Source organism: Myotis yumanensis, unplaced genomic scaffold (genome assembly GCF_028538775.1).
Source record: "Myotis yumanensis isolate MYYU_CA2020_CCGP unplaced genomic scaffold, mMyoYum1.0.hap1 SCAF_3, whole genome shotgun sequence".
Lineage (NCBI taxonomy): Eukaryota > Metazoa > Chordata > Mammalia > Chiroptera > Vespertilionidae > Myotis > Myotis yumanensis.
Window position 1 is genome coordinate 137,572,626 of NW_027223754.1, and position 576,716 is coordinate 138,149,341.

General features: G+C 37.2%; 3 protein-coding genes and 3 pseudogenes across 4 annotated transcripts; 3 read left to right on the forward strand and 3 right to left on the reverse strand.

Moving 5' to 3' along the window:
* Positions 1–22,010: 22,010 nt before the first annotated feature.
* PTPRQ (protein tyrosine phosphatase receptor type Q) lies at positions 22,011–235,327 on the reverse strand. The gene is made up of 42 exons (XM_070409661.1): positions 235,136–235,327; positions 229,027–229,096; positions 223,529–223,728; positions 222,155–222,404; positions 220,450–220,578; positions 214,402–214,548; positions 207,525–207,697; positions 198,955–199,135; positions 197,450–197,611; positions 197,166–197,345; positions 196,471–196,578; positions 196,048–196,329; positions 184,892–185,074; positions 184,374–184,475; positions 177,722–177,842; positions 167,154–167,314; positions 166,290–166,435; positions 161,739–161,907; positions 159,959–160,249; positions 159,421–159,696; positions 158,896–159,047; positions 155,527–155,668; positions 153,631–153,900; positions 116,362–116,685; positions 98,249–98,370; positions 93,052–93,238; positions 89,875–90,119; positions 87,164–87,230; positions 83,718–83,876; positions 83,008–83,230; positions 80,886–80,959; positions 67,415–67,514; positions 66,090–66,218; positions 50,371–50,452; positions 47,150–47,240; positions 41,864–41,940; positions 34,985–35,119; positions 34,666–34,791; positions 33,729–33,877; positions 29,855–29,990; positions 23,544–23,667; positions 22,011–23,274 (listed from the first exon to the last, which is right to left on the reverse strand). The coding sequence occupies exons 1-42, from the start codon at positions 235,226–235,228 to the stop codon at positions 23,237–23,239; spliced, it is 6,576 nt and encodes a 2,191-aa protein (XP_070265762.1). The 5' UTR covers positions 235,229–235,327; the 3' UTR covers positions 22,011–23,236.
* Positions 52,298–55,887, forward strand: LOC139005214 (uracil-DNA glycosylase pseudogene; annotated as a pseudogene).
* Positions 235,328–235,874: 547 nt separating the features above from the next.
* Positions 235,875–275,004, reverse strand: LOC139006340 (tenascin-like). The gene is made up of 10 exons (XM_070408763.1): positions 274,710–275,004; positions 268,912–269,181; positions 261,240–261,500; positions 259,601–259,731; positions 259,282–259,421; positions 257,526–257,632; positions 255,177–255,274; positions 243,824–243,989; positions 236,885–237,045; positions 235,875–236,084 (listed from the first exon to the last, which is right to left on the reverse strand). The coding sequence occupies exons 1-10, from the start codon at positions 275,002–275,004 to the stop codon at positions 235,875–235,877; spliced, it is 1,839 nt and encodes a 612-aa protein (XP_070264864.1).
* A 24,394-nt stretch (positions 275,005–299,398) lies between these two features.
* Positions 299,399–443,692, reverse strand: OTOGL (otogelin like). 2 transcript variants are annotated; one of them, XM_070407617.1, is made up of 58 exons: positions 443,614–443,692; positions 442,515–442,554; positions 441,264–441,312; positions 435,399–435,465; positions 433,656–433,754; positions 431,784–431,938; positions 419,586–419,707; positions 413,810–414,015; positions 407,938–408,065; positions 407,475–407,581; positions 403,796–403,902; positions 403,458–403,583; positions 401,922–402,030; positions 400,574–400,620; positions 399,993–400,138; positions 398,755–398,878; positions 397,001–397,178; positions 393,403–393,527; positions 390,079–390,288; positions 387,652–387,817; positions 386,728–386,802; positions 384,489–384,541; positions 382,129–382,291; positions 378,953–379,060; positions 378,064–378,202; positions 367,823–367,957; positions 361,455–361,604; positions 359,082–359,201; positions 357,500–357,616; positions 356,624–356,780; positions 356,043–356,069; positions 351,800–351,967; positions 349,807–350,085; positions 347,617–347,734; positions 342,322–342,401; positions 341,782–341,835; positions 339,814–339,884; positions 336,889–337,066; positions 336,497–336,639; positions 335,925–335,948; positions 335,731–335,823; positions 332,916–333,105; positions 330,668–330,882; positions 326,512–326,653; positions 324,409–324,594; positions 322,802–323,014; positions 322,165–322,269; positions 320,247–320,354; positions 317,594–317,695; positions 316,968–317,072; positions 316,844–316,884; positions 312,389–312,452; positions 310,851–311,029; positions 310,311–310,415; positions 306,359–306,478; positions 304,858–304,903; positions 300,234–300,313; positions 299,399–299,599 (listed from the first exon to the last, which is right to left on the reverse strand). In XM_070407617.1, the coding sequence occupies exons 1-58, from the start codon at positions 443,690–443,692 to the stop codon at positions 299,399–299,401; spliced, it is 7,044 nt and encodes a 2,347-aa protein (XP_070263718.1). The 2 variants fall into 2 exon arrangements, with proteins under 2 accessions (XP_070263718.1, XP_070263719.1); XM_070407618.1 differs by lacking the exon at positions 367,823–367,957.
* LOC139005217 (splicing factor U2AF 65 kDa subunit pseudogene) lies at positions 415,192–416,595 on the forward strand (annotated as a pseudogene).
* Positions 443,693–465,499: 21,807 nt separating the features above from the next.
* On the forward strand, positions 465,500–466,024 carry LOC139005348 (protein S100-A10 pseudogene; annotated as a pseudogene).
* Positions 466,025–576,716: the final 110,692 nt, after the last annotated feature.

Below are 576,716 nucleotides of genomic sequence, written 5' to 3' on the forward strand. Positions count from 1 at the left end.
GGATTCAGATGAGAAGGGCAGCCACTGAAGCACAAGCAAGGCAACAGAACTTTAATTACTGCTTCCCTAGGGTTCAATGCACGCAAGTACAGTGGTTGGAAGGCAGTACAATGTAAGGATGAAGCGCAGAGGCCCTAGATTCGAAGGACTCCCTTAAAGTCCTAGCTTCGTTCATTTCTATTTATGTGTGCATAGGTAAGCATTAGATCTCAATTTATTCAAGATAATAGCAGTTGCTTAACAGAATCTTGGTGAGGATTTGATCCCATGATAGGCATGTGAAGCCTATAGCCCATATTAACTGCTAGATAAGCATTAGTACATAAGGCTATGTCAGGGCTCAGACCATTTCTCTGGAAGGAAATAAAGCACAGCTATTGCAGAGGCTTTTCTGTTCTTTTGTTATTTTTTTCTCATTTGTTATTGTATTCTTTTCCCCCTCTTTTTTCTTTTATTTTTGTTCCTTTCATTTCTTTTTTCTTTTCTCTTTTTTCCTCTCCTTTCCTTTCCATTCCTTTCTTTTCTTTTCCTTTCCTTTCTTTTTCCCCCTTAGAGTTCTGGAAGGACCCACTCCATCTGTAAGTGGCCTTTGAAATGAGAATCTTTGGTTTGGGCCTGTATAGTTAGTGCCTGAAAAACTAGATGGGAACCAAGCAGTGATAATTATAGGCTATGTTCAATATGACTTCACTTTTTTAAATGAATAGAGTGAAGACAATGCCATGAATCAATGGTCAGACAATGTAGGAACTAGCTACATTTTCCAGCCAAGTCGCTTATTCAAAAAGTAATTCTTCAGTCTCTTTATATTGAGCCACAGGTGTTAGGTTGACATTTGGGGCTGTTTTTATGTATTTGTTGTTGTGCAGCTGAATAATTCCTTATCAAATTTGAGAATGAATCAATTTTTTTGGAAAAGCAGGGAGCATAGGTAAGAATAATAATAAAAAGATACGTATTTTGTGATAGTTTCTCCTATTTCTGCCAGCGCCCTGGTTGCGGTAATGTCAGCAGATAAGACTACAGATTGGAGGCTCCAACAACACAGGACAAACATCCATTATGGAAAGTTACCCTGTGCTCTTAACCACACTCTTATGCTGCATTTCATAATGTAAAGATAACTTAAAAAGGTGCGTTTAACCAATACAATTACATAGCATAGTTGCAAAGATTACTAAGATAATAATAACTGAAATTCATTTACTCAACATTTTTGGGTACCTACAAAGTGCCAGACAGTGTCCTGGATACTACGGATAAAGAGGTGAAAATGATCACTTGTGGAGTCTGGATGTAGAAGGGTGGGTGAAATTGACAACAATATATATAAAAAAAGTGTGTGGAGGAGAAATGGCCCTGGAACTGGGGTATGGCTGGCCTAGATTTTAATCATTTGGGGCCTATGAGAGTTTAGTCAATTCTAACACCTCAAATTCCCAATTTTTTAATCTATAAAATTGATACAATGACAAAAGATATACTCTCAAAGACCGGAATAAATATGACATTTTAAAAAATGCAAAATCACTTAAAAATGTTGCATACTCTATGAAAGTACTTTTTTTATTACTTTCTTAGCTTTCTTAGATATAGAGAAAAACTGAGATAGGAAAAATATTGCTACTAAGGAATTTTGTTGCTTGGATAATAGATACAACATTTAAGGTGGTATAATTCTTAGACTCATCACTGATTTTAAGAGGTATTGGAGAGATGTGAGAGTCTGTACATCATGAGCTGCTAAAGAACAGGAAAGCGTGCTCTTTCTCCCTTATTTTTCCCTCATTAAAGTGTTTCCACTTGAGAATCAGTGAGTTCAAAATGTAGAAAGAGAAGATTCTAGAAAAAGGTAGAAAAATCTTTGAGGTGCTGTTCAAGAATAACCTCTCAGGCATTTCAACCTTCACTATCAAATGATCATTTCATATCAAATTACAAAGCTCCTTTCCAACATTTTGTAGAACTTAAGTCAGCAAAATTAGTGTTGTTGTTCATTTTGGTCTACACTTCTCTCTGTTGTTGTTTTGGGGTGGGAGTGGGAGGAGAGAAAAAGGAAATGCCAGCTTGGGAAATAACCATCCTTTATTAGATTAGGTAATGGGAAAATATGCAATGATTCCAAGTGAACTAGTGAACTCTTGGAACTCCAATTGTTTGCAAAATCTGAGATGTCTGTAATTGCAATTACATTATTTCTCAGAAGAACTTGGAAGCCACAAACCTTGACAAGTGGTCAAAACAGGTTTATGAAAACTGAAATCCCCCAGGCTTTAAATAATTCAAATTACATGTTTAAAAATTAGGGGAAAAAGTAGATAATAATAAGAGAACAATAATATTAAGTTTTAATAAATTACTTAACAGATCTAAAACAAGGTTAGTGATTGAGTTTTCAAATAGTTTGCCACCCCATTGTTTTTACTTTACACTTAGGTATCTGTAAATGCATTTTCTTTCTATCATCTTCATAAAAGATTGAGTATGTACAGTTCTCTGCTTGAGAAGGGGTGGGAGGGGAAGGCTTATGGTTCTCACTCTGGTGGATTTTAGTGCTGAGCCTTGGGGATAGTGGTGTATGTGATGGAAAAACAGAGCTCTAAAGTAAGACAGAATTGCAGTCCTAGCCGTTATTATATGTTCGAAGCCTCATTTTTATAAGAGATCAAATGGCATATATAATACATACATCATATGCTTGTTGTGTTTTATATAATGTATTGTTGTGCAATGATGTATGCTGAGTCGATGATATGAAATAACTCAACAAATGTGAATTTCCATTCTTCTCCTACTCAATTCATAAGGCCTCTTATTGAAATAGCCATAGTGAATTAATTGAAAAACCTAGATTTGGTAACACTGCTGTTTAAAATAAATGCAAGGATTTATTTGTTAATGTTATAATGGAAGTGAAAATATTGAAACTGGTGACTTAAATCATCGTGTTTCACGTATTTTGCCCTCAACATAGTTCCAGTTTACTGGAGGACAGCCATTAATTTAAAAATCACACAAAGAAATAACTGAGCTGGGAATGGAAAGGAATATGGTTCTACACGAGTGTATAACAATGAAGAGTTTGTCATGAATGGGAAGCTTGGGAAAGTATGATTGGAGATAGAAGTTACTGAGATGTTGGGTTGCTATTTCTAGGGAGCAAAGTTGAAGCTTCATAGCAAACCTGGGGATTGAGAAGGTGACAGTAAGAGGTAGCTCTCGGAAGAAATGGACATGGGTGAGAGCTTGTTATATAAACTGGCGAAGATATTTTTGTGGGTTAGGTCTAAGGGATATGACCATATTGTTGCATAGTTGTGTTCAAAGAAAGCAGTTTCAGTTATAGCTAAGAAAGTAGGACTGGGGGATAGACAGGAAAAATGATGATACTGAAATTTACCTAATCTGCAGACAGTTTGTGCCCAGAGATTACCAAACACTGTGGTAAAAATAGGTTTGACTTAGACCCATAGAACATTCCAGTATTGAAAAGAGAGAGAAGAGAGAAAAGGGTAGAATAAAGAGGGGGCTCGGGAGAGGAGAAAAAGAAAATGAGAAGAACCTAGTCCACCCTGCAGGTAGAGAAAGGATCAACTAGGAAGGCCAGTGAGTGTCTCAAGAGAAGGTGAAGGAAGCCCCGCTGCCTGAAAGGGAAAATTCAGAAGACAGATTAATGCTTTAAACTGGTGGTAGCTAAATGAGTAACAAGAACCTGTGCACCTGTAACTTACCTAATCTGCACAGAGTTTGTGCCCAGAGATTCCCAAACACCGTGGTAAAAATAGGTTTGCACTTAGACCCGCAGAGCATGCCAGTCACTTCAGAGGAACTGGGGGAGGAGCACAAACCAAGCAGAGGAAAAGGAAAGATTTTAAAGACCAAACCTTTGCAATCTCCAGATGGCGGCCATGAGAAGTGACACAGAGAAATGAGGATGCTGTGGAGCAGCCCTTTTAAAACAGTTCCAAAGACATTAGGTGGTGATTTAAGTCACTAATTTCATGGAGGAACCAGCGGGCTGCTCTTCAGAGCTTCCATGAAATACATATTTTGCTCGTTGCTCTCACCCCTAATTCCCTTTCAATCGGGAGTAGAACGTGACTGCCACAAAAACCTGTGTTTAGTTCACGTACTGCTGCAAAGTGCTACTTAAAGAGGCTACTGCTCATTTCTAAGTTTCTAGACATAATTTCCAGGGAAGGAGACAATGAATGCTCTTCTACCTGAGAGACAGTCCTTGGTGCTTAAAAAATGAAGTCCTCTTCATAATTCCCCAGGCTCCCCTACTTTTCACTCAGGTTTACGAATTTTGAGAGTAAAATTTGAGAACCAATAGAATCTTTCAGGTTAAGTATTGCTTCCTGGTGGGTTACCAACTGCCACAGGTTTGCTTAGCATGGGTGCCCCTGAGGCTCACCTTGTGCTCTAAAGCTGGGAAAATCCCAGGCAAATCACCCTCCTTCCCAGAAAAACAGAATAGATGCTATTCACAAATAAGAACTATGAGAAGAATGCAGAATATATAATGTAAACTTTTTATTTACAAAACTTACAGTGATTACAAATGCAGGGTTTGGTGTCAGATCCAAATTTTAGGTCCAGTTCTGCCACTTGCTAATAGTTGAACTTACGCAAGTTATATCACTTCTCTAAGTCTCAATGAACTAATCCATGAAGTGGAAATACTGTTACTTTATAAGGTTGTTTTAAAGATTAAAAAATGTCAATGAAGCATTTAATAGACAGTGTTAGCACAGCAAATTCTCTATATTATTTAACTTTTGATTGAAGAAAAGAAAAAATCACCCATCTACATGTTGCCTCAATAAATCATATTCTGCGTGTTTTTTTGCTCACTATATGAACAAAAATTGTATGTGATATAATATTACATAATATAAATTTTGTATTATAGGATTTAACAAAATAAATATAAATAAATGCAACATAAATATAATATAATATTGGCTCTGTCACTTAAAATATTACATAAACATTCTATGCTACAAATGTTTAAAATGTCTAAGATGTATAAAATGATTTTTCACTATTGTTTACATCTTTTAAGAACTAAAAGAATTGTGATATTCAGATAATCCAAATTATAGTAGTGTCTGGTGTTACTAACTTGCTAAGCTAAACAGATGTCTCTAGTATAGAATGGTTAGCCAAGTATTTTGTTACTGCCCTCCAACTGGCTGGTTATGACATATTGTCTAAAATAGTTGGTGCTTTGATGCCTATGTCAGAGCCTACTGTGATAAATAGTCACCACTGTACAAACACATTTATTCCATAAAAAGTTTTTCTACCAGTTTGGAAGGAAAGTTGTTTAATCAGATGTACACACACATTTTACACTTTTTCTGAAGCTTAGACATTTTTGCCTTCAAACAATAGATGTCAGTTTTGATAATATTGTGATAGAAAAGTGCCAAAAGTTATATGTTTAATTGCATATAATCTGGAGCTTTTTAAGTATCTGCATTATATGTTTTACATATCACTAGTCACAAAAAAATTAATCATGTTAAGTTTTAGCTTCCCTTATTTCATATCTGGGCTATATGTAATTGGTAAAGCCTTGCTATGTAATTTTACAACATAATTGTGATCTTTTTATTAAAGCATATAAATAGATTTTTCATTTTTCTGTACTTAAGTATAAACCATTATGAGATTTAATACATTTGACAATATAAATTCAAGAATTGGTGCTTTTAGAATATAGATAGAAAATATATAAATGTCTTATTTTGTAAACTTGTAGCCATTATTGAACAGAAGAGAAAATGTAGCAGGCCCTGAAATGCTTAAAAGGAGTGATCTCATTACCTGTTGTTTTACCAAGTGTGTTATATAGTTATCTTTATTTTAAAGAAAAAATAACAAAGCAAAGAGAAATTAATCTACTTGCCCAAGGTCACATGCTTATAAACTAAGTTCTATTTCCTGTAATCACAAAGTAATTATTCTGAGCCTGCTTTTACTAACCAATAAAAGAATAGTCTTCAGTGAAAAAAAAAATCTAGGATAAACTAATTTAGAGGACCTTTGAGTATTTATTTGCTCACCTGAAGGGTAAGTTACATTTTTCTACTAGAGTGACTAAGAGAGGCACTATTGATAGCAGTTGGCTGATATTTGGACCTGCATTCTGTCCCATTGGGAAATAATGATGCAATGGTGTTTTCTCGTACACTGCCATGTACAGACAGTCTGTCCCAGAAGTCACAAAACGGATGTTCTCATAAAAATGCTTGAAATCTGTGCTCTATTTCATTATTTAAAATATATACAGTAAGACAGCAAGGCAGGACCTGGAGAGCATTATGCAAAGCAAAATAAGCCAGTCAGAGAAAGATAAGTATTACATGATCTTACTCATATGTGGAATCTAATGAATAAAATAAACTGACAAACACAATACATCCAGAGACATAAAAGCATGGAACAGACCGTGGAATCTCAGAGGGAAGGGAGAGGAAGGTAGATGGATGGGAAGAGATCAACCAAAGAATTTGTATGCATATATGCATAACCCATGGACACAGACAATAAGGTGGGGAAAGATTGGGCAGGGAGGTGTAGGCAGGTTGGAAGAGTTCAATGGGGGAAAAAGTGGGATATATGTAATACTTTCAACAATAAAGATTAAAAAAATAAAAAATTTTAAAAATGAAGCAAAGGGAAAAAGATGGAGTAGTTTAGCCTATTTAGGATAGGGCAAAAGTTGGGTAGAGAGACCATACTAAATAAGCCTTGATTTATACAATGGTCACATATCTGTTTTTCTCCCTTCCCCTTTAGTCTATGCCACTTACAATAGCCACAAAGACTAGAATTGAGGAATTTTAGCAGATGGAAGGTGTCTGGAACAAGTATTACATACTCCTAATCAAAAGCTATGTGCTATTGAGTTGGCTCGGACTCTTGGAGATTCTATGAATGAGTGATGTCGACAATGTTCTGATCTCAACAGTCCTGCTCAGCTCCTGTTGACCCATTCCTATGGCTTCTTTAATGGAATCAATCCATCTCATACTTGGTCTTCCTCTTTTCCTGCTGCCTTCTTTTGTTCCCAGAATTATTGTCTTTTCTAAGAAACCTGCCTTCTCATGATGTGCCTGAAGTAAGGCAACTTTAGTTTTGTTATTTTTCCTTCCAGCAATGTTTCAGGCTTAATTTGCTCTAGGACCCACTCGTTTGCCTTTCTTGTGGTCCAGGGTATCCATAGAGCCTTCATCTAACACCGTATTTCAAATGAATTAATTTTTTCTTCCTATCATCCTTCACAGCTTTCACATTGTACATAGTAATTGGGAATAAGAGGGTGTAGTTGATTTTAGCTTTGATCTCTAATGACACATCTTTGCTCAAAGGCTATGATTTACCTATAATCTGTTGGGCCGCCATGAGTGGTCAATATATGACCTCCTGAATATTGGGTGTCTCAGATGTATTTGATGATTTGATGCTTAATCAATTCCTTCCTGTGTTGACAAGCATAGGCTACACCTACTTTATCTATGTTTCACATGTTTTCCAAGACATTTGCTTTTATATTTGGTTTCATCTATTGTCCTTGTTTTCTCCTCTATTCTCTATGGTAGAATTGAATATTCTTAAGTAACAGAAAATGTATAATTTTTATATGCTTGTCAACTAGCAGTGCTATTTCTTGATGTTTTTAGTTTCTTAACTAACTTGTTTGAATTATGTAACATTAATCTGTCTTTATAGAAGTTTAATTTCCTCTAATCTCTCATTGCCCTCATTCATCCTTTGTTTTTGGCTTATTTTTGAAAGTTGATATTTTACTTATTTATAGCCCCCAAACCCAAGCCTGTATTCCACAGGTTTATGTATTTGCTGAACAAAAACTATCACTTATTGCAATCCTTCTTGGATTTTCAGACTTCATGTTATGTTACAAACATTGATATGATTAACTATTGAGCAATAGATCTAAGTTTATTTCACATTATCGGCATTTTGTATTCATTATATATATATTAAATTCAATGTAACTTTTTTCTTTTAAAAATACATCCTCTAAAATATTTTGTTAAGGTAACAGAGTTGTTAAAAGAACAGTTTTACTCATAGACACAGACAAAAGTGTGATGTTTAACAGAGGGAAGGATGGTGATGGGGATAGGAAAGGATAAAGGTGGTCAAATAGATGGTGACAGAATATGATTTTACTTTGGGTTGTGGGTACACAATGCAGTATACTGATGCTATATCATAGAATTGTTCACTTGAAACCTATGTAATCTTATTAACTATTGTTACCCAAAGAATTTTAATTAAGAAATAAAATAAAAATAAGTAAAAAAACAGTTTTAGGTTTACAGAAAAATTGAGCAAAAGGTTCAGAAAGTTTCAATTAAACTCTTAGTTCTTCCCCATATGAAATGTTTTTAAAATTCTCCTTTATTCTCATTCTCTTTTTCTGTCTGTTTCTTAATATGTCTTTATTTTGTGCAAAATTATATGTTAAATTTAGAAAGATCAATGTATTGCTTGCCTTCACAGAGTTTACAATTTATTTAGAGGTATGAGATGTAACTTTTGAAGCAGTAATACAATAGTACAAATAAGTATACTGGTACAGTGAAATTCCAAAATGGATAATGTTGGGAATATGGCATGAATGAAGGGTTGTTTGAATGAATAGAGGATCTCATGGAAAAGTCATTTTTCTTTAAAGACCTAGAAGGATGGGCAGGATCTGGATAGTTGATGAACATGAAAGACAGGACATGTTCAAACTGTGATGAGAATGATTGGTAGAACAGACCTAAAAGTATAAATATTGTGCCTATTGGGGCTAAGCTTATAGGGAGAGGAGAACCATAAACATTTTTGAGCTTATAAAATTGCATGTTTCTATTAGTCTTCTATGGAGATTTGTAGTGGTATCTATTGTGGATTGGGAGTAGGAGAGTCTTTTCCAATTGGGTGTCAGATATTTTAGGGAAGCTTTTTTGAAATTATTGAAATGTCTAAATGCAACTGTGGTCAATAAAATAAAGAGAAAGAAACAAACATCTTGTCAATTTCTATAAATGAACACATGAAAAAAGGCATTTTAGATCTTTTGGAAGAACAATTTATTTTTAATCATGTTCATATGCTGAAACAAATTAAATTTCCATATAATTTTTGATATATTGTGTTTATTGATGTAATTTACATTAAGGTTTAACAGATTATTTTATATAAGTCATAAAGAAAGTCTTTATTAAGAAATTCCTGTAATATGTCTTCCAAAGATAGAGAAGGAATACACTTCAAATTTTCAATCAATATTAACTATCTTCTAGTCAGATTTAATAATCAAGGGAAAAATGTTTATTTACTTTTATTTCTATTCATTTATTAGTTGACAGAATAAAGAAGATTTAGTTTTCAATGGTGCTACTACTAAAAAAGGCAAGAATTTAAAATATTTTAGTTCCAAATATTTTTTAAACTCACTCAGAAATAGTTTGGGCTTGAAAGAGTCATTTCTTTCTCAAAATGGTGGGTGAATTTTGGTCCAAGAATTACCACATTGGCTGAGGATAGAATTTCTTTCTAAATTTGTGTCCAAGAAAACAGATGATCACATGCTGTTGGAGATCAAGAAACTGAGTTGCGTACATAGCCCTTCATAAAGTATTCTTTTCTGCTAAACACAGACTAATGCGAATTGTGACAAGCATGACTCCTATGATGTATACTTGTGAAGAACGATGTTCTTTTCATACAAACAAGAGCTCTATTAACAAGGTTCCTTCACTCCACTTCTCACTTCCAAATCCTCTAGGAATAGACACCAACTGTCCATTTTGACACTTGTTCATTAATTTCCATTCAGTAGAACTATTCTCCTCTACTCAGCTGTTGTAGCAATTTAGAGTTTTAAAGCTTTTCTGATATGGCTCTTTGTTGAACACTGTTTCTGTGTTCCGAGGACCATATAACACCAGCGCCCTAAAGTATGTCGCAGTCATTAGTGTAGTTGGCCGCTTGCTTCACTACACATTCTCACAGAGGGAAATGTTAGCTTGACCTCTTAAAACGTGAAAAGCACACAATTAGTTCTGTCTGCCAAGACTTAATGGTCTCGATGGCAATAAATCCGTGCCAATGCTTCCTTTCCTAACCTGGAACCTTCCACACACCTGACCTGAGTGGATCCAATAGATCCGTAGTTATAAACTTATAAAAAATCTATTTATTTTCTTTTCCCCCCACTCTGATTGGGAGGCACATGTGGGCATATTCTGAGTGAGCCAGGACTGAAAGCAATAACAGATCCCAGGAAACAGAGAATGACTGTTGTATCTTTGTGAAATGTGGTCAACCTTGATAATTTTTATTCGTGATTGGGAAACCCCAGCACTTTGAGGATTTAAGAGCATAAAAATGAATAATAAATGGCTATAGATGAGTATACTTGTTTTGTACTAAAATGAAGTTGGACCGTGCAGTGGTATGACTTTTCCATGGCAAAAGCTCTTTTCTTGTGTGTCCGTTTTGTTTTGGGTTAGTGAGAAACATCACGTCACGAAGAAAGAATGCAAGCCTCAAGGGTTGCTTTGCATGTTGTCAATCTGTTGCGTTATTCTTGCAAATTTTTGTATGTGAAGCTCGCAAAAGATAGCAATTTTTGTTGCTGTTATGCTTAAAAATAATATGTATGATAGGTAATATTGGCTTCTTTTAATATTCTTTTACCATTTTATTTAGATCAATTATGTAGTTTAATCTTTTAGATTTCATAATTTGTCATGATGTACTAGCACTAAGAACATATATTACTTTTTTAAAGAACTAAATAATTTCAAGATATTAATGCCTTAATGTTCTATGTATTATTCTAAGATAGCTAAGACTTCTTAGGTTTCCAACTTTATTTTTACTTCTTTGAGGATTTGGTATTTTATATAGCTTTCTAAAATTCCCATAACAGAATTTTTTTCTTTAATCTTATCCATTTCACTTCTTGAGGAAGCTTATTTTTTCCTGACTTTGAAGAAAATCCCAGTCTTCTCCATGGAATAAGTTATCTTTTGAAGATTAAAGTGATGATTAAAATCCGCTTTTGGACATATGATAATACTATAATACTATTTTTGGCAATGGCGTGTTACTTAAAGAGTTTTATAAATACATTATCTTAGCAATAACTTCAGCCACAGGAAAAATGAAGCATGATCTTATAAGACCTTATAAGATTAGTGTGAGATTTCCTGAGGGTGCAGTAATTTAGTTCTACCTTTAGAAGTGGGCAGCAAGACTTTTCTGGGGCTCTGGGGCTTTTAATAGTCTATCTGGAGTAAAGGCAGACTGTGGAGAGAGAGGAGGGGCTACAAGAGAGGCAGGGAAGAAAAAAGGGAGAGAGGAGGGAGGAGAAGGAAAGGCTGGAAGGGGAAAGTGGGGCTGGGAAATCATTCTGAGTTCAGAATTGACCACTTTAAATCAACTCTTTAAAAAAGTGTGTTTTACAGTTCTTAATCTTTTCGCCTTTCTCACTCAGTCCCCCAATTTCCCCTCTCCTCTGGTAACCATCTGTCTGTTCTCTGTATCTAAAAATCTCCTTTTATTTTGTTTGTTCATTTATTCAACTCTTTTGGTTTCACATATAAGTGAAATCATATAGTATTATCTTTCTCTATCTGACTTATTTCACTGAGCATAATACTGACTGTTTAGGCCACAAAGTAGTCTCAGGAATATAAAGTACAGAATAGGGAGTGTAGTCAATAATATTGTAATAACTATGTATGGTGCCAGGTGGTTACTTAAAATATCGAGGGGATAACACTTTGTAAAGATTATGATTGTCTAACCACTATGCTGTACACCTGAACTAACACAAAATAATATTGAATGTCAATTGTAACCGATATATAAAATTTTAAAAAATAAATGGAATGTGATAAAAAAAGATCACATTTTGAAAATAAAAACATACTTTGGAATTATTTAAAATTCTTAGCATTACTAGATTGAACAAAAGGCCTTAAGGTAAAGCACATCTTTTTGTTTTTAATAATTTTCCTCCTTTTATTTTATTTTTTTAAAAAGTATTGGTCAACTTCTTGTTCCTGGCCACCCACCTCCTGAATACTTGGCTTTGAAGGTATTGATGTTCCTGGTCTCCCCGTAAATGAGTCACTGTTTCACCCAGCTGACCCCAATGGGAGTGCCGAAGGGACATGTGTTGCTACCTTTTGACCTCTTGAGCCCTGCTGGTTCAGGCTCCCCTGGTACCTGAAGGTTGTAACAAGAGTATGGGACCCAGCACTGGAAACAGTAATCCTTAATGTACCTCCTCATATTTTTAAACTTTCTTCCGTATAAAGTCTTGGCTTTATAGTAATCAAAATATTTTACCAGTAAGGAACATGTATAAGAGGACTTTGAAATAGTCACAGTAATCTATATAAGGTGCTAGTGAAATAATCAGGCTTTAATAAACTTCTTAGGAAAGAACACATAATGAAACACTCAGTAGAGTAGGCTTTCCTTTCAAATGACTTAATGTCACAGACTTTTGAATGGATTCACTTATTAAATACTAGAGGCCTGGTGCACAACATTTGTGCACTGAGGGGTGTGAGGGTCCCTCAGCCCTACCTGCACCCTCTTCAATCTGGGAGCCCTCAGGGGAGCCCTCTCCAATCCAAGAGTTTCTGTCTGTCTTTGTAATCATATGAGCGAATTGTCTGAGACCCCAACCCAGTTTGGTTTGTTGCTCAGAGAATAATAGAAGCTTTTTTTTTCTTTGCTTCATTGGTGGAGATTTCCTGGAAGTTTTAGGATATCTTCCCTTTAATTTTTCCTAGACACTCTGATTTTACTTGTGTCTCTCACCTTTGCTTTCCCTCCATCCCCCACTGCAATAGTAACTTGCTTCAGGCTCACTTTGCTCTAGTGTCTAGGAGATCTGTCTGCCACCAGAACTACGATTCCCAGCATTCCTGGTGCTCCCCGCGCTCTGGGCTTCCGCTTCCGGTCCTGGGGCTGCCACCAAAACTACTATTCTCAGAATTCCTGGTGCTCCCAGCAATCTTGGTTTTCTCTTCCTGTTCTGTCTCTGTCCCATGGCCTCCCACTCTGCCAAGTCCTCCAAGCCACCAGCTCTCCCTCTCTGCTCTCTGTCTGCCGGCTTGGGAAGCCAATTTCCTTAAGCTGCTCCACTCTCTACTGGCTCTCCTGCTCTGCTCTACACCTGGCACCTGTGTATGCAAATCAATCTGCCATCTTTGTTGGGTTAATTTGCATACCCACTCCTGATTGGCTGGTGAGCATGGCAGGGAGACAGTCAATTTACATGTTTCTCTTTTATTATATAGGATTATTTTAATTACATATAATTCAAGCCCAAACCTTGAAAGCAAAATGGTCATATTTCTAGCCAATGTCATATAAGCTTACCAATGATTAGGAATCATCACAAAATCTTGATGCATTTCTTTCAGTGACCATGATCAGAAAAAAAGAATGGAAATCACTACTCCAGATTGTTAACAACAGTTAACATTTGCAGCAAAGTTCTCTTGATGCTGACCCAGGAATATTGAAGGAATATACCTTAAAATTCCCTAGATAAGGATTAAATTCTTCCCATAGATTGAAGTGAGGCTGAGCTTTTTGGTTAAACTGAATTGCTTCTAATAAACAGAGATGAGGATTGTGGGAACAAAGAATCAGGTGGCTTGCTCCAGATTATAAGCTACTATTTTCCAGGAAATTCAATTATGTAAATAAGATCTTTCTTAAGTATAAGGGATTATGTTATATGCTACTTGAATTAAATTTATTGGGCTGGGAAGTAAAGTTACTTAAAGTTGCCTACTAGTCAATACTTCAGGTTTTGTTTTGGGGACATACATCTTTGAATTTTTATAAATTGTGGAGAAAATATAGATGTCTCACATTGGGTGGTAGAATGCACTGGGCATTAGAAGTTGGTTGAGCCACCTGAGAAGGCAAAATTATTTATGGCTTTTAAAGGAAACAGGGCCATGAAACAGACTAACATTTGTTTTCTTCAAAATTCATTATGGATTATGGTGAGGGAGTTAACATGACTTTGTTGTTGGTTTTTTCCCAGCAGCCAATTTCCTTACATCATTTACTGAATAGCATATATTTACTCCATTTGGTGGGTCCTATTTCTTTACTGACATACTAGAATCTTATAATATGGTTTGTGTTAGAAAAACGTATCTGTTTCATTGAGGTGCTGCTTGTTTCTCATATAACTAATACATTCAACTTGATTTTTTCTCATATAAGTAATACACTTTAACTTGATTTAGATAATAAAACATTTTAATATCTGAAAGGGAAGTTTTGCTCTTATCATACTTATTATTCAAAAAAATTTAACCTATTTCTGTGACTTATTCTTCCAGACAAACTTAAGCATTTTTTACAAATCTACACTAATTAAAGAGAAACATGCAAATTGGTGTCACTTTGCTATGCCCACCAGCCAATCAGATGAGTATGCAAATTAACCCAACAAAGATGGCAGTTAATTTGCATATGCAGGCGAGGAGCGAAGACTGAAGATAACGTGAAAGGAAGCCAAGCACTGCAGAAGGGAGCAAAGCTGCGGAAAAGCAAGCAGGCGGCGGAGGTGGGAGGGAAGCAAGTGGGGCAGTGGAGGCAGGAGCGAAGCCTACCTTGGGGGGCGTTTTGCTCCCTTCTCTCTTCACTCCAGCCACAGGAAGCCCTATTCTTGCAGGAATCTTCTTGCAACAGGCCTCTAGTCTATAATAATAAGAGCATAATATGCTAATTGGGCCAGACAGCCAAACAACCTTCTGGACGCTATTCCGGACGTCCTTCTGGACGAAGCCACTGTGGCAGGGGCCAAGGCAGAGGTGGTTAGGGGCAATCAGGCAGGCAGGCAAGTGGCTAGGGGTGATCAGGCAGGAAGGAAGGTGAGAGGTTAGGAGCCAGCGGTCCCAGATTGTGAGAGGAATGTCCATCTGCCACAGAGATCGGGCCTAAACTGGCAGATGGACATCCCCAAGGGGTCCCAGATGGTAAGAGGGTGGAGGCCGGGCTGAGGGACCCCACCCCATGCATGCATTTTGTGCACTGGACCTCTAGTTTGATATAATCTAATACTATTAATATTTTTTAATTGTCATAGTAAACCTATGAAATAATTTAGAAGAAACATGTTCTTTATAACAGGTTTCTATATCAAAAAAATTGATCATGTTTTAGATTTCCCTGCTTTATAGATTTTTTTCCAGAAATGCCCTATAAGTTTAACCTCCTGGTATTTTATAACATTTGGACATTTTCAAGAAAATAATTTTCCTCATTATATCTTTCATTCATTAATTGTTTTTGGTTTTTATGTATTTATTTAGGGGTCACCTCTATTAAAGAACTCGTTACTTATAAAGTTCCAATTTTTTACTTATAAGCTTTCAGTCTACTTATTTGTATCTTCTAGGTATGAAATATTTTTTGTATCAAATAATGGCAATTTTGGCCTTTCCTGGTTTTTGCTTTCATTATCATTGCTTTGGTTAGAATAGTGGTAATACACTTTGGCTACCTGATTTTGATATTTGTTGCCTCTAAAATTTCTCTACTAGTCTACTTATTTAAAGCACTTGTTCATTCATTCACTCAGTTACCAGTTATTTAGTACTCTTAAGCACTATGAAGGGGAGATAGAGATAGGTATATGCTTATCTATCTATCTATCTATCTATCTATCTATATCAATCTATCATCTATCTATCTATCATCATCTATCTACCCATCCATTTATTCATCTACCTTCAGGAAATGAGGTGTCTTGCTGGGAGGAAGTGAGCTGCCTCAGGATCTTGCTGGTAAGTAGGACCCTGTTTCCTACTGACCCACTTCCCTGCCTCTGAATTTTTTGGATCTGCACAGGGCCAGTTCCTGGATTCTCTTTAGCCTTGCTCCACCTGTCTGTTATGATATGCTACCTCTTACTAGTCCACCCTCATGTGTCCTGCTGGCCTGGTTTGCCACCTGTTGCTTGTTACTGTCCTTTCTAGACCTAGTGTCGGCCTCTGCGCATGTGCATGTTGGCCACTAACTCCAGACCTGCCTTGTTCCAAGGTTTTCTAAAACCTCCTCATCCTGTCTCATTAGTCTAATCAGTTTTAACAAAATCTTTTTTTTTTAAAGTGTTAAACTCATTCCTGCCTCCTTAAGAGGGAATATAATGTAATTTAAAGAGGAAAAAATGTGTTTTCTCAAAAATGACTGGTTGGAATATTTATTTTTGTTCTCTCCAGTGGCTATTGATATATGCTAGGTTTTACTAAATGGTCCTGGGTTTTTATGTTTTAAAGGCCTATGTGCTTTTAATTAGAAAGATGTACATGTGTGCATGCATGCATGTGTACATATGCACAATATAACTATATAAACCAGTAGCTTTGCTATTTCCAAACTCCTCCAACTGGGAAACTCAGTTTGTTGACGTTATCTACAGTGTAAGAAAAATAAATTTGATAGACTACTATTTAGTAAGTTACCCAGTTGTACAGAATTCCTTTTTGCCAACTTCAGTTGTTACAGGTTCTTTGTATACTATTAAGATCTTGGTTTTATGCTGGGTAACTGATAACCTGAACAAGCGACTCATGGCTGCACCCACTTTTCCCTGCTCTCCCACCTCCATTTAACCAGGACCCACTACTGTTCGTTTGCTCCCTGATGGATAGATACTTAGCATATGAAATACATAGTCACGCGGTAACTGTTCTATTTCTGCCACGGAGAAATTTCAATTGAACATACTTGCTTGAATTTATCTCAAGTGTAAGATGTTATTCAAGTGCCATGTGGTTAAAACCACGAGGAGAACATAGTCCTTGTTCACCGCAACTGACAATCTAATGAGTGGGGAATTCCAGTGGATATGAGCGATTGAGGAAATTGTCAGGGCCAAAGCATGGTATTGGGAAGGCGTAGGGTGCATTTTAGTAGGCAGCAAGTATTCTAGTTTGGCTTAAGTCTGGAAAAAAGAGTAATGCATGGGAAATTAATCTTCTATGACTTTAATTCAATAGGCAATGAGGGCTACTAAACAGATCCGTGAAATGAACAGTTCAGAGCTGGGGAGATAAACCTGGCAACAAGTTGCAGAGAATTGGAAAACAAATAAACAATACAATTTTGTTTGGACCAAATATATATTGGAGGAAGGAACAAATAATAGAAAGAATATTGAACTAGATACTTGAATTCAAGGGCTAACATTATCACTAAGAATATGACACATAATTTTAGTACATAAAGTGGTCTGTTTTTGATGATATCAGAAATCTTTTGTTTTAGAGTTCAAGTGTATGCTCTTCAGCCCAGTAGGTAATATCAAAGATATTATTTTAAACCTGGTGTTCTCTAGGTAATACAGTGGGGTATGGTGGTGGCTAACACTGCAGACTTTGAAATCATACTTCTGGTTTAAAGTCTAGGATTTTTCACTTAATGAGTAACCTTGAGCAGCTTATTTAATTTTTTTTTTTTTTGCTTTGTTTTCTCATGTGTAAAAGGCAGATAGTAGCATCCACTTCCAAGAATTGTCAGTATTAATTTTTGTAATATCTTTAGAAGAGTGTCTGGTGCATAATAATTCAAAAAAGAAAGCTATATTGATGATAGTAAATAAAACAATAATATTCTATTTTATGCAGATAATTCATACCACAATTTTAAGTATAGTTTCTTAAATATAAATTTGTAAAAATTGCTGATGTTAACAGCCACACAGAGTAGGAGTTTATCCTGTTAGAATGCATCAACTTTATGAATGTGGTGCTCAGATTGATGAAGCTGTGTCCCAGTGCCAGAGTCCAGCAAGTATCTTCCATAGCAATTCGCCTGATTGTAAACACTAACTGATAAGAAATTCTGTGGAAAGCACTTGGAACATATCAAGTTTTATTTTTAATATTTAAAACACCAATTGTTAGTGCTTTGAGAATGGAATAACTAAGTAACAAAAGTGTGTAACGATTTCTCTCCACGTTGCACTCATTCAAGCAGGAGAGCAGGATACTTTGGTTGATTTGTGAAAATAATCTATAAACAATTTTATGTCATTTTAATAAATTGCTAACTTTTAAAATGAGCTCATGCTTTAAAAATATTAAATACTTCAAACACGAAGGAACCTTTAAAGAATATCATAAATATTTTTGCTCATTACTTAATTTAACAATCTGCGATGCCACAAATGCTTCAAATATTAAACTAAAATTTACAAATGCGTTTGAAACCCTGTGGATCCCTAATTCCATAGCAATCTCTCTCTCTCTATCTACCTGTATGTTTCCCATGTCACATGAAACCATGATTCTGACATCAACACTTACATTCCCATTCATAATTTTACATATGCACTATAATGAATGAATCCATAACAATGAACATTATGTAAATGGCATATTGTATATTTGAAATGATTTTTCAGTATCCGTCTGCTTTTTAAAATTAGCCTTATTGAATTACCTTGCCATGTTTGTTGAAATCCAATTGCCCAGCTATGTGTGGATTTATGTTTTGACTCTCTATTTTTTTCTTTTAATGAGAAATATATACTGTATTCACTTCTGCTCTATTTAAAAATTATTTTGGATATTCTAGATATTTTTATCATTTCTATAGAAATTGTAAAACCAGTTCATTGATTTCTAGGAAAAAAACGCCTTATGGGATTAAGATTTATATCGTGTTGAATCTGTACATTAATATTAAGAGAATCAACATATTGACAACATTAAGTATTTGAGTTCATGGTCATTCATTTATTTGCATCTTCTTTAATTTTCTTATCAATATAAATGTTAGTATATCACACATATTTTATTAATTCTTAAGCATTTCATGTTTATGGATGCTATTGTTAATGGTATTTTTAATTATAATCTCCAGATGTTTATTGATATTATGTAGAAGTAAAACTAATTTTTGTTTCTCCGTCTTATATCTGGTAACCTTTTAAAGTTATTTATTATACCTGCAACTTTTTCTTTGATACATTTCTCAGTAATTTCTTCATACATGACTATATGCTCTACTCATGTAGACAGTTTTGTTTCTTTTTTATAAACCTTATTCATTTTATTTATGTATTTATTGCCTTATTCTACTGGCTAGAAACACCAGTGCAATGTTGAGTAGAAGATGTAAATATGGGCATTTTTGCCTCTTTATTGACCTTAGGGTGAAGACCTTTAATATTTCACCATTAAGTGCGATATTAATTCTAGCTTTTTTGTAGTTGCCCTTAATCAGGTTTAGAAGGTACTTTCAGCACTTTGAATAGGTCGCTCCGTTTTCTTTTGGCTTGCATTGTTTCTGAATAGAAGCCAGAATATTTTCTTTAGCTTTGTATCCCTGAGCAGGTCTCTATTGTCTTTGTTGCTATTAAAATTTTTATCTTTATCATTGACTTTCAGTAACTTGATTGTGATATGCATGTGGTCTTGGGCAGAGCAATTACCAGTAAGCTTTTACTATATTTATCTGTAATATGGGGCCCTGAAGATCTTAAAGAATTTTGTAAGCATTAATCAAAATGTAAAAGTATTCTAAAAAGTTTATAGTTTACTATATAATTACTTCCCAATCCAATAATACTTTGAGTGAAAACCAAAGTAATATGTTTGACTCTAGAATCATAATCAAAATAATGCCTTTTGTTACCTTCTATTAAGTTATAGTTTTATTTGCAGACACTAGTTCAGAATATCCTGTCAAAATGCCTGAAATGAACAATATCTTGACTTAATTTCCAATTCACATTTGATGTTATTTGGGTACAGTATTGAGTCCAACATTTCCTTGAGAATGCTCTTAATCATTCATAAAAAAATCAATGGTCTTACTTATCAGAATTCAATATAATTTCCACAAATTTCTCTTCAATCCCTATAAGTGAAACAGACATACAAATATAGCACAAAATATCACAAAGTACAATATAATCCTAAAATCGGATACATTATCTTACTGATATATATTACACACTGACCAGCCTGGGTAAAGATTATATTAACTTTGTAGAATTCAAAAATACTTTTAAAAAATACTTTTATATGTGAGATCTAATCTATTCCTTAGTGCGTCTTCATGAGTTGGTGGGCGTAGGAGTCCGGTTCTGAATGGAAATGCTATGCACATTTATGAAATCATGTACCACGAATATTACTTATCCTACGAAGGCAAGTTGGTTTGTCAAGATTATGCTTCTAAACATTGTTTCCATATTTTTACTTTTAATATCATTTTGTTGAGAATTTCAGACCATTTTTTATTCCAGGCTTCATCAAATACTTCATTGTGAGTTTTCTAAAAGGTGGCCCATGAAAATGGATTTATCACAATAATGTAATGGACTTGTAGAACATTCTGCTGAACTTAAATCCCATTTTAAAAATCAGTGTTTGGCTGGGGGGTAAGGGAGGCCAGAGGATTGTCAAGGGCGGGGGGGGGGGGGGGGGAAGGACACATATGTAATACCCTTTGTAATACTTTTAGCAATAAAAAAATAAATAAATAAATAAATAAAATAAAATAAAATCAGTGTTTGGTACCAGATTTGGAAAGTGAATCACCATCTCCTTTATGACAAGAGAAATACTTAATTAGCTTTTTTTTTCAAGATTTCTTACACATTTCACCTATCATCCGAAAGAAGAAGACACTGTCTTTTAAAGCAGGATGAACGTGGAGGTGATATCCACAGCTGCTCGTGTCTCTGGCAAACCATTCTGAGAGGCTCCAGTTTCATTTGGTTCAGATGAAGCACATGTTGCTCATTTACTGTACAAGTGCTGCAATGTATTTTGACAAATCTGATCTAAAAATGTTAAAGATGTTCCTCATTATTTTAATTTGAATTTAGTAGTCACCTATGTAACTTGGCTATCATCTAGCCCTTTAACAACATAATTAAGAGAAAAATTTAGCTATGGTTAATATGTATCAATTCAGTTACAGCTTTGTGATATAGTTAGGGACCAATTCACACTTAACAGGTGCTCTATTATAATTTTTTTTCTGATATTAAAGCCAAGTGTCTTTTTAAAACATGTTTTAAATAATTTCAGGTGGACATGAAATTATTCTGATCCTAATGTCTTTTAGAGAGTTACTATTCAAGGGTCTAAGATCAGGCAACAACATAACTTTAGTACTTGCTAGAAATGAAGGTTCTCAGGTCCCATCCTAGATCTGCTAAAGCAGAACCTGCATTTTAACACAATCTTCAGGTGATTTGTATACACATTAAATTTTGATAAGCACTGTTTAGAGGAGGCCTTACATTAAATGTGTTTTATGCACACATATGCATATGGGTCAAACCTGATACTCTATGTTGTACACATCTCTTTTATACATATATTACAGAAAATTGACTGACTTGCAGATTGAACTGTTTATTTTCTTATTTAATACATTAAAAAGTACCCACATCAATATTTTTCACAGGCTGTTATCTGTCTTCTACAAATACAAGAAACCACATTCATAAGTACTGGCATGCCACACATTTTCAATGACCATGAAGCACACTGAAGAACTTTGAATTCCAACTGAATCTTTTAGAGTTCTCACCATATCTTATTATTTTATGTAACTTTCTATAAAATAAACTTGTTGGTTGGAACAATCATGAACTACATTTATCTATACTTCCTTGCCCTGACAAAACAGGAGGCAGGACTTCTTGCAAGATTATGGATTTAATTTCTTGGATAATAAATTCAATTTTAAAATTACTATCTATGGGTATCAAAGGAAATGATTTTATCTTAATTATTTATACTAAATTATATTGTACTTACATATAATATATTTAATTACATTATGATAATTATCAATTATATCATAAATGTGATAGAAAAATCAAATTTCTATTTATAAGGATCTCTGAAATCATGCTGCAAAATATCTCAATTCCTTAAAATTCAATTTTATTGGCCATCACATTTCCTATATTTATATTCCAGCAGAAATATGCACAAGATATAATTCTTATCATGAAAGAAATAGAATAATTAACATTATTTTGTTTTATGACTCAATTGAAATCTATGACAAAATACCATATAATTCAAAACTTAATACATTGTTACTATCTAACAAAAAGGAGGCTGAAATATTTTCTTTTTTAAAAAATCTCTAATTTGTGTTACCTGGTTGATTTTTCGTTTTCAGTTCCACCAAATATACTCCTTAATAATCAAACCCAAACTTGGGAATAAAATAAAGACCATTTCTTGTGATCTATTCAGAAGTCTCTATTGGCACCACAGGAGCACATCATTAGTTTACAAGCTTGCGACACATTACAGGTTTTTATTATTGTTTTTATAGATTTCTGCTGAAGAAAACCTTCAAAATTGATAATATTGGGTTGACTAAATAGCTAATGGACAAATACTCTGAGACATTTAACCGTATATTGAAATATACAATATAGTGGTGCAGCTTGTGCCTGAACATGTACAAATGTAGATAAGCTAGAAATGTCCTCTACAGCTTCATATGAGCAATTGCACCGTTTAATTTTTCTTGTCTCAAACTAAAGATCACAATGCAATTTAAATAGCCCTCAGTGTCCCCGAAGAGCTACTGTGTGTTGTATAAAAGCTAAGTAATCCCTGCAGTGTCAGAGGTTACTGTTCAGCTGTTCGAGATCATGAGATGATATCTCAGCACTCATAAAACAGAGGATTCAAAACACAGGGGCATGCGTGGAAGTACAGATCATAATGACAGTCCTGGAAGTTATCCACAAGAAACGTCAACACCCTGGAGGCCAAAATAACGCGACTGAATCAACATTTACAACTTTTGTTCAAGCGTAAGTCCAATATGGAGGGAAAATTCACATGGAAACATTAATGCTATTATAATAATAATTTTATTTTTGGCTTATTCCCAAAATATGAAAGACTTCAAAAACCTCTGGAATATCTTTTCTTAAACATTTTAAATGAATAATATTTATTCTGTACAAAAGAAATAACTATCCTTCATCAGCTACTTATTAGAACTATTCATAAAATGTCAATGTATTTAGCAAGGCACAGTAAGGGAAGCATAGACATTTCTTTAAGTATGCACATTTCAATTCAGAAGAATGAGGGGTAATTTTGGCCCCTGGGATTTGAAAATATCTTCTGGTTGTAATCTTTGGTCTGAATATTTACATGGTGGTTTCTTCCCATTCAAGCTCAACATCACCTATAACATAAAGCAATGTGTCACAAGAGAGAACTGAAGTTAACAATTCAAAATATTTAAATGTTTCATGGCAAAAATATAGTGCAGATGAAAAAGCTATTATCCTAACTCGGCTTAGAAAAAAAAAAAAAAGATAAGTGCACAGCCAAGCTTCTAAAACATTTTCAATAATGTTTTCAATAATGGTTTAAAAAACATTTTCAATAATGGTTGTTATTAAGTTAATTCTCCTACTATATGTAGTAAATTAGTAAATTGCCTCTGTTTACCTTCCATTGCATCCAAAGAGTCCATCTTCTGAAGTGCTGAATAGTTAACAAAACAGATGGGCTGGTTATTTCCTTTACTTGATAGGAGATCCAGAATACATTGGTGTAAGAAGATATACTGTGCCTAGACATAAAAGAAAGAGTGCTTAAATAAATGGATGTGGTGAAGATATTTTTTATAATATGATATGTACTGTTACATTGAAAAGTAATATTGAATTCAACAAATGCTAAATAGCTAAATTCGAGGCTACATACAGAATTTACCTTGTATGTAAATGATTTTCTATCATCTCAAACATAAGGTTTTCCAAATTCCTGTGGCTTCTTATGGCTTCAAGTTTCTTTAAAAAAAATACTTGTTGCCCTAACTGGTTTGGCTCAGTGGATAGAGCGTCTACCTGCGGACTGAAGGGTCTCAGGTTCGATTCCGATCAAGGGCATGTACCTTGGTTGCGGGCACATCCCCAGTAGGAGGTGTGCAGGAGGCAGCTGATCGATATTTCTCTCTCATCGATGTTTCTAACTCTCTATCCCTTTCCCTTCCTCTCTGCGAAAAATCAATAAAATATATTAAAAAAAATACTTGTCATTGAACACCAAATGTTAATATGTTCTTTCTTGCCATGATTATAAAAAGTGACAAATTAGATTATTTAAATTTGTTTAGAAGTGTCCTTCTTCCTGTTAGGTCTAATTGAGCAATTTTTCTTATAAATAGTTTTCTTGTGGGAATGCAGATGCTAAACTTACTTTCAAATCCTGTGAGTGAGCATATCCACACACCATCAGCTCATTTAAGATATGTTAAACAATTCTTTTAATCACCTAACATTTGGCCTACTTATTGTCAAGTATCTGATCTCTATTTGTAAATAAAAGGCAGTTGACCATTGAAATATCCAAACAATCTGGTGCTAGATAAGAACTCCTAACAGTTCATCTGAATGTTTGGGCTAAATTTATTACCATGCGAGTTCTTTAAGTTTATTCAGTATAATTCAATATTCTGTTAGCATTTTTGCGTTTGGACTTCCCCAAAGGTAGTTAAAGTTAGTCATAGAAAATCACCTTCACTTTTACTTAGGAAATTTATCTGACATTAAAGGAATATAACCATGTGCTTAAGATACATAAATATACAAATAGACAACTGCTTTAAATAGAATGTCCTCTATGTGACCATCTGAAGAGGTTATATTTATAGCTATTGCTACTATACTACAAAACCTGTTTGAAACCCCTTATTGAAACTGTCTTCAGAAATTGTTGGTCATTATCAGGAATATCTATTTTTTTGTGTGGATTACAGAATGTTTTCCCAAACACCTCATCACCAGAATGTTAGTGCTATGAGAACAGAACTCTCCTATTCACTGCTCAATTCCCATTGCCTGTAACAGCGGCTGGCATGTCTAGTTGTGTAATAAATGTTTGTAGATTTAGTCGCATTTAATTCTCACAGCTAACCAATCTTTACCATATAAGGACAGATTTCATTTGGAAAATATCCAGAAGTCATTAGGAATAAAGTTTTGTAAGTGCAACAGATCAAGATTCATAATTCAATTTTGTTAAGGAATGAAGTGTTGTTATATTATTTTATAATGAAAAGTCTACTGAAATCATTAGTAAATTACTTCTCAAGGTAATTTCAAAAGAGTATTTTCAAACATATATTACACAATGAATAACATTATTGGTAAAAATAAATTGACACTGTATTTCCTTTGAAAACAACAATCAATTAGTCTACTTTATATATATTTTTAATCACATTTGAATTTTGAAATGTGAAGCTTCTGACTGTTGCCATCTCATCTTCTCCACTGGAAAGCATGCTGCGTGGAAACTCCGCCAGCAGGGCAGGCTGAACTGCGTGGGGCAGTACTACATTTTCCAAGATCCCTCTGTCATGTGCATGTGTGTTATTGCCAAAGGGACAGCCAAGAGTGAACCAGAGACAGAGAAGCAGCAATCAGACTGTCAATCCCCAGAGGGAAAGTAGGGGAGGGTGGGGATAAGGGGGAGAGATCAACCAAAGGACTTTTATGCATACATTTAAGCCTAACCAATGGACACAGACAACAGGGGGATGAGAGCATGAGTGGGGGGGAGGGGGGGACTGGGGGTTAATGGGGGGGATGAGCACACATTTGTAATACCTTAACCAATAAAGAAATTAAAGATTAAAAAAAAGAGTGAAATTTCAGTTTCTTGCATAGATAGTTATGTTACCTTAAGAATTAAACTTTTTGATGTTGTTTACTCATCAGAGGGATCATGAAGTATACGTGGAAAGATTTAAAGGACTTAACATATGTAAAGTGTCTGCCACAAAACTAGGAACCCAAAATATATTAGTTTTTTGTTCTTTCATGTTCTTCACATCAGTAAATCTCCAGGAGAACCAGAGCAGAAAAGAGGCTCATCCAGATTAACCCCTATTTGAACCACCAATAGCGTCTCAGGATATTATATCACGGCAGAGTATTCTTTCAGAAAGTCCTTTCAAATCTCTTGGGGCTGCTGGGAACTGTGTTAGACAATGAAAGATAAAGCTCTCTCCTGGGTCTGGGCCATGCCCTTTTGGTGTCTTTTTGTTCAATATTTTGCCCAGGTTCCCGCTCCCCACTCCTGCTCCCTGCTACTGTAATATGTGCTGACATGAGGATTCTTCATAGGAACTGGAATTACTCCCAAGTGCAATAGAAGAAAGTAAAAAACCACTCGTGTGCAAGGCAATGCTGGTTTGTAAGAACTGGAGCCAAGGTGTGGTCATTTTCTTTCTTTTTCCCTTCCTCCCTTCCTCCCTTCCTCCCTTCCTCCCTTCCTTGCTTTCCCTCCCTCCCTCCCTCTCTTCTTCCTTTCCCTCCCTCCCTCTTTCTTTCTTTCTCTTTCTTTCTTTCTTTCTTTCTTTCTTTCTTTCTTTCTTTCTTTCTTTCTTTCTTTCTTTCTTTCTTTCTTTCTTTCTTTCTTTCTCTCTCTCTCTCTCTTCTCTTTCTTTCTTTCTTTCTTTCTTTCTTTCTTTCTTTCTTTCTTTCTTTCTTTCTTTCTCTCCTCTCTCTCTCTCTCTCTCTCTCTCTCTCTCTCTCTCTCTCTCTCTCTCTCTCTTTCTTTCTTTCTTTCTTTCTCACAAGGAAAGGACAGTAAGGAGTAAAACACCCAGGGAATAAAATTGGGTGAAAGAGAGCTTCAGGCTTCCAGCTTGGGACACAGCAGAGCCTTGTCACATTGACTGCATGCTGTGCATTGACCGCATGCTTGATGTTTTAGATACTGTCTCTTATTTAATACTGAAAACAAAATCGTGAAAAAAATAACATGGCTATTTTACAAAAGAAAATGATCTCAGAGGGGTTAATTACACAAGGTCCCAGAGCCAGCAATTAGCGGGGCTGGATTCTGAACTCAGTTCTCCAACTCCAAGAATTATGCTCCTTCCATTCCCCTACCCAACTGCTGCATTTTGCTCTAGCTGGTTAAACAAGCATAATGTATGAAGATTATAGCATGCATCAAGTACTGACCTGTGTGAACTTATTAACAGGCATTTTTGAACACACTATTTACAAAGTTCAGTTCTACAAATTTGTAGAGTATGGCAAAAATTTTTTCAACTTTTATTATTTGAAGATTGACTCTGGCCTCTAGAAGAATATAATATCCCCATCTGTCCCACCCTCTATTCTATTCAAGAGAGCCAACCAGTCTTGATCAATGTCAACAGCATTGATCACCAGTGAACGGGTGTGCACCCAAGCACCTGGGAGGGAAATCAGCTTTCTATTTATCTTTACTGTTAACTAAAAATATGAAAAAATTTGAAATTTCATAATGGCTAATAGTTGGACTGATATTGGCACTCTTATAAGTCCCCTGGATAAGAATAATATACATAATTTGCAGGGCTCAATGCAAAATGAGAAGGTGTGTTCTCTTCCTCAAAAGTTATTAAAGATTTCAAGATAGTGACAGCAAACATTAAAACAGGTGCAAGGCCCTTTTGAGCACTGGAGATCTGAGAGACTGTGCAGGTTTGCATATCTATGATGCCAACCCTGATCACAAGTCATCTTCCATTTCTGAAGTATCCTGAGAGAAGGGTAACATCACTCATTTGTTCTCTTTCAGCATATCAAGGAATGGATATGGATTACATTACTTAGTTTTACATAACCATCAGAGAATTGATGTGGCTTAAAAAGATTCCTACAAAGAGACTGTAGATATTTAGTATGCAAGCTCAGATGAATGACAAAATAATGGCAGGGGTGATATTTTTTGTACTCCTAGAGTAATCCTCTTGTGGTGAGCTAGATTACTTTTAAAAAATTAGAAATAGCCCTAACCCGTTTGGCTCAGTGGATACATTGTCTGCCTATGGAAGGGTCATGGTTCAATTCCCAGTCAGGGCATGTCTCATGCCTTGAGTTGCTGGCTCAATCCCAGTAGGGGGCATGCAGGAGGCAGCCAATCAATGATTCTTTCATCTTTGATGTTCTATCTCTCTCTCCCTCTCCCTTCCCCTCTGAAATCAATAAAAATATATTTTAAAAAATAAAAAATCAGAAGTAATTTAAAATATGCATTTTTAAATTAAGTGAAATTAGCCTGTCCTAAGTATATATTTTATATTTAAAAAATACCTAATGATAAAATGAAACCCTCACAATTAGCAAGACTTTCAAAATATTATTAATCTGTCTTATGTTTTTTATTTCATATTTTGTATATGTTTAATAATTTGCATAATTGTACAAGTACATTTTAAAACCAAATGCCTATGTATTGGAGTTGAATGCTCGAGCACTTTTTGCTGAAAGGGGTGTGGAGTCCAAGAAGGTTGGATGTCTCTGGTCTAGAGCAACATCTTGCTAAGAACATTAATGTTTCATGACATGGCATTATAAGTCCTCAGGTCAAAAAGGGTTTAAGGATTTCACAATCATATAAGTTTAGGAAATGTTACCCACAAAGGTTCTGCATTTGCAGTTTTCAATGTGCATTAGTATAGAGGCTCTAAGAAATTCTAGGAGTCAATTTAACTTCTTTCTCCAACTTATTTTAGCAAAGAACCTGTGTTCTTACACTTTTAAAAACTGATGCCACTCATGTTTTCTAGGGTGCACCTTGGAAAATACTGTTAGAACAGATCTTTATATTTACTGTGAGAAAATCTCTACTTGGATAGCATTCAAATTCCAATCCAAAGATACAGATAGGAACATCTTGTGTATTATGACTTGGTTTGGCATTTGGCTCTGACAGTTATGAATAGTATAAACTTGGAATATCACTTAACTACTTGGAACATCTGCTCCCCTATTTGTAAAGCAGGGCCAATAATACCTAGTTTGTTGATTATTTTTATTGGACTACAAATAAAGGATTAAATAAGTTAACACATGTAGGAATCTAGTATAGCATAACCCACCAGACACTCCATAGAGGGTTTTTAGTCTCATTACCATTATAGTATGTGATTTTTTTTCTTTTTTGTTGTTTGTTTCTTTTTTCTCATCCAAGGGTATTTTTTCTATTGAGTTTTTTTAGAGAGAGTGGAAGGGGAGAGAGAGAAAGAGAGAGAGAGAGAGAGAGAGAGAGAGACAGAGAGAGAAATATTCATGTGAGAGAGACACATCTATTGGTTGCCTCCAGGGCAGGGCATCCAAACCTGTGTCCTTGACTGGGAATTGAACCCGAGACCTTCTGGGGCACAGGCCGATATTCTAACCACTGAGAAACTCTGGCCAGAGCAGTATGTGACGATTTTAATGATGAAAAATCTGTATATTGTAGAAATATTTTTTACTCCCAAATCAAAACGACAAACAAAAATTCCCAGGTAATATATACTATAATAAATGTTATTGGTATTAATATGCAATAGGAATAAATAAGGACAAGTGAAATACATAGAACCTCAAAAGTCAATATTTTAAACGTTTTCCCTATTATAACTAAGCATGTTTACAAAAGCGATTGATTTGATCATTTTCTAAGCTCCCCAAATTTGAGACATGTTAAAACAAGTCAGTTTTACAAATTATTTTCTACACGCCTGTAAGTATAAACAAGTTATGATGAGCAGTCAACTAACATTGTTGAAGGATGATTGTGGCAATTGGGCTTCAGTTCTCCTATAATCTCCATCTGCTGCCCTCCCCCAAGGATGTCTATGATATAGGAAGAGAGAGTGTCTGCTAGGCAAAGACAGTTCCAAGTCCATGTCCAACCACATTGCTGCCACTAAGATGCTCCCTTGTAGAAATTCTAGAGCTGACACCTCACGCAGTTTTGGGTCTTACCAGGTTCTGTACCATGCACATTCTTTCACTTCTCAGTTCAGCTACTAGTCCATATATATCCACAAAATCATGGTCATTTATATGCTGTGTTAAGTGGTCCAGAGCAATAAAAACTCCAGTTCTTCCAACTCCAGCACTGCAGCAAGAGTGAAATTACATAAAAATTATTCAGTAAAAAGTGTTTCATGCGTATGATGATGAAGAAAATAAGTTATGATAGTAATACATTCTAAACAGTTTTTTTTATTTGAAGGTAGATATTTTGGGAGTTTCTTTGGATTGATATTGTTACCAAGAGTGTTTAGATAGGGCAAGATGATTATTATTAATACCAAATATTTGAGTTATTTTTAAAAGGAACACTCCTTCTCCTTTCATAGTATTTTATAGGTTGTAGTTGGAGAAGTATGCAAAATAATTTGAAAAATTGTTGAAAATTTTTAACACCCCAAACTCCGTATTAAACATATTTTGGGTTACCAATAGAAATGCTAAACATTCAGCTGTATTGCATTTCCTCTGTATGATATTGAAACTATTTTTTTTCTATAGAATTTTATTTACTTCCTATGAATAATAAAATTGAGAAGCTATTTCCTTTTAAAAATTAATTTAATACCCAAGACAGGTATGTGTTCCATAGAAACTATTATGTGATATACCTGCGAAGATTTATTCAGAAACTCCCATTATAAAGACAATGGGTATTTAAATAGTTAATATTTGCAGTAAATATTAAAAATGAAAAAGACATTTTAAAGGCTACCTAGTCTTATAAATGTAACTTTAATCAACATGAAACTGCCATTTTTATAGGGAAGAAAAAGTCAATTTACTGTGATTTGACCTAAGAAATAGGAGCATTACAACATAAATCTGACACATATAAATATACATAATATTTTTAACAAAGTAGTATATAGTATAAATGACACAACAGTTTGTTTCTAAATTTAGTGATTTATTTACCCTGCCTGAGTAGGGTAATCAATCACTGCATCATTCAATATATTTTGAGTGTCAGACACTGTCCTAGGCATCTGGGGTGTAACATTGAAGAATACAAAGTTCCTCACATATAAAGCTTGTACTCTAGAGGAATGATTATAGTGTTACACAAACAGACATGCATAGTATGTATAGGCAATAATAGGTGTTATGACGATACATAAATCAGGTTACAGAGATGGAGGGTGATAGGGTAGGATAGGGTCATCGGAGAAAGCTTCTCTGATAACGTAACATTTGAAAAGAAACTTGGATAAGGTTAGGGAGGGCACCATGTGGGTATATGGGAGAGGAGCATGGCAGCTGGAGGGAGTGGAAGAACAGATCTGAGTGGCAGAATGTTCTGTGTGTTCAAAGAAGAGCAAGGAGATCATGGCGAGGAGAGCGGAGTGGAGAGGTGATGGGCCGGGTCAGAGCCAGCTGTAGGCTGGTATGTGAATGTGAGGGGAAGAGGGGAGTCAAAGGTGAGTCCAGAGTTTCTGGACCAAGCAGAGTGGAATTACTGTTTTCAAAGTTGGGAAGGAGGAGAAGGAGTGAGATTGGAAATTGAATCAAGTGTTCAGTTTGGACATATTTAATTTTCAGAATTTTGTGGTCGTTCAGGATGTCATATTGAACTGAAAGTTGAGGTAAGAAGTCAGAGTTGGAGATAATAACTTAGTAGGTTTAACATATGTTTAAAAATGATGATTACCATAATCCTACTTTTCTGTGATCTCTTTTATTTATTTAAATCACAAAGGAGAAGACTCTACTGTTTTTGAGGCTTCAAAAGAGGAGTGCTTGCCTTTTCCAATGGACTTAGTGCCAGTGGCTGTGTATATGGAAGATACAGAGAAGGTGAGGCAACTAGCCATTAAAGATTTTAATCATTAATGATGCCAGTTTAAAATATATCACTACATTTAGAAGCAAACTGTTGTGTCATTTATACCATATACTACTTTGTTAAAAATATTATGTATATGAAGGGAGAATGTAATTGGTAAGGTAAGAATGAGATTTTCATATCTTGTTCTATATGCTTTTAAAATATAAACATTGTTCAGATATTTTATCAAGAGAAAGCATTAATGTAATAAACAAATTTATAAAAATAGGACATATTAAGAGAATTACATACAAAAAAGATGACTTGGAACTGCAATCTTCAGACATTATCATTAATGAATGAATGTTCATTTGTGTTTTAAGCTAAAATAAAATAATATTGTAAAATTGGAAAAAAGAGCAAACATTTATGTATTACTCTTATAATTTGTTTTTATTTTTTAAATTTTTTAAAAGAGAAGTATTTTATTTTTTAAATATATTTTTATTGATTTCAGAGAGGAAGAGAGAGGGAGAGAGAGAGAGAAACATCAATGATGAGAGAGAATCATTGATTGGCTGCCTCCTGCGTGCCCCATACTGGGGATTGAGCCCGCAACCTGGGCATGTGTCCTTGACCGGAATCGAACCTGGAACCCTTCAGTCTGGAGGCCAACACTCTATCCACTGTGCCAAACCAACGAGGGCTCTCTTATAATTTAAAATCCAGAATTTTCCTGGAAAAAGTTGATCATTTAAATTACAGATTGAGTTTTTCCTCTAAAAAAAGTAAAAAACTGGATGAATTGGTATTTTCTTATTTAACTACACTAATTATAATATATACCCATTTGAAAAATTACTAATAAACTAAATGTTAGAATTATTATGATTAATAATAAACTTATTGATTATTATAACAAACTTTGAAATTATTATAATAGCCAACTTATTAATTATTACGATTAATTGATGTATCCAAAATATATTGCTAAGTAAAATGTTTTATTGTGGTAAATAATACACAACATAAAATTTACCATTTTAACCATTTTGCAGTGATAATTCAGTGCCGTTAAGCACACTGACACTGTTGTGCAATCATCACCACTGTCCACTTTCAGAAATTTTTCATCACCCCAAACAAAAGCTCTGTACCCATTAAACAGTAACTCCTCATATCTCTCTCCCCCCAAGTCCCTGGTAACTATCATTCTTTCTGTTTATATTAATTTAGCTATTCTAGGTATCTTATGTAAGTGGAATCATAAAACAGTATATCATCCACTTTTTCTCTAATCTCCAAGCTCCAATTGTTGAAGACACTCAAATTGAAATTGATTTTGATATATCATGTTAGAAAACTAAAATTGTATCAATCTGTCCAGAAACACTCTGAATACTAAACAACCTTAAGTTTTATTTCTAAGAGTATTAGATACTAATATAAATAATGAAGGGGAAAAAAATCTCAATTTATACTCATATTCATTAACCATGTTCAGAGGCTCAGGTCAAAGGAAAACATTTGAGTAGCTAAAACTTTGTAGAAATTTGGAATTATTCTTGGGTTGGTCACTTAAATTGATCTTCAATTTCTTTTAATTGTCCTCTGTAATATCCATCTAGAAATTTGCTTTTACAAAAAATGTTTAAATTACAATAGTATACTAATATCTGTTGAAATAATAAAAGATAAGGAGTTTATTCATAAGATCTTATGCATACACACAAACACACATACATTGATGATGGGCTATCATTTTTAATTTTTAAAAGGCCTATAAAGGTAAAATCCAGGCAAGAATTCAGGAAAAGTTCTATGCTGGTATATATGTCTTTTAGACATATTTTATTTCTGCCATGTGGACTTTTATAAAGCCACATCTTTATTTATTATAGCCAGTAAAATATCTGAAAAGTAAAAGCTGGAATGAATCTACATTAACTTCTGCCAGAAAAATAATCAATGGTGTCATGATAATGAAAGACCACATTGAGTTTAAAGACTATTTATAATGTCTAATATAAGGTTCTAATAATATATCTTTCTTACCTGCAGTGAACAATCATAGGTGTGGTGTCATGTGCTCGACTTGCTCGAACCAACTTCACAAAGTGAATTAGTGGGGTACTGTTTTCAGGAACCCCATGCTCAGGCCAAGCAGTAAAGTTACACTGTCGGACAGTCATGCAATCCCCATGCTAAACAAAGTGACAGATTTAAGAAGCATGACACAATCATTTAAGTACATAATGAAGGCTGAGAGAGCTGATGTCTTTTGAAAGTGATCTTTTAAAAATGACTGTTTACCAAACAGAAAAACTGTGTTTTTATTTTTCCTGTAAGAAAGGTCTTTTACTGCTTCTCCCATAAAAAAAATATTGCCTTTAGTATGAATAAAAACAATAAGAAAGCCTGCAAAGAGATGATAACATATTGACATTCAAATGTAGTATAACTTTCTGTAGCATTGTAAAAGTAGATTTTGAAACAATTTTTGACCCCAAACTTACATAAACACTTTCACCAATTATTCAAAATACAGATATTGGGTGTCTGATAATGTCAGAGAGTACAAAGATCCTTATATTCTTTTCTGTGTATATAGACACTTCTATAGACTAATAAAGAGAGATCCCACACTCTCACATCTGTACTGAATGTAGATAGAGATGAGTGATTTGGGAAATTCTTGGTTTAAATAAAATATTAAACCTCGTAATCTAGTTGTTTTTTCCTTTTCCCCCCTTGTCTACCTAAGAATTTGATACTAACTGGTTAATGTAAACTTTAACCATGTGATTTGGAATTCAGACACAGTGACATAGATGTTGAAGTTAGATGACAATTCAAAACTTCTGTTTGAGACACAATGGAAAAGCATTGTTGACTAGACAGGTATCATTGCAAGGCATAGTTCTAAGAATTCATTTTACAAATTTAGAGCATTCATATTTGCTATCATGCTCCTGCCCCCGCCATTTTTTACCCTTTCAATTTTCAGATCCCTGATGGTCCAATCTATTTGAACATCCTCCATTAGCTTTGTAATCACTATATCTCCAAACACCGTAACTGGTTTGTTGTCCTCTGGCCAATACTGATGGCATCTGATCTGTATTCAGAGAAAATCACCAGTCATAAGAACCACTGTTATGTGGATATGTATCTCAGTTATTGCTACTTAGTTAAAATTGCCTTATAGATATCCAAGTTATTGATGATTTGCAGTATTAGCTGAAATTGTCACACATACATTAACACAATTGTAAAATAATATTTTGTGAAAAGATTTAAAAAAAACTTACCCTCCCTTTTTCAAAACACTGTGTTAGCATTACCAATGTTTTTGCTCTGGTTTCCCAAACCATTCTCCAAAAATCCCCAACTGTTCCTGGTAATGGACCTTGAGTAGCAATAAATTCATTTGGACATAAGTAACCCTAGAAGGACATAAATACAACATCGCATCAGCATTTACATATATATGTATATGTGTGTATATATATGTAAATAGATAATAGGGTTTCTTTTGTTTGTTTTTTATTATATATGTCTCCTTTTTCCCCCATTGACCTCTCCCTGGCCACTCCCACTCCCAGAACATGCCCTCATCCCTTACTGTCTGTGTCCATTGGTTATACTTATATGCATGCAAACAAGTCCTTTGGTTGATCTCTTAACCCCCTACCTCCACAGCCTTCCCTCTGAGGTTTGATGGTCTGTTCGATGCTTCTCTGTCTCTGGATCTGATTTTGTTCATCAGTTTATGTTGTTCATTGTATTCCACAATGAGTGAGATCATGTGGTATTTATCTTGCTCTGACTGGCTTATTTCACTTAGCATAATTCTCTCCAGGTCCATCCATGCTGTTGCAAATGATAAGAACTCCTTCTTTTTTACAGCAGCATAGTATTCCATTGTGTTGATGTACCACAGTTTTTTAATACACTCATCTACTGATGGGCACTTAGGCTGTTTCCAAATCTTAGCTATTTTGAATTGTGCTATGAACATAGGAGTGCATATATCCGTTTGATTGGTATTTCTGATTTCTTGGGATATATTCCTAGAAGTGGGATTACTAAGTCAAATGGGAGTTCCATTTTTAATTTTTTAAGGAAACTCCATACTGTTTTTCACAGTAGCTGCACCAGTCTGCATTAGTTATTGAGCAGTATATGAAAAATATACTAGTTGTAAAATAGTTTAATATTTTAAAATATTGTACAGTTTGAACACTAAATAATATTAGATACTCAAAATGTCCAACACCTAATTTTAATCTCACAATGTGATATATTAAACAAACTAACTGTTCTTGAAATTTATTTCTAACTTTTCAATAAAACATGGACTACATAAAAAAGAAACAGCAATAATGTTGACCTTAATCAAATGCTTACTTTATGCCAGAAAATATACTAAGCAATTTTTAGTAAATATTTTAATTAACTTATTTCTTCCAAAACCCTTGTGAATAAGTACTATTATTATCCTCATTTTATAAATGATGATACTGAAGCTTAGAAATGTGAATTTGCTCAAGGTCTCACAGTTGGTGTGAGTCCAGAGCCAGTACGCTTACCCACTCCACTGTTTCTGTCATATATTCATGGGTTTTACAGAAATTTTCATTCTCTTCCTCTAAGAAATTACTTATCTACTTAAACGGTGGTGTTAGTGTTTATTCTCTAGAGCTCAGAACCAAGAGTAATGTTGGTTACAGATACAGAGAACAGGCTGATGGTTGCCAGAGGGAAGGCAGTTTGGAGGACTGGATGAAAAAGGTGATGGGATTGAGAAGTACAGATTAGTAGTTACAAAATAGTTATGGGGATATAAAGTATGGCATAGGAAATATAGCTAATAATGTTGTAATAACTATGTATGGTGCCAGGTGGGTACTGGGAATATCAGGTGGAACCCATAAAGATATGGTTGTTTAACCACTGTGCTGTACACCTGACACTAATACAAAATAATATTGCATATAAATTGCAATGGAAAAAAATAGAAAATAAATAAAAATGAAGGAAAGAAAAGAGTAGTATGGGTAATATGAAGTTTTATTTAGCTAATACAAGACCACAGATTTTTTAAAAATATATTTTTTATTGATTTCAGAGAGTAAGAAAGAGGGAGAGAGAGACATAGGAACATTATGATGTGAGAGAATCATTGATTGGCTGCCTCCTGCATACCCTATACTGGGGATCGAGCCAGAAATCTAGGCATGTGCCCTGACCAGGAATCAAACCATGACCTCCTGGTTCACAGGTTGACGCTTAACCACTAAGCCATGCCGGCTGGACATATGACCAGAGATTTGCTTCAACTTTATTTTGACAGCTCTTCTACATTTTATCAAATTGTGCTAAACCCTGGTCCATTCACCTGGAATGTAGGCATGCAACTTGCGCCATATCTGTGGATTTTTCTTACAAAGGTACTGTGTAAATAAAAAGGTAATAATGGAATCATATCTATTCCAAACATCAAAATATTTAAAGAAATAGGGATAAAAGAAAAAATTTATTTTTAAATTGGAATTATCTTAGTAGTCAGAGAATAAAGTATTATATAAGAATAATACAGATTTTTAATTTCAAGTAATTTATTTTACCTGAAAGAATAATGAGGCACTTTAGGTGATTTCCCTAAATCTCACTGCTAGCCATTGACAGTCTCTGGGTAAAACTTTGAGTCTCTTAAATACATTAATTGTTAAAGCATTTCTGTATTTCATGTCTCAGTTGAAGTAAACATGACTGTTCAATTATTTTACATTTTAAGAGTTTGGAGTTGTTTTTAAGACTGAAAAAGCAATATATATTTAGTATACAATGTTTGGAAAACTCAGAAAAGTATATATAATAGAATGAGGAATTCACCTACAATCCCATTATCCAGGATAAAAAAACCACTAATGTTTTCATCAATTTATTCACAGTTTTTTTAATATGCACATTCAAATAATATTGATGAATGCCTACTATGTGCCAGGCACTATTCTAGGAGCTGACAATTCATCACTGACAAAAGACACTAAAATTCCTAACCTCATTTATCTTGTATTCTAGTTAGGGGAAATAGACATTAAACCTATTAATAAGTTTACTAAATAACAAGATACATAGAAGTTTTAATAGTGATTCATGCTATGAGTGATGGCTTTTGGAAAATAGGGTGTTCAGAAAACACTCAATGGTAACAGCTTAGAAGAGACTTAAAGAAGAAAGAGAGTAAGCCTTACATTACTGGGGTGGGAGGAAGTGTTCCACATAGAAAAAAAGTCAAGTGTCACAATATTAAAGGAGAGATGTGTCTGGATTTTTCTATGAACAGCAAGTGGCTGGAATGGAGTTCATGAGGGGGGACAGTATTAGATGATGGCATCAGAAAGAACAGGGGATGGAGGATGAGGTTGTTTTTAGGTCCTTTGTTTTTTACTATGAATGATACAGAAAGCAGTTGAAAATTTATAAACATACAGAGTGTATGGTTTAACAGTTTCACTCTGGTTTTGTAAGAAGACTAGCCTATAGGGGGTTAAAGGTGGAAAGAGAAAGAATCGTTAGAAGGTTATTACAACAAACAAACCAAAGGGGTAGCTGAGTGATAGCAATGGGGATGGTGAGAAGTGATGAGACCTGGATATATCTTGAAGACAGAGCCGGCAGAATTTGTGTGATTGGATGTTGGGTATAAGAAAAATAGAGGAATCGATAGTAATTCAAAAGGAAGATGGGAAAGACTTCAGGATGAGCAGATTTGAAGGGAAAATTAGGAGTTCATTATGAACATATTAAACTGGAAACTCCTAGCAGATATTCAAGTGGAAATGTAATGAAGGCAATTGGGTATAAGAGTTTGGAATTGAGGAAGAAGTTTAAGCTAAAATATGCATACATTTGAAAGTAATCAGCATATAGATCTTACATAAAATCACGAGAATGGAAATTACCATGGAAATGAGTTTGAAAAGGAACTAAATTCAAAGATTGGGCTGTAGATAATTTCAATGTTTGGTAGTTGAGGAGATAAGAGAGAACCAATGAGACTGAGATAAAAGAATCAATAAGCTGTAGATGGGATATTGAGAAAACAGTGTTTGTAAGGCAAAGGAAGAAGGTATTTCAATGGTGGGTATAATTAATTATAATTGACCAAATTATAAAATACTAGAGGCTTGGTGCATGAAAATTGGTGCACTGGGGTGGGGGTCAGTGGGGGGGAAGGTGCCTCAGCCTGGCCTGCACCCTCTTGCAGTCCGGGAGCCCTCAGGGGATGTCCAACTGTGGCTTACCACTGCTGTGGACATCCTTAGCTCTCCCGCCACCACTGCTGTGCTTGCCAGCCTTCAGCCTGGCTTGTGGCTGAGCAGCGTCCCCTTGTGGGAGCGCATTGACCACCAGGGGGCAGCTCTTCCCCCCCATCACGCCGCTGCTGCCACTGGTCACCACCCCCCCCCCATTGCCATTCCCTCCCTCTGCCCACTGGCACCCACCTTGGCTGGCCTGGCACCGTCTGCTCACCAGCCCCACCCCTGGTTGTTCTGCCTTTCAGTAGATTTGCATGTTAGACTTTTATTATATAGGATTTCTCCTAGTCATTTGCATTTCACTTTTTCAAGGACTCAATGTCCTTAAGTATTTTAATAGTAGAGGCCCAGTGCATGAAATTTGTGCATGGGGGCGGGCCTCAGCCCAGCCTGCACCCTCTCCAATCCAGGACCCCTCAGAGGATGTCCGATGGGGCCTAAACTGGCAGTCGAACATCTGGCAGTCAGACATCCTTTTCACAACCCTGGACTTCTGGCTCCTAATCGCTCACCTGCCTGCCTGTCTGGTCGCTCCTAACTGCCCCCCCCCCCACTGTCCTGATCGCCCCTCACTGCCCCCCTCTGCTGGTCGGGTCACCCCCAACTGTCCCTCTCTGCTGGCCTGGTTGTTCCTAACTTCCCCCTCTGCCAGCGTAATTGCCCCCAACTGCCTCCCCCCACCAGCCTACTCACCCCTCACTGCCCCCCCGCCAGCCTAATCACCCCCAACTACCCCCCTGCCAGCCTGGTCACCCCCAACTGTCCCTTTCTGCCAGCCTGGTTGTTCCTAACTGCCCCCCATGCCAGCCTAATTGCCCCCAACTGCCCCCCCTGCCAGTCTGGTCACCCCCAACTGCCCCTCTCTGCTGGCCTGGTTGTTCCTAATTGCCCCCCCTGCTGTCCTGGTCGCCCTACGCAGCCTGCTCATTCAGTCATTTGGTGGTCCCTCACTAACCCCCCTGCCAGCCTGGTAGTAGGCAGCCATCTTGTGAGGGTATGAGGGTTAATTTGCATATTACCTCTTTATTATATAAGTTTCTATCAAAATGGGAACAAATTTTAAGGGATGTTTTACATCCTAACCTTTCATCATCCATCTCTAATTATGGTAAAAGTTAGTCTCAAGTTAATGTAATTTCAGTCATCTTGTTGACAGGATAGATAATTTTGAGGGTTTGGGGCCCTCCGCTTGTCTCATTACATAATGTTCTTATTTTTGCTCTCTTGAAAACATTGCTAAACGCATTTGTATACTTAGTGGCTGTTTACAGGCATGCAGTATACCTTTTTCTCCCCACCTCTGTCCCACAGCCCATTTTTTTTTATCCTCACTCCAGGTTATGTTCAGAAAGTAGAAGGGGAGGAGGGGATAGAGGGGGGGGGGGGGGAGAGAAACATTGATATGAAAGAGAAAGATGGATTGGTTGCCTCCGGTACACGTCTAGATCAGGGATTGAACTCACAGCAACCTAGGTATGTGCCCTACCTCTATACCAAACCTGCAACCTTTTGGTACATGGGATGATGCTCCAACCAACCAAGGCACTTGGCAAGACATCCACAGTCCATCTTTTATAAAAATTTTCCAAACTCTTTGTGAGTCCATGTTCCAGGAGCACAATTCCAAAGAACAGCCAAAGGCAGAGGATGAACATATTGATAATTTAGGCTTTTATTATATAGGATAGTGATTGTCAGCCAATATAGAAGTTAGAATGAATTGCCTCCTCAACAGAGTCTTGGGGGTAATGGGACATGGGACACTTATGTTTGATGTCAGGGAAGGGATTCAGCATCACATAAGCAAAGCCCCAATGGGACCAAAGAGAATGGCAGGCCTGGGTGAAAAGAATAAATGACCTACATGAGTGAGCAGAAGAGGAAACCCTCAACTATCTGTAAAGTCATCACGATAAAGATGGTTAGCCTTGCTATGTATTAGAATTGGAGCCAGTGGAAGAAAATATAAACATATCTCATTAAAAAAAAACTATACATTAAAGTTGTTCAGAAATAGAATCATCTGCCTTAGAAGGAAGTAGACAAATCAGTGCCAAAGAGGCTAACATCTAATTTTCAGGAATTTTTAAGAAAGCATTCAAGGTGAATTGTTGAATGAACCACAAGGGCAGTTCTACTCTGAGATGTCATGGTTGTGTCAAGTGAGGGTCTTGGGTGCTTATGAGGTTCCTATGTACACATGATGGGGATGAGCTTTGACAGAAAAAAAGAGCCATGGAGAATGAGAGGGAAAGAGAGATCTCTGGAACAATTTGGTTTCGTTCTGTTTTAATACAACTCAGCAAGCATTTATTATCTGTGATGTGTAAGACAGCCTATTAGGCATATCACAATTTCCCCCATGTTGGTTCATGTAAGATATGTTTATTGAGTAGCTACAATAGAGTTTACATTCTACAAGTAGGTGAAGATAGAAAAAAGAACATGGCATCATGGTACCCTTGAAGGAGAGCAAATCTAGAAGGGAAGAAAAGCGTAAGAGACTTTTATATTATATGGACAGGACTGTCCATCTGACTAATTTTTCTTTGAAAGAGAAACTGGCAGGCCTTGTATACAGAGAATACATTGAAAAAGCTTATGAAATAGTAAAAAGCAGATATATAACCTGAAGTTGTACTTCTGCCACTTATTAGTGAAATGATTGTTGGTAGGTTGAAATCTCTATTAGAAGCCTTCATTTCCCCCTCTATAAAATGGGGGTATATAGTTCTAAGAAACTGGCACATCAAGATCCATAGAGATTATAATGAGTTTGTTGTTTTAAATAGTTAGAAAAGTAATATAATTTCAGTATCTATGTTTTATAAAAATATAAAATTTATAAAATTAACAACTTACAGAAACATAGCTGGCATTAATATAATCCGATCCCGGAATACTAGCATCAGCTATCAGCTTCACTCTGTTATTATTATCTAGAAAAAAAATGTAAGAAATCAATACTAATTCCAATTTAACTTGCCACTACATTTTTACTATAAATGAAGTTCATGATATAACATTCAACATTACAGATGGGTATAAAAGTAAAGTAGAAGTTCCATCTTATCATATATTTTCACTACCTAGAGACAATGACTATTAATATGTCCTTGCATATGTTTCCAGAGATTTTTGTACATACTCATAGAAAATTAATCATAAACTGCTTTTTTCATTTACCTGTATCATTCCATATTAACATAAACAATGATATCTAGCTCATTATTTAAAAAATCCATGTAGTATTTCATTGTTTGATTACATCATATTTAAAGGTTTGAATTAATGTCATTTGTTTTATAAAATGCTGAATAAAGATAACTGAAGTTTTTGCATGTATGTTGGAGTATATTTATATATTACCAGCAGTAAAATTCCCAAATCATAATGTGCATTTCAAATTTTGAAAGATAATCCCAAATTGTTCTGTAATTATACCAATTCATACTCTGAACAAAAATGTTCGAACAATTCTGTTTCCTCTTATTTTCACTACCACACAATATTATCAAACATTTTAATTTATGATCTTCTGACAGACACAAATTGATATCTCATAATATTTATTTTTATCCCCTTATCTATAATTAAAATTCAGCTCCTTTGCTTGTTTATTGGCCTTTTCTATTATTTCCTTTTCATACTATACTACTTTCCGATTAAAAATACTTTATACTAAAAACAAAAGTTACATGTGTTGTAGTGTATTATATATTAAACTTTTCTCCTTTGTTGTCTGTCTTTTACTCTATCAATCTAGCTAGCTATCTTATCCTACATAAAATATATATATTTTTTGTAATCAAATTTCTCATTTCTTTTCATTATGGCTTCATTATAGCTGCTTTTATCATTCATGCGAAGGTGTTTGTCAACAATATTCCTGTTTTCACAAATTAATTCATACTTTCTTCTGGAACTTTAATATGCTTTTGTTTTAAGTATTTCAATACATTGGGATTTATTTATTTATTTATTTATTTAACAGAATGAGGTAAAATCTTTTCTTTTTTTTTTTTTTAAATATATATTTTTATTGATTTCTTACAGAGAGTAAGGGAGAGAGAGATAGAGAGTTAGAAACATTGATGAGAAAGAAACATCGATCAGCTGCCTCCTGCACATCTCCTACTGGGGATGTGCCCGCAACTCAGGTACATGCCCTTCACCGGAATCGAACCCGGAACCTTTCAGTCCACAGGCCGACGCTCTATCCACTGAGCCAAACCGGTTTTGGCTAAAATCTTTTCTTTATTGTTTGTTTGCTTGTTGCCATTTGAAACAACAAATAGACCCAATTTTTTAACATTTCTCCTTCCCCTTCTAATTCAAAATATTACTTTATTAGTTCACTAGATTTCTCTATATTATTTACATCTATTTCTGGAGTACTTATTCTCTTCTATTAATTTATGTGCTTATTCTTGATTTAATACCAAACTTTTAATTATTAGAATTTTCAAGATTTGGAAAATATAAATAACCCCTATTACTTTTCTTCAAAATATTAGATTTTTTTCCCTGAAGATTTTTTTTTACCAAGTTGGTAATATAATTACAATTTCCAGTGCTAATTTTAAGTAGACATGGGAATAATAAAAATAATATATTATTATTAATTAATTATTTTGAATGATTTTTTAAAAACCTTAATGAGAAGACACTCAATACCTGAGGAAAAATGGGAAAATGAGTTTGGGTTTGAATTCCAGATGATCTGTCTACTATCTTCCTTTGTTACCTCAGCTATAATATGTAGCTATAATACTTATTTTGTAGAATCCTCTTGAGGAAAACTTACATAAAGCTTATGGTAAGCATTCAATACGTTTTTTCATATTCTTAAAACTTGAGCCCATGTTATAAGTTAAAATGACATAGCCAGATTGTTAGTAACTAATGACTTGCACAATGGTTTTAAAGTTAGAGATGGGAAATGTTTAGCAAATTCATGCTGATGATTATGTTCCAAAGATTCTGAATTTGGTATGACCAAACTATTTTAATGACATGGTGGCTAGTCCTGTAACTAAGGAAGGTTTCTATTCACTCGATACGTCTGTTTATAACTATCTGAGTCAACAACAAGTTAAATTTTTTATTCCTAGTGTTGGAACACTCCTGAAGGTCATGATGTCCTGTCAAGCAGAGATTTGCAAATCTCTTCTGCAAGTATTTGTGGCTAATTCTAGCATCTTAAAGCCCTGTAAGCTAATATCTTCTAAAATGCACTGTGATATTTGAAATTCTACTTCCTACATTACTCAAGGGAAACAATGCACTTCACTGATCTGGCTCAGGCTGAAATTCAGATTCTATTAAAATGAATTCATTCTCTACAGGAGAAAACACATTTCTGCAGCTTTATGGCTTCTTTGCAAGCACAATGGGTAAATATATTTAGTCTAAACTCCTTTGCTTATTCTGTGTGTGTGTGTGAAGGGGTGGGTGGTGGATGTACTGGACATAGAGGTGGCTGTGAATTCCCCACTTGCCATTTAACTCAGGCTAGGAAAGTGATCGTGTTACTCCCAGACTATAGATCATAAGGGCCTATTCCTAAGTCTTAGACACTCAGAAAGTTAGCATTTTTTTGTAAGATAAGCAACCTACTGATTATTTACAATCATAAGAACATATTGAGTGTTTTTCCTGTTTCACTACTGGGCAAATTGATTTACATGATTATTTCATCTGATCCTCACAATAACCTTAAGAGATAGAAACCACAAATATGTCCAGTCACTAAAGTAGTTAGTGGGTAAATAGGATCACAACCCAGGGTATTCTATTAGAACCCATGTATTCTTAGCTTATTTTTTTTTATTACTATACAGAGGGTATGTGTTAGTTGAATTAACAAATTATTCTAATAACATTCTGGGAAAATATAAAATTTTACCTAACAAAATTATTTCTTTTAGGGCCTCCAACTCTTTAAGACAGTGGTTCTCAACCTGCGGGTTGCGACCCCTTTGGCGGTCGAATGACCCTTTCACAGGGGTCGCCTAAGACCATCCTGCATATCAGATATTTACATTACGATTCATAACAGTAGCAACATTACAGTTATGAAGTAGCAACGAAAATAACTTTATGGTTGGGTCACAACATGAGGAACTGTATTTAAAGGGCCAGAAGGTTGAGAACCACTGCTTTAAGAGGACACTTAAGAAAAAGGTTTCCCCATGCAAATCCATAGATATAGATGTAATATATTATTTGAAAAAGTACCATAGGTTTTCAGTACTGAAATTAAGAAGAAAGCAGAAAACAACGGGATATTATCCATTTGACTCTAACAAAGAAAAAAAGAAAGCATGAACTTCTATTCTAATATTCCAGAACATCATTAATTTACAACATAAGTCCATCACTAACAATTATTTTTTTGTCATAGCCTCAGAAATCAAGAGTTGGAATAATCATGTGCCTCAGTTCTTCTTGTTCTAAGGTTGTTTATTAAGTCCCATCAACCATCCTTATTCTCATTTTATCCTATTAGTAATAGGTTAGTACTGTTTGACTATTTTATAGCTCTGATGTGAATCCAGATAATAATGCAGTGAAATCCTAATAATAAAAGATTGAAATATCACATTTAAAATACCTAACAAATTTTTACATATTTAAATTAAATATTTGATTCTTGACAACTAATCAGACATATTTGATTTACTTATTTTACATATACTGACATATAATAAATTCAGTCAGACAACTATATAATTGTAAACAAATATTAAATATTACATAGTAACTGTCCTTCAATCAAACTATAGTATTTATTTTCACAGAATATCACTGAGTGTGCATGAACTAGATAGTCTGGAAGAAATTTAGGTACAGATGAGTATAAAAGTGTAATTTCTATAACTCTTAAACTTATGATGCATCCAACCCAAATTAACTCTCTTAAAGGGAAGACCAAAGGGCCTGTTCAGAAAGGTTATGTCATAAAAGTTTGGAGATGTAAAACATTTCTTATTTTCTATAAGGTCTTATTTGTCAACTGCTCTTAAAGTCATTTACTTACGATTTGTTTTGTTCCAGAAAGGATTTTAGGATTAAAGTTATTTGTATTTTCATCCTATTCTAATTCTTGGGAATTATCAGATTCCATTAGATTACTACCTCCTATATCATGTTTCCTTAAATTTTTTATTTCATGTCTCAGTTATCCTCTAGTTCTAGAATATCAGAATTTGGCCCATTTCTCCCTATCCATATACTTTGTGACTTTACATTCTGTGACTGTATCCTTCCCTAAGTCCATGTATTTTTAGACAGAAAAGTTCAGTTTTTAAGTATGGAATGTTCCCCAATATAGCTTTGAAAAGACATAACACAAAGAAAAATATTATATTTACTTTAAAATTAAGAATATTTTAAAACTTTAGATTTAAAAAAAATATTGACAATATTTAAAAACATCACAAGTGGCACTTTTTATTTCATAATATAAAGGGTATTAAATTAGAATATAGATAGCAGAAACATGTTAAAAAATACAACATAATATATATAGCTATTATTAACAGAAGTATGTTATGTTTTTTTCTTTAATTCTTAAAGCAATAATATGTTTTGTTTTTCTTATTGATTGAAAAACAAAGCCATTTTTAGTATGGTAAGGCAGAGTTCAGCCTTATTTGTAAAACCAATCCTGGTAAGCATAAATGTACATTAACTTTATTAAATATATTTGATTCTCAATGAATATTTTGCAATTCATTTTTTATATTCCATAAGAAAACAATGCAATTCTCTTAAGGGAAACTAATGCACAAAGTTTCACGTGAACTTTCTCTTTTCATTTGAAAATTATGTCGGTAGGAAGATGTTAGAGAGTTTTGTTACTTGGGTTAAATTACAAAGCTGAAAAACTATTAGGTCTACAGTTTCTTGCACCTGCATTAAGTGAACCTTGTGTGACAAGCTGCAAACCATGTATGTTAACTTTAATAAAATTAACAAAGCAAAAATGCTATAATTTGAAAGTTGCTGCTAACAAAACACATTATTATAATTTAATTAATATGCAATAAAATATATTTAAGAAATGAAAAAAAAACTAAGATGCATTTTGTGGTCATGTTAAAGCATTTCACAGCTAAAACCAGAGATGGTAAGAGCACATACATGGTTTTATGTTTGGAAAGCGGTTTTTTGCTCGGTTCCAAGGCAGATCGGCATCAGTTGAAGAAAGATCCTGAAGAAATTTTGGTAATTCCTGTGGAATGAAGTCATTGCACAGTTTACAGTGATGTCAAAGGTAAACAAGAAATTCCACTTAGTAAAAGATCATTCTTTTTTCTAAACTCTTTTATATTTAAATTGAAAACTCTCCTCAGAACTGTAGAAACAAGGTATAATTAACCTTAATGAACTTATGTAAACTTTCACTGAAAATATCCTGAATAAAAGTGGTCAGTTGGGCTATTGCTCTCTGGTATAATTTCTTTATACTTTGGGAAGCTTTAAGACGTGGCAACCATATTAGTATCCCTTTCCCATATTTTCTTAGTGGTTTTATTATATATACATATAATATTATTTAATATTTTAATGTCTACTTAGGAGGGGAAAGGAGGCCAGTGATTTATTTTTTGTTTTTTCTCCTCAGGCAGTGTGATTTCATGCCTAGTAATTGGTACAACACTGGTCAGTTTGAGAAGATGCCAAAGGTCAATTCCTGCTTTCAGAAGGCATTGCTAAATCGAGAGTAGAATGCAAAGGTGCGATTAAGAATGATCAGACACAGATGAAGGGTCAAGGAGATCTATTATTGACATTTTGGTGAAAAATCATGATATCATCTATTCATCATTAAGAAAGTTGGTGCTAAAAAAGTGTTGAGCTGAGATTTGTGTTGAGCTGAGATTTACATTTTCGAAATTTGTCATTTTTCATTTTAGAAATGTCTCAACTTGCCAAATTCCTTAAAAGCTACTAAAATGTTTGTTTTTACAATTCATTCAACATCATTATAAATTATTTATTTTAATTGAATACTTCTCCCTCCCACTTTATTTTATCTCAGAAAGAAAATCTGGACAGTCTTATGCAGGTGGGTAAGTGTTAGAGCATAGGGGCAGTGTAAACATCTGAATTCTGGGGTGTTGGCATCAGAGGCTTAGGAGAAAAAAGAGGAATCCTATAGCTTCCATGTGTCACAGTTTTGGGAGCATATTTGAAAGAGACAAAGAACTATGTGGGAGAGGGGAGAAGAAAAGTGAGTTGGAAATTACCTGAAAAGTGGTACTTCTATAATTATTTCACATATAAATGTCCATTTATAGACTTAAATGACTCTGGCCTTGATAATCAATACACAATTACCAGGCTGACTGTTTGGATAGTAATGTTACACTTGATGGCCTCAACCGTCCTCCCTACTGTTAGCTCTTTCTTCTATTGTTTCCTCTTTTCAGTGGGATCATAGTTGGATCGTTTTGCATCCTTATGCTCTTGCATTCATTCCCTCTCTCTGGAATACCTTTTTCCCTTCATGTACTCATTGGATTTCTGTCCGAAATTCATCTCAAAGGTCACCTTTTTGTGAAGTCTTTTCTGACTGCTATCTTAACAGAGTTTATCCTCATTTCTTAATGAATATCTCTGTCATGATACAGTGCCTCTGTAATTTTACATACATATCTGCAGTTATAATATGAACTTCTTTCTGGTAGGAATAATGGTCATAATAGCTAATACTTGTGCCAGCCACTATTCTTAGTATTACACATGTTCAATCATTTTAGTCTTCACAACTCAATGAGGTAGATGCTAACATTTTATAGATGAGGACAACAAAGCACAGAGAGTTTAAGTGATTTGCCCAAGGTCACTTAGATATTAAATATGGAATTGATATATATCAAAGTGCCAAATACAATGCCTGTCATATGATATAAGCTTATAAATATTTAAAGTATAATATGTGAATATAACCTGAATTATAAGTTTTTTCAAATATATGCATCAAATATGCATTTGTTTATTAAAACATAATTTTGCTTTAACAAACTTAATACAGCATTAGGATAAAAACATTAAAACAAATCCCTTGCGCATATATATATGTATATATATATACATTTATATAACATATACACAAAACCTATATATTTATATAAAAACGCTCCAAGTTCTTAAAACCATGATCTCCAAAAGAACTAAACTGGAAACTTTCTCAGTATAATATATGTGAAAAAGTTATTGCTAATAAAACTTTTCATCTACTCAGTCATGCATAATGTAATTATATTCGCTTCTATTCTAGTGAAATTACACTTTTGCTTCTGAAAAATTGTGAGTTCCTGCTGTGTAAATGCTAAAAAGAGTTTTATGGTACCACCGATTTTGTTAAGTCCAGACCAATATTACTTAAGAAGCATAACCAAAAAGCTGTAGGAAATACCATTAATCTTCTCACATTTTTTGTTATTATTCCCTGAGAGGCTGAAATATTATAATGCTGAACCATTCAAGCCAATTGTTCAATTCTTTGTTTCATAAGTTCACACACTATATGAATTTCATGAAAAAAAAGTTTTGGTGACATTTAGAAATCTGTTTTATTTTCATAATACAGAATAATCATCTAAGTTAGGAAAGATGCTTACAAGTCTTAAAATAACTTGTGAATCTGATATCTACCTTTCATTTTAAAATAACTTCAATTTTATAGCTATATAAAATGCTAAAAGCAACAAAACTATTCTTAACTTTTAAATAGTTTTTAGGTGACAAGTTCTTTACTTACTTTCCATAACATGAGACAGCATTATTTTCATAGTAACTTAAAAATAGGCCTTGTAAAACATGGACAGTCCTTATCTATTTTTTATTTTTGGACAGTTCTATAAATAACATTATTTGTATAATCTCTGGACACATCAACTTCTGCTCTCAGGTTCACCTATACCACAAACATAAACTAAGCTGGCAAATATAAATTGGAATTATTTAGTTTCTATATTTAAAATAATTACTTAAATATAAACTGCATTTATGGCATAACCCAAGCCCCATACTCAAGAAAAAACTAATGAATACAAGTGCTATAAATTAGAGTCTACTTCTGAATGAGAGAGCAGAGAAGAAACGAGGCTAGGATGCTATCCCCGGGAGGTCTGAAGAAGTGCACCTTTCCTGACACAGTAGGTGAATAATTCTGTTCAGGTTGCACCAGAGGCCTCCCAGTGTAACATTACTATCCAAACAATCAACCTGGTAATTGGGTATTGATTATCAAGGCCAGAGTCCTTCATGGCCTTGCATGCTTAAAGTGGACGTGAAATGTGACACATGAAACGGCCAGAGGTCTGGCAATGTTGTGACAACTGTTAGTAACATACCGAAAATTCTTCTTGAAACTTTAGGTTGTTGTTTGTGCAAAGCTCTTCAACATGTTGTAGGAAGGATTTCTTGCTGATCGGCCTTCAAGCAAGAAGAGGTATAAAATGGAGTCACATTAGGTTGAGTTCTTTCACTTTAGTATGGCACTGGTTAGCAAGTTAAAGAACAGCAGACATTTCAAACCCCATAAACCACCCAACTCCAGAAAGTCACTCTGTCATACTTACAAAATTAACTTTTCTCCTTTAAGTGCACTTTCTTTGTATTCATGGTTCAAAATTCCTTCTATTTTTAAGTGACTTTAAGTGAACGATTTAACATTTTAATGAAGAAAGTTTTCAAGTAAATGTAGGGGCATAAAGTTATCATTGAATCCTCAAGCACATAATACCTCTTTGTCATACAGAAAACATTTTATACATTACAAGGTTTTAGAAGATATAAAATATTGCAGTGACCTCATTCTCATAATGACATGGCTTTTAAACCCCAAGGAGTTTAAATATCCCCGTATTACTTCCCAAGCTAAAATACAGACATGCAGACTTCACCCCAGAGAGAGAGAAAGCATTTCTCCAGTTACCATGCAATTAGTCATGCTTTTATGATTTATATCCAGCCTGGAGGTTTTTCTAACAAACATACAAGAAAGGAACCATACATTATGATTCATCAAATCAGAGAGTCTAAAGTTGATATGCAAAAAGAAGAAAAGATATTTGATAAACTTACTTGATGGATTTTCTATAACTAAGTAACCTGCAACAGAGATTGTGTTAAATGCGTTATGAGTTGAGGGCATGGCTCTTTCTAAAAGAGTTCTAGATTAAAATCAGAAAAATATAAACCAGTTATGTATAATGTGGAATGCTTTTAACTGACATGTGATCATTATTTAATATTCTATTTCATTTTTAAATGTTATATATTATTTGGACCCAAATGTAGACAAATGATAATTTAGCTTCTCTCACAATCTAAGAAGGAGCTTTTCTATATTGCTTGGTATTTGGGGCACTACATTAAAATGGGTCACTTTTTAATATATTGCATAGTATTTAGTGGTATAAGAAAGTTAATAGGAATTTAAAAAATATTTTCTTTGTCCATAGAGAATGCTGAACCAGGAAGAATGGGTCATTGAAAAATGACATCATATTGCCTAAGGCTTGTTTCATGAATGAGTTTTGATGAACATATAATCGTAACAAAAATCACAATCATTTCAGTTATTTTAAACATATCTTTTGTGACAGTTCATTGGTCAAGTTATTTATACTCTGAAAAAATTGAAATTATTTCTAGCAGCTAAATAGACAATGTAACACACAAATTCAGAAATGAGCACATCTTCAGTAACAAGTTTGTCATGCACAACAAATTAGCACTGCAAAAACACAGAGGCCACAAAGTATAATGAAATAAAGTAAAACATATAACATAGTTTTACATTTTAAATATTATTGGGGATAATTTTACTGTATTCCTTCAATAAAGAATCTTTATAAGAGGATGCTACGTGAAGTAAAGGATGAATGGAAGAAAATAGTTAGATTGAAAAACATGGCATAACGAATATTATGAAGATGGTCATAAAGGGGTGTGTTCAATGAAAAAAACATGAGTCAAAAAGAACTATATTTCATTCTAATACAGGGATTGGTGAAAAGCACTGGGGTGGTGGAGCAAGTATTATCAAGAAGAATGATAGAATCTTGGTTAATACTGTAGGTGTCCTCAAGCAGAAGGAACCCTCTCCCAGCTTCTCAGGCTGTAACCTGGCAGAGCATCCCATTATCAAACATGGCATGACAGTGATAAAGTAGCAATGTTTGAGCAAAGTCTTGGTGGGTGAGCTTGTGGGCTTTCCACACACCCTCCAGTGATTCTAAGAAGGCAACAGAGAAATTCTGACTCCAAACGGATATGGAGATGGCTGAATGGGCTATTACATCAGAAGAATCCTTGGTTTGGAAACAGGAAGACAAAATCTGAAATAGAGGCCTTGGAAATCCTTCAGACATGGCAACAGTAGGAACTGGGGAAACAATTGGAAATAACTACCCCTTAGGAAAGACCATCAAGAAAAAAAGACACTGTGGCCTAAACCCACACTACCCAAGACCCTTTAGATGCCTGATGCCTAAATGCTCCCATGCCATGATGTTCCTCAGAAATAGGAATGGAAAGGGAATTAGATGGGGCAAATCCTAAATAACTGAGCTTCAGATAGAAATAAATGAGATACTTGAAGTATCAAATCTATTTCCCTGTTATCAAACAAATGAAAATTCTTGAGTTGCATGGAGATCATTTTTATAGCCACAAGGAACATTTTTCAGTTTGTGATTGGTGAGATTCAAACAAACTACATCTGATTTAATTACAAGCTCATGGTCCATTTATTTAAGGACAATCAGACTGAACAGATTCTCTCTTTTCTCACAAGATCCAGGATTGCTTGAGGATCCAGGCTAGACTGGTAAAATATTTTTACTGGAATATCTAGAATCTGAAATAGAGCTAGTTTCTGGCCAGCCATCAATAAATCATTTGAAGAATCAGTTATGTTTAAGACATTCCCAAAAGATGTTAAACATGAATAATCATATGAAAATATAAATAAGCAAGAAAGAGCTAAAGCAACACATTGTTATTTTTATTTTTTATTAATGATATCTATTCTCATTTAGAAATTATAATTAAACAATTTGTTTCTTTCAAGTAAGTTGTTTTCAGTGAAAAATACTACAGAAAGTTTATTTATAATAATTCTTCTTATTTTTTTGAAATATTTCTCTAAAAATACTAATTTTTTTAAAATATATTTTATTGATTTTTTACAGAGTGGAAGGGAGAGAGATAGAGAGTTAGAAACATCGATGAGAGAGAAACATCGACCAGCTGCCTCCTGCACATCTCCCACCGGGGATGTGCCCGCAACCCAGGTACATGCCCTTGACCGGAATCGAACCTGGGACCCTTCAGTCCACAGGCCGATACTCTATCCACTGAGCCAAACCGGCTTCGGCTAAAAATACTAATTTTAAAACATAACTGGCTAAATATTGGACTTGAATTAATATTTGTGAGGCTTCAAATACCTGCTCCAGTTACATTATCTTGAGCAAGTTACTTTGATCTTTCTGTGCCTCACTTTCTTAATTTGTAAATGGGATAACATTATATAAATCAAGCCCTAGCTGGTTTGGCTCAGCTTGCGAACTGAAAGGTCCCAGGTTCAATCCTGGTCAAGAGCACATGCCCAGGTGTAGACACGATCCCCAGTTAAGGGGCTTGCAGGAGGCAGCCAATCAATGATTCTCTCTCATCATTGATGTTTCTATCTTTCTTTCCCTCTTCCTCTCTGAAATCAATAACAAATATTAAAAAATTATATAAATCAAGTTCATATGTGTAAAATTTTCAGAAAAAGTCCCTGGTTTTGGTAAGCAATACATAAATATTAGTTACTATCCTTAGTACTATAGTTACTTTTTCTAGTTTATTTTGTATAACTCAAGTTCCTCTTACGCATTGTTTCTATGACTTATGATATAGAGAATATTTTTGGTTTCTACAAGAATATTGTCTTAAATATACTCAAATATGGGTAAACTAGATTGTGCTGGATTAAGCAGCAAGATTTCCTATTTTATTTTTCCTAGTCAAGGTTTCTGCATAAAGAATGGTCACAGATATCCAGACTTCCCATCCACGTCTGATTTTCCAGTTCCCGCTGCAAGATCCTAAGTGGATTTCAGTTTTCATGTAATCATGTGAAAGCATTTCTAATCATGCTCACATTTTTCACATTATTCCTTACATTTCCCCTTCAGACACTCTGCTTGAACTCCAGATATTCTCTTGGAATTCCTTCCTCTCCTTTTGTTTCATTCCAGGTGTTTTCTCACAACTAGATTCTTCTGATTTCTTAATATTGATTTATATGATAATTTCTCCCTGGAATTTTTCCTCTTTTATTACAGAGAAAATAATATCTTCCTTTTTAGGACAAATCACCTTCTACCTTGTATTATGGCTATTTAATTACATGCATTAAGGACACCGCACTAAGGTCCATGTATTTTTGAAGGCAAGGTCCGGAGTAACACTTGATTTACCACAAGTCCCTCATACCTTATTCATAGTAGACAATGAGTAAATCATTGTTAAGTATATAATGTGGATGAATTCAGACCAAGATACACAGAAAGCTAAATACAAGTGCTCTGATTACCATGAGAGTATTTGAATCAAATCAATTTTCACTAAAATATTAAGTAATTGAGAATTCTCAGAAGGACCTAACTCAAAGCTTTGGATAATTATGATCACTATACTTATCAGCAAACAGTATAGAGTATAAACAAAGGTCAGATCCTGCCATCTAACACTAGACGTTAACAGGTGCTAGATACTTTTGTTAGGAAATTAGATATAGGAACAAAAAAAATCGCTCTTGCCTACTTAAGTAATAAAAAATAGGTTTTAAAAAGGAAGTAGGGCCTGTTTTGGCTTTATTTTCTTTTGTATCACTCTAAACCCAATCACTTTCTGCAATCTGTCCTTCACATTTGGATTTATATAATGTAAGAAACAAAGCCTTTAATTCTTATGCAATTGTCTAATTCTTATGTAATTGTCCAGTCTAGGCTTATGTTACAATTTCATTTGCAATAAAATTTTCAGGCCAGCCTGGCAGGTCCCCAGACCCGTTTGCTTCCCCCTGGACTTCGGCATGATCGGCCAGAAGATGCTCTACTCCCTCTCCCGGAGGCCCATGAGAAGAGCAGGGATGCAGCAGCCAGCCCGGCCAAGAAGGCCCTGGCAGAGCAGGAGGTGCCCAGCACATGGCCAGTGGGTTTCAGTGAGAGATGGAAGCACCTGAGTGGAGAGTTCAGAAAACCATATTTTATAAAGCTAACGGGAGTTGTTGCAGAAGAAGGAAGACATTACACTGTTTATCCACCCCCACACCAAGTCTTCACATAGACCCAAATGTGTGACATAAGAGACGTGAAGGTTGTCATCCTGGGACAGGATCCCTATCATAGACCCACGGGCTCTGCTTTAGTGTTCAAAGACCTGTTCCACTTCCGCCCAGTTTGGAAAACATGTATAAAGAGCTGCCTGCAGACACTGATGGTTATGTTCCTCCTGGTCATGCAAGTTTATCTGGGTGGACCAAGCAAGGTGTCTCCTACTCACTGCTGTCCTCACGGTCAGAGCACATCAGGCCAATTCTCACAAAGAGAAAGGTTGGGAGCAATTTACTGATGCAGTTGTGTCCTGGCTCAGTGGGAAGTCGAATGGCCTTGTCTTCTTGCTCTGGGGTTCCTATGCTCAGAAGAAGGGCAGTGCCAACTAGGAAGCGCCACCACGTGCTGCAGACTGCCCTCCCCTTCCCGCTGTCGGTGTACAGAGGGTTCTTTGGATGCAAACATTTCTCTAAAACCAACTAGTTGCTGCTGCAGAAGTCTGGCAAGGAGCCCATCACCTGGAAGGATCTGTGACCCTAGACTGGGAGGTGGGGGGGAGGAGGGGGTATGCCTCTGGGCAGTTTCTAGAAGATCCTATTGAAGTATTTGTCAGTGACAAGTCGAATTTTAAAAAAGTAATTTCCCTAGTGATTCTTAAGCACTCTGCACATGGGGGTGAAAGTTTCGGTAAAGCAGCCATGAGCCAGGCTGCCCAGGAGGAGGAGCTTTATCCAGTAAAGACTGTACCCTGTGACCAAATGTCTGTGGCTTTGGAACCTGACTTTGGCCTAGGCCTAGATTCTAGGCCCTAGAACAGTGATGGAGAACCTTTTGAGCTCGGCGTGTCAGCATTTTGTAAAACCCTAACTTAACTCTGGTGCCGTGTCACACATATAAATTTTTTGATATTTGCAACCATAGTAAAACAAAGACTTATATTTTTTGATATTTATTTTATATATTTGAATGCCATTTAACAAAGAAAAATCAACCCAAAAAATGAGTTCATGTGTCACCTCTGACACGCGTGTCATAGGTTCGCCATCACTGCCCTAGAATATGGTCTTGGAAGGGAGAGGAGGTCAAATTCTCTAGACTCTCTTCCTCTCTGTTTCTTTTATGGTTAAAAATTGGGAGAGAAGCACCTTTTTGGTGTATGTCAGCTGCTACATGTTTTTGCCCGTAGGTTAAACTTTAGCTTCTAAGGCATTGGGTGTTTTTCTTTAGAAAGGGCCCCTTTGCACATCCTGGTGTTCCAGTCTGGGCCAGGTCCACTGCCCCTTTGCTCCTTTAAAGAGCCCTCAGGCCCCTCCTGGAGGGAACTAGGATTTTTTTGGCAGGTCCCAGAAATTAGAGATCAGTTTTCTGACTGTAGCAGAGCTTCTTAAGGAACAATCCTTGGTGTGAGCCTTCAGCTTGGCAAAGGCCAAGAGAAGTAGGCTGGGTCTTATTCCCACTGTCCTCTGGGTGTTTCTAGGAATAAGGAGTGGAAGTTGAACAGAAAGAAAGAGAAAAGGGGATTTGTTTAAGAGATGAAATATTTTTCTGCCAGATGTATCCCGAATTGGGTTTTGAAGGCTGTTTTTTTTATGGACAAATCACCTTGGGATACATTTTCTAGAACACTGGAGAATTTTGATCTTTTAAAAACTACTTATGAGGATGCATATATTTTTTTTAATCCTTTTTTAAAGATGCCATCTTTGTTAGGTCTGCCCCTCACCTCTAGATCCTGTTAAACATGCTGTTCTGCTGTTAGCTGGGTTCAAAGTTAAACCTACCAGAGTTTGGAAATGAAAGGTTGTTGAAGTTAAAAAGAAATCTCCAAGTACTTCTCTGGATAGCTTAAATTTATGCCAAAATGGGCATGAATTACCTATTTCAAATAAAAATTAGATTTTTTCCTTGTTGTTGTCTGTGGTATTCAGATAATAGTCCCATATTTTATGGGTATATTTTGCCCTTAACTATTGGCTATGGTTCACATTTTATTTTTCTTTTAAGTTTTAAAATTTTATTTTTTAAATAAGATAAATTATTAATCTGGACAATGAATGTGGAAAATTAGAAAAGAAGGTGGGACATAATATGAGGAAAATGAATTAACTTATCACTGATGAGGTAATTAAATTTCTTTAGGAAAAAATGTTTGGTTAGATACAAATAAAAATTTACAGAAATTGATGTGCATGAGAGTTAACAATGTTATTTCAGGAGAGCTATTTTCAAAACAAGTGCTCCGTGGTGACCTTCCAAGAAACTCATACAGAACACTTCTTTTTATTAACATTTTTTAAAACTTCTAAAATTCTTAAATGGAGAGTATTTTACTGGTATGGTACTCTTGTTTTATTCACTTACTATATAGGGTATCCCAAAAAAGTAGATACCATTTTGAATAATTATAAAGGCAGTGTTTATTAAAATATACCTCATTTTCAAAGTTGAGCAATCAACTGTTAAAATGTGTGTACATTTTTGGTGAGTCCCTGTATTTAAAGTTATTGTCAAGTCATATTCAGCTTCTTAGTATACAGATCAGTTGGGTAACTGTCCAGATCTCAATAAGATAACCAACCATGTTCCAATATAAAAGGCTAAACAGTGTTATTACATGAATCTTAGCTGTCTTAATTCCTATGGCCTTTTGCTGAAAAGAGTATTATTTCGTGTCTGGGCTCATTTTTTAAAAGTCTATCAAAAACTTAAATTCCACTCAGATTACTCTTGATAGTCCAGAGAGGAGCCATTTATTTATGTTGGCAGTGGTGATTGAAGACCTCATTGTCACAGAGACTCGGCTTTCCCTCAAGGTCAATGAGTTGAAATCTATAGGGAATTAAAATATAGTCCAAATAGAAAGCCATAGATGGTAGCATATAGATGAGCAGCTTAAATGAACATTACCAGTAGCATAGGACAAATTAGGAAATTTTGTGTTTTCTACTAACTAGTTAAGTTAGGCAAAAAAGAAAAGAACCTCAAAGTCTATTGCCTTGATATAAAGATATGACATTTGCACACACTGATATGTACTTCATATTAAAATAAAAATTTGTGAACAATCCTATCTCTCTGGTAAAATGTATTAATTAATCTTTCCAAGTTTTGCAAAATGGTGAGTGTGAGTTTTTAATTGCTCTGACACTTACATCTACTTCTAAATGATATTCTATTACTTATCCAAAACACTACAATGCTGTCAAAGGTGTCTTAGTTTTGTTCTTGCTGTTGTTTTTATTTGTCCCACTTAAGTAGCATTCTTTCAAATCCTTCCTCATTTTTCATAAAATCATCAATAACTTTTCTGTGGGCTTAATTTAAATTAAGATATTATCCTAACCAGTGGCTGGTACTATATAGCTGATGCTAAAACTTCATTTTATAAGGTAAATATACAACCCAAGTAAGTCAGTAATGTAATGTTTTTCTTATTTAACTAGAAAAACAATCTATTAGTAAGTGATATCCAAGTACTCTCCCAATATGTCTCCTTATATCTGTAAGGACAAACAGGTTGAAAAGGAACTCAGCCATTGGAAGGGCAGCTCTTTGGAGGCTGCCTTCCTTTTGTCATCACAGTATTTCCAGTGCCTAGAACAGGGCCGTGCACTTGATAGATGCCCAATTGTCACTTATTTTATTCAAGCAAAGTGAAACGGACTTTTAGATAGCTAGGGGAAAGCAGCGTTCTTGCTGATGTCAAAGAGCTGAAATAAGATCCCCAGGGTGCAGGAGTTATATTTTCCTCATTACTAAGCCTCTCCACATTAGCACATTTGAAAACAAATTCTTGACAGTTGGTGTATTTTGTCAACCATGTATTCTAAATTGAAACCATGGGCATAAGCTTAGCTACCCCAGGGACAATAGGGCTGAAGCGGTAGATAGGGAGGATGAAGAGCCTGCTGACAGCTGTGTGAAAAGATGGGCAAAGTTCTCAGCGAGGACTTAATGATGAGGAGGCTGGTGACATAACACCATCGAAAAGGAAGTCCTTGCAGCCTGAACTATTAGCTATGGAGGCAGATAAGCACTGAAGTTCCTCTGGAAGGAGTTAGGAGGCAACCTCAGAAAACTAAATTTGGAAGAAGATCACATCTACTTTAACAAATACAATTTGTGTAGAGGTGTTCTATAAAGATTTTCATTAACCCAAACTATTATGTTTAGTTCTGACTGAGCAGGAAACTATGCAGGACACTAGGAGAGAAAAATAATTGGTGAAAGAGGAGAGACAGTGAGGATTCTATGAAAAAGGGAGCATTTTTCTCTGAGGTACTAATGGCGTAAAGCAAAAGGATTATGTTTAATGATGACGAAGAAAGACATTCAGTAGAATTGCTCAAACAGAAAACTTGGGCGTCTGGAATGCTGAGAGGTCAGCTTTGAGTGCTGGTTAGAGATGGATCTTTTATGTGTGACATGATCACTTAAATCTTTAGCTCAAGAGTGTCTTACTTTGACAAATGTTTGAATCTGATCAAGCAGGTCCTTTGAGGAAAAGGTATTTTCATAAAACGATTTTAATTCTGTAAATGGAAACTTGACAATTAGTTAATAAACAGTAAAACAAGATTAATTATGATTCCCAAATGCTAAATGTGATTAGAATAGAAATAGGCCTGGTCTCTTCTGTTTCAACCAGGCCGAGTACTATTCAATAAGAATGTTGGGAGCATTGGCCCCATCCAGCACTGTGGCTCATGGAGACTGATTCCTCTGTAGTAGATTTGAGATTTTGAAATCAAATGCATTTTCACTCTCTGCTTCCATTTATATATTTTGCAGGAATTAACTGATTATCTCTGAGACATTCAATCAATTGCTGGGTTCCAGTCTAATGCTGACATTTTGCTTTCAGAATATAGTAACTTTCGCGCTAATATAAAAATGACATTTCTGAGCATCAGAGGAGTGCCTGAAAATAAGCACTCCAGTTGGGTGTCCAGTGGTCCGGACAAAATTAAAGATTCCATGAAATGTGCTGCCCTGTGTGCTCCAGTGTCAGGGAACAGGAAGTGGCAGCATCTTGGTCCTTACAGATTACCACCTGCAGCAGTTGAAATGAGCTTGTGTGGAGTGTAAACCCAGCCTCCACTTGTCAGATGGCAAATTCAGCCCTTGTGCCATGATTAAAATAGGACAAGAAGTATGTGAAGAAATCTAGGTGAACACTTGTTTTTCTATCAAAGCTAACACAACATGAGAACACAGCAAATTCTTAGGACATGCACATTATGGATCAATGTGCATTTTGATAAGATTAACTTTACCATATCAATAGCATGCAGTATTATAGAGGGCACGTTGTAAGTAGAAAGCATGGGGGATGGCTTTGAGAAAAATAGCAGTTTAAACAACAAAGCACTCAATAATATTTTAAAATACAGAGCACACCACCTGACAAGATTAAAATAGTCACAGCAGAGCTCTGCATCACCACAGTAACTTACTGGATGACAAAAATCTCCTTGCGTCTAAAGAAAAATGAAGAGTATCTGGAAGTAAAGATTCATTAATTATTGAGTATACAAACACTGAATTACTTTTGATATTCTACTATAAGGACATGTGCATTAAATATTTTAAGTTTTATTCTACTTCAGTATATTTCTTATTCTGAATTCATATGCTGGTCAGACATTTCTTATTTGGATTCTCATATTTTTGCAATTGCTTATAAAACAGTTTAAAACATAAGTAAAATTAACAACCAGAATCTGCCAAAGAACTGATGGCAATTAAAATGCTAACTGTTTTACATAAAATTTCCTGTGTCAGTCAAATACTATGTATTCTTATGAAAGCCACAATCAAAATTGTACTACTAAAGATTTTCCAGTTTCTGCATATTTGAACTTATATTCAAATGCCATCATTCCTTTGTCCCATATCAAAAAATTCAAAAGAAGGAGTGCATTCCTTAGAATTGGTCCCTGATAGAAAATGCTGCTTGAAGAAGGAAACCATGAGCCCTTGTGTATTTGAGAGGGTTAATATTGATCTCATCTTGTATGCCTCAGAGTTAAATACACACTACACACACACACACACACACACACACACACACACACACAAATATAGGTGTATTTTGATATCTCAGAATCAAATAGGCCTGGGCTATAACCATACCTGTCTTATTTACTAGATGTATGACCTTGAGCAGTTACTTAAAGTCTCTAAGTATCTTTTGTTTTTCATTTGTGAACCAAAAATAAGAGTACCTACTACAAAGACTGAAAGTTATTTGTGAACATGACATACAGAATTTAAAACATAGTAATTGCTCATAAACAGTAGCAATTATTATGTTACCAATCCCTCTATGAAAGTAAATTAGGGTAATTTTAATTTTACAAATATTATAAATAACAATAATAACAAAACCAAATGTATTTTGATTTATAGTTTATAAAGAACATTCATAGGATTCTTTCAAATGGTAGGTTTCCTGAGGACATAGCTGTAAATTGAACAAGAATTCAACACACAAACATCTAAAGTTATTGAAGAAGGAAAGATATTTCTAAACTACCAATTCAACTGTTTGCTTTATTTTGTTGAGAAATTTAACTCCATTCATTATTACTGAACTTGGCCTTGAGTCTTAATGTACCATTACATTCACTCAACTATAGTAGGCAAGATCATTAGTATGGGATGATACACAAAATTTCTGGGGGGGAAAATTGAGGCTAAGAAGAAATTGAGTGTCTGTCAGGTAAGAATATTAGAAAGTTTGATTAATGTTATTCTGCAATTTTTTCTGATTTAGTCACCATAGAAACCAAACTTCTGTAACTTAAGTGTGAAAAGGAGGTGAAAATAAGCCCTTTTAGAAAATAGAATCTTTACCTTGTGTTATTTAATTTTTTGTCATACATCTTTGGGAAGTTAGTCAGCGTTGCACTTAAATCAGTTTAAAAAATAATCCATGGGGCCAATCACACTATCTTAAAGAGACAGGTCTCTGTTTTACCTGTGCATGTATTGCTGACCTTGCCAATATTTTCACCTAGAAACTTTTCTCACTTCAATGAGTTAAGTGGTGTGCTTTGAAGGAGTCACCACAAAATGTTGTTTCATTCATTTGTTTATCATATAATAAAACCAAAGGATCATTTGCTAATTTGGTAAATGTGTAATGGATGAGCCCAAAATATTAAATGTTCTTCCTAAAAATGTGGCTTGTGTTGTCAAAACGTAAAAATAAAATATGCATAATGAAATGACATAATTATCATTCCACATAAGAATTTGAAATGTTATGTTGGTGTACCCAGACTGTTCTCATGGAGTTATGGTGTATTAAATCTTTGAGTTTTATTCTCCTTCAAGAAGAAAAAGTATAAAGTGAGAGCATTCTTCAGATCTTTTATGAAACAAGGTAAAATATAAACTAAGCAATAAGAATTTACATATATAACAATTATAGTATAAAGCTTAAAATGTACATAATAAAGACATAGATAACATAAAATCCTATATGATAGAAGCATAATATGCAAATCAACCAAACAGCAGAACGATTGGTTGGTGGGGGGTGGGGCCAGCAAGCAGGCAGCACCAGGCCAGACAAGGCACATGCTAGGGGGCAGATGGAGGGGACTGTGATCAGGGGACAGCAGAGACCAGCAGCAGCAGAAGGGCAATCAGGGGAGGGGAGTCAGGGCCGCCAGCTGGCACTGTCCCCTGATCAGCCTGCCTGGTCGCGTCCTGCAGAAGGAGGCCAGACTGTGGCTTAGGCCCACTCCCAGTGGGAAGTGGGCCTAAGCCACCAGTCAGACATCCCCTGAGGGCTCCTGGACTGTGAGAGGGTGCAGGCCAGGCTAAGGCACCCCCCGAGTGCACGAATTTTCATGCACCGGGCCTCTAGTAGTTAAATAATTTTTAACTATAAAATCTTTCAAAGGATTTAATGTTTTTTTGTCAACTAGATAACACCCTATAATTAATATTTTAATGATTGATTAGATATTCTCTTTTATTATTTCTTTTATGGACATGTGGAGACATATAGCCGTGAGGAAAATTGCAAGTCCAATTAGCATGAAGAAATTGAGCAGGTTCTATGGAAAAGAACATGCTTGAGCTTAAGTAAGAAAGAGCATATGGGTAGACTTAAAGGAAATTATCTAAGTGCTTTCCTGCAAATGACAAAGACATATGGCATAAATTACTCAACATTTTGGAAGCTAACTTAAGCTCCTTAATTCTTCACTTCTAGAACCTATCTGCCATCAGTCTCTGTGGCTCCAGCCTCATCAGACCTGCATGGTTTTGAATAGGTTTAGCTTTTTCCAGCACTTAATCATGGATCCTCCTCTAGTTACTATTTTTCTAGTCTTACTGTCTAATGTATTAGTGACTTTATTAACATGAAAAACTTCAACAAATAATAAAGCTAAAGATAGATCTCTGTAATGAAGAGTTAATACCCAAACCACTAGATGGCTATTTTAACACATTTCTATAATAAATCAAGCAAAGCATATTATTATGTGCCATTGGAATTACAAACAGAATGTTTTACAGTCACGAGTACTGGAATCATATCAAACAAATGGGAAAGTAAAAAGCATGGACACTAAAACTTCCAAGTTTGTTATTACTAGGAGTAATATATACTAATTTTCTATGTGTGAAAGTAAATAAGACATTTAAAATATATTTGAAAGACACTCCTACATCCTTTTACAAATAAAGTGACATGTAAATAAATGTGAAAATCAGAAAAAAAATAACCAGGAGTCAAAGTTAAATAAGGCAGTCCCTGAATTATAAACACTGAATAATAAACAATCTGTAAGTCCTCACTCACCTTTTCTATTAACTGCTATAACAGTAATTGTTAAAAAATAAACAAACAAAAATACAGCAACAATAAAAAACAACCTTCCACCTTTTTATAATGGCTGTGTTCAGAAGTGGAGGAAGCTTCAAACTGTGCAAACATGTAGAGTTTAGGGGATCTGACCTTTCCAAAGCCCAAAGTTTGCCTAGAAATGGTACCCTCCTTAATTAAGAATACGTTCTCTGATACTGACTGGCTTTACCCCGACACACACTTTATTATTTGATATCTGTGAAAGACCTACTTCCTAAGGACTTTTGGAGAACTAATGAAAAATATTTTTAAAAAATTCTCTAAAAGTTGGTGCTTAGCAGTTCACATTTTAGTATGAACAAGTTAAAACAACTACAATTAATTGCACTGAGAGACTTGAAGTTTTATCACTTGCACACCTTGGGGTGTAGAAGAAATAGACTGGGCCCCAGGCCCGTGGAGGAGGCAAAAAGCCTTGAGAAAAGAGTACAGAAAAGCACTTGCAAGAATACTACTGAACTTCAGTTGGCCCACAGAGACTAGACACTTCCCTTCACTAGGCAGTATGACCCTTCAAAACCTGGGAGACACAGCTTCATACTAGTAATGCTCTATTGTTCCTATGATGTGGTTTCACTTTGGCAGGTACCTGGGGAATTTATTGGTCTTTTACACACACCATTTCTTAGATTGAAAACTATGCCTTGGGTAATATATAACCATCTTACACATAATCTTTGGAGTAATATCCATTTCAGATGGGAATGGTCTGTATTAGAATATTAACATAGATACATATCTAAATAGAAAGAAGTTTTCATATCCAACAAGCCTAATTTCCTTGTAATTTAGTGATAATACTAAATAATTTCTATTCTGTAGCATCTGGAAGGCGCCTGCTCATCAGGTGACACTTCTCTCTATAGCACAGTTTAGCTATCTTAGACATGCTGGAAATATCCATGCAAAGTCGATCTATTAGGCAAAGAGCAAACTTTGTAAACAACAGCTATAAATGATTGATTCCTTAGTAAGTTCCAGATCTTTGATGTTATATTTTCAGAGTTAATAATCTTTAAAAGTACAACTGAGTTGTTTTGTATCAATTGCCTTGTGTTTATTTAAGCATCACAAAATATTGACTCTTAAAAGAATCTAAACTTGTTAAGACAGCCTGATGATAGTTTTTATTGAGAATTTGATAAATTATCTTAATAGACAAAAGTTTTTCAAATGTGCCAACATTCTGAATAATATGTAATGATTTTAAAAGAATTTAAAATTATCTATTCTTTAAAATTAAGCACTTTACTATTTCTAATACATATTATTGATACATATTTAGTACACACATATTTACTTTTCCTTCCAAAGGTAATTTTTACTTTGCATTTAATTTTTAAATACTAAGCAATTTAAAAATATAGTTTCAATATACAATTTATAATTTTAATGTAATGTCATACTAAAATAAGGAGTTATAAAAAGGCTTTTATAAAAATAAACAATATCAAGTAATTACAAATTTAATTATTTTAAACTTGTGATTAAAAATGTTAACACCTCCAGAAAATCTTATTTAAAAAATCTATCATGTGAAGTGAGTTGTTAAACATAACTTGAAAGGTTTAATGTGTAAAGATATTTGTCTCAGAAAAAAATTAAAAAGCTTGGTTGAAAGCACTAGAGTCCGAGGTTCATATTGAACTCTAAGTATTAAGAAGATTAAGTGATTCTCCGAACATCAGTGAGAAGTGTGCAGAAGATGGAGGTCACCCTTTGAAAGAAGATCTCTGTGACCTGTATAAATAGGAGCCCCACAAACACTTCCAACAAGCATAGGTCAGAATAGGGTCATGGCTCCAGGCCCTCTGGACCACTGGTTTGCCCAGAGGAGTGTGCTCACCGCGTTAATCTCTCGTCCTTCAGTTCCAGGTCTGCCACTGTGATTAGCTGGTCCAGCTTGAATTTAGTGTCAATAATTTCTGCATCTCGAGGAGAGTATGTGCCGCCTTCTTTCTGCTTCTGACGAATCCTAAAATCCATGCAGCAAAGTCCAAGAAGGGGATATCACAGAAAGTATTAGACATGAGTCAAATAATTTCTTCGCTGGGATCACTTCTCTGACTATACTGGAAATGTATAGCTACTCAGTATCTTTTCCAGTTTTAATTCCATAGCACCTATTCTTAATAAACATTTTTAACATGTTAATTTGCTGAAGTTTCAAAATTTAATGAGAATTAGTTGATTAAGGCCTGAGCCACTGGCATATTTAAAATATAGAGCAACTGAGACTGATTCTGTGAGCTTATATTCCCCCCCTCCAATTGCCTAATAGATTTCTCACAAATAAAAAATATTCCAAAGTAAAAATAGCTCATTGATATCAGCACCACTGATAAAAGACAATGCTCTGTTGTTTTAATTATTTTAAATATTTTAATTAAATCTGTCCGTTATAAATTATTCAAAAATATATAGAAAGCCTGGCATCTTCTGCTTTTGTGTTATCATTTTATTGTTTCTGAGCTCTAAATCCACTCTTCTTTGCCCTGGTTTGTAATATTAGAGCTAGACGCGGTAACATTGCCTGCTAGCGAGATGTTAAGCTTTGTCAACAGAGGACACTGGAGTGACCCTGCAAGGCTACAGGGATGGAAGACACTTCCCTTGGGGGTTCATGCTGCAATATTTTTATTCATGTGGGAGCCCAGCAGCCCACTTGCATGAGCTCTGGCTGCCTCTTAAGTGCAGGCTCTTCCCACAGGTGAATGGTAACAAGTAGCTCAAGCTGAATATCCAGATATTCAGCAAGAGTTTGTTTCTACAGACCAATTCAGCCTGCCTACCCTCCAATAGCAATGGGTAGCTTCTAAAAAACAGCTCCAGCCCCTTCCCTCTGTCATATTTCTTTGCCCACTGATAGGCAATAGGCTGCATGTGCTTGTGGTAGCCACTCCTTGTTAGCCTTGCGCCTTTTCTGGTTCTTAGTTCCTTTATTGTCCTCTCTCTCCCTCATCCTGGAGAGGGCATCTGCTTTGCTGCACTGACTAGTTCTGGACCCCTTAGATTCTTTACCTTTTAGTAGTTATGTATTTCTACTAGTTAACAGTTCTTTTTATTAGATATTTCCCATTCAGGTCACTGTTGTGGCTTGTCTCCCTATTGGACTGTGACAGAATAATGCTCACAAAGCATAGTAGGCATGTGAGCACAAATAATTCTTACCTTGCAAATGCAAAAATAGCTGTTCCAAGAAGAATGATTGAAAGGATACACAAAGTGACTGAAAGAATAATCTCCACAGTTCGTTCTGAAAGTCCTTCACCTGAAGAGGGTGAAGTATAACATTATCATTAGTTGTTGTTGTTGTTGTTATTATTATGTAATACTATCTTGGATCTCAAAACACAGAAAAATATTTTCTTAGACTATTGCTCAAGAATACTAATAGCATTTACAAATTTGTTTGTGCATCTTATTCTCCTAAATCTTAAAACTTTGGGACTCAATCTTTGGACTTCTTCATTTTTTTAATCTAAACTCACTCCCTTGGTGAGCCTACCCAACCTCATGGCTTTAATCTTCATCTATATGATGTTGACTATTAATTGTTACCTACTGAACTTACTTGTATAACCAACTGCCTCCTGGAAGTGTAATTAAAATGAAATAAATCAAAATTTCCAAAGCAAATCTCCTATACTTCCCTTATCTCAGGTGCATCCTTCCACCTCTAGTTGATGGCAACTTCACTGTTCCAGTTGCTCAGGCCCAAAACCTTGCAATCATACTTGACTCTCTCTTAGAAGAAATCCAAAATCTTTGAGGAAATCCTGTTAACTTTATCTTCAAGTTATATACTCTTTTCATTAAGAGAAACTAGAAAACTTGGATGATAATTTCAAAGTGGTAGCAGGGAACAAAAGGAATTCACATATCTTATGGGGCAAGAACGTTAAGAAGCTTTCAGACTAATGATATAAGAACAAAAGATCCTCTTAAAGAGGCTCCTCCTGGCCAAAGAAGGAACAATTTAGACTTTATAATAAATAGAAACTGAAATTGATTGAAATAGAGTCAACATATAAAAAATCCACACATTCTAGTATTATTGAAATTAATAAACTATGGGAGGAATAATAAAATTAGATACACAATATTACATTTCTAATGAAAAAAGTGATTCAGGTAACAATCATAAATGCTTTTCTAAATGATGAGGAGTAAGGTTGATAGGAAATTGGATATTTATAGAATCAAAAATAATACCCCACAGATTATTTTCTGGTTCTAATAAAGGAAAAAACTACTTTCTAATAAAGGAATATGCTGTCACTGCTGCTAAACTTGCTGATCAATTTAAGTTCATTGAAAATGTGGCAACAAGATATTATACACCTTCTGATGTGAGGTATTTTGATCTAGGCAGCAACACTTTTAACATATCCCTGCCAAAATCATTAATTGTGAATATTCAAATCTTTATATCTCATTTCTAATTTATAAGAAAGTACTGAAAGGAGGAAAACATTAATGCTACCAAGCAAAAGTAATCTGGAAAATTCAGAATATGGAACCTCCTGCAGAACAACTCATCTGATTGCTTTAATGAGTCTATATCATAGGGGGGAAAAGAAGGGAAAGAGAAGTTTCTTCTAGATTAAAAGAGATTAAGAGATCAGACAATCAAAGATAATGTGTGACCTGTTTATTTTGATCCTGTTTCAATCAAGCTAAAAAGAAAAATACCAAAAGATGATTTGAAAATGTATGTGGTATTATATAATATCAAGGATTTATTGTTAATTTATTTTACTGTGACAATATAATATACTAGAAGCCCAGTGTGTGAAATTGTGCAGTGCTGCCCACCCTGGTGCTCCCTGCTGTTCTTGCAGCCCCACCCACCTGTGCACCTCACCCTCGGCCCCACCCGCCCACCTGCCAGCCACCAGCCTTGCTGCAATTGGGGCCTGTGGTCACACCACGTGAGCTTCGAGCCCCGCCCTGCCCCACCACTGCAGTGGCTCTCGGGCCAGGGGGAGGGACCAAGAGGTGCTCCATGCACCTCCTGGTGAATCCAGTCATTGGTTGTTATGGTGTGATGTCGTTATGCCATAGGCCTTTTATAATACAGATATATACTCATTAGAGAAACATAGTTATTTCAGGGTTCCTTCTACGATTTACTTTAAAATACTTCATAAATAAAAGAATGAATGCATAAATAAAACAGTATGGCAAAATGTTTAAAATTATTCAACTTAATTAGGGGGTTTTTGGGGGGTTCATTATAATCTTCAAAACTTTTGTGTATGCTCTACTCATTTCTCACTATCTCTGCTGCTAGCATCCTGATCCAGGCTACCATCCTGTTTTATGTGAATTATTGTATGGACTAGAGGCCCAGTGCATGAAATCTGTGCACTGTGCGGGGGTGTCCCTCAGCCCAGCCTGCACCCTCTCCAATCTGGGACCCCTCGGGGGATGTCTGACTGCCGGTTTAGGCCCGATCCCACAGGACTTCCAATGGACTATTTGACCTGGTCCCTCATTAACTCTCTGGTTCCCTGACTTCTCCTCCAACCTGCAGTCGGACATCCCTCTCACAATCTGGGACTGCTCACAATCTCACCTGCCTGACTGCCTGATTGCCCCTAACTGCTTCTGCCTGCCAGCCAGCCTGAACACCCCCTAACCACTTCCCTGCCAGCCTGATCAACACCTAACTATCCCCCTGCTGGTCCGATTGCCCATAACTGCCCTCCCCTGCAGGCCTGGTCTCCCCCCAACTGCCCTCCCCTGCCAGCCCGGTTGCCCCAACTGCCCTCCCTTGCAGGCCTGGTTGCCCCCAATTGCCATCCCTCCCCTGCAGGCCCAGTTGCCTCCAACTGTCCTCCCTGACAGCCTGGTCACCTCCAACTGCCCTCCCCTGCTGGCCTGGTCACTCCTAACTGCCCTCCACTGCTGGCCATCTTGTGACCACATGGGGGCAGCCATCTTGTGCAAGGGCGTAATGGTTAATTTGTATATTACCTCTTTATTATATAGGATACACAAGTTCCCTGTATCCAACTTTGTCTTCTATCCATCTATCTCTACATAGCAGCAAGAGTCATTTTTTTAAAACATTACCTCTCCACTTAAAACCCTCCTTTCTTACAGAGAAAAGCCAAAGTCCTTCCAATGGACTATTTAATCTGGTCCCTCATTAACTCTCTGATTCCCTGACTTCTCCTCCAACCTCTACTTTATACACTCCTCTGGAGCCAGAATGTCCTTCTTGTTGTTTCTGGAACATACTGAGTCACTCTTGACATAGGGCTTTTGCATCAGCTTCATCCCTTGCCGAAAAGGTATTTCCCTTGTATATCGGCCTGGAGAGCCATATCTTTCTCTTTTTTTAAGAATTTTACGTCATTTAATTAATTAATTAATTAATTAATTTATTTATTGTCTAAAGTTTTACATATGTCTCCTTTTTCTGCAATTGACTCCCCCCGCCCCCCCAGTGGTTCTTGCCCCGGACAAGCCCGAACCACCTCAGTGTCTGTATCCATTGGTTATGCTAATATGCATGCGTACAAGTCCTTTGGTTTCTCTCTAACCTCCCCTCCCCTATCATTTGTCTCAGGATCTATTCTTCACTTGATCTTAGCCAAAAGGCCGAGAAGTGATCTGGATCTATTCTTGTTCATCAAATTATGTTGATCATTATACCCCACATATGAGTGAGATCAAGTGATATTTATCTTTCTCCGACTGGATTATTTCACTTAGCATAATGCTCCTGGAGAGCCATTTCATTATCTTCAAGGGTTGCTTCTCAATGAGGCCTACACTGACCACCTCCTATGAATGTATAGGTGCCTCCAAAATTCATATGTTGAAGCCATAAGCCTGAGGGTAAATACATTTAGAGTAAGGAAGTAATTAAGTTTAAATGAGGTCATAAAACATAAGAGTTGGGCCTAATCTGATAGGCCCAATAGGATTAGTATCCTTATAAGAAGAGATATCAGAAAGCTGGCTTTCTCCCTCTGGACACACACACACACACACAGAGGAACAGGCATGTGACGTTAGTGAGGAGGCCTTCTACAAGTCAGAATGAGAATCCTCACCAGATACTAATTGACTGCAACCTGGATCTTGCATTTCTAGCCTCCAGAACTGTGGGAAAATAAATTTTTGTTGTTTAAGCCACCCAGACTATGGTCTTTTGTTAAGGCAGCCCAAGCAAACTATGGTACCACCATTCACAACTGAAAGATATAACTAGCTCACTTCCTGCCTCCTCTCTTCTATATCCTCTGCACACTATTCTACTCTTTCTTTTCTCCATGGCCCTCATCACCCTTTAATTTACATTATAATTCATTTATTTATTATCCTTATTGTTTATTATCTGTCCAGAATGTAAACTCTCTGAGGACAGGGGACTTTATTTTATTCAAAACTGCTTTTCAAGTTCTGAAAATAGTACCAGGCACATAATAAATGCTCAATGAATATTTGTTAAATTTACAAATGAATACAAATATTGAAATAGATTTTTTTTCGGGTTAGAGATCAGTCATTGAAACAAATAAGAATGTACAACTTATTAATCATTTATTTTAGACAACTACTAAAATTATAATCAATTTTAATTTATAATTTTACTTTGAAAAAATATTAGAGTTGAGTGACAAAATAGGCTATTTGTAAAATATGCAGGACTTAATGTTTTATATTTTTTCCCTGGGTTGATGCTTATGAAATGTTAAAATATAAAAGGGTTCCTACGGCGATTCTGTATGGTAGGTTTAAATGAACACTGGACATTAAAGAGTTATCAGAAGTTTTATGGTTTTTTAGAACCACTAGCACAATTTAGAAGACACTAAAGCAGCATGTAGCTCCTAAAGTATTTTAGATACACCTTTCTTTATACATAAAAATGTGAACGATTTGTTTGATTGAATTTTCACATGCTGACTCTTAATTGGATATGCTTGGGAAAGGAAACGTGAAGATGAATGAAGAATCTTTATCAGGTAATATTGAATCATTGGACTTTAGAACTCAGTTGGGATAAAAATGATTTCATAGACCACATTTTTTTTTTCCAGATTAGATTACTATTTCAAAGCACTAGCCAAGCGAAGTGAGGAAATGACATGTCATGTATTAATAAACAATGTGTAATCCTTTGGGCACATGTATTACAAAAGTACCATTAGGAAAGGACAAAATGTGCCATGACTGTGAGAACAAATTCTGATTCATTGCTATGCATGTACCCACAAAGAATGACCAATAAGAATGAAGACACTCCTATAAATCTTTTCACAGAAAATGGAATTATTTTACCTAAAAATATAAACATGAATCTGTTTGTAATAAATATAAGTCATTTCCTCACTAGACTTAAAATCCTATAAAAGGTCAAATTAAATTATGTTGTATTTGCAGAATAAAACATGCCATTATAATTAAGCAAGTCATAATTATGAAATACTAATTAAGTTCTCATCAGTATCATATGAGATTCAATGTAATTATCATCATTGAATCTCAGTATATGGATTTGCTTAAGCCAATTTTATATCTCTAAGAAGCTTAAGTTAAATTGGTTATAAAGCTTATCAGCTTTATAATGTCTGGCTTTTGACATAGGAACATGTTACATGATCTCATTAATATTATTATTAAACTTCAAAGAAAACAAGTTCAAGTTCTTTTAACCAAAATTAAATATAAGGAATACTTCTTTGGCTTAGTCATCCTGGATATTCTAATACCACACAAAAATTTATGAAAAGCCACTCAATTTCATAATTTAAGAAATGTGAATTAAAATAATCCAGGCCAGTGGTCGGCAAACTCATTAGTCAACAGAGCCAAATATCAACAGTACAACGATTGAAATTTCTTTTGAGAGCCAAATTTTTTAAACTTAAAACATATAGGTAGGTTCATTGTTATTAACTTAATTAGGGTACTCCTAAGGCTTAGGAAGAGCCACACTTAAGGGGCCAAAGAGCCTCATGTGGTTCACGAGCCGCAGTTTGCCGATCACGGATCTAGGCAAATGTTATTCTCAGACATCAGAATGACAAAATATTAAAAGTGGTTTCTAGAATGTAGGAAGAATCTCACTTATTCATTGCTTTAAAAAAAAAGGAATTACTGTATCTTTATGTGTAAGAATAAAGCATTCTCATGTGTGAATGTTAACTTCAAAAGCTAAGACAAGAAGATGAAAAGAGAACAGCTAGAAATCATTTAAAATGTTGAGAAGAGAAAATGGTACAGCAAGAATAGGAAGTCTGTGAGAGCAGAAACATCACCAATAGTAATGAAATTGAAAGCTCCTGGGGCACTTAACGATTTTCAGGCATCCTGGTAACAGTGATTACAAGCAGAGCACTGACTGGAGTCACACTGCCTGGGTCTAAAAGCTGGTGCTGCGACTTCCTAGCTCAATAGTCTTGGGCAAGTTTCTTAAAGAGCCAGTTTCATACTTTTTACCAATAGTCAATATCTATTTGTCGGAGACTATGTTATAGGGTTGTGAAGAATAGAGTAGGTCATATATAAAAACAATAAGAAAAATCTTTGGTACATAAATAATGTTTAGTATTTTTATTAATAAACATTTATCACATTCATTCATTTATTGATCAGATTTACTTTCCCAGTTATTTTGTGAGATGAGTATTATCATTCTCGTTTTGGAAATGAGATTTCAGAAGTTACTTTTTAAAGAAATTAACCCGTCACATAAATTCGATATATGCCAAAAGTGCCTGAAATATGCCTGACTAGCCACAAAGTTATGAGGTTCACTCCCACATTAACACTATCTCTTTAACGTAATAAAAATCTCCCCTATATCTCTGGTGTTTTGGGGAAAGCGATTCTTTTTCTGCAAAAATACATAGAGACCCTGTTTCTCAGTGAGCATATTGGAACTTTTCAATGTTAGCTTAGTAATTAAAGGAGAGGTGTTATGACAGAAGAAGTCACATGGTGCCTTTGCCATGGGGTTTAAGGTTTCATCTTATTCAGCTTTAATGAAGCCTTGTAAGGTGCAGAAAGGAGTGTGTGGTTTTCAAATCACAGAAACTCTCTATAATTAAACCTTGCAATCAAAACATTGCCTAGTAGCAGTTTCCATAAACTGATGTGCCTATAGAGGATTTCCAAAAAGGGTTTAAGAGTTCTTGTAAATTTTGTTAATAAAAATGCTAATGCTTAATCCTGAGTGAAAAAAATTCAAATAAATTATAAGAATTTTTTCAAGATTAAAATAATGGTGCATGTTATTTCCCATGTTTATTCTTCCAGGCCATAATGATATCCCTAGCAAATTCCTCTTAGACCCATTCATCCTTATCCAGCCAAGCTCTGCCTGATTCTTCTCACTTGCACTATTGTTAGCCTCTTTCACTAAAAAACTTTTAGTCTATCAGTCTATGGTGATTCTTTTGTTCATGATTTTAACTTCTGAATGATAATGTTTCTGAGAGTCACAACCACTATCAAAATGGCCTGCCTTGGAATAATATGCCCTGAACAAACTTAGAAACACAGCCTTACAAAGGCTCTTAAATCCTGAAGATTTTACTGATAGACAATGCAGCTCAGAACTCACTGTCTGTGATTTGTGAAATGCCAGTGAATGAACATATATCTAATGGTGGTTTGATGACCTAAATGGGACCTATATTTATTTCACTAAAGTCTGGGATCACCAACATGCATGTCTTTAGTAGGCTTGTTGAGAATGGTAAGAGTCACTAGCCCATTGCAAATGCTATTATGTATCTCAATACATGACATATTTGAGAGAAAAAGGGACTCGAACATCTTTTGTAACCTTATGGTGACATTAAGGATATTATATTAATGCATTTTATTATTTGCTTGCCTCCAATCAGACAACCATTTTTGCCACTGACTATTGTAGAAATGTTCAATGTTATTTCTTTTTTGAGTTCTACTATAACTTCCTTGGCAATGTTCTTTTTCTGAAAAGTTGCATGACTCACTGGCCTTTTATTAATGTCAAATCATGGACCAGGGCCATTTCTGGTGGAGCTCTTTGGTGCCTGGCTTATCAGCAAATCTGATCTCTACAGAATCATAACATCCAATAGCCAGGTAGAACACTGATTGGAGGACAGAAAGTGATGTTGTTAACTCCATTAACTAGCAAAGTGACTGGAATGCTTTGCTAGTCATCAAAGATGTCTATTCTACTGGTACACTTCATACTCCAGATCTGAACATCTCATTTCACAACTAAGGTTTTCACTCCTTGTAATTTCCTCTACTCCTGCCTGTCACTGTTTTACTATTAGAGAGAAGAACTCCACACGACCAATCCAAAGCATTACGGAGCAAAAGCCTATTTACTACAAAGCTGCTATATGTCAGAAGCAATCCCATGGAAGACCACTCTAAGGAGGAGTCTGAAAGGCTCTCCTTCTGCCCTTGGCTTACAAATAATAAATGAACTCTGAGAATTTAATCATAGACACATGAAACCCTTCGCTGTCACTTCCCCTTACCAACCCAGTGCCTTTCTACCTACTGCATCCAGTCTGTGTTTCACCAGCCCCTTCCTCCCTGGCCTTGGCAGGATCCTGTGCTCTGCCCTTAGCTCCACATCTTAACATCCCTTCTAGACTCCTGTGGTTACCAGGGCACATAAGCATTAGTACCTGGATGACTAGGGTGATAGTAGTTATGATTCCAAAAAGGAACCAAGAACTGACTGTGTATTACTGTTACTTTCTAGAGTTAATTATTGTATTCTCCCTAGTCTGTGAGAGAAAGGAAGAAAAAGAAAATAAGCATGGTCCCTGATACTCAGGTATCCCCCTTTTTTATGGCTTTTCATGCTCATTCCTCTTCCCCTGAGTATCTCAACTTTGCCTCTCAGATAACTAACTGAATATGATGTCCTCACATCAATAACAAAGACAAATACCACATGCTCTCACTTATATGTGGAATCTAATGAGCAAAATAAACTGATGAACAAAATAGAACCAGAGGCATGGATGCATACATGGAACAGACTGACAGAGCTCAGAGGGAAGAAGGTGAAGAGATTAGCCAAAGCATAGCCCAGAGACACAGACAACAGTGTGGTGATGGCCGGAGGGAGGGGGGATGGGGCTGGGTGGAGGTGGGTAAATGAGGAGAAATGGGGGACATCTGTAATACTGTCAACAATAAGTAAAAAATAAAAGAAAAAAGATAAAAAACAAAAATAAATTAAAATAAATAAATCTGTATGAGACCAACAAGCCATGAGAGGCACAGCACAGCAAGGAGGTCTCTTTTCAGCACTGCTAGCTATTCACTTTGTCTGTGACTCTTTTCTTCCATCAGTAAACACACCAGGATCATTAGTTGGTGGAGGCGATAGTCTCTGAATGCCATAATCTCGAGGAAATTATGTTAGTACCTTCGAGGCATTTTCTGCGGTGGTATCATTGTGTGATAAAAATCACCTATCAAATGAAGAAACACTCAACACAATTTCAATATCCCAAGTCTCATCGGCTAGTTTTAAAATGATTAATATATTGTGTACAGTTAATCAAACCAGTGATTTTATGAAATTAGAGAGAATAGTCAAAGAAATTTGTTATTCCTCTATCAACATCCATGTAGCTAGTCACATGCCCCTTCTTTATTTCTTCAAGGGCCAAAGTTTTATTAACTAAGTGGAGCCTGCAGAAGCTGGCTTTCTATACAATTAATGTTTAAAAACCTGGTGAGAATTTCTAACTGAAAATGGTAGAACAATTATCTGCACCCAGCTTCAACTCTTACTGAAATCTGTTGCAGCTCATGATGCTGTGTATCTGAGCAACATACAAAGTTCCACATTCTCAAAGCTTGGTGCAAATTGGAAGTTGTGATCCACTCAAAAAATTCTGGGGATATAATTTCTCCTAAGGAAGTATATTTCTAAAGTTTTTGAGTATAGCCTACCCCAAAATAAGCTATTAAGCATTTAAATTTTTTTCTAACTATAAAATATTAATGTCTTTACATATGTTGCTTTATGTAAAACTTTCAAGGTAATAGTCTCATCACCATTTTCAAAATAAGGAAACTGAAGCTTATAGAAATTAAATTATTTTAATTTAAATTAAATTAAATTTTGGAGGAGCCAAAATTTGAATGCAGGTGTAAATCCTTAATTTGGGGTGTAATTGCTATCAAAACTGTGCTAAAATCCTGACCCAGCCACTTAATTACTTAATATGAACCTTGGTTTTCTCATCATTAAAATGGAGGTAGCATTATCCCCTGACAGGGTCTCTGACATTATGGGTCAGATAATTCTTTGCTGAGAGGGGCTGTCCTATGCACTGTGGCATGTTCAGCAGTATCCTTTGTTTCTGCCCAGTAGATGCCCATAGCTCAGCCCCCATCGTTGTGACAACCAAAAATGGCTCCAAACATTCTCAAATGTCCCTGGAGGGTAAAATCACTTTGATTGGGAACTACTGATCTAAAGTAAAGGATAGTTGTGGGAGAAACCAAGATGGCAGCATAGGAAAACACCGGAAATTGCTGCCTCCGACAACAACTTCAAAAATACAACTAAAAGACAGAACGGTCATCATCCAGAACCATAGGAAGGCTGGCTGAGTGGAAATTCTACAACTAGAAGGAAAGAGAAGAGCACACAGACTCAGAGGAGCTATGAAAAAAAAAGTGCAGAGGAATGGAGGCTCCTGCGTGCACGGAAAGGGGCGGGCACCTGAGGACGCGGCTGTCTTTTTGAATTGGGATGGAGTCACAAGCTCCCGACTGCTCTGAACTCCAGTTCCGGGAAATCTCTGGGGCCCCAGGGCTTATACGGGGAGAAACTGGACCGTCTGGCAGCAGGCAGAACTCGGAACTTGAGGACGGCTTTCCCTCAGAGGTGCTGGCAGCAATTACCGGGACACTGAGACACGTGGCCCCTTAGGGCAGGGCTGAGAATCAGCCATAGCTGCTTGCTCCGCCCTGTTGATTCCGAGACCGCGCCCCATCCAGGCTGCTGCAAAGCCTTTTGCATATGAATGCCCGGGTCCTTTGCAATCTGACAACTACCTAACAAATTGCAGCTGGGCCAGACAGACCCAGAACTTCCAAGAGAAGGCCCAAGGCCCCACAGCAGCTTGCATTGCTTCTCAGCTGGGCCTCATCTGGGCACCCCAAACCCCCCAAAAAGGAAGGGGAATCTGCATATCTCTTCATAGCTCCTGCTGGGTAACCCCAGGAAGAGGCTTAATTAGCACCTCCTTAGATCCAAGAGCCAGTGTACCCAGTGGTCAGAGTGGGACCATCCAGATTACAACTCCTCAGATTCATAAGGAACACACTCAGGGGGCAGACTCAGTGAGCACCAAAGCCCCACTGAAGCAAGTCTTGCCCCAGAAGGGTGTCTTCAGCACAGAAGTTCTCCCACTGCAGACACAGCTGATTCTCACTGCCAATTGGCCTGGAGGTCAATTCCTCCCAGTGACACCTAAAACAATCAAGGCATAGCTACAACAAGAATATGCACAAAGCCCACAAGGGGGTGCACCAAGAGTGTCCACCTCAGATAACTGGGGAGGCTGTGCCACCGGCCCCTGTAGGACACCTAGCACACAAAACCACTCTACCAACACAGGGAAGCAGACAAAATGTGAAGACAAAGAAACAGGTCACAAATGACAGAAATGGAGGGCAGCAAACGACTGGATATAGAGTTCAAAACCACGGTTCTAAGATTTTTCAAGAATTTTATGGAAACCGCTGATAAATGTAGTGAGATCCTCAAGAAATCTAGCGAGACCCTCGATGTTGTGATAAAGGACCAACTAGAAATTAAGCATACACTGACTGAAATAAAGAATATTATACAGACTCCCAACAGCAGACCAGAGGATCGCAAGAATCAAGTAAAAGGTTTGAAATATGAAGAAGCAAAAAACACCCAACCGGAAAAGCAAAATGAAAAAAGAATCCGAAAATACGAAGATAGTGTAAGGAACCTCTGGGACAACTTCAAGCGTACCAACATCAGAATTATAGGGGTACCAGAAGAAGAGAGAGGGCAAGATATTGAAAACCTATTTGAAGAAATAATGACAGAAAACTTCCCCTACCTGGTGAAAGAAATAGGCTTCCAAGTCCAAGAAGCACAGAGAACCCCAAACAAAAGGAATCCAAAGAGAACCACACCAAGACACATCATCATTAAAATGCCAAGAGCAAAAGACAAAGAGAGAATCTTAAAAGCAGCAAGAGAAAAAAAGTCAGTTACCTATAAGGGAGTACTCATACGACTGTCAGCTGATTTCTCAACAGAAACCATGCAGGCCAGAAGAGAGTGGCAAGAAATATTCAAAGTGATGAATAGCAAGAACCTACAACCAAGATTACTTTATCCAGCAAAGCTATCATTCAGAATTGAAGGTCAGATAAAGAGCTTCACAGATAAGAAAAAGCTAAAGGAGTTCATCACCACCAAACCAGCATTATATGAAATGCTGAAAGGTATTCTTTAAGAAGAGGAAGAAGAAAAAGGAACTCGTACCATTTGCCACACCATGGATGGAACTAGAGAGCATTATGCTAAGTGAAATAAGCCAGTTAGAGAAGGATAAATACCACATGATCTCACTCATTTGTGGAATATAATGAACATCATAAACTGATGAACAAGGACTGATCCAGAGACAGAGAGGCATTGATTGGACTGTCGGGCCTTGGAGGGAATGTAGGGGAGGGTGGGGGTAAGAGGGAAAGATCAATCAAAGGACTTACATGCAAGCATATAGGTCTAACCAATGGACACAGACAATGGGGGGGGGGCGGGGGGGGTGAGGGCATGAGGGGGGGGTAGGGGGGTAACGTGGGTATAGGGACACATATGTAATATTTTAATCAATAAAAAAAATATATTAAAAAAATAAAATAAAAATAAATAAAATAAAAAAAGAGTTTGAAGCCTGAAAAAAAAAAAAAAAAAAGATAGTTGTGAAGAGTTCATCAGTTAATACATACAAAGAACCTGAAAGTGTGTCTGGTATAGAATATTTAATGTTAGATGATGGTGATGACAAAGAAGAGGAAGAGGAAGAGGAGGAGGTGGAGGGGGAGGAAGAGGAGGAGGAGGAGGAGGAGGAGGAGGAGGAGGAGGAGGAGGAGGAGGAAGAAATATACTTGCATTTGACTAAATTGTATTTGTATTTTATTCAGGCCTAATTGAGTGCATATAATTAATAAGAAAACATGAAAGAGCTGATTAGAAAAAAAGAAAAATTAAAGAGGACAGGTAAACGTCTAGTTATTTTAGGATTATTTCAGAATAATTGCCATAAGCCTTTTCCTTTGTATTAGGTAAAAATCTTCTGCTGTAAGATTGTATATTAAACAGCTAATTAAATATTTGCTTGGTATAATGTTAGTGCACATCAGCATAGAACCAGTACCATTTCAAACTCTAGATCCAGATTCAAATGGATTCAACTTCCATCTATTAATAGAATATTATAATATACTATTTTTCCTTAATCAGGTTAGTTAACCTTGAAATGAATTTATACTTGAGAACGTTCAGTTGTGGATTATTACATTTACTAATGAATGTTGCACTGTAATTAGCATGTTGAGAATTGAAAGTAAACTACAAAATATGTCTTACCTAAAGTCTTAACAGGGTCAGAGTAATCAGAGTCAGTAAATTGTCCCATGACATTTGTGGCTCTAAATTTAAATCTATAAAATAGAAAAAAAATTAAAACTAGCAAATTGTATGCCATATGATTTTTTATGAATAATTTAGCAAATAGCTATTAAAATAAACATTTTTATTTAAGATAAAGCAAATTTACAAGATGTAGACTTGAAATTCAATGACCATTCAGACAAATAGATACTATCTTTATGTGAGATGAATAATCACCCTAGAAATGGACCTCATGAACTTCATGAGAGAGTGACTAAGAATCTGGGCAGACTCGTAAGCAGTCAGCAGCTCAACTGAAGCAGATTACCTACCTCCTTCACAGATTTGTTTGGATGAAATAATGTAGTCTGTGAAAGTGTGTTGCACAAACAGACTTTTAAACTATAAATCATAAAAACAGTTATACCTTGTCGACCTTTGAAAATACCAGTGAACCAGATTTAGAATTGTCATATAGAATTTATCTTGTTCATTTGTATGCAATTAAGAAAATGTTTCTTAAATCTATGTATGCACAGCTACATTTTTACTTCCTATGCTTTTATGACATCTGAAATGGAAAATAGGTACAGAAGAGAATCAATCTTAAAAATCATTCTATGATTCTAACATTCACAAAGACAACCAAAACACCTTATTTAAAAACTATAGACATCAAGGCATTTAAAAAATAAAATCAATTTACATTAATAAATTGCAATGCATAAATTAATCTCTACTATTCTCAGTTTCTTATTATTGTATTGATTATATGAGGAGTCTGTTTTGGAAAAAATACACAAAATGAAAATATTTGAATAAGTATTAAACTTTGTGATATACCATTTTCATAACTATCATATGTATAATGATTATATTTCAGGCAATAACCTTGTAACCACAGTAACTGTAATTCATAATAGATGATAGAGCATTTTTAAAAAATTTGCCTACCTTCTCTAATTTTTCAAATGCTAATCTGGCCTAAGACACTTATAAAGAATTTAATAATGCTCTAGTTAGTTGGCAAGATGAGACTAGCTACATTTTTCAAATTTACTAGTAAAAAATTATATTTTGAAAATAAAATGATTCAAGATTTTTAAAAATCTGTCATCTTGTGACACAGAAATAATAGTTAATTTAGTAGAAAAAATCAATTTAGCAAAGAAATTAACAAAGCCAGAGATGAAAACAATCTTTTCAACAGATGGTGTCGAGAAAACTGGATATTCACTGACCAAGGAATGGAGTTGGACCCTACCTAATACCATTTACAAAAATTAATGAAAAATAAAAAATTGATTTCATTTGTAAAGAGATTTTTAATATGATATTCAGTTGGATCTACAAAATGCCAAATATTAAAGTGAGTTGTAAAGATTTTAATCACTAAATATGATGTTTGATGGTATATAGAGGATAAAAGTATTGCTATGAACAAGGTAAATCAAAGCTATCATTAACCAAAAGACTGTGATAGTGTTCCTAAACACCTGCACATTAACATGCAAGGCAAATAATGAGTGAAAAACACAAAATATTATATTGGTCACATTGTCCTCTACAGAAAGAATTAAATTCTCCTATCCAAGGGCACATTTTTCATATTGACCTTATGTTATTTATCAGATCAAAAGATCAAATCATAATTACACTTAGGTTTGTCTGCTTTTCTTATAGAACTATATGTCTGTGGAATATGAGGTCAATCCTTTGTTGGTCTTTACATTCCTGGAGCCTAAAAATTCTGGTCAGCCCTGGCCAGTGTGGCTCAGTGGTTTGAGGGCTGTCTCATGCACCGAGAGGTTGCTGGTTAAATTCCCTGTCAGGGCACATGCCCAGGGTTGTGGGCTCAATCCCCAGTGGGAGACATGCAGGAGGCAGCTGATCGATGTTTTTCTTTCTCTTTCTCTCTCCTTTCCTCTCTTTCAAGTCAATGAAAACATATTTTTAAAAAATATTTTTAAAAATCTAGTCACAATACAAGATGGATGCCCAGTGCTTACTGAAAAGATAAAAGGATGGGTGGATGGAGGAATGAAATATATCAACCAGCTTGCTAACACAATGCATGGTAGGTACAAACTATACATACAAGTATTGCTTTTTTGGCTTCAGAGGTCCATTGCAAATTTTGTCTTCATTGCCAGGAATCATACATGCATGATCAGCACCTATGATGTAGATTTCTTCATTGCTACTGAACTTTGTCTTTCCTTCTGTACACGGAGGATTAGGAAAGCCTTCATTTGTAAAGTATGGCCTTGGTTTATTAAAATATGCATCATACCACTTTGTTACATTTCCATCATGCTGAGCTATTTTCAGAAAAAAAGAATGATGATTACAAATAACATATACATTATTTTCAAATTTATAAATGGTTTTTATAATTGCATGAAGAAATTCTGGATGAAGTATCTTTCATTCTATGAATCACCAGAGATGATTCAGCTGATTTACCTGGATAAGCATCTAGAGAAAAAAAATCCCTCAGTCAAGAGTAACTGTAATGTTCACATCTCCAAAGAAGTTACCAATAATCCATCTTGTCAAAGTCAAAGCAATCCTACTAGCATATGGAATAAATAAATCACATATTTTAACTATGCCTTCTCTTATTCCTATAAAAATGTTATCATAAGTGTTTTGTATAATTAATGATAATATTGACAATATATTAAGGTCAAGATGTATGTGCTAATCAGGAGTCAATTTATATTACTAATTTTGAACTGAAATTTCTATACCATTCAGCAATTCATACTTTATAAATTAATAGGATAAATTAATATTTAATGATACCTCCAGCTTCTGCTACAAGCACTTGTACATTTTTGATGGGCCCATGATCATCATTATAGTAACATATTGGCATTCTGATGGTAATTGTTGTTGAAGTCACCAACAATTTTCCTGTGGCATCATAAATAGGGGTTGGTTTGGTTTTTGGTCGGGCTGGAGCTATAAACAAAGAAGTATCATAATTGATTTTTTGTTTCTGAAGAGGAGAAATAAGCATTTAAATCTTTTTTTTAAAGGCAGGTAATTTACAGATAACGTGATGACAAACATAAAGAACAAATGAAATAGTCTTATTTTGATACAGCAAATATTAAACAATTATTATCTCCTGGTGGTATAATTATATATTTGAGAATTAACCTGAAATAATGGGACTCAGGTATAATTTTTGGACATGTGACTTATCTTTACATATTAAATAAATTCAAATTATATATGCTCTCACTCAAATATAACTTTCATAAGTGCATTAAATCATACTATTATTTTAGTGTTTTTTCTTCTTTTTTTACTTATTTTAGCTAGTTTTCCAATTTCTATTCTAGTCATACTAGCACCTCCCTTTCACCCAGTTTATCCATACCAAACATCCTTTTATTACTATGGAATAAATTTCCAAGAGCAGAATTTCTGGAAGAAAAGATATATGTATTTTTAACTTTTAATAGATATTGCCAGAATAATTTCTAAAAGTGCCCTGATAATTCACATATTACCATCAGTGCATACACATATCTCCCAAATCAATATTTATAGAAGCTCTATTTGTTTAATTAATTTCATCTCATAGCTATATATAACAACTAGAGGCCCGGTGCACAAAATTCATACATGGGGGTGGGGGGTGAGGGTCCCTCAGCCCGGCCTGCACCCTCTCACATCCGGGACCCCTCAGGAGATGTGGGACGCGGCCTAAACCAGCAGTCGGACATCCCTCTCGCAAACTGGGACTGCTGGCTCCTAACCGTTCGCCTTCCTGCCTGCCTGATTACCCCAAACCCCTCTGCCTGCCTGCCTCATTGCCCCTAACCACTCTGCCTGCCTGCCTCGTCACCCCTAACGACTCATCTGCCTGCCTGATCACCCCTAACTGCTTGACTGCCTGCCTGATCTCCCCTAACCACCTCTGCCTCAGCCCCTGCCACCGTGGCTTTGTCTGGAAGGATATCCGGAAGGTCGTTTGGCTGTCTGGTCTAATTAGCATATTATACTTTTATTATTATAGATTGTTTGAGCAACAATGAGTTGCTTAATCAAATTTCATTTTCCATCTTTATTTAATCTTTTTAAAAGACCTCTCAATAATGCTATAAAATTGACAATATTATTTCAATTTTGCACATGAGGAGATGGCCTTATATCACATAGCTATAAAAGGGAACCAAATCTTTTTACTTGATCCTTTAGCTCATTCCTCTGAGATATAAAGCCTATGATATTAGATGAGTAGCAAGTTTATTGGGGAAAATATCTGTGAAGAGTAAAGATAAAGTGAGCAAGAGGAGATGGTGCGAGCCTTAGACCACAGAGCACAGGTAGGGAGACACCTGAGAAAGGGGAGGAGGAAGAAAGAATTCAGCAGGAAGAGCCTCCGGTTTCAGGGAGTTCTGAGAAGCTCTAGGCCACTGAGGAGTTCCCAAGAAAAGGTTTCCAGTTAGAAGAATCTTGCACTGGACATGACTCTCCAACCTGACATTATCTGTCAAATGCAAACTTAATGAGACTACCATTAATTCAATATCACTCCATGTTACTAACAAAATCATTCATATTACTAAAGAAAATTAATTTTTCTAGGACCCCACCACTGCCTCCAGTATATATATTTATATCTTCTCTAGATAACTAGTCCTGAGTCTGTCTGCCTTATCTAACGAGAAGAAAGTCAGAATGAGTCTTCTTTACCTGGGATGACCAAAGCATCTGAAATGGGAATTTTTTTTACTAAAGAATCAATATTGTTAAGGGCATATCTACATGTCTGCCAACAAATAACAGACATTAAGATGAATTGATGTAAGCTCTTCTTTATGAAGTCATTTTTTCAAATTGCTGATTTTTTAAGACTTTGTATTTGTATTTCCTAAGCATATAATTTATCAATTAAAAGCAAATAATTAATATTTATATACAGTATTACAATTGTGAAAACTACCCATTGATAAAAAGATAATATTTATCAGCTTCACCTTATAGTGAATGTTTCTCATTCTCTAGTAGGGCACTGTCCTAAGCGTTTTTTCAAAGATTATCTCTTTTAATCCTCACAACAATGTATGCAGTAGGAACTAGTATTATCTCCACTATCCAGGCTTACAGAGGTTAAGAAACTTGCCCAAAGTCAAACAGATATCAGTGGCCAATCCAGGATTCAATCTCAGCAGTCTGACCCTAGCCTAGACTCAGCCTAGAGCCTGCTTTTAATCATTGTGCTTGTTTGTCCTTGCCAAAGACTGAGAATCACTGTGCTCTGGTGTCCTTACTTTTTGCTCTAAAGAGAGAAGCAACAAGGAGGTGGAATTCTACTAAAGGTCCATATATTTGTTTTGTTTGTGTGTTTTTAGCTCTGCAGGTTTTAGATAGCTTTTTAGAGAGATGGCACAGCTACATGCAGGTTTTCAGTCTCAGGAATAGAAGGCACCCTAAATTCCTCGTAAAAATCTTTTTTAGTTTTTATGGATTTGGCGGGCGAGAGGCTCCAAATTTTAGTTATATTTTCAATGAAAACTACCTGTAAGATTAATAAATTGATAGAGCAGAATCTTTAGAGTTAGAATCATAAAGCTGAATACATCGTTGTTCAGTAAACACTATTTAATTAACTGTAAAGAATTCAACTTTCAATATAAATAAAAGTCATTGAGGAGTCTAGTTAAAACTAGTCAACTTCTAGTCATGGGTAATTTAAAGAATAAGTTTCGTTTTCAATAAAATTTAAAAACAAAATAATGGACTATAAAATTTGTCTCAGAAGAGTTTAAAGTTACAGGAAAGGAAATATAAGAAAAAATAGCAGGTGGGCATTCTCTTTATTTAACCCTAGAGGCCCGGTGCACAAAATTCATGCATCGGTAGGGTCCCTAGGCCTGGCCAATGATCAGGGCCAATCGAGGCCTTCCTCCTCCCCCACTCCCCACTGGCCAGGTCCTTCCTTCACTCTATGCCGCCCCCTGGTGGTCAGTGCACGTCATAGTGAGTGGTCGAACTCCTGAGGGGACAATTTGCATATTAGCCTTTTATTATATAGGATGGTAATTTGCATCATTATTTGGGCATTTTAATTATAGCTTTAACAAGCATATATTATTACTTAAATATGCTTATTAAATGCACATGCATCATTACAAGCTTGACTCCATCCTTAATTCTAATACAGAATTCAAGTCCTATTACTGTTTGATTAAGAGAGCAGCATTTGTGGAATGAATGGGAGTTTGTGTATATACCTTTAATATCCATAGTTATTCTCATCTGAACCTTTGGTCCTGCACCAGCACTATTGATTGCATAAACCTAAAACAAAGAAACATCTTGTTACTATCTTCAAATTATTGCTTACATGTACATATAACTGATTATGGTTATATGTAATCGTAAAATGATTCTACTTTTAAAAGCAATTGCATATAATCTATTAATTATATATTTCTTGCACTCCCTTAAATGTGAGTTATATATAGAGGAAGAATATTAACAACAAAGTAATTTTTAAAACTGATCTTGTGTTACTAATAAGCCCTGATAACAAAGGCTGATTGACCAAAATAGACTGATCACAGAGAATAGGAAAAGATTGGGCTTCAATTGGAACCTGTAGGAGGAATAGAAAAGACTATTTGCACTCTTCATCTACTCTAACATTTTTTCCTTTTCTCTGTAGCTAGGTAACTGGCTTTCTGTAAATCCATATTCAAGATCCTCTTTTTTCCCTTCTCTGAGATGAAATCCTATTCCTCCAGCCTCCCAGTTTTCCTGTATTAAATCATCCCTCTGAAAGTTGCCCTTATGCCCTTCTTCACCCCTGCCCCAAAGTATCTGACGCTATAACCTGCATAATGCAGCATATACACATAAAGCATTTCTGTTTGTATATACAGAGGGTGATTTACACAGATGTGAATCCTTTCAATTAACTTTTTGCTTTGGAAACTGCAGACACAGAATTTTCTTCTATCCATATTATATTGCTATATAAAACAAAGACCATGTTCCCGCCCAGTTTATCATACTTGATAAATGAAATTCAGAGTATAATGTTTATTGAAGTTAATAAATTTGTTTATATATTAGTGACCCACACTCCACATTATATATACTTTGATTGAATTAAAACTGTAATGATATGTATGATGTGCTAGTTATGGTGAATAACCCAAGCCCCAAAAACATGGTTAAAAATATCTAAAGAAAATACTTATTGAAGTTTGTAAATTTAAGAAAGTATCCACAACAAAAATGATATTATGATCTGCTTCCTTATTTTTATTTCTTTATGGTGCAAGCTAACATTTAAGTGACATAGTAAATGATGAATTGGACAGTGCTTTTCAATTGCATTGTGGAAAAAGGTCACTTGGAAACCCTGGTAAATGAAGATATGCAGATTTTCATGCAGCAGATGGGAACAGGTGCTAAAGTTATACATTTCTAATAACCTCTCAGGAGTTGAGGTTGCTGTAAATTCCACTTTGTGAACAATCAGAGAACTTATTTCTTGTTCTTTAAATTATGAATTAGTTGTGATTTATTTCCTATTTTTTCTCATATTCACAATAGGCAAAACTGATAGCATACTCACTATTTACCATAACTACAAATCATTAATACTCACAATATTCTTATAAAGAAGTTATTATTCCTACTACTAATTTTCCAGATAAGAAAACTAAGATAGATTTGCAGAAACTGACCAGACACAGAAAATAGCAAAGTGAGTATTTGAACCAAGGTCAGTTCATTCTCTTAACCACCACTCTCCCTCTAATAGATCTTTCTCAAAGGTATTCACAATGGTATGTACAACAAGAATCCTAGCAATACATATTACCTAGTAAGATATAAAGTTAATGAGGGAATACATACACACATGGTAGTATTCTGATGATTATAAAGAGTTACTAGGAGGATTAGTTAATAAGCTAAGGTTTAGGAAGAATACTATGTTGCTTGAAATATGAATTTCTGAATCAGATAATTCTATTTGAAAATTGCAAGACATGCTATAAAAATCATCAAATGATGAAACAAATTGTTCATGGCCTGTATATATGCAATATGAACTCACATATACACTTACTTTCCAAAATGGATAATTTAGAATGAAGATATAAAATGTTATTAGTTTTTAGTAATAGTTATGTGAAATATATGTGAATTTCAATCATGTAAATAATTATTTCTGCTCTTTGCCTTTGAAATTTGCTTTTCCATGTTTCATTTATAATCACACATTAACAGTTTTCCATTTGGCAGAATCATCTCTTTATCTATCACCACTCTTTTACTTTTAGCATGCATTTCCTTTATCCTCTATTTTATTTCTGCATTTCTAACCATCATACAAATGTTGCTGTTTTTGGATGTTTACTTTTGGCTTACAGTAGTGCACATTTTTTCCTTATTTACAGTACATGCACAACTGTGGGTTGGCTGACATGGCTTAACCTTACTTGATATTTTCCCATTCCTAGACCCAGACTGAAGGAGCAGACTCTGCTCGGAATATCTTCTCTTGAGACAGAGAGGAAGAAGGAGAGAGCTGACACAAACTTGTAATGCTTCTCAATAGATGTGGCACATGTCATTGGCCAAAGCACATCATGTGGCCAAAATCAAAGTCAATGGCATAGATATATGTATCAGCCACAGAATGGAAGGGGAATAAAATATTTCTAAACAATAATGCTATTAGAGTTAATGGCACTATTGTTTGTACAAAGGTTTTAATTACCTACATATTTTCATAGGACTTGCTGTATTATAATAGAATATCAACAATTTCACTTCTCTAAATCTATTTTCTGTGGGCATGTCTGAACAATCCCCCCAAAATATGTGAAAAAATGTAGTGTGTACATAAGCTGAAGTATCTTTGAATGCTGAGTTTAACAACTGACTTTGTAAAACAGGCAAGTAACTAAAAGCTATGAATGCTTACACTGATATTGTATGTATGTCCACCTTTCAGTCCTTCTAACATTGCGATGACGGATGTGTCCGTTTTCTGGATAATGCTGAGGTTGTGAATCTGGACAGCAGTAGGGTCATCTTCTTGGTAAACCAAAGCTTGATATACTTGGATATTTCCATTGGGTTGAGAAGGAGGAAGGAATGTTAACTGAAATTTTGTCACTTCATTTGGTATCTTCTGAAATGTCATGTTGTTAGGTGGATCCTTAGGGACTAAAATGAAATATTTAGCAATTAAATTTTATAAAAAATATGTCCTTTTTAATAACCATATAAAATGTATTCACTTCAAATTTATGTTTACAAGAGTATTACACAGATTATTTAGCCCTATGGATCATGGAAACAAGTGAAATGGCTGATGCATTGTAACATCATTGACATCTTAGGTCACAGGAACCATACTGCTGATCCAGTTCATGATATAGTTCCTTCTTATTTATTTAGCTTTATATATGCATTATTTTTATGCAGAACACATTTCCATGACTATTTGAGTTTAATTAAAAATAATATAGACTCACGGGAAGTTGCAAAAACCATACACAGTTCCAAGTAGCCTTCCCCTAGCTTTCGCCATTGTTGGCATCTTATATAACTGTAGTTTAATATCAAACCTGGAAACTGACATTGGTACAATGCTGTTAACAAGACTACAGACAATATTCAAATTTAACATTTTTTTCACACTTTCTTGTATGTAGTTCTATGCAATTTAATCCCATGTTCAGATTCCTATAAACACCACCAGAAACAAGATACTGAGCAATCCCATCACCACAAAGGAACTTCGTCTTGCCTTCTCCTTGTATTTGCCCTCCATGCCTCCCCTCAACACTAATCATTCTTCATCTCCATAGCTATGTCATTTTGAGAAGCACAATGCATAATGACTGTGACGTTCATCAGAGTTGTTGCATATATTAGTAATTCATTCTTCTTTCATTGCCAAGTAGTGTGCCCTTATATGGGTGTACCAGAATTTGTTTTATCATAAAAAAAATTCGGATTGTTTTCAGCTTTATTTATTATTACTAATAAATCTGCTATTACCATTTACATACTGATGCTTGCATGAACACAAGTTATCAATTCTCTATGATAAATACTCTAGAGTATAATTGTTAAATCATACTGGTTTTATAAAAGATTAACAAACTATTTTCCAATGTGGCTATACCCTTTTATAGCCCCACTAGAAATGTATGAGAAATCCAGTCTTTCTGCATCTTTGCCATCATTTGGTATTCTCACCATTTTCAACATTATTATTTTATCTGTCCACAATATCTCATTGTGGTTTTAATTTGCATTTTCCTAATAAGTAATGATACTGAAAATCTATCTTATCATGAGTTTATTTGCCAATCATATCTCCTCTTTGGTGAAATGTCTTTTATCAACTTTTTAACTGGATTTGTCGTGTTGAGTTTTAAGAGTTCTTATATTCTAGATATTCCAGGTTTGTTTTTTTAATAAATAGAAGTTAGTTGGACATATAACAAGCTAAGTATCAATAAATTATTGTGAAAAAATGGTATACACGAGGATAAAATTATTTTATGAATATAATTCATAATAAAAATATATTTTATGAACTATTTATGGCTATACTACATAGTGTTCTTTATATGAATAACTGGATGAATATATCTATTTTGATCAAGTTGGAATGGATATATTTTTCCATACTAAATAAAGAATTTCCATGAAGAAGGCTGTTAATACTTGGCTATTCGTAGTTCAGGTACAAGCCTTTTTTTCTTGCAAACATCTTTAAAAATAGTGCCCTCTGGCAAGCAAAAAAAATAAGTAAATAAATAACAGTGAGGAAAAAGAGAGAGAATCAGATAACATTTTATTGTTCCAAACACCACATTTTAAGGGCAAAAAGGCATAGCTAACGTAAAGGTTAGACAGGTTCAACACATTTTCACAACAGTAGTTGTTAAACATATTTATGATACATAAGAAAAACTTTATATATTTTTTTTACAAGAGTTGTTTTCAAAAATAAGGTCTGGTTCAAAGTTGGATAAGTGGAAGATTTCTCTCAATGCTAGAAAGAACTTCCTATCCTGCAAATATATTTGGTTTTATATCTAAAATTCAATTTTTAGATGTTCAGTAAAAATGTATTAAACTACAATATCCTTGAAAGAAGTAGCACATTAAGATTTTCAATGAATGCTTTATAGCATCTTTCCTCACAGGAAGGTAGGATGACAGACTTGCAACAAGTACAATGAGAAAATAGATACCTGGGATACACGTGGCAGCACATTGGAAACAAGTGGGATTTTAGGGTTCAGAGAATAAGATGGACCTTTTAACTTAGAACCATAACAGTAGACAATGCAGTATGTAACATAATGAAAAGACTAACTCAAAAGTATTTTTACCTCCTATACTTACCTTACAGATAGCAACAAATAAACTATAGCAACACATCCCTTCATGTGCTCTTTCCAAAGATATATCTGGTGGCAAAGAACATCAGGAGTCTGATGGAGGATGGGGCAAGCGAGTTCTGGGAGGATGACTTTCCACATTTAATTCTTATTGGTTACAATCTTATTATTCATTCAGACCCTGTGCATGGGAACTTGAGGAAATCTGTATGGATTCTGACATTTATCAAATAGATTATATAATAAAACATGTCACTTAAATAAGTGAAGAAAACATATGATAAATGTGACCCGAATTCGGATTTTGACTTCTAGATTATTTAATAATAGAGTATTAGCACTTTAATAAGCATTCAAATCATGAGACAGAAATAATTAAAATAGAATTTTAGGTGAAGCATTTTGGGCTATAGACAATTGGGAAAAATCATCTCTTCAGCAAGATAATTTCTGAAACATATAGTGTTTAAATAAATGCAAAAATTGTGCTTATTATGAACTAATTTGTGGGGGGTTTTTTTGTATTTACAAGGATTGGCTATTCTGCATAAGTCCACTTTGCCTCAAAAAACAGAAAGCTTCACTTTTGTCAATCACAGTGAATCATTGAATATTATATTTATATGCATTAAAAATTTGATAATACATACCCTTTTTAGGGTGGGGTGTGATAAACTGTAAGAAAAATACCTAAGTAGGTCCAGTTTTTAGCAATGATAAAAAATATGTCTTACCTGATTCTAAAGTAGTAACAATCACTTCAGCACTTGACTTTCCTTCTACATAAGCCGCACTAACATTTCCAGTGAATGCAGTGATCACCACAGAATACCTTGTGAATATTTTTAAATCTTTAATTTCTATGGTTTTATTCTCTTCATTTGACTTGAATAAGGAAATATTAAATTCATCACTATCTACCTATAGGAAAAAAAATAGCTGACAATGAAAGAAAGCAGCACTTGAGATACAAATCACTAAAGTATAATCGTACAAAGCTACATGTGATATATTTATCTAGTCAAGATTTAAATTAGAGTTGACCTTTGAACAACACAGGCTTGAACTGCATGGGTCCAAATATATGCAGATTTTTTCAATGAATATTTGTACTGTTTTCAATCTTCAGTTTGAAGTCTACAGATGCAGCTTGCTGACTATATGCATTGATGTAGGCAACTTGACTATATGAGGATGTTAGTGTCCACAGGTGGTCCTGGAACCAATCCCTGTGGATACTGAGGAATAACAAGTTTTGGTGGAGCCAAAAGTTATATGCATATTTTCAACTGTGTGGGGTCAGTACCCCTAACCTCCATGTTGTTCAAGGGACAACTGTATTTCTTTAAACAGATTGTCCTGGGGAATCTAAAGTGTTACTTTAATAGTTTACTAATTAGCAATTATTTCAATAATTAAAAGTAAAAGAAAAAGCAATTCACCCATCAAAAATCATCAAAATCAAGCCAAAATCATCTCTGCAGTCGATGAAACACTACTTCCTACTCTAATGTTTTATAGAGAAAAAATATAGGTTTTGGTACCCAACCATCAAAGGTTCAAATCCCAACTTAGTCACCTAATAACTCCTACATAGCATTTGTCAAGTCACTTATGTTCCATGTCTTACTTTCTGTGTATTAAAATGGGTGATAATATGTGTTTATAGTGCTTTGTTGAAATTTAGAAAAAATAGATCTGAAGTATTTTGTTTTATTTTAATACCAGACTCACACAAAGGAAACACATTTTGTAACATAATTCAGGATATCATTTTTCATACCATAACTCATAAAATCATTTTTCAGGTATAAAGAAGTATTTATATGTGCACTCATATATATATACTTATTTATACCTGAAAACCTATTTTCAGAAATTCAACTTCTTTTTGAAATACACTTGGTCTTTTCTGCTCTAATTTTATTCCAATTAATTTTAAAATGCTGGTCTTGATTGCAGTTTGAAAAACTCTGAGCTGACACTGGATAAGAACTCAATTGTGGATGTCATAATTATTAAATATGCAAAAATGCATATCTTTCGGTGTACTCAATGTAAGTTTATGATTTATTTAAATATGGTTTATCTTTGATGGAAAGTCTAAGTTTCTAGCAGTAAGGAAGGGCTTTTCCTGAGGTGAACATCAGAAAATTTAAAATCTTATTTTGCATGCTCCTCTCAGGCACATGATTTTGAAAAACTCTAAAACAAATTACACACACTGTTCGCAGTATTAAGTTCATTCTCAACTTCACCCTCCCTGGTAACTTTGAAAGATGGCTTTTTGTTCAGTATATGGTCTTTAAGTAGTCTTTTCTAAGGCCTCCCTTAACCTAATCTAATGTTGCTATGAGAAACACAATAAAAAGCTGATAAATAATATCAGCATAGAAAAAAGTCAGGTAGATCGTTCCTACCTCAAGACAGCAGAGGAAGGAAAAGTTCCACTGCTCTAAAATGGCAGAAAAAGAAATCAGCCTAGAAATCTAATTGATGAGGTACACATTCCTCCTGATAGAAAGTGTATTTAATTTGTTGTTAATATTTAAATATCATCGGAACATCTGGCTTTTAAAATTTTTCTTAGGACTAGGCTTATATTGACGCTGAGTAACAATGATCTAGGGGTGAATGATAGTCGGTTTCTGTAAAGAGCTATGGGTCTCCAATGCATCACTGCCCCATCCAGTTGGCTTCACTTTTCTCATTTATGTTATTGCCTGACTACATACTGTGGCCACTTGAACTCTGATTTTATAGAGTTGAGGTGAATTCCTCAAGATTCCATAACAACTAAGTAGCTGACAGGATTTACAGTCAGTTGTTTCAATAGTCCAGAACTGTCTACACTGTCATAAGTTCACTGGGAATGATCTTATAAGGTACAATGAAACTATTCCAAGGCCATCCATGAAAACAATGGATAACAAATATCCAGAAGTAAAAATATGACACAGCATGTATGTGACCTACTATATCTTAAATACATTTTAATAAAATCCAAAAAGAATGCTAGGCCTTCGAATACAGCTTATATAAGATTTATTATCTTTCTTTACTAAACCTACTTTATCTCTGTTACTATTAACCATTATTTGTTCATTTACCCAGGACCAATAGCTCAGACCTTTTTGACTAGCATTTCCCTTCAGTTAGTGCCAAGGTTGTTTGCTCATATTATACTTGATCACCTATTATTATTATGAAACATTCTTATTTATTTATAAAGTGTGGTAGTTTATATATATAGTATCAGTAGCTGGACTGGTTCATTTCTCTCCTTTTTCTCTCCCACCTCCACCCTTCCAACTTGGTAAACCCTTATTCATCCCTCAAGTCTCAGAATAAATTTAACCTGCTATGTGAAGTCTTGTCTTTATCCCATGTCTCCCATAACAGAAACTTTAATTACTTAGTTAGGTTTTATTTTTTAAAAACCTGCATATATCACACTCTATAATTAGCTGTTTATATTCTAGTGTCTCCCACTACAGTGTGAGATACTTGAGAACAAAACTTTATTTTCCATCTTTGTTTTGGAAAATAGAGGCTGCTCAATAAATATATTTTTTAATTTAAAAAAGTAAATATTACAATAAAAAATGACTACAAAATGCATTAATTTCCAGTACAATCATCCAGGATGACATTGGTGCCCATAAATATATATTTTAAGATGGTCAATTTTGGCTTAATTTTAGTCTTATATAGGAAGACTTGTATGTCCTTGTGGCTAGTATTTGGCAAAATTCAGGCAGTACCGGGAGTGCAAAATTCAATGAAATGTGTTCTTCATGGGTCTAACAGGGGTGGGCAAACTTTTTGACTCGAGGGCCACAATGGGTTCTTAAACTGGACCAGAGGGCCGGAACAAAAGCATGGGTGGAGTGTTTGTGTGAACTAATATAAATTCAAAGTAAACATCATTACATAAAAGAGTACGGTCTTTTTTTTTTTTTTTTTTTTTTTTTAGTTTTATTCATTTCAAACGGGCCGGATCCGGCCTGCGGGCTGTAGTTTGCCCACGGCTGGTCTAGGAACTAATGATTCTTGAATGTAGATAGTTATATATTCATGAAATGAACTGCAGATAAGCTCTATAAAGGCAGTGACCACTTCTGACTTGTTCACTTCTACCTATCCAAACCCTAGAACAATGCTGGCATGTTGGATTTACTTAAGAATTTGTGTTGGATTAATGAAGGGAAGAAGGAAGTAAATGACTACTTGAGTCCAAGAATCCTAGGGAAACTGTGAAGTGCTAGAATCTGTTTGAATTCTTGCTATCCTTGATCCAAAGTGGTTTTGGTGAGTTCATATTTCAATTTGGCAAATTTTAATTGATATTTAATGGCTTTCCATTTATCCTATCATACCATTGTCTGCTGGTCTTAGCCTAGTCTCAGTTATATGGGAAATTATTTATCATGTCTGTCTCAGTTCACCTTTATGAAGAATGAAGATAGTAATATTTACATCAAAATATTGTTAGATAAGGTGTGGTAATGCAAATGAGGAGATAATACTAAGCTCTGATGTTATGTATTTTGGATATAATTCTCCTAATGCCCTTCTCCCTTCTCATTTGGTACGATGAGTTCTTTTTCACTGTATTTTAACTAGTGTGTTACCAATTTAACCACCTGTTTATATACATCCTGTATATCCTGAGGACCAATGTAATAATAACTATGTTATTATTCTTTGCATGTATTGAGTACTTACTATATGCCAGGCAATGTTTTAAGTTCTTTATGCATATTAACAGTTTAGTCTTCACACAATTTCTGTACCCTAAATATCATCTATTATTAATCTATTATTAATCTTTATTTTATAGATGTAAATACTGAAACACAGGTTAAGTTACCCAAGGTATACTTGAGCTAGAATTAAAATGTAAATAGTTTGATTCCAAAACCTGTGTCCCTTTCCCCCCTTTTTAAATTAAACTTATCGGAGCAACAATCTATCCTATCTAATAAAGAGGGGATATGCTAATTGACCTGCACACCATCACAAAGATGGTGGCGCACACAGCCAATAAGGAGAGAATATGCTAATTGACTGCCCTGCCCTCAAAGATGGTGGTGCCCACAGCCACAAGATGGCAGCGCCCATTTCCCTCAGCTCTGCCTGCCTCCAGAGTCCCCCAGTCTCCTCAGCCCCCAAGCCACCCAGGGCTGCCCGAGGCTCAGGTAATCAGGGCCAACTGAGGCTTGCGCTGCCAGCAGTGGCAGCAGCAGAGGTGTGATGGGGCGTCACCTTCCCCTGATCGCTGGGTCGCCTCCCGCCCCTGAGGGCTCCCCGACACTGAGAGAGAGCAGGCCGGCCTGAGGGACCGCCCCCCTCCAGTGCATGAATTTTCATGCACCAGGCCTCTAGTATATATATAAAAGCCTAAACAATATTACAACCAGACAACCGGCCGACCAGCCGGTAGCTATGATGCGCAGTGACCACCAGGGGGCAGATGCAGGATCTTCCCCCTGGTGTTCTGTGTGCTCCCACAGCCAACCTCCTGCATCCAGCCAACCTCCCGCGGTCCCTCCTCCTTCCCCCAGCCAGCCACCCCCAATTGGCCCCCATCAGGTCTAGTGAGACAGCCCCAATTCGCAGGGAGGAACCCCACTTGTGCATGAATTCATCTACAGGGCCTCTAGTGGTTAATAAGATGATATATGTTTCAAGTATACAAATTTGATACATCATCTGTATATTGCATTGTGCTCCCACCACCTGAAGTAAAATCTTCTTTTGTCACCATATATTTGACCCCCTTAACCCTTTATGACTCTCTCATCCCCCTTCATTCTGCTAACCACCATACTTTTGTTGCTGTCTATGAGTTTTTGTTTTATTTGATTTTCTTGTTTGTTCATTTCCATGCTCTCCACTGCCTTTTGCAGAAGGCAAGACAAACCTTACCGATTCAACATCTATCAGATAGAACGTTGGTCCAGTAATGATAGCAGGTTCACTCCAGCTGATGTTGATGCTAAAAGGTGATGTTGCTACTACATACACATTTTCAGGAGGACCCTCTGGAGCTGCAAAAATAGAAAACCATTTACTCATCTATGTCTGAGTTAGTATTTACTACAGTGCAATAATAGAGAAGTAATAAAAAATGGATAGCCATGATGAATTAATTATGCATTAATTTATAGTTCACAGCATGCTAAAGGTGTTGTTGAATAAAAACATAATTCTTTTCAAAATTACTATACATGAAGAACTTTCACATTAGAAATTAATGATCATAGATACATGGTTTTTAAACTGAAAATAATATTGAAAGGAAAGCGTTGCTAAAATAAATCTTTATTTTTATTCTAAAATAGATAGCCTAACAATGTTGATTTAAGAAAACTTACAAAACATATATGATTACAGAAAAGTGAAACTGGCACAAAGTAATTAGATTCAAAACATATTGTAATATGAATGTACATTGGGCTCATTTTATTGTTTTCACTGAGCGGGTAGCATAGTAAATAAGTTATACAACTGATCTTGTTATTACAAATGTAAACATTTACTAGATTCATTATGATTACAAACAAATTATTTAATTTACTCTATTTTTATTATTGTTTTTTAATCAAGAATGCAAAACAAGAAATAATATTTTAAGGAACTGACTAATGAAAACCCTGTATAAGTTTTCTCTTTTTTATTTAACTTATTGAGTGACACTGGTTAATAAGATCAAATAGGTTTCAAGTGTACATTTCTATGATACATGATCTGTTTATTGCATTGTGTGCCCACCACCCAAAGTCAAATCATCTTCCATCAGTCAGAAAATGCTAGGAACCATATGATTTCATATGTGGGATGTAGGTTTTCAATTTGTGAAATCACTAGATATTAGAAGGGTTTATAGAATGTTAAGAAGTATTTCATCCCAGTTAATTGGCATAGACTCTGACCTAGGAACACAGTTGTACACATCTCTGTCCTCCTATGCTCCCTATTAGATTTGAGAGACATTAAATTTTGGGAAGTAAGTATTTTACAGTATTTCTCACTTTTAAATCCACATAAGCAAATATTACTAGACAACATTATTCTATAGATCCTGAGAAGGTATACAGAAGAAGATCAAATATTACTTTCCTCAAATAATTATAAAAGGAGGAAGTTGTGTGATCTTGGTCTAACAACAAAATTTCTGTATCTCAGTTTCCTCCTCATATACATACTTTATAGTGTTTTAAAAGAGAAAGAGAAATATGAAGACAAAACATGTAAAATTGGCCAGTATAGTGTCTAGCCCATCATTGTCATTTAATACAGTGTTTTATAATAAAGGGCAAAGTAAAGATAAGAAGTAATTAGAAATACAAATAATCAATGAGAAGGCAAAGGGCAAAGTGGTGAATACAGATGGAGCAGGAAGTAAAGGTAAATTTGCACAGAGGAAATGGGAATTGAATAGGCTTTGAAAGATGAGAAGGATTTTGATAATCAGAACAGTAGGTTTAGGGGCACTTTTATGGGAAGAGGATCATAAGCAAAGCCACAATGACATAAACAACAGGGTCCACAGACAGACAGAATTGTATTCCTGTACAATTGCTTTCTTGGGTAATCTTATGTTTATTATTTTATACATTAAAAAATATTTCTCTAGGAAAGGGATCCAAGCACTTCATCAGATGGCCAAAGGAATCCATGGTACAGAAAAGATTCAGAATGTCTAAAATCAAGGAACAGAGAAGTCACAGAGAGATCAGTGTTCCCTGAGGAATATAGTTGGGAACAAGCTTTAAATAGTAGTTTGGGAACTAAGTTAAGGAGCAGTTGCTTATTTTGTTAGGGAATTTGAAATTCATTCTTTAAACAATGGGAAGCCACTGTGGGGTTTTGAGAAAACTCGGGCAACTCTGAAAAAGGTAATTGCTCTGAAGCATTGAGTCCAGGTAGACTACTTCCCAAAAACCAGGTGAGATATGATGAGATTCTAATCTAGAATAGTGACAGTAAGTATTGATAGGTAGATATGAATTTCAGAGTTATTTAGAACATTTAAAAAGAACTTATAAGCTTATTAGATGAGCACACAAACTGAGATAGAGGAAGTAGTAAAAGGTAACTCATGTATTAATACTAGGAGAATGCTGATAGAGTTCACAACAGCAGTGCATTAAGAAATAGATACTGGTTTTTCTTAGTGATAAGACTACAGAAGGAGATTATAAATTTGGATTTGTACTCACTGAATCTGAGAAAGTCATGAAGATTGAGTTGCCTACCTGGCAATCAGAAAGATGAGACTGAAACTAGGGAGCTAGGATGGAAAAGGTTCTTATGTTTGTTTGTTTTTTAATTTCAGATAATCCCTTACAAATTGGAGCAGTATAAATATAAGAAGTATATTTAGTTCAAGTGATTCTACCAGATAGGTATTTAAGATGTTAATAGTAGTGACAATCTTCAAACTATGAATGAATTATTGGTACTTAGAACATGTTTTTGAGAGAGGTAATATATGAGGAATTCAGTGGCAAAATCAACCCATAAAAATATTTTTAGTGATAGCATCCAAATAGTTTAATGATGTTATTATAGAGCAGTGATTTTCAAATAGTGTGCTGCAAGAATTTTTAAAACATAGAGTACATAGCTATTTAGTTAGGAGCACTGATCTATTTTACTTTAGATTGTATAAAAAAAGATATTACAACAGCCAACAAGACAATAGCTGTCCAGTGTGAATAAATCAAAATTATATTTTTATTATATCAGCAAAAAAACATATTTTTGGTGTGCCACAGGATTTTAGTAATTAGTTTATGTGTGCCATTAAAAAAAAAAAAGGTTGAACACCACTGCTATAGAGGAATCTAGCAATTATGTATAACAAACTTTCTGTGGGAAAATGCCTCTGGGGTGCCAAACATATCCTATCCACCTCCCTACTCAGCTCGCTCTCCTAGTCCCTGTCGGGGCCTCTTGTATTTCTTCTGACCTTTGGGCAATACTCAGAACACTGACTCAGAGAGCCAGTCCAAATGGCCAGTGAAGCACCCAGGGGAGGGGCTGAAGAAAGGATGTCCCAGGATTCAGAGATTCCATGAGCTGAGAGGTGCTAATAATGATGACAGAATTGGATCTGGTGACTATAATAGAAGAGATCATGGAACCTGCATATCTTGACATGTTCAGTCTTATTACTTCTAGCTTTATGAAAACTGACTCAAATTTTAGCATAATTTGTTCAGGTTATTATGCATAGCAAATGAGCATAATGAGAGCTCTTCCACCACCAGCATAATTAATTGCTTTTGGGTGTCCTCACAGAATAATGCACTCCATTTGCAAGAGTGGCAACCCTTTTCCTTTTCAAACTGGATATTCCATAGAAATATGCTCACCTTCTCCTTAACAAACAGCAGCTCTGAATCTCTTTATTCAAAATGTTAAATGAGTGGATGGGCTTCAGGATCAAGTATAACATTACTGAGAATTATTACATTAGTCTCCTCATGGGGAAACCTAATTTGAAAAATATAAAATTTTGATGGATTTCAATGGTCTATCTTCTGCATTTGACTCTGTAAAAGAGAATGAGCTACAACCAAAGTATCAGTTTATTAGGCCCCTTGATTATTAATGTTTTAGCAAAACCTGCCTCCTAGCTCTATAAGAACCATGGTGAGAGAAGCAATTTTCTGACAGACCACACATTTCAAGTGGTATTAGACAGGAAAATATTTTTTGCTTTCCTTCTCTTTATTTATACCCAAATGTTCTGTTGGCTTTTAGATGAAATTTATGTATTCATCCAACCAACAGGTATTTATTGAGCACCATCTATATTCCCAGCACTAAAAAAAACACAAAGCCCATGGAAGTGATCAAGGTAGGTGTGGACCTATCATATAGAGCTTCTAATATTTAATGGCTCTTCTTCACTCCACAAGTGTTTAGTGAACATATACTATATGCTAGTCACTTTTGAGGTGCTAAGACAGAGATGAGAAGCAAAGAGATGAGAAGCATGAGACCTCTATGTTAGTGGAAGGAGACAAATAACATCTAAGTATAGTATAAAAATTTGAACCAATATATAAATAAAAATATACCATGTTAAGAAGTGATATGTACTATGACAAACAATGAAGCAGGATACTGGGAATGGGGTGGTAATGGAAGTTACTACATTAAATATGGTGGTCAGGGTATGCCTCTCCATGCAGATGACATTTAAACAAAGACTTGAAGGAGGTAAGGGAGCAATAGTGTCACAGGGGGGAAAGTGGATCGTGCAAAGGCTCTGAGACAGGAATATGCCTGGTATGTTCTATGAATAACAAGGTCTCTGGTGAGTCTGGAGTTATGTAAGTCAAACAAGAGCTGGAAACAAAATGGGGGCCAAGTCATGTAGGGCCTTTGATGTCACTGCTTAGGTCTTTGAAAGAACCAGAAGGGGCCTCTGTAAATTTTGGTATCTAACTCATATCAGAAAGATGGGTCAAAATAAATTAGATCAAAAGAGGGCAGACTATGTCTAGAATCTATCTGATTCATATACCTCGATAGAGTATACCAATTCAATGGCTGTCAGGACTACACTTTTAAACCTAACTCATTCTAACAGGCAAACAAGGTTGTACAATATTGTTGCCCAGACATCACAAAGAGTTTACTGAGAATTTTCTGTGGCTAAGAAAGTTGACAAGACTTTTCTGTGACTATGTTGATGGTAGCTTGTGGTTCGAAATATTTCCAGGGAAATATGTCCATATATTCTCTGCTCCATAATCTGGATCTTTTGGGTTTCAACTAAGGAGAGATCCAAAACCATTTTCCAAGGGAAACTTTGACTAGTTTTGCAAATATGTCTATAGACCAGCTCAGAAAGCAGTATGATGCCTTATTCAACTTCTAATCTTTCATAGTAAAATGTCAAGCCTGTAATCATTCCTTAAATACTAGCAATCAAAGCCCTCATCAGGGAGTGTCTGCTACCCATACAAAGCAGAGAGAAAACTAACATTCAAAATAATTCAGGGCCCATAGTAACCGCTAATAGTACTAAATATTTTAAAGTCTATACAGTAATCCATCATTATGAAAAGGCAAAGTATTTAGCTCCTTGCTGAGATGTACTTTAATGCCAATTCTTGAACTTATTCCCAGTTTCTTTCTTTCTTTCTTTTTAAGAAACAATCACATTAAACATTTGCATTTTCAGTAAATTCAATGAAATTGCCTATTTTGTTACAAAAGTGTTTCCTTTGTTGAATCCTTTGTGAAAACTTTCTCTTCAAATCTATTATACAATTTGTATACTTGAAGGATTAGAATATGATGGAATAAGAACTCTTAAATCTGAACTAAAAAACAAAGGCAACATACACAACTGAACTGATATATGAATATGTTATTTGCATATAATATATATTTCATTGGTATATTGCAATGAAAATGATCATTTGATTAATTCATAGATAATTTGAGAGAAATGTTTAGAACACCATATGCTCAAGTCTATTATACAGTAGTATCTAATTATTTTTGAATTATTTAAATATCACAGTGTACTTATAAGTATATAAAATTTCAAGTTTCTTTAAGGTAATTTTCTCTTGGAATTTATCAACATTCCAAAATACATAATAACATAATTCCAGTATCATCTCTTTTATCACAGTGTACAGTAAATTAGTACTAGATTCAAATAATGGGAATACAAAATTACAATTATGAATATCAGCAATCCAAATAAAAGAAGCTGATGGCAATAAAGATATGAGAGTTAAAATATGCCAGTTTAAAAGCTTTGTAACATATAAGCATCCTTGGGAGAGTTTGTTTGTCTCCCCATAGACTGTCACAATCTGATTTAGGATTGTTTGTGAAATGAATCTAGTCAGTAATGGGCCAAGATATCACTATACCCTTTCTCTTATAAATCACAGCAATTTACTCAGTAAGAATGATCTATCCTTATTCTCTCATTCCCCATAATCCAATCACTTCCTCTCATAAGCACTTTCACCCTGGTTTTCACAATAATGCATTTTCTGTAACTAACAACCATCATTTCCTGATTATCATGCTTCTATCCTTGCACAGGAATGTGGGTCTTATGTGGGTCAGGGTCATCTTTCCCATCCATCTGTGTCCTCATGCTAAGTGTGTTAGCTGAAAGGTGAGTCTGGATAGACCATCATTTTGCCTAGTCCATATAAAAGTCTGAATGCCCCCAAGTCTGTGCCACTTTGATTAAGGACCATCAAATTTTGGTGTGTCTAATACTACACTTTCAGAATAAGCACATTCAAAGACTTATTAGTAACTTTACCTTCTGCAGATCCCTGTAAATTTAATTTAATGATGAAAAACGTTGTCAAAATACTCTATGGTTTTTAGTGCACCATGCTAGAATGACTTTCCTACAAGAATAAATACAAATAAATAAATGATTTGACAGCCACTTGAAGGACAGAAAATCTTGAGCTCTGTGCAAAAATGATTTAAATCGTCTGCACATTTATTCAAGTTCAGTTTAAAGCTTACTTAAAGGGCTACCCTTCAGGGTATTTTAGTCTCAGAATTTGGTACACTGGACCACCAGATTCCTAATTATGGTCACCACTACATGGACTCAATTGTTTCTCAACTATACAAATGTTAGTGACCTCTAAAATTGTGAGTTGGCTTTGATTCACCTGGAAGAATTTGCTTTGAGTTGTAGAAGTCTCTCAGGACTAAAGATGTGCCGGGTAGTTTGGATGTATTTCTTGTGTCTTATATAATTCAGGGCATCAAGGGCCCTGAAGAAGTTCAGCGAGTAGATTGACCATCTGTATGCAGGCCAAGAGCATCTTAGGACATATCCCACTGATTAAACACTGTTTTAGTCGACTGACCTCCCCTGGTGTTGGATGTTTCCCTAGAGCCCAGTGATTTCACTGCCCCGTATAGGAGACTACTGTTGTTGTATCAAATATCTCCTACTGATTTACAAGACTTTAATTTAGTTTTATAGCTACATTTCCCAACTGCAAGATGGTATCACAAATAGCAAATACTACAAGCCTAAGAATCTGACAAGTAGTCTAGTTGATAAGTCCTGAGAATGATTTGTGAACATCCCAGCATTAGACTTCATTGTATGACTTTCTTCTTTGATGCTTAATTAGTAAATTTCCAACTCATTTCAGACTGGCTTAAGGTGTAAAAAAACACCACCATCAAATAAAAAAACAACAACAAAACCCTGCCACTTCCAATACTATCTATGCCAGGTAAGACTGAACATTTTCCAATGTTAGTACCATTATTATTAGAATCAGATAACATCTTTTTTAGAATTGCATCAAGTTTACAAAACAACTTTCTACAACAGTGGTTATCAAAAGTGACCTCCAGTCCAGCAGCAACACCTAGGAAGTTATTAGAAATGCAAATTCTGAGGCCATACCCCAGACTTACTGAATCAGGAGGCTCCAGCACTGTGTTTTAACAAGCTCCCCTGATGATTCTAATGCCTTTGGTATAAGAACCATTGCCCTACAATATCAACATGCCATTTGAAAAAGTAGTGGCATTGCTCTTCCGATCAAATGACCGGTGATTACAACTCTTATAAAAAGGCTGTAAAGAGGGATTAAATGACTGCTCTCTGAAGGCTAGGGAAGTAGTGGTGGAGGGCTGGGCAGCTGGTGATAAACATGGGAACCTGCATCCGGCCAACAGACACGCCACAGATTTGTCTCCTCCCACCTTTCATTTATTTTAATTCTGGGTAATCTAAGAGTTTTCTCCCTCTCATCACTCCCTCCCATTCACAAAGTTTCTAGAGTGATAACAGATCAACAAGCTTCATAAGAACATAGGAAAACATTATTAGCTACACCTGGAAGCTCTGTGTAGGAACAACCTGAAATAATTCAGATAAGGCTATCACATATGGAGTGTTAGGGCCAGAGTAAATGTTGCTATTTTGTCCACCCATTCATTGTATGCAGGTGCAATGAATTAAGGGTAAAATAAAAAAGAGAAAAGAAACCCAAAGTGTAGATTAAGGTCATGTAGTTAGAGAAAATCCCATCCAATTTGTTTAGGAATGGGAAGTTTGGGTTACTTACAAGAACTTGTATAATATCTCCAGGTCTTTCTTAGTCCCACTTGCCAAAGCTAATAATATCACATAGTGATAATCCTTAAAATTTCCTTTACTGATTAGTTTTTAGAGCTTTTGCTGAAAAAGATATTCCATTTGCTTATACAAATTTGATTTCAAAATATTTTATTTATATTCTAGAAAACTTGCTCAACAACCTGACAAAAATGCCATTAAATATAGAGTCTAATGCTTTATTAGTTTAATTTTATATGCTTACTATTATTTCCTTTGCATTATGATTTCACTTGAATATCTCCTCTTTGTAATCCTACTGAGCACCCCTCCACCTCTTATTACTTTCATACCACCACAAGGCTTTGCCTAAGTTCTAGTCACGTTCTAAGATCTCAGGCTCTTCCCTAGAAATGAATGAGGTTCATGAATGAATCAAAGTGTGTAAAGTTCTTAGAATAAATAGTACCAGCATCTAGCAAGCATTTAATAAGCATAGCTATTGTTATTGTTTTTAACCATCCAGCCAAGGGCTCTCAGTTCAGTTATTGGGCTCAATCAGAAAGTACCCTAAACCACCAGACATAGTAATCCTATGGTCTTTACAGAATTGGGAGTTTTCCATAGTCAAATCAGAATTCTCCCCACTTCCTTAGTAAATGTAGGAGAAAATGAAGCTGAATTTTTGTAGACCCAAGGCTGGTACTGAGGCAGATCTGAACTGAGGTCAATGACCAAAAACACAAAGATTTAAGCCTACTTCACACTTCTCTCTAAACCAAGAGAAAGAAGATTCTCAGAAGACTAAAAATAAATTCAATTCAACATGAGATTTGAAGTTTGAGATGAGAAAGTGAAAGAATTCCTTTTTTAAAAATGATAAAATGCAGCTAGCTCTAAAGGGAGAAAGTTTTTTTCTTTTTTGTTGGGTTAACCAGGTTTTCTATAATATTAATTTTAACATATAATATAGTGATAATCCTTATAATTTCCTTTGATTTTTAGTGATTTTACTGAAAAAACACATTCTATGTGCTTATGTAATAGCCTTACAAAATGTTTTTTATTTAAATTCTGAAAAACTCATTTAATAACCTGGCAATAGCTCTTTTGAATTAAATGTATAGTTGAATGATTTATTAAAACTTTAATTTTATGTGCTTAGTACTATGTTCTATAAATTATGATTTTATCCAAATAGCTTCTCTTTGTAATCATACTTAGCAGCCCAAATGTAGACATTGTTCTTCTTTGTTTTCTTCATAGACTATCAACCTATATGATGCAGCTTGCTATACAAGTTCATTAAGAGTTTATTATCTCAGTTAATAATTTAAATAATACAATGAATATCGCAACCCATTTAAAGGAGGCATTTATTATTTTCACATATTGCTTAAAATCTTTCTCTATTTACTACATGCTTATTTCATTTCTATATGCAGTAATTCATACTTATGTTAATGAAAAGGGAAAATAAAAAAATTAAATATATATTATATACTCATTTTGTGAAATAAAGGAAACTGAACATGTCAAATATAGAAAATTTTAATTTTTGCAATAACCATGCAAGTATTTGAAAGATAAGTTAGAGGGGAAAAAATGATGAAAATTTAGTATGAACAATTTTGCAAATGGAGAATTTTGACATTTAAATACTTTCACTTTAAAGTCAAATGCCTTCTTCAAATCCAATTGCCATATTAATTTAGTCTGTAATATTGAGTAGGTCTAGATGGTAGAAACATATATAAGACATGATCACGTGGTCACTTCTGCCTTTAAGGAGCTCAGAGTTTCACAGAAGAGAGAGAGAAATAAACAATTATGACAACGACATGATCAGTATTTCAGGAGCAAGTTTTGGGAGATGGAATGGAGAGAGGAATTTATAGAAAAGGCTGCTCTCCCAAAGAATGACAGTAAGAAAAAAATCAAAGATTCTAAAGCACAAAGAAGAATAAACAAGGCATATATAGGGAATATAAGCAAAGTCATAAAGGAGGGCATTGTGTAGCATAGTAAAAAGTATGATTTTTAAACAAGAAAGTATAAAACTATCAAAGCTTTTAAGCAGAGGAATAGCATGTCATATAGGTGTATTCAAAAACTGAGTTCAGACGGGGATAGATAAAATGGGAACAGAAAGACCATTTAGAAATCTCTTGCAATAATATAGGATATGCATTTTAAAGGTCTGGATTTAGAGACCCTTAACAGAAAAAAATAAATTTGAGAAGTATTCAGTAAGTAAATTCAATAGGACTCAGATATGGACTTGGTGGTGAGGATTGCTAGAGCTGGAAAGAATTAAAAATTATTCCTAGATTGCTCACTTCAACAGTTAGATGAATAATGTGCAATGCACTGAGACAGGAAAAGGTTTATCGTGGGGGAGGGGCAATGGTAATATGGGGTCTGAGAAGTCTGTGGAAACCTAAGTAGTTGTACTAGTAACTTTAATGTACAAGTGTAGAAGAGAGAGATATTGTCTTTTTTAGAAGTTGACGTTAGAAAGAGAGAGAGAGAGAGAGAAACATCAATTTGTCATTCCACTTATTTATGCATTCATTGGTTGACTCTTGTAGGTACCCTGACTGGGGAGATCCAACCCTCAACCTTGGCACATCACGATGATGCTCTAACTAACTGGGCTCCCAGTCAGGACATGTCTTGAATTACACACTTGGGAGTCTCAGAAAATTAACCGAGAAGACTTTCCACAGCATCTAACTAATTTCCTCATGTGTAGAATAAATTATATTCATTTCCTCTAGTAGCAGCAGGATAAAGTCTATTATAAAAATGAACAGAATCAAATAGGTTTCTCTATGTCTTAGACCAGGGGTGGGCAAACTTTTTGACTCGAGGGCCACAATGGGTTCTTAAACTGGACCAGAGGGCCGTAACGAAGGCATGGATGGAGTGTTTGTGTGAACTAATATAAATTCAAAGTAAACATCATTACATAAAAGGGTACGGTCTTTTTTCTTTTTTTAGTTTTATTCATTTCAAACGGGCCGGATCCGGCCTGCGGGCCGTAGTTTGCCCACGGCTGTCTTAGACTATGTCTTCTTATTTATTTATGGCTAACCATCATATAATTGCTTCTTTATAGAAAATATCTACTTCTGTTATGACAGCACTCATCACATTAATTGAATAACTCATTAACAATTGCTTATTTTAAAAAATGCTATGCCATACTTTGCCCTCTATTTGGTTTTTCTTCTTTTTAGATCATAAAGTTGCATTCCTTGGAAACTTCTTTGATGAGGCATGTTTTGTTGAATTTTTTTTAACCTAACAGATGTTTGGGTAGTTAAAATTCCTCATGAGTACGGTATCCTGTGGTTTTCACAACCTAAGTGCTACCCCAGGAATTTTCCTTTCTTGCTGTCTTCCAGTCCTGGTGGTCCATAGGAGATGCACATTATGAAGAGTCTCAATTCATTCCATTCTAATTTCACACCCATACTCTTTTAAAGTTATACATTTCCTTAACATTTTAAGTACCTATTGTGCACCACAGAGATACTTAGCAGCTTTCCAGTCTATATTCCTCCCACTACTCAACTCAAATTGCTTTTGAGTATAGGGGTAATAAAAAAATAATAGATTAGTAAAATGATCTCCAAGATTTTAATGTTGCAAGTTAAATATTTCTGCCATTTGTAATTTCCGTGCTTGTTTGTATCTATATGCACTCAGCATGAAGTAGAGAGTTATGGCTATTACACAGATGACTTAAGGAGAATAGCAATTTGGCTTCAATGATCTAGATCAGAGTATGTGGGAGAAAGAAATGTTAGCTTGTGTTGGCTGAATACTGTTTTCTTTGTTCACTCTAGTGTACAGTGGTAGATTCAGATTCAGCAAGTAACCCAATTTAATCCTCAGCTTGCAATCCAATTCTGCTCCCTGGATCTTTAATTTGAATGTTCTTCTTTACTAGCTCAGAGAGAGTAAATACAACATATTTTCTAATTTTACAAGCCATTTCAGAACATTTTAAAATAATATTTATTAACCTCATTAGGTTGTCCTTTATTTGAGTTATTCAAAGTGAATAATTTGATTTCAAACTAGCCATCCATTGTTCTTTCCTTATCCAGAAGTTCCAGGTTTTGATAACATGTTCTATTTTGCTAAGAGCTTGGACACAATTTGGTGCTATTAGAATAAAATGCACATATCTGAAATAGTAATTTTATACCAACTTGTATTGTTGTTTTGTCTTTTCTATTATTCAGATAAGTTGTTCACTTTCATAATTTTATCTTCTCATTCTATATAATAAAAGGCTAATATGCAAATCGCCGGTGTGGTAGGGACAACCCCGGTCAGGTTGAAACGGCCCCGGTGTGGTAGGGACAACCCCGGTGAGGTTGAAACGGCCCCCGTGAGGTAGGGACGACCCCTTTCAGGTCGAAACGGCCCCGGTATGGTAGGGACAACCTCGGTCAGGTTGAAACAGCCCCGGTGTGGTAGGGACAACCCCGGTGAGGTTGAAACGGCCCCCGTGAGGTAGGGACGATCCTGGTCAGGTCGAAACGGCCCCGGTGTGGTAGGGACAACCCCGGTCAGGTTGAAACGGCCCCCGTGAGGTAGGGACGACCCCGGTGAGGTGGAAACGGCCCCCGTGAGGTAGGGACGACCCCAGTCAGGTCGAAACGGCCCCGGTGTGGTAAGGACAACCCCAGTCAGGTTGAAACAGCCCCGGTGTGGTAGGGACAACCCCGGTAAGGTTGAAACGGCCCCCGTGAGGTAGGGACGACCCCAGTGAGGTTGAAACGGCCCCCGTGAGGTAGGGACGACCCTGGTCAGGTCGAAACGGCCCCGGTGTGGTAGGGACAACCCCAGTCAGGTTGAAACAGCCCCGGTGTGGTAGGGACAACCCCGGTGAGGTTGAAACGGCCCCCGTAAGGTAGGGACGACCCCGGTGAGGTTGAAACGGCCCCCGTGAGGTAGGGACGACCCCAGTCAGGTCGAAATGGCCCCGGTGTGGTAGGGACGACCCCGGTGAGGTTGAAACAGCCCCCGTGAGGTAGGGACGACCCCAGTCAGGTCACAACGGCCCCGGTGTGGTAGGGTCGACACCAGTGAGGTTGAAACGGCCCCCGTGAGGTAGGGACGGCCCCGGTGAGGTTGAAACGGCCCCCGTGAGGTAGGGACGGCCCCGGTGAGGTTGAAACGGCCCTGGTGAGGCTCAGACGGCCCTGGTGAGGTTGAGACTACTCCAGTGAGGTTGGGACAAATAAAGGGGACCAGTATGGACTGATGAACAGGGGTAGATACAGAAGCAGAGCAACATTGAACAGAATGTTAAACTACAGTGGGAAGCCTGGGGAGGGTTGGGGGGGGGATTAAGAGACCAACTGAAGGACTTATATGCATGCATATAAGATTAACCAATGGACACAAGACACGGGGCGGGGGGGGGCGGGGGGTCAGGGCCGGGGGAATGTCAAGGGGGGGAAAAAAGGAGACATATGTAATACTCTTTGTAATACTTTAAGAAATAAAAATTATTAAAATATTTAAAAAAAAAAAAAAAGGCTAATATGCAAATCGACCAAATGGTGGAAAAACCGGTCGCTATGATGTGCACTGACCAGGGGGCAGACACTCAAAGCAGAACTTGATTTACAATTTATTTGTTTTGTATGGAAGCCATCATAATTATATGTAGATAGTGTTCTTAATAAGTAATAGAAACATTTACTTAATTATGGTTAATATCTAAATAAGTAGGGTAAAAAGTTAGTTGTTGTTTTTTATAATATTAAACTAAAGTTGCAACAGAAATCTTTACCTACCCTTAGTGACTTCTCTGGAAAAACATTTAAAGAGTGTTTACTTGAATGCAGAAGTCCTGAAATATGTGTAGATGGCAAAACAATTTTGAGAGATTATTTTGTGGTTTTTTTCTGTATTTTTCCCTTTTCCCCATCTCAAGCTGTGAGTCAGACCCTGGGTAATTCTTTGTGTCAGAACTTTGTCCAGGGGAAAAGCATACACTACAAAGCTTTTGGAAGACAGATCTGTGTAGGAGGAAGGGGAGGAGGGAAGGAAAGATGGAGAGAGAGAGAGAGAGAGAGAGACTACAGTCACTGAAAAGGATGTAAAGCCTGGTTTCATAGCCTACAGATATGAAGGGAAAATGTAGGCATAGAAAAAGCATTATATATATATATATAATTGATTTTTTACAGAGAGGAAGGGAGAGGGATAGAGAGTTAGAAACATCGATGAGAGAAAACATCAATCAGCTGCTTCCTGCACACCCCGCACTGGGGATGTGCCCACAACCAAGGTACATGGCCTTGACTGGAATCGAACCTGGGACCCTTCAGTTCGCAGGCCGACGTTCTATCCACTAAGCCAAACCAGTTAGGGCAGAAAAAGCATTCTTGATATCAATTGCTATAGCCTAATGATAGACCACAAGAGAAAGCAGTAATGCTTTGTCTATATATATAAAAGCCCAGTGACTGAACAGCAGAACGACCAAAACGACCAGTCAACCTGTCGCTCTGATGCACACTGACCACCAGGAGGCAGATGCTCAATGCAGGAGCTGCCACCTGGTGGTCAGTGTGCTTCCACAGTGTGTCAATACCCACAGGCCACGTCCCCCACCAGTGCACAAATCCATGCACCGGACCTCTAGTTGTAATATAAGACTCTATGACACAACTCTGAAAGTCTGAGAAAACGCTAATGACAGAAATAAATTTCCCTTTGGTATTCAATTAAGTTAAAAGTAAATGTGTTGGAGAAACCAAGATGGCGGCATAGGTAAACACATGAAATTGCTGCCTCGCACAACCACTTCAAAAATACAACTAAAAGACAAAATGGACATCATCCAGAACCACAGGAAGGCTGGCTGAGTGGAAATTCTACAACTAGAAGGAAAGAGAAATACACACAAAGATTCAGAGGAGGTGCAGAAGTGAAGTGCAGAGGTACGGAGGCGTGCGGAAAGGGCTGGCAACTGAGGACGAGGTTGTCTTTTTCAATCAGGAGGGAGACACATGCTCCCACTGTGAACTCCAGTTCTGGGCGAGTCTCTGGGGACCCAGACTCATATGGGGAGAAACTGGATTGTCTGGAAGCAGGTGGAACTTGAGGGTGGCTTTCTCTCAGAGGTGCTTGCAGCGAATACCAAGGAACACTGAGACCTGGGGCCTCTTAGGGGAAGGCTGAGAATCAGCCATAGCAGCTTGCTCCGCCCTGTTGATACCCTGAGACTCCGCCCCACCCAAGCTGTGCACAGAGGCTTTTGCATATGGAAGGGCCTGGCTCTTTGCAATCTAAAAATTACCTAATTACTGCAGCTGGATCAGAGAGACCCAGAACATCCAAAAGAAGGCCCAAGACCCCACAGCAGCTTGCATTGCTTCACAGCTGGGCCTCATCTGAGCACCTCCAAACCCCAAACAAAGAATAGGAATCTGCAGATCTCTCCATAACTCCTGCTGGATAGCCTCAGGCAGAGGCTAAATTAGCACCTCCTTAGAGATCCAAGAGCCAGTGTACCCAGTGGTTAGAGTGGGACAATCCAGATTACAACACCTCAGATCCATAAGGGACACACTCAGGGGCAGAATCAGTGAGCACCAAAGCCCCACTGAAGCAAGTCTTGCCCCATAAGGGTGTCTCCAGACCAGAAGTTCTCCCACAGCAGACACAGCTGATTCTCACAGCCAATTGGCCTGGAGGTCAATTCCTCACAGTGATACCAACTACAATCAAGGCTTAACTACAACAAGACTGTGCACAAAGCCCACAAAGGGGTGCACCAAGAGTGTCCACCTCAGGTAATTGGGGACGCTGAGCTACTAAGCCCTATAGGACACCTAGCACAGAAAGCCACCCTATCAACACAGGGAAGCAGCCAAAATGTGGAGAAAACAAACAGGTCACAAATGACAGAAATGGAGGAAAGCAAACTACTGGATATAGAGTTCAAAACCAGACTTATAAGGTTTTTCAAGAATTTTCTAGAAACCGCCGATAAATTTAGTGAGACCCTCCATAAATCTAGTGAGACCCTCGAGGATATGAAAAAGGACCAAATAGAAATTAAGCATACACTGACTGAAATAAAGAATATTATACAGAGATCCAACAGTAGACTAGAGGATCACAAGAATCAAGTCACAGATTTGAAATACGAAGAAGCAAAAAACACCCAACCGGAAAAACAAAAAGAAAAAAGAATCCAAAAATATGAAGATAGTGTAAGGAGCCTCTGGGACAATTTCAAGCGAACCAACATCCGAATTATAGGGGTGCCAGAAGAAGAGAGAGAGCAAGATATTGAAAACCTATTTGAAGAAATCATGACAGAAAACTTCCCTTACCTGGTGAAAGAAATAGACTTACAAGTCTAGGAAGTGCAGAGAACCCCAAACAAAAGGAATCCAAAGAGGACCACACCAAGACACATCATCATTAAAATGCCAAGAGCAAAGACAAAGAGAGAATCTTAAAAGCAGCAAGAGAAAACAGTCAGTTACCTACAAGGGAGTACCCATACGACTGTCAACTGATTTCTCAACAGAAACTATGCAGGCCAGAAGGGAGTGGCAAGAAATATTCAAAGTGATTAATACCAAGAACCTACAACCAAGATTACTTTACCCAGCAAAGCTATCATTAAAAATTGAAGGTCGGGTAAAGAGCTTTACAGATAAGTAAAAACTAAAGGAGTTCATCACCACCAAACCAATATTATATGAAATGCTGAAAGGTATCCTTTAAGAAGAGGAAGAAGAAGAAAAAGGTAAAGATACAAATTATGAACAACAAATACACATCTATCAACAAGTGAATCTAAAAATCAAGTGAATAAAAATCTGATGAACAGAATAAACTGGTGAATGTAATAGAATCAGGGGCATAGAAAGGAAGTGGACTGACAATTCTCAGGGGGAAAGGGGTGTAGGGGGTGTGGGAAGAGACTGGACAAAAATTGTACACCTATGGATGAGGACAGTGGGGGGGTGTAGGGGCAAAGGGTGGGGTGGGGACTGGGTGGAGGGGAGCTATGGGGTGGGGGGAAGAGGAACAACTGTAATAATCTGAACAATAAAGATTTAATTTAAAAAAGTAAATGTGTTATTACATGAGTTAGTTTGTGTACTAACTCAGTAATTTTTATGTTCAGTGATTTTTACACAATTTAATTAAGTAGAAATCAACACATAGATATAAACTACAACAGAAAACAGTATGTGTGATATATAATGATATATAACATATGCATAGATACATATATATGTATATAATATATACTCTTATTCCTGTATATATAGGTTGTTCCCAAAAATGAATCCATACCTTAACAATTGATAACTCACTTAATTGTCACTCCTTTTCAGCTTTAACTGATTTGAAATAATGGGTGAAGCCTGATTAAGCTTTGATCTAAGAAAATTTGTCCTAAAGTGCCACTAGATTTTTTTATGGGGATACATAAAAGATAAAGTTTATGGTACAAAACAAGCAACAGTTGACAAATTGAGGGCACAAAAATACCAAATTAAATTATTATTTATGTTTGTGATTTCATTGCTTTGTATTGTCAGCAGTGCCTGGACAAGAATGGTCATCAGTTTGAAAATGAACTGTATGTTAATAAACACTGACTTTATAATCATTCAAAGTGTGTATACATTTTGGGGGGACATATATATATTGCATGAAAACCATCACAATTCTATGTAGACAATGTTCAGAAGATAATAATAGAAATTTATTTGCTTAACATTAATGATGTCACAGCAAGTAAGGCAGTTAGTTTTAAAATATAAAATTTAAGTTGTAAGAACAATCTTTACCTATACTTTGAGTACTTCCTATGGAAAATCAATTAAAGAACTTTTTCTTGAATGCAAAAATATATGTACATATACAGGACAAAACTTACGGCCAGGCAGGGTTTGTGCAGATATCCAACTTGAAGCATTGCCATAGCCGGCATTGGTGCTGGCAGCCACTTGAAATCTGTACCATCTAAATTTCTTTAAGCCATATACTGTCTCTTCAGTTAGGTCAGCTTCATAGAGGTATTGAATTTTTTGATATTCAATACATTCTTCAGATTCCCATTCTCTGCAATTTTGAGCCTGAAGTTGAGTGGTAATCTTGTAATTTTGGAAGTAACCAAAGATAGTGTCAGGTCTCATCCATGTCAATGTTGCACTAGTTGACTGAACATCAGAAAAAGCAATATTTGTGGGAACACTGGGAACTAAAAATGAAAGAGAAAAATACAAAGTCATTGGAATTACCAAACATTTTGTAAACAGAAGTAAAAGATTGGATTTAAAAATACTACTTATAATGTAACTAGTGACATTTCTTATTACAATTGCCCTGAGATTAATATTAAGCTGGTGCTACAGAGACCACAGGTTCAAAGAGGTAGAAGACAAAATAATTGCGATTATTTTTATTCCTAGTTTTGCTCCCCAATTCATTTACAATATAAACTTTTGCTTCATATACAAGCACTGGTACAAAAAAACTTGCATGTTCATATAGTCCTATGTCTTTCCCTAGGTATGGTCTGAATGTTTAATGTTCAGTTCCTAAGAAAAACATTCTATATTTAAATGTCTAGACCAGCGGTTCTCAACCTTTTCACAGGGGTCGCCTAAGACCATGGGAAAACACATGTATAATTACATATTGTTTTTGTGATTAATCACTATGCTTTAATTATGTTCAATTTGTAACAATGAAAATATATACTGCATATCAGATATTTACATTATGACTCATAACAGTAGCAAAATTACAGTTATGAAGTAGCAATGAAAATAATTTTATTGTTTGGGGTCACCACAACATGAGGAACTGTATTAAAGGGTCGCAGCATTAGGAAGGTTGAGAACCACTTGTCTAGACAGACACAAGGGCATCTTATATATAGTAAATGTTGATTATAAAATAATTTAAAATAAAGATTATTAAATAGATTAATATTTAGTTAATTTTTATTTTATCTTGCACATATTTATAATTAACAAAACCCTTTCTAGAATATCATCCAGCACACTGATATTAATAGTCAGACCAAGACATCTTTATATCACGTATAATACATGCTCCTACTTGAACTCACTTATTAGATTTCATATTTACTATTGGTTTGCTATATGCATACCATGTGCCAGGTTTGGAGCCTATGTAGGGATTAAAGATACATAAGGTTTATGTCTTTTTTTAAAAGAAATAGCCATTTATTGGAAAAAAATATAAGCATGTTATGGTTAAAAATATGAAAGAACAATATACTAAGTGGTATGGATACTTCCTTCAGAGATGCCTATATGCAAGGGCTTTTGCTCAGAAGGCTGAGATAGAAAGAATGATAACAATGACTTGTATGGAAATGGTATAATTCATAAAAACTATATGCAAACTTAAAAATAAGATAATTAATAAATAGAAAGCTCACTCACTCCTAAACATATCATATGAATTCAACATTTAATACAAATGAGTACCCAATTGTTTCAAGCAATATTGTAGTTGCAGGGAATGCAATGAAGAAAACAAACAAAATTCCCTATCCTTGTGTAATTTACATTAAGGAGGTTTATCTATATATATAAAAGGCTAATATGCAAAGTGTCCCATCTGGAGTTGGACCAGGAGACCAGGAGTTCAATCGCTCGCTATGATGTGCGCTGACCACCAGGGGGGCGGTTCAGAATGAAAGAAGGCCCTGGCCAATAGCTGACAGCTGGCAGCTGGGGAAGGAAGGCCCAAATAGCCCTGATCCCTGGCCAGGCCTAGGGACCCTACCCGTGCACAATTTCATGCACTGGGCCTCTAGTATACAATAAAAGTATAAGTAAGTATTAGATATAGTACTATGGATGATGATTTGTGTTGTGGAGGAAAATAAGGAAGCAAAAAAGGAGAAAGAATTACAGGGATATTGAAATTTTAATTGAGTAGTTAGAGAAGGCCTCACTGATTAGAAAACATGATGTTTCTGATAAAAGTGGGGAAAGTAAAAGTGAAAATTTGGGGGAAGATCATCCCAGCAGAAGAAAATGCATTATTAAGGACCCTAAGGTGGAACCATGCTTGGTATATTTGAAAAATAACATAGAGGCTAGTGTGTCTACTAGGAGTTAAGGTCTAAGAAAAAACACTGAAAGCCAAATTATGTACTGGTATAATGTTGTAAGTTACAATTACTTTAATCTGAATAGAGAAGTAATAGGCTCTAACATATGTTTTCATGGAATCACTCAAGCTACTGTGTTGTGAATAGACTAAGGGATACAAGGGTGAAAAGAAAGAGAATAATTAGGAGTCTATTGTAAAATCAATAATTAGGAGTCTGGAGTTCTGAAGAGAGGTCTAGACTTGAGTTGAAATGTTTGAACTCAACTACTTGAAGAAAAGACATATTTTCAAGATATTTTAACACAAAGAAGAGAAACTTGACTGGCTTGGGGATTCTGGATAAGTTTTAAGAGAAAAGATAGCATATGATATGGGATTTCATTGATTGTAAAGGTAGAGATTCTAAGGAGTAATGCAATCTAAGCTAACTGCGACCATAGTTTATAACTCATATTGGCAATTATAAATAGAAAGACTGCACAATGACCTGTTCACATACTGTTTCTGTGGGACTTGCCGATAGCTTGTCAGGCAATGGGAAACCACCAAGTTGTCAGAATAAGATGTTAAGAAGTCCATTTTATCAAGTCCAGCTGGGCAATTGCACAAAACGAAAAGGAACAAATTCATAGACCATTTGATTTGTTCAGAAAGAAGAAACAATAGGTAGCAACATGGAGAAAGTAAAGTTTTAGGTCTATTTTGGTGGTTGAATCCATAGAACAGGCAAATGAATTAGAAGATCAGAGAATCAGAATTTGAAAGAAGTTTAGAGATGATCTTGGTCAACTTGTCTTTTTATGTCTCACCCTTATGTAGGCAGATGTCCCCTAAGATTATTGGCCACTATACACATAGCTTCTTCCAGTGTTTCTACCAAACACTGATATAGGTGCTGATGTGATGAAATCTTGCTGTTGTAATTAAGAATTCAAATAAGTTTACTTTAAAATAGGGAGAGATTATCCAGTGGGCCTGATTTTATAACATGAGTCCTATAAAAGCACAGAGTTTTCTTTGGCTAGTTATGAAAGAGAAAGTAAGATATATTAAGCAAAAGATATATTGAATGCACAAAAATTTCTCCACTGCTGGCTTTGTAGAAGGAGGGGACCACTTAATAAAGAGTTGAGGCCATCTCTAGTCACTGAGAGCAGCCTTTGGCTAAGAGCCAGCCAGAAAATAGTGATCTCAGTCTAACAGCTTTAAGGAACTGAATTCTGCCACAACCACATGAGCTTAAAAGAGGGCCTGAGCTCTACCTGAGAGTACAGCTGACTGACAACTTGGTTTCAGCTGTGAGACCCTGAGTAGAGAATGCTGGCACAGCATGCCCAGATACCTGACTTGACGGAACTGTGTGTGAACAAATCCATGTCGTTTTAAGTTACCAATTTTGTGATAATTTGCGACATACAATAGAAAACCAATTCAACTTCCCTCCACAAAATTACCAGTCTCTACTTATCTAGCCTTTGCTTAAATATAGAGAGCCAAGGAAAACTCAAAATCTTGAAGGGCTTTATTTTAAAATTTATTCCCAGATTGTTCTATTAATTTGTCCACCCTTCATTATTTTGAATGGATATCTATTTTCCTATAATCCTAGATCTACCCTGAAAACCCACCTCCAATAGGCCTAATCCTATTTTCATCTCCTCTTCACTCCATTTATACCAAAGACCTAAAAAGGTTTTTCTTCCACATTAATTTCTATAAAAAATATTGAGCAACTATATGTACACACACGCACACACACCCACACACAAATGTATAAACACACACAAATGCCCATCTACCTATTAGATTTTGTCCCTGAAGGACAGTGGTTCTCAACCTTCTGGCCCTTTAAATACAGTTCCTCATGTTGTGACCCAACCATAAAATTATTTTCGTTGCTACTTCATAACTGTAATGTTGCTACTGTTATGAATCGTAATGTAAATATCTGATATGCAGGATGGTCTTAGGCAACCCCTGTGAAAGGGTCGTCCGACTGCCAAAGGTGTCGCGACCCACAGGTTGAGAACCTCTGGTCTAGATTAATGCTTGGAACAAAGAAGGCATTTAATAAATATTTTTACATGTATGAACAAATGAATAAGAGGGTATAATAGGGACTTGATTTAGACAGATAGTCAGAAAAGAATTTTCTGATGAATTATTATTTGACCAGAGACCTGATAGATCGGATGAAGCTTCCCAGGTGAAAAACAGCAGGGTGTGTTAAGACTCTGAGGAAGAAGACGGTGTGGCACTGTGGAAACATTTTATAAAGGCTGTTGGTCCACAAGGAAGATAGAAAGTTGGAGAACTAGGCCAAAAATCAGAAAATGTTGAGCCTTCTAGACTAGATTCAAGAGTTTTAGTTTTATCCTAAGTGCAGTGGGATAATTGAGAAGTTTTAGATGGACTCTTCATTTGCATTAAAACCATAGACTCTGCTCTTTCCCCATGAGAGCCAGGGAGTATGGTCTAGACACCACCAAGCACCCATTCTATGTTTCAATTTCCAGTGCCTAGCATTTACTAGGCAAATAACAGTGGTAAGGAAGAGGGGTGCATTAGCTATCCAATAAACTAAAGAAGAGGTCTACCCTTTCCCCATTTCAACAGGAGGGAGGACTAGATGCCCATGGTTCTATGAGGAGCTCACCATTAAATGTTCAGATTTTTTTTTTTAAAAAAGGACTTTATACTTTCTTGCACAGTAAAAATATTTTCAGCAGGTTAATATTGATCCATAGACTCTAGCATTTTCCAAAAAAGTGTTATAAAGAAGTCAAGGTCTAAATAGAATAGTATTTTAACTTGACAAAGAAACAAGGTCTATGCCAGAACTGTTTTTTAATCTGGCTACGAAAGAGTAACAATTGCAGTTACCTTCCATGTGACAGGTACAGCGATAGGCCTTGAACAGAGCCCCAGTGTCTGACACATTGACACTCAGTAAGTGTTGACTGTGTGATTAAAGTATGCTTCACTGAAATAGCCCTTTGGTTTCATGTAGTAAGAAATTTTGTCCACATTTTCCAATCAAATGTACTTAAAAGAATGATAAGAAATGAAATCTATTCTGAGGCCAAATATATAGTATAACTCGCACACAATTCTTTGTAACAAGGCTACCTTAGAGGCACTCATAAATGACCAGCAGTAACCCTCATTTATATCCAGTATCTTCTCTTTTGATGAACTGTGTATTGAACTAGACTATTTCAAAGCGACTGCCCTATTGAATTACAGATACAAAAAGGATTACACTCATTTTAGCATGGAGAATCAGATTTCCATTCTTTAAGAATGACTAAAAATCTCAAACTTTTTCTATCCACAGATGGTACTAATTTGAACACATCATTCCATGCTTCCTGGAGTAATCACGCAGCTTGCTTAGATTTTCTAAACATGACTGAACTGTGATGAAGCGATCAACATTCACTGCCAAGGTATTCCGTAAATTATATTTTTATTCATAAATTATTCTTATCGGTGAAATTCTTTCATCATGATTGAAATAAAAGTCTGTAGATCTATATAAATACAATTTGTTACAGGTTTAAATGCATGTCAGTTTTAGTGACTACTTAATAGATGCAACTTAGAGTATGAAAATGTGTGTAAAAAGTAATTATTCTCTAAACTTCTAAATATCCACTATTAGAAGTTGTCAACCTTTAGATAGAATTTTGATGGTAGCTTTATTGACTTCTTGCTGAACTGGTTAAGTATACTAACATGGAAGACCAAGTTTCCTTAATTCTTTATTTATGACTTTATATTTTTATCTTCCTGAACAGATGTACTCTCTTTTAAGTAAAACAGGTGTCTGGACATTTATATTTATAAAACTTATAAAAGTATCAATATAATCTTTCTTAGCTTATTAAGAATATTTTTGTCTCTAATAATTTTAAATAATTTACAACTCTTTTAGAAACACAAGGAACAAGTACATAATTTGAGCATACACAAATAAAGCACAGTTTACTAACACTAACATAGTATGGATAAATGTAAAAATATAAATTTCTACAAGGTTGAGTGCAAAGAAAATTTCAGCATACTACATATAAATTTTGCATTAACTTAAATTTTATTATCAGCATTTATTGGACATTCATATTGAGTGGTCTGGGCAAGTTGTCTTAGTGTATCAGATCCTTTTTATACATATGTTAAAAGTAATTTAGCTAATAGGACCCAGTTCAAGAAGGTGATGCCAAGAGGAAAGGCTCAATCAAAGGAGAAAATATAGTAGCTATAATTTGAAAGAACAATTGAGGATTAGTAGAGATGTGAGAGAAAAGATGTTTACATAGATTGAATATGACAAGAGATATGTAAGGGGAAACAAAATGTTTGTCATAGACTGGAGAAAAGAAAGTCTAAGGAAGTAAAAACAAGGCGGGGCCATCAAGGATGGTATTATTGAAAGGCACTGAAAGTTTGAAAAATTAGTTTAGATGATGATTTAATTGGTAAAGTACAAACTTAAAGGAAAGACTGAGCCACCATATAGCTATTTATAAGAAACAAAGAGGAAATAGGAGTACAAAAAATGGAATGAACCCGAGAATTCAGTCAATAGGTAAAATAGATATGCCATATACATTCTAGAAGTAAGTTATGGTTTAGCTCTGAGTGTTCCAACAAATAATATTTAAAAACCAACATTATAGATTTCTGTGGCAATAAAAAATTAAATAGTCAAGAAATATGCAACATTCTCTGGTACTGAGATCAAATATATATTTATCCTCCCCAAATCACATAAATAGGGTATCTTGTAATTTACTGAACAATGTCTTCAACAACATCCTTATGGTAAATAATGTTTAACTTAGCTCTTTCTTATAACATTTCTTAGTGTGGGTTGGCATAATAATTATCACATAATTTTTGTTAAACTATTTCTTCAGAAGTTCTATTTAATTCAGGTACACTTCTCTCAGGTACTCTGGCTTAGTCCAGAGAAAGATTTTGGAGTAGCTGGAATAGTATTTCCCAAAATATGCTACATAAACATGATTTTAGGTGATACTACAAAGCTGAGAATATGGATTGGCACACTTATTAGTATGACAAATTAAACCATATTAACATATTCAATTTACATTAAAGGCAATTGAGAAAGTGTCTATTATAAGGAGGACTGCGGTTTCCTAGAAAAGAAGTTAACAGGCCTGTCCCAATATGTGTATACACAGACAATTAGGGACTCAAAATTCTTTGAACAAAAGCTATAATAATATTGGTTTTTTAAAAGATTTTTTATTGATTTTTAGAGAAAGAGGACGGCAGGGGAGAGAGAAACATCAATGTGATAGCGAAACATTGATCAGCTGCTTCCTGCATGCCACTTACCTGGGATTGAGCCCACAATCTGGGCATGCACCCTGACTGGGACCCGAACTGGCAACTCTTTGGTGCACAGGATGATGCCCCACCAAGCTACATTGACCAAGGCAATAATATTAATTTTAAACTAAGTATTAGTGAACACAGAACTTATTTATACAGTATCTCAGTAAAATTTCTGGTGGGAAAATCTTTTACTGAGAATACTACAAGGAAAATGGGTTATACATATTCTATTTGGAGGTAAAATGAGTTGATGAGTTGATCTGTTTTACAGAGTAATTAGTTTGACAACGGTATATAGCAAATTATCTCATGAGACTATAAAAAATGACAACTTTGATTTAAAATAGTTCATATGAAGCTGTTCTTAGGGGAGCAATTACATAGTAGAGTTCATTTTCTATTAAGACCATTGCATTAACATCTGGAGACTAAATTGAGCCATTAATATTGATGATGAAAAGAGAAAGACATACTGGTTTGTAGGGTTTCACTTGAGGATAGAAATGAGTAAGTAAAATGTACTTCATATCTTGTTAGCATGGATAAATAGAGATGTCTTAGGAGGAGAAGCTTAAGTTAACATAAGAGGTGAGGAAAAAAATAATTTAAGATAAATATGTATATATAAGCTTTGAAATCATGAGAGCGAAAGAACATTTAAAAGGAGGATTTATAGTATCAGAACATCAGATGATGAACTCAGTAGTTAATATTGAAGTAAAATAGGAAAAGAAGATAATAAAAAATGCCAATAATATCTGGCACACATTGATATTTAAGAAATATTTGTTTAAAAAATAAATAAATAAGTGAAAAATTAATAAATAAATGCACAGATGCAATGATTTCATGCAAAAATTCAAGAAGAAAGGGTCACCAATGCTGACTGCAATCAAATCCTACTTGAAATCATTCCTCTTTTTTAAGGACTGTGGCTGTACAAACAAAATAACTAACTAAAAACCTTAATAAGTTAAAATACTCAAAAGGTCCTGGACCTAATGTTTGGGGAATGTTCTATAAGAAAGAAAAAAGAATTTGGATTTCTCAGGGATTCAGAATGAGAGAGAGGGAGGAGAAAAAGAAGACGTAATTTAATGATATTTCAGAATAAAAGCCACGCTCTCCAAAAAGAAGATAACAAAATCCAGAGTTTTTGAGAAGCATCACCAATAATATTCAATATGAGTTTAAAATTTACTAGACAGATAGAAACGTTACTAGTAACAGAGAAATGTGACTTATAGGCAAGAAGAAAAAGTGTTCAATATGAAAAGATTACAGGATAAGGAATTAGAATAAAATGAATTTTAAAAAGCTATTATAAATACTTTATTTGACAATGGAAAACAGTTATAATTGAAAAGCAAATGGGCAATTTCAGCACAGAAAATGAAAATAATGAAACAGAACTCGATGAAAATTCTAGAATTTAAAAGTACAATATACTAAATGAAATATTCATTGAGTTTAACACCAGATTTTAAAATGGTAGAATACGGAGTCAATGAACTTGATAATCCTATCTAATAAAGAAGTAATATGCAAATTGACCATCACTCCAACACACAAGATGGCTGCCCCCATGTGGTCAAAGATAGAAGCCACAAGATGGCCTGCAGGGGAGGGCAGTTGTGGGCGATCAGGCCTGCAGGGAGGGCAGTTGTGGGCGATCAGGCTTGTAGGGGAGGGCAGTTGTGTGTGATCAGGCCTGCAGGGGAGGGCAGTTTTGGGAGATCAGGACTGTAGGGGAGGGCAGCTGGGGGCGATCAGGCCTGCAGGGGAGAGCAGTTGGGGGTGACCAGATCTGCAGGGGAGGGCAGTTGGGGGGAACCAAGCCTGCAGGGGAGGGCACTTAGGGGCAATTGGGCCAGCAGGGGAGGGCAGTTAGGGGCAATCAGGTCAGCAGGGGAGCAGTTAGGCTGGCAGGGGAGTTGTTAGGGGTGATCAGACTGGCAGGCAGAAGCAGTTAGGGGCAATCAGGCAGGCAGACAGACGAGCAGTTGGGAGCCAACAGTCCTGGATTGTGAGAGGGGTCCCAGATTGGAAAGGGTGCAGGCTGGGCTGAGGGACACACCCCCCCGTGCATGAATTTCATGCACTGGGCCTCTAGTACATGAATAAAACTCCAATCTGAATAACAAAGAAAAAAAGTGGAAAAGTTTAATAAAGCTTTAAGGAATGACTTCAAATGTATGTAATTGGAGTTCCAGAGTGCCAAAAAATATTTGAAAATGAAAAGAATCAAAATAGCCAAAATAATCTTAAAAATTAACACATTTTTTAGAACTTACATTATCTGATTTCAATATTTTTTTTATAAAGCTATAGTTAGCACAACATGGTATTGTCATAGAGGTCAGCAAATAAATCAATGGAATAGAACATATTCTAGAAATAGATTCAAGTGCATGGGTAAACTGATTTTTGACAAAGCTACCAAAACAATTCAATAAAGAAATTATTCTGGAAACACTGAATAAATGTTAAAAAAAAAAAAACTTTAGATCATATCTCATATTACATACATATATACAAATAATTAGAAGTAAATCATGGATTTAAATATAAAAGCTAAAATGTTCTTGAAGTAGAAAATATTTCTTACATAGGACACAAAATGTACTAATGTGAAATTTAAAAGTGCTAATTTGGATTTCTTCAAAATTAAAATCATTTGCTCATCCAAAGGTACATTAGAAATTCAAGTTATTGACTATGATAATATTTGTTATGTATATATCCAATAAAGGACTTGTATCCAAAATATATAAGGAATTCCTATAATTCAATCCTAAAAAAAAAACAAAAACATACAATTCAATAAAAAAAATTGGCTAAGACTTGAACAGAAACTTCCCAAAAGGAGATAGGACAATCCTCACTTTTCACATTCCACCATGCTTGAATTTCTATATCTGTGGTTTAATTAAATAACACCTGTCTCTCCAAAACAGGGGTTAAAGTTTGTTACCATTGTATATTAACTATGAATATTTGCACAAAGTGAACTTTGCTGCTACCTCTTTTGTCCACAAAATTGCTACATAAGTAACCGATGTACAATATAATCTGTGATCTGTGCCACACCAGCACGACCAAGGGTGATCCCGAGTGGGGGTGGGGGGCGGGGGGGTGAAAGGATTAAGGAAAGACAGACAAGAGAATAATAGCTGGGTCTTGGTGGGATGCTGCCTCTCTGATGAGGAGACAACAACAGCGCCCACAAGCCGTGTCTTTATTTTATAGCAAATGCCACGAGGCAAAGTAGGGGTGTGATCAGTTGTTTACAGCATTCTCCTGAGTTTCAACCTCACTTAACTACATGCACTCGAACTCTATCACAAGGCACGTGGGGCTATGTGTTTGGACCATAGGTTCAAGCTTACAACCACAGCCGTTGGCTATAATTGTGCTGGGAGGGCCCTACCCTCCAGCTGGGACTTGCACGTGGCAATGAGAGGACCCTGTCCTTTCATTAGTCCAAGGCTCGAACCTGGCCAAAACACTGTAACCGCGCCCCACAGTGACCAATCATGTAACTTCTTTTAAAGCCTATCATTGATTGGTTACTGTGCATCTGTTACTTAGTTCATGAACAGTCAGCAAAGTGTGTAGTTTTATTGCCTCCTTGTCCCCCATGTGCATGTGACATATTGAACAACAAAGATGGCAGCATCGCATGCTAGAAGTGAAAATTCAATCAAACATAAAGGGAGTTTTAGAACAAATAGCTAATCGTGGGAATGTGGACATTGCTTCCATTTAAGAAACTTTAGATATGCAGCCAGAGGAACCTAGTAAAAACAAACTTTATGGACATAAGAAAAGTGGTTGTGATGAAAAGGATGTAGAATGATGTCCCAGAAGAAATAATGCTAACAAAAAACTTCACATTAATGGAACTCTTGGAGAACATTATGAAGACATAATGTTATACTTCATAACACCATAAGTGTTGGTTGGAAGTGTTGGGATGTAATCCAAACTTTGAAAGGTGTATAAAAATTTCCATGTCATAGGAAAGATGCTATTTATTGTAACCTAAACAATAAGAAAAATAAAGCAATCACTCTTGATAAGTTTTTTTACAAATTAATCTAACACTTTAATTCTCAATATTTCTCATGTTTTAAATCACAGTACAGTAAATAATCATTGGTTATTATTTTTGTTTTTTTATGTGTTTTTTTTATCAATACACTTATTTTTTATTGAGTTTATTGGCGTGACAAAACCATACAGGTTTCAAGTATACAACTCAACAAAATATCATCTGCACACTGCTCGTGCACCTGTCGCACAAAGCAAAGTCTCCTGCATCCCCATTTATCTTCCCTTTGCCCTCTTCCCCCTCCCCTCACCCCCTTACCCCCTGGCTATCACCATACTGTTGTCTGTGTCTATGTGTTATTTATATATATACATATATATTTTTAATCCCTTCACCTGTTTTATCATCCAGCTCCCTTATTGAACCTTATTTTTTTCTAAATTAAAACTTTATTGTTCAGATTATTACAGTTGTTCCTCTTTTTCCCCCCCATAGCTCCCCTCCACCTGGTTCTCAACTGACCCCCTGCCCCCACTGTCCTCATCCATAGGTGTACGATTTCTGTCCAGTCTCTTCCCCCACCCCCTACACCCTTTTCCTCCCCGAGAATAGTCAGCCCACTCCCTTTCTATGCCACTGATTCTATTATATTCACCAGTTTATTCTGTTCATCAGATTATTTATTCACTTGATTTTTAGATTCACTTGTTGATAGATGTGTATTTGTTGTTCATAATTTGTATCTTTACCTTTTTCTTCTTCTTCCTCTTCTTAAAGGATACCTTTCAGCATTTCATATAATATTGGTTTGGTGGTGATGAACTCCTTTAGTTTTTACTTATCTGTAAAGCTCTTTACCCGACCTTCAATTTTTAATGATAGCTTTGCTGGGTAAAGTAATCTTGGTTGTAGGTTCTTGGTATTAATCACTTTGAATATTTCTTGCCACTCCCTTCTGGCCTGCATAGTTTCTGTTGAGAAATCAGTTGACAGTCGTATGGGTACTCCCTTGTAGGTAACTGACTTTTTTTCTCTTGCTGCTTTTAAGATTCTCTCTTTGTCTTTTGCTCTTGGCATTTTAATTATGATGTGTCTTGGTGTGGTCCTCTTTGGATTCCTTTTGTTAGTGGTTCTCTGCACTTCCTGGACTTGTAAGTCTATTTCTTTCACCAGGTAAGGGAAGTTTTCTGTCATGATTTCTTCAAATAGGTTTTCAATATCTTGCTCTCTCTCTTCTTCTGGCACCCCTATAATTCGGATGTTGGTTCGCTTGAAGTTGTCCCAGAGGCTCCTTACACTATCTTCATATTTTTGGATTCTTTTTTTCTTTTGTTTTTCCAGTTGGTTGTTTTTTGCTTCTTCATATTTCAAATCTTTGACTTGATTCTTGTGATCCTCTAGTCTGCTGTTGGAACTCTGTATAATATTCTTTATTTCAGTCAGTGTATACTTAATTTCTAGTTGGTCCTTTTTCATAACTTCGAGGGTCTCACTAGATTTATGGAGGGTCTCACTAAATTTATCAGCGGTTTCTAGAAAATTCTTTAAAAACCTTATAAGTCTGGTTTTGAACTCTATATCCAGTAGTTTGCTGTCCTCCATTTCTGTCATTTGTGACCTGTTTCTTTGTCTCCGCATTTTTTATGCTTCCCTGTGTTGATAGAGTGGCTTTGTGTGCTAGGTGTCCTATAGGGCCCAGTGACTCAGCCTCCCCAATTACCTGAGGTAGACACTCTTGGTGTACCCCTTTGTGGGCTTTGTGCACAGTCTTGTTGTAGTTAAGCCTTGATTGTTGTAGGTATCACTGGGAGGAATTGACCTCCAGGCCAATTGGCTGTGAGAATCAGCTGTGTCTGCAGTGGGAGAACTTCTGTGCTGGAGACACCCTTATGGGACAAGACTTGCTTCAGTGGGACTTTGGTGCTCACTGATTCTGCCCCCTGAATATGTCCCTTATGGATCTGAGGAGTTGTAATCTAGATGGTCCCACTATGACCACTGGGTACACTGGCTCTTGGATCTCTAAGGAGGTGCTAATTTAGCCTCTGCCTGAGGCTACCCAGCAGGAGCTATGGAGAGATCTGCAGATTCCTATTCTTTGTTTGGTGTTTGGAAGTGCCCAGATGAGGCCCAGCTGTGAAGCAATGCAAGCTGCTGTGAGGCCTTGGGCCTTCTTTTGGAAGTTCTGGGTCTCTCTGACCCAGCTGCAGTTTGTTAGGTAATTTTCAGATTGGAAAGGGCCAGGCCTTTCATATGCAAAAACCTCTGTGCACAGCTTGGGTGGGGCGGAGTCTCAGGGAATCCACAGGGCGGAGCAAACAGCTATGGCTGATTCTCAGCCTTCCCCTAAGAGGCCCCGGGTCTCAGTGTCTCGCGGTAATCGCTGCAAGCACCTCTGAGAAAAAGCTGCCCTTGAGTTCTGACCGATGCCAGACAGTTCAGTTTCTCCCCATATGAGTCTGGGTCTCCAGAGACTCGCCCAGAACTGGAGTTCAGAGCAGTCGGGAGCTTGAGACTCCCTCCCAATTAAAAAGACAACCGTGTCCTCAGTTGCCAGCCCTTTCCCCGTGCGCCTCCATACCTCTGCACTTTACTTCCGCACCTCCTCTGAATCTCAGTGTGCTTTTCTCTTTCCTTCTAGTTGTAGAATTTCCACTCAGCCAGCCTTCCTGTGGTTCTGAATGATGTCCGTTTTGTCTCTTAGTTGTATTTTTGAAGTTGTTGTGCAAGGCAGCAATTTCAAGTGTTTACCTATGCCGCCATCTTGGTTTCTCCGCTCATTGGTTTTATTATTTTTATTTTTATATATTTATAACTGACAGTAAAACATATTTAATATAGTGGCAAAATATTTTGAAGATCATGGAACAATCATAATATTCCCCATTGACTATGAAGATTGCTTTGCATAAATTCAGTTGTACAGTTTATGGTATCACACTAGCATGTAAAAATGGAATAGGTCAAAATATGGTCAATAAGCATGTTAAAGAATTTAATATCATCAATCATCACTGAAATGAAAATTAAACTTACAATAAGATTGAAATTCTTTACACTAATTAGAATGTCTAAAATGAAAAATAACACAAAATTCTGCTGGTAACTAAGAAGTCATTACGACTCTCACACATTGCTGTTGGGTATGTATTCAAAAGAATACACTTTAGAAACCTGTCAGTTTCCTGAACAGTTAAACATGCATCTAGCCTATATCCCAGCAATTCCACACAAAAAAAGAGTTATACAAAAATATCTATAGCAGTTTCTCTCATAATACATATTTTGAAACAATCAAAAGAAAACAGACATACAAATAATGGGGTATTCATATGATGGGAAATGACAACAATAAAAGAATGAATTACCCAAACCCTCAACAACATTACTTCTCAATTATGTTTAAAGAAATAGAGCATACATAAAAGAGCTACCAGAAAACAAAAGATAAAATAGGTATAGGAAATCCTCATAGATCAATAATTACCCTAAATGTAAATGGACCAATAAAGGCAGAGTAGCAGATTATATAAGAAAAGCAAAACACAGTGGGGGTGAGGGGGCAAGTGGGGGACAACAACACATATGTAATACCTTAATCAATAAAGAAAAAAAAGAAAACAACCATGTGCTGCCTTCAGGAGACACATATAAGCTGCAAAGACAAAGGTAGTTTCAAAGTAAAAGGGTAGAAAATGATTTTCCAAGCAAATAATATCCATAGAAAAGCAGGTGTAGCATTTCAAGATAAAAAGGTAACAAAAGACAAAATGGAAATTTTATAATGATAAAGGGGATAATACATCAAAAAGACATCATTATTTTTATTGTATTTTTTATTGATTTTAGAGAGGGAGAGAGAAACACTGATGTGAGAGCAACATTTATCAGCTGCCTCCTGCAAGGCCCCTATCAGGGATCAAACCTGCAATCCAAGCATGTGCCCTAACTGAGAATTGAACCAGCCACCTTATGGTGCATGGGATGATGCTCAATCAATTAAGCCACACTTCTTAATATATATGTACCAAATTAGGGAATACCAAAATATATAAAACAACTAATAACAAAACTAAAGGGAGAAACAGACAAAAACACCATCATAGTTGGGGAGCTATCTCAAAACTTCATTGACAGCTACAGATAGATCATGCAATTGGAAATTCAACCAAGAGATATAGGCCTTAAAAAACACATTCAACCAAATAGACATAGTTGACATTTACAGAGCCTTTCATTCCAGAACATCAGATTTACATTCTTCTCCAGGGCACATGGAACATTCTCAAGTACAGACCATATGTTGAGTCACAAAACTAACCTCAACAAATTCAAGAATGTTGAAATTATACCAAGCATATTCTCTGACCATAATGCTTTGAAATTAGAAACCAACTGCAAAAAGGAAGCAAAGAAACCCACAATTATGTGGAGATTAAACAACATACTACTAAAAAAAATGACTGGGTCAAAGAAGAAATGAAAGGTGAGATCAAAAGATGTAGAGATGAATGAGAATGACAATACAACATATCAAAACTTCTGGGATGCAGCAAAAGGACTAATAAGAGGGCTGTTTATATCATTATAGGCCTCTCTAAAGAAATAAGAGCAGCTCCAAGTAAACAACCTAACATTAGACCTTATAGAACTAGAAAAAGAAGAACAAAAAGCAACCCAAAGGCAACAGAAGGAAATAGTAATAATTAGAGAAGAATTGAATGAAATAGAGAACAAAAAGACTACCTAACTCTGATACCAAAACCTGGCAAAAAACTACAGACCAATATCTCTAATGAATACGGATGGAAAAATACAAAACAAAATACTAGCAAATTGAATACAATAATACATTGAAAAAATAATACATCACGATAAAGTAGGGTTGATACCAGAGGCACAAGGATGGTTCAACATATGCAAATGGAGCAATGTAATACACCCCATTGACAAAACAAAGGATTAAAATCATATAATCTTACCAATAGATGCAGAAAAAGCATTTGATAAGATACTACATCCATTTATGATGAAAACACTAAATAAAATAGGTATGGAAGGAAACTGCCTCAACATAATGAAGACCATATGAGAAACCCCAGCCAATATCATACTCAATGGTGAAAAACTAAAAGCTTTTCCTTTAAAGTCAAGAACAAGACAACCATTCCCACTCTTAATTAACATAGAGCTGGAATTCCTAGCCAAAGCAATCAGGCAAGAGAAAGAAATAGAAGGCATCCAAATTGGGAAGGAAGAAGTAAAAGTGTCACTTTTTTGCAGATGACATGATTATGTATATAGAAAACCCTGAAGATTGCACCAAAATACTAAAGGAAATAATAGGCAAATACAGTAAAGTTGCAGGATACAATATCAATGCACAAAAAAATCCACTGCTTTCCTATATACTAACAATGAAACTTCAGAAATAGAAATGAAAAAATCAACTCCTTTTAAATTGCAACCAAAAGAATATAATACCTAGGAATAAACTTAACAAAGGATGTGAAGGACTTACATACTGAAAACTACAAAGCATTATTAAGAAGGACTTAAATATAAGATGGGAAACCATAAAAATTCTACAAGACTCCACAGGCAGCAAAATAACAGACATATGTCATAGCAATATCTTTACCAATACAGCTATTAGGACAATGGAAACTAAGGAGAAAATAAATAAATGGGACTACATAAAAATAAAAAGCTTCTTCACAGAAATCATCAACAAAACAAGAAAACCCACTGCCTGGGAGAACATATTTGCCAATGTTATCTCTGATAAGCATTTAATCTCCAAAATTTACAGGGAACTCATACAACTTAACAAAAGGAAGATAAACAACCCAATCAAAAAAATGGGCAAAGGACCTAAATATACACTTTTTGAAAGAGGACATATGGAAGGCCAAAAGACATATGAAAACATACTCAAAGTCACTAATCATCTGAGAGATGCAAATCAAAACGACAATGAGGTACCATCACATACCTGTCAGAATGGCTATCATCAACAAAACAAAGGACAAGTGCTGGTGAGGATGTGGAGAAAAAGGAACCCTTATGCACTGCTGGTGGGAATGCAGACTGGTGCAGCCCCTGTGGAAAACAGTATGGCGTTTCCTCAAAAAGTTAAAAATGGAACTCCCATTTGACCTAGTGATCCCACTTCTAGGAATACATCCCAAGAAAACAGAAACACCAATCAGAAAGGATATATGCACCAACTATGTTCATAGCAGCACAGTTTACAATAGCTAAGATTTGGAAACAGCCTAAATGCCCATCAGCAGATGAGTGGATTAGAAAACTATGGTCCATCTACACAATGGAATACTACACTGCTATAAAAAAGAAGGAATTCTTACCATTTACAGCAGCATGGATGGAATTGGAGATCATTATGCTAATTGAAATAAGCCAGGCAGTGAAAGAAAAGTACCACATGATCTCACTCATATATGGATAATAAAGACCATTATAACCTGGTGAACAATAAGATAGATTCAGAGGCAGAGAAGCATCAAACAGACTGTCAAATTACAGCGGGAAGGCAGGGGAGGGTTGGGGGGTGGGGTAAGAGATCAACCAAAGGACGTGTATGCATCCATATAAGCATAACCAAGAGACACAGACACTAGGGGGGTGAGGGCATGTACCGGGGGGAGGAGGAGAGAAGCCGGGGTGAGGTCACTAGGGGAAAAAGGAGACATATGTTCTACTAATTGTAATACTTTGAACAATTTTAAAAAAATGCCAGGATCCAGCAAAAAAATAAAAATAAAAAATAAAAAAAGAGATTAAAAAAGACACAATGAAATTAAAAGGTATTTCTAAGCCAGTCAGTGAAAGATAAATACCACATGATCTCACTCATTTATGGATAATAAAGAACATTACAAACTGTTGAACAAAAATAGACAGAGGCAAAGAAGCATCGAACAGACTGTCAAACTGCAGCAGGAAGGTAGGGCAGGTTTGGGGGGGGCGGGTAAGAGATCAACCAAAGGACTTGTATGCATGAATATAAGCACAACCAACAGATGCAAGACACTGGGGGTGAGGGATGAGGGCAAGTGCTAGGGGATAGGGGAGGTTGGGGTGGGGGGGCGGTCAGTGGGGAAACAAAAGAGACATATGTACTACTGTTTGTAATACCTTAAACAATAAAATTTAAAAAATTCAAATCGAAAAAAAATATTTCTTATTCATGGGTAGGAAGAATCAACATATTTAAATTGACCATATTACCCAAAGCAATATGCAGATTTCATGCAATCCTCATCAAAATCCCAATGTCATTTTTAAAAAGAAATAGAACAAAAATCATCAGAATTATATGGAATCACAAAAGACCCCCAAAAGCCAAAGCAATCCTGAGAAAAAAAGAATGAAGCTGGATGTATAAAACTCCCTGACTTAAAATTATAATACAATGTGACAATAATCAATAGAACATGGTATTAGCAGAAAAATAACTACACGGAACAATGGATCGGAATTGAGGGCCCAGAAATAAAACCACAGAAGACAAAACCATGCAATTAGGAAAAAAAAGAGAGAGGAAAAAAAGCCTCAAATAAATGGTGCTGAGAGAATTGGAAAGCCACACACAAAAGAATAAAACTATATTTTTGTCCCTTGTACAAAAATTAATTCAAAATGGACCTAAGACCTAAATTGTAAGATCTGAAACAATAAATTACATGGAAGAAAACATAGGTAATAAACTTATGGACCTTAGTCATAGAGAACATTGTATGAATTTGAGCCCAAAGGCAAGGGAAGCAAAGGCAAAAATGAATGAATGGGACTATATCACACTAAAAAGTTTCTGCACAGCCTAAGAAACCACCAACAAAACAAAAAGGCAACCAACCAAATGGGAGGTAATATTTGCAAACAGTTCCAACAAGCAGTTAATATCCAAAATATATAAAGAACTCATACAACTCAACACCAGACAAACAATCCAATTAATAAATGAGCAAAACACCAAGAAGACACAGCCATCAGATATATGAAATATGTTCCAATTCACTAGCTATTAGGGAAATATAAATCAAAACTACAATGAGATACCACTTCACACCTGTTAGAATGGCTATTATTAACAAGACATGTAATAAAAAGTGTTAGGTTGTGAAGAGAAAGGAACCCTCTTTCACTGCTGGTAGGAATATAAACTGGTACAACCGCTATGGAAAACAGTATGGCTTTCCTAAAAAAACTAAGAATTGAGTTTTCATATTACCTACCTCTATCCCTCTTCTGGGTATCTACCTGAAAAATTTGAAAACATTTATTTGCAAAAACTTATGCACTCTTATGTTCGTTGCAGCATTATTACAGTGGCCAAGACATAGAGACAACCAAATTGTCCTTCAATAGAGGATTGGATAAAAAAGATGTGGTACATATATTCTATAAAATACTACTCAGACATAAGAAAAGATGAAATATTGCCATCTGTGATAACATGGATGGACCTTGAGACTATTATGCTAAGCTAAATAAGTCATTCAGAAAAAGCTAAGAACCATATGATTTCACTCATATGTGGGATATAAAACTGAAACTAGAGGGAAGGGGGTATGGAGGTAGTAAAAAATAAAGGGGTCAAATATACAGTGACAGAAGATTATTTGACTTAGGTGGTGGGCACACATGCAATATATAGATCATGTATCATAGAAATGTACACTTGAAAACTATATGACCCTGTTAACCAATGTCACCCCAATAAATGTAATAAAATAAAACATTTTAAAAAAAAGAAAGAAAAGAACTCATATAGTCAAGAACAATTGATACTAATCTATGTTGATTAAAATTAAGACAGTGGTTGCCAAGGGAAGTTTCTGTGGGAGACAGAAATGTTCTACATGTTGTTGAGTGGTGGTTACTTAGGTTTATGCATTATAAAAATTCACTGAATCATACACTAAGTTCTGTTCATTTCACTATACAAAAAATAATTTCCCATAATTAAAAAACCTAAAAAGGAATCAGAAAAACATAAAAAAGAAAAAAGTTTTCCCATAAAAATATACTTATATATAAATTTAAAATACTAGACAATAATACTTTCTAGCTTATAGAAAAAATAATAATGATACAACAATGTACCTCTCATATATCCATACCAGAAATGAAGCCTTACAGCATGTCAACTACTTTCAACTATCTTTGGATAATTAATCTGCAGGTGGAGTTCCTGCTAGTACTTCTGAGAATAGCATTCTATCCAGATTTTAGGGCGTATGTCTTAGCCATTTCTCTATGACAATAATTTAAATGAAAAATTTCAAGCCTATCATTTCAAAATGTCAGACTTCTCATACATAACAGATAGTAATAAAATTTTGTATATAAAAAATTACAAACAATGTTTTTTAAAAATCCTATTTAAAGTAGACTCATTTGATTAGTAACGTACTTTTGGGCAACTGATTTTTAATATATCATTTAATTGATATAGTTTTCATTGTTATGTTCTATCTGGGATAATATTTATTATCTTTCTAACATTGCAATTTGTTTTAAAGTAATAATTATTCATAATAACGTATCCAAGCACAGAATAAGTGATTGTTTTCAAGTTTGCAGTAAATAACTAGGTCATGAAAACTCAAGTTACAATGATGATATTTATACATAAAGAAATGTTACTTTTTATTTGAATTTTGGAAGTTTTTAATAACATGGTGGCAGCTATTTATGCATGTTTTATATTTATAAGATAGGTTCCTCCACCAAAGTTGTTTTTATAGACCATGAAACATAATATTTAAAATTCACTGTTTTGAGGTTAACAATAATGTGCACTCCCTTATATTTAAAGCCTTTTTTTACATTCATACTGCACTGATTTTTAAACTGAATTGAATTATTAATACAATTTTGCTATCATTAAAATTCATTTATTCTACATTTGAGAGTTTTTATACCATTAATAAACATTTTCCCCTGAAGTTTATAATCTCATAGGAACAATAATCACATTCTTGAAGCATGCAAGTAATATTATTACCAGAAAGAGAGAAAGAAAGAAGGAAAGAGAGAAAAGAAAGAAAGAAAGAAAGAAAGAAAGAAAGAAAGAAAGAAAGAAAGAAAGAAAGAAAGAAAGAAAGAAAGAAGAAAGAAGGAAGGAAGGAAGGAAGGAAGGAAGGAAGGAAGGAAGGAAGGAAGGAAGGCAGGGAGGGAGGGAGGGAGGGAGGGAGGGAGGAAGGAAGGGAGGGAGGGAGGGAGGGAGGGAGGGAGGGGAAGGAAGGAAGGGGTTTTGCATGCACATGCACACGCTTAATTTACGTTAAAAGGAAAGTAAAAGAGAATAAGAAAAAATGGGGTGAAATAGGGGAGGAGGTTGATATGTAAAGGCTGTTATGAAAAGTATCAGCTACAGCTGCATACGACAGGAATGGAAAATAGTGTAATAAGATATGCCCCAGTTCCTAAATAAGTTAATAAAAATGCTGCTGGAAGAACAGCTGGCTTTAGCTGGAGCTGGGATGAAGAAAAGAGTCGGTGCCTGGAGTCCACTTAATGAAAGGTATTAGAGCATCAATGGGGTCAAGAAGAATTATGCAGAGTAACTCAAATTCATTTTTCTTGCAAAAGGAATTACATTTAAAAGGATTTTAAATTTATAATTTAGAATTTGATACCTAAGACAATTTCATAATAGCAGACATTACACCTTTGGGACTGATCCAGGCTAAAAAATGTGAGATGTGTCCAGGAACTTTAAAATTTTCCCAGGATATATATATTTTTTTCCCCAGGATATATTTTGCTTCAGTATTTTACAGATCTTCTCATGTTAACTAATAGTGTTTTTAATAATATAGGTTAAGCACATATTTGATAATAGAAATATAGTTTTCTTGAATTTTAAATAATATTTGGGTAAAAGCATGTATATGCTTACATCATAATTATAATGTAAGCATATACATTCATGAGGAAATTTGTATAATGGACCCATATTCCCCCCCCACTCCATAACAACTCTACTTAGATATTACAAAATAATGGAATAAAACTACTCTAATTATAATAAACTCAAATTATTTGTTACATTTCTAAGGTAAGGGAGGCATTGTAATATAGTAGAAAGAGTTCTCTATTAGTAAAAGCTGTGCTAATAACTAGTTATAATACACTTAGCAGACATTTAACCTCTTTGCTTCATTTCCCATGTATGTAAAATGAATGACTGAATGATATTATCATGAGATCTAATGAAGATCTAAAATTATATAATTCTAAATTTTTAAAGCACAAGAAATAAATGTTTCATAATATTCTTCCCATTAGTACTTCAGTTATGTATTAAATAACTTGATCTTGAATATATGGATAAAAAAGGGTTCTATACATAGAGAGTAAATATATTCCCATGAATGGACTTCTGCTTTGAAGAAGATGGAGTTCATTATATTTCACAAATGAGTGAGATCATGTGATGTTTATCTTTCTCTGACTGGCTTATTTCACTTAGCATAATGCTTTCCAGTTCCATCCATGCTGCTACAAATGGTAAGAATTCCTTCTTTTATACCGCAGCATAGTATTCCATTGTGTAGATGTACCATTGTTTTCTAATCCACTCATCTGCTGATGGGCATTTAGGCTGTTTCCAAATCTTAGCTATTGCAAATGGTGCTGCTATGAACATAGGGGTGTATATATCCTTTCTGATTGGTGTTTCTAGTTTCTTGGTATATATATTTTCCTAGAAGTGGGATCACTGGGTCAAATGGGAGTTCCAGTTTTAGTTTTTTGAGGAAACTCCATACTGTTCTCCACAGTGGCTGCACCAGTCTGCAGTCCCACCAGCAGTGAAGGAGGGTTCCTTTTTCTCCACATCCTCTCCAGCACTTGTCGTTTGTTGATTTGTTGATGATAGCCATTCTGACAGGTGTGAGATGGTCCCTCATTGTTGTTTTGATTTGAATCTCTTGGATGATTAGTGACTTTGAGCATGTTTTCATATGTCTCTTGTCCTTCCTTATGTCCTCTTTCAAAAAGTATCTATTTACTAGTAGGTCCGTTGCCCAGTTTTTGATTGGGTTATCTTCTTTTTGTTAAGTTGTATGAGTTCCCTGTAAATGTTGAAGATTAAACCTTTATCGGTGATAACATTGGCAAATATGTTCTCCCCTGCAGTGGGCTTTCTTGTTGTTTTGTTGATAGTTTCTTTTGCTGTTCAGAAGCTTTTTATTTTAATGTAGTCCCATTTGTTTTTCTCTTTAGTTTTCATTGCCCTAGGAGCTGTATCGGTGAAGATATTGCTTCAGCATATGTCTGATATTTTGCTGCCTGTGGATTCCTCTAATATTTTTATGGTTTACCATCTTATGTTTAAGTCTTTTATCCATTTTTAGTTTTTTGTTTATGGTGTAAGTTGGTGGTCTAGATCAGTGATGGCGAACCTTTTGAGCTTGGCGTGTCAGCACTTTGAAAAACCCTAACTTAACTCTGGTGCCGTGTCACATATAGAAATTTTTTGATATTTGCAACCATAGTAAAACAAAGATTTATATTTTTGATATTTATTTTATATATTTAAATGCCATTTCACAAGGAAAAATCAACCAAAAAAAATGAGTTCGCATGTCAGAGGTGACACACGTGTCATAAGTTCGCCATCACTGGTCTAGATGCATCCTCTCTATTCCTCCCATGACGTACAACTTTGGGCATTAAATATGAAACAAACATAAGAACACACTGAAAGGTGGTGAAAAGAAGGCAGAGCAATGAGGAAACTCAAGACCCAAGGAACAACAGAGTGGTGAGTGACCTGGGTTTTCTTTTTGATTCATATATCCTAGAAGACAGCAGTCTGGAAATGTCAACCATCTCAGTTGCCAAAACAGCCCTAATAATGGCCTCTCTCACTCTAGCAAAAAACCAAAATCAAAATAAAACAGAAAGCCTTACAAGATAGAAAACCTTTAGGTAGTAACAGCTCTACCCCAGTACCGCAGAGAAAAACTGTGATCTCATCCCCTCCCATGACAACAAGGGTCAAATGGGGGATGTAGTGTTCTGCAGTCTGTAGGCAGTAATGAAGCACCCCAACCATCCTTGATAGGATGAGGGCAGAGAATGAAACATAGGGAGCCGGGGCTTTTACCCTTTCCAGATGTCAATAGACCCCTCTATCATGTCAATGGAGAACATGTGGGGAGCAGTAATGAAGCCAGGGTCGGGAGGCCTCCTAATGGAGACCTAGGGGCAGCCTCTTTTCCGTGCCCACCCAGCATCCTCCCCTGGGTGTCAGGAGGCTGAGTGAGGAACTTGGATTTCTATCTCCATAGGACAGCAATGAAAAGGTGACCACCCTTTCCCTACCAGAGTTGTAACAAAGGAAAGCATTACAAATTTAATGACCTTAAGAGTTTCAGGGCTATTCAAATGATCCATTTCATATTAGGTAAGCTGTGGTAGGTATGTTTTTTGAGATATGAGTTCCTTTCATCCAAGGAGTACAATTTATGTATGTAAGTTGTTGGCATGATTCCCTTATTATTTTTTTGATGTCTGTAGTGGTTTCATTCCTAAATGTTGACAATTTATGTCTTCTCTCTTTTTTTTGCCAGGCTTGCTAGAGGTTAGTCAATTTTATTTATTTCAAGAACCAGCTCTTTATTTCACTGATTTTTCCTATTGCTTTCTGTTTTCATTTAATTTGTTTCTGTACTTATTTTTATTATTCTGTTCCTTCAGCATGTTTTGGACTTATCTTCCTTTTCTTTTTCTAGACTCCAGTGGATGAGTGGGAAAACAAATTACTGATCGGAGTTGTTTCTTCTTTTCCAATTTATGCATTGAGTACTATAGATTTTCCTCTATTCAATATGTTAACTATATTTCACACATTTTGATATATTGTATTTTCATTTCATATCAATTCAATACATTTTTAGGTTACTATATTTCTTTATTTCTCTTGAGACTTCCTTTTAAACAAATGGATTCTTTAGAAGTACCACTTTTTGCAACTGGTTTGACATCACATTTCAGCTTCAATTTTGGCTCCTGGGAACACTTAAACATAATTTTAAAAATCCACAAAATAGAGATGCCCTGGCCCAGATGGTGTCATTAGAGAACTCTATCAAATGTTTAAAGAAGAATTAATTAACACCAAGCATACACAATCTCTTCCAGAAATTAGAAGATAATCATATTATGAAGCTAGTTTTAATTTATCAAAACTAGACAAAGTGAAAAATAAACCCACAGCACTATAGACCAATATTCCTCATGAATACAGATGTAAAAACCCTTACAAAATATTAGCAAATAGAAATCAATAATATATGAAAACAAGCACACCATGATCAAGTGTGGTTGATTCCAGAGACCAAAGGCTTGTTTAATATTAGAAAATCAATCACTATAATTCACGATGTTAACAGATTAGAGAAGAAAATCACATGAACATGTCAATCAATGCAAAACACATTTACATAAAATTATTTTTTAAAAATTGACAGCTACTAAATCAGACACCATACACAGGAGAAAAAAGAAAACCTATGAGACCCATATAAGGTAAGTACTGTTATCCCTATTTGAGGGAGAGTATGTGGGAAAACTGAAATTGAGAGAATTAACATATCTGGTTGGCAGGGAATCTCTGCAACACAGCCTTGTGTGTAACTGCCAAGATCTACCAATTGCTAATTATTTTTATTGGGAAACCATAGAAATTTACTCTAAAACACATCCAGCAACACAAAACTATAAATCCTAATTTCTCTCAAATCCTCTTCACAGTAGTAACCACTGTGTCTAAAGTACTTTTTATTATTTTATTTTTAATTTTTATTTTATTTTTCAATAACTGTTTATAATCAATATTTTTTTGTATCAGGTGTACAGCATAGTGGTTAGAAACTCATATACTGTACAAAGTGTTCCTCCAATATTTCACATACCCACCTGGCTCAATACATTGATATTATAAAATTATTGACTATATTCCTTATGATGTACTTTACATTCCTACTACTACTTTTTATATAACATTCTTGGAATGACAAAATTATGGAAAGTGGAGAACACTAGTTGTCAGGGAGTTAAGATAAGGGGAAGTGCTAGGAGGGTGGGCATGAATTATGTGTGGCCATAAAAAGGCAACATGAGGAATTATTCTCATGAGAATGTCCTCTATTTTGATTGCATCTGTATAAACATTCTGTTTGTGATATTGTACTAAAGCTTTGCAAGATATTACTATTGAAAGAAACTGGATAAAGAGAACACAGGATTTTTCTTTATTGTTTCTTATAACTGCATGTGAATCTACAACTATCTCAAAAAAAAACAAACATTCAGTTAAAAAAGTACCCCATAAGACATGCCTTTCGTAGATATTTTATCACATAATTGTATAAAAATCATTTTGTGGCTGAAAGTTTCTACTTAAGGTACCCAAAGTATACATATTGTACTGATCACTCTTCAAGGCCTGTATATTCATTGATTGATTCATAAAATATTTATTGAGCACCACTGTATGCCAAACACTCTTATAGATACTGGAAATAAGTGTGAACCACACAAAGAAGAAGTCCTATCCTCATGAGCATGCACTGTAATGAGTGCAGATCCACACACATGGCACATGTATAGAAAAGTAGAGCAAGAAAAGGGATAGAAAATTCTAGCTAGAAGGAAGTTCAATCATAAATAAGTCAGATCCTTTTTGAAGACGTGGCCTGTGAGGACAAATTTCAAAAGAAGAAGAAGAGACGCATATTTAACTAGCAAAGAGAATACTGATTTGTAAAGAATTTTATGGGCCACTGAAATGACTATGGAATTTAATTTTTGTGACTTGAAAAGCTCCGTAAATATAAAATGAACAAAGCATTTTCTGTCTGAAGAGATTACTACAGTGTTTGAGGAAAATGGTAAAAAAGAATCACTAATTTTTGAGTTACTTATATTATTTCTTACTCTAAATTTAGTAGAATGTCCAATTTTCCATGATATTATATTCAAACTTCTGCTGCAATTACATATAAAACTAAGACCAGAGTGAGGCCTACCTCTCTTCTTACACTCTTTCCAATACAATGCCCTCTACTATAGTCAGAATTCCAACTTGGCTTGACCCTTGTATTGCATTCTTTTATGCCAGTGTTGCCTCTTGCTGTATCTTGGGATCCTATTTACTCTCCTCTATTAATTTCACTGTTTTCATCAATAATGATGGTGCCACAGGGTGGTTTACTCTGAGTGCATTAGCATACCCATAATCTTCAGATCTCCCTAACCCCACCTTCTAAAAGAGCTCAAATAAAAATAAGAATGTTCTTTGAGATGCATAGTTGACATTTCTCACAGCATGTTAAAGGACCAAAAAAAAAAAAATTTAGAACACGTGGCTATTTTATTGATGTATATCAGATGATCTAAACATGAAGCATAACTGCCTATGAAATTCAAGGTTCAAGAACATGTCATTATCTTCCAATTAGGTTGCTGAGTCTAAGTTTCTTCTGTAAGGCAATTCTGAAGCTACCAAAGAGCAACATCCAATTCTTATTTCACTTCATTACATTCTTCAATAAAATCTATTTCCCCTGAATTCCTATTTGATTAGATCTCTAATCTACACAACTGACTAACATATTTCTATAGTTTTGTATTTAACTGCTTTATATTTATTGGACATGCCTTTGTAATAATGGTGGAGTTGTTTGGTCATGCAGCGCAGAGATCACCAGTGCCATTCAAGACTCAATAGAGCCTGCACATAGTAAGCAGGCATTGTCAGATGTCCACCACTCTACAAGTGCAAAAGATACTTCTCCAAAGAGGACATACAGATAGCCAATAAACATGAAAAGATGCTCAACCTCACTAATCATCAGAGAAATGCAAATTAAAACCACAATGAGATATCTCCTCACACCTGTCAGAATGGTTACCATCAGTAAGTCCAAATGTTGGCGAGGATGTGGAGAAAAGGGAACCCTTGTGTACTATTGGTGGGAATGCAGATTGGTGCAGTAGTATGGAGTTACCTCGAAATATTGAAAATGGAAATGCCTTATGACTGAGCAATTCCACTTCTGGGAATTTATCCAAAGAAACCCAAAACACTAATTCAAAAGAATATATGCACCCTTATGTTCATTGCAGCATTATTTACAATAGCCAAGATTTTGAAGTAGCCCAAGTATCGGTCAGTAGATGAGTGGATAAAACACTCTGGTATATTTACACCAAGGGATACTATGCAGCCAGAAAAAGGAAGAAAATTATGCCCTTTTGGACTGCATGAATGAACCTGGAGAACATTATGCTAAATGAAATAAACCAGTCAGAGGAAGACAAGTACCATATGATTTCACTCATATGTGGAATCCAGTGAACAAAGTGAACTCACAAGTAAAATAGAGACAAACTCATAGATAGAGAGCAGATAGCTCTGGTGGCAGGAGATGGGGAGAGGAGATTAAGCAAAACAGAAAAAAGAGAGAGAAAGAACTCATAGGCATGGACAATAGTGTAGTGCAGCCGTGGGCAAACTACGGCCCGCGGGCCGCATCCGGCCCGTTTGAAATGAATAAAACTAAAAAAAAAAAAGACCGTACCCTTTTATGTAATGATGTTTACTTTGAATTTATATTAGTTCACACAAACACTCCATCCATGCTTTTGTTCCGGCCCTCAGGTCCAGTTTAAGAACCCATTTTGGCCATCGAGTCAAAAAGTTTGCCCACCCCTGGGGTAGTGACTTGGGGGGAGGGGGAAGTGGAGTCAGAAAAGAGTATATAGGGCAGTGATGGCGAACCTTTTGAGCTCGGCGTGTCAGCATTTTGAAAAACCTTAACTTAACTCTGGTGCCGTGTCACATATAGAAATTTTTTGATATTTGCAACCATAGTAAAACAAAGATTTATATTTTTGAAATTTATTTTATATATTTAAATGCCATTTAACAAAGAAAAATCAACCAAAAAAATGAGTTCGTGTGTCACCTCTGACACGTGTGTCATAGGTTCGCCATCACTGATATAGGGAATAAGTGGTAATGAAAAAATAATCTTACCTAATAATAGACAAACATAGTAATTGACCATGCCTTCGCTATGCCTCCCATTGGCTAACCAGGGTGATATGCAAATTAACTGCCAACAAATATGGTGGCTGGCAGCCACGGAGCTGGAACAAGCAGGAGGCTTGCTTGCTCCAGTGATGGAGGAAGCCAAGGTTCCCCGCCTGCCGTGGTCCGGCTCTAAGCTCCGAAAGCAACAAAGGTTCAATTATAGAAGGTAAATAAATCCCAGATACCTGTTTTCAGCCAGCCGTGGCCACTGAGCTGGAGCCTTGGGTTGCCCCTGGCAGTGGAGGAAGCCAACCCCTGGCTGGCTCTGAGTTCCACTGGAGGCTACATACAAAGTTTCAATTATAGAAGGTAAATAAATCCCAGGGAAAAAAAAAGAAAAAAAGGAGAGGCTGGGAGCTTCTGTCGCTGGGGAGGCTTGGCCAGCCTGAAAACAGCCCTCAGCCCTTCACCCAGACTGGCCAGGCACCCCAGTGGGGACCCACCACCCTAAAGGTGGTGTGGCCAACCTGAAAACAGCCATCAGCCCCTCACCCGGGCTGGCCAGGCACCCCAGTGGCACCCCAGTGGGGACCCCCACCCTGAAGGGCAAACCAGCTGAACCCCACCCGTGCACCAGGCCTCTATCCTATATAATAAAAGGGTAATATGCAAACTGACTCTAACAGCAGAAAGACTGGGAATGACTGGTCACTATGACACACACTGACCACCAGGGCGCAGACGCTCAATGCAGGAGCTGCCCTATGGTGGTCAGGGCGCTCCCACAGGGGGAGCTCTGCTCAGCCACAAGCAAGGCTGATGGCTGCCAGTACAGCAGTGGTGGTGGGAGCCTCTCCCGCCTCCTCAGCAGTGCTAAGGATGTCAGACTGCAGCTTAGGTCTGCTCCCCGCTGGCAAGTGGACATCCCCTGAGGGCTCCCGGGCTACCAGAGGGATGTCTGTTTGCCAGCTTAGGCCCAATCCCCCGGGGAGCGGGCCTAAACCAGCAGGTGGTCATCCCCCGAGGGGTCCCAGACTGAGAAAGGGCACAGACCAGGCTGAGGGACACCCCCCCATATGCACAAATTTTTGTGCACCGGGCCTCTAGTAATAAATTAAAAGGGAAAAAGATACTTCTCATCTGATGTTCATTCTTAAGAAAAGTATTATGTTTAAAAATTAAGTCTGTATGAAATATACCTTGTAAAACCCTTGAATTTCAATTAGAGTAGAAATGCTAATAGCTGTTTCTCTCTGATCTGTGACAGGCACTCTAATGGCTTTTGTGCTTTTAGCAATTACTGACTGGTAAGTAGAATGTGTCAATTCATTTGCTTAAGAACAAACAGGATCATGCAATTTTCCTCCATGTTTGACTTCTCATCTCAACCAAGGAAATAGGTGAGAAGAGCAAGTCAGGGGGAGGCAGACAAAGGGAAAAGTGAACTTTTGAATTAGTACAATGATTTGCAATCCTCCTGAGAGACACTTTTACCACCTACACTCAATCTATTAAAGGGTACTTAAGAATGGTATGAATTCTTATAAATGACATAAATATTTTTTTAAAAAGCTTGTAAATGGAGATCAGATTTAGTCATAATTACAGTTTTCCCAGTAGACTCTGCCTTGCTCAGAAAAGTCCACAAAATAGGAATCTGAATAAAGTACATAACAAATACACTTTTTTAAAGGATAACAATGGGCTATATGAGCTTTTTCTTTCTTTATATAAGAGTCCATTAATATAATTTCAAGCTTTATGGATTTCCAGTGGGTCCCTACAGGTACCTGACATCTCCTATTGGACAAAAAGCTAATAAATCAATACAGAAAAGAATACATTTAAACACTAAACTGTATAGTTTACTTTTCCTCTATTAAATGTTGGGCAACTGAAGGATATAGCTTATTTTTCGCTTTTGATTCTAAATTACTGAACTTGGAAGCTTTTTGAATAAATCCAACTCTAAGGTTGTCTTCCAGGAAAGACTACTGAGTTTTTAAAACTCAGTATTAAATCATGACATTTACTAAGTTTTGAACATGATATGGATCAGTGCATGCATTTTGAACTAATTTGAGATTCTAAAAGTTAAGTCTTATAGACACATGAACTTGCTATAATATTTTTATTGGTACATCTGATATACTGTGACGTAAAATTATGTTAAAAGTACTAAGTTTAGGGGCCTTCATTTATACTTGCCCTATTCCAACATGTTTGACTGTGACAATGGAACCAGTTTAGACCCCAAATACTAATCTCCTCATAAATTCAATGACCATGATGCATTTTTAACTGTGCTCAGATATGACCAAGTTTACACTGAGGAAAATATCCCAAAATCCCTGAAAGGAATGCTAAGGTCAAACAGTAGGCAGTGAGAGAGTGAGTCAAATTTGACTTTACTTTATGTCAAAAATAAGCACAGAGCCGGTGACTCAGAGCTGACTATACACTGTGACTAATCTTAGACCACCATAAATTACAAGTTTGTAACAGCTATATAACTGTTTCCATTCTGAACAATGAATCTCCAGTTTTACTAACATCTATCCCATTAACAAACAATTCATGTGAATCCAGATAAAAGCAAATTATTTCCCTAATAATTATAATTACAAACTAGAGCAAAATCTTCATTTTAAAGATGAAAAAATAAATATTTTTTGAAGCAGCAATTAATTCTTGTTTCATATGAATGACTCTTCTTAATTAAAAAAATAGATATTGTATTTGCCTGGGAGAAAATGCATGGTTATTTGGAAATAATATATTGCTCTGGAGTAAAAACCTTATGAAAAATTATGAATTTCATAAGAAAACTAATTTCTTTCTACTACAAACATGAGTGCCTTATAATGCCCAAGGCTCTCAGTTAGGAGCTGTGAGTAAAATGAAGACAAATAAGACATAGTCCCCAGAAACAAAGAGTTATAGTGAAATATAGAGGTTCTCAAACTTCAGCACTGTTTTACCCACATATCTTGCTTAAATGAAGATCTGTGAGTCTTAATTTCCAAATTCTGATTTCATAGGTCTGGGGTAGGCCCTGAGAGGTGTATATTCTGATGCAGGGCGTCAGAAGACCAAATTGTGAGAGCCATGTGTCTTTAGTAGCAAGGAACAATGTAGTACATTGTACAATATGTCTATGTCTAATATTTGCCTAATTAATTTATTAAGAATTCCTGCAACCTCCACTCATGATGTCTTTTAATCCCGAGTTAAGATGCAATTCAAATCTTTAATTAAAATTATTTTTGAAAAGACCTGAACCTTAATAATGAGTCATCTACTTTGTTTTCAGAATCCTGAGCTTCTCATTTATCTCAGAAATATTGTCCTCTTGTTTCACCATTTTCTAAAACTCAGCCCCTGTCCAAATGAGGCCGGGGGAATGTCAAGGGGCGGGGGGAGAAAAGGAGACATATGTAATACTCTTTGTAATACTTTAAGCAATAAAAAAAGACAGAAAAAAAGACTGTTTTACCTGGTGCTAGACCACCCTGATGGAGACCACCTGCCTGGATTTGAACGTATTTTCTTCTCCCGGACTGTGCATAGCAATGATCTGCCTCCCACCCGCAGGGGAAGCACCTGTCACCCCTTTCTGGACTTCTCTGACACTGTTTGCCTGTTCTCACTGTTACATATCACCTGCCATCAAGTTCCTTAGTAATCTGCTCCAGTACTTTCCAAAATGTACAGAACATCAGCTACTTTTAAGCACCTGGAGAGATGCTTAAAAGTACAGATTCGTGGGCTTTACCGTTTGAGGCTATGATTTAGCAAGTCTGGGGTGAAGTCCAGAAATATGTAGCCTTAAAGCTTCACATATAATTGAAGATTTGGAAAACACATTTAAGCTGAACTTTTAAGAATTAATACAATTTTTTGTGACATAGAAAGGGAGAAGGACAATATAAGAAGGCAGAGCAATCTGATGGTAAGAAGTGGTGAGCATGTTTAAAGAAGAGAATGTAAGCAATGACTAGTCCATAAAGTTTGGCTAGAGGCATCAGCTTTATGAAGAGATGTACTAGAGGGACATAAGGATGGAAAGCTAGACAGAAGCCAGATTCTAACTGTGATGAATTCCGGGAATAGTAAAACATTGGGTGTGTTCTGGGCCATCTCCTACTAGTACACATTGTGCTTTTCATTATTACCTCTATACTTCAGATAACCACATCTACACATTTAATTTTTATCCTTCAGATAATAAGCTTCAACTGTCAACACATAAATCCTCAAAATTGCATATTGGAGCCAATTTAATCAAAGTAAGTGGGTGGAAAAATGAGACTGATGGTCAGTCTAGATGAGTATGGGTGATAAGGCCAGTGTAGGGTATTAACACAGGAAGAACAGAGGTCTATTATAAGATGGGAACAGTCAAGTTGGAGAAGGGGGGGGGGAAATTGCACAACCATGGCAGAGATTGGAGTGATAAGATCTGATTTTATATAGGAGAGATGGGAGAGAAAAAAGTCACATAAAAATATGAGGTATGGTGTCCAACTAATCCTATCTAATAAAAGACAAAAAGGGTAATTGACCATACCTTCGCTACGCTTCCCATTGGCTAACCAGGGTGATATGCAAATTAACTGCCAACCAAGATGGCGGCCGGCAGCCACGCAGCTGAAGCGAGCAGGAGACTTGCTTGCTCCAGTGATGGAGGAAGTCAAGGTTCCCCGCCTGCTGCGGCCCGGCTCTAAGCTCCGAAAGCAACAAAGGTTCAATTATAGAAGCTAAACAAACCCCAGATAGCTGCTTTCAGCTGGCGGTGGCCACGGAGCTGGAGCTGGCTCTCAACTCCAGTGACAGCAACAAAGTTTCAATTATAAAAGCTAAACAAACCCCAGATACCTGCTTTCAGCAGGCTGTGGCCTCAGTGCTGGAGCCGGCTCTCAGCTCCAGTGACAGCAACGAAGTTTCAATTATAGAAGGTAAATAAATCCCAGAATTAAAAAAGAAAAAAGAAAAAAAGGAGAAGCTGGGAGCTTCAGTCACTGGCCTGCCTGAAAACGGCCCTCAGTCCCTCACCCAGACTGGCCAGGCACCCCAGTGGGGACCCCCACCCTAAAGGGGGTGTGGCCAGCCTGAAAACAGCCATCAGCCCCTCATCCAGGATGGCCAGGCACCCTAATGGGGACCCCCACCCTGAAGAGGGTGTGACCAGCTGCAAACAGCCATCAGCCCCTCACCCAGGCTGGCCAGGCACCCCAGTCGGGACCCCCACCCTAAAGGGGATGTGACCAGCTGCAAATAGCCATCAGCCCCTCACCCAGGTTGGCCAGGCACCCAAGCGGGACCCCCACCCTGATCCGGGACACACTTCAGGGCAAACCAGCCGGCCCCCTAAATATCTACCTTATTTAGATTGCACAAGGCCTCTATTCTATATAGTAAAAGGGTAATATGCAAACTGAACCTAACAACAGAACAACTGGGAATGACTGGTCACTATGACACACACTGACCACCAGGGGGCAGATCAATGCAGGAGCTGCCCTCTGGTGGTCAGTGCGCTCCCACATGGGAGGAGCTCTGCTCAGCCACAAGCCAGGCTGATGGCTGCCAGTACAGCAGTGGTGGTGGGAGCCTCTCCTGCCTCCTCAGCAGCACTAAGGATGTCTGACTGCAGCTTAGGTCTACTCCCCGCTGGCAAGTGGACATCCCCTGAGGGCTGCCGGGCTGCCAAAGGCATGTCTGATTGCCATCTTAGGCCCAATCCTCCGGGGAGCAGGCCTAAGCCAGCAGGTGGTCATCCCCCGAGGGGTCCCAGACTGCGAGAGGGCACAGGCCTGGCTGAGGGACCCTCCCCCCGCCAGGTGCACAAATTTTTGTGCACCGGGCTTCTAGTTATAAATAACAGGCATAGAAAACTGAGAAAGAGAAGAATTCATCCAACATAAATTTCATTTTGAATATGAATATCAACCTAGTCCTCAGGTGAAATTTTCTAACTGTGTGTGTGTGTGTGTGTGTGTGCGCGCGCGCGCGCGCGCGCAACAGAGACAGAGGGATAGATAGAGAAAGAGATAAAGAGAGAAAGAAAGAGAGGGGGGGAGAGAGAGGAGGTGTGCAAGCATGCACAAGAGGGGAGGAGGGATAAAAAGCAAAAGAGACTAAATTGATTAAATAATGTTCTAGGGGAGACATGAGATTGAAACAAAAATGAGCAGCTAGATTCCTGAAAATAAGAAGGCAATGACATTGCTGAGAGAATATCTGGAGAGTATAAATGAAGATATGGGTAAAATTTTAAGGAGAGCAAATCAATATATTTTATATTACTAGTAAAATGAGTGATAATATCAAATATGGATGATGGTGTGAGTAGAATATAGTCAGAACGGGAGCAGAAATTTCCTATGGAAAATTGATGGAGTGTACACAGGGATGTAGAGAAGACTGTGAAGTCTCTGGGAGACTTCAAGAAGGTGAGTGTATAGCTGAAAAGGTAGAACTATTTCTTTTTTTTCCCTGGCATTACTCATCAGCCAGGATCTGGTAAAAACAAACAGGGGGATCCTCTCAGATTAGGGAATCTCCTGGAAGATGAGTCCCAATTACATGGTTTGAGATCTAAGGATCAAGAAAAAGGTGCTGAAATGCATCCGTTGCAGCTGAACAGGGAGAACAAAGGTGTCTATAGAGATGTCGCATTTGAAGGATGAGAAGGAAAGAATGCTGATAGGATGCTGAAGTCAGGGAGAACGTACTCTGTACCTTGAAGTTCTTCAAGGGTAGAAAAGTGAAGTAAAACTGGGTGACACTGATTTCAAAAAAAGGGAAGGGTTAAAAGATGTTTCCAAGATGAAGAATCTGGATGTACCAAAGGTAAATAATTATGCCAATACCCACAGTCTCCACTAGGGAAGACATCCAAGGAAGTGGTGTTACCAAGAAGAAATCAGGTTTTCATCTACATGCATCTGTTCCATGTTGGAGAACTTGGAGGATGAAGGAGATCATGACATAGCATGGACCACTGTTAGAAAGAATGAGTTTCCTTTGTAGACCAGGCCTTAGTGACCTGAATTATTTTTAGTCAAATAATATAAAGAAAAAAGTCTGGCATAGGGAAGGAATCATATGAAAGTGAGTCCGACACTGCAGCCATGGAAGTCAGAGAAGATTCTAGAATTCCATAAAATAAATTTAAAAATACAAAAATTTATAAATTCATTCCCTATTTTAAATTATAATGAAGCATAACTTAGTAAGTTTGGAGTTTGGATAGTAAGAAACAGATATTTGTGGAGACACAGTAAAACAGATTTTCTCTCCTTTTTCCCGTTTTGTCCTCCCAGTGTTGTAAAGAGGAGTCAATATACAACATACCTGGTACTCTGCTAACACATGTGATAAAAAAGTATGTTTTGCACTTTTCAATATTTTTTTATATCTTTAGATAAACATGCTATAAAGATTATAATGATATTGACAAATGTATGACATAATCCATGAATAGTTACCTGTTTCAGATTAGTTATCTCTTTCAGGTAAATTACCTGTTTCAGATTAGTTACCTGTTTCGGGTAGCGTGCTGATATTGCAAGTACTTTCATCGCCTTCACCCGCTGAGGTTGAAGCTCTTATTTTAAAGACATATGAGGTATTGGCAAGAAGTTTCATGAACATATACATGTGATCTTGGGGTGAGACTTTTGTAGAATTCCTCTCAACTGTTATCATATAATGTGTAATCACTCCATTTGCCTTTTGGGGTGGGTCCCACCTCACTAAAGCGGACTGCCAGCTAGTTGCCTCACACCGTATGTTCTGTACAACATCTGGAACTTAAGAGATAAATGTCTAAAGTTAAAATTTATACACATGTAGTAGATACATCATTTAATTATGTGATTGCTAAATAAAATCATATCTAGTAGCGGCAGAATAAAAATTTAACATATCAACGGTTCAATTTGTGCTCAAAAAGTTCCCTTTTTTACATATGACCCCCTTCTAGCTGAAACAAATGGCAGTTGGTCTATTTTCTCTGCTCTCTTGTTAATCCTTACAATACTAAACCATTCACTTAATACTTTCCTAGGCCAAAGCCGCAATCACATCCTCAAAACTGCATAGTCAGAGGCAACTGCATAGTTTCAAGTTCAGGCAGCCACTGAAACTGGCTCCTTTATTTCTTAATCAGGAAGGAGAAGTCTTAGCAATACTTTATTATGAAAACTTTTTTGTGCAAAACAAAGATATAGGGTGCCTCCCTGATATGGCTCATCTGGGCCTAACAGTACCAGCAGACATGTAACCAATTTGGGGCGGGGGGAAGCTTTTATATTGAGATGGCCTCCTTGGAAGAATTGTGAAGACCTGACTCTTCAGTACATTTATAAAAATCGTTGAAGGGAAGATTTAAACCAGTCCTAGTTTTTAATTACATCCACGTTTCCCTAGAACTTCTCTGAATTCACTTGGAAGTGACCCCGTTTTTTCCAGAAGTGCTCTTTTTATGGTAGATATAGTTAAAGAGCAATAAATACCCAGCCCACCACAGTGACTGGCAGGCTGAAGAGACTGGTTAGTTCCCATGGAAATGTTGAATGACCTGACGACCTCTATTGTCAGCATAGCTTATCCTATTATAGTAAAAAGAGGATGCTACAAGGAAAATCAGAATACAGTTAGTTAATAGATTGCAAACAAGTAGTGAAAGGAGCCAACTAGCTGTCATTATGTAAATCACAGTTATTGAAAGAATATTCAAGTAAATTTGACTTGTTTACAGCTCTCTCCCCTGTTCCAAATTTATGTCTTTACACACCCGTTTGTCTTCCTCTGGAAGATACAGGCATCAGAACTACAGGAGAATACTTACAGAATGAGTGAAATTTAACATTAAAGAAAAGACAATTTCACATCTAATCCAAGGTTCCGGCAATTAAATATCATTAATTATTTGCTTCTTTTTTTTCAAAAACATATCACAATATAGTCATAAAATATATTAACAAGAGGCAGTTGATAACTTGCTTAAAGTTAATGTACAAAACTGAATTTTGTGAACATCTATTTCACTGCCTGAAGCTAAAAACTATGAATTAACCAGCTGATGTTATAACTCTTAAAGTTGAAAATGTCCTATTATTTAACCAATCAGGGCACAGAATGCTGTGGTCTTAGGAATTAAGTACTTTTACAGATATATAGATCCTGCTTTGTTCCTAAACTAGTCTTTTGTTAAAATTTCCTCAGTTTATAAAGAAAACAAAAGTGTGAATATATGCATATGAACACATGTATTTGATAGCAGACAAGACCCAGCCTAGTTTTAAAGAATTAAAATTCAACTTCCATTTGAGTGAACTATTAAATAATACTTTATCACGTAAACTGAAAAAGGGAAGGGGAAAGGGTTAGATACAAATGAAATATCTTAGGTGATTCAAAATGCTGTGTCTAACCTGATTCTTGGGTTGTGAATTTTAGTACGTTACTAAATTGATTGCCATTTCCCACTTTGGTGAAGGCAGAGATGCTGATAGAGTAGGTGCTGACTGGCTCCAGTCCAACAAGCTTGGCTTCAGTTTGAAAACCTGAAATATTCTGAAAAGCAGGAAAACAAATTAATCACAATGCATCATCAAAAACGTGTTTGTAACTGGAAGGCATATTTCAACACATCAAAGTTATGCCATGTTTAACCTATGATTTAATAAGCATGGACATTTTAATTAAAAGAGAAAATATTAAATGTTTTTGTGGCGCAGGGAGTGCACAGCTGATACTGCAAGGATAAACTGGACATTCAGCATGAAGAATCTCGTTATTGACATTTCTTAAAAGACTAGATTATTTTGTTTTCATTTTGCCTCCCAGATTCTTACTTGGAATTACATCCTAATTACTTTCTTTAAATATACCAAAATTAAAGTCCTCAATTTAAATCCATTTTACAGGTGGTCAAAGATACTTGATTTTTCTTGAATTCATCTAAATTCATTTTAAATAACCAATAGTATTCTGTTTAAGTAAATTAATTTATCATCTACTATATGCTAAGCAAGGGAATACAGCAGTGAATAAACAAATATCTGCTCCTATGAAGCTTATATTATGAGTTTTCCTAGACAACTCCTACATTTCCTATTTGACAGAACTTTAGGAAAAAGAGATAAGAAAGAAAACAGCACAGGCGCCCAAGAAAGAAAATGTTTTCTCACAGAAAATTTTACCATTGAGTATGAAATTTTCATTCACAGATAATTATCCTAACCAAGAGAGCAGTTAAGTAAAGAAAAAGACAATATCCTTTGTGGTATAACTTTAAGAATATTGCATTATATCTGACCCAAAATATAAAACACTTTGACTTATTTATTAAATATTTCAGTAACAGAAATTTAGCAAGATTACTAACTCTTGGGTACTTAGAATCATATTTTAAATTAATCTCCGGCAAGTCCTTGAACTCACTACATTACACTATTTCCTTTCATTTTTTCACACTATTTACAAAGCATACTGTCAGATAACCAGCATATTAAAGTACATATAAGGCATGGCCCCTGTCATCAAGGAATTTTAATATTAATTAGAGAAATCTACAATCAATTGCTACTAAGAAAAAATTAAACACAGTGTAGGCAAATTTTGATTTTGGTTAGAAAGGCTGGTACCCAGAGAACTGCCTGAACTCAAGAGTTGACAATGAAAGTGTGAGAGTGGATAGTAAACGGGTTGACACAAGAATAGCAGTAAGAAGACCTAAGTGAGGAGTATTGCTGAACATCTTTTAATAGAACTTTTCACTGAATAAACGATTTCAGGATACAGGACCGGCCTGAGTTATCTGCAGACCCGGATCTTCTTGATCTCCACGGGAACCACTCTGGAGTGACTGGCCTGGCAGACAATTGGAGTGGCTCTGGAGTACTCTACCTCCATGAACCCACATATAACTCGAAAAAATAAAAGTAAAAAAATAATAGAAACTGATACTGTTGCGGCATAGGGGTGGAAGAAAACAGAGAAAGAAAAATAGGAAAATAGAGAAACAAAACAGTGGGAGGGAACTAGACACAGTAAATTAGATGTCAAGAAAAGAAAAAGGTGGCATGAGAGTACATTGAAAGAAAACAAGATCGTGAGAATTGATGGAAGAGAAAATAGATGTAAAAAGAGGAACTAAAAGTAGTAGATTTTAAAGAAAAACTATGTTCTCCACCCCAAAATTATATAATCAATACTTTATGGTATAAAGATTATATTTTGCTGCCAGTGGAATGTTAATGGTAGTACTCATATTGAGAGAACAGAATGTCTAAAAATCTTAGAATACAACTTATTTTCATAGTAAGATTATGACATAATGTCATGTTATACTTAGGGCTATTACATTGCTGGATGGATATTTTGTTCTTTTTATAACTATGTATAATAACAATAATAGCTAACACATTTATCACATGCTAGGGGTAGTCCTAAGTGCTTTTTGTAGATTCTTCCTTCTAACCCTCACTTTTTAAGGTATGTATCTTTATAACTCCCATTTGGCACTTAAAGAAACTAAGTTATAAGAGGTTAAACAACTTGTCTAACGCAGAGCAGTAATTCTTAAAAGTAATGGTGTCGATGCTGGAGATCACTGTTCTGAGAAGAAAAGATCGCACAATGACACCCCTGCTCCAACACGCATACACATTATCCCACAAACAAGATAACATTAAGAAAATGATTCATTTTTCCCTTTTAATATCTGTTTGCCAGTGACCCCTAGAGCCAAAGCAAATTAAAAGTTGGAAAATGTTAAGATTAGAAAAGAGATAGATATTAGAGGGCTAGAGACTTTAGGTCATTAATATAATTTCACACTTTTGGGAAAGAGAGTCCACATTTATGGAGTAAATATAATTCAAATTCTACTCCGCCTTTCAGATTTTGAAGTAATACATTGATTTCCAGAAAGTTATTTGTTTCTTATGATATAATCTTAATCACAGATTTTGATTTTTTACTATTCCCTTTGTAAGCTACATACACTATAAAAATGATTTAACATCAACAATAAATTGAAATGCATATAACAACAATGTTTACTGCAGATTTTTTATACTCTTCTTGCTATAACTAAATAAGAGCATACCAGTGCTTCAATTTGCCTTTGGGAAAAAAAGAACACTTTAAAAAAAATAAATGTCATGTATTATAACATATTTTGGCAATTAAATGCTAGAAATCATAGAAGTATATTTTAGTCCTTTTGTTACATCAGTTCTTTGGCTAGTTTTCATTGATTCTGAGACCTAAAAATGGAGGAGGGAAAGGGTGTTTAGTGTTGCAAACTAATTAGTGTTGCAAGTAAAAGATAATGATACATCTTAAAATACCAATTAGTGTGGGATTATATGCTATCAGGGAAGATTACCAGAAGTCCAGTAAAAACACTTTTCAGAAAAGGTTAAAACCATTAACTTGGCACTTCATTCTAACAACGAGTAGAAATATATTACATTTAAGATAATAACAGTTTTTAGTCTGAAAAATATTTTACTATGTACTTCCCAGCACTCACAAAATGGTGCAATTATTTCTTAAAATGTAGACGTGTAGAAGTTAGAAATTCTAAGTAAATCATTCTATGAACTCTTCAGCTTCCATATTTGGCAAGTATTTTCTGTGTTTTCCGTAAGCATCCTTCAACTGCAGGGAACTAAAAATGTTTCTTGAAAGATGGCCCTTGTTTAAAGCAATCCATTTTCTCCCTGCATGCCAAAAGTTTCATTCACGTTCTGAATTTTTTAAATAAAAATATACTGTCATAATCAACCTACCTTATAAAATATAGTATCAGTTTCATGTTCATGAATTTTAAAACTATACACTTTAACAATACCGCCTGGCACAGGACTCGGGCTCCACTGCAGCCACACAGAATCTGAAGTGTAGTTGATTAAAGTCAAATTTTGAGGAGGTGCTAAAGGCACTGTAGGAAAACACATTATGAAACTTATATTCGTGATTTTTAACATGAAAATATCATTGTGACTGTAGCTTCCTGAAGACACTAGTTAAGAAAGACTTACAAAATGATCATGTTTTAATTTCAGAAACCAATAGCATAAACAATGATGTTTTTGGAACCCAGTAGTTCCAAAGCAGCTTTAAACAGAACACTTCGTTCTGAAGCCCGAATTAAAGAAGAAAAAAGAATAAAAGTTAAGCGAAGTAGATGAATAGCTGGAAACCTGTTACAAATAGACAATCAAATATCCTCTCATTTCCATGCGGTTCCTTTCAAAAGAGAGAGCAAGTGCTGCAACAGTGAAGCATTGGAAGAAAGAGGCATTCCGGCTTACCTGACTCGTCTGTGTAAAAGAAAAGAACACTGGAAGGACCGAGTCCCTTCACAGTTCTTGCAGCAGCAAAAATACTATATAGTGTAAATGGTGAGAGCTCTTCCAATATTATATAGTTATCAGAAGTAATGAAAGAATAGCTTTCATTTGGTCCTTGTAAAGTTAAATCATAACTTATTATGGCACCATTTGGTTTTACTGGGGGATCCCATGATAAGAGAACTGAGGTAGAGGAAAGGTTTTTAAAAGTGTTGATTATTGGTGAAGTTTCTGGGACTATAAAAGAAAAAAAGAATATTAAATGAAACCAAAGTGAATTAGCATTTTAAAAAGGCTTTAATAATAATGGGACTTCATTTTATTAGCATCTAATTATTTAAATTTTAAGAAACTTAGAGCTTATTGTGTTTATCGAAAGGCTAGTTACTTGAGAACAAATAATCTATATAATTATAAAAATAAAGTTTTCTGTCAGAAAGAAATATAAATTTTAAAAAAACACAATCTGCTTAAGAGACAATAAAAGGATCCAGCCTACCATCTTCTTCAGTTTTGATGTGTAGCTGGGCAGTATAGGTATCAGAAAATCCCTTTTCGGTTGATGGAGTGATTTTTAATATATAATCAGTGTATTTTTCCAGATTATCAAAATACATGCTTGTCTCATACGTAACTAGAGGTGGTCTTACGTGGCGAGGAGTCTGCTGTAAGCTCAGAGAGACATAGTAGAAGACTAGACCGTTGGGTTGAGGTGGTGGGCCCCAGCTTACATTTATTGCAGTTGACGAAATGGACTCATAAGTCAGGTTTCCAACAGGCCCTTCAGGTACTATGACAGGTAGTGTGCAAAATATAAAAATTATCAGTCACCCTAAATAATGTTAACTAAATTCACAAACTGAGGATAATTGTTAAAATGGCATCTATTGCATCATCAGTTCTTAAATTGTTTAAATGCAGATACAGTAAATATCACCTATTATAAAATATCTTCTAAATAATGTTAAAAATCATTCAAAATAAGTCCTGTCATCTCACACATCTATTATGTGTGAGAATTATTTTTCTATAATATTCTCTTGGCTTTTCTTTCTTACAATATGGAGATTATGAGTGTGTAGATATGCATGTATGCATGTGTATGTATATATATATATTTAAATATTGCAATAATGTAATTAGCTATAAAATATTTTTGTTTCTAAAAAAATGCCTGAAATAATATTGACCACATATTGCATTAAAACACTTTTGTTAAAGTCTATGTAAACAAATATCTCCATATATTTTACCATATCTTATTCTGCTGGTTAACTTGTGAACTATTTAAAGATTGTTCCAACAAGGAAAGTATTCACTCCTCATATATATAGTCTGTCAACTTATAATCTTCAGATGATAAACATGGAATTTTACTCTCAGCAGTAGAGGTCAGTACCATTTCTCAATATGAGACTAGTCTTTAAATAAAAGTGGACAAGGTGGGATTGGGGGACCAATTGAAGGGATTAGCAAATACAAGTTGGTAGTTACAAAATAGTCACAGGGATGTAAAGTACAACATAGGGAATATAGTCAATAATATTATAATCACTATGTATAGTGCCAGATGGGTACTGGAAATATCAGGAAGAATACTTTGTAAAGTATATGATTGTCTAACCACTATGCTGCAAACCTGAAACTAATGTAAAATAATATTAAAATGAATAAAAGTTACAACCATAAGAAGAAATAGGCAATGATCCATGTATCATATTCTCAAAGCTGAAACCTAAAAAACATTGATAGTTTCAGTCATTATAGTTAGCACAAACAAGATTCTGCAGAAGCCGCATACAAGAAACTTCTGGGGTTAAAAAAGTTATTCTGGGCATATTAGTCACAAATACAAAACAAACAAAGATGCTGCATAGAGTCCTATGTGGATTAAAAGACTGAAATGAAATAGCTGCTAGAGAAAAAAGTGTATTTCCTAAAGCAAATGGGGAAGCATAGCAGCTATTAGAAAACCCATCCATGTGTACAACTGTTTTTCATGGCCAAACCGAATGGCTGTGACATCCTTTGAAGCAATAACAGCAACACAATTTTCATGAATAAATGGTAGCAGTTTATATGAAGAGAAAGGCTATTATTATTGTAATAGTTTTATAGCTATGTTAAATGCATTTTTAAACTTTTATAATGACTAGTTAAATGTGCCTAAATAAAATGTAGGTCTTACTACAAATACATACAAATAGAAGGTTGTGAAATAATTATAAAGTTTTAAGTTAATCCTATTAAATATTAATAAATACTTTTCATTTACATACTGTCTTGATCTGTGTATACTTGAACTATGTCACTGCTTTTATTGCCATTTCCAACTGAAGTACTTGCTGTTACCCAAAATGTATAGTAGCTGAATATTGCCAGTTTATCTATTATTGCAGATACGGTCATATTGTCAAAGTCATTGGTGACTTCATGGAGTGTAAAATTCTGAAAAATAAACATATTGTTTTAATTGTTCAGAATATAGTTTTAGTATACATGAACATTTCAAAAATAATTATTCACGAATTGGTTGCCTCATTATTTTAATATGTTAATCTTTGAGGAAAATCAACATAGGACATTTTATTGCAATAATTAAACTGGAAATATGTTTGTACTAAAAGAGGAATCTATGGTAGCAGTTTTTTATTACAAAATCAATACATAGAACAGCGAAGAGGACAAAACTCTTAGCAATGAAGAAGGTCCAATGACCAACTGAAAAATGCTACATCTTTGCTGACAGTATTAGTTTTCTTATGAAACATTCAAGTATTTTTCAAAATGTTAATGATATATTTTAAAATTTGAGAGTATAATGTATTTTTAATTTTCCCTTCCTATTAAAGAAGAAGGAATTATGAAAGTATTCATCTCTTTCTATTAACTAACTAAATATAATTATTCATCTTTGATAAGTCTTCTTGTTCTCTATAATCCTGGGGAGGAGAGGAGGGCAGTTAGATACACTCTCTTATATGCAGAGTAAGAAATTTTATAAATTTCTGGCCTGACTCCTAGTTATTGGTCCCAAGGCATTGTTTAAATTATTGGGAAATTTATGCGATCATTTTCTCTCGAGCAAATATTAAACACAAAACACACAAAGAAAATAAATTTTAAAATAGAGGAAAACAAACTTTTAACAAAAAAAAATTTGGCAATTAGTATGAATCAATTTGTAATATGTTCATCTACATAGAGAAATCTAAATCATTCCAATCTACACAAAGCCCTTACATAGAGTTCAATAAACCTGTCTTCATTCTGGCAGGATAGCTCTGGGAACATCATCTAAGCTCACAGCGCCTTCTTCCTCAACTATAAAATGGGAATAACCATTTCTACTTCACAGAGAGCTTTGGGGATTAGATGATATGAAGCACATTAAGCAATTAAAACCATGTCTGCACATAACAAAAAACAACAAATGGCAATTAGGTCATTTAACTTAATAACATTGAATAATCAATTTGACTAAAATTCGTAGTTAGGATGATTTTACACCATATCAACAAATTAAATTCAGCAAGTTTTTGAGGTTCCTTTGCCAATATTTGGGGAAGAAGAGAAGAATGAATGTAATAGAAGATCTATTACAATTTTGTGGTGATTTATTTAGGAGCAGACAAATTAAATTAATGTAACAATCTCACACAAAATATGATTTGTGAATTTCAATATTTTCCAACACATCTACTTCACACATAGAATAACAAGCTTATATAAAGTACCATGTAAAATGTTAACATAGTTTTTTGGTGTAACTTTTAATTTTTCTTTATAATAGCATTTATTCTGATTACCTATTATATGACCTTGATGACAATTAAGTCACAAATTATTTTGAATCAGCCAGAAGTTATTTATACTGAGTGTGCATAGACATGCATAGACATGTAAAGACATAACAAATTTAGAATTAAATCAATTATCTAAATTATTTCATTCCTTTATCTATTTTTGGGAAAAAAATCTTGTGATTCAAATGATCTAATTAAAGTTTACCCTTTTGTGTATAGAAATATAGTCAGAAGGTATTTAGCAAAAACTTTTCAAATTTGATTAATCACCTAGTATTTATATTGCACTTTACAATATACTAAGACAATGTCAGGCATACTGAGGAGACATACCATGAATGGGTAGAAATTAAAGTGCAGAAGCATTAATACACTTTATAAAACACAATTTGCAACCATTGAGAACAGAATGGGGATTGTCAAGTAGTAGTAGAGCGATTAACTTCCCCAAAATAAGAAGGAAAGATCACTACCTACTCAAGTGCTCCAAAGTATCACTAAGTACTGAAAATAATGTTGGTCTATTAAAATAATTTATGTCCTTTCAATTAAAAATATATTTTATAAGGGGATAGACGGGGATGGAAGATGCTGGGTTTTTTTAAATATGTTTTTATTGATTTTTAGAGAAAGAGGAAGGGAGATGGATAGGGAGTTACACTGAGTGGCCAGATGATTATGAGTGGCCAGATTATTATGACCACCCCCATCAGTACAATGAAGTGAATTAGTTATGCAAATAATAATAATAAAACCTTGAGAGTATTTGCTTAGGAAGTTTTAAATATTCCGTATTTTTGGAAGTGTCAATGAAGTACTGATGGGTGGTCATAATAACCTGGCCACTCAGTGTAGAAACATCCATGAGAGCGGAACTCATCAATCAGCTGCTTCCTGCACGCCCCCTAACTGGAGATCCAGGCTGAAACCCGGGCATGTGCCCTGACTGGGAATCCATCCTGTGAATTCTTGGTTCCTGCGTAGATGTTCAACTACTGAGCCACACCAGCCGGGCTCAATTAAACTATTTATTGAGTATTGAACCTATGCATGACACAGTACAGAGGACTTCGGGAGATGGAAAGAGAAGTGACACATGACCCTTTTCTTCAGGTTGTTTGTTACAGCATAAGGGAGCCTAAGACAAGTATGAGATACCAGGACTGGGAAGCAGAATATGGCGTGCCATGCATGAGATAATTCTACAAATCTCGGCGGGAAGGAGAAGGAAAAGCATGGGGAAGAAAATAAGTTATACACTTATTCCATTACATAATTTTGATTTTGAGGATTTCTTTTATTCTGCCAATCCAAAATAGAAAATTAGGGAGTGAAGATTTTGATGCTATATTTAACATTAACTGTAGGAAGAAATTAAAGCACAGATGAACTTCAAAAATGTGTGAAATGTTTAACATCATTAGCTTTTGCCCTCTTGCAGCTGTCAAACTTAAAAGCATTCTCAAGATTATTTAATAAAATATTACATTGTCTAAGATAGATAAATTGCAAATGAGATTGTTTTTATATACCCAGGTTTGAATAAGGAGGCTCGGAAGATCATGTTGAAACAAGAGTTAGATGTTTACACTTGATTATTTAGACACGGACAAAGAGAACCAAATTAAAATCATGAATAAGCCATCAAGTAAATTGTACAGAAGCAAAAGCTTTGGTAAGATTCAGAATTACTGACACCACTTAGCACATTTTTGGCAATTTGTGAAAAAAGAAAAATCTGCAGTTCCAATCATCTCTGTGACATAATGACATTGCTAAAAGTATAAACAACATTATAGTTAGAAAATATTAATAAATTATATACTAATCCCCATATCTCTTCCCCAAATAGAGCAGAAGAAAGAGGTATAGCAAAAACTGCTTGATGCACAGAGTAGGGGGTGGGAAGGATCCTCCCTCTTACTCCTTTCTTAGCAGGCCTAGAATGGAATGTAAAACCAAACCAACCTCTGGACTTTCTTTTACTCACTGCTGGGTTAGTGCTGAGACAGCTTGCAAAGTTCTGCTCTGACCCCATTCATTAGCGTAAACGTTACTACAGATGCATTGCAGCAAGTCATGCTGTAGGCCCAGAGATTGCTGCTCATAGGACTCACTCTAGTAACTAAGCCTGGGGTGTCAGTCACAAATGGGATCAGGCAGCCTGGAATGTCTAAGACTTATCTCTCTTCTCCTGCTCAAAATGATACGGAGAAATAAGAATGGCCAGAGTCACAACCAACATGCAGTCCATAGTGTCTATCAGTAAACGGCAGGATATTTTCTAAATTAGTGTTTTCCATATCATAGCCCATCTTTCCTCAATCCTGATCCAGTCACAAGTCCAATTTTATTCTTTTAATACATATTAGTTCTGTAAAATATTTAGTTTAGAAAGATAAATTCTGCTGAAAAAATATTTTCTACATGAAATGCATTTTAGCTATTTTCATATTATCATTCATATCTTAGAAAGTGTCCAAGTGTGTGAGTCTAGTTACCTTGCATACCTCAAGTTAACCACATTTCTAGTTTTCATTATATTGGATAATAGTGATAATAGTTATTACTACTCTAGCTAACAATTAAAAACAGTTTTTAAAAATAAAAAACACACAAACATATACAAACATGAGAGGTATTTGTATTGTATACAAACAAAAGAAAATTTGTCTTAGTTGAGAAATAATTGAGGGTAAATGAAACCATCAACTCTTTAGAGAACACTTCTTAGAGGAGTGGAATTAGGGCCATATTTTTATACGGAGTTTTAAATAGGTTGCAGCTTCATTGTTGATAATACCTTTGAAGCTAATATAGAAATGTGTGTGTGTGTACACATACATAGAGAGATTAAAATATATCTGACATTTCTCCACCACATTTTTCTGTCAATGGGAGCTTTATAAAATGACTATAGATAATTATCAATATAAGATAAATTATTTTTTCTACCATGCCGAGTCTATACCATCATCAGTTGAAGGATGTAAATAAAGAACTAGGAGAAAACTCAGGTCTTACCTGCACAAAAGTACCTGAAGTATTTCTGTAATAAACAGAATAATATTGTATAACCCCATTAGGTTTTGAAGGTGGCTTCCAAAAGAGAATTATTGATGAAGAACTGATATTTGCATAATGAACATCTTTTGGGGGATCACTCGGTGCTATAAAAAAAGCAATTGAACAGAAAACTGAACTTGTGGCTCCAAATAATGTCTGAAATGTTCTAAATTTTACTTGCCTTTGATAAGTGATAACTGTTTTTTTTTTTAAAAAAAAAAAACAACTTAAGTTGGAATACCATCTAATTACAAGTCAGAAATGAAATCCGTAAGGCTCAATGGGCAATCCCTCTAACACTATAGCAATATCCAAGCAGAGGAAAGACTGATTCTTAAACATAAAACACTATCTTAGCTCTGAAGCATGTCTACTGCCCTGGATTAAAAAAAACACACATTATAACGAGTTTCCAATATAGAATATATGATATGAAATTCTAACTTAGAATTTTTAAATCGAATAATAGAGGATAATGGTAGAGAGCTGACTTTGTGCATTTTATTTTGTCTCATTTAACAAACACATAAAATGTTTACTAAGTGTCCAGTTCTGTTCTGAGTGCATTTACAAATATAGATTCATTAAATCCTCATAGAACCTTGTGAAGTAGGTACTATATTGTTTCCATAATGCAGATAGGAGACTGAGGCACAGAGAGGTCAGCTAACTTTACCATTATCACACAGCTAGAAAGTGACCAAAAAGCAATTTTGCCTCCAACCAATGATAAATATTAGGCTTAATAATATATATTTATAATTAACACATGTTGTCTAGGCAGGATATTCTTTTACGTGGTCTACAAGGATAAGAACTCACCTCCCTCAGGTGTTCGAAAGTTAATAATATTGCTTCTTTTTTTCCCATCACCAAACCTGGTGCTAGCTGTTACATATGCGTTATATTCAACATTATAGTCCAAATCTGAAAACTCTAATGATATTTCAGTTACATTAATAGTTCTTAATGATGACCTATCCCTGAGAGAGAAAAAAAGAGATTATCTGTAGAACTGACTTTTAAATTAAATGTTACATATATATATATATATATATATATATATATATATATATATATTGAGCTGATTACATTAAAAACGAACATGTGCACAGAAATTTATTAATCCAGACTAATAAGATAATGATGCCACTTATCCTGAAATGCTAGAAAGAGAGAACTTCAGAATTCAATAAATGAATTTCTTTTGTTTTCAAATATATTCAAATATATTTCAAATATATTCAAATATATTTCAAATATATGTCTAATGTGTTTATATTAGAGTTTGCTTGGATTAATTTTAATGAATCTCTAGGAATACTATATGTTCAAAGTAATCACAGCATTTTTTTCATACCAATGTTTTAGTTGTTCAAATATTTGTCCTTTAAGTGTTGACAAAATCTTATTTGTAATATATATTTATCTACAAACTCATTTTTCATATATTGTACAAAAGTAATATCTACTTCAGACAAATTTGAATAAATAGTAAATATCTGAATAGTAGTATCTAAAATAGCAAATATGTATTTATTTAATTAGAAACAAGACTGGAAATAATGTACATATAACATATAGGAAAAAATAGAGTTCATATCTCTCATTCAATTAAAATCCTAAAAGTATTTAAACTGTCAATCTAGAAAAGAAAAGAAATACTCTTCTTGTAAGTAGTAAAACCCAGGAGAAGGGAAAAAAGTCAAAGAACAAAATATTGCTAAGTAAAAGTGTCCTATAATTATTTTGTTTCAGTTATGTTAGTTCAGGCTCCATAGGTTTGAATTGGGTATAGATTACAATCTAAATTAAAGAATGAACCTGTATATAGAGGTGTGAAAACTGCATTTCTAAAATAAATTTAGATTTTAAGAGCAATAAAATTAATTATTAAATAACTTATGAAATATGGCCAATATCATAGAATAAATACATATCTCTTATAATCTCATTTTTCCTTCTTTAGAAACACAAGGTATCTAAGACTTCAATGGTTACTCTCTATGAAGATGAAAGGTCCTTTCTTTACTATTGAAATATGTGAATTCCTGAACAATTAAAAGGGTTTTAGGTGAATCAAGGGTACCCACAAAGAGACATTTCAGCCATGGCGTTACCATTACAAAAGCATCAATTAACTCTGTATATAAGTATGGTTATCTGAAAAACACTGAAAACTTACCATAGTGAGAAATATATGGACTCAGAGAATGCTTTTGGAGACAGGTAGGATAGGCCAGATTACTCAGCAGGTGGAAACAGTTTGATCAGACGTCCTTTTTCAAAAGCAGGAGAGCTTTCTTAGACCTCACTGACACTACAGGAGAGGGTCTCCTCAAACTCAAGGCTGTGGCTATTGGTCTCACACAGATAGGCCTTTGCATAGAAACTTCACCCAAGTCTACATTCCTGTCAGCAGAACACTACAATGTACCTAATCCAACACTAATATGTGAAAATACACATTTTGGCAAACTCTCACTACTAGTCTGGTATTAATCTTCTTATTTCTGCAAGTTTGACAAAAAAAATAAATCTATGTAATTTTCACATCTCTGATGGTGAGTGAGATACAATGTCTTCTTATAATTTTATTGGTCATTTTTTAATAACTTGTTCATGCTATTTGTTTTCTTTATCTTATTGGAGTCTTTTGAATAGAGAACAATATATGTTGGAGTTAGGAATTATTGTTCTTTTAGACAGTGCTCCAAAAAAACAAAGATATATACCTTCTCCACCCTCTCTGAATTTAGAGGTGACATGCATGCAATCAATATTCAGCAAAATTCAACAAAATTTACTGAGTATCCACTTTATGTCAGGAGTTCTGTTGGACATAAATATGAGTAAGATACAGAAAGAAAAAGCAGTAAATAACTATAAAACTATTCATTAATAACCATGAGACCTCCTTAGAGATGAGAATAATAAATCCTACCCCTGCCAGTGCCTAAAAGCAAAGAAAAAGAAAAAAGAATGAGCAAAAAATGAGTTGTGACTAATGAGTAGAAAAGGAAAATAAAACAATAGCCCTAAAGATGCAGGAAGTTCTTTACTACAGAGCTAGTTTGTAAGAATGGAGAGTAGAATAGAAGGTTGAGTGAGGTGGGAAGAGCAAGAAGGGAAGTCTACCTGACAAAGCAGGTCTAACTCACAAATCCACAGTCACAAAGTGTAGAAATAGAAGGAATATAAATGTCACACAATACGTAACCTCTAAAATGCGTAACTTTCAACATCAGCCAAAGCTCCTGATTAGTATAAATTTTCAAACTGAGAAAAAACTTGAGGGGAATCTTCAGTGAAATAATTTTAATGATTTAGTTCTAGGAATTTATTACAACAATTTTACAGCTGTTTGAAATTTGAGAAATCAAAACTATTCAAATGACTCTGAAATTATTCAGAAAAATATCCTGTATAATAAAAGCATAATATGCTAAGTGTCTGACCCCTTGACCAGTCGCTATGATGTGCATTGACCACCAGGGAGCAGATGCTCTGACCGGTAGGTTAGCTTGTTGCTGGGGTCCAGCCGATCAGGACTGGGTGAGAGGGCCGGACATGCCCTGGAGCCTCCTGCAATCCTGCCCCAGCCGGCCTCCCCTTCCCCGCTCCCCCGCCACCCCCCGATCACCCCGATCGGGACTGGGTGAGACAGCCCTCAATCAGCCCTGATCACCAGCTAGGCCAAGGGACCCCACCGATGCACACATTCGTGCACCGGGTCTTTAGTAAAATATAATTTTTAGGGCATAAAGGAAATTCTAAAGCATAAAAGCATTTCTTTGCTTTACCAATTTCTTTGCTTAATTTTTATCACATCAAGACCATGACAGGCAGCAATGCCCTATAAAGTAATCATGAATACAAAAACCCCCTGGGAAGACTTAAAGATTTTTTCCCATTTCCCTAAGTATAAACCTGAATGGTTTTCTACATAGGTTGGAGCCCCTATGAAAGGTCAAGGTCTTCATTCTAAACTACATCATTTTATATTTTGTTTCCTGTGGGCAATCTAATCTGATAATACATTCATTTAAATTCATTTCTATGAATTCATTTTCAAAACTTTAATCTGTTGTTATCTAAATGCTAGAGGCCTGGTGTACAAATTTGTGCATGGGTGGGGTCTGGCTGGCCCGCCCCGATCAGGGCTGATCAGGCTGGGCCGGCAGAGGGAAGGGGGCCACGGGGGATTGGCCAGTTGGCCCCACTCCCTGGTCGAACTCCAGGTTGAACTCCTGGTCGAGGGGAATATTTGCATATTAGTCTTTTATTATATAGGATTCTAGACAGATCCTTTTATTTACTAAATTCCACTACCCCAAAACAAAGAATTTCAATATCCAATTACTTGACTTTTTATCAAATCATTATCTCCCTCATACGTTCCCACTACAAGGAAACTACTCTTCTATGTTACACTTCCGTACTTTAGTAATTGGCTGTTAAACAGACTCAATCTTGCAAGGCATAATTAGTCACACATTCTATAATCCTAAAGCTTTTCTAGGGTCTCAGAGAAAGTCTGAGTCAACATAGGGTATTCAATTGTTGCTACTGCTCTTATTGCCATCATTTGGTTAGCTGGTTGATTTGGTTTAATTTTGTTTTGCTTGTTTGCCTTTAGCAGAAAAAGACATATTTATAAGATGTAGAGGAAAAATCCACTGAAGAGAATGAGTTTGAAGCTAAGAATGCACTTATACACCAGGGCCTTGGAGAAGACAAGGAATTAGGGTCAAAAAGACAGAAGGAGGAATTATGCTTGAGTTGAAGGAGAAACATTTTCGTTCCCTGAGAGTGGAAAGATTCCCTCCGGCTAAATAAGAAATTTGGGTTTTATTCTAAGAGTAATGGAACATTCTTGGGATGTTTTCTCCAGGAGTGTGAAATTTAGGTGTATGGTTACATTAAATATCCCATGCAATACTAAGATTAATTTCCTATCTCTCTATTCCTCCTCCTCCTCCTCCTCCTCCTCCTCCTCCTCCTTCTCCTCCTCTTCCTCCTCCTCCTCCTCCTCCTCCTTCTTTCTCTTTCTTCTTTCTCTCTCTCTCTCTCTCTCTCTCTCTCTCTCTCTCTCTCTCTCCCCCTCTCTCTCATCTATGCAGTTTCTGGCCCACCCACCTCTTCAGCTGTATCCTTTCCCGTTTCCTGCCATTATACTCAAGACACAACTATCTCGCTGTTGCCCTTGTCAAGTTTCTTGCTGTTAATTGTCTAGCGAAATTATTTGAGCTCTTACATCTGGTTAGTGTACCCCTGGACTTTTCAGCTACATGTGCCAATAAGTTCCCATTTTTGCTTAAGTCATTTTAGGTTGGGCCCAGTCACTAGAAACTGAAAGAATCTTTACTAATAACATCTGTCCCAAAGTGGTAACTGCTATCCCTCTTGAGCTCTTTTCTTTCGCTCTCCGAGACATTTTGTTTCCCAAATCAGTAGTGCAAGGAAATCACAATCTCCCTAGCTTTGAGCGTTTCACACACAAAATGAAGAGATCCCCTAGATTTAGGGTTTAAACATTTAAGATCCAGACAGACAAAATAAACGACTAAAAATATTGGCCTTAAAACAAGTTGTGAGGGAACTGTGGTAAATCATAGGGCAAATGCTCCATCTAAAGACAGCCTCCATTCAACCTCAGGTGATTTTATCATGGTGATTATGGCAGAAGTATTATGATTTTTGTAAGAAACAAAGAAACCTGAAGTTTTACCAGATATCTACTCATTTTTAAATGCTCCTGGATTTCTAGTCAGAATTATTAACAGTTTGTGGGTCCAGCAAAGCCTGGGTGGTCAACACATGGCCTGTTTGTGCACCTGTTTGTGCACTCAAGCTTTATCCAAGTAATTCATTAAAAATAACTAGCAAGAATTAAAAAAATTTTAATTAAAAAATTACAAAAAAAAGGTATAGCATAATTTTACATTATTTATGTTTATGTAAATGTGTTTTGCTCACCTATTTTGCAACTTGCCTTTTTTGTTTACAATTATGTCTTGATATTTATCAAGTTTGATACCTATAGTTTGCTTATCCATTTTAACTGCTCTATAGTAGCCCGTTCAATGAATATCCCTCATTTTTTATTAATTAACCTACTATGGTTGGTAATTTAGATCTTGTTGTGGCCATGATGAACACTGCAATGAGCATTCAGGTATATGCATCTTTCTGCTAAGAATAAGTGTTCTACGAGGGTCTATAAATACATGCGAAAGAATGAAACAGTAAAACTTGTGCACCCTTGAACAAAATGACTAGCAAAAGAAGCAAAGACATAGCTTTTACCATCTCACTAGAAACCTCAAGTTAAAAGATCAAGAGCACCCTTTTACTCAACCACTCCCTCTATCAGTGTATCATTCATAATCCCATCTTGGCCCCAATATTCCATGTCTATAATGCTGTTTATCAACTTATTGATACAGTTCATTCATGTTGCCTCGGAGCCTTCATGTACTTTTTCCACTGAGATGTTCTCCTGACTTATGACTCTATCTTTACCACCTTCATTCTCAAATGGGAGTAAATTCATGAAATTTGAAATGGCCCTCTTCTCATCCTGACTATTAATCTATATCATATACTCAAACCATTAGGTATTTTTAAAAGGGTGAACATCTTTTAGAAAACAGGAAGAAATAGGACTAAACATACTTTTTAGCTTATGAAAGGCCATTTTCTAGGGTATGCTTTCATATTACAGGGGAAATTATTAGACTAGTGATATTTGATAAAAAAAATGTTGCTTAGAATTGTTTGACTGCCGAACATATTGCTTAGCAAGTATCTTTAAATTATTTTACATAGTACAGTGGCCGGCAAACTCATTAGTCAACAGAGCCGTTTTATAAACAAAGGAGAAAACTATTAAATTTTACTGACAATATACAGTAGAAGTAAAATGGCTAAATAAATCCAAGTTTAATTCAAACATAAAGTAAATAAATAAGCTTTACATCATTCTACTTAATCCATTGTGTATTAGAAGAATAAGCTTAGTATGCTCTAATAGAAATTTATTTTTTAATAGTAGTTGCTCTAAAAATACAAGGGTTATGTATCATTTGAAAACAGAGAAGTATAATTTATCAGTATAACTGAGGAAAATACTACTTAACCATATTGCTAGATGATAAAAGTTATTTCACAAAGTGAACTTTAGAAGGAAACATTAATTTAGAATGCGATGAATAAAAACCAATTTCTGAGAACACCATCCACAAACAATATGTGACTCACACAGTAGTAGATATAAAATGATTGTACATTATTCTTCATGAAATTTTTGTAAAGAAATGTTCATGACAAAGAGAGAAGTCATCCAATATAATAAATGTAATAAGAAGCCTTCATTTTGTGGACATACTGAAAAGAGTAAATAACCAAAGATGCTGTTGTTGTGTCTTAAAGTAATTGTTGGAACAACTGAAACAGTGGAAGTAGAATTATTAGAGAAATAGAAACCCTGCTAATAAGAGCCACAATTTATACAGTACTTTAAGAGAACTATACAGATAAGCAAGTGTCAGAGTCAGGATTCAAACCCATGTCCCTCTGACTAAAGACCCATGAATACTATGTTATGATACCTGCCTTCTATTCTTCCCAATAAAACATATGGCAAAAATCCTCAAAGGCATTAGTGATTGTGAAAGAACCAAGAATTATGACTATTCCTTAGACTACAGGAGCTAAAGTTTCTAAAGCTTCCAATAAGTATCTTAGTGAGAAGATACTGGAAATTTAAAAATGCCTCTCTATACTTAATTATCATTAATATATATCTCAGTCTGTTGCAGATAATATTTTTGAACATGCTAACATGTTTTTTCCACTTTTGCTCTTTCTTTATGTGATCTTACCCTATTCAACCCGAGGCATCCTTTGGCTGAAAGAGCATCACTACTCTTATAGCAGAAAGTCAAAGAGAAAAAATCAATATCAATTTTTAACTCTTAAAATATATCTTAGTTCATTCATCCATTCAAAATATGATCTCAATTATAAGCCTGGTGGCTTTCTGTTCTGGATACAGCAACAAACAAAGAAGTAAATCTTGAAACACTTTGTGAAATAACTTTTATCATCTAGCAATATGGTTAAGTAGTTTCTTCTTCTTCTTCTTCCTCTTCTTCTTCTTCTTCTTCTTCTTCTTCTTCTTCTTCTTCTTCTTCTTCTTCTTCTTCTTCTTTTCTCTCTCTCTCTCTCTCTCTCTCTCTCTCTCTCTCTCTTTCCCTTCACTGCCCCCTCCCTCTCAAGCTATCTCTCTCTCTCTCTGTGTGTGTGTGTGTGTGTGTGTGTGTGTGTAAAATGAAACCAAGTTTTGTAGAGGGAAAAATGTTTTCTACATTCTCTTTATACACCAAAAGTCAATCCTGTATGATTTGAGACCATAGAGTTTGATAAGTAATGATGGTGTAGAGAGGAAGGAGTATATAATAAATAAAGTTTTTATCAGTCAAGAATAAAAATAAAAATAAAAAAGCATTGCACTACTGAAAAAGAGTGAGAGGAAGAAAAGGGCAAAGCAGTATAAGTAGGGTGTCCTGTGATCTTAGGGTGATGGTAGAGTGATGTAAACATCCAAATAGGTTTGTGAAAGAAATCCCATTGTAAAGGACTTGTTCCTTCTCAGGATGAAGAGAAATGACAAGCCTCTCAGAAAATCTTTGTCTTCTATATAGTACCATGGCCAGCAAGCCCTAAGAGCTCCTCTAGTGGACACTGAAAAGCTAGGAAAGGGAGTGGAAGTCACCTTCGCATCCTGCACACTGCAGATTCAGGCAGGGAAAACAACCAAGTGCCTCTGAGGGTTGAGACAGACATGCTGAGACCCAGGCCACTAGAATAAGCCTGGGGTTGGATCAAGGACAAAACAGAAAGTAAGAACATTGAAACTAGAAGCTATGACGGCAGGTCAGTACCTGAATGATTCCCCAGAAGCCAGCTCAGATGAACTACAGTATCACAGACTTGAAATTCCTTCACCCCACTTTCATTGGACTTCCCCTGTACCTAGAATCCATCTTAGGAAGTGAAACAGAAAAGAAATACTCATAGAAAGAGGAGAGAAAAAGCACTGTTGGGAAGGTAAACTTTAAATTATTTACCCAAAAGAACCTGAACTAAACCCAGAGGGGTTGAGAAAAGAATGAATTACCCTGAATCAGTGTCCTCACTTCCCATACCAACATTACAGAGCACAAAGAACCAGTCACAGAATCGAGGCCGTTTTATATAACATCTGAATTCATATAAACCATACAAAATTATATAGTCTTGCTATATTCTAGAAAAGTGGTATAATATAAATAAATGCCATTGCAATATGTCCTATTATCTTTTTATAAAATTCAGAATTTTATAAAATAGATAACTTAGAATTATAGCTGAATTCCTAGAGTAAGTGGGTCTGATGGACTGTAACGTTCATAACCAGAGAGAAATGAACCAGATAGACAACACCCCTCGAATGCTATCTAACCTTGTGTGTCCCTGTGTGTGCTGCACACATGATGCTAAAAACACCCTGATGTTTTAGTGAGACAAGCATGGTCACTACATAGAGAAGGGACCGGGAACCCTAGCCAGAAAAATCTTGACTCTCACTTTCATTAACTTATTTCCCTTTCAGTTTTTTCCTAACTCAGTAAAATGATGTCAAAATCTTGGAGTATCACACTTGATTAAAAAAATCTGAACATTATCACTGATTCATCTTTTTTTATCCCTATAACAAATCCATCACCAAGTCCTGTCAGTTCTTCAGAACTGTAGCTCGAAGTGGCCCATTTGTCTTTTCCATGGCCAATATCACCTATTGCAAAGACTACTAAAACAGCACCCCTACCAGGATCCTGCTACACCTTTGGCTCCCTACAATTCATTCTCTCTAAAGTATCCACAGTGCTTGAAATTCTCCAGTAACTCCCATCGTTGTTAAAATGAAAACTGAATCCTTGCTGTGGCTTGGCTACTGACCTCTGTCTGCCCCCCAGTATTACTCTCTTCTGTCTCTGTTACCCCAGAAACACTGGCCTCCTTTATTGTCTTAAAAATGGTAAGTTGTGTTTCCCCGCAGAGCCTATGCAGTTGGTGTTCCTTCTTCCTGGACAAGCCCACCCTGCAGATCTTCCCATGACAGGGAGATCCTGTCCTCCTCAGATCACAGCTCAATGCCTCTTTAAAGAGGATTTTCCCAAGCACCCAAGCAGTAGTGCAGTAGCCTTCTTTCCCTTGACTTCCCTCATTTGTTTGTTTGTGGGTATATAATCCAGTTATCCCTTCAGATATAAACTCCTTGAGGGTAGGAGACTTATTGTGTGTTTTCTTCAGTATTGTTAATTGAAGGGATAAAAAATGAATGAATAAATGAATGATGGTAACAAGAGGAAAACAGTTACTTCTTCCCACTGCTTCTCTTCCCACTAACGTCATTCATGTCATTCCCAATTTCACCATGACTGGGAAAAATGACTAGGAATAAGTCAATGAAGAACATAGGAGATGTAGTCCTACATAGCAGTATGTAAAGAGTTTAAAGAGAGATTAGGAAAAGAAAAATTTTAATTTAGGAGAAAAAAGTAAATTTCTTTGAAGTAATGTAGACTCGCAATGCTGGATCTTCCAAGTCAGGAATCTAAAAGTAAGAAATGCCTCTACTCCATAAAATATTGTATAAAATGTATTTTCTGAGTTCAGATATTTAAAATGCACTAGGATATATATTACATAACTGATGAATCCTTTTAAGAGCATTAACACTGATGAAAATTCAGATTTTTATCTATTGAGTTTTCATGAAGTAGGATAGCCATGTTGTTAATTGACATGAGACACACTATAAGATTTTAATTTTTTCACAATTAATGCATAAATAGGCAATCAGGTAAAAGTGATTAGAAAACAATAAATCCACTGCTTATATTTCAATAGAAAACTGACCTTAAGTAACAGATTTCTGTAGACATATTTCTTAGTTAAATTTTAGTTAAAATTATTATATTCAAGAAAACTTAAAAAAAACAGTAATATAGAAAATAGTTGAGTAAAACTCTGGAAGAGTTTAAAATTATATACTCTTCACTTAAGTTTATAGAACAATAACTTTAAAGAGCAGAAATGTAGTATAGTTATGCATAATACATAACTGTTTTTGTTTTAGTTACAACAAAACTTGACTATGCTCCCACATAATATGGGAAAAACTTGTTTCTTAATAAAAGCATAATAACTAGCCTATTAATAATCAAGTTCCTAATGTAGTATCACATTTTGAAATAAAAAAAATAAACTACATTCCTATTATGTTACAGATTAATACTTGTTCTCAGAACTATTTCCAAAAAAGAAAAAAAAATTCTTACCAGACATAAACTGTGTAATAGAGGATAATTCCATTTGGCTCCGAGGGTGGTTTCCATGACAACTTCACCCTGACACCAGACAACTGTTTCACAGAGAAGTCATGGGGGGGAGAATCAGGAGCTGAAAATCAGAGTAAAAGATGATGCATTTTATTAAATGTATATTGAAAAGGTTAAAATGAAGGTGCACAAAATTTTTATTGTAAACGTTCTGGTAAATGAATCAGGTACAGTGTTTTTCTCCATGGGCAGGAGAGACTGATGTTTACTTTCAAAATGAGATGATAAAAGAAGATTTTGCATGGTGGTGTTAGAACATCTGTTTCTGTGATTCAATGGAAAAAAACATTTCATGAGAAAAAAGAGCAAGGAGTATTTCACAGTGATTCACCTACTGGTCAAGTACATCTTGGTAAATTATCATTCTCTAATAAAAAGAAACTATGTGGTGTATAAATATAATATACAGTAAAAAATAGGCTCCGTACCAAAAAAAAAAATAGATGGGGGGAAAATCCACATTTAAAAAGTGAAAGTGATAAGCATTATATTGACAGAGCAGTTAAAATGACTGACCCCACAAATAGAAACTACACACCTCAATTTCAGTTGTGTTAATGAAATGTAAAATAATATCGATATCTGTTCACATAGTCTTTGAAATTGAATAGTTTACAAAGGAAACACAAATGCAGCATATAAACAGTAAAATGCAGCTTAGGGTCTACATCTCATTCTGCTATAACAGTGTGAGAAATCAAACACTTTAGCCATTCTAATTGAATAAGCACTAAAAAAATTGCTGTAAACCAGTTAGCCAAGTGTATATTTCTATTTAGATAAAACATTTAGAATGGCATTTCTCAGTTGCTGTATTACAGTATAAGTAATGCTTTGGACTATTAATATGCAACTTTTACATATAAAAGGTATAAATCACTAAAACTGACCATTGTTACAGTTTTACATGGAAAATGAACAATTAGGAAGTAAATAGAAATTCTGGAAATTTTTTGAGATCTTCAAACAATGTTAATTTATTAATCTGTACATGAGCACATCGCTCTTTCCAATAATTTGGATAAAATACTACCTAAATTATTTTTATTTTTATTTGCTGAGTAATCTCAGTTATAGTTGTGTAGATACATGTGTCTCTGAGTGTTTTCTCATTATTTTGGTAACAACAACGTTTCAAAAAAGAGGTTTATTGAGCAGAGAAAAGGTTTATGAGATGAGCTCTAAGAAATAATGATGACAGCTGTATTTGTATTTTCATTTGGTATTCCCACTGGCAGGACAATAAAAAAGCTATCAAACACTGATTATCACAAGAATCCACATATCATTTGAAGATGCCTGTTTCCCAAGACATGCATTACTTCTAACTGAGAGCTCTCATTTGTCAAAACAAAAAAAAAGCCTATGCTATTTTCCCTAATATCTTTGCAAAACGAAACATTTTTTATTATTGGGGGAAAATATATTTCAATAAAAAAATAACACTGATTCATAACATATGTTGTAATCAAGCATTTCTGTTCTATACTATTCTTTAATATATTTATGTGGAACATGAGTTAATTCTTGGTGTTTTATACTTAATCTTACTATATCCTTGGATAATATATTTTTATGTAAAACTATGTATTGCTTAATAAATGTAATTAATATGCTTATCTAAACAAAATACTGCACATCTATCATAACACACTGTTATAATCATTTTGGCATATGTATAAAAATTAGAAAAATAAATGCAATATCTTTTGCATTTTACCCAGTTCATCATGACAGAGAATAAGAGAATAAATGAGAAGGGTCTTCAGAAGGTTCTTACTCTATGTGCCTGGCATGATCTTTCCTATCTCTCACCCTCCTTCTTTAGTCATCTTCCTTCAAGTCACAGCTGCACTTTCCCAGATATCTCAGAATAGCTAAATTCCCTCTTTTGTCCTGGTGAATAATTTTGGGAACACTTATACCAATAATTATAATTATAAGTATTATTTGTATATACATTTATTAAATTTGTATCTCTTCTACTGAATGGAAAGCCCCATGAGGGCAAGGAACTCCTATCCAAAAAATCAAATTTTCTCAGGACTTTATCCCTTCTCAATTTCCTTGCAGTATTTTGATAAGGGGGTCTTCTTTACCCTTAGCAATTGTATCAATGACTAGGCCAAGGATTTGGATGGATGTTTACCTTGACGCTATTTTTAGCAAGCCAGGTATTCAGATGCATAGTCAATGCATTGAAACTATTGACTTGATAGGTAACAAACTCTGACTGTTTGAAATATATGTTCTCTGCTATCCTAGGCTCTTTCATATAAGATCTCAAATTTTCAGAACAATTTAATTAGAATAGAAATAAAGAACTGGGCAAATAAATGATAACAGTTTTAATTCTTCCTTTCCAAGTTGGATGTCTTTTATTTCTTTTTCTTGCCTGATTGCTGTAGCTAGGACTTCCAGTACTATGTTGAATAAGAGGTGAAAGTGGATATCCCTGTCTTGTTCCTGATCTTAAGTTTTCCCCATTGAGTATGATGCTAGTTGTGGGTTGGTCATATATGGTTTTTATTATGTTGAGATATTATCCCTCTATTCTCACTTTGCTGAAAGTTTTTATCATAAATGGGTGCTGGATTTGGTCAAATGTTTTTCTGCATCTATTCAGTGGGTCTCAACCTTCCTAATGCTGCGACCTTTAATACAGTTTCTCATGCTGTGGTGACCCCCAATTTCATTGTTACAAATTGAACATAGTTAAAGAATAGTGATTAATCACAAAAACAATATGTAATTATATATGTGTTTTCCGATGGTCTTAGGCGACCCCTATGAAAGGGTCGCGATCCACAGGTTGAGAACCGCTGATTTATATGATCATATGATTTTTATCCTTCATTTTGTTTATGCGATGTATCACGTTAATTGGTTTGCAGATGTTGCACCAACCTTCCATCCCAGGAAAAAATCCCATTTGATCATGGTGTATGATTTTTTTACCTCAATATAACGGGCTAATTCAGGCAAGGTGGTGTCCATTAAAGCTGAAAGTCCATTATATAATAAAATAGGTTTTCCAAATGTGTATGTTAAAAAATTGACTAGTTAGTTTGCCTGTTTTACTTAAGTAGGCACATTTGTGAATTAAAATTAAGTATGTATGAGAAGTTTAATTTCATAGAAAAGTTTTCTCTATGCATTACAGTCATTTAAAATTTTTACTGAATAGGGCTAGTAAATGGGTGCATTCACCGCTTTGCTTTGAGTAAACAAATGCGCATGGCTGGGGTGTGGCTTACCTCACATCAGAACATCTGCCAGCACTTGTTAAGACTGGTGCAGAAATTTACACCACAAGACAACAGAACCCATTACCGCATGTGGTGCAGTGTGATCATGTGCTAATCATTTGCGGAACATTATGAGCAGTAACTCTTTGATTTAAATATGTAGAATATAGTTGTAGACATATAATGTTTATTTATGTTGGCTAAATTATTACAGTGTTTTCGTTCCAACATATGGCCTATTCGCTAAAATTTCTTTAAAATAACATAGAATTAATAACAAAAAAACGGTTAATTTAATTATGAGCAAATCTTGGTTAAAAGCTTTTTAAAATGAACAGGGTGCTAATTTTCACATATGACATATGGACAGAATATTCTGTCCATTAAATTCAAAGTCTATTAAATTGAGGTCTGCAGAATCAAGGGTTTACTGCATTCCTGGATTTGCTTTGCTAATATTTTGTTAAGGATTGTTGCCTCTATGTTTATCATAGACATTGGCCTAGCCGAAACTGGTTTGGCTCAGTGGATAGAGCGTCGGCCTTCGGACTGAAAGGTCCCAGGTTCGATTCCGGTCAAGGGCATGTACCTGGGTTGCGGGCACATCCCCAGTAGGAGATGTGCAGGAGGCGGCTGGTCGATGTTTCTCTCTCATCGATGTTTCTAACTCTCTATCTCTCTCCCTTCCTCTCTGTAAAAAATCAATAAAATATATTAAAAAAAAAAAAGACATTGGCCTATAATTTTTTTCTTTGTAATGTCTTTATCTGGTTTTAGAATTAGAATAATGCTGGCCTTATAAGATAAGCTTGGGAGTCTTCCTTTCCTCTTGAATTTTTTTGAAATAGTTTGAGAAGGACAGTTGTTAGTTCTTCTTTGAAAGCTTGGTAAAATTCACCCGTGAAGCCATCCAGTCCAGGACTTCTGTTTGTTGGAAGTCTTTTAATTGCTGCTTCAATTTCAGTAGTTGTAATCAGTCTGTTCAGATTTTTCTGTTACTTCTTCATTCAGTTTTAGAAGTTTGTATGATTCTAGAAATTATCCATTTCTTCAAGATTGTCCAATTTATTGGCATGTAGTTGTTCATAATATTTCCTTATAGTCCTTTTTATTCCTGTGATGTCACTTGTTACTTCTCCTCTTTCATTTCTGATTTTATTTATTTGTGTCTTCTGTTTTTTTCTTGATGAATCTGGTTAAAGGTTTATAAATCTTGTTTATCTTTTCAATAAAACAGCTCTTGGTTTCATTGATCACCTGCATTTTTTTAGATTCTATTTCATTTATTTCCACTCTGATATTTATTGTTCCTTCTTCTATTCACTTTGGGTTTCATGTTTTCTTTTTTTTCTAGTTCCTTTACATGTAAGTAAAAATTGTTCATTTGATACTTTTCTTATGTCTTGAGGTGGCATATAATTGTGTCCCACAGATTTGGGTTTGTTGTGTCAGAATGGCTATTATCAATAAATCAACAAACAAGTGTTGGCAAGTTTGTGAAGAAAATAGAACCCTTGTGCACTATTGGTGGGAATGCAGATTGGTGCAGCCACTATGAAAAAGAGTATAGAGGTTTCTCAAAAAAATTAAAAATGGAACTGCCTTGTGACCCAGTGATTCCACTTCTGGGGTTATATCCAAAAAAACTAAAAAACACTAATTCAAAAGAATATATGCACCCCTATGTTCATTGCAGCCTTATTTACAATAGCCAAGCCGTGGAAGCAACCCAAGTGCCAATCAATAGATGAGTAGAATATTACTCAGCCATAAAAAGAATGCAGTCTAACAATTTGCAGCAGCATAGATTGACCTAAGTGAAATAATTCAATCACAGAAAGGCAAATACACATGATTTCACTTTTATATGGAATCTAAATAATATAAATTAACAAACAAAAACAGACTCATAGATATAGAAAACAGACTGTTTGCCAGAGAGAAGGTGGTGGAGGACTGGATGAAAAAGGTGAAGGCATTAAAAAGTACAGATTGGTAGTCAAAAAATAGTCATGAGGATGTAAAATACAGCATATGAAATATAGTCAATAATATTTCCAGGTGGGCACTGGAAATAATATTGAGGGGAACCCTTTGTAAAGTATATGATTGTCTAACCACTATACTGTACACTTGAAACTAATACAAAGTAATATTGAGTGTAAACTGTAATTGAAAAAAAATTTAATTTTAAAAATACAATTTTGGACAGATAAAGGTTGATGGAGAAATAAGCATAGCAAGTAGAGGCAATGACTAAGGAAGACTAACCTCTAAGAAGACTTAGAAACTGGGGCAACCCAGAGCACCCTACCACCATGCTCTAGTGAAGTAATTTGGTGGAGGGGAAACCATGGGGTCTTGAAATGGGAGAAGCGGCCTCCAAAGACTTTATTATATTGCATAAAATAAGAGCAATGCAGAGAAAAGTCTTCCTTTTACAAGCGTACAATGCACAGTTTGTCCTGGTGAATGACTAGAATCTGAACACACACAGGATACAAACTAGCTTGAAGATTGGGAAACTTGAAAGAGAAAAGGAAAAACAAAAATCCTACAAATGCTTATGATACCTACAGCGCCCCCCCCCCATTAGAATAGAGCATCCTTTTATAGTAAAAATTAACAGTCCCAAAACACACAATATATAAAACATAAATGCAAATTGAAACCCAAGTATATTCCTCAAAGTTAATTTTCTTAGCATGATATATGCCTCTAACTTGGTGAAATACTGGTGTAAAGTGCTCTTGGTAGTAAAGTCAATTTTATTTAGGTTAAGAAAAGGTATATTTAAATATTCAATAGGAAGGCTATAAACAATCAGGAATAACATCTTGCAAATTATGTAGTGAACCTGGAAAACAGCCTGAGCTCATTAACAAAATAATTCTAATGCAATAAGAAACTGTTACAGGTTCACATAACAGAATCTACTACAAAACGTATGTAAATGTCTATTCTTATGAACATAAAAGTTGAACTAATGAACTTATGAACAGTTATAACTAATACATTAGTTGGTGCTCAAACTATTCAAACCAAAATTTTAACCTTAAAAATTCCAATGAAAAAAAATTAGTGTTTTTTTTTTTTTTTACAGGGCACGGATGACTCCAGAATAATTAAAAAAGTATCTTACACCTGATTTTATTGAACATAAATCTGACTATACTATTTTTTCACCATGACAATGAAATCTGTGTAATGCTGGAATGGCACACAACTGATACCCAAGGACACTGCTGTTGTTGTTGCTGTTTTTTCATTATATCTTTATCTTCATAGGTTTTTTCTGAAATGTGTTGTATTCTAAATACATCACTATCCACTACCATACTTACCATCTTCTTCTGTCAGTACACTAATTGGCGCACTCCGAACTCCTTCACCTTTGAGTGTACTAGCAGACACTTCAATTATATATTGGGTATATTTCTTCAGTCCTAAGTACAAACAAAATTTACAAGTTGAGACTTACCAAATATCCTTTAATAATATGCATGAAGCAAACTATGAAATGTCTCTTAACAATCATCCAAAAGTAAAAGCTAAACGGAAATGTAGATCTTTGAAATAGTAACTCCTGTTATGAAGACAAAATGATACAGGCTAATGTGGACAAGGACTGACCTAGAATACTCTTTCATGTGACCTGAAATAAATGCCTGGCTTATCTAACCAAAAAACCCAGAGTGCCATAGCCTGTATAAAACTGCTCCCACTCACACTTAATATTTATAATAGAACAAGCTAATATTTTATGGCCACCCTGTCAATATAAAGGTAAATATTTAACATTATATATATACATATATATATATTGTGTGTGTGTGTATATATATATATATATTTTTTTTACCTTTAATGTTCTGGATCAAAGAGGTTGTATCTATAGTTCTTTCCTCATTTCCATTACTTCTCCTGAGATAAATTGTATATTTTTGTATGATTCCATTAGGATTACGTGGGGGATGGAATGATATTTCAATCTCTCCAGAGGAAATATTTTTGTAAGCAATATTTTCTGGTGCACTATCAGGTACTAAAAGAAAAGAAAAAGAAAAAAATGTATAAAATGATTCCATCCTAAAAATCTATTCTGTTGAACATCTCATTCATGAGCACTACAATGTAATTGTAATAAATATTCTAAATGACGTAAGGTGTAGGTAAATTATACACTACAAAGAAAAATTTCACCTCAAAAGAAAATTCATACTATTATTTTATATAATAACTAGAGGCCCAGTGTGTGAAATTCATGCACAGATAGAGTCCCTAGTGGTCGCTATCTGTTGGCCAGGGCCTCCCTTCACACCTGCCTTGGCCTAGTGCTGCCCGATACCTGCTCCGCCATCCCTCCGTGGTCCCTCTTTCGTAGGGGGCCCACCAGGGCCGGCAGCATCTTCACTGCTGCCTGCTGCCAGCACAGCGTCGCCTATGCCCACCATGATCTGCACCATCCCCTGGTAGTCAGCGCACATCTAATTCCTGGTCGGTCGAGCTCCCACCCCGTGGGGACAATTTGCACATTAGCCTTCTATTAAATAGGATGCTTATAGGATGATATTTTTATGAAAATGCTTGTAACTGTATTAAGCTACCTTGCACTGCAGAACACACAGATGAAAGAGGATTGAAAAACACTTTAAAATGATTTTTTTATTAAATATATATAGTTAATAATTAGTTTAGTCTAAAACAAGACCTATGACAAGGCAAATAATTTTATCTAGACATAATGGTGTAGATTATGGCCTGGCAACAAAACAGTCTTAAAGCACTAGTTCTTTTTGTGTCTACTAATGTTTCACTCTGTTAAATGCAGTGGTCATAAATGGTTCTCTACATATGTTCAAATAACTAACTATGTGTGATTCAAATTCTGGCAAAATAGATATTCTAAATTGAATGACTATCTTACTTAAAATAATTAAAACACTGCATAAAATAAAAACATATTTTCCTTTTAATTACTTGCAAAGTTGCCAGGAAAGTAAGAAAACAGTGGTAACCAAAAAACAAAAATCCTATCTAATAAAAGGGTAATATGCAAATTGACCATCACTCCAACACATGATGGCCACCCCCATGAGGTCAAAAATGGTTGCCCCATGTGGACACAAGATGGCCAGCAGGGAAGGGCGGTTGTGGGCAATCAGGCCTGCAGGGGAGGGCAGTTGGGAGGGGCCAGGCCTGAAAGGGAGGACAGTGGGGGGCAATCAGGCCTGCAGGGGAGGGCAATTAGGGGTGACCAGGCTGGCAGGGAAGGGCAGTTAGGGGCAATTGGGCCAGCAGGGGAGCAGTTAGGCATCAATCAGGCTGGCAGGGGAGTGGTTAGGGGCAATCAGGAAGGCAGGCAGGCGAGTGGTTGGGAGCCAGCAGTCCATGATTGTGAAAGGGATGTCCAACTGCCCATTCAGGCCCAATCCCCCAGGCAGTTGGACATCCCCTGATGGGTCCCAGATTGGAGAGGGTGAAGGCTAGACTGAGGGAACCCCCCCCCCGCCCCATCCCCCTGCACAAATTTCATGCACCAGGCCTCTAGAAAATAAAATAATAAAATAAAATAAAATAAAATAAAATAAAATAAAATAAAATAAAACAAACACAGTAAAATTAGTATCCTCAGAAGGAAGCTAGTACTAAAGCCAGCTTTGCCTTGGAGGATATTGGTTAATCCCAGTGACTTTGAGCCTCTGTATTAATAGCTGTGCCAGAGAAAGACCTGGACCAAAAGAAGGGTAAGGGACATCCTGCATAAAGAGCTAGAACCCATAAGAATGCAATTTCAACCAGAACCATTATATGGGAAAACTCTAGGGGGCACATTGAATTCTTCTGCAGAATGCCATAAAATTCACCACAAGTGGTCACTCTTGTATTAGTGCAATGAGGTCTATTCACTCTCAGGGACTGGAGAGTGGAGAGTAAACCCACTGTACAAAAGAGAACAGAAAAGAAACTTTTTTCTCTTGCCACTCTTCTTGATAAAGAGGTGGGAAAGAAAGAAAAAGTATGCAGTTGTGGAACTGCAAGTCTGTTCCTACAACTTATGTTGCCCAAATCCTGCTGCATATACAGCCGGAAAAAACCTCTACTTCAGAATTTAAATTAAAACAAATCTGTAATTCTGAGTTGCTATTATTCAAAAGCAAATAACAAAAGTAAACATAAATTTCTGAAGAAACTCAACTCGGGCCACATAAATTTGCCACACATAGTTTCAGGGAATATGAGTTCAATAATAAAATCACTAAACCCTTAAGCTAATTAGGCACTGACAGTTAAATGCTAGCAAAGAAAAAGGGAAAAATAATACACATATACTCACATACACACACTCACACAAACACACAAGTATTCAGCTATTGAACTTTCTACAGAATAAAAATATGGATGTTTAGTATATTTCAAGGAATAAAACATTTTTTAAAATATGAACAGATAATTCTTCAAATAATAATAATAAATAATATAGATAAGCAAGCAGGGTTGATGAAGAACCAGACAGGCTTTCTAGAATAGAAAAACAAACTAACTGCATTTAAAATTCTCTTGATATGTAAAAGACAGAGAGAAAATTAGTGAGAATTTATTTTTAAAATATATTTTATTGATTTTTTTTTTTACAGAGAGGAAGGGAAAGGGATAGAGAGTTAGAAACATGGATGAGAGAGAAACATCGATTCAGCTGCCCCTGCACACCCCCCACTGGGGATGTGCCCACAACCAAGGTACATGCCCTTGACTGGAATTGAACCCGGGACCCTTCAGTCTGCAGGCCGACGCTCTATCCACTGAGCCAAACCGGTTAGGGCAAGAGAAATTTGATAGTATTGGAGAAATTATCAAAATGTAGCTTAGAGAAAGAAAATATAAGATATAAAATGTCAGTTAGATATAAAGGGTATACTAAGAAGATCTAAGATTGCCGAAACTGGTTTGGCTCAGTGGATGGAGCGTTGGCCTGCGGACTGAAGGGTCCCAGGTTCGATTCCGGTCGGGGGCGTGTGCCTGGGTTGCGGGCACATCCCCGGTGGGAGATGTGCAGGAGGCAGCTGATCGATGTTTCTCTCTCATCGATGTTTCTAGCTCTCTATCTCTCTCCCTTCCTCTCTGTAAAAAATCAATAAAATATATATATAAAAAAAAAAAAGAAGATCTAAGATAATAGAATGAGAAGAGTTACTTAAAAAGAAATGGTTTAGATTTTTATTATATATATAATATACATATTATATTATTTTATTATATATTATATATATTATATAATATATATCTTATATATATATTATAATATATACTAGAGGCCCGTGGCATAAAAATTTGTGCACTCGGGGGGGAGGGGGTCCCTCAGCCCGGCCTGTGCCCTCTCGCAGTCTGGGACCCCTCGGGAGATAACGACCTGCTGGCTTAGGCTTGCTCCTGGGTGGCAGAGGGCAGGCCCAATCCCTAGGTGCAGCCCCTGGTCGGGCTCAGAGCAGGGCTGATTGGGGAGTTAGGGCGCCGCCCCCTGTCATGCACAGAGCAGGGCGGATTGGGAGGTTGCGATGCCACCCTCAGTCACGCTCAAGGTAGGGCCGATTGGGGGGTTGGGGCACCGCCCCCTGTCACACTCAAGGCAGGGTCGATGGGGAGGTTGCGGCGCCACCCCCTGTCACGCACAGAGCAGGGCCAATCAGGGGGTTGGGGCGCTGCTCCCTGTCACGCACAGAGCAGGGCCCATCACGGGGTTGGGGAGCTCCTCCCTGTCACGCACAGAGTAAGGCCAATAGGGGAATTGGGGCATCGCCACCTGTCACACACAGAGCAGGGCGGATCAGGGGGTTGGGGCGCCACCACTCTCACACTCAGGGCAGGGCCAATGGGGAGGTTATGGCTCTACCCCGTCACACACAGAGCAGGGCCCATGGGGGGGTGGTTGGGGCGCTGCAGCCTGTCACACACAGAGCCGCAGGGCAGTCATGGGGTTGGGGGGCTCCCTCCTATCAGGCACAGAGCAGGGCTGATCAGAGGGTTGGGGCGCCTTCCCCTGTCACAAACAGGGCAGGGCGGATAGGGAGGTTGTGCCCCCGGCCCCTGTCACACACAGAGCCGCAGGGTGATCAAGGGGTTTGGGCGCTGCCCCCTGTCACGCTGATCCCGGTGTCGGGAGGCCTTGCGGCTCTGCTGATCCCAGTGCTGGGAGGCATATTACCCTTTTACTATATAGGATAGAGGCCTGGTGCATGGGTAGGGGCTGGCTGGTTTGCCCTGAAGGGTGTCCTGGATCAGGGTGGGGGTCCCCACTGGGGTGCCTGGCCAGCCTGGATGAGGTGGATGATGGCTGTTTGCAGCTGGTCACACACCCTTCAGGGTGGGGGTCCCCACTGGGGTGCCTGGCCAGTCTGGGTGAGGGGCTGAAGGCTGTTTTCAGGCTGGTGGGTGACTGAAGCTCCCAACCGCTCCTTTTTTCCTTTTTCTTTTTATTCTGGGTCAAGGCCTCTGCTGCTGAAAACAGGTATCTGGTTTGTTTCGGTTCTATAATCGAAACACTATATCATCTCCAGCTCTGAGTTCCTGGCCAGCTGAAAGCTGGTTTCTGGGGTTTTGTTTAGCTTCTATATTTGTTACAATGTTTCAAACTGCCAGCTCAGAGGCCAGCAAGGCAGGCGGGGAACATTGGAGTCCTCCTTCACTGAAGCAAGCAAGCCTCATGTTCGCCTCCAGCTGCCTGGCTGCCGGCCGCCATCTTGGCTGGCAGTTAATTTGCATATCGCCCTGATTAGCCAATGGGAAGGGTATCGGTCATATGCTAATTATCATGTTTCTCTTTTATTAGATAGGATATATATATATATATATATATATATATATATATATACACATTTCAGAGAGGAAGGGAGATAGAAACATCAATGATGAGAAAGAATTATTGATCGGTTGCCTCTTGCACACCCCACACTGGGCATGTGCTCTGACCAGGAATCAAACCATGACCTACTGGTTCGTAGGTCGACACTCAACCACTGAGCCATGCCACTGGGCATGGCTAAGACTTTTCAAAATAATTGAAAGATATCAAACTTCAGATCAAGGAATTTCAATAAATCTCAAGCAGAATTTTTTAAAAAATCATATTTAGACACTTCATTGTGAAAGTACAGTATACAAAGAAGAGAGATGGTCTTAAAAGCACCAGAAAAAGACATATCTATATAGGAATGACAATTAGACTGACAATTTAAATTAATTGAAAAACAACTGGAATTCTACAGCCAGAAAAATTAGTAAGATTTCCAGACAATCAAGAACAAAAAATGTCATCAGCACAACCTCAATAAATGAAATTTTAAATAATGTACCCTCGAGAAAAAAAAATTCCTAGAGATGAAAAACCGCAGTTGCAAAGATAATGTTTAAACATCGTCTACACAAAACAATAACAATAATGGCTAATTTTGGAAATAAACAATATAAACTAAATAAGTAAATATTATTTTCATTAGAGTCCTTCTATTAAATTATTTCCTTTCAAAATAAAAATTGAGCCTTTTATATGTATCCTAAATACCATGTACATCAATAGTCCTACTAGTAAATTTAATAAAGTAGAGAAATAAAATCCTGAAGTCTTGAAAATGTAGATACAGTACCCCCCATGCCAATTATTACCTGCTATGAAGTGTATTGTTTCTAAGTCAGACTTCATAGAAAAAAAAAATTGACCTAAGAATATTGATAGTTCTAAAATTTTTGGAAGGTTTGTAAATCAGAACATAATTTGATGTAACAATATATAGCAATGTAATCCTACTGTCCCTTCCCAAACATACAAAATCTATTCAGAATGCTTTGTTAGCTTTCTGGCGTTCAGTGAAATCTTGGACCTGCTGAGAACACTACATCTTAGCCCAGGTGGGTAACAGGTAGCCATTTGTTTTTCTGCATAATTTCTATAACCACAGGACCTTGGAGTTGAATAGTTGTATTTATTGCTCCTCTTCGCCATATTCAGATCTTTTCTCCTTCCTTCCTCCTGAAAAATTTTATGAGCTACACTTTCTTAAGTTATCTACAGTTATCTAGTGACACTCTGCCACTTCTCCAAACATCTTAAAATATTTAGCACCTGGTTGACTGACTTCCTCTCTACCACTCATAGAGAGGTCAACATTGATGCAAATGATCTATCCAATTTCCTGATGTCATATCACTAACCAATTACCTGAGCTCTCATCTTACTGTACTGTCAGTAGCATTTGACATAGGAAATAAATTCCTTCTATTTGAAAATCATTATTCACTTGCCTTCCAAAACATGATCTTGTCCTGATTTTTTTTCCTACCTCACTGGCCACTTCTGCTTAGTCCTTGACTTGCTCCTCCTTGACTTCCCAAATTATACAATTATGATGCCCCCAGGACATAATTATATGCTTTTTTTCATCTTTAGAACATACACCCTAATGTGATTTTATCTCATCCCTTGACTTTGAATGTCAGAGATATGGTGGTGCCTCCAATTTATGTATTCAACTCTGGATTCCTTCCCTGACTTTCAAACATATATTCAACTGCTTTCATGATAGTCACTTGGATATTTCAAACATATTCAAAACAAAACTACTGAATTTCTCTAAACTGACCTTCTTCTTAACTTCCCCATCTCAGTAAATGGTGCGATCATTTATTCACCCAGATATGCAGATCAAAAAATAATCCTGACTTATCCCATTACTCCCAAATCCAGCATATTCGGCAGCAGTCTCCTAAAACTACAAATAGGACCAGGTTCTTGTCTCATAATTCTCTAATAGCTTCCCTTTAAACCTAACCAAACTTCTTATATTGGTGCCCAAAAATCTGCATGGTCCACCTCTGTCTGTCTCTCTCTCCTCATCTGCTAAGCTCCCCCTCCCAATAACTCATACCCCTTGAATGACAGAAATATTCTGTTCTTCCTCAACTACATAAAGTATCTTCTCACTTCAGGAAGTTGGCAATTGCTATTCCTCCTTCTAAAACACTTTTCTTTCTTATCCTCATCTAATTTAATCCCATAAGTTATTAATATTTCTGGGTATATGTAACATCTTCAGAGAGGCCTTTCTCATTCCTTTATCTCAAATAACCGCTCCCTACTCTGTAACTCTGTCTCTTCTCTCCCTCATAATTTTTCTTCATAAAACACACCACGATACATACACCTTTTTCCTGTGGCCCTTCTAAGAATGTTAACTTCCAGGAAGTAGGAATTTTGTCTTATTTACTGTTGTGTTCATGTTGTAGTACATGATATGAAGTCTATACAAATCTGCTCAATTAATGAATAAATATGTTCAACATGACAGAAATGTATTAAAATCAAGATTGAAACTCACAGCTAAGGAAAATAAGTAAAATTGAATAGCTCTTTAATAGTAAGAAAAGGGGAATTAGTGATGCTATGCTTGAATTTGATAGCTCAGTATAACTTCTGATTTTGAAAAATTATCATTGGCACTTTCTAAGTTGTCCCTCTGGAGTTTCCTGCCTACCGCCAGTAGTTAGGATATAAATATGCCTCTCTGACCCAGGCTGATATTCTTTGCATTTTTATTGATTAATCCTGAGAGGATACCAGTGGCAGGAAAGTGAGAAGCTAGGAAAATTTCTGATCAAGTGGAATAGGGAAACTGAGGCAATAAAATTAAAAAGGCCAAACAACTTGAACAACTTATAGCCAGTTGGTGAACCACAAGACCTTATCTTCCCTAACCAAGGACATTTAGAGCAAATGGTTTATACCTCCCCTCATTAACCATAGAATAGATAGCTTAAATCATCCTGGCCTGGGAAAATAGAGGCCAAAGACACAATTAATGCTATTTGTGCCAGCTAAACCCAAGGACAGATGAAGTCAGGGGAACAAAAAACAAAAACCCATTAAAGCCAGACAGGTCCAAGTTAAAAAGTAAAACAGTAAAACAGACCAAAGAATAATCCCAAACTCCCTTATACAATCATCATCAGATAGATGGTTGTTCTTGAGCACATCCTGCTTCAAATAACACCTGAAGACTATTAAAAATTCTAACTTCCTCTTTTTCAAAAAGAGCTAAATTGGTGGCTCAATAGTAGTAAACATGATCCAGGAAAAATCACTAACATAAATTCCATTGCCCACCATTTCCATCCAGCTTGAGAATGCAGAGACCGTGAGAGTACCTTAATTTAGGAGAGAGAACTAGGAATTAGGAGCATGGACACTGAGCTCTAGCACTATATTTAGGTCTCTTTTGCTTCTAGTATAAAGATGACCAATTTGTACTCACCCAAGTGGGTGAGCTAGTGAACCCTGTCATAATTGTTTCTCACTTCTCTATTTTTCTCACTAGATCAGGAGCCTTGAATGGCTGTCAGGAGACTTAGCTTCAAGTCCGAACATTACTTCTCATCTACTATGATTTTTGAGAGAAATTCTATTAAAATAATAGTGGCCTGGTGCACAGATTCGTGCACATCGAAAGGAAATTAATTAGAAGAAATATTCTAATATCGCTATTCGCCCTTTCTCTATAATAGAAGTGTCAGAGATGAAAAAAATAGTAAAATGCATATGAAAATGATATATAAATTGATTAATAAGTAAAAAATAACATGATATAACAACAACAAAGACATGATATAAAAACAAAAAAAAACATGATATAAAAACATTGATAAAAACAATGACTGATAAATTGATTAAACTTATTCTCCCTGTATAGCACATTAAAAGTAAAAACACTTTCAGAGTGCTTGACCAATTTCCATTGTGATGAAGTATTTACAACTTTAACTTTAATGTCATATGCTCTTTGAACTTGAGAGAAAGCAACATATAACTGACCATGTGTGAAAACAGGTTCAAGTAGGAATATTCCTACTCTGTCTAGAGTTTGTCCTTTTGATTTATTAATAGTCTTCACAAATACTGGCATCACGGGAAACTGTCTTCAAATTAATTTAAGTGGGAGGCCAGTGACAGACGGGGACAAATATTGTGCATGTGCTAGTCAACATTTATTTTTAAATTGCCAGTGAGTGTCATATGTACCGTCCCACCGGCCGGTCAGATGGCGGGATGGCCGGTCACTTAGCCTTTTATATATATAGATTCCTAGGTCTCCTCATCCATAAAATAAAGGATTCTGTATATTTTCTAAGACACCTGACAACACTAAAATTCACATTTTAAATTATATTTCAAGTTAAATTCTTATATTCACTTATGACTTATTACTATCCCTACCTGAGAATTAAACTCATACAATAAATAATGAAATAAAAATTGAATTTACTTTTAATATTAAGTAAAAAAAACTGCAAGCATGTGATAATTAGAAAATAAAAAAATGATTTTTATAGATAGTCATAAAAATAAGGTGTACTTGATGTTGTGACCAATTAAATAGTGAAACATTTGATAAATGTTCATGAATATGGCTATTGTTTAATATCACAACAGGATTTTTAAAGTTCTTACTTTCCTTTCTAATGCTGTTCAGAGCCCCAAACAGTGAAATATCACTGCAAAAATGAACAGGAAGATCAAGATATATTTATCACTTAGCAGCTTTACTGATGGTTTCTAAACCAGCATTATTGTGAAAGGAAATGGGCTTTACAGTTAGGTGGATTTGGGTTCCAATTCCAGCTTCATCACTTACCAGCTAGATAACCTTAAGCAATTAAATACCCACCAATTAATATTAACTTTAGGTGGGTAAAATTCATTTTATCCTACAGTGGTATATTCCCACTAGGGCTTGGCATATTATAAATATTTATTGAAAAGATGAACCTCTCAGATCTCCATTTTTCATTAGGCAATGAAGATAATAATACCTTCATGCTCTATTCCAAAATAAAAGGCAATTATTATGAAATCCAGTAGCAAAGCCCATGGTACTTTCCAGGTGCTTAAAATATGCTTATGCTTTTCTCTCCTTGAACCAATGTAAAATGAAATAAAACAAGGCCTGGTAAAAAGCAAATACTAATATTTAAGCACCATATCTATAAAAGCAATGAAACATGATGATATGTAGTTTAATATCAATTAGATTTCACTTTGGGGGAACTCTTGATGATAAAAAATGCTCTTTTCATCACTCTCCTGTGTCTGCAATTATAGCCTACGCCATCCTCTATGGACACTATAAAGTTGCTCCAATGGATGATTATAACCATAAACAACAAACTGACATCATCAGGCAAAATGTCTTCCTTTGTGCTGTTGGCTCTGGCATTGGTGAAACTGAAGCACAAGTAACTCCTTGCTTGCGTTAGTTCCTTTAGATCAGATATCCCCTCATGTGGCTTCCATAAGGTCCTCCTGCCCATTCCACCTGACTGCTTAAGACCTAGGTTAAATGCTTCCTCCTCCATGAGACTTCCCCCCATATGCCCTCTCTGTGCTCCCACTGCACACCTCTCTCTACAGACATACCTCATTAGAGTATGGGAATCAATTCTTATGAGTGTGTCTCTGCTTTTACCTAATTTGAAAGCAAGTAGTTATTAATTCACAAATTTACAGGGACATTGAAAAACTTCTTTCGTTTTTTAAGCCTTTCATTTGTAAAATTTGCTGATCTTTATTTTAGAGTCCCTTATATGCAAATCAGATTTTTTAAAAATGTGCATGGCAAGCCTTTTTGTATTCATTTACCAAAAAAAAAAAAAAAAATAGCCCGGCCAGTGATGCTCAGTGGTTGAGCATCAACCTATGAACCAGAAGGTCATGGTTTGATTCCAGTCGGGCATATGCCCAGCTTGTGGGCTCCATCCCAAGTGGGGGCATGCAAGATGTTTCTATCTCTCTCTCCCTCTCCTTTCCTCTCTGAAATCAATAAAAAAAAATGGTTTTTTAAAAAAGCAAAACAATTCCTGGATTATACAAAATGGAATAATGAGGGGTTTTAGTTAAGTAAAATAAAAACAATATAGCAATTGTCAGCCACATTCATTACTAAGCATTATTAAACAAACAAATAAAAAACTTACCAGTCTCAGAAGTCCTTACAGAGAGTAAGGAAGATAACTGATTGCCATGACCCAATCTGGTGTATGACCTCACAGAAATGTTATAGAGGGAATAAGGTTTTAAGTCCCTTAAAATTATGTGTGTTGTTGAGGTGTTCTTCATAAATAAGGAATCCATATTTTTATAGAGAACTTCATAAGCAACAATAATCCCATTGGGTTTCTCAGGTGGTAACCACTTCAGACTTATTTCATGTGCAGTAACATCAGTAACTTCCACATCTTGAGGTGATGATTCTGGTTCTGGAGGAAGAAAAGAAAACTTTAAATACTTGTATTTTCTCATGTTTATTGCTTCACCTACTAAAGGCAGCATGAGGTAGATGGCAGTAAGCAAGCAACACCGCTTGCTTTTTCTATTAAAACTGCACCTAATAGTCTTACCATCTTCCAGAGTTCTCACAAAGATGTCATTTTCTTCAGACAAAGAACTTTCTCCAACATGAGTTGAGGCGGCCACCCTCATCTTATATTTGGTGTATTTCTTTAACCCTATAAAACCAACAGGCAATTTGTTTAAATTTCTTTAAATAACACTTAGATTAGTGCCATTTGACATAGGAATAGTGAAAATAATTTATTTCGGAGACTGATTCCTTCAGTCACTTTCCCTATAATCCCAATCTTCCAAATGTCCTTAGGCTTGCGGATCTCCCCATGTTGGTGATGTTTTAGTTCTTTCCTAAAATATTAAGGAAAGATTTGAGGCTGAAAAATAATTTTGGCACACTGCAAGGAGTATACTAGTAGTTGACTTGGCACAAACACCGGATCAGCTGATTTACTTCACATTCATTCCTTCAATAATCCTGAGTTATTTCAATATACAGACAAAATTTCTTGGGTTAAGTATATTCCTAAGATACTTGTGATCTTATGATTTTACTTCTTTGTAGATAAATATAAAGGAGAACACATTTAATCAAGGTACTTAACATATTTTATAAGATCTCCATGGCAGCACAGCACAGCTAAATGTGGAATAATGAAACACGTGTCCTGCAGGGCTTAAGGCAGAGAGAGATGCATATGTTCCATCAGAATAGAAATGTTTTTTAAAAAGCAAAACTTTGTTCTACCTGTTATGAGAAAGCTGTTATTTAGAGTAGTCATCTGGAATGCTGTGTTTGTATCCAGTTCCATTGCATAAATTGTATAATGAGTTATTTTTCCATTGGGAAATTCTGGAGGATCCCAATATAACAAAATAGATGAGGAACTAATATTTTTATAGTTTATAATCTGAATGGAGCTTGGCACTTGAAAAGAAGAATGAACAATTAATATGCAAGAAAAGAAAGAGGATTACAATGTACAAGAGCAGCACTTGCAGGTAATTATTTCAAAGGAAATACATCCTTACCTTGTTCAAGTGTCCTAACATGGAGAACCGTTGGTGGTCCTTCACCCATGATGGTGAAAGCAGATACACTAATCATGTGCTCAGTGAAAGGTACGAGTCTCCTGATAACGTAAGACAGCTGTTCGGCAGCAATGTCAGTGATATACTGATTCCATGTAGTTCCTATTGGAAATAAAATGTTTTTTAAAACGTGTTTGGGTTCACAATCAAAATTATGTTTGCTCACACAGTGAAATCTTAAACCGGATTCCACATACTTCATTAATCTCTCCATTCACTCCTTTATGTGAAAGGCAGATGTATAATTAATAATAAATATGCTGTGTACTCCCCAACAATATCTATAGACATGTTATGCTCATAATACAGCTTTGCTGGTTATTATGTTATCCTGGAATATGAGATTAGTGTTTTGAAAAATATATAACTTGCTAAAAGGGACTGGCTAGGAGTTGTTTTTTTTCTGAAAAGACAGACTAAGCAATGATATCAAATTGAGACTTTTATTTGAACGCAAAATTCACTATACCTTCACTAAAACCAGTAGTATTTTGAAGCAAGCATGTTTGGGTAACTGATACTTTAATCTGTCTGAACAAGGATTTCAAATAGTGTTAGATTTTTATTTATTTATTTAGAACTTGTGGTTCCAATGATGTTAATTACCAATTAGGCCAAACTTGAAGTGTTTAAGGAAACATCTGTATCAGAAACTGTGGGCCTCTTAATTCCTAGTGTTGCCCCCAGTCATCTTTGCACAGAAAAAATGAATAAATCAGTAAATGAAATAAACATATACTGAAGGTAATGTGATATTTTGACTCAGTATACCATCAATAAAGTAACACTTTTAATTTGCAACAGGACAAATATCAAATCAGAGAAAAGGAGAAAATGTTCTCACTTAGCATTTCAGAAAAAAACAGAGAGAGAATTTAAATGGCTGCTCTCTAACCAAGTACTTTTAATTTGCTATACATGGCATTCTCCTTTTAGAAACAATAAGATCCACTGACCCTGAAGAGCAAGTGTACACCCTAATGACATCACCACGTCGTTGGGGCACCTACACCTGTTTATCACTTGCATGCACTCGAGTTGTAACTTTCTGACCTATTTACCTTTAGTGACATTTGAAAACCTATTAGTCAAAAGCTGCAGAGAGGGTGAGGCCTGTAAATGATTTGAAGATATGTTCATCCCTCCCCATCACACCTGCTTTGGCAACTGTAATAACTGATTGTCTATGCAGCTTGGCCAAAGACTCTAGGGTGCTACTTTCTCTGGGAGGAAGGTCAAATGGGTTAGAAGGGGCCAGCGCCTGCCTGTGTGGCATTTCCATTTGCTGCATGAGGCTATCCAACAGTTAAAGAAGAAAAAAATCTGACTCCAGCCCATGAACCATTAATAATTTGGCTGAACTCCAAGCTGAGGTTCATATCTGTACTAGCTAGCAAGCACTGGTGGTTTCAATGCATTTGATAGAACATAAAAACTGTACCTACCAACTGTTAAATGCTGGTCTTCAGCTCTATTCCTCACAGGAAAGTTATTATGTGGATGACTGTTATACATAACTGAAGCAATCGCATACAGGTCAGAAGATATCTCTGCTGAACCCTCAAATAATTCTGCCATTGACTCTACTACGTTCACAGTTTCTGGAGTGAGCGGGTTGTTTATATACTGTAATTAAAAATAGGTATTTACAAAAACCGCTTATAACCATTGTATTAACAATGACTTCATTCAAGTATTAATTTAAGAAACTTTGGAATTACCCTTTTTGAAAAATATATTATTTCCATGACTCCTGTCTCCTTTATATTCCAAAATTTTATTCTGAAGCTACTAAAATCCCACATGATATTACACAGTGATCACTCCTGTGTCTTAAGAGACTAATACTGGATTGTGGGAAGAAGCAGATATTTGTTTCTGACTTCAGTTGTTGTAAAATTCAAAATCCTCATGCAAAGACTCCAGGACTAAAATATTTTAATTGTCCCCCCCCCCCCCAAAAAAAAAAGTATTCTAGGAATACTGCCTTATACCAGGTGTGAGAGGCCTGCATGACTGCTTAATACACGTTAGGAATAGGAGTTTATCTATGATGGAGTGTAGTTGCAGACATGAACAAAACTGCATGGCAATGGTTTTCAAACAGGTTCACGGTAGACCTACCTATCCAAGGCTCTGTCCCTAAGGGATATTTTAAGTAACTGTGATTGTTCCTAGAGCCATAATGTTCACACACGTCAACTTCACCAAAGTGGCAGATATTGAAGTAAAAAATATCAGGAGCAGGTTACGAATATTTAGAGGTTTTTGTTGGGATAACAAGATGACTTTTCCCACCCCACACAGCATAGCTGATTGAAACAGAATGAAAAAAAGACTCTTTTGGCCAAATAGTCATGGCTATTTTTCATGGATTGTCAACCTTGAAAATAAAATTAAATATTAATTGAAGAAAACGTTGCCTTAATAACCAAATGCAATGTTTGGACTTTGGATTCTAATTACAACATATCTACCAATACAGACTTTGAAGATAATCAGGAAAATAAGAATATGGTCTAGGTATTAGATGATACCAAAACAATGTTAGTAATTTTGTTAGTTGTGGTAATGGGATCATTGAATGAATTAAAACATCCATGTTTTTTAGAGATTTGCACTTAGACGTGTAGGATCAAAATTTATTTTAAAATATGTTCACAAAAGTAGCAATAACAACACAAGAGAGCTGAGGCAAGAATGGGAGAATGTTGACAATTACTCAGTCCTGGTGATGGGTAATTGGGAGTTCATCATTCTCTTTTCTCTCCTTTTATGTCTGCTTAAATTTTCCAAAATAAAATAGTTTTTAAAAGAAAAAAAAGTTTTTGTCTATTTTATTTCAAGTTCTGCTTCAAAATTCACTGCTAAAACATTTTATTTAAAAAAAATAAAATTACCCTATTTATTCTCAATTATAAATTTCTCAGGATTTATAAGTCATAATATGGGTTTTATTTATTTATAAGCTTTGGTACAGTTGTCTTTTAATTATCTTATATGTTTAGGGGTTGTTTTTACTCACAGAAACAAAACCAAGTTTTTGATTCCTTATTAATATAAAGCACTTAGTATTTTAAAAAAATAGATGCTCAAGAAAGAAAAGTCTCAGGAAAGCTAAACATTTTAAGGCAGTTTATTTAATTATGGACAAAGGTCATTTAAACATTAACTTTTCTGAGAGATAAAATAATGGAGAAAAGATTCAAGAAAATTTCCAGTTCTCCAAATAATATTTTTGAGATAAAATTATCTAAATCTTGTTACACCTTTATCCAAAAAAGTATCATGATAAAGAGCAGGGGGACACATATATGATCCATTCCAAAATGTGTGATTAAAAAACTCTGGAGAGGGAACCCTATAGGGGACTAGTGAAAGGTCTTCTGTCTCCCAAGGATTCACTTCAGCTCTGCCTCCACAAAAAAATCAGGGAGGGCATGAAGCACAAACACATAACTCAGAGATGCTCTGGTATTTCAGTCGATAGTTTATGCCCAACCACACAGCTGTTCCCACTATTAATCAGCCCCTCTGAAAATCTACTGTGTACAAACTACTATAGAAGGTACAATGAGGTAGTACAAAGAATTTCGCCCTGAACAATTATTTTGCATTAAATCTCTCAATATGTATACCCATGTCAGATAAATTATTGAAATTAAATCCTAGCATCCCATCAGTTAACTAGGCTAAGCATGTCTCTTGATATACTGCCACTTCAAGGTAAGAGTTGACCTGAATACTCTATCCGCAATTCTCCCAAATTCTGGTATTCATTGGAAAGGCCCTCCTTAACTTGGGCAATGATAAGAACATTGGGTTCTTCGTAACCTAGAATGTTACTAATTATCATGAAGTGTGCCACTTGTGGTATTTCTGATATTTTGCCTCTATTAAAAAAAAAACCCACTAGATTCTAATCTGTTTTTAATAGAGGAAAAAGAAAAAAAAATAAGAGCAAAAAATGATGGGAAAGAATCAGAACTTAAGGCGTAATGGGAGGGGCAGAGAAAAGCAGAAGTAGAAATAAAGGAAATCTGAGGCAGAGGGAAATCCATTGCAACTTCCAAAAGTTTGGGACTCACTGAGTTGGCCTAAGGTTCTCCCCCTCAGCACTACTGACATTCCATGCTAGGTCATTCTTTTTCTAAGGAGCTGTTGTGTGCACTGTGGGCGGTTCAGCAGCATCCCTGGTCCCTACGCACTAGAGGCATCCTCCTAACTGACAATAAAAAATGTCTTCAGAGATTGCCAAGTGCCTCCTGGAGAGCAAAATCACCCCCAGCTGAGAACAACCGAGTCAGGGAATGTCACAATTCATCAACATGAAAGGCCTCTTATAAGCTACCCAGGAATCTTTGGAATTTTTGTGAAAGAATTAGGAGTCCTTAGAGTTAAATTCCAAAACCACCTGAATAAACCAACCTGAGTCTACATGTAATATTCTTCATTATAGTTAACCTGGTTTTATTTAAAACAAACCCTAAATATATAGGTATCTATATAGCCTGAATTATATCTACCAATTTAGACTCACTCGAAGTTATGCTGAATTAATAACAATTTATTCTTAAGAAATGCTTCTATATTTTATAATAGACTATAACATGATTTATGTTATCTATTATGAAGCAATAGTAAAAAGAAAAGTTTACAATTAGCATATGTTTGACATCTCCCAACAGATACCATATCATTCTGTACATTATTTGGGTGAAGGAATCCTTAAGGCTTGATTCTGTTTATGTTCCTATTGCTCAATAAAGTAAACTTATCTCAAGCAATCCTAAACAGCTACTGAATCCTGTTCTCAGCCTCATTCCATAGCAATTGGCCAGCATTTAGCTGGCAAACATTAATAAACTTGAAAAATATGTTGTATGAAAAATATGTACTTGAACGAATCTCAGAAATTGTAATACTGGGTAGCAAGATGGTATCTTCTGGAAGAAAATGTCCCAGAGTTCTACCATAAGAATAAGTAAGAGACCTGAGTGTGAAAGTAAACTAAAGAGAGTTTACAGACAGATAAATTTAGGGTACTTCAGGCTTCAATCTCAGTAGAATGAATCCTCCAAAGAAATTAATTTTGTTCATTGCATTGATAGAAGTAGAAAATCTATACTGACGGAGAAATTAATTATGTTCAAGTTGGTTCTAGTAAAACTATATATGGAATATTGTGTTCAGGCAAGTTAAGAGGCTCATTGACAAACAGGCAAATGTATACAGGAGCATAATCAATAATAGGAAGGACCTAGAAATCATGACTAAAGATGTTTCTCATCAGTCTTCAAATGATAAAAAGTTAAATCAATATGTATTATTGTTACTACTTCACAGACTAACAATTAAAGTTATTATGTGTCAAATACAGTATTAAACACTGTTGCCCATGAGCTGTCACTTCATTATGGCATAAGGACATAGGAGATGGAGGCGGAGGCAGTGGAAAAAAAGAAGAAGGTGGAGGAGGAGGAGGAGGAGGAGGAGGAGGAGGAGGAGGAGGAGAAGGAGGAGAGGAGGAGGAGAGGAGGAAGAGGAAGAAGGAAGAAGGAAGAAGAAAGAAGGAAGAAAGAAGGAAGAGGAAGAAGAAAGAAAGATGGAGAAGGAAGAAGGAAGGAGGAAGGAGGAAGGAGGAGGAGGAGGAGAAGGAGAAGAAAATTTATGAACAATAAAATGCCAATAAATACATATCTATCAATTGAACCTAAAAATCAAAATAAACAAACAAACAATCTAATGAATAAAATAGAACCAGAGGCATGGAAACATGGAATAGACTGAGGAATCTCAGAGGGAAGTGGGGGAGGGGGTGGAAAGAGATTAACCAAAGGTCTTATATGGATACATGCATTACCTATGGACACAGATAGTAGGGTGGTGAAGGTGGGATGGGAACCCAGGAGAGGGGGGCAATGAGGATGGAAAGGGGGACTTCTGTAATACTCTCAACAATAAAGATTATTAAAAATTAATTAATTAAAATATTTTTAAAAATGATGAATGGTTAAAGAAGAAGTGGTGCATATGTACAATAGAATATGACTCAGCCATAAGAAAAGAGTGAGATCTTGCCATCTGTGACAACAAGAATGGACTTAAAAGGTATTGTGCTGCGTGAAATAGGTCAGACAGAGGAAGATAAACACCATATGAATTCACTTATGTGTGAAATCTAATGAACAAAATAAATGAAGAAGTAGACCAGAAACAAACTCATAGATACAGAGAATATTTTAATGGTTGCTAGAGGAGATTGGGGGAATAGGTAAAAAAGGGGATTCAGAAGTACAAATTGGCAGTTATAGAAATGTCATGGGGATGTCAAGTGCAGTATAGGGAAAATAGTCAATAATATTGTAATAACTATGTATGATATCAAATGGGTACTAGATTAACAGGATGATCCCTTTGTAAGTTATATAAATGTCTAATCACTGGATTGTACACCTAAAGCTGATATAAATTTGTACATCAACTGTAATTGAAAAATCCTATATAATAAAGAGCTTATATGCAAATAGTCATCATACCCTTACACCATCACGCCTTAACTGCTCAGACACTTAACACTGGGGAGAGGAATGGGGACCAGGCAGGCACAAATGAGCTCACAAGAGAGGAATGGGGACCAGCTAGGCACAAATGAGCTCTCAAGAGAGGAATGGGAACCAGCCAGGCTGTGGCCCAGGAAAGGGACAAGTCACACACCCCAAGGTCCCGGGTGCCAGCGGCTGGAGTTGCAGCCCAGGACAGGGACAAGCCACCCATCCCACAGTCCCAGGTGCCAGCGGCTGAGCCTGCACCTGAGCCCCAGGAGAGGGACAATCTGCCCGCCCCAGCCCAGGAGAGGGACAAGCTGCACGTCCCGCGATCCCAGGCACCAGTGGCTGTGGCCCAGGAGAGGGACAAGCCGCCTGCACCGTGGTCCAGAGCACCAGCGGCTGTGCCTGTGGCCTGGGAGAGGGACAATCTGCCTGCCCCGCAGTCCTGGGCGCCTGTGTCTGTGGCCCAGGCAAAGCCACCTGCCCATGGTGCCCTGTGGCTGCAGTCGGCCCAGGCGAAGCCAGCCCGGGTCCTGGGTGCCTATGGCTGGCCAGAGGGAGGAAAGCCCAGGTCTCAGGTGCCCGTGACCAGCCAGAGGAGGGAATTCTGGATCCCAGGTGCGGGGCATGGTAAAGGTGGTTAGGGGCGATCAGGCCAGCAGGGGAGCAGTTAGGGGCAATCAGGCAGGCAGGCAGAGGTGGTTAGGGGTGATCAGGCAGGCAGAGGTGGTTAGGGGTGATCAGGTAGGCAGACAGAGGGGTTAGGGGCAATCAGGCAGGCAGGCAGGCAAGTGGTTAGGAGCCAGCAGTCCTGGATTATGAGAGGCAATCAGACATCCCCCCAGGGGTCCCAGATTGGAGAGGGTGCAGGCCCCCTGTGAATGAATTTTTTGCACTGGGCCTCTAGTAAAAATATATTTTTTAAAAGAGTGACTGGAAGAAAAATGTCATCCTAAGACAGGTGCCAACATCAAGAAAAAGGATAAGCCCTGACCGGTATGGCTCAGTGGATAGAGCGTCGGCCTGTGGACTGCAGGGTCCCAGGTTCAATCCCGGTTAAGGGCATATACCTTGGTTGCGGGCACATCCCCAGTAGGAGGTGTGCCGGAGGCAGCTGATCGATGTTTCTCTCTCATCGATGTTTCTAACTCTCTATCCCTCTCCCTTCCTCTCTGTAAAAAATCAATAAAATATTTTTTTTTTTTAAAAAGGAAAAGGATAAGAAATTAATACACTAACCCAGAGGTTTCATCTGTTATCTCATATATTCCTCACTCTCTGAAGTGGGTAGATTAAGCCCGGCTTTTAAAATGAGGGCACCAAATCTCCAAAGGTTGATTTGTCTAAGTTCTTGACCTAGAACAGGGCAGAGCCAATGCTAGGATCCTGGCCCGTTTGAATTTAGAGCCTTAGCCATATCTGTCTCCCTGCAAGGTGAACCCAAACACCATCTAATGAAGAAGGTACCATCACAAAAGTAAAGTATAATGTCTCCTGTATTGAGAGATGATAAGGGAACTAACATTGAGTGTCAACCAAGGCAAATGGTCCAATGCCATGATTAATAATCACAACAGAAACTGCCAGTTACCAAAACAGTCACAGGAATGTAAAGTACAGCATAGAGAATGCAATCAATAACTTTGTAATAACCATGTATCAGATGGGTACTAGACTTATCTGGGTGATCACTTCATAAATTATATAAATGCTTAATCACTATGCTATGCACCTGAAACTAATATAATATTGTATGTTAACTGTAACTTAAATTTTTTTTAAAAAAGAAAAATCTATGCTAAAATATAATCACAATAAGTCACAATTATTTAGCACAGTACTTACTACCTGCCAACTTACAGTTCTAAGTTCTTTACATATATTAATCTATGAAATCCTTATTACCAATCTTTTGTTTTAGGGATTCTTATAATCCCTATCTTAGAGAAAAGGAAACTGAAGTTCAGAGATGCCAGGCCAACTTTCTCAAAGTTAATTTGTCCATAAAGACAAAACCAAGGTTTAAACCCAAGTATTCTCTCTTATATCCATGCTCTTAACTTCTCTGCCCAGTACAGCCCAGTGAGTGACAAAACCCAGATTTATATGGTTCCAAAGCTCATGTTCTCCCTACTGTGTCACAGGGATTGCAGATCATATAGACAGAAGCAAAATTACAAAAAAAGTCTCTCTAGAACCTCCTCTTCCCTTCAAGAGAAAACCAAGTGTGAAAGACCTGTCACCTAAATCCCAAAAGAGCTATCTATCTAATATAACACCTTTTTGGCAGGAGTGAAGGGTTGAGTTTTTGCCTTTTACCTGAGTATCAGAGAAAGTAGAACTCAACATCTTTTCACAGAAGAAAGGAGTCAACACAGGATTAAAATTGAACCCTAGTCTGGAGATGGTGAACAACTCAGAGTAATAATCCTGGGCAGCCAGAGTGCATTGAGCACCTAGAAGAGTCAACTTTCAAATAGATGCCAGAAACAGAGGAAGGCTGGGGTTAGAAACAGAGTGACTAGCATGTGGGGAAAATAACAGCACAATTGGAAGAAGCAGTGATTTTAAACCAAAACAGTAGAAGCCAACTGGTGAATAACCATTGGGCAGTGCCTCCAAGCTAGTCCTCCAGGTGAACTCACTGGTCCTAAGTTTGTTTATTCTATGTGTTCCCAGCAAGCAGTGTGCAGGTGATATTTGATTGAGTTGTACACTTGAAACCTGTATGGTTTTGCAAACCAATATCACCCCAATAATTTCAATTAAAAAAAACAATCTGGATTTGACAAGTCTGGAGGCTTAGGGGTCCTCACAGTGAAGAGCTGGCTGGGCGAGACGAATAAATCAGTGAAGGAAAGTCAGGGCTGCTTGTGCTTCCTAACAGAAACAAAGGCAAAAAGCAAGACTTCCAGGGTGGCCAGAACAAAAACACTGTCCTGTTATTTTACATCTATAATATGATTTAATTTCTTTTATTTAGTTATTTGATTTCGTTAATAAAATGTACTTTTTTAAAAAATAAGGCAGCTCTGAGAAATTTACTCTCCTAAGGCTAAACAGACATAACCATTTGTCAACAATAGCTACTAAAATGACTGTACCTATTGTTGTTCCAATTGCAAACACAACCTTAGTAGGATTATTTAAATTATAATAGGAGTTTTGAAACAATTATTAACTGAATTACCATAATAATATTCATATATGAAAGGACCTTTTGCCTACTTAATTGCTCAATTAACGTTTTTCATATGCTGAAAGAGAATAATAACATTTCACTAATAATATCTGTCTTAAAATGAAATATGATCCAACTAGATTATCAACAAGGCCCAAATTTACTTCACATTATACTAAAAGCTTGTCAAGTATTTTGTGTGAGTGATTGAAAACCTTCCAAGTTATCCTGTGCCAGGACCAAGTAGAAAGGGCTCACCAAGATGTAAAATAAAAGGCAATACCTCATCTTTTCCCGTGAGCAAAGTATTTTCCAAAATCATTCCGGTCTCTGAAACTAGCACTTTCACTCGGTATTGGTTAATGATTCCATTTGGTTGTCGTGGTTTCTTCCAAGTAATTCTTATTTGTGTGGCTTCTACTTCTGCAAGCTGTAAATCAAATACTGCACCTGGAACTAAAAATGTAAATAAAAATAAGGATGTGGAAATTTTAAAAGACATTTTCAAATTTTAAAAATTTTCCAAATTCCTAATGATTTAAGATCTATAAGAAATTCGTCTAGAAAACAGGCTAAAGCAATTATTAATTTATCAATAATTAAATATGTATAAGAATCTTTAAATACATGGGTATTTAAAGTTAAATTTCTACACATTGTTCTCAAAAATGAAAATAAGAAATAAGATAACGTGGAATAATTTCCCCAAATCAAAATGTCATAATATTTGTTCCAATAATTACATTAATAAAAAATAACTTCCCAGACGAAGCTGTTTTTGGATGATTAATGCACAATAGAAACCTTGAAGGCTTTATACAAATTATAGCAACATACCAAAAAACAACATCTAGAAGACTTGGAATACAATGAAATGTAGTTGGTAAATTCAATTAAGCTATCATTTAATTTATTACATAAGATTGTTTGAAGAGTTGATTTTTATCTGCTGGTTTTAAAAATTAATTACATGAGTCTCAAATTTCAGGCACTCTTACATATTTCAGTAAAGAAAAACAGGGACAAACTAATTGGTTTAAGACCAAGCACCAAATACTTAAAACAAGTTCTAGATCACTGGTTCTCAACCTTCCTAATGCCTCAACCCTTTAATACAGTTCCTCATGTTGTGGTGACCCCCAAACATAAAATTATTTTCGTTGCTACTTCATAACTGTAATTTTGCTACTGTTATGAATTGTAATGTAAATATCTGATATGCAGGATGTATTTCCATTGTTCGCGACCCACAGGTTGAGAACTGCTGTTCTAGATATAAAGTCACCAAAAGTGACACCTAGGAAACCTCCAGTGCAAAGGAGTAATGGATCAAGGACAAACTGCCCTGGGCCTTTGTCCACATTTTTCATATAACTCAATGTGTACAAATTCACCCCTCCATCCTGTTTCCTTATCTATAAAACTGGTGTAATTATATCATTCCTGTTACTATGTAAGGTTTCTGTAAAGAACAAGTGATTCAAGAGAATTTATAAAATGTTGGTTCAAGAAAGAAAAAATATGACAGAAAAATATTGTTCTTTATAATCAGGATGTGGTAACATATTAAATTCATTTTCCTAAGCTGAGGTATTTCACATTAGTAAAGGTTTAGCAAATTTCACTTAGAAGAGAGACACCTTAAGGGGGGGGAGGTATAATATGAATGAAAAGTTACTCTGTTCCCTTTTAAGATAACATAAAGAAATTAAAAATTAATGTCACAACTTCCATAAATATCCTATAAAATAAAACCCTAGGTAGCCTCCCTCACATCATCATAAGATGGCCACCACAAGGTGGCCACCACAAGATGGCCAGCAGGGGAGGGCAGTTGGGGGGGACCAGGCCTGCAGGGAAGGGCAGTTAGGGGCAACCATGCCTGCAGGGGAGGGCAGTTGGGGGCAACCAGGCTGGCAGGGGGGGGGCAGTTGGGGGCGATCAGGCCAGCAGGGGAATGGTTAGGGGGTGATCAGGCTGGCAGGCAGAAGCAGTTAGGGGCAATCAGTCAGGCAAACAGGCAAGCGTTTGGGAGCCAGCAGTTCTGGATTGTGAGAGGGGTCCCAGATTGGAGTGGGTGCAGGCTGGGCTAAGGGACACCCCTTCCCCATGCATGAATTTCGTGCACCAGGCCTCTAGTTATCTATAATTAGTGAATAGAATCATGCTTAAATTAACCATGAAATTAAACTATATGGCATTTTCATCCAGTAATTAAGAGTGTTTTCTCTATCTCTATGATATAACCATTTAAAAAGCTCTCTAGATATTGTAATAATATAAATACTTCTAAACATTTTTGAATAGTTAATGGCCAGATGGATGAATAAGTCATTCAGGCCGAAGAACATATTATTTGATTATTACAGGCAAGATTCTAGTGTCCAGTGAGGGTAAAATCTGTGCTGAAAAGTGGAGATAAACATAACATGGCTATACATCTGTAATTTGCTAATCCTTTGAATCTTCTGTTCTAAAAACATTTTGGTATATCTCTAAATAGAAGGATAACTCTTTAGATTGATCTCCCACAGGAGTTCTAATCTCAAGAGTAAACTGTCCTTTGAAGGACGGAGGAAGAGTTCTAGGCTAGGATCCCACAATTATTGATTCATTCATTCATCATTCAACAGAGCACTCATATAGTCACACTGCTCTGAGCACCTGGAGACAGAGGGAGAAATAAGATAGATAAAACATTTTGCACAGGTCACCTCTTATACAAGTTTTATTTCATTAACAGATATTGTCCCCAGAGCTTATTTTTTTATTATCATATTTACCAACACATATTTTTCAAAGGTGGAGAAACTTTCCAATTGACTGAGTAGTGTGAAAACAACTCGGCCATTTAATTAGCAATGCTCCCATTCCACCTTTCTTCTATATTGTATTTTGGCATCACTATGTAGATAAAACCTTAGCCAGTATTGCATAACATATTTATAGAAGAGAAAGGTCATTTTCTATTTAATTTGAATTCATGTAGTGGAATCTCAATTTATGAAGCCAATTTAATGATTGCATTAATCAGATTAATCAGGCAGCTAAACCTTGCCTCCTAGAAAATAAGTGAAATTTGATGTAACAGTTAGTTCCATTTGATGTAACACATTAATGTAGTAGGATACCACAAACCACCCAGTACATAGTTGGCCATCTCTTAGTTAGACAACTTAGGATAGTAACAGATAGTTTCTTCATCTTCTAATTTAGGAGATGTTTTAATATAACTTAGTAAGTATTGCCCCATGATACTAATGCCTAAAATTATGATTCAAGTAAAAATTAAATGGTTCTATATTACCTTAAAAATGTACCCCAAACTTGTATCAGAATGACTGCATACCTATCTTTCTTTTTTCTTATAAAAGAAGAAAAAGCTTAGGGGATAAAGGAAATGAAGTAGACAGCATTGTATCTTATCTTCAGAAAGATATTTGATCTGTTATGCCACAAATTCTTTATAGGGAAACCAGAGAAGTGTGGATTAGATCAAGCTCCTTTAATATTGATACCAAATTAACTAAAGAAAATCAAACACATAAGGCACTTAGTTATTGTATTGCAGGGACTATATAAAACTCGAGTCAATACATCTATAAATTTTGCTAATAAATGAGAAACAGAGTTGATTTATGGTTGGTAAAAAATATTCCAAATGACTTTAAGTTTTCAAATAAAAAACTATAAGAAAAAACAAAATGAAGACAAATGACACTGGGTAAAGAAAATACATTAAAATAATTTTTACCATTATGGAGCAAATTCAATTTCCATTAGAAACACATTGTAAAAAAAAAAAAACTGTTGAAAAATAAATGTCACTGAAAAACACAAAGTTGACAGTCTCTCAGTGATTTCCCTACACAAAGTTTTACTTCCATTTTCAGAAAGTAACAAGTTGAAATCACTGAAAACAAAAGTCTAACTTCTATAGCCTATTTATGGGGAAGTAAATATGGCTTCCAATACTTTGTCTGCTTTATATGACGTTAAACTCATTACAAAACATGTGACACTAGTGATAGAAACATTATTAGGCGATATTGAAGCAACAAAGTTTACTTAAGATTTGTTTTTGTTGTTAATCCTTTCCATTTATTTATTTTATTTTTTTAGAGAGAATAGAAGGAAGGGAGAGGGAGAGAAAGAGAAACATTGATGTGAAAGAGATACATTGATTGGTTGCCTTCCACATGCATCCTGACCTGCAACCCACGTACGTGCCCTTGACCAGGAATCAAACCTGCAGAGCAGACAGAGGCTCTAACCAATTAGCAACACCGGCCAGGGCACGTAAGGTTTTTTAATCCCCATACAAATAATAAGAAAATGCTGTTGTCTATGTTCAGGAGCACTGTCTCATTTTGCTGTCTCTCATTTGGGTAACTCATGACATTTTGTAGCACTGGAGATTATTAAGTTACCATTTTTTCCTCAAAATCATTTTTTTCATTCTTATGTAAAAATCTGTTCAGTAAAATAGTAAGCAAATATAGGAATCTTATGAAATATATAGTACCACTGCTATAACAACATGACATTGATTTTTCTTTGATAATCATAGTATACTGTAGACCATAATATTCTCAGTGTTAATGAAATCAGCCCAATTGAAATGTAATTGCAGATATTATTTTCTATAAATATATAGAGATTTGTTAGAGCCCCAGTTGTTTTAAAAATTTGTCCTAATGAACAGACTGAGGAATCTCATAGGGAAGGCTTGGGAGGGTGATAGTTGGGAAGGGATCAACCAAAGAACTTGCATGCATATATGAATAATCCATGGATACAGACAATAAGGTGATGAAGGCCTGGGGTAGGGGGAAGGGGACAGGCTAGAAGGGATCAATGGGGGGAAGAGGAGGGACATATGTAATACTTTCAACAATAAAGATTTTTTTAAAGTTTGTCTTAATAAATTTTAAAATAGATTTATCACCTACTTTTAAATATGGAGAAGAAAATAGAGTAATCTAAATTAAGAAAATAAATTGAGTAACTTTAAAATCTATTCTCTGTTGTATCAATAAATGAAAAAATCATCTAAAATTGAGAGATCAATTTTAATTGAAAGAATATAGTTCTTATGAGTTATTAGAGTATTCTCATATAGTTTAAAGATTCCTATATTACAAAGTTTAACTAGTGGGACCAGGATTCATTATGTTGTCAGAAGTAGAAATCTACATTCACTGCATTAGATAGAGTATTCCAGCGAAGCCCTTCCTAAGGTTGAACCATCCCCAAGCGCTCCATGGAGGAAGGCTGGCATGCAGAAGTTAAGAACCATGTCATTCCTGCCCTTACTGGGGTCCACCTGTTGCCAATGGACCCTCCTGAGATCCAAACAGATGTGGTCTAAATGGTGAGTAGCCCAAGAAGATAGTAAGATAAAACTCAGGGTGAACTGTTTGCTGCACAGGGCAAATAGAGTCATTTATTGAAAATAATTCGGTGTGAAAAATAACTCATGTAAAATATATTGAACAATGCCCCTAAAATTATACTTATTATTTTGTGACTAAAAATGCAGAAATAAAAGGGAAATGAATGTTTACATGATATTCAAAATAAACAACATGGGATTGTATGTAGTAATATTTTCTATTTCTCTGTAGGCCAAGAACGATGACAATAAAACAATCTTATATTGTGGATTCAGAAGCACCAAAACTGGTTTGACTTGAAAGAAGACAAAAGTTTTTAATTATTTAATTGTGTAACATAAGAAGAGAAATTAGCTGGTCAATAAGCTTGGTTGAGAAAGTGCTATTGCAATCAAAGCCAAGCACTCTGGTGTGATGAGGGCCAGGGAGCTCTGCTGTGCTTGACAGCTGTCCATAAATCTGTCCCGCTTTCCTGGAAATGCTTAAGAGCAGTTTTTAGGTGGAGACGAGGAAAAATTAAGGTCTAGTGGAGAAGACATATAAAAGCCAAAACTCTTCTAATAGAAACACGAAGGAAAAAAATTAATAGAAAAAAATGAGAACATTTTGCTTATGTGTATGCATCTCTTTCTTAATCAGTGTATTGAAACCATATATGCATTAGCATTTTCATTTGAAAGTGATATAAAACATAATTTGTATGTTCTTTAAACAATAAAATATCATGTTACTGTTTTTTGAAGGGAAGTACATAATTCCCTAATGGTTGCTGCCCTCTAATGGTGAAATACTTGATTGTATATATCTGATGAATTCATGCCCAATCTTGTGTGTGTGTGTGTGTGTGTGTGTGTGGTGTATGCATGCCCATGTATGTTCACACATGAATGTATTTAATTTATGTTACTGTATGTTATCTTTCACACAAAGAAAATATGTAAAATTTTTAAAGTGTTAATGTGATTGTGAAAAAAATTATCGTATTCTTTTCAGTTATACAATCCCTAAATAGAAATAAAGACATTTAACAAGTTTGGTGTAGGCCAAAAAAAAAAAATGTTATAAAAGAGTATGGTAACATTTTTTAAACACTATACTTCACCTAAAACTGTGATGTTTACAAGACACAAATAAAAGTGTTTCTTTAGGAGAAATATTGTTTTAATAATTTCAGTATATGCTTGTAAATTAGTATTATGCACCCTCTAGGATTCCTTATTTGCTTAAAATATCCTCTTCATTATAAACATATTTTGTTACAGGCATTGGGAATATGGATTCCTCTGAACATTAATCTGTGAAAAAATATATATTCTATATCAAATAATGTGAGTTAAACAATGTTAAATGTATTTGTTTGTTTAAGATTTCTTGAGGTTTTGCCAATATTCATTGGGAGCAGGTCTGTTACTACATGTAGTGTGTTTCCTAACCTCTTATTATGAAGTATGCTGTGAGTTCAATGTTCTGAGGAACATATATTTAGAATGTACTAGGTAGCCACCTGATAAGGAAATAACATGAATTAAATACATATGTGGTGTCCTAAAAAATGTATACACACTTCAACAGCTGGAAGCTCAATTTTGAAAATGAAATGTATTTTAATAAACACTGATTTTATAATTATTAAAGTGTGGGTGTACATTTCTTGGGACACCCTATATAAGCCAAATAGCTTGTAATACAACGTTTAACCAATGCAACAAAATTCACAAGCAGAGCAAAAACATCTAATTAATACACTAAAGGAGGTGTTCTTACCTTCTGGGGGAGTGAATACTGAAATATTTGATTTGGGTCCAATCCCTGCACTGGTTTCTGCAGCAACATATACATCATACATTGTAAATGGTGTTAGGTTAGTGAATGCAAACTTAAGGTCTTTTGTGCTGTTATCCAAAATCCGACCTGAAAAAAGCAAAATAAGATACCTGTGCATTATTTTCTCATCAAACATGTAATCACTCTCACATGAAAGGATACGGCTAAGAACAGCATTTAAAGTGCTAACTTGTGCATTGCTTTTTAATACAATTTATTTTTGTTGTTAATCCTCACCAGAGGATATTTTTTCCATTGATTTTTTTTTAGAGAGAGTGGAAGAGAAGGAAGTATGGGGGGAGAGGGGGGAGAGAGAGAGAGAAACATGATGTGAGACAGACACATCAATTGGTTGCCCCCCGCACCTGCCCCGACTGTGGCCTGGATCAAACCTTCAGACCAGCTACATGTCCTTGACTGGGAATCAAACCCACGACCTTTCCATGCATGGGCAATGCTCTAAGCACTGAGCATACTGGCCAGGGCACTATAACGTTTAAATATATTTTAAACATTTAGTTTAATCATGCATTGTTATCAATTTAATTAAAATAACAAAAATAACATGAAAATTATCCAGTGTTTAAATGATTTTTATTAAATTATAAAGTCCTATTCAATTCCCATGTTATTTTTTGGCATATTTTAAAGGAACACATTAGAACTACTAGATTTATTAAATCAATTTATCAACGTAGTAGAATATAAAATTAATACCCAGAAATCTATGGCATTTTTATACATGAACTCTCAGAAAGGGAAAACAAACAAACAACCCCATTTACCATTGCAACAAAAAAATTTAGATACTTAGGAATAAACTAAACCAAGGAGGTAAAAGACCTGTATTTGGAAAACTACAAGACACTGAAAAAAAGAAATAGAGGAAGATATATGCAAGTGGAAGAATATACCATGCTCATGGATTGGTAGAATCAACATCATTAAAATGTCAATACTAACAAGGCAATCTGTAGATTCAATGCAATCCCTATTAAAATACCAGCAGCATATTTCACAGAGCTAGAACAAATTCTCCAAAAATTTATATGGAATCAAAAGAGACTTCGAATAGCTGCAGCAATCTTGAGAAAGAAAAACAGAGTTGGAGGAATCACAATACCAGATTTCAAGTTGTACTACAAAGCCACTGTATTTAAAACAACCTGGTACTAGCACAAAAACAGGCAAATAGGCCAATGGAACAGAACAGAGAACCCAGAAATTGACCTAAGTCATTTTGCTCATTTAATATTTGACAAAGGAGGCAAGAGCATACAATGGAGTCAAGCCAGTCTCTGCAATAAATGGTGTTGGGGAAATTGGACAGACACATGCAAAAATAAATAAATAAATAAAATGAAACTAGACCACCAACTTAACACCATACACAAAAACAAACTCATAATGGACAAAGGACTTAAATGTAAGACAGGAAACCATAAAAATCTTAGAAGAATCTGTAAGCAGCAAAATGTCAGACATATGTCCTAGCAATATCTTTACCGATATAGCTCCTAGGGCAATGGAAACTAAAGAGAAAATAAACAAATGGGACTACATCATAATAAAAAGCTTCTGCACAGCAAAAGAAAGCATCAAAAAAAACAATAAGAAAGCCCACTGCATGGGAGAACATATTTGCCAATGTTATATCTGATAAGGGCCTAATCTCCAATGTTTGTAGGGAAATCTTATATCTTAACAAAAGGAAGATAAACAATCCAATCAAGCCGAAGCCGGTTTGGCTCAGTGGATAGAGCGTCGGCCTGCGGACTGAAGGGTCCCAGGTTCGATTCCGGTCAAGGGCATGTACCTGGGTTGCGGGCACATCCCCAGTAGGAGATGTGCAGGAGGCAGCTGATCGATGTCTCTCTCTCATCGATGTTTCTAACTCTCTATCTCTCTCCCTTCCTCTCTGTAAAAAATCAATAAAATAAAATAAAATAAATCCAATCAAAAAATGGACAAAGGACCTCAGTAGACACTTCTCCAAAATGGACATACAGTAGGCCAAAAGGCATATGAAAAAGTGCTCCAAGTCACTGATCATCCCAGAGATGTAAATCAAAATGACAATGAGGTACCACCTGTAAGAATGGCTATCATTAACAAATCAACAAACGGCAATTGTTGGTGATGATGTGGAGAAAAAGGAATCCTCGTGCACTGCTGGTGGAAATGCAGACTGGTACAGCCTCTGTGGAAAACAGTTAGGAGTTTCCTCAAAAAATTAAAAATGGAACTCCCATTTGACCCAGTGATCCCACTTCTAGGAATATATCCCAAGAAACTAGAAACACCAATCAGAAAGGATATATGCACCCCTATGTTCATAGCAGCACAATTTACAATAGCTAAGATTTGGAAACAGCCTAAATGCCCATCAGCAGATGAGTGGATTAAAAAACTATGGTACAGCCCTAACCGGTTTTGCTCAGTGGATAGAGCATCGGCCTGAGGACTGAAGAGTCCCAGGTTCGATTCCAGTCAAGGGCATGTAACTTGGTTGCGGGCACATCCCCAGTAAGGAGTGTGAAGGAGGCAGCTGATCAGATGTTTCGCTCTCATCAATGTTTCTAACTATCTATTCCTCTCTGTAAAAAATCAATGAGATATAGTTAAAAAAAAAAACAAAAATAACACTATGGTACATCTATGCAATGGAATACTATGCAGCTATAAAAATAAAGAACTCTTACCATTTGCAACAGCATGGATGGACCTAGAGAGCATTATGCTAAGCAAAATAAGCCAGTCAGAGAAAGATAAGTATCACATGATCTCACTCATATGTGGAATCTAATGACCAACATAAACTGATGAACAAAAATAGACCCAGAGACATAGAAACATTGAACAGACTGTCAAATCTCAGAGGGAAGGTAGGGGAGGGTAGAGGGGGGAAGAGATCAACCAATGAACTCATACACTTATATGCATAACCCAAGGACACTGACAGTGGGTGGTGAAAGCTTGGGGGTGGGGGAGGGGTGGGAAAGGGTAATGGGGGGGAAAAGGGACATATGTAATATTTTCAACAATAAAGATTTATTTTTAAAAATCAGTGACAGTATTTTGTATTCAAATTTGTCAATTATAATGCTAAATATTCTCATTTTTCATCTATAGAACATTTTATTTAGAAAACATTTCTAATTTAGCTTCTGAGAAAAATTCCTTCAGTAGTCCAGCATCAAAATTCCTTAAATCCTGCACTTTTCCACTAAATAGTTCTTTCACCTTCTTGCTGTAGTTGACACGTGACTGTCCCCTCTAAGGGCCACTTCTGTTCCCTTCAGCCTTCCCAATAGCGGTAGTCTATTTCACCCCGGAGAACTTACGACATGATTAGCCTTTCAGATGTGGTGTTTTCCTTGTTCTTTGTTACCCTGTCATAGGCCATTCTAGCTCCCTCCTTATAAAAGCCTACAGTTTTAAATATGATGTTATAATGACATCCACTAGCCCTCATTGTTGTAGTGATCTTCTAACCCCAGGGTCACTCACCTTCATTCTGGATGGAGTACCTACGACTTCAATGTCGCTTTCTTTAATGCTACCATCTTAATTTGTGGTGATTTCAATATTCCTAGAGATAATCCTTAAACTACTTCGGGCTCTTTTAAAATAATCTAGTCCTGCACTCTATCTCAGTCACTCTCTCATGGCCATAACTTGGTTATCACTATTACCAATAACTGCAAATCCTTATAATCTCAATTTCATTCAACTTTCCGATCATTCTTTCTTATCTCCTATTCAGTTACTCTAGAACCCTGAAACAACAATTCTTTGAGTCCATGGAGACCTCCAACCCATTTATTTTACCACCTCTTCTATTTTATTTTGTTTGGTCCTTTACCACTTGATTTCCTCAATGTCACTGTCAATTATAATCACTGCCTGACATAAGTCTTCCCTTCTCTTCCCCTGCCCTTCTCTTGTTGAAGGGAGCTGGAGAAAAACACAAACCACTCTGACTGGTATCACTCTATTCATTACCACATCTCAAAAGAGCCCATAATGGTGCCTAGCACCTTACTCAATTCCAGTCCTATCACTCCCTCTGTTCTTCTACATGATTATTTTGTACTTTCTATTCCCTCCTCTGAGTTCAAAAGTATGTCTGCTCCATCATCACTCACAGTTGATAGTCTTGCTTCTCATTTCATTAAAAAAATCAATCAGGAAAGATCTGCCACAGACTCCCACCCACAAAATTACCTATTTACCAGCCTCTGGACTCAAATATTCTGCCTTACAGTCTGTCATTATGGACAAGCTATCTGTATTCTTATCTCAAATCAATCCCTACATTTAAGCAAAAGATCTCAACTTCTGTCTACACAAAAACATCTTCCCAATAATTCTTGCCTTTCTTATATCATTAAGTTTTTGTTCTTTCTTCATTCACATCAGACAACAAACAAGAATTATTTGTTCTTTATGGGGGGAACCCTGTTAACTCTGCTTACCCCTACCCCACTCTCTGCTTCATTGCTTCACTTTGCAGCAAAACTCAAGAGTTGTCTGTTACCCACTACTACAATGTTCTCCCATTGAATCCATCCCACTCAGTCATGTACCCCCACACTTCATCATAACTGTTCTTGCCAAGATTGTTAATGACCTCCATGTTTTTAAATGCAATTGTTACTAAATGTATCTTACTTGATTTATCAGTTTTACAGATGAAAGATTGCCTTGTCAATGTTTTGCAAAATAATACCAAAACATACAGAAAAGTTATGTCTCTATATTGTACTTGTCTGTGTTCCAGAAAGAAGAAAGGGTTGGAAGGAGAAGAAAGGACTAGCGTTTTTTTAAAAAACTGCAAGTATTTCAGAATTTTAGGAGCATGGGTACTTAGGAATGAAAAATAAAGGTTACTCGTATGATTCATGAGATTCATAAAAGTTTCACAATGAATAATTTGGAATTCTATTTTTTCATTCTTCCAAATAAATAATAATATGTGAGTTTATGTTATTTCATTGTTATTTGAATTTAATTTCTCTTGTATAACCATAGATCTCAAATTAGGAAACAATTTTAGATTTAAGTAACTCCCAAGAATACAGTATTTCAACCCCTCGAAATATCTATGACAAATGGATGCCAAAGTTCTCCTTGTTCACAAAGATAGAGAACTTGACACTTCATAAAGCTGCTCATATTATTTTCAGAGAGCTCTAACTATTAGAAATTGAGTCCTTATTCTAAGCAGAAATCTGATTTAGTATCATCTAAGACTATTGTTCTCCATAAATATATTTGTAATCAGAATAACTCAAGGTCCTCTTGTTCAAATATGAAAACATATAGGGTGTCCCAAAAAATGTATACACACAATAATTATAAAGGCAGTGTTTATTAAAATACATTTCATTTTCAAAATTAGGCTATCAGCTGTTAAAGTGTATATACATTTGGGGGGGTCTCTGTATATCTTCTCTAATACTTTTCTTCGTGAGGGGTTATCTCTAGTTCAGCTGGTCCTCAACAAATATAAAACATGGATAGTGTTTTGCCATCCTTATACTTATTTATGGTTTTAAACAAAAATTTCAAAGAGCCTCACCTTCCTTGTTACTTTTCAATTATTTGCTTCATTTACAGGGTCTTTTTAAAAGGAGTCTGATACTTTTGCCCTAGCCGGTTTGGCTAAGTGGATAGAGTGTCGGCCTGTGGACTGAAGGGTTCCTGGTTCAATTACGGCCAAGGACACATGCCCGGTTGCGGGCTCAACCCCCAGTAGGGGGCGTGCAGGAGGCAGCCGATCAATGATTCTCATCATTGATGTTTCTATCTCTCTCTCCCTCTCCCTTCCTATCTGAAATCAATAAAAAAAAAAAATAATAATAATAATAATAACAATAATAATAATAATAAAAGGAGTCTGATACTTTTAAAAAATTGATACCAGTAACATATTTTATAATATTCTTATTCTAAAAGGTAAACACAAAACCAATTAAGACTTACCTGATGGCCCATATAATTCAACTCTATAACTAAATTTCCCGGTTACTGTCATTGGTGGATCACATGAAATTGAAAAGGATTTTCCTGTAATGTTGCCTGTTACACAGTTTTGTGGTGGTCCTTCAGGTACTAAAATAATCACAGGGGAAAATGAATAAATAGCAGAACAGATATATTTAAAATTAAAAATTACCTGATTAAATATACATAATAAAATATAAAGTCAAAAATAAAATATCACAATAATATCAAAGTGTTTTCTTAACTTAAGAAAAGGAAAAATAAAATAAAAATAAAAAAAGAAAAGGAAAAATAGAATAAATTGAATTTGAATAAGACATGCTGGATCATAAGATCAACTTATTTGCAACAATTACTAGTCTTATTTAATGCTGCATCTAAGTTTCATTTCTTTATAGTTCAGTGTAGAGTTACAATGTCCTGCAACATGTATATGTACATATATATGCATTCATCAGGCCTGTATCTGACTTGATATACACTCAACTCCTGGTAGATACAAGTAAAAGCGTCAAGGAAATAACAACCTTCAGAATCTATTGGCAATGATCTTTATTTTTTGTATCAATATTTGTACTTGGTTCTGAGAGAATATTTATAGCCTATAGTTAGAAGATTCTAATGTAACACTGGTAACATATAAAATTAATAATGACAATTTAAAATAGTCTATTTTTCATAGATGTTTCTACATTTTACCCTTTCTTTAAATTGAAATGAAACGTTTCAATTTTTTTTCCAAACAAATTTTGTGCCTACTAAATCTCACTTTGGGTGACCCTCATTAATTTGTTTTTATTGTATAAGTAAGAAGTAATGGATATGGAAAAAGAAAATGCTATGATTCAAAGATGGTTATTTAAATTAAAAGAAACTTAAAACTCACATGTAATGAAATGATGAAAACTAACAGCTATGTTACCAGAAAATAAAATACTATGCTTTAGTGAAATTACTCTACCAGCAATAATTTCCAGTAACTTCAAATATTACCAATCAAAACTGAATGTTTGATACTATATATTTAGTATGGAATTATGTCAGTATCTACATAAATTTACACATATATATCCACACTACCATAATCAAATAGATATTTTCATATTTAGAAATAGTATGTGCTTTTTGAATTTAGTAGTAATAATATCTAATTATACTCATTGAATCCTAACAGCACTGCCATAAGAAACATACTATTGCATTCTCCTTTTTTCACATGAGGAAACTGCAGGGCAAATAGGATACTAATATGCATATTTTTAACTACTGTTCTTATTTAATACTGAAATGTTAATTGTATGATATTTATGCTACTGCAGGTGATATCTTTACATTTGGTGGTAGCAGTGAGAGAAGGGTATAGGTGATCATAGAAGAAGCAGAAGGGAAGGGGTGATTATGAATAAATGCTGAGATCACAGAATAAAATCTGATCTTAGAATCATGGTCATTAGCTCAAGAATCATTTCAAATATTTCTGCTTCTAGATGCTTATGTCACAAAAGAGAAGTGAAATTGAAGATTCTCCAGGTAAGATTTCTATTATCTGTCATTAGGGGGGAAAGTTATTGGAAGGGAAGAAATATTTTAACAAAAAGATCTGTATCAAAAAAAAATGAAAGACCTTTCTATACATAATTTAACTTTTTTCCCCACACACATATGAAATAAATAGAAACCATACCTGATTCTGGTGTTCTGACAATTGTACTATCAATATAACCTGCTTCCGTTGTAACAGCAGAAACTTCAAAAAGATATGTCGTATAAGGTCTCAAATGTGTCACTACGAAACTGATGGGTTCTTTCCACACGGAGCTTATCTTATTCCGTGCCCATGTGTTCGATGAATATGTGGTACGCGTTGGAGGCGTGCCTCTACTAAGGGTTGGAGAAGGGCTGGTTGTACTCCATAAAAAAGACTCATTATTCTCCTAGTGAATAAAATAAATATCAATGGAAAATGTGTTGTCTCTTCATAGACATAAGAAATTTATTTATTTTCCCTTTATACTATAAATATTATTATTAAATTGGTGATATGTGTATGATTGGTTAAGATTTTAACAAATTAGCCTATTCAAGTTATGGAAAAATCTGATCTGCTAGATTATACCCTAGAATTATACCCATTTATGCCTACAGTTTTTGAGCATAATATACATATTGCATTCTTTATACCTTAATCTTTCTTATGAATAGGATTTCAAGTGGCTTAAAGGCAAAACTATAGCAAAATCATTAGTAAGAATTTTTAAAATTCATGTTAAAAGTACAAGAGCCAAAGAATTGAAATTTTTCCCTGTTTGTGAAATTTCAAATGTTTCTTTATTACTGTTACTATCATTTTTTTTCTCATAAGCACTCAAAAGGTAAAGTATATGTTGTGTATGTGAGTATATGTTCGTGTGTGTATATGTGTTTGTATATATTAGAATATATCCAAATTCTACAAAGAAGATTTTGAGAAAATTTGAATATTTAAAACAAAATTTTGTTTGGCTATTTCTCCATCAATATTATCACAAAGAACAACAAAATTACTTTTAGAAGAGCATTATTACAGTACTTCTAGGGATTTCCCATTGGTGACTAGAATAATAACAAATTTTTCACCAAAGATATGCACAAGAAAAATCTACTTTCACAAACTTAACCTTGACAATGCCTATCCCCTCACTTCCTGCCACATCTTGTTACTAGTGATAGCCCACACTTTCTTACTTCAGAGCTTTACAAAGTATCCTTCACCCAAAGTATGTCTCTCAGACAATCTCCACCAATCCTTTCTCCAACGCCTATCAAAAATGCCAGCCCTCTCAGGAGTCTTTCCTGAGCTCCCTAAGCAATTCTGACATCTTACTCTTGAATTCTCAAACCCTTCATTTATTCTACCTTGAATATAGCCAATTGTGTGTAACACGATCCTATGACCTAATACTATAAGAAATCAAATCGCTATACTTTGGCAAAATATATAGTATCCAGATGCAGGAAACTTCAAGATATACATTTATTTAAAATTCTTGAGACATACCAAGTGTTCCATAACACTTACGTTGCATTCTGGCAATTTCCCGGTCAAAATGTCCTCTACTCTGATTGAGACATCTTTCACCACTATCCCACTTCTGGCATGCTTGACACTAATCTTGAAACTGGTAATTTTGCCATTTGGTTGACGAGGTAAGTACCAAATCAGGTTTACTGCTGAATAGTTAAAGGCCTCAACTGTCAGATTAACCACTTTTCCTGGAGCTGGGGAAGTGAGAGAGATTACAAGGGAGGTAAAAATAATGTTATAAGACTTAGAATGCCAATTATATAATTTTGGGATATTACATTTCCCATGTTATCTGAAACTAAATATATAATACATTGGGGAAGGAGGAATCTACTTGGGTGAGATGTTTTCAAATATATTTAATTAACTTCTGCCTAAAATAAAGAACTAGAAATTAGGCCCATAGTGTTGTGTTTAAGGAGTAGATAAGTTTAACTTCAAGACTATTTGATCAACACATTTACTGATAAACTACTTCAAATACATTTGAAAAATTCAATTAATACTTGTTTGTGAATATACAAAAAAAAAAACACAACAAAAAAAACCTGAAACATGAGTCTTTTCTTAAAACATTTTGGAATTATATAGACTCCTTAGGTAATGAAGAAATGGCAAATTAAAACAAATATTCCACCAATTACACCAAAAAGCATTTCTAGAATATGTCTAAATATCTAGTGTCTAACATAAAGTGGATAGCACCCAATTGGTTGTGGTTATTACATTTTGAGTTTCATACACCCTCAAAATTAATTTTCATCAGAATTCATGGTACTTCGGTTTCAATTATTCATAATCTGCAATAATAACAATCTGTATGTTATTTTAATTGGAATGAGACAAACATAAGGACAGAATGAAAGAAAATTATGCCCATTAATTTCAAGGAAAATTATACGAAACTGACAAAGTAAATAATCAAGTTTCTTCAGAATACTGAACAAACATGACAAGTCACTATTGAAAGAAATAAAAACAAAATAAGACATTTGGGATAAAACATTATAAGTGATAGCAGTGCCTAGTATTAAGAAACCTAATAACAGAATTTAGGTGCACGTTGTAGAAAAGAATGACAAAATAGATTTATAAATGAAAGCCACAAAAATTATAAAAAAAAGTTTGGCCTTGGAGAGAGGCTGTATGTGAATTATATGACAAACAGTATAAAGAAACGTAAGGACAGCTGCATTTTAACAGAAAACAAAATAAATCAATTTGGGGGGATGATTAATCATTAATAATAGATGAAATGATGGATGGAAATTTTTTGTCTCCAAGGGAAACTGATCAATGGATTTAATTAAATCTAATGAATAATAAAGATAATATCTATACTAATAAAAGGGTAATATGCTAATTAGACTGGACATCTTCCAAAGGACCTTCTGGATGTCCTTCTGGACAAAGCCATGGTGGTGGGGCCAAGGCAGAGGTGATTAGGGGCTATCAGGCTGGCAGGGGAGAGCAGTTAGTGAGATCAGGCTGGCAGGCAGATGAGCAGTTAAGGGCCAGCGGTCCCAGATTGCGAGAGGATGACCAGCAGTCGGACATCTCCCCAGGGGTCCCAGATTGGAGAGGGTTCAGGCCGGGCTGAGGGCCACCCCCTTCGTGCAGAATTTTGTGCACTAGGCCTCTAATCTATAATAATAAAAGCATAATATGCTAATTAGACCAGACATCCTTCCTTCTGGACAGAGCCTACAGTGGGCAGGGGCTGCAGCAAAGGTGGCAGAGGCCCCCAGACACAGTGGTGGCAGGCGGGGGCCGAGGTCAAGGACCTTGCACAAATTTTGTGCATCGGGCCTCTAGTCTATATATATAAAAACCTAAGCGATCAAGCCGACTGGTCAGTAGCTATGATGCGCACTGACCACCAGGGGGCAGACGATCAATGCAGGAGCTGCTGAGCTGCGGTCACTTGGCAGTGGCAGTTCTCAGGTGATGCACCCAGAACCTGAGAGGAGGGAGCCAAATTCTAGGGTTTGTCACCCAAGAACCATCCTCTCTCAATCCAGGACCCCTCAGGGGATGTTGAAGGGCTGGTTTCAGCCCGATCCCCACAGTCGAGGCCGAGGGACCCCACCAGTGCACGAATCCGTGCATCGGGCCTCTAGTAATTACTATATGATACTAAAGACTGAACACTTACATTTCTTTTTAGTGGATAAAATATAATAATGCAAAAGGAAAGACTGTTAAATATATAATATGGGTTTATAAGAATTAAAACATATCTTTTTAAAAAGTGAATATATTTGACATATAACATAGTGTAAATTTAAGGTACACATAGTGTTAACTTGGTATATTTATACATTGTAGTATGATTGCTGTCAGTGATAGTTAGCACTCTATCAAATTGCATGGTTATTGTACCACATTGTTGTCTATATTCATTATACTATACATGACATCTTTATGGCTTATTTACTACTCATTACAAGTGTGTACTTTATTTAAGTGTTTTGTTAATCCTCACCCAGTGACATATTTTCCATGGATTTTTAGAGAGTAGAAGGGAAGGAGAGAGAGAGAGAGAAAGAAACATCCTATGTGAGAGAGAAACAGCGATTGGTTGCCTCCTACAGATGCCCTGACTAGGTTGGGCATCAAACATACAACCCAGGTACATACCCTTGACCAGGAATTGAATCTGGGACACCCTGGGCAACACTGGCCAGAGCAACAAGTGTGTACTTAAAACAACATCAATCTTATTCCCATATCCCCAAACTCTCTGGTAACCATCAATTTACTCTCTTCATGAATCTTAATCATCCCTTTAAATTTCTTATTTGTGTAAACTATACAAATTTTTATAAGTATTCCTGATATATGTACACACACACATATGTGTATATATGTGTGTAAAATTAACAAGTGTGTCAGACAAGCTGACACATTTCCAAATGGGCCTTAATAACAGTCATAGAGAACTACTCAAGTGTAGAGAAATTTGAATTTATAAGGTACCAAATTTTTATTAAATTCCAAAGCATGATTTCAGAATATTAAGATAAAAGTTGACCCAAAACATTAAATAGATTTTAAAATCAATTACATAATTCCATCACTTAGACAACATTTAGCGAGAAAGAGTTTTTTTTTTTATTAACTTGCTTTAAATTAAACTTTATCTCAATAAAATATATGTGTGTTTTCCTTTTGTGACTTCATAGTGTCTGAAGACTAATTCTAGCTCTTTGAATTGGCAGGTCTTTTTCTATTTGAAATAGTCTAATTTCTACTTCTGAATTTTTATGCATAAAAATCCCATTATTTTGATTTTTATAGGTTAATATATCCATCATGATCTAAGTAGAAAGATTTGATACTGAAGTACCAAAAAATTCTGTTTACAAGGTCATCTCATCTTTCAGATAAGCATCTTCCAACACTTTGAGGCTATAGCTAGACCAGTGGCATGCGTAAGTACACAAGTGTGTGAAAGTACCTACAATTTTTCGAAGTGTACACTACACAAAACACACATTTATTGAGCCAGAAAACAACTATATAAATTCAATACAGAGGCTTTTAAAAGTATTTTCCTGCACTTTTAAGGATCCACTAAGTTGGGAATGAAGGTGCAAGAGATATTTTTTATATTGTAAAGTCAAAATAAATTATGTTTACCTGAAATAATGCTCCGTGGAAGTTAAAAAGTTGGGCTTTTGTGCTAATTGGATGGAACATTAACTCAATATAGCATAACTGGTTAACTTGTACACGCTTCTTAACAGTACTTTTATTCATGGGGAAAGAAATTACTTCTGATTAAACAATAATAAATGCACAGAAATGTTCCTTAAATGTCGGCTCTATGTAGCATAAATAATAAAAGGGGTTTGGTGGGGAAACTGGAGATCACTGATTGGATTACATTTATATTTACATTACATTTATACCTCTTTACAGTTACCAAAAAAAAAAAGGAAATATATAGCAAGCAGGATTGTGTAATTATGCAATTTGACCAAGAACACACAGCATATGAGAAACAATGAAACACCAATTCCAAGATTATTTTCACTACATCTTCGAGTTTCCCTAGTTTCTCTCAATCATACTTTGCCGAGAGAGTTAATATCTCTAGAAACTATGTCAGTTAGCAGAAGTATGGAATACATAAAGTTCAAAAATATCAGTGTGGCTGGAGTAGATGGAGGAGGGGAGAATGAAATCTGAGGGAGGAAAGAGCATACAGAGCTCTGTAGGCCATGGGAAGAATTTAGGCAGTGGTTCTCAACCTTCCTAATGCCGCGACCCTTTAACATGCCGGATACTTGTATGTGGGCATATCTGCATGTGGGCGGTCCTGTCTGGATACAGATAGAGGAGCGGTGTCTCGGTTCCTAAGACCATTGAAAATATTTGTTTTCCGATGGTCTAAGGCAGCCGTGGGCAAACTACGGCCCGCGGGCCGGATCCGGCCCGTTTGAAATGAATAAAACTAAAAAAAAAAAAAGACCGTACCCTTTTATGTAATGATGTTTACTTTGAATTTATATTAGTTCACACAAACACTCCATCCATGCTTTTGTTCCGGCCCTCCGGTCCAGTTTAAGAACCCATTGTGGCCCTCGAGTCAAAAAGTTTGCCCACCCCTAGAAGGTGACCCCTGTGAAAGGGTCGTTCGACCCCCAAAGGGGTCGCGACCCACAGGTTGAGAACCGCTGATTTAGGGTCTTGTTCTGAATGATATAGAAGCCATGTTAAGAAGAGAGAAGTAATACAGTCTGGCTTATGTTTCAAAAGATGATATAGCTCTTGTAAAGAAAGTAAACTATAGGCAGGTAAATTGGAAACAAGAAAATCAGAAAGAGGACTTTCAATTGTTCATGCAAGAACAGATCATAGATTACAGTGATTAGCAATAGGAGCGAGATTCAAGATAACATTTTGATGTAGTACTGGCGGGATTTGCTGGTAGAGTATACTGTTAGAATCAATAATGACTTCAAGATTTTTCTTCTCTGCCACTAGAACAATAGAGGTGTCTTTAAATTGGTTTGGTAATGACTATATGTTATGGATAATATTATAACTGTTAAAATCCATATTTCTAAAAATTTAATGTCATATAAATGTTTATGATGATGTTAACAGAAATATGCAAGATATAAATGTGCATAAATGACACTTTCATTATATGCAGTTATATAGAAATATATAAGGAGAGGAGAGGAGAGGAAAACCAGCCACAAATGTACCAAAATAATAACAGGATATTTTTTAAAACAGGGCGATGAATAATTTTCATTTCATGTTTTTTATTTTTGTGGGGTTTTTTTTTTAGTTTGTTAAGATAACACTGCTTTTATAATCAGAAATGACAATATATACTTTAATGAATAAATTAACTAAGAAGACTCTAAAATAATTAAATGGTCATACTATTGAAAATTTTATTCATTTTGGCAACAAATTAAGTAACAAAAACTCATAACTAAGTTAACGTAGAAAAAATGCTTTAGGAAAATTACCACTTTCTGCTGTTTGGAAGAGAAATGGGTCACTAAACACTCCAATGCCAGCACTGTTTTCAGCAGCCACCTAGAGGAGATTGAAATAATTATGTTCCAGGGTTTTGCTCTCTAATTAAACAGAATCTGAAATAATAAAACTTTGACTTATTATTTGGCAAATGATAAAGACACTTTTTCTCTCATCCTTACAATACACCCAAAGTGTAAGGCATATACAGAGTTTGTCCATATTTCCATTCCCCCTAAGGATGTATTTACAGCATAGTTTGATTCAACAAATTTCTCATATTCTAAATGGAAAAATTAATAATCAAGTTTTATAGCCTATGCTAACAATAACCATTTAAAGTGTAACTTCTATTGATAGTCTTTCTGAAATAGAAGTACATTCAGTAAGCATTAGCTTTGTTTTCACTAAAACATGTACAAATTAATTATTGATGTTCCTTTGGAAGCGTCTGTGCATTCTTTTCTGTAGGTTAATCATTTGTTTTTAATCCTTCTTGCCTTCCTCCCCCAAGCTAGGTTTGAATCCAGACCATTAAAGATGTCTAATGCTGCCTGACAGAGCAGAGTACATGTTTAAGACAACTCTATAATTTAGCAAACACTAGCACAGCGAAAAAAGAAAAAAAAAAGTCCAAAATATTTGAAAAACTCCTTAGCAAAATGGAGTAACAGAATTTAACCTTTACCTAACCTTCCTCTTCATATGTGGATATGAACAATTCTGGAGCTTTGTGCATTTAGCAAAGTCTTGAATTGTGCTCTGATTAGTACCTCTTCCACTCAGACAAACGAGATTCTGCTTTTGGTAACTAGTTGTAAAATCATTTAAGATTTCTCAAGGATTTATATCTTACCCTTTCTGCTTGGGTAGAGTTTGGCCTATACATACATGTCTTAAACATTTTTGGCTGGTATTTAAAGAAATCAAACATGAAACCAAAGCTTAACTCACTCGTAAAACTAATGTTTTCATTTCCTTTGCTTTCTTGCTCAAAGCCTTGGATTTTCAGTTCACTATGCGATATTTTACAAGTTTTATTGATACAAAAATATCTTGCTTACTCTAGACTTCAGTGTCTAAATGAACATTTTCTCATTGCTTATTGACAAACGTACAAAATTCTGAATATCTTAAAATGGTCATTTAATTGAAATGTATTGTGTACATACTTAATGGTTAAAACTTTACAACCTTATTTATTTTTAAATTTGCTACAATAAGAGGAGTAGAAGGTACCCAGGCACAGAGAGACTAAGGATTGACATTCAGGAGAGGGGTGAAAGGAAAAGATCATTGAAAAGACCACCTCTGACTAAATAAGGGAGAAAACAGAGGCATTCAGTTGAATAGGATCCAATCCCTGGTTAACCCCACACAATAGTAGGGAGGTCAGGATTAGAAGCCACACCTTAATTTGAGAGCAAGGTCAAAACTGGGTTCTGTTTCTAGAAAGAGAGGGGCACAGATTCACCAAAGATGAGAGAGTTGAGGAGCATGCAGTAGCCAGCATTGGACATAAGCCCAGGTTGACCTACTGTGGAGCACTAGTGACTATAGTACTATCTGTGCCTCTGATGGCAGTAAAATGGACAGATGTCTAGTTGACAATTACTTTTAAAAATTTCTCATTAGGACCAAAGGAAAACAAGATTTGGGTAGACTGACTTAGCTTCTAAACAATAGTAGACTTTGAAGCCAAATTTGTCGCTAAATTTACAGTATGGTAAATGGTGGTCTTTAAATGTATATTGTGTTCTCTTAGTAATTTGTCTGGGTGTTAGCTCTGCTCTTAGAAAAGGGCTGCAGTGAATTTCTTGGGAACTTAATGTTGAATCTAGGAGTTGTAATGATAAATTCAAGGTCTGTGAGCCTTATTAAAGTTTTTAATGAATTATTTTCCTCTATGTAGTGGTATAGATGAACTATAGGTTCTTTTTGCATCAATATAGATAATTCCTCAAACACTTCCTGAAGATCTATGCAGAACTCTAGGGTTCTGTGCTGGGAGCTGGGACTCTGATACTAAATCCAGTAGGCGAGCCATGTGGTAACTCAGTGACACACAGTGGCACTTGGAGGTGCTTTATGGAGGAGCTGAACTGAGTCTGGTCAGAGGTCTTAGCAGGAGGCAGGCAACTGAGACAAAGAAGGAGGCAGGGCTGCCTCCGTCTATTCAGGGAATGATTCCACAGTGACATAGTAAACACTCAATCAATAGGATTTAGACTTTGCTTAATTTTTCTGTTCTTTAATGTTTCTCTCTCTCGCTCCCTCCCACCCCCCAATGTTTTCTTTATCTGTTATAATGATGCCTTATTTGAAACTGGGCTTAAAAACTGCAAAAGGAGGAAATTGAATCTAGAAAGCTTTTAGGCTCTGTAGTAATTTGGCTTTTTTTTTTAAATAAAGATTTTGTATGTGTTTGTTTCAGATTAAGTTTATTTAGAAAGTTACAGAGGTAATAGAAATGAGCCAGCGGGGCTGCCTGGGCTCAGGAAACATGTTGCAGAAGCAAAAGAAGGGCCCTTGGAGCTCAGGAGAAAGAAAGGCAAAGGTAACCGCCTGGTGGGGAGAGGGAGGAAGGACAAGGCTCAGGCATGCTCCCAAGAGGAGAGCGCTGGTAGAAAGGTTTTAGATAATCATAAATGGAATCATTTATTTGAGTGCTAATAACAAGAATGAAAGCTATAATGGAACAGGCCAAAATAATATACCAGCTGGTTTGTTATCATAACCTATTATTAAAGTAAAATTCTATTGAAATACTGTAACTTAAAGATACATTTTTGTTTTTTTTTTAAAAATATATTAGTAACTAGGAATGGAGAATTTGGGTGTGTGAGTGGTGGAGATTTATTTTTATAAGGCAATTTTTATCTTGACAAGAATTATTTTTTAAAAAGGTTTTTGCACTTTAAATTTTAAAGTAAACATGTTAAATAAGCATTATATTAGATTGTAGGGGGTTTGGTATGTATTTTATTTTCCTCTTAGTGATGTAAAATAGGAAAGATATATTGAATTATGAAAACTGGAATAATGACAGCAAATGCCTTTACTGGAGATAGTATGTTTGTAAGTCTACACTGGAACCAGGCATATAACCTTTCTTTGGACTTGAATTATAACTCTGAAAAAGGCCAAATAATCATAATCTTACTACAAAATACCAGTGACTAAATTTCTACCTGAAGGTTTTTCAGTTGTCAAACAGACAAGCAACTTAAGCCAGAAAAGATTTTTAACTTCAGTTTTAATAAACTTATTTTAAGAAGTTCTCTTCCCCTGCCACATTCTCCATCCCTAAATAGTAAGATAATACTTGGAGTGAAACAGCTGTTATCTTTAACTCAAATCAGTTGTGAAATTACTGTTTGAATTCTGATGCTGCCATGATTTCTCAAAAATTAGTGTGAACAAATCAATCTTTATAAAGTTCTACCTTTTGTCTCCTTGCAATTTTATACACAAATTAAGACAATAACAGGGTGATAATGAGTTAACTCAAATTCTGAGTCTTGTCACTTCACTAAAAAAGTATACTGCCTTTATTTTCAATTATTCAAGGCCAATGACTTTTAGGAATATGTTTTATACCACATATATCTTTTTTAATTAAAGCAAGTGCCTTGATGCTATTACACAATTACACATAAATCATGCTTAACCCTCTATGGCAGTGGGAGGAATGTCCAGCCCAAGGGCCATATAAGGCCTGTGAAATCATTTGATCTGGCCCTGCCAAAACATTAAGGGTGAATTAATTAAATATGGCAGGCTAATTTTTAAGTTGGCAATTTTGTAGGGCCTACAAATGATGTTATAAATATCCAAATGGCCCTTGGCAGAGTAAAGCTTCCCCACCTCTACTCTATGGAATGAGAATGAGTTATTGATGATTGCAGCCTATTGTAGGAGAGGGGGAGTTGGTTAATAGCAGATTCTTTTTCTCTGGAAGGATATGTTCATGATGTTTACTACATAAGATCCTATATGTGTTATTTCATTTGCTAATAAATTGTTATGATAATAAAAAAAATAAAAAATAAAGTGCAACTTCTATGTACCAGGAAATCTTCAAACAATTTTACAAATCTCATTTTAGCCACATAATCAAAACATGAGGCATTATTGTCAACAATTTATAGATGAGAAAACTAGTTGAGAGAGGTCAGATAACTTGCCTGAAGTCATACAGGCATAAGTAACAGAACCAAAATCCAGCTAAAATTTGGCTTATTTTTAAAGTTCAACCTCTTTCCACTATAGTCACTCTATGCAAGATCTACAATTATTTCTGTAACAAATACAAGACCATAGCTATGGTATCTGGCTTTAGAGTTTACAATTTAATCAGGCAAATAAACACTCAGGAAAACACTTTTTAAAATAAGCAGATCTAATTAATCATTTAGACTAAGGATTCTAGAATTTCAGAGAAGAAACAGTTCTTTTTGACTTGGATAGCTCCTCAAATAGAACAGGCAGAGAAAGTGTCATGAAAAGGGAGCAAGACTCAAGGCCTTCCGAATGCCACACCCGAGTCAGACAATCTTGGTTTCAAGTGCACCTCTGCCAATTCCCAGATAAGTAGGTTTGGTCAATTAACTTAACTGTGCTAAGTCACATTTCCCTTTTCTTTAAAATGGCAATAATAACGTATGTATGTCCTAGGATTGTTCTGAGGACTAAATGAAATAGCACATGTGATATACTTAACAGGATTTTTCCATTATCATATAGATTTAATACCTACATTTTGAAGATATCAAATGTAATATGCCAAATACCTTTTGGAATTCTGCAATGGCTAACATTTATCTCCACAGTGTTAAAGGACTCAATAATGATTTATAAAGTGTGGGATGAAAAGAATAAGAGAATTCAAAGGAATAAAAACTCAAACTCCATAAAAATAGATCTAAGCAGAGCTAAGTTGGCTAAGTAGCTTCTCATATCACATTAAAATATAATCTCTACTTATCACCTTCAACAGGATATTTTCACATAAATTAATCTGAATATGCACCTGTTTATAGAAAATATCTGTAGTATGTCATTTTCAGATGCAGTTAGGAAAAGGTTTCCCATTCTTTAACCCACTTTTCTGAAATAAAATTGCCATCACAAATGTTTAATTTTGACACCTGTATCAGTAAAAGTTTGTTTTTACTTTTCTCATTTGTGAGATCTCCAATTTTGGTATATGCTCTCCAGTTCTTGTTGTTTTTTTATTTCCCAAATAGGCAAAATTCCAGTAGGAAAAACCCTCCAGGCAAAATCTCTCCATCATTTCTAACCATTCTAGAAGGTCACCCCAGTTATGTCCAATCACATATTTATACAGCTCTAACAGGTTTTTTCTCAACATTCAATTACCTACAACAATCAAAGAACATTTGATGTTATGTTGAAAGTACAGAAGAACAAGAAAACATCTGTATTCTTTACTACCTCTCTAGAAATATCACAGATATCTCTTAATTGTAAAAATTTTCATCTGGCCTAACCAATTTAGGATAGTTTTTCATAGGTTCTTCTTTATTTCATTTTCAAATAAGATGTTAAATTTTGCATATTAAATGTTGTAAAGGATTAACCATTTTTATTAGCACAAATACCCAGTAAATTATCAGGAAATATTGGTGAATGGAGCTGATTTGAATTCATGGTTCCTTGAAAAACTGGCTCATGAGTAACTTCCATTCCATTACCCAAAATTTCAATAACAGACATACAAATACAACAGGGTTCAAAGAAAAATAAAAAAGCTAACTTTGATTTTAATTAAAAAAGTAGAACATTTTCACTTCTAAACCCTAAATTATGTATTTTAAACTTAATTTATTCTTTGAAAAAATCACTAAGCCAATGCTTTTAAAAATAGATAAATTACATAAATGCACATAAAAATGAATGAGGATTATAACGTTTGTTTGTTTTAAAAGCCCTGACGGGCACTGAGGTCATGATTCAAATTATCATTCCTCAGGCACTTCTGTGCAGCTGTAAAGGCTTGACCAGATGGGAAAAGCTCCTTCACCTTTAAAATAGAGGGATATATTTTAATACTAAGTAATTGTTAAAAAAAATTACCTTGATTTCATATGTTGTTCCAGGATTAAGATTAGTAAGAAGAACTTCCAGGCTGTCTGGCTTTGCTCTAACTTGTGTATATGCTGTCTGCATCCATGGACAAACTTCCTTATACTTCACAACATAAGAGATAATCCTTCCATTTGGATTAGGGGGTGTATTCCAAGACAGAAGAATCCCAGCAGAACCAACTCTTTCTCCTGCTAGGAAGACTGGAGGCCCTGGTTCTATTAAAGCAAAATCATGTTAAATTACTGTATGTTCACAGTCATAGGGAAGAAAAGTATTTGCAAATGTACACTTGTGAAGATGAATAGTCTCTTAAATGTGAATGTATCCTCCCTAGAACCAAGAGAAAAATAAAAAGACTAAGTACTTTGGGAAATACCAAAAACATTCTGTTATAAGAATGTAAAAAATGGAATGCTACTAAATACTACATGCCAAATATACTTTGGATGCCAGATTATTTTCCAAAGAAAATTACTTGTACAGTCTTACACACAAAACTGAGAAAATAAGAAATAGTCTTAAAAACTGAATAATTCTTTCTTAGCAAGTACAGTGAGTTTATTTTCAGGCTCTTTATTATTTAAATATTACCAGTAACAGTCTCTGATCCGTTTCATGAACAGGTATAGAATAGTTACCTTTAGTCTTTGAAAGAAAAGGACACTAAAGAACCAGTAAAATGAAGGTCCTAAACAGATCACTTTCTTAAGTTTCCATTTTGCTTTAATTACCAAACTGCTTTCATGCATATAAAGCCCATATTGCTAACATAAGTGTTTCCATCCAATAGATTTATACTGGATCCAAATAGAAGCACATACTCACTTGTTACGTTCGTTGTCACTGTTCTACTAACAGGTGAGCTGTATGTTGTAGCAGAAATTGAAGAGATTGTTACATCGTACCTAGTGCCAGGAACAGCATTGGAAACATCAACCTAGAACACCAAAAACAAACAATTGCAATAAAACTCTTCCTGGAAAGCAAGAAAGCTAAAATAATGAATCTATCACAGTCAGAACAATAAAGCAACTTTACTGCATAACTCTGCACTGTTTAAAATATCACAAGTTTCATAGTATTGTAAAATATAAGTGTGTTCTATCACACAACTATTCACACACAAAACTTACAAAACATACTGCATTATAGAACACTAAATCTGTATTTCCATCTATGCTGGTTCATTGTCACAAGAAACAACTATTTAAGAGTCTTAAATCTATAGCCCATTGCTCAGCCCTCATTTTTATGAGTGTGTATGAAATACCTGTGTCTCTGAAGTTCCAATAAAAACTAAAAAAAATAGGATAAGAATATCCATCGTTATTACATTTTTCAGGCAGTGGAATCACATTGATGGCTCTAGAGAGAAATGTTGCATGCATTAATGATTTAAAGACAGATCCTCCTGGCAAGTACACAATTAATGAGCCTGGATTACTCAATAGCTCTGCCCTTTCTTTGTTAAACTATTCATGAACCCTTGGATGGCTGGCTGTAGGTTCAGGGTAGACTTAAAAAAAAAAAAAGTATAGACTTCGCTAAGGTAACAGTCCACTGATGCTGAAACTTACACTCCTCAATTCGCCAACAGTGTTTCTGTCTTCAACTTGTGCTTTGAAAAACTCTCAAAGGAGGATGTTTTCATGCTGAATGAGTTTCATAAAGAACTTTCCTACTAGGACCAAATATAAATACAAGTTGGCTCGGCAAGTGTGATAATGAAAACCACACCTGATACTCTCCGCCTCCAAGATCTTTGATAGCAACAAAGCCACTGTCAGGAACCAGATCCACATGAAACCCTTCCGCGTGGCCGGAGGGCAGGCTCCAGCGCAGAGAAAAGGAATGTGCGGAGATATTGAAGGCTTTAAGTTTCTCGGGCTTTTCCGGCTCTGGTATTGAAAAATTAGAGTTTTCAAATGGTTATTCACCGCAAGCTTCAAAGAAAAAAATGAAAATCAATAGGCTAGGGGTCAAGTTTCAAACTAATCACATTGTTAGAAAGCCTGGAGCCCTTTAAATTATGTCTAGCCATGCGAAGGTATGTATATCATACCTTTAACAATAACTAATTTTTAAGTAGAATGATCAGAAATAGCATATCGACTTAGGTTATCTGTCTCTGGGATTTTTTTTTTCTTACTAAAATCTGTTGGTGGACCCGATTGTTTTTTAAAGCTTGGTTGTAATAGAAAAATTGAATCATTTTATAGCAAAGTAAGTACAAACTATCTATCCAATTATCTGGATATTTACCAAATAGAAGACAATTGGAAAAAATGTATAACCACAACCTGGCAAAATTTGTAAAGGGTTACAAATTCTGATAAATACTTAGTTAGGTGTTTCTTTTTAAAGGAGAGCTAAGTTTTCAGATGGGAGAGGAAATATGATAGTTTTTAACCTAGTCTCACTGTCCTAGCTATTTTCTATCTTTGCTTCCTCTGTTTTCAAAATTTTTCTTATGCTGCCTGTACCTCCTTGAAGGGAGTTTTGGACATTAAGTTCTGCTGATTGGTTGCCAATGACTCATTTTTTCATTCCGCTTTATCTCTAGTGCAGATTTCAGACAAACAATATAGGGGAGGGAGAGAATTTATGAGGACAAGCATGTGAAAAACATACCCGATACACATCCAATTTAACACTATTTCCTGAAGAAAGGAGTCTGGAATTAATAATTGAATTCCACTTACCATTTTATCCGCCCCCCACTTTTTCTTAAACCTGTAATCCCTCCCACAATTGGGCATTTAATTCATCTTGGAACTGGTCATTCCCATAGTTGCTAACTTAGTGCTTTTCTTATAGACCTCCTTCTCAATGAGCAATATGCCTCCTTGTATAAAATCTTTCTTGATAATGCATTAGTTTTTCTGTAGGTTAGTCAAAGTGCATTCCTGTTTTCACGTTCTTTTATTCAAAGCTAATAAGTGCTTTCCTTAGTTTTCTAGAAACTAGATGTAAAAATCACGTGTTGCATCTCTAGTTTTTAAGTATTTTAGATATTCTTAAACTACGAGCCTTCTTACCACCACTGTCTTGCCAGACCCCAGCACTGTACCTTGGCCGCGGCTGGCCCCTCCGCCTCCCTGTGTGGACACGCTTCCTGTTGCTCTAACCATGTTCCTTTGGGTGGGAGGTTGTGACCTTGTGCTTGTGCTAACGACGCTCTGTATAGCTTACCCACTGGCAAGAACACAAATTGGACCTTTCAACCACTAGAACAACATTTTTTAAATTGACATTTGCAGACTTGTGGAGTGTTTTTACATTGATCTTTGCTAATGCGGTTAGCAGTATGTTTGCATGTATGACTTAATAAATTCTTGAATCCCCCGCCCCAGATCATTTGAATGAATATAATTTTTAAATGTACTTTTCCTAACAAAACTGATAATGGCACATTGCATAAAATAGAAATCTTAACAAGTCAATTTCTCTTTGGGGGGGAGGTGGGAGGGAGATACTTTTAGAATTATTTTTTATCCCCTTTGAAAGTTCTTTTAATGCTTATAATGCTTCCCTAGCATCTGAAACTGATATGAATTAATTCACTTGCACCACAACATTTTCAAAGATACATTCTCTAGGCATCTCCAAATTGCCCACAGAGTGAGCACTAGAGTTTTTTGTAATAACTCTTTAGAAATATTGTAGTCCTGGCCTGTGTGGCTCAGTTGGCTGGAGTGTCGTCCCTTGCACCAAAAGGTGGTGGGTTTGATTCCGGGTCAGGGCACATACTTGGGTATTGGGTTTGATCCCAATTAGGGCATGAGCGGGAAGCAATGGATCGATTTCTCTCTCTCTCCTCTCTCTCTCTCTCTCTCATTAATAAAAAATTAGAATTATTATAAGCCCAAGATAAAAGATCAGGGAAATACCCAGTTTGTGAGGGGTACAATTCCTTTGTTGTTCATAGGTGCTGGCATTTTTCCTGGATCATTGTGCACACAGACTTATGTCCTTGGTATTCTGATGCTTGAGAGAAAAGAGCTTGATTCTGCTAGTCAGCCCACATTAACATAGACAAAAAGTCCAACATGACAAAAGTCCAATTAACTACTACCAACACGTACTGATTTATATGAGGGCCATACTATTGCTTCAAGGGTGCCGGAAAATAGCTAATATCCATGAAGTCTTAGGGAAGAATCTAGAAAAATACCTCAGCAATCTGATTTGGTGTTTTGGTGTTTTGGAAGAAAAAGGAAGATCAGAGAAGTGAAGGTCTGCTTACTGAGATAGTGGTGAGATAGGATGTAGTTTCCTAGGCTGAGGTTTAAGATTACACACTGAAGAACTCTTGGCTAAGCATGAAGCCTGTCTCACCAAGAGGAGGAAGAATATATTTGTCTGGACATTTGCCAATCTGATCAGGAGGGAAGGTCTGAAAACGTCAAGACAATTTGGTAAAGTCCTTTCAAAGCAGAGTAGTTAGAAGCCTGGGAAATGGACAGAATTTAGAGTAAGTGAGAAAAGGCAGCCTGCGTTTCTGGGATCACATATGAAAGAGAAACAGTCTGAAGAACATGCAGGCCATAAAAAAGATTTTAGATTTTTTACCCCCTAAATACAATGAAAATTCATTTAAAAATTTTAAGCAGGAAAGCAATCTGATTTGGTGGAGGGTTTTTTTTGTTTTGTTTTTGTTATTTAATTTTAAACCATTACTCTGGAATGGTATGATTTGGAGAAAGGTTAAAAATAGCAGTGAGATGCTAGTTAGTGGGATCTTGTTAAGTCTGAGCAGAGGAGCGAGGCCTGCCCTCATAAAAGGTAGAGGAGGTAGAGCATTGCCAAGTCATATGGAAGAGTGCAGCTCTTTGCGTATGAGCTGAAAGATTCAATTAATTGAAAGTAGACCCCATAATAAATACATGACTTGCACTCAATGGAATTTAATCCCTCAAAGGGTAGGAAAATATGAAACAAAAATACTACTCTTAACCTAATTGTTACTAAACAATAAAAACTAGAGGTGGATATGTTTGGAGTTTTAAGAAAACAACAAAAAAAAAATCACAATATGTTCAATTTAATCCGGGCTAGCAAAAGGAATTCTAGGCTTTAATTGGATATTGTTTTAGACCATAGTCTGCCAAAAGTTAATCTTCAGAACCCTAAGTCCTTAGAACTTAATAGATGTCCTGTGATCAAAACACTTTGTCAAATAATTTCCATTTTCTGTTAGTTTTCTTTATTGCAGGATATCTCAGAGCCTTAAATGTGCTTAAATATATCTCTTATGATTTCTAAAGCAGTAACTTCCAATAAAAATATAACATGAGCCCTGGCCTGTGTGGCTCAGTTGGTTGGGTGTCATCCCATGCACCAAAGGTTTCAGGTTATATTCCTGGTCAGGAAATGCCTTGGTTGCAGGCTCAACCCCCAGCAGGGGGCATGCAGGAGGTAGCCCATTGGTGTTTCACTCTCACATCAATGTTTCTCTCTCTCTCTTCCTCTCTCTCTAAAAATAAATAAAATTTTTTAAAAATATATAAATGTCAGCCACACTAAAAAAGGAGAAACATGTAAAATTAATTTTAACAATATGTTATTTAAACCAATATATCAAAAATATCATTTTACATGTAATCAATATAAAACTATTCATAAGATTGTTAATTTTTTTCAAACTGTCTTTGAAATCCAATGTGTCTTAAACACTTACAGCGCATCTGAATTTGGACTAGCCGAATGTCAAGGCTCAGTAGTCACATGTTGCTAATCACTGCATATTAGTGCACTCTAAAGCATCTCCCAACTTTCCCCTTGGCATTTCAGTAAATTTACCTAAGCTGCATTTTGAGAAGCTGAGAAAAAAAAAAAAATAGAAATATCCCATGATCGGTATCTATAAGGGAAACAGCTCAAAAGAGTTGGGATAACCTCAAAAACAAAATTCTGATACAAACTGTTGTATATTAACCTTTGAGAAAGAAAGTAAAACTAGATCTGAAATGGAAGAAAACAGCACACCCAGAGCTCCTCAGTCTATTCTGACTCCTAAAGGAATACATACAAAGTGAGGCCAAAATATCCCAGAATATTCACAAAACAGTTGCACAAATCTATCAAAACAGTACCAAGAAGAAAAAAAAACCCTACAATGCACAGCTTTTTAAAAATAAAACATGAAGACTCTACAAAGTTTCATTGCATTATTGTTTTTATCACTTCCCATGTACCAAAACTGTACTGATAAGCTATCACATTTACTAGTGAGCCTTTCCATGATTAAATTATTTGTTGGGCATAATATATACTATGATCCATGGGATACTCATGCATTGGATACAAAAAATAAGAACTCTTACCAAGTTTATTATATACTATGCACTGTGCTAAGCACTTTCACACATTGTTTTATGTAGCAGTTATAACAATTCACAAGTAGATACAATTATCATTGCCATTTTTAAATGAGAAAATTGGGAAACAAAGAATTTAGATAACTTCTCCAAGGCCTCAAAGCTAACAAGTGAATGGTAGAGTAGGATTTAGTCACAGGAGAAATAGCTTCAGAGCTCAAGCTTAATTAAGATTGTGAACCTTAAAATGGAGATGAAACTCGATTACCAAGGTAGGCCCAATCTAAGCACACAGACCCTTTAAAGTGGAAAAGAAGGCCCTGGCCAGTGTTATTCTGTTGGTTGGTCATTGCTCCATACACCAAAAGATTGAGGGTTCAATTCCCAGTTACGGTACATGCCTGGGTTGCAGGCTCAATTCTCGGTGGGGGCCGTGCAGGAGGCAGCTGATCAATGATTCTCATCATTGATATTTCTATCCCTCTCTCCTCTTCCCTTCCTCTCTGAAATAAATAAAAATATATATTTTAAAAATTCCTTGTCCTTTTGAAGATACTATCAGGCTCAAAGAACTTTCTCTTACCCATGCTATGGGGCTAGCCTTTCCTTTTTCTGTGCAACCACATTGTTTGAACATACTCCCATTACTTCACCTATTAATTTGATTTATATTATGTGTTTTCTTGCTTCTATTCTTTACTACTCTCTGCATATCCTAAGACTATGGGGTTTTTTCTATGTGTAAAGCACATAGTAGGACATCAAAGACAAAGTTTTTAGGAGAATGGGTGATCCCCAAATCAGCATCAAATTTAACTAGCTGTACCTTTAATTTAATGTGAAACTAAGTATAATATTGGCTGCATTTATTGAGTACTGACTATATACCAAATATTGTTTTATTCAATTTACATTTTACATTTATTATCTCAAAAATCCTCAGAATATTCCAGCAAAATGAGTATTTTTACCCTCTTAAATATTCTATGGACTCTATGTTTTCAAATTTTAAAAAATACATTGACATTTTATCTTGAACAATACAATATGCAATATAAATGTGAACTTTAAAAACACCAAAAAGAATTTGTATACCTGCAACAACGCTGATAAATGTTCCAGATCCTTCAACATTGCCTCTTACTCTGTGTACTGTGATGTTATATATCCCACCAGCAGTCAGATCTGTAACTGTGTACTCAGTCATTCTTCCCCAAATGAAATATTCTTTTGCAAATGTTATGTTTGATATATAAATCTTGTAATGAGTGAAGTTGGTTTCTGTTGGATTCCACATTAAATTTGCAGAAGAAGTATTCACAGCTTTTAATATTAAGCCACATATCTTAGATGGTTCTATTGAAAAGGGAAATTACATGTAAATAAAACTACATATATATAATGATATAGCAAACATGAATAATATAATTTAAACACTTATGTAATAATCCTTAAGTTTATTCATGTACTAGTATAATGTCCTACATGTTCAGCTATGCAAATAGAGAAACAGAACATTATATATATAAATATATGTTTTTATTGAAGTGCCATATTAACATCCTCCCTTGTTCCCAACTAGTTTCCTCAACCAATCATAAATCACTTCCCATAGTCATTCTTGTAGTCTTGTGTCTCCTGATTGCTCATTTTTTAGCTACCACATAGTAGTTAGCTAGTGTTAAATGAAGATGAGACAGAACAAATAAGTTAGAGAAGCAATGAGGACCAGAAGTGAGGGCATTTTCAAATATGATCTGGTTATATCAGTTTTTTTTTTAATAGTCCTATATCACTTCACTTCAATCCACTCATCAATGGAAGTCATGTTGTTTCTTGCAATATTGGTCTCCAATGGGAGAGGATCCTACAGGCCTCACAATCTTTTACAAGAATTGTTATAGTTATACTATAGTATAACAAATACTATAACTTCTCCCAACTCTAAAACATTATGAGACAGATTTACAATAGATTTACAAACTCTGGGGAAAAGAAGATAGAGTTCTCTGTTTATCAAAACTCAACCTCAGATGAAAATAAATTGTGCTTATATTATTATGTGTGTGTATATACATATGCACACATGTGTTCCATATATGTGACATGCATGACATATACATGTTGACTTCAGATTTTTAAAAAACTCTATGTAGTTCCCAATACATTTAAACATATAAAGAAAATTTTAATTCATATATTTTTGAGAGTTCTCTTAACATTTTTTATCATTAGGCTTTTATTATTCCTTTATTATCAGGCTTTGTGTTTTAAAATAGCTTTATTTATGCTGAGCCAAAATACTTTCAATTTTTTTAACTATAAAACAAAGATTTCATTTATGATATACCCTTACTTGTAGTCACTTTTTTCATCATGGATACACTGTAGTCTTTGCCTCTAACTGTCTTCACGTGAAACATGTAGTCCACACCTGGAGTCAAATTCTTTACTTGGACTTTGTTTCCATCAACAAATACTTTAAATAGCTTTTCCTTTCTAGATGTCATACAATAAGATACCTAGAAGAAGGAGAGATAAATTGATGTTTTTCATGGTTTAAGAAGTATTTACTTAGCACCAACTTTGTACTAGTCACATTCACATAAACTACTACTGCAAGCTCGGGGCTGTGATCCTTCCCATGTTTACCAATAAGTAATCTGCATCTAGTTGAGACTAAATAGCAGTCAACTTCCCGTAGCATTAAGCATAGAGGACTGAATTAGAAGGAATTCACTAAAAGACCAAGAGTCTCAAACTTTTACATTTTCATTTACATATGCTCTGACTTATATGTGTATATGTACATAATGATTGGGACTTTCCCTTTTGGTTGCCTGAGAGCAAAAAAATATTATGTAAAGTTTTATAACCAACTCCGAATTCCATGCAAGCAGAAGACAGGAGGAGAAAGCAGGACCTACTGAAGTCTGACTTTCTGGCCGAGGGGAGAATGCCAAGACATTGTCCTGGCTGCCCAAGAGGTAAGAAGTAGGGCTTTTGCCCACACCCCACACTCCAGCTAAATGAGGAGGGCGCCACGTGTATCACCACCATCACCTGAGGGTGCCTGCTGGAGAAAGCAGCACCTCCCAGTAGGTCATGTACTTAGGCAGCAGACGTTTTGTTCATATGTCTGGTTGATCACAGAAAAAGGAAATTGGAAAAAGAGAACAAAGAAAAGAAGGGAAGGGAAGGGAAGGGAAGGGAAAAAAGGAAAGAAAGAAAAAAGAAAAGAAGAAAAGAAAAGAAAACAAAAGAAAAGAAAAGAAAACAAAAGAAAAGAAAAGAAAACAAAAGAAAAAGAGTCGTGGCGCAATTTGTACAGCCACCTGTGCCCTGACAAAGATGCCAGAGCCTCCATGGGTGAAGTAGAGACCACAAAGAGTGGTCAGGCTTGAACTATCTTTCCAGAACCTCACCCAAGAAGGCTGGCCTCCGTGTAAACAGACCCTCACAGCAGAAAGCAGCAGGACATATGCCACAGGGAGGAGCTGAAAAAAGTTAAAAATGATTGAGCCAGAGCTGGTCTGTCATGTCAAAGAAGTGGGCAGTGGAGGTAACCCCCAGGGGCCTAGGAGAACTCATGCATGTGCCAGGGAGAGAGCCAGTTTGCAGGACCATTAAACTGATGTCATTGGCAGTCAGTCAGTGTTGGGGGGGTAGACAAAACCAGCAAGAGAGAGAACAAAATTAGACACCCAGAATGAAGAAGGTGCTTCAATTTTTTGTTACATGAATGAATCATAAATGTCACATTCCATACCTGCCCATCTTTTATCATAACCTGAGCCAATCAATTATTCATTAAAGCTTTGAGAATTGGCATTGCCTTTAGAAATTTTCAGTGGAGTAATCTGATCATTCCAATACCTTGGAGTTTTTTTAATTCATTAAATGATATTTACTCTTTTTCACTCCTTACCTCAAGTTTGTAAAACAGAAAGATAATTCTAAGTGAAAGTAATCACATTAATTTCATATATTATTTCAACTTTATTATACTTTTAAGAACATTGTTATGTGGTAGTAGTGAAACAAATTTTCTAAGCAGACATGTTTATTGCTGTTTTGTGGGAAGAGTGTTTTGTTACTGGAGGAAGATAATCATTAGGTCTAGAAGCATATCATTGCTTATTGACTTATAAGGTGTCACTGACAATTACCTTGCTTGTCTGGCATATGAAAAGATAGAAGGAGTGAATAGAATGCTGAGTACTTCTGGTTTGGAAAAGAATGATAGGAGAAAGTACCATGTAATAATAGAAGAATATTTCCTGAATAAAGTACTAAATTCAAACATAGTAAGTGGCATATTAAGGTACAAATGAAAGGGGTAGAAGGAAAAGAAATTGTCTGTAGTGACCTAATGATGAAAATATGTAAATTTTTAAAAGTGCAATTTGAAAAATAGAGGTTTGTTCCCATTGTATGTGGACTACACATGCCTAATAGAAACCAACAGAAGAAAACTGAATTCATGCTTTATGTTTACTTTCAAAGCATAGTTTGAAGACCTGGGATGATTAATTTTAAATGATGAGGAAAATGATCCCAATTATGCAAGTACACTTTGCTAAGCAACCAGGATACTGTTGCTTAATTCATTAAAATTTAACAAATAATCTCATTGGTTGCGTAAGACTAGGATAACCATTAGTAATATAATATATTTAATAAAAATAATCTGAATCCTAAAGATTAACATGATCTCTTAAGTTTCACTTAATAACAGATAATAATTTACAGTCTCTGAAAGAAATGTGTTCATTCATATAGTAAAAAATAATTCTATGGCTATATATTTTATCCAGCAACAAATAATTTTATGGGCTTGGTTAACCCCATGGAAAGATCATTTCTTTGGGCATTTGCTTTGAAATAATGTGAATCAAAACAGAAAGACAAGGGTAAAAAATGTGGATCTTTTACAATTAAAATTTAAAAGGCAGATTTTTCACTAGAGAATACCAACACTGAATATAGGAATGGTTTGAATCATTCTAAAAGGATAGAATTTTTCATGAATGATTTATTATTCAAGATGCCCCTATCATTGAATTACATTTACAAACAACAGATAGAATGCTCACTCCTGACTTTGTGAACTTGCTAATGTAGAAAATCCTCTCCTCTTTTCCATGCATCTGAATCCTACCCATTACTGAAAGTTCAAGTTCCATCTTTTCCTGATAATTACATTCAGCATTGACGTCTTCTTCCATCATCACCCCAGTCATATATGGGAACACTGATATGTAAAGTTGTATTTATCCATCAAATATTTATAGAGCACCTATTTTAGGGCAAGCATTATTCTACATACTAGATATTATAGTAAACTAGAGGCCCGGTGCATGAATTTGTGCATGGGTGGGGTCCAGCTGGTGGCTAGGGGTGGGGGGTTGGGAGGGCCATGGGAGGTTGACTGGCCAGCCCTGCTCCTGACCAGGGTTGGGGGGGGGGGGTCGATCGGGGGTTGGGCCAGCTAGGAGGAGGGGCCAAGGGAGGCCTGCCCCACCCCCATTGGGCCAGTTGGCCCTCTGCAGTGTGCGTCATAGCAACCAGTCATTCCAGTCATTCGGTCTTTCCAGTTGTTCTGGTCACTTGGCTTTTATATACATAGATAAGACAAAAAGGGTTTCTGATTATAGGAAATTACATTTCTAGTGGCGGCACCTAACAATAAGCAACTCAATAAATAAATGAATGAGATAAATCATCCACACAATGCGTGAATAGAAAGAGCAGTTTTATTTAGAGTTGGTAATCAGAGGAGAATATGAGGAGATGGTATTTGAGCTATAAACTCAATGATAGGAAAAAAATAAACCAAAACTGGAGGCAAGATATCCATGCATAATGAATGTTAAGCACAAAAATCTTATAATGGGGATGTGCTTGAGAAACAGAAAAAGCCAAATATGGTCTCAACATAATAACTAAGTAGACAGGATATGTAGATGAAGGTCCAATCAAATGAAGTGTTGGAGACCATTGCAAGGAGTTTAGATTTTTGAAGAGCAATGGAAATCTGTGGAGGGTGTTGAACAAACGAGAGACATAGTTTTTAATAGTTCTCTCTGGCTGTGATGTGGAAAGTGGATTGTAAGGTACTCAAGACTGGAAACAGACCAGTTAGGAGGCGAGAGGCTATTATCTGTCATGTCGGCAGCTGGCCTCAGTAAGAAATGATAGTGCCTAGGACAAGAGTGGTGCAATGGGGATGGAGGAAAGCGCACACATTAAGGGTTTTAGAGGTGGAAGTGGCAGAACTAACTAGCTGATGAACTGAGGGATGAGTGAATAGGAAAAATCAAAAAATAACCAAGAAAGTGATTGCAGGAACCTATCCTTTCCTGGGATGAGAGATACTGGAAAGAGCAGGGCTGGGGTCACATAGGACAGCCTTGTAAGCAATGGTAAGGAGTCTTTGAAGCACAAAATGATACATTTTATTTTGCTTAAAAACAAAGAGAATGATGATTGCTGTGTGGCAAGGGAAAGGATAAAGAGAAATTCACATTAAAAGTGAGCTTCTTTGGCTGGCCAATGTGGCTCAATGGTTGATTGTCAAACCATGAACCAAGAGGTCACTGATTTGATTCCAGTCAGGGCACATGTCTGGGTTCTGCAACCCAGTAGGGGGCATGCAGGAGGCAGCAGATGGATAATGTTTCTTCTCATCATTGTTTCTATCTCTCTTTCCCTCTCCCCCTCTCTCTAAAAAATCAATAAAAACATATTTAAAATGATAAGTGCTTACATAGTTAACCTTTTAAAAAAGTGAGCTTCTTTTTCCTTAAAAAAAAAGGAAAAGTAATAATTCAATCATTCACTCATCAAAATATTTATTGACTCTTGCTATATATCAGATACTGATCTCAGTAATGGAACCAAAAGGTGATGAGTGGGCAAAAGGTCTTCCCTCACAAAATTTATATGACAAATACATTATCTCATTTAATTCCCACAACAATTCTATAGAATAATAATAATCTTCACTGACAGAAAAAATAGGACCAAAGAATATAAAAACTTGCCCAAGGTCTCACAGTTGAGGTGAAGTTGGGATTCAAAGCAAGAAATTCCAGGGCTTTGATCCTTCTGTTCCAGCACACTGCCTACCACACCTTGTAAGATCACAGGATAACTGGACACAGGCATATATATCAAAGTTGCATCATATTAGAAGGCTAGCACATGAGGTCTGGCAGATAGAAATTATGGACAAGTATACAGTAACTTTGGAACTCTACCCCTAAGGAAATGGTGATGTTAGCACATGTACATCTACAATAGCAATACAAGATAGCTTGACAAAAGTAACACAGAAAAGGTTAAACTGAAGTTTCATAAAAGCTCTGTGCAAGGAAATATTACTCTCTGATAATGGGATCAGATAAGGTTTCAAAAAAGAAGTAGGATTTGAGCTGGGCATAGATGGGCCAATTTTTGCCATCTTCAACCTTATCATTAAATCCAGATGACAACAGTCACTCTGTAGCTGCGTAGTCCACTATCAGAGCCCCTTGTCAATGTGGCTGTTAAGTACTTCAAATGTGTCTAGTCAGAACAGACTGAGATGTTTTAAAGTATAAAATGGACACTCAATTTTGAAGAGTTAATAGAAAATAATGTAAAATATATCATTAATAATTTATATATTGTTTACATGTTAGTATTTTGAATATGTTGGGGTAAATAACATATATTACTAAAATTCATTTCCCTTTATTCTTTTTACGTTTTTACTGTTTCTATTAGAAAATTTTAAATTACACATATTATTCATTTGTGGCTCACATTATATTTCTCCTGGATAGTGCTGGTGTTACATCACTGAGTTCATTAAAAAACAGTTAAAATGTGTACGAAAGGAAATGGCAAACTTTCATAAATGTTCTATGTCAACTATTGATTTTTTCCTAAGTTCACAACGAATTCTCTTAGGTCTTAAATATGCAATCTAATATTTATTTTTATGCTTGGAATAGATTAGACCTTCAGTTCCATTACAGTTCTGAGATTCTATTTAAAGATATAAATATTTTTGCACTCACAGTACTTATGAAAAAGCAAGTCAATACTTTCAGAGGATTACTAGCTAGAACAAATATTCAGTGTTTAAATGAATTTCACAGTTTGTACAGACTAATAAATATTCCTTATCTTTTGAACTCTCAGATGCTGGGCAAAACAAAATAAGGATTTCTATTGTTTAAAGAAAACCCTAATATAAAATTTATTACCAGAATATTTTGTATAAGAATATCACTCAGAGATTAATTCTTCTGAAAAAAAAAACCCACAAAACTGAAGTTGATATTCTAATCTCATAAGAAAGATGATACTTGTGTTCTTATGTTCTCTATGACATAGACTTTAATGACCTTGCATGCCACACAGATTCCATCATTTCACATTGGTAGGGAACTTTTAAATAATTTGGTTTTCCACCCTTTAAGAGCCAAGTGGAATTTCTATTTCAGTAGTGGAACTGACAATGCATGGTGACTTAAGATTTTATTCAAAACAGTTCCTCTGGAAATTTGCCTTGGTTAATCAACCATACCTTAATGCATAGTACCCTCCTCCCTTTTGTTTTAGAAGGTTTGGGAACTTGATCTTACCTCTTCCAGTCTTTTTTTAAAAATATATTTTATTGATTTTTTACAGAGAGGAAGGGAGAGGGATAGAGAGATAAAAAATAAAGTTGTGTGAGTCAGAGAAGAAGGTAAGTAACTATTTTTAGAAATAGGTTGGGAAGCCACCACCCTCCCCCTTCAAAAACTGGTGAGAGTGAAGAATATATAAGTGATCATTTAAGGGAGGAAAAACAACTGCACAGATATATCTCAAGCAGGTGTGACTATCAAAGAAAGAGTAAGATGTCTAATGCATTTACAATATGAGTCAGAATTTAAGGTAAGTGTAGGAAAAGGCAATGAGATTATGGTTCAACAGATTTAGAATTGTTCTGAAAGTTGGCTTGATCCTGAGGGTAAGAGGGAGCCAACAACAATGGTAAGGGCCTCAGCTGAGGCATATAAAATGGAAATGGAAAGGAAGAGAAATATTTTTATAATAATTCTAAGTTAGAATCACTACAATCCCGTGAACAAGTACATATAGACATGAAAGAAAGAGAGCAGTCAAAGGATAACACTAAAATTTCTAGTAAGGAAGACTCATAAATGATATTAAAGGGAACTTTTATATAGGGGATGATATCTGAGTAGGGTCTTGAAGAATTGCCAAAGAAAAACATAGAAAAGAATATAATTTGGTTGAAAAGAGCAATATAACCAAAGAATACAGTCAGGAAAACATAAAGTATAAGAATAATGGTGGGCAATACAATTCAGTGAAAATATGAGATATATGGAAAGTAGAAGATTAGAAAGGCTGTTGGAGTCACTCATTGGAACCAAAGATCACAATAAGCAATATATATAATATTAAGCAGACAGTAGAGAGCCACAGAAAGCTTTATACTTTATATAAGCCTTACAGTTAGATCTATAATAGTATCTCTCTATATATAAACTATCTATATAATAAAAGCCGAAGCGATCATTACAGTGGAACAACCAGAATGACCAGTTGCTCTGATGCACACTGATCATCAGGGGCAGTCGCTCAACACAGGAGCTGCCCCTTGCTGGTCAGTGCGCTCCCACAGGGGGAGTGCCGCTCAGCCAGAAGCCAGACTCAGGGCTGGCGAGCACAGTGGCAGTCATGGGAGCCTCTCCTGCCTCCACGGCAGTGCTAAGGAGCGAGCAGGCAGGCAATAAGGAGCGAGGGGTTCCGGACTGCAAGAGGGTGCAGGCCGGGCTGAGGGATGCCCCCATGCATGAATTTTGTGCACTGTACCTCTAGTCCTATATAATAAAAGCCTAATATGCTAAGTGTCCAACCATTCATTAGATCATTTGACCAGTCGCTATGATGCGCACTAACCACCAGTGGGCAGACGCTCCGACTGGTAGGTTAGCTTGCTGCTGGGGTCTGGCCGATCAGGACTGGTTGAGATGGGCCACACATGCTCAGGACAAATCTGTGAACTGGGCTGGTTTCAGGCCGATTCCCACAGGCCAGGCTAAGGTACCCCACTGGTGCATGAATCCATGCACCAGGTCTCTGGTTATTTAATAACTAATATTTTATATATTATTTTAAATATTTTAAACTTAACTAGTGAGTAATACACATGCTAATGCTTTTTTAAAAAATTGTATTTATAGTTAATGTACAATATTATATTAGCTTCAGATGTGCACCCAGTGATTAGACATTTATATAACCTATGAAGTGATTGCCCTGATAAATTTAGTACCCATCTGACACCATCCTATATAATAAAGAGGTAATATGAAAATTGACTGTCACAACCTTGCACAAGATGGCTGCCCCCATGTGGTCATAAGATGGCCGCCACAAGGTAGCCACCAGGGGAGGCAATTAGGAGCGACCAGGCCATCAGGGGAGGGCAGTTGGGGGTGACCAGGCCTGCAGGGGAGGGCAGTTAGGGGTGACCAGGCTCACAGGGGAGGGCAGTTGGGGGCAATCGGGCCAGCAGGGGAGGGCAGTTAAGGGTGACCGGGCCTGCAGGGGAGGGCAGTTAGGGGTGACTGGGCCCACAGGGGAGGGCAGTTGGGGGGACCAGACCCTCAGAGGAGGGCACTTAGGGGTGACCGGGCCCACAGGGGAGGGCAGTTGGGGGCAATCAAGCTGGCAGGGAAGCAGTTAGGCATTGATCAGGCCGGCAGGGGAGTGGTTAGGGGGTGATCAGGCAGAAGCAGTTGGAAGCCAGCAGTCCCAGATTGTGAGAGGGATGTCCGACTGCCATATGATTTCACTTAAATGCAGATTCTAAAAAACAAAATAAATGAATAAGCATTTCTATTCACTTTTTTACTTTTCTTCTTCCTCTTCTTTTTCTCCTGCCCCCCCTCCTCCTCTTCCTCCTTCTTTCTTCTTCCTCTTCTTTTTCCTTAATAAGACTTTTTAATATGTCTTGTAATACTGTGTTTGATGGTGTTTAGTTCCTTTTTCTTGTCTGGAAAGCTCTTTATCTGTCCTCCAATTCTAGCTTTGCTGAGTAGTCTTGATTAGAGGTCCTTGCTTTTCATCACTTTGAATATTTTTTGCCAATCTCTTCTGGCCTGCAAAATTTCTGTTGAGATATCAGCTGATAGTCTTATGGGAGCTCCCTTGTAGGTAATTAACTGCTTTCTCTTGAAGCTTTTAAGATTCTCTCTTTGTATTTGACCATTGGCATTTTAATTATCATGTGACTTGGTGTGGGCCTCTTTGGGTTCATCTTGTTTGGGACTCTCTTCCTGGACTTGTGTATCTATTTCCTTCACTAGCTTAGGGAAGTTCACAATCTTTATTTTTTCAAATAGGTTTTCAATTCCTTGCTCTCTCTCTCTTCTCCTTCTGGCATCCCCATGATGCAAATGTTAGTATGCTTGAAGTTGTCCTCAGGCTCCTTAAACTATCCTTATTTTTTTTTTAAATTCTTCCAAATTGCCAGCTTGATCCTCTGCTTCATCTACTCCACAGTTGATTCCCTGTAATGTATTCTTCATTTCAGTTAGTGCATGCTTCATTTCTGACTGGTTCTTTTTTATGTTTCTAACTTTATTTTAATGTTTACTATCTCTTTGTTGAAGTTTTCCCAAAATTCGTCTACTCTTAAGGGCATTGAGCATTCTTATAACCAGTGTTTTGAACTCTGCATCTGTAGATTGCTTGTTTCCATTTTGTTTGGTTCTTTGTAGTTTTGTTCTGTTCTCTCATTTGGGACATGTCTCTTTGTCTCCTCATTTTGGCCAACTCCCTGTGTTTGTTTCTATGTATTAGGTAGAGCTGCTATGTCTCCCAGATTTGGTAGAGTAGCTTTATAGTGGCACAGTCTCTCAGGTCACTTAAACTGGGGACTCCAGGTGCACTCTCCTTTCCTACCCTATGACCCGTGCACATCTTTTTATTGTAGTTGAGCCTTGTTTGCTGTCAATGGGGGGTGTTTTACCCCCAAGCCGATCGGCTGTAAGGACTGCCAGTGACTACAGCAGAGGATCTTCTGCACAGAGGCCAACCCCACAGAACAGGACTTGTCTCAGTGGGGTTCAAGTGTCCACTGAGTTCACCCCTTGATTATGTCATTTGTGGAGGTGGTTATATTTCAGCATGGTCTGAAGCCATTCACTGGATATGCTGGCTCTGGTGCCTCACAGAAGGTGTAAGCAAGGATCAGCTGTAACCGATGCCCTGCTTAGGGCTACCAAGCATGAGCTACAAAGTGATCTGCAGATGGATGCTACTTGTGCTGGGCTTGGAGGTGATGGGAGAGGCCAAGCTACAAACGAATGTTGGCTGCCACTACTGCCAGGCATGGGGCTATTTAGCAAGAGATATGAGGCACACTGAGGCCAGATGCTGCTTGTTTGGGGTTTGTAAACCTTTGAGATATTTTAGGAAAGTCTACAGCATTAACCAAGACTGGCCATTTGTATAGAAAAGCCACTGGAAACAGCTCCAGTGGGCCTGTAAGTTGTGTAGAGCAGGGTCTCAGGGAATCCCCAGGTGGGGTGAATAGTGTGAGCCAGGTTGATGGAGACTCAGATCAGATATAGAACTTGTCTCTTGGCCCTGGGGCGGGGAAGGGGGAGTTAGGAACAATGGTCTCTGGGAGAAAGCTTCCCCCACAAGCCCTCATTTTAAAGACAGTCAACTCAGTTCCTCCCCTTATGTCCCTGATGCCCCAGTGCTGGAGGTCAGAGGAATGAGTCTAAGTAAGTCCATGTGGGCCCTTTAAGAGGAACACCTAGGACTCCAGGAGCCTTCCATCTCACTCAGCCACAATCCCCGCTGGTTTTCACAGCCAGAAGTTTGGAGTACTTCTCAGCACTGCAACCCTGAGATGGGGATCCTGGTGTGGGGCTGGAAGCCCTTGCTCCTCAGAGAGGACCTATGAAGCCAGGATATTCCTCTGGGTTTTTTAACCATCCCACATGGATGTGAGACCAAACCATTCTGGGTCTCTGCCCCTCCTATCAATCTCAACATGGTTTCTTCTTTATATCCATATATCCCCTGAAAGGGAACCTGTGGCATATCACCCAGCTTTAACTCCTAGAATTGTTATTTTGGCCAGTGCTGCAACAGAAGCATTATCCTCCAGTGTCGTCATTCCTTTATTTACTTTTGTACTATGTATGTGCAGGCCTAGCTCCATTGAAATTCCAAGCTCATTTAAAGTCAAGTATCAGCTTTTACTTAAAGTTGAATGCCTCCCATGAAAACTTTGTACTTTTAAAGCAGTACATAGAAGCATTGCTTTGGAGAAGAATTTTACATTAAAGCAGCGGTTCTCAACCTATGGGTCGCGACCCCTTTGGCAGTCCAACAACCCTTTCACAGGGGTCGCCTAAGACCATCCTGCATATCAGATATTTACATTACAATTCATAAACAGTAGCAACATTACAGTTATGAAGTAGCAATGAAAATAATTTTATGGTTGGATCACAACATGAGGAACTGTATTTAAAAGGCCAGAAGGTTGAGGACCACTGCATTAAAGGAATGCTACTATAATATCTAAAACCATTAATGTAAAACAAAGGACAAAAAGAAGGAGTAAAATAAAGACCTCAATAAACATCAAATTTTATGACAGCAGCACTGTTCTTTACCTGAAACTTTTCGAAGCCTCCTTGTGGGAATTTCCAAGACAAATATATTGTGTTTTCTTCCTGCCCAAAAATTAGCAGGTCTGATGGTGGGTCTGGACCTAGGGCAATGGAATAAGACACAGCAATGATATATTTTTAAAGGTTCTGCCATTATCTTATCTACACTGGACTGATGACCTTGGACTATCACACTATGAAAGAGAGGACAGGATACCTAGGTTTTTCTAGTCAGTTTTAGCACCATCTGATCTCATGCAAGCTGTTTACCCTGAGTCCCAGTCTCCTCATCTTTATAGTGGAAGGAAAAAAAAAATAATTTTCTAGAAAGCCTTTTTCCACAATAAAATTATATAAACTATGGATTTTCAAAAATATTTTTTCTCAGAGCAGAATTCAGTGTGCAGTTATTACAATTGGAATTTTTAACTTAAAATTTTATGGCACTGCATAAAGTAAGAGATGCACCTTTTCCCCTTCTTTAAGTTCACAAATTCCTTTTTCCTTTAAACATTTTATCTGAGAAGGTTCTAGAAATTTATTTTTCTAATCAGTAACATGTCTCTACTTATAAATCATATTTCAAATTGAAATGTTGCATTGCTTTCCTTAATTGGAAGAAATGTGATATTAACATTTCATTGGAATCAAGTAATTTCATCTCTAAATTCAAATTTTGCATGAGATTTTGTCCCTACTTACATACTAATTTAATTTATTAGAATTCAGCTCAAAATTAAACCTGTATTGCTGATTCACAATTCTTTTTATTTTGTTTTTTAGAGTGCATATTGCCTTCCTACTGGAATCAATTTATCACCCCACATTACCATTATATTTTAGCTCCGTGTTGTAAATTTTTTAATATCCCATCTACTTCTAAATGGAGTTGAGGTGGCTTTCAAAGACAGGGCGGTACAAAAACTATATATCGCTAAAGACACAAGTGAAACTGTCAGGGAGAACAAAGCCGGAACAACAACCTCTAAAAGCATATTATTAAACAGGGTAGAAATGAGGAACTTGAGGTCCAAATAGGATAATGATTTCTACAAAGTCACAGAGCCAAGAATGGGTAGAGTCAGGCCTTCCAATAACACGGTGACTCTTCTACTGAAACACAGTGGTTATAAGGACAGAATTTAATGGGAAATGTGGGTTCAAATCCCTGTCATCATGTATAAGCTACTGAAATTCTCTAATCCCCACTTTCCTCATTTGAAAAAAAAGTACCTCATTATGATTGATAGAATAAAGGTTGTCATTGAAAATTAAGTGATATAAATCATAAAAATTCTTTGCAAGGTGCTTGACAACGAACAATCATTCAATGGGATGAAAACAACAATGATGACAATGGTGATGATGATGTCGACAACTATAATGACACACGCAACTCTAAGAAGGTTTCACTGATATAAAATAATGAGTTACCATTTTAAAAAGTTAAGCCATTTCTCATTTATTTCTGGTGTGTGCGTGTGTTTTTAGGATGATTTTTTTGAGAGGCAGCGGTATCATATCAGTTAGCTTAGACCTGGGTTAAATCTCACCTTAAATAATGAATTATGAATGCCTCTGAGCCTTAACCTACATTTTAGATAATCTTGGGAGAGTCAATGTGGTAACTTAAGCACATAGTACCATGTTGATATATAAGTGCTCGAATTTTTTAGTTTCTTTCCCTGGAATTGATTTGACTGCTGCTGCATTTGCCAGAGCTTTCCCTTCCTCCACATGGAAAATTCTGAAATTAAGCCTCCTCTCATTCTCCTAGGGCACTGGTACTTCCGTGCACATTCAGGCAACTATGACCTACAGATGACAGAGTTCTTTGGAACATGTCTGAATATACTCATTGATGTAAGTGATGCTAATAAGGTCAGAAGAGGCGAATTGAACCCAAATAATGCAATTGAAAACACAGTGCCATCTATTTTTATCATAGTCCAAGGTTTTTGTTTGGCTTTCATAAAATGTTATAGATACAGTCAAAATGTTAGAAAAATATCAAGTATTTCATAATTATAGTGGCCGGGATTTAGGGCACTTTGAACTTTCACTAAGAACTTTGAATTTCATTTTAGTAACAAGATTTTATACCAAGGCAGGGATGATTATTCTCATTTTCTAAGTGTGGACATAGTAGTTTTGCCCAAGGTCACATAACTAATAAGTGATAGAGGCAGGAATATAACTCAGGCTTTCTCCATATTTCATGCAGTGCTCCTTCTCAAGCATGTCACAAACTAGTTCCAAATTCATTCATTTTAAGTTAGATATTGGCTTTAAACAAAACTATTCCCCTTATTTCTACCCATGAAAAGTTAATCAAATATAAAGTGAACTCACAAGTGCTAACCATGAGGACAATAGGATGGCTTCTCTTTAATCCCTTGGTAGTTATAACGCTAACTGAAAAGTCAGTCCCTGGAGAAAGGTTATCAAATGTGAATGTTCTACACAGTAAAAAAAAAAAAAAAGTCACATATTAAGACATTTAGCTCAGAAACATTGGGAAAATGCTATTATCTCACACTACCTGAAGAAATAATGTTATATATGTTTGGTTTTTATTGCCTTTCATGGAAACAATGTGCCATGCTTAAGCAAAAATGGTTAATTAGAAACCACATCTTCTCACATGGAGAAATTTCATATAAATCAGAGTGTATATTATACATACAAGCAAGACAATATCCTGAAATAACTCATCATTATCTATTTGCAGAGATAAATTTGGCTCTACACATCAGTTATTCTAATTACATTATAATCCAAAAAGTTTTCTTGCAAAGTTTTCTAATATCAATTTATATTGAACCATTTAGTTTATGAAACATATATATTTAATGTCAATTTTGTGTTCCATGTAACTTGACATAATTTCTTTCAATGTTATCATACCTTTTTGTGGAAGGCAGGATTTCTTCTTTTGTTAACCTTTCACTGGATATTGAAATAATGTACCCATCCAGAAGACTTCTGGGTGAAGGCCAGCTAACAGTTACTGCACTTGAGTTTCTGCTATGGTTCATAAATTCAACTGCACTTGGGGCTGTATCATTTAAAGCACACACATAAGATAACATTTTCTAACATACTAAGCACCTGCTTTAAAACAGCCCTGAAACACTCCCAGGATTTCTTTGATATTCCTCAAACTCTGAGGGTATCCAAGACATTTCTTTTATTCTTCTTAGTAGATATGAACAGTTAAAATTCAAAAGAGGAAAAAAGCCAGCAAGAATCATTTTAAACTTTAAAATAAAGCCGATGTGCATCCCAATAGCATTGTACTTAATATTTCCCTTGCCTCTAAAATGTAGCAAGAGATTATATCTTGGTCTTGTACAACCAGAAATATTTAATGATTTTTAGGACTCATTCTAATTAAATACCAAATAGTGACAAGATTAACCATCAAGAAAGCTAATTGCAATCTAAATATGAAATGCTTCTCTTCTTTCCTGAGAAAAAAAAAGTTAAATTAAATAATATATATTTTCTTTCCTCTATAAAATTCTTCCATGTATAAGAACAAAATGTCAAGATATTCTTCTCCATTCCATTCCTTGTTATTACAGTAAAAGAATACTAGACATGACCAGTTTCTAAATATATAAATATTTATATATAGCATCAGTGTCAAGAATAACTAAAATAGTTATTTCAGCAGACTAGTTGACAATTTTACTTCACCTAGTTGTGAAAATATACATTTTACCTATATCCTTCCCAATCATCCTTTATTTCATATGACAACCATGGAATAAGTTACCATCTGCCACTGGGAGTAAGTTGCTAACATGGAAAATGGTACTTCATTGTCTACCTAACTGAACAATGGAGAAATTAAATCCGAAATGGAAAATTTGACCAGACCCAGACAATTAGCCACCCTATTATCTAACAATACATACACAAAAAAAGGTTGTGCTAATCCATATAAGAAGAAATAGAAAAAGAGACAAGAGAAAACACTGCCAGGCCATAAAGAAAATCTAGGAAAAATGTACTATTTACTAAATCTTCTTTAAAAGCAAGCAAACAAACAAAAAACCCACAAATAAATATTTGAACATTGAATAAGACCGAAAGTGTTTACGCGGCTGTACCTGTCTGTATTTCTTTTACGTTAGGAGTGCTGTCTTTAAAACCTTCTTTCTCTGTTCGAATTGAAAAAGTGTACACTGTAGCAGGCTCCAGGTTAGAGAATGTTGCTGCTTCTTGCACTACCTTCTGAACCTAGCAACCCAAAACAATACATTTGCAAGTTTTCATGTAAGAAGGGCTCTATAATCTAAATAAGCAAAAAAGCTCGGGGGTTATTTAATTTCACTACTATCTAATATAAGAATGCAGTAATATTGAATTCAGCATGAAAGATTCAAGTTTAATTCCTCCAAGAGCCTTTTATAACGTACCATGAAAATGTCAGCACAGTTTATGCATGTGATTTCATAATGCTGAAAATTCCCATCAGCTCGATTCCAGAGAATTTCTATGGAAGAGTCTGTAACTTTGCCCTCATGGATAATTGATGGTGCCTCCAAACCTACCAAATACACAAAACACACTTAAATTCTTCTTGGATGTTTTCTAACTGGGTTTTTCTTTTAATTTATCCCTTTAAGGGGGGCAGGGGGATAGGGAAGCACAATGTGAAAAAAGAAGAGTAAAGTTTATTAATCAACTATCTCTATATACTAACTAAAATAGTTGTTTACACAATGACAGTTTATAAAATATGATAATCAGTCCCAATACTCAGAGTCATTGAAATACCATTACAGGCAGCTAATTTTGATGCTGCAGCAAAACTACATTCAAAAGAGAAAGAAGAGATTAAAGCTTTCTAAAACTATTAGCATAAGCTGAAAAGACAACAGAGAGAAAAATATGAAGTCTAGACAAAGTAAAATAATCATCTTTGTATCAAATATTGGCTGAAGCTAGAAACAAATCTTTATCCGCAGAGTTTTTAATGGTTATTTTTGCAAAAAAAAAACTGACAGTTTTAGACTATCTTATATATTGATATATTTTACTGCTTGATATCACAATATTGACATTTTTAGATAATCAAGCACTAATTATTTTTAAAGACAAGAATTGTCAAAGAGAATGCTACCCATGAGTTTTCTAATATAAGGAAGAGAGGCAGAGAATACACATATGAAAAGTATATAAAAATTACAAGCAAAAATAAAATATGTACTGAGCTTATTATAAACATGTTAAAATACTATTGAAATAATGTGACTTGTGACATCAGTTTGGGAGTATTTTATGGAAAATTTAAGTTTAAACAGTCATGGAAGGATTATAATTTGGGAGAAAGAAGACACTTGATACTATAATGATATATGCGAAAAAATTTGTAAACAGAAAGAGCAAATCCTAAAGCACCTGGACATGGTATAGTCAAAATTGTAATGTTTTTAAAAGTCCATGTGATATTTGTATACCATTTATTACTCTGTACCATTTATTTCTGCATATACTAGATGAATATCTTAGATAAATTACATATATCCCAAATGTTCAAAATCAAGATTTGTAGAATTTTTGAGTGACTTAAAAAAAGATGAGTCTAAATCAATATGAACCTCATAATGTAAGTATTGGAATGAATAAATGTAAAATGTTTTCATTGTAAATATCCAGAGGTAGGGAAAATACGCACTGCTTCATTCCAGATGAATGGCAGCACAGGGAGAGCAAACACACTTGACATTACACCCTGAGAGACACTTTCAAAAAATGTAACCTAGGCCTCACAATCTGCCTAAAATTACTCACATTCCTCACTTTTGGATTCAGCCATTGAAAGTTCTGATTACAAGCACATTTTTGATAATGGGTAGATTCAAAATTTTATGACCTCAATTTTATGCAAGGTTAACTCTAGGCAATAAAAGATCGGGATCAGTAATGAGGTGTTTGCAATTATTTTCAAAGATCTTTAAAAACTATTGCATCACCGTGAGCATAGCCTACTAATTTGAAATGGTACACAAACCAAAATCAAGATAAAGCTTATGCAAGTCCTAAAATACTTACATGTTTTTACTGCAGGCACATAATATACATCACTTAATTTAGTCCCACTGATGATGGAAACAAAGAAATTATATTCTGTGCCTGGGGTTAAGTTGTCAACGGTTATTTTATTGTCATGTTTTAAAGGCCTGGTTACATTTGGCCCTCCTTCAGTTACAATCTGTATGCCGTCAAACACTCCAATATCAGGTGTTTGAACAAATAAGATTACAGAGGAACTATAACTTTCATAAGGAATAACAATTTGTACTGGTTTGGGCTCTGAAAGGTAAAAAGAGAGATTTATAATTAGTAGGTTTCTTCAAATTTTCAAGTATATTTCTCTGTATTTTGTCTGGCATGTCCTAGAATATGTAAAAATATCAAATGTCTATGCATTAGACTTATGTTTCTATGTCAGCATTAGACAGAGAAACAAGGTGGATCTTTTGATAGACTCTATGCACAAGTATACTGGAAGTACATAATTAACTTTCACCTTTTGATTTGCAGTAATAGTATCAAAAACATAATTAGAGATCTTGCAAGTGGTTATCTTTCTTATTTATTTATTAAGTAATACTTCTGAGAACCTATATACTACAATGAGTGCTCAAATAAAATAAATAAGGCCAGGTTTCTGCATTCAAAGAGTTCCCAATCTCAGAAGTAGATGCACATATCACTAACTAGAAACCCAAGTGGTCAAAGTGTTACTGACGTTGGGTAGAAATAGAGAGGAAACCTCAGGGAAATTCCCAGACAGATTTTATTAAGCTTATGCTTGAGCACAAGGAAGGCAGCACAGAGGAAAGTCCTGTGAACTGGCTGGGGGCTGGCTCTGCTTGGCTGCTTTCATAAGCTGGAAAGAAGGCAGGCTTGTGTGGGGAAAAAAAAATGGCTTTTTAGACAAAAGCAGGCTTGCGGAATTTTCCATTTCAGCGTCAGGCGACTTCCCTTTGCAGCTGCGTTGCCTCCTATGTTCTCACCATGCTGTGAGGGCAAGGTGATGGGCTACTCATCATCACCACCCCAGTTAGAAAGGAGATGAAGTCAGCTACCCCTGTTTTTGAGTAGGGAGTGGAGCGGTGGTAACTTTCTTGACTCCAGTTTATGTGGCATTCCTTCTGGCCATCTGGTCTTAGCTTGGCTTCCTGACCACCCGTATTCTCTCTCCCGGGGCCCAAGTCCCTATCCTGTGTCAAGAGCTGAGCTGATGACATGAACAAAAAGCTGTTGAGAGGAGAGGAAGAAATATCAATCGTAGCAGAGATAATTGGGGAAGGCTTTCCAGAATCAGTGAGGTTTTATCTGAGCTTTAAAGGACAGTACAAGTTTACCAGAAAGAGTGTGTGTGAAGGGGCAGAAGTAGAAAGAATGAAATCCCAGGCGAAGAGAATACATGAGCCCGGTGTGGAAACCCAAAAGGCATCATCATGTGTAGGGAGTGTCCAGTTCTTTCTGCTCTTTATTAGCAGAGCATCTTGGCAAGTTATTAGTCCCTCTATGGTCTGGTTTCCTCATCCCTAAAACAGGAAGGAGACTGGTACCTACTTTGCAGGGTCATTGTGATGATTAAGTGAGAGGCTGTATTTATAGATAAAGTGCTTAGAGCTGTGCAGACACACACTTAAGCTGGTGAAAGCATGCGGTGTGTGAGAGGAGAGGGGACAAGGCATGGGAGGGCCACTTCTGTGGCCGGACACTGTCTGTGAGAGGCTTTGCATACCAGGCCACAGATGTCCGTCAGTATCCTGCAGGCACGGGGATTTGAGCAGACATTTCATTTCATTTTTAGGAACACAGTTCTGGCACCTGCCTGGAGGACATTTTACACTCTCCCTGACCTCTATTAAATAGCTTTCTTTCACCTCAGCCTCCCACTGTGCTATTTAGAGCAGATTTGAAATTTCACACAAATTCTATTCACATTATTTTTCCTCAAGTCAATTTTAATCTCAGTTCTATCAGTGGATTATTGGGATAACATCCGGTATATCCCCAGATGTGTCCCAAGTAGGTATCTTCTGAAATATCTATTCTGAAAAAAAGTCCTTTTGTCCTCCACAGAATTAGATGGCCTTTTCAGTTCTATTGGTGACATCTGGTTTCAGGCAATGGAAATTATTCTAAGTCACTGTTAAATATTCAATAATGAGATTCTGCTACTTCACATAGAACCAGTAATGTGTAAAAGTATTTAGGCACATACCTATAATTAGCATTCCAGAGCATTGAAATCTGTGCAATATCCATCAACTTATTCAGCTGGAACATATAAATTTCTTGCCTCTTCTATTCTTGGGGTTATGAGAAAATATTCAATACACTAAACATAAAAAAAATTTCCATATGGTATACTACTGGGTTTCAAGGCGCTTTTATACATGGTTTTTCTTTTCCAGCTATATTATCTTAACTTTTCCCTTTTGGTGCATAACTAATTTTTTTTTGTAGATTTCCTCTTTACATTCCTTCCAGTTCTCTTCAGTTGCAAAGCTCCTACAGTAAATATGGCTAGGATGACATCCCACAAGTATCCAATCCATCTGAATCCATGGGCCATGATCTGTGAAAGCTTCTAAATGTGCCTTGAGCAGGAATTAATAATCTGGGATTAGAAATGAGTGACCAGTGTCGTCATGGAAACAATTCATTTCCATTTTCCTGAGTGCCAAAGACATTTTCTAAGGAGAGACAAGGCTTTAAATAGGCATTGTCTAGTTTAAGTTCTAAAGATATATTGAGCCTGGCCAGTGTGGCTCAGTGGTTGAGCATTGACCCATGAACCAGGATTCCTAATCAGGGCATGTGCCTGAGTTATGGGCTCAATTCCCAGTAGGGGGTCTACAGGGGGCAACCAATCAATGAGTATCTCTCATCATTGATGTTTCTATTCCTGTCTTCCTCTCCCGTCCTCTCCCTGAAATCAATTTAAACAAACAAACAACAAATAAATAAAATAATAAAATAAAGGTATATAGCAGGGGTGGGCAACCCCTGGCACGAGTGCCAAACATGGCACGCCAGTAACTTTTGCTGGCACGAAAAACCCTCTCTTATAGTCTTCCATTTACAATTTTTTTCTTAACATCGACTTTTTTATTTTTCAGATAAATTCAGTGTAGGTGCATCTTAGATAAATAAATAATTTTACATAACATGTATACATTAAAAAATAAATGTATTTTTCATCATCATATACTGTGTTTTTGTCGCTTGAATGAATTTTATTATTTCTTCAAGGTTCTTCACATACGTACACAGTAAGAGATATCAAGTAGGCGTAACATGTTCTCAAAAAATTAGGGTTGGCACGCAGAAGAAATTTGAGTCAGAGATTTTGCTGGTTTTGGCACACACTCACAAAAAGTTTGCCCACCCCTGGTATATAGAGTCAGTGACATTCCCTCCAGTCAGAAAATATGGGATTTTCCATCAGTTTCAGTTGCCCAGGGAAATGGAGCCAATGGCCTTACTAAGTGACACATTACACCTGAGGGCTCACCAAGGCTGGAAATGTGTAGAACAGGGCAAAGTTCTTCCTTCTCTTCAAAATTCTATCCTGAACATCTGCAAGCTCAAGCTGGATAAGATTTCACTTTTAAAAAAAGATATGTATTGACATAATCTGGGCATTTGTGATGGGTCTCCACCACTATTACTGTGACCTCAAATCCTTACCCATTTTACTTCAAAAGCTCTTTCAGAAGAAGGGGTAGCACTGGGGGCTGTGTGAGGTTTTTTTTAATATGAGAGAAAATTAACCAGACCAAATCAAAGGCTATTATTACAGACAAGGTAGAATTGGGTCTCAGGGACACCCAACTATCTTAAAATTTATTTTTCTATACCAAGAGGTAAAAAGAAAACACAAACACCAGCTCTCCTATAGCTCTCGTTGCCTCAAGAAAACTGGGTATAGTGCATTCTTCCAACAAGGAGGGACTGCATGGAAAGCTAGAACAGCTTTCTTCCCACTAAGGACGGCCACAGCTCCTCAATGCCACACTCCACTCCTACTGAAAAATACAACCCACCAAAACAAATACTCCCCTAGTGCGTGCTTCATGTCTGAGCCCTTAAATTATATTAACTTCATAAATTAGAGACGATTCTTATCTTTCTCATTTTAGAGAGAAGGAAACTGAGGATCAAAAAGTTTGAATGACTTCCCCAAGGATGTAAACTGGTAATTGTGGAGCTGGATTTCTAACCCAGGCAATCCAGTTCTAAGTCTGTGCTGGTAAGACTGCCTTTTCCCAAAGGGCATATTTATGTTTCAAGGTCCATAATAATAAATGGAAATCAAGCTTTGCTCGTTTTTTTCAGAATAAGAGAGAGAGAAAGAGAGAAAGAGAGAGAGAGAGAGAGAAAATAGCCCTCTATGCTTGATTGCCTCAAAGTGTATAGAACAGAGTAAAACAAGACATAGTAAATAATAGTTATCAACTAATACTAGTTGAATAAATGCATGGAAAGCATTAATTCTACCTATGCACCTTGGAATAGGTTAATATTTATTTTATCTTCTTGAGATAAGTACAAATGATGAATGATAAATAATCTGATGATTATGAAGCTTAAGAACTGAATAGATAGGCCAATAGGATTATAAGAAATAGAACACTCGAAAGAACTAGAGATAATTCACCAGAAGGAAAGAAACCATAGGATCCCAAGCCTGTTTGGCTCAGTGGATAGAGTGTCAACCTGTGGACTGAAGAGTCCCGGGTTCGATTCCTGTCAAGGGCACAATCCTGGGTTGTGGGCTCGATCCCCAGTTAGGAGTGTGCAGGAGGCAGCTGACCAATGATTCTCATCATTGATGTTTCTATCTCTCCCTCTTCCTTCCTCTCTAAAATCAATAAAAATATATTTTAAAAAAAAAGAAACCATAGGAACCAGGAGTACATAACAGCTGTTCCCAAACATTTGATGATCTTTCATGTGAATCTGGGAGTAGATTTGCTCTGTGATGCCCTGGAGAACAGATGTGACCCCACAATACAGGACAATTATAGTCATGAATTACAAAATGATCAGGCACTACACTGGGAATTGTATATCAGATTGGCAAGAAGATCTCTGCCCTACCTTCAAACACAAACATTCTATTATTCTTCCTAAAATTTATAGATGTTAATCTATGTTTCAGCTTCCACGTCGGATAGCAGTTTTACAAATAATGCTCAAATTAAACAAAATCAAGAACTGTGCTTATGCCTGAAGCTACAGAGCTAAAAACTTTACGAATTAGATCACTATCTAGAAAATGTGGCAAAAATTTTATATTTTAGATGGAAGGCTGGTTAAACTATGCTAATTTCCATAGAATCAAAAAAGAATATGACTTTAGAGCTGGAAGCCAATTTTAAAATGTATTCAATGACCTAATTGTTTTTTAGAATGAAAACTTAAGCACTGAGACAATATGGAAACACTCTATCCTCATACTTCTAATAATGGTAGATCTAAGACTAGAGTTCATGTCCCATCTATGCAGTTTAATTTTAGTACTTCCATTCAGCCAATAAATCCTAGGCATGAAATAACTGCTTTCAACCATATCTCTTTCTTAGTATTCGTTATCATAACTTTCTTATGCTAATTAACTTTAGGTAGATTTTCTCAGAAATTAAAGAAAAAGTCATACATGAATTTAGTCTTAGTCTTTGGAAGATAAAACAGGGAGATTCAATGTTGGTTGAGTGTAGACACTGCTGGTACATAATTTTTTGAACCAATTCACTTTTCTACCAGGCTGCCCTTACTGATAGCCAAAAGGCCCGTGAGGTCCCATGATCTTCCCTACCTCAGAGTCACCACTATCCACCCAAATTACTCATGTATCTCTCTTCCTTTATTCACCACAAGCACTCCAGCATCAAAGCCTGGGCCACCTACTTCCATAATATGAAATCTACCTGTCCTTCCCCAACTTGTCCACAGTAATCTTTTGTCTACACTCTCCAACCTCTTACACAGTTTCCTTGCCTTTTACATATCATTCTTTGCACACAGCCACAGGTAAATGTTTGTAACATAGGTCACACTGTCACTCTCCTGCATAAAACTCTCAATGGCTTCCCATCACCTCAGAAGTAACTCAAAAGCAGATGCTATGTGATCTGACCTCTGAATACCTCTCCAATGTCATTTCTCAACACCTTTCTCCCTATCCATTAGACACCACACATTGTGGCCTTGTTGTTTTTAGATGTACCAAAGTTCTTCCTGTTTCACATCCTTTGTGCTAGCTGTGTGTACCTCAAGTGCCCTTCCTCCATCTAATTCCACTCTGGCTCCTCCTTTCCATATCCATTCAAATGTAACTCCTTCTATTACAGCCTGTTTACAATAGAACCCTCCATCCCTCTTCAATTACTCTCCATTACATCACTTTGCATTGTCCTCTCCTAATGTTTATCATAATATAAATATGTATAAATATTATTTAATCATATATTTTCTTTTTACTTTTTAACTGTCTTTCCTTACTAGATTTTTTCAATGATTACTAATTTAGTAAACTTATTTAAGAAAGGACATAAAAATTATTGTTGGCTTAATCCTAAACCTTTTATATACTGTCAATATTTCCTTCCAGTGTGCTACTGTATATCTGTTGATAATAATTGTAAACACTTACATAGCTATGTGTCAGGCACTGTTCTAAGCCCTTACATTTACTACATCAGCTATTCTCAGAAAATCCCATTATTTTCTCTTGTTTTATAAGTATCAAAATTGAGGCATTTACAGGTTGAGTAAATGCCTCAAATTCTATACTTGCCCAGGGTTATTCAAAGAGTTGAACCCAGATTCAAGCCTAGATAGTATGGCATTAGGACCAGGTTCCTAATCATAAACAATCGTAAACAATGCTACCTTATACAAGCAGGGAGCATTGTCAGAATAAAAGGAATAAAAATGACTCCAGCCGTGACTGGTTTGGCTTAGTGGATAGAGTGTCGGCCTGCAGACTCAAGGGTCCCAGGTTCAATTCCAGTCAAGGGCATGTACCTTGGTTGTGGGCACATACCCAATGGGGAGTGTGCAGGAGGCAGCTGATCGATGTTTCTAGCTCTCTATCCCTATCCCTTCCTCTCTGTAAAAAATCAATAAAATATATTTAAAAAATGACTCTAGTTCCTGAGGCTACCATTAGACAAAGCACACTAACAATCTACTTAAAACCTGCTACCAGAGGGGTCTATAGAGAATATTTTATAGTACCCCAAGATCAGCAATTATCTGTTAAGGATTTAATGATCATCATGATTTGATGAACAAGAATAGATCCAGAGACAAATAGCAGGGGAAGGGGGCAGGGGGTGGGTGGGTTAGAGAGCAACCAAAGGACTTGTATGCATGCATACTAGCATAACCAATGGACACAGACACTGGGGCGGTGGGGGCTTGCCTGGGGTGGAAATGGCTGGAGTGGGGGGGAGGGGTCAAGTGGGGAAAAAAGAGACATGTAAAATTTTAGACATTGAATAAATAAAAATAAAATAAATATTTAAAAAGTTTAAAGAATAAAACAAAGCAATAATCAAGGTCTTCTATAGATCAGGCTTTGTGTGTATGTATCAGGCTTTACTTTAAGTAAACTAGCATACCTTAAATAAAGCTACCTGCCTCTATGTGCAATAAAACAAAGAATAAATGCGAAGTATTTGGTTCTCACTTAGAGTTTGTTGAATAGTTACCAGCTCACTCAAATTCCCATTCATCACTGTTGCCATTCCAATGTCATAAGTCATTCCAGGGATTAAATTATCAATCTTGAATCTATTAGCATCCTTTACAAAAAAAGTCATGACTTCTCTTTTATCTGGTATGGATTTGATTTGAATGTAGACCTCATGGCCATCTTGTGGGGATTCCCACTGAAGAATTATACTGTCCTCCCCCACGTCCTCAGGTTTAGCATAAACTTTCTGTGGTGGATTTACACCTTAGAGAAACAGAGAAATAGATACACATGTCTTAGTTTACTGTTAGCAGCACTCAGTTCAATATTAATTAGTATTTAAAGTAATTTAAACAAATCCTATGTCACCATATCTTGAAAAATAACTGACTTTTGGAGAAAAATGTATTTCACTATTACTATGTAAGATTTACTAATTATGATTAAGCTCAAACATTACACATCAAGGGAAAGTAGACAGCACTTTTCAAATTCTTCAGATTTTTAAGAGTTTTATTAAAATTATTCAGTCTTTTATCAAATATACATAGGCACCTACTAAGTACCAGGCATTCTCCTAGCACGTAGAGCACATCAATAAAAAATAATCAAGGTCACTGCCTTATAGAGTTCATATTCTAATGATTGAAAATGGTCAATAACCATATATATATATATATATATATATATATATATATATATACACTAGAGGCTTGGTGCATGAAATCCAGGACCCCTCGGGGGATGTCCGACTGCCAGGGATCAGGCCTAAACTAGCAGTTGGACATCCCTCTCACAATCTGGGACCACTGGCTCCTAACCGCTTGCCTGCCTGCCTACCTGCCTTCTCGATCACCCCTAACCACTTGCCAGCCTGCCTGATGGCCCCTAACCACTCACCTGCCTGCCTGCCTGATCACCCCTAACCACTCTGCCTGCCTGCCCAAATGCCCCTAACCACTCGCCTGCCTGCCTGCTCAGTGCACATCATAGCGACTGGTAATTCCAGTCATACTATTGTAACAGTCACTTAGCCTTTTATTATATAGGATATATATATATATATATATATATATATATATATATATATAATGTATACATTATATGATACTTTAGATATGATAAGTGCTAAATAAAAAAGAAAAGTAAACCGTGGTTAGGGAGATCATGAGTGTGGTGATTATGGAAAGAAACTGAGATATTACATAGGGAATTCAGGGCAGGTATCTTTGAAAAGATGAGTTTTTTTAGCAAAACACTTGAAGGAGGCAAAGGAGTTACACACAGATTTCTGGAAGAAGCGAATTCCAGGCAGAAAAAAAACAGCTAATGTAAAATCCCTATGATAGGAGATTACCAGGCATCTTCCAACACAGAAAGAATGCCAGAGTGAATGAAGGGTAGAGTGAAAGGATGAGGCCAGGGGTTCACAGGGAGCCAGGCTCTGCAAGGCTTCACAGGATTTCACTTTGAATAAAACAGGTAGCAACTACAGGGTTAAATGCAGAGGCATAACCTTTCCTACATTTTTAAGAATCACTTGGCTGTTTTTATCAATAATAGACTATGGAGAGAGCCAATGGTAGACACAGGGGAGCAAGGCCAGTCATCTATGTGAGAGATTGGTGGCCTGGTTGACCATAGCCCTAAGTGGGGACAAGTGGTGGGATTCTGGGTTTCTTTAAAGAGAGAACCAGCCCTGGCTAGTTTGGCTCAGTGGATGGAGTGTCAGCCTGAGGACTGAAGGGTCCCAGGTTTGATTCCAGTCAAGGACACATGTCTGGGTTTCGGGCTCTATCCCCAGTGTGGGGAGTGCAGGAGGCAGCCGATCAGTGATTCTCTCTCATCATTGATATTTCTATCTCTCTCTACTTCTTTCTTCCTCTCTAAAATCCATAAAAATATACTTTAAAAAAAGAGAGAGAGAACCAGCAGGATTTCCTTATAGATTGGGTGTAGACTGTGAAAGAAATGCAAAACCTGCGTTAAAGGTTTTGACCTAAACAATTGGATGAATGAACCTATGTGGAAAGGGCTATGGGTAAAGCAGATTTGGGTAGGAACATCTGCAGTTCAGCTTTGGACATATTCCATTTTAGATGTCTCTTAGATTGCCAAATGAGATATATTGAGTAGGCAGTTAGATATTTAAGTCTAGAGTTCAGGAGAATGGTCTGAGCAAGAGATATAAATTTAGGCACATTAACATGTAGATGGTTTTTAGAACTTTGGGACCAGTATTTATCATAAAGATAGCTGCAACTTTAAATTATATTAACTTTCTAATTTCTGAAAGGTATGACACATTTAGAAATAAAGAGAAAATTATTGTGTTTATAATTCATTTAGAACATAATCGGAGAATATTTCCTTGATACTCTATTGCAATAACCAAAGAAAATACTTAGACTTATCTTTTTTTTAATTCTTTGTCCTATGCTATAAACTTTACCTGAACTTTTAATAGTTCCCAAGCACAATAATAAATCATTAGTTCATTACGATAAAGATGATTATGGAATTTTAAATTTTTCAGTAGTTTTACTTTAAATAATCTTTAAAGAATTTATTATGATTTTCATAATTATTTTATTTGAAGAAACTATAATTTGATTTTTAATCTGTTCTGAAGTTTAATTCCTTATCAACATAATTAAACACCCTTTTGAATTTTTCAGGAAAGTGTCATTCTCAGCTAGACCCAGTCTTTTCATCCCATACTTTAATTCCACAAAATCATAGTTGGACTGACTTGGTGTTGAAACTGATTGTTTATGTAAAATTATCAGAAAATACCAGCATAATCCAATTACAAAAACTATTCACAGGTCTTGGGGGTGAAACAACTTCAGATCTTTGTTCTTATGTGCTTGCAAACCTTATCTATACTTTTATTAGTATAAGATAAGGTAATTAGATAAGGTAATATATTATCTAATATATTAATTAGATAAGGTAAAATTCTGCTGGTTCTCTCTTTTTTTTATTAGATAAGGTAATATACTAATTAGATCAAACGTCTTCTGGACGACCTTCCAGACAAAGTCATGGTGGCAAGGCTGAGGCAGAGGCGGTTAGGAGCGATCAGGCCGGCAGGGGAGAGCAATTAGGGGGATCAGGCCGGCAGGCAGGTGAGCAGTTAGGAGCCAGCAGTCCCAGATTGCGAGAGGGATGTCCGACTGCCTGATTTGCCCCAATTGGGATCGGGCCTAAACCGGCAGTTGGACATCCCCCTACAGGTCCTGGATTGGAGCGGGTGCAGGCCGGGCTGAGGGACCCCCCATCTTTGTGCACAAATTTCGTGCACTGGGCCTCTAGTAGCTATTATAAACATTTACTCCAGTGGAGGACTGAGATGAAATCTACTGAATGCCACACACAAGCAGAGACAACTACTTGGGAACAACTACTTGGTAAGTCTATGGCAGCCCTATAAGCACAGAATTCTCTGCATTTTCATGGGAGAGGGTCCATTCATTTTTCCATTCTCAAAAGGCTCCTTGCCCCAAAGAAGTTAAATTTTACTGAATAAAAAGATACTCCTTCTTATGTATCAAGGCTCTTCATGTTATGTGTCTAGTTTACTTACATTTTCTAGACTCTATCTACATGACCCTCTGTACTCCAGCCATGCCAATCTACTTTCAATGTTCGGTGTTCAAGTGTTGGTCCCTTCAAAAACCCTTCTCTGTCCAGGCCGCAGTGGCTCAGTGCTTAAGCATTGGTCTATGAACCAGGATGTCACGTGTTTGATTCCCAGTCAGGGCACATGCCTGGGTTGTGGGCTCAATTCCCAGTAGGGGGCGTGCAGGAGGCAGCTGATCAAAAATTCTCTCTCATCATTGATGTTTCTATTTTTCTTTTCCTCTCCCTTCCTCTCTCTGAAATTAATTTAAAATAATTTTTTTAAAGCCTTCTCTGGCTTTCCCAGGTATGGCTAGACAGATGCCTCTTCTTTGGCCCTCTCTGTGTATGTACATCTATTTGGTCCTCTTGCAACATTCTGCTGCCTCCTCACTCCCACCTGGTGCACTCCTTCTGTTCCTTTATGACTCAGAGCACCACTCCTCCACAGGGAGACTTCTGTAACCATCGCTGCTCCCCAAGTCTGGGCTAACTGATCCCTCTCTTCACTTCCACAGTATCTAGAGCATTCCCCTATAATAGCAATTATAACTCAGCATTACCACTTTTTTAAAATTTATTCATCTTGCTCCATTAGTGGAAGGCAGAGACCAGGTCTAATTCACGTTTGCGTCTCTAGTATCAATTGCAGTTCCAGATACTAAAAAATAATTTGTTGAGTAAATAATAAATGAAAATGAAAGAATATGGCCTTAACCTCAGGGGAGTAAAAAAGCACTGGGTTACTAAATTCTGGACATGTACTGCTGTGTCAGCTTACAGTTAATATACATAGCAAATGACCCAAAATTAAGCATGCAGGCCCAGCCGGTGTGGCTCAGTGGTTGAGCACTGACCTATGGACCAGGAGGTCACTGTTGGATTCCCGGTCAGGCACATGCCCGGGTTGCAGTCTCAGTCCCCAGTGTGGGGCGTGCAGGAGGCAGATGATCAATAGATGATCAATGATTCTCTCTCATCATTGATGTTTCTACCTCTCTCTCCCTCTCCGAAATCAATAAATATATATATATGTATATATTTAAAAAACAAGTAAATAAACATGCAGACTCACATGCACCTTTCTCCCCGCCCCCTATTAAATAAATAGGTATGTACCACAGGAGATTTTAATATGACTTCAGAATTAATGTATCTCTGGGAAATCCTCCAAGTCTGCCTGTCAGTTAAAAATGAAACTATCTTCTTCAAGTGTAAGAAACTCAGCTAAGCATTTATCAAATGAAGGATGCTTTGTCTGAGCTCAGAGGAGAAAAACATCTGCTATCTAGTATCCAATTGGAAAAATTCTCTTGATTAGGATTTTCAGCACTGAATACATGTATGTTAAGCATTTGCAATTTCATAAACATTAAATAATATATTTTCTTATTATTATTTTCAAAGACTACCAAGTATTTCCACAAGTATGAGAAGGCTAATTCATCTATGGCTGTGAACATGTAGGTTTTCCACCTCAGCTCTAATATGTTTACATTTTAATGGTGAAATTTCAAAGAACTTTGCATGAAAGCATGTTAAATACACACACGCATGAATTATACACACATTACATGCAAAGGGATAGGTGTTTAGCTCTGCAGTTTCATACAATAATGTTTTATCTTTTAAAAAAGAGTGATGTATACTTGAGGAGGTCAATAGAATGCTTAAATAAGATAAATTATTATGTTCTAGACAAGGATTCAAAAAACTGTCATGTGGAGGTGAGCAGAGATTAGAAATGCATTGGCCAGAAGTCCTGGGATGAAACTGCCCCCTAGCGGTCAAATAATCACACTGAGTAAGAAAATGAATGAAGTAAAACTGATGAAATGTGCAGACCTTCATATTTGTTGGATCTAGTGTTATTAAAGAGAACTGGGTGAACTAATCTTCCTATTTTATGATAATTTATTTTATGGCCACGGCTGTGATAAAGATGTCTTCTAGGAACATCTCTGGTTGAAACAATGCTGATGTTTAAATCTAACTTAATTTAGTTATTTAGAATCTATGCTTAAAATTGTGATCCAACATTCAAACGAATATTCAATTGTAAGTATTTCTACCCATAAAGGATCAACAATTAAATTTCATCAAAACAGTAGTCCAATATATTCAGTTTATATATGATTTATTAAAAGGAAAAATATGCCCACACTTACCTGTAATGGCTGAAATAGGTTGCTCAAAGCAGCTTAAAGTTCCTCGTTCTGCTACACTGAATAGATATATCAAATAATGGTGGAAAGATTTGAGACCTCTAATTGCTGTTGATATGTTGAGTTTTTCAACAAACACCTCTTCTGATTTATTATCTTGAACATCCAAAGTAGTTACAAGATAATGGTGAAAAGACTCAGGATCTGGAGGATCCCAATGTAAAAATATTTCTGTTGGGGTCACATGAGTAACTGTGACATTTTGGACTGACAACGGGCCTAGGAGATAAAAATACATGCTATTAGCTGTATGGGTTGCCAGAATAACCTCTCACTTCTCAATACTTCTATAATACTTTAGTTTAAAGAGAAAGGGAAAACTAGGTTTGAGTCCTGGCTCTTACACTTTCTGGCTCCACTCCCTGAGTAACTTGCCAGCTTTGAACCTCACTTCTCTTGACTATAAAATGGGAATTATAGTAGTAGCTGCCTCGTAAAATTATTGTGAAGATTGAATGAGATAAGGTATGTAAAGCACTTGGCACCGTGTTTGACACACATTATTGTTCAATCGTTATTTTTAATGCAAGCACCACTGAAAGGGCACTCATGGCATTCAGTGATCTCATTTTATATGTCTTTTCCCTCTTCTGTCTTGTCAAACGAGAGGGCAGGGACTTCATATTATTCACTCTTTGGTCCCATCATCACCGGAACTTGGCCCTCATCCTCTTACAGAAATATTTCCCCATCACAAACCATTTCATCCAGTGCCAATGGTCTTCCTAGTTAATCCCTACAGATTAATGTTCTTAAAACAGCACCTTGCACATATCAGCCATAAACCCATATCCGTTCCCTGCCCTCCCAACATACACATTCTTCTTGATTCTTTCTTTAGAAGCAATATCTCAAGAGTTAAAATTAAACCACCTGGTTTCCTGTTTGGATCTACTAAGCAAATCATGCTACTCTAGTCAATTTACTTAACCTTTCAGAAGCTCAGTTTTCTCATTTCTACATAGCGACTCCCTGAATTGAGGTAAGGACTGATAAAATAATGCATTAAGAGTGCTTTGTGGGAGGTAAAGTGAGTCTTAAAATACTATAGACTTAACTGATAACCATCGCTTCTAAGGTTAAGTCTAACCATCTGAGACAGAGACCTCTAGCACTCCCAAATCTTTTACCACCTACCTCTCAAACTGATTTGACCCTCATGCTCAAGAAAATCTTCCCAGTCTGCGTTACTCTTCTCCTACAAATTCTTATCTCCATATATTTGCTCATATGTGTTTTTTCCCCTCAAGTTTGAGCATAAGCCTCTCCTTTCCACAAGTCTGCCACTATCAACCACCCTCTGAATTCTAAAAAGCATTTATTAAATGCACCACTGAGTGGGAATTTAAGTTAGGTTTTGCTATATAGTTTTGTTGCATTTCCTTTTATTTCTCACTAATTATCTCTATTGTAACCCTCTTACAGTCCAGACACACATCTGTTTATCTTTTGCTACTAGCAAATATCAAAAATCCATTTCCACAGAAATTTATTATCTACTATGGCCTGGACTCTAATGTAGCTGGTGCCATAAGATATAGTTCCTCATAGGTTAATAGTTTAACAGGAAAGCCAAACATATAAACATAGTACTTATAACTTAAAATTGGTAAAGTTGCACGTGTACCTAAAGTGTTAAGAGAAAATACCAGACCTTCAGGAAATATTTACTTGAAAAATTATAACTTCAGATGTCTTGTAACTTACGTGTTTCAACAATGAATACTGGACTTAGCATAGTTTTAGCCTCCCATTCATTTAGTGCAAAGAGTAAAAAGCTGTACACATGGCCAGGAGACAGAAGGGTAATTGCTTTTTCTGTAGTATTTGGGGGTATGCTCTCAAAATATTGTTCTGCGTAATCTAAATAATATTTTATGATAATTTTATATCCTAATTTTAGCCACTTATTCAAATTATTCCAACCATTCAAATTATCCAAGCTAAATACAACTTCAGTTGTTCCAACATCCTTTATATAGATCAAAAGATTTTCCTGCAGAGAAGGTGCTGAAAGAAATATAAAAAAGAATCATTTTAATTACAAATTATAATTCTATTTTAAAAATAATAAAGTGGTGAGATGAATGAATATAATACTAATAATTACATTCATATTTGCAAATATATGGCAATGGAACATAACAGAAAAATCTTGCAAAAAAATAGTTTGATCCAGTTGCATTTTGTTGTAAAATGTAGCAATCTGTTTCATTCTTGGGTAGCAGTGGGAAAGAAAAGATTTCATTTTTCTTAAGGCCAAAAGGTGATCCATCTGTCCATGTGAGATGACCTTCTTTCTGTAATAAGATGTACAAATTAAGCCAATTTAAAGAAGTGTCATATCTTCAAATAAGTGTACTTGAAGATATTTATTAGTTATACCTCTATTATAAAATGTTCTAAGATTGTTAAATTATAAACCAGTTTAATATATATTTATGCATATTTCTTTTATTATGAAGATTCTGAGCTGGTGAGAGAGTTCACTTTCATTCACTCCTTAGCCATATGTATTCAGACAAATTGCTGAATCTCACACTAAGCCTCTATTTTTCTCATCTGTAAAATGGGTATAATAATAAAATCTACACATTAAGTTGTTGTGAAGATTAAAGAGGCAGTGCATGTGAATGGCTCAACACAATGCCAGGCAGAGACCCAATATTCATTAGTTGTTATTTCATTTAAAGTCATAAAATAAATCATATGCATCAGGAGTGGTTCTTGATACCTTTCTGCTAAGGGATATCACTGATGGATATCACCAACCTCAATTTTCACAAGCAATGAATGTACCTCTAGATAGTCCTGTGGCTACCCTCATTGAAAGGGGTAGTAGGAAAAGTACAAGTTTTGACAGAGATGCACCTGTGTTCTAACCAATATTTCTGCCACTATCTATTCTTGGACAACTGCCAACCTCTTAGAAACTAAACTTTTCCACCTGTATAATGGAGATAGTCATAACTACTTTGCATGGATGTCAACAGGTTTAAGACTGTGTATACAAAACACCAGGCATATAATAGGTCCTCATAAAATAAACATAATTCTTAGAAATAATGAACTCTATGGAAACAGAGACTATATCTATATTGTGATTATTATGCCATCCCAGCATCAAGTACAGCTCCAGGCTAGTTGCCCAGATAGGATTAGAGAGAACTACTCCCTCCAGATATTCTAAAGACATTTTTTTTTAAGTACATTCCAATTCCGCCTAACAGAATGTAGGAATATTGTTTCCTCATGGAGTCTGCTTTATTGCATACATGGTGCTGCAGTTTGGGAAACTTTACAGAGGCTTGAGGGGAATATGTTCCAGTGGTTAAGGCATGAGTACTGGTCAGACAGGCACAGGTTGAAGCCTGGTATGGTCAGTTATTACCTAGGTGACCCAAAAGCTTTCTGAGCTCCACTTTGCTCATCTACACAGTGAGAACCATGATAGTGCCTACCTCATAAGGATGTGGTGAGCACTGAATGAGGGTTACCTATTTAACCCTCACAAAGTCGATTAGAGAGACTAGTACCCTGTCATTCCCTAAGTTCCTGCTGAGTATCAGACCCCAGTGAGGCTAGGAATGCAATGATGAATAAGACAGTCATTCCTTGAAGTTCAGTAACAAACTACCCTTATTCAGCATGGGTGAGAGAGATGATTAGTTTCTCATACTTTCACAGGGACTATAGCCCAGCAGGTGGCTGTGATGTCAACCTCAAGAGACCAGCTTAATGGAGAGGTCATTGGTTAATGGACAGTGGTTAAGCACAAATTCTGATGCGTGTCCATGTGGACAAGTTAATCTACCTGTTCCCCAATTTCTTTACATGTCATACAAGTAAACCACGTTGAATGGTGCTTAGCAGATTAGGATCTCATGGAGAACAGATTGATGTTTGAGTAACAAGATATAATATTAAATAAGTCATCAGGAAGAAAACACAAACTAGACAGAAATCATCGTTTTAGGTCTTGGTTTTTCCTACAAAATGCTGACCCAAATGAAATTTCATGAGATATCCCATCCTGTTAGGAATGTTGGAGAAAAGCCCTGGCCAGTTTGGCTCAGTGGATAGAGCGTCAGCCTACAGACTGAAGGGTCCTGGGTTTGATTCCGGTCGAGGGTGCATGCCTTGGTTGCGGGCTCAATCCCCAGTGGGGGGGGTGGGGGGGGGGGAGGCGTGTAGGAGGCAGCTGATCAATGATTCTCTCTCATCATTGATGTTTCTATCTCTCCTTCTCCCTTCCTCTTGGTAATCAATAAAAATATATTTAAAAAAAAAGAATATCCTACTCCTAAGTAAAAAACAACAAAACTGCCGAAACCGGTTTGGCTCAGTGGATAGAGCGTCGGCCTGCGGACTGAAAGGTCCCAGGTTCGATTCCGGTCAAGGGCATGTACCTGGGTTGCGGGCACATCCCCAGTGGGAGATGTGCAGGAGGCAGCTGGTCGATGTTTCTCTCTCATCGATGTTTCTAACTCTCTATCCCTCTCCCTTCCTCTCTGTAAAAAATCAATAAAATATATTAAAAAAAAAACAAAAAAACAAAAAAAAACAACAAAACTTAAATTTAAAAAAAGGATGTTGGAGAAAAATGTCACACAATCTTTTTCACCGGTATTGAAAAATCTTCAGATATTTCTGTATCTTTTTTAGTAAAATTAAACTTCATAAACCAGGATATGTGGAGTGAAATAAATAAAATGGAGAAGACTTTCAATGTTTTCAAATTCATATTACTGTATTGCTCACTGAGGTGAGAAATAGAGGATTGTGGGTGGAGGTGAACGAGGTTATGGAAAAATAAATTTTAATTTAATTTAATAACAAAAAAAGAAAAGAAGTGAAGCAGGTTTGGTGGGAAGGAGATGACAAGTCAGCAATGTTGATGTGTCTGTGGATAATTTCAAAAGACATAATCAGAAGAGAATTAGATGTCTGGAACTCATAAGAAGAAAGTGGGCTAGATAAATGTTTGAGGATCATTGGTTTAGGTGATAAATTAGGTAAAGAAATAGATGAGGTCATTCAAATGAATTTAGAAGGATCTGCAGAAGACCAAAATTAAAGCAAAATTAGGTAAAGAATAGTTGCCTACAAAAGAGATTGAAGGAGGTGGGGGAGGGATGAATATGCAGAGTACAGAGGATCTTTAGAGCAGTGAAAATACTTTGCATGACACCAAAATGATACCTGTCATTACTTATTTGTCCAAATGATACGTGTCATTACTTATTTGTCCAAATCTATGGAACGTACAACACCAAGAAGAAACCAAATGTAAACTATGAACTTTGGGTGATAATGATGGGTCCATGTAGGTGATTCAGTTGTAACAAATGTGCCACTCTGGGGTTGATAATGGGGAGGCTATGCATTTGTGGAAACAGTGGGAAGTATGGGTAACCTCTGTACCTTCCCCTCAATTTTGCTGTGAAACTGTAACTGCTCTAAAAATGGAGAAACAGAGACAGAGATACTGAAAAAAAAAAGAGAAACAGTGCTTAGCTTATAATAAATACTCAATAAATATTTATTGAATAAAGGAATAAATAAATGAATAAAAGAACATGAGGCAAACAGTTTTGTTCATCATGATATTTTCTTATTTTTATATCTACTGACCTTCAAATCATTAAGACCAGTCCATGATATTATTTGATTCTTTGACCTGAGATATGAAAATATAAATTTTTTTTCCTCTTCATTTTTTATATCCACAAGGCGTGCAGAATTTAAGGATAACTTACAATGTTGCTGAGCTATATTCCATGGTTCACTCTCTTTGCTAATTCTGTAACAGCTATTTTTTAATGCTACCCATCCTTGTGAACATGAACCTACCAAAAGAAAAATACTTTATTAAAGATGAATTTAGTAATATAACATTTCAAACTTATATTTTTTAAAAATCTGAAGAAGTGAATCATGAAAGCTTCACAGTATCCATAGTGCACTTGCCCAACTGTATATTTCTCCCAAACGAATAAATGTGCTAAAACTGTTATTCAAGTTTTAAATGAATTACTACCAATTAAAGTAATTTTAAGTAGCTGTACAAGTTAATTTTGCAGAATTATTGTCCAATTATAACGTAATTAAAACAAAACCACAGGTGTTTTTACCTTTTTCTAAGTTACTTTAGAGTGACTTCCTACCCCTTACTTTGAATACTGGTAAAAAACTAAGGATATTTCAGGTTCCTTTTTATTTTTGAGAACTAGACATAATGCTTGCTAATTCTGTTCTCTGCCACTTCAAATGGGTTCACCTTCCAGAAAAAAACTGAAATGGCTGCTTAGCGTTTTTCTCCAAGAGTGCATGCCATAGAAAGATGGAGGAAATGCTCAGAGTACATGTTGTACTTTGATAATTGCTGATGCTTCATCAGTGCCTCAACCCACGATATTAGGAAGATGTGAGAAGAATTGTTTGAAGAAACTGGTCTTCATTTTTCAGAGGGCAAGGAGCATGGAAAGAGGGAATGCTTTAATTACCTTACTGTCTTTCTTACTATTCAAGTGTTCTTCCACTTCATTTGTAAACATGCACTGTGGTTACATGCATGTTTAATAGAGAGAGTATTAAAATGGGACTCTTAGTCCATCACAGTGAAGGTATTGCTCTCATTAGCTACTTATGACTTGTCTGCTTCTCTTACATCTTTTCCCACCATGTGGGGGAAGTGGAACCAGGAAGGCACACACACAAAAAATTGAACACATTCTCTTTCCCCTTGCAATATTCTAAATTGTGGTTGCATTCTATCAGGGATGAGTAATAGAGAAGTTTAAATCAGATTTTATTGAACCTTTAAAGTCACCTAAAAAAACTATGGAATTTGTATGAACCATTACTAAGGTAAAAGAGAGAGAGAACCCACTTGATTCAGTTTAAAAGAAGTGGTAGAAGTAAAATAAAGTTGGTTCTTACCTTTACACTGCCAAAAGCAGCTTGTTCACTAAATCAGTTAAATACCAAATGATATAATTAGGATACAATTAGGAAAGGAGGACTATGCTAACTCACTTACAAGTAGCTCATAGTGGCTAATACTAGCCTGGGTCACTTTCTTTTTTTTTAATATTTTTTTTTTTTATTGATTTTTTTTTTTTTTTTTACAGAGAGGAAGGGAGAGAGATAGAGAGTTAGAAACATCGATCAGCTGCCTCCTGCACATCTCCCACTGGGGATGTGCCCGCAACCCAGATACATGCCCTTCACCGGAATCGAACCTGGGACCTTTCAGTCCGCAGGCCGACGCTCTATCCACTGAGCCAAACCGGTTTCGGCCTGGGTCACTTTCTTAAAGAACAATATAACTGCCAAGTTATCTACAAAATATATAATATATTGCTTAATAATGAACCAAATATCTCTAAACACCTGTTTCAACTTGAACATCCAGTCTCTGAAGTATATTTACAAAATCCAAATGCAACTGTTTAAATAAAAAAGTAAAAGTATATAAGGTGGCAGGTTTCAAATCATCCCACTCATAAGCCATGACATTATTTTGCATAATTTGTGAAGAATTATTAAGAGATATTGACACTGAAATGTCCTTGGAAGATAGCACACTCCAATTAAAAGAAACACTTGTACTTGTTGCTATTGTTTTAATATTTTTAGTTGAGATTCCACCTAAAAAATCAGAAAGGATAATTAGTATGTTTTCAAATAAAACTGAAGGAAACACAAAGACTACTGAATTACAAAAGATTAGCCATGGTGGAAAATATCTAACTATAAAATATTTTCTAGATTATATGGGAGTTCCTTGTACCCTCTTTAGGATGAATGAATTAGATTACAAATCTACATTATTTTTTAGAATAATCTGCATTACATGTAACATTTCCATTATGCCCACCTATATATATTATCACACATTAAACATCAAAATGGAAAATGTTATTCTTAACAGTTTATTATTTCTTTAAATATTGAAATTTACATTATATTTAAAGAACAGAATATTACTCTCATGTGATTTTCAACTGCCATCACATATTTGTTAATCACTGTAAAATTCAAATTATCTGGTATTTTCCCTTTTATAATTAGGTAATAAAGCTGAACAACATATACATATTACTTACGCATTTGAAATGACTTTTCACTTAAAATTTGTCCATATTTTATGGACTGTATAATGATGTGGTAGTCTTCATTTTCTTCTAGTGTTATAATTAATTTTGGAGGTTTTTGTGGGTCTGCAGGAATGCTTTTGACATTCTGTAAATAATGAGATACATCTACATCTGCTTAATAAATATTTTCTTTGTCAACTACATTAAAAGTTTGATTTTTTATATCTCCTTCATAAAAAACAGTTTTTCCAAAAGGAAGTATTTATTTTTACATGTTACTTTTTAAATAACTACTCTAGGTATAATATACAAATTCTAAAAAGGAAAATACATAATCATTTCTATGAGAAAGTTAAATATTATTTTGACTACTTATTGAAGATACTTCATAAAATGCTAACATTTTATGTATTAATAAAATAAAAGTTAGAAATCACAATAACTATTAAGTTCCTACTTCTGATGTGGTTTTTTAGTTACAACCCATCTACATTATGCTTACTTTTCATCAGAGCCAAAAAAAAATGATGCCTTACTTTTTGAGCCAAATTATTAATAAGTTGGTATTTTAAAAAATAAAACTCTGGACTTCCTCCCTCAGGAAATTCTTCCCATTCAACAAAAATTGTTGTTGTTTGTTTACTTATTGGTATATAATGAAAACTTTTTGAGATCTGTAATGGGAAAGAAAAGTAATGGTAAAAAATAATAAAAATGCATTCTTAGTTAATATTTTATAAGCAATTTTACTAAAATGAAACCTAAAATATGCCAAATTATAATTGAAAAATATTTTAGCAATATTGATTTCTACACATAAGTTAAATAATATTCATTGGATACTCTATTTGTAAACATAATTTTAAGAACAAGTTAAGAAAGGCAAGTAAAATGAGAGCAAGGAAATTTAAGATCCAAGTTTCTCAAACTAGGAAATGCCATGTTCCCAGGCTCAAAAGAGTTGGGAGAAACTCAAAGTCACAGGAAAAACACAGTACATGCCCTGGCATGTCAACTGTGTACCTTGATGGTAATGGCTACAAAATTAAATTACTTCACAGGCATTCTTGAGAATACATTCACAATGAAAATAAGTTTGAGTACAAAACATTTGACTCTTGAGTCATTTTAGAGCCTTGGTTCATTTATCGGTAAAAAAAAAAAAATGTTACTAACTGAGACAAAAATATTAGACCACATGATGAGAGACCTTTTATGTTCCCTAGATCATAAAAATAAATAAATCATTTCTCAGAAGGATATATTTTATATTTATCAAAAATCCTACCAAAAACAACCTTAAGCCCTAACCGGTTTGGCTCAGTGGATAGAGCATCGGCCTGCAGACTGAAGGGTCCCAGGTTCGATTCTGGTCAAGGGCATGTACGTTGGTTGTCAGCACATCCCTAGTGGGGGGTGTGCAGGAGGCAGGTGATCAATGTTTCTCTCTCATCGATGTTTCTAACTCTCTGTCCCTCTCCCTTCCGCTCTGTAAAAAGTCAATAAAATATATTGTATATATTAAAAAAAACAACCTTAAGATGAATCACCACACCCTGTCTTTTGTTCTTATCTTTCTCCCCACTGATAATGTCCAATACAATTTGTAAGAGTAAAGACAGATGCCATCTATATGCACAAATTTGTGCGGCACCTAGCAAAGAAACTAAACATTTAGTGTTATTTCTCTACAACATGCCATAGACTCAATGCAATAGCATCCCACCAATTAACTAATTTTTCTGAAAGGGGCACATTCAAAAATGTCTTACCTTAACAACATATTGTATCCAGAGCAGTAAAATAATTGATTTTTCCATCTGGAAAATAAACATGTACATATTTAGATTCAATACTAAACTATTGGACATTTTTTATGTGGTGTGGTGTGGTGGTGGTGTGTGTGTGTGTGTGTATCACTTTAATGTCATGACTTTTAATGACATGACTATTCATCCAACTGAACGTTAAGGCATTAAAAAGTAGGTGCTGCATGATATTCTCCACCTCATAAAGTTGGAAACATAAGTACTTTCCCACAAATACCAAAATAATTTGCTTCTAGAAGCTGCTGTAATTAAATATAAAGGTGTTAAAAATAAAATGAGTTATCAGGCAATTACACAAAATCACATTGTATTGTGTGAAACTAACCTTAATCGATGGAAATCTAGAACACCTACAAACTGCTACTTCGTTAGAAGTAATTCCTCACATTTTATCGCCACGAAAAAAAATTTCAATATACTATTGATGAAATTGTAACTTCAGTGGGAAAAAAAAACATTCAAAATCCGTTTCTATTCCATTTATTTTTTTTAAATGTTTGCATATACAAAGCTTGTGTAACTTTTCATAGAAACCTAGAATCCCTCGGGACCTAAGAACGTTTTGCCTTCAACTTAAGATATAAAGAAAACAAAAAACAATCTGTACTTAAAATATACATATTTCTAAAACTGAAAAATGTCATTTGAATAGTAAACAGGTACCGGGATCAATTTCAAGGCTCTCTCAAGCCCACTCTAAAGCAGATTTCTGCCTACAAAATCCTCTTTAGTTACTATGAAGCAAGTTTCATCTCACTTGAATAGCCCTGGTGAGCAGATTTAAGCTCACCCACGTGGCTCTGTGTGAACCACATTCTTTAATTGTTAAAAAGTTATGTGGCTGGTTGGTTTCCTGCAGCATTTGACAGTCAGATAAAACGCACCCAGTTAAAAAGAAATATCTAACCATTCAATCCACAAAACTGCAAAGTTTTAATCTTGTATTATTTTTCTCAGCGCAAGTGCTCTATTCCCACCCCACTCCCGCCCCACATCTAAGCATAAGGCAGAGTGTGGAAGTCTGTGCGCTGTAAGAGGATCAAAGTGGAAAGATCGCTCCCGCTCTGCCGGTTCAAGTCCCAAAGTCCCCGCTCAAACTCAGTTTTGAGTCACGGGATTTGCGCCCCGATTGGAGAAAGGGTTGAGAGCAGCAGCCCCGAAGCGCACAGTTTTAGAAAGAGCCCAAAGGACCCCCTTGTAACCGCAGAGAGAGGAGGAGTATAGAGGCAAGAACCGGGGGTTGAGAATGGTTAGACGAGCGGGAGGAGGAGGAGAGAGCTCAGACCTGCAAGTCCGAGGCGTGAGTGCACAGCGGAGGAGCCGGCGGTGCCGGGCGCGGGCCGCGCCTCCCGCGCTTCGCAAGTTTCGCGCTCCGAACGCTGCGCGCGGTGACGGGTCCCCAGAAGCAGAGGCGGCGCGGGGCGTGGCCGCAAGGACGCGCGGGAGCCGGGGGTCGCCGCGCACCTGGGGGCCTTGGCGCACCTGGCGCCTCAGCGCACCTGGCGTCCTCAGCGCACCCGGCGTCCTCAGCGCACCTGGCGGCCTCAGCGCACCTGGCGGCCTCCCTACGCGCTCCCTAGTCCCTGCAGCTCTCTGAGCCCTCGCTCCGCTCCGCTCTGCTCCGCTCTTCCAGCCGAGTCTTCTTCCCGCCAGCAGTTCCCTCTCCCACGGTTGGGTTAATTAAGTGAATGTCTCCATGGCAACGGTAAGCAGCGGAAAGAAAGAGACGTGGGAGGCAGGCGAGTCGCAAAACATCGATGTGTGGAGGAGAATTACACTCCACGTGGAAAGGGGAGGAAAGGGGCGGAAAGGGGAGGGTGATGAGTGGGAAACGGTGGCTTCTCATGAACACCAAAAGGAGTCGAGTGTCTGTTAATAGCCCTGGTTGGGCAGATTTAAGCTCACCCACGTGGCCCTGTGTGAAGCCACATTCTTTAATTGTTAAAAAGTTATGTGGCTGGTTGGTTAAAAAGTTATGTGGCTGCAGCATTTGACAGTCCTGATTGACCTTTTCTCCCTCCTGAGATCTTCTCAGCCTCCCTGACATCACCCGCATCTGGTTCTTCCATCCATCTTCTTAGTCCGCAGCCTCCTCTGACATTTCCAATTAAGAATTGGCTTGACACGTGGTACGTCCCTTGAGTCTGGGTTATTTTATTCACTTTTGTGATTTTAGTCATAGTCAAGAGTCCCCATCACTTCGTCTTGGATTTCATTTCTTTCCAGGGTTTCAGAGCTGTATTTTTATAGCTCCTCACTGGCCATCTCCCAAAGGCAATTCAAAACCATCTTTCCATAACTAAATGTATGCACTTTCCTCCCTTGCCCTTCTGAGCAGAGAGTCAGCCAACCAGCCAAACAAAGAAACAAACAAAACACACACACACACACACACACACACCAATTCTGCATCCTCATATCCTTTCCCTCACTACACAAAGCCCACCTATCCCCCAAAATCCCTTTGATTCTAGTTCTAAAACGTCTCTTAGGGTGATTACTTCCACTCTGTTTTCACAGTCATGCCCTTAACTTGAAAACTTTAATTATCTGTCTCTCTCCGAAAAGTATAAGCCATTTTTAAGAGTTGAAACCTCAGTTCAGATCCTGTTGTTCCATTTACCAGCTGAGCATCTCTCTAAAAAGTTTACTGTGGTCAAGAGTAAAATCTTAGAGTGCTTAATATAGTATAAATACTGAAGAGAGTGGCAACTGGTATTAATTCATTGCAATTACTGCCAATAAACTCACATTTGGACTGTATATTCTTGTGTGATATCCCAGTCTCTCCTACCATAGTTGGCTAATGTGATGTTTCTAAAATACTCACATGATCCAGACCGGGGTGCTTACTTGAAAGCTTATTCTAACTCTTGGTTGCTTACAATGTACCTGTGAACAAATTCACTTTCCAACATCACTTTTCTCCTCTTTGGCACCCTAACTCATATCCTCAATGAAGTAACAGGCTATAAACACTCACACTTCTGTTTCCTATAGAACTTTATTTCTATTGTAGCACAAAAATTTGCTTTTTATGTTTTCATGTCCTCGGTCAGATTAGGAACTCCATCATGGCACAGACTATGTCTTCATTGAAGCACAGGTATCTATATGAACTATATTTATATTGTTTTAATGTAGGAGTTTCTACATGTCTTTTGTCTTTAAAAGTAGCAAGTTTCAAAGCAATAATCACAAAATGATTTTATTGACAATGTATTAGCTTTCAGGCTTTGGGAAATATGATCAAATTAAAAATCCATCAAAAGCCCTGGACAGTGTGGCTCAGTTTGTTGAGCATTGTCCTGTGCACCAAGAGGTCACAGGTTCCATTCCCGGTCAGGGCACATGCCCAGGTTTTGGGCTCGATTCCCAATGGGGGCAAGCATCAATGTTTCTCTCTCTCATCAATACCTCTCTCTCTCTCTCTCTCTCTCTCTCTCCCTCTCTCTCCCTTCTTCTCTCTATAAAAAATATCTCTCTCTCTCTCTCTCTCTCTCCCTCTCTCTCTCCCTTCTTCTCTCTATAAAAAATCAGTAAAAACATATTTTTAAAAAATCATAAAGGATATTAACTAAACTTATTGTGGTAATCACTTTGCAATATATACATATATCAGATCATCATGTACATCTTAAAATTCTATGATGTTATATGTTAGTTATAGCTCTGTAAAACTGGAGGACAAAGAAAATCAGGAAATTGGTCACTATAAATAAATACATAGTCCATCAAGTGAATTGAATAAATTATATATATTTCGATGTGGCTCTTTTTGTTTTACAACAATGGCATTTTAAATAAGCAGGCATCATAACACTACCACCTTCTGTACTAGGTCAATAAACTTAATGGTAAGTTAATCAATAGGGTTTCCTTAAAATGCCCTCCTTCCTGAAGAGATATCCTATGAAAGAATGTGGCCTTGCTCCTGCCTTCCCCTTTTATTTGGCCTAGGAACTTACATATAGAGAAATAAAAGTGGAAGTTTCAAGAAAATTATGGGTCACTTATTTTAAGAAAAGGAAAGGATAGATTTATTACTAGTTCAGTGTATTTATTCTTAGGGAAAATATTTTTCAGACAGGAGCCATTTAGGCAATAATGGAGACTATTAGTATCTTCTAACATGAATTTCCTATTAGGAAATATGTTGTTTGAAGTCTTATTTACCTACTTTGTCATGAAAGAAAATCCATGCCTTCACCAGAGTTTGGGTGGACATTATTTGCAAAACCAGAAATGAAAAATATACAGGTAAACAAAATACCCATCCCTTCTTCAACTTCAACTTCCAGTCATTTATTCAATCAAAATATTGAGTGATTACTATAAGCCAACCACAGTGCCAAGCAATGCCCAGGCACCAGCTGGGTCCTACATTTCAACTCAATTCTGATAGTATCTACCCAGAGAAAGCATCAGATTCTGCAGGTTAAGGGTTCAGTCATACAAGACTTCCCCTGCTCCCCTCTTTAGACTCTAGTCCAGTGGTTCTCAACCTTCTGGCCCTTTAAATACAGTTCCTTATGTTGTGACCCAACCATAAAATTATTTTCGTTGCTATTTCATAACTGTAATGTTGCTACTGTTATGAATTGTAATATAAATATCTGATATGCAGGATGGTCTTGGGCGACCCCTGTGAAAGAGTCTAGTCACAAGGCCAGGTTGTTACCTTCTCTTCTGACCAACCGCTATAGATTGGAGGTTCCCAACCCCATCCTTGGGTTGCTTAATTTGTTAGAGTGACTCACAGAACTCAAGAAACCTATTTACTTACTAGGTTAATGATTTCATATAAACAGAACAGCCAAATGGGAGAGGTGCATAGGACAAGGTACGTGGAAAAAGGGTGCAGAGCTTCCATGCTCTCTCTAGGTGGGCCATTCTCCAGGCATTTTCCTTTGTTCACCAACCAGAAGGTCTCCAAACCCCGTCCGTTTGGGAGTTTTGGAGGCTTTCTTTTGTAGATCACTGACTAAGGCAGTGTTATGCCCAGATTTCAAGATTCCCAAGAAACCACATCAGGGAGCCAGCCAATCCGATGCAAAAGCATAAGAATCTGTATTTCAAGCTAGCTTGAGCTCCCCATCCACCAGACTCACCGACACCACGGCAAACCGAGTGGCTGAGAGAGAAAGAGAGAACCCCGCCTAGAGACCGGTTATATAGTGGGGGTTGGAGTAAGGGGAGGAGAAAGGACTGTGCTCTGCCGATTGGCCAGGCGCAAGCCGGGTCTTGTTACACAGGATGTGGTCATCTTTATGGCGTGCACGTCCCTTGATTGTCATTGGTTAGTTTAAAATCCCGGGCGTGGCCAGCAGAGGCCTGGGCTTCCGGGAAGAAGGGGGCGTTCTGAGCACATGGCTCCTACCCCAACATGGAGGATACGGGCAAGATGGAGGGCATAGCCCTCGCCCTTTCAGCAGATTAATTCAACCTCCAAACCTTCTCCTCTCCTTGGAGGTTAGGGTGGGACTAAAAGTTCCAGCCCTTGGTTCTCATTGTGGGCTCTTTTTTGTCAACCAGCTTCCAGCCTTAGAAGTGGTCAGAAAATTGCCTCACTAACATAACAAAAGACACCTTTGTTGCTCTTATCCTTTAGGAAATTCCAAGGGTTTTAGTAGCACTTCCGTGCTGTAGAGGAAAGAAGTCCAAATATATAACTATTATAATTCACAATATAATGTCTAGATACCTGACATCCCTTCATCCCTTCTTATTAGATTGGTCTAAAACAGGTCTCCCTATCTCTAGTTTTTCCCTACTTTAATTCATTTTCAACTTTCTTCAGATTAGTCTTCCCTAAAGGTCTGTTCAGATAATGTTACTTTCCTAATCACAAAGTCTTCAATGGCTCTTCAGCCTCCCTAATTCCTTACGTTTGAAATCCTCCGGCACATTTCCAGTTCATGTCATACATTTTCAGTTCACTCTGTTTTTCTCCCATTTCACCTTTTTCATGAATTTTTTCCTGTGTTCCCCTAACAAGAGTCACGTCCCCCTCCTCTGTTTTTTGTGTCATTTAATGGTGCTAATGATGGCTCATTGCATTCTATTTTTAATAGAGTTATCTGTGAACATCTTAGTATCTTTTTTTTAAATCTTTACTAGTATTGTTGAAAGCATTACATGTGTCCCCTTCCCTCCCCACCTTGACTTCTTCTAGCCTGCCCATGCTCCCTGCCCCAGGCCTTCTTCATCACCCAATTGTTAGTGTCCACGGGTTATGCATATATGCATACAAGTTCTTTGGTTGATCTCTTCCCATCCACCCACCCTCCCCTGCCTTCCCTCTGAAGTTCAATAGTCTGTTCCGTGCTTCTGTGTCTGGATCTGTTTTGTTCATCAGTTTATTTTGTTCATTAGATTCCACATATGAGTGAGATCATGTGATACTTATCTTTTTCTGACTGGCTTATTTTGCTTAGCATCTTAGTGAAATGGAATTTTTGGACTGGAACCCGGATTCTTTGACCGTTGGAGTCGAAGAATGAATCCACAAACAGAGGGTAGTATAGCAAAGGTGGAGATTTATTGAAGAATAAGTACAGACTCCCACATGGAGAGAGGGAAAGAGTCCCACAGAATAGACTCCCACGTGGGGAGGGGGAAAGGGTCCCACTGAGTTCCTTTTCCCTATGGCTTATAAAGGCTGCAGATCCTGATGCCTTGATATCCCCCTCTGATTGGTCACTATTCCCTTAGACTGGTTACTATAGTAACTCCTGGGCTCAAAGGTTGAACCTCACATGGGACCCCCTCCTTCCTTATTGTTTTCTGTTCCCTTTGGGCTTTCTTCTTCTCCTTCTGGATGAAGGGCTTCCTTCTCTTTATTTTGTAAATATAGACCTTTTGCTGTTCCCAGCTCCCTCATTCTATGGAAATGTACCTGTTGCAGCTTTTCAGCTTCCTGTATTCTATGGAAATATACCTTCTGCTGCTCTGCAGCCCTGTGCTTCTTCCATGGTCCCCTTAATTTCCAAAATTTCTAAAATTTCCTAAACCTGTGCTATTTTACCCCTAAAATTCCTGTTTCATTAGTATCTTAAGCAGATTGTAATCTCCCTGAAAGTAAGACTTTACATTGCTTAAGGAGCCAATTGTGATATCTTACGTAGTAGTCATTCAAAAATATTTTTAATAAATACTTGTTCAAGGAATATTATAAAACTCTATGTCTTTTCCCTTTTCTAGGTGACACTTGGGACTTACCACATTGTAAAGATTTTTAAATGTTTTTGGAAACAGCAAATATAAATTTCAACACAAGTCATGTCACTCAGGCAAAACTCAGGCATGATTTACAAGATTACGAAAAAAACCCTTCTGGTTCTGCTTTGAACTCCAGGCATCTTTTTCAGTCATTTGCAATGTATTTGACAATCTTTCTTCATGCTTTACCCTTTAGAGTAGCAAGATCTGTCACATTCCAAAGTTTGGAAAAGTGTACTGTTTTAAGGTTAAAATGGAACAGAACTTCAAAATTAAAGACCAACATAAAAATATTCTTCCTTAAATCTTATAACTTGTATAAATTAATGGTACTGTGTTTTTTTGTCTTTTATTGTCTTGTGTTTCTTGTTCTTACAGTTCTTTTTTAATAACGTCTTTCAAAGAAGACATTTTACTCAAAATTTTCTCACAAAAGTAACATTTTCATAAGCTGATATGTAATTAAAGTCAGTCATATTTCTAACACTACTTAATGGAAAGCCACTGTTGCTATGGAATTCCAAAGCTCTATTTTGCTGGCATAAGTTATAAGAGAAAGAAAATAAAAGATGGATTAGCAGCATTTTTTTTTTCCATTTGTATTTGGTTTCTTAAATGTGATGCCAAAAAGACTGGCTTTTGTTCTGTAACTAAGATAGACCTTTTCTACAAGGTAAAAATTCCTGAATACTTGTGGTATGATCTTTGTAGCATAATCACTCATACAATATCCAAAGTAGTTATTACAATAGCTCTTTTATGAAAATATTTAATTGTCCAAATCAATCCAAATTGATTTACTTTGAGTGAAAATGGTATGTTTAATAAAGTGTTATTGGCTGTACTTCAGAGTCTAAGATTAAAAATTGGATTTATCTATATTCATTGGTATGGACTAAAATGCAGATGTCATGTTGAGAAATAGATCTTCATCTCCAGGGTGGGGGTGGTTGTGAAGTAATTCAGAGTTCTGGTCCATTAAGTTCATGGCTTTCCTGGTAGATTTGTTAACAAGTGTGCTGGGATGGATGGAACTTATTTCTACATGAGATTATCAGCATCTTTAACATATTGAATAATTTCAGCTCACTAACTTTTACTAAGAAACCTTGATGAAGAAAGTATCTTGGATGGAGGGACAGGGATAGAGAGACAGAGCTAAGCCCTGACACAAGGGCTTTATATCCAAAGGAGTAGATCCATTATCCTTACACCTTGAAAAATCAGAGAAAAACAATTAATGACCAACATAAAAACATCCTTTCTTAAATATTTTAACCTGGATAAATTAGTGGTACTCTTTTGTCTCTTTTTACAGGTGAGCAGAAAGTGATGGAACTCTGTGAGCTTGCAGGGTGGCCAAGGATCCTGGCTGATCCAAGCATGACACTTTAACCCTGCTGTAGGCAAAATTCTAGGAATTCACCTAAAATTCCCACCACCTGATATTCATTCACACCCTATATAATCCCCTCCCATTGACTGTTGGTGGTCCTGGAAAATCATGGGATAGTCACTTCCATAATTATGTTACACTACAGGCCCAGTGCATGAAATTCGTGCACTTAGGGGGGAGTCTCTCGGCCTGGCCTGTACCCTCTCACAGTTTGGGGTCCCTCAGGGGATGTCCACCTGCCAGCCTAGGGCAGTGGTCAGCAAACCACGGCTCGGGAGCCACAGGCGGCTCTTTGGCCCCTTGAGTGTGGCTCTTCCACAAAATACCAAGTACGGGCATGCACGTACAGTGTAAAGTTCACTTAAATCTTTAAGTAAAGTTTATTAACTCAATTTTAGGGAACGTTGTGGAGTGAAAGAAGATGTAGTGTCGAGGATTGAGAAAGGTATGTTGAGATGGTTTGGACATATAGAGAAGATGAACAAAAGGAGATAGACGAAACAAGTATACAAGACGAGTGTGGATGGGAGAGTTGGAAGGGGTCGACTCAGCGAACGTACCTCAATCAGATTGAGGACGTTTTTAGCAAAGGCCAGCTTAGGAGTACCCTAATTAAGTTAATAACAATGTACCTACCTATATAGTTTAAGTTTAAAAAATTTGGCTCTCAAAAGAAATTTCAATTATTGTACTGTTGATATTTGGCTCTGTTGACTAATGAGTTTGCAGACCACTGGCCTAGGGGATTGGGCCTAAACCAGCAGTTGGACATCTCTCTCACAGTCCGGGGCTCTCACAGTCCAGAACCCCTCACTGCTTACCGCCCAGCTTCTGGCTGAGTGGTGCTCCCCCTGTGGGAGCGCACTGACCACCAGGGAGTAGCTCCTGTGTTGAGCGTCTGCCCCCCTGGTGGTCAGTGCACGTCATAGCAACTGGTCATTCCACTGTTCGGTGGATTTACATATTAGGGTTTTATTATATAGGATTATATAAAACTTCATTGTAGCCAAACAAGGGAGGGATTCTCCTGATATCTTTGAAGAAGTCAGCTGTCATACTATGAGAGGATCGAGTTGTTAGAACATGAGTATGGCCTCTAAGAGCTGTATTATGTGCCCCACAATACAGCTAGCATGAAAGCAGGGAACTCAGTCATACAATTACAAGGAACTTAATTTTGCCAACAACCTACATGAGCCTGAAAGAAGAGGACCCCAAGCCTCAAATGAGATCATAGTCCCAACCAACAAATTAATTTCAGCCTAGTGAGATCCTGAGTAGAGAGCCCAGCTAACCTCTGTCCAGATCCCTGACTTACAGCAACCCCAGATAATGAATGTCTGTTTCAAGCCACTGCATTTGTGGTAGTCAGTTTCATAGTGATAGAAAACTAATACACGCCCATTGCAATGTGACTGGTCAGATGATAAACAAGCCTGGCCAATCACTGCACAGGATTTTCTAACTAGAGCTCAGAGATAGATGTCTTCTCCTCTTTGTTGACAAACATGATTAAGGTTGTTTCATCAGAGCTGCTGTGGCCATAAGCAGATTGTAGTGCCCAAAGTTGCACTTGAAGCAACCTGGAATGCAGTGGGAGAGAATGAAGCTGACAGTAAGAGAAGAAAGATTAATGCGCATTTCATTCTCTTGCCAATCTCAATATCTGCTTATCTCAAATCCTCAAATTCTTTGAAGAACATTTTAGTACTTTATTCTTTCTTTCTTTTTTAACCTATCAGTACAGGTTGTTGGCCCAGTTTCTATTAGGTTGTTAATATTTTTAGGAGATATATATATAAGAAGATTAGCTTTTATCAGTGATTCATTGCAAATTTGCTTTTGTTTTACATTTTCTTCAAAATGTAATCATGTGATTACATTTTTTAAAATCATAATCATATGATTACAGGACAAATAAACAACCCTATATAATAAAAGCCTAATGTGCTAAGTGTCCAGTCGTCCGTTCAACCAATCAAAGCGTAATATGCTAATGATATGCTAAGGCCGCTCAACCTCTCGCTATGACATGCCCTGACCACCAGGGGTCAGATAGTCGACCGGTTGACCAGTCACTATGACATGCACTGACCACCAGATCCTCAGCCTGGCCTGTGCGCTCTCGCAATCCGGGACCCCTCAGAGAATGTCAGAGAGCCAGTTTCAGCCCAATCCTGCAGGCCAGGCCAAGTGTCCCCACTGGTACACAAATTTGTGCACTGGGCTTCTAGTCTATATAGATAAAAGCCTAAGCGACCAAATAACCGGTCACTATGATGTGCACTGGTAAGAGGGAGACACTCAATGCAGGAGCTTCCCCCAGTGGTCAGTGCGCTCCCACAGTGGGAGCACCGCTCAGCTGACTGATCCGTCCCAGTGGCCCACCAGCTGGGCAGCAGCCACTCACTCCCTCAGTAGTCCTGCAGGTCCAATCTCCAGAAAATGGACCAGGCACCGATGAACCTGCATCACCAGCATTATCCCAACAGCGCTGCTGGCCTACTGGAAGTCTGCCTCAGGCACTGCAGCTGCTTCCCCTTCCTAGACACTCTGCAAGGAAGAAACTATATAAAAGCAGCCGCCAGGTGGCTCCCGACAACTGGCACGAATGTCAGCAGAATGGATCCAGATGCCAGGCTGGCAAGGGCATCCCACCACCTGCCAAGAGAACCCAATGGCCTAACGCATCCTGGCCCTCCCCCCACCTCAGGATAGGCGCCAGACGCAGGGCTCATGGCTGACGAGTGCGAGTGCCGCTGTGGCAGCACGAGCCTCTCCTGATTGGGACTGACTGGGCGCAAGCCCACAGCAGGCACAGTGGGGCAGGAATGAGCAGGAGCAGCAGGCAGGAGTGGCAGGCAGCTTTGGACTGTGGGTTTCTGCCCAATCCTCGCAGGCCACCCCGAGGGACCCTACCTATGCATGAATTTGTGCACCGGGCCTCTAGTATGATTATATTTTCTTTTCTTTTTTTTTTTTTTTAAATATATTTTATTGATTTTTTTACAGAGAGGAAGGGAGAGAGATAGATAGTTAGAAACATCGATGGGAGAGAAACATCGATCAGCTGCCTCCTGCACATCTCCCACTGGGGACGTGCCCGCAATCCAGGTACATGCCCTTGACCGGAATCGAACCTGGGACCTTTCAGTCCGCAGGCTGACACTCTATCCACTGAGCCAAACCGGTTTCAGCTGATTATATTTTCTTATTTTGGTCCATTTATTACAAAACTTAGCATTCTACATATGATTATTTCATTAAAAATATATTCTAGAGATAAGTCCACAGCAATATGAAATTTCTTTTTTCGTTCCTTTTTTATAGTTGCATAGTATTACATTATGTGGATTCGTATAATTTATTCTACTCATGTTTGTTCCAATCTTTTGTGTCACAAACAATACTACAATGAATAACCCTGTATGAGTGGTGTTTTGTGTTTGTATAGTTGTTTGTCTAGATATTTATCCGAGATAGCTTGGTCAAACCAAAAAACCACCTCTAAAATTTAATAAACATTGAAAAATTCTCAGGATTTCTACTGCTTGGTGTAATCACCAATGACATATGAAAGTGCTTGTTTTCCCAAAGCCTTATTTAATATAAAAGTATTATTAAACTTCTGAATTGTGACTAGGTGAGAAAATGCATTTCAGTGTAGATTAAATTTGAAATGCTTTTATTAAAATTATTGTTATCTTTTCATTGTTAAAGGATTTAGGTTATTAATTTTTTAGATCTTTATATATAGGAAAATTAGCCTTTATCAGTGATACATTGCAAATACTATGCTTTTGTTTTACATTTTCTTTCAATTCTGTGACATTTTTGGTCATGATAGAATTTGTTGTCTGTTTTTAGTTTTCTTATTAAACTTATCAATCCTTTCTTTTGGGCTTCTGGATATTGAGTCAGAATTAGAATGGATCTCCCCACTCTAAGGTTATAATGAATTACTCCAATTTTCATTAGAACTTCTACCCTCTTTTTCCTTTTTTCTTTTTCACATTTACACCTCTGATACGTTTAGAATTTAGCCTGATGTCAGTGGATGTATGAATCCTAATTTCTCTCTGTCCAAGTTACAATACACTTGTTTCAACACCATTTATGGAAAGTTCATTTGTATTCCTCTGCTGATTTGAGGGCCACCTTTATCATATACTACATTCCAAAAAGTTTTGGTCTGTCTTTCTGCACTTTCTCATAGCTGTTTATCTATCACATGCCTACTTTCTTACTAGACTGTAAGTTGTGTGAGTATGAGCACTGTGTCTTTATTGTTTTGCCTGTGTCCTCAGAGCTTAGAATGTGTCCGGCACATACTGGTAGCAGGTACTCAATATATTTTTCCTGTATTTGAGAATGTTTATAAAGTTCTAGGAGAATGGTGCCCCTTTTCCCACAAATAGGTTTAAAGATGACTTGTTTTTAATTTAATAAATATTTTATAGAGCATGAAAATAAAAAAAAAATGTGTGGTAGACAGTATACAGTATTATGTGCTCATTTGAGGTACATAACAGTTTTTCTTAAGCAAAATGTTAATTTATTTTAACCAAAAGCATTTGATTCGGTCTATATATTAATAAGAGTCAAAGAATATTGAAATGTTAACATCTAGATGAAACACTTATATTAAGTACAAATAAGATAAAATCAACTTTTATATACAGTAGACACTGGGACTTTGTAGATGTTCATTTCATTCTTTCACCCATTTCTAAGTAAACTTGGAGATCCAAAATATCTAATAAGTTGCAATTTGGGGGGGAAGCATGATCTTAAAACCAAAGAAATCACCTAGCTCACATCTGAGCCTAGACGATCAGGCCCCGCATCTGCTTTTCAATGCAACTTTACTGTTCTCCTGTTGATGTTTGACTTCATGAGGTCCTAGCAATAATAATACCAACTAGAGCATTCTCTCCTTTTTACATACAAGGAAACTCAGACAATTATGTACTATAAATGTCAAAGAATTTTGACATTTGCAAAGATCTCAGGATATACTCCTTGCGTATGTCAATAATCTGTATGTAAGAAGTGCAGCATTCTGTTATAGAATTATTAATACATTCAAATAATTTTATCTCATTCTTCATTGGCAAAGCAGCAGCATGAAAAGCAAAAAGCATGTAACTTCAATAGTACGCAAATACATCTCAAAAATCAGATGTGCATGAGATAGTAAATAGCTAACTAAATGTTAAGTAGTGACAACATACTTAATAATAGTTTTAATGGTATAAAAAAATAAAAGCCCAAGATATCCCTCCTCTATTTAGGAAATGATGCTACATTTCCCCATTCCATATTATTGGAATAACTAGTAAATGTATGTATATACATATGAATGTGTGGCATTGTGTTTCTTTTTTTTTTATAAAGGCATTGAATTTAAAATTCTTAATCCTATGCAAGGCTAACTCTTTAAGAATGAAAGATTCTGTGATAGACATCTTACTGTACCATCCAAAAGAAAAGAACATAGTACTAGAATATTAAATATCTAGACTTAACTATTAACATGAATTCAATATATTGTTATACTAAATTAATTTGTACAAGTCACCAGCTTCTCTGGTTATCTGCTAGACCTGCAAAATGAGGGGGATTTGTAGTAATACCCCTAATATCTATTCAAGTTTTTAAAATTCTAAAATCCTATAGTTCTATGATCTGTCTCTAGGCATACCACCCTTTATGACTATCCAGATACCAATTTTAACTGATTATATTTACCAGAATATCAAAAAATGACTATTGAATGAAACTTTAAGAATTCTGCAAAATAACTTGCTTAATGAGCATATCTCAGGTTTTTAGCATGTTGCAATAATATGTATAGTATTTCAGCTGAACAACTTAAAATAATTTACTTCTCTAAAATTGAGTAAATTAATACATCTAATTTTCCATAGGAATTGGGTATATTTTTGTTAATTGCTATATCCCAATAGTCTGAAAAGTACATTATCAGTAAACAGTATAAATCTGCCCAGTGCCTAAATAACAGTGCTGAAAGTTAACTCCGTTTGATTGGTGATGTTGCATAGAGTTCTGGAATCCACACGTCTAATTCCACTGGCATGTGCAGTCTATAGGTTCCTGGAGCGTGTACATGATCTCGGTGCCATTTCCCGAACAATACAGGGGCACAGTCAGATTCCGCACTCCATTCTCACGACAACACTTACAGAATCTTAGATGGCTCTCAATGTTGATGTTATATATGGTGGCGGATGGGCACTTTCCATCACAAGATGCAACATTTATCTGTAAGGAGAGATGATGAGAAAAAAACTCTTTAAATTTAAAAATCTGGTTACTTGATTTTACTAAGTCAAATGAAAGCAAGGCTTCCTTATCACTTTACTCTCAAGCTTCTCTGTGTTAAAAGGTTGCAAAACATACCAGGTTGAAATTTAGTAACTTAGTTCCATGGTGATGCCTAGGACAACAATGCTGACATAAAGTATGAAACATGCTCACATAACTAGGCAGGTGCCTGCAATATATTAATCATAATCTAATGAGTCTATTGTAACCCATATTATAGCATGGCTCAAGTAGACTGTGGGATTGTATGGGTCATATTAAAGGAGGTAAAGTTAGAACCAGGACTATTTTTGCTGAGTAAAATTGCGTAGTTAAGAAAATATGTAGTCAAATATATTTAGATTCAATTTCCATCTCTGGATTGCTGTTATCACTTCAGAACTTTTGACTACTTATGCTAAGAATAATTCATACTTCTTCACAAAACATTTTAATATTAGAATTTAAGAATAATCTCAAAGCTAAATATTGTGTTAGCATTTTGTTGGCTTACAAACTTATTAGTGCGGTGATACATATACTTTGGAAAGACACATGCCCTTTATGTAACAAATGGTATTTTTCCACTTACAGAGCTTTGGCTTGTACAGTCCTGTTTCCTTATAACTGATTTAATAATCACTTTCTGGCATATTCTTTCTTCTCGTTTACCTGATAAAATAGAGAATGTATTTATTCATTAAAAGGCTCATGCCAAATTGTTTCTTAATTCCATTAAAATAATATATTGAAAATTGATGTTTACATAAAATATATTCCTATATTAAGAGATATTTAAAATTTTCCTCATATTTTATGTTCAGTATTTATTTTCACCATCTAAATAGATTATCTCATATTTTCTAGCTTCCTACTTCTCTTTACCTTATTGTCAGAATAATTACCATACTCACAAATCAAAAATATTCTACACATACAGTAAAGCTAACAGTATAGTATGTACCAACCTCTGTGTGGTATGTAGATAAATAGGTAGATAAAATGATTATTACATGGTATCTAAAAGTAAATATACACATAAATAATTAAGGCATCTATACATATACTAGTATATATAAATTTATTTTGAAATTAAAAACTAATACATTTATAATGTATATTAATAAAATATCAAGCATAAATTGAACTATTTATCAACCATGATTAAATGTATGGATGAGTGATGCTAATTTGATTTGATGGTTCTGAAATGATCTCTTAGGAGTTCAAATGAAAACACTTTCTATTAATTAATGACATATTAATATGCCTCTGTGTGGGTGATGGATTATAACTTGGCCATACACCAAGAATATTTATTTCATGCTGTATGTAGTATATATAATTCTGAATCAGGCTGCAAAAGTCCAAGATTTTTTTGCTCTGATACTAAGTTGTTTTGTCATTCTGCTGATTTACCTTGTTTGCAAAAGACTGGGTTTCGATACCCAGTTTTCAAATGGTTTTAGTCACAAAATTATTTTTTAATTAAATACTTCTGTGAAATCCCAACATGTAAAGTATATCAGAGCTAAGCTATGCTGGTTCAAGTAAAGATTACCTGAAATTAAACTGTCCTCCTCAAGGTCACCCTTGGCCTTTAAATTGCTAAAATCAAGGTCACATCTAAGTTCTCATTCTATTTTACTTCCCAGTCATATTTGACCCAGTCCATCACTCTCTTCTTTTTTTTTTTTTTTTAAATATATTTTATTGATTCTTTACAGAGAGGAAGGGAGAGAGATAGAGAGTTAGAAACATCAATCAGCTGCCTCCTGCACACCTCCCACTGGGGAGGTGCCCGCAACCGAGGCACATGCCCTTGACCGGAATCGAACCTGGGACCTTTCAGTCCGCAGGCTGACGCTCTATCCCCTGAGCCAAACTGGTTAGGGCAATCATCGCTCTCTTCTTGATACACTCTCTACACTTGGCTTCTAGAACAGCCACTTTGGTTTTCCTCTCATCTCATTTGTGGCTCCTCCTCTACCTCCTATGCTTGTTCTTTCTCCTTTCCCTGATCTCCCACCTACAGTGTGACCCAAGGCTCAGTGTTGGGGACAGAGGGCAGGCTGTTTGTACCTTATAGTGCTTTCACTCAGTCGTTACTTCATGCAAGTTTAAGAATAACTTTTTAGAAAGAAAACATCTTTAACATCACCTGTAAGGTACCTTACCCTCTTCTTTCTATCACTTTCATCCCGGTGCTATAGCCACACCTGCTATTTCCTTTGCTTTCAACACTCTTCATTCTTCTGGCAGACATTCAGTCTCCATTCAAGTGACACTTCATTACAGAGGCCTTCTTTAACCACTGAAGTTAGCAACCCTGTTCCCTTCACTCTCCATCCCTTTTATTCTGCACTATTTTTCTTTATATCACTCATCACTACCTGACATAATAATATATATTTATGTGTTCATTGTTTCTTCCACTTCTTGATAATATGCACCATGCATACAGATACTGTTTCATTCACTATCACAGTGCCAGTGCTAAGACTGTCTGGTGTGTGGTAGGCACTCAATAAAAATTGGTTTGATAAGTCGATTCATTTGATGAATGAAATTGGGACAGCATCAATTTAGTTAGCATAAATTTGTTTGTACCAAGAAGCATTCCTATTCATTCTCAGAGACTTTATTTTAACACATTTTGTTTAGCACAGCATCTGTGATAGTATCCAATACCCACAGTCTCCCTGGTATAGCCTGGTCACACAAAAGCAAAGACTGCAGACAAGGGTTCTCTGATACCAAAGCTGAAACTTCCTTACAAGTCCTTACTCATCAGATAGGAAAAACTGAGGTGACTTTTTACTATTCTGCCGCTTCAAAGAGCTTAGCAGAATTGAAAAGCCCTGGGACGAGGCATTAGACAGCCCTTAATCTATTACTGAGGAGTGTGGTCAACTTTTCTGACCTTCATTTTCTTTCCTATAGGGGGAGCCATCCCTATCTTCCCATCTAGCTCTCAGAACTTAGGAAGATTAGTTGTAGTACTGGTCTGCAATGGGCTTACTAGAGTGTCTATGTGTGACAGGCAATAAATAGTACTAATATGGTCAGTCACACAGATCTCCTGTCTACCCTCAGATGACATAAGTGTACTCACTTCTCTAATAATTAACACGGAGTTACAGAATCCAAACTCTTCACATTTGCTATATGATTCTACTCCTATATCTCATACCTAAAGAAGAGTCTAGACCAGGGGTGGGCAAACTTTTTGACTCGAGGGCCATAATGGGTTCTTAAACTGGACTGGAGGGCCGGAACAAAAGCATGGATGGAGTGTTTGTGTGAACTAATATAAATTCAAAGTAAATATCATTACATAAAAGGGTACGGTCTTTTTTTTTTTTTAGTTTTATTCATTTCAAATGGGCCGGATCCGGCTGGTCTAGACTGAAGAAGCAGAGGAAAAAGAAGTGAAATCATAAAAAATATAAACTTCCTCAGATTCTGGAGCCTAATTTTATTCCTTGGTTTCCTGATACAATGACTACTGGATATACATTAGTTTACATATAATTCATAAAATACTGAATTAAAAACTACTTTTTTTCTAACAGAAAAAAATTTAATTAGTGTGTGTCTAAGAGCCCCAGTAATTAAGAATGTGTAAGTGGCATTATCCTATTTACAAAAGTCCCAGCAATAAAAGCTGTTAGGGGTTGAAATATTCCTCAGAAATGACCTTATTTAGCGATGGGGTCTTTACAGAGGTAATCAAGTGAAAATGAGGTCATTAGGAGAGGCCCAAATCCAATCTGACTCATGTCATTATAAAAAGGGGGAATTTGGCCCTAACTGGCTTGGCTCAATGGATAGAGCATTGGCCTGTGGACTGAAGGGTCCCAGGTTCGATTCCGGTCAAGGGCATGTACCTTGGTTGTGGGCACATCGCCAGTAGGGGGTGTGCAGGAGGCAGCTGATCAATGTTTCTCTCTCATCGATGTTTCTAACTCTCTAACCCTCTCCCTTCCTCTCTGTAAAAAATCAATAAAATATATTTAAAAGGGGAGGGGGATTTGGAGACAGATACACATACGAAAGACCCAGCATGAACATGAAGACAGGCCTCTACAGGCTAAGAAGAGAGGCCTGCAGCAGATCTTCCCCTCAAGTCCTCAGAAGGAACCAACCCATGGACCTCTGTATTTTGGACTCCTAACCTCCAGAACTGTGAGATGATACATGTCTAAGTCACCCAGCTTGTGGCACTTGGTTATCACAGCATTAGCAAACGAATACAATGTCACATTAGATGTCAGGCCATCTTATGTTGAACTCTTTTGTTTGTTGTGGTAAGTTTGTGTGTGTCAGGTTTACATACCATGTAAATAAAAACTGCCATTCTAGCCTAAAACTCCTGTTTTTTTCTTAAGAACGTCATAAACACTTTAAAAAGAAAAAAATGGCTGCATTAATACCTCTCTAGTCTATTTCGGTGCTTAAAATCATTAAAAATTACTATGAACCCCAGCTGGCGTGGCTCAGTGATTGAGCATTGACCTATGGACCTGGAGGTCATGATTCAATTCCAGAGCACATGCCCCGGTTGCAGCTTGATCCCCAAGATAAGGTATGTAGGAGGCAGCTGATCAATGATTCTCTCTTATCATTGATGTTTCTATCTCTCTGTCTCCCTTCCTCTCTGAAATCAATAAAAATATATTTTTTAAAAATTACTATGAAATAAACCTTATCATTTGAACTAATATTGTGTGTACATACCTTTATCAAAACAATTATTGGGAAGTTTTACATATAGGATTTAAATGTACTCATTAAATTAGCATTTCTCAAATGTATCATACAGAACTATAGACTTGTCCCAATAGGTTTGGGAAATACTACACTTCGCCCTTATTGGAGTCACAATAGCCTACTTACTATTGCATAGTTCTGCATGTTCCAAGTAAATCTGACCATAGAGCACTTTTAAACTTAAACCCATTAGAGTCCTACACAATACCTTTGGGGAAATGCAACAATAAAGAAATTTCTAATATTTAAGTTAAAAATTAGAGAAACACGTTACTCAATGAAGACTAAATTACAAAATAATCAGCCACAACACAAAAATATTTAATATGCATCATACAATTTGTTTCCCTCCACATGTGATAAGAACTGAATTTTACAAGAGAAATCCTAGGACAATTAAAAGTAATCTATCAAATTAATCAATGTAATATGTCTTCACTTACAGATCTTGCAACAGCCTTCATTATAAAGCTTTACAACTCCTTCATTCTAGGAAGAGAGGAGAAAGTCAAAACTCAGCGTTTGTTTATTTCCTTGTGGACTAGAAATAGAAAACTAACTCTCTCAAAATTTTTATTAAGTATCACAAGTACTTTATTGGAAAATTGTTGGAATCTAACTACTAATAAAAATTCCTTTTGTAAAAAATGTAGGAGCATATATTAAAAACATTGTTATTTCTTTATTCATAATATGAAAGTGTAAAAAGATTAACTTCCTTAAAAGAACACTACAAAATTTTATTTTTTTAAGAATTATAAATTTATTATTACATCTGCTGGCAGAAGGGCTGAGATCAACATGGCATCAGCCAAAATTTTTAAATACAAAAAAAATGTCTTACCAGTAGAGACCATTATATTTTTCAACTCTTCAAAATAATATAAGCTACTCTATAAGACTAGACTGAGTTTCTGATATAGTCGAATGTTAAAATGGTGTATCTTTTTCTTTAATATTTTGCTATTTAAAAAAAAATCTCTACTTCAGAATGGCTTCTGCCTAAGGATAAATTAAGAAAATTTTATTATCTTTTAGAATTATTACAGTAAGTTTCTAGTTGCTTTCAGTAACTTGATAATTACAATTCAAATTTTAAAATCTGTGAATTAAGATGGTGTCTAAGATTCTTTCCAGACCTGAAATTCTATTGCTTTAGTAAATATTTTATCTACCTTGCCAGCTAGCGAGTTATCCGTCATAACTAAAAAAAGGACATTTTGAAAAAAATTAATGAGACTGTTATTTCTCTACACTTAGAAAATATTGTCCCCCCCCACCCCCCCACAACAGAGCAAAGCTTACTTTTCATTAGGGATTATTACCTATTAAATAATTAAAGCTACAGATAATCTTTTTAAAAAATTGTATTACTTTCACATGGAATAGGAAGTTGTTCCAGCAACCTTCAAAGTTAGTAATAAAAAGCCAGGAAAATTGTATCACTTTTAAAAATCTGAGAGGATAAGGAATTGGGAGAACAAAACTGAAGGACCAGCTATGACACGTGCTCAGTTCCACAGTGGCCTGTGCTCAGAGGAGCTAAGACAAATTTCACTCAGGCCAGCATGCATTAAAAAGTACATTACATCATAAATCTGGCTGTGTGTTTAAGAAAGAGAAAATCATTCAAGCTCTGATTGATTCGTTTATTGATCCATATTGAGAAAGAGGCTTGGTGATCAAATGATTTTTCAGTAATCCTTTATCTACATATTAAAAACCCAGAGACAGCATAATGTGTATTCAGGGAGAGTGAAAATTATTTGGAATACCATATATAATTCAAAATGGAAAACTGAGGATATATAATAGAGCCTTTATATATACATGAAAATAAAATATTCACCAAAATAAGCTACAATGTATGTATGACCTTGGAAAACACACTATTTTCTAATTCCATTTAATACTAAATGTTCTTAAATATAACAAAGTACAAACCATTTTGCATTCAGTCTCATTAAAAGGGGGGCAGACCATACTATAGTTCAGAATCATTGTTCCTTCATCGGTCTTGACACATTCATATGTGGTACAGTTATAGTGCCACATACTCCCCTCCTAAAAATAAAAGAGAAAGTATGTTTTACTATTGAAATCTGCTAAATTTCTGAAGTGAAATATTTCCTATCCTACTGAATCAAATGGCATGATGCAGAAAGCTTTTTGAGTCATAAAACGTCCATCTGGAAATGATTAAAATACATGCATGGTGTGTGTGTGTGTGTTTGGTTTCATACTAGAACTGACATGTAAATGTGTAAAGCAGTAGGGAGTAAAGAAGCAAAAGGTATTTGTTTCTACTACAAAATTATCTAATTTGATCAAGTGTCAAATGTCTTGCTCTCCTATTTCCCTCACTAATTATAAAAAAACAAATCGTATTATGTAATACACCTCCTTTCTTGAGACTTGTTTATTCTTCCTTCCACTCCCTTGTCAGCAAAATATTTAAAAATCTTCACATGATAGTAATTATTGACTAATTGTTCTAGTCTTGTATACCTTATGTCTATTTTAAAAACTATTCTTAGTCTTTTAACTTTTAAACATAATAACTTTATTTCATTCCTGATGTCAGAATTTCTATATAGAAATAAAGTCTGCTAGCCCTAGCTGATTGTGCTCAGTTGGTAGAGCCTCAGCCCAGGGACTGAAGGGTCCCGGGTTTGATACTGGTTTAGTTGTAGGCTTAATCCCCAGCCCTGGACAGGTCTCTCTCTCTCTCACATCGATGTTTCTCTCTCTCCCCCTCCCTTCCACTCTCTCTAAAAATCAATGGAAAAATATCTTCAGGTGAAGACTAACAAACAAATAAAAACCAAAAAGAAAGTCTGCTAAACATATTTATTACATAATTATCCTATGTAATAAAAGCCTAATATGCAAATCAACTGAACGACCGACAGAATGACCAGTTTCTATGATGTGCACTGACCACCAGGGGCAGATGCTCAACACAGGAGCTGCCCCCAGCTTGCAGGCCATAGGCCAGCCAAGGCAGGTGCCATTGGGGGCCCCCAGTCACCCTGCCAGTTGCCCCACAGAGGGAGGCGATCAGCAGAGGTGGGGGGCAGGGCTGGAGAGCAGGCGGTGCCAGGCTGGCTAAAGTGGGTGCCAGTGGGATCACCCCAATTGCCCCACTGGTTGCCCCACAGACGGAGGTGACTGGCGGCAGTGGGGGGTGGGGCTGGCTGGCAAGCAGACAGGGCCGGCCTCCCTGATCGCCCCACTGGTCGCCCCACAGATCAGCCCTGATCACCGGCCAGGCCTAAAGACCCTACCTGTGCACAAATTTCGTGCACCAGGCCGTGAGGATTAACAAAAAAAACAGAAAGAAAGAAAGTCTGCTAAACACATATTTACTACATAATTATCTATCTATCTATCTATCTATCTATCTATCTATCTATCTAAAAGCCTAATATGCAAAGTGTCCCCTCAGGAGTTTGACCATCCTGGAGTTCAATTGCTTACTATGATGTGCACTGACCACAAGCGGGTGGCACGGAATGAAGGACGGTCCCAGCCAGCAGCTGGCTGCCAGGGAAGGGAAGCACCGGCTGAAAGCCAGCAGCCAGTAGGGACCCTACCATGCATGAATTTCATGCACTGGCCTCTAGTTGTGCTATAATTGTTGATGTATATTTTTATAGTCTGGATTTTAAAATGTTAGTCAAACTCTGGCTTGAAGATTTCTTGTGGACCAGTAAAGAATTTTAACTAACTTCCTCTTTCTAAATTTTTTTTAAGTTTATGAATAGCTTTAGGTCTTCTATGAATCTTAATTGGAAAGAAGTCTAGGTGTAAAAGAAAATTAAATATTCAAATTCAAGAAACACAGTAATATCTTATTTGTCTGAAAAAAAGTTAGTTGTTCCATAGAAATTAGATTTCTAGAGAACTAAAGCTTACCTTGGAAAAAGCCAATTATGTATATTTATCTATATTGCATTGCTTGTGTTCTCAAAAAAATATTCTGAACATAGTTTAATCTTTTATTCACATTTCAGGGATACCACCATGAATATTAATTACATACACCAATGCTTCCTGGATTACTAATATCTATAGAGTTTATGTTGCCCTTTTACTAAAATCCCCCAATTACTGTATTTTTTTCCAGTATTTTCTGATTCCTTTTCTCTTACTGTCACCTATGTCTCCTAATCATTTTGTAAGCTTCCTTTTTTTAAGACTCCCTCTTTTAAAAATACATATTAGAAAACAAAAATACAGCTAGGATAAACAGGTAAACAATAACAATAAAACTACATAAATCAATAACACTGCTTTGCACATAATTGTAAAAAAATAGGCTATAGTATAAAACATAATTGTTCATTTTTCTCATTTAATAAAATGTACAGGGTAGAAAAAGTCTTTTTATTTTGGGTATGTGAGTAATCCCATGTAATTAAGAACACCAGAAATAATATCTACAGATAATTAAACTATTAATGGAAGAAATGTAATGATAGCAATAATAAATTGGAATTACCTTCAGATAAATTATAAATACAATTTGTGACCTTCCTAAAACTGAACAAAGCACTAATAAAATTATAAAGTTTCATTAAAAATTCTAGGGAAGAAGTAAGACAGTCTGCAAACCTATATAGAGTTATTATAAGATAAAGGGGGAATTCTGAATAATAATTATTTTTTGTATAAAGATGTAGTATAGCATATTTGTTGCCCTGGTATGGTGTCTGGTGGCTCCATCGGTTAGAACATCAAACCATGCACCAAAAAGGTTGCTGGTTTGATTCCAGGTCAGGGCACATACCTAAGTTGCAGGTTCAGTCCTCTGGAGGCAACTGATTGATGTTTCTCCTCACATTGACCTCTCTCTCTCTCTCTTTCTCTCTCTCTCTCTCCCTCCCTCCCTCCCTCCCTCCCTCTCTCTAAAATCAATAAAAACTATTCTCCAGTGAGGATTAAAAATGTTTTAAAAACTAAAATTTAAAAAAAAATGAAAATGTGTCAAATAACCTAAATCTTTGTTCTTATATATCCACTGGAACCATCAAAAGCTTAAATAAAGTGCTAACATCTTGAATTTCAGATTTCTATTTAAGTGTTTCATTCAAATGAGTAAGTAAAATATCATTGTTGTTTTTCTTTGTAATGATTAGAAATCAGCATTTCTCTAAGCCCATTCCTCACATCTAAAAAAATAAAACAAAATGCCAGGCTGGTTCAGTGGTTGAGCATCGACCTATGAACCAAGAGGTCATGGTTCCATTCCCAGTCAGGGCATATGCCCAGGTTGCAGCCTCAATCTCCAGTGTGGGGCATGCAAGAGGCAGCCGATGGATGATTCTCTCTCATCATTGACGTTTCTATCACTCTCTTCCTCTCCCTTCCTTTCTGAAACCAATAAAAAACACATTTAAAAAATAAAAATGAAGCCCTGTCTGTGTGACTCAATGGTTGAGTATCAACCCATGAACCAAGAGGTCACCGTCACCGGTTCAATTCCTAGTCAGGGAACATGCATGGGTTTCATCCCTGGTGGTGGGTGTGCAGGAGGCAGCGGAATTGTTGTCTCTCTCGATGTTTCTATGTCTCTATCCTTCTCCCTTCCTCTCTCTAAAATCAATAAAGACATTTTTAAAAATGAAGATGTATTATAAAATAAGTTTGAGAAATGAGTTAAACATGGTTCTTTACAACAGAAAGTATCAGATAGTTTACAGTGTAACTGTATCTTGTCCACTAAAAGCATGTTGTATATGGGTATGTTTATTGTATGTAGAACTCTCTGTGTGTATTTGTGTGTTTGTGGCATTTTGAAAACTTATTTGATTTAAGAATGTCTTCTTCAGAAAGTAGTAGTATAAAGAGTATCCTCCAATGAACATATTTTTAGAAAATAAGGAATTCATACCTCATATATAACTGATGTTCCATTTTCCATTTGAAATTTGCAGGATACATTTTTGCAGGTACCACAACAATCATAATCACTTGGAGATGGAGTATATGCCTGGTGCTGTGTATGATAATAATATATTGAATAAGCCCCACAACAACACCAATATATAATTAATTAGTTCTGAAAGTGCTTTCCAACATAAGTAGATGCTCTCTCAGAACATCTATAAGCATTTCGAAGGTTGAATTTAAAGCACTTCATATAAGAACTGACTTTATATCGCTATAATCTTCACATCTACCAGCCAAGATTCATCAAGCAGGTATAACAACTTCAGGTTAAGTAAGCTGTAGATAATAAGACTTCTGAAGCTCAAGGTCATACACAGGAAAAGAAAAGTCTGTAATAGGTAGATGTTACAAATTAATAGATTATTGAAGAACTATTCAAGTATACATTTTTAACTTATGCAGTATTCCCTAGCTCAGATTTTATAGCTGCCATTTTAAGATTGATTAATTCTCACCAGAATGACTTATAAAGAATACTTACAATGTCACATTCTTTTGAACAATTCACCATTGTGAAATTCAGAGTGTGAAAGCCTGTAAGGTTATCTTTTTCTTCCAGACACTCTATTGTATGACAAAAGTCCCCTTCCAAATACTTTATCATAGATTGGCCAGGATTCAATACTGATACTTCTTGAAATACGCACACATCATCTTTTTCTAAGAAAAGAAAAACAGTCAACAAAAAGTACAATATTGAGTTTTTAATTAATCATTTAATGGAATTTTTATTTAAATCTATGTTTTCATTGTGATGTGCAATTTTTCCAAAACCAAAATAGACCTTCACCTTTACATGTTGTTAATAACTCAAGAATTTACTTAATAATGTGGCATATTTATTCCTTAACATATAACAAGAAATTGATCTGTAAACTCAACTGCTATTCACTGATCGAACTTCCTCCAGAAGCTACATTTTATAGTAGATTCCAGAATTGTAGACCTAAGAGATTGTCAAATTACTTGTTGTTCTCTCTTCCAGAAACATAACATGACAATTTTGGGGAGTGAATATAGATGGAGGCAAAATCTAAATTAATAATAGTATATCTCTTCATGATGGGATTCTGTAACATTTAATGTTCTTTAATTGTTATTTTGAGAATAAATTTTTAATTTTATTGTGTTGCAAAATAAATAGTCATGTAAATCATACTTCATGATGAAGGCAACTGATACAATGTGCTATCATATCATTAACAGTGGCATGTTAGGGTAAGCTAGATAGTGATGAAGAAATCAGATCAGAAAATCTTTCTGCCTCACCAACATGGAAATTAAGCCTTCTCTCATATAAAAATACAAGTTTCAAACTCTTGGACAGAAATTTTATTTTCCATTAACCTATTAATACTTAATATGAAGTTTTGTTATTTAATAGAAAAGCCAACTCTCTGCTTTGCAGTGTTAACATCCTATATAATAAAAGTCCAGCGACCGAACGGTACAACGACCAGAATGACTGGTCAACCAGTCACTATGAGGTGCATTGACCACCAGGGAGCAGAGGCTCAACGCAGGAGCTGCCCCCTGGTGGTCATTGTGTTCCCACAGTGGGAGCGCTGCTTGGCTGACCAGGATGAGTGGTGCTCCTACAGTGGGCCGATCCCTGCAGCCCCCCCCCCCCCCCCCCCAGTGCATGAATCCCATGCACTGGGCCTCTAGTCAATAATAATAAAACAGTGAGAAGAAAAAAAATCTGTCAATTATAGATGTCTATTTTTTAAAGTTAAGTATACTGTATGTAAACTCTAGCACCAACTTTATATACAGTGATGCTTCTGAAAAACACTACTCACTTTTCTGCCCAATTATCAAATTTCTCAGAACATTTAGAAATATTACAAAAGAGGAAACTGAAATATAATAGTATTTATAATATTTTTATACTCAAAACTTGGCAAATGGCTTAAAATGTGTAATCCAATCAAAGAAAATTATTTGTAATTTATGAATAGTGAACAACATATACCAATAATATTCACTGCATTTAAAAGTTATAAAAAATATAGTTACCACAGAGATACTGCACACATCCACAGTCACTCTGAAAGTTATGGTCTATTGTAGTAAATTCTCCCTATTAGAAAGATATTATTTTTATTATTATGTAACATTATATGGCTTTTTATATGACAACTGTAAGAAACAGACAAAATAATATTTAATGAGTTGCCTACCATACAGTCAGACACATACCAGGTGCATAATAAATATTTGATGGTGAACAGTCTTGGATTAACCTGGTGGTCATTTCATTAGTAGCTCAGGGGGGAAAAAAATCACAATAAACAATGTGAGCATGGATCACTTAATCTCCATGAACTTTCATTTGCTTATCTATTAAATGAGTGAAGGCAGATAAGATGATCTTTATGATCTGTCCTATCTGTAAAATATTGTTTGATTCTAAACTTCTAGTGCAGCGGTTCTCAACCTGTGGGTCGCGACCCCTTTGGTTACACTTCTTTTTTCTAAGTACCCAATTTCACCAAGAGGAAATATCTCCTTAATTGTTCTACCAGTATGAACATAAAGGCTTTTTTTTCCCTCTCCTTTAAAGTCTGTAGCAAAATCACCATAATCTGTTTTCACTTTTTTGGCTTTAGGACTAGTACTGCTATGAACATTCATATGAGCTTTTGTATAGACATGTGCTTTCATTTATCATGTGTATATATTTAGGAGTGGAATTGCTGGGTCATATGATAACTCTATATTGAACCTTTTCAGTAACTACCAGGCTGTTTTCCAAAGCAGCTGTACCATTTTACAATCCCAGATATGAAGGTTCCAAGGTTAAAGAATGAACATAGAGGGTCCTACTCAAAGATGCTTTAAGGATCCTAGAACAGAGGAGGCACAAAATCCCATGGGGAAAAAGGAATCTATAATAATAAAAGCGTAATATGCTAATTAGACCGGACAGCCGAATGACTTTCCAACTCATTCTGGAGGTCCTTCCAGATGAAGCCGCAGCAGTGGGGGCTGAGGCAGAGTTAGGGGCAATCAGGCAGACAGGCAAAGGGGTTAGGGGTGATCAGGCATGCAGGAGAGTGGTTAGGGGTGATCAGGCAGGCAAGCAGTTAGGAACCAGTGGTCCTGGATTGCTAGAGGGTGCAGGCTAGACTGAGGTCCTGATCAGGCCTAAACCGGCAGTCAGACATCCCCTGAGGGGTCCCAATTGCGAGAGGGTGCAGGCCAGACTGACAGACTGCCCTCACCCCCCATGCAGGAATTTCGTGCACTGGGCCTCTAGTAGTTTATATTGTTGTGTTGAAAGTTATTGAAATGCCTCAGGACATTGTGTTACCTCTTTCAGACCAGCAGGAGAGCTCTGAAAGAGGCTGGTAAGGTTAAAATCCCAGCATCACTCTGATCTGCTCCTTTGGCCATCAGTGTTTGTCCAAGAATCCAGTACTTGTGAATTCAGTGTCTGAGCCTTGTAAATTTAAAGGTACTTTAGAGCTCTCTCTACATATCTCTCTGTGTCTTTTTTTTCTTCCTTCCGCCTCTCACATACACACACATACACACACACACTCACTTGTAAAATACATTACAAAAGGCCAGAGTCTTCCATTTTGCCCTCCTGAATTCAAACACACTCTACCACCACCACCCCCACTTCTTTTCTGTATTAACCTCACTACACTCAAGTTCATGAGCAGCTATACCAGTCTCTTGCTGATGTCCTGTCCCCTAATGTTTAACTGTCCTTATCCTGCTTCACAGGACTATCAATATCTGCTCCCTCAAACACCATTTTTATAATAATTCCTATCTGATACAAGACCCCTCTATCTCCTATCACATTAAATCTACACAGAGCTCTTCAGGGTAGGACTGTGCATTTTTAAGTGGCTGGCACCATAACCAAACATAATTGGGTTTTAACAAATATTAGTTGAATGATTAAATTAAAAGAATAAACGAATAAATCAAACAAAAATTTCTCAGCCTTGCTTTTAAAGCCCTCCTTAATTCAACAGTTTGGATAGTTCTTCATCCTTCATTGTTCCTCCTTAGGTTAGCTCTTTCTTAAGGAAAGAGAGAGGTCGTGATCCTTCAGCATACATATCTTACTTCACTCCTTTGTACATGTACTCATCATGTTCATACTAGTCCCCATCTGGAATAGTTCACCTCTTTTTATTTATTAGTAGGGGCCTGGTGCATGAAGATTCATGCAGTGGGGGTGGGGGGAGGGTCCCTCAGCCCGACCTGCACCCTCTCCAATCTGGGAGCCCTCAGGGGAGCCCTCTCCAATCCAGGAGTTTCTATCTGTCTTTGTAATCATATGAGCGAATTGTCTGAGACCCCCAACCCAGTTTGGTTTGTTGCTCACAGAATAATAGAGGCTTTTTTTTCTTTGCTTCATTGGTGGAGATTTCCTGGAAGTTTTAGGATATCTTCCCTTTAATTTTTCCTAGACACTCTGATTTTACTTATGTCTCCCATCTTTGCTTTCCCTCCATCCCCCACTGCAATAGTAACATGCTCCAGGCTCACTTTGCTCTAGTGCAGTGTTTCTCAACCTTCTGGCCCTTTAAGTACAATTCCTCATGTTGTGACCCAACCATAAAATTATTTTCGTTGCTACTTCATAACTGTAATGTTGCTACTGTTATGAATCGTAATGTAAATATCTGATATGCAGGATGATCTTAGGCGACCGCTGTGAAAGGGTCATTCGACCGCCAAAGGGGTCGTGACCCACAGGTTGAGAATCACTGCTCTAGTGTCTAGGACAGGGGTGGGCAAACTTTTTGACTCGAGGGCCACAGTGGGTTCTTAAACTGGACCAGAGGGCCGGAACAAAAGCATGGATGGAGTGTTTGTGTGAACTAATATAAATTCAAAGTAAACATCATTACATAAAAGGGTACGGTCTTTTTTTTTTTTAGTTTTATTAATTTCAAACGGGCCGGATCCGGCCTGTGGGCTATAGTTTGCCCATGGCTGGTCTAGGAGATCTGTCTGCCACCAGGACTACAATTCCCAGCATTCCTGGTGCTCCCTGCACTCTGGGGTTCCACTTCTGGTCCTGCCATCAGAACTACTATTCCCAGAATTCCTGGTGCTACCCATGTTGGGAGCAACCAAGGGACCCACGGCCCCCCAAGCCTCCAGCTCTCCTGCTCTGCTCTCCGCCTGGTGACTGAGGGAGCCACGTCCCCCCAAGGGAGCGACCAAGGGAGCAACTGAGGGAGTCATGTCCCCCCAAGCTGCCAGTTCTGCTTCTGCTCTCTGCCCAACGCCTGTGTATGCAAATTAACCCACCATCTTTGTTGGGTTAATTTGCATATTCGCCCTGATTGGCTGGTGAGTATAGCGAAGGGACAGTCAATTTACATGTTCCTCTTTTATTATATAGGATTCCTAACCTATCACTTTCTTCCAAACTTTTCTTGATGCTCACCTTCCATCTCCATGATGATCTACACCTTGTGGTAAAATTCTCAGTATGGGGGAGGGGAGTTGTAATAATAATTATCGCTAATACTTATTGAGCTCTTGTTATATGTTAAGTATTATCTAATTTATATTCATTTATTTCATTCACATGACATAGGTATTGTTATTATTTTCATATTACAGTTAGGAAAGTGAGTCACAGCTAAAGAAAGGCAAGGTCACTAATAGAAACAAGACAGTCTATTCTTGCTTTTGTTCTTGTGTCAACTTATGTCTTGGCTACAATTCGTAAAGAAAATGAAAGAATAAAGGCAGAGTGGAAAGAATAAAGGAATACACATAAACAGACATATACACAAAACAATGCCTGGTTTGAGGCCTGAAGATCTCAGTCAATAAATTATTCTCTCAAACCTCGATTTCCTTATTTATAAAATGAGCTAAAAATACCTACATTGTGAAGATTCATTGATACAATATGCTAAACATGTTATGTAAACTATTAAGAACCTGAGAAAATACAATACAATAATTCTATTTTATTCTATAGATGTGTATATAGTGCACACAAAAATCAAGAGATCATTTTTATGGAAGTTATTTATACATTCTATGCAAAAATAGATAACTCATCATTACAGTAAATGTTGTATTAATGTTTTTGTAAAATACAATTACTTTATTTATTTGACATGCAACTTAGTGAATTTGAAGATAAATATATATTCATGAAACATCACCACTATCTATACCAATATTGAGATAGTATTATTTTTAATGGTTTGTTTGCTTTTAAGACTAGTGAACTTAATTAGATATGAGATTAGTAGATTCAGTCACCAGTGGAAAAAATAAGGTATTATACTTTCCTGTCTGAAGTAGAACATAAAACATTGACAGCTCTCTAATATCAGAGCACATTGTTTTCATCCACTTCAATACAACTTAAAAAGGGTAATTCCATTAATTTTAAGAATTCAGAAATAAGAGAGGTAAAGGAAGAAAAAACTGATTTAAATTAGATGATAAGTCTATCAAAATATGTGTTCTTACCACTTGACAAGTTGGTATAACAAGGTTTTCACAGCTACATTCTAAAAGGCAAAAATCAACATTTATAATGATCAGAATACATTCATGTATTGTAATAAAACTTTAAAATATGAAAACTAATTACCGCAATGCCATATTGGACAACATTGACCAGATACATTTTCTTTCACAAGTTTCATATCTTCTGCACAGTTGAGTTGTGGCACAGGACAAAGATTTGGCTCACAAACTAAATAGAAAAATCACATGGGTAAAGATTAACTTCATGGAATCAGGAATTTCACTACCTACCATTGAATTCACTGCAACTGCTGTAGTGCCTGAACTAATTTCTCCCCAGTGCCTCCTCCCCCACCACCCAATTGCCCTGTGATGGTGAGGACAAACAAATGATTCATAACACATACAACAACAGTAGGACAGCGCACCAAGTAAAGAGCCCTGAGAAACGGCAGGAGTACAAGAAGAGAAAGGAAGTGAAGAGGGTATGGAAACAACTAGATTACTTGAAATTCTAGGATAGTGAGACAAGTCATAGCTGATCTTTTGTCATAGCTGATCTATTTTTGATAGGTAATGGTATTATCCAAGAAGAACTCTTAGATACATGAAAACATTATTTATGTTTAATATGTATTTTATATGCTAGAATTCAACTATGGTCTGACATGACAGTAGCACTAAGATGAACTGAGCTTCTTAAAACTTTGGACACTTGTAAATATTTCAAATTAGTTAAGATATACTTACCACAGTAATACTGAGGACAACAGAACTGTGTGGTATTAAGATCCACAGTGAGAAATTCCCCATCAGTACATAGTGGAATAGGTTCAGTGCAAGATTCACACACTAAAGGTAAAACAAAAAGCCAGAAGTTACAGCTGAGCTAAAAAAAAAAGATATCTAACATTAGTTCAGATTACTGTATGTATAGAAAATCAACATAAACAAAAATAAGGCTTCAACAGATCTTATTTTGTCATAAAAACAAGTATACTTTCTGAGTATATTGCTTTATGCTTTCTAAGCAGAGTGACATAGAATACCATTTTACTAAAAACATAGGGCATTAAGATTTCTGGAATAATTTTTTTTTGTTAGGATTGAAATATTATTGGTTAGTTTATTTAAGTTTTCTTAATTCACTGTTCTTGATTAGTCTAATTTATGAGTAAACAATATAATAGGCACTTGCCCTTTTTCATAAAAATACTAGAGGTCCCGTGCATGAAATTCGTGCAAGGGGCTCAGCCCTCGCAGCCCTGGCTTCATCCAGAAGGTCATCTGGAAGGATGTCCAGAAGGTGGTTTGGCTGTCTGGTCTAATTAGCATATTAGCTTTTATTATTATAGACTAGAGGTCTGGTGCACAAAAATTTGTGCACTGGCGGGGGAGGGTGGGTGGGTGGGATGTCCCTCAGCCCCACCTGTGCCCTCTCACAGTCTGGGACCCCTTGGGAGATAACCACCTACTGGCTTAGGCCCGCTCCTCCGGTGGCAGATGGCAGGCCCGATCACTCGGTGCCTACCCCGCCTCCCGGGTCGCGCACACGGCAGGGCCGATCCAGGGTTGGGGCACCGCCCGGGGTTGGGTCGCACACGGATGCCCACCACCCTGGGTCACAGATAGCAGGCCCAGATTGTGGCAGGGCAGGGGGGATGGTGCTATCCTGTCCTGCCTGCAGTATGCAAATTAGCTGCCATCTTTGTTGGTGGTTAATTTGCATATCGTGCTGATTAGCCAATGGGAGGCGTAGCGAAGGTATGGTCAATTACCATGTTTGTCTATTATTAGATAGGATATTTGTATTGATTTCAGAGAGGAAAGGAACAGGGAGAATCACTGATTGGCTGCCTCCTGCACTCCCCACACCAGGGATTGAGCCTACAACCCAGGCATGTGCCTGGAATCAAACTATGACCTCCTAGTTCATAGGTTGGCTTTCAACCACTCAGCCACACCAGCCAGGTGGCACTTGTCCTTTTGAAGTGTTCAGCGTTCCTCTCCCAATTTTGATAAAAACTCTGTAAAGACCTGGAAGGAATGCTCCAGACCTGGTATGACTATTATAAAGGCACCTCATTCTCATCAGGCTTCTGTGAAAAAACAATTCACATTGGTTGAACCATAATCTCTAGGGCATTTGAATCATAAATGGAAGCACACCAGGACAGGAAACAAATGTTGCTGACTCAATACTTAATAATTGACAGAGCAGCTAGCTGGTTTCTCTCTTTCTCAGAGCCTAATCTGTTTCATCTTAATCTTTCAAAATCTTAATCCCAAAATCCTTCCAATAATTGGTTGTGCATAAGCTAGAATCAACCAATTTTGACTACTTGCAGTAGTCAAAGAGCCTTAACTGGTACAAATAATGTGTTTTGATTTAAGTATATCTAAAACCTATATTAATCAGCAATCTTTTATATGATAACTAAAGGCCAATGCACAAAAATTTGTGCACTTGGGGAGGGTCCCTCAACCTGGCCTGTGCCCTCTCACAGTCCAGAACCCCTCAGGGGATGTCCACCTGCAGGCTTATGCCCACTCCCCGGGGGATCAGGCCTAAACTGGCAGTCAGACATCCCGCTGGCAGCCTGGGAGCACTCGGGGGATGTCCAACTGACAGCTTAGGCCCACTCCCCATAGTTGGACATCCTTAGCACTGCTGAGGAGGTGGGAGAGGCTCCCACCATCGCCGCTACACTCTCGGCTGTCAGCCCAGCTTGTGGCTGAGAGGAGCTACCCCTGTGGGAGCACACTGACCACCAGGGGGCAGCTCTTGTGTTGAGCGTCTGCCCCCTGGCGGTCAGTGTGCATGTGCATCATAGTGACTGGTCATTCCTGGTCATTCTGCAATTAGGGTCAATTTGCATATTACCCTTTTATTACATAGGATTCACTGGAAATGGAAAATAGAGAATTCTTTATTTTCCAATGTTCAGTTTATCAGATATATAGCTCCATATACAGCATTTCCAAGACAACCTTCATTTCTACCATTCTCTTTCAAGATCATATAGGAAATAAAGTTTTAAAGAGGTCATATAATGTCTTAGCAGAATCCATTATTCTACTTGGTTCTTCAAGGAAACCCAAAGCTTATTTTTTCTCCAAAAAGAACTGGATGATGGCTTTATTAAAGAAAAACACTTCAATTATATTATCTTGATCACGTTTTGACTAATATATGTATTATTTATGGATAGGGAAAAGTAGTACTAACTAATAATTGTAAGAGTCATTTAAAATGCTGGACTTTCTTATTTATTGTTCTAATTCAGTTGAATTCCTATAAAAGCAGAATATTGGTTTCCATCAGTCCCATGAAATTCACATCAAATAAGAGATTTCCCCTGTATCCTCCTTCTTCCAAGAAATTATCTCATATAACACTCACCACAGAGAGGAGCAAAACAGCAAGGCTCGTCGTGTTGAACTTGAAACATAAATTGGTCTTCTCTGCATTCTGGTATTGAAAAACTGGGGCATTTCAATGGGTCACATTCTGCAGAAACCCAAAGTTATTTTCAATACTGCATAGTATTTTAAAAAGCACACAAAAAACTGCATATTGTGGGATAAAATAAATAAAATAGTGCATTTTAAGTTATCTTTGAATATATCTTTACTAGAGGCCTGGTGCACGAATTTGTGCATGGGTGGGGTCCCTCAGCCTGACTGGCGATTGGGGCTGATAGGGGCTGGCAAGCCCAGTCCCGATGGGGGCCTATGGGGGCCGGACGGCCGGGAGGAGGGACTGCAGGAGGTTGGCCAGCCCCAGGAGGTTGTCTGTTGTGAGTGTACTGACCACTAGAGGGCAGCTCCTGCATTGAGTGTGTGGTTAGTGCGCGTCATAGCGACCAGTCGACTGGTCTTTCTGTTGACCAGTTGTAACAGTTGCTTAGGCTTTTGTAATTATATACTAGAGGCCCAATGCATGAAATTCGTGCATGGGGGGGGCATAGCTGGGCCTGCAATAATGCCAGCATCCCTCACCAGAGACTCCAGCCCGAGGCCCTTCCCCTCCCTTCCTTCAGCGTGAACACTGCCTTGCGTTACAGTGAGCACAGCGTTCCTCACCGTGGACTCTGGCCCAAAGCCCTTGCCCTCCCTTTCCTCCGCCTGGCCAGAGTGCAAACACTGGGCTCGCGTCTCTATAAGCCCAGCATTCCTTGCTGCAGACTCCAGCCCAAGGCCCCTCCCCTTCTTTCCCTCCACCGGCTGGGGCGTGGACGCTGGGCATCCCTGGAGGTGGACTCTGGGAGCCCAGCGTCCCTTGCCACAGATTCCAGCCCGAGGCCCCTCCCCTCCCCTCCTTCCACCCAGCTGGGGTGTGGACGCTGGACATCCCTGGAGGCGGACTCTGAGAGCCCAACTTTCCTCCCTGCGGACTCCGGCCCAAGACCCCTGCCCTCCCTTTCCTCGGCCCGGCCGGTGAGCACATGTTGGGCACATTTCACTGCAAGCCCAGCATTCCTCACTGCGGACTCCAGCCCAAGGCCCCTCCTTTCCCCTCCCTCCACCCGGCCAGGGCATGGACTCTGGTCCGAAGCCCTTTCCCTCCCCTCCTTCGGCCTGGACCTTAGGCTCAGGTCACTGTGAGCCCAGGGTCCCTTGCTGCAGACTCCGGCTCGAGGCCCCTTCCCTTCCCTCCCTCCACACAGCCAAGCCGGATGCTGAGCTCACGTTGCCTGGCTTCTGGGTCTTCCGGGGCCGGGCTTCCCTGGATGGCGGCGCGCTGGCAGCGCGCGCTGTCCCATCCTGCCTCTAGTATGCAAATTAGCCGCCATCTTTGTTGGCGGTTAATTTTCATATCGCGCTGATTAGCCAATGGGTGGCGTAGCAAAGGTATGGTCAATTACCATGTTTGTCTATTATTAGATAGGATAGATATATTTTTTTACATATTTCAAAAAGATCAAAATCTTTAAAATGAGTTTATTTCTATATACATGCATATACTGTCTAAATTATATGAGGATATGTTTGTTGATTTTAGAGACAGAGGGAGAGAGAGAGAGGGAGAGAGAGAGAGAGAGAGAGAGAGAGAGAGAGAAAGAGAGAGAGAGAGAGAGAGAGAAACATTGATGTGAAAGAGAAACATTGACTCAAAACCTAGGTATGTGTCCTGACCAGAATCAAACCCCCAACCTTTGGGTGTATGGGATGATGCTCCAACAAATTTAGCCACCCAGGCAGAGCTCCACAATCTTAAAAATAGATTATTTCTTTGCAGACACAAAGAATGAGAATTTAATCCACTATTCTGAATGAACAATGACTCTCACTATTATTTTTTCTAATCAATTACTCACCACATTGGTACTGTGGACAGCAAGAAAGAGGGCTATGGCCAATGTACAATTTTTGGCTATCTGTGCATGTCGGAATGGTCATATCACACAAGGTCATGTCACATCCTGCAGATAAGAAACAGAAGCATTAAAATATTAATGAACATGACTAAAACCTAATGATTCCAATTCAAAGCAGGGAAATGATTCTCATTATGCATGTTTTCACACTGCAGTTCAACCCATCTGTTTACAAAATTGGTCATAGGTAAAAAGGCAGCAGATGTAAGGTTTACTTATTTTTTCACCCTCGATTGTCATAAATCAAAGATTCCCAGATCCTAAGACTGGCTTGGCCCAGCAGCACAGATGACATGTCACATGCCTGTCTTTTTTCCATGTCTGTCATGTGTTACTGAATATTACTAACTATTAATAGGCAGAGTTGTGCATGTGTATTTGCAAAATCAGCAAAACCATAATAAGGCAAAACTTGCTTTGAGAAAGTGCAAGTGAAATTTACGGAAAAACTTCCATTGTTACCTCAAACTTGCATTTTTTTATACCCAGCACCATGCACACCCACTTTTTCACAACGGTTGTAAACATACATGTTTTGTGCCATGAACTGACTGTACAGCTTCAGCTGAGTACATACCACAAACCTCCTTTGAGCAGCAGGACTCCTTGTCAACAATGCCCAGGATGACCTCGGCTTCTCGTTCACAAATTGGCGAGGGCTCTTCCTCACAGTCAGGCTCTATAGGAATGATGCTTCCATTCTCCAGACATTTGTAGAGGGCACATTCATCAACACCCCCATTCCAAATCTCCCCAGCAGTGCGGGGCTGGTCGTTACTGTCAGTACATGCTTAAAAAGATTGACAATGTCACATCATTCATAACCTGGGCACGAAAATCAATCAAGCTGCTGTATTTTGATTTCAGACTGTGGCACAGATCACATATCACATACCTATCCTTCCTCACATTTGTCTTTTCATTCATCAGATACTAGCTTGTATTTTTCTTTAATGAAATGATTGATGTAGTCTGCAGAAAATATATTTCCCTTCTAAAATTCTCTGTAAATGTGTGTACTCTATTTTATAAATAGCATAATTGGCTAATTATTTTTTTTAATTTTAAGTCTTGTTAACACAATTTACTTCACTTGAACAAACTCAGTAACATGACTTTAAATGCTTTAAAATATTAACTGTTGAAAATGAGTGGTATTAGAAAACAAGATAATCCCTACCTCACCTTAACATTTGTTGTGATATGAAAATTCAAAATATTTTAACTTTAAATCTCAACATGGAAAGTAGGCAACAACAAAAAATATTACTTAGTGACTCTATTAGTTTTATTATTAAAGTTTTCATTAATAATAAATATGGTTCTCTAGTAGTTCTTTTAAGGAGTAACAAAGATAAATGTAGTGACCCACTGCATCACAGCCTCCAATGAACTTATTTTATACCACTCTATTTACTAGCAAGCCAACTTCATAGGTTCCTAAAAACAAACATAAGCATGCCTGTATATTCTCAAACTCTCCACAAATACTTTCCTCAATGGCAAACACAAACTTGTTTCTGAAGCTACATATGCATTTCACTTCTGCATGCCTAAATAATTTTTCTTTAATTTTACCTAAATGTCTTTTTTTCTCAGTGTGATGATGAGCCCTATGACTGCTAAAGTACTAGACTAAAATTTTCTCAGTTTTTCACCTGAAACCACCATGGAGATAATGTGTCAGAATAAACTGGTTTGAAAATGAAAGTAGAAATATTAACTCTTTTCTCTCAGATAATAACAGAATCTGAAATTTTTAAGTGCTATTTTTTCTCAAAGCACTGTTGTGAAGTGCTTTGTATTATTTTGTGCATTCCCACACTAACCTTATAGGTACTTTCCCCAATTTACAGATGCATGACTCAGGCTTACAGAGGTAAAGCTGGAAACTTGAAATAATTTGAATTTGAGTTAATTCACATACTACAATCTTCATTCTTAGTTTTCCATACTCTTGCCCAGTTATCACAGGTGGAGATTAAAACATCACCACCAAAGCACCTGTTTTGGTAACTTTAACTGAAATCCTCTAAAATCCAACTACAGACTAACAAACTCAGTGCCTTTCCAACAGCTAGGTTACTTGTGATCAATCTTTCTCAGTAAATCTCTTCAAGATCTGACAATGTTTGTATTTGTTTGCTGGATCCGTAAGAGGTCATTTTGTACTTTGCTGCTTACCACATTCTTCCTCTGGAATGCACTGGGTTGAATATGGCCTGTGAAGAATGGTTCCATTTTTGCACACACAATCTTCTCTTACATTCAGACATGAAGCATGTCCATAGAACCATCTGTTCAGACATGTTCTTGCCTCACAGGGACGCACACAGGGTTGATATTCCTTACCCTCTGGGCAACTCAGAGCTAGAAGGAGTAGAGGACAGAGTTTGCTAATGATAAAAGTAATCTATTTGAATTCTAATAAAATGAAGAAATGTCGATTTCTTTTTGAAAGTAATTTTTCACATTTCAGTTTCTTCAAAGTCTGTTTTTTCATTTATTATGTAATCACAAATCAGAAAATTTAAAAATGGGTGGGTATTTCTGAGTATCTTCCAGGGGTCCAGCTAGTATTTTGTTATGGTAAGAAAAGTTCATCTGATTTATAAATGAATCTCACCAATAAGCAGCCCAAATTTCGTTGGCATGAATATAGAGTCAACTATTATGAAATTCCTGCTCTATTCTACAGAAAAAGCAAATAAATACACTCTAAGTATGCAATTCAACCATGTCATAAAAACGACGAATGCTGCATATTTAAGTTCAATCCTTCACTGTCAAAAGCAATTTCTAAATTATGTTTTAGAAAATTCTTGTTTATTTTCAGTGATCTTAAAAAGTCATACTGTTGCCCTAGCTGGTTTGGCTCAGTGCATAGAGTGTTGGCCTGCGGACTCAAGGGTCTTAGGTTCGATTCCAGTCAAGGGCATGTACCTTGGTTGCGGGCTCATATCCAGAAGGGAGTGGGCAGGAGGCAGCTGATCGATGTTTCTCTCTCATCGATGTTTCTAATTCTCTATACCTCTCCCTTCCTCTCTGTAAAAATCAATAACATATATATTTTTTTAAAAAGTCATACTGTTAATAAATGAACACAGCCTGGCCAGTGTTGTTCAGTTGTTGAGTGTCGACCCTGGAACCAAGAGGTCGCGAGTTCGATTCCTGGTCAGGGCACATGCCTGGGTTGGGGCTTGATCCTAGTGTGGGTGTGCAGGAGGCAGCTGATCAATGATGTTCCTGTCTCATTAATGTTTCTATCCCTCTTCCTTCCTCTCTCTCTAAAAAAAAAGAAAGAAAAAATATGAGCACAGAGCTGGTGGGTGTGCAAACTGGTAAAATCTTAGTGGAGAAAAATGTGACAGTATCTTGTAAATTTGGTGAGGTCATACATTCCTGTGAACCAGGCACTCCCACTCTTGAGTAGTGATGACATCTGGGAGGGCAGGGAGACAAGGGAGATAGAAGGGCACAGGAGAGCTGCTTCATTTCTGAGGTAGAGTCATGTAGTTGGTGTTTGTGATATATATTCTTTCTCTATGCATTTTATTCCTTTTCCCTTAGGGGGAAAAAACTGTTATTTTGGAGGATTTGAGTTAACATTCACTTTGAAGATCTTTTACCATTTAATCCTTTTAGTCACTATTTATTAAATTGATATTTCTGTAAGATGTGCTCAGGATTGGTGAAATGTTTTATAAATGTTTTATGAAAAGCATTACATTGATGGGAAAGCATGAATCCTATAGATAAAAATGGGCAAAGAATGCATACAAAGGACAAAGGAAATACAACCATGTAATTGGGAGAATATTGAATGAAGATATCAAAGAAAGCCAGAAACATCGATTTCCTGGAAGTGGATATTATGTCAGAAAAGGAGAAAAGGGGGCAAAAATATCCATCCTCTCCACATAATAACTGGATAAGAACAAGCCGGGGGAGATGAAGCAGGTTAAATGGGATGAACAAAGTGTGTTGTAAGATGCAGAATTAAAGTCCCTCTTCAATCCTCTCTGATTTCTTTAACTCTTCAGTTTACTTTGCTGGACTAGGTTTTCTTTTATGGTAATTGAGGTTTACTTTAAATTTAGATCAGGATAAAAACAGAAGTTGCCTATGTGGGAAAGCTTGCCTTCTGCTTCTACGTTAGATTGATATGCAGTTATTCTTATGAAATTATTTTGTGATGAAAAATGAAAAGAAAAAGAAAGAAGTGAATGCAAAACAATGGAAAGTCACTTGGCTGTTAGAAAATATGATTTGCAGTGTACCACTTACAGCAGTAATCAGGTGTCCTCCACTGAATACAGATGCCAAAATTGTTGCACAGAGCCACATACGCAGACGGCGCATCACATTCATGGTTCCAATGATTGGTATAATTGATCCACATCTTTTCACAAAAGTTCTGTGGTGAAACCTAGAAAAATGTTGTGCCTTTGGATAAGTTATATTATTTTATTTCTCTAAATGCCATAAGCTAGACTAACACTATTTGGAAAATCAAAGAGCAGCAAGTTAATGTGCGTTACAGTTCTTCTTTGACCTTAGATTTTCAAAACTTCACGGTAATGAGCTGTCACCTCTGAATTATAATATTTTGGATAAAACACATTTTAGATAAGTACTGTCTTCTCTAATCTACATAAATCTAATTTATAAAGATGGAAAAGAATCCCACTTTTGGGTATTTATCCTAAGGTTTATAGGGGTGAACACTTTGTAAGGTATATAAATGTCTAATCACTATGTTGTACACCTGAGACTACTATAATATTGTATGTCAACTGTAATGAAAATCAATTTATAAAAAAGTGTGGAAAAGAAGCAGAGTATGTGGCTCTAGCAAAAGCCATTTCTGATATCACAGTTTAGGTTACACTTGTCTTTTCTATGTATGGAGTAAGACTTTGATCTATTATAAGTAAAATAGAAGCTTCTGAAGCTTTCCATAATGATACACAGCATTGCTCACTAAATGAGGTTATAAATGCTTAAGAAAACACGCACAGCCCTGGCCAGTGTGGTTCAATCTGTTAGAACCTCCTCCCATATACCACCGAAAGGTGGTGGGTTCCATTCCCCGACAGGGCACATCCCGGTTGCGGGTTCAATCCACAGTCAAGGTGCATGCGGGAGGTAACTGATCTATGTTTCTCACATTTCTCTCTTCTCTCTATCTTTCTCTGTTTCTCTCTCTCTCTCCCTTCCTCTCTCTAAATTCAATGAATAACATGTCCTCAGTGAGAATTTTAAAAATGTATATTAATATGTTGCTCAAATAATGTATTTAATTTTTCATACCTCAATGTAATTAGGGACGCATTTTTTTCCTACAGATTGTTTCATTTTGATCTAGAGATGCCTGAAATCTAAATAATTTAACTTTTAAGATCCTTATTCCAATTCTCTATTCATTCATTCAGCAAATATACTAAACATTGACATTCAGGTTGACTCTGTAATTTAATTGTAAGTCCAGTTCGGACCTGGCAGGAGGTGAGTGTAACTTTGACCTACTCTGCCGCCATCTTTTCTGGGCGCCCCCCACCCCCCACCCCCCATCTGAATGTACATGCTTGGATTCTACATTCAGATGCTAAATTCTGACATAGATCAGTTTCAGATAAAATGCTTAATATTTTACACATCCCATCATTTCTTCTTCAAGGTTCATATCTATACAAAGCAAGGTTCCACTTCCTTTTTAATCTCCTTTGTTGCCTCTCCTCAGTTTCCAACTACTTTACTTTGCATAGAATTCTTGTGATGGTCATCAGGGCCTCCTAATTGTCAAATACCAGGGACACTGACATTCGGAACCTTCCCCAACCTCTCAGAGGCCTCTGACGCCAGGAACCCTTCCTGCTTCTTAGGACTTTCTGTGTCCTTCGAGGGTACAGAACTCTATTGCCACTCACCTGCTCATTGTTTTCTCTGCTGCCTCTCATTCGGAGTGTTTCTCTAAATCCCATTTCCACTGGTCATGTTTACTCATTGCAACTGCTCTTCCTGGGCTCACCTATTTTCAGTTTCTACCACCATCTGGGCATTAAAGTCTTTGCATTGATTTCTTTGTAAGTCAAATAGTTAATAATAAGCGTATTACTGCTTAAGGTGGCTGTGAGTTAATATATGTAAAGTTTATAGAACAGACTCTGGTATATTAGTAATTATAATTTTTTAAAATGTATGTATTAATAACTTCCCAAACCTGATCTCTGGCCTCAGCTTATCTCCTCTGAACTCCAGAATTATGTTTCTAAGTTGTTTTGTGGCTATTTTTGCTTTAAAGTCCCACATGACTTAACTTACTCAAAATAAAAATGATATCCCTTCTCCATTTAACCCCCCCAAAGCTGTTTCTCTCGTATCCTCCATTCATCTATTCATTTATGCATACTTCTGTAATTTATTGAACACCTGATTACATACCAGAAACTATGCTATGCATGAGGAATATAAAGGTGAATAAAATGGATCTCTTCTCTGCCTTGTGGATCTCAATTTAAGAAAACCTTTTAGTGAGCAAGAGGAGTCACCACGTTAAAATAGCCTGCAAGAGGAAAGCATAAAAACCTATGGACAGAAAAAAACCTGAAATATTCAGTGTTGAAAGGAGAGAGGCTGATGTGTAGCAGACAAGAAGAGTGTAGTAGAGGAGGAAGCTGGAGATGGGCGGGCAGGGCGTGGAGGACCTGGTAAGCCCTGATAAGAAGTTTGGAATGTGTCAGTAAAAGACACTGATGGGTTTTAGGCAGAGAAGTGATATAATCCCTTTTCGATGTTTAAAAGACCATCTGCCTCCTTATCTGGTAATTTGCAAAAAAGGATGAAGATTAGAAGTAGGGAAACCAAATTATGACCACTCCTTTCTTTTGCCATCAAACGCACTGGGAAGGTCCTAAGGGAAAAGTGGAGGCTATTCTAGACTAAATGGTACCCTGTGTTGCCTAACTATGCCCTGAAAGGTAAGCTGAAAAGTCTCCTGATTTAATCAACCTTCCAGGTTTCCAGTTAAAAATTCAACTTTCGAAAATCACTCTGCTTTTAAAAGACATAAAAATGATGCTGAAATCAGTTTAAAAGTATTTGCTATGTTTTCATTTTTGTGTGCATGCATTGAAAAATGTAAACATTTAAAACAGGGGTCCTCAAACTTTTTAAACATGGGGCCAGTTCACTGAACCTCAGACCGTTGGAGGGCCAGACTATAGTTTAAAAAAAAAACTATGAACAAATTCCTATGCACACTGCACATATCTTATTTTGAAGTAAAAAAACAAAACGGGAACAAATACAATATTTGTATTTGCATGTGGCCCACGGGCTGTTGTTTGAGGACCCCTGATTTAAAACTTATTTGTATCCAAATCTCTAAGTAAAAGTGAAGCTCCAGAAATGTGTCATTTTTTGTCCCTGACTTCAATCCCTTTGCCTTTGTCCTCAGGGGAAGTTCGAGGCAGGCTGAGGACTATGAAGTCTGCACTTCCTTCAGCAGGGAAGGTGCTTCACAGTGAGTTCCTTCCTGCTTCAACAATCCCCTCTCTCTTCCTCCAGGCTCTTCCCATCCACAGGACTTGCACTAAACCTTCAATGTTTTCCTAACACGCACTTTTACACCAAGACTGTTCTTACATATATTGTTTTATCTGCCTAAGTCTCCCTTCCTCCCTTCTCTCTCCTGGAAAATGCATTCTTCTATATAATTCAAATGTCTTAAACTGTGGGAAATTTTCTTCAACCCCGGGCTTCCATATACCTCCATAGTGTATCTTGCAACATATCTATTCACAGGCTTTCTTTCCCACTAGGTTATTTGAGGACGAGGAGAAAGTCTTATTCATCTTTGGATCACAGGAGTTTAACACAAAGCCTATTAGGGCCGAGAAGTTTACTAACTTTCCATTAAGTGATTCATGAAATGCTGTATTTGTCTGTTCTTTGTGTCTAATAGTGGATCTTTTAAAATATAGAGATTATATTAAAATATCTTCTATTCACCTAAAGTCAGAAAGTTAGATACTAATAAAGAAAATTAAATATGTGACAGGTTCTATTATAAGTCTACCCCTCAGAGGCCAAGTTCATAGGGAATTGATTAAACCCCTCACTGTCGTGGTTTCTATACTGGGTTATCAAGTGACATTGATCTCTTTCTCCTAGAGGCATTTATTCAAAAGATGGAATTTCATGTTTCTGGAAAGCTGTTGATATAGTTCTGAAATAAAAATAGGGAGAAAAAAGGTAATTATCCTCCCTCTCGATAAATCTATAAACAGCAAATGATTCTGAATTCCAAAGCAAACTGACAGAAGGTTTGGAGATAAACTATTCTTCGTAGAAGGACATCATGGCGAGAATAGGACTTTACTGGGTTTACTGTCAACATATCTAACAGGACAGCTCTTACCTATGGTCACTTTCAACTTACTTTATTGTGGCATGGAACAAAAACTTTCCTATTTAATAATTCAATGCAGTGACTGCAATCATACTCAGTGCAATTTCTAACAGGTCTTCTTGTTATTACTTTAAATGATTTCTCAATTTCCCAGCTCTCAATAAATAATTCTATGTCTTCCATATTTGTAATAATTGTGCCATTTTGCATCCTTAGATCATCATCTGGATCATCATTGCAAATTCCTAGAAAGATATGTGACATTTAGAAGGAAAAAATTTTCACTTAAACCGAATGTAGGCAGCAGAATTCAATCATCATAATAATTGATTAAGGTTAATGATCCTAGAAGTCAAGATATATGAAAGGATCATAGAAAGTAAAGAAAGAGGAAATCGGTTCTGTCCTTATGCTTTTCCACTATTAGCACTATCTCCTAATTTAAGAACAAGTTCTTAAGTCTGTCAGGTATTCCCCACAATAGTGGCCAATTGGTGATTGACTCCAGGCATCCACTCCCCCAAGAAAACCCTGCCTGAAAACATTAAATTATCCCTTTCAGAAATCATCCCTGCCTCATCACCTGGTGCATGACACCCTCCAGGAGAGGGGCCTGAATTGCACACCTTTTATTAAAAACTGTTACAAGCAATCCAGGCATAAACTAGTCAGCTCATGGCAGTCACCAGACACAGAGATATGTTCAACATTAGGACAACCATTGCCAAGCTAAGAATTTGACCTCGATATTCTAGGACATAGACAACCCCCCTTCCTTGGGATGACATGGCCTATTGATGGCTATCACGCATTGACTTGCTACAGCCTACCTTCCTTGAGGAAGGCCAGACTGAGGATGGAGCTTGCTCTTCATCCAGTGGAGTGCAGAGACAAGGGAAGTACAGAGAAATGGATCTGTAACCTGATCATAACTTACCTGAATCCCACCCTATTTGAAGACATATTTTTTTCTTAATTTCTAAGGCTCTCAGCTATAAAAGAAGTGAGTTAAACATTTTTTCCAGGATCAAATCTTATATCACTATCAATAAAGGTTGCTGCTGCCATGGTAGCCCCGGCCCTTGTAAATATGCAGAGAATTGAGTACAGTGCAAAGAAAAAAAAAATACCTCAAAAAACTCAAGAGAACTATGTTATAAAGCAGCTACTGTTTTTAAACCTAAACACTTCTAATTTCTAGTAAAAATAGTTTCCATTGCAACTTCAACCAGCACCCCCACAGACTTTACAGCGCTATGTAAAATGAGGTGTCAATAGAGACCTCCCATCCTAGTGTCCATGCTCAACTTGGGCCATATTCTTGTTCACTGCAACTTTATCAGCCAGCACCCAATCTAGGGATCCCAAGAGCACCCACATTTCCCTTCAACCAACCCCACAGTGGAGGTCAGGAAGCTTAGGGGCTGACCGTAGGTAGCAAACATGTAATAACATTTGTTGACTGTGTATAAAGCAATATGTTATGTGTTTTTACAATCACTTTCACATACAATTCTATCAACAATCATGAAGGCAGATATTACTATCCCCATTTTAAAGGTGAGGAAATTGATGTTGAGCAGAACTGTAAAGGGATAGCACTGCTTAACTTACCAGCAGACACCAGAGCCAGTATTATTCTTTTTTATATTTCTAATTTGCTTTCTTTGGCTTGAAACTCTTTGTATCTATGTAACATACAAGGTGGGGCAAAAGTAGGTTTACAGTTGTAAGTACATGAAACAACATATTCTTGTAGTATTCTTTATTAATTATTGTATTATATTCCATGTGAACAACTATAAGCCTACTTTTGCCCCACCCTGTATTGTGATATTAAATTGAGGTGTAAAGGTACATCTAGGCTTTATACTTAATAATAAAAAGTTATTTTTAACCTTTCTATGCCTCATTTTTGTCACTTACAAATTAATGCTAGTGCCTATTCATAGGGCAATAGTTATAATTAAATGAGTTGAAGTAAGTAAAATAATGCCTGACACTTCATTAATGCTTAATAAAGAAGAGCTAGTAGAAATATAAGCAATATTATATTAATAGTGAGAATATGGCTCCATAAAATACCCACATTGAACTGTTATCTCTTGCTTCTTAATCCATTCATTGGAAACCATTACTTCCTTCAATATTCCCATAGGTCACTGAAAGTTAATATCACATCTAGAATCAAAAAGATCTGGCAATAGGTGCCAAAACAGTGTAAAATGAACAGGAAAGAAAAGTTAGAAGAAATTAAGATTTGAAGAGCAATACCCACCACAAAGTCCTTCTGTGGAGGAGGACAAGTTAAATTGAAAGCCAAAATGAATGTCTAAGATTCCTGTGAGATGAGCCCACTTTATGATTAGTCCAGCTGGAGTTGTAATCACGTACATTGTACCAGAATCCTCTATCAACAGTTCTTGATTTGAAAAGGGCAAAGGCACAACAATAGAATCCACTTCTACCTGTAATTACATAATGCATTTACATCTGTCAGTAAAATTTTTATCTTTAAATATTTATTAGCCATGGCCAGTGTGGCTAAGGTGGTTTGGCATTGTCCCATGCACCAAAAGATTGCTGGTTGGATTCTTGGGCAGGGCACATGCTCATGTTGTGGCTCAATCCCTAATAGGGGGCGTGCAGGAGGTAGCCAATCCATGTTTTGCTCTCACATCAATATGTGTGTGTGTGTGTGTCTCTCTCTCTCAAAAAAAAAAATCAATGAAAAATAAATAAATAAATATACATTTATTAAAATTAGGAGTTTTCAGATTATCCCATTTCTTCCTATTTAATATAAACTATACTTTAAGTTTTTAAAAATTTATTTCCCTGGTGCTGCCATAGCGTCTCATAACTTCAAAGCTCTTTTATTTTTTCTTTGCTGTGTCTTGCTGTATTCAGTATTTGTTTTAACCTCATTGCCCTTTATTTTCTTCAAAACTTAACTTTTGCCCTAGCCAGTTTGGCTCAGTGGATACAGCATCAGCCTGTGGACCAAAGGGTCCCGGGTTTGATTCTGGTCAAGGGCACATACCTCGGTTGCAGGCTTCTTCCCGGCCAGGGCCCTGGTCAAGGCTCATGCAGGAGGCAACCAATCAATGTGTTTCTCTCAAAAACAATAAAAACACATGCAAAAAACAGCTTTATTTTTTTCTGTAAATAAGCTTTTTGTCTATTTCCCTCAATATATGTTGACTACACCGCTACCTACTAACATGAATATAAGCTAATAAAGTTACTTTCAGGATATTTTCTTTAAGCTGGTTCTTTCTATGGTCTTCTAATTTAGTGTTTAACTCTAATGTTTATAACAGTCATCTGCCAAGGTTAGTAAAGATTAGAATTCCCAGGGATTCCAGTTCCTAGGTTTGAGTGAGATTCCTGACTGTATTCTTATCATGTACTCCTGGTAATACAGATGCAGGCAGTCCAAGGATAATACTTTGAAAAACAGTGCTTTAAATAATGGCAATGACATGGAAGCATGAACTGCAACCAGCAGTAAATTTGTCGAAGTTTATACCTGACCAACCACCTAATTTCTCATCTTTACATCTTTCTCATACTGTCACCCTTGAGCTAAAACATCTCTCCACTTGCCTGTTAATTTCTACTCATTCTTTAAGATTTATTTCAGGTGTCACTTCCAAAATTACTTACTTGACCCTCCTACAAACTGCACTAAATGAACCTTCTTTTTGTTTCCATAAGGTCTTGGTCATAACTCTGTCACTATACCTCCTACTGCTTTCTAATTGGCACATAATTACAGTTATGCATCCCACACACAACTACAAGTAACTTGAGATCAGGACCTGTGTTGTTTTTATCATGTAAACGCTCACTAAGTGATTTTTTAAAATTCATTAGTTTTTAACTAAATACATGACCAGTGACAAGTTCAGCTGAGGCAAAAAACAAACCCAAATGCTTACAATAATAGCACACCAGGTTTGAATTCACTTCCCATTCACTTCCTGTTAATATATCAACCTCATAAAAATCAAAGGTATATATGAATACTATCATTCAAAAGGACTGCATTCATATATTTTTTAAAGTTTACTTAAAATTTAACACCTTACTATTTTAGGATTATTTTATTTATTTTAATATATTTTTATTGTTGATAGTACTATAGATATCTCCCATTCCCTCCCCTTTTTCCCCCCCTTCTCCCAGTCTCTACCCACCCACCCACCCCAGGTGTTCACTATCCTATTGCCCGTGACCATGGGCTAAGCATATAAGTATATAAGTTCTTTGAATGATTATTTTAATATTGTTTCTAGTCTAGAATCTATGGTCCTGTGTTAATGAAATTATTTCCAGAAAGTCTATAATGTCTCATCCATTTCAAGCAAAAAGATTTTTTACACATTATTTTCTTATATTTTTGAGAGAACCATTTGTATCTGAGTGAGGCATCTGGCTTATAACTCACTCCTATCTGGTAAATATATTCTTTGGGAATATATATTTATATTTTTATATTATAAAGCCTTTTTAAACATTTTCCTATAAAACTAAATAGATCTTTTCCAACTTTTATATACCTTGCCCTTCTTCAGTATATTTCAATACAGTTAACTATTCCTTTATTTTTCTTATTTTAGCTATCACTTATTCACTGAAAAAGTAATGGCATCAACATTTCAAAACTACTGCTTCCATTGATTCTTTTGGTGGTCTTCATCCTGGTATTCATGGCAACTACTGTTTTCAGCCTTATGATCCCTCTTCTTCACGTCATTTCCATTGTGTTTAATTTGGAAGACTAAGGTTAACTCTGCCACTAAGAAGATTGGCCACTTACCTTACCCAAGAAGGCTTTAGCATATTTCACATGGCTGTTGCAGTTAACCGCACAAGGAGAGAAATATTTGCAACAGTTGGCACGTTATGGAAAGAGGAATATAATACTAAGAAACACTTTTAGGCTGCCCATGAAAACAATGATTAGACATAATAGCAATAAAACTCCACTGATATGTTTAATTTTCCTCTTTTTGGAAATAAATTGTATTTATATAATTTCTTAATTATATCTAAGGCAAGGATATTTTTAAGGTTTGTATTCTTACCTTTCTTGCTGCCCGATTGACAAGTATTTTATGTATAGATGTTGTCAAATTTAACCTCTTAAAACAAAGTCCAGAGATTCTTTCAGAAGAAGCCTTAATTTTGGGAAAAAAGAAATAAAAAACTTTGTAAAGTTAATAAACATAATTTTAGCAATAAACAGAAGTAATTTACTAAACACTTCACAAATACTCACTAGCTTTTGAAATGAGTCCTCATTCTGCAAAGAAAAAAGCATAAAGAGAAAACATTTTTAAAAGAAAAATACTACTTGACTTTTAAAAACTTTTTTTGGATTACTATTATATGCCTCTAAATATAGTAACATGAAACATTTTTTGTTTTAAGTACCAGAAGATAAATGTCAGTGAGTTCTTGAGCCCCTTCTTACTCTAGGAATACCTAATGTTGCAACATACTCCAGCTGTAGATTTATGAAGAAAGGACAAAAGAATGGAACTTCGGGGGGAGGAAAATGGGGGAAAAGGAGACATATGTAATGCTATATGTAATACTTTAAATAATAATAAAAAATAAATTTTCCTCAGATCTTAAGAGCTTGAATATATAAATGTGCAATGATCTCATTTGATTCTTCTTCTTTTTAATATAGATTAACAAATTTTCATAAGTTATTATCGTCATGTTGATAATTCCATCAGCTCAGTATTACCTTTGTACTTCTCACTTAGTATTTGTTATGAGAGCTATTGGAAGTTCAGTATTTACTAGTAAAATCTATGTGGGGAACAAAAGAATTGAACTTACCTGATTCATGGAGCATTTTTCAATATGAGCAACTATAATTTCCCCAGGAATTCGTACTAAGATATAAGAAGCCATACTATATAATGCTGCATTGTTTCCATCAAACGTAATGATGCTCAATTCTGACAACATGGAACACCGACCTAAAAGAAATGTTGGAGAGTGGATTTCCTTAGTTACTAATTATTTCTATTTGTAGTAACAGTTGCTTTAAATTAGTCTTATCATGTTTGACAAAAAGCAAATCTAAAGGTTACATACTGGGAACCAAAATCACAAATCAAATGAAGAATGCCCAACAATAACTTTGGCTTGATGAGGTGATCGGCTCAAAAAAATTACAACCTCCTCCTGATCAAAAATTGATAACGATGTAAGAAATGCAAACCCACAAGGACATTCCCACTCAGGGCAGCAGATATCAGTGTTCACTTGAACAGGCCTTCCCCGGAAACCGCAGTCAGGCATTTCCAAGTCCTTTGGGCAATTGAGAGACCAGTTGTACAACTTCCATTCCATATTAAGGCATATATATTGGCTACAATTATAAACAGGATCAAATTGTTGAGGCTGTTGTAAAAACAAAAAGAAAGAAATAAAGAAAATCGGTGATTTTCCCCCCATTTTCAACTAATGTTTTCAATTATTTTTAAATGTTTTGTCTTTATCCCCTTTAGGCAACCCTCAGCTTGTTCTCCGTATCTATGGTCCTGTTTTGTTTTGTTTATTCACTTGTTTTTGTTTTGTATTTTTAGATTCCACACATAAGTAAAATCATATGGTATTTCTCTTTCTGTGTCTGACTTATTTCACTTAGCATAATACCCTTCTGGTCCATTCATGTTGTCACAAAAGTCAAGATTGCATTCCTTTTTTATTGCTGAGTAATATATCATTGCATATATTTTTTAAAATTTCCATTCACATTGCCTATAGTCTATATTCCCTACATATGACAGCCTTTGAAAGATGAACAATTAAAATTTTACTACAACTTTTTGTTGATGTAACCTTTCTAAAATACTCAGTATGAACATTTTATTTCAACTTTATCTCAATATTGACTTGATATCAGAATTGCCCATGTACTCAGAAATCTGAGCAAGTTGAAGTCTTATCCTAATTTATCTAGCTTAGTGTTTTGCAAGCAGACTTATATAGTGGCTCTCAACCTGTCATATTACATTGTGTAAAGCTAGTATTGAATCTAATCTCTGTTAGTGTCAATTTTTTAAAAATTACAACTTAATTATATCCTAGTATTTCATTAAAAATTCCTATGTGAGGTCAATTTGACTGTTGGGTAGAATCATTATAAATTATCAATGCAAGGTATAGCTCACAGACTTCTAGACAGACAAGAGTTAAATAAGTGGTGTGTTTTCAGTTTATAAATTACATTCTATTTAAATCATGGTAATAATTATAGCAATGATAAACATTTATACCACTTATTATGCTCCCCATTGTTCAAACTAACCCATTTCATTCCCACAACAACAACCCTCTGAGGTGAACTCTATGTTTAGCATATCTGTAAATCCACAGATTTTTGATACCTAAAAGGAATCTCAATCTTTACATGGCAAAAATGAGCTCTTGGTTATAACCAACCAACCTTCACTTCCCACAATTTCACCATCCTAATTAATGTCAACTATATCCTTCAGTTGCTCACAGCAAAAATTTTAGAATCCTTGATACTTCTCTTTCACTCACACCTCACATCTAATCCTTCAGCAAATTCTGTAGCTTCTTTTTTCAAAATATATCCATCATCTCTACTGCTGTTACCTGGTCCAGGCCACCATTGTCTTTTGCCTAAATTCCTGCAATAGCCTCCTAACTTGTTCTATTGTCTCCTTTCACCCTGCTCTCAACACAGCAGCTAAAATAACCCTGAAACAAATTATCTCATGTAATTCCTCTGCTCAAAAATATCCCATGTGATATCCTGTCATTTAGGAAAAAAGCCATGGTCTTTACAATCATCTAAAAGGGCTTACATAATCGAATTTATTTGCTGCTATTTTATCCCTTCCTTACTTAATGGCCTTGTTGGTGTTGTTTGTGTGTGTGTTTGTTTTGTTTTTTGATTTATATTTCAGGTGCTTCCTCACCACAGGGCCTTTGCATTTGCTTGGAACACTCTCTGATTCTCTACACAGCTCACTATCTCAACTTCTTCAGAACTTTTATTATGAAACTAGAGGCCCAGTGCACAAATTTGTGCACCAGTGGGGTCCCATGGCCTGGCCTGTGAGATAGGGCTGAAATCGGCTCTCCGACATCCCCTGAGGGGTCCCAAATTGTGAGAGGGCACAGGCTAGGCTGAAGGACCCCACTGGTGCACGACTGGGGCCGGGGAGGGATGCAGGAGGTTGGCTAGCCAGGGAGGGATCGCGCAGGGGAGGGCTCCAGGGCATGGCCAGCTTGTCTTGCTTAGTCCCTATCAGCCCAGACCCTAGCAGCAAGCTACTGGTCAGAACGTCTGCCCCCTGGTGGTCAGTGCATGTCATAGTGAGGGTTGAGCAGCCTTAGCATATCATTAGCGTATTATGCTTTGATTGGTTGAATGGATGACAGGACTCTTAGCATATTAGGCTTTTATTATATAGGATCACCTCATCAGTGAGAACTTTTGACCATATAACTAAAAATAGTTTCATTTTCCTCCTGAACAGCACCCTCTAACATTTTTTATGACTCCGGAACATATTTTGCTTATTGATTGTCTCTAAACCTCCAATAAAATGTAAACTTCATAAGCACAGAAATGTTTGCCTGCTTTTACATTGTTTTATCCATGGTACCTTAATAGTGCCTGCCTAGAAATAATAATGGTTGAATAAGTAATTACTTTATTAGAACAAACAGCATATTTGGAGTAAGGATATAAGTGCTCAGGTCTCAGCCCAGACAATTACAAGCTCTGGAGTTCAATGACCTTATCTTGCTTTGCTTACCATTGTGTCTTTGTCATCTTACATAATGCCTGGCACATAGTAGTTCCTTAATAAATATTTTTTGAATGCTTGACTTACAGAGAAGCCCACACTAGATAGCTATTTATTAAAGAATCACACTTAAGTCCCCATTTGAATTTTATATTTTTCAGTGTGACCAGCACCTAATTAATAAGAAATATCTGGGTCTGTTTAAAAAATACAATTGTTAAAATAGTAATGCATATTTCTTATTATCTTTTAGCAAAGAAAGACTAGCGATTACACTGAAAAGTTTAATAGCGTTTGGATAGTGATACAGACACTTGAACAGAAAAGGACACAATAGTTGAAGAGATTACTCAGTCTTACCTCACATTCCAAACCTGGGGTGGGTGTTAGCATGTCGGACACAGTGACTGGTGGAGAAACCGTTTCTGGACCTGTTGGAAATGAAGATGTCCTCTCTGTTAGTGGGATGATATCCATTGTGTATGAAATTCACAGGTGGTAGAAACTAAGAAATATACATAGATTATTTCATTTAGTCCCACAAGAACCCTGTGAGGTAGATAATAATACTCTTGTCATTTTACAGAGAGGGAAACTAAGGTGCAGCGAGATAAGCTAGTAAATGTCTGAGACAGAATTCAAACTCAGAGATTTTGATTCCAGAGTCCTGGCTTTTAACTGGCGCATATATATATATATATATATATATATATATATATATATATATATACATAGCCTCTCTCATAGAGTTCTTATAAGGATTAAATGTATGCAAAGAACTTAGTCCAATGCCTGGTACATAATAAGTACTCAATAAATGGTAGCTAATTAGAAGTGATGGTAGTACTGTGACTATTATTTTGAAGATGTCACAGGACTCATTAAAATTTTCAATGACTTGCCATTGTCTTTAGAAAGAAAATCTAAGTTTCTTACCAGGGACTCGGTGATCTGGCCCTGATCATCTGTGCCATCCCTTCCCTTGGCTCAATTCCCCTCGCACTACATGCTCAAGATACATTAACCTGCTTGAAGTTTGTAAACAATAATATAAACAGAGCCACTTTAAAACCGGAGCGGAAGCTGCCAGGCCAGAGAAACTGCACATCTTATGTCTCATACCTTCAGATTGTTGCAACTGGAGTGAACCACTGCCTTTGGAGTGAACCTAGGGCAGCATTGTGCTCCAAAAAAAACTGTTTGCAAAGATAACAAGAAAGCAGTGGTGACCCCTGGACTGATGACTACTGGACTGAAAATTAAAAACATTGTTTAAAATTCACAACACTATGTTGTTATCTGCATCAATAGAAATGCCTTCCTTCTGTTGATGCAGTTGTTCCCCTGCCCAATCTCATAAATTCCCATTGCCTTTGTCTCCAAATTCGAACATTCTTTGGGCTTCTGCCTGAATCAGTGCATTCGGAATGGCTATTCTTATGGATCTCAATACATTTCTTGTTGCCTCTCACTTTGAAAGGCCTATTGTTAGGTTAGCAAATCCCTCTGTGTGTCATGGTCTCTCAGTTACAGGCCTTTGCACATGCTTCCCCTTCCAGCTGGAGAGCACACTTCCTCCTCCTACTAGTCTATCCAACTCCTACCTTCTGCTACCTTCTGAGACCATACCTCCAAAATTAGTACGAGTAGACAGGAATGTCTACTGCTTGTATTACCCCTATTGTAATATCATAACAACCTATGGACTAGTAGCAGTTTAAGGGTAGAGGCTGTGTCTTAATCACCTTTCTCCTGTCCTCCCCCCAGCGCCAGGACACTGCCTAGCAGAGTTGACACTCAATTAAATCTTGTCAAGTAAATTGAAGAATAAATATCTGAGCTTCTCTAAATTAAGTTTGTCAAGCCTCGCTATGAGTAGATGTATTAATCCTTTTCTGAGGCAAGTTTCATAGTGAGGGAGAGAAGCCAGGGTATGGGCCCAGAATGCATCCTCCAAAGGCTGGGACAGAGCACAGGAACAGGAATGGAAGTGATTAAAGGATGATGTCCTTTGCATTAACGTATTTTTAGAGTCGGCCTAATCACTGTGAAAATTTAAGTAGGATTTGATAAAACCTAAATTCTAGGCAAAAAAAAAAAAAAAAGTGCTGGGAATCTTTGTTATCTATACTCATTGAAAGGGAAAAGGAGGTGGACCGAATGCAGAAGTCATTTAGAAATGGTGTTATGCTGACCCATCTACCTAACAAAACAACTGACAGCTAGGTTTTCCAGGGGATGGGAGAGTACCAATACCAGCCATTGTTATAAGTGTGCTAAGACTTAAATTACACAATGCTATTCTAGTGTCTATAATTGTAACAATACCAGTACATATGGGTAGAGATAGCTTACCTGGTGACATGGGAATCAGAGGTATGCCTACAAAGAAGCAAAGAGACTTCCCTTAATTAGTTTTGTTTAAGGTGAGACCCACATAGTTCATAGAGGGATTTTTAGCTTGGAGGAAAATGTTTGAGGAGAGAGAACACAGGAGAAATGTTAGAGAGAAGATTTGCTTTCTTTGAAAAGTAATTAGAAATGAAAAGACAATGCAAAGGCTATTGAAGAAGAATCTTACAATGTATATTGTCCATCTAAAACTTCTGTTCACAAGTGTGGAATCTCAGAGGGAAGGTGAGGGAGGGTGGGGAGGTGGGAGGTAATCAACCAAAGACCTTGTATGTATATATGCATAACCCATGGACAGAGACATTAGGATGGTGAAGGCCTGGGGTGGGGGGTGGGGGTGGGCTGGAGGGAGTCAATGGGGGGAAAAATGAAAAATAAAACCACTTGCCAGCATAGAGAAAAATATGTTCAAGTGTTTTACTTTTCCAGAATAAAGTAAGTAGGGTTCACACTTACAGTCTCCTGGATAAACACATTTGAGGGTGATCTCATCAAGGATCATATGTTTAGGGCAGTAGGGCAAGCATCCTTCAACACTTTACATTAAAAAAAAATCAAAATGAAAAAAGTTTATCATATAAAGTATACTGCAGTTAATATATACAATCAAGATATATTTTTCCTATAATTCTTCTATTCTTCTTGCCAAGCACTAAGGAGTTCTCTATTTGCTACCACTCCATCATTCCTCATTTTACACAATCACAAGCTAGTGGATCATAAAGAGGTACCACTCATAATTAAAACATAATTTGAACCTAGACCATTCAGCATACACTTATGTTTGGGACACATTAAGGCTATGTTCTATAAATCAGTAGAAATGCAGAAGAATCATTTATTGTGATTTTAAACTACATTTATTGTACTTTCTTTTTACTGATTTAAGAGAGAGGCTAAGGAAGAGAGAGAAACATCGATGTATGAGAGAAACACATCAATTGGTTGCCCCCTGGCCCCCATACATGTGTCCTGATCAGGAATGGAAGCGGCAACCTTTCGGGGGATGGGACGACACACACAAGCCAGGGCCGTTCATTGTACTTTCCATTCCTATGCAAGCCCCCTCATCCAAGCAGGTAGGTATATTCTTTGAACCATCCTTGCCTTAATGATGCTGGTAGAACAAAAACAGAATCTCAATGGCTTGACTTGCCTAAAATCACTGAAAAGGCATTTGGAATCTCTGGGTAAAAGGGACATGGTTGTAGTTCATTGAAAACAGGGCGGGGAAGGGTAGAGGCTACAGTTCTCAAGGGCATCAGGGCCTGTGCCCAAATTTGTAGCAGGGTGGCCCGGGAGGAGATGATTTTAAATGAGCCTATGGAGACTGGGAACCAAACTCAACTTCGGACAGATAAATAGAATATCTCTGATGCATAACAGTTCTTTTAATGAGTATATTATGAATAGGAATAACATATGGCCTCTATGGTATGCTAGTTGGTATCTTTTCTCATAAAAGTTATAATTTCCACTGAATCTCTTTATTTTTAACACTTGATTTCAAGCCCGAGGTTGACTGGTCTTCGTAAGGCCCCCCAGTTTGTGTGCATGGCACAGAAGCGAGTGAGAGTCCCAGACTTCAAGAAGTCATGGACTTGAGCATCCTGGGCCAGGGACAGGAGGAACCATCAGAATGCTTTTTTCCAAGGCAATAAAGCCAAGATGATAACTGAGATTACTTATTTCTTCCCATCCTGTTGGAGCTCAGAATCCAATTCATTCTGATTCAAATGAAATAAATGCAATCCTTTGTGTACAACCAATCATTGGATTCATCCACGCTTGAGAGAATTAATGCAAAAATTGTTGTAAAAAAGTCTTGCTTATCTGCCTCTCAAATACACTAGCAGGTCGTAATAATATTTTAATAATATTTTAATATTTTAAATATATATTTTATTGATTTTTTACAGAGAGGAAGGGAAAGGGATAAAGAGTTAGAAACATCGATGAGAGAGAAACATCGACCAGCTGCCTCCTGCACACCCCCTACTGGGGATGTGCCCGCAACCTAGGTACATGCCCTTGACCAGAATCGAACCTGGGACCTTTCAGTCTGAAGGCCGACGCTCTATCCACTAAGCCAAACCGGTTAGGGCTATTTTAATATTTTAAAATATTTCTAATCGCCTCATATTTAAAACAAAGAAATTTGAATAAAAAATATTCAAGGCCTCTTTAAAATTCAGGAGGGAAATGAACTAACTTGAAACTAGGAGTTAGTGTTGCCACCAGAGGGCACTTATTCATGGAAGGAAATCCAGACAACAGTAAAAACCAAGAACAGCCTATTTCTCTTTTCACATGAGACATATTTAGCTATCTCTTGGATGCCTCCTTTACAAATGATTTTTTTAAACATAAACAGTTTAGCTGTTTATTCCATAAAATAAAAAAATTGTGAATAATGCAATTTTAGCCAGTATGTGATATTCCTATTTAACTCTACATTTTGTCAAGCAAAAAAAAAAAAAATTAAAGTTACTAGATTGCTAAAAAGATAAGGGCCAGTTGCTTCTCATTAAATTAAATAAATATTATTTTTATGCAACTCAATTATTTTCCAATTGCTTTATGAAAGTCAAAACCACAGACATCCTCTTAAAACAGTTTCCCCAAACCAGTAACTTATTATTTTAAAATGTCTTCCTGGTAAGTTCCTATTTATCTTGTCATACAACTGGTAATCTACTCAACTTCTGACAGATAAATAGAATATCTCCAATGCATAACGGTTCTTTTAATGGGTATATTACATAATAGGAATAACTATATTTACATATGGCCTCTATGGTATGCTAGTTGGTATCTTATCTCATAAAAGTTATAACCTCCACTGGATATTTTTAACACTTGATATGTGCCAGAAATTGCAATTATCAAGAAAAAATGTGGTGATTCTGTTGGAGACTTGGAGGAGGGGTACAATGCCATGTTGAAGCCCAGCTCAGTACTTGGGTCTCCCCTCAGGACTTAGAGTACTAGGAGGAGCAATAATTTGGCTCCTCAGCATGGGAAGGGGAAGAGGTAGAGATAGAGAAGAAGGCAGAAATGAAAGACAGTTCAGCAGGGGTGAAGTTTCATTCTGAGTCTCTTCTCTGCATCCTAAACATACCAAAAGAGAAATTCTGGGATAGCTATCGACCAAACAATGGGAGCACTGAGGATCTGGGTTCAAACACCTCAGAGATGGCTTATGTGGCATAAGAAGTAAGACACTAGCCAAATGCTACTTCAAAATATAGCTTCATTTCCTCCCCAGTGCCAGGGTCAGCCCTGCCCTGTGTTCCCTCCATGTCTTCCTTCTATGGTTCCTCCCTTCCTCCCTTCCTCCCTTCCTCCCTTCCTCCCTTCCTCCCTTCCTCCCTTCCTCCTTTCCTCCCTTCCTCCCTTCCACCTTTCTTCCCTTCCTTCTTTCCTTCTCCAAGTGCACTCCTCACTATGAGACCCCTGTTTTTCTCAAAGCCCTAATAGCTACAAGGAAATAGGTCTGTTAATGTGAGGGGTCCCAGTGATTGAAGACATCTCCTTTTCAGAAAAATTTGTTAGGCATGATTTTATTTTGGTGTGTGTTTTTGTTGTTGTTGTTGTTGTTGTTGTTGTTGCTTTAAGAAAATAAGCAAAAAAATATATCATTTTCTTCTCTCTGCCCCACCTAACCCTAGATACCCAACAGGGTGTCGTGGTTGAAACCCTGGTTCCACTGCCTACAAAATGTGACCTAGACTGGGCACATTTGTTCAACTTCTTTGTCTCAGTTGGTTTTCCCCTCTGAAATGGGAATAATGAGATTACCCGTTTACAGCATTTAGCACAGTGCGTTATGCTGTCAGCACTCTAATGCGCCAGTTGTTGTCATTCTCCCAGCCCCCTTTCATGATTCGCTCCTTCCAAAAGACTGAGCTCCTTTAAAGAGCGGCTCTGTCTCAGGCATTATGTACAGGAACTCTTCTAGTGCCAATGTTTGTCACAGAATAAAAGCCCATTAATGTCTAATGTAAGTAAATTGATTCTTTCAAAAACATTCCCTCCCACCATTGCTCCATCTCTCTGTTCTCCTTAAAAACAAACACAAAAACCACTGGCACTCTGTCTCCATTTTGCCTCTTCCTATTCTCCAGGTTGCCCAATCCAATGAACAATTTTCAGTCTCAATTTTAAAATCCCCAGAATCAGCCCAGCTGGCATGGCTCAGTGGTTGAGCATCGACCTATGAACCAGGAGGTCATGGTTCATTTCCAGGTCAGGTCATATGCCTGGGTTGTGTGCAGGAGGTGGCTGATCAGTGATTCTCTCTCATCATTGAAGTTTCTATCTCTCTCTCCCTTCCTCTCTGAAATCAATCAAAGTATATTTTTAATTAAATTAAATCCTCAGAACCAAATTCCTGACTTTTCTCCCACGCTGCTCTTCCTCACATTGCCTTACTTCAGTAAATGGCATTCAGCCCTTCCATTAAATTGAATCATTCAAATTTGCTGATACTTCACCAGTTATAATTACAAAAATGACAGTTTCATATTGTTCCACCTAAAAATTGCTGAGACCAAAACTTCAGTCCTTAACTCCACTTTCTCTCATAATTGACATCAAATCCATCAGCAAACTCTGTAACTCTAAATTCAAAATATATTCAGAATCTGTCCACTTCTCAGAACCTCTAGGACTACCAATCAACTTCCTTCCATGTCTTGTTTATATTACTGATCAGTTCTGCTCTTGTCTTTCCCTTTGCCCAATAGTCTATTCTCACTACAACAGCCTAAGTAAACTTTCTGTGAGTCATGGACATGGGCAGGAGTGTAGTGATTGCAGGGGACAGGGGAGAAGGTGGAGGTAGAAGGGGGCATAGAAGGGATAAATGGTGATGGAAAAATAAAATAAGCCCTAGCCAGTTTTGCTCAGTGGATAGAGCATTGGCCTGTGGACTGAAGGGTCCCAGGTTCGATTCTGGTCAAGGGCACATGCCTGGGTTTCAAACACGATCCCCAGTAAGAAGAAATGTGCAGGAGGCAGCCGATCAATGATTCTCTCTCATCATTGAGGTTTCTATCTCTCGCTCCCTCTCCCTTCCTTTCTAAAATCAATAACAATATATTTATTAAAAATAATGATAAAAGAAAAAATAAAATAAATAAGTCAGATCATGTCACTCCTCTGCCCAAAATACAGCAGGGCATTACTCAGTAAAAAAGACAACATCCTCACAACAGGCTATAAGGTCCTAAATTACTTGTCCACCACTATGAGTCTCTGTTCTCATTTCTTTCCTCTCTCACTCTTATTCGCTTTTCTCCAACTAGCCTGGCCCCTTATTAAGCCTCCAACATTCCTAGTACAGGACCTTTGTACTGCTCTCATATGGAAAGGATCTTTCCCCAGGTATCCACAGGGCCAGGCCCCTCTTGCTTCAGATCTCCGAGCAGATGCCACCCTATGAGTGTGTTCTTCCCTGACCACATGTGTCAAATACACACATGCCTTATGCTCCCAGTATCCCTTACCTTCATTTTTTCCATAACACATATTGCCACCTAATAATATATTGCATTATATATTTACATTTTATTTGTTTAATCTCTGCCTTACCCCAACAAAATTGAAGCTACATAAGGATAGACACTTCATCTATTTTGTTCACTGCTGTATCAGTAGCAGCTAGAATTCCTGGCACATAGCCAACCCTTAATTACTATCACTTGTATAACATAAAACAAGTTTATTGAATGTTTAAACGTGACTTACGGTGGAAGAAATTTACATGCCAGTGCTTCAGGATCACTACACGTTCTAAAACAGGGAGTGGCACAAGGTTCGTATCTCCATTCACACATCCTCCTGTAAGGCACTACTGCCTGGATTTCTAGTGGAAAAAAATAAAGCTTAGATTATGTATATATTTTTAAATATATTTTATTGATCTTTTACAGAGAAGAAGGGAGAGGGATAGAGAGTTAGAAACATCGATCAGCTGCCTCCTGCATGCCCCCCACTGGGGATATGTCCACAACCAAGGTACATGCCCTTGACCGGAATCGAACCTGGGACCTTTTAGTCCGCATGCTGACACTCTATCCACTGAGCCAAACCGGTTAGGGCTAGATTATATATATTTTTAGGTGCATCTTGAAAAATAATGATTTGTGATAGTAATTCTTCCAGGGATTGATCCCCCTCTCCCTCTTTGACCACTAACGCTGTGGAAAAGGCAGGGCTAGGGTGAAGCATTGCAATTGGTTAAAGCTTCTCATACTCAGGTTGAATATCTAAATGTTTGTCTTTCAAATATTTTAAAAAGCAATGTTGGAAGAGGCCTAGGAAATTTTTTAATATTCTTCCTTTATGTTTAGTGGATTCCCATTGATTTACATTTCATAATAGTATTAAACACTTGTTCAGAATTTTATTTTTTACCAAGTAATTTTTCTATCATTATATTTTATCTTTATAACAACCGTGTTGAATAGGTATTATTTCCATTGTATTAATGAGAAGTTGGGGCACAGAGGAGCCAAGTAACTTGCCAAGTTCAAACAGTTAAAAAATGGCAAGACCAAAAACTGGTCACCTGACATCAAACCTAGGGAGAACACTCCATGTGTATTCTTCTCCCGGAACTTAGCACAGTACCTTGTACATGGTAAGTATTATCTGATAAAAAAATAAAAAATAATAATAATACATGCTTACAGTTATAAAACCTCCCTTGATTAAATATTTTTTTGTAAATTCTGCTAATACTCTCCCTTCATAGACCTCTCCTTCTGCAGCAGTCCAAAATTATCTCTGCAGAGCTCCATAAGAGAGAGAGTTCAGGTAACAGATTATGTTTCTTGGACTCTGGATACAGAACTCAATTCCATGGAATGGGAAGGAAAATAATACTTTTTGGAAGGCATCTATTCATATAAAGTTTAGCGTGACTGCTAGACCTGCATTACTGAGGTTGTGGGTCTGGGAGAGGATTGGTTCCAAGATGAGAGTAGACCCCTAGTGTTTCTTATGTTTAGGAAGCCCACAAAGATCCATTTCTGAGATTTTGATGACGCCATTGGCTATAGTTGTCCACAGATCAGGTGGAACTGCCGGGTCTAGTTCTAATGAAGCATATTTCTAGATTGGAGGGGATATATAGGTTTGTAAAATTTTGACTTTTAAGTAAATTCATGTAAAAAATATCACATCCTCCCTATTGAATGTTGCATAGGCATGTCTGTGGTTCTTTTTCTCATGAATACAGAAACCTTTCTTGAAGCTCAATTTGAATTACCTAAAATTCAAAGACTATCCAGGTATACAGAAATGTATCCACAACAGAAAAGGCCAATGACTACTTTTCTCATACTGACAAGGGTACGTTACACTGAAAGGGCGTGTGTGGGACAACCAAGACAGATAGCTAGCTCCTAGGTTTTGAAAATAAAGCATGAGATTTAAACATTGAATGAGGCAGTGAGGATTGCTCTCTGAAACTCAGAAAACGCAATGGCTATGGCTCTCTAAGGATCTCTAGAAATAAGATCAGGTTCCCTCGGAACCAGGGAAGTCTTCCAGAGGTCAGTGGAACCAGACACCCCAGTACTCAAAGGACAGAGATAAACATGTTGTCTTTATCGTTAAGAATCAGGTTATTGAGAAGTTGTCTTCTAGGAAACAAAAAGTAGATACAAACGCTAGACATCCGTGAGACACGGGTGAGCTCTATTTCTAAAGCCCAGACAGCATTGAAAGTAATAATTGGGTCAATAACTAAAAATAAATTATTCAAGGCTGTTGTAGGCAATTTACCAATTAACTTATGCTATACAATAACCCTATGAAGTAGGTATTATTATTTCCATATACTTATACTTCATTAAGAATGATTTAAAATTAAAAGCTGCCATTATGTAAATTATCTATTTACTCTCCCTTTGAAGACCTCAGGTAACACACCTTCTATGCTGAAGCTACTTGCATGTTTAAATTCTTCCGAATCATCGTATTTTGATGCTTTGACAGTAAAATCCGTGAGTGTGATGAAAAAGCCTTTCTTGCTGTATAACTCAAATGCACTGTAACCAGGAATCCACAGGCCCTGGTGGTGGAAAAATGTGGCTCTTCGATGAAACGCTGAATTCACCTGCCACAGTTTCAAACTAAGAGTGTCATTGTTGTGGACATAGAGAAAGTAGTTTGGCCTTTCAGCAGATTCCAAGGACACAAGTGCTGGTGCTGAAAGACAGAGCAGTGTATGTGACAAGCCCCGGGTTCTCTGGAGAAAGCAGATTATCAACACTGGCATTATAAAACGTACTTATAAAGTTGATGAAAACAAAGCTGCAAAATTGCCCTGCATTATTAATGCCATTCTTAAATATTTCAGAAATGAGCTCTAAGATATCTTAAGAAAAAAAATAGTATTTTAATGCACTGAATAACAGTGACAACTTTTATGAGTATTTGATGAGTTCTACTTTTTAAATAATTTATCATATCTTGGGGAGAGGGGAGATATATCAATTTTGGACCCCAGAATGTAAAATATCATACAAGTAATTAAATGATTAATTGGACACATATTTGTACTTGTAAACTTTAACATTTTCAAATGCATGAAATCTATAAATGGCTTCATTGACTAATAAAAAAGAATAAGAGAATAGAGAAACAGATCAATTTAGGCATGTCATTGTGTTTCAATATCACTGGGTTCTTAATGAGCAAATGTTCTTTCAAGTTACATGACTGCATTAAGAAAAAATTAGATCAACATTATGGTCTATTCCCAGTAGATGATTAAATTGCTAATGAACAACTACAAAGCATTTGAGAAGTATAATCCTTTTTTATATAGACTTAAAAGTTTCCCTTATATTTGCAAAACCCATAATATAAACATGCTTTTAAATTAAGATTTTAGGTTTAATTTTTAGACCTTAATATTTTTAGGCAACTTACTGAATGGGAGAAGATATTTGCAAATTATATATTTGATAAGAGGTCTTAGTTTAAACCCATTAGGATTTTTCTATTAAAAACATGTTATTGCAAATTGTACAATTCAAAACTCTCTCTAAAAGTCAATATATCTTTCCAAAGACTTTTGTTGTGTCCTAAAACTTTCAAGTCCCTTTGTTGAGCCTGAAAGATGCAAATAATAATAAAAGAAATCTTTTTAAGAGAAAAATATATACATTAAAACTTAGGTGTTTTCAAAGAGTTAAAAAAAACTAAGGAACTCTTTTTATAAGAAAAAGGCAATTTATTCTAATTGGAGAATCAGGAGATTTCTCAGGATAAGTGAAATTTAAGTTGGATTTATTCATTCAATAAACATTTCCTAAGCTTATAAATACATGATGCATGTCTGGTATAGTAACAATGTAGCCTGGGCCTCACAGATCAGAAGAAGACAATAACTACCAGACAGGTTCCAGCAGATACACCCAGTGTAGATCAGTAAATGTGGGGGCAGCACCAAGACACACAAGGGCACGTGAGGATAACAAGTGGTCCCAATGACTCTCTCCGCTCTGATTTATGTTCTTACTATTTAACAACTTTGATATCAAATCACATTTTTTTTCTTTTTCTTTAACATTAAAATATTTCAGATGTTAGCTATGAGTGGACTGTTTTTAAAAAAATTCAAATTAAGTTCAGTGATTAATACTATAAAAATTTAAGCTGTGCTTTATTTAGGACACAAAAAACTCAAAAAATTATAATTCTAACATATATATGCCAACAGATAAACAAAAGAAATTATTTTATACACAAAAGAGGTAGATGGTTTATGTACCAGCATCTTATTTTATATTCTCTGGGACACCTAGAAAAAATGCCATAAACATATTAGATCCCAAATTAATATTTAGTGAATAAATAATTGAAAAAATGTAAATAGAAAACAAAAATCATATTTTCAATTGGAAATTATACTTACATGATGCCTTCTCTTTGAAAAGACCTGGAGTGATCATAAAAATAAAAAATAAATCACCTTGAGTTCCAATTCTTGACAAAGGGAAAATGCTTCTACTGGTTATATTGGCCCCCAAAACAAGGCCACTCTGCCCATAACTTGCCAGCATATATGGACCTTCTCCAAGCCCTATTTAAATACAAGTAAGAGAATTATAAATTGGCATAGAATTTTTACATTTTAAGCTATCATTTCAATGGGATAAATTTTAATAACAAAAGCTACTCCAAAACTTACTGCACACTTAAACATTAGTCACTAATAAAATAGCTGAACTCTTTATAAAAATATATACTATAATTATTTGGAATATATATATATATATATATACACATCGTTATGTAATTTAGAATATATATACACATGGATATGTATATTTCTGCACCTCAAATTTTCCCACTTATGTGAAGAATTTTGTCTAGTTAACCTTCCACGCTAATATTCCAAGATCTAATCTACTCTCAATAAGCAGAAATTTATTTATCCATCAATAGCCAGGTATTCTGATAGTCTTCTAAAAATAATTTCTCCCTAATAGGTTACATTGCATGATAACAGAATTCACAGACGTGATATACAATATTTTGCTGTTCTAGGAATTATTGAATTTCACCAGTGAGGCATGTCTATAAAAAAGAAAATAATGAAGAAAATAGATCCAGAGACATGGAAGCATAGAACAGATTGACAAATCTCGAGGACGATGGTAGAGAGATTAACCAAAGAACTTATCTGTATATATGCATAACCCATGGACACGGACAATAGGGCAGTAGGCTTTGGGGGGAGGGAGTTGTGTGGAGGGAGTCAATGGAAAGAGAAAAGGGGGACATCTTAATACTTTCAACAATAAAGATAAATTTAAAAAAATGAAGATGAAGCTCAACAGAGAAATCAAAGATCTTTTTATTTAATGCTATCATTTTCCATACACTTAAATAGTTCCATATAAAATAGAAAATATTTGCTATAGTTTGTATAGAACCAAACCTGAAGCTCAATCCGAAAAATTCTTCTGCAAATTTAATCTTATAAACAGAAGAATATATATTGTAAATAAGTTTGTTAATATTTAAAAATATGAATGAGTTAGATTTTATGATAATAAGATCAAATTAACTTTAACCCAATCCTATGTGAAGTTTATTCTGAATCATCAAAATTAAGTTAAAAATTATCAGCAGTATACCTTTTACAGACATATGTGTATTTTATGTTATAAGTTATGCAAAATGCTAATATATATGTAGCATGTGGTATCAAAAAAATTTAATCTGGTTACTCTCATCACATTTCACTTTCATTCTATTCTCTAATTTTTAATCTCAAGGACAATTTTCCTTTCTCAGCCTACTGTTAAGATGGAGGGAAGAAAATATTTAAAGAAATCCAAGGACAAGGTTGTTTCCCTTTCAGAATGAAGACCAGACCTGAGAGAAGAAAAGAAAATCATTGGATTAGAGGGTCAAAATCTTTCAAGTAGAAAGGAGAGCAAGAACCAAAATTTTCACCATTAGGACCAGGAGAAGAGGCAGGTCTCATAGAATAAGTTATCTTCAAGCGTTGTCCCCTCCACTGACTCATCAGCTGGGACACCTTGCCTTTGAACTGCTGGGGACACTTATAAGCCATGAGGAAAAGAGCTTTCTAAGGGACTTGACACGTTGGGCGGAGAGGAGACTTGAAAGAACTTTGCCCCCACACCAAGACAGAGCTGAGCAGGGGCAGTGGAGAATTTCTGAGCAGTGCACACCCCACTGCTGTTACAATGTACAGTGTTTCTCTATGGGCCCAAGTCAATAAAAACCAAAGAAAAATAAATCTTTAGTCTGCACCACCTACTGAATTGTTTTCTAGGAAAGATGAGAACAACATAAACTTCCAAGATGTGATATCCTTCAATTTATAAATATGTCAATTTGTATAAATACAGGGGCAGGTAAAAGTAGGTTAGCAATAATAAAAGATAGATAGATAGATAATAGATAGATGATAGATAGATAATACAAGAACAAATTCTGTGTTTCAAGTACTCACAACTGCAAACCTACTTTTGCCCACCCCTCTATGTAAATAATGTACAAATGAGTAAATAAATATGTATATTATAATGAGATACAATTTAAAATGAAGAAGACATATACAACTACAACTTAAGGGTTTGAAGACCCTGATGGATATTCAACATAAGAATAGGGAAAAGGCCCGGCCGATATGGCTCAATGGTTGAGCATGGACCCATGAACCAGGGCACATGCCCAGGTTGCAGGCTCAATCCCCAGTAGGAGGTGTGCAGGAGGCAGCTGATGGATGATTCTCTCTCATCATTGATGTTTCTATCTCTTTCTCCCTCTCTCCCTTCCTCTCTGAAATCAATAAAAAAATATATATATTTTAAAATGAATAGGAAAAAGGAAATAGACAAATGAACAAAATCTCTGCCCTACTGCACAAGTCCCTTGCTACAGCAGTCTGAAGAGATAACTGCCACCTGAGAAATCCTTTTGTATAAAAATCAAACGCTCCTGAGTTGACTCTCAGTTGATTGATATCTTGTGTCTGGATTGATTTCATGCATTTCACCAACAATTGAGAGACATAAGTCATTGACTTCATCATTAATTTTCTGCAGGAAGAAGAATAATTTCACCACCTACCAAAAGCAATCATTTCCTGCAGTGATTTTTTAAACATAGTATTAAGCATGTCCTATCAAGAAAACACTGAACATAAAGTGTGTACAACAGTTTTTTAGTGGAGTTGTGAAGTCCTTACTCATTTATGGCAATAACAATAAAATATTTATATTTTAGTAAATGCCATAAAATGAACATGAAGATAGTATATACAGTCTTTGTGTTAAAGATTATTGAAATAATCTCAGCTGTAACCTCTTAATTCATCTGCTTTTTAAAAAAATTTTCCTGTAACAGAACCACAATTATTTATTTCTGCATGTCTTAATAATAATTAAGAATTTTAATAAGATAGTTTCCATGGTGTGATAAGTAAATAGAGAAGTATGTCAGCTATGAATACCCAAAGAAGAGTAGGCAAATTTACAATAGCTCTGAAATCATTTGAGATGAAAAAAATTAAGAATAATCATTTTAAATTATTGATGTGGAGTATGGGTGTGTTTTAAATCCTGAACAGGAAATATTTTTTTTAACTATCACAGAATATTCTTAATGTTTGATTGTTTACTCTTTCAAACTTCCATAACTGTATGTAAACAACCAAACACTAAAATATTTATTTTCTTTTTAATTTAGCATCTCTATTTCTCTAAAATTTTCTGTTCTCCTTTGTATTGTAGTTGACAACTTCTCTCTGGCTCAATAAAGCACCAAAAATGCCTTTGATTGGTTGCTTAGTTGTGGTTGTTTTTGAGTGGCTTAGTGTTTCCTACAACTATTACTCTATTCTTTCCACCATGGGTTCATATTTTGTCCAGTCACTGACAAAATAGACCCTCCTGGATCATTGTACTTTTCTGAAATTAGTGTTAAGTGGCTGCGCCTTCCTCATTAAACAGGTTTGACAAAAAGCAGGCTCCAATCTGCCAACCTCTGGTGCTTTCACTGAGAATATAATTTTGTCTCAGAGCTTCCATAACTTAGTAACAGCCAGCACCATCTGCTAGACTTCTTACTGCAAATGTGGATGCTTTTTGGAGCTAGGAGATTTTCATTATTATTATTATTAAATTAATATGTTCTCATTCTTATAATATTTTAATAATTATTTGTGCCCTAACTTATGACTATACAAATTCCTTCTATTATTATTATTGTTATTACATCTATAATTTGTTTCTCTTTTCTACAACATAATAAAAGTTTGCATAATGTTCATTTTTATACCTAATGGTAAAAGGTATGCATTTGGTCTATGTCTCTCCTTCATTTTACCAAAAAAATTAGCTAAGTTCACTCATTCACTTATTCATATCATTCAAAAACTATTGAGGGCCTCCTATGTGCTGAGAAGATGGTAATACCCTCTTTTTATTTTCCAGGGAATAAATTTTAACACAAATACTTAGAAATTTAGATACATTTCAGAAGGCAAAGGCTTTTATTTAATTACAAACCAAATTATGAACTACTCATACTTTGTTCCAGCAAAGTTGTCCAAAAACTTTTAATCTGAAGATACATTTAATACAATACTATAGTGATATTCTTTAACTGTCACATACCTTCATTGAGATAGTCACAATCATGTGCTAAAAGAAAAAAAAAGAAGAAATATTAAACTACATAGGAATCTGACCACTTACCTAAATGTGTGCAAGATATTGCCATGTGTTTATCAATGACCAAGCAAAAGAACACTGAAGTGACATCATTGTATAAAGTCTTCAGCAGACTAACCATCTACACAAGTACATAATAAGTTTAGAGTCAAATTTAAAAGCAATTCAAAATGATGTTTTAAAAAATATGTTTCTTATAATCAGAACAGAGAAACTTCATAGCCATCAGAGGAATAGAGGAATAAACACCTTACCTGAGAATGGCATATAAATAAATTATAGTTCACATGTTGAAGTGACAACAGTCAAACACAGAACAGAAAACGTTATCTCAAATGTTTCTGTTTGTAATTGCTTTAGCTGTACTAAAATCTATCTGCATTGTCAAAGGAATATACAGTTTAGTCATCTTAAAGCTATTCTATTTCCATGAGTTCTATGGTATTAGTTCTATGAGAAGACAATTAACATGATCTCCTTATGACGTTCCCACCGAATGATGATGTTCTAAGTGGGATACTCACCACAAACAGTAGAGGATCTCCAGTGGACCGATACCCCTTCCTGACAACACTTATACGCATACGCTGCTACGCTTGTGCACAAGCATTCACAGTCCCCACCGAGATTACAGTTACAAGTGTCTTCATGGCAATTTTTGGCAAAAGAAGTAACATCAATCTGAAAAGTGAGGCAAAAATCAATCAATTTCAGTAGCTACTAACTATAATTGAGGAAAATTCTAAGGAAAAACTAACTGGTTGATTTATAAAATTTGATATTATCAGCTTATCACTGGCACCTAGAGAGTCCTCAATATCTCAAACCTCTATAGTGCTCACAGGAGACAGAAATTGATTAGGCAAATGTAAGATCAAAGAACTAGCAAAACATGTCATGAGATTAACATACCAATACAATTTCAACATATGCACATGGCATTTAAAAAGTTCTGTTACCCAGGGTACTTTTACTTGACTTTTATGGATATCTTAAGCAATTACATTTCTAAATAAGTTACATTCCATCTTGTGATGTACTTCTAAAACCATTTTAAATGTGCTCCTAGAAATACTTTTAAACTATACTAGGGGTTGAGGAAGAGCATGCCTATTTGCAATATTCTCTGAAGAAAAACAAATGCAGCTTTGATCAATCTTTTATGGCTTTGATGATGTATGCAAAGAAATGCTTCATAAACGAGTAGAGATTCTTGCAAATGTGTGCTGTTAAATAAGATGGTGTGGGGAGAGAGTAAATCAACTAAATGCATCACTTTTACAGAAAAAACAAACTACCAAATTTGTCTTCCTAACCATGGGTAGCTAAACTTTTTGTCTCAATGTTATAAATGCAACGGTACCCATTCAAATGTGAAGATTAGTAAAGTATTCATTTACCACATTGCGACAAGGAGCAAAAACATCGCTGTACAAAATGGAGCATTCTTTCTTGGCATAAGGAAATTTGTTCTGATGTGCCTCACAGGGTTTAAATAATTCATGTGCGTTTTCACACTGCGGAAAATGTTAAGGAAGAAAAGGAAGTTTTTAGGGGTGATCTGTGAAGCAGGAACCAGAGTAACCAATGCTGACTGCATCCATGACAAACACAGCTAATATATCCTCATTCTGCCAGACAGGCTTTACCTAAAGCACAGTGCTCAGCCAGCTCAATGTTCATAGCATGCATTATTTTTTAAAACAACCAAACATACTATTAAAATCATAGGAGTGTTTGGGTGGGGCAGGGGAGGTAAGAGATCAACCGAAGGACTTGTATGCATGCATATAAGCATAACCCATGGACACAAGACACTGGGGGATTGGGGTGAGGGTATGTGCTGGGGGATAGGGGAGGTCGGGGGAAGGTCAATGGGGAAAGAAAAAAAAGGAGACATATGTACTACTATCTGCAATACTTTAAACAATAAAATAAAATTAAAAATAAAATAAAATCATAGGACTACTAGAGACAGGAGAGGTAAATAATTTTCCAATTGTCTTAAATGCGGCATTTAAATGATTAAGATCATTACATGAGCAAAGCATTCTCTTCCCTTTAATTTTCACCTCTTTCATTTCTGTCTCATGCCATCCTCTGAGGAGTTGTACATGCTCCTGTCAGCAGGCTCACTGCACAGATACTCAGCAATGTGTCTCAGCCTCTTCTAATCTACATCCCTGACACCGCCCCGGGCAAGGTCATCAATGGTCTCTTCATTGCTAAACATAAAGGCAGTTCCGCCGTCTTCGTCTCACTTGACCTTTGTTGCCACCTTTGATTCTGTTTATTACTTTGCCCTTTTTAAATGTCTCTCCTCATTTGATTTTGGTGGCACCATTTTCTGGGGGGTTTCCTCATTGGCTGCTACTCCCCATTCTCCTTCACCCTTCCTTCTTTGAACACCTTGACCTTCCAACTCCTCTTTTCCACATTCTTTCATTTCTCGTGGCTTCAACACCCTGAATACACTTGTAACTGCCAAATCTATTTCCGGCCTGGATCTCTTTACTGAATCTAAAAACTGGGCATCTTCACAAAAATATCTCTGTCACTTCCCTCCCACCATATCCGAACCTACTTATCTCTGCACCATTGTCCTGTGCTCACCGTCCCCTACCACCCACTCTCCACTCTGTCCTGCCTCGGAGAAGAGTACCCTCATCTATCCAATAAGCCACGAAGACAGAAGACTACTTTCTTGAATTCTCCAGACTCATCCTTCCTAATATAATCTTTCATAATATTTGTCTAATACACAAATAATTTAACCTCCTTCAGCCTCAGTTTCTCCAGTTATAACATGAAGACAATGCCTGTTACATTGCATGGTAGTCACAAGAATTATATGAAAAGACAAATGTGAAAGCTTTGTCCAATGTGAGTTACTATGCGAATATTACATAAAAATAGTATTACCTAAAGAAATGTTCCCATAAGAATAAAATTATTTAGTTCTAAGATATATATTCAACTTACCTGTCCTAATGCCCAGCTATCTCCAAACACCTGGGCATTTCTCACTTCTATGTTATTAGATGTGGTCATGTCATTTGAAGTACATTTGTCAAAGTTTCCACATAAGCCTGATATTTTGTTCTAAAATAAAAGAAAATTACTAAAAAAACATTCTATATTCACTTTAACATTTAAGGAAACATAGTAACTAAAATATTTTAAATATTTAAGATAGACATTTTAAGAATTTCTTCAATAACCATTTACAATATGTTTCAAAAAGGTGGAGTTTCATACCTAGCTAATTATATTTAACAATTATTTTTAAATTCTCAAAAATGTTCTACCATCCCCCAAATTTTTATCTTTCCACACTTACCAATGTTTTAGCATTGATGAACCCAATAGAATAAGTAACTTGGAAAAGAATAATACAAACATTACACTTGTGTGTATTCATATTTACATAAAATTTTAATGATGAAAGCTCCACCTCCTGACATATTTAAGGTTTTGTAGCACTATAAATGTTGAAACAATAAAATAATTTATTTTTCTTCCTATTAGGCTGAAAAGCCAAAACATTAAAAATATAAGAAAAAATTAACTTTAATATTCCTATATCATGCCATCAAGAGATACAATGACTAAAATCTAAATTTTACCTAATGTTATAAAAATCATTATGGGTGAAATTATTATTGAAAGTACCATATGGATTATTCACATCAACAATACCCACTGCATTTACAAATAATGTGTAAAATTTTACTCTGAGGGAAAGGAGATGGACTAAGAATACAGGGAAGAATTTTTCATAAACCATGGAAATCCTCCTTAAAATTTTAAAAATTAAGCAAACTGAACTTTCTTGGTCTGCTGAAGGGTGGACTGTAGCCCTTCATTAATGATGAAGCAGATTGTCCATGTCTTCAGCAAGGCTGACAATAACCCTAGGATTACAGCTGCCAGGCCATTGCTGACCACAGTGTCTCTGCTCTCAGAAGCCACTACGTTTATCTAAAGACTGGACAATCCACCGTTGGGGGCAGGGCAGGGTGGGGGTGGGGGAGGGGGGGGAGGAGAAAACAAAATGGTTAATTTGTTTCCAGGAAGTAGGGAAAGGAGGATACATGATGAAAAATGGCAGAGGAAAATAGTTAAAGACATATGACCATTATGAAATTATGTCAACTTCATTAAAGAAATGCAAGAAACCAGCAAACACCAAGGAATAGATTTGGGGGCTTTCTCTCACTTAAGAAAAAAAAATGACTTCAATGTACAATCATATCTTAAATTTACAACATATTAAAATATTTTTAAATATGTATATTTTTATAGTTTTATGAGGATATGTTGTTAACCATTTTTTCCGTATTTACCACAAATTATATCCATGTCTCAATTTCAATTTCAGATAATCTGAATTCTTATAAATACATCAATATGTCAAAAACAATATATAAATTTAAACTACTTAAATAAAATTTTAAATATTTAAAATAATAAACATTTAATCATGTTTAATAAAATATGTAATAGAAGACAATGTTTAAAACAACTTAAATATAATTACCAAAATGGTAAGCATCCAAGATTGAATAGTAAATCATGAATGGATAAAACAAACTAGTACATCTATACAACAGAATACTACTCAGTAGACTAAAGGAACAAACTATTAATTCATTCAACAATATAAATGAATCTTAAATGTATTTTGTCAAATCAAAGAAGCCAGACCCAAAAGATTACAGACTGCATGATTTCATTTATATTATATTATATCTGGAAAAAGCAAAACTCTAGGAATGGAAAATAGATCAGTGGTAGCCAAAGCTTAGGGAATAGAGGTAGGAGTTGGCAGTAAAGAGCCAACCTGGGAGAAATTCTGGAGTTGATGGATTTGCTTTATATAAGACTGTGGTGGTAGATATATAACGCCAGGTGTTTGTTAAAATCTGTACAATTGTAAATCATAAGAGTAGTTGTTTTTTTTTTACTTTTTAAAAATAATTTAACTATATATAAATTTAAAAATAGATCCAGAATATGGAGGGAAAGATGGAGTGCAGGTTGTAACTAATGAATCAAACTGTATTACAAACATATCACAAAACCATGCTGAAGGGGGTGGGAAGAAAGAAGCTGACCTAAGTAGTTTTGGAAAACTGGATACTGTAAGGTTAAAGACAAAAAGAACTGTATACAATGATATACTTTAGTTGGTAAAGTGGTTCTTCACTGAAATATGAGTTAGTAATTCTGAAAATATAACCCATTTCTTTAAAAAAGACATTAATCATTTTATTTCCACAAAACATTAAAAGGTGCATATAATTTCATATTTTGCATCTCATTTGTATTGACCTACCAAGTAGGTTGACCTACCTTCCACTGTGGTCCAATTTTGATATGAATGGTTGTCTTTTTATCCCAAAGAATAGTGATATCTTTGTCTGGAAAGTATACCACCATGTAGTAACCTGCCTTCCAAAGCTGGTATGTAGGTTCATTTTCCAGAAAAAAACCTGATCGTTTCTTTAGAAATAATAATAATGATTTTAAAAAAGTAAATTCATTGTTCTCAAACTGTAAACATTAAATTAGTATTTACTAATAAGTATCTATATACTAGTATTTTTGCTCAGCCCTTTTTTTCTGAATTCTATAGTAAAAGACAAAACAAATGCATAAAATAGGAAACACATAAAATTGGTTATGAGACACAAACTGCTGAATGGGCTCAACGTGGATAAATGAGCCAAAAGGGAAAGGTATTTCAGTTATAGAAAAAAGCATGACCAAGAGCATGGACATAGAATAAATTAAGACAATATACCAACTGACTCAGAAATTCTATATTGACGATGAATAAATATGATGAGTGCTAAAAATATATTACTTTACCTACAAACATACATAATTGGAAAATAAAAGCATAAAGTGTGTGTATGTATATGTACACACACACACAAATATGAAAGAGTGAGAAAGAGAAAATGGGGACTGAGGAAGGCTTCTTGCAAGGGGTGGATTACGAACTGATCTGCAAGAGGCCATACATAGAAATTACAGAGGGCCAGAAATGAGGATGCAGAAAGAAATTATTCCAAGCCAAAGGAATCACCTGAATAGGAACTTAGAGGCAGGGAAGTTCAAGATTTGGTCAGGACTAAGGAGAGCACCAAAGGATAGAGCATGGATTCTGGGACAAGCGTAACCTGAGACCCTTTGCAGCCTCATTTCCCATAGGACAAGGGCTGTTATTCCATGGACAAATTGTACTGAATAGAGGCTTTTGAAGAGGAAAGTGACAGATCATATTTGTATATTTAAAAAAAATGTTTCATGTTAGGGAGGATAACAGTAGGAAGAAACTAGAGATGGAACACATTGGGAAAATTTAGTGCCCTTAGCCTCTGCAGAGGTTCTCAACCTGTGGGTCGCGAACAATGAAAATACATCCTGTGTATCAGATATTTACATTACGATTCATAACAGTAGCAAAATTAGAGTTATGAAGTAGCAACGAAAATAATTTTATGGTTGGGGGTCACCACATGAAGAACTGTATTAAAGGGTCACAGCATTAGGAAGGTTGAGGACCACTGCGAGTCTAGTGAGAATATGCAGTGATCTTTATGAACAGGGTCTATTCCCTATAAAAGATTACACTGAATCTGACATTGAAAATAACTCATCTAATAATTTCAAAATTACATGGTTACATCAAATTAAGTAAGACAAATATTTCCAGAGCAAAATAAAAATTATGAAGGAGATATGCAATCTTTTGATTATTTATTATTCTCACCCCCAAGTAATAACAAAAGCATACTTTAGAAATACTACACCATGGTAAACACTTATAAATATTCCATAGGACAGATTAAATAAACTTAATCATATCCATAAGAGTTTTTAGTCTCTTAGATGAAGTTCATACTTAATAAGTGTTCAGTGTATTGGATATAACAGTAGATACTGTGTAACCTATATATTGTTAATGGATTTTACCTAACCTCATTTCTTTCTACTCCCAAGTGCCAAGATGAAGTTAGGGGCAAGGCCCTGGGTGCCTCTGAGGGTCTGAACTCAACATGGGAGTATCCTTGTGCCCAAGTGAGAAAGGCATCTATATATACATCTATATATATAAAAGCCTAAGTGACCAAACAACCGAATGACCGGTTGACTGGACGCTATGATGCACACTGACCACCAGGGGGCAGACGCTCAATGCAGGAGCTCCCCCTGGTGGTCAGTGCACTCCCACAGTGGGAGCGCCACTCAGCTGATCGATGGATGCCAGATACTGGGCTCATGGCTGGCAAGTGCAGCTACAGAGGCACAAGCCTCTCTCCATGGCAGCGCTACCTAGTGGTGGTGGCAGGCGCAGCGGGGCCAGGATGAGTGGGAGGGACATAGCGCCTGGCTCGGGCTCAGGCTCCTCCCAGGCCACCTGCCGCTTCGCACTACTACATCCCTCGGGGGATCCCAGATTGCAAGAGGGCTCAGGCCAAGCTGAGGGACCCCACCAATGCACGAATCCATGCACCAGGCCTCTTGATGAATAATAAAAGGAAAAAATACCATGATAGGTCAAGGGAAAACTACAAGAGAAAGTAAAACATGTTCCTGCTTTGACCATGGGCCCGCATTTTCATTTTTCATTAGGCTCATAAAATGTGTAGCCTGCCCTGGCCCCCAGTCAATCTCTGCCATAAACCTATTTCTATTGTTTTGATTACACTTTTCAGTACCTTTCTGCTATCTGATTTGTTTGCAGTTTTAGTGTCTGTCTTCCCCTCAGTTGATTGTCAGCTCCTTGAAAAATGTACTTTGTCAACTCATGGCAGTATCTTCAGCTTCTAGATCAAGCCCTGATTCATTAATTTTTAGCACCTTCCTGTATTGGCCTGTTCATGAGTCTCACCTTCCAGCCTGATCAGCAACAAGTAAAGCATCTAATGGCTTATGGCTCCATTTCAATCATGAGATTCGCTTCCGAAAATCTTCCTATTAAAGTTCCTTGACCGACTGACATATCATTAGAACATAAAATGAATTTTTGGATAAGGCAACTTATTAGACTTCCTTCAGGTTGGTTCTGCATTAATTATCCTGATGTAAAAGTACATCTTCTCTATTTGCCTGCAGGACAGTTTTTATTAGACAGGACAGGTTACTACCACACAACAATCGTCTCTGATCAAAAGGAGATGCACATTCCTTTTGTTTCAGATTAGGAAGGAAGAATGCTTCTCCGAGAGCATGGTATTATGAATTGCCCAAAATAGAGAACTCCACTTTAGGTGAGAATCACAGCACTTTACACTAACTCTAGTGATGTTATAAATGTAAAGAATTAACCCTGGCTGGTGTGGCTCACTTGGTTGGAGCATTGTCCTGTATACCAAAAGGTGATAGGTTCCATCCTCAGTCAGGGAAAGTATGAGAAGCAAATGAATGATGTTTCTCTCCCCTTCTCTCTCTCTTTCTTGCTCTCTCTAAGTTCAATTAGAAAGTAAAAATAAAAATAAATGTGAGGAATTACAACTTTTAAAGTACAGGTTAAATTTGTAAAATGTTTATATCTTACATCTATAATAATAAAAGGGTAATATGCTAATTAACCGGATGTCCTTCCGGGCGTCATTCCAGACAAAGCCGGGGCTGGAGGGAAGCCAGCCTGGGTCCTGGGTGCCTGCGGGTGTCCAGAGGGAAGCCAGCCTGGGTCCTGGGTGCCTGCGGGTGTCCAGAGGGAAGCCAGCCTGGGTCCCGGGTGCCAGAGGGAAGCTGGTGCCGGCAGCCAGGGGAAGGAAGGCCTACTCTTGCACGGATTTTGTGCATCAGGCCTCTAGTTTTTAATAAAAGTAGAAATGAGCATTTATTGGGGGATAAAAAGAGGTTTATTTTCTTTGGCTAGATGAGCAATTCATTTGCCTTAAAGTAAATGGTACTTATTTTCACTTTTGATGTTCAAGAACAATATTAGTGGGGGATTTTTTTTATGGTCAAATTATCTTTATGACCTTTCCTCATCACCTGCCTATGGGTGAAAATTGGATTTGAAAATTACACAGAGCTGTAATTACCACTTCAAAAATGTGTTAAACTGTCTTTATAAAGCATTATTTTCTCTTCAGGTTTCTTTTTTTTTTTTTTTGACACATCCTTGTTCTTAGAGAGAACCTTCATCTATAAATGAATATCTAGTTGATGGTTATAGCAAACTGTAGTAATTACTACAAAAGGATGTCAACATGATTATAGAAACTCTGTTTTGTCCAAAGCTTGAGTGCTGCCTGGCTGGTCTCAATGTCTCAATGTTTCTGACTGAGATGTAAGCTATGTTCTAGGGGAGGGGTGGGGAACCTTTTTCTGCCAAGGGCCATTTAGATATTTATAACATCATTCATGGGCCATACAAAATTATCACTTAGAAATTAGCCTGCTATATGTGGTCAAATATTTAAATAACTCACCCCTAATGCCTTAGCAGAGCCAGACAGAATGATTTCGAGGGCCTTATATGGTCCACAAGCCAGATGTTCCCCATCCCTGTTCTAGGGCACTGATTCTCAAACTTAAGTATGCAAAACAATTTGGGGCACCATTAAAAATAGATTTTCATTCTCAACCTCAACCATTCTCATTACCAAGGTGAACCCAGGAACCCCCTTTTATAATAAACTAGAGGCCCAGTGCACAGATTGGTGTACCAGTGGGGTTCCTCAGCCTGGCCTGTGCCCTCTCACAATCCGGGACCCCTCAGGGGATGTCAGAGGCCCGGTGCACAAATTTGGCCCGATCCCCACAGGCCAGGCCGAAGGACCCCACCAGTGCATGAATCCATGCACCGGGCCTCTAGTATGCATGTAAGATCTTTGGTTAATCTCTTCCCACCCTCCCCCCTCCCTGCTTTCCTCCGAGATTCATTAGTCTGTTCCATGGTTTCATGCCTGTGCATTGAGCGTCTGCCCCCTGGTGGTCATTATGTTTCATAGTTATCGGTCAAACAGTCGAACAGTTGTTCATTAGCTTAGGCTTTTATATATATAGATATTTCAGATGCAGAAATTTTGCAGGCCAAACTTTGAGAAACACTGTTCTAAAATCTCAGAGGACACATTTTAAGGGCCATATGTCCAATCATGTCATTTCTCTACTCCAAAATTTCTTACTTATAAAATAAGTTCAAATGTCTTATACCATTCAAGACCTTCCATGATCTGGAACCAGCCTCCTTGTCATGGCCCCTGCATTAAAGTCAATCTGGACACTTCTCCCTGAGTCCCTTTGCCATACCCTCCCTCCAGTGTCCCCAAACACTTCAACTAAACGTAGCCACTTGGAGTTCTTTAAACATGCCATTTTATCCTTCAACTCTGGTTCTTTCCTCTATATTGATTTCCTTCCTACTCTCTCTCTTTACCTGGCTAATATCTGCTCATCCTTTAAGACTCAGTTCAAATCATTACATCCAGAACATGTCTCTGAGCCTTCAAAAATAAGGAGGGTAAAGAAGAGGAGAGAAGCCATTTCTTGAAATTCATTATTTAGTTTAATCTTCACATGAACTTAAGAAGTAGAATCACCCCAAATTTACAAATGGGAAAGCTACAGTTTGCCCAGAGTGACACAGCTAGCAGGTGATAAAGTAGGGATTCCAAGTTGAGTACTGACTAACTTCAGAGTCTATGCTCTTAACACCTACCCTAAACACCCAAGGTTGGTTTAGGTCTTTTTCCCAGGGGTTCCCATACTATCCTGTACATATTCATGCCATGCATAACACATCACACTACACATCCTTACTTAGTTGAATATATTCCTCACCTTAGAAAATATCCTTAACAGTGAAAGCATAGTGACTTTTCACTGTTTCAATCTCAATAATCAACACAGATATTGATATATAGTAGACATAAGCATGAATGAATGAATGAATGAATGAATGAAATGTATTCATTCTTTCAAACTGGGCAGGCTCCAGAATGCAAGAATGAACAGGGTGACAGTGGTTCCAATTCTCACATAACTCATAGACAAATAGAGAAGACAGACAACTACACTCCTAATTTCACTAAAGTAGGATACATGAAGAGGAGATCCTGAAAGAGACAAAATGAGACCTGTCACATAAGAATAAGTTAATGGAAAGGCTGAAGGTTGTTCCAGGTATGAGCAATGATAGTTAGGAAGAAACAGAAGTGAGAGAAGAACACAGAGCCCTTGGAGAACTGATAAAAGTCCCACCTTCTGGAACCTGGGCCAGAAGCAGAAAGTGATGAGAAGTAGGTAAGGAGAGGTGGCAGTGGTCAGATAGGTTATGGGTGAAAATTGGATTTGTAAGGAAATGGAAGTCACTTAAAGTTTTGAAGCACTGGAGTGACAGATTAGATTTCCATTTTAGGAAAACCACCCTGACTTCAGTGTGGCAGGATCGATTCGAGGACATCGGGAGTTTAGTTGGGAACATGTTGAAGTACTATAGGTAATAGGTGACTGTTGCTAAGCCAGAGTGATAACCATGGGAATGAAGAAAAGATAAAAGAATTAGAATATGGGGAATTAGAGTGTAACCAAAAGAGACAAAGTCAAGAATGACTTACTGTAGCCACATAAAAATAGCCAAGAAATTTCAAAATCTAGTAACCATTTACAGGGAAAAAGTAGCCTAATTGTTTATATTTTATTTTCAGTATCCTTAGTACAAGTTATAATGATCCTAAAAGAAATAATTCACTAACCTCTTTGTCAGGAGTATCATTCAGGTAAATTTCAGTGTCCCCAACTGAAATCAAAACACTTTTAGAACATACAATATCGTTGTCAAAGCATTTCTTGTTCTGGGCAATGACAGATATATCTGCTTCATCTTCACTCTGCAATGTCAATAATATTATATTAATACAATTGTATATTATACATAATTTTTTGCTATTTTCATTAACAAATCTTAAAGACCAAAATGTAGTGTGGTATGTGTTGAAACTGAAATACAACTTACCTCTAAAATAAAGTTCATTTTGATCTAATAATATGAAAAATATACCAAGATAGCTTAATGTTTAAACATTTATCTCTAATATCTTCTGTTAATTTTTTTCTAGCAAAGCTTTTTCCATCTTATAATAATATTAACTCAAATGTATTAACCACTTCATTTCCAATAAATAAGCCAAAACACATGTTATTTAGGGGAATTTTTACAAAAATTCATTTTAGGCAACACTTTCGTCTTATCTTTAGGAATTTTCTGACTAAATAATTATATGCCTACAAGTGAACCCTGAAATAGATACAAAACCTTGGAACACGTTAGTAAATAAGATAATGCATATCATTTGAGGGATTCCTTTGAGCTTTATATATGTTATCTCACTTAATTTTATGGTATTTTTTGAATTAAGTATTATCTCCATTTTACAGATTAGGAAACAGAGGTTAAGAAGGATTAACTGATTGTCCAAGGTTAATAAGCTAAATAAAGGCAGAGACAGAGTTTTAATTTTTTTCATTGATTTTGAGAGAGAGAAAAAAAAACATCTATCAGCTGCCTCCTATATGCACCCTGACTGGGGATTGAACCCACAACTTAGGTATGTGCCCTGACCCGGAATCAAACCCACAACCTTTTGGTGTACAGGATGATGCTCCAACCAACTGAGCCACACCAGCCAAGGTTCTAATTTTTTTTATGCCACTTGAAGAGAAATTAGCAAGAGTCTAATAATGGTTAAAGAGAAAAGAGAAAAGTAGGTGATAGGAAATCCTTAGTTTGAGAGTATTTAGCCCCAGACCCTCTAAATCTAACCCCCTTACCTCTCACTTCACCCTCACCTTTTTTTGGGGGAGGGGGCACTTCCCACTACATCCACTAAGAACATGCTCTCTAGAATCAGGGTTTTAATTTTGTATCTCAGTTTCATGGATGGCTCCTATGGTTTTACAGACCCTGAAAACTCTTTGCAAAATGTTGTTTTTAAATATCTATATTTTTCTAGGAAGAAAACCCATGGTTTCAATCAAATTTTTTTAAAATATATTTTATTGATTTTTTACAGAGAGGAAGGGAGAGGGATAGAGAGTTAGAAACATCGATGGGAGAGAACCATCGACCAGCTGCCTCTTGCACACGCCCTCCTGGGGATGTGCCCACAACTAAGGTACATGCCCTTGCCCGGAATCGAACCCATGACCCTTCAGTCCGTAGGCCGACGCTCTATCCACTGAGCCAAACCGGTTAGGGCTCAATCAAATTTTTGAAGTGGTCCTTATCCCCCCAAAAGTTAAAAACCACACTGCTCTAACTTAGGGACAGTGGAAATTTCATCAGAAAAAACAAAAGTGATATTTCTCTGGATTCAATATCCACTTTTCAAGGACTCACACACATGAATCCTTGTCATATTTAGACATTTGGGTCGGTGTGAGAAAAGTCTTTAAATGTTTGGAAATCACATAGATCTTGATGCAAATTCTTCAAACTTAGCTTTTCATATCACCAGCAATACGAACACTAGCTCAATATATCTCTCGGTTTTTCTAAATTCTTCCTGTCTCACTAGTAATTACTGTAGCATTGTGCCTAGAGGACAGGCTTTCAATCAATGTTGCTGACAGAGTAACTGATATTTCCCTCTCTGCCCCATTTTTCCTTCCTTCTTAGCACTAAGAGCTCTCGCTTCCTAGTAATCCTTTTGCAAAGCATTGCCTAAATTTTGAAAAGGGGAATAAAATGACAATGGCGTTGTATTACTAAAAAAAAATAATGCCACACTTTTTGCCTTTATGAACAATTTTCAAAGAACAAAAATAATATGTAATTTAGGGTTTGGTTTTGTTCTTCTTCTTGGGACGACTTAGATAAAGGATGTGAAAAGCTGGCTGAAAGGCTTTCTATGGCCATCACATTTCTATTACTAATAATTAAAGTGACTCAATGTTCGCTGTGCTTTTGTTATTAACTCAAAAAAGCCAAGAAGCATTCTGTATTGTATGGTCTTGTAATAGCATGTTATGTTGACAGTAACTTGAAATAATATCACTTCCTAAGAATCACATTTCTCCAATTTCCATTTCTCATGTATTTCAAGTTACATTCGGTTTGAAGATAATGCTGCAGAGTTGCTAAGCAACATAGTGAGTGTGATTACAAAGCTAGAGGGGAAAAAAGTCAACATCAATGTGCCACATGGATTCCTCAAACTCTTTATGCTCAGGTACTGAAAACATAGAGAATATTCTTCCAAGTGATTCCAAAACATAAAATGTCAGCACTTCTCAAGATAGTATATTAGTTTACTTGACATCTCAGTCTTAACCTTTTAAGAGTAACTACCCCATACCCTGGGTGTCGTACCTGGGCTGCGGGCTCCATCACCAGTGCGGGGTATGCAGGAGGCAGCTTATCGATGCCTTGTTCTTGCATCGATCTTACTCTCTCTCTAAAAATCAGTAAAAATATATTTTTAATAAAGAGTACCCCACACAAAGCCTCTGTTGATACAGTAGCCACAGGCAGCCATGTTTATGTCCCACAGCTGCTTGGACCCAAGCAATATATTCACTCATGGGTCAATAGACTTTAATGCTGACAAGAAAAAATACAACTCTATCCAACTAGATTATCTCTCCCATTTCAACCAGAAAATAGTGACTTAGAAAATTTTTGGATGTAATATCTGAGGGTGAATAGACTTAGAGAGAATAAAGGTGGAGTGGGAGCTGAACAGGTGAGAGAAAGCTTAGGACATGAAGGAAACAAAACAGTGATTGAACTGAAGCAAAGATGGAGACAAGCCCTAGCCGGTTTGGCTCAGTGGATAGAGCGTCGGCCTGCAACTGAAGGGTCCCAGGTTCGATTCTGGTCAAGGGCACATGTCCAGGTGGCAGGCTCAATCCCCAGTAGGGGGCGTGCACAATGCAGCCGGTTAATGATTCTCTCTCATCATTGATGTTTCTATCTCTCTCTCCCTCTCCCTTCCTCTCTCTGAAATCAATAACAATATTTTTTTTAAAAAAGATAGAAACAAAATATAGAAGAGTTACACAAGCAAGCCTGAGTAAGCAGAAGCAGAGCCTTCACAGAAGCAGAGCCTTCACAGAGGGATGGTCCAAGCTGCAGCAATGACATCAGCGCATCCGTGAATCCCTGCTGCAGGGGGCATAACCACCCTGCAGCTGTCACCTTTGTGAGGCACACGGCCCTGTTCAAGGATGTTATTTCCCTCTGGGTTTTACACCCAAATCACCACAGCACCCACTCCCTATTGTTTGTTTCCTGAAATAGCAAACTCTTAGCTAAATGTCACTTCCAAGAAATACCACCCTGAGGTGCTTCACTGCAAATGAAATCTACTTGAAAATCATTGATAAAGAAGTGTTATAATTGGGTGAAATACACCAGTATTAAGTCTCCTGCTTCCATGAAACTTCGCTGTTAACTGATTCTCTAGTCAAAATCAGTTATATCTCCACGACAGAGCTTTCATTTGGCCCAGCCTTCTAGCTTCTTGTTTAATAATGACTTCCCAAATGTGAAACAATAGAGGGTAAGGCTAATGTCAACATAATTGTACCCTTAACGGCACCTAGCATAAAGGCATAGAGTGTAGACTTAAATATGTAATTATTATAAAAAGTTAAAAAAATTACTAGAAAACTTATGCTAAATTACTATTGAAATGTTTTAGGAAGTCTTGATACATGGAGTCTATTATCAAAGTATGTAGATTACTACAATGCAAAGTAAATACTGAACCTTAATATCAAATACTAATAATGGAGATGAATCTTATAAATAAAAGATCACAACTATCTTGCCTGAAACTTCCAATAAGGATATAATATTTAAGAGTTAGCTTATATGAACACAGTAGAAAATTATTTAAACACTGATTTCCTGAAAGGGCACTTAAAGAATTAATTCAATAAACTCCAAGATTTTCATCTTTTTATTCAAATAGATTTTTTAAATATGCAAAAGCCTTCTACAAAGTAGTGTTCATATAATTCTAAAAATTAAATAAAATTTAAGATCCACTTCCATTTCAGCTTTGGAAACATTAATGTATCAGAATTGGAGGGTAATATATTTTAGATTGTATCATTTAATTTACTTTTTAAAATTTCTGATTTTCCTGATGTAAAAATGCTTAGAAAACTATAAAGAACTGATTTGGGTTGAAAATATCCACTGTTATATAGACAATCACTAAAGGCCCAAGTTACTGTCTGCCTTTGATCCCTTTGTCGTCACATGTTGCCATGCAAACAATATAAGTAAAAACTGCACTGTTAAAGGTGGTCATTGAGAGGATTTGATGAGTTTATCCACGCGCTGAATCCAGACAATTAGAGTCTCCTTAACCCTCCCTGTCTTTGGAATGCAAGATCTGTCCACCATTCCCACAGTGGGAGCCATTTTCAAGGACACAGCCTTGAGAGATCAATGTGCTGTGGAGACCTCTGATGGTATAAGTGACTGAAGTCAAGTAAGGCCTCTCCATAAACTTACTATTAAGACTCTGACAGGCAAGTGTGGAGAGCTACTTGTCTCACTGCTGCCCAACGCAGGCCTCATATGCAAGCTCCATTGCTCACTGAAACTGCCTCCTACCCATCTGGAGTAGTCTGCCTCTTTCTTCGGTCTCTCCTGGCCCTCTGTGTACAGGGGCCAGTTTTAGATTTCATCTGGGAAACTCCCAAATTTGCAAACAAACATGCACCTGCGAGACAAACCACTTTAAGAATCATTTCAGGAACAGAGAAGATAAACAGTAAACAAAGTTTTGTTGGATTTGCATTTAAGTCATTGTTGACTTCTACAGTTGCATTTTTTATGAGTTTTGTGATTAGGTGAATAATAACTCTCCCCCACCAGCCTAAGATTCACAGTAGGAAAGACCCATATCTTTTTCTTGCTGATCATTGTACATCCACTTCTCATTATAGAGTCTGACACATATAAATCACGTAAGATATATTGATGTGAAAATGATGCAAAGGATTTGAGAGCAATGAAATTAGGAGGGTTTTCAGAGGCTTAACGAAAGCACTGACCTTTTGAGATACCACCTGAAGAGAATGTTGAAAAACCTAATCTAGAACAAATGATAAGAAAAACCCTAGCAGTGATGGGATTTGCCACAGACTAAAGGAAGTAGACGTTGGCTCTGAATTTAGGAGTTGAATATTACATTTCTCACTTTTGTTGAAGATCATCAGTGCTCTCTCTTGAGATTTTAGCACACCTCAAGGTACTGTTTGGTTTCACATCTCTTTTTTCTCTTAAACAAGTCTTAACTCAGGAAGCACAATTACAACCCTTTTTCCTAAATTAGAAAACTTAGGAAAACACACTTTAAAATAATGCGCTATATTTCCTATGCAATATATTTATAGTAAAGGGTAAACAGCCTCCAAAATGAATAAAGTATCAGAGAACCTAATTAATTTTTTTAAGGATTAACAGCCACCAACCAGGATATGATAAGCACTTATTCAGTACCTAGAACTAGGTTACATTTAAAACTGCAGAGTTGTGAGATTTTTAAAAAAATTACTTAATACCTCTTTAAATGTGATGGTAAAATAACATTATACTTATAAAATAAAGTTGGAAAAGTATTAATTCTTTTTAAATTTAAATATGTTTTTATTGATTTCAGAGAGAGGAAGGGAAAGGGAAAGGGAGATAGAAACATTGATCATGAGAGAGAATCATGGATCGGCTGCCTCCTGCACATCCTCTACTGCGGATTGAGCCTACAACCCGGGCATATACCCTGACTGGGAATCAAACCATGACCTCCTGGTTCATGGGTCAATGATCAACCACTGAGCCACACCAGCCGGGATGAGAAAATATTAATTTTTAAAAGTCCAACTGTCCACAGGGTCTAAAGAAATAAATGATAAGTGTTACCAGATAAATATGTGTTACAAATAACAAAGATAAAGCCTGGAACCTGTAATCATGACAAGGAGGGAAGAGAGCTGCTTGATAAGAAATAATTAAATCTGCTATTCACAGGCATGACTCTTGCCACTGAAAAAGCATAAGAGGAAAGGAAAAGAAAGGGAAAGGCACGGGCGTGTTCCTGGGAGAAAGAGCACAGTGAATCCCCCATCCAAAGGATTGGAGTTGGTGTTTTGGGTTTATTTTTTAATTAAATCTTTATTGTTGAAAGTATTACATAAGTCCCCCTTTCCCCCCATTGACCTCTTCTAGTCCACCTCTGCCTCCCACCCTGGCCTTAACCACACTATTGTCTGTGTCCATGGGTTATGCATGATATAATAAATAATTCACTGGTATAATTCTAATTAATTATTAATTGTAATTTTTTTATTACCAAATTAAATTAAAAGTTAAGTTCTGAAGTCTGTTGTTTGTAATCATACTGTTTTTTCTTACTTATTTTTATTTTTTATTTCTTTTCATTCTTTCTTAAAGAATGTTATTTTTAAAAAAAGAAAAGAACACTTCTGCTTGACAAGCAGAAAGGCACATATAATTCTAGAACCTGAAAATATAGTTTTAATATTTTTCATATCTTAATCTTACTGCATGAACCCTAAATTTACTACATAAATTTTAATTCAGAAATTAAAGATTCAAATTTCATTGTTTACTGAAAGATTGGAAGAATATTTCTTGTTTCATATCTTCTCACATACAGGGTCAAAATCTGAAGTTGAATATGATGCATTTATTTTAAAATTTATTTTAATAGAAGAATATAATGGCAAGTTAAAATGATGATAGGAAGTCACGTTTCTAAAGCCTAAAAAGCCAAACCTTAGTATATCTTGCCTGCTAAATGGAATGGTACTGTTACATTATAGCATTAATAAAAAGAGTCTTCGGCCCTAACCGGTTTGGGTCAGTGGATAGAGCATCGGCCTGTGGACTGAAGGGTCCCAGGTTCGATTCTGGTCAAGGGCATGTACCTTGGTTGTGGCATATCCCCAGTAGGGGGTGTGCAGGAGGCAGCTGAATCGATGTTTCTCTCTCATCAATGTTTCTAACTCTCTATTCCTTTCCCTTCCTCTCTGTAAAAATCAATAAAAAATACTTAAAAAATTAAAAAAAATAAAAAGAGACTGCTATAATCAGGTAGCATCAAACATAAAGATATACTTTCATTGTTCCAGGAATCAGAGTTGAGACAAGTATTTTACTTAAAGGACTTTATGAACAATCACTATTTGAAAATACAGTGGTAAATACTATGATTATTGTGAAGGCAAATGAGGGATTAAGAAAAAAGCCAGGCAGAACATACAGATCAAGTAAGGAGTTACTAAGAGTTCACCAAACACCCAGCATTTTGCTAAGTTATTTGGGGAGAAAAAAATAAAGTAAGGTATGGTCCCTGTCTTCAAAACTGTAGAATTTTCTTAGAAAAATCTGTTCAAATGTAGAGTATATAGATTAGGCAGGTCTTTGTTAGCATTAAATAAGCCATAAAATTTGTTAACTAAATGAAATGATAATGAATAAGCATGGATCATTGTCACAAAATGAAAAATGTTCGCAAACACGGTGATATGTGAATACAGTTTTAAATAGTTTTAGTAAATATTTTAAAACAAATTTTTCTGTATACAAATGAAAATAAAGTTTGGCAAAATTTTTGTTTTACTACTTACAATTGATATTTTTTAAAAAGCACCTTTAACTACCATTAATGAAATGTCCAATGGAAACATGTTGCTTCACATGATATTGTTAATAATACTTCCTTTTTCCTAGATGTGACTTAAATTTTACTATTCAGAATAAGAAGAAAATTTCAAAAGCAATTAAAATCTGTTTCTTCAAGAAGAAAGTGTTCTATAGCCTTGCTATTCAAAGAGTAGACCTTGGACATGGGGCATTGTGGTAGCTTGCTAAAAATTGCAAGATCCAAGATCCTGCTCCAAACCCATGGACTCAGGATCTGTATTTTACAAAATCTTCAGATGATGTGCATGAATAATAAGGTTTAAAAGCACTGCTCTACATACTTCATGTTGAAGGCATGTATATCCATTTATAGTAAATATTAGATTACTAATTAAGTGTAAGCTTGTGGTTTCTCCCTCTAGTAGAGACTTAAAAAATTGAACAGATAATTATTTAGCTTTTACAATGCCACCACAATTGTGTTCGCTCCTATGAAGAACCCAAAACAAGTGTAATATAGCCCTGGCTAATGTGTTTCAGTTGGTTGGAGTGTCATTCCGTGCACCAGAAGGTCAGGGATTTGATTCCTGGTTATGGCACATACCTAGGTTATGTGTGCGTGGGGGGAGGGGTGGGGGGCGGGGGGACGGGGGAGTCAATCCCCAGAATGAAAAAAAAAATGTTATTGTGGGGTTGAAATTGATTCAGAAAGCCAGCCTGGAAGTTGAGGGTTAGAGCTGTACATGTTGATTTGGAACTCTTCAACCTATAGGGGTGGTTAAGATTGTGGGTGAACACACCAAGCCTTAGGAGAAAGGGACAGATTGCCAAAAAAGGCATCCAGTTCAGTCAACATTCATTGAACAACTATGTTCCCCAACAGTGGTCTGTGCTGGTGAATCAAAGACTAAGACTTGGTTCTTGCCCTGAAGGATCCAAGTCAGTCACCTAGGGTCAGGGCTTACGCAAGAAGAAAAGGCAACAAAGACACAAAGAAGAAACCAGAAGAGACATGAAAGGGTTCAAACTGCATAATATCCAGAAGGTCAAAGGAGGAAGACACTCAAAGGAATGTCAGAGGCACCTAAATATCTAGGGAAATGAGGGTTTGCTACAAAATGAGTCTGACTGACTTTGAGAAAGTGGTATCAGTTTATGTATTTAAATTTCTAAATTGTTATCTACATCCCCAAGCATCTCCACTTACAACCTAAATTGCAGGGATGATAAAATTCAAATGTAGAATTGTTCACTAAGAGGACAAATACTTATTGATATATATGCATCATGGTGTCTTCCTTATGCTCCAAAAACAATCAAAACAACACAAAACTCCTTTAGGCAAGTTGTCATCATCTATAATTATCTGACTGCCAAATCCATTCCCAGGGATTAACTCTTTAAGAAACATAAAATTGTTCACAAAGGAAGCCAAGAATTTTACCAAAAGGGAAATTCAGTGGCTTAAAACATAAGCAGGAGCTTTGTTTGGAAGGCTATAGATTTTAGTTTGCTTCCTTATTTAATTGAATTAATACAAAATGGGAATGTGTCTACATTCTCGACATATGCTTAAAGAACAGTATCACACTCAAACCTCTAATAACAGGAAAGTCAGGAGGGAAAATATGCATTCAAAGTAATCACAGGTAACTCTGCTGGAGGAAATCTGTTATTTTGTTTATTTTTGTGCAATTTTTTTCTAAAGCTTAGTTTTTGGATTTAGAAGTTTAATTCTTTGATCAGTGATATCTAAATAAAATTTAGGTATACAGAAAATCCAAATGCATTAAACATATGAGAAATTTGAAGGATTATTTCAAATATACAAAGCCTAGGGATTACCAAAACTTATCAAAATAGCATGTCTAGAATTGAGAATAATGCCTTTTGATTGCTGCAACCATAAACAAATCATAGTCCAATACATGATTTAATGTCTTATATTTGTATTCACCCAATTAAGTCAGTAAAAATAAATTAGTTGATATTTATTGTGTAGTAACTATATATCAAGCACTATCTGAAAGTGTTGCATAGTTCAGTTAATCCTAAGAACTACCCCTGGAAATAGGTCCAATTATTATCCTCATCTTACAAATAAGAAAACAGAGGCACAGAAAGTTTCAGAATTGGCTCATCACTTATAAATAATAAAACTTTAGAATCAGCCAAGGAAATTATATTGAAATTGCTTAATTTTATAAATTATATTAATGATGTACGGATTTGATATACAATGGCCCAGCATAGTTGTTTTTTTACATTGTCTTTACATAATTGCAAATAAAAGTATAAGTAATTGTGACAAACCTTTATCAAAAACACCTGGCAATCACCAATATAGTCATATTCCAGTCCATCAAAAGAATGATAATGCCGATCCCCATATATTGTGCACACTGCTGGACATGGATAGTATGTGCAATTGAACATTCCTCGTCGACAAACACTATTAGAAAATAAAGAAGTACCCATTGTAAGAAACATGGCTCTAATTAATTTTGTCAAGTGGCATAAACATTGGAAGGTTTGCATTCAAGAGCAATCACTGAGCCAATAGCCCTTATAAATATTGCCAATTTGTTCTGATAACATTACTCTGACTAATTAGGCATATATTTACCACTTTGTTTAAATAAACTATCAGACACCACAAGCAATCCCAGAAATTGTGCCTGGGTTACACTGAAAACAGATGGTGGAATGAAAAATTGAACATAGGTATGCTAGTAGTCAAAAGACCACAATGCCATCTTCGATACTTTAGTCTATTTAAATACATTAGGTGTGATTTTGTTCATGGGCTTAGAATCTTTATCTGCATTTTAAGAAAATTATATTTCAATTTTATTTTATAGTTTTCTTTAGGCTTGTTTCCAAAAATAAAACTTTGCATTAAATGTGAACTTCTTTTTGAAATTCTTATCACTTTCTTATAAACTTGAGATATTTTTTCTTATTACATTTTCAAATTGTCATATTTTACACTTTTCTAATGTGTGAAACAAATATACATAAAAATAATGGTATGATTCCCTAGAGATAGTAGCTCTCTATCCATGCATGAATGACTTTACAATCTTATTTACTCGGGCTTGATTTGTTTTTGTTGAAGTCAGTCACCTTAAGTAAATATAAGATGGTCGAAACTAATACAATTGCTTAGGATGTTTTTTGTCAAATAAATGAACCTGATTACCAGGTATAACATGGTGTAGCAATCACTTCTCCTGAGAGGTACTCCCAGTCTTTCCAGATGCACGGACAGCTTTCAGGAACATAACACTTTCCTCGGTGCTCCGCCAGTCTTCCAAAAGAAGAGTAAATGCTATGTAGTGTAAGCTACTAATTTCAGTTTTCAAAGAAATCAGTAATCTCGTCATATTCAAAACCATTTCTATGCATTACATCTGTCATAGGCATGTTCTAGCTGGCCTATTGAAGGGTTGAACCCAGTCCTTATCTCCCTCCTCTTCTTTCCATACAGTACCTTGCATATCACAGTAGGAAGTAAATGCCAGGCAAATGATTGGATGCAGTAATTTTAACCTTTTGTTATCATTTAATATAATAAAAGGGAGACAAAAGCCAAAATTCTTAGGTAAAATGAGTTATTCTGAAAAAAAAAATTTAAAGAGGTAGTGAGGGCCCCTTTCTTCAATATTTACTGCTTAAGAGAAAGAGTCTATAGGTATAACAATTCTGATAAAATAGTGAATTAGAAGATATATAACTTTTTCGTTATGAAATAGAGGAAGGAATCAAGAGCTTCTTTTGTGAGTGGCTTCAAGTGATTATGCTGATGACTGATGAGTTTTTTATAACTAATCAAAACTGCTGTGGTGCATCCATGAAGTAGATATTATTACGCCCATTTTTAAAAGAGGAAGTTGAGGCTGTAAGTGGTTAAGTAACTTGTTCTGACATCCTTCAGTTAATAACAAGGAGGACCAGCATTTGAACCCAATTTATATGATTCTTTTCATTATATTACTTTGCATTTCTTTAATCCACAATGATTTCTAAACTAAGTCCTTTAATAGTCAATGAATCGCTGGCACTCTCAGGAGCCTCATGAAAACAAGTTATAGACTTATTGTCCTAAAATAAGGCAACCAGGGTCACATTGAAGACGATTATTACCAAATCATATTACCATAAGCAATTGTGTAATAGAAAGTCCTGAATAGCAAAATTATTTCCAAATCAGTCAGAGGCCTCTTAGTCAATACCAACTATATTTATTCAATAATTTCTTTAAGTTTTTGTAATGAGATTTGACCAGTAAGTATATGAATCATTGTTGAACTGAGAGTCAAAAGTGACAGCAAATAGATACTTTTTAAATAATAGCATCAACCACAAGCATATGAAACAAAATTAGGATGTACCTTTATCTAATCAGCCATGCATCTGTAATAGTCATAATCAAATCAAATAAGTAAGCAGTGATGTAGGCCTCAATTATTTTATCATAATAAAGGTTTTATTTTCCTTGCTCTTTTTACTAAAATGTCTTCCTTATTCAGCTGCTCCATGGCCTGGTTTCTACCTGCCTTTATTTCAGTCTCCACGTGTGTCCTTCTTCTAAAGAGCTTGGTACAGTCCCAAGTTACGGGGCTCTTCAACCTAATCTAGATAGGGACCATTTAGACAAATGCGGCTCTCCTGGGAAGCAGACCACAAAACCTCTCTCTTCTTTGCTCACGGTTTGTAAGAACTGAGCCCAAGGATCCTTTGTGTGAATATGCTCATCGAGGAAGAATGAGTGACCTATTTGCCTTAGGTGGCCCTCCGTCTGAGCACTGCCTCTGTTCATTAGGAGAAGAGAAAGGCCGGTGAGGCCATATTGTAAATGCGCCTGCCAGAAAGCGAATAGCCCCCGATTCACAAGTGCTATGCATTCGTGCTACTGAAGGAAATTTACAAAGATAAGAGTAGGTTGTGCTGCCATAAAATAGTGAACTGTATTTATTGGGTGTACACACACACACACACACACACACACACGCAAGCAGGCACACAAAGGCACATGTCACAATGCCTAATTGAGACTTTCAGGAAATTTGCAGAAAACCACTCAGCCCACATCAGCAGAGCTGGGATTTGTACTCCGGTGTATCTGAGCCAGAGTTCCCACTGTTAGCTACTGTCCTATACAGACTCAACCCACCATTTTTCTGTAACATCCATTAGATAAAGCAGTTGGCATCACCATTATAACTTAAGATCAACAGTAACAGCACCAAAGAATATACAAAAGATATGCACTAAAATGTAGTCAATGAAGAATGGTTCACTATCACTTTCCCAAAATTGCAGTTGAATCAGGAAATAAATGTTAAGTCCATCCTAAAATTAGTTCTCTCATCAATTCACTGTATTACTTTAATGACATTGTGTTATTTTAATATTATGTAAATTAATTAATGCTATATTAATATTTCAGCACTTGAATAATATTGTAATATTGTACACACTCTATTAATTTAACAATATTGTACACCTAACATGTGTGACATTATTTAATCACTAGAGACCCCATGAAATTCGTGCAAGAGTAGGCCTTCCTGCCGAGACCGGTTTGGCTCAGTGGATGGAGCGTCGGCCTGCGGACTGGGGGGTCCCAGGTTCGATTCCAGTCAGGGGCATGTAACTGGGTTGCCGGCGCATCCCCAGTGGGAGATGTGCGGGAGGCAGCTGGTCGATGTTTCTCTCTCATCGATGTTTCTGGCTCTCTATCTCTCTCCCTTCCTCTCTGTAGAGAATCAATAAAATATATTTAAAAAAAAAAAAAAAAGAGTAGGCCTTCCTTCCCCCGGCTGCTGCCACTGGCTTCCTTCCTGCACCCGGGACCTGGGCTTCCCTCACAGAGGGAGGCCCCGCCCACCCGCTGCGGCCTGCTGGTCGGTGGCCTGGGCCTCCCTCTTTGGGGCAATCGTGGAGACCCCCCCCCACCCGATTGATCGCCCCACTGGCTGGTGGCGTGGGCCTCCCTCTGCAGGCTGATCATGGGGTAATGGCTGGGCCCCGGACCAATCACATGGCACCCACCTTGGCTGGCCTAGTGCCAGTGAGTGTCACAGCGTGGTCCTGGATGGTCATTCTACTGTTCTGCCATTCAGTAGATTTGCATATTATGCTTTCATTATATAAGATATATTGTATTAATGTGTAATATGTATTATCTCACAGATAACATATGTGATATGTTACATGAATGTAAAATAACGATTACAATAGACCAACTAGTTAACCACCAGTCAACCAGAACAACAATTTTAGCTATTTTTGTAAATTATGGTTTTAAGTGCTCTTGTGGTTTTTTAAAATTAAATCTTGAATGTTCTGAATTGTCAAGAAAAAGAGGCTTACCCTGGAGCACAAACACAGCCACTTATGCAGGGTGAGGATGGGGCGCAAGTGAAGTTCATGGCCAGGTTTGCACATGTAATCTCACAATTTACACCACCAGCTGGCAATTCGGGATCAGGAAACCTGCAGTTGAAATACACTTTTCCCTCGGGGCAGGCATGAACTTCAGGGACAAGGCACAGATAAAACACCCTTAAGTTTGTATTCATTCCATAGGCAGATAATCGTATTGAAGTACATTGTATCAAAACACAAGTGACCATAGAATATTTTACCAGTTACTACTACATCATTCTCTTACTCTGTGAAGTTTGGTTGGTGAGTTTACAAACATTCTCTAGCCAGATTCCCTTTATAAACATCTAAATTTCCAAAACATTTTTTTGAGTTTGAAAACCATAGCTTCCTTCCATAATACGATAACTAAACAACTAGTATATAATATTATGAGGTCAAGAAGCAGGGTATTTTGATTAACCCAAACATATGTCCTCAACTTTTGAGGAATAGCAATTATTATAGTTAAACTTTACAAATCTCTGTGTTAGCAACAAACACATGATGCTTTTAGGTCTTGCTTCATCTCTGAGTCCTTACTGATATGTCCGCACTATATAGTGGAAGTACACAAGTGGACCTAATTATGGGTAGGCTAGGAACTACAAAATCCTCCAAAAAGCATTTGGGGTCAGAAGGATTAAATAAGGTCCCTTATTGGGGGCCAAAAGGATCACATCTTGTGGATTCCTCTGTAAGAAATCTGGCCTGGATGTTCCCTTCTTTAACTCTGAGTCCCCTTGAAGCAAAGGGGGCAAGGCAGGGGGGCCCAGAAGCTACAGAACATGTGTGTGGTTCATGAACTAAGCCTAGAAGAAGCCCTATGTAGCCTGAATCCTTATACAGTGGGGCCTTGACTTATGAGTGTCCTGACCAGCCGTGGGCAAACTACGGCCCACGGGCCGGATCCGCCCTGTTTGAAATGAATAAAACTAAAAAAAAAAAAGACCGTACCCTTTTATGTAATGATGTTTACTTTGAATTTATATTAGTTCACACAAACACTCCATCCATGCTTTTGTTCCGGCCCTCCGGTCCAGTTTAAGAACCCATTGTGGCCCTCGAGTCAAAAAGTTTGCCCACCCCTGGTCCCGACTAATGAGTTTTTTGAGATACCAGCTGTCTCTCGGCAGATTTTTTGCATTGAGTTGACAGAGTAATTTGAGTTAACGAGCTCCTTAACGAGCTCGGTATTGGAACAAATTAAACTCGTAAGTCAAGGCCCCACTGTAAAGTAAATCCAGGGCATACAATTCAAAGCTAATTTATAGTAATATATACATGACCATGGAAATAAATAACAAAGCAATAGCTCACAGCCTACACTCTTCCTGTCCACTAAAATCAGTGAAAGTAGTGTTGTTTATTATTTGCCTAGAATTTCTCCAAGTGATTAAAAATTTGATGCCTTTTGTATGGTAAAAATAAATAATACAGCATCCCCTAACCCAGTGATTGGCAAACCGTGGCTCGGCAAACCGCCGCTCGCAAGCCACATGCGGCTCTTTGGCCTCTTGAGTGTGGCGCTTCCACAAAATACCGGCTCTTCCATAAAATACCGACTTCTGCGCATGGGCCACGAAGTTTCAATCGCACTGTACGTGCACGCCCGCACGTGGTATTTTGTGGAAGAGCCACACTCAAGTTGCCAAAGAGCCACATGTGGCTCGAAAGCCACGGTTTGCCGACCACGGCCCAAACCTATAGGATCTTCAGGAATGATATACAATTGTAAAGTGGCATTCTAACAAGACATAGCAGTAGATATCATTTTGCATGCCATTTTTAAAGTGATAGCTACTAGTCCTATAGCCTTGCTAATTATAATGTAGCCCAGGAGCCTGTGGCATGACCTCGACCTTCCCAGTAAGGTAGAATCCTAGGCATCACCCCTGACTTGCTGAATCAGAATCGGCACTTTAACAAGATCCCGGGGTAATTGTGTGCACATTAGTATCTGAGAAATACTGGTCTACAGTCATTTCACAGCTTCTGTTGCACAAGTAGGTTACAACAGGTGCCAAGACACATATCCCTAAATCCTTTTGGGCCCCTGGTTTAGTTCTGGGGTAGACAGAATCCCTGGGCTGATGACCTCTGCTCCTAAACCTTATATGTTCAACCCAGACTGTCCTACACATATTATAATTTCTAGTGTGAAAAGTTAGGAAGCTGGAGCACCATGTTGAGAAACATCCCCAAGGCTATATTCATGCCAAGGAGGGGTGTGATGGGTTAAAGACTTTTGCCAGAAAAGTTGGAGCCTCATTCTCCTCAGGGAAAATACATTATCTAGATCTTACCAGTAGAGGGCGGTGCTGGCTCATCACATTTCACAGTCCCATTTGAACATTGGCTAGTAAAAGTAAACAAATGTTACAAATCCAAATCTGTTTGTTTGTTTTCTGTATTTCACAAACAATATAATGGGTAAGAATTGATTGAATATATATACAAATGTTATTCTTTCCCATTGAAATTTTTCTACAAATAAGTTATTGGCCAATTTGAAGAGAGTTACTTCAATTAACATTTTTATCAAACACATATATAAGTCACTGTGATAGGCATGGAAGATGCAAAAACCAAAATTCATAATCTTTACTCAAGTAGGAAGGCCATAATACTCCGTTGGAATGTGGTAGAAAGCCGCACAGGGGTAGAGCAGTGTTCTATGTAATAAAGTGGCAGGAGATGCAGATGACAAAGAGGCAAAGGCCAGCTATTATTCAGACACTCAGACTTTGTCCCTGAGGTAGACCATTGACCTAAAGCAGAGAAGTGATATTCTTGGTCTGAATTCTAGGAAAATCATTCTGGCAGTAGCACTGACCACAGAATGAAGTTACAGCTTCCTTGCAACTTAAGTTCTGAAGTCAGGGCGTAAGACGAAAACCCAATCCAGGCCAAATTAATTCTGAAGCTCCTTTAAAAAGCTATCATGAGAGGGAACAACACATCCGTTCTCAGTAACTCCGACATTAAGAGTGTTTCCTCCAGCTTTGGACAGATCATGTGTCCTATGTTTGAGCCCACAAGAAGAAGCTGACTAATATATAGGGGCCATGCCACATGAAAAAATATGCTTATATGTCATCTACCACTAGGAAGACACTCAGAGGTGTGATTCGAGCACATTGTGAATGGCAGAGAGGAACTGAGACAGACAGATCTCAGGTCACAGAGCCAGCTTTTCCATATCACACTCACTCTGGGACGTTTTTGAGAGGAATGGAAAATGAGGTCACTGCACTAAATGGGATTTTCTTTTCTCATCGAGGACAAATGATTCCTTCATTTTTTTGCCAATTTACTAAAGTAAATTCAATTACGTTAAATTCAAGAGAGATATACCACCTTGGCAAAATGAAGGGGACAAGATTAGAGGCAAGAAGACCAGGAAGAGACATTGTTAAGGCAGTGACAATGGAAAAGAGGGGGATTTCTCCTATTTGCAGAAAGTAAACTCCACAGTCATTAGGGGTTTATTGGCTAGGGATATTGAGCAGGAGGTAGGAGTCAAAACATGACTCCCAGACTTCTGGCCTGGGAAACTGTGGCTACTAGTACAACCTACTTGAGAGAGATATAAGAACTGGCTGCCTTTGTATCTTGATTGAGGAATGGAAGGAAGAAAGATGGAGATAGCACTAAAGGTTAATTGAGCATAAACAGGATACTGCCATGAATATAGAATAAGCTGCTGAGCAAAGCAGGCAACAGAAAAAAATCACCAGAGCCACATTGCCTGGGCTTGAATCTTGGCTTCGTTCCCAAGTTGCTTACCTGCCTGTGCCTCCTTTTATCACCTGTAAACTGGGGACACAGCAGCAGTACTTATCTTTTAGGGTCACAGTGATGAGTGTTTTAATAATAGATACAGAACACTTAGAATGTTGCCAGGACTACAGAAGGTACATAGCAATGATGAGATATCATTCTTTTTACTATTGCCTACAGTCTGTTATCGTCTGTTGGCACCTAAGATGGAACTGAAAAAGGAAGGTCAAGAGTTGGATGTAGATCAATTTAAACTGCTGCACGGATGTGTCTGCATTTGTAACAGCCAGGTTCCAGCCCGAGTGAGGGTTATCCTAGCAATGAGTATTATCTCACCTTAAGATCAATGTTCCTAAGGAGGCGGTACACTGACTCCAGCATGTGACCTGGTTCAATCCATGTTAAAATTGCCTTTTTTAAGCCATTGGATAAAACACAAAATGAACCCCTCCCCCCGCAAGACCTTGCATTGTTTGAACACCCACCTCACTCCTAACTTCCGTATAAAAAACCAAACTGATCTGAAGGCTTCCATTCTGCTGTGTGACACTTCAATGCCACCCTTTTCTGCAGCTATGACCACGAGACTCAGGCATCCCATGTTGCAATGGAATAGATAGCTATTTGGTTTTAAGGGTTATGTTAGGGTTATCTGCATTTTTAAGTTACAGAAGTCATATTTCAATTTATGGTTTGGGTTAAGAAATTACATCAGCCAGCATGTGTTATTTATCAAGTACAATCACCATCATTGAAATCTACCATAAGCCGGAGGGTGTTGGGATAAGCTCTCCAGGTTGATAAACGCTCCCCCTATAATGACACCGACAGTGAAATCTATAAGAGAAAAAAAGGTTAAATTAACTTTAAAAAGGTTATATGCATGTAGATTTTAGAAAACAGTAAAATTCAAGTAGACCCCATGCACTGTATTGGTCATTTTAAGGCACACTCTAAAGATGGCTTCATTCTATGAGACTACATGCAATGCAGCCATACAAATGGCAGAAACCATTTAAATGTGAAGTCTTGTGTAGCTTCAGATTTTGTTTACTAAAATAAAATAAAAAATCTGTATTGTTTTAGTCATAATACAAACTGTGTTGTGTTAGTCACAAAAAAGTCCCTAAATGCACCTCAAAGAAACATAACCCATACATCTATTCCCCTCTTTTCTGCAGTTTTGAGTACAAGGCTTAGGCATGCCATTTAGCCCTAGACTAAGACAAAGGTCCTTATCTCAGGAGAAGAGATTGGAGAAACTTCTGAGTGCTGACAGACATTGCAGTGCTGCTACTGAAATTAGCCACCTGACAGTGACACATAAACCTTGTCATTAACTTTGATATGATAAAAACAAGTAGAAATATACTCCAGGGTTAGCCATCAGATTCCTTGGCTCTTTCTACAGCTACTTGTAAACAAGTGCAGGTTTAAACATAAGTAAATAAGGTAAAGACATTAGGAAATATTAAAAAAATGACTCACAAGCAGATCTTTGCACATATGCACACTTGTTTCATGGAAAAAGTGACTGTTTAATTGTGGAGAAAATTATTTTTTCCATTAAATGGTGTTAAGTCGGATAGATTAAGAAAGAAAAGAAACAAGCATGAAGGCCCATTTCGGATGTAAAAGAAAAAAGAGATGAAAACCTGGATGCCATGAGCCATCTCTGTGACTTACATGGGCACACAAAAGCGAAGTGTGTCTTCATAGTATTTGCCCTCAGGACAGTTGCAGCCTTCAGCACAGTCGTCACTGCACTGCTCAAGGGAGGCGAGAGAGACACAGGAGCGGCGGCAGAAGGAGGAGCAGTGATGGTACAGCATGCCTTCCTGGCACACCAACCCTGAGGACAGAGCAGCGTCAGCTGAGAGAGAGATCTCCACAGAGCACAGAAGCGTTCTGTACTGAACTACAGGTCTATGATAGATGTAAATCATGAAAAAGAAATATCAGATATCAACAAACCCAGAACACTACAGAATCCTATAACAGAAATTAATTATTAGTTACAATCTTTGCCTCAATGGAAGTAGAAGAGAAAAATGAAATTTCTACTTTGAAATTTGTTTTATCTTCACCCGAGGATATGTTATTAATTTGAGAGAGGGGGGAATGGAGGAGTGGGGGGAGGGAGAGATGGAGAGAGAGAGAAACATCCATGTGAGAAACATCAATCAGTTCCAACCTCGGTAAGTGCCCTCACTGAGAAGCGAACCCGCAACCTCTTGGTGTACAGGACAACACTCCATCAACTGAGCCACCAGGCCAGGGCTGAAATATTTGTAACTGAGACATTCCATAACATTCTTTAATAGCTTGTACCATAGTTTTTAAAATTATTTAAGGTATCTTATGTGTCTAAATAAACTTCCTGTCCTTACACTTCAAATCTATTGACTGCTATGTTGTCATCGTCTTCTTTATATATTAAGCAAACTTTTAGTCTTCTACAAATAAGACAAAACTTGACTTTATTGATCAGTGTTCATAGCTCTGAACTTTTCTTAATCATGTTTAGACTTTTTTCTAAACCCTTCCAATTTCTCTCTAAACCAAACTGAATTGATTAGAATAGGCAAACTAAAATAACCTAAAAAGCAAACACCCAGAACATCCTAGATAAAACATAATTGAAATAATGTAAAATATATAAGTGATCTTGTAAGAAAAAAATGGGGGTGGGGAGTGAATAACATCCCCCTATGCCAGAAATGAAGAGGGAAACAATATCCAAAAACTTGACTGGAAGAGAGGAGGATCAATCTATTGGGTTGAACTCATGTGGGAATAGAAAATAAAACTAGTCCTTTATGAGGCAAGGAATTGGGAGACCTTTCACTTGGGCCCTCAAAATTACTCCATCCTCAGTTGCAAGGATGCACTACAGCAAAGGCCAGCACACTTTCTGTAAAGGGCCAGACAGTACATAGTTTCCGCTTTGCAGGACACACAGTCTCCGTCACAGCTACTCAACTGTGGCCTTGTAGCTCTTTACAAAAACACAGGAGGACCAAGGGTGTGGTTTGCCAACTTCTGAACTTGAAATTGGCTCTTAATAAAGGAAGATGCTAGGAAAGCAGCTGTAATTCTTGGGGTCTGTGATGAAATAAAGTCTCCTCTGAAAAATAAAAATCCCAGATATACATCCTGCACAGGTTTGTTATATAAACTTACATTATTTTCATATTTACATTGTTGTTCTTAGAAAGCCCAAGCTAAGAACATAACCAAAACTGGCTAATAAGCCCTGGCCGGTGTGGCTCAGTTGGTTGGGCTTACTTACATGGATGGGCTTCGATTCCCAGCCGAGGGCACGTGCCCCGATTGCGGGTTCAATCCCCAGCAGGGGGCATGCAGGAGACAGCCGGTCAATGTTGCACTCTCACATAGATGCTTCTCTCTCTCTCCCTCTCCCTCCCTCTCTCTCTCAAAATCAAAATCAGGGGGTTTTTTGTTTTGTTTTTATCTTTAAAAAAAAAACTGGCCCAAAAGCCCTTTGGAGTGATAGAAAAAGGCTGTGTGAAACCACAGGGGGGTGGAGAAGTAGAGTAAGTGATGCTCTTGAAATCCAGGTCACAGAGGATTCTAATAGGCAGAGGCAGAGCCCTAAAAAAGATTAGCTCATAAAAATTATAAAACAAACAGAAGAGGATGCAATCTACCATGAATGAGAACAGCAGACACCATAACCATGAAGACTAGAGCCCCAGGAACTTGAGATAATACATGGTTGTTGCAGAGCTTGCCTATTTAACTACAAATCAGCTGTGTCGCTATAACACACAATGCTTTTCCACATTTAGATATGACATTTTTATAAGACTTTTTTCAGGTGTTTCCAGTTATTTCTGTTACATATTTTAAACCATAGTTATACTCTGCTTATAACCAAAAATAGTCAAAAGTTATTGATCTTATCCAACATATCTTCAATTTTAAGAAACAAAGTACTTCTTTTGTTTTTATGCTTGTACATTGTAATATTTCAAATAACTTAAGCAATATTAACTCTCCACTTAAAAAATGAAAGCAGTAATTATCAATGTAAAAATCTCTAAGGTGTTACCTGATTGTCTTTATCTGTGCTGTTGCCACCATACTCACCACAGAACGAAACATGAGTTCTGAAATCAATGGTGACACCACGCTGGCCACAGAGGTAGGCATAGTGGGCGAGAGCATTGCATAGGCAGGTGCTTCCACACTTGCAGGCATCGTGGCGGCACAGCTGGTAGTACAGCCCAGGGCTGATGTAGAAGTGGCAAGGAGCAAAGAGCTCTTGGTGGATCACGTCACAGTGTGCTGCGTAGCCAACTAACAGACAAAGAACCCCATTAGCACCTCATTTTCCAGTTGGGATCCTTAGCCTTAAGTATCAAGTTCCAGAACTAGCCTAGATTCTTGCTTTCCTAGAAATACACTGTATTGCACATTACTTTTAATAAGAGCCAATATTTTCAGCTTACGCTGTTTTGTGGTTTTTGTGGGATATTTTTGGTTTGGTTTTACTTTTGGTAATATTGGTGACAGCACTATATTCTATAATATTTTAGGGGGAAAAGTTGTTTTACCTCAATAACTTGAGTAACAGAAGGGTTGATAGCCTCAATCACCCCATGGCCTGAGAATCATCTTAGGAAATCACCCCAATTCTACTATAAAGAATTGGTGAGTAGTGGGAGGCTTATCTCCAGACATCCAAACACAATAAAACTGGTGCATGTTGTGGATGTTGTGGCAACTCCCTGGAATACACAATTATCCAGGAACGTTTAGGAATCATCTCATCCCAATAGTGTCTGAAGTGAATGGTAATGTGACAGATGCACATAAAGTCTTTGCACATAATGTCTGCACAAGGCACAATGCACAGGGTCTGATAAGTGAATCTATGAATTCAAGAAAAAAAATAAGTAATGAATAGAAATTGGGGATTGGAACATATGCTAAAGGCCATGAGATATAACTACCAGGCCTTTCAGGTGGTGGTAGTGGGGGGCGGGGGAGATTCTGTAGTTATTAGTTCTTAAAATTTGTTGACTTTTCCCTTGAGAACAACTGACTGATCAGATATAATTCTCTTTGGGTATAACCAAGTTTGACCAAACAATCTAGATCCCATCTTTCTGAAAATAGCTATGTGATTCCTTGATGTAGTGAACCCAGGTTGCATTGATTCCTCACAGCTAAAATTAATCAATCTTTGAATTGTCATTGTCATTAAGAGACCAGATGAGCTGTCCAGAGATCACAATGTTTTTGAACTATTTAAATATACTAAACTTATTTTGTTGAGTATAAAACACACAATAATTATCCTAGTGTTATATTTTCGCATTGTTATGACTATCTATGTGAAAACAAATGACTTAGACTCTAACAGCATGCTGTTGGCATGCATACTCCCCAGCCCCAGGAGCTCCAAAACAAAGAAGTACGTCAATGGGACTTTTGTTGTGTTCCCTCAGGATTTGTAGATTTAAAAATATTCCTACTGACATTGAGTGACTCAATAATATCCTTGTGGGAAAAAAATCTTTCAGAATCCACATCAGTTATTGACTTTTATCTATTTACTTTCCTTTCTTTGGGAATTTTTCTGACTTGACAAATTTGATTTTTTTTTATTTAAATTCTTTATTGTTTAAAGTATTATATGAGTCTCCTTCCTCTCCTCCTATCCCCCGCATTGACATCTCCCTGGCCGCTCCCACCCCCCCAGCACATGCCCTCAACCTCCTATTGTCTGTGTCCATTGGTTATGCTCAGATCTCAAAATGGACAAAGGACTTAAATGTAAAACAGGAAACCATGAAAGTCTTAGAAGAATCCATAGGCAGCAAAAGAGCAGACATATGTCATAGCAATATCTTTACTGATACAGCTCTTAGGACAATGGAAACTAAGGAGAAAATAAACAAATGGGACTACATCAAAATAAAAAGCTTCTGCACAGCAAAAGAAACCATCAACAAAACAACAAGAAAGCCCACTGCATGGGAGAACATATTTGCCAATGTTATCTCCAACTTGAATTTTTTTAATAGTTCATGGCAAAGGTGAAGAGGATAATACCTAAAATATATATCAGAGAAAACATGAGATATAGGGATAGAAGTGATAAAAGTATATAACAAAATGGAATGTAATAAAGGAGGTAATTAAAGAAAAGGAAAACTGAATTTATCAATTATATTCTACTCCAACTTTTACATGTTATCAAAATAATTAAAAATATAAACTTGCTGCAATATCAAGGAGGGAACTGAGAAAGTTAGAAACAAGCTGAATAAAAACTAATTGAAGGAGAAGGAGCAGATTTATTAATAGAAAGTTAAGAACAAAATGGGGGAAAGTGTTGGTAAATGAGAGTGAGATGAAAGTATTCAATCTATAGAGACCAAAAGACTATGGTCTAGTCCTATTATTAAATGATTATAGATAGGAAAATTATTATAGATAGGAAAAATTACCAAAGAGATTAATATCTTCTTCAAATTTAGAAACTGGCTTAGGTAAAAAGACAGCACTAAAAGCAGCATTATTTTATTGTTGTTTTTTCCAGTACACCAAAACTATCGGTTAATAACAAGGACCATATGACAATCAACAGAATCCTACCAAACAACCACTACAAAATCCAGAAATCATACTGATTTTACATAGGTACTCAACCAATATTAATAGCGAATTTTTAAAAATTACACACACAAAAAAAAAACTAGCCAAAATTAAAGAAACAAATTAAAACATTTTAAATTTATTTAAGCATGCACACTTTTTTTACAAAGTGATTTTATAAAGATAAAATAATAATATGCCTTTTTAGTGAGCAGTGAAATAGCCTTTCACATGGTTTGCTGTGGCTTTAGTTAAAAAAATACAGCCAAAAATTCTTGGCTTGTGAGTTGCACTGTCATTGCAAATTGCAAACCTGGAGCGTGACCATCTCAAATTGTCTCATGCTTGATGGCACAAAGCTTCCTTGAATCACTGGCTTCCTCCTTATGAAACCATAATATATTCTGTGAGTAGGAACTCATAATGTGATAGTAATAAACAAGAGAACCTGCATGAGCTGTCAGATTATGGAACTAAAGTCAAACATCCCAAGACTAACAGCACCATTAGAGATTTTCCAGAAGTTTTTCTTAATCATTTAATCTGAACACACCAAAATGCTAGCTCACATGCCTAAAATAAGTAAATGTATGAATGCAAAGAAGTAAATGAAAGAGTCATTTTATGGAGCTCTTTTAAAAAATCATATACATTGCATAAAGAGGAGTACGTAAAGGCAGAGTATTAAACAAAAATACATAAGGAATGGCATCGATATTATCCGAATGAAGAAAATCAGAATTTAAAATCACTATCTTAAAATCACTATTCATTCCCCTAAGTTTACAAGGAGAAAGAAGGACTTACTGTTTTGTTGATTAATGTTACAGGGGTCCACCATAGGAACATGAACAGGTGCAAAACAAGTGGAGGAAACTCGCCAAGCATTTGCATGAAGTTGTGGTGTGCCTTCTATCATGCCTGATGGAGAACTAGAAAGCAAAAAGGTAATATTCATCTTAGTCTCTCCCATTCCTTTCATTTGTTCATAGTCTTTAAATGTTGAAAAAAAGATGTTATTTTTAATTTACAAAGAAATTTTAGAACTTAAAATGTTCTATTATTTTTAAAAATATACATGGTATTAATTTCCTATTATTAAGACTTTACAATGTGTCAAATTGTGGACATACATAGTTTCATTTAATAATCAGCCTCATGGAAAAAATAAAATAATTAAATAAAATAAAGTAAAAAATGTCTTTATCCCCCTTTAGAAAAAAAGCAAAGCAGAAGCTCAGATAACTATTAATGTTCACTCAGCTGATAAGTGTCATAGCCAAGTAGCCAAGATTCAAATCCAGTTTGCACTGACTTAATGAAACATCACACAACCAAAATAATAATCTGTGTGTGGTTTAAAGTATATGAAAAAACAAAGAGGTAGGTAGTTCACATGATTCCTTTCAGCGTAGAGACAAATGTCCCAAAGAATAAACAGTCTAGCCCTGCCAGTGTGATTCAGCATCAACCTGTGAACCCGGAGGTTATGGTTTGATTACTGGTCTGGGCACATGCTCAGTCCCCAGTAGGAATTGTGCAGGAACATCATTGATGTTTTTATTTCTCTTCTCCTTTCCCTTCCTCTCTGAAATCAATAAAATATATTTTTAAAAATAACAAATAGTCTATAATTCTGGTTCAGTATTTCAATTTCCATTATGAGGTCTGAAATGCCTGAAATACTGAGGTTCCATCATGAAGTTGCATAAACAAACCAAAAGAAAATTGAGGAAAAATGGTATAAAAGGCACCCTTCATCCAAACTTGAGAATTTCTTCAATTCCTCTCAGCAAATCGAAATGGAAGAGAAACAGCCACTTTTCTGGTCAGGCTTATACACCACAACAATGTTCAATAGCCGAACACTAAAATGCCCCCTCCAGCAGCCATCAAGATTTACTAACTCATCAGCCAATATTTTGTAAGTGACACTCCCTCTTGGACACCATGCCATCTGCTTTCAAAACCACTTAGCTTGGACCAAGTCTCCTATAGGAAGCTTTGACTAAGTAAAACTTCACTAACACAAGCCCTAACTGCATTAATTGCTAAAACATGGCTAAATGGTAGTGTAGGCTTTATCTTGGCTCTCTGTAGTGTCCTAATAAATTAAGTGCTTTGGTTATTATTAAGCTCAGACACCACTAACCATATGGAGCTTCTCACCACAATGACTGAGGAAAGAGAAAAGAAGGAGCTGCACAAGTCATTCCACCATGCCCAGCCTTGTCCCACCCTTTCCCCTTTTCCTTCCTTTTCCTATTCCTCAAAATCTAACCATTCTGAAATTGTAAGACGTTATAACAAACACCTAATCCAAAATCTCATTTTGTTCAAAGAGAACACTGAAACTCAAAGAAATTGTATGACTTGCATTAGCTCTTCCCATTCTTTCCCTTCCTTTCCTCTTCATTCCTACGAAAGACAATAAAATAGGTCAAGGTGATGGGTGTAGTCAGGGTTCCCAGGAGGAAATGACTCAGAGCTTGGCTCTCTTATCTCACTTAGTTCACGTAAAACAAGAAACACAATAAATGATCAGGAGAGTAAATGTAAACCCATTTATTTACTGAATTTTATTTTAGAAAAGAACCTTTGGCCTATCATAACTTACCATAACAACTCAAGCAAAATAAATTGTTAAGTAATTAATATTTTCCATTCCACTGTGTTTGCAGATTCTCATTTGCTTTTGTGAAGTACAGAATTTTAACTGCTTATGCTTGGAAAGCCAAACAGTGTTAGAAAGTTATCTCTAACTGAAATATTATCCTGCACTGTTATCACGCCTCCGTGTTTATACATGGAGGAGACTGGTGCCTGAGGAGGAGGGAGACAGAGCTGCCATCTGTTAAACAATGACTGCTAACCCCTTCTGATAAACAAGGAAGAGAAAGAGGCTTAATGTCTCTTCTGCACATATTAGCCAAGCCACTAAAATACCACTTGTGAAACAGAAGATATTTATAAAGGTATCGATATTCTGACCTGCAAATAAATGAAACCAACAAACAAAAAAACCTAAAACGAATTTAATCACTGGAGACAAGATAGAAAATTTCTTTTGAAGTTTAAATTTTTAAAGGCCAGTTCTCCTTGCCCATTCTAATTCTCTTCTTGGTGCTCCATTAGAAGTCCGACCTCTGTGCAGTTCTACGATCTACTACATATAATAGTCTATGCTAGTTCCTAAGAATACAAGGATCAAGGATGTGATTCTTATTCTCAAAACCCTCAGAGTTTTAAGTGAAAACCAGGCTCATAAATGACAGCTTTCCATAGTGACAGAGACAAAATTAATTTTGTCTGGTGTGATATGAACTCGCTTTTTGAAGCAAATAATGTCTGAGTTGGGTAGAAGTATAAAAAAGGAGTTCATGAGAAAGATTAGGAGGTTGAAAGAACCCTAAGCAGGAGGAATACACAGAAGGGATTTTTTTTTAATGGTATTTGGAGAACAGCTTCTCCCTAAAACATTCCTGCCTATCCAGCCCACACTCACCTACTCAAACTTCCTGCTGTGCTTCTAGCCATGACTACACAACTTAACTCTTTAAAATTACCTCAGTCTTTATGTATGTGTTGTTGATTAACACCTGACCTGGAACTAATTACAGTGGGGCCTTGACTTAACTCGGCCGGAGACCGAGCTCGTTAAGGAGCTCGTTAACTCAAATTAGTCTATCAACTCAATGCAAAAAATCTGCCGAGAGACAATCTCCTCCCAATCTGCAATGGGCTCCTTGAAGATGAGAGCCTATCAAACTACTTCATCTGCCCACTGTGCTTCACACTAATGCTCTGAGCATTTGCATTAAATTATCCACTGTGTCTCTTCACATGTAGGCGAAAGTGCTTTGTCGGTACAAGGAGGACAAATAGATTTTATTGCTTTTCTTCTGAGTAAGCACCAACTATCACAAAATCCAATTAGCTGAGATGCCAAAGTGTTGCTTTAGAGGTGTCATTCATACTAAATGATATCAACATTTTTAAAGTATAATTTACTATTGTTGATACCAAATGATATTAAGATTTAAAAAAAAATACTGCTAAGGTTGGTCGGTGGCAGGGGAAAGTATAACAGGTAGTTATCCTGTGGGTTATCCCACAAGCTCTGAGTCACTCTAGCTAAACTCAAAGCCCAGCTCCACTCTATTTGAGCTAAGTGACTTTGACCTATTTATTTGCCACCTTTTGACCTCAGTTGGTTTTCTTCTCTATAAAACCAACTGATGCAAATCTGTGGATTGCTATAACATTTAAATGTGATGGTCCATTTGAAGCTCTTGGAACATTGGTGACTAAGCTATCTTATGGTTAAACATTTTTACTGAAAATATTTATATCCTCTACATCACTAGTCATTAAATCATGTTAGTTCTACAGAAATCATACTTACAGAAAATCGTCCCTTATGTTCCCATTAAAAGTGCCACATAGACCTAGTGTTCTTCTTTTCCATGTACTGGTGAGCTGAATATAAACTCTTTCCCCATCTATAGCAAACAGAATCTTTAAGCCAAACGTGGTTTTTAGAAGGATAAATAAGGATGACACTGTTTGAATTTCAACAATTCCTGCAGGAAAATAACATACATAAGTCAGCTTTGAGATTTATACGCAGTACAGTATTCTGAAATGCTAGCATGCAACACCAGGACTCTCCTTCCAAGAGACTGAGACGTGGGGAGGCAGGTTCCCAGTTCCTGCCCTTGGGCTCCAGGCCCAATTTTTGCCACCTTGTGCTTGCTTTCTTTCCTCCCATTTCCTTTCTGTCCCTCCTTTCTGGATCCTAAGCTAATATGTTTAATAGATTGTCAGGTACACATGTAGTTTCAGTTGTCAAACATCTCATGGCGGGGTGGACAGTCCTTAGACATTTGAAAGCTGATCTCTCTTCCTCAACGTGTGTGTGTGTGTGTTTCCCAAAACTCCTTATGATCCAATAAGGAAGTAGCACTTTCCCCCCCAATTCCCCATTCCCTTGAGCCTGACAGCAAAAGGAGGAGCACAGCACTTGAGAAATAGATTATATGAAATACCTTTAAAGACAAGAAACTTGTGTTCAAGACTAAACTGATGACTTTTGCCACCAGAAAAGTTGCTCTCCTATCTCTCATGATTTCTGCCATCATCTGATCACCAAACCCAGAAATCTGAGAATCATTCTTTGATCATTTCATCCTTTTTTTGCATTCCTCCAACCAACCCCAATCTAATCCATCACCAAGATCACACCATTTTTTCCTAAATAATTTTTAAAGCAATCTTCTTTTTTCTATCTCTATTGTTACTGCCTTAGATCAGTTCTTCTTCATTCTTTGCATGCCCTACTTTAATAACATTATATCTGTTTTCCATGTTAGTTAGAAATTCTGACATTGTTTTAGTATTCTCCCCCGCCCCCCCCCCCCCCAAAAAAAATATATATCAGCCTCCTCATTAAAACTGGCTATTTATTTTGGTTGAACCACATAAGATTGTCATTTTTATTCATAAAAATCGGTAAAATAATGATTATCTCATATTCAATTTTATATCAAGTTCAACTTCTTAGCATGACAATCAGTAGAATGGCCATGTAATTTCTACAAACCGGGACATTTCTGGGCGTCTCATCCCCACCTATTTCCCTATTTTCATCTCTGGATATTCTCCATTTACCCTCTTCAGGCTTCAGCAATGCCACACTGGCTATAGTTCCCCCTAAACATACTGCAGAGTTCCACATCTGTTTGCTATGCATGGAACTCTTTCACCTTCTCTTTCATCCCGGCAAGCCTCAGTTTTAAATGCTCAATGAGGCATCACCTCCTTCAGAAAATTTTCCTGACCACACCTGCATACCCCACCCCAAGGCTGGGAGAGTTACACACATTTAGACCCCCAAAGTCCCTATGCATATCTTTGAGTTTATTGTATGTTATATAGGTGGCTGTTTGCTTGTATAGCTCCCCTTCCAAACTCTAGGCCACATAATGCTAGGAAAACACTAGGTCCCATAAACAAGGTGGTCTTTACTGTGTCCAATTAAGGATCTGACAACACAAAGACACTCAAATTTTAGGATAGGCAGCCAATGGGAGAAGTCTCCATTTAGGTTGTTTTGTTGTTTTATTGTAAAGAAAGTACCCTGTTAGCATTGCTTCTTACCATTCAGATTGAAGCCTTGGTTAGGACTGGTGATGATTTGTCCTCCCCGACTAAGGGTTACTTGTTTATCAAAATCATCATCCAGAATTAGAGTTATAGACTGAAGGCAGACCAAGCCAAGATTCTGCATAAAAATCAAATAACCAAATAAAGAGATGAGAGAGATAAAGAGACATGGAAAGAAACAGGAACAATAGAAGAGAAAAATGAGAAAGGGGAGTGAAAGAAGAGGAGGAAGGAAAAAAAGAATGCACATAGATAAGAATTTCTGATATGTAGAAGGCATAAGTAATATTATATATTAATATTATATATTACTTATATAATAAAGTAATTACTGCATAATCCATTTCATGTAGTCCCATTACTAATAAAATATGTCATTGTATAGTATATTAAAATACCATATATACACATATATTTTATATAGAACATTAAATAATGGTTTTAATTTAGTTCCAATAATTATGTTTTTCATAGCTATAGTAAAGTACCTCTCTAAATTCATATAAGTGACATATTAGACATAAAAGTCAATAAAGAAAAAACATAGAAAGTTATGATTCTATGTAGAAAGCTTATTCAGACTCTAACATATGGCAAAGGAAAAAATCAAACTAGGGGGGAAAGCAAATAAAGTGGTTGAAAATTTTTACTGGAAATAACCATTTTATATTATAGTAATGATTTCTGAAAAATTTTGACTACCTGATTTAGAGAGAGGAAAGATCCAGGTATCTTTATTTACAAATTGTTGATGTGTTTATTTGAAGAAAAAACTTAAAATAAATGTTCCTGTATGCTAAGAAATTTGTCATATTTATTTAGGATGATATGAAACTTGACCAATCCTATAAAAATCATCTTTTTAAAATAGTGGTTTGGAAGTAACCAGAAACAAGTCTACTGTGTCATTATGCATGTAATGCTCAAAAAACCTATACATACAAATATTATTTTTAAAAGAAAGAAAATGCCATGAAATATATATTTAATTTAAGACATATTTATTCTCATGCTTTAATATCTCTGAAATCAAGACACATCATATGATCAGTAGTATAACAGATTATCAACATTTTTTCTTTGCAGTACATAGAGAATGATGCATCTTAGCAATCAACGGTGTTTTATTTTTGAAGAAAATAACTATGCCTACTCATGTTACTATTCTTAACCTGGATATAAAGTTGAGTAAAAAAATGAACATTTCTCTGGTCATTTTGAGATATTCTTACCTGCTCACAGTGAGCTTTCTGTAAGGTAATTGTGAATTTCTCCTTTCCAGTTGCTTTCACAAGGATATATTGACACATTCCAATAAAAGAATAATGTCGACCATCAAAAGTTGTAAAATGAGAATCACCTACAACAGAACATTGAACTACCAAAAAAAAGGAAAGAAAGGAATAGAGAAGTAAAAGGAGGAAAAGAAATTATTTATTCTCTAAAAAGCAGGCCAACTTAAGGTAAATAATCATGTATCAAAAAAAATGGTTAAATGTTTAAAATTAGTTTGACAACCTTACTAAATTATGTTATTCAATTTAATTTAAAGTTTATTAAATGATAGCTATTTCACATATGTTTTAAGTTTTGTAATATCTTTACTATTTTAATAAGTTTGTACCAAAATTGCCTGCTCAAAGCTATCATTTATTCAATTTTCCATTTATCCTCTGACTACCTGGATTTTTAGATGATTACATCTCTCATGATATATGAGATGACATCATAAAAATCAGTGCTATCTTGCTCCTTAATTAAAAAAAAAAAAAAAACCTGAGACATTTAAAAAAAAAAGTGTTAAAAAGATTACCTGGGCAGTCATGCTCAGTGCAGTTCCAAATGCCACCAACACATACACTAAATAAAATGATAAAATATTAATCTACTGGTATAGAAAAACTGTATTGTTTGCATCAATATATTGATAAATGTACCAAAATATACAGTGTTTATAGGATCAGAATAATCTGACTTGAAAAAGCTCTCTGCAGAAGTCCAATTAACTGCTAAATTTGTGCTGGCCAGCATCTAAATTATTATTAGTTGTGTGTCATACTTAAAAGTCACTAAAGGTGATACAAAGTGAATACTAATCAAACAAAGAACCTCTGCTTTGGTCCTTCTCTTATTGCTTAAACTAAAAGAGCTCATACACACACAAACGTATTTGCCTATATCATTAGAGAAATACACATAATGAGTTCCGATTCATACATTATCTCATGCACTACAAATTAAGAAAATTGGTTCTGAAGATCATCAGACATTGAAGAGAGAAAAGATGTATTTTTATAAGATAAATTCTAGCTTCTACCATCCAGAAGATATTAGTTTGGGAGGACAGAGCAGTCTCCGAAAGGCAGAAACTCAAACTGGTACTTAAGAATAGAGTTAGTTATCCAATTGCATTTCCATTGTATACACTTACACCAAAGGGGAAGGAGCCTAATGATATTTAGATCTTTGTTTCTTTTTAGGACTGCTCTGGAGGGAGCAATCCTTGCCTACAATAGTCTTAGCTAATTTAATAAGAAATTCTAAATGTCTCTAATCATGGCCAAAAATGCAATATGGAGTCACTTTTTAAAGTACTCAACAGAGCCTGGCCAGCATGCCTCAGTGGTTGAGCATCAACCTATGTATGAACCAGGAGGTAAAGGTTCAATTTCCAGTCAGGGCACCTATGCAGGTTGTAGGCTTGATCCCCAGTGTGGAGTGTGCAGGAGGCAGCCAATCAATGATTCTCTCTCATCATTAATGTTTCTCTCTCTCTCTCTTTTTCTCTCTCTCTCTCTCTCTTCCTCTCTGAAATAAATAAAAACATATGTTTTTTAAAAGTACTCAATAGAGAAGGTCAGGAGAACCATCAATTCTAAGAGTAAAAGTGTGTGCAAATTAGTGATCAAAAATAATAAGAAATACAACATTGGTAAAGATTTTATGAAACTGCCAAGGGAAGTGAGAAGAATTGCATTATAAAAGAATGTGCAAATGTTCCCCCACCCTTGTACCAAGTTTAAATAAAATGCAAACTGCGTCTTGAAAGTTTTGGAAGAAAATTAGTAATAAGTATATTCTTTTAAACATATGTTATACTAGTATAAAGTTGTCACCCAGCCAGGTCCCCAGAAATAATTGGCTGTGCATTGGTCACATACCATTCGGTGCATTCTTGTTCAATTTTGGAACCAACTGAATAAGCTAATCCATGAAAACTACATGGGCAACTTTCCAAGGAGATGCAAGTCCCATTTTCCATGATGAGGCCTATTGGAGAAAAATATATATCAAATTCTCAGAAGTAATAAATATTTATTCTTTGAATGTAATAATTTAACCAACTTTTATTAAATACTTGCTTACACTAGATAATAAAATAGAAATTTCTTTACTTCCAAGGAGGTTTCAAACAACCTTGCTCTATCTCAATCGGTAGCTACCTTACAAATCTCTACTTCAGTGATTTTCAATTTTCTTATCTTATGACTTACCATAAAAAACTCAAGGTTCACTATACAGAATAAAGGCAACTAAGAAAGTTTATTCTTGGTTTAATCTCTGTTCATTTGCAAATGAGATACTTACACCCTCATCACATGTATAATAAATAGCCAGACAGTGCTACTCAAAGGGCAAGTACAGTGGGAAAGCATTCATTACTTCTCTCTAATGAGCAAAGACGGTTGAGCCAGAATGTAAATGAACTGTGCTACTAAGCACACTGTTTCATTCTGCTGATCTTTTTTCTGAGTAAGACTTTCTAGATGAAGGAAGCATTGACTTATATATATTTGGTGCATTAATTTATATTCTGGTGCAAACTCCTTATCTCATCAGTGAATAGTAAGAATCAGTTGATGCCTGGCACTGATCCAAAGTGCTACCCTGAGTAGCACTAATAGAACAAAGAATTGAGGTCAACAGATCTGGTTCCAAGTAGTCCTCACTCATATTAACTGTGTGACAGTGCTAAAATCACTTAACATATCTGGGATTCTTTTTTTTAATCTGTAAAAATAAAAGAATTTGAATGAATTCTCAGTGTTCTTTCAAAAGGTCTATTGAGCCAAACCGGTTTGGCTCAGTGGATAGAGAGTCGGCCTGCGGACTGAAGGGTCCCAGGTTTGATTCCGGTCAAAGGCATGTACCTTGGTTGCGGGCACATCCCCAGTGGGGGGCGTGCAGGAGGCAGCTGATCGATGTCTCTCATTGATGTTTCTGGCTCTCTATCCCTCTCCCTTCTTCTCTGTAAAAAATCAATAAAATATTTAAAAAATAAAAAGGTCTATTGGTATAGGAGTCATTCCTAAATTTAAACCCCTCCTGTATGACTTGCTATGTCACCTCTAATTTCAAATGTTAAAGCTGCATCACAACTAAAATCTTGTATTGCCAATTTGTTTTTCTAAAATTGCTTTCATAAATTATTAAATATATATTAAATATTCAAGAGAACAAAAGAATTGCCAGGACTCTAGATTCCAAATTTCCTGGGAAATTTACAAAGCAATAAGCTTTTTTATTAAAGAAAAGCAGACTTTTCTCCTATCACTTCAAGGACCAAATCCTACAAGGGCTGAAAATTGCAACAGCCCTGATGTCCTGGGAGAGAATGTTGCAACTCGATTCTCCGCTCACAGGATGCTATTTTCCATGAGTGGAGACATGATTTCTCTCATGAAACACTTACTTACCATCTGGACAGTAACATCCATCAAGACAGTGGAGATTGCTCCCAAGACATTGTTTCTCAAATGTGCAGGTGGTTGGGCAACAACTGATACAATCCCGGTGGACAAAGCTATCATCACATTTATCAGCTGAAATGGGCAAATGGGAATGCTGTAAGTCAACTTTATTCACCTCAAGAAGATTAGTATTTCAAAAAGTTTGCAAGTTAACCAATGTTTCTGCACCAATAACAAATCCTTGCCATTCATCAGTTTTGAGTACTCAGGGAAGTTTTGAATGCTAGAATAAGCCTAAAACATTAACAAAAGTACACAGGGCTTAGGAAAATAAGAAACCATACTGCATGCTGGGAAGTCATCTCTCCAGTCTTGAATGGGGTAGCCAGCGTGGGAACAGGCTCTAGCATACTCAGTGGCTGCTCGACAATAGGTATCATCATCATCGGTTCTGGAAAGTGAGAAGACAGAGCCAGGGTCACACCGGGGATATTGGCAGAGCCTGCATCTTTGAGCTCCTGATCCCTAGAAATGTTTAGTGTCTGGTGAATATTCCAACACTAGCTGATGTCAGCATGTACATAATATACTATCTATACTAATAAAAGGGTAATATGCTAATTAGACTGGACATCTTCCGGGCGACCTTCCGGACATCCTTCTGGACAAAGCCATGGTGGTGGGGCTGAGGCAGAGGCAGTGAGGGGCAATGAGGCTTACAGGGGAGAGCAGTTAGGGTGTCAGGCCAGCAGGGCAGAGCAGTTAGGGGGATCAGGCTGGCAGGAGAGAGCAGTTAGGTGCATCAGGCTGGCAGGAAGATGCAGTTAAGCCACTGGTCCCATATTGCGAGAGGGATGTCCGACTGCTGGTCTAGGCCCGATCCCTGCAGGCTGGGCTGATGAACCCCCCTCCCATGCACAAATTTTGTGTAAGGAACATCAAGCTTGTACCAAGCTTCTAGTGTATAATAATGCAGAAAAACAAATAAACATGGGATCCCAACTAAAAACGCCTAGGTAACTTGTCTTCATCAGTCTTAAAATCTTTGACCACTTTTCTTTTGATTCAAGGGTGTCCCTATACTGAAAAAGATTTCTATTTTAATTCTGACATTCCTCCCAGAATCCTTGTATGTATTTTTTGGCTCCCACACAAAGCATAACGGACCTTGTAGAAATTAATAAATCCCATTACAACAGATAAAATTCCATTACAACAAAAGCTCCAAATATGAAAATTATTTCAAAGACACCATGATCTTGATAGTCTACATGGAGGAATAAAACCAATACTAATAACCTGCAGCAGTTTTGAAATATTGAATAAAAAGCATTTAACTAAGATTTTAAATATTTTTCATTCTTTCAAGTTTAAATTCCTAAAGCTAGTTTCTTTTATAATATTTCCAAGAGTAAATAAACTCTAATTATTTTTTATAATCACTCTAGAAACTCCCCCAAACAAATAGAAGAGGTCAGCCAATTCCCAAAGCAGATCCACAAGGTACCTATAAAATGAGCGGGGTTTATAGTAAGACAGTGGCCTTGTTTTTCAACCCAATTCAAACTCAAAATTGAATGGCTAACTATCTTACAAGATAATGACCTTAAGAATGTTGTACTTTGTGAACCTTAGCCTTTTCAGTATCTCTATTGTAGAAGCCACCCATCTCAAATTGCGCTTATCCTGAGCTACTGTAATTGGAGTCATGCAGCTTATCTGGTCCAATTAACTGAGCTTTGAAAGGAAAAAAGGACTGAGCATAAACTCCGGAAACTGAGAAAATATTCTAAACCTCCAGACTAGAATATTCTCTGAAAAACAGGGTAAGCTGAAATGATTCAATTGTCAGAAAGACATGAAGTTTATGATTTCCCTTAAAATATGTGCATGGTTTCCTATAATTAACAGAGGCTTTGAAATTTAACAAGATAACTCAATATTGGTTTTCCAACCCATGCAACTATTATTAAAATAGCTACCATTTATGGTGTCTGCATTACTCTAGGATCCAGGCTAGGCATGCTACACATGGTACCACACGAAAACTCACGACAGTCAGGCAGGAAAGAAATTATTATCTCAATTTACTGAGGAAAAATGAGGGGTTTTGTTCTATTTTGGGATGTAACGTTTAGTAGGAAAATGAGCATTAAGGAGCAGTTGTCTTTAAATCAATTGACTTTGTTGTGGCAGGTCTACAATCATTTCCTTGCTGGTAAGTTTATCATTCTTAGAAGTAGCAACAGGGCTTCCATTCAAGGACTGGAATTGTATCATTCTTCAAATTTCAACGGAGATGTTATCTCCTCTGTGGAGCAATCTCTCCTCCACATCGCAGTGCTTGCCTTCAGAACGTGTGTCGTAGCTGGAGCCCTGTTTCTCTGCCCTCCTAGAATCTGAGTTCCCAGGGCAGGGTCTCTGTCTAAATTGTCTAAATTGTCTCTGTTTCTCCAAGGTGTGGCACAATGCTCAGCGCAGACCAGATGTGTGTTGGATCAAGTTTAATATGCTATCATATTAATTCAGACAGGAAATTAATTTGGGTTCAGCAGACTGACAATGCTGCTCTCATGCTATAGGGTCCTGGTGATGCGGTCCTCTACTGCATAGCAAATGAAGAGCATCTCCTTTAGGGGAGAGAGAATGTAGGCGGGCCTGGTCCTAGGTGGCATACTGAGCGGAGTGAAAGGCTAACTGGGCTTTCATTCCACCAATGACCACTGACTTCATTTATAATGCCCTTCTATTGGTAGTCGATGTCTGCTGTGCCCCCAAACCTGGCCTCTCCACCTCAGGTGTATCAGACAATTTCAGCCAGGAAAAGATGTTTCTCCATCCTTCTATTTTTATTTACCCTGGAGAAAGCGATTTTGTTTCAAAATCCAAAGCCTAAGTCTACCAAAATATCACGTTAATGTCTCAGTGATGAAATTTCAGACGAAGTGAGTGCGGCAGGGACTCTTTTTCGTCCCCAGTTCCCTTTCTTCTCCTCAGTATTAGACCCTCTAAGTTTTTGCTGGGCATATGGGTGTCCAGCCAAAGAGAGCATTTCTCAGCAGCCCTTGCTTTGAGGTGTGGTCATATTTCTAAGCAGATTAATTATAAATAAGGCAATTTTATACCACCTCACCTTCCCTCTTTTTTCTTACCTGTAATTAACTTAAACCTCTTAACAAGCCATCCAAGATGCCATTTAAGTAGTTTTACGCAACCAAAAATTAGACTGGTCTTTTAAAACAAAGTTCCTACATATCGTTTACATTTCTTAAATTTAAAAAAAAATGCAGATTTATTAAAATTTTTTTAGATATTTTTGAAGTCTTATTGAGTTTGTTCCCTAGAAACCACCCAGTCTTGGTGTCCTTAACCTGGGAGAGAATGCGGGAGTCTATGACCTTGGTTGGGAAAAATATTACATGTTTATTTTCACTAATTTCCAAATGAAATTTAGCATTTCCTTCAATTATACATTTAGGACACATATCACAATGTTCTTAGCAGTATCTTAGACTTTTTCACCGAAATATCTCATATGTCATTTTTTTCATGTTTTAACTTCTCATGACAATTGTTGCAGCTATCTCAAAATATTATTTACACTCATCACCAGATCAAATTACAGTAGTTATTAGACCTGAAATGCACGTAGAAAAGTCCTGGTATCAAAAAATCATCTCGCTTACTATATTGATAACTCTGTTTTAATATAGTTTCCATTGTAAACTTATGTTGTGCATTTAAACATTACTTTGAAAAAGAGTATACAGACATTTCTTGATGCCCAGCATGGGTCAGTGGCATAAAAAATACTTAAGAATTGCTGTATCCTGTTCATGCTGCTTATATAGAACAGACTGTACCTGTTATCCAGTGATCTTTTAAAAGCTGTTAGTATAGTTTATGCTTTACATTTTCCATTATATTCTGTGAATTGGTGAGATGGCTAAGTTATAAAAGTGGTTTTTGCTCTTCTTTTGGGATAAAGAAAATTTTATTGCAAATACTGATCATTTCACTTACTTGCAAAGATCGTTAACACAGCTGGCAATGTATAAATATGGGTCAATATATTCATGGCAGCTCAAAAAAGGAAACTGCAACAGTATCTGACACTTGAAGAAGATCGCCTGTGCGAAAAAGATGGAGGTCACCAGGACATATATAATGGTATGCATGTACTCTCGTTTTTTCCTACTGATCTAATTGCAAGATTCTGTTCTTACTAGGAAACAGAAGGTAATTTCTGCTTGTAAATGTTAACCAATATTTTATAATTACATGTTGTAATGAGTGCTACTTTTACAAAACATCACATTCATTATTTCTGAAATAATTGTAAAGTTATTTCTATTGCAGTTACATTTCCTAAATTTAATAGTGTTTCAGAATATAATGTTTGCATTAAAAATGCTTAATGTTAAATATACAAATACAATATATGGTTGTTAATTCAACATGCCCATAGTTTTCATACCAAATTTACCTCAAATGCTGGCATTCCACTGGAACATGGATTTGGAAAATCTGAGGGTGTGGGTACACATTTGATGTCATCTGGAGTTTGCACCAACCAACTATTTGCAAACATAGCAATGTCTTCTGTATAGTCCTCTGTTTCACACAAACACACACACAAATATGTGTAATAGGATCACTTTCCACAAGCACACAGTTCATTAACATGAACTCCTGGTCAAAAAGTTAAATTCAATAACTTTATAATTACCAGAGATATGAGACTATTACAGGGGTTGGAAAAAGCAGGCTTACAGTTGTCCTGATGGAAAACAATACAATAATCATACAAGAACAAACTCTGTGTTTAGCATACTCACAACTGTAAACCTCCTTTTGCCCACCCTGTAACATCCCTTTAGCATGATAAAAATAAATTGAACAAAGTGTTAATACTAAATAAAAATTAATATCATTGGAGAGGAAAAACTTCACTGAGAGTGAGTGACACAATATGCACTTCAGTAAAGCACTAACTAGCCTCTCGTTTGTGCTATAGAGAGGAGAAAATATGCATAAAACTAAGAAGCGTAAGTAAAAGTTTGGTATGAAAATCTTCAGAAAGCCCTCTTATAGTTAACGTGAGTCAGAAACTTACTAAAATTGTAGTTCTATTTTGGGGACAAACAACAATAAAAAAAAATTGTGTTGAGCCCTTGACATTTCAGAGGACATACATACAGTAAAACACTGAAAAAGACACCTGGTGAACAGAAGAATAAGGAGTGAACTAATTTCAGTGGAATGTGGTAAGTGTTTCTAAACGTGTTCAGGACAGATTGTTAAGAATCCTGACACTATCTCAGCATTTCAGAGGCAAGATTCCGGCGCTAATGTGTACACAGAAACAGACAGCACTCTGGCCTCTCCGCTCCAGATCAAGTTTAAATTGCCTCAGCACCTGGCCTGAGAACAAGTTTGACAATTAATGAAAATTAATCCTGCCCCACATTCAGACGAAGGCTGAAGCTCAAATCTCAAGGACCTAGCAGAACCGAACAAGATGACATCTCGAAGTTCCATCTAAGACCATTACCCTTAGATTTGAGCTTTAGGTTCTCTGCCATGTAAATTTACACAGCCACACACCTACCTTTGAAGAATAGCTACCACATCAGTAGAATCAAAACTCTCAAGCCAAATGTTTGACAACTCTCTCTCTCTCTGGTATCTTCAAGATAGGAAGGTGATGTCCATGTGCTACTATCAGTTGTTGGGAAGATTGTGGGAGTTCACCTATAAAAATGCTTCTCTTTTTGACTGTAAAATCCCAAACTGTACTTTGGCCTCGAAGATTTTTTTGCCCCTCTATGCCTTCAACTTCCAAACTCCTCCACTTACCTCACCCCACCCTGGCCCAGTCCCTCCGATATCTTCTCCTATTCTTGCTCAATCTACTCCAGTCTTCACTCAAACTCATCCCCAACTGCCTCTTGCACTTGCCTTGCTCTTGTTCCTCCTCCTTCAGAATCACTCTTACCCCTGCTCACTCCCTTATTTGGTCTTGGAGCTATTTTTACTACATTGTGTTAATAAAAGAGTCACAAAAGTTGGTTATATGAGATACTATTCAATATGACCTCTTCAGGAGCATTCTCTGTCACATGACCTGAACTACCACCAAACACATATTGTTTTATGACTCTTAACCTCCTTTCTTTCCTCATTTTTTTTTCATGGCTGCTATTTTTCACAAAAATTATATTTTCATTTTTCTCTTTATGTATCTTATCTGTCACTGTAATACCTACTATGGGAAGGGAGAGAGCTTCCCCAAGCTGTCCTTCTGCTGTATCTCTAGGTTAGTGGTTGGTATATAGTAGGTGCTCAAACACATTTGCTAAATAAGTGAATGAATAAATACAAGGGAGTTTGTAATATTTATTTAAAAGATTATTAGAATTCTAGAGCTTTCCAGTTTGGCCTACTTCATTATCTCTGATATTGATGGAAATGTTACACATTGAACTGAGCATGGGCCTAGTCTAATATACTGATTTTAAAAAAGGAAAAACAAATGTACTCTTAAAGAAAATTTATAGTCACATTTCATTTTAAAACATCTTTTTTAAAAGTCTGAAACACTAAAAACATTTTCTAAAGCCTCACCTATTTTAATATTTATGTATAAATTTTAATGTAACTAAATAACCAGGGAAATTCCTTAAAGTTCACTTTAATTCTAGCTTTTCAAACACATATTTACCTATTTTTACTATATTGTGTTAATAAAAGAGTCACGCCGAAACCGGTTTGGCTCAGTGGATAGAGCATCGGTCTGTGGACTGAAGGGTCCCGGGTTCGATTCCGGTCAAGGGCATGTACCTGGGTTGCGGGCACTTCCCCAGTGGGAGATGTGCGGGAGGCAGCTGATCGATGTTTCTCTCTCATCGATGTTTCTAGCTCTCTGTCTCTCTCCCTTCCTCTCTGTAAAAAATCAATAGAAGGGAGAGAGACAGAGAGCTAGAAACATCGATGAGAGAGAAACATCGATCAGCTGCCTCCCGCACATCTCCCACTGGGGAAGTGCCCGAAACCCAGGTACATGCCCTTGACCGGAATCGAACCCGGGACCCTTCAGTCCGAAGGCCGACGCTCTATCCGAGCCAAACCGGTTTTGGCGAATAAAATATATTTAAAAAAAAAAAAAGAGTCACAAGAGTTGGTTATTATGAGTTGGTTATATAGGTGATCTTAAAATTTAAATGTTCTATATAGAAGGTGTTACAAATAGAATAATATTGTCCATATTGTGACATTTCTAAGAATGCAAGTGAGGCATATTAATTATGTTGAGAAAGTGAAGGGTAAACCAGGGTCTCTATTTTAATGTGTAGCTAGCTACAGACATGAATTATGGAGCAGAAGCTCAACTAGCAACAAATTAAAATCTTTCTATATTCACAGAAATTTTGAAAAGCCTCATTTCTTTGTGAAGTCATAAGTAGGAATAAGAATAAGTAGGAATGCAGAAAGAAATACAATTTTAATCACTTTTAATAATTTGTGCATTCAGTTAAACTCACTGATTCTAAAGAGTTCTCTAATCAGGAAAGTACAACTGACTTTCACGTACAGGCTGAGTTATTTTAGCTTTAGGATCTTAAAGCTAAAGATAACACAGCTCATCTGTAGAAAATTTCTTGCATTACTAGCACATGGAAGAAAAGTGGAGGTCAGGTTCTTGTCACATCCCTATAAATTATTGTAAGTTAGTTTCTTAATTACTCTGCTTTATACTGTGCACCAACAAAATTGTGAAAAAGCTGAACTCTCTCTTTAGGCTCTTCCCACATATTCTCTGGGGTCTTTCTTGCCTTCTGCCAGGCCTCTGTAATTCAGTCCAATTGCCTCCTGACAGTCTTCTTCCACTTATAATCTATTAACACCCCTTTGCTGCCCAGTTATCTTCCTGTGAGCAACCACTTTATATTCCAGGTTATCAAAGTCTGTCTGACTTTTAACTCAAATCCTAATAAGAACACATGCTGTTTTCTGTCCAGACTTCCATACAATGTTCCCCGGATTACCTAGGACAGTGGTTCTCAACCTTCTGGCCCTTTAAATACAGTTCCTCATGTTGTGACCCAATCATAAAATTATTTTTGTTGCTACTTCATAACTGTAATGTTGCTACTGTTATGAATCGTAATGTAAATATCTGATATGCAGGCTGGTCTTAGGCGACCCCTATGAAAGGGTTGTTCGACCGCCAAAGGGGTCTCGACCCACAGGTTGAGAACCGCTGACCTAGGAGAACCACCCACAGCAGTCTTTTCTAACTCTAATACAGAGAACTGAATTGACTGTTATTATTTTGTGTGTGACGCTTCATATAGAAGAAAAATAAATTAATAATCACCATTTGATTGATTCTGCTTGAGTCTAAATCCCTACTCTCAAGATTCAATCTAAATCTCCAATTAGATGCAAAACACCATTTCATGGGGATCTCAATACTGTAAGTTTACTTGTATTGTGCTCACAGAATTTGAACATTTTCAGTTACATTTTCTCATTTCATCCTCACAGGCTGGAAGGTCTCAGGGTCATTATTATTATCTCCATTGTACATATGAGGAAATTGGCTCCTTGAAGCCCTGCTCTTTACACCAGCTACTAGTGACCTAATCCTGACGATGCACTATGCATCTTGGGTAAATATGTGCATTTAACAAGGTCCTCTTAAATGTCTTTAATGGAACATTTTTACTTCAGCTTCATTATAGGTTTATTGAGACCATGTGGAAGCAATTATAAATTAAAGTGTATTGAGCATTAACTATGTGCTACACTCTGTACTAAATGTTTTGCATGGGTTGTCTTTTAATCCTTGCAACTCTGTGAAGTATATACTATCACTACATCATTAAACTTAGAAAATTTAATAAATGGCAAAGCAGGATTTGAATCTCACAGTCTGAGTCCAGAACACAGACTCTAAGTAGGATTTTCACTGTGCCTTAAAACACGACATGTGGGCAACACTTCTCTATTAATTTTATAATATTAAACAAGTATTGTAGCTCAGCCAGTGTTGCTCATTTGAGCATCAACCCATGCAACAGGAGGTCACAGGTTTGATTCCCAGTCAGGACACATGTCTGGGTTGTGGGCTCAATCCCCAGTAGGGGACATGCAGGAGGCAGCCAATTAATGTTGATGTTTCTCTCTCATCGATATTTCTATCTCTCTCCCCCTCTCCCTTCCTCTCTCTCTAAAATTGATAAAAACATATTTTTTAAAAGTATTATATAGTACTTTACAGATTTAAAGTCCATTTTTCACACATTTACCTAAGCATAGGATTGGGAGATATTCAGATCTGTAATCCAACCTTGACAGCAGCATTTTACAAGCTGTGTTACATTGGGCAGACCACCTTGTGTCATTAAAAAATTAAGGAAATACCACCCATCTTACAGAATCTTGTAAGGGTTGAGAATAACATAGTTATGTGCTTATATTAACTGTTATTGTAAATAATATCAAGATATGTTTTTATTGTTCCTGATAACTATTAAGGTTCAGACTTACCATATTCCTATTTTTCAGCTGAATAAACAGCATCAGAGAGATTAAATGAGTTGCCCCAAACAACAAAGCTTTTAAGACTAGAAACAAGATTCACAACCATGTCTACTGGTACTAAGAACAGTACTCTTTTTTTTTTTTTACACCTCTCCATGTGAACCTAAATCATTATTGTGTCCTGTGACTCTCTTATTTCATTGCCAGTACACACTAGTAACCAAAGAGAACACATTTTTAATAGTTTACAGAGATTAGTTTCATGACTTTGAATAGATAAATGATGATAGAGACATCATTATTCGTAAAAAAAGTTTCAAGTTATTCAACTTTTACAACACTGTTCACATTTAAATATCTTTGCAAAACTATTATTTGGCAGTCATTTGTTTTATTCCTACCAAGACTGGATGCAAAATAGCTTTTGTCCAAAAGTGAATAATTTTTCTCCAATGGATTTGAGTCACTAAAATGTAAGCCCCAAAAAGGAAGGAGTCTTTGTTTTATTCACTGATGCATTCCAAGCTCTTACAACAGTGCCTGACATGAAGTACATGCTCAATTAATATTTGTTACATGAGTAAGTCCTGTATCTTAATTTTGCAAATATAAAATAAATAATGGTTTTCAAGCATGACACAAATATTTTTTTTCCATTCAAACTGCACTTAAAATTTCTAAAACAGACAAGTTATAGCTACTAATTTTACCCCACCTAGGACAAGTTGTACCCTTCTGGGTACAAACAGCTTGACTGGTGAAGGAGAAAGACCTCAGAAGTATCCACACATTTATTGTGCTCCCCTTACCTTGTTGAATGATGAAATCATCAGATTGAATGCCATTGTAGTTTCCACATAGGCCACATGATTTCCCTTTAAGCTCCTCAGATATTTTGAGGTAAATTCCAGATATTCCATCCCAAGCCAATGAAAAACCAAAGGTTGTTTTCACCAGAATGTAGTCAGCTAGTTTCTCAACAGAAACCTGTCCAATTGTCTGAGGCAATGTTAAACTTGAAAAATGGAACAAAGGCAATTTAATTATAATGAAGAATCAATTATAGATCATTCTTTTCATGGTAACAGACAATTAAGTAAAACATAGTTATTATTCAAAATTATTGAATAAACTATGCAGTTAGATTTACCAAGCAACCATCCTGTAGAAAATCTTGTGTTTTGAAAAATTCAATATTGAAATAAAAAGACAACAAAAATTATATCCGTTTCTCCATGATGATTTAGATTTTATATAATTGGATGATTCTTTCAACCAACCGAAAACACACTTCTGCTAAATATCACTGATTTTTATAATCTGGAAAATAACTATGTCTACTTTGAATAATGAGCTTAATGTATTTTTTATCTAGATTGTTAAAGATTTTTTAAAAAGTGTTGCTCAAAATTTTGAAGTACAAACATGTGGGGAGCAGATATAGGGTTAAGCCTCAGACTGACCTGTTGGCAAAGTCACAAACAAGTCTTCCTCCGAGTCTTAAACAACCTAATCTGAGAGGTGGCTGCTGATTTACACGTGCTGTCATTTAAAAACTAAAAATGGGGGAATTTGCCGGAAGCCGGTCCACCCTTGCTGCTTGACACAGAGAAGAAACATCTGCACAGCTTATGTTTCAAGGGACCTGGCCTATATGGCATACTGTTCTTAATATGTTTGCTCCCCTTCTTAGCACTATGTGTTTTAACCAAGGCCACCTATCCAAAAAAGGTAGTTTAGGACTAAGGAAGGGAATAAATCAGTACAGTAAATCCCCTTAACTAAAGTGCCAGGCGGGTAGTTAATCACCTTAACTACGAATAATCACGCTTAAACTACATAATCTTTATTTAGGATAATCTCCAGTTACTTCCTTGTAGCTTAATAGAACAATAGAGTAACCTTGGAATGGAGATAAGAAACGCCCTAACCTTTGGATTAGAATAAATAGGATTAAAATCAACTGGTATAAGTACAGATGTAACACGAGAATAAAGACAGAACTTGTCTGGAGATTCTGGCGAGAGAACGCGACAAGAGAACCTCTCTATGCTGATCAACTGACGCTGTCTCCATGTCCTTCATTCTTCACCTTTGGGAACCCCTGGACCTGCCTGGAGCGAGCGGCTAGAGCGGGCAGGCGGCAAGGCGAGGTGAGAGCTGCACAGGGCCCTTACGCCGCAGCCTCAGCATGTCGGACTTCCACGAGTTCGAGCGGCAGCTCATCGAGAATAAGCAAGAGCGAGACAAGGAGAACCGGCGCCGCAAGCGCAGCCACAGCCGCTCCCGCAAGCGCCGCAGCCGGAGCTGCGACAGGTGCAACCGGGACCAGCGGAGCGCATCCCGGGACCGTTGGCGACGAAGCAAACCCTTGACCAGAGGCGCTAAAGAGGAGCGGGGTCGATTGATTCGTTCCCCGCGCCATGAGAAGAAGAGGAAGGTCCGCAAATACTGGGACGTGCCGCCGCCCGGCTTTGAGCACGTCACCCCCCATGCAGTACAAGGCCATGCAGGCTGCGGGTCAGATTCCAGCCTCCGCCCTCCTCCCCACCACCACCCCGGGCGGTCTGGCTGTGACCCCGATGCCGGTGCCTGCGGTGGGGAGCCAGCTGACCGGCAGGCCCGGCGCCTCTACGTGGGCAACATCCCCTTCGGCCTCACCGAGGAGGCCATGGTGGACTTCTTCAACGCCCAGATGCGCCTGGGCGGGCTGACGCAGGCCCCGGGCAACCCCGTCCTGGCCGTGCAGATCAACCAGGACAAGAGCTTTGCCTTCTTGGAGTTCCGCTCCGTGGACGAGACCACCCAGGCGATGGCCTTCGACGGCATCATCTTCCAGGGCCAGTCGCTGAAGATCCGCCGGCCCCACGAGTACCAGCCCCTGCCCGGCCTGTCGGAGAACCCCTCTGTCTACCTGCCTGGCGTGGTGTCCACCGTGGTCCCGGACTCTGCCCACAAGCTGTTCGTCGGGGGCTTGCCCAACCACCTGCACGAGGACCAGGTGAAAGAGCTGTTCACAGCGTTCGGGCCTCTCAAGGGCTTCCACCTGGTCAAGGACGGCGCCACCGGGCTCTCCAAGGGCTATGCCTTCTGTGAGTACGTGGACATCGGCGTCACGGATCAGGCCATTGCGGGGCTGAACGGGATGCAGCTGGGGGACAGGACACTGCAGGTGCAGAGGGCGAGTGTGGGCGCCAAGAATGCCACGCCGAACACCATCCTCCAGACCCCCGTGACCCTGCAAGTGCCGGGCCTGCTGAGCTCCCAGGTGCAGATGGGCGGCCAGCCCACGGAGGTCCTGTGCCTCCTGAACACGGTGCTGCCCGAGGAGCTGCTGGACGACGAGGAGTACGAGGAGATCGTGGAGGACATGCGGGACGAGTGCAGCAAGCACGGGCTGGTCAAGTCCATCGAGATCCCCCGGCCCGTGGACGGCGTCGAGGTGCCCGGCTGCGGGAAGGTCTTCGTGGAGTTCGCCTCTGTGTGTGACTGCCAGAAAGCCATGCAGGGCCTGACAGGTCGCAAGTTCGCCAACCGAGTGGTTGTCACTAAATACTGTGACCCCGACTCTTACCACCGCCGGGACTTCGGGTAGAGGTGGTGGGGGTGGGTGGGGCCCGTCTGGCTGGGGGCCACTCCCCTCCGAATGACAGCAATTACGGGTGGGGGGGGGAGGGGGGCGGGGTGTACAGATTATATTGATTTTTTTCTATTTACATGTATTTTATTTCTTTATAATTAATTGTTTTATTGCTTAAAGTATTACAAAGAGTATTACATATGTCTCCTTTTTTCCCCCCCTTGACAATCCCCTGGCCTCCCCTACCCCCCAGTGTCTTATGTCCATTGGTTATGCTTATATGCATGCATACAAGTCCTTCGGTTGATCTCTTACCCACCCACCTCCCGCACCACAACTCCCCCCAGCCTTCCGGCTGTACTTAGTCTGTTGGAGGCTGCTCTACCTCTGTATCTATTTTGGTTCATCAGTTTATAATGGTCCTTATTATCCATAAATGAGTGAAATCATGTGGTATTTTCCTTTCATTGACTGGCTTATGTCACTTAGCATATTGCTCTCCAGTTCCATCCATGCTGTTGCAAATGGTAAGAATTCCTTCCTTTTTACAGCAGCATAGTATTCCATTGTATAGATGTACCACAGTTTTTATATTCATAATTTTTAAAAGGCATAAAATTGGGTCTATTTACATAAGGGTCACATTGAGTATTTAAATTCCTGATCCAATGTCTAGTCTTTTCACTTTTCACAAGCATGTGAATGTACAAAGGAAGTGGGAAACATATGCGAACTAAAGAAAACTAAACAACTGGACATTTTAGAAGCATAGTAAGTTGCCTAGGATACTTTTGAAAGAACACTATTCCCCTTCTAGTCACATACATGACAGAAAAGAGCAGGTGCTATAATTCAAGAAATGGAAGGCAAAAATCATTGTTACTATGATAGCCATGCTAACTGAAAATTATAAACTATAATGTGAGTGAGGCAGGAGGTTAATAGGTATATTTACACATTTCTCTCAAAACTTCTAATTACTGGGTTCCTTTTCAGGAAAAGAATGGCTACATGATACAAAAACTATAAAACTAGACAGACTCATTAACAAAGGGATAGCCCACAAAGAAATAATTCAAAATATCTACCCATTTTCCCAAAGATGTCTGCATATAAATTTTTACAGATAATTAGTCAAAAGAATAGGAAAATAACTAAAACTTTACTTTGGAGAATAAATAAAAAGACTTTAGCTAATTGCTTCCATAATCTGTTAATATTTAAAATTATAAACATGAGGAATTCATATTAAATGCATAGTAAAATTCAGTATGAATAATATTGAGTTTATAAGTTTATAAAAGGTATATATAAAAAAGTGAATCAGGTTTTATAAAAATATTTTATAGCAATGGAATATTGATTTTATAGAGGTATAGTTGTTTTGTTGTAGGAAGTTTTTGGTTTGGTCATTTGTCATTTATCTCTTTCATAGTAAATTGATTAAATAAACTGTTTTTAAAAATAAAAGATGTATGTGATCATTCTGATGTCTATAACATAAAAGGATGTTAGTAGTGAGGGGGATAATAGGAAAAATTAGATAATCTCCCAGAAATCTAAGAAAAACTCCAACCTCGGCAAGAAACATTAACAATGTAAACTAAAATGAATGCACTGATTAATGCTAAAAATTATTTACAGATTCATATGCACAGGTGAGAGAACAGAAGTCCAGAGAGCTGAGACGTGATGTGCAGAGCCTCACGTATTTGATTTCATTTTGGCAAACATTTCTCTAACACCTGCTATGAGTTAGGCCCTAGGCCAGATACAGCGTTAGTATAAGCAAGTTAGTTGGTTAATAAGAAAACCATCCTTTTTCTATCATACGACATCTCTGAGTTAAAACTTAAATATTATATCTTTGATTTAACAAAGGGTTAGTATTCTTGAAAATCTCCTTGAGTGCCATTTCTGCTTTATAAAACATAATTTTTTAAAGTGTCAATTATGTTACCCAAAATCCCATATAGGGAATTCTAAATTTCTATTTAAATTTGGTTCCAGGAAATACATACGTAGTGTGTTATCTTCCCATTCAAATGGCTGTTTCTTTTATAAGATAATTAGAAGTACAGAACCCAACTGATCAAGAAAATAAGCCCAGAGAGACAGGTTACTATAGGGTGCCTGGCTCCCCTGGTCCTTCATCCAAAGTCCTTTCTGTACCATCTGTTGACTCTAAGGAATCTAAACTGAGAAAAACAGCACCTAAGCTGGCCAGGCCATGGCACTGGAAAGAATCCCTCTGGTTCAAACACTTGCTGGTGAATTCTGAAGGATGGATAGCATTGTTCCATGTGGTAATTTCCTTTTCCTGGCATACCTCAGCCAAGAGATAGTTAAGACTAAATATCTCTATAATTATTTAGGTTGGAAGGCAGATTATTCCACAGTATTCCTAGTTTAAAATGTATAAAACCTTCCACCAACTTAATAAGTAAATATCTCTTTACCCAAATCCCTCAGATATTATTTTTGGCAGACAGAAATCCATAGTGGGCCCCCTCTCTGATCTATTCAAGAAGGCCTTTTACATATTGGCTCTGAATCTTTGTCAGAACACTAATGGAAAAACTCAAGTGACACCCAAACTTCATTCACATAAATTTGGAAAGGACTTGCAGAGATTTGGTTTTATTTAAAGTTTCTGCTTTAAAACTAAAAAAAGAACAAAGAAAGATAGAGGCCAAAAATGATTGAACACTTCAACTATGAAGATATCTCTCGAGTCTCTTAGAAAAAGATATGATCATCTTTTCTCCACCTATGTAAACATATTTGTATCCTACATAAGCAATAGGGAGGTTACAATGGCTAGATTCCTGGCCACCTGGCTGGCCTTGGAGCCTACCTAAGTTCTGGTATCTATGATATAACTTAAAGGTTATTGTTGAAAAGAAATTCTCTCTTCCTGCTCCACAATTCACTTTCAATGTGAGGTGTTTGGAAGTGCTCTTTGTCCATGTGTTATTTTCATTACATCATTTATTCCATCTTACCTGATTCCATTCTTTTTTATTTCATGCCCATAAATTCGAATTTCCTGTTGGTCTGAAAAGAACAAACTGATCGATCGGTAACAATAATACACTGAACCAAGGCACTTAGGGCTATTATGAACCTTAAAGAGAGAAAAACAAAAGGAAGGATAGGAATATAAGCCTTCATTTCAATTACTAAAACTGCAATATATGTCTATATTTCTATGGCATCATTAGTCCTATGACACTATACAAAATTATAACTACATTTTAGATTTTTAAGAGAAAACAAATATTCATCTCAGAAATTGGACAACAGGGTTAACTTCATATAATTCAGAATTTTTTTTAACATGGTGTATATTAGAAAAAATAGTCTGACAAGACTGTAGAGCACCACAAAGAAACACATTTGTAATTTTAAAATATATTTTTATTGATTGATATCAGAGAGGAAGGGAGAAAGAAAAAACATCAATGATGAGAGAGAATCATTGATCGGCTGCCTCCTGCACATACCCTAGTGGGGATCAAGCCTGCAGCCCAGGCTTGTGCCCTGCCCCGGAATCAAACCATGACCTCCTGGTTCATAGGTTGAAGCTCAACCATTGAGCCATGCTGGCCAGGCCATTTTTAATTGGTATATCCATATTTTTTACCTGTTAGAGAATCATGAAATCGAGCTTCAAATAGAGCTCTACATAAAGCTTTGTGTAAAGATTGCAGTAGTAACTATAACCTCACTAAAAATAAAATCGCCCAGACACTTTAGGAAGAGAGATTGTTTTTCAAAAAATAAATGGATAGGGAAAAATAATAAATTAGTAAAAAGAAAAGAGAAAGCAAGGAAGAAAAGAAGAAAGGAGAACAACCTCTTCCAAAATTAATTTCAGAAGGTTCACAAAATAGAGTATAATGTTGGAAACATAACATAATTGAAAGAAAATGTAAGTAACTATATAGACAGAAAACAACTTTCTAAGCATAAAAGTGATAAGAAAATCACCAATGATAAGATAAATGTTTAATACTGAATAAATGTAATATATATTAAATGAATAATCAGCAAATTTTATCGAAACTTTATTATCTACCAGTTACTATTCTAGATTCAAGAGATGTAACAGTCAGCAAAACAGATAAAAACACCTGCTCTCATGAAACTTTTATTTCATTAGAGGTAAACAGTTAACAAAAAATATAACTAAAATATATATGATGCTAGACAACGTGAAGGAGAAACATCAAGCAGACAATGGGGATAAAGAGTGTGTGTCAAAGATTGGGAGTTAATTTTAAGTTGAGTAGCCAATGAAAGCCTCACTAATAAGAGGAAATTCTAGTAAAGATGAAGAAGGCATAAGAGCAAGTCAAATGGATATTTAGAAGACCATTCTAGGCAAAGGAACAGCAAGTGCAAAAGCCTGAAGAGGTAGGCCTAAAATGCTGGCAGTATCCAGGGATCCACCCACTGACCTCATTCAGGATATTGGAGAAATTTTTTTTTGGAGAAATGAGATGGAAAAAGGACATACAGATACTCATATCTGGGGCATATCTAATGAAACTAGAGGCTCCCTGTTCAATTTCCCACCATGCAAGCAAGTCCCCATCCATATATTTAGAGATTTCTGATCAGCTTTTAGAGCCTAATCCTCAAATGTGAATAAACATTCATGGATCATGGTAAAAGCCTGCAATATGAAATACAAATATATAAACCAAATATAAAAGTAATCAAAAATTTTTAATAAACTTCCAAAAATTCATAACTAATATCTTCAGAGGGAAAAGTGAGTTAGTGAGTTATATCATTTCAGGAAAGAATAAAATTATGTTAAAATGAAATTCAAAGAATAAAAATAAGAATTGTATATTGACAGTATCATAAGAGAAACCTATAACTGAAATAGAATGATTGGAAGATAAATATCTAAGAGTTGGAAATAAATCTCCCAAAATGTAAACCAAAAAAAAAGATGGAAAATAGGGAATAATTAACATGAAAATTAAGGAATCAATCACTTATTTCAGGAGCTCTAATATCTGAATCACAGAATTTCTGAAAGAGAAAAAGAAAATCCTAAAAGAGAGGAAGAAAAAGAAATATTATTCCAATACTGAGTCATTTTTAAAGCTTGAAAGGTCCCATGAAGTACCCATCCAATAATTTTTTTAAAAAAACTTACATATTCACAAAATTGCACAACCCTAGGGATAAAGAGAATAACTAAACATCTCTGCAGGAGGTTGAGGAGGGCCATATGTAAAATGTCAAAAATCAGAATGGATTGCATTTCAAAATTCGGAAAGTGATTTCCAACTTATAATCAAGGTTTCAAGATAATTACTTCCATGCACACTTTCTAGCAAAGTGTCTTTTCTTTCAAGAAAACAACTCAAAAATATAGTCAATTAAAACAAGGATGAATACATAGATTTCTGCTCAATCAACACTACAAATAAGCACCGTTCTCATGTTTGGAGCATCCAATGAGCTTTACAGAGCCTATCTCTCAAGTATGAACAAAGTTCTAGGATCACTAGACATTTTATGGACCCAAAAAACAGAGAAATCAACACAGGACAAACAAGAATGAAATTCTCCAAGAGGATGGTGAAGAGAAATCCCAAGTGCTAGGTGTGCAGTGGGCTCCAAGACAACCAGTCTCAATGGGAGCAGAGAATAAAGAACTAAGAAATGGACACATCATGCATCATGGAGTGGAAGGAGAAACTGAGGGATTTCCTAAAGTATCTGACCATATTGAGAAGAGTTTTATAGTGCTAGAGAGTTTGGAGGGGGGAAAAATAGTGATTGCTGTATAGCACATGCATCAAATCAAAATTAGAATGTTAACTCTATATAAATAACTCTATATAAATGCACAACAAAGAAAAATCCTATATAATAAAGAGCTAATATGCTAATTAGACCGAACAGCAGAACGACTGTCCAGACAACCTTCCAGATGAAGCCAGGCTGCAAGGGCCAGCCGAGGTTGTGAGCAGCTGCTAGGGCTGGTTGGGGCTGTGTGGGCCGAGCCCCTCACATGAATTTCATGCATTGGGCCTCTAGTAAAATCATAATAACCTATCAAGCTCAATTCTAAACAATACTTATATGAATATTATCCATATATGTATAATACATAAATGGAAATGAGTGAAAAAACACACATGTGATTTAACTAAAAATGGTAATATATCTCTATTAGGAGGAAGGAAAGAAAGTGTGTGTGTGTGTTAGGGTTAGGAAGGGTGATGCACCTGAGATGATTCCTCATTTTCCATAGTAAGAAGTGAGTAAGGCCTATCTTTGAAAAAACAAAACAAAACCATATTTTGAAATGTAAAATAAAAGCCAGAAAAAAAACATCGAAAGAAGTTGAAGTAATTGCCTTTGAAGAGCCAGACTTCAGCTGGGGCTTGGGAGTGGAGGAAGGCAGGGCTATTTTATTTTATTTTTATCTTATCTTATTTTATTTTATTTTTTGCTTAGTAAGCTTTGCTGAAATCTTTTAAACTGTGTGCATGTATTATTTTCATAAAAAGTAAAATTGAAATTAAAGGGAAAAGAATCAGGAGAATAAAAATATGTTCATAAAGGTGTTTATCAACATATGTTTTAAAATACTGAAAATATTTTTAAAACCTACATTTCTAAAACAGGGCATAGTTAAATAATTTGAATATTCTATAAGTTGAAACAAACATAACTAATAAAATTAGTGTTTGTCAAGGATATTTGAAATGCAAGAAAGTTCTTCATATAATATTCAGTGAAAATATAAGACAGAAAAGTATATATAGTATGAGTTTAATATTATAAATGTGTACAAAACCCAGAAGTAAAAAGTGTAAAAGGAAATATATAAAGCCATTAGCAAAGGTAACTCTTGACTTATAGTTCTAGTATTATTTTTCAGACTTTTCTGAATTTTTTTTTTTTTTTTTTTTATTATTTTTTTTTATTTTTCGCTTAAACTATTACAAAGGGTATTACATGAGTATCCTTCCCCCCCCCTTGACAAACCCCTACCCTCCCTTACCCCCCAGTGTCTTATGTCCATTAGTTATGCTTATATGCATGCATACAAGTCCTTCGGTTGATCTCTTACTCCCCTCCCTCCTGCCCCCCAACTCTCTCTGGCCTTCCCACTGCAGTTTGACAATCAGTTTGAGGCAGCTCTGCCTCTGTATCTATTATTGTTCAAAAGTTTGTAATGGTCTTTATTATCCATGAATGAGTGAGATCATGTGGTATTTTTCCTTCATTGACTGGCTTGTTTCACTTAGCATAATGCTCTCCAGTTCCATCCATGATGTTGCAAATGGTAGGAGTTCCTTCTTTTTAACAGCAGCATAGTATTCCATCGTGTAGATGTACCACAGTTTTCTAATCCATTCATCTACTGATGGGCACTTAGGCTGTTTCCAGATCTTAGCTATGGTGAATTGTGCTGCTATGAACATCTGGGTGCATATATCCTTTCTGATTGGTGTTTCTGGTTTCTTGGGATATATTCCTAGGAGTGGGATCACAGGGTCAAATGGGAGTTCCATTTCCAATTTTTTGAGGAACCTCCATACTGCCTTCCATAGTGGCTGCACCAGTCTGCATTCCCACCAGCAGTGTACAAGTGTTCCTTTTTCTCCACATCCTCTCCAGCACTTGTCGTTTGTTGATTTGTTGATGATGGCCATTCTGACAGGTGTGAGATGGTACCTCATTGTTGTTTTGATTTGCATCTCTCGGATGATTAGTGACTTTGAGCATGTTTTCATATGTCTCTTGGCTTTCTGAATGTCCTCTTTTGAAAGGTGTCTATTTAGATCCTTTGCCCATTTTTTGATTGGATTGTTTATCTTCTTTTTGTTGAGTTGTATGAGTTCCCTATAAATTTTGGAGATTAAGCCCTTATCAGATATGACGTTGGCAAATATGTTTTCCCACGAGGTGGGTTTTCTTGTTGTTTTGTTGAGGGTTTCTTTTGCTGTGCAGAAGCTTTTTATTTTGATGTAGTCCCATTTGTTCAGTTTCTCTTTAGTTTCAACTGCCCTAGGAGCTGTATCAGTGAAGAAATTGTTTTGGCATATGTCTGAGATTTTGTTGCCTTTGTATTCTTCTAGAATTTTTATGGTTTCCTGTCGTACATTTAAGTCCTTTATCCATTTTGAGTTTATTCTTGTGTATGGTGTAAGTTGGTGGTCTAGTTTCATTTTCTTGCATATGTCTGTCCAATTTTCCCAACACCATTTATTGAAGAGACTATCTTGGCTCCATTGTATGTTCATGCCTCCTTTGTCAAAAATTAATTGAGCATATTGGTTCGGGCTAATTTCTGGACTCTCTATTCTATTCCACTGATCTATACGCCTGTTCTTGTGCCAGTACCAGGCAGTTTTGAGAACAGTGGCTTTGTAATACAGCTTGATATCTGGCATTGAAATCCCACCTACTTTGTTCTTTCTCAGGATCGTTGCAGCTATTCTGGGTCTTTTTTTATTCCAGATGAATTTTTGGAGAGTTCGTTCTAGATCTGTGAAGAAGGCCATTGGTATTTTAATGGGAAGTGCGTTGAATGTATAGATTGCTTTGGGTAGTATGGACATTTTAATGATGTTGATTCTACCAATCCAAGAACATGGTATGTTCTTCCATCTGTTTATGTCTTCCTCTATCTCTTTTTTCAACGTCCTGTAGTTTTCTGAGTAGAGGTTTTTAACCTCTTTAGTTAAGTTTATTCCTAGGTATCTTAATTTTTTTGGTGCGATGGTAAATGGGATTGTTTTTCTGATCTCCCTTTCTGAAAGTTCACTATTGGTGTATAGAAATGCCTCGGATTTCTTGGGGTTAATTTTGTATCCTGCTACATTGCCAAATTCATGTATTAAGTCTAGTAGCTTTTTGATGGAGTCTCTAGGGTTTTGTATGTATAATATCATGTCATCTGCAAATAAGGACAGTTTTACTTCCTCTTTTCCAATTTGGATGCCTTTTATTCCTTCTTCTTGCCTAATTGCAATGGCTAATACTTCCAGTACTATGTTGAACAGGAGTGGTGAGAGTGGGCATCCCTGTCTTGTTCCTGTTCTTAGGGGAAATGGTGTTAGTTTTTGTCCATTGAGTATGATGTTGGCTGTGGGCCTGTCATATATGGCTTTTATTATGTTGAGGTATGATCCTTCTATTCCCACCTTTCTGAGAGTTTTTATCAAAAATGGGTGTTGGATTTTGTCGAATGCTTTTTCTGCATCAATTGATATGACCATGTGGTTTTTTTCTTTCAATTTGTTTATGTGATGTATCACATTTATTGATTTACGGATGTTGTACCATCCTTGCATCCCTGGGATGAATCCTACTTGTTCATGGTGTATGATCTTTCTGATGTACTGCTGGATCCGATTTGCTAAGATTTTGTTGAGGATTTTGGCATCTATGTTCATGAGGGATATTGGCCTGTAATTCTCTTTCATTGTGATGTCTTTACCTGGTTTTGGTATTAGGGTGATGCTGGCTTCATAGAATGAGCTTGGAAGCGTTCCTTCCTCTTGAATTTTTTGTAGTAGTCTGAGGAGGGTAGGTTTTAGTTCTTCCTTGAATGTTTGGTAGAACTCCCCTGTGAAGCCGTCTGGCCCTGGGCTTTTGTTTGCTGGAAGCTTTCTGATGACTGCTTCAATTTCTTCCATAGTTATTGGCCTATTGAGGTTTTTAGATTCTTCCTGATTGAGTTTTGGAATGTTGTATTTTTCTAGGAATTTGTCCATTTCCTCCAGGTTGTCCAGTTTGTTGGAGTAGAGTTGCTCGTAGTATTGTTTAACAATCATTTGTATTTCTGTGGGGTCTGTTGTTATTTCACCTCTATCATTTCTGATTTGGTTTATTTGGGACCTCTCTCTTTGCTTCTTGGTGAGCCTGGCTAGGGGTTTGTCAATCTTGTTTATCCTTTCAAAGAACCAGCTCTTGGTTTCATTGATTTTCTGTATTGTTTTTTTGGTCTCTATTTCATTGATTTCTGCTCTAATCTTTATTATCTCCTTCCTTCTGCTCACTCTGGGGTTTTCTTGTTGCTCTCTTTCTAATTCTTTGAGTTGTAGAGTTAGATGATTGACTACCATTTTTTCTTGTTTTTTGAGATAGGCCTGTAGAGCTATAAACTTTCCTCTCAGGACTGCTTTCATTGTGTCCCAGAGGTTTTGGATTGTTGTGTTTTCATTGTCATTAGTGTCCAGGATGTTTTTAATTTCTTCTTTGATGTCATCGGTAACCCAATCAATATTTAATAACATGCTATTCAGCTTCCAAGTGTTTGAGTATTTTGGGTTGTTTTTATTGTAGTTTATTTCTAACATTATGCCATCGTGGTCTGCGAAGAAGCTTTTTATGATTTCAATCTTCTTGAATTTGTGGAGACTTTGCTTGTGACCCAATATGTGGTCTATTTTTGAATATGTCCCATGAGCACCTGAGAGGAATGTATATTCCGCAGCTGTGGGGTGAAGTGTTCTGAAGATGTCAATTAAGTCCATCTGATCTAGTGAGTCATTTAGGATTGCTGTTTCTTTGCTGAGTTTTTGTCTAGCGGATTTATCCAGTGATGTCAGTGGTGTATTAAAGTCCCCTACTATGATTGTATTGTTGTCGATCTCTCCCCTGATATCTTCCAGAAGTTTTCTTATGTATGTGGGTGCTCCTGCATTGGGTGCATATATGTTTACCAGGGTTATATCTTCTTGTTGTATTGATCCCTTTAGTATTATGAAGTGGCCTTCCTTTTCTCTGGTTATGGCCTTCACTTTGAGATGTATTTTGTCAGATATAAGTATTGCTACCCCAGCTTTCTTTTCCTTTCCATTTGCGTGAAAGATATTTTTCCATTCCTTCACTTTCAGTCTGTGTGAGTCCCTTCTAATGAGGTGGGTCTCTTGTAGACAGCAGATGTATGGGTCATGTTTTTTTATCCATTCAGCCACTCGATGTCTTTTGGTTGGAGCATTTAGTCCATTTACATTTAAAGTTATTATTGAAAGGTATTTGTTTGTAGCCATTTCTTTTTTGTGTGTGTGTATGTGGCTGTTTTCTTTCTGAGCTTGATATTTCTTCTTTTTACACCAGTCCCTTTAGCATTTCTTGCATGGCTGGCTTGGTGGTGATAAACTCCCTTAGCCCTTTTTTGTCTGTGAAGCTTCTTATTTCCCCTTCAATTTTGAATGATAGCCTTGCTGGATAGAGTATTCTTGGATTCAGTCCTTTGCTTTGCATCACTTTGTAGATTTCCGTCCATTCTTTTCTGGCCTGATGTGTTTCTGTTGAGAAATCATTTGATAATCTAATGGGAGATCCCTTGTATGTTACTTTCCGTCTCTCTCTTGCAGCCTGTAAGATTCTCTCTTTATCCTGAACATTTGCCATGGTAATTATGATGTGTCTTGGTGTGGGTCTTTTCGGGTTCACCTTGTTTGGAACTCTCTGGGCTTGTGTGACTTTTTTCTTCCCCACCTCAGGAAAGTTTTCTGATATTATTTCTTCGAATAGGTTTTCTAATCCATGTTCATCTTTCTGTTGTTCTGGCACCCCTATTATTCGTATGTTGTTTCGTTTCATGTTGTCCCAAAGCTCCCTTAGGCTCTCCTCGTGTCTTTTAATTTTTTTCTCCATTTGCCGTACAGTTTGAGTGTGTTTTGCTTCCTTGTCTTCTAATTCACTAATTTGGTCCTCCGCTTCTCCCAGTCTACTGTTGATACTTTCAATGGAGTTTTTTATTGAAGCTATGTCACTCTTCATTTCTTCTTGGGACTTACTTAAGTTGTTGATTTTTTCATCTGTTTCTTCTAGCTTCTTGCATAAGTAGTTGAGTTTTTCATCTGTTTCTTCTTGCTTCTTGAACATGTGGTGCATGTACTCTAGGAACCTTATTCTGAATTCTTTTTCCGTCATGTTGCATATCTCTGTCTCACTTAGCTGCTTTTCTGGGGAGTCCTCCTTTTCTTTCCTTTGGGGGTTTCTTTGCCTACCCATGTTTGATCTCGCTGACATATGTAGATGTTGAGATGTTCAGTGGCTGCTCCCTGGGTTGCAGGGGCTCCTTGGGTTGTGGTTGCTGCTCAGATGGTTGCGGTAGCAGCTGCTTTCCAGTTGGCAGCAGCTCCTCTGGTGGGTGTTGTTCACAGCTGTGTTGGCTCTTCTGGCTGGTGGGGGGAGGCTTCACGTACAGTTGCTGTTCCACAGACAGAGGGTGTGGTGATCAGGAGGCTGTGGTGATCAGGAGGCTGCGGTGCTCAGGGGGCTGCTGTTGCTTGGATCTGCGGTCTGGGAAACGCTCCTCTCTTATGGGCACTGCATGGTCTGATCAGTTCCTCAGGATGCCCCCTTTAGTCTCAGTTCTCCGCAGTCACAAAATCCAAATCTCAAATCTCCTGGCTCCAGCAAACCCGCGGAACTCCTTACCCCGGTCAGGGTCTGTGTCTGTCCCAAGAGACTCGGCTGTCTGCCATGCGGTCTCCCTCCGACCCTCTGGGCTCAGGTCTGGCAAACTTTCCTGCCCAGATCCCTGGTTTTTAACCTTTCCAGGGGAGGTCTGCCCTTCCAGGCTGCAAGCCGTCTCACCAGCTGAGTAAATTTGCCAATTCAGGGTGGGTGTTATTAGTTTCAGCTGCTTACTCGTTTGCTCCGGGACAAGACCTGGGACGCGTCTGCCTATATCGCCGCCATCTTTTTCCATCGACTTTTCTGAATTTTTAAACTTTTCTACAAATGAAGTGAAATCCTATCTAATAAAGAGGGGATATGCTAATTGACCCTCAAGCCATCACAAAGATGGCGGCACCCAGAGCCAATAAGGAGGGAATATGCTAATTGCTGCCCCACCCTAAAAGATGGCAGTGCCCACAGCCAATAAGGAGGGAATATGCTAATTGACTGCCTCATACTCAAAGATGGCAGCACCCACAGCCACAAGATGGTGGCGTCCAGTCCCCTCAGCCCCGCCAGGGCGGCAGGCACGCCTGCCTCCGAAGTCCCCCAGTCCCCTCAGCCCCCCCAGCCACCCAGAGCCAGCCCGAGGCACAGGTAACCAGGACTGGCCGAGGCTTGCGCTGCCGGCAATGGCAGCAGCAGAGGTGTGATGGGACATCGCCTTCTCCTGAGCACTGGGTCGCCTTCCACTCCTGAGGGCTCCCAGACTGTGAGAGGGGGCAGGCCGGGCTAAGGGAATTTTCATGCACCAGGACTCTAGTATTTCTATAATCAGGGGAAAGTTGATATTTAAAACAAATGGATTTGTTGATCTGAAAGCAAATTCCACCAAGCAAAACAGGGCCAAGTAGAAACAGTATCTATTAGCTCTAGAAGCAAGTTCAGCATTGTGTATTATTATCAAAGGATAGATTATCTAGTTGACACTTTAGTCCTCAAAAGGGTGAGACACTGCACAAGATCACTTTAATGAAGGAGTCAGAAGGTGTTTGAGCGATAAACCCAGGGCCAGGATGAAGGCATAAAGGACAGCAAGGGACTGATAACAGGAGCCCTGTGAGTGCTGAAGGTGTTCCACTACCTCTCCCATCTAAAGAAACCTCCAATTTTTAATCTTTATGCCTCATAAGTTAACTTTCAATAGACCTCATTTCCTTCCTGGATCATTAGGATTTGTTGTTCTTGAAAAATTTCAGGATCTACTTTTTTAAATTTGCCTCACCTAAGAGACAAAAAGAATTTATGCAACTCCAATATAATTAGAGCGGGGGGGGGGGGGAGATTCAAACAAATGACAGCTATGGAGAGTTTAGCTTTTGAACAGGGCGCTCAGCAGTTTCCTGGGTGTGCTTTAAGATCCCTGAAATTCAGGGGAAGATTGTGGGCAGGGAAAGAGGGCCTGACTTCCTTCAGCTAGAGCCACTCTGCACCTTATATTCTTGGATGTCTCCTAAGATTCTTTTGAAGCAAGAATTCTGAAACTAAGAACTACCTCGTGAGCTCAATCATAGAGTATCAATCCACCTAGCAATTAGCTGCCTGTATCCATATCCTGCTTGCTGGAGGCTAAAACCAACAGTAGTTAGTATATTAATGCAAAAAGACCCATTGGAAGGCCAATGGACTTTGATATTCAGCAGGGCTGAAAATCAGGATAATATTGCCCTGCTGTGGGCTCAATGGCTCAAGAAAATTTCCTAACCTGATAATCCTTTTACTATTTACCAAACTTTACCTTTGATATACCTATATGCATTGCTAAAGGGCAAATGTGTTTTCAAGTGAATAAAAGCAGACCGGCCAGAAGTCGGTGTGCCTCTTCAAGAAAGGTCTCCACCTGCTCCCCCCATGCCTTCTAAATCCATATTTCTTGTATAGCATTTTCATTGGTGCGTCGGCCCCTCTTTCAGATCCTGAACCCCTGCTATAAAAGGTTGCGGCACTCTAGCCTGCGCTCATGTAATGTATGGACTCCATTTCATAAACGCTGTTCTCCCGTTCATACTGAGGGGGGATGTTTTAAAAATTAATGCAGGTGACATGACACTGGATGTGTGAAGAAGGAAACATATATGAATAATATGGTGATGCCTGGACCCACCTTCTCTTCAAAATGATCAAATAACACCTGAAGAATGAGGACATCAACTGGAGTTGGCATTTTGACATCCGTGATGTAGACATTTCTGCACTGCCTGAAAGTCCCTTCCACATGGGTCTAAATCTTCCTTTTCTCAGTCCTAGGCCCCATCTTGATAGAAAGACACTCAATATAGCTGCAAATTTTATCCACCCCTTTAAGGACCAAACACTCTCCTTCCCCAGTCAGAACCCTGAGTATTCATACTCTGATTATTATATATTAGAGGCCCAGGGCATGAATTTGTGCACGGATGGGGTCCAGCCAGGCCGCCCCAATCGGGGCCCATTGGACCGGGATGGGGGGGGGGGGGCGGCTGCAGGGAGTTGGCCTGCTGGCCCCACCCCTGATCAGGTGTTGGGGGCCAATTGGGAGTGGGACCAGCCAGGTGGGTGAGGGGACCGATCAGAGCCCAGATTAGACTGGTTGGCTGTCATAGCCACCAGTCATTCCGGTCGTTCTGGTCATTCCGCCATTCCCGTTGCTGGGCTTTTATATAGAGAGATAGAGATTTTCTATAATTTTTCCAGTACTTTAAAAGAATAGGTTTCACCAGAAGTAAGTTTTAAGTTAATTATACCCTAGGATCACTTACCCATACAGTGTACCGAGGCTCCAAATTACCACAGTCTTTTGCAAAAATGTAAGAACAGTTTCCTGGGAAATAATAGTAGATGCCGTCAAATGTTTCAAAGTGGTACTGTCCCCAGGTTTTGCAAATCCCATCTCTGCCATTGCCCATGTTCGGCACTGAAAAGAAATAGGGTAATACTTAGTAGAATAAAATAAATTACACCTGTTTCTAGTAAGGTTCAGTCATGAGAGGTGATTCTATTGCATTAAAATAAATATTGTCTTCTCTGGAGGTCAATATTACAGGAAGAGATAACTAACATAAAATTGCTGGTTGCTCTCAAAACCATTAAACTTCCCTGAAGGAAAACATGGCTTTCAAGTTGCTTTGAAGAAAGGATTTATGTTAGAAACTTTCTTATGTTTGCTCCCAAAGGAAGATTCTGGAAGAAAAGAGGAGTAGGGAGAATGATAGAGTAAAAGAAAGTGATAGTGATAAAGCAATATAATGGCTCACAAAAGAATAAAATGTCACCACCAAGTGTCCTAAAAATTATCATTGGCAGCATGAGAGTGTTCCAGTCTCCACAATTTTTTCAAAAATATCTTAATAGTACTCACAGAGAAAAATAACCACTGACAAAAAAATATCATGTTTATACATCTAGGTATGGGAGCATTAGTCATCCAATGTATGCTGGAATTTAAAAATTCATGACCTCTATATGCATAACCCATGGACAAACAATAGTGCAGTGAAGGCCTGAGGTGGGGGCAGAAGTGGGGTGGAGAAGGTCAATAAAAAAGGAAAGGGTGGTACCTGTAATATTTTCAACAATAAAGGTAAATTTTTAATAAATAAAAAAATTTTTTAAATCATGATTTTAAACTGGCCAAATTTTAAGCAATGTTTGTCTTAAATTATACATCATCTCCTATTATACTCATGCCTACTTCCCTTATTACCTTTGTGGATAGCCCTCTATTCTATTTGAATTTTTGAGATCCTCCCCTTTAGAATAATATGAAAATCAATGACATTTACTGATATGTGTAAAATATTTCAATATCCTATATAGAGAGCATAAAGAAAAGGCACAATTATGTCTTTTCTTTTGTAATATTACCTAAATTTATTAGCCTTGGCCAACTTTGGCCTTTTTGGGGGAAAAACAGAGAGTGATCCATTACTCAGGCAGTCTTCTTTGACAGTATGCTTCACCTCTGTTGCAAATTTTCATAGAATCTTTTACTTTATAGTATGTCACAAGTGTGATTAATGTGTATCTGTTGTGTGTTAGTCCCGTCCTCTAGACTGTAACTTCCAAGAGAACAGGAACATGTCTATATTGTTCACTACTGTATCCCCAGAGCCTAGCCTGGGATCTAGTAGATGCTCAATAAATACCCATTACACCAATGAATATTTATAGATTATGGTTGATGTAAGATCCTAACCTAGACACCATGGATAAAAAAAATTTTTTTTAAAAATCCTCTGCTTTGAAGAGCTCTCATTATTATTTCTATTTTATGTACAGAATATCCAATTAACTCAAAGTCGAAAAGAATGTGTGGCTCCAAATAATAAATCTAATTTATCAAGAAAAAGAGAGATGAATGAGAACATGGTTTTAGTGGGCTAGCTAGTATCATCTAGAGTAGGAAAAACTCCTTGAGGAAATAGTAGAGATAAGTGAGAAGAGAAAGTAGGCATATATATCTATTCTTTTTTATGTTGTTTCTAAATTGCTGGGAATGAATTGTGAGCATTCAAATTAATATACAATATGATTGGTCCAAATCCCAATGGATGAACCCTAATATAGAAAATTATGCCTTAATGTCTTCTTCAGCATCTCATAATTCTCTCATAAGTATCCCTGAAACTTACCAATCTGGCACCGTGTCCCAAGTGCCTGAAATATTTGGCAGTCACATGTACCAGCCTTAGAACAGAAAGCTCCGTTAAGGCATTCATGAGGGCAAGAACCTGAGGGACAAAATAAATAAGTTATCTCCTGGCATGCATCAGTTCTTATAAACATAATATGTCAAGATTTAGCTTGGACTAACTGTAACCACTATTAACTCGAACAGAACGCTGGGCATCTTGCCTTGATGAGCTAAAGAATTAAGCCCATCAAAGCTTTATCTAGTTCATTTCACTATGTGTGCTGTGAAACAAGAAAGACAGGCTTTCACATCTCCAACTACCCCGAGAGCAAAGGTTAGCTTCCTTCAAGCCATTGAAAGGTCAAGTTCCCATGTAAGGAATCCCTGTCCCCAGATGATGAGATCCAGAAATACACAAGCTGCTGCTGATTCCCTGGACGGCGTTTGGCACCCGCTGCACGTCCAGTGGGGTCCTTCCCCAGGAGCAAGTGCTGTGTTAAAGAATCATGTCCATTTCTTAGCTCAAAGGATGGGGCAAAGTATAAAACTCAAAATAAAACTCCCATTTTTTAAGAGAATGATTAAAAATTTAATTTGAAGTTTGTGTATTAATCCTCAGGCTTAATTACAAAGGATGCATTTTTTTCTGACCCATATTTAGTTCTAATGGGAGAGAAGCCAAAGTCACAGCTGGCTGTCATCAAAAATATTTTCTTTCTTTCATGGAAAGAAAACTCTCCCCAACGGATTATGTTGAAAAGAAGAAGCAAGAAACTATGAGCTCCTGAGCGAGTTTTAAAAACGCAAATGAATCAGTGAAAATTTTTCCTCTAATAAGGAGAGGACAAGAGGCAGCTGGCAAAACTCAAGCAAGAAGGATTTAAGTAACACAGAGAGAGCTAGAGGACATCTTTGAGTCACTGTAAAGTATTACTAGAGATTGTGCCTTTCTGGAATATGTCAAGGCCCTGAAAGCACTTATCTAACTGCAGGAACTGAACCACAGTTTTGCCAAAGGCAAGAATTGGGAAACCCTATTATCCTTCCACCTTAGGATCCACGGATCTAAAGTTTCTCTCTACACGTAAGCACAGACAACTCTCTAAGTAGAATGTCTTAACTGAAGAAAAATGAGCTGTTTCAACTTTCATCATAAATATAGGTTAGGAATATTTTTCATAAACTTAAATGCAGGGTTTTTCCCCTAAGGGGCAATACCATATTTAAATTTTATCTTATATCACCATCTTCCATTTTTACAGTGAATAATGCCTAAAATATTCAGGTGAACAAATGTATTTCCTTCAAAAAATATTTACAGCCCTATTTATTCTCTGGAAACAATATTAAGCCAAAAACAAAAAGTCTTGTTATTTTAAATGCAAGGAAAAACAAATTAAATTTTAAACTACTATCAGCTTTCTGCTTAACAAAAACAGGAAATTGGTAAGCAAAAAGAGGATGTCAAGGAGGGACCAAGGGACAAGTAATTGCTTTAGAAAATAAGTTTCTGATACCCAAAGATATCTGTCCTGGTCATACAGTTATCAGCTTTGTCTGAGTATTTAACCCTGCTTGTTTCCAAAAAAAGAAGTGAACCTAAATTATTACTAAGTATTTTTACCACCCTGGCTCCATTTCCTTCTTGCATTATATGGAAATAATAAAGAGTTGATTCATTATATCCCCCAAAGGGGTCTTTGGGAGAAAACAAATACAAAAACATACATGTAGCACTGACCTTTTATTTTACTCTCACCCCAATTAATAGCTTCATGGAAGAAGTATCTTGGAGATGTTGCTTCAAACTTGGAAAGGAAGAAATAAGAATTCAAGAGAATTAGATTATTTAAATCAAGCCAAACAGGCAAATTGGAAAATAGCTAAAAATACAGAGATTATAAGGTACTGACTTTCTATTTTCTTGAGTTACTGAGGCAATCTCAGTGAGGCAGTGGATTTGCCTCAACATGACTTTGACATGTTCTTTATCCTATCTGACCTCAGTTCTGCCTCCCTACCCTCCTTGGGAAAGAGCCAGGTTGGAGTCTTTATTTTTGCATTAACTGACTGTTCTGCCTGCAGAAGTAGCAGTTCTCTGATGCTCCCAAGTGCAGATGGGTCTGGAGAAAATGCATGAGGCCAATGGACTGACAATGATGTTCCCACTGCCCGCAGACCCATCTGTAAGGGCACCATCCACAGGAGCTTCCAAAGAGCTAACACTTGAAGGTTCATAGAACATTTACATGTATTTTAATAGTCCTCAAGGCACTATAGCAGCCGTGGGCAAACTATGGCCCGCAGCCTGGATCCGGCCCATTTGAAATGAATAAAACTTAAAAAAAGACCGTATCCTTTTATGTAATGATGTTTACTTTGAATTTATATTAGTTCACACAAACACTCCATCCATGCTTTTGTTCCGGCCCTCAGCTCCAGTTTAAGAACCCATTGTGGCCCTCGAGTCAAAAAGTTTGCCCACCTCTGCACTATAGGGTTAAAAGAATGGATTAGTGAATCAGAGAGACCCAGATTAGAGTCCTAATCCTGTCAGTACTTACTCTTAGACAAGTTTCCTAACCTCTTAGTGCCTTCCTTTACTTGTCTGTAAAATGGGAACAATGGTACCTATTTTATTGTGTAGTCATAACAATAAATAAAACAATTTATGTAAAGATTCCTCCATAGTACCTTGCGCACAGAAAATTAGCTAGAGAGATTTATATTAATCTAAGCAACTCAGATAAAACCTTAATACTTTTAGAGGTCAATATGGATTAGTAGCAAATAATTATGAGTTACTAAAACTAATCAATAGTGATTTTAAAAATATATAGTTCATTGATTTCTTTACAGAGAGAAAGGGAGAGGTTTAGAGAGTTAGAAACATTGATAAGAGAGAAACATCGATCAGCTGCCTCCTGCACACCCCCCACTGGGGATGTGCCTGCAACCAAGGGTACATTCCCTTGGCTTGAATCGAACCTGGGACGCCTCAGTCCGCAGGCCGACACTCTATCCACTGAGCCAAACCAGCCAGGGCTCAATAGTGATTTTTATTCCAACTCAAAGCCAATCTATAATAATAAAAGTGCAATATGCTAATCAGACCGGCTGTCCTCCCAGACGTCCTCCCTTCTGGACAAAGCCACAGCGGGCAGGGACAGCAGCAGAGGCAGCAGAGGCCCCCGTCCGTGGTGGCGGTGATGGGCCAGGGCCAGGGCCAAGGCCCTTGCATAAATTTTGTGCATGGGCCCTCTAATATAGTATATGGTCTGCAGCACTGTCCTTTCCAATGGCAGTTTTATGCTCACAGAATACATGCTCCAAAATTTTGCCACATAATTGTGAAAATGAGTACTAAGAGAATGTTCGAAAAACTTGAAGGGTAAAGGATAAGAAGAAAGGGTGATATGGAATTTGACTCAGATACAAAGTCCTTTCTCAATATATTCTCATCTCCTTTTTTTTTTTTAATCCTCACCAGCAGATAATTTTTCCATTGATTTTTAGAGAGAGTGGAAGGGAGGAGAGACAGAAACACTGATGTGAGAGACACATCCATTGGTTGCCTCCGGCATGTCCCCGACCAGGGCAGGAGCCTGCAACCAAGGTACATGCCCTTGACCAAAATCAAACCTGGGGCCCTCAGTCCACAGGCCGACACTGTATCCACTGAGCCATACCGGCTAGGGCTCTCATCTCCCTCCTACATGTGAAGTTTTATTTTGGCATTTTCCAACCAGGTACTTTTTATTTTAACAGGCAAACCATGCCTGTTAGAAGAACTCCCACACTCACCACTTTAAGACTCCTTTCTAAACTCCTTGGCCCGCATCATGGTCCCAAGTTCATTGCTTCCTGCTGTCATTCCTCCAGGGTTTTATCCTCACTACTTAATCTCCCCTTTTGCCCTTCCCTCTCTCTTCAAACCAAGTCAGACTCACAACAGTCTGTGACCTTGATTATCCCCAAGACAGCAAGTTATATTCTCTCGTCAGTCTCATTTTTTTCCAGCTGCCTAAATCTAGCATAACCACCAATATTACTGGGCACCAAAATCTTCTTTGGCTCCAACGAATTACCTCTGATGCTCACTAAAGGTGAACAGTGACTTCAACTCTGCCTCATACAGGCTTATAACCTTGAACAAATTATTTAACATTCTCAGCCTCAATTTCCCCACCTATAAAATGGAATAACTGTAACTGCCTCACAGAATTGTGAGGATTAAATGAGATGGGATAAGTAAAGTACCCAGAATAGTGCCAGGCGCATAATAAGGGTTCTAAACATGTTACATATTTTTATTATTAGGCAAAAACCGAATACACTGGACAACACTAGACTAAGGCAAGAATATATAACTCACTTTTTGCTCCCTATCCTCTCACTACCTAGCATGACTAGGTCTGACTCCCTATAATACCAGTCTCCTGGCTATCACAGCATCCTAATGACCACAGCATCCCATGTGTCAGACTATAATATTTCAACAGTGGTAGGACATGGCACATCGTTTTCATTTTTCAAACAGATCTGAACTCAGAATGGTATTTTATATTTATAATTGGGAGCACTTTTGTTTTTTATGTCTATAAATAATGGCAAATAATTAATTGGTGGTGTCTCAGATTCAATGAACAAGTTACACAGAAATGAATTCTTTACAGGCCTCCACTAGACAATGAGTCTCTACATAACAAGTACTGCTATTCATGCTTATCTTTAGTATGATCTCTTGTATGTCATCAACAAACACCAACTAAACTGAAAATAGACAATATTGAATGGGAATGGCCTGCCTCCCAAGGCTGTTTAGAGCCATGTCTATGAAAGATTCTGTGGATGCCCCTCCCTGCATCCTCTCATTCCACTTCACCTGCACCTGGGTTTCTGTGCACATTGAGACCCTCCCACTTCAAACACCAGCTTCTTTTTATTTCCACCCAAGGAAATAGACCACAAGTAGGACAGACCACAGAAAGTGCCTTCCAGGGGATGATTTAAGGCCCCCAGGCAGTCGCCCTCATCCAAGGAGGAAAAGGAGCTGGTGAATAAGTATCCCCGCTTTCCCCATCCATTGGAGAAACAACTCTATAACACATTCTACACAGCCCCTCAGAGAGTCCCCAGTAAGACTGAGCCCCAGATGCCTAAAGCAAACAGCCCCTTATTAACATAGCGGTATTGGATTTTCTGCCTTCCGAGTCTTTTTTTTTCTCTCCCTGACTGTGTGCATCCTAAATAAACTACCTGCACCTGAGTCTAGGTCTCAGCCCCTGCTTTCAGGAGAATTTTTAAATGTAATGCAAAAAGAAAAGAAAAAATGCAAGCAGTGGGTGCATGTGTTCACATAAGTGATAAAAAAGAATAGGCCATTCTTCCTCCTGCTGATTACATCTCCACAGGAGGCTGAGAAGCACAGAGAAATGCAGTCTTTCAATGAGAAATCGCTGCAGCACACAAATACACCATTGAGAGAAGCCTGCCTACCCTTTCTTTGCTCATTGTTCATCTCACTGGCAACATATTTCTGAATTCTTACTTGCACAGATATCTATCCACCAGTGTTCTGTCTTCCTAGAGCAGCGGAGTGAATCTGGAGAGAGGAATGGCCTTATAACAGATGAAATTTCAGTCCTGAACAGTGCAACACATGATTATGACTTCATTGTCCTTCTTTAACATTTATTCTTTTAAAATGTGTTCAAATATTAAATAATCTTGATGTATGTGCTTTAGTTCCAGGAAATAAAAAGGCAAGTGTCCTATTCTTTCTCTCTAAAAGAGAAATCAAAACAAGGTGAGCTCCTAACTTATTAACAAAAAGGGGGTATTAACGTAACTACTTTGGAGTAAATTATACAAATTCTAAGACACCTATAAGGACAATAATAAGGGTGGTACAGCCGAAACCGGTTTGGCTCGGTGGATGGAGCGTCGGCCTGCGGACTGAGGGGTCCCGGGTTCGATTCCGGTCAGGGGCATGTACCTGGGTTGCGGACACATCCCCAGTGGGAGATGTGCAGGAGGCAGCTGATTGATGTTTCTCTCTCATTGATGTTTCTAACTCTCTATCTCTCTCCCTTCCTCTCTGTAAAAAATCAATTAAAAAAAAATAAGGGTGGTACAAATGTAGTTTTACAGTTGTTCATATGGAAAATAATATAACAATGAATAAATAATACTACAAGAATAAACTCTGTGTTTCACATACTCACATCTGTAAACCTACTTTCCCCCACGCTGTGTAATCCCAGCAATAGGTCACTCCATGTGCAACTGTAGGATATGTCTCAAGGTTCTTCAATCTAGTGGGTCCAGTGGAATGCAGTTTTTCTCAAAAATTGGATTTTCTACTGAGTCAAGATGATCTCTTTTTGTGGTTAATTTTGTCGCAGCGGTTCTCAACCTGTGGGTCACGACCCCTTTGGCGGTCGAACGACCCTTTCACAGGGGTCGCCTAAGACCATCCTGCATATCAGATATTTACATTATGATTCATAACAGTAGCAACATTACAGTTATGAAGTAGCAACGAAAATAATTTTATGGTTGGGTCACAACATGAGGAACTGTATTTAAAGGGCCAGAAGGTTGAGAACCACTGGTACTGGCAAACATGTACATAAAATTTCTCAGAGAAAGATAATTTTAACCACTTCACATGATACTGAAGTACACCACTCTTTATAGGAAAAAATAAAATATTTCCATTTCATATATAATCCTTTGTCCATTTCAGCACACCTATCACTCGATTAAAATAAATTAGTTCTGTCTTCTAAATTGTCACAACAGCATATCAAATCTCTCTTTAATTCTTTTTAATTAACACCAAAAAATATTAAAATTTAGGCATTTGCCAGGAATGTATTGCATTTCAGCATTTGACAAAAGCCTCCTTGAATATATATGCTGTTTGCTATCTAAATGCTCAAATCTTATTACTTTCCAAAGAAATGCCTTTAAATTAGGATTATCTCTTTTGCCATCCATCTTTTATTGAGAAATGTTTTTTAAAACCCACTCATTTGAACATTCCAGCCATAGTTTGAAAATTATGCAAATATATTATCCAATATCCTTTATATAAAAAGGTCCAGACAAAAAGACATCCTCAAATTCACTGCTATCCCACCCCTAAAAAAAAAAAAAAAAAGTTACCTCTTCAGAGTGCCTGTAATTTAAATTTATATAAAAGCTGTTTGTCAAGGACATCTCTGATGACCTTTGCAGTATTTAACTCCGATCATTTGCACCTTTCTCCGCTCTATTTGCTTGTATTTGTTGTTGTTATCGTCCTGATTTGGGGCTTAATTTTTAAACCCATTTAAATTTTCTGGCAAGTAGATGAGATTGAATCTCCCACAAATGCTGTGAGCCTCTCAGCAAGTAAACAAGTAAATGTGAACTAAGCATGAATTGGAGGGGCACAGAAAAGCAGTAGAGAAGTTACTTTGCCTCTTCCTCCTCCTTCCTGTCTTGTTGTTAGCATTTTATTCCCGTCCACAACGGTCTCATTGTTGAAGTGACAGCAGAGTCCCAAAGCAGAATGGATTGTTTCTCTGCCTCTCTCTCCATCTGAGGCATAACCTACCTGCGCTGCTAAAAGAGCTCTTTTCTGTCGATTTTCATTAAATCCGTTTCTGGAAGAAAACAAAAAGAACTTGTATAGTCAAAGGCCCCAAGGCAACCTGAACAAGCCTTTCCCAAGAGAGGGCTGGTGTTTTCCTCCTGATTTCCATCACTTTATCAAAGAGGTCTTTCTTGGTTTAACATTTAAAAGGTCCCCCTCCCCCTTTTGGAGGGGTTAGATTTGGGTGGTGGTGCTGTCTCGTTTTACAAAATTCGGGGGAGTGTCCCCAAATCTCTCCAGCCTCTGATATAAATGAATTTTAGGAAGGAACTTCAAGATAGAGAAATAAACAAAATAGTGTAGTATTTTAGCACCAACACGCATGCTATTTTCACCACATGACTTCATAAAACTGGTGAGATAAGTATTTGCCAAGAGCACGTTCACTTTTATCAAACCTAATATTTACTCCTTTACCATGTCATAAAGGGCAGAATAGCATTAATGTGAGTAAGCACATCATACTGTGATTTACCAAAACCAATGGGGAATAGAATTCTGCTTTTCATTAAGCAGATCAGTTTAATCCAAAGAATAATTTTCATTATTTAGTGTCAGATCAATTTTATTATTTTTAAAATATATATTTTTATTGATTTCAGAGAGGAAGGGAGAGGGAGACAGAGATAGAAACATCAGTGATGAGAGAGAATCATTGATCAGCTGCCTCCTGCATGCCCCATACTGGGGATCAAGTCCACAACCCAGGCATGTGCCCTCACCAGGAATCAAACCATGACCTCCTATTTCATAGGTCAATGCTCAACCACTGAGCCATGCCAGCCAGGCTCAATTTTATTCTTTTTAATCATTAAACGATGTTTTACTCTATGTTAAGATACAGCACATTTGTAATCAGCAATATACATTGATGATAATAATATAAAATGGGTAATTACTGAGTATAACTTCTTTAGAAATCTTTGAATTGAAAGTAATGTCTCTTTAGTATCTACAGTCTTTGGATACCTCCAAGAACTCCTCTTATCATTAAAATAAAAGTGAAAAAAATTGCTTCATAAATAAGGAACTGAATGCTTGATAATTTTCAATTTGTGGAAATGTGTTAAAGAACTACATATAATGCCCTTATTTTGTAAAGTATTTTCTTTATTTTTTTTTTTTGTAAAAGCAGATATAGTTATCTGCTTAAATTTGCTTGTTCTTATTGGCTTTATGTTTCAGAGGACATAAAGAACAAGAAATACTCACTTTGATGTTTCCGTCAAGATGGATGATGCACAAATATATCCTGCTAGAGAGAAATAAATAAATAATTATATATATATATATATATATATTCACAAATATCTTGGTCACATGTTCTAATTACTAAACAGATCATTTTAAACTAAATTCTAAATCTCAGACTGAGTGTAGCTATTAGGTATTTTGCATTTTCTGAAATATTTTGACCAGCAAATTCCCTGTGAGACATCAGAGTGACTGGTAATCCAGAAAGAAAGAGGAGTGCACCTAGATTTACACAGAAACATAACACAGTAGGACAAGCATGAGACTTAGAGTTCAGAGATCCAAATTTTAGCTTTAGCCCTACCACTTAGCAAATGGCAAACTCCAGCATGCTACCATACATATCACAAAATAATGATGTTAGGCACGCTCATCTCCAACGTCCACTCCACATCTCAACTCTCTATGACATTTTGTTCGAAGAGTTTCAGTCATTACTAGGATTAGAAAATAGCATCTTTGACCTCACTACTCTTTTATACTTCAGTAATTTCTCCCTCTTCTCCTACAAGCTCCAAAATATGCAGCTCTTTTAGGAATTAGAAATTAACAAATATTTTGGGGGTAAATGAATGCTTCCCCCATAAAATATTTTTATAAAAATGAATTTATAAATCAGATTGCTATAAAATAACTGAAAATAAATTCTTAGCACCAAATGTTAAAGTCTTTCTTAAAACATCTGTTTACCATTCTTCTGTATACTGATATAAAGAAAGTTTCAGTATTCAATTTCTCTTTAGTTATAAAATTTTAAATGATTAAATTACAGAGACAAATATTTTAAATCACTCTTCAGAAGACAAATGTTAGAATCAGAGCTTCTTTCAATACAGTTGCATAACATAATAAAAGCATGGTTTTAACATTTAAAGAAAAGACAAAAACACAGAAGTCTCAAATTATCTACATTATTAAGAATTTTCAAAAGAATGATCTGTTCACTGTCATTACTTCAAAGTAAGTGATTGATGGTATAAGGACAAACTATTCCTATCAGTTGCAACAAAGACTAAAATACAATAAAATAAGGTAAAAATTTTATATGAGTTCTTACCTTGCAATGAAAACAGCAGTATATGAAGCAAGAATATACTCCAAGGTATCATTAAATTGAGTTTTCTCACAATGTTCATTTCAATGTAGACTTTCTCTCTAAAATGTAACCAAATTGTTGTTCTTTACTATGATGGCATCTTAGAAGGTTATGTATTTGTAGAGTGGTCAAATTCTTATAAATATAGCTTTGCAAAAAAGTAATTCATAAAGGAATTCCCGTCTTTCTAACTACATACAAGATCTGATGCTTTAGAAATTGCAGGCAACCTCTTGGCTGAGTCTCTCATTAGTAATGCATGGCAGCCTCTTACCTGAGCCTGTATTAGTTACACCCTACCTTGATCCTGGACATCATGCGCCTTTTTAGCCTATGCTAGCCTTTTATAACTTCTACAGACAGCAGCATCAAAAAAACAAAAAACAAACAAAACAAACAAACAAAATGAACTCCTGGTGTCATTTGAGATCATCATTATTCCTAATTATTCAACTATTCTCTGTGTTTTATTTATAAGATAATTACTGTCCTCGGAAAAGGTGAAATAAAATCCAAGCAATCTTTCCCAGAATATCTACATGTTCTCATAAATTTTCTTTAAGAATTAAAAGTAAACTAAAATTAAGTGCAAATATTTTCAACTCAAGTCCCATTACAGTGTTGTTTAAATTGATATGTTTATGTGCCCACAGATATTTCTATTAAACATTCTGCAACAAAAGCAGAAAATAACCCCCAGAGATGGTATTCTAATATGTGACTTTACAAAGAAAAGAAAATAACTCATCCAGCCCTGAAAACCTTCCCTTCACACCTCATTTCTTCATCCTCCATAACAAGTAACCAACTAGACAACAAAGAAGGTCTTCATATTCGAGTAGTAAGAAGTTTCTTCTCTGGAAGCAGTTGACCATCTGGAATCAGAGAGCAGCTCGAATATTTCATAACGAACTCCATAGGAGTGATCTAAGCCCCATGAGTTACCTGCATTATCATCAGACTCATTTAATGGAGCACAGTGGTGAGGAATGTTTAACTATGGAACTACCTTATAAGACAAAAAAGCAACCCGTTTTTACTGTCTTGTACCAGACACCTCTTTTGCAATGACTTCCCAGTCTTTTCTGTAAAGTTCTAATTATTGCATGTCCAGTATCTATTACATACACAGGTCTTTGTGCCCCAAATTTGATGATCATTTCCTCTTCTTCTATACTCTCTTATTCACTTTCCATTGCTTAACTTATTGCTAATTTAGCCAACAGAAGATGTTTCCCTATAAATTCATGTTTTAAGCATGAAGCTATGAACATGCTTTACTAAAAGTATAAGTACCTATGTGCCTATGTACACATACACATGCTTGTATACTCATTTTATGATTTTTATGGCTAAGTTTAAATAATTTCATTATAGTTTGTGATTAATAGATATTTATTAAATGTCTATTAGCTATTACACTTAAAGTAATTAAATAATGACTCAAATTAATTAGATAATAAATTAATATATTTCTAAACAGATAGACTTACCTATTTATAGTTGCATCCTAAATATTGGTCCAAAAACATGTCTCTACTTAACCACAATCAAAACTATAACATATACTAGACACTTAATAAAATGTGACTACAGAATAAATTAAAAGGTTAAGCTTGAAATTTGTTTATAGAACAATAATTTTCCTCCAAAGAAATTTTAAAACTAAAAGCAACAATTTTGTTTCTGCAGAATGCTTATTGACTCTCTGGAAAGGATGGAAATGTGCATAACTAATATTCATTACTAAGTACTTTCCTTAATTTACAATAGTTTCTCTTAGTTTCATAAGTAAACCTATGGGTCAACTTAAAATATGAAGAATCTGCAAGTCATACTTTAATATGTTTTTTTAAATATAGTAACTGCTTAACTTTTTCTAACTTAAAAAATTTCACAAGTGACACACATATGGAAAAATCCCAAATGAAAATCAAAGTTGAATTTCATGTTTCAGAAATAAACATTTTAGTAATATTTATAGTTATTTCTAAACATTAAAGCCATGTGAAAAGTATTTATGTGTAATATAAACTTAGATACCTTGTGTACTTAATTCAAATGCAATAACTATGAAATTTTTACCTCCGATTTCATATAGTATCTTTAAACTTTTTATTCAAAAACATCACAGGCATTTTCAGTGGCTAAGGTTAAACATTCCTAGGCTATATTATCTGGCATTTTTTTTATTGTTTTTACTGATTTCAGAGAAGAAGGGAAAGGGAGAGAGAGATAGAAACATCAATGATGAGAGAGAATCATTGATTGGCTGCCTCCTGCACACACCACACTGGGGATCAAGCCCGCAACCCAGGCATGTGCCCTTGACTGGAGTCAAACCTGGGACCCTTCAGTCCTCAGGCCAATGCTCTATCCATTGAGCCAAACCAGCTAGGGCTTATCTGGCATTTTTATTGCTGCTTTCAGTTTAAACTACATGCATTTAAAAAATTATAACTTGTTGTGTCTGGTAAAGAAAAAAGTGGAAATCATGACAGGGTGACCATTCTTCTTTAGATAGGTATAGTGTATGCTCTCTTTCTATTTCTCCTCCATCCGGGCTTGTAATGGGTAGGAGATTGGTAAAGGAGAAGGGAAAGTGGCAAAGAAAATAAAAGAAATCCCAAGTACTTTTTTCAAATAAATACATTATGAACTCATTACATTAAATGGTAGGCTGCATGAAAATAGGCAAAATAGACTCCCATGAATAGGTACAAAGAACAGAGAGTTTAGATGAAAGATTAGACCCACAGCCACACAATACAGGAATTTATGACTGTGCTACATGTAGTTATTACTGTCAAACTTTAGTTGACAGCTTTTATGTTTCATTCTACTCTGACAAAGGAACTCTGGCAAAAAGTGAGTCAGCCACCAGCTTGTGAAGAGATATTAAGTTCATAAGAAGCCTGAGGCGACCACATAATGCATGCAATAAGCAGTTCCCTTTCTGCGACAAGAACACTGCACATTTTCCCACATGGAATATGATCCTTAGAAAGTTGACACCTGACAGCCCATTGGCCTCAAAACACCACATTAAAAACAATTGGCAAGGATAGGAAAATGTTGGCCTTAAGTTTATATGTCAATGACAACAAAGGGAGGGGGTTATTTTTAATGAAGTTCATCATCTTTGGGGGAAAAAATAATTTCTTTGGTAATTTATATAACAGTCATTTTTCATTAATTGAGATCACATCTAAAGTAGATAACATTTGATTCCCATCATATCACATTCTACTAGTGAAATGCAATTATTCCTCACTTGCTTTACTAAACCCCTAATACATTTCAGGTTTAGTGATTTTATCCAGAATTTAGTTTATCACGGAGCAAGCAAAAAGAATCCTATATCTTTGACATGTTTTCACCATGCTAAATTTAACTGCCATATTATAAGATAGTTTTGCAGTATTCTATTTATGCTTTCAGGAGGTGTGTTGCTTGGCAACTTCTGGATTGTTTGACATCACTTAATTTACAAACGTCATCTGTCTCAGTTTTTCTGAATAAAGACACGCTGTCATCAGCAATACCTGTGTTGGTCATGATTTCAAGTTAAAGCTCACCCTCATAAGTTAGTGTTATATTTTACAGGAACGTTCATTTTTCAAGTTGCTATTGATTTGCAATATCTGACTGATATCTTGAAAGAAGTAATGTTCCTACAACTAAAGTTTCCTCTTGTCAACATTTTAATTTCAAGGTCAAGATATAATACCAATATTTCTGTCAGTTGTCTTCATTCTTCATACTACTATCGCACTGTGCATGTGCACTATATAGTGTTATATAACACACCAGATATAAAATGATTTAAATAAATTTGGTTTCTCGTGTTTTCAATTCCATTTTATATTTTCGGTCATTTTAGATGTACGTGTTTTAGAGTCACTGAGAGATTATATTATTTGAATATTCAGGAGAAGGAGGGGTCTAACCTTGTTGTTTATTGTGTTTGCTTTTCACACTTAGGGTGGATTACCTCATGGATTTTGTAATTTTGATTTTGGGTTCATTTCTGGCATTTGCATTTTCCATGCGGAATCCTTTACTGCCAGGGTTGAGGATGGGTCCCTCCATAAAAGATTTTGCATCTACCTCTTCCAATTGCTCCAGGAATTTTGTGTTAATTTCTCAGTTTGAAGACTCCAAGACTATAAAATCTAACCCCAAACCCAAAGTGAAAGAAGGCCAAGTTTAATTTCTGTTTTGTGTTTGGCTTCTGGGAATGTTCCTTACATCTTTGTGAACTCATCTGCCACTCACATGGATGACTATTATATTTTATCCAGCATGTTCAAGTATTTTTTAGCTGGCGCATTTTTAGATTGTCTAATCCACCATATTGCCATAAACAGAACCACCAACTATCAAAAATTATGTGTGCTCATTTTTTGGTTACTACTTTATATATTTGCAACTCACCTTTTCAGCTGACTTACAAACTTGTGGTATGAAACCCCCTATGATTCACAAGTAACCACTTATCTAATTTGACTCTTCTACTAATTTCACCTAATTCAAAGCAGACAACTATAAATTTATAAACAAAGCATATAAAAACATCTCACACTTGGCCCAGCCGGTGGGGCTCAGTGGTTGAGCATCGACCTATGAACCAGGAGGTCACGGTTCGATTCCCAGCCAGGGCACATGCCCGGGTTTTGGACTTGATCACCAGGAGGAGAATTGCAGGAAGTAGGCGATCAATGATTCTTTCTAGCCATTGATGTTTCTATCTCTATCTCCTTCTCCCTTCCTCTTTGAAGTCAATAAAAAATATTTTTTTAAAATCTCACACTTGGATCAAATTATTGATAATATATATTAAAAAAACTTGTCAAATCCCTAAATGAAAGGGTTAGATGACTTTATATAACACCAACATTCCAACTCCAATGACTGACCACCTGATTTATGATAATAGCCACTGCAGCCATTCTGGGGGGGTCCAAGAACATCAGCTTATCATCTTTACCTTCCCTACACTGGCAAGGCTGATACAGACAAACTGCCCTTGTAAACACAGCATCATTGTGGTTTTCAGCAGAGTACAAATCAGTATGAAAACATAACCTAGAAGAAACTAAGCCCTTCATTGTGATTTGAGAGTCACATAAAGGTTGGATCAGTCCCCAAAAATGTTCCTCTCTTATCTTGACATGACCTCTTCCTGGGCTCCCAGCTTGAAATAGAGTCTTACTGAGTTACATGCATAATTGTTATCATTATCTTCCAAAGCTGCGGTGAAAACACACCAGTTCCCTTGGAAGCTTTCCTCAGTCTTCTCCTCTAACCAGATAAGTTTATTGGCTTTAGAATACAGTGGTGGTTCTCAAACTTTGGTGCATGCAGGAATTACCCAGGGAGTGTTTTAGAAGCACAGATTCCCAAACCCACCTACACCTGTATTTTCTGTTTCATGTGTCTAAGGGGATTAGTCATCTGTATTATAATAGAGAATCCAACTTTGGGGGAAATTAAATACCAGGAAGTTTATTCTAGTGGGGAAAAGGAGTGCAAGTGAATTACAAATATGGGAGGGCTGACAGATCCCATTGGAGGGGAAAGGAGCAGAGGCTGGGAAAATTAAGTGGATGTTGAAGGCCAGCCTCACTTCACACTAGGTTCTTGTTTGGGAAGATGAAGTAGGTGTGTTACTTATATTGCCTACTCTTTCCACACTCCTTATGCAGAGAAACTCCTGCCTCTGTTCCACTGGCAATACTTCTTTATGACTCTCAGTATGATAGCTTGAATATTGGCTCCCAAAGACATCCATGCCATAATTCCCAGAACCTGTGAATTTTCCCTCACATGGCAAGAGAGTTACAGGTGTAATGAAGTTAATGATGCCTTTAATTTCTGTGGGCCCAATTAATCACAAGACCACTTACCAATGAAAGAAGGAGCCGGAGGGTTCAGAGTGAGAGATTAGAAGATGGAAGAAGCAGCCACGACCCCAGACTCCAGGGAGCTTCTAGGAGCTGGAAAAGGCAATGGAATGGATTCTCCTGTAAGCCTCCAGAAGGAATGTTGTCCTGCCAACATCCTGATTTTAACCCATTGAAACTCATTTCAGACTTCTGATCTTCAGACCTATAAAATATTAAATCTTTGTTGTTTTAAGCCACTAAGTTTGAGGTAATGTGTTACAATAGGAATAGAAACAAATGCACCACATTCTCTGGTCACCAGGGGCAAGCACTTGACACTAAGCAAAATAATGTATGGTGGTCCTACCACTAATCTAATTAGCTTTCTCAGGTGCTGAAATAAATCAGAGATAAAAGTCCCATGTGGCTTGGCTCAGTGGTTGAGTGTCAACCTATGAACCAAGAGATCACAGTTTGATTCCCTGTCAGGACACATGCCCATGTTGCGGGTTCGATTTCCAGTAGGGGGCATGCAGGAGGCAACTGATCAATGATTCTCTCTCGTCGTTGATGTTTCTATCTCTCTCTCCCTCTCCTTCCCTCTCTGAAATCAATAAAAATATTTCTTTAAAGGAATATAATCTGGTGAGGTACAAAACATCAAAAATAATTATAAAGCTAATTATTTAATTAAAATTGTGGTACCTGTTCTTAAAGAAAGTACAAAATGCCTGAGGGAGTCATGCATGGAAGGGGGTGTGTCAGAAAAGATTTCAAGAGAACGTTACTTTTATCCTGATAACTGGAGTTAGCCAGAGAGAACCAAGATTTTACCAAGGAGAGAAAACAGTGTAGAAGCTTTAAGGAGGAAAGAGCTTGGTAGGTTTGAAGAAATGAAGGGCTAGTGCAGCTAGGGCAGGTGAACTCCGGAGAGGATGATGCAAGGCTAGGATGTGAGAGCAGCAAAGTGAGGTCGTTCAGGTACTTTGAACCATTGTAAGAATTTGGGACTTCACCCCAAGAAGAACAAAATCTGGTGGAGAGTTTGAAGCAAAATAGTAACATGAACAGGATTTTATATGTGTGTATTTATATATATGTGTATTTATATATATGTGTGTGTATATATATATGCAGATATGTAAATATATTAATATGTCTACACATATACTCACATGCATATTATGAACTAGATATATTTTACTTATCTGTTTGTTTTAAGATCACTCCATCTTCAAGAAGAATAAGGGTAAATGCAGGAAAACGGCCATTAGAGACCATGATAGTCCTGTTAAGAGATGATAGTAACTTAGACTACAATAGAAGATGTATAAGTTGAAGAAAAAATCTAATTCAAGAAACATGTTGTAAACAGAGTAACAGAATTTGCTAGTCAATTAGACATGGGGCAGGAGAGGAAAGAAGATATAAAGGATGCTGTTATCTGGCATGGTTAAGTGGATGGTGATGATGGTGATGTCACTGAGATAGAAAACACTAGAGAAAGAACAAGTTTGGACAGATGTGAAGCCCATAGAGAGTTGATTTGTTCATTTATTTAAAGGGATACAGGTGCTTATTTAAAAGCTGACAGGAAGGATACCACAGAGAGGGAGATATTGAAAATAGAGATATAAGAGATGTTCAAAAGAGAATAGTTCTTAACAGTAGGAGAGCCTTCTTTTGAGGAGCTTATACCCCAGAAGATGAGAGAAGTTAAGTATATGTAATGAAGATAATGTTTTAAATATATTAATACATTTTTTTTTTGAGATTTCATGCGTATGACCTTCTTCGAAGTCAGAATGAGGCATGCATCTACCTTGGGGGATTCAGATTATTTCAGCCAAGAAGCAAAGAGGAAAAAAGAAAAATATACATAGTATTCCACTTCAAACATACAAAGTAGGATTTTTTTTTTTGTCTGCAAAAACAAGACAACAAGTTTAAAAGCCAAGTGTTTTTTCAAGAAAGGAGATTTTCTGTAGATTTACCTCCCCCTATTTACATATTAGAAAGCAGGACTGAGACACTGAGTCTTAGAGTTTATATGAAGAGGTTCCCAGTGAGGTAAGAGGAAGGAGTTAAAACCCATCATTCCCAGCTAGAGGGACTGTGGAGAGAAAGAATCAGAGAGAGGAAGGAAGGTGGCACCACAAAGTGCAAGCTAAAGGCAGGCACAGCATGTGGATAAGCAAAGGGAGGACCCGAGTTCAGCTCCCTGGGGCAGCCCTCAGATGCCACTTGACAGAGGAAACCAAATGCCTCCACCGGATGCTGGGGAAGGAGGTTGAGTCTGGCTTCACAGCTTACAGGAGGGCTGCTGTCTTAAGAAAGAACCACGTGAGTAGCAGAAGTGTGCAGGTTGGACCATGTGGCCAAGGATTCACAGTCAGACTTGCAGCGGTTCTCAACCTGTGGGTCGCAACTCCTTTGGGGGTCGAACGACCCTTTCACAGGGGTTGCCTAAGACCATCAGAAAACACATATATAATTACATATTGTTTTTGTGATTAATCACTATGCTTTAATTATGTTCAATTTGTAACAATGAAATTGGGGGTCACCACAACATGAGGAACTGTATTAAGGGCTCGTGGCATTAGGAAGGCTGAGAACCACTGCTTTAGAGGGTTCCACAAAACTGGCAAGAGCTGAAGTAGAGCCCAACATCATCAGAGAAAATGCCCAGAAGGGCAAAGCAAGAGTCACAGCAGCTCCCATCAGCAGTTTCAGTCAGCAGCAAACATTAGTGATGAGACTAGTCACATAGGCGAGGTGGAAGAGAAGGCTGGACTAGCCCCTCGCTACAGAAACCAGCCTTCTCCAAGAATGCTGCACAAACGGAAAAACCAGTCTCCCAAACACAGACAGGGACAAATGAGCCCCCACCTGTCCCCACACCTAGATGCCCGTGGGGAGAGGGCCTGAAATGCTGAAGGACATTTACCTAAGCCATATAGAACTAAGTCAAATAGAGCAGTGAATGCTGGTCGTACGGTCGGCTCCAGAAAGAAATCAAGAACCTAATGGTTCATTGGACATCTGAGCAGTGTTAGTAAATCTGAGGCCCCAGCACATTTATAAATAGCAATACTATTACATTGTCAACAATAGATGCCATGAGAGGTATGTAGATGAAAGGTGAAAGCATTCCAGAAGACAGAATTGAGATCCAGACTAGCCATGCCTGGGACAATTGCATTCACTGTAGTCCCACTTATCCAAGGAGAATACATTCTAAGACCCCAGTGGATGCCTGAAACAGGATAATACTAAATCCTATATACGCCTTATTTTTTCCTATATGTCCGTAGGTATAATAAAGTTTAAGGTATAAATTAGGTATAGTAAGAGAATAACAACAATAATAGAGCAATTATAACACTATCCTATAATAAAAGTTATGTGAATGTGGTCCCTCTCAAAATATCTTATTGTACTGTTCTCACCTTTTCACTTAACGGAAGCACTTCACAATTTCTGTTTGGCATATCCAAATTGCCAGCATCACTACTCCTGCACATTGGGGCCATGAGAAAATAAAATAGGATTACTTGAACACTAGCATTGTGATAACGTAACAGTTGACCTGATAACTGGAAGTGACTATTAAGTGGGAGCGTTTACAGAATGGATATGCTGGACAAAGAGATGATTCACCTCCCTGGCCGGAGGGCTGGGGGTAGGGGGTCGGGGGAAGAGATTTCATCACACAATGTAGAACCCTCCATTTGAAACTTGAGAATTGTTTATTTCTGGAATTCTCCATTTAATATTTTCAGACCTTGGTTGGCCATGGGCAACTAAAGCTGTGGAAAAAGAAACTGTAGGTAAGGGAGGGGACTACTGCACTGTGTGCTGTGAAAGACCAGGGGCAGAAAATAAGCTGCAGGTCAGGAGAGGGGGACTGCAGCTCAGTGCTCACAGTCACACCAAGGCCTCGAGGCCTCTACTCACCATCCCCCACACACAGCTTGCTGCACACGGAACAGCAGGGGCAGCTGTGGGCTCCACTTCCAGGTCCCACCTCGCTTGTTAGTGGAGAAAGAGGCAGATTGAGTTCCCAACATTAACAGCCTGGCACCAGACCTTCAAGAATGACTTTTCCGGCAATCAACTGGGCTGGACGGAGCAGACACAAGTCGGCGTGAAAATGGTGTGTGATGGCACAGTTCTCAAGGACACCCCCCCCCCCCCCCCCCCGGCTTTTTTTCAGAGAGAGAGTGGAAGGGAGGGGGAGAGACACACAGAGAGAAACATTGATGTGAGAGAGACACATCCATTGGTTGCCTCCTCCTGCGCACCCCCTGACCAGGGCTGGGAGGGAGCCTGCCACCGAGATACCTGTCCTTGCAGGGAATGGGACCTGGGACCCTTCAGTCCATGGGTTGACACTTGGTCCATTAAGCCAAACCGGCTAGAGCAAGAACGTCTCCTTTCTTGTTACATCCAGTGATGTGCTGGTAAATGTTCAAAAGCCACCTCAGGGGAAAGGGAGGGCCAGATTGTAGCCTTTTCAGATGTCCATGGGATAAATACTCCCACCATGGTCAATTCTGAGCTATCAGTGTGATTTCAACTGACTCATAAAATTCCTGCAAATGTAATAATTGGCTTTCATAAGCCAGTAGGAGCTGGCTCCAGCATACCACTGTGAGCCAGTCAAAAAGCCATGATAGGTCATATCAAAATCTAATTCAAGGGAATCCCACAAACTGGTGAGTTGTTACCTGCACTTCTACCTATTAGCACACATCATGACATTCAAAGGGGTGTTACACTAACAAGTCAAATATCAGATTGAATTAAACCATAGACATTTCATTCCACTATTCAGTCTTTTATTTTATTTTTATTTAAGCTAGCTTATATCCAGGACATTGCTTTCCCTTTAACCCGAGCTTACATTTTATAAGGTAATTTTTCTTCAATTGCACTATGATTTTAACAAAAACAACACACTGTTAGGAAGTACAGAAAAGCCCTCTGCTGGCTCACTTTGGGACGTCAGTGTGTGCTCCCAGGCTTTGGAGCATTCTTTCCCCTGCTCTGCCATGCTGAGCCACGCTGCAAATTCTGCCTTAAAATCTCATTAAGATAAGAATGGCTGAGCTGTTTCTAGTAGATTTCATTGTTAAAACATGAGACTTGTCAGCTTATAAATCAAATTATACTACATTATTCCAAAGATTAGCTACAATTGTCTAAAGAAACTTTTATAAACATCAAACTCCTTTTTAAGAAATACAATCTGAGATGTAGAAGGAGAGGAAGCAGTGTCTACTTGCTGGGGGCATTAAAAAATTACATTAAAAAGAAAAATGAGGTTTTTGTAGTGCATTTTTTAAATAGCAGGGTTAAGCCAGATGCTTTTGAGAAGGAATTTGAATGGGAGAAAAAAATGTAAAGGCCTTTATTATATCACTGTTATTTTAGTCTGACTTACATAATTCTATAGCTGTTGTTTATACTATTTTACCAGTTTTGAGGTCCCCCCCCCATTTCTAATAGGAAAACAAGCCAACTTTATTTGTTTTATATAATTTTTAAGATTTAAAAAACAATCTGGGCAAAATAAACTAGCATTGATTTAATTTTAGAATGCCCTCTGGTATAATACATAAGGGAAAACTTTTCTCATTTATTAAAATAGTGTTGTCAGATTATTCTTACTAGAATTTAAAATTTGTCATAGCCCAAAAGATCTAGAACATGTTACTGTATTATGTTTCAGTTGGGGCAATTAGAAAAGAGTATCTTTGTTTTTCCTTTATGAATCAGTCTTAAGTTACTCTTGGTAATTTAAAGTTACTCTGTTGTGTGATTTGAATTTCCAATAAAAATAAAAACTCGCTTCATTGTCTAGTAGATAGTAGTTGCGGGAATCACTGAAGTTTCTTTAATTGAAAATATCAGAAATAAATCTGACTGATTTAAGCAAAAGGGGATTATGAGGTGATTAGAGCTCTCGCAGAACTAATAGGAAGGTTGAAAAATCATGCTTAGATGTTGCAATATATATGCATATATCAAATCATTACACCGTGCACCTTAAACTTATACAATATCAGAAGTCGATTATATTTCAATAAAGCTGGGGAAAATAAAAATCATACTTAGGAAAATGAATATTAGGTTAATACCTAAGGTAAATGAGTTTCAGCTGTTTTCTGTTTCCTTACAAAAACTCTGCTTAAGATTTGAAATCCCTCAAGTGGCTGATTAAGTCACATGCCTAACTCTTGCCTATGCAGAAGCAGTTTCAGGGGACACCTCAGCTTCCATGACTAGCTTTCCAAGATTCCATACTGTTGGGGTAATGTAATTTCCAAAAGAACGTCAGTGTTCTTAGGAAAAGGGAATGGATGCTAGACAGCCAAAACAGCACACGTTTGCTACACTGCTTATTCAGTTTTGCGCCAGCATTAACTCCATCAATATAAGAGAAAGACAATTACTTCTCTCAGTCTCCGTTTCTTTGATCATAAGAAGAGAAGAATGCATTCAGTAGTCGCCAACCTTTCGGACCTCACGGACCACCAGTGCATGGTCCTGTTTTTCACCACACAAGTGTCTGTATGACTTAGCCACTGGAGCTGCCTTTGGAAAAAATGCTCTAGACCAGCGGTTCTCAACCTGTGGGTCACGACCCCTTTGGCGTCGAACAACCCTTTCACGGGGTCGCCTAAGACCATCGGAAAACACATATATAATTACATATTGTTTTTGTGATTAATCACTATGCTTTAATTATGTTCAATTAGTAACAATGAAATTGGGGGTCACCACAAGAGGAACTGTATTAAAGGGTCGAGGCATTAGGAAGGTTGAGAACCACTGCTCTAGACAAAGGGACTGCTCCTAACCCTTGTCCTTCTCAGTCCTCACCATCCCTCCCCTTGGCTATATTCAAGTCTTTCAGAGAACATTGGTTGTCACTTTTTTGGCTCTTGCCCATGTCTCCAGAATGCAGTGGGGCTATCTCACTTGGAAAACTTAAAGTCAAAAAGATTTTACTCCAGCACATGTGAGAATAAGTTCTGTTGTCTGAAAGGTAACATTCCCTTCATCAAAGAATAGATGTTCCCGGCAATATAAGCTAAGGTTAAGAATACATTATTTTCTGTTTAAAATGAAGTTCTTAAAATTTCTTTCACAAAAGGAAGACTTGTTTACCTTAACAAAGAAAAGGCCTGGTGCTCCATCTAGAGGACATTTTGTATTTTCCAGATGAAGGTGTTAGAAGGCCTCTTAGAGATGCCCAATCCTCTAAACCTGCCTGGGATAATGCCACCAATTTTCTAAAACTCACAATATGTTTTTAAAACATTTGAATACGCCCACATTGTGCAAGAGTGAAGATGGCATTTTCCTCATCTCCCAATTTCAACTGCTGATTGTCAAAATAATCATTTTATTATTTTTATTCATAAAATATTTGGATACTATGTACTCACTACATGTACTTTTTGGAGTCTTATGGTTTAAAATTTTTAAATGATTTTTAACTACTAGTTTTTAGTCATTTTCATCAATTATCAGAAGCTTTTTTTATTGACAGATATTTTCCCTAATTTAAAATATAATAATACATTGGGCAGAAACATACATGCTCTTCACTTAGAATTACACAGCATTTTCCTTCAAAAAGACCTGCTTGTTGAGAGAACATGCTATTTTTATATCTAGTGACAAGAGTTTCAGTTGGGCAATGCTTCAAAAAATCTTGGAGGAACTCCCTTTTGACGTAAAATCTAGGACCTTATTTTAATGAAAGCAATGTTTCCAGCATGGAAATTCACTTTTAATCAAATGGAGCACATACACAGCCCCTATTTTCCCATAAAATTCTGTGAGAAAGTAAGCATATGGTGAAGCAAAGAAGGAGGAACCAGGAACAAGGACCGGGAAGAGAATTCGGGGCGGGGGCGGGGGGGCAGGGAGTGGGGCTGGAGGAGGGAAATAGTGGCCATGAGTCAGTCTAGAGACCTCTTTCCCAAACAATTCCTACACGGTCTTCAGAATAAATTGTGGTTCTTCTGAGAGATGCCTAATGTAATAATTTGTACACAGTGATGAGTTTCTTGGAAGCAAATCTGGATGAAATTTCACTTTAGATTTCCTTCACAGAAATGTACATTGTGCTGAAGTGTGCCACAGCCTTTAAAACTGGTATAGCGGTCCCTGTGCTCTCTCTTGCCATGAGAACAGAGCTCAAGCTACTTCGTTCCATGTCACAGAGCCAGTGAGGAGCAGAGCTGAGACTAGAACCCATTCACACTGTTCACCTGAGCCATCACTTTCTATCACAACATAATCATAAGAAAACTAGTCTGACACCAAAGCCTTTACAAAACCAGTTGTCATTAAAATCTTAATATCCATCTTAGTAAGAGGTCAACCGCTTAGATGTGGTATTCTTATTTTGAAGGAGAAATAGCAAACAGAATGAAACTTTATAAATTACAACCATATTTAGTTCTTTTGAGTAAATTTGAATATACTAAGGAACACATTTAATGGTTTTTAAAAATTCATTTAGCATTTCCCTGCCTTGTTCCAAAATGTATCTGGGCAGTATCCAATAATTTTAAAGCCACAATATAAACAAATGAGAGATGTCTTATGGCCAGGATGGATCTGTTCTAGAAGATAAAGAGTTACTGGCCTCATCCCTGCCTCAGCCCAGCCGGTGTGGCTCACTGGTTGAGCATCGGCCTGTGCACCAGGAGGTCATCTGTTCCATTTTCTGGTTGTGGCACATGCCTGGGTTGCAGGCTTAATCTCCAAGGGGGCATGCAATAGGCAGCTAATCAATGTTTCTATCCCTTTCTCCCTTCCTCTCTTGAAATCAGTTAAAAAATATTTTTTAAAAATGAGTTAGTGGTCTCAGGCTACAACTATTCCCCTCTCCTCCCAGCCCACACCCTGTGCGAACAGAAGGCAGTGGAAGGCTGGCTATGCCCTGTTCCCTGTAGCCTAACCAAGGCCCCTCTGCACGAGCCTGGGAAAAGCAAGAACCACAAAGAGAAGAAAAAAAAAGAACTATTTTTAAAAAGGAACCACTAAGAATACTAACACTAAATAAAACTTGGATTAATTCTCAGACTGAGCTGCAAGGGTTCACTTTGCCCATGGTTTCAAACTGCAAACATTGGTTTGATGCCAATGATACCTTGATGTCCAGAAGAAAAAAATAGATATCAGCTTTAATTACTTTCATGCCTCTTTGAATTTCTTTTTATTATGTCTAAGCATTAAAATATTTTTAAATTGTACTAGTTGAAGCATGTGTTTTACTGGACAGTGAAGGCTCTTTCATGGGTCGCTTAAGATTCAGGGTACATCCTGTTCCCAAATAGCTCAGCAAATATTACTGCATGCATAGAACAGCCTAATAAGTTGCATCCAAATATAATTTCAATGAAGATAGTTGCTATGAATGCCATTTTGTGCCAAAATAACTTACAAAAACAACAGCATTGTTATATATCCAAACTTAAAAGGCAGGGTCTATAATATTTCAGACTGCTATAAAAATGGTGCCAAAGGAGCTGTGACTAGCTCTAGGAGGAGCCACAGTCAAGAGGCCCGGTCAACCTATGTTTCCTATGTCCAATCACCCAAGCTACGCTGGAGATCTAGTCAACCCTCGGGAAGAAGTAGAAACAGTTTTTGGTGAGACTTCATTACATTCAGCTGTTTCTACCCCCTCCCCCCCCCCCAAAAAAAACTCCTCCCATATTGCTATCTGATTTCTTAGCTTCACTCAAAACTACTTTAAAGCAAAGAACACCACCCTAGAAGAAAGATGGGGATCCATCTTGCAGAACCCCCACCCAGACCAATAAAATGTTATCCTCTGTGTGAGGGACCCAGGCATCAGCTTTGTTTTTTAATCTCCCCAACTAATTCTAATACAACCTTATGGATGGAGACATTCTATGGCCAGCATTCAATCACATGACTTTTGCAATCAATCCCTTTTGGCCTCCCAGACAAACATATTGTACTTTCAGAAGCTTCCTAGAAACTTGCTTTTTCCAAGAAATGAATTAACACTAAACAATTTTTTTGTTAAAGGGGGTAGGCAAGGTTAAAGAAGAAAGAAAAGCAGAAGAAAGTCAATTTTATTATTATGAGTCTTAACCAATTCCCAGCTGCTGGGTCTTGTTTGGTCAATTGGTCAAAGACTGAATTCTCTTTGTTTTACTAAGAAGCATGCTTCAAAGAAAATAAACATTAAGTTGAAGACAGTGTTGAGTAAAAAGATTATTCAACTGGGATTCACATCGTCTGAATCATGTTTAGCAGTTAATAGTTGTGGGACGTGGGACCTTGAACTTATCACTCTATGTCTCGTTTTCCCATCAGAAAAATGGAATAACATACTTCCTTCTTCCAAACTCTCTGTTAATCTGAGTACCTATTTATGATTCATTCACCCATTGTGGTGAGATTTATTTAAAGTTATTAAACAATGTTACCTCAATAAATTTAATTTTTAAAAGCACAAAGATAAATGAAAACAAAAAAAAAGTGGTGTAGACTTTTTCCTTATGTACTCACATAAAGACATTAGATTAGGGAGACCAAATTATAAACTCCTTGGAAGATTTAAAACAGATAAAATAATTAAAGCAATGCTGTGGGAAAGCTTTACTCAAACTAAAATACTGAAAGGTCTGTGGAGGATCAATTGTTTATGATCCTGTTCTCTAGAGACTGAAATTCTTTGGATACACCAGATGGTTTTATTTATATAGCAAAAGTTCAGCTCTAGTGAGGTGCTGCTGGCAAATTCACACACAAATAAAAGAAATTGTATTTATGAATGTATACATATCCTTGTCCGCAAGAGAGATTTTCCATTGTTTCTTATAGACCTTCGAATAAATTTTATATTATAATATGAAAGAGAAGGGCCACCACATTGAAAAGGAGTATCAGTCTCCCAATATAGCAAAGTACTCCACAAATCTAAAATTTAACACAGGAAAGTTGCAGACTTTTGTAGATCTCCTCTATCCAAATGCTGGGCAAATCTCATTTAATTTACTCTTTGATGTCCATATATAATCCTCCATTACTGAAAATGAAAAAGAAGGCCCAGCTCTCTCCCCATCTGAATATTTCAAGCTGCATCCTGTATCAACTCCTGGCCCTGAATCAGCCTTGTGAGCCCAATTTAGAGCACCTGGCAGTGGTCCAACTCATTGTGGTTGCTTGTGGTCCCCAGATCAAGTTTCAAAAAAGAAGGGGCAGAAATCCGGTGACCTTCTCAAGATAGTAGAGAACAGCTCTGGTCATGACTGACACCTGATCTTTCTGCTAACATTAGCTCCTAATCAAAGTCGGTGCCAAGAGCGCTTCAGACACCAGCCCACAAACCTTTCTGTCCTCCTCCAAGAGGTGTGGAGCGTCCTGCCTCCCGCTGGGTTTCAGTTTTGGAATACCTTTCCCTTTCAGATCCAAGGAAGTTTGGTTTTATTGACATTTGAGATAAAACTCAGGCCTGCCTTAATTGAACCTCCCTGTTATTTATAGTGAACACCTATTTGCTATTCACTGTCTTTTATACCTGGTGAAGTACAATGCGATTCACCACAAAGCTGTGGTTATATAGCTTTAAAATTAACAACCCTGGACATTCACATAATGAAGATACCTCATTCCCTCATCTTTTTTCTGTGCATCTCTCCTCCTGTCATCCTTTCTTAAAAATGTGACCATCACTCTTCCTGGGCTCCAAGTCATCCTCCCTCTCTAACTTCTGCTGGATCCTCAAGACTGGCTCAGATGGAGTCACAAACTGGGAACCCAGGAAGGTCTAGAGAAGTAACTTTACCTTCTAGGCCAGGGGTCCTCAAACTACGGCCCGCAGGCCACATGCAAATACAAATATTGTATTTGTTCCCGTTTTGTTTTTTTTACTTCAAAATAAGATATGTTCAGTGTGCATAAGAATTTGTTCATAGGTTTTTTTTAAAACTATAGTCCGGCCCTCCAACGGTCTGAGGGACAGTGAACTGGCCCCCTGTTTAAAAAGTTTGAGGACCCCTGTTCTAGGCCAACCCCATTATTTCTTACTTGACCGAATACCAAGTTCCAGTGTGAAATAAATGACCTTGTCGTTTGCCTTAGTATCCCTTTAATTAGGACACTGTCCTTAACCTTCCCAGGTTTTTAGGGAGTACTTGTTCTTTGCTCATCCTCTAGCTTTTACCAAAACATTCTCTCTTGAGGCCTGAAGATTCTTGGAGCTCTGGAAGTGTTCAAAGTAACTATTGGTTTTACCCCAGCTCTAAGTTTACACGTAATATATTATCTGAATCCGTAGAGTTCCAAGTTTTCTATACAGAATTTTATCTTGTTTCTATCTCCCTAAACAAACAATCTTTGAAGTAGATAAAATGAGGAAAGAGGATGGAATTATTTCACCCTGCCTTGTTTGTTTCCATGAGGGTTCTAACCAAAAGGAAAAGATGAGTCACTCAGCTTCATCCCCTATTTGGTGCTTTGGACTCTGGGCTATTGTAACCAAAAGAGGGCAGCACTCCATGGGTTTTGAATTCACAGGAAGCAAAACCTTTCAAACAGTTTTTAATAGAACTCTCTCCGTGAGCTAAGCACTGCACCCTGTGTTGAGTGGGATACAGAGATGACTAAGACATGGCTCTAAACACGCAGGGCCAGGAAAGAAGGAAGCGCTGGAGATAGCAATTAGAACATAGCTATGTGTGAAGTGACGAAAGGTAAATCTGGAAATAGAGAATGAGATTAGATTGGGCGGGTCCTCTGAATATTAGGCACTTACCCTTTACTTGAAATGAAACAGGGAGCCACTCAAAAGGTTTTGAGCAAGTGGGTAATATGATTAGAAGATGTTTGGAGAAGATATATTTGGTAGGGATGTACTGGAGAGATTGAAATAGGGTGAGACCAAAGGTCAGAGGAAAATAATACAAGGGACATCCCAGAAGTGATGAAGATCTAACCCAGAGGGAAAGTGGCGAGAATGGACATATAGTAGAAACTTTAAACAAAATTGGGAAGACGAGAGAAAAGAACTTTTGGAAAATATTTTCCCTTCAGGGAGAGTAAAGCATCACTGTGTTACCAAGATGTGGGGAGGGGGGGGGGGGGGCGGGAGGGGGGTTGTAGGATGGAAATACAGGCATGGCATGACCTCAGGGACTATCTTGGACAGAAGAAGGAGCCCAAAATGTACTCCATCCTCTTTGCTTTGTTCACCTGAACATAGGGCCAATGGCAGATTTAGTGTTGGACATGATAGCCTGTCCTCTTGGTTTTATGACTCAACTTATTTGCCCCTTTATTCTAATCTCTTTAATGGATATTTTATGGTCCTGCTCCTCAAATCCTTGTGTGAATAAATTGGATACACATCAATTAATCAATCCTGATTATTACATTTTTATATACAGATTTAAAAACACAGCCATCTGGAGCAAGAGCATAGGTTCATTAATGTAAAAATGTATGCCAGTAACATTTACTGAAAACTAAACTTAGATAGATAGAGATACAGATAGAGATACAGATAGGGATAGAGATAGAGATATATCAAGTCATTTAATCATATGTATAATAAAATGATTTTATGCAGTCATTTTATTATTTTTCCATTTTACAGATGAGGAAATTGACACAATGACATTGATTAACTTGTAATATAGTAAGGGACAGAGCTCACATAACAACTCAGGAACCTACACCTACTCCCCCCCCCCCCCCGACCCCCCCCGCCCAGATTGCCTGTATCATTGTGCCATCCCCATTTTCCTGGTTTTTCTTTATATGTCTCATGTTCCACTTTAGGGGCCACTTTCTCATGTTAAAGAAACGCTGGCCTCTAGAGCCAATGTCTTCAACCAGAAAGCTTTGCTGCCTCCATGTATATACTAGTAGAGTATAAATTAGCAGGTTTAAGAAAAGGCACATTATTTCATTCTTTAAGAGTCTTATTATATCATTGAATCTTACATCTAGAAATTGAAGTCTAAACAACTACAGAACCATAGATCACCAAGCCTTTGGGTTATACCATCTTAGACTGTTTGCTAGAGGCAAGTAGCAAATATATATTTGTGCAAATTAGAAAAAGGTACCCTTTCTCAAGATACTTTATTTATTGGGAAATATTCATATTATTAACTATCTTAGACATTTTACTGTAAAGTGATATGCATATAGATAGATATAGTTGATGATAGAGATAGAGATAGAAATAGAGATAGAAATAGGGACAAATAATGAAAGAGAGAGAGAGAGAGAGAGAGAGAGAGAGATATGCATACACATATTTTGCTATTACCTTTGTAGGACTGTCATCTCCAATCTAAGCCATTGCATTAATTACTTAATTGGTCTCCCTAAGACCACCCTGCCAGTTGCACAGTTTGAGCCCTGAACAATCACCACACTTGAGATGAAGGCACCATTTACATTTGTGGCTTTAGAGATATATGTATTTTTTACCAAAAAAAATTCTTACTTCACAGTAAATGGCTGTTATAAGAGAATCAATAATACAAATATTTTCCAGTAAATAAAGTACTTTGAGAAAGTGTACCTTTTCCTAATTTGCATAATAGTTCCACGTGGGCTCATAATAGCCTTGGATCTCCCTGTTTCTAATGTTCCCTCCAAGCCATCCATCCACTGCTGCGTAGTATTCTTCCTAAATGCAAGCTTTATCATAACTCTCCTTAAGTGGGGTGCAAAGATCTTCATTAACTGCTCCTTGGTTTAATATAACCATGTACTACTATTTATTTTTTATTATCCTGGGGTGATGCAAGTTAGCATAAAGAGAATTTGGGGGGTCGTGCAACTAGCTGTCTATAAGGCCTGCAGTCTATGCTGCTGCCTGCTGGCAAGCTTGCACGTAGAGCTGAGCTGCTTTGGCTGCATTTGCTGATCCCCACAGAGACTCTTTCATAGATTTAACTGAATTAAATGGGAAATTTTGATGACTAACATTTAAGGACAGAGGTATGGGATTGGAGCCCTACTTACAGTGGCCCTGGGTTGTGTGTCCTGGACCAGACCTAGCTGTGGATTTCAGATTAAGTCGTGTATTCAATCCCAGCATAAGTGTCAGCTGTGTGCCCAGCTCAGGAGAATGACTCTTACCTGTGACTACTGGTTGTATGTCTCAACCAGGCATTGGCCCTAACTCTGTAGAAAGCTCAGGGGAAAGGCTGATACACTGTGGAATACACAGACCCACTTAGTATGTTGTATACAGATCACTGAGGGTTGGTCACTTACGCGAGGAAGAGTAATCACCATGAGGCATGAGGCTGTCACACTCCTAAAAGCAGGTGGCTCACTAGGACCCTCAAAATGCCATTGCTGATGCTATCGCCTATGCTTCTATTGCCAAAAACTCCTGATCCTTGGGGTTATACAGAAAACACCCATGATACTCCGTGGTGCTAAAATAATTTATATTATAAAAAGATAAAATGGTGCTGATTGGCTTCTGTGCCTCTACAACAGAGGATCTAAATTACCTTTAACATCTGCTGAAATGTACCAATTGGCAAACTTTAATGATCTTACTCACTATTAAGCTTAAATTAGTTACATCTGGAGCTAGCACTAAATTTGAACACGGTGCCCCTTGTACTCTCAGGACAGTTACTGAACATAAAATAGAGGACAAATCCATATGCCTCATTTCAGCCATCAGAAGAATTGCCTTGCCCCAGTTCCCCATAATCATGGCACATTGATGGCATCCTCCTCCAAGGAGATTCACTTGACACACTCGTTCAGGGAATAGAAATACTCACAAAGGGGCTCACAAAAAGGGGCAGGTCATTGACCCATACATGGTTAAATTCCTAAAAGGTCATTGGTAAGCCGAGGGCCACTTCATCCCTGACGCCATCAAGAAATAGCTATTGACTGGCCGCGGGTCCCAGCAGCCGATGATCCTGCCGCGCCTCCCGCCAAGACCTCACCAAAATGCCGTCTCAAATGGAACACGCCATGGAAACCATGATGTTCACGTTTCATAAGTTTGCTGGGGATAAAGGCTACTTAACAAAGGAGGACCTAAGAGTACTCATGGAAAAGGAGTTCCCTGGATTTTGGGAAAATCAAAAAGACCCTCTGGCTGTAGACAAAATAATGAAGGACCTGGACCAGTGCCGACACCGCAGAGTTTGGCTTCCAGAGCTTCTTTTCGCTAATTGCTGCGCTCACCATCGCATGCAATGACTATTTCGTAGTACACATGAAGCAGAAGGGAAGGAAGTGAGCAGTTACTTTGCCCTGATAAGAGTTCTCCCAATGGGTCCCTTAAGGAATATGTGCCCCACAGCTTCCCCCTGTACAAGAATTTCATGAGCAGATTGGGACTCCTAAAGAAATGTACAAATAAAATCCCACCCCCATTGAACAAGAGAAAGAAAAGCCAATAAAGCCAGATAAGCTTTTGATTTTTATATTGCTTGTATCCTCTTGCCCCCCAATAAACAAGTTTTTCTTTAGTTCCTAAAAAAAAAGAAAGAAATAGCTATTGACCCTCTAAGCACCCACAACATTAAAACAGGCTCAACATATTTTAGGCCTTTATGGATTCTGAAAACTACATATTACTCATTTTAAATTTTTCTTAAACCCACTTACACTATTGCTCATAAATGTACCCAAACTTGAATGGTACTCCCCACAACAAAAGGCTCTAGAATCTGTCCAAATTGCAGTAGCATAGCACTTTTCTCAGTGTTCCCCGAGAGACGCCTTCATTGTAGAGCTTTTAGCAACCTCCTCTAATGATTTGGAATCTAGGGACCATCCATGATGGTCATAACTTGCCCATGCACTGCTGGTGTAAAAATTGCTCTCTTTGGCCACACACTATATGCCATTGGAGGGGCACTTGGTGGCTGCATTATGGGTTGTCCTGGAAATAAATGCTCTCACATGGCTTGACTATGACTTTTCATACCCAGCTGCTAATTGTGCCCTGGTAGGAAAGCTGCACCCTGAAAGCTCAGCAAGGCCACCAAGCCTCCCTCGCTAAAACAGAAGTGATACCCACAGGAGACAGCCAAACCAGGCCCTTCTGGCATATCCTACCTGCAGGAGGAGCTGGTCTCCCCTATCTTCAGTCCTTTGCTAGATGCCACAGTTCTGGAGGAGCCTGGCTACTTGGAGACTCCTTGGCTACCTGGAGGAACAATTGTGTGAATAGCAAAGGAAATTTGCATTATGTTTTATGGATAGCAGCACCATCATCCAGTGATAGATGCTCACTGGAAAGCCACTGCTTTAACTAAGATGTCTGGAATCATAGAAGGAGCCCAAGGGTCAGCACAATTGGCCAAACTTCACACACTGGTTGCTCATGCCAACAATTGGCACCATTTGCACATTTTTAGAGACTCTTGAGCCAATGTCATTGGTCAGTCCCTCGAGTCCAGCAACAACAATTCCTTATTCAGGGCTGCCTCATTTAAGGTAAAGAACTCTGGGAGTCTCTTGCCTCACAGATACCCACATTATAAATCAAGATTTCTCACATCTCTGCACACATTAAAACTACAATGTGAGGTCTCGTTAAGACACTCCTTATCCCCTTCAGAGTTCCAAAATTTACTGAAAGTGAGCAAGCTGTTCATTTTACTTCTCCAAATGCATAATGCTGGCTCTTTAAAGAGCATTTAACAAAGCTTCCACCTTTCTAACTGGCCCCAGGAAATAGGACTCAGAGTGCCGTAATGACTGACTTAAACAAGCTCTGATAAAATTAAACGAAACGTGGCCCATTTCAGTCATCAGTCAAACATCAGGGATGGGTAGTAATTAAGAGTCTTAGTCCATGGTTGATGCCTGACTGCTGACAGCTCTCAAACCTCGCCACTCTACTTCCCCTTCTGTCCTGCATGTGGGCAAGCTGATAAGAAAACTCTCTCTTTTGGCGCCGGCAGGAAGTTCAAACCATGTAAGCCTGCTCCAGGCCGTTGTTACTTTACCCAGGCCCCATCTCCTAATCACAATAAACGCCAAGCCAGTCTCCTTTCCCTGCTCTCGCAAGCTATTTTAAGACCTCTTGGGAGCCTGCCTCATTGTGTTAGTAATAAACCTTTTCACACCCACAATAGTTTCTGTTATATCCCAGTTCTCTGCTGTGCTTGGAGTCTACCTGAAGCTTCCACTTCGAGGACAATAGTTAAATAAAAAGAGTCATAATTTCTATACTAGGTAGAGAAAGGTAGCTTTTGAAATACAAATGTACAAACAGAAAATGTAAAATGGTCCAATCACTTTGGAAAACAGACAACTTTTTAAAAAAGGTAAATATACACCTATGACTCCACCCAACAATTCCATTTCAAGGTTTTTACTCAATAGATATGAAAGTGCCCTAACCTGTTTGGCTCAATGGATAGAGCGTTGGCCTATGAACTGAAGGGTCCTGGGTTCGATTCTGGTCAAGGGCATGTACCTTGGTTGCCAGGTTGATCCCCAGTAGGGGGCGTGCAGGAAGCAGCTGATCAATGTTTCTCTCTCATTGATGTTTCTAACTCTCTATCCCTCTCCCTTCCACTCCGTAAAAATCAATAAAATATATTAAAAAAGAAAAGAGATGTGAAAGCATCTATCCACACAAAAATTGATGCATGAATGTCTATAGAAGCTTTATTTGTAATAGCCCAAAACTGAAAGCAACCCAAATGTCTATCAATAGGTGATGGATCAGCAAATTGAGGTATAACCATTTTAGGGATATATCTCAGCTATAAAAGGAAAAACTATATATACAAGAACATGGATCTCAAAAAAAGCTATGCTGAATGAAAGAAGCAGACTAAAAAGAAAACACACCATATATATTTTACTTTTGTAAAATTCTAGAAAATGCAATCTATAATGACAGAAAGCAGATCAGTTGTTGCCTACAGGGTTCCTAAAGAGTGCAAAAAAGACAAATTATCAAAAGGTACAAGAAAACATTTGGAAATGATGAAAATGTTCTTTACTTTGTTTGTGGTGATGACTTGATAGATTTATAGATATGTTAAAATGTATCAAATGGTATACTTTAAATGTGTAATTTGAAGCATGTCAATTATATCTCAATAAAACTGTTTTAAAATGATACCAGTTTGGAAGAAGGTATTATACCAGGGTGAGCAAAATTAGGTTAATAATAATAATAAAGAGTATAATAAAGAGTATAATAACACAAGAATAAATTCTGTTTCATGTCCCCACAATTGTAGACCTACTTTTGCCTCCCCCTGTATATGTGAAATGGGGCTTCAGAAAATGCAGCGAAGTCTGAAAATTTCTGAAGATAGGACTCTGAATATTCCTATTGGAACATGAACATTAGCTGGTTAACTTTGAGTGGAAATTATAGCAGATAGAAAATTGGGATTGCTACATCATGGCTAAAATACTTTTATCTCCTCTAACAAAGAATGGTTAGTGAGTGTAGATACTATAATCAGCCACTTACAAGCCTACATTTACTGTTTAAAAACTATCTTTAAATCATTGATAGCTTTATTTGTGTCTTCAGAATCAACCTCAATTCTTCCAAAGTGTTATTTTAAAGATCTCCATTCCGCCACTGTTGAAATAGAAAACATATCTGAGTAGTTGCAATAAAACATCTTGTTGTAGACAAACGCTATTTCTAACTGAGCACAAGCCAAGACACTAGTCACCCTGATACTGGTTCCGTCACTAGCCCCAGACAAGGGCCATACCTGAAGTGAAGTTGCCAAGCCACCCAGTGTGACACACATTTCAGAAGAAGAGCTCAATATGAAAAAAAACTCAAAGGCAGAACCTGCAGTGCTTAAGGATGCATGGGCCTCAGTTCATTTAATTGAATAGAGCCAGTCATTATGGCACTCTGAGTCCTGTTTCCTGGGACCAGTAAGAAAGGTGAAAGCTTTATTAAATGCTCTTCCAAGAGCTCAGCGTTATGCATTTATATGGAAAAGTTAGAGAACTAGAATAACCAAAACAATTCAAAGATCAAAGTTGGAGAACTCACAGTACTTGATTTTTCAGACTTACTTTAAAGCTACAGTGATCAAAACAAGGTGGTATTAGTGAAAAGAAAAAGGTCAATGGAACTGGATAAAGAATCCAAAGGGACATATACACAAATATAGTTAGTTAGTATTTGGTAATGGTGCAAAAGCAATTCACTGGAGAAAAGATTTCTTTCAACAAAGGGTGCAAGAACAATTGGTCATCCATATACCAAGAAAGAAAGAAAGAAAGAGAGAGAGAGAGAGAGAGAGAGAGAGAAAGGAAGGAAGAAAAGGAAGAAAGAAAGAAATGTAGGAAGGAAGGATCTTAACCTATACTCAATGCTTTATACAAAAGAAACAAAAGCAGAATGAATCATAGATCTAAATGTAAAACTATAAAATTGTAAAAGACAACTAAGGAAGAAGGAAGGGAAAGATGAATACAAAATCCTAATTAACATCTGCTACAGATACCTATTCATTTTCCTAGTTGCTTAGAGAAGGTTTTGTTCACCAAACTGAGAGGAGCTTCTCAACAATTCATTCTCGGTCCACTGAAAGCAGAGATAATAATTTCCAAGATGTCTCTAATAGGCATCAATTAAATGCTATTCTAACCCTGGCTGGTTTTGCTCAGTGGTTAGAGTGTCACCCACATACCGAAAGGTCACGGGTTCAGTTCCCAACCTGGGACACATACCTTGGTTGTGGTTCAATCCCCAGTCCTGGTTGGGGCACATGCAAACTGATCAGGATCATTAAATGCCATCAGCAGCTCACCTTTTTCGTTTTCATATCTTAATTCCCCAGTAAGGTTGCTCCAAGACTCCTCTCAAAAAAATTGTACAATTTAATTAATAAAACATGACATAACCCTATAGACCCATATTTGGTCAAATTGTCTTCCAAGGATGCTGACTTCACTAGGTAAATCAATGTGTACCTTTATAGCCTATAATTAAAAAAAGAAAACTTTCAGAGTCAAAGGCTATTGCTAAATCAACAAATGAAAAAACTACAGTAGAATGAGTTGAACATTTATTTAGTGGAGGAGTTTTCTCCTTATTAGGGTTGAAAAGAGTTTGTAAAGTTTTATGAGAGGCAATTCTCGAGTGACTGAAGATACTCTCTATTGCTCAGGCTTTTTGCACTTATTTTCCTTTTTTTTTTTTAAATAGGTGGTGGCATGCTAAACAAAATCAATTCTGAGGATTCCTGGAAAGCAATTATTTGCCAGATAAGGCATTTTGTGGTGGAATTGTAAAATTGCACTTTATTATCATTTTATAGTTTAACTACACACAAGTAAAATATTCAAAGGTAGAAGATGAGAGGATGATATTAAAACACACACACACACACACACACACACACATTTTGGCCAAATGAGTATTTCTTGAAGAAGAAAAAAATAATTCTATAATTAGCATGAGAAACTTTTATTTAAAAATTAAATACAAGATTATATTACCTCCAATCCAATTTCTATACTTATTGCTTTTATTCAGGTTTTCAATATTTCTTATTTTGAAACCAACCCTTAGTGTATTGCCATGTTCAAGTCTTGCCCCCTCCACTCAAATAAAATTTGATTTTATCATTCTGATTTTTTAAAAAGAGTCCCAATAACTCTTTTGAAAATTCAAAACCACAACATCTAGCCTGCTACCCAGCCACTTCTAGCTGTCGCGCTATCTCTGCACAGTCTCCACCTCCCCACCACTGCCATGAACTCACGCCCTTCACGTTACCCGTCCCAACTGTCACCTTCAGGAGGAAAGTTCTATCTTTTCCAACTCCATGGCGGCTACAGACAAAGAACCAGGATGAGAAGGGCAAGGCACTCTCTTCAAAGCTTAAAGGGGCACCAAAGCACTCAGATATCAAGACAAATATTTTAATGTAACATTTAAAAAATCTAAATCAATTACAAAAACACCATAATGAACGTAATTTCAATTTTTTAAAAACGACAGTATCATTTATCCCTGCCTGAGTTTCATTCTGCTTAGGGAAGTCTTACTTACATTCAAAAACTAACTTAAATATTCTCTCTACCTCCCAGAGAGTGCACTTTTCTCTGCCTCTAACTCTACCCACCTTTTCTCCAGTTGGTCTCATACTTCTCTCTTCACTTACATATATTTTCAGGTGAACTGTGAGAACTTTAAACCATCTCTGTATCCCAGTGATTAATACATATTAGGAGTGCCACAAATATCTGCTGCATGAATAAATATATAGGTTACAGTAAGTAGAGAGTGAGACACAAAATTTGGAATCAGAAACAGAAATTTTAATTCCATATGTTTATCAATTTGATAACGCGGAGTAAATCTCTGAGTATGACCTTCCTTCCATAGGACTGGGTACTTATCAAATTTGTTGGAAGAGAAGTCATATAAAGAGAATAGATATTTATTTATTCATTTGAAGTGAAGAAGGTGAGAAAAGGAGGGGCAACGTGGCTTACCCAGCTGAAAGAACTACATCTTTAAAACAGAGTCAGGAAAAGTATCAAGTGCATTGTTCGAGGAACTGTCAGTGGTCCCGCATGGTTCATGTAAACAGAGACTGAACATCAGAGGATAAGACAGAAAACTAAGTCGGCAGAGCCCAGACCCTGGGTGAGGCTCTTGTCTGATATTCCATCCGGGAATATGTGGCATAACTGAGTTAACCTTGAATTAACAATAATGAGTTTTTGCCAAAATTTAAATGGGGTTCATAAGCTGAGTTTGGCTTTGGAGAAAAAAATAAGCCATAATATATTCAGGTTTGTGAACTATTGTCTATTTCAAATGCAACATTGAATAAGATTTTGAGGAAAATATAGTACAGATAGAAATTCTTGAGATATTAGGGAAGTAGATTATATAAGATTTGTCAACATACTCATAGGAGGCAGGGAGGTTATTGAGAGTAAGGCATTTAGATTAGAAGTGTAAGTCGTGAGATGGTATAATCATAAATAGAAGCAGCAGCATTTTAAATTTTTCTAATATAACATGGGCACCAAATTATCCGGCCTTGGTGCTAGTGTCTTTTCTCAAAAAATCAGTTCTATAGTCTTGTCCAAACATTTCTTAGATTTCAAATGTTACCTTGCTTGTTTTCCTGCACATAAAAATAAAGAAGAGAGAGGGAGGGAGGGAGGGAGGGAGGGAGGGAGGGAGGGAGGGAGGAAGGGAGAGTGGCAGGGATACTGGTAAAGCCACTATACACACAGTACACACTATCTTCAGTATCTCCAAGAAGACAATTAACTTTAATGAAAACATTTTTTAAACAAAAGACAAATGTACAAAAATATATCTTAAAAAAATAAGATGCCACTAATGCAGCAAAGCTTTCATTTAGGAAGAAAGCACGTTAGCACCCCCTGCCTCTCAATGCACATACTGACCTGGCAGCAGGAAGGTGTATCAGGCCGGCTCCTGACAACACAGATGGCATGATCAGAAGGAATGCTTGGAGAAGTCTGGGTGAAGGAGCTGTCTACAAAGGTATGACTGGACCAAGAGAAACCAGCAAGTACTGGTGAAGCACCCCAGGACTAGCAACACTGGGAAGCCATGACTAGCTCGGGGCCAGAAGCCAGAAAAGCTTGGCTGTAGTTCCAGTAAAGGACTGCCTACAGGGGCCCGACTTTGGGGAATGTAGTCATTGCCAATTGTCAAGCTGCAGAGCAGGAACCAAACTCTCTCACTCCCTAGCCTCTAACATCCTGTTGGTACCATGAACTGAACTCTACTGGAATGTCAGAAGGCAATAGAGCTCAGTTGACGTTGTTCACAGAGACAGCCTGAGACACAGTGTGGCGTAAAAGAGTGGAGATTCTCGGGGAGGGGGCCGATGGAGAACACACAACTCCCTGAAAGCAGAAACCCTTTGTCATACATCTCTGTACACACATCCCACCACCACTGCCTATCATCTCTACTCAGCATCAGATATAATGCTTTGCTCATAGTTGGCCTTCAATAAACATGAATGAATAAAAAACAATAGCATATCCATTCTTAGCAAGGATTAGAATAAGCAATGAGAAAAGATCAGAAGACAGGAGAAAAACAAAGCACACCTAAGCTCAGCCTCTTTGGGTCCTTTCCCTTATTATTACGACGCTCTAAAAATATCCCAGGAGAAATAAAGGTAACAGAAGGAAGTGAGAGAAGAGATATTTTTCAAAAAGGTGGGTCCTTAGAACCCATCTGGACAGCTTCTGCCTCTAGTCTCCCACACAAGGACAAAAAGTATTTTTATGAAATAACCCTCTAAATGTATAAATTGTTACATCTTCTCTACATTTTATTTTATCAGCTTCTGCTCTTGGAATATCCTCTCCATTTATCTCTATTAAATTTCATTGAATAGCCTCTTCAGGCCAAGAAAGTTTTTCCTTATTTTGTTCTGCCTCTACATTAGTGCATGCTACCATTGTGTATTTATTTGCTTTATAATGATCTTCTCATTTCTTAGGTGTGTTCACCCTGAAATAGTACTCTGAAGGATAAGAGGGAAGGGCTCTAACATAAATTCAAAATATATCGAGTGGGTGCAGGCCCCGGGCTGGGACTGGGAACCAGGGGTGGGTGGCGGTGGACTAGGGCTTCAAGAAAAGGAGGAGGGGAGAGGCGAGGAGATGGGGAGGCGGGGAGGAGGGGAACCTGATGGGCCCTGATGGCGGCCAGGCCTAGGGACCCCACCCGTGCCCAAATTTCATGCATTGGGCCTCTAGTCATAAATAATGCTGCAAAGAACATTGGGTGCATATATTCTTTCTTTTTATTGAATTTATTGGGGTGACATTGATTAATAAAACCATATAGGTTTAAGGTGTACAATTCTATAATATATCATCTGTATATAGTATTGTGTGTTCACAACCTGAAGTCAGGTCTCCTTCCATCACCATTTATTCTCCCTTTATCCTATTCTACCTCTCCCCACCCCTCTTTCCCTCTGGTAACCACCATAGTGTTGTCTCTCTCTAAGAGGTTTTCTTTTTCTTTGTTTAATCCCTTCACCTTTTTCACCTAGCCCCCCAACCTTCCCACCTCAGATAGCTGTCAGTTTGTTCTCTGTATCTATGAGTCTGTTTCTATTTTGTTTATTGGTTTATTTTGTTCATTAGATTCCACATATAAGTGAAATCATATGTACTTGTCTTTCTCTGACTGGCTTATTTCATTTAGCATAATACTCTCCAGGCCCATTCATGCTGTTGCAAATGGAAAGATTTCATTCTTTTTTGTGGCCGAGCAGTATTATACTGTGTAAATGTATCACAGCTTTTTTATCCACCCACCTACTGATGGGCACTTGGCCTGCTTCCAAATCTTGCCTATTGGAAATAATGCCACAATGAATGTAGGGATGCATATATTCTTTAGAATTAGTGTTTCTGGTTTCTTCAGATATATCCCCAGAAGTGGAATCACTGGGTCATAAAGCAGTTCCATTTTTAATTTTTTGAAGTAACTCCATACTGCTTTCCACAATGGCTGCACCAATCTGCATTCCCACCAACAGTGCACAAGGATTCCCTTTTCTCCACATCCTCACCAGCACTTGTTGATGTATTGATAGCCATTCTGACAGGCATTAGGTGATATCTCATTGTGGTTTAAATTTGCATTCCTCTTATAATTAGTGATGTAGAGCATCTTTTCATGTCTGTTGGCCATCTGTATGGCCTCTTTGGAGAAGTGTCTATTCAATTCCTCTGCCCATTTTTCAATTTGATTGTTTTTTGTGGGGGTTGGTGTTGAGTTGGATACATTATTTATAAATTTTGGATACTAACCCCTTATTAGATGTATCATTAGCAAATATGTTCCCCCATTCAATGGGTTGTCTTTTCATTTTGTTGATGGTTTTCTTTCCTGTGCAAAAACTTTTTTAGTTTTATGTAGTTCCATTTATTTTGTTTGTTTGTTTATTTCCCTTGCCAGAGGTGATATATCAGAAAAAAATAATGCCATGAGAAATGTCCATGATTTTACTGCCTATGTTTTCTTTGAGGAGTGTTATGGTTTTGAGTCCTACATTTAAATCTTTACTCCACTTTGAGTTTGTTCTTGTATGTGGTGTAAGAAAGTGGTCTAGTTTCATTTTTTGCATGAAAAAATGTATCTGTCCTATTTTCCCAACATCATTTATTGAATAGACTATCTTTACCCCATTGTATGTTGTTGCCTCCTTTGTCAAATATTAATTGACCAAATAGGTATGGGTTTATTTCTGGGCTTTCTACTCTGTTCCATTAATCCATATGTCTGTTTTTGTTTGTTTGTTTGCCAATGCCATGCTGTTTTGATTACTATGGCCTTGTAGTATAGATTGATATCAAGTAGCATGATTTCTCCAACTGTTTTCTTCTTTCTCATGATTGCTGTGGCTGTTCTGGGTCTTTTGTGGTTCCATATAAATGTTTGGATTATTTGTCCTAGTTTGTGAAATACACCATTGGTATTTTGATAGGAATTGCATTGAATCTATAAGTCGCTTTGAGTGTATGCACATTTTAATGATGTTAATTTCTTTCCATTTTTTTTAGTTTTATTTATTTTTTAAATTTTTATTATTGACACTATTACAGATGTCCCCATTCTCCTCCCTTCCTGGCCTCACCCTTTAATTCATCCTATTCACAAGCCTGGTACATGCTTCCATTTATTTGTATCTTCTTCAGTTTCTTTCTTCAGTGTCTTATAATTTTCCAAAAACAGGTCTTTTACCTCCTTGGTTAAATTTAATCCTAGGTTTGTTTGGTCTTTTTTATGCAGTTGTAAATGGGATTGTTTTCTTAGTTTCCCTTTATGATAGTTCCTTATTGATATACCAAAAAAAAATGCAACCAATTTCTGGACATTTATTTTGTATCCTGTTACTTTACTAAATTTATCAGTTCTAGTAGTTTTTTGGTGGAATATTTTGTGTTCTCTATATACAGTATCATGTTATCTGAAAATAATGACAGCTTTACTTCTTCCTTTCCAATTTGGAGCATTTTATTTCTTCTTCTTGTCTGATTGCTGTGGCTAGGATTTCCAGTACTATGTTGAGTAAGAGTAGTGAATAAGTCTTCTTCCTGATCTTAAGGGAAATACTTTTAGTTTTTCCCCATTAAGTATGATGTTAACTGTGGATTTGTCATATATGGCCTTTATTATGTTGTGATATGTTCCCTCTATTTCCACGTTGCTGAAAGTTTTTATCAAAAATGGGTGTTAGATTGTGTCAAATGTTTTCCTGAATCTATTGATAAGATCATATTATTTTTATCCTTCATTTTGCTTATGTGGTGTAGTACATTAATTATTTTGCAAATATTGTACCAACCTTTCATCCCAGGAATAAAACCCACTTGATCATGGTGCATGATTTTTTTTAATGTATTGGTGGATTCAGTTTACTAATGTTTTGTTGAGGATTTTAGCATCTATGTTGATTAAGGATATTGGCCTATAATTTTTTTCCTTTGTAGTGTCTTTATCATGTTTTGGAATTAGGATAATGCTAGGCCCCTAAAGAGAGCTTGAAAGTATTTCTTCCTCCTGGAATACTTTGAGGAATAGTTTGAAGAGGATAGGTGTTAGTTCTTTGAATGTTTGGTAAAATTCACCTGTGAAGGTTCAGAACATCTGTGTATTGAAAGTTTTTTTATTAGTGCTTCAATTTCACTAGTTATAATATGACTGTTCAGATTTTCTGTTTCTTTTTTTATTCAGTTTTGGAAGGTTATATGTTTCTAGGAATTTATCTATTTCTTCCAAATTATCCAATCTGTTGGCATATAATTGTTCATAATGTTTTCTTATAATCCTTTGTATTTCTGTAGTATCAGTTGTTACTTCTCTTTTATTTCTGATTTTATTTATTTGGGTCTTCTTTTTTTTTTTCTTGATGAGTCTGGTTAAAGGATTTATCAATTTTATTAATCTTTTCCAAGAATCAGGTCCTAGTTTCATTGACCTTTTTTATTTTTTATACTCTATTTTGTTTATTTCTATTCTGATCTTTATTATTTATTTTCTTCTACTCTCTTTGGGCTTGCTTTTTTGTCCTTTTTCTAGTTCCTTTAATTGCAAGGTTAGATTGTTTATTTGAGATTTTTCTTGTTTCTTGGGGTGGGCCTGTAATGCTATCAATTTCCCTCTTAAGACTGCTTTCACTGTTCCCCATAAATTTTGGGTTGTGTTCCAATTTTCATTTGTCTCAAGGTATCTTTTGATTTTTTTCCTTGATCTCATTGTTAACCCATTTATTGTTTAGTAACATATTATTGAGCCTCCATATGTTTGTGTGTTTTTTAGTTTTCTTCTTGTAATTAACTTCTATTTTTATACCATTATGGCCAGAGAAGATGCTTGATATAATTTCAATTTTCTTAAATGTCTTTGACACTTGTGTTTTGCATCCTAACATGTGGTCTATTCTAGAAAATATTCCATGTGCACTTGAGAAGAATGTTGATTCTTCTGCTTTTGTGCTCCTGGCTGGGGATACCAGCATGGGGTCAAGACCACTTGCTCCTCGGGGGGAATCTTTGAAGCTGAGATATCCCTCAGACTCTCAGCTGCTGCACGTGAGGACAGAGTCAGCCCTTTTCTCATTTCCGCCTTTCCTACTGGTCTTGATATGGCTTCTTATGTAAATCCTTGGTAATAAGACTTCTGTTTGGCTAGTCTTCAGTTGGTTATTCAGGTTGATTGTTTATATCTGAGTTGTAATTTCAGTTTGGTCCTAGGAAGAGGTGAGTGTGGCTTCCACATACTCCACTGCCATCTCTGTATCTCTGGAACTAAACTTTTCTTACAAGGGTCTACAAAGTCTCTAAGTTATAATGTTCTATGTTTCTAAACAATGAATGATAGAATCCCCTATTTACTTATAGGGGATTTGTGCTGGGCCAGCAAAGCCAAAGGTTCGGTGAGCCTGAGAGCGGGCAGTGAGGGATTAAAGAAAAGACAAAAAGAATAAGCTGGGGCTCGGTGGATCTCTTGTGCCTGGCTGAGGCCACAGAGAAAGATCCAGCCAGCAAACTGAGGTTTTATTTTATAGACAGAGAAAAACAAGGTAGTGGTCAACATAGTTACAGTGTTCTTGTGAGTTTCACTTGTTTTGGCAGCACTTACTGCACCTTCCACAGCCCATTAGCTATCCAGGAAGGATCTAGGGAGCGTCATAAGGTCAAGTTTAATTATGCTAAGAGGGCTGTGCCTTCTAAGCTGGGACTTGTTTGTGGCTTTGCCAACAGGTCAGTCCGAGACTTAACCCTATAGCCACTCCCTACGGGGATTCTATCATTCCATTATTTGTTTCCTCTTCCTTATTCTTCTCCCCAATGATAATGCAATGCTATGTAACAATGCATTTTTCATTAGTTTATTCACTCATTTGAAAATGAATGAATTAGACAAAATGAATGGATTAGACAAAGCTCTGTCAAAAGAAATTTATAAGTAAATAAAAGATAATTAGGACAAACACTAAATTAAAGAACCCCTCAAAAAATTTTCCATAACAGAGTTATTACTTTTACTCATAGGTAGACAATTATGATGTATTCAGGCTCTAATTTTTTGGAGAGAATATCTTTATTCTAATAGTAAATAGTGTTGCCTTAGTCAGGTGGATCAGTTAGTTGGAATGTCATCCCATACACCAAAAAGGTTGCAGGTTTGATTCTAGGTCAGGGTACATAACTAAGTTGTGGATTCAATCCCCAGTAGGGGCGCCTACAGGAGGCAACTGATTTCATATCCATATTTCTCTCTCTCTCCCTTCTTCTCTCTCTAAAATCAATAAATATATCCTCAGGTAAAATAAAGAAGACTCAGTGAACAAATAATCATCTTTCAACTGATTGTCAATTTTCCTCCTTGATAGAGCCATCTATGTCAGCCTGACAGCCAGGAGGTCTCATCTACTTGGCAGCTAGCTCTCTATCCAATTCTCAAGACACTCACAGCCCGAATTTATGTCTTAATGGGGACTAGGGATTCATGAGTCATAGGGACATACCTTATGATGAGGTATTGTTATGAACTGAATTGTGTACCCCCCCCCCAAAAAAAAAAATTTGGCTTCCCAACCCCCAATACCTCAGAATGTGACCTTATTTGGAGATAGGGTCCTAGAAGGAAATCAAGTTAAAGCGAGATCATAAGAATAGGCTCTAATCCAATATGATTGATGTCCTTATAAAAGGGGAAATTTGGACACAGAGAAATGGAGGGAAGACAGTGTGAAGAGACATGAGGAGACAATCATCTATAAGCTAAGAAGGGAGGCCTGGAACAAACCCTTCCTTTGCAGACCTCAAAAGGCAGCAACCTTGCTGATATCTGGATTTTGGACTTCTAACCTCCAAAACTGTGAGGTATTGTAGTATTTGGTTATGGCAACTTAGCAAACTAATACAGGTGCCTCTTACCTCAGTGAATCCCACTCTAGACATAAAAGGCCCACTTAAAAAGAACTAGTCATAAGTGCCAAGATTGTGCTCGCCTGTAAGCAAGTTGCTTTCTATAAAATTAAACAAGTGCATCTGTTTCTATGACACTGCAGTTTTTGTGGTACTTGAGCAACGACAAAAGTATGACTGTGGTTTTATGACTGACATTTCACAAGGGAAGGGGATAAATGTCTAAAGGTGGAAATTTATTAAAGAACAAGTACAGACTCCCACGTGAGGAGGGGGAAAGAGTCCCACAGAATGGACTCCCACATGGGGAGGGGGAAAGGTTTCCCTATTTATAAACTACTTTTGAAGAATAAGAATTTTTATATAACCTTAAAATAGTAATTCCAAATTCACAAGAAGCCAAAATCATAAAATTCACCTTAGCATTTTTTGTAATTATGTATTAATTAAATTAGTGATTTTGGAACTGTGGCATATGTGCTGAGGACATGAATTGTTAATATGCAAATAGGAATTTCTGATTTTAGTTAAAATATATTTGCTTAAATTCTAGCATTGGCAAGGCTTTTGTTTTGATGAGCTTTGCCAAAGTTCTACAGTTAGATTTCTATGTCAATTTCAAATGAAGAACATACTCAAAATTGTTTTTAATCACAATTTCATAAATCCATAAATGATTATAGCAAACTTTACATTTATTTACCATCTTTATAAACATTGCACCATTTCCTGATGTTTTTAATATTTGAGTTTCTTAATATGTCATAACTTAAACATTCCACCTTCCCTTAAACTTGCTCTTCCTCCTGCCTTGCATATTTCTGCTAATGGTCACACTATTCTTTCAATTGCTTGGGCAAGAAGTGAATTATTCTAGATATCCTTCTATATAAGCCAGGGTTCTCCAGGGAAACAGAACAAAGAGGAGATATTTCAAAAGAGATTTATTATGAGGAATTGGTTCATGCAATTATAAAGATGGAGAAGTCCCACGATCTGCTTTCTGCTACGTGGAAGCACAGGAGAGTCAGTGGTATAGTTCTAATTCAAACCCAAAGGTATGAGAATCAATGGAGCAGGTAAGTCCTTGTCCAAGTTTGAAGGCCCTAAGACCATGAGCACAAACGTCCAAGGACAGGAGAAGATGAATGTTCTTGCTCAAGTGAGGAACAAATTTTCCCTTCCTCTGCCCTTTTTACAATATTCAGACTTTCAATGACTTGAATGATGCCCACCCACATCAGTGGGGACAATCTTCTATACTGAGTGTACTGATTCAAACGCTAACCTCTTCTGGACACATCCTCACAGGCACATCCAGAAATGATGTTTACCAGCTATCTGGGCATCCCTTAGGCCAGTCAAGTTGACACACAAAATTAAGCATCACACTTTTTCTTCCCCATATCCAGTCAATTATCAAGTCCTGTAGATTCCATATTTATACTTTGTTTGGCACACCACACCACACTTATATTGCATTTATTCTAATAAAGCAACCTGTTAAATATATCTCCATCTGCAAACATTATCTTTATGCCAGCCTACCTAGCTTAATGTTCCTTTAAGCACAATGTTATTTAAATTACTCTTCTGCTCAATATTCTCCATTTCTAAACAATATAATCCAACATTTGAAGATTTTTAAATATGTATCTTACTCATTCTTTATTCTTTACCTTCTCCAACTTCTACTTGCTATTTTCCACACTCACCTCATTTTTCCCTTTTTCCATATTTAATTTTTTCTCAGAATGCTCGCATCCCCTATCTATGCCATTCTATCAATTCTGCAAGGCTCATTTCAAAGATAAGTTTTTCTTTTTCTGAAATCTGATGCAGCCACACAATCCCCTTGTCCCAAACCCTGGGTCCAGTGGAGTTCTGAATTCAGAATTTTTTGAAGTTCATACAGAGACTGTGTACACACTCTGTCATTATGTAACCTGCCCCCAGTGGAGCCTGATCAGTCCCATGAAATCAAACACATGCATTTTTATGCACTAAGAAATAAAGTCACACTAAGCGAGATAAATAAATACTCTAGGTAGCTTCATGTCAGTTCATCAGAATTTGCAGTCAAATGAGTTTGCCACAAACTTATTTTTTTAAAACTCAAGTTTTCAGAGCTTTATAGATTTTGAAATTGTGGATCCTGTGGGGTTTTTTACTTATACTTAAAATGTTTACAGATTTACTAACTTTGATTTATATTTATTTATACCTATCATATAAGGAGAATGTATTATTGGCCAGGTACTATACTATATATTTCAAAGAGATGCATCAATAAAAAAATCTACCAGAAAACAGAAACCACTACAAGAATTCACAACAGAGTTATTAATTTAGGGAAATGGTCATACAAGTGACTGAAGGAACTGAAAGCCAAACAGGGAAGAGTGAGGTTAACCACAGAGTAGCAATGGCAGGAAGCCAGTCACCCCTAGGATGGAGCGACAAATGGAGGAGGTGACATTGCAGAGGCCCAGGGGCTTGGGGACACTTGAAGGAAGTAGGAGGCTAGGTGGGTCTCCTCAGTAAGTGCTGGTGCCATGGAGGAGATACAGCTGCCACCAGAGAATATCCCTGAAGCAGAGAGGGAGGGGAAGTGCCCTGGCTTCTTCTTTCTTTCCACCCCTCAGTCTTCCACCAGCCAGAAGTCTGTTGACACAGGAGCCCAGGGAATGCAGCCTGGAGGAGTCAGCTCCCTCTGTGATACAAAGTAGAGCTGGGGATGGGTGAAAAATGGATTGAATATACATCATCCCAAGACCAGCTTGATACATTATGTTCCTTAACTCTTTTACCTCTATAAGGAAGGCACTATTATTATCTTTTACAAACAAAGGAACTGAGGTACAAAGAGGTTAAAAGCGTGCACTGCTAGCTAGCAATGTTAGCCCAATGACCAACCCAGTTCTATAACCAGAGTCTATTCTAAGCATCACATGCCCTGGATGCTCAAGGGGCTTGTTTACTGAGTACTTCTTAGGTAGAGTCTGGAGATGCAAATATGAATGAAAGCCTGGAGTTAGAGCACTATTTAACTCAATACTATTCATTTCAACCCAGAAAAAACAGAAAGCAGAAAAAACAACTGTTGATCCTCCACAATTGTGAAAGCAGTTTGATTATCAGCACATTCATAAACTGAGTCTTCATGCTATAGTTAGAAATAATGCTGATTGTTCCATGTGAGAAAAATTGCCAGATAAGTAGCAGTAATTGCTGTGGAAAATATTAATTTCTCAATGAAAAAATCAGCATTTGTTTAGGGGAAGATATAAGAAAAACCATTTTATTTACTGCCTATAAAATGCAAGTTTCTGAGAATGAATAAGATTTAGGAAGGCCAGGCAAGCCCTCCTCTAAGCCCTAGAAGTCTGATTTCCTTCTCTTTACAATAAAAAGGGTGGAAGAAAGAAGGCCAATGAAAAAAAGAACTAAGAGAAAAATAGGCAAACTCATTCTTTGAATTAGATAATCCTATATAATAAAGAGGTAATATGCAAATTGAGCATGACACCCTTGCACAAGATGGCCACCCCATGTGCTCAAAAGATGGGCAGCACAAGATGGCTGGCAGGAGAGGGCAGTTGGGGGTGACCAGGCCAGCAGGGGAGGGCAGTTAGGGGTGACCAGGCTGGCAGGGGAGGGCAATTAGGGGCAACCAGGCCTGCAGGGGAGGACAGTTAGGGGTGACCGGGCTGGCAGGGGATCAGTTAGGCATTGATCAGGCTGGCAGGGGAGTGGTTAGGGGGTGATCAGGCTGGCAGACAGAAGCAATTAGGGGCAATCAGGCAAGCATAACCAATGGACATAAGACACTGGGGGGTAGGGGAGGCCGGGGGATTGTTAAGGGCGGGAAAAAAAAGGAGACATATGTAATACTCTTTGTAATACTTTAAGCAATAAAACAATTAAAAAAAACATTCATGAGAATTTTTAAAAATTGAACCCCTCGTACATTGCTGGTGGAAATGTAAAATAGCGGGGCCACGTTGAAAAACGAGAGTCACCAGATGGCCCAGAAGTGCCACTTCTAGGTACATACCCAAAAGAAATGGAAACATGTTCACACAAAAAACTTGTACACAATGTTCATAGCAGCGTTATTAGTAAGAGCCTCAAACCAGAAACAACCCAAATACTCATCAACTGATGAATGGTAAACAAAATGTGGTATACCCATACACTAGAATATAGCATACATAAAACTTTAAAATGTTATGCTAAGTGAAAGAAGCCAGTCACAAAAGACCAGATATTATGACTGCATTTATGTAAAATGTCCCCCCAGCCTCCCCCGCCCTCCCCCTCCCCCCCCCCCCCCCCCCCGCCCATAGGCATATCCCTGGAGGCATATCCATACAGAAAGCAGATTAGTGACTGCCTGGGGCTAGGGCGTGAGGACAGGGAGGGGACACTGGGAAAGGGAGGCGACTGTTAATGGGTATGGGTTTAAAGTTCTACAATTGGCTCCTCTCTGGGGGGCGTGGCTAGGCCCTGGGGCGTGGCTGGACTCCTGGGCGGGAAGAGCCAGCTTAAAGCCTGGCTGAGGCATAGCGGCCCATGCTGTAGTGGCTGTTACTCGAGGAGGCATGGAGGAGTGCGCTTGCCTCTGCGGTGTGGGCTCTTCACCGAGATGTCGGTGTCGTCAGAAGCTCCAGCACCCAGCTGAGACGGCAGCAGCCGATGGCAAGCAGGCCCCCGCAGAAAAGCAAGTCGAAGCAAACGCTGCAGCTCGGTGCTGTGCAGAGAGTGGAGGAATCGAGAGCCCCATGCCACCCCCGTCGCCCCCGCACTGCTCGCTGCAGGACCTGCCTCCCGAGCTGCTGGTGGAGATCTTCGCCTCGCTTCCAGGCACCGACCTGCCCAGCCTGGCCCAGGCCTGCACCAAATTCCACCACATCCTGCACATCGACAGCATCTGGAGACGGCGCTGCCGGGAGGAGTTTGGCGTTTGTGAAAACTTGCAGAACCTGGAGATGATCGGTATGTCTTATCGAGAAGTCTATGCGAAGCTGTTCCACCCATACAGACACATTTTGGGATGTGGCAGCTAGATAATAGCTATAGAACACTGCTGAAAGTAGTGGTGGACGGCTTATGCATTACTGGTTTGGACGTGCAGGCCTCCCCTTAACATCCATGTGGATGGCCCAACGCAATTCGAGCCCTCGTTTACAATTCGCCTGACGGAGAGGAAATCAGCCACGGTGGAGTGCATGGAAGGCCTCCACAGCAGGCCCCACAACTGCGACATGCAGATTCTGAAGGACAGGTTCACCACCCTGTGCAAGAATACAGACCACTGAACGGATTTACCAATGCGGGGATGGTGCCTCCACACCATGCTTAGGGAAGCATGGGGGCGGGTGCTGGTGACCTACCGCCGCCTCTACCTCCCGCCACGCCACCCGGACGACCTCATCAGGCCAGGCCTCTTCCAAGTCGAATACGAGGGCTTAATAGTAAAGATTGCCATGCTCAGCTTCCGTGGGAAGTATGCCAGGGTCACGAAGATCATGGGAGCCTCCAAGGAGACGTTAGAGATCCACCTCATGCGCCGCATCCAGCTGCGAGATGGCGAGATCTTCCGCAACTTCAACGAGCTCTCCCGCGTGGTCCAGGAGATTGAGGAGCAGGTGATCCGGGAAGAAGAAAAAAAAGGAAGAAAGAAAGCGAGGGCCATGGCTGGCAGAGCCCTGCCCAGCCCAGCGGCGGGGAGTCCCGCCGGGGCTGCAGCTTCGGAGGAGCAGTCTGTCCCGTTTGTCCTGCCTGTGGGCGTGTTCTCAATAAACCAGAACCGCCCCGAACCTGCAGGATGTGTTTCTATGGCGTGGGCACTGTTACTGTTACCAGACATGGCTTCCCCTACACCAGGCACTGCCCTGGAGTCTTCATCCTGTTCGATGAGAACCACTTCGGGTTCATCTTCCTGAAGGAGAAAGAATTCTTCCTGTACAGCAGAGTCCAGGACACCTTCAAGAATGTGGAGGCACCATCCCCGCAGGCTTTCCTGAAAATGCTCAAGAACATTCAGTCCGGACCCCCTGGGAGGAGCAGCTTGCATGCACTTTGAAGATTTGACCTTCTGACCAGGCTACCCACCTTTGTCTGTTTTTTTTAATCCTCACCCGAAGATATTTTCCCATTGATGTTTAGAGAGAGTGGGGGAGAGAGGGAACGATAGAAATAATCCAGGTGAGAGAAACACATCAGTTAGTTGCCTCCTGCCCAAGCCCGGACCAGGGCCAGGCTGGGTAGGAGCCAGCAATTGAGGTAGAAATAAACCTTAGACCAGTGGTCTCAACCTTCCTAATGCCGGGACCCTTTAATACAGTTCCTCATGTTGTGGCGACCCCCAATTTCATTGTTACCAATTGAACATAATTAAAGCATAGTGATTAATCACAAAAACAATATGTAATTACATATGAGTTTTCCCATGGTCTTAGCCGACCCCTGTGAAAGGGTCGTTCGACCCACAGGTTGAGAACCGCCACCTTAGACCTTTCCATCGGCAGGTCCAGGCTCTATCCACTGAGCCAAACCAGCTAGGGCTGAGCATGTCTTTTTAAAAAGAAAGAAAGAAAAAGGAAAGATCCTAAAATTAGATAGTGGTAATTGTTAGATTGTACAACTCTGAGTATAATAAAAACCACTGAATTGTACATTTTATTTTATTTTTTTAATTAAATCTTTATTGTTCAGATTATTAAAAAAAAAGATTCTTTGTCTTTAACTTTTGACATTTTAATTATGAGGTTTCTAGGTGTGGGTCTTTTTATGTCATCTTCATTGGGATTCTGTGTTTCCTGAACTTGAGTGACATTTTCCTTCATCACGTTAAGGAAATTTTTGCCATTATTTCTTCAAACAGGTTCTCTAGTCCTTGCTCAGATTCTTCTCCTTCTAGAACCCCTACTATGCTATGTTGATATGTTTTATGTTGTCCCAAAGCTCCCTTAAACTCTTCTCCTGCTTTTTAATATTTTTCCCAATTGCTGCTCTGAATGAGTGTTTTTTTCTACCTTGTCTTCTAATTGGCTATTGTGGTCCTCTGCTTCTTCTAGTCTACTTTTGATTCCTTCCAGGGTATTTTTTGTTTCAGCTATGCCATTCTTCATTTCCACTTGGTTTTTATTCATGGTTTACACCTGTTTTTTTTAATACTGGTACAGTTTTCATTAAGTTTCATAGTGTTCTCATTAACTTGCTTACAATTCTCACTAAGTTATTTGAGCACCCTTATAATCATTACTTTGAATTCTTTATCTGACAAATTGTTTACCTTCGTTTTATTTAGTTCCTTTTCTGGAAATTTCCCCTTTTCTTTCATTTGAGATTGTTTCTTTGCCTCCCCGTTTTTGCTGTCCCTTTGTATTTGTTTCTATGTATTAGATGAAACTATTATAACTGCCATTCTTTGTGGCATTGTTTTATGTAGTAGGTGTTTTGCGGGACACCATTAGTGAAGTCTCTTAGATCTCCTGAGCTGGGCACTCTAAGAATGCCCCTTGCTTGAGTTATTTTGGTTCTCCTATTGAAAATGGATGGTGAATGTTATTGTCCTGTTCATTGATGGAATCGCCTCTCAGGCTAGCTGATTGTGAGACTCACCCCCAACCATGTCATGCAAGAGGTTGTGGAGGTGCTGACAGAACACAACAAAACACAACAAAACAAAAAATGTTCACAAGACCCTTACAACAACATCAAAAGCAATCACAAAATAAAAGAGAATTAGGGAGGAAAAAAGAATGCAAGCATGATAGAAAAAAAGAAAAATATATGAGGAAAAATGGGAAGGGGGCAAGAAAAAGGAATATGAAGGGGCAGAGGTGTAATAAAATAAGAACAAAGAGTAGAGGAAGGGAAATGGTATAAAAGAAAAGAGGAAGAAAAATTTTGAAAAGAAAAATAGAGAAGAAAGCAGACAGAAAATAAGAAAAGGAAGAAAGAGGAGAAAAAGAAAAAAATAGAATAGGAAAGGGGGGAAGTAGATATATGAAAGAAACAATAGAGACTAAAATAATAACAAATCAATAAAGCAGATAGATAAACAATATAAAGAAAAAAAGAACAAAAAAGGAAGAAAAAAGAAGTGAAGTGATATTCATTTCAGCAGAGTTAGAACCTTCTGGGAGTTCCCTTTGGATACTGCTCTTCTGGTGACTGTGGCTGATTGTCCTGTCTACCAATTCTGGGCTACCCAAGAGGTACTTAGGTGCTTACCACTGTCAGAAACTGTTCTCCTCTGGCTTTTGGCAATCTGTTTGTGGGTCCAAGCGATCCACAGTTTGTGTCTGTCTCCACAGGACTTGGCTGCGCACGGGAGAGGGCAAGCTGCACTCCAAGGCCACTTGGTTAGCAGCACAGGGCCCAGGGCTGGTTCAGCAAACTTCCCCAGGATCCCCAGGCTCTGCCTCCACCCACCTTCACTGCCAGCCAGCTGTCAAGCTTACTCACTCAAAAGTCTGTTTCTGAAAGGGCTTTAGGCAGAATCGGTAATGTAGACCTCTGGGTCTCCCATGTAGGGGAGGTGCTGTTCAGATTTTAGGGAAAATGGTAGGTGTGTTTCTCTGTCCCAGAACTACTCCTCTGAGAGTGTCCCAGAATATTACTTTGCCCTCAGCTGGGCGAGATCCTCCTATGCAGTCCAGTAGGATAAGCTGGATATTATGAGTTTCTACCAACTCTCCCATGAGGAGGAAGCACCAGTAAGGTTCCCTGGATAGTGGAGTGGATGGCCCCATCCCAAATCCAATCACTGATGCTCCCTGAGACTGTTCAAACCAGCAGGCTTGGCCCCTGCTGCTGTCTCTTCTGCAAAGGCAGAGATGTAGGGAGTGGCAGGCAGGACTCCTGAGGGTGTGGCAGGCTGTATCACCTAGGGCTGGGTTTTTTCCTTTTCCTGAGCTGTGGCTTCTGGGAGGAGTCAGCGCCTCTCAGGAAAAATGGCTGCTTCAGTTTGGGGGGTACGGCCAAATGCAGGTCTCCTGGCTGGCTCTTTTCCACATCTCCCCCCAATGCTTCCCACCCAGCCTCTCTTTAGGAACCTCAAGTCTGCACCTCCCTCCCTCCACCAAAGCCTCAGTAAGTAGCTGCTAACAAAAATCCTGTGCTCTGTTTTTTGTTTTTGTTTGTTTGTTTGTTTGTTTGTTTGGTGTGTGTGTGTGTGTGTGTGTGTGTGTGTGTTTAAAGAGGATAAGAAGAAAAAGACAAAAACTGAGGCTTTCCTTCTCTCTGACCCGCTCTTGTCTACCGGCTCTGATCTCTGGGGCAGCCAGAAGCCCTGCCGCCTTTCACAGGTGGATGTTACATGGGCCACTGGTCTCAGCTCTGGTGCTCCAGACTGTGGAGCCCAACCTGGGTTCTGGGCTTCGATTTTCTCAGGTAAATACCGCCCCCCCCCCCCCCCCCGCCCCATAGCGGAGAGCTCCCTCCTCACTCTCAGCCTCGTGGAAGCTGGGTCAGCCCCTCTCAGAGCCACTCCTACCTGTCTCCAGGTGTTCTCTGCCCTTCCTTGATACACTAGTAAGTCTCCTGCTCACCTGCTGCTGAGTTGGTAACTCCGGGTGAATGTTCCCCAATTTAGTTTTCTTTCCGGTCTGGCCCTGGGAGAAGGTGCAAGAAAGGTCTGCCTATTTCTGCCTATTCGGCCACCATCTTTTCTCTGAGCTCTGTCTTAAGAGCAGCTCTGCTTGTGGAGTGACAAGGTAATTCACAGCTGGGATAGTCACTTCCCCTATCCCGTGGTCGGCAAACATGCGGCTCTTTGGCCCCTTGAGTGTGGCTCTTCCTAAGCCTTAGGAGTACCCTAATTAAGTTAATAACAATGTACCTACCTATATAGTTTAAGTTTAAAAATTTGGCTCTCAAAAGAAATTTCAATCGTTGTACTGTTGATATTTGGCTCTGTTGACTAATGAGTTTGCCAACCACTGGCCTATACTAAAAAGGCCACCATGTTGGGCAGGGTCCTGAGCACGGGAGCTTCTGTCCTCTGGAGTTTGGGGTGTGTCATTCTCCTGTCACATGGATACCTCTTGTTCACTAACCTGGAAGCTCCATGAACCCAGTCCTTTTAGGGTTTTTATGGAGGCTTCATTATAGAGGCATGGCTGATTAAGTCACTGGTCTGCCCATTTTTTAATTGGGTTGTTTGTCTTCCTTTTGTTGAGTTGTATGAGTACATTATATATTTTGGAAAGTAACCCCTTATCAGATGTATCATTAGCAAATATTTTCTCCTATACAGTGGGTTCCTCCATTTACTATTGTAACAACAACAACAACAACAACAAAGATATTTAGGAATAAACTTAACTAAGGAGGTAAAAGACCTATACTCGGAAAACTTTAGAATATTTAAAAAAGGGATAACTTGGCCACAGTAGCTCAGTGATTGAGAATTGACCTATTAACCAGGAGGTCACTGTTTGCTCCCTGTTCAGGGCACATGCCCAGGTTGCAGGCTCAGTCTCCATTGGGGCCCGTGCAGGAGGTAGCCAATCAATGATTCTCTCTCATCATTGATGTTTCTAGCTGTCATCCCCTCTCCCTTCTCCTCTGAAGTCAATAAAAATAAACAAATAAAAAATATTTTTTTAAAAAAGGAAAGAAAAAAGAGATAGAAGAAGATATAGACAAATGGAAGAATATACCATATTCATAGATTGAAAGAATTAATATCATTAATTCATACCCAAAGCAATCTGTAGATTCAGTGCAATTTCTATCAAAATACCAATGGTATATATCACAGATCTAGGAAAAATACTCCAAAAATTTATATGGAACCAAAAAAGACCATGAATAGCTGCAGCAATCTTGAGAAAGAATAACAAAATTGGTGGGATAACAGTACTGGATATCAAGCTCAACTACAAAGCCACTGGAATCAAAACAGCCTGGTGCAGGCATATAGTTCAATGGAATAGAACAGAGAACCCAGAAATCAAACCAATCAATTGCACTCAATATTTGACAATGGAGGCAAGAGCATATAATGGAATAAAGACAGTCTCTTCAATAAAATGGTGTTGGGATAATTGAACAGGTACATGCAAAAAAATGAGGCTAGACCACCAACTTACACCATACACAAGAATAAACTGAAAATGGATAAAAGACTTAAATATAAGTTGTGAAACCATGAAAGTCCTAAAAAACATAGTCAGCAAAATATCAAACCTCTCACGTAGCAGAATTTTTACTGATACAACGCAAGAGAAACAAAGGAAAAAATAAACAAATGGGACCTCATCAAAATAAAAAGCTTCTGCACAGCAAAATAAGTCAGCATCAAAATGAAAAGGGAGCCCACTGTATGGAAGAACTGTATAGTTTTTGATTGAGTAAAAATGAGGAAAGTCAGAAATCTTGTTTGAAGCCCTAGATTTATCACAACTGGGATTTGAGGGGCAAGTTATTTGACCTTTCTGACCTTAATTTCCTCATTCAAAAAAAAAGAATGGTAATAACTATAACCCATGGTTGTAAAGAGAATTAAATATGATCATATCTGTGAAAATATTTGTAAAGTGAATTGAAAGGCACTAGAAAGTTGATGTTTAGATATTATTGTTGGATTCTATAAGGCACAGAAATCACGATGCTCTTTGGGTTAATGATAATTTTTAGATGTCTTATAAGTTGGAGAGCCAAACATGGTGATATTAGTCACTAGTTAGCTTCTTCCCCACCACTGCCCCCATTATTCCCTCCGCTCTGGGGCATTTACAATTCCCAAGAAGTCCATTTAAAAGAGACAGTGAATATCTAAAGGTACAAGTCCATGCTCTGGAATAGCAATACTAATTCAAGTACAAATAAGATGGCCCTATTCCCACAGATTTTTTTTATAGAATTCTTTTTTAATATCTCCAGATAAACTGATATCTTAGACATTAGATAAATCTCAAGATGGTTTGTTTTCTTGTAACCTGCCTCAAAAAATTTAAATGTTGCAATTATTGTCATCTATTATTTCAGCCATGTACAATTCCAGGATTAAGTAACTAAACATTATTTTGTCTTTTTTCTTTGTAATTTTTTTTAAAAAAATACAGATACAACAACGCATAATTTTCCAGAAACAGCTTTTAAAAGTAGAAATATATAAAGCATCTAGTAACAACTTTCTCTTTTTATAACTTTCTCTTTTTACTTATCCTGTGGTACAGAGAGGGGCTTCAGAGAGTACACACTCTTCCCTAAATTATATAAAATTGTTGTATGCGCATGCATCTTTCTGGGGAAAGGGCCCTTCCTCTTCAGTGTGATCCATGACTCCATCAAAGGTGAATTATGATTACTCCGTATGGCTCCTGACCAAAAGCCAGTCACAATGGGTGTTTGTGAACTTAAGACTTATTTTTGAGTTTTCTTTTTTCTAACACAAGGCTGCAGGTCTTTTCTCCAGTAATTGTAGTATTTGTTTGCTGCCTTAGTAACAGCAAAAAGCCAATGACTAGCATATCACATGCTGATGAAAGATAACTGCAAATGGATGAGTCCTGAATGTCACCCTTTGATCTTCCAGTTGCTGGGGTACCACTCTAGTTTTTTGTTTTTGCGGGTGATTTTTTTGGAGGGGGGTGCAGGGCAAGTTAGAAGCTTCTTTTGAACAGCTTTATTTTTTCATTTTTATTGGACACGAAATTACATTGTGTTCAGCAAGGAACACATTATTCTATCATAGCTGCATTGAAAGAGAAGCATTTTCAAAATGAATATGACATAGAGAAGAGATATAATCCCTGAAAGAAGTTTGGCTCAGTAAGGTAAACAGAAAAAAAATTGTTCTGGAGAGATTTATGGGGAACAGTGACCTTGGTCATACCAGACTTTCTATTTGAGAAAGAGCAAAATCCTTTCTACAGGTATTGATATTCATTTTTGTGTTTGAATCAGACATTATATTAAGAGAGGCACAAAAGCATTGTGAGGCCTCTGAACACACAGAAGAAATATACACTTCTTTCTGGCCAAACTCTGAGTTATTCTCTGCGTGTAAATTAGCCCCATCTACAGTACAATTAACTATTTTAGATGAAAGAATCCTTAGATATAGGTAGTACACCTGAACAGCATACTACATGAGCAGCCTACTCTTCTAATAAGATCAACATCACTATGCTATAAATACAATGGTGACTGATGCTTAACTTTGAGCATATATTTACTGCCCGTGTTCTGTTTTCTTTATGCCTGCAAGGGCAAGCAACACGGTCAATTAAACATGATCAACCGAAGTCAAACAAATCTCCTCTGGTCAAAAAAAACTCTGACGTGAACTTTTGACTAAAAGCACCCCTTAACTTCAGACTCAAGAGGTTCTCTCAACTACTCAACAATGCGAGAAAATTATGTGGGGAGCTATACACACCCCTTTGAAATTCCAGGAAGTAGAAGACAAACAATGAAGAAATGAAGAGTAGTAAGGGAGGAGGAAAGGAATACTTGCTCAATTAAATGGGATCACTTTAAACACAAACAAGTCAAGCAGTCTTCTAGGGTGTAATCTGAGTTGCGCTACAAAAGCCTTTCCTATTCATTTTCCTCCAACCCCACCTACCTCTAATACAAATTCAGGTTCACAGTTCCTTCCTGGGAACCCATGGGGCCAGCTGGAATTCGGAATTCAGAATATTTTTAATTTCAGAAAGTTAATAGAGTGCAAATACCTTTCATTATGTAATACTTCATAGTGGGGTCTTGGGTAGCACCCCATTATCAAATACATTAATATTCTGCTGCAAAATGTATGACTATTCATACGTGTGAAAGCAAAAACTATAAATAGCCATGTCAATTCATGCCAAGTTTGTAACCAATTAAGTCAATCAGCTTTTCTCACCAAATTATTTTCTCAAGGTGGAATATTGCTACATTATTCATCCCTAGCAGTCTTTCCCACCTCTTATATCTATGTCTTTCCACAAAAAAATCACTAATTGCTTGAGTGGTCTCAGGTTCTACAGATTTGTTTTTAATACTTGAATTAAATTTTAATACTTGAAAAAAAGTTCCATATAATGTAGAGTGGGAAAACCCCTGTTCTGTCACCTTGCCATGCTTCCAAGCCTTCTCGGATCTGTCCTTTATGCTGTGTTCCCATCACACCTGGCTCTTGATGACTGTTTTATTTTCTCTGCCTTATGTGACCCAACTATGTAATGCAGTCCCTATGCCTTTGAGTGTTCAATGCAACCAAAGTAAAGTGGAGTTAGAGAGGAGGAGACAGATACAGCAAATGTCAAGGCTGTAGTCATCTGAGAACATAAGTGTTCATATTCATTTAATAATTATCATCATTTAATAATGGTAATAATGGGAAGAAAGAGGAAGATGAGAGGAAAAACACTAACAATTATGTAGTGCTTGCCATGTACCAAACTGCACTACACACAACTTATTTTATTTTATTTTGATAATAACTTTATTAGAGAGTCTATAATGATCACTATTACAAATGAGAAAACTAAGAATATGAAAGAATAAGAAAATAATCTTATCAACTAATTAGCAGGGGTTTTTTATTTGTTTGTTTTTTAAATACGTTTTTATTGATTTCAGAAAGGAAGGGAGAGGGAGAGAGAGAGAGATAGAAATATCAATGATGAGAGAGAATCATTGATCGGCTGCTTCCAACATGCCACACACTGGGGATTGAGCCAACAACCTGGGTATGTGCCCTGACCAGGAATTAAACCATGATCTCCTGGTTTATAGGTTGATGCTCAACCACTAAGCCATGCCAGCCAGGCCCAAGTAGCAGTTTTAACCAAGCATGATTATACTTCGAAGCCCTTCTTTATAACATAAAGGAGTCCTTGCCCAAAGGCAAGATTCAGTAAGAATCTCCTATACCCCATATTTTTGATTCACAACAAGCTCCTCCACATCTATATAATTGAGTGTGTGGTTGTCTAGAAAAGTGATGTCTAACTTAACTCTAACCTTCTTAAGAAGAAAATTCTAACTCTAAAATGGTTAATAAACCATAATACTCCATTGTATTATGTCAGCACAGTACATTAGAACATGTGGAACTCTTTTTCATTGAGCCTATTATCTTAGCCTCTCAATCTAAAAGGTGAAAGACATTAAAATGATATAATTTTTCATTCACGCAACATCCATTTGTTGCATTCATCCAGGCAACAAATACTGGTTTAACATCATCATGTGCCAAGCACAAAGAACAGAAACACAGATTAGAGCTCCATTTTTTTTTTTTATCAACGTGAAACAGGTCTCATTCCAGACCCTGAATATAATGGGGAAGTCTGCAGTCATCACAGCAGCACCCTGAGATAAAGGATGCTCCTTAGGCCTGGATCCCGGGGATTAACCTGGTATCAGATCATGACATTAATAAAGAGAAACATGAGACAAGAGTGTCAGCCACAGAGTCCCAGCTTGAGGTTAATTTGTAATGTGGCTTTAAATAAGTCATTTAACTTCTTCCCCATTTGCTTCCTCATCTGTAAAATCAGGATTAAAATGAATTCTCAGAACTTGGTCAACATTAATTAGTGTCTTGAAAGCATATTAAGGTCTGAGCACTGAGTAGAATAATGTTAAAACAGCCAAATCAGTGTCCTGATGTGTCCTAAGTCAAATGTCTAATTTGGCAAAAGATTTTGGTCAATTCCATTTCTCACAAGTTCATCAAAATCCTGTCTAGGCAGGTTAAAGGGATCCATTTGAAAGACCTCATCAATGCCTTTCATTGTGTAAACACAAAAATAAGTATTCACATTGATTGTGCGCAAAGCATATAGAACTAGATGATAATTGAATTTTCAGTGACATTTTTTTCTTTGCTGCCTAGAAATTCCTTTATAACATGAAATTATAGTAACCACTGGCATTTCATTACAAATACCACACAGAGCTTTTAGACAGCTACAGTTGACTTCAGAATATAAAAGTTGAAAGATTACATATTTTCTGCTGATTACATTTTAAACAATCCTGTCTTCTTACCCTAAAGGAAAACAGCCTTCCTAAAACCACCAATATATGGACTTTTTTTCCCTGTGAGTGGGATCATTCATCCAGGCAACAAATACTCGTTTAACATCATCATGTGCCAAGCGCAATATTCCTGGTATTAAAAGTACAATAGTAAACCAAAAAAATCAATATCTGTATCCTTACGAAGCTTACATTCTAGTGGAATGGGATCAAAGGCAGAAAAATAAGAAATTAACATACATAAACAAAGTACTTACTAGCAGTATGTCAATACTGATTAAATGCTGTTTGAAAAAATAAAACAGGAGAAAAATTACAGAGAAGGATGAGCTATGTGGAAGGGTTGGAGTAGGGTGAAGATAGCAGTTGTAAACAATGGGGTTAGAAAAGGCCTGCCTGGTAGAGGGCACGTTTGAAAAAGATCCATAGCCTTGTTTGTCTGTGACCATCTGGAGAAAACACATTCCAGCCCGAGGCATCTGGAATATTTGAATACCAGCAAAAAAAGCTAGGATAGAAGGAGCAGAGAGAATTACGAACAGATTAGTAGAAGAGGTCAAAAATTATATCATGAAGAATATCTCATGTGGTCAAAAAGGTATCATACTCTACTGTATGTGGAGAAAAATTGTATGAGGACAGCCCTAGCCGGTTTGGCTAAGTAGATAGAGCGTCAGCCTGTGGACTTAAGGGTCCCAGGTTTGATTCTGGCCAAGGGCACATGTCCAGGGTGTGGGCTCCATCCCCAGTGGGGGGCGTGCAGGAGTTGGCCAATCAATGATTCTCTCTCATCATTGATGTTTCTATCTCTCCTTTCCTCTCTGAAATCAATAAAGAAATATATTTGAAAAAAATTGTGTGAGGACAAAGGTGGTGGCAGGGAAACCTAGTAAGAGTCTATTACACTAGTCCAGGTAAAGGGGAGGGTGGCTGAAGGTGATTGGACTCTCAATGTATTTTAAGAGCAAAGCTAAAAGAATTTCCTCCCCCCAAAAATCTGATATAGAATGTGAAAGGAAAAAGTTCAAGGACGGTGTTAAAATTTTTAGACTGAGCATCCAGAATAGAATTGCCATCAACAGAGATGGAAAAGCCTTTAAGAAAGCTGCTTTGGGAAAAAGCAGAAGTTTTTCCTCAGGCAGGTTTAATTTGAAATTGCTATTAAACATCCCATTGAGACAGAGTAGAGACATTGGTTATACAAGATTGAAATTCAAGGAAGAAATCCATGTTAAAGAACCAAATTCAAGTCTCATCAATATACGCAAAGAGAATGTTTAAAGCCTAGAGCAGTGGTTCTCAACCTTCTGGCCCTTTAAATACAGTTCCTCATGTTGTGACCCAACCATAAAATTATTTCCGTTGCTACTTCATAACTATAATGTTGCTACTGTTATGAATCATAATGTAAATATCTGATATGCAGGATGGTCTTAGGCGACCCCTGTGAAAGGGCCGTTCGACCGCCAAAGGGGTCTCGACCCACAGGTTGAGAACCGTTGGCCTAGAGGCTCTATGAGATTGCATGAGAGTGAAAATAACAAAAAAGTAGACAAGATAATTCAGAACAATTTTTTTTGCTAAAAAGTAAATGCTTACCTAAATATATAAATACTCACAACTTCAGAAAAGCATCAAAGATCATTCAAACCTGACACTGAATTGCGGTGATACTGGATCACTACCTCTCCCAGGAACTTGGTAAAAATGATCAGAGTTCTTCATTGAGGAGTATAATATATATAGGCCTCAAATTATTTTTACAGTCATTTTCAAATGTAATTTGTGACACACAAAGATAACAAGACACGTAAAGAGATCTGGCAGAAGCAACAGACATAGTAAGAGATCCACAGGGGCTCTAGATGTTGGGATTTTCAAAATTAGAGTTTATTTGTGAAAAGCAGACAAATGGAAACTATAAAGAGACATCATAACAAATTGGAAAAGAACTGAAAATATAATTACCCAAATTAAGAAATTATGAAAGAATTTAAAAGTGAATTATATCTGGCTAAGAGAGAAATAGTGAACTGGAAAATTTTGAAAAAAAATAATATAGAAATCAAAATCAAAGCATATGGTGAGCATGTTCAAGCATACTGTGAAGTCTCACATATATAATTGGATTTCCAAAAACAAGAAGACAGAAGCAATATTTGAAGAGATAACTAATAGTTTTCTAAGGCTAATGAAACATATTGATCCATAGATTCAAGAAGACCAATCATTTCTAAGCAGAACAAACAAAAATAAAGAGACTATTTTCACTGAGTAAACCCTAGAGAACTTCAATATTTAGAAGTTGGAGATATCAAGGGATGAATGGATAAAGAAGATGTCGTTTATATATACAATACAACATTATTCAGCCATGAAAAAGAAGGAAATCCTAACATTTGCTACAACATGGATGGACCTTGAGAGTATTATTCTTAGTGAGATAAGCCAGACAGAGAAAGACAAACATTGTATGATATCACATATGTGGAATCTAAAAGAGCTAAACTCGTTGAAACAGAAAGCAGAATGGTGGTTACCAGGGGTTGTGGAGAGAGGAAATCGGGAAGATGTTTTTATAAAGTCTACTAGAGACCAAGTGCACAAAATTCGTGCATGGGTGGGGTCCCTAGGCCTGGCCAGTGATCAGGGCTGGGCTGGAGAGGAGGTGACAGTCGCCGGGCCAGGCTTGGAAGGAAAAGATGCCAGTGACGCCATCATCGGTGCCCCACCACCACGTGGTTCCCCATCTCCTTCTCTCCTCCTTCCCTCACTGCCACACCACCACCGTGGCAGGCGGGCGGCAGGCCAATCAGGGCCTGCTGGCTGGGGGGAGGGACAGAGCACAGGAGGTTGGCTGCCAGCCCCGAGGAGGGAGTCAGCCCTCGGCCCCCCTTGGAAAGGGGCCACGTCTGCCACCACCCACCCCCAGTTCCCCATCCCAGTCTGGGGCCTGGCCCCGATCAGGCGATTGGGGTCTGCCAGCTGGGGAGAGGGACCACGGGAAGTTAGCTGGCCCTGGGGGGGAGGGAACACAGGAGGTTAGCCTGCCAGAGGAGTTGGCTGTGGGGGTGCACTGACCACCAGGGGGCAGCTCTTGCATTGAGGATCTGCCCCCTGGTGGTCAGTGTACGTCATAGCGACCAGTTGTTCCAGTCGTTCTGATCGTTCCAGCTGCTTAGGCTTTTTTATATATAGATATATAGATATATAGAGATAGGAAAATGAGAGTTCATCTGCTGAGAAATGGTAGCAAGTCTCTAAGGAAGGTGACTTTTGAGATGAACATTGAAATGTGTACAGAATTTCAATAAATGGAGATAGACTATTTATCTGAACTTTATTTGGTATATAATATAAAACCATTAAATATTTTAGAGCAGGAAGGTTGAGTAATATGATGTGGTACATAAAATGAGTTGAAAGGAAAGGAAACTAAAGGTTGGAAGACTTCTCAGGGGTCTATAGCAATAGTCCAGGTGAATAATGAAAGAAATAGGATGACTTTGTGAAGTATGTATATGATTGTCTAACTTTTCTATGTATACATGAAACTAATACAAAATAATATTGAATGCAAATTCTAATTGAGAAAAAATATAAATAAATAATAAAAAGAAAAGAAGAAATAAGATAGTAGCATTGAGAGTAGATGGGAAAGAAAAAGCGGAAACCTGATTGCATCAGTCAGCTATTGCTGTAAGAATGCTTTTTAACAAATAACATTGAAATTCAGTAGCTCTAAAAAACAATATTTTTTCTTGATCTGTGCCTTGTCTAGAGGTTGGCTGATCTAGTCTGGCCTTGACTGGATTTGAGTCCAAGCTGTAGGTTGGATCCAAAGCTGTTCCAAGTGTCTTCCATCTTCTTTGGATTAAGGGGATGTGAATAAATGACAAAAATGCAAAATACTTTATATTGAGTAACAAGAAAACAAAGAAAAGAGAAAAATAATAAACCAGTTGAAATGATTAGGCTATAGAGAGACCAGAGACAGGTGATCACAAATGCTGTGAAGCTATATTAATTTTCAAGTATATTCCATGTATAAGCATCCCTAAAAGTATCACAAAATTAATTATTTAAAAATTCAGGAGAGATATAGTGATATTTCATTGATTTAGAAAACAGTTTTTAATTACTTATTGAATAAACATTGATTAATCACTTCCTATATATCAGGTGCTAGCATTGGCACTTCCACTATAATAAGTTAGTGAACCTTTTTTGAGGAGCCCATAGTCCAAAAGAAAAGGTAGACATCTAAATAAATAATTACAATGTAATATGACAATGTAGCTAACTAGAAAACACTGCTGTAACACAGAAGATAGAACAATAACTTTGGCCCTGGTCGGTTGTTCAATGGTTAGAGCATCAGCCCATGGACTGAAGGGTCGCAGGTTCAGTTCTGGTCAAGGACATGTATCTCAGTTGCAGGCTCAATCTCCGACCCCAGGCAACCAGTCAATGTGTCTCTCTCACACTGATGTTTCTCTCTCTCTCTCTGTCTCTGTCTCTCCCCCTCCCTTCCACTCTCTCTCTAAAAAAAACAAACAAACAAACAAACAAAATTAATGGAAAAAATATCCTCAGGTGAGAATTAACAAAACAAAAAGAAAAATAACTTTGATATCGGGGGGTTGGGGAGGAACATGAAATTCTTAAAAAACTGCTTTGTGTGATTTAGTTATATGTGAAGAATGATTGAGGTCAGGTTGAAGAGCAAAGACATTCCTAGAAGAGGAATCATCATGAGCAAAATAAAAAAAGCATGAGAGTGTATGTTTTTAAATCAATAGCATGGGGTTGGGAAGAGTAACTGGTGATAAAGTTGTTAAGGTGGGAAAGAGCTGCTTACAGAGGTCAGAACAGTCCATGCTGATATTTGATTTTTATCTTGAAAATGAGAAATCATTAATGGGTTTTAAGCAGGGAGAGTAATCTCTATGTCATGCACAAGTTGACAAGTTGAACTTACCTGGAAAGTATCCTTGATTATTGTTCTCATTCACCTTCACACTCATCCAATCAATCACCATATTTTATTTAATTTTTTTAAAATATATTTTTATTGATTTCAGAGAGGAAGGGAGAGGGAGAGAAATAGAAACATCAATGATGAGAGAGAATCATTGATCGGCTGCCTCCTGCACACCCCACTACTAGAAAATGAGCCTGTAATATGGGCTTGTGCCCTTAACCCAGGACACTTCAGTCTACAGGTTGACACTCTATCCACTGAGCCAAACCAACTAGGGCTCAATCACCATATTTTAATTCCTGTGAGTTTTTTAAGTCTGTACTCTCCATCTCTATAGCTACCAATACAGTTCAAATTCTCTTTTTACTATTTCTATAAATAGCTGTTCAATGGCTGCATTAGTTATCTATTGTTGCATAATAAATTATCTCAAAACTTTGAAGTTTAAAACAGCAATACACAGAATTTCTTTAGTTTAGGAAACTTTGAGCTATTTCTTTCTTTATTGATTCTGCTTGAAATTACGCCTGTGTTTGAAATTTCCTTTTCCTCTAGCACCCATGGCCAGCCCTATCTTTATCTTCCTCCCTAAATTAGCTTCTAGCCATCTTTCAAAACTCATTTCAACAGTTATTTTGCTCAGCAAGTCTCTTATGAATCTCTCCAGTTCCTGCCTCAGACTCATACTTTTCCCTAGTGCGTCCTTCATATTGTGTGTTGTGTGTGTATAAATTTAGTCACTTTACTTGTATCTTAAACTCAAAGATCAGAATAAATGAGCTGAATTAAAGAGGTAAAGATGGCAGAATAGGTAAATACAGAACTTGAATCCTCCCATAACCACATCAAAAATACAATTAAACTACATAACAAACATCATTCAAAACTGCCTAAAATCTAGCTGAACAGAAGTCCTATAATCAAGGATGTGTAGAAGAAGCCACTTGAAGACTGGTAGGAGAGATAGAAATGCAGAACAGGCTGGTCTCACCCACATGTGATGGATAAAAATCAGGAGGATATCTCAGCTGTGGAGCCTCCCTCCTGAGAAGCCAGGGGTCTTAACCCCCATGTCAGGACTCCCAAACCAGGGTCCCAGTGTGGGGAAGAGAAGTCTCCATAACTTCTGTCTGTGAAATCTAGTAGGAATTGTATCTGAGTGAGACAGAGCACTGCTGAAGTCCCAGGTATTCCTCTTAAAGCACATGAACACAGACTTACTCGCTGAGGGACTTATTCACTCACAGCAGCTCCAGGGACATATGGGAGAAGAACTAAACTGGCATCAGGGCAAGAGTTGGAGGGGCAGCTTTCTCCCAGACAAAAGTGCTGACAAAGGCCATTGTTCCTTTGCTGAGCCCTCCCCCCACTGAGCTGGCAGGCAGGTGCTTGATCAACCTGGCTCACACTCTTTGCCCCACCCTGGTAAATTCCTTGAGATTCCACCCCACCCAACTTGTAGCCATCCTTCCCCAAGCCATTTACAGTGGCTTTCCATACAAATGGCCTGTCTTGGCTCAGGCTTTAAGTTTTCCTAAAATCTGGTGGAGAGGCAATACAAGGATAAGAAATCGTTGGAGATCAAGGTATGGTGGTGGCAGTGGCAATGATGGAGTCCTTACCAAACTCTTCTAGAAATGAGGTGTTTTCTGACCTTCCAGAGCCTCCTGGGTTCCAGCTATGCCAATCCTGATCTTCCAGTCTCCTATGGATTCTGGGAGTACTTCTAGTAAATTCTGACTTCCCATCCTTTTGGAGAAGGGAAGGGAAAATAAGGCTTAAGTTAGTCAGTGTTCACTTTCATTGCTTTGAACCAAGAGCAGATAAAACATATCAATTTTAAAGGAAAGGTGGAATTCATAAAAGCAGAGAAGATCATGGCATGATAGGCAAGGAATATGTCAGAGATGTGGGAATGGGCTGGGGGACAATCGTTGGATTCATTAGGTTAAAATAATGGGTTCATATAAAGGAATTCCTGGAAGAACCATCCTCCAGCATATCAGCCTAGAAAATCCTTAACCTCTCTCTTTAGACTTTTCTTAAACCCATTTAGCAAAACTTAACTCCTTAGGCAAATATCACATCAGAAACTCAGCTTGAGCCCCCAACCACCTCCCCCGAATTGAACTCAGCTCAAGCCCCCACCCTCTACCCCCCGAATCCCCACATTATCTCTAGTCAGTGTAACAACCAAAATGTACTGGCCCTAGTACATTAATTGGCTATTTTCTCTGATCACCTGCCATAACATCTACTCTCATCTGTCCTCATACTGGCCTGTTCTAGCTGGTTTTAAGCCCCTAATATTCTACAATATATTTCTACATTGGCTCCATTTCAACTTCCAACTCTTCAAATCGCCTTTGATTTTACAGCCTTGACTTTTAGCCCTTGCAATCCAAATTCAGGCTTCTGACTAAATTGGCCTGCCTCAGTATCTACATCTAAGACAACTGCTCATGTTTTCTCCGCATCTTCACTGGGTACTTTTCTAGTTAAGAGAAATATATCATCATACGCATTCCTAACTGGCTTGAATCCAGCCACTTTCAAGGACAGAGTATGATAGAGTGATTTGTGTTGTGTGGTGTGTGTGTTTTTTTTGTTTGTTTGTTTTTTGTGGGGGGTTTTTTTGTGTGTGTTTTTTTTAAGTGTTGTGGCATAAAAGTCCAGCAGTAGTTTAGTAACATTTGGAATAAGAAAAAAGCTGAACACAAAGGAGCCAGTACAGAAAAATAAGCAAGACATAGGACTTGGACAAGAGTGAAACATGGGATTTGGAAGGAGCAGGGGACATGAAACATTACAACAAAAAACAGAAAAGACTGAAAAAAAAAAAAAAGGAATAGAAGTGAATCAGAAATAATTATGGTTTTAAGCCATGAATGACCAAAATTAAAAAAATTGAGAGAATCTGGTAGTTTTGAGAATCAATTTTATATAGTGTCATAGGAGTTAAGAGAACAAAGGAAGAGTTTCAAGGCAAGTGAGGTCATTGAATAAGGCAAAGAAAGGTCCAGAAATGAGTTCATTTTAAAAAGTCTTAAGATATGTTTCCTAAAAGGTAACTCATGAGTATGAAGACACTTTCAGGAGAGGTTGAATTTCAACCACAAGGAAATAAAGAATAAATAGGTGGGGAAATAGAGGTGGCACATATAAGATATTTTAAGAAAATTTGGAAATGAAAGAAAAGCAAAAACTAAAGCAATGATTCATGATGTTCAAGTTGAGGTAGGGTCAAACCACCCTCCTTATGAAGCTTTAAGGAAACTCTAAAATGGTCTTTTCTATTTGTATTATGGGTCAAGACTTTTAACCTTAATAGTCAATGTGTTCTAAAAGGGACTGGCATTGTTTCTTGATGTAAATGTCTGTTGGCTTGGCAGATTTTGACATAATCGCTGATGACATGGGCGCTATCTCAGAAACATAGAAACATATACTGAAAACACAAAAAGGCCAAGTACTTACAAGTCTTATGCATACCTTTCCACTCTATAAATGAACTTGGCTTTGTTTGATGTGAAAGCAAGACATGGAGAAAAGGGTTTTTAATTCAAAGCTTACACCCTCTCTTCCAAGAGCATGTTTGAAACGAATTGCTATATAAAGTCCAGAGTACAAACAAGGACACCAGTCGCAGACCAGCTACAACGACTTCTGCATTTGGAAACTTGGTCTTTCCAAGTCATAGAAATGAAAACAAAGCCTGTTTGAAAAATGACTGTCCTGCTCTTACTTGAGTGTTTGATACTGTTTCCCATAAAGGAGCAGAAACCCAGTGTCAGACTTGTGCATACTCAGAAAGGTAAAAGAGAGCATCTCCGGAATGTGACTGGAGAAATGTGACTCATCTCTTTTGTTTCTTGCCAAGCTTACCTTGACTTCTACTTCAATAAACAGAGTGAGCAAAGACTATGCAAAGAAATTATCTCCCAAAATCTCCATCTGAATTTTTTTTTTTCCTGCTGCCACATCTTGACCAGCTAGGAGAGTTTTGCTCTCTTTCATTCACTAATAATGCTCACAATTAGCAATGCAATGTACCTTGTGTTGTACCTTACTTCTTTCTCCTTGCCTCTTAGTCTCACTTTAGCTTGGCTATACCCCTGTGAAATGAAAAAGGGCAATATTTTTGCCTTCCATTGATTATCAAGTATGTCTTGATGGCCATGCAAAGGTAGCACAAAGGCATTTAGAGTAATTTTGGTTTGGGTGACAGTGCATTTATTCCTTCATTCGTTTATACGTTGGACTGCTATCTTAGAATCACATTCATATGGTAGAAGTGTGTCCATATACAAATCTTCAATGTGATCTCAAATACTCTTTTTACTCTTTAATTAACTACCCAACTCAAAGGAAAAGAATGGTTTTGACAATTGTGTGTTTGTTGTAATCAACCTAAAATGATTCAAATAAGATGATTTGAGCCACAGGTGAATTTTTGGCTTGAATTATTTATATAAGCTGCATGGTGGTTTTGCATTAATCTCTTTCTTATGTTTACAAAATCATGTTCTGAAACTAAGTACAAATTGTAATTGTGTGTCATCCCATACACTCTCTGCATTCTTACTCTTCAACATCTCAGGCACACCTCCAACTACTGGAACTCAATACAAACTGTTCCAGGTTAAGATTACTGAGGGGGAAAAGCATTGGTCAATAGTCCCACATGAACTCGCAGAGAAGCTTTCACTATGGATCTATACTGTCTTATCATCCTCGTAATGTTAGCTACATTTTCTTACTTTACCTATCTATAATAATCTATCATAATAAACGTGTAATATGCTAATTAATCAGATGTCCTTCTGGACGACCTTCCGGACGAAGCTGGGGCTTTGAGGGAAGCCTGGGTCCCGGGTGCCAGAGGGAAGCCGGTGCCGGCAGCTGGGGGAAGAAAGGCCTACTCTTGCACGAATTTTTGTGCATCGGGCCTCTAGTTGTATTATAATGTTAGACCATCTACATAACATGAAGTGAAGAGTTTTAGTGTCAATTGTTCTATTTATTTCGTCAATTTAGGAAACCAAACAAAGTCATTCAAGCTTCTGCTATGATTTTTTTTTCCCTAAACTGCTTGAATTCACTTTGTATAGATTCTCCTGTGTATGAATGTGGTTCTAAGATAGCAGTCCAACATATAAACGAACGAAGGAATAAATGCACTGTCACCCAACACCAAAATTATTTTAAGTGCCTTTGTGCTACCTTTGCATGGCCATCAAGACATACCTTGATAATCAATGGAAGGCAAAAATATTGCCCTTGTTCATTTCACAGAAATGAACTACTCACAAGAAATGTTCTGGCCCCAAGTATGGGATGTAACCTTGAGCAGCCAAAAGACCGCCTGGGGAGGGAATCAGCTGTGAGCCCTCAGCAGCCAGCATTCTGGTCCTGGGGAAACAAGGGTCTTGGTGCTGAAGGCAGGTCTGGAGGATGCACCACAGCATTCACTGCAGGGGTGGACAGCAGAGGTTGTGGGGATGCTAAGGCCGACCCCTTCCTTAATCCCAAATAATCCTCTGCTGCGCCACTGCCTAAGAACCCCAGAGTCCAAGGACAAATCGTGAGGATATAAGATTGTTAAAGTTTGTGTTTTTTATGCTGATGGAAACCTTTTAACAATTCATCTTATCCTGTTCTAAATCTAAAACTTCTCTTTTGCAGCGATAATTCAAATTGAAGGGCATTTCCATAGAATAAAACGTAGCTTCTTAAATCAGTATTTCTCAAACAGGTTTTTGGAGAGATCCATAGGGGAAATTTTTTATAAGGAATTTGTACATTATTCAATTATAAGAAACAGAGTGTGTGAAACAGTGTGGGGTTCAAATCCCTAATGTGCTCCTGCTTACTACCTGTGTGACATTAGGGAAATCATGACTTTTTTGAATCCTTTATGTTCTCATTTGTAAAATGTACCTACTCACAAGATTGTTGTGAAAATAAAATAATGCAGCAAGGATTCATCACAGGGCCTGGCATATTTAGAAACACTAAATAAATGGTACATATTGTCATTTGTGTCACTAAATCTTACAGTCACTTGATATAACCTGGAACACATCTTTTTTGCATTACCTGAAAAAAAAAGGTGTTAATAAGAAGGTAATTAGAAATCTGTCATCAGAGCTACTTAATCCTATGACTGGCCAAATGTGGTGGTGACATAACCAAAGGCACAAATTCAAAAAATCTCATCATTTTCAAACTCTACTGATCCAGAAAAAAAGGGGGGGGGCTGTGAAGAAGGGTGAAAAGTTTGAAGAGCCTCGTTTAACAAGATCAAAGGAATTGAAGTATTGTTTTGTAAAAGACTAAAACTGTTTTAAAAGAAAATCAAGCAAATAAAATCAAGCTCGGTCACTAAGATAACTGGTGAAAGGAAATATTAAGTCTAAAAAATCATAAATCAGAGTTTTAAACATATAATAGGCATTTGATAGACATTCCTTAAATTGATTTGCATCATGTACATAGAATGAAAAAGACCTTATTTACTAAATAGCATTTTTAAATGGAAAAATTTAATGAATACCTACCATGTACCAAAAAGAAAACATATTAAGGGTTTGAACATATAAAGACATATAAGACATCATTCCAACCTTCACAGAGCTCACTGTGTAGGTGTGAGAGTGACATAACAAATCAGTACAACACAGGGATAGAGTTCATTGGGACACAGGGAAAGGGCCACTAACTGTGGTGGGAAGGGTCAACTTAGGGGATTTTGACATTTTTCTATAACCAATAGCAAGACAAGCTTATAAGCAAAGAGGTGGCATTATTTGAATTTGTTATTTTAGAAAATGCACTCATTCATTAAGTTTTGAATGTTTTTATTTATGTTACTGCCAGGTACTGTCTTGGTGAGCCAAACAGACATTCTCTGTCACTCCAGTTGCAGCGCTAGCGGCAGGATGAACTGAAGCCAGGTGAATCTGAGGGCAGAGAGACCAGCTGAAAAACTGTTGCATTTATCCTGAGGCGAAATGATGAAGAGAACAGGACAGATTCAAGAGATAGTTGGAAGAGAGTCCTGCATTCTTCGCAGAACTCAGAATTATATTTCTTTTGCCTTACAAAGAACACCCCTGATGCCCTGTGATCCTAATCCTAAAATCTTAGATTCTGTAGCTGTCAGCTGGGTCAGAAGGTCAGTCCCTCGATGCTGGTTCCTTTCTTCTTCCCACTGTCTTTTCTGGAGGATAAACAATCATGCTCCTCACATTCCCATCAGATAGGAAATTGTGAGTCCAGGGAAATGGGCCAAAACTAGCCAGCTTCCTCCTTCTAAGCAGGCCTTTTCTTGATAAGTAAAATTCTATTTACTTTGAAACTAGAAACCGTGTTTAATATCCAATATCAATATCAAAAGGCAATTTTGTTCCTTTTCTTAAGATAACCAAAAAAACACATCTAATATTAAACACTTCTTAAGACAAGAGTTTTAGGACCTCTCTCAGTCAGAATCTGCCTGATCAAAATGACTTTTCCAGGTTACTATTTTTAGCTTTCATCTCTTTCCTACCAAAAATATGTTCTCACTAGCACAAAATGTCAGCTTGTGTGCAATAAAAGTCATTTGTCTCCAATTTTGTTATTATTAAAATGACTCCACCCAAATAAAGCAAATGACATCTGAGTGCTTAAAATGGTGTCAGTTAGATAATACTTCATCTGACTCTAAAGGGCAGTAGTAGATATTTACTGATTGAGCTATTGTTTACTCTATTTTGTACATGTAATTAAATTTAGCATTTGTAATTAAGCATTTTTATCTCATGAGATTCAACATCCCCTTCACCTTCCTAAGGCATCAGGGAAAGAAAGAAAAAAAACATTCCTTCTGATGCCCTCCCAGTCCTGCCAGATTGTCCAAATCAGCAGATACTATGTATAGTTTACTCTCTTTGCAAAATTGGTCAACATCAATGTCTCAATCATGCTTCACAGTCTGAGGGCAGCTGAGAAAGACCTTTCTACAAACTTGAATACTCAAGGAACTGAATCTAGGAATACAAAACACAGGTATCTTTGCAGAGTAATTACCTCCAATTTCCCTCATCTGAGCCTGCCAAGCTCACCTCTTTCCTTCCTGATGCTAAGTTCTTAAACTAGATGGCAACTCAGGGTGTTCGGTGGCTCTGATAATAGAGCAGCCTCGTGCCCCCCTACTCCTCCACACACCCTTTTTAAAGGAAGGTAGAAAATAGCCCAAATAAGAAGTGAAGAACACCCAGGCAAGAGATTGGCTACTGGCAGTGATTAAAAATAACAGGCTTAATTGACTCAAGCTTCCTAAAGAAGGTAATTTTAAAGATGTGCTTTGAAGCAAGGGGAGTATTTTGAAAAATAGCAGTAGTAAAAAGGGCATTTAGGATTAAGGGAGACATGGGCCAGGAATCAAATCAAGAAAGCACAGTTGTCCAAGAATGGATGTGAAATCCAATTTGGCTGCAATCTGGTACATGGGTACTGGTGAAACAGAACCGGGCGGATAAAGCAGGTTTAATTAATTTGTGGAAGTTTAAGTTTAATTTGGTAGACTCTTGGAAGCAGTTGATGTCATAAAGAAGAAAAAAACATTATCAGATGCTATAGGAAGGTTATTCTGGCAAGCAGTTTTCAGAATGAGTAAGAGAAAGAAGAGGCAGAAAGTATGGAAAATATCAGGTGGCTATTTCAGGCAAAATGTACCCAAAGCTGAATTAAAGTGATGGCGTTGGGAATGGAAATGACATAACAGATTCAAGAGCCATTGTGGAGTCATATTCTACACGACTGGGCTTCTAATTGTGATTGCCGAGTGAGAAGAAGCAGGAGTTACAGACAAGCTAAGGTCTCGAACCTAAATCAAGTAAATAATTCAAATAACATTTATGGAAAAAGCAGAGTCAGAAAAGGAATTTGTTTCAGAGAAGACACAATTAGTTCTATTACATACAGGGATGGGCAAAGTAGGGTTACAGTTGTGAGAATGCGAAACAGAGTTTATTCTTGTATTATTTATTAGTTATTGTACTATTTTCCATAAGAATAGTCGTAAACCTACTTTGCCCAACCTGTGTTTACTCTAAGCCACCCATTTGTCGCTGAGGTCCTTGTCCAATGGGTCCACCAGAGCATTCACTTGGATGACTAATTCTATGTGGGCTCCAATAAGTTTATCCTGTAGTATCTGACCCTTCAGCAAGGGGTACATCTTTCATCTCCTCTCCCAGGGCTTCTTTATTGCCATGGAGCTGTGAGACCCTGCCTCACCTGCTCAGGACAGACACATGCACAATCAAAGTACAGGAAAGCTAACTTCATTGGCCAATCCTTTGAGGAATGGGAGACAAGAGCTGATGGGTAATTTCTTCTTCCCCAGACAGACCATGAAGAGACGCAATCATTAAGTGTAGCCTAGTGGGAAGAAGCACTTCAAGAGTGAGTCATCAGTTGCATTTGACACCCAGTGGTACCAAGGTCAGCTCAGACCATATCATTTGGCCTTTGCTTCTGCTCTATATCATATGCCTTTTTACTCACACCAGCTTCCCTGTATTCCCTAATAATTCGCTCATACTTCCCTTTATTCTCTAATTAAAAGTTTCGTGTAAGCTTTTGCCTCAGGCATTATTTTCTAGGTAAACCTAGGCTATAAGAATAACTAAAGCCTTAACAAAGAATGACTGGTTGTATACTTTATAAGCATTTGTGGTCATTGAGATTGACATGGCAGTAATCTGTGGTGTTCCAGTTATCCTTCTAGGCATGTAGTAGCTTTGCACTTCTCTCATCCCTTGAAATTGGTTGTGATCAATCAGGTGTTTCTCTGGCCAATAATGAAATGTAAATTGAAAGATATGGGTTAACTCAAGCTGTAAAGCTTGAAAAGGCAGTGTGTAGTTTTTGTGTCCTCATAGAATCATTATGTGTTCTTAAATCCAAATTTATCTAAACATCTTTTTTGAAAATCATATGGATCAATAAGGATATTAAATAAGACTCTCACAATACATGTTTATAGCATAACTCAGAGATAAAAAATAGAGTGCTATGAACTTAAAATTGCATGATACAACAAATAAACATATTAATGTTTCAGGCACCAGAGTTTTCATGGACAAAGAAAATGAAAATATGGAGGGCCTAGAAGCAACAGCATCTTTCATTTCAACTAAGAAATGAAAACATTTAGTGTCAAATTTTTGTTTCTAAACACCATTCCATACTCGGTCTCAAAGAAATTAAAGGTTCTGAGATGGGCCTGGAGCATTTTATTATGTCATGTAGCACAGAGAGATTAAAACACTGATAGAGGCAAGTCAGAAAGACACAAGAACTTCTAAAGGTTGGCATAATTTGGCATATTTCAGCAATAGAAAGAATAATAATGAAAGTGAATTATTTATAAAAAAGGAATCCATGTGTTCAAAATGATACACATATGTTCAAAGAAAGGGAAGGTGAGAGAGAAATTCTTTATAAAAGAATGCCAGCTAATAAATGTAGATGAATGTCAGAGTTAGAAAATCATCCTTGTGCAACCACCAAGGTAATGACTGATTTAAGCAAGAATCATCAATGGGTACTAAAATCATTGGGTAAAATTTACATATTCTCAGATTGCTATGGATTGCAAAGAGAAAAAAGAAACATAATACTGGGAAAAATATAGCAAATGCCACTTTAACCAAGTGATCAAATTCATTGCCAATTATGGGACCAACTGACAATATGTGTGCATCCTGCTGTTTCACGGTGCTTAGAGTAATTTGTGAACATGACCTCACCTACTTGCCACTACAAAAATAAAAAATTATTCAGAATTATTACAGAATAATAAATCAGAATCTCTGTAAAGCTCAAATGGTATAATTTATCAGAAAGTGAAGAAAGTCCATATGCCAAAAATCAAATTTTCTAAAGCCAGTTCCCTGAAAATCAATTAGCTAAATGACTAAATTTAAAAAGTCATTTGCCAACTTCCCAATATTAGCAATAGCAATTTATAAAAGGCTTGTTTCTTTTAACTATTTAAATAACATTTCACTAAATTTGAGATAACTTTTTGCCTCTACAGCAGAAAAACAATTCAGCCATTCTATAATCTACATTGTACAGTCCACATCCAAACTGCCCTCTGATTGTAGACATCTGAGTGAACCCAGCCAACATCAGCCAGATATTAGACCATTCCATTCAAATTTGCCATAAAATTTATAAAGTTAAAAGATACATATTTTTAGTAAATTGAAACATGGTAAGTTTGTCAAACTTATATTTCAACACAATTTTTAACAAATTCACTGGAGACAAAAAGCTTCAAAACATAGCTATTGTTTTCACTATAGTGTTAATAAATACTGTCATCCATTTTACTGCTGAATCAATAAAACTAAGTAAAAAAAAGAAACTACAAGTAAAAAGTTCAATGTCCACTGTTACATTGCCTTCTTTATAGTAATGATTAATCAAACATAGCCAAAGCAGTTATAAAATATGGAATAATTCAACCCAAAGCATCATATGTAATGAGTACTAATGAGGGATGGAGTATAGGACTGTGTGTGTGTGTGTGTGTGTGTGTGTGTACATGTGCATCTTGCATTTTTGTAAGATGGCTGAAAAAATTTTTGTGTCCTGTAGAATATGTGCCAGTTGCCTGGAAATCTAAAAGTGGGCATTAACTTAAGAAATATACAGAGTCCCTGGTTGTTATGGCTCAGTTGGTTGGGCGTCATCCTGTGTACCTGAAGATCGCTGGTTCAATTCCCAGTCAGGGCACTTGACTGGGTTGTAGGCTCCATTCCCAGTAGAGTGCATGCAGGAGACGGCTGGTCGATGTTTCACTGTCACACGGATGTTTCTTTCTCTCTCCCTCCCTCTCCCTTCCTCTTTCTCTCTAAAATGTCAATAAAACATTTTTAAAAAGAGAAATATATGGGGAAGAAGAAAGACCAAAAATATATGGAGTAATGAATAGAGAGAAAAAAAAGGAAAGGGAAATAAAGAAGGTAGACACAGTCTCTGGATAGATAAAACAATACAAATTTGGATGCCAGTCCATTGGGAAATAAACCTAAACCAGATTACCAGTTTAGTGACATGGAGCCCTAGACATAGTCTGTGAAGACCATGAAGATGCAGGCCTTTCTGTCCCAAAAAGAAGACAGAAGAAGAAATGATTTTATAATAAGATAAAGTTGCCAAAGGAAGTTTAAAAATCTTCTTTCATGGTTTCATGCCTAAACTTTGCCACACACAGACACTAAACGGTAACATCTGAATGGAACAGCCTTGGAGCCAGAAATGTGATTGTCCATACGCCCCAGCAGTTGTGATTTGCATCCACCTATCCTTGTGGAGCTTGGAATGATTCCCTTGTATTTTTAGTGATAAGATATTTGTTTGAATAATTAACACTGAACATATCAAAAAAATCATCTGCTCATGTTTTGATGGAAATGTTTTTATCTGAAAATGGTTAATGTAATTTCTCTGGTCCCTTTTGGAACCAAGCCATGCATGATTTCCATTGGGTGTACCCTCTTGTATTAACAACAAAGTTCCAGTGTTTTGTAAACTTTTCCACAAACCACCTTCAGAAATAGTTATCTAAATGCAGTCATGCAGGGAATATCAATTTACCACTTCTTATCTAGAGTCATAAAATCCGGGTAAGGCAAAAGGGTCATAGTCGGGGGAAGCAAGATAAGGAGAATAGCAAGGAAAATGTTATGATTAATTCTCACTTTTGTGGTACTATCAAGATTCATGATACTTACAATTCTTGATATATATATATATTCAAACATTTGTATAAAGTGAGCTAAAAATATTAATATTTTTACTCTCCAGGTGGAAAAAATCTTTTTAAGAAAATATATTTATATTGATTTCAGAAAGGAAGGGAGAGGGAGAGAGAGATAGAAACATCAATGATGAGAGAGAATCATTGACCAGCTGCCTCCTGAACATTCCACACTGGGGATCGAGCCCACAACCCTGGCATGTGCTCGGACTGGAAATCGAACCATGACCTCCTGGTTCATAGCTTGACACTCAACCACTGAGCCACGCTGGCAGGATGCAAAAAAAAAACTTAATTAGAACAATTTGGATATTGTCTAAGAATAATGATAATATGTAGTGCAAAAATAAAATCTGTGGGGTAGCTTGAAATAACATCTTCTGAATTAGTCACCATTTCCATTTTTTTTTTTTTTTTTTAGAAATTTTGCTGGTATATGAAAAACCTTCCTCATAAAGCTAACAGTGTGACCTTAGACAAGTAAGCTAACTTCTCTTTCAAATGAAGAATGACCACTAGGATGTCTTTGACCTCAAGCATTTTATGACTGATTGATAATTAAATTTGTTGTGATGTGACTTCCTCACCACAGATGTTTTCAGCCCACAGTTAACCTCTACTCTATAGCATATGTTTTTAGAATAGTTCTCCATAAATTTTCCCCAAAACAGAAAATTTCTAATTTAGTCACATTTTTTTCCTCAGTGTATTTTCTTAATTTTAACTTTTATTTTCTAGTGTGTTTTTTTGTTCATAACTTTAAAACTTATAAATTCACCAGATTTTTAAAGAGACTAATGATGCACAATCATTACTAAAGCTTTTATGTGACATAGTCTATAGACACCTAAAATAATGGCAAGGCATTTCAGACATGCTTGGCCAGGCAGCTCCCGTACCACCCACCCACAATCCCATTCTCATCCCCTGGTCCAAGGCATGCGTGCCTTCCTGAAGAAATAAGAAAAGCAAGGGAGAACTAAGAAACTTTGCCCACTTCATTATTAAGTATATCCTTGGCCTTAACTAGCTGACCAAGTTGGATCTCCCCAAGTTAGATAAGTGCCCCATGCCACAGAGAGCACAGAAAATGCCCCTGTTGGTATCCCTAATTTAATGGGTCTCAGCTAGAGCCCAAGTTGCAATTTGTTGGAGCTCCCAGATACTCTAATGAGCAGTAAATGTTGAGAAATGGAAGAACTTGAGGCTCATGGATTTGTCGAACAACCTCTACAGAGCCGAGGTGGACAGAGGGCTGTAGGCCAAGGACATTTCTTGGTGGATAAGGGTTGGCCTTGAGCTTCTACCTAGTATATCTGTCCTGTGCCCCATTTAAAAGATGGTTAGTTACAGAGATATAACTTACAAACATCTAAGTATTATTGCAGGCACACTTACCATCAAAACTGTTTCGCTTATAAAATAATCTTATTTTATGATGCTCTTGCTGCCAGAAGATGACATTATACATAAGATTCAGAATATTATTTATGTTATCAGCCATACAATGCTGGTCCCCAAACCATCTGGGTAACAATGAACGTCAGTCACATGGGGAGCTTTGTAAAAATCAGAATTCTGGCCTCACCACAAAGCCACTGAGTTTGGATAATCAAGTGCTTCTTTTACCTCCTCAACACATTTGTAAGCTGCTTTCAAAGTAGGTTCTTTGCCTCATACAGCACCTAGCAGGTCAAACCTGACACATAAGCACATACTGATAGTGCTTAGTCAATCATTTTCAGATTAAAATAGATGTGAATGCTCACCTTTACAGCCCAGCTTCACTATGTGATTAGAATAAATCAATAGGGAAAGTATCAAGTTATCTCACATATGAACTGAATTAAAATTTGAAACCTCTGGCCAAAAAAGTCAACCATATTTGAAATAATACCAATGAATCTTTAGAAGCAAGACAAAATTATCATTTAGCAGGACCTAGAATATATTATTATCTTGAAACCAGTTAAATAACTTGCAGGCCCTTTATTTTTCAAGAGTTATGATAATTTGCAAAGATGTGGGCTTTTAAAAAATATTAACAGTATTTCTATGTTATTCAACCATACTGAGTTCTGAATGGAGAAAGGCATTCAGTAAGTATTTATTTAATGCCAAATGTATGCTAGGCACTCTGGTATTCAGCACAGACAGGACAGCTTCCATGGGACTTACATTCCAGCACACAAGGTAGCTAAGTCATCATTTGAAATGAATGCTATGAAGAGAAGTACAGAATGGTATGAACATATAACAGGTGGGTTTGACTCAGTTTTATGGTCAAAGAAATGACATTTGAGCCAAGTTTTGAAGAAGTAATAGAATGTAACTATGGGAGGAGAAGAGAGAACATTTTTGCATGGAGAACAGCAAGTGGGGAGACCCGACAGCCAGAACAGGTGTGAAACCAACAAGAACACAAAAGAAGTCTCTCGTGTGCAGAGTTCAAAGAGCAAGGAGAGCGTAATAGAGACAGCTCTGGGGAGACAGTGATCAGTTGGACCTTATTAAAATTAAAATTTTGGTATTTGCCTCAGGAACAATAGGAAACCACAGAAAAGATTGAAGCTGAGGAGCAGCACCAAACTTGCATTTTTCAAACTACCCTGACTACAAGATAGGTGCAATTGGGAATGTGTGTGTGTGGGGGGGGGGGGGAGGGAGGGGGGAGGGCGGGGATAAAAGGGAAATCAAGAATATTCAAGTAGTCCGAGGTAACAGAGATTGTATCCCCAACTAGAGAGATGAAGAGAAGCAGGTTGAGCCCTGGCTGGAGTGGCTCAGTTGGTTGGAGCATCATAGCATCCACCAAGAAGTTGCCAGTCGATTCCTGGTCAGGGCACCTACCCACTTTGTGGATTCCATCCCTGGGGTCGGGGTGCATACGGGAGATAACCAATTGATGTTTCTCTTTCACATTGATGTTTCTCTCTCTCTCTTCCTCTTCTTTCCTCTCTAAAATCAATAAAAACATATTTTTAAAAAACCTTCCAAAAAAGAAAGAAAAAAGCTAAAATCAACAGAACTGGATGACTGATTAAACATGGGGTGAAGGAGGAGAAGGAATAAAAGCTGGCCCCAGTGCTCTGGCTTGGACCACTGGGCAAGTGCATGCCAGAATAGTTCACTCAAGGAACAGATGAAGAGGTCTGGCCTTGGGGGAAAAGTATTAAAGCCATTGGGGTGATAACAAAGCAAGCAATTATATAGAAATAGCTCTGTACCTGGCACTGTTCCAAGTGCTTTATCTATTATTTGGCCAAAGTGTCATAGGTTCTATACCAAAGAGGTAACAGAGGTACTGCGTGAGTTGCTGAGTCACACACCTAGTAAGTGGACAAGTCATTCAACTACTACAGTCAGCAACCTACCTGTATTGAGTTTGAGGTGTTCAGGAGGCATTTGAATGGATTTATCAACTCCTAGAGTTGGAGGAGTCATAGAGAGGACATGACCTCCAGTTTACCCATGAGCTGCGCCCGGAAAACTGAAGGCTACCTACCACCAGACCTGTCTTTGGAATGTAACTTCTGCTCACCAACCCCATAGACCAGTGGTTCTCAACCTGTGGGTCGCGACCCCTTTGGGGGTCGAACGACCCTTTCACAGAGGTCGCCTAAGACCATCGGAAAACACATATATAATTACATATTGTTTTTGTGATTAATCACTATGCTTTAATTATGTTCAATTTGTAACAATGAAATTGGGGGTCACCACAACATGAGGAACTGTATTAAAGGGTCGCGGCATTAGGAAGGTTGAGAACCACTGCCACAGACAGAGACATTTCAAGGATGCAGCTTCTAGAGAGTAAAGTGTTGTTGACATCATCTGGGCCGAAATGTGACTAAACCCAGTTAAGAACTCTGTATAGTCATGTGTCACTTCTAGATGAATATATGTTCTGAGAAATGCATCACTGTGTAAACATCATACAGTACACTTACACAAACCTAGATGGTATCACCCACTATGGCTAGAAACCTGTACAGCATGCTACTGTACTAAGTACTGCAGGCAATTATAACACAATGTGAGTATTTGTACATCTAAACATATTTAAACATAGAAAAGGTACAGTCAGAGAGAGAGAGAGAGGAGAGACAGAGAGAGAGGAATGGGACTGGGAGGAAAGAGAGATAAGGAGAAACCCAGGGAAGAGAAGGAAGATATTGCCCATGAGTGCATATGTGTGTGCAGTGTGCATTCAGGGACTGGCAGGGGTGGGGACAGACTCCCAGGCTCCCCTCCTCCCCAGCCCACTTCACTTGCTCACTCGCCATTTCCTTGCCCCAGCTGAGGCAATTGCAGAGCAGGGAGACAGTATGCTGAGCCTTCTTGTCTATTTAAACCACCCAGAGCTAGCAGTAAACTCTGCATCACAGTGGGGTCAAGCTTTTTCTTTCAAAATTGTAAACTCTTTGCTTATAACCCATTATAATCTTATTAGAGGCCTGGTGCATGGAAATTCGTGCACTTAGGGGGGTCCTTCAGCCTAGCCTGTGCCCTCTCGCAGAGCCCTCGGGAAATGTCTGACTGATGGCTGGGGCCCTGGGGAGCGTGCCTAAGCCGTCAGTCAGGCATCCTTAGCAGTGCTGTGGAGGCAGGAGAGGTTCCCGCCACCACCACTGCACTCACCAGCCATGAGCCTGGCTTCTGGCTGAGCGGCACTCCCCCTGTGAGAGCGCACTGACTACCAGGGGACAGTTCCTGCATTGAGCGTCTGGGTTGGTGGTCAGTGCGTGTCATAGCAACTGGTCATTTCACCGTTCAGCCGATTTGCATATTAGCCTTTTATTATATAGGATGGAATTACAGTCATATATGTGGTTTGTAGTTGATCAAAATGTCATTATGCAGCACTTGACTGTATAAACTTCTAAGATTCTGGAGGGCAGGGATCTGCTTATCTTGTGGCCACCCAAGACAAATATTGTGTGTAACTTCTTCTTATTAAAACTGCCACCTACCAACCTGGAGTGGTCTGCTGTTTTCTTCAGTCTCTCCTTGCCCTCTGTGTAGGGAACCAGTTTTCAAATCAACAAGCAGATTCATAGGTCTGGAATTAATCCAAGTCTATATTGGATACATGGTTACACAAGAGAACATAAGGTTGGGCTGCAGAATTAAGAACATTGTTTGATTTCACTTGATCTTTGGAGACCAAATACCCTTTCTTCAGAATAAAATATTTGAAATGGAGCAGATTAATTTTGGAGCCCTTCCCAGAGGATGTTCTGTTTAATTACCCTGAAGACATCAGTACCACACCATTTTACCTCTAACTGTTGCTTTCTTTAACTCTATAGTGTGAAACTCGGGTAAACATGGATTCCAACCTCAGGTTTCCCTTGTAACTCGTTCTGTGCCCTTGGAAAAGCTGTTTTATGAGTGTGAGACTCAGTCTCTTCACCTACTAAATTAGGTGTTGTGTCTTTTTTAATCAGCTTTCACACTTATAATGTGTAGATGACATAACATATATACAGGACCAGGCACTATTTTTTAAAAACTGTTCCTCTTTACATCTCCACATGGCCTCCTGGTAAACGTTTTAGCTAGGTTATTATGTAATTTTTAAATTTTACATTAATTGAATTATAATGCAATTGCAAGAGAGGGTGGACTATACAAGGGGTGAAAACAGTCTCCACTCAGCCTTGTAATTTTGCTCAGCATCCAAGCTAGAGTCTTTACATCAGAAGGGAGGATGTTGTTTGGAAGGGGTGGTGAGAAGGAAGTTCCAAAATAAGGAGGTGTGTGACTACCTTGATTCCTACACTAAAATATTCAAAGTATTTAGAATTCTTTGTGTTAAGAAAACTGGATATGTATTCCACCCACTCACCACCACAAAAAGAACTTAGTGGCATTGGACCTGTGCTGACTTGTACCGCTTGTACCACACCATTCTATGTGAACTCTGGTGGTAACAGCAACCTTTCCCGCTGGAGGAGCCGACGGATTTGTTAACAAGAGACAGCAAGATATTCTGCAGGAACTTCTTAAGTGCTTTTAAAGCAAACATTTGAATCACAGCAACAGACACTTTTCAAATTTGGGGCTTTCCATTTCACCGTTCATTGGGTGTTTATTCATAAGCATGCAGGAATTATAAAATTTCCTTCAAGCTCTTATTTAAAGCTTCAGCTGTGAATCTACTGCTAAGGAATATAAATGTAAAGAAAATCAAGTAATTCACAAGTGTCAAGGAGCTTTTGTACTGGAGAGGGGAGGTTTTTTTTAAAAAATTGCCTTGGTAACTGAAAAGAATTTTTTTAATGTATTATTATTTTCTCCATTTGAAATGGGAAACAGCCACAGAGGGAAAAAGTGAAAGTCGAGGAACAAGAAAAACAAAAGTAGGAAAGGATTTATTCATCTTAGCACAATGAATACAGCCAGATTGAATCATTCTTCCTTTCCATAAACATTCTGGAGTTGTAAGAATGGCTCACACTCCTAAACCTGGCTTGAGGGAAAAAGTAAAGAAGTTAACTTCTGTAAAATGATGAGCTTGTTACTAGTTTTCCATAACATCTGAACACAGGTTAACATAGTGAATTCAGTCAAATACTTTCAAACAGTATGAGACACAATGTGTTTTTAAAACTTTAAATCAATTAAATGGGTTTATATGGGCCTTCACTACTATAGTTTAGTATAAACTAGATTTTTGAAGTAACAATACTTGCTACCAATCAGGCAACTACAAGTCCTCACTTCTTGGGTGCATGTTGAAAGTGTCAACCTGTCAATTATAGGCGAAAGGAAACTGTACTTTCCGGGTCTGGGGACGCAGGGGAACTGGGCTCAGGAGAAAAAGGAAGCTGGCAGGAGCCGTGTCTATAATTGACCCTTTCAGGACTGGCTTTTGATTAATGAATTACTCTTATGAATGTAGAAACAACCACAGCAATGGCCACAGAGCACACAGGTCCCTGAGTGGACCCATTGGAATTGTCGGTTTCTTTTCTGGAAGGTGATTGGAACCAAACCACTGATCTTTCTGACTAATGAACATCCAGGGGTTCTTGGGTTTATCAAAGAAGGGATTAGCCTACAGAGGGGGAAAATAAAGTCATTCCTGAGCTACTGACATAAGTAATCATTTTTAAATGCTTTCCACCTCTAGCTGGTGTTGAAGGATATATCGTAAATACTTCATAAATCTATGCTCAATAAATCATTTTGAGTAGAGAAGCCAACTACCATGACTTCTAGGTTTGTTCTCAAAACCACTTCAGCCTCTGGCCCCATGTCTTACCAGGGGGTACTGGCTGTGGCTTTACCCCTTAAGGGTTATATTTCTAGAGTTCCTATCTGAAGGTCTGAGAATCCTACAAGAAAAATATCCTTATACACTTTCTACAGAAAAGGAAAAGAACAGTGGTGAATCACTTAAAATATCAAACAGTGGGTATAAATCACTCAATACCTCATCCCCTTTTTGCTGATGTAAAGTCCATCACCATGGAAACAGGGATTAGAAATAGCAACCTATGAGAAACACTGGGTTTATTGGAGCACATGGAGGTTTTAGTTTGGTTTTCAGCCAAATCTTGAAAAAGAAAATCTTTGACTAATACCTACATGCTATTTTTATCACTTTGAGAAGCAATGTTTGAATTATGGATTAAAGGGGAAATCTTTTTTTCCAATTAAAGACAATAAAAACAACATAAATTAATTTGGAAAATGGGAAGCATTATACAATTTAAAAGGCTCCCTTTGGTCAACCCTCCAAACCCGCCCCCCACCCCTCGCCCAGTTTCTCTCTCTGCTCTGCCTCATGTAGTTGTATGACAACAAAATAATAATAATCTGTGTTGATTTGCAGATTAGTTATAGGTTGGACCCAGAGTTTTTCATATATATACTAGAGGCCTGGTGCACAAAATTCATGCACCCGAGTGGGGGGTCCCTCAGCCAGGCCTGCACCCTCTCATGATCTGGGACCCCTCGGGGGATGTCTGACTGCGGGTTTAGGACCGATCTCAAACCGGCAGTCGGACATCCCTCTCACGATCCAGGACTGCAGGTTCCTAACCACTTGCCTGCCTGCCTGCCTGATCACCCCTAACCATTCGCCTGCCTGCCTGATCGCTCCTAACCCCTCTGCCTGCCTGCCTGATCACCCCTAACTACTCTGCCTGCCTGCCTGATTGCCCCTGACCACTCGCCTGCCTTCCTGATTGCCCCTAACCCTTCTGCCTGCCTATCTGATCACCCCTAACCACTTGCCTGCCTACCTGCCTGCCTGATCACCCCTAATACCTCTGCCTGCCTGCCTGATTGCCCCTAACTGCCTCTGCCTTGGCCCCCACCACCATGGCTTCATCAGGAAGGATGTCTGGAAGGTCATTCGGCAGTCCGGTCTAATTAGCATATCTCACTTTTATTATTATAGATACCCTAGTGTGTAGTCTTCAAGACTGTTCATTCACAGACAAAAGAAGTTTACCTTAGATATGAAGAGATATCGAATAATATTTTATTCCATAAATTAGATCCCTCCCTGCTTGAATATACTGGACATTGTAAAGCTCAAAGGTTCAGTTTGGGAAACAACATAGTATCCTCATGTAACCAAATGATCAGTGGTCAGGAAGGTAGGAGTGTGACCAAAACTGGGCCCATAAGATGTTGGCATCTCTCCCCACTCATCCTTCCCACCTTTATTTGCTCATTCTGCAAAATCTACCTCAAATTCACCTCTTCTATGAAGCTAGTCCTCCAGGTTTACAATATTTATTATTCAAAGATTCAGTATTTGCAAATTCACCTAGTGGCTAAACTTTATTTGTAACCCCAAAATCAATACCTGTGGTGCTTTTGTTGTCATGGACATGCGCAGAGTAGCATATCCCCAGCTGAGGTCACACAAGGCAACACTCTCCCTTCTATTTCAGATATCATATTGTAAACAAGTATCCTTTCATCGTCTATTTAATGCCATCTTTTCTTTGCATTTTTGTGCTTTTTGCTGGCGATTTCACTGTTTAAAATGGCCCCCAAGCACAGTGCTGAAGTGCTCATTAGTCCTAAGCATAAGAAAGCTGTGAGGTGTTACAGAGAAAATACACATGTTAATCTTCATTTAGATATGAACACCTAAACATAGAAAAGGTACAGTCAAAATACAGAATAAAAATGAAGTGTGTGTGAGTATGCATGCTAAGAAGGATAAGGTGGAGGGCTGTGGAAGGAGAATCCGTGGGAGGGAGTGTGGTGTCCAGGAGGAGGGAAAAGGAAGGAAGAGAGGGAAGCAAGAGAAAGGAAGAGCAGAGATGGAGGGCTAGTAGGAAAGAGAGATAAAGAGAAACTGAGAGAGGGGAAGTGAGTTTGTGAGTGTGCATGTGCATGCAGGGATCATCATCGCAAGTGCGACTCCCTGGCTCCCTCTTCCCCAGCACTTTCTGCTCATTCCCTCCACATTTCCTGCCCCAGCTGGGATGGTTGCAGAGTTGATAGACAGTGTGCTGAGTGCCATTGGCTGTGAGGTCCATATTAATGGATCACTAATTCTATATGTATTAAACAGGTATCTTTAAATAGAACAAGATTATGTTTTGATCCATTGATTAAAGTGTGACCAGAGGCTCTCAGGAACCTAAGCCTGTATTTCCCCTAGGACAAACTGCGGCTCAGCAAACCGCGGCTCCCAAGCCACATGTGGCTCTTTGGCACCTTGAGTGTGGCTCTTCCACAAAATACCGGCTCTTCCACAAAATACTGACTTCTGCGCCTGGGCCTCGAAGTTTCAATCACACTGTACGTGCACCTGCACGTGGTATTTTGTGGAAGAGCCACACTCAAGGGGCCAAAGAGCCATGGCTCGAGAGCCGTGGTTTGCCGACCACGGCCCTAGGAGCAATGCTTAATTACTGAAACAATTAGCATTAGTATTGCCTAATTCAGTACTCACAGCAACTTTATAGAATGTAAGTACCACAAATAATGAAAATTCACTTAAACTTGAATTCATACTACTCTCATTTTAAATGTGTCTCTACCTTCTAATTAGCCTTTTATTATGCACTAAAAGCCTGATGCACAAAATCACAAAATTCATGCACTGAGGGGGTTAGGGGTAGGGTCCCTCAGCCCGGCCTGTGCCCTCTCACAGTCCAGGACCCATCAGGGGATGTCCAACTGCTGGCTTAGGCCTGATCCCCTGGCCTAAGTTTCCACTCTGTGACAGACAAGGGAGAGTTTTACAAACATGATCCCTTTTATGGGTGATTCATCTCTCAAACTAGGTGGCAAGCTTTTTTTAGTTCAGGGACCTCCTTGTTTTTACGGCATAATATTGTTTAGCACAGAGACAGGCCCATAACATTTTCTGAAATTTTGTGGGTTTACTGTTTTCATTCTTGTCACACATTTCCTAGATTAGATGAAAGGTCCTTTTTAAAAGTTCCTTCATCCAAGTAAAATTTCAATTATGTCTAATGATTAAATGATAGTAAACATACTTCTCATCCCTCCACCACTGGCTGAAATGTGCTTCCCACTAAACAGAACCTGAATAAGCAGAGTAGCACAGTGGAAGCATGCTGGGCCCATTGACAGAATCCGAATAGACCAGAATCTGAACTGACCATAGTTATTGCCACTGAATGATTCTGGGGTCATACAGACCCAAGCTTGACTCTCAAATTCACATTTACTACATATGAGATGTTGGTCACCTTCCTGAGTCTCATTTTCCCTCTCCTCAAAATGATTATAACACTATCCAACTCAGAGACTTGTTGTGAAAAATGAGATAAAATATATAAATAACCTAGTATAACAAAGAATAGGTAATCAATAAGTACAGGTTTCTTACATCCAGGAAATACCCACCTCTCTTTCGTTTGGAGATCAAGGTCGGCTAAGATGAGAGAAGAGCTCACTCCCTGAACCCTGAGATTTGGACTGCTGGCCACCGTCATTACCACATTTCCACAGAAATAATTCCTGTCCAAGTAGACCCAGAAAACACTACCCAGAAAACAAGAATCAAGAGCTCTATGAAGTAGAATACTGTGGTGGCTTAGCAGTTAATTTTGGAATGAAGACAGGAGTTTTCATTCAAAACATCATTCTGACTGGCTTTATGGGCTTGTGCAAATTACATAAATGACCTGATTCTTCTATTTTTTGTTTTGTATCTGCAAAATAGTTACTGTAATCATTATTAAGCTAATGCTTCTTAGAGTTTTGGGACATGGTAAGAGCTCTGGGTAGATGGTCATATTTAGTGACATACCTGTGTGTCTGCCACTGCTGGGTACAGTCTACTTTCATCTTGAACAGGAGGTAGGCTTCCCCTGCAGGAGTGTCTATAGCCCCCATCCATGGCAGGATGCCCACAGGTAATGAGAAATGCTGCATCTGTGTCCCTCCCCTCTGCTCACTAGTCCTCACCAGCCATGGGAACTCCTTCTTCTCCCTCCTATCTTCATAACTCCACTCCCTTCATACTTTCCTCTTCCCAGCTGCATCTACAAGCCTTTGCTCCCTTCCCCCAACCTCCTGTCTACTTTTTGGAGGCGAAAGTGTAGCTTTGTAAGCAGGTAGCAAAATCTTTCTGTCTCACATTTAGGCTAGAGGCTTCACTAAGTATTTATTTCTGCTTCCATTCTAAACCAGCAGTACTCTTGGGGTACCAATGAGTAAAGAACATAAATCTACAGAAAACAGATATATCCCCTCCACACTTATGTATATGTTTATGTGTATACACACATGATTTTATATACATTATATATTTATATACTTATAGCATATATTTGTTTTACTTATATTTTACATATGTCCTTTCATTCAATCACATGTATTCTCTAAGAGCCAGCTATGTGCTCAACATCATTCCAGATGCTGGGATACATCCCCACCTTCAAGGAGCTTATATTCTTATGGGATGAGCAAATAGCAAGTAAAAAAAAAAACACCAAATAATTTAATGTAGATATTTACTTTGTTGTTAGTAGATAAATTGATAGGTTTATAATAAATGGTAACTCAGATGGACAGATTAACATAAATTCAGGTGCACAGTTTCTGGTCACAGACCTGGTGAATATGTTCTGTTTCATTCCTCCCAAGAAAAAGGGTCAGAAAAAGCTTACATTCTCTTGCCACAAACAATAGTATAGATTTATGGTCTTTTCCCAGAGCTTTATTTTAACTCTCTTTCCTGTTCTCATAATATGACCCAAAGGAAACTGGACCATCTGAACATTCTACCAAACATCTCCATGGTCCACCGTATTGATGACATCAAGCTAATTTAGTTAGGTGAGCAAACTAATTAGATTGGATCAGCAAAAAGTGACAAAGACACCAGAAGCCACAGAAATACACATGTGGTATGAGGGTGTGAGGTAAACCTTATAAAGATTCAGGGGACCCCCACATCATTGAAAGTTTTAGGTCTTATGGTCAGGGTCATGCTGGGACATCCCCTCCAAAGTGAAGGACAGATGATTACATCTGAACTTCCCACATCTGAAGGAAGTCTAATTTCTTTGGCTTCTTTGGGTTCTGTAAGCACACAAGTTAGAGTGAGCACACGAGAAAGGTCAAACATAATGGAAGTTTTTACTTTGAGATAGTCATTTTTTTGGTTCTTACATATATAATTAGATACATCAGGCATTTGATGGACAGTGATAAGCTTAACTGAAAAAGAAAACATAAGAAGAGGAGTATGCTCAAGATAAGAAGAGCTCACAGAGGAAAATGAGTTCAGCTTCTCATCCAAATTGTAAGCTCTTCATACATGTGTGCATATGCCATTTCATACCCACTGAGATGACTAATATAAACAACAACAACAATAATACGTGTTGGCAAGGATGCAAAAAAATTGGAACTCTTATGCATTCCTAGTGGGACTAGAAAATGGTACAGCTACTTTGAAAAACATTTTGGCAGTTAGTTCCTAAAAATGTTAAACACAGAGTTACCCTATATTCCAACAATTCCACTCCTAGGTATATACCCAAGAAAAATGAACACATATATTCATGTAAAAACTTGTACATGAATGTTCTTAGAAACATTATTCACAACTAGAGGCCTGGTGCATAAAATTTGTGCACTCAGGGTGGGTCCCTCAGCCCATCCTGCACCCTCTCACAGTCTCGGAGCCCTCAGGCGATGTCTGACTGATGGTTTAGGACCGCTCCCCATGGGGTCAGACATCCTTAGCGCTGGCGCAGAGTGTTGCCTCAGAGGCAGGAGAGGCTCCCACCACCTCCGCTGCTCTCACCAGCCTTGAGCCCAGCTCAGGGCTTCTGGCTGAGCAGCGCTCCCTCTGTAGGAGTGCGCTAACCACCAGGGGGCAGCTCCTGCATTGAGCGTCTGCCCCTAGTGGTCAGTGCATGAAAACAGTCGTTCCACCATTTGGTCAATTTACATATTAGCCTTTTATTATATAGGATAGCTAAAAACAACTCCAATGTTCATCAACTGATAAAATGAATAAACAATATCTATACATGAAATACTTTCTAGCCAAAAAAAGAATGAAGTACTGATATACAACAATATGGATGAGCCTTGACAACAGTATTCTATGTAAAGGAACCCAAGCAAAAAAGACCACATATTGTACACTTCCATTTATATAACATGTCTAGAATAGGCACACGGATAGAGTAGGAGAAGGGAGTAGGTAGTGTCAGCTAATGGATACAGAGTTTCTTTTTGCAGTGATGAAAATATTCTAAAATTGATTGTGATGATGACTGCACAACTGAATATACTAAATATATTAAAATTATTGAATTTTATACTTTAAAAGGGTGAGTTTTATACTGTATGAATCATATCTCAACAAATCTGCTTAATTTTAAAAGATAATTTATTAAAGACCTTACATTTCTAATCAATCAATGTTTTAAAATCTTTTCTTTGCATTAAACCACACAAAAGAGTGAGCAGAGGTAAAGAAATAGAGATAACTAAGTTAGATATTTGTATGACACTTGTCTGTGAAGGTTATGAGAGATGGGGTTACAAAAGAAAGGTAATAATGAGGCAAGTACTTATTTAGAATCTTAATATAAGAAAGGACCTTTAGGATAGTAAACAGCTCTATTCAAACAGGCCCTCAGCATGAAAGTGCACCTAGTAATATGGGCAATAAGTATATAATATTTTCAGTTTTCCAAAAATTACTTGTTTTTTTAACTAATCATATTTCTATCCCTTCTAGTATTAGAAAAGTGCACTCTGAATTTTTAAATATTAAGAACCACTGGAACAGTCTTTCTGAGTAATGATACTCACCCACCCCACCCCCTAGAGACACTGCATTTCTGGTCCTGAATCCCATCCTGGCACCTAGAACTATATCACTCTCCAAGGCCAATTCTAAGATTCTGGAATTCAAGTGTCACCAACTCTGGATTTCTCAGTCTTGGTCCCCAACTATACAGATAACAGGACTTCATAGTCACCATTTTGTTTCGGTCAATTATTCACCTACACTACAACTGAAATTGCACTTTTTCAACAGTACATTTTGTATTCCAGAATGGATTTCTCTATGCAGAGCAGTTGGGCAATTCTTCCAGCCCAGGAAGAAGTATAATTTCTCATCTCATCTCCCACCATAACCTCTATCCTTTCTTAGTTAACTGATAACTCCAAATGAATTCCAGAATCTAATTAATGACATTCTTATGCTTGATTAAGCTAAAAAAAAGTCATCTGATATCTTTGGACTCTTCTTCCTATTATTATTCATAATGGGTCAATGAACTAATCACTGTGGTAGTCATTGCTTCTGTTGGCTATTACTCAGGTCTGCCCTACTACTAGGCACATAGAATGTCTCCATTCTTTGGTGTGAAGTGAAACATGACCATGTCATTTCCTTAGGACAGTAACAGGGCAGTAAAAATTATCTTCCAGCGGAAGAATTTAATTGCAGGGCCTGACTTGCTAGATCATTCTCCTACTGTCATAGTGATCATAAAAGCACTTGCTATAGATGAGTCATAAGATCAAAGAATCCTGTAGTGCTGAACCAACACATGCTGGACAACTGCCCTGAAGAATCACCTAAACCTGCAAAGTGCATAAACAAGAAATACTTTTATTTTATAACAAAGTTTGATTATTAATGAATATATGCAGACATATTTATTGCATGTCAGTGATGATGAAAAACTGGAAACAACTTCAATAGCATAATAAAGAATTTGTTCAACAAATTATGCTACAATGAAATAATGTGCAGTCACTGGGAGGAAATATGTAATGACACTGAAAGATGTCCAAGATAGACTATTGAGATGGGGTGGGGGGAAGCGAGTTTCAAAGCAGCAGAGATTAGTGATTCCATTTTTGTAAAAAGAAAACGTATATACATATATACATTTAACATAAATACAATATGCTCACATAAGTATGGATGTGAATATATTTTATTCATATTACTATATGAAGAAGAGAATTTGTAATAATATTTTACAGCCCTGGAAAGTGTGGTTCCATTAGTTGGGCATCATCTCATGTACCAAAGTGTCGCTGGTTTGATTCCTGGTCAGGGCACATGCCCAGCTTGCAGGCTTGATTCCTGGTAGAAGGTATGCAGGAGACATCAGACGATGTTTCTTCTCTCTATCTCTCTTTCTCCCTCGTCCTTCCTCTCTCTCTAAAAATCAATTTAAAAATATTTTTAAAGAATACTTTACCAACTAAATAGAATTACAAGACATTTTTGCTCTTAAATATGCTTCTGTATTGTTGGAATTTTTTAACACAGATTACAAGTTTACTTTTATAAACAGGAAAAAATATGATGTTTTTAATACATCATTCATGTCCTGTCCTCCTTTCTAAGTCGTCATCTTCAAGATTAAGACATCTTCCATAGGTTAAAAAATAAAAAAAAAAAAAACTAAGTAAGAACATACATTAGCTGTGTATAGCATTCCAAATCTTCTTTGTTATAATTCTGAATTTGCTTCTTACCATAAATCACTTAATACCAATGAACATGTATAAAAGTGTATTTATTAGCTATGCAATACATTCAATGTCTGCACTTTTCCTCTATTTATTCCCATCTTTTAATTTAAGTACTTATAATTGACTCTGAATTCCTTTTAACTTTAACCTTCTTATCTTCAGGTGCACCAAAATATATAAAACAAATATTAATAAGCCTAAAGGGAGAAATTGAAAGAAGTAGTATTCTCAATTATAGTAAATTTGCTAACTAAAAGAAATTGTGCCATTTTATGTACTTCATTGGCAATGATGTTTTCAGTACTTCAATCTAAAAACCAACAGATAGAGGCCTTATTTAAACTATAGATCATGTAAATTATATACATGGAAATGGGGTCATTAGTGGGACAGGAAAATTTTTTTACTTGTCTATATTGATCCAACCAGTGAACTATTTTAGGAAACTTCTCAGCCTAGAGTCACAAGAATAGGCTCAGTAGTCAGATTGCCTGGCTTCAAAGTCCATCGTGGCTATTCACTGGGATGTGACCTCAGGCAAGTTGTTCTATTTCTTTAGATGCAAAACAGAGATAATAATAACCCCTAATCACAGAGTTATTGTGCAGATTAAATGAGGGAATACAGATAGAGCAGTTAGTATGGTTCCTTGTCATTTGGCAACAACTCAATAAATGTTAGTTGTTGCTAGTTAGTATTGTTGATAATGTCTTTGATATTGAAATTGCTGCTACTTTGTCCTGTTATATATTGGTATTTTATTGGAACTTATCAGCAATATTTCCCTTAGTTGTAGTGTTCATCTAGTAATAAACTAAAAATGTCAGATCCATGGACACAGACAATAGTGTGGGGAAGACCTATGGTGGAGTGAGGGTTGGGTGAAGGAGGAGAAATGGGGGACATATGTAATACTGACAACAATAAAAAAAATGTCTATCAAAAGTCTAATTTTCTGATCCAATTTTTAGTTTTGGGGTTTCCCACTTACATAAAATCTGCAATGATGCTAACAGAAAATCAAGACTTTAATATCTTGCTAAATGTTTGATAGTATGAAAGATTTATTTTACTTAGTAAACTTGGTTTACTTTAGAAATGTAATAATAGGGATCAACATCAAACAAGAAAAATCAGAACCTAAGTAAGTTTTTTAAAATTCTTGAGAATTAGTGTGGCCTTAGCCAGTTTGGCTCAGTGGATAAAGCATCAGCCCACGGACTGAAGGGTTGCAGGTTCGATTCCAGTCAAGGGCATGTACCTCGGTTGCAGGCTCAATCCCCAGCCTGGTCAAGGTACATGCAGGAGGCAACCAATCCATATGTCTCTCTCACATCAATGTTTCTCTCTGTCTTTCTCTATCTCTTCCACTCTCTAAAAAAATCAATGGAAAAATATCCTTGCGTGAGGATTATCAAAAAATAATTAGTGTGTCTGTGCTATCCTGATATATCCAGTATCTCCTGTTTAAACCACTTCATATTATCTTAATACATTTCTGGTCATTTAGAAAATCACATTAACTGTAAGGTGTCTAGGAAATCTGTTTTTACACTTTTTTTTCCTCTAAAATGTGAATTCTTTCCCTGCTCCATCACATCTTAATGATTGTGAAATATGTTTTCATAAATTTTAATAAAATTAGTTTAGAGGACATCTATAGTCTGTGAGGAGAAAATTCTATAAATCATTGTTTCTCAAACTGATTCTTGGGAATTTTTTCGAAGGTTTGAGAATGCTCTGTGGATTTCTTCTTTAATGTCATGTGTTTAGTTTGATGTTAAAATAGCACCTTTAGAAAGAGGTTGTGGAACTTTCTAACTATCTTATAACTGAGTTCTGCCATTCAATTTTAGTGCCTGTGTTTGTGCGTGTGACTACATTGTATGTATGACTACATTGCCCACAGAGTTCTGCTTTAATTGTCACTGGTTAATGAGAAATGAATAGATTGACTTAATACCTAAGTGATGGATCTGTGCCAAGTGAAGAACAAATGACATCACTGCAAGCTGTACAACGATTTCTTTATAGTCCAACTTGTAAAAAATGGTGGCAAAACTGAGTCATCACAAAATGTGTTATAGGCATACCAAGCTGAAAAGATCCTCTCCTTAATAGTCAGTATTCACATAACAAGTGACAATTTCCTTTCAGCAAAACCTCACTAATCACATTAAATTAATGTTGCTAATTTATGTTTTATTGATTTTGTAGTTTTATTGTCATTTCAAATTCATAAGCTTTGGGAGTTTAAACCTAGCTAAATGATTATACATATTTTAATAATATAACAAAAATAAATTGTCAACACTGGGTAGTCTTAGAATATTTTTAAATGCTATTATAAAGTTTTCTGATACCTGTAGCTGTATACATTTTTCACAATTTCACTTGTATTGATCTTTAAAATGTCTTTTAAAACCTATTTTCCCTACTCATACTTTTATTATTTTAATACATTTTATTGATTTTTTACAGAGAAGAAGGGAGAGGGATAGAGAGTTAGAAACATCAATGAGAGAGAAACATCGATCAGCTGCCTCCTGCACACCCCCTACTGGGGATGTGCCCGCAACCAAGGTACATGCCCTTGACCGGAATCGAACCTGGGACCCTTCAGTCCGCAGGCCGACGCTCTATCCACTGAGCCAAACCGGTTAGGGCCCTACTCATACTTTTCTATAAAATCCCAGCATTTTTTATGATAATAATAATAATAGCTAACATTCATAGTATTCATTATATGCTAAGCACTGTTCTAATTGCTTTTCATGTATTAATTTGTTCACAATTCTTTGAGATAAGTTAATCCCATTGCATAGAAAAAGAAATTGAGGTGGAGAAAGGATAAGAAATCTGCTCAGGTCATACAATAAGTAAGTAGCAGAGTGGGAATTCCAACCCAGGTATTCTGCCTAAGGGTTCAGATGATTGAATAGTCACTGAATTTATGCCTCTGTAATTTGAGAGAAACATTGATGTGAGAGAGACACATGGAATGGTTGCCTCCTGCATGTACCTTGACCAGGCCAGGGATTGAGCCTGCAACCGAGGTACATGCCCTTGACTGGAATCGATATACTATATATCATTTATAGTATATGATTTCCCTAAATTATTCAAATATTGAAAGCTATTTTCTCTCAATTTTACCTCTTAGTAGTATTTAAAGTAGGACAACACATCCAGTAACACTGAAGTTGATGTTAATATTTTATATTTAATCATCAACTCAAGCTGATTTAATTATTCTGGCAAGAATTTCATCCATAGTGCCCTAGTACATCGAGCCTAAAACATTCTACAGATAAGAAGGTTAAAGTTAAAAGGATTTCAGAGTCAATTTTAAGTACGTAAATTAAAAGATGGGAATAAATAGAGGAATCGTGCATACATTGAGTGTATTACATAGCTAGTAAGTATACTTTTACACATGTCCATTGGTATAAAGTGATTTATGATAAGAAGCAAATTCAGAATTATAACAAAGAAGATTTGGAATGCCATATACAGCTAATATGGCAATTGTCAGTCAGGATCACATTAGGAAGAGGAGAGCACACTCCAATTAGGCCATTTGTAGAGAGTTTAGTCAAGTGACTTTTTCCAAAGGAGTGGATGGGGTTGAGGGAAAGCACAAGAGACAGTGTAGTACCTACTGGCGAGTAGCAAGAAGACATCTTTATCATCCCAACCATAACGGTGTGGGGAGGGAGCAGTTACCAGACCCAAAAGGATAGAATCTTGTGGAGGGATACACCTGACAGAAGTCCCAACCTTTGGTAGAGGGAAGTACCCAGCCCAGGGACACCCCTCAGGGAGGCTGCAAGGAAATGTATACCTAACCTCTCTCTCTCTCTCTCTTCCCCCCCTTCAGCTCTTGTTGAAGATCCCATTGGCCAAACCAAACCAGAAAGGGAAGGACAAGGACACAGAATTAGTACATACGCTCAGCTCCTAGAGCACAGAGGAGAGTGGAGAACAGTAGACAGTGGCTCTGAAGGGGCAAACAGAAACCATCCAATAACAACACTGCAGTTGATGTTAGTATTTTATATTTAATCATCAACTCAAGCTGATTTATCTTCTAATAGTTTTTTCTCTAAAGGGCTGTATACCTAAAATTTTCCTTAATTCACATGATAGAAAAAGATTTTTTTCATTAATTTCTTGAAGTCACCCTTCAAGTGAAAAGTTTCCAAGCCACCCTAACTAAAATTACAAACACTCATTACTTTCTGTTCCCTTCTATTTTATTTTAATTATTTTAATTGTTTTATTTTTGTTGTTATTGTTTCCTTCTATTTTATTCACTTCTGTTTCCCTAGTGCTTAGAATAGTGCCTGGTACAAAAGAGATTCCTAAAATATTATATTGTTATTAATTGTTCACTAGCTGTGTGAACAAACTACTTAACTTCTCTGTGCATTGATTTCAATTTCCTCATCTGACAAATAACTACCCCATATGTTTGTTATGAGAATGAAATGAATTAAAATATGGCAAATGTTTAGAATAGTGCCTGGCATATAATAAACTATCTTACTGAAAACTACTAAATTAAAATTTTCATAAATGTTTGTGAATATTTAAAAACACTAGTCACTAATTTGTCTCAAAGAAAACAAAAACAAGTTTTATTGACTTTAATATTTTCCTTCTAATGTTTTTAGTTGAATCCATTATTAAAATACACAGGTGATGCATTCATACCACATAAAATCAATCGAATTGTTAAATATGCATTTTCCATATCCATACAAGTTTGAGTTTTATTAGCCATGGTAGAAACCAATAAAAAAAAGCAAATGGGGAGAATGCCTGCTTGCCTCTTTTAATTTTTTATTTTTTGCAGGTATAATGAAAGCAGGAATTTGCCAAGTAGAATTTGTCTCTAGTAATTATCATTTTTTTTTTTTATTTTTCGCTAAAAGTATTACAAAGTGTATTACATAAGTGTCCTTTTTTCCCCCCCGCCCTTGACAGACCCCTGCCCTCCCTTACCCCCCAGTGTCTTATGTCCATTAGTTATGGTTATATGGATGCATACCAGTCCTTCGGTTGATCTCTTAATCCCCTCCCTCCTCCCCCCCAACCCTCCCTGGCCTTCCCACTGCAGTTTGACAATCAGTTTGAGGCAGCTCTGCCTCTGTATCTATTATTGTTCAAAAGTTTGTAATGGTCTTTATTATCCATGAATGAGTGAGATCATGTGGTATTTTTCCTTCATTGACTGGCTTATTTCACTTAGCATAATGCTCTCCAGTTCCATCCATGCTGTTGCAAATGGTAAGAATTCCTTCTTTTTTACAGCAGCATAGTATTCCATCGTGTAGATGTACCACAGCTTTCTAATCCATTCATCTACTGATGGGCACTTAGGCTGTTTCCAGATCTTAGCTATGGTGAATTGTGCTGCTATGAACATCGGGGTGCATATATCCTTTCTGATTGGTGTTTCTGGTTTCTTGGGATATATTCCTAGAAGTGGGATCACAGGGTCAAATGGGAGTTCCATTTCCAATTTTTTGAGGAACCTCCATACTGCCTTCCATAGTGGCTGCACCAGTCTGCATTCCCACCAGCAGTGCACAAGTGTTCCTTTTTCTCCACATCCTCTCCAGCACTTGTCGTTTGTTGATTTGTTGATGATGGCCATTCTGACAGGTGTGAGATGGTACCTCATTGTTGTTTTGATTTGCATCTCTCGGATGATTAGTGACTTTGAGCATGTTTTCATATGTCTCTTGGCTTTCTGAATGTCCTCTTTTGAAAGGTGTCTATTTAGATCCTTGGCCCATTTTTTGATTGGATTGTTTATCTTCTTTTTGTTAAGTTGTATGAGTTCCCTATAAATTTTGGAGATTAAGCCCTTATCAGATATGACGTTGGCAAATATGTTTTCCCACGAGGTGGGTTTTCTTGTAGTTTTGTTGATGGTTTCTTTTGCTGTGCAGAAGCTTTTTATTTTGATGTAGTCCCATTTGTTCAGTTTCTCTTTAGTTTCAACTGCCCTAGGAGCTGTATCAGTGAAGAAATTGTTTTGGCATATGTCTGAGATTTTGCTGCCTTTGTATTCTTCTAGAATTTTTATGGTTTCCTGTCGTACATTTAAGTCCTTTATCCATTTTGAGTTTATTCTTGTGTATGGTGTAAGTTGGTGGTCTAGTTTCATTTTCTTGCATATATCTGTCCAATTTTCCCAACACCATTTATTGAAGAGACTATCTTGGCTCCATTGTATGTTCATGCCTCCTTTGTCAAAAATTAATTGAGCATATTGGTTCGGGCTAATTTCTGGACTCTCTATTCTATTCCACTGATCTATATGTCTGTTCTTGTGCCAGTACCAGGCAGTTTTGAGAACAGTGGCTTTGTAATACAGCTTGATATCTGGCATTGAGATCCCACCTACTTTGTTTTTTCTCAGGATCGCTGCAGCTATTCGGGGTCTTTTTTTATTCCAGATGAATTTTTGGAGAGTTCGTTCTAGATCCTTGAAGAAGGCCATTGGTATTTTAATGGGAAGTGCGTTGAATGTATAGATTGCTTTGGGTAATATGGACATTTTAATGATGTTGATTCTACCAATCCAAGAACATGGTATGTTCTTCCATCTGTTTATGTCTTCCTCTATCTCTTTTTTCAACGTCCTATAGTTTTCTGAGTAGAGGTCTTTTACCTCTTTAGTTAAGTTTATTCCTAGGTATCTTAATTTTTGGGGTGCGATGGTAAATGGGATTGTTTTTATAATCTCTTTTTCTGAAAGTTCACTATTGGTATATAGAAATGCCTCGGATTTCTTGGGGTTAATTTTGTATCCTGCTACATTGCCAAATTCATGTATTAAGTCTAGTAGTTTTTTGATGGAGTCTCTAGGGTTCTGTATGTATAATATCATGTCATCTGCAAATAAGGACAGTTTTACTTCCTCTTTTCCAATTTGGATGCCTTTTATTTCTTCTTCTTGTCTAATTGCAATGGCTAATACTTCCAGGACTATGTTGAACAGGAGTGGAGAGAGTGGACATCCCTGTCTTGTTCCTGTTCTTAGGGGAAATGGTGTTAGTTTTTGTCCATTGAGTATGATGTTGGCTGTGGGCCTGTCATATATGGCTTTTATTATGTTGAGGTATGATCCTTTTATTCCCACCTTGCTGAGAGTTTTTATCAAAAATGGGTGTTGGATTTTGTCAAATGCTTTTTCTGCATCAATTGATATGACCATGTGGTTTTTTTCTTTCAATTTGTTTATGTGATGTATCACGTTTATTGATTTACGGATGTTGTACCATCCTTGCATCCCTGGGATAAATCCTACTTGGTCATGGTGTATGATCCTTCTGATGTACTGCTGGATCCGATTTGCTAAGATTTTGTTGAGGATTTTGGCATCTATGTTCATGAGGGATATTGGCCTGTAATTCTCTTTCATTGTGTTGTCTTTACCTGGTTTTGGTATTAGGGTGATGCTAGCTTCATAAAATGTGTTTGGAAGTGTTCCATCCTCTTGGACTTTTTGTAGTAATCTGAGGAGGATAGGTTTCAGTTCTTCCTTAAAAGTTTGGTAAAACTCCCCTGAGAAGCCGTCTGGTCCTGGGCTTTTGTTTGCTGGAAGCTTTTTGATGACTGCTTCAATTTCTTCCATCGTTATTGGCCTATTGAGATTTTTAGATTCTTCCTGATTGAGTTTTGGAATGTTGTATTTTTCTAGGAATTTGTCCATTTCCTCCAGGTTGTCTAGTTTGTTGGAGTAGAGTTGTCCGTAGTATTGTTTAACAATCATTTGTATTTCTTTGGGGTCTGTTGTTATTTCGCCTCTATCATTTCTGATTTGGTTTATTTGGGACCTCTCTCTTTGCTTCTTGGTGAGCCTGGCTAGGGGTTTGTCAATCTTGTTTATCCTTTCAAAGAACCAGCTCTTGGTTTCATTGATTTTCTGTATTGTTTTTTTGGTCTCTATTTCATTGATTTCTGCTCTAATCTTTATTATCTCCTTCCTTCTGCTCACTCTGGGGTTTTCTTGTTGCTCTCTTTCTAATTCTTTGAGTTGTAGAGTTAGATGATTAACTACCATTTTTTCTTGTTTTTTGAGGTAGGCCTGTAGAGCTATAAACTTCCCTCTCAGGACTGCTTTCATTGTGTCCCAGAGGTTTTGGATTGTTGTGTTTTCATTGTCATTAGTGTCCAGGATGTTTTTAATTTCTTCTTTGATGTCATCGGTAACCCAATCAATATTTAATAACATGCTATTCAGCTTCCAAGTGTTCGAGTATTTTGGGTTGTTTTTATTGTGGTTTATTTCTAACATTATGCCATCGTGGTCTGAGAAGATGCTTTTTATGATTTCAATCTTCTTGAATTTGTGGAGACTTTGCTTGTGACCCAATATGTGGTCTATTTTTGAATATGTCCCATGAGCACCTGAGAGGAATGTATATTCCGCAGCTGTGGGGTGAAGTGTTCTGAAGATGTCAATTAAGTCCATCTGATCTAGTGAGTCATTTAGGATTGCTGTTTCTTTGCTGAGTTTTTGTCTAGCGGATTTATCCAGTGATGTTAGTGGTGTATTAAAGTCCCCTACTATGATTGTATTGTTGTCGATCTCTCCCCTGATACCTTCCAGGAGTTTTCTTATGTATGTGGGTGCTCCTGCATTGGGTGCATATATGTTTATCAGGGTTATATCCTCTTGTTGTATTGATCCCTTTAGTATTATGAAGTGGCCTTCCTTATCTCTGGTTATGGCCTTCACTTTGAGGTCTATTTTGTCGGATATAAGTATTGCTACCCCAGCTTTTTTTTCATTTCCATTTGCCTGAAAGATATTTTTCCATCCCTTCACTTTCAGTCTGTGTGAGTCCCTTCTAATGAGGTGGGTCTCTTGTAGACAGCAAATGTATGGGTCATGTTTTTTTATCCATTCAGCCACTCGATATCTTTTGATTGGACCATTTAGTCCATTTACATTTAAAGTTATTATTGAAAGGTACTTGTTTGTAGCCATTTCTATTTTTTTGTGGCTGCTTTCTTTCTGGGCTTTTTATTTCTTCTTTTTACACCAGTCCCTTTAGCATTTCTTGCATTGCTGGCTTGGTGGTGATGAACTCCCTTAGCCTTTTTTTGTCTGTGAAGCTTCTTATTTCCCCTTCAATTTTGAATGATAGCCTTGCTGGATAGAGTATTCTTGGATTCAGTCCTTTGCTTTGCATCACTTTGTAGATTTCCGTCCATTCTTTTCTGGCCTGATGTGTTTCTGTTGAGAAATCGTTTGATAATCTGATGGGGTACCCTTTGTAGGTAACTCTCTGTTTCTCTCTTGCAGCCTTTAAGATTCTCTCTTTGTCTTGTACATTTGCCATCGTTATTATGACGTGTCTTGGTGTTGGTCTTTTGGGGTTCATCTTGCCTGGGACTCTCTGTATTTGTGTAACTTTTTTCTTCCCCATATCTGGGAAGTTTTCTGTCATTATTTCTTCAAATAGATTTTCTAATCCTTGCTGCTCTTCTTGTCCTTCTTGCAGCCCTATTATGCGTATGTTACTTCGTTTCATGTTGTCCTGAAGCTCCCTTAGGCTCTCCTCCTGTTTTTTAATTCTTTTCTCCAGTTGCTGTTCAGATTGAGCTTGTTTCTCTGCCTTATCTTCTAACTCACTAATTCGGTCTTCTGCTTCTTCTAGTCTGCTGTTGAAACTTTCCATGGTGTTTTTGATTGTAGCTATATCACTTTTCATTTCTTCCTGATTCTTGCATAGGTTGTTGATTTTCTCATCCATCCGGTGAATGAATTGTACAACCATCATTCTGAATTCTTTTTCTGTCATGTTGCACGCTTCAGCTTCATTAATTTCCTTTCTTGGTGATTCTTCATTGTCTTTCCTCTGGGTATTGTGTCGTCTCTTCATTCTGATTATCTCCTGATGGTTCAAAGGTTGAGTTGCGTGGGCCTGGGCCGTGCGCAGTGGGAGGCTCCCACCACCCTAGTGTCACTGAAGAGCTCTGACACTAAGATGTGTGGTTGTTGTTGGTTGGTGGGAACCAGGCTCGCTCTGTGTCAGTGTTGCCAACACTCAATGTGGCCTCGCGCGTGCCCTTAGAATTAGGGACCCTGCCTGCACTGTGCTGAAATAGAGGCCCCCCTGACGCGTGTTTAGCACCAGAGCAGAGCCCCCTAGCTTGCGCCAGGAGTCAGAGTTCCCCAAGAGTTCAGTATCAGAGTCTCTGTTGCTTCGCGCAACCTCACCTTGAGAATCAGGGTCCCTGTGTGCCCTTGCACCAGGAATTGGATTCACTGGCTCTTAGTATGAATGCACAGGAAATCAGGATCTCAGGCGCAGGTGATAAGAAACACAGTCAAGTCACTGGTGCTTGGTGCTGCCTCCTGCCCTGAGAAACGGGGTTTCTGGGCCTGTGCTAGGCGGACAAACTCCCGTTCGCGCGATTGCTCCCAGCCCAGGGCTCTGATGCCAGCAGTGCGCACAGGATTAGTTCCTGGTGCTGTGCGCGTTTTTGCTCCCAGCCCAGGGCTCTGATGCCAGCAGTGCGCACAGGATTAGTTCCTGGTGCTGTGCGCGTTTTTGCTCCCAGCCCAGGGCTCTGATGCCAGCAGTGCGCATAGGATCAGTTCTAAGGTGCTCGCGCACTTTCAGGCCAAAGTTTCTGCAGCGCTGAGGCCCCGGCAAGGGGTAGGTCTATCAGTTAGTTACTCTGGCACTGCCCGCGATCCTGGGGGAAGGGGGGATGGGCTCTGCTACTCACGGATCTGCAGCAGGGATCTCCGAACTTTCCGTGTCTGCAGGTCTGTAGCTGTGGTCACAGGTCTCTGTCCCCAGTGGCTGCAGGGTCCTGGTATGCGTCTGAGATCAGACTGGGTGGTGCTGAGGCCAGGATCCTAGTCTCAAGCAGCTCTGTTTCCCAAGATGGCGTGGTCGCTGTGCCTCTGCTGGCCGCCCAGGAGTGTCCGCCCCTCCGTGGAGGGGCGCAGGCCTCCTCTGGGCTCCCGCAGTCGCGCCGCCCGCAAGTCGCCGCCTCCTGGTTAGTAGCCGCTGGGTTAGTAGCCAATCTCTGGATGCCGGTAGGTAACCGCTTCCCAAGATGGCGTGGTCTCGCCGCTGCGCTGGCGCCCAGGGGGAAGTTTCAGCCTCAATCTCTAACCATCCGCATTTTTCAGGAGTTCTCTGTCTTTCCTGGCTGCAGACTGTCTCTCAGCTGAACCTCCCCAGCTTGATCGGGCTGGTTGTTACCCGTTTCAGCTGCTCGCCCCTATCTGCTCCGGGACGAAGGACCAACACGTCCGTCTAAGCCTCCGCCATTTTTTTCTCCAGTAATTATCATTTTTAAACAAATTTTACTTTTGACAGTGTTCTCTCCCATAATTTAAAAATAAACATATAGTTACATATTTTTCTTAATTTATTCTTGTTTAGAATTAAACCTTATTTATATTCTTTAAAAGCTATAAAAACTTGAATGCTGTTCAAAAGGTACAGTTTTGCAAAAACTTAATGTCCTGTTTTCTCAGCCAAAAATAATATCAGCCAAACTTAATACAGTATATCTAATGTTCAAGAATTTAATGTTTTAACCACTGCAGGGTTATTAGGAATTTAGTATGGAGACTGTGTATTTTAATACTGAGGTCTTACCTTTATATCTTTAGTAAGAATAACAGATGATTAAGACATATGACAGAAGAAAAGCACAAATGAATTATCTCTTTGTCAGTGGGTCAATGATTTGTTTTGTGCTGAATTACATATGTCTACAAAAGCTGAATTATTACCCTGACCTATTGAAAATAATATTCATTCTTTAATTAAATATGGTATTTGAGTATTAACACCATTGTTGTTAGAAGTATTTGTGTAAACATACACTTCAATGGAGTGAATAGGTTCCTTCTCCTCATCGAGAGATGATTTGGCAAAAATTTTACATTAATGTATTTTTAGTAATCATTCAAAACAGTAATTTGAAATGGCTATGCATTATTCACAAAATTTCCCAAAGACTGAATAATCATTATTTTTTAAAATCCAATAAATCACAGTGTTCTTTCTTTCTTTTGGTGGTGACGAATTCACAACAAATGGACATTTTATTGCAGGTTTCTTTTTCTCTCTTTTTTAAATTTTTGGCTAGTAAGTATAATTACAATGAATAAAACTGAAATAAAATTATTATAACATTAGCATCTTTAAGGACTTTTTCTTATATGTCTTTCTATTTATTTTATCCCTAGAACCCCATCTCAACTTATCACTATAGAAACAAACTGTAAGGACCATTCACTGAAACAGGACATTCATGATACGTTTTGTACACTTTACTGCCTTATATAAAGTTTCTATCAATTATGTTCAATTTAATCCTACCTTAAGATCACTCATTATGCATTCACCCGTTCATTGCAAAGCACTGTTTCAGGTATGAGAGATCCACAGTGAATATGGCAAACACTTCACTCCCATTCTCACTGCCATGCCTTCCTCCTTCCCTGCTGCTTCAGTGAAAATAATAACAATCATCCCTTATTGAGCACCTCTGATGTAAAGCTTATGGTGATGTGCTCAATAAATGTGAGCCATTATTATAGTTGCTGTTGTTGGTTTTTGTTTGTTTGTTTGTTTGTTAAAGATCGTATTTTATTTATTTATTTACTTTTAATTTCTCTTTATTGTTGAAAGTATTACAGATGTCTCATTTTTCTCCACGCTGTCCCCCTCCCCCCCACCAGGCCCTCACCACTCTATTGTCTGTGTCCATGGGTTATGCATATATGCATACAAGTTCTTTGCTTAATCTCTTCCTGTTCCCCTTCCCTCTGAGATTCACGTCTGTTCCATGCTTCTATATCCCTGGATCTATTTTGTTCATCAGTTTATTTTGTTTATTAGATTCCACATATGAGTGGGATCATGTGATACTTGTCTTTCTCTGTCTGGCTTATTTTAGTAAGCATAATACTCTCCAGGTCCCTCCATGCTGTCTCCAAGGGTAAGAGATCCTTCTTTCTTAGAGCTGTATAGTTGCTGTTTTATCAATAAATAACCTGATAAATTTGTTACCTGAATATAATCAAGGGACTGAGCCAGGATCTCTAATCTCTGGCCTGACCAAGTGAGGCTTTATCTACTAGTATACCAACTACCAATTTACAACAAATTTTTCCCTCACAGAAAAACTGAATTACAAAAAGGAGAAGAAAATACTGCTCTCTGAATAAAGCTAAAGAAGCTCTTCTAAACAGTTTAATTTTTTTGAGTTAACAATAGTGTAGGGAGATATTAAAGATTTTTATTTTTTAAAATATATTTTATTGATTTTTCATAGAGAAGAAGGGAGAGGGATAGAGTTAGAAACATCGATGAGAGAGAAACATCGATCAGCTGCTTCCTGCACACTCCCTACTGGGTATGTGCTCGCAACCAAGGTACATGCCCTTGGCCGGAATCGAACCCGGGACCCTTGAGTCTGCAGGCCGACGCTCTATCCACTGAGCCAAACCGGTTAGGGCATAAAAATTTTTAAATAACTATTGAAAGGAGAAGAGGAAATAAAAATGACAGAACATTTAGAGTTATAGGAGAAATGGACAATATAGTGGTGAGAAATTTCCTTTATTGTCCACTTGCTCACTCCTCAGAACACAGGTCATAGTAGACACCTGTTACAACGTGCAAAAGGAAAAGAGCAAACTTCATGGGACTTATCATCAGACTCAGTAATTCAATCTAAACTAAACCAAACATAGTCAAAGCATAACCCTGTGTTTTTGCCTGTACGGCTGCCTTAAACCAGTATTTTAGCATTTAAAGAAAATTGCTTTGTCACATAATAAATCTCTTTATGAAATTTCTTACTTGGTACCAGTTCCTGAAATCACAGTAAGCGTGAATATCAAGCTTAGTTTTAAAGATGAATAGTGACTTCATATACAGAAACATATTTTCCACATTATTTGCATATAAAAATAAATCATGGAATTCTGAATGTTGGCTGCCACTGCATTACATCACAATGCCTTTTATATTAAGTTAAACATTCATTCTCAGCAAAAGATTATTTTTTCAGGATTTATAAAATTCATGAGCTCTGTATTTCTAGAATACTTATTTAGAAACTGCTTAATATTACATATGTATTAACCTGGAAATCTAATGGACAGTATAGTAAATATAGGTAATAATATTGTATTATAATCATCAAACTTGCTAAGAGACTAGATATCAATTATTTCCACCATAAAAAGGACATGATAATTATGTGATGTGATAGAGGTGGTTACAATTACTATCATTATATACTACAATATATAAATGTATCAAATCAACATGTGGGACACCTGAAACTTGTACAATATTATGTGCCAATTTAAAAGGTTTCAATTAAAAGATTTCATATCTATCTATCTTTCTAGCTATATATTTACAGGGAGTCCCATGGAAGAAGAACAAAATACAGATCTTTTTTCTTGCCTCAATTAATACAACTGTGGGATTAGATACCCTGGCAAGTGTGGGCCTCACTTGATAAAATGGGTAGAAGAGACAACTGGAGCATATGAGTGATGCAAATGAGAATTAAGTCACCCAAATACATGAGGATATTATTGGGGGCATATGTTCACATAACATTTCAACTGGGTAATGCTAGGCTTTACCATGCATATCTGTGGGATAGAGGAATCCCTAAAGAATGAAGAGAAACTATTCAAAAGTGTACAGTGGAAAAATCAGTCCTCACAATGGGCTTCCTTTACAGAGAAATCACTGGGTTAGCAGTATGTATTCCATCACACATGATTTTACAGGGTTTGATTCAGCTAGTCCAAGTAGGAATAACAATTAGAGCACTGTGCAACAGTAATTGCTTGCTGTGGCACTCATCATTGGCTGTGGCACTAATTGAAGCAAAATCTACCCCACACCCCAGCCCAGGAAAAATTTATAAGATGGAAAAAAATTTTAAGCAAAAAGATATCTTTGAGTACCATGTCCATGAATAGTGCTTAAACATGGGTAAATGAAAGGCAGCCACATTTCAAGCAATATAATAGTGTAGCAACTTGTAGCTGATGTGCCTGTGGCATTTGGTAAAGAGAAAAGAGAATAAAGACCACTTGAAAAGAATTTTACTCAGACCAAGAGTCCTTTCTTGAGGTAAATAAAGGAGATACAGATTTAAATCAATATAATAATAAATTTTGAGCCTGGAATGAATAAAAGTATCCTTCATACATACAAAAATAAATTCTGGGTGAGGAGTACATGTAGAATATATGGTCAATAAACAAAGAAAACCTTTCTATTTTACTGGGAAGGTAGTGGACTTATTTTGGGCATTAGGATCTGAAGTAGTCAATTTTAAGACAAAATCAGTTCAGAAAATCATTTTTCATTGGCTACTAAAATCAACATAGGCATACCCCATAAATGTATAAAATGTCCATTGAAAAATGTATAAAAAAATTTTATAACAGACTGATGACTGTTACAGAAAAAAATACAGCAAATAACCCAAAAATCCATTTAAGAAAAGAATGGGTAAAGTATTACACAATAAAGCACTAAAGTGTAATCATGTAATAACTACAATTGAGTTTTTCTTACACACAAATTAATGAATGAATCTTACATATATCCTGTATTATTCTATGATCCATATACACATATGAAGTAAAAAAAAAAGTAAAATATCTATGGTATTAAAAGATATTGGTTACCTTTTGTGGGTGTGTTGTAATGATATGAGAGGCTTCTGGGGTACTGGGGACATTCTGTTTCTTGATCTGTTTGCTGTTTGCCCAGATGTGTTCACTTTGTAAAAGTCCATCAAGTTACTCATTTTTCTGTTTTTGTATTATACTTTATTAAAAAGCTTGCTTGAAATAAGATAAAGGAGACTGGATTCAAGTTCTGACTCCATGTATTACAAGCTGCATGATCTTAAGCAAGTTATATAACCTCTCTTAGCTTCAACTTTCACATTTGTAAAGTATGGATAATAATAATGCCTACCTCAAAGAGTATTTATAATTACAGTAGAGGCCCAGTGCACAAAATTTGTGCACTTGGAGGGGGTCCCTCAGCCCAGCCTGTGCCCTCTGGCAGTCCAGGAGCCCTAGGGGGATGTCCAACTGATGGCTTAGGCCCACTCTCTGTGGGGAGCAGGCTCCCACCACTGCCACTGCACTCGCCAGCCATGAGCCTGGCTTCTGACTGAATGGTGCTCCCACTGTGGGAGCACACTGACCACTAGGGGGAAGCTCCTGTGTTGAACGTCTGCCCCCTAGTGGTCAGTGCATGTCATAGTGACTGGTCATTCTGCTGTTGGGCTGAAACTGGCTCTCCAACATCCCCCAAGGAGTCCCGGATTGCAAGAGGGTGCAGACCAGGTCGAGGGACCCCACCGGTGCATGATCAGGGCCAGGGAGGGACACGGGAGGTTAGCCAGCCAGGGAGGGACCATGGGAGGGCTCCAGGGTGTGTCTAGAAAACTGCCAGTGGTCGGCAAACTGCGGCTCGCGAGCCACATGCGGCTCTTTGGCCCCTTGAGTATGGCTCTTCCACGAAATACTGACTTCTGCGCATGGGCCACGAAGTTTCAATCACACTGTACCTGCACACCCGCATGTAGCCCATCTCGCTCAGTCCCAATCAGCTGGACCCCAGCAGCAAGCTAACCTACCAGTCAGAGTGTCCGCCTCTTGGTGGTCAGTGCATGTCACAGCGAGTGGTTGAGCGGCCTTAGCATATCATTAGCATATTACACTTTGATTGGTTGAACAACCAACCAGACGACCAGACACTTAGCATATTAGGCTTTTATTATATAGGATAAGCTAATGGGCCTGGCATAAAATAAGTATTTAATAAATTAGTGTGTGTCATGAAGCAGGTTGATACTTTAGTGGTGAGCTATAGAAGAAAGCAACCTAAAAGCTAAAACGAACATTACTGGAGAGTAGTCTAGTGGCAGATAAGGAAAAAGACTATCCTATATAATAGAGAGGTAATATGCAAATTAACCCTCACGCCCTCACAAAATGGCTGCCTACGGCCAGGCTGGCAGAGGGGTTAGTGAGGGATGACCAAACGACTGAACAGCAGGTTGCATGGGGCAACCAGGCCGGCAGGAGGGTAAGTGAGGGACGACCAAATGACTGAACAGCAGGCTGTGTGGGGTGACCAGGTTGGCAGGGGGGTTAGTGAGGGACGGCCAAACGACTGAACAAGCAGGCTGCGTGGGGCGACCAGGCCAGCGGGGGAGGCCATGAGGGGTTACCAGGCTGGCGGAGGGGGCAGTAAGAGGCGACCAGGCCAGAGGGTGGAGGGGGCCAATTAGCGGTGACCAGGCCAGCGGGGGGAGGGGGGCAGTTGGGGCAACCAGGCTGGCAGGGGGGGTAGTTAGGGGTGACCAGGTCAGCAGGGGGGGCAGTAAGGGGTGACCAGGCCAGCAGGGGCTGAAGTTAGGAGCAACCAGGCTGGCAGGGAGGGAGGAGTTGGGGGTAACCAGGCCAGCAGGGGGGACAGTTAGGGACAATCAGGCAGGGGGGGCAGTGAGGTGCAACTAGGTCGGCAGGGGGGCAGTTGGGGGCAACCAGGCAGGCAGAAGGGGACAGTTAGGGTCGATCAGGCTGGCACACAGAGGCAGTGAGAGGCGATCAGGCTAGCGGGGGTGGGCAGTTAGGGGTGACCAGGCAGGCAGGCAGGTGAGCGATTAGGAGCCAGTGGTCCAGGATTGTGAGAGGGATGTTCCCAATTGGAGAGGGTACAGGCTGGGCTGAGGAGACCCCCCACCCTGTGCACGAATTTTGTGCACTGGGCCTCTAGTTTCAAAATAAGAGCCATGAACAATGTCATTTGCTGCAGATAGCTCAAGGAAGATGAGAGACAAGATTTGGCAGTATGGATGTCCTTGGTGACCTTTATTTGAGCAGATTGAATCTGGGCAGAAGGTATACTGTAGTGAGTTAAAACACAAAGGAGAGGAGAGGAAATAAGTAACTATTTCAATGAGTGTGGCTGTGAAGGAAAAAAAATAAAGATCATAAGTAGAGGAGAATATAAAATTGAGAAGATTATGTTGAATGGGAGAGACTACATATGAAGAACCAGTAGAGAGAAACTGATAACACAGGAGAGAAAGATTAACCAAGTTATGTCCACAAGGAGGTGAAGAAAAGTAAAATGAAAGCATGAGATAGTTATCTTGCTCATGAGGAAGGACAGCTCTTCTGTGTGCCAAGGGAAAAAGAAGACAGGATGAGTGCAGCCGCAAAGCCACTGATAGGCAAGGAGACATTCTCACCACATGTGTCAATTTCCTCAGTGAAATAAATAAAGGCAGCAGCATCTGCCTAGAGAGATGGTAAAATTAGTAGGGTAGAAGCTATAAGGATATTTTAAAAATAAAACAAAAATAAAATTACTGAGGAGAATGGAAGAGACCCTAACCAGAGAAAAAAAATAAATATTGCCAAGGAGTACTGAGGTCCCAACTGTGCTGAGAACCATGACTGTTTTGGGGCACCGACCTACACACTCCAGTAGGAACTATTCTTACAATGACTGTGTAATTGTTTTTAAGACCCCAGGTATACAGATGATTCGATTGATCCAGGCATGAGATTTCTTACAAGGCTTGTGCAAAGGAAAGATTTGTGGTTTCATATGACAGCAACCCAACTCAAACTAGCTTAAATCCATAAGAAAAATGTTAAAAATCCACTTTATTTTTTTTTAATGAATCCAACTTAATTAATTGATTAATCATTCCCAAAATACTGATGAGCATCAAAATTTGTTTTCAAAATATGTTCTTTTATTTAAGGACATAAGATGAAGTAAAATGTGCAGATATCCTGCACGCATATTTTGGTGATTATATATTGGCAATTTAAATTTAATTGACATTAAACTTAGGAGTTAATACAAATTAAATCTTGTGCCTTCTACTTCAAACCCTTTAATATTTTTTATATAAGACCAAAAACACCTTAGCATAGCACAGTGAGCCCACCGCGGTGTAGCTCCTGCTACTCCCTGGCCATGTCATACCCACTGCGGGCTCCCTCCATGGCACCCTCACTGGCTTTCCTGCCCGCCTTCCTATATCCCAGGCAACTTCCCAACACACAGCTGTCACATAGGCTCTCATTTTGTCTGGCAAGTTTTACTTGTTTCATCCCTCAAAGCTCTGCTCAAAGTTCTCATTTTCAGAAAAGGAATAGCCTTCCCTGGCCTACTTGACCACATTAATCTACCGGTTAGATTACTTTTCAGTTTCCATAGCCATGTACTGAGTACTTCTCATTGACATCTCTTCACACGGTTGTAGCTTTAGAGCTGTTTCTGTGATTACTTCATTAGAGTCTGTCATACTCACTGCATTATGAATGCCCAGAAAGACAGGGATTGTCTAGTTTTGGTCACAGTTGTATCACTAATACCTAATACATTGTCTTGCTTATTATTGTGAGTCAATAAAATGAATATATAGTGAATGGACCGATCAACTTATTTATAAATTCTTGATGTAAAAAATACACAATTTTTTGTTGATCCCTTGGCTTCTCAAGAAAGAAAGAAGACTATAAAATAAACTAAAAGAAAAACAGGCTGTGTAGCTCAATTGGTTGGAGTGTTGATCATACACTAAAAGGTGGTGGGTTCAGTTCCTGGCTGGGGCACATACCCCTGTTGCAGGTTCAATTCCCTATTGGGGTGATACAGAATGTTTTATTCTCTCTCTCCTTTCCTCTCTCTAAAATCATTTTTTAAAAACACTTTTAAAAATGAATTAATTAATTAAAATAAAATAAAAGAATTTTTCCTGAGTTCAGGATTTCACTTTTGGGATTAGAAAAGTTGTAAGTATATATTTACTAGCATTTATTTTCTAAACATTGGTTTGCATATGTTTAGATTTTATTTTACAAGCCACTTTTCTGGAGACAAAATACTAAGTAGTGTTTATTTCTGTCCACTATCACCAGGGAGTTGTTTAAAATGCAAAATTAAAAATCCATGCATAACAAAAATTTTAGATCTTGCCCACTGCTTAGTATCATGTAATTATAAGTAGTATAGTTGTCTGATAGCAGATGCTATATGTATCTTGTGTCTACATTATTGTTTACATATTACTGATTCTCCATGAATCATTACAGAGGACATTACAGAGGGCTCATTATCTCTCTAGGGCCTGGTGGAGATTGTATATAAAAATGGATAATGGTGCTCTTTGGGAAATTAAAGATGTTGGTCAACTCCCTATTTGGCAGCTGTCCAATTTGCATACTTGCATTTTTCTTTCTGAATTTCTACTGAAACTTCAGTTGAATAAGGTGTTCATTTGCATTTTGAAAAGGCTTAATTATGCTGCATTAAACAGCTGCCCCCAGCTGTAGTCTCAGACCTGGCTAGAATTAGTGAACTTCCTGTGTGCTGGCAAATCACTTTGAGAGTTTTCCAGTCAAAGGAAAGGCATTAGTATCCATGTTCTTACGGAATGCTATGAAGGTTTGAGCCCATATGGGAGACTTAAGGAAGACTTATCTGAAAAAAATGAGGGTTGAGCTAAGAAACAGAGAATTGAAGCTAACAAACTGAAGAATGGGAAAGGAATATTCCTAGTAGAGAGAACAGTATTAGACTCTTGTGAGCCCATGAGAGAAACTTAAAAATAATAATAAATGATAAATTGGTGCCACTGGAATGCAAGGATTGAGGAAAAGAGTAGAATGAAGTTAAGCTGGAGACATAGATAGGAGTCAAATCACAGGAGACTTTAAGAGCTACATTCATTATGTTAGTCTCTATTTATTTTATTCTATTCTATTCTATTTTTTTGTTAATTCTCAGCTGAGGATATCTTACCATTGATTTTTAGAGCAAGTAGAAGAGAGAGGAAAGACAGAGAGAAATATCGATGTGAGAGAAACACATCGATTGGTTGTCTCCTTCATGAGTCCCAACCAGGGCCTGTGCTGGGGAGGAGACTGCAACCAAGGTAACTGCCCTTGACCAGAATTGAACCCAGGACCCTTTGGATAGGCCAACGCTCTATCCACTGAGCCAAACCAGCTAGGGCTATTTTAGTCTCTATTTAAAACAACAATGTTAAGTCCCTGAAGGGATGTGTGTCAGGTAGAGAGAGGAGGTAACGATAAAAAATCATATTTGAAAATATTGCTCTGGATACAATTTAATAAACTGATAAAAGAGTTCAAGTGGACATGTGGAGACCAAATGAAATCACTTTGTAGGAGTTCAGGCTAGAGAAACTAGAGTAGTTGCAGTAGAAAACAAGAAAAGTGAATGGATTGACAGGATATTTAGGTGATAAATTTCACAAGTTTCTTATGGGGTTTAGACACATTGCACTTGAGAACTCTGAGACACTCGAGTAGAGATATTGAATAAGCAATTGAGTATATGGGCACACCACACCTGTGAATGAGGCAGAAGTATGAGGCTCAGCCACTTCAATCCCAATCCATCCATCGTGGATGAGTCCAGGATCTAAAATGCATCCCCGCCCCCAACCAGTTTGGCCAAAGCGTTGTTGGGACTGCATACCAGTTCAACTTCTTTCTCACATTTTCACCTTCCTTCCACAGGCGTTGACTCATAATGAACAGTTTGTACCCCAAGTGCTATCACAACATCTGATCTAAAGAACCCAACCTATAAAAGTATGAAATGGGAAAGGGAAAGTGCTTAGAACCAATGAAGCAGAAAAAGGTGAACCTGCAAAGTAACAGATATGCTAGAAAGTAAGAAGGAAAGCCTGGAGAGCATGGTGTCCTGGGAGACAAAATAAGCACATGTTTCAAAAAACAAAGAGTGGGCAAGAGTGCTGAGAGATCAGAAAAAAATTGCTGTGAAATTTCCATTGGATTTAAATCATAGAGGTCTTTGGTGACCTTAGCCACAGTTGTTTTGGTGCAATGTTAGAAACAATTGTCATAATGGAGAGAGTAGAGGAGTGAGTTAGAGGTGAGAAAATTGACTCACCAAATACCAAAAACTCTAGAAAATTTAGATTTAATGAGTGGGAAAGATTGAAATAAGGTGGCGGGGAGAGGAATGTGGGAATCAAGAAAAACTTGTTGTTTTTAAGAGAGAAGAGACATGCACAGCTTTGAATATAATTGGAAATAACCCAATTGAAAAGGATATGTTGAATGAGTAGCAGAGTGGAAGTGGAGCAGAGGAATTGAACATGCAAGACACCTGATAAAGCCCGAAAGGATGAGATCCAAAACGCAGGTGGAGCAATTGTCCTTAAATGATCAGAAGACTACATCCTAAACTAAAATAGAAAAAAAGAAAACATGGATACAGATGGAACTGTATGAATTTGATAGCAGGAAGCTGAGGGAGTTCCCATCTGATGCCTTCTATTTTCTTCAGGAAGGAGGAGGTGAAGTCATCCGCTGTGAATGAGGAGTTAAGAATACCTGAAGTTTTTGAGTGTATAATGTTCCAAACAATTATTAAAAACAGAAGGAGAGAATCTACCAGGTAAACATGGAAAAATTAGCAAACTTTTAAAGGTCCCAATGTATTGGCAGCAATCTTCCCTGACGGGTGACTTTTTGTGGCAGTGCCAGGCTGTTTCGTTGTAGGTCTGGAGAAGACGTACAAATACATTCATCCAGGGTTGGGCTTTTGTCAGATAAATGGGAAGGAAAATGTTTTAAGAGGCAAAGGGACAAGGGAGTTAAGAGTATTGCTGAGAGTGATATTCAAATAATGGACTGAGAGATCTAAACTAAATAATGATGATGAAAGAATGAAAAAAGATGATAAGGTGGAAACTGGTGGAGAAAGTAAAAGGGTTAGCACATTAGAACAATACTTCTCCAGATCTGAGGATCATGTAAATATGTAGACTAAGATTCTATCCCATAGGAAGAACCTAAGGTTCTGCCTTTCTAACAAGTTCCCAGGTAATGTTGATACTGCTGAACTGAGGACCAGACTAACAAGGTATTAGAAGTTCAAAAAAGATCAAAAGTAGTTTTGAACTTGAAAATGAGAGTGATAGAGAGAGCAAGAGAGATTACAAGAAGACAGAAGCAATAGGAGGAAAATAGTGGACAAAGAATCAGAAAACAAAAAGAAGCAGAAACAAAGGAAAGCTGGGGTACTAGAATTTTAGAGGAGCAAGGTGGATGTCTGCTTCTGAGAGTGGGCAAATGACCAGGTCACCAAAGATGCTAGTAGATCACTAGAGCTTCAGTGGCTAAACACTGAAGATTTGACTAATGGGATTCCATGAAGGACAATCTGTACAGGTACTAAAGAGGCTCCTTCTATTGCTGTTTATCCCCTCACATTTTTACAAAATATCCCCATTCAGCCCTGGCTCAGTTGGTTGGAGTATTGTCTCATACACCAAAAGTTTGCAGGTTCAATTCTCGGTCAGGGCACATACATAGGTTTCGGGCTCAATTTCCTGTAGTGTGCTTACAGAGGCAACAAATCAATGTGTCTCTTTCACATTGATGTTTCTCTCTCTCTCCCTTCCTTTCTCTCTAAAATCAATAAAAACATATCCTTGGGTGAGAATATATATATTAGAGGCCTGATGCATGAAATTCGTGCAACAGTAGGCCAGCACTGGCTTCCCTCTGGCACCCAGGACCCAGGCTTCCCTAGCAGCCCTGGCTTCATCCAGAAGGTCATCCGGAAGGACATCCAGTCTAATTAGCATATTATGCTTTTATTATTATAGATATTGCCTCCTAACTCAGGCACAGTCAAGATATATATATATATATATATCCCCATTCACATGCAGCTACCTCAGTGACTCTATCCTGGCCACCTGTGCCTGCCTAACTAATGGAGATACCTTGCTGGCCCTGGTCAACTAAGTTGTAGTTCAGTGTGGGAGGGACACCCACACTGTCACTGAGGAGGCAGAAAAGGCAGGACTGACTTCTAAGAATAACTCTATTGCAATTAGAATTTTAAAATTAACTTCCAACACACTCCAGAGCCCCAAAAGACAGGATAGGACAATCTGTAAGGCAACTCTTAAAAATTGGAGTTTTGGGGGCTTAAGACACATGTAATCATAGGGAAGGGAAAAGGAAGATTCTACTCTGACTTAAGAGGGACGATTAAATCCAGATAGCTCAAACGTGGTTAAGCTTAGGCTCAGCTGATACAAATGAGTCCACAAAATCCATTTTTCTATCCTTTCCTATGAACCAAATCTTCCCAAGAAATTGTAACTTGCTTTCTAGTTCCTGAGTAAGCAACCAAAAATTTCCTCCAATGTTGAGTGGAGTCAACCACAGAGTAACAAACAGCAACAAAGTAATAAAAATTATATAAACAAAAACACTGTTTGTAACTCAAGGTGAATCCATCAAATTCAAGTTTAGGAGACAAAACAAGGTTGGATTAAACAAATATTGATAATATCTCAATTTTTTGTTAAACTTTAATTGTGCTTAATGTTTCATTTTCTTTAAATCTTGTCCTGTATAATAACTCTTCCTTGGAAATGTAGTGATTGAATATTAGTTAAGTATTTGTTTGAAGAGAAAAGTTTTAACTTTTATAAAAAAGAAACAATTGAACATAAAAACAGGCCACAACATAACTTCAAAACCATACTTCAACAATTAAACTCTCTGATAACCCACGGACACACACAATAATGTGATGAAGTCCTGGGGGGAGGGGAGCAGGGGGGAGGGGGTCAGTGGGAAAAACAAAGGGAGACATCTGTAATACTTTCAACAATACAGATGAATTTTACAAATTAAACTCTGTGGACCACAAATATGCCTCCTAACCTAGGCACAGGCAAGTTATAAGGGTGCATGAGTAATAAGTAATGGAGTCATAAGTTTTCTGACAACGTCCAAGAAGTATAAGCAACATTATGTAAACTGCCCTTGCAAACCTGAAATCTGCAATGAGATGACAAACCTAAGAGGATTTACTTGCTCTTCAACAATAGCTTCATTGTGTCAAACTGATAAATGAGCCACATAGTCATTTCTGGCAGGGCAAACACGGGGAGCTATTGCTGATAACTCTGAAAATCACATAAACTAGGCAATGCCCATTCCATGGTTACTAATGTACAAACCTGTACAAATTTGGACAGAAGTCGTGATTTAACATACACCAGAAATTTATACCTTAAACTACCTTGAAACCAGCCACAGTTTCTGGGAAGAATACTTGTGGTAGTTAGGCAAAGAAGATTACCTAGATTCTTGCATACATGAAAAATCTGATTCTTATAACTACTCGGTTTAATTTAGAAGGAAAAGTTTGTCAGTATCACCAAATGATTAGCTCTTTCTTGAATTAGAGAGATCTTACCTTGACAGAAGAGTAGACATATGACATTCTCAGTGCTCTGCTACTCACTGTGTAACAGCATCATCAGATTCCATGGTACTCCCTGATATAAGGTTTTAACCAAAAAATGATGTATTTAAGGATAGAAGTCTAGCCAAAAAGGAAAAACTTGCAGATTTAGTAGAGTTGGCAATTGGGGCCCAAGGAGATAAGAGAAAATTTTTTCACTAGGGAGAAAAAACATAGACTGAATGCTCTCTCTCTCTCTCTCTCTCTCTCTCTCTCTCGCCTCTTGCTTCTCGCCTCTCATCTCTCCACTTCTTATATAGGTTTCAAAATAAAGACTTTTTTGTTTGATGGCTTTTATCTTTCAACTTCTTAATAAATTACTAATACTTTAGCTCATGGTGTACCCAAAATAGGGATTACAAATTAAAATACCCACAAGGGTTAAGCAGATAAAGCAAAGGAGCTAAGTCATTTCTGTCAAGTTTAAGAAAATATGCGGTGGTGAGAACTTGGGACCTTGTAGAGTGCATGAGCCATTGAAGGGTCTTACTATTTACTTACCTCTAATCAGCTGTTACATGTAGAAATTCCGGCCGAGTGTTGCCAGATGTTGCAAATTTTCAAGATAAACTGTAAATCTGAATTTTTATGTGCTGTCTCCTGGATTTTTAATCTGGCAACAATTTGAACATTGTTTGGAAATGCATGGGGACTTCTAATCAAGATGGTTTAGTGAGTTCATAAATTACCACGCCCTCTCTCTCCTAACCCTCAACCATGTTTGGAAATATATTTAAAAAGATACAAGCATTATGATACTAGCTGAGTACAAGATCAAGATAAATATCTCCATGAACTGGAAACAGAACAGAAAGGCAAGCAGCGAGCAAGGCTCTGGAAGATGAGCAGCCAGAACCAGGCACCCTGCCTAAAGCCACATCTGAGCTGGAACTACCATGGGTACATAGGAAGCTTAAAAAGATTCACTTGCTGCTAGGGACTATGGTTTACTAGGAAGTGTTAGATCTGAGAAAGTAGGAGGAAAAAAAACAAAGTCTCAAGACAAAGAACTGATCCAAAGATCCCCTATCTCCATAACTACACCTACACATTCCCAATATTACCATGATCAGGAGCTCCGAAACAAAACAACTCTAGAGATTTTATAGATGTTGTCTACCTCAATCATTAAAACTCTTTCATTAATCTACCCGATTATTTATTCAACAGCAATTATTGAGCAGCATGACATGCGAGGCAGTATTCTAGGTGCTAGAGAAAAAAAAAAATTAGTGAACAAATCAAAATCTCTGCATATTTAGGTTACATTCTCATTGTGGGGAAAGGGCAGTGTGGAAAACAGATCACAAATAAACAAGGAAATATAACATATGTCAGAGGGTCAACATGCTAGGAAGAAACAATAAACGAAGGTAAGGAAGGAAAAGAGCAGCGGAGTGGAAAGAAGGATGTTTTTTTATAGCGAGTGCCAGAAAGAAGTTAATATCTGAGGGAGCCAAGTCTCCCAGGCAGATGACGCAGGAAGTCCAAATACTTTAAGGCAGGAGCATTGCTGACATGCTCAAGGAACAGCAGGAGACTAGTGTGACCAGAGTGGAGTGAGCAAGAACAGGGGTAAGAGCAAAAGTCAGAACTGCAGCAGGAGGCCAGAGCGCACAGACCCGACCGGGCCGTTTTTAAGTCTCTGGCTTTGGCTCCTAGAGAAGTGAAAAGCTACTGGGAGATTTTAAAGAGACAAAAGACATAATGTGACTCATACATTGAAAAGATCACTCCAACAGCTGTGTTGAAAAGACTACACAAGATATAAAGAGCATGGAAAGAGGCAAGGAAACAAATTAGGAACCTGTTCAAGCAATCCAGGCCAGAGATGATCATGGCTTGGACCAAGGTGGAAGCAGTGGAGGTGGTGCGAACTGGTTAAAATCTGAATATATGTCAAAAAGAAAGATAAGAAGATTTCTGTTAAATCGAATGGGGAGTGTGAAAGAAAGAGAAAAGTGAAAAATGACTCCAGGCTTTTTGGCTTCCATAGCTGAAGGAATATTGCCATTTACTGACATTGGGAAGTATGGGGAGAGGTTGGAAGTTGGGTGAGAATGACAATTGGAGGTTTTGATATTAAGTTTGAAGCTATTCAAGTGGAAATTTCAAATGGGAATCTCAAGGGAGAAGTCCAGACTATGGATGAAAATTTGAGTTATCTGTGGAATCATGAAATTTAAATCCGTACGACTAGATAATATCAGCAAAGGAGAGCATGTAGATTTATTAGTCAGTCCCAGTAAAACACTCTAATCTTGAGGAGAGTTTAACAAGGGGTCTATATAAATGGTGAGACAGAAATTAGGGTGAAGAATAAGCGATAATGCACTGCCCCAACAGCCACATGCTTAAAGGGGTAAGAGGAAGGAGAGGTTACTAGGAACCCAGAGGAGGTAACTGGATGGAGAGGACCCCTGACAAGAACTGCAACCTTTAGTTAAGGAAGGCTAGCAGAATAAATAGCCCCCACCCTCACTTTCTTCCCAATGTTCCACTAGAAGTCAAGGGCAAAAGATTCTGTCACCACTTGGGCACAAATCAAGGAAGAGAAGGGGAAAAAGCAAATGTGGAGAGGCAAATGGAAACACTCTGGCACAAATGATAAAAGCAGAAAAGAGACCCAAGAAAGGAACCCTGGGTAATTCCAGTTTTAGAAATCAAACAGATGAGTGTGTGTTGAAAAGGCTATTCTTTTTTTATTCAGTTGACTTGACACCTTTGTCAAAAAATCAACTGATCTTAAATGGAAGGGTTAATTTCAAGATTTTCAATTCTACTCCCTTGATCTATATGTCTATCCTCATGTCAGTACCACACTGCCTTGATTACTATAGCTTTGTAGTCAATTTTGAAATAGGAAGTGTGAGTCCTAACTCTGTTCTTTTTCAGGATTGATTTGACTAGTGTGGGATTCTCGCAATTTACATATAAATTTTAGGATTACTTTGTCATTTCTTTTTTAAAAGGCAACTGGAATTTTTATAGGGATTGTATGGAACCTGTATATCAGTTTGGGGAGTATTTCTAGCTGAATAATGTCTTCCAATCCATAAGCAACAGATATTTTTCCATTTATTTAGATCTTCCTTATTTCTTGTTTAAATGTTTTAGTGTAAAAGTATTGCACTTCTTTTGTTAACTTTATTACTGATATTTTATTCTTTTGATGGTATTGTAAATTAAATTATTTTCTTACATTTTTTCACTTGTTTATTGCTAGTATATAGAAAATACAATTGATCATCTCATATGATTCCCATGGGTTTGATTCCTGATCAGTCAGGGCAGATACCTGAGTTGTGGGTTGAGTCCCCAGTCGGGGCACGTTCAGGAGGCAGCTGGCTTATGTTTTTCTCTCACATCTCTCTCTCTCTCTCTCTCTCTCTCTCTCTCTCTCTCCCTCTCTTTCTCTCTCTCTCCCCTCCCACTCTCTCTAAAATCAATAAGCATATTCTCAGATGAGTATTTAAAAAATAAATTGTTTTTTGTATATAGATCTTATATCTTGCAATTTTGCTGAATTTTCTTATTAGTCCTCACAGTTGTTTTTTTTTTTTGCATGTGTGTGAATTCTTTAGGATTTCTGCATACAGTATCATATCATCTGAAAAGAATTTTACCTCTTCCTTTCCAATCTAGATGCCTTTTATCTCTTTTTCTTGCCTAATTGTCCTAACTAGAACCTCTGTTCACAATATTGAGTAGAAGTAAACCATGTATTTTTGAAAACTCATGCTCAAATATGATTTCTCTCAGGAACTTAAAGGCTATTCAATGTGATAATATAAGGTAATAATACATTGAATGAGAAATTTCAAAAGATTATCTCAATATATTTATATAAGGAATACATATCATGCTTTGTGATGTGCCAGATAGTTTTAAGCACTTTATATGTATTAACTCATCGGATCTTTAAAACAACTTTATGGTTAGGTGCCATCATCCCCAATACCACACATGAGGAAATCAAGCTAGAGTTAATTTGTTCAATATAACACAGCAGTAAGTGACAGAGTTGGAATTTAAACCCAGACAGAGTCCTAGCTCTTAACCATTCGGAATGCTGACTCATACACAGTTATTCAGCAAGTAGCTTAATGGTGAAATTTGAGAAGCATTCTTATTAATGTCAGGAGAAAGACAAGGATGCCAGCTATTACTACTTCTACTGAATATTTTAGGATAGGTTCAGTAAATGTAAGCCTATAAAAATTTTTGACATAATAATTGGAAATGAAGAGAACTAACTGTCATTATTTGTGGAAAAGATGGTTCTCTACACAAGAAATTCAATAGCCTCTCAGTTCAGGTATGTCAATACAATAAAAGTCAGCAGACTTGTGGATAAATGAGCCACATACAAAAAAGGGGGGGAGCATATTCTTAAGTGCCAGTAATAATCCATTAGATAATACAAAAAAATCCATTCAAGACAAGTACTATAAGATGTCTAGAAATATCGATCCAATAAAATATAAAGAAGTAGGGGAATGAAGTGTTTGAGAAAAGAAAAAGAAAGTAGACTGTAGGCTGACTATAGGGTTTCTTCTCGGGGAGAGGGGCCGGTCAGAAAAGGGCACTTGGCTGGATTTAAAAGGCTTGAATATATGCTCCATAGAAGGTTTACGAGCAAGAAAGTAATAAAATTAATGTACAATTAGGGAAATTTAATCTGACATCAGTTAAATGAAATCCGTTGTCTAAGCAGGCCTGAAAATGTGGTGCTGATCTTCAGTTGTGACCACATTCTCATGTGGCGATTTTTGCAACTGGATCATTCTCAATGAAGAGCAATATACTGCCACTGGCCCAAGTTAAAAGGAAACGAGTATTTGAGATCTGACTGCATTTTGTGTACAGAAAAGCAGAAAACACTGCTGTAGTGCTGCTTGTCAGACAAACACTTTGGCCCTCATATTTTTAATATGAGGTCAAGTGACAGAATCTTGAGTCATCCAGTGGCCTGGTTGATGGCCAGGTCTTCTATCTAATGACTAATTTTGGCATTTAGAAAAAAAAGACTAAAAATATAACTATCATAGGCAGAATGCACTTATTTTAAAAAATGGGACTCTGGACAGTTTCATAAAATTGTAATGAAACCATGGTAATAAGAGGCAATCGCTCTAAGGGATAAACCGGGGATTAAGAAGATTGTAACATCAAAGTCTGGTGTTAGTTTGGCATTGCCTAGGAGGAAACCTAAATAAGTATACTCAGGTCCTTATCTTTCCTGATTTCTCTATTTGTTATATTTTCATTTACCAGATACTAATTGGACACCTCCTATGTGTCCTTAGCACTGTGCTAAGTCCAGAGAATTGAGCCAGAATAAAGCAGAAACGCACCTGCCATCTCAAGGTTTACATTCCTGCCTGAAGCCGGCATTGTAGCACACTCCTCCTGGGCTTGCAGGGCTCCACTCTCCCGAGTCGTCCCCTGCCTCCCTCCTTTGCTGGCTTGTTTTCTTTTGCTTTTCTCTTAATATTGGTTGTCCTCAACCCTTAGCCCACTTCTCTTCTCTTCTCTTCTCTTCTCTTCTCTTCTCTTCTCTTCTCTCCCAATATTCTTCCAGAGTAATCTCATATACTCCCATTTTGCTATTTCATTTATTTATTATATGTGGATCAGTATATATAGAGAGAGAGAGACTACATACATATGGATTAAAATACATGGATTACTGTATATATGGATTAATATGTGTGTATTACTATGTAAGCATTTTGCAAATATAAAGTCGTGTGTTCCTCATAACAACCATTTGAGGTAGGTATTATTTTACCCATTTTTTCAGATGAGAATGTCAAGGCACAGACTAGTTAAGAAAGTGGCCAAACTGCAATTTGAATCAAGGCAGACCATGCCCTAAGTCACTATGCTATGCACTCTCCCATAATCTACCTGGGCCCCTCTGTGTCTCCCCACTAGGGGACTTAAGGGGTAAAGATAACCAGTGCAAACATAAAGCTTAAGTTGCTTGCTGTGTTGTGAGTAATGACCCAGGGATTTTATGTCTTCTGCCAGTATCCATGAAAGTGTGGTAGGCTAATTTGTTAGCTTATAAGTAAGGTAAAATCTCAGACTCTGTGCAGTTCTCGATGTACAATGAGTGATGAGAAAACCTTTTAACTAAGCAAAGTGACCATGTGAGGCAATCCTGGGGAATAGTTTAAAATGATTAGGATAAAGATGGCCTAAGAAGGATCACTATCTGCGGGAAATAGGCAGCCACTGAAAGTATTTAGCATGTGTAAAACATGACAAAAGTGTTACTTTAACAATATTAATCTGACATTGGCATTTAGAAAAATGGCTGCTAATGCACAGCTGGAATTAGACCCAAATAGCAGCAGCCACAGCAATTAACATTTACTGAGTACTTACTGTGAAGAAGGCATTGTAATACAAATTCTATTTAACTGCGTTATAACTAAAGTAGAGGCCCAGTGCACAAAATTTGTGCACTGGGCAGTGGTGGGGCGGGGGGGGGCGTCCCTCAGCCCGCCTGTGCCCTCTCGCAGTCCAGGACCCTTTGCTCCTTACTGTCCACCTTCTGGCTGCTCCTTAGTGCTGCTGTGGAGGCAGGAGAGGCTCCCACCACCACAGCTGCACTTGCCAGCTGTAAGCCCAGCTTCTGGCTGAGTGGCGCTCCCCCATGGGAGCACACTGATCACAAGGGGGCAGCTCCTGCGTTGAGCATCTGCTCCCGGGGGTCGGTGCGCATCATAGCAACCCATCATTCTGGTCGTTCTGCCATAATGGTCGCTTAGGCTTTTATTATATAGATAGAGTCATTATAATAAATATTAACACATATAATATTTGCCATGTGAACACCTTTAAATACATGAACTCACTAAATGTACATAACAACCTTATTAGGTAGATACTACTATCTCCACTTTTTTACAAATAAGGAAACTAAGACATCTATTAAATAAGTATCTTGCCCAAGGTCACAACCATCTAAAATCAATAGTGGAGGTAGGATTTCACCATAGGAAATCTTCCTGCTAGAGAACATGTTCTTACTCTTATCCTATACTACAACTTAGATACGGTAATACAATCATTATACCCATTTTACAGCTATGTAAAGAAGTATAGCAAAATTAAGTCACTTACCCAAAGTCATAAAGCCAGTAAGTGGTGAAACCAGAAGAACCTGCTAAATAGAAAGAGGCAGGCTATATCATCAACTATACAAATTCAATTTCTATACTTATCTGGTTCTTTTCAACTAGTCCTTTTGTGGTTCTGACTTACTAGTAAAGGGATTCCTTTGGAGATTGTTATAATGAGGGTCTTAACTCAGACTCAAAGGGCACCTTCAGTCATTGTGCTGGTAACTAAAATAAGCAAATGAGGCAAGCAATGCCTTAAAGGATGACATCACTTAACTTAGGGCTCTTTGACTGAGAATGACAGGAACACAGTTCAAAACTCAACTGGAACCAGAGCCTCTCCCTCTCTCTCTCTCTTATCTCTGCTTCTCTCTGACCATTGACATCATTCTCACAATCAGATTTTCTTCCTGCAGCAGAATGATGTTTATTATCATCTGCAGGCTCACATCTAACTAGCTTCACCACCAAAACATGAAAAAAAATCTTTCTCCAATTCCAGTTAAAAAAATATAGTAGGAAAGGACTCCATTAGCCTGTCTCAAGTCATTCCCTCACATTAGGACCAATCCTTGTGAGCAAGAGGGTACTCAGGCCACTTATTCATCCCTGGGTGGAGGCAGGGTTGTAGAGAGTGTAAAGAGCAAGTCAGGAAGCAATGACTGATAGTCCCTTCTACTACCGTGTAATTGTAGTTGAAGAGCTATTTCCCAAAAGAAGCAGAGATGGGGAACAGTGGTCTCAGGCAACCAGGAGCAATAGATCTTCACAATATATGACAGGGACCCTTTCTATTTGGCTTTTGCACCCTTTATATTTGAAACACATTTTGGAATTCAGTACATAATTCAATTTAGTACAAGGCTGGGTTTCATTGCTTTATTCATGGATACCTTGATTTCCCAAATGAGACAATGATCTTGGAGAAGGGAAGTGAACTCAAATTGGGTATGTTCATGCACTTAGTAAATTCCTGTTGAAATGATGTCCAGCCAACCTTCACTACCACACTATAAATGTGGAAATCGTTCTTTGGTTAATGGCAGCAGCGGTTTTGGGGAGACTGTCCTTGTTTGAAATTCTTCTGATTCACAGCTGGCACAAAGCTTTTGCTCCCCAAGTGATGGCTCCCACACCATTTTGTCTTCATAACACTAACAGCTCACTGTCACTAACAGCTCAGCTAGTTGAGTTAATTGCCCATTGATTTCTACTCTGTAATGGTATTTGACATGTTGCAGGTTTTTTAATGTTTATATTACACTCTTACCACAGCCAGTTTTTAAACTTGAAATAGTGTCTACTATTCTTTAAGCACTTGGTTTGGTGTTTTTGTATATCTTAGCTAATTAAACAAAGTTAGCATTTACACACACACACACGCACACACACACACACACACACACACACGGTTAAGATGATTGAGGAGAGATTAAGGATGTACCCAAGCTCATGACCATTGTATGTTGTTTACCCAGAATTCCCAACCAAGTCTATCTGACTTCCAAGATTATCTTATCTCACTATTTGGCTAGAAAATCAAATGCTAATTACACCTTTAATTATTGCACAGCTAATGTTTTCTTTGCAAGACATTAGCATACATTCAGTCCAAGCAAAAACATTTACCTCTTAACATAGTGACACTCTCCCCTCCGCACACCCAGCCTGGAATTTCCAAACATTCATAATGATCTCCACATTAAGCCACTTGTTTAGAAAAGTCCTCATCCTGAACACTTTGGGCTGTCAAGAACAGGGACAAATTTGTGTTCTCATAGTACAGAGATGATTTTCTAAAATTATCTTCAGGAACAAAATCATAATGATTTTGATGGTAAGGGGAAAACTCCTTTTTTCTTTTGTTGGTTTTCTTATAACCCAAAAATTTTTCTCACCTGTTCTAAAAACTTCACTTGGGGAAGAAATCAAACCAAAGCCAATCTCAGCCAAAAAATGAGAGAGAGGGAGAGAGAGAGAGAGAAAGAGAGAGAGAGAAAGAGAGAGAAGAAAAAGACATGTGAGCAATAGTCAACTGCTAGCTGATGGCCTTGAGCACATCAATTTCATGTCAACACCCCTCGCTCTGGTAGCCATGTTGATAAAGTCATCAAGGAAGGCAAAAGAACACAGTCTTAACTGAGCCATGTGGTCCAGCCAGGATGGTCTGAAGAGAATCATAAAGTGCCGTCAGTGAGCAGGGTAACTGTGGGTAAGGAGGGAGCCTAACACAACACTGTTTTTATTTCACTTCAGTGATTACAGAATTAATGGGTAAAACATTTGTTACCAAAAGGGAAGGTGTTTCTCCTTTCTTAATTATAGAACAAATTAAGTAAACATGGTCTGAATCCAAAAAGATTAGATCACGGAGAGAAACAACACTAAATTTTCCTCTGGGACTGAAGGGACCCAAAGAGTTTGCACAATGCACTGTTTTGGTTGTTGTTGGGGTTATTTTTCTTTCTTTTCTTTTCTAAAAGAAGTTGGAATGTATCAGCTGATGTCACTGACATACCTTGATACTCCTGAGGGAAAGGAGATAGAAACAAAAGACAAAGAAATAAACTTAAGTGGGCTTTCTCTTGCCTTTACCAGCTGACTGAAAAAATATTCTGTCTAATAAATGTGAGATAGTTGAAAGCCCTGTGAGAGCTTAAAGAAATGTTCTAATGCTAACACATTGGGATAATTTTCATGCTAAATCTTTATATACTCTTGTTTATTTGAATATTTAAGTTCATGAAATGACATGTCTGTATGCTGTGTACAAACATATACACTGTAATAATTTTAATAATAACTATTATGGATTTAAATATATATAACCAGAATATGAGACACTTCCTAAGTAATACTCAAAAGCATAAAAGAACAAATCTATAATAATAAAAGCATAATATGCTAATATGACTGGACAGCTGAAAGATCTTCAGGGGCCAAGGCAGAGGTGGTTAGGGGTGATCAGGCAGGCAAGTGAGTGGTTAGGGGCAATCAGGAAGGCAGGCAGAGGGGTTAGGGGGCAACCAGGAAGGCAGTTGAGTGGTTAGGGGTGATCAGGCTGGCAGGCAGGCAGAGTGGTTAGGGGTAATCAGTCAGGCAACAGAGTGGTTAGGGGTGATCAGGTAGTCAGGTGAGTGGTTAGGGGCAATCAGGCAGGCAGGCAAGTGGTTAGGGGTGATCAGGTTGGCAGGCAGAGTGGTTACAGGTGATCCGCAGGCAGGAAGCCAAGCATTTAGGAGCCAGCGGTCCTGGATTGTGAGAGGGACATCCCCTTAGGGGTTCTGGATTGTGAGAGGGTGCAGGTGGGGCTGAGGTGCCCCCCCACCCCCTGGGCATGAATTTTGTGCACCGGGCCTCTAGTACAACTGTAAGAAAGTAAAATTTTCTGTGTAGCAAAAACTATCGGAAAATAAATGCACAAATGACAAACTTAGAAAATACATTTTCAGCAAGTATCACAAAGGACTATATATTAAGGGCTCACACAAATCAAATAACAAAGCCATTCACCCAATAGAAAAAAAAATTTTAAAGGATAAATAGTTTCATAGAAAAGGAAATAAAAAGGAAATAACTACAAATAAGCTTCCCATTGAAATATCATTTTGCACCCATCAGATAGTCAAAAATCCAAAAGTTATATTTCATATTCCATAGGCAACTGTATTAGGAACAGACACTCTCACATGTGCTGACCTGAGTGGATAAGGGGAAAATCTCTTTGGAGTGTAATTTAGCAATGTCTACCAAAGCTACAATATGTATACTCTTCAGCTTAGCAAAGATTATCCTACGGATTTACTCATACATACGTATGGAATATGAAAGCATAAGAGTATGCATAGTTCTCTTAGTGGAGAACTATTGGAAACAGCTTAGTATCCTACAATAGAAGCTGGCAAAATCAAAGTGGATCTATTTCACCGTGCTTCCTTTATACAACTCCAAACAACAATGACAACGGTAAAGCATAGGCACAGCATATTTGAGGTGATCCAATATCCTGGTTTCCAGGGCAGTTTGGGTTCATGCTCATTTCCCTGGCATTCCACCCAGTTACCACAAACTTTACTCTCAAAAGTGTCCCTGTCTCTATGAAAAATAATTGGGTCATCCTAAGTATACTTCTTGGGAGTGAGAGGAGGAAGTAGGATGAGGTATGGAGCAGAGTATGAGGTTTAGATAAAGGGAAAAGAAAGAAAGGCAACTTGAGCCTCCTGAGGCAAACTGGTACTGTTCAATTCTCCTCCTCTTGACACTATCAAGGCCACAAGGCTCTGGATCCAGACAGTCTGAGTTCAAATCCTGGCTCCACTATTTGTAAGCTACATGATCTTGGCAGATTTCTTAATCTCTTTCTGCCTCAGTTTCCTCATCTATAAAACGGGGATACTAGTACTCATCTCATAGTGTTAGGGTAATCTTGAGGATTAGATGAATTCATGTTTGTACAGCACTTAAAACAGTGCCTGACACTTACAAAGCACTATAGACGCATTACTGATACTGTGACTCACACTGCTTCTATGTGACTACCACATCCAGACCTTGACAAAGTCAAAACATATAGAAAGACATAGCCATTAAAGGAAATCACAATTAAGAGTTACATATAAACTAGAATCATTCATTCAGCAATTTTTCATTAAGCACTTATGTATATTTAAGGGTCTGAGCTAAGCTCTCTAGGGGAATAAAATTATATAAAACACAGTAGGAAATGAGGTGAATTGGCATATAGCCCACATGTATACAGTGACACTCTGTTTCATCATAAGCTTTACCTCAATTAAATTCAGCAAGGAACAAATGGTCTTGTTTCCAGTAAATTTGATAGTCTCTTGATTATCTGGTAATTTTAATAAAACTTCCAAACAGAATAAAAAACATATTAATATAGATCAATTAGCTAATATCTATACTAATAAAAGCGTAGGTAGCCCTTGCGTACGACGTCATCACAAGATGGCCGGCACAAGATGGCCGTGCACACAGCGGAGGCGGGGCCTGGTGGCCGCTCCGCACAGTGAGGCCTGGGGGTCCCATGGCTCTGCACAGCACGGAGGAGGTCGGTCCCAGTGTCTCCACCACCTTGCTTGGAGGAGGCAGGTCCCAGTGGAGGAGGTGGGTCGCAGCAGGGGAGGGCAGTTGTGGGTGATCAGGCTGCAGGAAGGCAAGTGGTTAGGAGCCACGGGTCCCGGATTGTGAGAGGAATGTCTGACTGCCGGTTTAGGCCTGATCCCGCAGGGCCTAAATCGGCAGTCTGACATCCCCCAAAGGGTCCCAGATTGGAGAGGGTGCAGGCCGGGCTGAGGGACACACCCCCCCCCCCCCTGCACAAATTTCATGCACCGGGTCACTAGTTGAACAATAAGTGAGGACTTAAATGTACTCTCATGGCCAAAGACTAGACTTCTGCAACCAAGATAGGCTCAGGTTTGAAACTGATCCTGCCACTTTCCATGTGTGACCTTGGGCAAGATACCTAAACTTTCTGTCCATTAATTCTTCATATTTAAAATGAGTAACTCTAGCTACCTATTTCAAATGTAGTAAAGAGGATTAGATGTATGACATTTACCTAGTGCTTCACAATAATAAATGTTTACTAAATAATTGTCAGCATCATTATTTTTATTTCTCTGAATTAAAATAAACAGGACATTTTTTCTTCACCTGATTTGACTCTATTGCTCTCCAAGCCAATGAGATGGAAAATGGTTTGTTCCTGTTAGAATGTACTATATATTAATGTATTTTTAAAAAACAGCAACTTGCTCATATTTCTGATAGCAGGAATATAAACTGACTCCCCTCCACGAAGTCACATAGCCATTCTTTGTTTAGGTGCTTTCTAGAGTTCTTATTTAGGCACGGCCCTGATTTAGAAGCCATAGCGCCCTATCACCCTGCCCTGATGACACAGCATGAGTAATGAAGCTATACAGACTCCCCGCTCCTCCTGCAGGCACTTGTCTCTGGATAATGAGGACCCAGCTAGTGGAAATTCACTGGTGAAAGAAAAATGGGAACTACTTCTTTCTTCAGCACACATCTGCAGCACCGAAACTTTTCAGCTGTCATCTCCCTCACAATTTCTATCTAAGCCAAAAGAAAAATTTTGCTAAGTTATCTATGTTTATAGGCATTTAATTTGTCCTTTTAGAGTACTAATATTGAAAGCAATTTAAAATTACTTGAAGATTAGAAAGAAAAAAGATGAAGAATTACTGATGTAATTATTAAAGTGAATCTTAGGAATTTTAACGTCACATGTTTTAATGGAGGAAAACAGTACGCTTGAGAACTACAAAGATTAACTGAGACCTGAACTCTGAGGTAGGTATTTTTAGGAATCTGGTAGTGCTTTAATGCCTGTCAGCTTAAGAAACTAAAGTGTTTGTTTCTCATAGTTGCTAGGCAACATATTGAATTTGATTTGGTTTCCAGTCATTTTAAATAACAGTGCCATGGTTATCTATATATATAAAAGGCTAATATGCTAAGTGTCTGACCAGTCGCTCTGACATGCACTGACCACCATGAGGCAGATGCTCAATGCAGGAGCTGCCATGACGTGCACTGATACTGTGGACCTGGTGCCCACAAAACAACATTTGGCTTCCCCCAATTGGGACACAGGCCCGCTACCACCCAGAGTGACAGCCCACCAAATCTCAGCCATCGCTGCCAAGACCCCATGATGCAAAATGCGGCCCACAGCCCAGCCCAGCCCAGAAACAGTGGCTGTGGGTGCCGGGAAATAATGTCATGTAGCAATGCCGGCTTCCTCTCCCTAGCAACAGGCCACTTAACAATAAACAGCACTGCGGACCTGGCACCCACAAACCAACACTCAGTTCCCCCAAGTGGGACACAGGCTCTGCTACCACCCTGGAGTGACAGTCCACCAAATCGCAGCCAATGCTGTGGAGACCCCATGATGCAAAATGTGGCCCTTAGCCCAGCCCAGCCAGAAATGGTGGCTGTGGGCATTGGGTAATGATGTCACATAGCAATGCCCGGCTTCCTCTCCCTAGCGACTAGCTTCTTCAGCCCAGGAACACAACTTGCTTTATAGTCAGATAGAAACATTTTACACTTTAACCAAATGTCTGTGAAGTGTTTTCCCATGCCTCATCTCATTTGATCTTCACAGAAGTCCTGGAGTAGGTAGATAAGAAACTCGGTGGAATCCTATTTTCTTTTCATTAGCCAGAAAACAGAGATTTAGAGAGCTTAGAAACTTGACCTGACTGAAAAGAAGTAAGAAATGGTGGATCTTGAAAATGACTTCAGGTTTTCTCACTGCACAGAATATAAGTCAAACACTGCTGCAGTTAAATATTTTACCCTCTGTTCTCCCTGTGTGATCTACAATAACAATCTGCTTCGTGTTGATATTTACTGCTGTTTTGCTGACAATTACCTGAAAGAGAAGTTGGGGTGCTTCACTGGGCGGAAAAAATTTTAGCTAAATCAAAAAGCAGGTTTATTCTCTATATATAAAAGGATAAGTTGGTTCACACATGCGCAATACATATAAAGCTCTCACTGGCACCAATACATGCGTACGTTTTGATCTGTCATTGTTGATCATGAATTTGGTTGACACTTCTATTTTAGAGAAAAGGTGAATAGTGATATTAAAATATTTATTCTAATTAATTTCCTTTCAATGTGCATGAATTCGTGCACTGGGCCACTAGTAATAATAGTAAAATAGTATCACCTTTTTCAATTTAATATAAAAATAGTTAACAACAATTGGCTTTGATAAAGTCATTATTACTTAACAGATTTTTTTTCATACCCTTATTCCAGAATCCCAGAACCACATAGTATACTCTTAAAATAATAACTTATGTTCTAATTGTGAACTAGGCTGTATTTTTATTTTAGATTCAAAATTTAAATAAAATTCAAATATTGAACTTTGTTTCCTTTTCTCTGAGTTCCTACACACTCTGATCATCATATTCCCGAATCACAAAACATTCTCTTTTTAAGAAGGCGAGGGAGTAGCAAGTACCTCAGAGAGATCTTCACTCAAAATAGTTCAATGTTTCCATTGAAGAGGAATAGACTTTTGATCGTTTAAAAACAAACATGCATGTGAAAGCCTAATACTCCAACCAAGCTGGAATTATCAGGTGCCACTATTAAATGTCTTTATGAGTTTTTAACTTATTGATATTTTTTGTTTTCTTATAAGACTAATATACTTTTTCATTATTTGTTTAAAGTCAGACATACAAAGGAGTACAAAGTGAAAAGCAATGTTGCTTTCCTTACTCCCTGCTCAAGCTCAATCCTACTTCCCGGGAATAGTCACTGCTAACACTTTCTTATGATTGTATGTTTTGTTTTGTTTTGTCTTGTTTTTAATCCTCACCCAAGGATATTTTTTCATTGATTTCTAGGGATAGTGGAAGAGAGAGGGAAAGACAGAGAGAAACATCGATGTGAGAGAAACTCGTCGATTGGTTGCCTCAGACCAGGGCCAGGGCTAAGTAACTAAGGTACATGCCCTTGACCCGGATCGAACCCAAGACCCTTTGGTCTTCTGGCTGACGCTCTATCCACTGAGCCAAACTGGCTAGGGCTGCTTGTATGTTTTTAAATTCTGCTTGGAAACTGACATTTTAGATTTTGACACCAAACTCATCTATTGTTAGAACTTGAGTGCTCTCTTTGTTACCACCAACCAAGAGGTCTTTTTGTTTTGTTTTTTAAAAGCAATTTTCCAGCAAAAACTGCATCCCTGGACCAAACTTGTCTCTTCTGGCTGTCCTCTGGTAATACCTCTTTCTCCTGTTCCATTTCTGGACAACATACACACACAGTCCAAGGACCCAGCTAACTTACCATCTTGGGTGGGAATTTCTGGATGTCTGTGTTTTAAGGTTAATGTTCTACAGCAGTTTTCAATACATAGCTTATTCTAAATTTAAAGTAACAAACAATGTCTCTCCCACTTTCTTTTCCTTTCTCCCTCTCCCTCCCCTGCCCCCATTATTTCTTTATTTATATTAACGTTTTTTGGTTTCAGTATTTATGATTAATTATACATCACATAAGAGGCTGGAAGGCTGGAATAATCTGGCCCCTTAGAGGTTTAGGAAACCCACTCTGGGTACATGTACAAGCCACAGCTGCACTGAGGCATCATTATGAAGAGCCCTTGTCACACACACACCTCTTACGTCAGAAGGCTGTTCCTCTAGGTCCTCTCCCCCCCCAGGTTCCGGTGTTCTGGTTAGTCTAAACAATTTTCATCCTCCAGCCCTAGGACAACCTACTGTTCTTAGATACATTTTTGGTATCTGGAAGATTAATTTCCTTCCTGTTTAGTCCTGATTTCTTTCTATAATGGGGATTTTGTATTCTCTCTCTCTCTCTCTCTCTCTCTCTCTCTCTTTCTATCCACACCTCTGCCAATAGAGTTTTTCCAAATCATTCACCAGCAATCACACTCTGAACTAAAACCATCCTGGGTATTCCGCTTACTGCTGGTCATCACCACATTTGAGGTGCTTGCCCAGGCTGTCCTCTTCTCTGTGAGCTGCCTCATCTCTCTACAGTTGCAGCTGTTTATATCACATGACTTCATTCCTCCTTGGCCAACAGTTGATTGGATCACAGATGGACATCTGACCCTTGTGCTGTTTCCATCAGACCTGCCTACTTGAGAACTTGAACTAAGAGTTGCAGAAAATGGAAGTCAGCTAGAGCTAAAAAGATACTGTATCAGGAGTTCGGGTGGCCATATGGGTGTAACTGTGTTGATGAAGAATCAAAAAGAACCAGATTTCAGAGAGAAAAAAAGCAAAATAATAGACATTCACAAACATAAAAGACATGAGGCCATGTGACAAAAGAAAGAATAAACAACACCAAGAACGTATGAGAGAACAAATCTTTCTTTATTACCGACAACTTCCCATTTCTTCATGAAGCAACAAATGTTGTTTTCTGACACTGAATCCTTTAAAAATTCCAGAATTTTTATCATAAACTAACCTTGCTTTAATCAAGTTTAACAGGGCCTTTATGTCTTACAACAACAACAACAAATCCCTTATTATGATCTCCCTTACTCTCTTATCTTCTCTTTTTTTCTTTTCTTTCTTGTTTTATACTGACTTAAAAGATAATGCTATCTGAATATTTTCTAATAATCTCTAAATCATGCCCAGAAATTGCATGACAAATGGTGAATAAACATTGATAGACTTTCATAGCATCAGAGCACAAAAAATAGGATCAATTGCACAATGCAATATAAGCTCCCAAGTTTTAGGGCTAAATTTGAGGTGCTGCACCTGGTACTTTATAGCTGTCAATTATTTTGTTTGTTTGTTTTGTGTGTGTGTGTGTGTGTGTGTTTGTGTGTGTGTGTGTGTGTGTGTGTGTGTGTGTGTGTCCTAAATATTTAAGTTACTTTCTGTTCCTAGAACTACCTAAGGCCTGAGAGGGGAGAAAGCAATAACTCTAAAACACAAAGTCAAAAAAATTTCTCATTTGGATGGAGGGTAAGGCATGTAAATAAAAATGATTAGTCAGCATGGTGGGACAGTGGAATATCTCAGAGTTAAGAGGAGGATTTTAGACAGAGGACATGTCACTGTATCTGAGGGAAAGTGCCAGAAGAGAGAAAAATGTAGGTATACATAAAATTTCAATTACATATTCACCCTGAGATCAGCAGATTGGCCCACCTTATTTAGTCAATATATATACTCTATGTTATAGCCAAAAACTAGAACAATGAAACAAAACCAGAAGCATAAACCTGTCAAAGGCTAATTCTTCTTCTTCTCCTTCTTCTTCTTCTTCTCCTTCTTCTTCTTCTCTTTCTTTTCCTTCTTCTCCTTCTCCTTCTTCTTCTCTTTTGCCTATAATGTTTTTTTTTAATATATTTTTTTTATTAATTTCAGAGAGGAAGGAAGAGGGAGAAAGATAGAAACATCCATGATGAGAGAGAATTATGGATTGGCTCCTCCTGCAAGTCTCCCACTGGGGATCAAGCCCACAACCCGGGCATGTGCCCTTGACCAGAATTGAACCTGGGACCTTTCAGTTCGCAGGCCAATGCTCTATCCACTGAGCCAAACCAGCGAGGGCTATAATGTTATTTTTTCTGGGTGCATCAGTACTCTTAGTAGAACCAAAATGTGTTATGCAGACACAAATAATTTATTCTTTTTATTACAATTATGTTTCATATAAATGTTTGAGGTTAATTAACATTTTCCGAGACACTCATAGAATATTGGCCATATAGAGAATTAGTCATCAACTCTTCTCTTACAGCAGTCATTCAAGAGGAGACTTATTAGTTCCTTTTATAGGTGAGGAAATAGGAATCTGAGAACTATCCTATCTAATAATAGAGAAACATGGTAATTAACCGTAACTTCGCTACCCTTCCCATTGGCTAATCAGGGTGATATGTAAATTAACTGCCAACCAAGATGGCGGCCGGCAGCCAGGCAGCTGAAGCAAACAGGAGGCTTGCTTGCTCCAGTGATGGAGGAAGCCAAGGTTCCCCGCCTGCTGCTGCCGGCCTCTGAGCTGCACTCTAAGAAACAATGTTGCAATTATAGAAGCTAAACAAACCCCAGAAACCTGCTTTTAACCAGCCGGGCCTCAGAGCTGGAGTTGCAATAGTGTTTCAATTATAGAAGCCAAACAAACCCAGATACCTGCTTTCAGCAGCCAAGGCCTCAGAGCTGGAGCCAAGCCTCAGAGCTAAAGCTGGCTCTCAGTTCCAGTGACAGCCATGAAAGGTAAATAAATCCCAGAATAAAAAAAAAAAAAGAAAAAAAGGAGTGGTTGGGAGCTTCAGTTACCCACCAGCCTGAAAACGGCCCTCAGCCCCTCGCCCAGACAGGCCAGGCACCCCAGTGGGGACCCCCACCCTGAAGGGGGTGTGACCAGCTGCAAACAGCCATCATCCCCTCATCCAGGTTGGCCAGGCACCCAAGCGGGACCTCCACCCTGATCCAGGACACCCTTCAGGGCAAACCAGCTGGCCCCCACCCGTGTACCAGGCCTCTATCCTATATAGTAAAAGGGTAATATGCCTCCCAGCACTGGGATCAGCGGAGCCGTGAGGCCTCACGCCCCAGGATCAGCAGAGCTGAGAGGCCTCCCAGCACCAGGATCAGTGGAGCCGCGAGGCCTCCTGGCCCCGGGAGCAGCGTGACAGGGGGCAGCGCCCAAACCCCCTGATCGCCCTGTGGCTCTGTGTGTGACAGGGGGCGGAGCCACAACCTCCCTATCTGCCCTGCTCTGTTCATGACAGGGGAAGGCGCCCCAACCCCCTTATCAGCCCTGCTCTGTGCCTGATAGGGGGGAGCTCCCCAACCCCCTGATCGGCTCTGCTCTGTGTGTGACAGGGTGGAGTTGCAACCTCCCCATCGGTCCTGCCCTGAGTATGACAAGGGGGAGCGCCGCAACCTCCTGATCGACCCTGCTTTGTGCATGACAGGGTGCAGCGCCCCAACCCCCTGATGGGCCCTGCTCTGTGCGTGACAGGGTGCAGCACCCCAACCCCCTGATCGGCCAGCTCTGTATGTGACAGGGGTGGTGCCACAACCCCCTGATCCGCCCTGCTCTGTGCATGACAGGGGGCAGCACCCCAACCTCCTGATTGGCCCTGCTCTGTGCGTGACAGGGGGTGGCGCTGCAACCTCCCCATTGACCCTGCCTTGAGTGTGACAGGGGGCGTTACCCCAACCCCCCAATCGGCCCTACCCTGAGCTTGACTGGGGTGGCATGCAACCTCCTGATCCGCCCTGCTCTGTGCATGACAAGGGGCAGCGCCCCAACTCCCCAATCGGCCCTGCTCTGGGCCCGACCAGGGGCTGTGGGGCACCTGGGAGCAGGCCTAAGCCAGCAGGTCGTTATCTCCCAAAGGGTCCCAGACTGTGAGAGGGCACAAGTTCCTCCCCCTCCCCTCTCCCGGCCAGTGCACTGGGCCTCTAGTATAGAATAATGCTATCCAAGGACACATGGCTACCGTGTTAAGGAATAACGGTCATAGCCTCAGTTTATCAGGCTTCCAAATAAACTCTCTGCTACAACAAATCCATATATTTCCAATATACAAACTTAAGGAAACCTAATCTCCCATTGGAGTGCTCACACAAAAATGACAAAAGCAAGAAGTCTTCAGCGCTGCTGGAACCAAAGAGGCCCCATTGCAACAAGGCAATGGGAACTATGGACTAAATTCTGTGCAGTAGGGAGAAAGTGGGCATTCCTTCGCTCCCACTTCAAGGCCAAGGCAGAGTAGAAGAATCTCTCACACCTCATCAGCATCTCAGAGAACATGCAGAACAAGGAGGCTGGGCAAGGAGAAATGCTCCTCAGCCATCCCCAGAGGAAAGAGCAACTTTACAGGCACTTTAAGAGGCTGGGGTGACTCTGAAAGTTCCAGGAGAGGAGGAATCCTATGTTGCCACACCTGGCTCAGCACCTAGCATGTATCAGGATCTCAATCAATCCTGTTGAATGAATGAGCTCCAACCTCTATAAGCTTCTGCGATTGCACCTATGCTGACAGTCTTAAGAAGGAGGAGAGCTGAAGAAATACAACTGATACTTACTACAGTTGAAAGCATGAAATCTGCCCAAGTTCTGATGGAAAAACCTAATCACAATCCTCTGTAAGTGAGAGAAAGATGGGGATATTTCCAGGAATGCAAAGTATCCACTCAAACACAAACAAGAATGGAAGATGAATTAGCAAGGAATACAGAGGAGAATCAGTGAATGACAGAGAACCAGGGTAAGAAACTTAGAAAGGACTATGGGGGTTGGGGGGGAATCAATAGGTTTCCCAAAGTGACACCTCCAATACTTGCCAGTATTCTAATGGGAAGGGTTGGGAGTTAATGCTGTAAGTACATAGTATATCATATAATATTGATAATGATAATATAATAACATAGCTAACTTTTAGGAAAGACTTAAGAAAGTAAATGAGTTAATTCATTCAAACTTTGAAACTTGACAACAACCATTAGGTGAGTACTATTATTATTCCCCTTTTTGCAGATAAAGAAACAGAATTCAAAGAGGCAATAAAGTTTCCTCAAGATGAAAAAGTTAGGTAAGTGATAAAACTAAGTTTCCAGCTTAAGATATATAGGACATCAGGGTACATTTTCATGACCATGGAGCCACACCATTCATAGTCAATGCAAACTATAAGTCTATTCCTCAGTGTAATTAGAGTCATTATCAATCCATTGTATTGTCATTACAAAGTTCTGAGTTCAAAAGAATGAACCTTAAATCATATCTGGATCCAAGTTGGCTCTACTTAACATTTGTAGCTGATATAATAGCCAGGAC

Bases quoted from the DNA above. Each gene is read 5' to 3' on its own strand.
- LOC139006340 (XM_070408763.1), bottom strand. From the start codon at position 275,004: ATGTATTTTTATCTCCTAGGCCCGTTGTCAGTCCAAAATGTCACAGTT. The intron at 259,422-259,600 runs GTACGTTATAAA...TTGGGTTGCTAG, and splicing joins ACTGTGCTGACATTTTCATG to GTTCAGAAGGTAGTGCAAGA. The intron at 243,990-255,176 runs GTAAAGAACAGT...TCCTTCTTCTAG, and splicing joins GAGGCTTCGAAAAGTTTCAG to GTATCTTATTGTATGACATC.
- PTPRQ (XM_070409661.1), bottom strand. From the start codon at position 235,228: ATGCAGACAGCATATACACAAGTTAGAGCAAAGCCAGACAGCCTGGAA. The intron at 159,048-159,420 runs GTAAGCCGGAAT...GTTTTCCTACAG, and splicing joins CTTTTACACAGACGAGTCAG to TGCCTTTAGCACCTCCTCAA. The intron at 90,120-93,051 runs GTAAGACATATT...ATTTCATTTTAG, and splicing joins TGTTACTACTTTAGAATCAG to TCCCTAAGGATCCACCTAAC.
- OTOGL (XM_070407617.1), bottom strand. From the start codon at position 443,692: ATGAACATTGTGAGAAAACTCAATTTAATGATACCTTGGAGTATATTC. The intron at 398,879-399,992 runs GTAAGAATATCT...ATTTTTATGCAG, and splicing joins AGAAAGCTCACTGTGAGCAG to AATCTTGGCTTGGTCTGCCT. The intron at 347,735-349,806 runs GTGTGTTACCTG...TTTTTCCACTAG, and splicing joins AAGTAGCTTCAGCATAGAAG to AAATCCAGGCAGTAGTGCCT.